The 517,889-nt window shown below is 45.1% G+C and overlaps 4 protein-coding genes across 10 annotated transcripts; 3 read left to right on the top strand and 1 right to left on the bottom strand.

Annotated features, from left to right (window-relative positions):
• The first annotated feature begins 35,087 nt into the window (after positions 1–35,087).
• On the top strand, positions 35,088–36,110 carry LOC138657020 (ribosome-binding protein 1-like). The gene has a single exon (XM_069744493.1). It carries the CDS (start codon positions 35,088–35,090, stop codon positions 36,108–36,110), a length of 1,023 nt encoding a protein of 340 aa, XP_069600594.1.
• A 72-nt stretch (positions 36,111–36,182) lies between these two features.
• WFS1 (wolframin ER transmembrane glycoprotein) lies at positions 36,183–91,043 on the top strand. 5 transcript variants are annotated; one of them, XM_069744807.1, is made up of 8 exons: positions 36,183–36,347; positions 42,720–42,878; positions 61,339–61,421; positions 63,219–63,363; positions 63,611–63,781; positions 64,627–64,707; positions 70,214–70,359; positions 85,659–91,043. In XM_069744807.1, the coding sequence occupies exons 1-8, from the start codon at positions 36,317–36,319 to the stop codon at positions 87,465–87,467; spliced, it is 2,625 nt and encodes an 874-aa protein (XP_069600908.1). In that variant the 5' UTR covers positions 36,183–36,316; the 3' UTR covers positions 87,468–91,043. The 5 variants fall into 5 exon arrangements, with proteins under 5 accessions (XP_069600908.1, XP_069600909.1, XP_069600911.1 ...); XM_069744808.1 differs by having other exon boundaries at positions 36,211–36,347; positions 42,723–42,878; XM_069744810.1 differs by lacking the exon at positions 36,183–36,347 and adding an exon at positions 36,478–36,621 and having other exon boundaries at positions 42,723–42,878.
• A 27,519-nt stretch (positions 91,044–118,562) lies between these two features.
• On the bottom strand, positions 118,563–366,941 carry PPP2R2C (protein phosphatase 2 regulatory subunit Bgamma). 3 transcript variants are annotated; one of them, XM_069744814.1, is made up of 11 exons: positions 366,366–366,805; positions 294,258–294,389; positions 274,190–274,219; positions 169,541–169,638; positions 168,320–168,485; positions 165,913–166,025; positions 165,354–165,531; positions 144,855–145,019; positions 121,351–121,520; positions 119,919–120,010; positions 118,563–119,117 (listed from the first exon to the last, which is right to left on the bottom strand). In XM_069744814.1, the coding sequence occupies exons 2-11, from the start codon at positions 294,265–294,267 to the stop codon at positions 118,826–118,828; spliced, it is 1,314 nt and encodes a 437-aa protein (XP_069600915.1). In that variant the 5' UTR covers positions 294,268–294,389; positions 366,366–366,805; the 3' UTR covers positions 118,563–118,825. The 3 variants fall into 3 exon arrangements, with proteins under 3 accessions (XP_069600915.1, XP_069600913.1, XP_069600914.1); XM_069744812.1 differs by lacking the exon at positions 294,258–294,389 and having other exon boundaries at positions 366,366–366,941; XM_069744813.1 differs by lacking the exons at positions 274,190–274,219; positions 294,258–294,389 and having other exon boundaries at positions 366,366–366,795.
• A 72,878-nt stretch (positions 366,942–439,819) lies between these two features.
• Positions 439,820–507,546, top strand: MAN2B2 (mannosidase alpha class 2B member 2). Its single transcript, XM_069744806.1, has 19 exons — positions 439,820–439,974; positions 451,064–451,210; positions 452,538–452,643; positions 452,957–453,129; positions 454,280–454,395; positions 460,835–461,012; positions 476,381–476,576; positions 476,820–477,010; positions 477,653–477,806; positions 478,085–478,206; positions 485,677–485,942; positions 486,701–486,892; positions 486,988–487,240; positions 487,385–487,495; positions 488,851–489,043; positions 489,361–489,498; positions 491,529–491,638; positions 501,109–501,226; positions 507,129–507,546. The coding sequence occupies exons 1-19, from the start codon at positions 439,855–439,857 to the stop codon at positions 507,215–507,217; spliced, it is 2,973 nt and encodes a 990-aa protein (XP_069600907.1). The 5' UTR covers positions 439,820–439,854; the 3' UTR covers positions 507,218–507,546.
• Positions 507,547–517,889: the final 10,343 nt, after the last annotated feature.

Here is a 517,889-nt window from a genome sequence, read left to right as displayed (position 1 = left end):
AGTACGTTTACAAAGTTTTCTGGAAAAGAATTGCCAACGCTCAGCCCAGAGGGAGGAATTCTTAGCTGACCCCCAGCGGTCCTAATGGCCCCCAGCAGTGACGGACATATGATTTGGCTCCATCTAGAAATGGAAAATCTAACCTCAGGCAGAAGAAATGCAAATACTCTACATTTTACGTATAGTTTCAGGATGAATCATAGTGGTAGATGTTGAGGATGCGGCTCCGATAGAACAGGGCATCGCTATTCAGCTTCATCTTCTATCTGTAAATGAAGGAGATATGGGAATCCCCAACTCAGACGATTAACACTGAACAGGTGTAGGATAATATTTATCTGTGAGGAAGGATGGGATATAATAAATTATGGTGAAATTTATCCTGATGTTGGGTCCTTTATGAATCAGAATATAGAGGATGTGCAATAATGTTATCAGATGTTAAACCATTAAAGGAGGTCTGTCACCCCCAAAATGCATAATAGACTTGCTAACATGTGATATAGGGTTCTTAGTTCTTATAAAAATCATTCCTCATACTGTACATGTTAAAGGGAACTTGTCACCCCGAAAATCGCGGGTGAGGTAAGCCCACCGTCATCAGGGGCTTATCTACAGCATTCTGTAATGCTGTAGATAAGCCCCCGATGTTACCTGAAAGAGGAGAAAAAGAGGTTAGATTATACTCACCCAGGGGCGGTCCTGCTGCTGGTCCGGTCGGATGGGCGTCTCAGGTCCGCTGCGGCGCCTCCCATCTTCATTCCAATTCATGACCAAATAGCAGCCTTAGAGTCTGACGGCTGTTGTAACCTGTTCAGAAGTCATCGGCATTTAGGTGGTAAAAATACACATTTTCATTTCTGTCATGCCACTTTGCATTAATTCCTGAAAATCACCTGAAGGGTTAATAAACTACCTGACTGCAGTTTTCAATATGTCAGGGGGTGCTGTTTTTAAAATGGTATAACTTTGGGGGATTTCCCAATATATGGGACCCTTAAAGTCACTTCAAACATGGATAGGTCCCTAAAAAAATTAATTTGTAAATTTCCTTGAAAAAAAATTAAAACTTACCGCTACATTTTTTAACCTTCTAAAATAAAATAACATTTTGCAAATGATGCTGATACAAATCCGACATGTGGGAAATTTTATTTATTAATGTTTTTGTGTGGTATGACTATCTGGACTAAAGGGATAATCATTCAAAGTTTTAAAATAGCTAATTTTGTAACATTTTTCTCAAATTTATGATATTTTTTATAAACACACACAAAACATATCGACCTAAATTTACCATTATCATAAAATATAATGTGTCAAGAAAAAAACAGTCTCAAAATCACTGGGATCTGTTGAAGCGTTGCAGAGTTATTACCACATAAAGAGACACTGGTCAGATTTTAAAAAATTGGCTCCGTCACTAAGGCTATGTGCACACATTGCAGATTTTTCAGGTGCGTTTTTGGTGCGGTTTTCAGTGTGGTTTTCTATGCAGATTGTCAGCGTTTTTGACATAAATAAAGCTTTGGAAACTTGACAAACTTTAGTAACAAAAAAAAAAAATGATGTCATTTCCTTGTCCAATCCCTTCTTCTTTCATCCTCCATTTTGTGCAAACATGAGTGGAAGTAACCAAAACATGCCGCAGATACAGGTCCGCAGGCCGCACCGGATACTTATGCTGGGGTTGCTGCTGCAAATCTTGAATAATCATAGACAGCAGGTAAGCTGAAGTGCATTTTTTTTACTGCTAAACATATTCTACAGCGCTTTACCAACATCTTTTTTTATTTCTTTTTCTTATTTTTCACAGTGTTGTGTTGTAAAAAATATGTATTTGTTTTTATTTTAGAGGCAGCAGCAGCAGGAGAGAAGACGGTTACGGAAAAGACTGTGGGTGCACCCGCTCGTCGCAGAACGTGCACAAAAGGGCCACTTTTATGTCCTTTACAATGATTTGAGGAGGTAAGTTGAAATACATGAAAAGACAAAGTAATGTTTTTCCCCAAATGTTATGATATGTTACGTAACCATTTTTATTTTCTTTTTGCATTTTCAGATACCCAGAAAAGTTCATTTCATTTTGCCGTCTGCCGATCCTGGCGTTCGACCGACTTCGGGCAATACTTTCCCCCCATCTCACACAGCAAGACACTTTTATGAGGAAGGCCATCTCTGCTGAAGAAAGGCAGCTCATCACCTTACGGTAAGTAACTCATTTTTGGGTTAAATGTCATTAGGTCTCTTCCACATGTCAGTGTGTCCGGTATGTGTGATGAAAGTTTTCACATGTCCCGGAGACACTGACAAACTTAGACACAGTCATCTATGCACATGTCAGTGCGTTTTCGTCTGCCGCATGACTGTGGGCAAAACATGCTGACATGCCCTTTTTTTCCATTTGCATGTTCCACAAAGTGTCCCGCACACGTAGAACACACATTGATGTCCTCTGTGTGACACGCATCGCACAGGTGAAGTGCTACAGGAAGCGCTGTCCTCTGGCGGCAGGTGATGAACATGTTGTCATCATTCTTCCTTGCTCTGCATGATTTCAGTGCCATCAGGGAAGAATGGGATTTGTCTTCATCACCTGTCGCCGCTAACTGCGCTTACTGTATTGCTTTTATCTCTGCTAGCCATCCGTGTGGGAAGGATTCAGCACATGGGCCGCACACACACAATGGACATGGATATCTCTGGTACTGTATGTTACGATACCGGAAATATCATGTTTATAACACACCAGGAAACTGGAACCATTTTTGCGTGCTAGCAGATGTGCCCATTGTATTTTATGCCTTGTCTACAGCATTCTATAATTAGGGCCCTGGGTCAGTGGAGATACATCATACCCGTGTGTGGGTGCTATCGTATAATGTTATCCCATCTTGCTGTGTCCAGGTCGTGCGCCTCCCTTCTTGCGATACCTCTCTTCTGCGCAGACGTACTTTCTGGTCCTGATGAGGATAGAGCAAACTGCGCAGATGTGCATGCGCTGGGCCTCTCTCCTTTCCTTGCCTTTGCTCCTTGCAGGACTTACTTCTGCCCTCAACAGGCCGGATTAGTGCGTTGAAGCAAGCAGGAGGGCGGGGTCGTTGGCTAAACATTGGAGTGGCTGGACACGGACCTGCAAGTCCCTTCTGATGTGACTGACGGTTTATTTATTGATACCCTTTGTGTTGTGCCGGGTTGCTAAGGGCAGCATTATAGAATGCTTTAGATAAAACATGAAAGGTGCTGGTCGCATATTATAGCGCCCATAACTGCTGACATGTTTTATTGTATTTTTGTGTGACATTTCTAATATTCATTTTTGTTTCTTTGCAGATTTTTGGCCACAGGAGAGAGCTATACATCCCTGCACCTCCAATTTAGGGTTGGTAAATCCACCATCTCTAACATTGTGAGGTGTACATGTACCGTCATCTGGCAGAAGTTGCAGCCTATAGTGATGCCTTCCCCAACCGAGGAGACTTGGCTTCAGGTTGCAGCAGGCTTTCAGTCTGTGGCCAATTTCCCAAAGTGCATAGGTGCAGTCGATGGTAAACATGTAAGGCTAGGGTCACATTGCGTTAGTGCAATCCGTTTAGCGCTAGCGCTAGCGGATTGCGCTAACGCAATGTTTTTTATGGGGCCGCGTTCGGGGTCGCGGTAACGTCCCCGCTCTCGCAGATCCCCGATCTGCGAGAGCGGGGAACGGACCGCGGGCGCGCCTCGGACGCTGCAAGCAGCGTCCGCAGCGCGCCAGGAATCTCCGGCGCGTCGCTAGCGCGTGCCGAACATGGCACGCGCTAGTGTAGCGCGTTCCCATTAGCGTGAATGGGCGCGTTAACGGCCGCGTTGCACGGCGTTAATTTCGCCGTGCAACGCTGTCCGTTTAACGCGGTCCCATAACGCAATGGGAACCCAGCCTAAGGGTTCAGCAGCCCCCACGATCAGGATCACGCTTCTTTAATTATAAGAAGTATTTTTCAGTGGTCCTGATGGCGGTGGCTGATGCCCATTACAAATTTGTTGCCATTGATGTTGGTGCCTATGGTAGTACTGGGGATTCTCGGGTGTTGTGAACGTCACAGATTGGGATGCAAATTCTTCAAGATGGCGGAACGCTCCCAGCCCCAAGACCTTCGCCGGGTTCCACACATCCAGTACCCTTTGTGATGGTATCGGATGAGGCGTTTCTCTTAATAACAACCCTGCTGCGCCCATACCCACGAAGGGGACTGGATGCCCGACGGAGGATCTTTAACACTGCCATCCAGTTGGACACAGACACCGTTGACACTGTGATTAAGGCTTGCTGTGTACTCCACAACTACGCTCGTGAGTAGGGTTGAGCGACTTTAACTTTTTTAGGGTCGAGTCGGGTTTCGCGAAACCCGACTATCTCAAAAGTCGAGTCGAGTGAAATCGGCCGATTATCGCGAAAAGTCGGGGATCGACCGAAACACGAAACCCAATGCAAAGTCAATGGGAAAAATCTCCCTCTCTCTCTCCCTCTCCCTCTCTCTCTCTCCCTCTCCCCCTCTCTCTCTCCCCCTCCCTCTCTCTCTTTCTCAACAGAAAAGCTGGTGTTACACATTGCAAATCGCTACAGCGCACAAGCGAGAAAATGGCGATAGGCGTGCACGCCCCTAAGACCTACGTCATCACTCTGCCCACGCTCCTTCATTTGCTGAAAAAATGGCGGAAAACGCGTCATACGAAACGCGACTTTGGCGCGAAGATCGCCGACCGCATGGCCGATCCCACACTAGGATCGGGTCGGGTTTCATGAAACCCGACTTTGCCAAAAGTCGGCGACTTTTGAATTTGTTCGATCCGTTTCGCTCAAGCCTACTCGTGAGTACAACACTGACGTAGATGTGGAGTACCAGCAGCCAGTATTTAATCCAGTGGTCAACATGGGTCTGGGAAGGCCGTCCAACTCGGGTGTGCGTGTGAGAGAATCCTTCACTGACTACTTCATGAGTCCAGAAGGTGCCGTGCACTGGCAATACTCCTGTGCTGGTGTTGGGCAACCTGAGCAGCAGAGAAGGATGGAAGAACATTGACCAATAAAAGATAGGAAGATCTATACAAAAAGATAGAAGAAGTCAAGATCCCTATTAATCAAATTCAACATCGATATTCAATTTTGTTTATTGTAATTTTTTTGGGAGCAAAAAAATTTGTAATTTTTATTTCTGGTTAATAAAAAATTGTTACTTTAATGTGGTTATTTTTCGATCAAATAAGTATTGTTTTTAGAAAATTTTTAATGATTGATTCTTCTCCATCCCATTGTCCAGTGCCCATACACCCACCACACTATGTCCATCCCATAGTCCAGCGCACATATAGCCATGACACAACATAGAGGCCTTGTCCGCTAAGTACGTAAAGTATATAAAAATCAGAGATGACATTTGATCAACATTAATTTATTTAACAAGCAACTAAATTTTGACAAACAGTTGTAATGATTTTTTCAATATGAAAAACAGAATTTGGCGGCAACTTGCCCAGTGAAACTATACATTTTTTGACAAATAATTGCATCTTAATGCAAGTAGGTGTATTCCTGCGAATACACATAGGAGCTAGTTGTGACTGTGATGAAAGTTTGACTTGCAGATGGTCCCAGGCTTGTGTTTCCTCCTCCAGAAAAATTTAGTGCCAGTTGGGTGTAGGAAGACGTTCTTGATTGAGGTTCTCTTGGTTTCGGTCGTGGGCGAAAGAGTCCAAAAACCCCCGTCAATACATCCTCATATGACTGAATTGGAGCAGGGTCCTCCAGGGCGGTGAGGGACGTTTGGCACAGAGACATAAAGAGAGACTGCCTATCCAGTGGCAGTGAGCGTGCCTTTCGGGCAATGGTCAAAGCAAAGAAATCACATTGGTCCTCAGTTGAGGATTGTTTTAGTAAATCTAGTGTGTCACTTGCGATCTTCTCAGTTTTATCCTCATTCTTTTTTTTTTTTTTTAATGGACACGCCTGCCACCGGATAGGCAGCTCTCTTCTCCGTTACCACAGCTTCTGCAGTACCAGATGATCCAACAGCTGCTGCAGTTGATGTGCCTGCAGCAGCTGCTGGACATGCGGCACCAGCAGAAGCTGTGGTAAGAGATAGAGAAATTGTCCCTCCCGCTCCCGAGGAAGTGCCTGCTCCATCAGTGCCTGCTCCATCTTCGGAGTTGTCATCCACAGGAGGCGGGGTAGAAAGGTTTCCCTCAGTCCTGTGTGAGAAAAGGAAACAAAATTATTAATTATGACCGCTGCGGAGGAGCAACATTTTTGGAACTCCAAAACGCTGTTCACTTTTTTGCCTGTGTGCTGATAATGCATGTTTTCATTTAACACATGCGTTATCACCACATGCTATCCAAACAATGTGCTAGTTATCTTGCGCAGTCAAAGTGCCAACACAAGAAAAATAGACACGGTGTGGTGCCATAGGTCTCACAACTCCATCTTTGGAATCATAGTGCAGACAGGATTTCTGAAAATCCTCTCTTCACTATGGTATAACATCTGGATGCTGTGTATTGAACGCTGCGGCAGGACACAGCGTTCAATACGCAGCCAACTGTGCTACACCACATGGCAACATTGATGAGGCTACATATATATTAGTGGTTTATAACCTACCTCCGCAAAGTCTGGCTTGTGAGCAGGAATTGCAGTTCATCATAAAATGGAAAGGTTTTGCGGCTTTGTGATGATCCACTCCGGTCACATGAATTTATAAATTTGTTGAACCGGTCCCGAACTGACCTCCATCTTTGCTTGACATGTTTTTCTAGGAAAAAAACACACACACACACACACACACACACACATATATATATATATATATATATACTAGCTGAAGAGCCCGGCGTTGCCTGGGCATAGTAAATATCTGTGGTTAGTTACAGCACCTTACGTCTCTTATTTTCCCATCACGCCTCTCATTTTCTCCCTTACACCTCTCATTTTCTCCGTTACACCTCTCATTTTCCCCCTCACTCCTCTTATTTTCCCCCTCACTCCTCTCATTCCCCCTAACACTTGTCATGTCGACCTCACATCTGTCATTTTCCGATCACTCCACTATTTTCCCTCACTCCTCTCATTTTTCACTCACACTTTTCATTTTCACCTCACACCCCTCATTTTCACCTCAGTATATACATGTTTGTCATCTCCCTTATATATAGTATGCACCTGTATGTCTTCTCTTGTATATAGTATATACCTGTATGTCATCTCCCCTGTAAATAGTATATACCAATGTGTCATCTCTTCCTGTATATATTATATACCTGTATGTCATCTCTTCCGTATATACTATATACCTGTATGTCATCTCCTCCTATATATAGTATACACCTGTATGTCATCTCCTGTATATAGTATATACCTGCTGTATGTCATCTCCTCCTCTATATACCTATGTGTCATCTCCTCTTTTATATAGTTGAAGCGATGGCCGGGGGACCACCACCGTGCAGGAAGACTACTGTACACAAGATGAGGTGCAAACAACAAAGGATAGATTTATTGGGAGACAGGGAATGGAAGGGGCAAGGAAGGTGCAAACAGGGGTTTACAATAGCATAAGATAATGCACATGAGTTATCTTGTCTGTAAAATAGCACAGTGCTTCAACAATTACAAACTCAGAATCCGTCTCACAAGCAACTTTACACAATAAAACATATATCGATGCTACTCTGCATATAACCTCCCTGGCCTTTACTACGCAGGCCACACGGCTACCGTGCTCTAACTACTGAAGCCTGCACTAGGCCCTAACAGGTGCACCAAACAGGAACAAACTCACGGTGATGTTGGGGACACAGGTCCAGTCCCAGGGGGCCCCCGAAGTCCAAAACGGTGGTGCGCACGGATTCCTGTCAGCTCTGCAAAGCATGGTCCTCTCCTTGCTCCTGGAAACCATAAGTCCGCTTCTCAGTATCTTTGTGGCTTCACAAACCAGCACAGAACAGCCACCCTTTGCTGTAACCGGGAAAGTCTATTTAACAAGCGCAGTTCGTCTCAAGCTGTGTGATCTTTCTTGCAGCCAACGACTTCCTTGCAGACAGAACAGCACAAAGTTCTCTCAGTTCCCTCTGAAACTTTCCCTCCACACGCTGCTTCAGCTCCACCCCTGCACACAGCCCCGACCAGTTCATAGCAAACATAAGAGCAGGGGAGAACAGCAGAACATACCATCACACCAGACAAGGGAATGCAGCCTCTTAAAGTGACAGTGTGTTTCTTATTGTCCATAACAGCACCACCCTCTTACATGGTATATACCTGTATGTCATCTCCTCCTGTATATAGTATATATGTGTGTCATCTCCTCCTGTATATAGTATGTACCTGTAAGTCATCTCTGTTGTGGATTCTGTTTTTGGGCTCCCTCTGGTGGTTACAGATGGTACTGGGTGACTTGTGTTTTCTGCGGTCTCTGGTGTCCACCTGTTCTATCAGGATATGGGAGTTTCCTATTTAACCTGGCTTTCTTGTCATTTCCTCGCCGGCTATCAATGTAATCAGTGTGTCTTGTTACCTCTGCTTCCCGCTTCTGTAATCTTCAGGACAAGCTAAGTTTTTGATTTTCCTGTTCCACGTTTTGCTTAATTTTTTGTCTTAGTCCAGCTTGCAGATATGTGATTCCTTTTTGCTGGTTGCTCTAGTGGGCTGATATTACTCCTCATGTTCCATGAGTTGGCACATGAGTTCAAGTAATTTCAGGATGGTTTTTTTGTAGGGTTTTTCGCTGACCGCGCAGTTCACTTTTGTATCCTCTGCTATCTAGCTTTAGCGGGCCTCATTTTGCTGAATCTGTTTTCATAACTACGTATGTGCTTTCCTCTCATTTCACCGTCATTACATGTGGGGGGCTGCTATTTCTGTGGGGTGTTTCTCTGGAGGCAAGAGAGGTCTGTGTTTCTTCTAATAGGGGAAGTTAGTCCTTCGGCTGGCGCGAGACGTCTAGGAATCATCGTAGGCACGTTCCCCGGCTACAGCTAGTTGTGTGTTAGGTTCAGGATCACGGTCAGCTCAGTTTCCATCACTCTAGAGCTTGTTTTGTTTTTTGTGCTTGTCCTGTTGTGATCCCCTGCCATTGGGATCATGACAGTATAGCCGGCCAAAAAGTGGTAATCGTATTGGCTGAAGTAGGAGGAAAAGTAGTCTGAGGAGGTTTTTTTGTTTTGTTTTTTTTTTCCCTCAGAGTTTGCTGCCTAGCCTTAATTGCAGCCTGGCTGCGTCTTACCTCCTCTTAATCCCTGAATGGCTCTGACCTCAGCTGTTTATCATGGACGTCCAGAGTTTGGCTTCCAGCCTGAATAATCTTGCTGCTAATTTTCAAAATATACAAGATTTTGTTGTACATGCTCCTATGTCTGAACCTAGAATTCCTATCCCAGAGTTTTTTTCTGGAGATAGATCTAGTTTTCTGAATTTTAGGAACAATTGCAAGTTGTTTCTTTCTTTAAAATCTCGCTCCTCTGGAGACCCTGCTCAGCAAGTCAAAATTGTTATATCTTTCCTGCGGGGTGACCCTCAGAATTGGGCATTTGCATTGGCACCAGGGGATCCTGCGTTGCTCAATGTGGATGCGTTTTTTCTGGCATTGGGTTTGCTCTATGAGGAACCTAACCTAGAGATTCAGGCTGAAAAAGCTTTATTGGCTCTCTCTCAGGGGCAAGATGAAGCAGAAATATATTGTCAGAAATTTCGGAAATGGTCGGTGCTTACTCAGTGGAATGAGTGCGCCCTGGCTGCAAGATTCAGAGATGGCCTTTCTGAGGCCATTAAAGATGTTATGGTGGGGTTCCCTGCGCCTACAGGTCTGAATGAGTCTATGACTATGGCTATTCAGATTGATCGGCGGTTACGGGAGCGCAAACCTGTGCACCATTTGGCGGTGTCTTCTGAACAGGCACCTGAGACAATGCAATGTGATAGAATTCAGTCCAGAAGTGAACGGCAAAACTATAGGCGGAAAAATGGGTTGTGTTTTTATTGTGGTGATTCAGCTCATGTTATATCAGCATGCTCTAAACGCACAAAAAAGGTTGATAAGTCTGTTGCCATTAGTACTTTACAGTCTAAGTTCATTCTGTCTGTGACTCTGATTTGTTCATTATCAGCCATTTCCGTCGATGCCTATGTGGATTCAGGCGCTGCCCTGAGTCTTATGGATTGGTCATTTGCCAACCGCTGTGGGTTTAGTCTGGAGCCTCTGGAAGTCCCTATTCCTTTGAAAGGAATTGACTCTACACCTTTGGCTATGAACAAACCTCAGTACTGGACACAAGTGACCATGCGTATGACTCCCGTTCATCAGGAGGTGATTCGCTTCCTGGTACTGTATAATTTACATGATGTCTTTAGTGCTTGGTCTGCCGTGGTTACAAACTCATAACCCAGTCTTGGACTGGAAAACGATGTCTGTGTTAAGCTGGGGATGTCAGGGGGTTCATGATGATGCACCTCCGATTTCTATCGCTTCATCTACTCCTTCTGAGGTTCCTGTATTTTTGTCTGATTATCGGGATGTTTTTGAGGAGCCTAAGCTCAATTCGCTTCCTCCTCACAGGGATTGCAATTGTGCTATAGATTTGATTCCTGGCAGTAAATTTCCTAAAGGACGTTTGTTCAATCTGTCAGTGCCAGAGCATACTGCTATGCGGGATTATGTTAAGGAGTCCTTGGAAAAGGGACATATCCGTCCATCTTCGTCCCCTTTGGGAGCAGGTTTTTTTTTCGTGGCCAAAAAAGATGGTTCCTTGAGGCCTTGTATAGATTACCGTCTTTTGAATAAGATTACAGTCAAATATCAGTATCCTTTGCCATTGTTGACTGATTTGTTCGCTCGCATTAAGGGGGCTAAATGGTTCACTAAGATTGATCTTCGGGGTGCGTATAATCTTGTGCGGATAAAGCAGGGTGATGAGTGGAAAACCGCATTTAATACGCCTGAGGGCCATTTTGAGTATTTGGTGATGCCTTTTGGACTTTCTAATGCTCCTTCTGTCTTCCAGTCCTTTATGCACGATATTTTCCGTGAATATCTGGATAAATTTATGATTGTGTATTTGGATGATGTTTTGGTTTTTGCTGATGACTGGGAGTCCCATGTTCAGCAGGTCAGGAAGGTGTTTCAGGTCCTGCGGGCCAATTCTTTGTTTGTAAAAGGTTCAAAGTGTCTCTTTGGAGTCCAGAAGATTTCTTTTTTGGAGTATATTTTTTCCCCTTCTACTATTGAGATGGATCCCGTCAAGGTTCAGGCTATTTGTGACTGGACGCAGCCTACATCTCTTAAGAGTCTACAGAAGTTCTTGGGCTTTGCTAATTTTTATCGTCGTTTCATAACTAATTTTTCTAGTGTTGTTAAGCCTTTGACGGATTTGACTAAGAAGGGTGCTGATGTTGCTGATTGGTCTCCTGCGGCTGTGGAGGCCTTTCAGGAACTTAAGCGCCGGTTTTCTTCTGCTCCTGTGTTGCGTCAGCCAGATGTTTTGCTTCCTTTTCAGGTTGAGGTTGATGCTTCCGAGATTGGAGCGGGGGCGGTTTTGTCGCAGAGAAGCTCCGATTGCTCAGTGATGAAGCCATGTGCGTTCTTTTCTAGAAAGTTTTCGCCCACTGAGCGGAATTATGATGTTGGTAATCGGGAGCTTTTGGCCATGAAGTGGGCATTTGAGGAGTGGCGTCATTGGCTTGAGGGTGCTAGACATCGTGTGGTGGTCTTGACTGATCACAAAAATCTGATTTACCTTGAGTCTGCCAAGCGTCTGAATCCTAGACAGGCTCGTTGGTCACTGTTTTTCTCCCGTTTCGATTTTGTGGTTTCATACCTGCCAGGTTCAAAGAATGTGAAGGCGGATGCTCTTTCTAGGAGTTTTGTGCCTGACTCCCCTGGAAATTCTGAGCCCACTGGTATCCTTAGGGATGGGGTGATTTTGTCGGCTGTCTCCCCAGACTTGCGACGTGCTTTGCAGGAGTTTCAGGCGGATAAACCTGATCATTGTCCGCCGGAAAGACTGTTTGTTCCGGATAATTGGACCAGTAGAGTCATCTCCGAGGTCCATTCTTCTGTGTTGGCAGGTCATCCTGGAATATTTGGTACTAGAGACTTGGTGGCCAGGTCTTTTTGGTGGCCTTCCTTGTCGAGGGATGTGCGTTCTTTTGTGCAGTCTTGTGAAGTTTGCGCTCGGGCTAAGCCTTGCTGTTCTCGGGCCAGTGGATTGTTGTCACCTTTGCCTATCCCGAAGAGGCCTTGGACGCACATTTCCATGGACTTTATTTCGGATCTCCCTGTCTCTCAAAAAATGTCCGTCATCTGGGTTGTGTGTGACCGCTTTTCTAAGATGGTTCATCTGGTACCCTTGCCTAAGTTACCTTCCTCCTCTGAGTTGGTCCCTCTGTTTTTTCAGAACGTGGTTCGTTTGCATGGGATTCCGGAGAACATCGTTTCTGACAGGGGATCCCAGTTTGTGTTTAGATTTTGGCGGACGTTCTGTGCTAAGATGGGCATTGATTTGTCCTTTTCGTCTGCATTCCATCCTCAGACGAATGGTCAGACGGAACGAACTAATCAGACCTTGGAAACTTATTTAAGGTGTTTTGTTTCTGCTGATCAAGATGACTGGGTTACCTTTTTGCCGCTTGCCGAATTTGCCCTTAATAATCGGGCTAGTTCTGCTACCTTGGTTTCTCCTTTCTTTTGTAATTCGGGGTTTCATCCTCGTTTTTCCTCTGGTCAGGTGGAGCCTTCTGATTGTCCTGGAGTGGACATGGTGGTGGATAGGTTGCATCAGATTTGGAGTCATGTGGTGGACAATTTGAAGTTGTCCCAGGAGAGGGCTCAGCAGTTTGCTAATCGCCGTCGCCGCGTGGGTCCTCGACTTCTTGTTGGGGACTTGGTGTGGTTGTCTTCTCGTTTTGTTCCTATGAAGGTCTCTTCTCCTAAGTTCAAGCCTCGGTTCATCGGTCCCTATAGGATCTTGGAAATTCTTAACCCTGTGTCGTTTCGTTTGGATCTCCTGGCATCGTTTGCTATTCATAATGTGTTCCATCGGTCGTTGTTGCGGAGGTATGAGGTACCTGTTGTTCCTTCGCTTGAACCTCCTGCTCCGGTGCTGGTGGAGGGAGAATTGGAGTAGGTTGTGGAGAAGATCTTGGATTCTCGTGTTTCCAGACGGAAACTCCAATATTTGGTCAAGTGGAAGGGTTATGGTCAGGAGGATAATTCTTGGGTGGTTGCCTCTGATGTTCATGCTGCTGATTTGGTCCGTGCATTTCATAGGGCTCATCCTGGTCGCCCTGGTGGTTCTCGTGAGGGTTCGGTGACCCCTCCTCAAGGGGGGGGTACTGTTGTGGATTCTGTTTTTGGGCTCCCTCTGGTGGTTACAGATGGTACTGGGTGACTTGTGTTTTCTGCGGTCTCTGGTGTCCACCTGTTCTATCAGGATATGGGAGTTTCCTATTTAACCTGGCTTTCTTGTCATTTCCTCGCCGGCTATCAATGTAATCAGTGTGTCTTGTTACCTCTGCTTCCCGCTTCTGTAATCTTCAGGACAAGCTAAGTTTTTGATTTTCCTGTTCCACGTTTTGCTTAATTTTTTGTCTTAGTCCAGCTTGCAGATATGTGATTCCTTTTTGCTGGTTGCTCTAGTGGGCTGATATTACTCCTCATGTTCCATGAGTTGGCACATGAGTTCAAGTAATTTCAGGATGGTTTTTTTGTAGGGTTTTTCGCTGACCGCGCAGTTCACTTTTGTATCCTCTGCTATCTAGCTTTAGCGGGCCTCATTTTGCTGAATCTGTTTTCATAACTACGTATGTGCTTTCCTCTCATTTCACCGTCATTACATGTGGGGGGCTGCTATTTCTGTGGGGTGTTTCTCTGGAGGCAAGAGAGGTCTGTGTTTCTTCTAATAGGGGAAGTTAGTCCTTCGGCTGGCGCGAGACGTCTAGGAATCATCGTAGGCACAGCTAGTTGTGTGTTAGGTTCAGGATCGCGGTCAGCTCAGTTTCCATCACCCTAGAGCTTGTTTTGTTTTTTGTGCTTGTCCTTTTGTGATCCCCTGCCATTGGGATCATGACACATCTCCTCCTGTATATAGTATATATCTGTGTATCATCTGCTCCTGTATATAGTATATACCTGTGTGTCATCTCCTCCAGTATATAGTATATACCTGTGTGTCATCTCCACTGTATATAGTATATACCTGTGTGTCATCGCCCCTGTATATAGTATGTACCTATATGTCATCTCCCCTGTATATAGTATATACCTGTGTCATGTCCTCCTGTATATAGTATATACCTGTGTGTCATCTCCCCTGTATATAGTATATACAGTGGGGCAAAAAAGTATTTAGTCAGTCAGCAATAGTGCAAGTTCCACCACTTAAAAAGATGAGAGGCGTCTGTAATTTACATCATAGGTAGACCTCAACTATGGGAGACAAACTGAGAAAAAAAAATCCAGAAAATCACATTGTCTGTTTTTTAACATTTTATTTGCATATTATGGTGGAAAATAAGTATTTGGTCAGAAACAAAATTTCATCTCAATACTTTGTAATATATCCTTTGTTGGCAATGACAGAGGTCAAACGTTTTCTGTAAGTCTTCACAAGGTTGCCACACACTGTTGTTGGTATGTTGGCCCATTCCTCCATGCAGATCTCCTCTAGAGCAGTGATGTTTTTGGCTTTTCGCTTGGCAACACGGACTTTCAACTCCCTCCAAAGGTTTTCTATAGGGTTGAGATCTGGAGACTGGCTAGACCACTCCAGGACCTTGAAATGCTTCTTACGAAGCCACTCCTTCGTTGTCCTGGTGGTGTGCTTTGGATCATTGTCATGTTGAAAGACCCAGCCACGTTTCATCTTCAATGCCCTTGCTGATGGAAGGAGGTTTGCACTCAAAATCTCACGATACATGGCCCCATTCATTCTTTCATGTACCCGGATCAGTCATCCTGGCCCCTTTGCAGAGAAACAGCCCCAAAGCATGATGTTTCCACCACCATGCTTTACAGTAGGTATGGTGTTTGATGGATGCAACACAGTATTCTTTTTCCTCCAAACACGACAAGTTGTGTTTCTACCAAACAGTTCCAGTTTGGTTTCATCAGACCATAGGACATTCTCCCAAAACTCCTCTGGATCATCCAAATGCTCTCTAGCAAACTTCAGACGGGCCCGGACATGTACTGGCTTAAGCAGTGGGACACGTCTGGCACTGCAGGATCTGAGTCCATGGTGGCGTAGTATGTTACTTATGGTAGGCCTTGTTACATTGGTCCCAGCTCTCTGCAGTTCATTCACTAGGTCCCCCCGCGTGGTTCTGGGATTTTTACTCACCGTTCTTGTGATCATTCTGACCCCACGGGGTGGGATTTTGCGTGGAGCCCCAGATCGAGGGAGATTATCAGTGGTCTTGTATGTCTTCCATTTTCTAATTATTGCACCCACTGTTGATTTCTTCACTCCAAGCTGGTTGGCTATTGCAGATTCAGTCTTCCAAACCTGGTGCAGGGCTACAATTTTGTTTCTGGTGTCCTTTGACAGCTCTTTGGTCTTCACCATAGTGGAGTTTGGAGTCAGACTGTTTGAGGGTGTGCACAGGTGTCTTTTTATACTGATAACAAGTTTAAACAGGTGCCATTACTACAGGTAATGAGTGGAGGAAAGAGGAGACTCTTAAAGAAGAAGTTACAGGTCTGTGAGAGCCAGAAATCTTGATTGTTTGTTTCTGACCAAATACTTATTTTCCACCATAAAATGCAAATAAAATGTTAAAAAAACAGACAATGTGATTTTCTGGATTTTTTTTTCTCAGTTTGTCTCCCATAGTTGAGGTCTACCTATGATGTAAATTACAGACGCCTCTCATCTTTTTAAGTGGTGGAACTTGCACTATTGCTGACTGACTAAATACTTTTTTGCCCCACTGTATGTGTGTGTCATCTCCTCCTGTGTATAGTATATACCTGTGTGTCATCTCCTCCTGTATATAGTATATACCTGTGTGTCATCTCCTCCTGTATATAGTATATACCCGTATGTCATCTCCTGTATATAGTATATACGTGTGTCATCTCCTCCTGTATATAGTATATACCTGTAAGTCATCTCTGTTATGACCTGGTAGTTAGGACAATAATGGATCTGGTGGTTAAGAGCACACGGAATGACCTGATAGTTACTAATAATATAGGACGAGCTCTGAGACGTGGGAACTCTGCTGACCGCAATCCCTAATCCTATCACACACACTAGAAATAGCCGTGGATTGCTCCTAACGCTCCCTATCCAACTCGTCACAGCCTAAGGAACTAGCTAGCCCTGAAGATAGAAAAATAAAGCCTACCTTGCCTCAGAGAAATTCCCCAAAAGAAAAGGCAGCCCCCTACATATAATGACTGTGAGTAAAGATGAAAATTACAAACACAGAGATTAAATAGATTTAGCAAAGTGAGGCCCGACTTACTGAACAGACTGAGGATAGGAAAGGTAACTTTGCGGTCAGCACAAAAAACTACAAAAAGACCACGCAGAGGGCGCAAAAAGACCCTCCGCACCGACTCACGGTGCGGAGGCGCTCCCTCCGCGTCCCAGAGCTTCCAGCAAGCAAGACTAAAATAAAAATAGCAAGCTGGACAGAAAAATAGCAAACAAGAGAAAAACAAGCAGGAACTTAGCTTCTGCTGGGAAGACAGGTCACAAGAACGATCCAGGAGAGAACTAGACCAATACTGGAACATTGACAGGTGGCATGGAGCAATGATCTAAGTGGAGTTAAATAGAGCAGCCAGCTAACGAATTAACCTCGTCACCTGTGGAAGGAAACTCAGAAGCCGCAGCCCCACTCACAACCACCAGAGGAAGCCCATGGACAGAACCAGCCGAAGCACCATTCATAACCACAGGAGGGAGCCCGACAACAGAATTCACAACAGTACCCCCCCCTTGAGGAGGGGTCACCGAACCCTCACCAGAGCCCCCAGGCCGACCAGGACGAGCCAAATGAAAGGCATGAACCAGATCGGCAGCATGAACATCAGAGGCAAAGACCCAGGAATTATCTTCCTGATCATAACCCTTCAACTTGACCAGGTACTGGAGTTTCCGTCTCGAAATACGAGAATCCAAAATCTTCTCCACCACATACTCCAACTCCCCCTCAACCAACGGATGGAACCACAGGTGCCACGTATCTCCGCAACAACGACCTATGGAATACATTATGGATGGCAAAAGAAGCTGGAAGGGTCAAACGAAATGACACAGGATTGAGAACCTCAGAAATCTTATACGGACCAATGAAACGAGGCTTAAACTTAAGAGAGGAAACCTTCATAGGAACATAACGAGACGACAACCAAACCAAATCCCCAACACGAAGTCGGGGACCCACACAGCGCCGGCGGTTAGCGAAACGTTGAGCCTTCTCCTGGGACAATGTCAAATTGTCCACCACATGAGTCCAAATCTGCTGCAACCTATCCACCACAGTATCTACACCAGGACAGTCCGAAGACTCAACCTGCCCTGAAGAGAAACGAGGATGGAAACCAGAATTGCAGAAAAACGGCGAAACCAAAGTAGCCGAGCTGGCCCGATTATTAAGGGCGAACTCAGCCAAAGGCAAAAAGGACACCCAATCATCCTGATCAGCAGAAACAAAGCATCTCAGATATGTTTCCAAAGTCTGATTAGTTCGTTCGGTTTGGCCATTTGTCTGAGGATGGAAAGCCGAGGAAAAAGACAAATCAATGCCCATCCTAGCACAAAAGGATCGCCAAAACCTTGAAACAAACTGGGAACCTCTGTCCGAAACGATGTTCTCCGGAATGCCATGTAAACGAACCACATGCTGGAAAAACAATGGCACCAAATCAGAGGAGGAAGGCAATTTAGACAAGGGTACCAAATGGACCATCTTAGAGAAGCGATCACAAACCACCCAAATGACCGACATCTTTTGAGAGACAGGGAGATCCGAAATAAAATCCATAGAAATATGCGTCCAGGGCCTCTTCGGGACCGGCAAGGGCAAAAGCAACCCACTGGCACGAGAACAGCAGGGCTTAGCCCGAGCACAAGTCCCACAGGACTGCACAAAAGAACGCACATCCCGCAACAAAGACGGCCACCAAAAGGATCTAGCCACCAAATCTCTGGTACCAAAGATTCCAGGATGACCAGCCAACACCGAACAATGAACCTCAGAGATAACTCTACTAGTCCATTTATCAGGGACAAACAGCTTCTCCGCTGGGCAACGGTCAGGTCTATCAGCCTGAAATTTTTGCAGCACCCGCCGCAAATCAGGGGAGATGGCAGACAAAATTACCCCCTCTTTGAGAATACCCGCCGGCTCAGGAACACCCGGAGAGTCGGGCACAAAACTCCTTGACAGGGCATCAGCCTTCACATTCTTAGAGCCCGGAAGGCACATGGTTTCGTCACCGAGCCATCAGAACTTGTTTGCGACAAAACAGCCCCTGCTCCAATCTCAGAAGCATCAACCTCGACCTGAAACGGGAGCGAAACATCTGGCTGGCACAACACAGGGGCAGAAGAAAAACGACGCTTCAACTCCTGAAAAGCTTCCACAGCCGCAGAAGACCAATTGACCACATCAGCACCCTTCTTGGTCAAATCAGTCAACGGTTTAGCAACACTAGAAAAATTACTGATGAAGCGACGATAAAAATTAGCAAAGCCCAGGAACTTTTGCAGACTCTTCACAGATGTCGGCTGAGTCCAATCATAAATGGCCTGGACTTTAACAGGGTCCATCTCGATAGTAGAAGGGGAAAAAATGAAACCCAAAAATGAAACCTTCTGAACTCCAAAGAGACACTTTGACCCCTTCACAAACAAAGAATTCGCACGAAGGACCTGGAACACCATTCTGACCTGCTTCACGTGAGACTCCCAATCATCCGAGAAGACCAAAATATCATCCAAATATACAATCAGGAATTTATCCAGGTACTCTCGGAAGATGTCATGCATAAAGGACTGAAATACTGATGGAGCATTGGAAAGCCCGAATGGCATAACCAGGTACTCAAAATGGCCCTCGGGCGTATTAAATGCTGTTTTCCATTCATCGCCCTGTTTAATACGCACAAGATTATACGCACCACGAAGATCTATCTTGGTGAACCAACTAGCCCCCTTAATCCGAGCAAATAAATCAGACAGCAGCGGCAAAGGGTACTGAAATTTGACTGTGATCTTATTAAGAAGGCGGTAATCAATACAAGGTCTCAAATAACCATCCTTCTTGGCCACAAAAAAGAACCCTGCTCCCAATGGTGACGACGACGGGCGAATATGACCCTTCTCCAAGGATTCCTTAATATAACTCCGCATAGCGGCGTGTTCTGGCACAGATAAATTGAACAGTCGGCCCTTAGGAAACTTACTACCAGGGATCAAATTGATAGGACAATCGCAATCCCTATGAGGAGGTACTGCACTGGATTTGGGCTCATCAAATACATCCCGGTAATCCGACAAAAACTTCGGGACTTCAGAAGGGGTGGATGACGAAATAGACAAAAATGGAACATCACCATGTACCCCCTGACAACCCCAGCTGGACACAGACATAGATTTCCAATCCAATACTGGATTATGGACCTGTAGCCATGGCAACCCCAAAACGACCACATCATGCAGATTATGCAACACCAAAAAGCGAATATCCTCCTGATGTGCAGGAGCCATGCACATGGTCAATTGGGTCCAGTACTGAGGCTTATTCTTGGCCAAAGGCGTAGCATCAATTCCTCTCAATGGAATAGGATACTGCAAGGGCTCCAAGAAAAAACCACAGCGCCTAGCAAACTCCAAGTCCATCAAATTCAGGGCAGCGCCTGAATCCACAAATGCCATAACAGAATAGGATGACAAAGAGCAAATCAGAGTAACGGAAAAAAGAAATTTCGACTGTACCGTACCAATGGTGGCAGACCTAACGAAACGCTTAGTGCGCTTAGGACAATCGGAAATGGCATGAGTGGAATCACCACAGTAAAAACACAGCCCATTCCGACGTCTGTGTCCTTGCCGTTCAGCTCTGGTCAAAGTCCTATCACATTGCATATATGACAAAACCTGGCACTCAACTTTAATGTCTGAAGAGATATTTTATTAATCAGCAACAAGAAACGTTTCGGTCCTATACAAAACGGACCTTCATCAGTCACTGAGAATATAAATAATGTACAAAAATCAAAATAACAAATCAAAATCCAAAATAAATCAAACGTGAAAATGAGGTATATACAAGCAACGACATCTAACAGATGGCAAGCTATAAATAGTATATAGTCGCAATAACAAAATGGAACCGTCCAATATCACATTGCATAGGCTCAGGTCTATGCTCAGATAATACCGCCAAATGGTGCACAGCTTTACGCTCACGCAAGCGTCGATCGATCTGAATGGCCAAAGACATAGACTCATTCAGACCAGCAGGCATGGGAAATCCCACCATGAAATCCTTAAGGGCTTCAGAGAGACCCTTTCTGAAAATTGCTACCAGGGCACATTCATTCCACTGAGTGAGTACAGACCACTTCCTAAACTTCTGATAATATATCTCTACCTCATCCTCACCCTGACACAGAGCCAGCAAGATTTTCTCTGCCTGATCCACTGAATTTGGTTCATCATAAAGCAATCAAAGCGCCAGAAAAAACGCATCAACATCACGCAATGCCAGATCTCCTGGCGCAAGGGAAAATGCCCAGTCTTGAGGGTCGCCACGTAACAAAGAAATAATGATTTTCACTTGTTGAACAGGGTCACCTGAGGAGCGAGGTTTCAAAGCAAGAAACAATTTACAATTATTTTTGAAATTCAGAAACTTAGATCTATCCCCAAAAAACAAATCAGGAATAGGAATCTTAGGCTCTAACATCGGATTCTGAACCACAAAATATTGAATGGTGAGATTATCCATACGAGAGGACAGACTTTGAATGTCCATATCTACACCTGTATCCTGAACCACCCAGAGGTAAAGGGGAAAAGAGAGACAAAACACACTGCAAAGAAAAAAAAAAGGTCTCAGAACTTCTCTTATCCCTCTATTGAGATGCATAAATACTTTGGGCCACCTGTACTGTTATGACCTGGTGGTTAGGACAATAATGGACCTGGTGGTTAAGAGCACACAGAATGACCTGATAGTTACTAATAATATAGGGCGAGCTCTGAGACGTGGGAACTCTGCTGACCGCAATCCCTAATCCTATCACACACACTAGAAATAGCCGTGGATTGCTCCTAACGCTCCCTATGCAACTCATCACAGCCTAAGGAACTAGCTAGCCCTGAAGATAGAAAAATAAAGCCTACCTTGCCTCAGAGAAATTCCCCAAAGGAAAAGGCAGCCCCCTACATATAATGACTGTGAGTAAAGATGAAAATTACAAACACAGAGATGAAATAGATTTAGCAAAGTGAGGCCCGACTTACTGAACAGACTTAGGATAGGAAAGGTAACTTTGTGGTCAGTACAAAAAACTACAAAAAGACCACGCAGAGGGCGCAAAAAGACCCTCCGCACCGACTCACGGTGCGGAGGCGCTCCCTCTGCGTCCCAGAGCTTCCAGCAAGCAAGACTAAAATCAAAATAGCAAGCTGGACAGAAAAATAGCAAACAAGAGAAAAACAAGCACGAACTTAGCTTCTGCTGGGAAGACAGGTCACAAGAACGATCCAGGAGAGAACTAGACCAATACTGGAACATTGACAGGTGGCATGGAGCAATGATCTAAGTGGAGTTAAATAGAGCAGCCAGCTAACGAATTAACCTCGTCACCTGTGGAAGGAAACTCAGAAGCCACAGCCCCACTCACAACCACCAGAGGAAGCCCATTGACAGAACCAGCCGAAGCACCATTCATGACCACAGGAGGGAGCCCGACAACAGAATTCACAACACATCTCCTCCTGTATATAGTATATACCTGTGTGTCATCTGCTCCTGTATATAGTATATACCTGTGTGTCATCTGCTCCTGTATATAGTATATACCTGTGTGTCATCTCCACTGTATATAGTATATATGTGTGTCATCTCCCCTGTATATAGCATATACCTGTGTGTCCTCTCCTCCTGTATATAGTATATACCTGTATGTCATCTCCCCTGAATATAGTATATACCTGTGTGTCATCTCCTCCTGTATATAGTATATACCTGTGTGTCATCTCTCCTGTATAGTATATATGTTGTGAATTCAGCTTTTGGGCTCCCTCCGGTGATTGTAGACGGTAATGCAGTTGTGCCTGGACTGCAGGAGTGGACAGGTGTATCTACTAATTGCAAAACTGGCTGGGGTATATAGCTTTGCTGGATTCTTTAGTCAGTGCCAGTTGGCCATTGTTCTTGAAGGATTCACTTCCCTGCTGGTCTCTCCAGTTTGCTGTGTTTTTCTACTAAGATAAGTCCTGGCTTTGTTTTTGCTGTCCACCTGCAGTGGACCTTATTGTTCTGTGCATTTTCATGTTTTTGTCTTGTCCAGCTTGGTCTGTGAAGGATTTTTTGCAGCCTAGCTATTTCTCTGGAGATGCAGATATACCCCCCATGTCTTTAGTCAGATGTGGTGATCCGTATTTTCTGCGGTGGATATTTTCTAGTGTTTTTATACTGACCGCATAGTACTTTGTTCTATCCTTTCTTTTTAGCTAGTATGGCCTCCTATCCTAAAATCTAATTTCATATCTGCGTATGTTATTTCCCTCTCCTCTCACAGTCAATATTTGTGGGGGGCTATCTATCCTTTGGGGATTTTCTCTGAGGCAAGATAGGTTTCCTGTTTCTGTCTTTAGGGGTAGTTAGATCTTAGGCTGTGCCGAGGGGTCTAGGGAGTGTTAGGTACCCCCCACGGCTACTTTTAGTTGCGCTGCTAGGTTCAGGGTTGCGGTCAGTACAGGGACCACCTTCTCCAGAGTGCGTCTCATGCTGTTCCAAGGCCACCAGATCATAACAGTACAACTGGCCAACAATGAGTTAATTGCATCTCAGAAGAAGGGTGGAAAGATTTTGAGCCATTTTTTTTTCCTTAGCCTGTTTGGTCTGTTCCTCCCTCTTTACCTCTGGGTGGCTACGGAGTCTTGTATTAACATGAATGTTCAGGAGTTTCTCGGGTGGATCAGCTTCCTGCTAGGGTACAGGGTATTTCAGATTATATTGTTCAAACTCCTGCCTTAGAACCTAAGAGTCCCACTCCTGATTTATTATTTGGTGACAGATCCAAATTTTTGAGTTTCAAAAATAACTGTAAACTGTTTTTTGCATTAAGACCCCGGTCTTCTGGTGATCCTATTCAGCAGGTTAAAATCATCATATCTCTGCTGCGTGGTGACCCACAGGATTGGGCATTTTCCCTGGAATCTGGCAATCCTGCTTTGCTTGATGTTGATTCGTTCTTTCAGGCATTGGGGTTGTTGTATGATGAGCCTAATTCTGTGGATCAGGCTGAGAAAATCTTGTTAGCCCTGTGTCAAGGTCAAGAAGCGGCAGAATTGTATTGCCAGAAATTTAGAAAATGGTCTGTGTTATGAAAGGCAATTCAGAATCACAATGGACATGGAGGTCAGAGCACATACAGTGAACTGACAATAACCCAAAATAATAGAACGAGCTCTGAGACGTGGGAACTCTGCAGACCGCAATCCCTAAGCCTATCAAACCACACTAAAGGTAGCCGTGGAGCGCTCCTGACCAGAACCTAGGCGCCTCGTCACAGCCTGAGAAACAAGCTAATCCTGAAGATAGAAAAATAAGCCTACCTTGCCTCAGAGAAATTCCCCAAAGGAAAAGGCAGCCCCCCACATATAATGACTGTGAGTAAGATGAAAACACAAACATAGAGATGAAACAGATTTAGCAAAGTGAGGCCCGACTAGCTGAACAGAACGAGGATAGGGAAGATAACTTTGCGGTCAGCACAAAAACCTATAAAAAACCACGCAGAGGGGACAAAAAGACCCTCCGCACCGACTAACGGTACGGCGGTGGTCCCTCTGCGTCTCAGAGCTTCCAGCAGGCGAGAAAAACCAATAAAGCAAGCTGGACAGAAAAATAGCAACAAAATAACATAAGCAAAACTTAGCTTTGCAGAGCAGCAGGCCACAGGAATGATCCAGGGAAAAAACAAGTCCCACACTGAAACATTGACAGGAAGCATAGATCAAAGCATCAGGTGGAGTTAAGTAGAGAAGAAGCTAACGAGCTCACCAGATCACCTGAGGGAGGAAACTCAGAAGCTGCAGTACCACTTTCCTCCACAAACGGAAGATCCCAGAGAGAATCAGCCGAAGTACCACTTGTGACCACAGGAGTGAACTCTGCCACAGAATTCACAACAGTACCCCCCCCCTTGAGGAGGGGTCACCGAACCCTCACCAGAGCCCCCAGGCCGACCAGGATGAGCCACATGAAAGGCACGAACAAGATCGGGAGCATGGACATCAGAGGCAAAAACCCAGGAATTATCCTCCTGAGCATAACCCTTCCATTTAACCAGATACTGGAGTTTCCGTCTTGAAACACGAGAATCCAAAATCTTCTCCACAATATACTCCAATTCCCCCTCCACCAAAACCGGGGCAGGAGGCTCAACAGATGGAACCATAGGTGCCACGTATCTCCGCAACAATGACCTATGGAATACGTTATGTATGGAAAAAGAATCTGGAAGGGTCAGACGAAAAGACACAGGATTAAGAACCTCAGAAATCCTATACGGACCAATAAAACGAGGTTTAAACTTAGGAGAGGAAACCTTCATAGGAATATGACGAGAAGATAACCAAACCAGATACCCAACACGAAGTCGGGGACCCACACGGTGTCTGCGATTAGCGAAAAGTTGAGCCTTCTCCTGGGACAAGGTCAAATTGTCCACTACCTGAGTCCGAATCTGCTGCAACCTGTCCACCACAGTATCCACACCAGGACAGTCCGAAGACTCAACCTGTCCAGAAGAGAAACGAGGATGGAACCCAGAATTGCAGAAAAACGGTGAAACCAAGGTAGCCGAGCTGGCCCGATTATTAAGGGCGAACTCAGCCAAAGGCAAAAAGGACACCCAGTCATCCTGATCAGCAGAAACAAAGCACCTCAGATATGTTTCCAAGGTCTGATTGGTTCGCTCGGTCTGGCCATTAGTCTGAGGATGGAAAGCCGAGGAAAAAGACAAGTCAATGCCCATCCTACCACAAAAGGCTCGCCAAAACCTCGAAACAAACTGGGAACCTCTGTCAGAAACAATATTATCTGGAATGCCATGCAAACGAACCACATGCTGGAAGAACAAAGGCACCAAATCAGAGGAGGAAGGCAATTTAGACAAGGGTACCAGATGGACCATCTTAGAAAAGCGATCACAGACCACCCAAATGACTGACATCTTTTGAGAAACGGGAAGGTCAGAAATAAAATCCATAGAGATATGTGTCCAAGGCCTCTTCGGGACCGGCAAGGGCAAAAGCAACCCACTGGCACGAGAACAGCAGGGCTTAGCCCGAGCACAAATCCCACAGGACTGCACAAAAGCACGCACATCCCGCGACAGAGAGGGCCACCAAAAGGATCTAGCCACTAACTCTCTGGTACCAAAGATTCCAGGATGACCAGCCAACACCGAACAATGAAGTTCAGAGATAACTCTATTCGTCCACCTATCAGGGACAAACAGTTTCTCCGCTGGGCAACGATCAGGTTTATTAGCCTGAAATTTTTGCAGCACCCGCCGCAAATCAGGGGAGATGGCAGACACAATTACTCCTTCCTTGAGGATACCCGCCGGCTCAGATAAACCCGGAGAGTCGGGTACAAAACTCCTAGACAGAGCATCCGCCTTCACATTTTTAGAGCCCGGAAGGTACGAAATCGCAAAGTCAAAACGTGCAAAAAACAACGACCAACGAGCTTGTCTAGGATTCAAGCGCTTGGCAGACTCGAGATAAGTCAAGTTCTTATGATCAGTCAATACCACCACGCGATGCTTAGCTCCTTCAAGCCAATGACGCCACTCTTCGAATGCCCACTTCATGGCCAGCAACTCTCGGTTGCCCACATCATAATTACGCTCAGCAGGCGAAAACTTCCTGGAAAAGAAAGCGCATGGTTTCATCACTGAGCAACCAGAACCTCTCTGCGACAAAACAGCCCCTGCTCCAATCTCAGAAGCATCAACCTCGACCTGGAACGGAAGAGAAACATCTGGTTGACACAACACAGGGGCAGAAGAAAAACGATGCTTCAACTCTTGAAAAGCTTCCACAGCAGCAGAAGACCAATTGACCACATCAGCACCCTTCTTGGTCAAATCGGTCAATGGTTTAGCAATACTAGAAAAATTGCAGATGAAGCGACGATAAAAATTAGCAAAGCCCAGGAACTTTTGCAGACTTTTCAGAGATGTCGGCTGAGTCCAATCATGGATGGCTTGGACCTTAACAGGATCCATCTCGATAGTAGAAGGGGAAAAGATGAACCCCAAAAATGAAACCTTCTGCACACCAAAGAGACACTTTAATCCCTTCACAAACAAAGAATTAGCACGCAGGACCTGAAAAACCGTTCTGACCTGCTTCACATGAGACTCCCAATCATCCGAGAAGATCAAAATGTCATCCAAGTACACAATCAGGAATTTATCCAGGTACTCTCGGAAGATGTCATGCATAAAGGACTGAAACACTGATTGAGCATTGGCGAGTCCGAACCGCATCACGAGATACTCAAAATGACCCTCGGGCGTATTAAATGCAGTTTTCCATTCATCGCCTTGCTTAATTCGCACCAGATTATACGCACCACGAAGATCTATCTTTGTGAACCAACTAGCCCCCTTAATCCGAGCAAACAGATCAGATAACAATGGCAAGGGGTACTGAAATTTAACCGTGATCTTATTAAGAAGGCGGTAATCTATACAAGGTCTCAGCGAACCATCCTTCTTGGCTACAAAAAAGAACCCTGCTCCTAATGGCGACGATGACGGGCGAATATGCCCCTTCTCCAGGGATTCCTTCACATAACTGCGCATAGCGGTGTGCTCAGGCACGGACAAATTAAACAATCGACCTTTTGGGAATTTACTACCAGGAATCAAATTGATAGCACAATCACAATCCCTATGCGGAGGTAGGGTATTGGACTTGGGCTCATCAAATACATCCCGGTAATCAGACAAGAACTCTGGGACCTCAGAAGGCGTGGTTGACAAAATTGACAGAAATGGAACATCACCATGTACCCCCTGACAACCCCAGCTGGACACCGACATGGATTACCAATACTGGATTATGGGCTTGTAGCCATGGCAACCCCAACATGACCACATCATGCAGATTATGCAACACCAGAAAGCGAATAACCTCCAGATGTGCGGGAGCCATGCACATGGTCAGCTGGGTCCAGTATTGAGGCTTATTCTTGGCCAAAGGCGTAGCATCAATTCCTCTCAATGGAATAGGACACTGCAAGGGCTCCAAGAAAAACCCACAACGCTTAGCATATTCCAAGTCCATCAAATTCAGGGCAGCGCCTGAATCCACAAATGCCATGACAGAATATGATGACAAAGAGCAGATCAAGGTAACGGACAGAAGAAATTTTGACTGTACAGTACCAATGGTGGCAGACCTAGCGAACCGCTTAGTGCGCTTAGGACAATCAGAGATAGCATGAGTGGAATCACCACAGTAGAAACACAGACCATTCAGACGTCTATGTTCTTGCCGTTCAACTCTGGTCAAGGTCCTATCACACTGCATAGGGTCAGGTTTAAGCTCAGGTAATACCGCCAAATGGTGCACAGGTTTACGCTCACGCAAGCGTCGACCGATCTGAATGGCCAAAGACAGACTCATTCAAACCAGCAGGCATAGGAAATCCCACCATGACATCCTTAAGGGCTTCAGAGAGACCCTTTCTGAATATTGCTGCCAGCGCAGATTCATTCCATTGAGTGAGCACTGACCACTTTCTAAATTTCTGACAATATACCTCTATCTCATCCTGAGCCTGACAAAGAGCCAGCAAATTTTTTTCTGCCTGATCCACTGAATTAGGCTCATCGTACAGCAACCCAAGCGCCAGGAAAAACGCATCGATATTACTCAATGCAGGATCTCCTGACGCAAGAGAAAACGCCCAGTCCTGAGGGTCGCCGCGCAAAAAAAGAAATGACGATCCTAGCCTGTTGAATTGGGTCACCAGAAGAGCGAGGTTTCAAAGCCAGAAATAGTTTACAATTATTTTTGAAACTCAGAAATTTAGTTCTATCTCCAAAAAACAAATCTGGAATAGGAATTCTCGGTTCAAGCAAAGAATTCTGGACCACAAAATCTTGAATATTTTGAACTCTTGCCGTGAGCTGATCCACACATGAAGACAGACCTTTAATGTCCATTGCTACACCTGTGTCCTGAACCACCCAAATGTCTAGGGGGAAAAAAAGACAAAACACAGTGCAAAGAAAAAAAAAAAGGTCTCAGAACTTCTTTTTTCCCTCTATTGAGAATCATTAGCACTTTTGGCTTCCTGTACTGTTATGAAAGGCAATTCAGAATCACAATGGACATGGAGGTCAGAGCACATACAGTGAACTGACAATAACCCAAAATAATAGAACGAGCTCTGAGACGTGGGAACTCTGCAGACCGCAATCCCTAAGCCTATCAAACCACACTAAAGGTAGCCGTGGAGCGCTCCTGACCAGAACCTAGGCGCCTCGTCACAGCCTGAGAAACTAGCTAATCCTGAAGATAGAAAAATAAGCCTACCTTGCCTCAGAGAAATTCCCCAAAGGAAAAGGCAGCCCCCCACATATAATGACTGTGAGTAAGATGAAAACACAAACATAGAGATGAAACAGATTTAGCAAAGTGAGGCCCGACTAGCTGAACAGAACGAGGATAGGGAAGATAACTTTGCGGTCAGCACAAAAACCTATAAAAAACCACGCAGAGGGGACAAAAAGACCCTCCGCACCGACTAACGGTACGGCGGTGGTCCCTCTGCGTCTCAGAGCTTCCAGCAGGCGAGAAAAACCAATAAAGCAAGCTGGACAGAAAAATAGCAACAAAATAACATAAGCAAAACTTAGCTTTGCAGAGCAGCAGGCCACAGGAATGATCCAGGGAAAAAACAAGTCCCACACTGAAACATTGACAGGAAGCATAGATCAAAGCATCAGGTGGAGTTAAGTAGAGAAGAAGCTAACGAGCTCACCAGATCACCTGAGGGAGGAAACTCAGAAGCTGCAGTACCACTTTCCTCCACAAACGGAAGATCCCAGAGAGAATCAGCCGAAGTACCACTTGTGACCACAGGAGTGAACTCTGCCACAGAATTCACATCAGGTACTGACTAAATGGAATGAGGATGCCTTGGCGGCAATTTTCAGAAAGGGTCTTTCTGAATCCGTCAAAGATGTTATGGTGGGGTTCCCCACGCCTGCTGGTCTGAGTGATTCTATGTCTCTGGCCATTCAGATTGATCGGCGCTTGCGCGAGCGCAGAATTGTGCACACTGTGGCGTTGTCCTTTGAGCGGAACCCTGAGCCTATGCAGTGTGATAGGATTTTGTCTAGAGCTGAACATCAAACATTCAGGCGTCAGAATAGGTTGTGTTTTTACTGCGGCCATTCTGCTAATGTTATTTCTGATTGCCCTAGGCGTACTAAGAGAATCGCTAGTTCTGTTGCCATCAGTACTATACAACCTAAATTTCTGTTATCTGTGACCTTGATCTGCTCATTATCATCATTTTCTGTCATGGCATTTGTGGATTCAGGCGCCGCTCTGAACTTAATGGACTTAGAATTTGCCAGACGTTGTGGTTTTCCCTTGCAGCCTTTGCAGAACCCTATTCCTTTGAGGAGCATTGATGCTACATTGTTGGCTAAAAATAAACCTCAGTTTTGGACACAGGTGACCATGCGCATGGCGCCAGCCCATCAGGAAGATTGTCGTTTTCTGGTGTTGCATGATGATATTGTGCTGGGTTTTCCATGGTTGCAGCTACATAATCCGGTGTTAGATTGGAAATCCATGTCTGTGACTAGTTGGGGTTGTCAGGGGGTTCATGATCAGGTTCCTTTGATGTCAATCTCCTCTTCCCCCTCTTCTGAAGTTCCTGAGTTTTTGTCTGACTTCCAGGATGTATTCGATGAGCCCAAATCCAGTTCCCTTCCACTGCATAGGGACTGTGATTGTGCTATTGATTTGATTCCAGGTTGTAAGTTCCCTAGGGGGCCGACTTTTCAACCTGTCTGTGCCTGAACATACCGCCATGCGGAACTATATTAAGGAGTCTTTGGAGAAAGGGCATATTCGGCCATCTTCTTCACCGTTGGGAGCGGGGTTCTTTTTTGTTGCCAAGAAGGATGGCTCCTTGAGACCTTGTATTGATTATCGCCTCTTGAATAAGATCACGGTTAAATTTCAATACCCCTTGCCTTTGCTTACTGATTTGTTTGCTAGGATTAAGGGGTCTAGCTGGTTTACTAAGATTGACCTTCGAGGGGCATATAATCTTATTCGTATCAAGCAGGGTGACGAATGGAAAACTGCATTTAATACGCCCGAAGGCCATTTTGAATACCTTGTGATGCCATTCGGACTCTCTAATGCCCCATCTGTGTTCCAATCCTTCATGCATGATATCTTTCGGAGTTATCTTGATAAATTCATGGTTGTATATTTGGATGATATTTTGATTTTTTCCAATGATTGGGAGTCTCATGTGATACAGGTCAGGATGGTATTTAAGATCCTCCGTAATAATGCTTTGTTTGTGAAGGGGTCAAAGTGCCTCTTTGGAGTGCAGAAGGTTTCTTTTTTGGGTTTCATTTTTTCTCCCTCATCTATAGAAATGGATCCGGTTAAGGTTCAGGCCATTCATGATTGGATTCAGCCCACGTCTGTGAAGAGCCTTCAGAAATTATTGGGCTCTGCGAATTTTTATCGTTGTTTCATTGCCAACTTCTCCAGTGTGGTTAAACCTCTAACCGATTTGACCAAGAAAGACGCTGATGTGACGAATTGGTCCTCCGCGGCTGTTTCTGCCTTTCAGGAGCTTAAACGTCGATTTACTTCTGCCCCTGTGTTTGCATCAGCCAGATGTTTCTCTTCCATTTCAGGTTGAGGTTGACGCGTCTGAGATTGGGGCAGGGGCCGTTTTGTCTCAGAGGAATTCTGATGGTTCCTTGATGAAACCGTGTGCCTTCTTTTCTCGGAAGTTTTCGCCTGCGGAACGCAATTATGATGTCGGCAATCGGGAGTTATTGGCTATGAAGTGGGCATTTGAGGAGTGGCGACATTGGCTTGAGGGGGCCAAGCACCGTATTGTGGTCCTGACCGATCATAAGAATCTGATTTACCTCGAGTCTGCCAAACGGCTCAATCCTAGACAGGCTCGATGGTCCCTGTTTTTCTCCCGTTTTGATTTTGTGGTCTCGTACATTCCTGGTACTAAGAATGTTAAGGCGGATGCCCTCTCTAGGAGTTTTTTTCCTGATTCCCCTGGGGTTCGTGAGCCGGTCGGCATTTTGAAGGAAGGGGTGATTCTTTCTGCCATCTCCCCTGATTTGCGACGGGTTCTTCAGGAATTTCAGGCTGATAAGCCTGACCGCTGTCCTGTGGGGAAACTGTTTGTTCCTGATAGATGGACTAGTAAAGTGATTTCTGAGGTTCAATGTTCTGTGTTGGCTGGCCATCCTGGGATTTTTGGTACCAGAGACTTGGTTGGTAGGTCCTTTTGGTGGCCTTCCTTGTCACGGGATAAGCGTTCTTTTGTGCAGTCCTGTGGGATTTGTGCACGGGCTAAGCCTTGCTGTTCCCGCACTAGTGGGTTGCTTTTGCCATTGCCGGTCCCTGAGAGACCTTGGACACATATTTCTATGGATTTTATTTCCGATCTTCCTGTTTCCCAAAGAATGTCGGTTATCTGGGTTGTCTGTGACCGATTTTCTAAGATGGTTCATTTGGTGCCTTTGCCTAAATTGCCTTCTTCTTCTGATTTGGTTCCGTTGTTTTTTCAGCATGTGGTTCGTTTGCATGGTATTCCGGAGAATATTGTGTCCGACAGAGGTTCCCAGTTTGTTTCTAGGTTTTGGCAGGCCTTTTGTGCGAAGCTGGGCATTGATTTGTCTTTTTCCTCTGCATTTCATCCTCAGACAAATGGCCAGACTGAGCGAACTAATCAGACCTTGGAGACCTATTTGAGATGCTTTGTGTCTGCTGATCAAGATGATTGGGTGGCTTTTTTGCCATTGGCCGAGTTTGCCCTTAATAATCGGGCTAGTTCGGCTACTTTGGTTTCGCCTTTTTTTTTGTAATTTTGGTTTTCATCCTCGTTTTTCTTCTGGGCAGGTTGAGCCTTCTGACCTTCCTGGTGTGGATTCTGTGGTCGACAGGTTGCAGCAGATTTGGGCTTATGTGGTGGACAATTTGGTGCTGTCTCAGGAGGAGGCTTAGCGTTTAGCTAACCGTCGTCGGTGTGTTGGTTCCCGGCTTCGGGTTGGTGATCTGGTTTGGTTATCTTCCCGTCACGGATTATTAATCCGGTGTCCTTTCGCCTGGCGCTTCCGGCCTCTTTTGCTATTCATAATGTCTTCCATAGATCTTTGTTGCGGAAATATGTGGAGCCCGTTGTTCCCTCTGTTGATCCTCCGGCCCCTGTATTGGTCGATGGGGAGTTGGAATATGTTGTTAAGATTTTGGATTCCCGTTTTTCGAGGCGGAAGCTTCAGTACCTTGTCAAGTGGTAGGGTTATGGCCAGGAGGATAATTCTTGGCTTTCTGCCTCTGATGTCCATGCCGTTGATTTGGTTTGTGCCTTTCATTGGGCTCATCCTGATCGGCCTGGGGGCTCTGGTGAGGGTTCGGTGACCCCTCCTCAAGGGGGGGTACTGTTGTGAATTCAGCTTTTGGGCTCCCTCCGGTGGTTGTAGAGAGTAATGCAGTTGTGCCTGGATTGCAGGAGTGGACAGGTGTATCTACTAATTGCAAAACTGACTGGGGTATATAGCTTTGCTGGATCCTTTAGTCAGTGCCAGTTGTCCATTGTTCTTGAAGGATTCACTTCCCTGCTGGTCTCTCCAGTTTGCTGTGTTTTTCTACAAAGATAAGTCCTGGCTTTGTTTTTGCTGTCCACCTGCAGTGGACCTTATAGTTCTGTGCATTTTCATGTTTTTGTCTTGTCCAGCTTGGTCTGTGAAGGATTTTTTGCAGCCTAGCTATTTCTCTGGAGATGCAGATATACCCCCCATGTCTTTAGTCAGATGTGGTGATCCGTATTTTCTGCGGTGGATATTTTCTAGTGTTTTTATACTGACCGCATAGTACTCTGTTCTTTTCTTTCTTTTTAGCTAGTATGGCCTCCTATGCTAAAATCTGATTTCATATCTGCGTATGTTATTTCCCTCTCCTCTCACAGTCAATATTTGTGGGGGGCTATCTATCCTTTGGGGATTTTCTCTGGGGCAAGATAGGTTTCCTGTTTCTGTCTTTAGGGGTAGTTAGATCTTAGGCTGTGCCGAGGGGTCTAGGGAGAGTTAGGTACCCCCACGGCTACTTTTAGTTGCGCTGCTAGGTTCAGGGTTTGCGGTCAGTACAGGGACCACCTTCTCCAGAGTACGTCTCATGCTGCTCCAAGGCCACCACATCATAGCACACTTCTATCGATACGGGGCCGTCGCTAAGCGTCAGCACGACGTACCGACGGACGTTGTTAAAATTCGGCACAACGTGGGCAGCGGATGCAGTTTTTCAACGCATCCACTGCCCATTCTAAAGTCCCGGGGAGGAGCTAGAGATCTCTGCCCGGGCATGCGCACTCCAAAGTGCAGGATGCGACGTACAAAAAAACGTTCCCTTGAACGTTTTTTCATGATGACGGTCCGCCAAAACACGATGCATCCAGTGCACGACAGACGCGACGTATGGCCATATGTCGCGATCCCTCGGCAATACAAGTCTATGGGAAAAAAAAGCATCCTGCAGGCACATTTGTAGGATGCGTTTTTTTCCCAAAACGACGCATTGTGACGGATCTATAAAGACGGAAGTGTGAAAGTAACCTAACTCTGGACCTCCACGTAGTCCACAGGCCAAAAAAAACGCTGCAGAATGTGCTCCTGCATCTTTTTGGCCCCCAAGTGCCCTCCTAGATTGAGCCATGTCTAGCACCGCCTGACGGTTGGGTTGGGGCACCACCAGCTGTTCCACCACTTCATCCCGAACTTACCAGGGGACACCTCCAGCTCAGGGATCGGTGGGGTCTCCTCGACCTCTCCTGCCAATACCTCTAGGGGAAACCTATCGGGGTTACACTCTGTCCCTATGTTGGCGACTCCTACGGCAGGTATCCCTGACTCGGTATCTTCGGGTTCCATGCCCAGGATAACATTTACCTAAGGAAGGTTAACCCTGGTCTTCCACAGGGACCAGAATAGGGGCAAGTCTCTTCCCAACACAGTCCCATATGGAAGGGTCTTCACCATTCCCACCATGTTTGTCCACATGGTGTGGAAAAAGTAACTTCCGTGGTCGGGTACTCTGAGTTTCCCATGGATACATACCACCCCCACTTTATGTCCATTGGGGTTTTCCCCGGCAACAAGGGACCCATGGACCAAAGTCACTAAGCTCCACGAGTCCAAGAGAGCATCCATCTCGTACCTGTTGACGAGTACCTGGCACAATTGGGGATCACTGCTGGCGATGTCTGTAGTTGCGGTGCAGACGAGTTGGGTGTACATAGACACTCGGGGGTATACCCACAGTACATGGGTTCAGTTGTTAGGGGGCAGTTGGCAGCCACATGTCCGGGCCCTTAGCACCGCCAACACTTAACAGCTGCAGCACGAGTGGACCTTGGGGCCGATTTAGGGGACACGGGTCTGTTGTCACTCTCCCTTCGGGATACCCCCTCGTTACGGGCTGTCTGGATGGGCCCCAGTGGAGGGCCGTGGACTTTTCCCCGGCTCCTGGGCTGGCGGGGCCTTAAATGACAGCCGAAGTGGAGCATGATGGATGATGGGAGTATGGATGATGGGAGTATGGATGATCGGAATAAGGATGATGGGAATAAGGATGATGGGAATAAGGATGATGGTAGTAAAGATGATGGGAATAAGGATGATGGGAATAAGGATGATGGTAGTAAGGATGATGGGAGTAAGGATGGTGGGAGTATGGATGATGGGAGTATGGATGATGTGAGTAAGGATGATGGGAGTATGGATGATGGAAATAAGGATGATGGGAATAAGGATGATGGTAGTAAAGATGATGGGAATAAGGATGATGGGAATAAGGATGATGGGAGTATTCATGATGGGAATAAGGATGATGGTAGTAAGGATGATGGGAGTAAGGATGATGGGAGTAAGGATGATGGGAGTAAGGATGATGGGAGTAAGGATGATGGGAGTAAGGATGATGGGAGTAAGGATGATGGGAGTATGGATGATGGAAATAAGGATGATGGGAATAAGGATGATGGTAGTAAAGATGATGGGAATAAGGATGATGGGAATAAGGATGATGGTAGTAAGGATGATGGGAGTAAGGATGGTGGGAGTATGGATGATGGGAGTATGGATGATGTGAGTAAGGATGATGGGAGTATGGATGATGGAAATAAGGATGATGGGAATAAGGATGATGGTAGTAAAGATGATGGGAATAAGGATGATGGGAATAAGGATGATGGGAGTATTCATGATGGGAATAAGGATGATGGTAGTAAGGATGATGGGAGTAAGGATGATGGTAGTAAGGATGATGGGAGTAAGGATGATGGTAGTAAGGACGATGGGAGTAAGGATGGTGGGAGTATGGATGATGGGAGTATGGATGATGTGAGTAAGGATGATGGGAGTATGGATGATGGAAATAAGGATGATGGGAGTATGGATGATGGAAATAAGGATGATGGGAGTATGGATGATGGGAGTAAGGATGAAGGGAGTATGGATATTGATGAAGGGAGTAAGGATGATGGGAATAAGGATGATGGGAGTATGGATGACAGGACAGGAGTATGAATTCGTTTTCTGAACTCTTTGGCTTCCACTACTCATAGGGGAGCACTGGCACAGCTATAAGGGCGCTCTGTCAGAGGGGCGTGAAGGAAAATCCGGGCGTGGCTTCAAGCATAAGAGTCTAGTAGTAAACAATCGATTATCTTCCAAGACCGGGGGGATAACGTCTACTGCAGCAATCACAGCCGGGGCCGGACTCCCGGGGGTTAATGCCGCGGCCGGATGGAATATCACGGGCAGGTAATGTAGTTACGTTCTATGTTTAGCGCTGTGGATTCAGCATGCTGCTGCCGGGCCAGGCCGGAGTAATGGATCGCCGCTCCGCCCGCAGCTGCTCCGTGTGAGTCATCCAGCCGGCGGCTGATTAGTCAGCCTGGACAGTGCAGGCAGCTGCAGAAGGTGGAAGTAATGTGTGTGCATGGCGGCAGCCTGACAGCCCGGACCCAGCACTGACCCTGCAGGGAGGACGTCAGGGGCACAGGAAGGGGACAGCGCATCTGCTGCAGACGAGCCGGTGAGGATGAGGGCTGCCTGCTAGGGTGCCCCCCAGACTGCTGGGCTATGGCTGGGTGCCGCAGTTGTGTGTGTGCCCCCCCAGGCCTGCTGGGCTATGGCTGGGTGCTGCTGTTGTGTGTGTGTGTGTGCCCCCCAGGCCTGCTGGGCAGTGCTAGGTTATGGCTGGGTGCTGCTGTTGTGTGTGTGTGTGTGTGTGTGTGTGTGTGTGTGTGTGTGTGTGTGTGTGTGTGTGTGCCCCCCAGGCCTGCTGGGCTATGGCTGGGTGTTGCTGTTGTGTGTGTGTGTGTGTGTGTGCCCCCCAGGCCTGCTGGGCTATGGCTGGGTGCTGCTGTTGTGTGTGTGTGTGTGTGTGTGTGCCCCCCCAGGCCTGCTGGGCTATGGCTGGGTGCTGCTGTTGTGTGTGTGTGTGTGTGTGTGTGTGTGTGTGTGTGCCCCCCAGGCCTGCTGGGCAGTGCTGGGCTATGGCTGGGTGCTGCTGTTGTGTGTGTGCCCCCCAGGCCTGCTGGGCAGTGCTGGGCTATGGCTGGGTGCTGCTGTTGTGTGTGTGTGTGTGTGTGTGTGTGTGTGTGTGCCCCCCAGGTCTGCTGGGCAGTGCTGGGCTATGGCTGGGTGCTGCTGTTGTGTGTGTGCCCCCCAGGCCTGCTGGGCAGTGCTGGGCTATGGCTGGGTGCTGCTGTTGTGTGTGTGGGTGTGTGTGTGTGTGTGTGTGTGCCCCCTCCAGGCCTGCTGGGTGCTGCTGTTGTGTGTGTGTGTGTGTGTGTGTGTGTGCCCCCCAGGCCTGCTGGGCTATGGCTGGGTGTTGCTGTTGTGTGTGTGGGTGCCCCCCAGGCCTGCTGGGCAGTGCTGGGCTATGGCTGGGTGCTGCTGTTGTGTGTGTGCCCCCCAGGCCTGCTGGGCAGTGCTGGGCTATGGCTGGGTGCTGCTGTTGTGTGTGTGTGTGTGCCCCCCAGGCCTGCTGGGCAGTGCTGGGTTATGGCTTGGTGCTGCTGTTGTGTGTGTGTGTGTGTGTGTGTGTGTGTGTGTGCCCCCCAGGCCTGCTGGGCAGTGCTAGGCTATGGCTGGGTGCTGCTGTGTGTGTGTGTGTGTGTGTGTGTGTGTGTGTGTGTGTGACCCCCAGGCCTGCTGGGCAGTGCTGGGCTATGGCTTGGTGCTGCTGTTGTGTGTGTGTGTGTGTGTGTGTGCCCCCCAGGCCTGCTGGGCAGTGCTAGGCTATGGCTGGGTGCTGCTGTTGTGTGTGTGTGTGTGTGTGTGACCCCCAGGCCTGCTGGGCAGTGCTGGACTATGGCTGGGTGCTGCTGTTGTGTGTGTGCCCCCCAGGCCTGATGGGCAGTGCTAGGTTATGGCTGGGTGCTGCTGTTGTGTGTGTGTGTGTGTGTGCCCCCTCCAGGCCTGCTGGGCTATGGCTGGGTGCTGCTGTTGTGTGTGTGTGTGTGTGTGTGTGTGCCCCCCAGGCCTGCTGGGCTATGGCTGGGTGTTGCTGTTGTGTGTGTGTGTGGGTGCCCCCCAGGCCTGCTGGGCAGTGCTGGGCTATGGCTGGGTGCTGCTGTTGTGTGTGTGTGTGTGCCCCCCAGGCCTGCTGGGCAGTGCTGGGCTATGGCTGGGTGCTGCTGTTGTGTGTGTGTGTGTGTGTGTGTGTGTGTGTGACCCCCAGGCCTGCTGGGCAGTGCTGGGCTATGGCTGGGTGCTGCTGTTGTGTGTGTGTGTGCGCCCCCCAGGCCTGCTGGGCAGTGCTGGGCTATGGCTGGGTGCTGCTGTTGTGTGTGTGTGTGTGTGTGTGTGTGTGTGCCCCCCAGGCCTGCTGGGCTATGGCTGGGTGCTGCTGTTGTGTGTGTGTGTGTGTGTGCCCCCTAGGCCTGCTGGGCTATGGCTGGGTGCTGCTGTTGTGTGTGTGTGTGCCCCCCAGGCCTGCTGGGCTATGGCTGGGTGCTGCTGTTGTGTGTGTGTGTGTGCCCCCCAGGCCTGCTGGGCTATGGCTGGGTGCTGCTGTTGTGTGTGTGTGTGTGTGTGTGTGCCCCCCAGGCCTGCTGGGCTATGGCTGGGTGCTGCTGTTGTGTGTGTGTGTGTGTGCCCCCCAGGCCTGCTGGGCTATGGCTGGGTGCTGCTGTTGTGTGTGTGTGTGTGTGCCCCCCAGGCCTGCTGGGCTATGGCTGGGTGCTGCTGTTGTGTGTGTGTGTGTGTGCCCCCCAGGTCTGCTGGGCAGTGCTGGGCTATGGCTGGGTGCTGCTGTTGTGTGTGTGTGTGTGTGTGTGTGTGTGTGCCCCCCAGGTCTGCTGGGCAGTGCTGGGCTATGGCTGGGTGCTGCTGTTGTGTGTGTGTGTGTGTGTGTGTGTGTGTGTGTGTGTGCGCGCCCCCCAGGCCTGCTGGGCTATGGCTGGGTGCTGCTGTTGTGTGTGTGTGTGTGTGTGTGTGTGTGTGTGTGTGTGTGCCCCCCAGGCCTGCTGGGCTATGGCTGGGTGCTGCTGTTGTGTGTGTGTGTGTGTGCCCCCCAGGTCTGCTGGGCTATGGCTGGGTGCTGCTGTTGTGTGTGTGTGTGTGTGTGCCCCCCAGGTCTGCTGGGCAGTGCTGGGCTATGGCTGGGTGCTGCTGTTGTGTGTGTGTGCGCCCCCCAGGCCTGCTGGGCAGTGCTGGGCTATGGCTGGGTGCTGCTGTTGTGTGTGTGTGTGTGTGTGTGTGTGTGTGCCCCCCAGGCCTGCTGGGCTATGGCTGGGTGCTGCTGTTGTGTGTGTGCCCCCCAGGTCTGCTGGGCAGTGCTGGGCTATGGCTGGGTGCTGCTGTTGTGTGTGTGTGTGTGTGTGTGTGTGTGTGCCCCCCAGGCCTGCTGGGCTATGGCTGGGTGCTGCTGTTGTGTGTGTGCCCCCCAGGCCTGGTGGGCAGTGCTGGGCTATGGCTGGGTGCTGCTGTTGTGTGTGTGTGTGTGTGCCCCCCAGGCCTGCTGGGCTATGGCTGGGTGCTGCTGTTGTGTGTGCCCCCCAGGCCTGCTGGGCAGTGCTGGGCTATGGCTGGGTGCTGCTGTTGTGTGTGCGCCCCCCAGGCCTGCTGGGCAGTGCTGGGCTATGGCTGGGTGCTGCTGTTGTGTGTGTGTGCCCCCCAGGCCTGCTGGGCTATGGCTGGGTGCTGCTGTTGTGTGTGTGCCCCCCAGGCCTGCTGGGCAGTGCTGGGCTATGGCTGGGTGTACTGCTGGAGAGTTCCTGTTGTGTGTGCCCCTGCTTGGAGTTAGACTCCTAAACCCAATGCATTTCCTGGTTTGGGGAGGGGACCTGGGATTTAAAGACCCTTCCACCCTTTGTGCTACATTCTGATGAGTTGTTTTGGTCATATTCAGTTGTTACTGCAGGCATCTTGTGGTCTCTACAGCCGTGACATGGCACCCAGGCTCCTGAATGGCATCTCTGCCTAGTCCTGCAATCATCTAGGATCAGGGGGGCGGTGACAGTGTATGAGGAGGCTGGTGTGATCTGCTGGGGTTGTGATCACACCCAGGACCAGGGGGCACAAAGGGTCATCTTGGCCCATGTGAAAATCCAGCACAAGCCCTGTGATAGTTGTGGACTCTGGAGAACTTCCATTGTGGCCATGCCCTGTGTAATGTCGCCGTCACCTCCCTAGTAAGAGACATCATTAATGATCAGTTCTGTGCTGCCTCCGGCCAGATTCTCCTCCCCCGCCTTCGTGTGATTGACAGGTCTCTTCCATGTGTGTAGATTGGGTGTGACCCGTCAATCAGCTTCAGTGTGCAGGGACTCGTCTCATCTCTGGCCACGGCTCCCTGCCTGCTCTTCCAACTAGGTCTTCATGCAGCGTTTCAGAGAAAAAAAATATCTGTCTGCAATCACCCATCCAGGCTCTGATTCTTGTTTGTGCAGCACAAATCCACTGATCGTTTTTCTTTTAAAAGGGAACCTGTGTCTTGCCCACTGTCCCCAGGTCCAGCACTGAGTCTCCATCTCTTCTATTCTATGCAGTGCTGACGACATAACGGCTTGTAACTGAGCTACATGGCTCCACTTCTGAGCCGCGGAGCTAACAGATTGGCTGCAGCGCTGTCACTGTGGCTTCAGCGCTGCTGACAATAACCAGCAGTGACGGGAGACTCTCCACTTCAATCGGCGAGGCTGAGAATTTTATATATATATATATATATCTACTCCAGCCCCGCTGTGCTGACATTCCCTGCAGTGATCACATGCATTATATCATTCACATAATTGCTTCATAAAGTTTCTGACGTGGGGCAATGTTGCCAGGATGCTATGGGTTAAGTCCACACAGAGCAGACTTTCTCTTCTGCATTTTTTTTTGCCAAGGATTGCATTGGAAAGGCAGAAATCCTCTTTAAAAAAAAAATAAAAAATAAAAATTCCACAATGTGGCCATGTCTGATCATGCTGTAAAAACAAACCCAAAAAAAAATCCAGCAAGCCATCCTGTCTGAGAGTTGCAGATGTAGCAGAGTTCAGATTGTCATTTATCTACTTGTAGTGTGGATTGTGCGCTCAGGACGCTACTATGTGATATTTATTTTTTTTAATGAGAGCCTCGCCTCTGCTACATCTCCATCATTGTTAATGCATCTCTTGATCCCGGGGTTTCCAGTGCAGCAGAGTTGGGTAAGTCGAGGCACCATATCAGTATGTGACGCTCCTCTCTTTTTGGCCCTGAGGTTCAACATTTGTGTGAAGGCAGAAAATATTTATTTTTTCCACATGATTTCATGAATGGATCTATTGTCGGCTTCGTTTTTGCACAGGGACCCGCCCTTCTCCGTGTGTTTACTCCATGCAGATGTACCGAGCCTTGTAGGATCCGGCCGCCTCTTCACCCTCTGTTCTTCTGGTATCTTAATGGGAATTATTTAGGGAGTGTAATGTAGGGGGCGGCCGGCCGGCCTTCATAGTGGTTCTTTGCTTGTGACATGTAAACAAAAGCCCCAGCCTCATGCCAGGATAATTCACCGGACCAAGGCTTGGTACACATAACGTATATACCACCGTCATATACTGCAGCGCTGTACAGAGAAAGTATATGGACGGCGTTGTCATTGTGAGAGGGCGCCCTGTAAGGCCGGTCACATACTGTGTGTCTAGCGCGGCGTTGTCATTTCCATCTAGTATTATAGGGGCGTTCCCATCTCCCAGATCCTTTCCCAATTTATAGTAGGTATAATAATAATATGAGCAAATACCTCCAATTAGCAATGTAGTATAGTTCTTCAGATTCGCTATGTTGCTTACCCCAAGTACAGGGCACATGGTTATGACCACTAAGAGCGAACTGTCACTATAAGGCTACTTTCACACTAGCGTCGGAATCTCCCCGTCGCAATGAGTCGGGGAGAGATTCCGACGCTAGCGTTTAGCGCATTGCACAATGGAGGCAGCGGATGCATTTCGCTGCCCCATTGTGAGGTGCGGGGAGGCGGGGGCGGAGTTCCGGCTGCGCATGCGCGGTCGGAAAAAGTGGTCCATCAGGAGCAAAAAACGTTACATGTAGCGTTTTTTGCTCCCGACGGTCTGCAGAAGCACGACGCATCCGTCGCTCGACGGATGCGACGTGTGGCAATCCGTCGCAAATGCGTCGTCAATACAAGTCTATGGGGAAAAAACGCATCCTGCAAGCACTTTTGCAGGATGCGTTTTTTCTGCAAAACGACGCATTGTGACGGATTGCAGAAAACGCTAGTGTGAAAGTAGCCTAAGAGGGTCCTAACCATGGATACCTAAGCTACTGCGATGCCCTGCACATGGGGTAATTGATATAGCCAATCTGAAGAACTATACCACATTTCTAATTGTAGGGATTGATAACAGGTGACCATCGTCAAACGGTGTGTCTTGCGCATCCAGGGGTGAAGGGAGCCACGAGGGTCCCTTAATTCGTAGAGTGATGTTTCTGTATTGCGGCTCTGGCTGATTTACCGCTGGCTCAGGGCGATGATCTGTATAGAAAGCAGCGCTGGCTAGTTCTAGTGTGTGTCCGCCCGGGTTATCAGCGCGCACCATTTTTGGAATAGTTTCTGACTGCCCGGACTTTGGCTTTTGTTTGTGAAATCTTCTCTGGATTTAGCAGAGGCTGTGAACGACTCTGATTTATTTCCAGCAGCAGCCATGGACTCGGACGCAACGACGACGGCGACTGCTCCGCACCTACTAGGAAGATCCCAGCTCAACGCTGCAGCACCTCCAGACAGCAATGAGGACAACCCAAGAGCAGGTCCCTCCAGCCCCGGCTCCCCCATGGTATTTGCCGCTGTGCCAGGTGCTGTATTCACATGTACTGTGTTTTTAGAACATATTTTTTTTTTATATTTTTCCATTGCATCTAGTTCTTTGCAATAGTAATAATTCATAGTTGTATTTTTTGGTTGGACAGTTATCTTCATGTTCCCACCGCTGGGATACCCACTGATCCCAAGAAAGGGGCTGTGGCGCACTTTGTCACCACTGCTCCATTCATTGTCTATGGGACTATTGGCCACATGGCACTGAGATCCTCAGCTATCCGCAAGTTATCACCTATCCTATGGGTAGGTTCTGGCACTACCTATTTGATGATGGGCCATCAATGTCCCCTATATTTTTCAGGGGCTGCGCAGTCCTTACTGTTGATATCCTTCAAAATAATTGCTGGCGTATGCAGTCCTATGGATGATACAACACAAAACTGAAGAGGCACCAAGATCGTTTTACATGGGACTGCATTAAATCTCTGAAGCCTCGTGTGTTAGTGCAGAGATGCCTTCAGTTTTAGGAGTTACTCCTGACTCTTCCGTTAGTGTAGGAATAAATGTTTGTGTACGTGTTGCATTGTCCGATGGTGAGGAGCAGATACTTGGTGGCTGACGCACTGATATATGGCATTAAGGAATATAAACAGTTCCTGCAGGACGCGCCTCGGTGCCGAGCCCTCACCTCCTTTTACCCTCGTTCTCATACGTAATCCTGAACTTGCTTGGGCATTTCTAAGACTTAGCAGTGTTTATACAGCGGCTTTCTGTTATTGATGACGGCATCCAGGGGAAGCACATGTGGATTCCTGGGCCACTTTATGGCTTTTTTTTTTTATTATTATTATTTTGTGCACATTACTTAGGACAAACAATCTACTAGAAGCCACCAAAAAAAGACCCCAAGTGCTATTTTTGCATTTAAGTTCTGTGTCTCGTCTTCCTCCAGTATAGAAGCTCTTCTTTCCCCATAAACTTTTATGTGGAAGAGTCTGAGTGACAGCACATATGTGCTCAATATAATGGCGCACAGGGTCACTGATTTAAAGGGAAATTAATGTCGTTATATAATATATTACATTTTTTATGTAATTTTGTTCACATCACGATCTGTATTTTAAATAAAAAATAAACTATTAGAAATCTTGCTACTTTCACACTGGCTACTGGGGCTGTTCTAGACTCCTTCTTCCGCTTCTTTCAGGAAACTCAAATTTTACATGTATACTAGCAGCAATAGACTGACTCGGACACTATTTTTTTCTTATTGTATTGGAGCATCTAATGAGCGTGTGCAGAGGTCACTAATGAAGGGAGGAGGAGGTGAGCTGTGACCTCACTTATTGCGAATGGTGGATTCTGTGTTATCAACTGTGTCCATGTCTGTGACGATGATAATGAGACTTATGAAAAGTCTTCTGTGAAGAACAGAGTTGTAATTCTAAAAAGCCGCAGTTTTTGGCAGGTGTGAAAATTGCAAGGTTTCTAACTTTCTTTTATTTTTCAAAAAATGTAAAAAAAAAAAAAAAAATTTTAATCTGAGGGTTTATCAGTTGGGTATGGTTTCACACCATCCGATTGGTGTTGCCGGTGTCCTGCTGTATTGGGACTTACCGTTTCTATTGTCAAAGGGGTAACCAAGTATATAGCGGGTGCTCGAGTGAGATATTCGTGTCCCTGCAGCCTCATGTTTTGTGGCTGTTAGAGATAGCCAGCCATAACACACGTGGGGTTTGTCAGGCAAACAGCCGCAAAACATGGTGAGGCAAATGTAGCGCCCCCAGACACAGGGCCACGAGTTCTCGGTACCGGGCGTCTCTGTTTCGGTTCTGAGGCTGTCACGGTGGCTAGACCCGGTCCGCGACCCTGCTAAGGGGCGTCCAATAAAGGTGGAACAGTCTGTCAGGGGTTCGTGACGCCACCTGTGGTGTTCGGTCAGGGTGAACGACGCTGCTGTGGGGTCCGCTGGGGTGATGGAATGGCAGCTGGATGGTATACCTTCCCACAGGTGAAGTGTGTCCCCAGGGCTTCCCAGTAAGGTGGATGGTGATGGTGTGAGGTGCAGTCAATAACGAGGACACAGGGTTGCAGTCTCTTTACCTCTTTACTGAAGGCTTTAGGATCCTCAATCCAGAGCACGATTAACGAGGCTTTCTGATACCGGATGGTCCGATGGGCACTTCCAGAGTTCCCTTTGTGGAAATCGTTGCCTACCAATAGCGCCTACCCTGCTGAGCATTCGGAATAGTCCTCACAACTTCTGTTCTCGTTCGTTCGTTCTTTCTAATTCTCTCTCGCTTGTTCCAGATGTTACTAGTTTCTCGTCCCCCAGGTATGTTATGGCTAGGACGCACCCGTATGACGGGAAGGCTCGGAGCTCTTCCGGGACCCTAGAGACGCCTCTCTCCACGCGTTGCCCCCTATGTCTTCGTAGGAAATTTAAGGTAGACGGCCAATCTATAATTAACTGTCCTGCGGAGTTCGAAGTAAAGCCTAGAGTCAGTTACTCCCGCGGTGTTCCGACTACGCGCCTCAGTAGGATGTTGCCTTGGTCTCACGGCACGACTCTTACTGGTACTCCTTTGTGCTTGATCTCGTTTACACTGTTCCACAATATCCTTCCCTTCGTGTCTCTCTCCTGGATAACGCCGCGGGGTGTGCAGGTGCGGTTACGTTACATTCTGTTCTGTTCGCTAGGTACCTGCCAGGTTCCCACGCCTGACAGGGGCCCCCCTGTGTCTTCTCCCCGCAACACCCCCTGCAACACCCCCTGCCACAGGTTGTTGCCTGAATCCAACCCAGTCAGCTTCTGACTAACTTCCTATCTAACCCCTAGTTTTACCAGTGTGAGGAGTGGCCCAATAAATAAAGCCTTTTGCTCCCCCTAGTGGCCGGAGTGTGAAGTGTAATGTGTGCTGGTGATACCTGGTCAGGAGAATTCCTTCAGTGCCATCAGACGTACCATCACTCCCCTTAGTGGCAGAGCGTCATACTGCAACGACCAGGTCTCTGGGGCGCTGCACTAACATGTCCCTCAGCCACCCGCGACACTCGGTGCAACCTCGAGTAACAACCACTTTCGCTCATCACTAATAATTATGAATATGAATGTTTACTAAAACAGCCATATTAGGAGTGACTCATTCTCTATAACATGCGTGTCACGTGCTGGACATTTTATATTTTCCTTCTACATTCTTAAAATTCCTCTTACCAATAAGTCTGTACTGTCCAGCCGGAAGTGTGTGAGGGTGCGACCTCAAACCTGACTTCTAGGAAGCCCTGCCGAATTGTGGTTTCCTAATGAATTGTCACTGTGGTTCCATCAAACGTCGCATAAATCCGTAGTGCAAGCAAAAGTAAGAATCTTGGGATATATTTCCAAGAAAGCGGCTTCTTCCTCCACTTATGAGCCACTTCCCCTCTCCCATCTTCTCTGATAAACCTGTCTTGCTCAGGACGAGAAGAGGGATCGCCTGATCGCTATGGTGTCAAGCTACAGCTGCCAATGTAAAATGGATTGAGGATGGAGGAGAGAGTAGGAAGGAAGACCTCTCTTGTGGGTTGTGGCTGTATGTGGTGTTGTTTCTTTTATCCTTTTTTTTTTTTTTTTTTTTTATTAATTTTTACAAACCAAATAACCACAAATTTTGACGTGCACATAAGTGTTTTAATTGTATAGGTGCCTGAGGAGGGATTAGATATGAGGAGATGCCGGGGACAGAGTTCTCACAGGAATAGAACAACTGTCCTGATAAGAATGTTCTGCATTCAGAGAGGTGACTCAAGAAGTGTTACCCGCAGGCTCCTCTTCCTCCCTGTTGTCAGTCTGGAGGAAGCCAGGTCTTGTCTTGTTTTGTCTTAATAATCAGTATGATTTTCACAAGTTCAGGTCCTTAAGGAAGCCCTCCTCCCATAAAAAGTTGCAATCATCATATTATACAGCACTACAATAGCTGATTTTTCATTTCTACCAGCTAATTCTTCTCTTTTCCATTAGGTCTATGACATCAGGTGATTAGTAAGTGGCTAGCTGAATCCTTCTAAGCTCTACGTAGAAACAGGAGGTCAATTTTTACTGTAGGAGTCATCACTGCAAAAGTCCCTGGCATGAGGGAGAAGTGGAGCAGCTGGGTCAGGAGTTGAAAAAGGGAGAAGAGAGATTTCCTGTTTCTACATAGAGGAGAATTAGTTGGGTAGAAAGGCAAAATGAGCAATTGTAAGCAAACAGTGCTATATAATATGATTACTGCAATATATTAAGAGGATAAAAACTTTGATGGAAGGAGGAGGAGGAAGAGTACTTAATTAATTGGACACACCCCATTTACATGGCTAAAAATTAGGGTGATGTCTGTCATAGGAACCATCAATATTTTTGGCCTGTCTTAAATAGACCAGCAATCACTTACTGGACTTGTTCAAGTGTAACGATTAGGCTTAATTGTCGGTAGCACATTGTAATATAAACAGGACTTGTGCCGCTGCTAACATGATGTTCTACGGGGCAGAAAAAAAGAGAATCCGTCAGCAGGCTTTTGTTGTGTAATCTGAGAGCATCATCATGTAGGGGCTGAGAACTAATTCCAACGATTACTGGGCTGCTTGCTCTCATTTTGATACAATCACTATTTTATTCAGTCGCCATGACAGCACAACGAGAGAGGGGATCCACCCTTCAGGGACAGGAAACCTACAGACATAAAAAGGGCGGTACCTCTCTCCCACGTCAGTTGGTTTCCTGTCCCTGACAGCGGAACCTCTTCAGACAGGCCTGTGAAGTAGGTCGAAGGTATGAAGACGTCCCCACTCCTGGCAGGCCGGTGCAGGTAGCGGGGGTCCCCTACTTCGGCCTGATCAGGAGGCAGGAAGCACCACAGGGGGACTGTTTTGTGTAGGTGGCAGCAGGAGGAAGCAGCCTCTGACACATAGGCTAGCTTCTGGGGTGTCCGCAGCGAGGGGTACCTGTGGGCTGCTGGGTTCCCGGGAGCCAGTCTGTGCCGTGCGGGGGTGCGGCGTTAGTCCGGTGAGGTGTTCGCTGCCGTCCTGGTCCGCCTGTCGGCTTGGCGCCGCTGCCGCGTCCGGAAGGGGCGTGTCCGGATGACGCGGCGAGCGGCACGGCCGGATGACGCGGCTGGGCATGCGCAGTAGCGTCGTTTCAGGCTAATGGCGGCGCCCAGCTGCGGGGACAGTCGGGGCTTCGGGGAGGCGCAGCGCAGTGGCGGACGAGCGATTACCACCTGGGATTCCCTGCTGGCCCCCATCCGGGGGCGGTACCTTGGGGGCATTATTTAATGCTGCAAGCTTGGATGGCTGGTGTTCCTTGCCCATTCCATAATGGAGTCGCCAGAAGGAACTAACGGCAGCCAGCAGCAGCAGGAGCAGCAGCAGCAACACCAGCAGTCAGATAAGCCTCGAAGAAGCTCCCATCGTCGGTCTAGTGGCAGTAGCCGCACTGGTGGAGCTAAGGAGGCTCGAGTTTCTATACCAAAGTCCTCAAGCCGTAAGAATTTGCCGGCTACGAAGGACCCCCCATCTACGGTACCACTCATTACTGGACGGGGTAAGTGATCTTCGTGAAAGTTCACTTAGTGATGGTTGTATTCCCCTTGTTTTTTCCCTCTATCCTTACTAGGGGAGGAAAAGTTCGTCCAAAGCCAAACATAGGCAGTGTGCCGAATGCGCAGAGCCGCTTCCGGATGGGCATTTGAAAAAGTTGTGCAAAATATGTATCCAACGCCTGCTGGAGGAGGAGGCGCCTGATCTGACCTCTACAATAAGAGAGATGGTTAGACAGGAAATTAAAAGTTCCGTGAGATCCAAGTCTCGGGGAACGGAAGTTAAAAAATCATCCCCTTTATCTGATGTAAATTCGAACTCGGGTGAGCTGAGCTCAGGGTCCCTCCCGTCTACTTCCTCCTCTGAGGATCTAGAGTCCAGTCGAGCCTGTTTGTCCCTGGATAGGGTTAACCATCTAGTTAAAGCAGTTAACAGCACAATGGGGATAGAAGATACCCAGTCGGAATGTTCCATTCAAGATGTTATGTTCAAAGGTATTGAGAGGAAGTCCCGAAGAGCCTTTCCAGTGATTGACAAAATCAAATCGCTAATCTCAAAGGAATGGAAGAAACCAGAAAGGAATCGGTCGCTTCCACCAGCTTTTAAAAGAAGGTATCCCTTTGAGGAGGAGGCTTCATCCTCATGGGATAATGTTCCGAAACTGGATGCGGCAGTCGCCAAGGCATGCAAGAAAACATCTCTCCCCTTTGACGACTTGGGGAACTTGAAGGACCCATTAGATAGGAAAGCTGATATCTTCCTTAAAGGGGCTTGGGAGACTTCGGCGGGGTCCTTGAGGCCAGCTATAGCAGCCACCTGTACCGCTCGGTCCTTGATGATATGGTTAGGTCACCTCGAAGATCAGCTCAGAGATAAAGTCCCTAGGACGGAAATATTATCCTCTATGCCTATAATCCAGGATGCGGCAGCTTTCCTTTCGGACGCATCAGCAGACTCGGTCAGGTTGGCCGCCAGGTCCTCGGCGTTATCCAACGCAGCCCGGAGAGCGCTATGGATAAAATGCTGGCCAGGGGACTTACAAGCCAGGACGAAATTATGTAGCATTCCCTGTGAAGGAGCTCACTTATTCGGACCGGTCCTAGATGAGCTATTGGAAAAAGCAGGGGATAATAAAAAACTCTTTCCTTTCCTAGGAAGACCCTTCTACAGACGGGACTATAATAGAGGATGGTCTAACCGCAGAAGGCCATATAGAGACTCTAACAGAGAATCTACCAGATACGACAGCAGCAGAAGGAGGGGTAAAGGATTTATTTTTAATCCTTCACGAGATGTTAAGAAACCGCAATGACTGGCGGACCAGGTGGGGGGTAGGCTTTTGGCCTTCTACCCGGCCTGGGTACGGATTACAAACAATCCATGGATCCTAAGCATTGTGGGGAAAGGCCTAACCTTTGACTTCCACCATACTCCTCGGGACAAGTTTATGTTGACACCTGTTCGTTCCTCCTCTACAGAACAGTTGGCGCTGGAGTCTGAGGTCCGGGAACTTCAACGGAAGAAAGTTCTAATTAGAGTCCCTACGGGAGAGGAAGGTAGGGGGTTTTATTCCCCTCTGTTCCTGGTCAAAAAACCTGACGGTTCATATCGCACCATTATCAATTTGAAAGGCCTGAACAATTTTTTGTTGATACCCTCCTTCAAGATGGAGTCGGTAAAGACCAAAGCGTTTGATACCGTGCCGCACAAGAGGTTGGTACACAAAATGAGAATGCTTGGTCTGGGGGAAAATGTGTGTAAATGGGTTAGTAACTGGCTTAGTGATAGAAAGCAGAGGGTGGTTATAAATGGTATAGTCTCTAACTGGGTCGCTGTGACCAGTGGGGTACCGCAGGGGTCAGTATTGGGACCTGTTCTCTTCAACATATTCATTAATGATCTGGTAGAAGGTTTACACAGTAAAATATCGATATTTGCAGATGATACAAAACTATGTAAAGCAGTTAATACAAGAGAAGATAGTATTCTGCTACAGATGGATCTGGATAAGTTGGAAACTTGGGCTGAAAGGTGGCAGATGAGGTTTAACAATGATAAATGTAAGGTTATACACATGGGAAGAGGGAATCAATATCACCATTACACACTGAACGGGAAACCACTGGGTAAATCTGACAGGGAGAAGGACTTGGGGATCCTAGTTAATGATAAACTTACCTGGAGCAGCCAGTGCCAGGCAGCAGCTGCCAAGGCAAACAGGATCATGGGGTGCATTAAAAGAGGTCTGGATACACATGATGAGAGCATTATACTGCCTCTGTACAAATCCCTAGTTAGACCGCACATGGAGTACTGTGTCCAGTTTTGGGCACCGGTGCTCAGGAAGGATATAATGGAACTAGAGAGAGTACAAAGGAGGGCAACAAAATTAATAAAGGGGATGGGAGAACTACAATACCCAGATAGATTAGCGAAATTAGGATTATTTAGTCTAGAAAAAAGACGACTGAGGGGCGATCTAATAACCATGTATAAGTATATAAGGGGACAATACAAATATCTCGCTGAGGATCTGTTTATACCAAGGAAGGTGACGGGCACAAGGGGGCATTCTTTGCGTCTGGAGGAGAGAAGGTTTTTCCACCAACATAGAAGAGGATTCTTTACTGTTAGGGCAGTGAGAATCTGGAATTGCTTGCCTGAGGAGGTGGTGATGGCGAACTCAGTCGAGGGGTTCAAGAGAGGCCTGGATGTCTTCCTGGAGCAGAACAATATTGTATCATACAATTATTAGGTTCTGTAGAAGGACGTAGATCTGGGTATTTATTATGATGGAATATAGGCTGAACTGGATGGACAAATGTCTTTTTTCGGCCTTACTAACTATGTTACTATGTTACTATGTTAAGACAGCAATAAAATTACTCTTTAACCATTATTTTATGGTTGTCTTAGATCTCAAAGACGCCTACTACCATGTTCCAATACATGTAGATCATCAGAGGTTTCTTAGGGTGGCAGTTTCACTAGCCGGCACGATAGAACATTTTCAGTATCAGGCACTTCCCTTCGGAGTCACTATTGCACCCCGGGTGTTCACAAAAATCATGGTGGAGGTTATGGCGCACTTGCATGAACAAGACATATTAGTAATCCCATACCTGGATGATTTGCTAATTGTGGGTCACTCAGTCACATTGCAAAGACCAACTACAGAAGGTCATGACAGCTTTACACGAGTTGGGCTGGATAATCAATTTCAAAAAGTCGCGTCTTCAGCCCCTAAAAGTACAAGAGTTCCTGGGATATATTATAGACTCTAGTCAGCAGGAATGTCGCCTGCCGGACGCAAAGGTTGCTAAGGTTGAACGATTGGTCACCAGGGCAATTGGTAATCCCTTAGTATCGGTCAGAAGTGCGATGTCTCTCTTAGGTTCTCTTACGTCCTGTATCCCGGCGGTTCTCTGGGCCCAGTTCCACACAAGGGCTCTACAGTGGGACGTTCTACACAATTCCCGTCGTCTAAAAACTCACCTCGATAGTAAATTTACACTTTCTGCGGAGACTACACATTCCATTGTTTGGTGGACTCACACTTCGAATCTACGCAGGGGGGTCCCTTGGATAAATCATGTATCTAGGGTATTGACTATGGACGCTAGCCCTAAGGGATGGGGGGCTCACTTAAGGGAGGATTGGGTTCAGGGGCTATGGCCTCAGTCTGAACAGGACTCTTCCTCCAATCTAAAAGAGCTGTTGGCTGTAAAACATGCCTTAAATAAATTCCTTGTACCCCTACAGGGTCGACACGTCAGGCTATTATCGGACAATCGGGTAACCGTGGCCTACGTTAATCGTCAAGGTGGCACACGATCCAGTTCATTGATGGAGGTTGGAAATCATATCTTTCAGGTGGCCGAAGTACATCTTCTCTCCCTGACGGCGCTTCATATAAAAGGAAGTATCCATACCAAAGCCGACTATCTAAGCCGCAACGAACTCAGACAGGGAGAGTGGTCGCTAAATCCAGCCGTCTTCAAGCAGATCATTCAGTTATGGGGTTGTCCGGAGATAGACCTTTTTGCCAGCAGGGGGAACAAAAAATTACACCAATTCTGCTCCCTAAATCCAAAAGACAACCCATACGCTGTGGACGCTCTGCTGGTATCTTGGCGCTTCAGGCTCGCATATGCTTTTCCCCCTCTAAATCTAATTCCTTTAGTTCTGAGGAAGATTCGGGAGGACAGGGCCCAGGTAATCTTGATAGCCCCATTTTGGCCCAAGATATCTTGGTTTCCTTGGCTGAGGAAGATGTCTGTCTGCCAACCATGGATTCTTCCAGAGCTACCAGACCTGCTCTCCCAAGGGCCAATCCTCCATCCTCAAGTAGCCAACTTACACCTTGCGGCATGGAACTTGAGAGGTCCTTACTAAGGGGAAGGGGATTCTCTCAGAATTTAGTAAATACACTCCTTAAAAGTAGGAAACCCTCTACAACGAACATCTATGTTAGAGTGTGGAGAAAATTTCTATCATATTCAGGGGCTCAGATTGACCAAAAACCATGTATAAATCAGATTCTCGAATTTTTACAAAAAGGCCTAGAGATGGGCTTGGCCACAAGTACTCTTAGAGTTCAGGTGTCAGCTCTGGGGGCATTATACAATCTTAACTTAGCCAGTAATCACAGGATATCTAGGTTTTTTTAAAGCAGTCACTAGGTCCAGGCCAATCATTAAACAAATGTTAGTCCCATGGGATCTAAATCTTGTTCTCTCAGCCCTAACGCAAGCCCAATTCGAGCCTATTGATACCATCCCTGTAAAAATCCTTTCAATCAAAACAGCCCTGTTGGTTGCACTCACATCTGCTAGAAGGGTTAGTGATCTGCAGGCACTCTCCAGACATCCACCATACATGCAGGTTAGGGAGGATAGGGTAATATTGAAACCCGATCCCCTATATCTTCCTAAAATTGCGTCAAAATTCCACAGGGTACAGGAGGTAGTTCTACCCTCATTTTGCTCTAATCCTGCTAATAATAAGGAACGTAAATTTCATTCCTTAGATGTAAGAAGATGCCTCCTTAGATATATTGCAGTTTCAGATGCCTGGAAAAAAGAAAACTCCCTGTTTGTAGCCTATCAAGGAGTGAGGAAGGGTCTTAGAGTATCTAAAACACTCTAGCCAGATGGATTAGGGAGGCGATCTCTCTCGCTTATACAGCAGGTGGCAACGAAGTTCCAGATGGTATAAAGGCACACTCCACGCGGGCCGTAGCATCTTCCTGGGCGGAGAGGTCAGAAGTATCGATCGAAGACATATGTAAGGCGGCCACATGGTCTTCTCCTTCTACCTTTCTTAGACACTACAGATTAGATCTGGGTAGTTCCTCGGACCTTACGTTTGGGAGAAGAGTGCTAGAAGCTATTATCCCCCCCCTAAATCTTTCGTCTCTGAAAGTCTCTCGTTGTGCTGTCATGGCGACTGAATAAATACGTACGCTACTCACCTGGTAGCAGTGTTTTTTCAGGAGCCATGACAGCACTCTTAGATTCCCTACCCTATATTTTTGGATAATTCAACACTGTTGGTTTTTCGTTAAATTCCATGTTCACTTGCATAATAAAATGTATTTATCTTATCTATATGCTGCATCTGTGTTACTAACCAAGGTGGTCCTCTCATGCTCTGGAAACAACTGATGTGGGAGAGAGGTACCGCCCTTTTTATGTCTGTAGGTTTCCTGTCCCTGAAGGGCGGATCCCCTCTCTCGTTGTGCTGTCATGGCTCCTGAAAAAACACTGCTACCAGGTGAGTAGCGTACGTATTTTCTCCGCTGCAGCAGAGCTTTAAATGCTGAGCCCTGTAGAACCCCGCCCACACTACTCATTGGCAGGATTCTGTCAATATACTATCAGTGGGGGGAAGGGGCGGGATTGGACTAGGAGTCACGGGACACCTAGTCATGTAGTGATAAAATCAGCGTTTTATCAGCAAGAGATTATTAAATCAATAACAATAGTGACACATTGTTGGAATCAGGTTCTCTGTCCCTACATCCTGCCGCTCTCAGATTATATAGCAAAAACCTGATGTCAGATTCCCCTTAATGTTCATTTTGTTCTGTGTGCACGGCACATTCTTAAGCCCAACTAAGCAGGTCAGTAAACGACCACTGGTCAGCATGTATTTGGCAATCGGAGGTCATATAACTTCTGCAGTCAGCCCCAGTAAATTGGTCACTTGCTGTGTGGTTTTACGTTTTCTTCTCTGGTGTCAATCAATTCTGTCTTGACTGTTGGTAATAAATGAGGTTATAAAGAGGCAGGCCCAAATTATTTTTTTATGCACCCACCGAAAGTGGTATTAAAATAAACTGACAATATGCTAAAATGATAAAATTCAATAAATATCCAACTAGATATTGTCTCGGCCTTATTATACATACCTGTGCCCCATTTTTTTCATACACCAACATGTAAAGGTGTGTTTTTTTTTTTTTTTTTGTTTTTTTTCAATTGGACTTCTTGCTTGTTTTGTCAGATACCAAATCAAAGAGTATTCCTGGTTGGAGCAATCTTTTAACTTTTTAGATCAGCGGCATCCATTATTTTGGGACTCCCAACTGTGCTCTTCCATATGGAGTGGCAGTGCACACGCTCGACCGCTTCTCCAATCATTTCCCGTGGGGCTGCCGAAGAAAGAGTTCAGCCCCTTATGGAGTGAATATGAATGAAGCGGCGGTCGAGCGAGCGCACTGCCACTCCTTTCTAAGGTGGTAAAGTGTCCAGTTCTGGCCACCAATAGTGGTCGCAGCTGGTGGACCCCACTTGATATATATATAAAGATTATCACCTATTATTTTGGCAGCAGTTTCTCTGAGAACGAAAGGATTGGCTTTTTTCCCCGCACCTCCCCAGCATCATCTGGCGGGGGAGAGTCTTGAGCCCCCATACACATTTAGATGGTAAATCTCATGTCTATGGGAATGGTAGCCCCCCTGAAGCGCAGATGTAAGGGGGGTCTCATGGTAACACAGACGCTAGCTTAATTTTATATGGATATTGGGTTTCTTTTGTTTTGGTTTTTGAGTTAATCCCTTCATATGAGGCAAGGTCAAGCAGTAAGCTGTGGAGTCCAAGAGCAGGTCATTTCCGGTTTTAGCTGGTGGTTTTTGGCGCTTTTTTTCATGTTTTTGATTGGCTGCTTTGAAAAAGAGCGGGAAGAGAAAAGGTATAAAAATCTGAGGCGCTGCCAGTTATCTCGTCATCCTGTCAGAAGAACGAAGATCCCTCCCTCCCCCTTTTAACCCCTTTACCCCCAAGGGTGGTTTGCACGTTAATGACCAGGCCAATTTTTACAATTCTGACCACTGTCCCTTTGTGAGGTTATAACTCTGGAACGCTTCAACGGATCCTGGTGATTCTGACAATGTTTTCTCGTGACATATTGTACTTCATGACAATGGTAAAATTTCTTTGATATTACCTGCGTTTATTTGTGAAAAAAACGGAAATATGGCGAAAATTTTGAAAATTTCGCAATTTTCCAACTTTGAATTTTTATGCAATTAAATCACAGAGATATGTCACACAAAATACTTAATAAGTAACATTTCCCACATGTCTACTTTACATCAGCACAATTTTGGAACCAACATTTTTTTTTTGTTAGGGAGTTATAAGGGTTAAAAGTTGACCAGCAATTTCTCATTTCTACAACACCATTTTATTTTAGGGACCACATCTCATTGGAAGTCATTTTGAGGGGTCTATATGATAGAAAATACCCAAGTGTGACACCATTCTAAAAACTACACCCCTCAAGGTGCTCAAAACCATATTCAAGAAGTTTATTAACCCTTCTGGTGCTTCACAGGAATTTTTTGAATGTTTAACCCCTTCATGACCAGGGGATTTTTCGTTTTTCCGTGTTCGTTTTTCGCTCCCCTCCTTCCCAGAGCCATAACTTTTTTATTTTTCCGTCAATTTGGCCATGTGAGGGCTTATTTTTTGCGGGACGAGTTGTACTTTTGAAAGACATCATTGGTTTTAGCATGTCGTGTACTAGAAAACGGGAAAAAAATTCCAAGTGCGGTGAAATTGCAAAAAAAGTGCAATCCCACACTTGTTTTTTGTTTGGCTTTTTTGCTAGGTTCACTAAATGCTAAAACTGACCTGCCATTATGATTCTCCAGGTCATTACGAGTTCATAGACACCAAACATGACTAGGTTATTTTTTATCTAAGTGGTGAAAAAAAATTCCAAACTTTGCTAAAAAAAAAAAAAATTGCGCCATTTTCCGATACTCGTAGCGTCTCCATTTTTCGTGATCTGGGGTCGGTTGAGGGCTTATTTTTTGCGTGCCGAGATGACGTTTTTAATGATAGCATTTCGGTGCAGATACGTTCTTTTGATCGCCCGTTATTGCATTTTAATGCAATGTCGCGGCGACCAAAAAAACGTAATTCTAGCGTTTCAAATTTTTTTCCCGCTACGCTGTTTAGCGATCAGGTTAATACTTTTTTTTAATTGATAGATCGGGCGATTCTGAGCGCGGCGATACCAAATATGTGTAGATTTGATATTTTTTTTATTGATTTATTTTGATTGGGGCGAAAGGGGGGTGATTTAAACTTTTATGTTTTTTTTATTTTTTTCACATTTTTTTTTAAACTTTTTTTTACTTTTGCCATGCTTCAATAGCCTCCATGAGAGGCTAGAAGCAGGCATAGTACGATCGGCTCTGCTACATAGCAGCGATCTGCTGATCGCTGCTATGTAGCAGAATTGCACGTGTGCTGTGAGCGCCGACCACAGGGTGGCGCTCACAGCGACGGGCAATCAGTAACCATAGAGGTCTCAAGGACCTCTATGGTTACCATTCACAAGCATCGCCGACCCCCGATCATGTGACGGGGGTCGGCGATGACGTCATTTCCGGCCGCCCGGCCGGAAGCGGTAGTTAAATGCCGCTGTCTGCGTTTGACAGCGGCATTTAACTAGTTAATAGGTGCGGGCAGATCGCGATTCTGCCCGCGCCTATTACGGGCACATGTCAGCTGTTCAAAACAGCTGACATGTCCCGGCTTTGGTGCGGGCTCACCGCGGAGCCCTGCATCAAAGCAGGGGAGCCGGCATCGGACGGTATAGTACGTCCGATGCCGGTAAGGGGTTAAATAAAAATGAACATTTAACTTTTTTTCACAAAAAATTTAATTCAGCTCCAATTTGTTTAATTTTACCAAGGGTAACAGGAGAAAATAGACCCCAAACATTGTTGTACAATTTGTCCTGAGCACGACAATACCCCACATGTGGGGGTAAACCACTGTTTGGGCGCATGGCAGAGCTCGGAAGCGAAGGAGCGCCATTTGACTTTTCAATGCAAACTTGACTGGAATTGAGATGGGACGCCATGTTTCGTTTGGAGAGCCCCTGATGTGCCTAAACATTGAAACCCCCCACAAGTGACACCATTTTGGAAAGTAGACCCCTTAAGGAACTTATCTAGATGTGTGGTGAGCACTTTGACCCACCAAGTGCTTCACAGAAGTTTATAATGCAGAGCCGTAAAAATAAAACAAAAAATTTTTCCCACAAAAATTATTTTTTTAGCCACCAGTTTTGTATTTTCCCGAGGGTAACAGGAGAAAGTGGACCCCAAAATTTGTGGCCCAATTTGTCCTGAGTGCGATGATACACCATATGTGGGGGGAACCACTGTTTGGGCGCATGGGAGGGTTCGGAAGGGAAGGAGTGCCATTTGAATGCAGACTTAGATGGAATGGTCTGCAGGTGTCACATTGCGTTTGCAGAGCCCCTAATGTACCTAAACAGTAGAAACCCCCCACAAGTGACACCATTTTGGAAAGTAGACCCCCTAAGGAACTCATCTAGATGTGTTGTGAGAGCTTTGAACCCCCAAGTGTTTCACTACAGTTTATAACGCAGAGCCGTGAAAATAAAAAATCTTTTTTTTTCCCACAAAAATTATTTTTTAGCCCCCAGTTTTGTATTTTCCCAAGGGTAACAGGAGAAATTGGACCCCAAAAGTTGTTGTCCTATTTGTCCTGAGTATGCTGATACCCCATATGTTGGGGTAAACCCCTGTTTGGGCACACGGGAGAGCTCGGAAGGGAAGGAGCACGGTCTTACTTTTTCAACGCAGAATTGGCTGGAATTGAGATCGGACGCCATGTCGCGTTTGGAGAGCCCCTGATGTGCCTAAACAGTGGAAACCCCCCAATTATAACTGAAACCCTAATCCAAACACACCCCTAACCCTAATCCCAACAGTAACCCTAATCCCAACAGTAACCCTAACCACACCTCTAACCCTGACACACACCTAACCCTAATCCAACCCTATTCCCAACTGTAAATGTAATCTAAACCCTAACCGTAACTTTAGCCCCAACCCTAACTGTAGCCTTAACCCTAGCCCCAACCCTAACTTTAGCCCCGACCCAAACTGTAGCCCTAACCCTATCCCTAACCATAGCCCTAACCCTAACTTTAGCCCCAACCCTAACTGTAGCCTTAACCCTAGCCCTAACCCTAGCCCAAACCCTAACCCTAGCCCTAACCCTAACCCTAATGGAAAAATGGAAATAAATAAATTTTTTTAATTTTTCCCTAACTAAGGGGGTGATGAAGGGGGGTTTGATTTACTTTTATAGCGGGTTTTTTAGCGGATTTTTATGATTGGCTGCCGTCACACATTGAAAGACGCTTTTTATTGCAAAAAATATTTTTTGCGTTACCACATTTTGAGAGCTATAATTTTTCCATATTTTGGTTCACAGAGTCATGTGGTGTCTTGTTTTTTGCGGGACGAGTTGACGTTTTTATTGGTAACATTTTCGGGCACGTTACATTTTTTGATCGCTTTTTATTCCGATTTTTGCGAGGCAGAATGACCAAAAACCAGCTATTCATGAATTTCTTTTGGGGGAGGCGTTTATACCGTTCCGCGTTTGGTAAAATTGATAAAGCAGTTTTATTCTTCAGGTCAGTACGATTACAGCGACACCTCATTTATATCATTCTTTTATGTTTTGGCGCTTTTATACGATAAAAACTATTTTATAGAAAAAATAATTATTTTTGCATCGCTTTATTCTCAGGACTATAACTTTTTTTTTTTTGCTGATGATGCTGTATGGCGGCTCGTTTTTTGCGGGACAATATGACGCTTTCAGCGGTATCATGGTTATTTATATCTGTCTTTTTGATCGCGTGTTATTCCACTTTTTGTTCGGCGGTATGATAATAAAGCGTTGTTTTTTGCCTCGTTGTTTTTTTTTTTTTTCTTACGGTGTTTACTGAAGGGGTTAACTAGTGGGCCAGTTTTATAGGTCGGGTCGTTACGGACGCGGCGATACTAAATATGTGTACTTTTATTGTTTTTTTTTTTTTTATTTAGATAAAGAAATGTATTTATGGGAATAATATATATATTTTTTTTTCATTATTTAGGAATATTTTTTTTATTTTTTTTTACACATTTTGAATTTTTTTTTTTTTAACTTTTTTACATTGTCCCAGGGGGGGACATCACAGATCAGTGATCTGACAGTTTGCACAGCACTCTGTCAGATCACTGATCTGACTTACAGTGCTGCAGGCTTCACAGTGCCTGCTCTGAGCAGGCTCTGTGAAGCCACCTCCCTCCTGCAGGACCCGGATCCGCGGCCATCTTGGATCCGGGGCTGGAGGAAGCAGGGAGGGAGGTGAGACCCTCGCAGCAACGCGATCACATTGCGTTGCTGCGGGGGGCTCAGGGAAGCCCGCAGGGAGCCCCCTCCCTGCGGGAAGCTTCCCTATACCGCCGGCACATCGCGATCATCTTTGATCGCGGTGTGCCAGGGGTTAATGTGCCGGGGGCGGTCCGTGACCGCTCCTGGCACATAGTGCCGGATGTCAGCTGCGATAAACAGCTGACACCCGGCCGCGATCGGCGGTGCTCCCCCCGTGAGCGCCGCCGATCGCGCTGGACGTACTATCCCGTCCGTGGTCATGGGGGCCCACCCCACCTCGACGGGATAGTACGTCCCATGTCAGAAAGGGGTTAATGTTTATCTCCTTTGTCGTGTTGTATTATTTGAGGGAAAAATCGCCCAGTTTTCTGGGTGGATTGGTTTAGTATTGCGATTAATTTATCGGTTATTCATTTATTAAATATTTTAATCGACTTTTCAGTTACCCTAAATAAACATGACGGCCATTATTCTTCCACGCTTTTGTGTCTTGTTTTTTTACTATTTTATCTATGGTTTTTGCGTTACCACGTGCTGCAAAACGCTAACTGGGTAACTAATATCCAAGTACAGTGGCGTGTAAAAGTTTGGGCACCCCTGGATAAAATTACTGTTATTGTGAACAGTTAAGCAAGTTGAAGATTACGTGATCGCTAAAAGGCCTAAAGATAAAGATGACACATTTCCTTTGTATTTTTGATTAAAAAAAAATGTCATTATCATCGTTGGGAAAGGCCGGGTGATGCAAATTTGCAGCTTTATAAATACCCAGCCCTCTCTAACCTTGTGCCAAAAAACATCAGCCATGGATTCTTCTAAGCCGCGGCCTAGCACTCTGACAATGGTGGAGGCCCATATCGTGTGACAGTGTCCATATACATGCTAGTGTCATACATTGACGCCATGATACCATACCGTGCCCAACCCTCCTGTACATTTCCATTATTACTATACAAAAAGTTTGTCATGAAGGTTCCTTTTCACAACCGTGTGGGGAATCTACAACCGTAACCAAAATCCATGAACGTCCTACCGGACCTGGGGGCTAATATGTGGGGACTCGGTGGATTCATCCCCTCTGCAGCATGACACACTGATTATTGAAGTTAGTTCTCCTTTTTTTTTTTTTTTTTAATTTGAAAGCAAACAAAAACTAATGAAATGCAAATATAATAGTTTTAGGGTTTTTTTTTTTTTCCTGTTGCAGAAACCATGAACGAGGATCATGAAGTGACTTTTCAGGAACTGCTGGAAAAAGCCAAAGCTGGGGAGGCAAAAGCCCAGAGCGAGGTAACAACAATAGCCTGTGGGACTGTAATAACTGGAGCCAGATAATTCCGTGCCGCAACTCTGTCTGATAGTCACACTGTGTATATGGCACCTGACCTGAAAACCCTGACACATGGGATGGAGATCGTGTTCTTATTGTCTCCTCTAATTCCTGAAGATCAGTGTAAAAAGTCAGCATTTAACGTTTTATCAGAGGGTCAGGCATTCAGGATGCTGCATTACACCACATCGTAGTAATAATTTTTTCTGGGGCCAGTATGATGATTTTCCATGGGCCAAATGTACAGAGCTTTCCTCTTGGGAGACGAGAATAGATAGATAGATAGATAGATATAGTGAAAAAATTGTATATAGATACACACACACACACACACACACACACACACACACACACACACACACACACACACACATATATATATTCTCTATCATCCGACACACTGACTCCGGATTGGCCCTATAATCGCATGTGCACAAGGCCCAAACCTGTTCACAGAGCCGCCACCATCTATGTACGTTGTGTTACTTTTTTTTTTATGGTTGTGAACAGTTTATTATGACTAGGGTGTGTTACGTTACTCCATGATACTCTGGTGATTTTTCATGAGCCGGTTACATTCCACATAACAATAATGCATTGGGCACAGCCAGCTTCATGTTTTGGGCAACCTCTGCATTTTTTTTATCCCCCCCATGTGCCTTGATAGTACTACAGTGTATATTATAAAGTGGCAGAAGTTTATACTTATTTGCTCTTATCACTGTGAGGCTGAGTAAATCACTTCAGCTGCCTTGTCCTCGATAACACTTTCTCCCGAGCAAACCAGATCATCACTGCAAAGGAGTAGGGCAATATTTTGTGTCTGGTGAAATTCAGTTGGATTTAGTTATTTTTAATGCCAAGGAATTACTTTGTAGTGAAAAACAAAATTTGTCAGTCTCAAAACTTTTGGCTAGGACTAGCTTTACATACTTCCAGTATGTCCTTCACGTAAAGGGTGGAATCTGCTTTCACAACAGAACCTACGCAAAGTTACTGCTGAAAGTCATTCCTATAAACCAATTTATGGCGATATTATTAACCTTTTATAACGTTTCTGACCCGATGTTCAGACCCATCTTACATGTACTACTTGTCCTCTGGTGACTCTTACCAGCGCTGCTTGTTAATGCCGCGGCACGTCTGTGACCATCTCGGGTTCCTCTCGCCACTTCCTTCAGTCCTTCTCGTATGTCGTAAGTCACACAAGTCACATTTCATGTCCCTCATGATGACCTTTACTATAGCCATCCCATTAATATAAGGTGCGTCGTCCTTGAAATTCTAAAACCTGTGGTCTTATAAATGTTGTCCTTAACCTGTATAGTGGCGACCAGCTCCATACCAAACATTAAACGGGGCCCCCTATTATTGGGGTTTTTACATCCAGTACAAAAGTGATTTGTGTGTGTGTTTCTCCATTTTGTGACTATATACGGTACATTATCTATTTGTTGGATATTATATATGTGCCTCATGTTTAGGTGTCCACATGTGATCAGGACAGATTTAGCGTGGTTAGCCTAAAATTACTATGTTCCTACTCTTCACACCTGACATCAGATTGGGGGGACATGTTAAGTTTTGTTATTCCTGATCCTTTGTTCCTAGAGAGTCATCTCCCCATTGAAAACAAATTTCTTTTTATTTTTGTCATGATGGTGTAAACATTTTTTTTTAAAAATGCATAGCGTTCGCAACTGAAGTTATCCTTTTATAATTGCTAGATAATTTATCTAATTTTCATTTTATTACAGCTAGGAAAATACTACTTGAAGCTTGCTGAAGAGCAGGACGAAGAAGTGAACAGTTGTGCCGCAGTGGACTGGCTTATCCAGGCCGCCAAGCAAGGGCGAAGGGATGCGGTGAAGCTTCTGCGGAGATGTTTAGCAGACAGAAGAGGTGAGCGGCCGCTACAAACTAAGCTTACATGGACCTTGTGAAAAGAAAAATGAAAAATAATTTTTTTTTTATATATTTTGTCTGCTGACAGATTTGTGGGGAGCAATTTAATTCTCCATTTCTGCCAGCTCTTCTTCCTTCTCGCAAAGTGAAATACGGTGTCAGAAGCAGGACATTTCTCACTCTCTGTAGGACACGGACCACTACAACAATATTCCACTGTCCCCCCCACAATTATATTTTCCAGGAATCACGAATGAGAATGAGAGCGAGGTGAATAAACTCTCCACGGAGACGGATCTGGAGAGGGCCGTCAGAAAGGCCGCCCTGGTGATGTACTGGAGGCTGAACCCTAAGAAGAAGAAGCAGCTTTCTGTGTCTGAGCTGCTGGAGAACGTCGGCCAGGTTAACGCCGAAGGTCTGAAAATAAGACTTGTTTAACCCTTTAATGAAGTGGTGTGGGCAGATGGCAGATACTCCCTGCCTTACTGTGCATGTGGCGTATGTGTAGAGCAGCGGAGCACGGGCGGCATTTTGGGGAGGACGGAGATGACTTGCCCTGGTGTTGGGGTAAATAAGTTTAGACCACCGCGAGGGGGCAAGAAACGAATCAGAACTATTATGGCATGATTGGTCTTTGTTGACAGGCTGCAGCGGTGACCTTGCAATTGCAGCCAATCACTGAGCACCTTGGAGACACAAGCTGCTGAGCCCAGTGATTGGCTGTAGCGGTAACCCACTCTGTAGGCATTTCACCAAAACCTCGGGCAGCGGTGAGGAGGCAGCGCTGGACCTGGGGAGAGTGAGTGTAGATGAGTTTTTGTTTTTTCTTTGTCTGGAAGCCTATGTTGACTGTTGCCAAATTCAGGATTCCTAGTGACTTTGCCCTTATCTAGGCCTAGAGCGTCCTGTGGCTTATGAGGGTGGATGGCGGTGCAGCGAGCCACCGGATACTGTGCCCACATGCAGTATTCGATGGTATCGTGATTCCCGATTTACCCGGGACACACTATAGGTCAATGAGTTGCTGTCTTGCTTCCTTGACTATTTTATTTAAGCGTTAGTATACCAGAATCGTAACTTGAACCTGTAATGAACGTACTACAATGCTCAGCATGATCACCATTTGAAGATCATATTTCAAACCCACTTAATAGTTAGACGTTTTTGATCCGGAGTTCCCAGGTCTAGTAGTAGATGAACGTTGCATTAATTGATTGGCATCCGTTACTTATGATTTCTCATTTGCTTTTGATCTTGCAGATGGAGAGCAACAGCCTGGACCCATCCCAAAATCCGCCCAGAAGGAGCGTCGGGTACTGGAACGCTTGGTTAGCAGTGAATGTGAGTATTGCCACCTTTTTCATTAACTCCTTCACGACGTGTGATAATGTCGGGTGCCTGTGTATGGAGCGGGCTCAGGAGCGGCGCATGCATCGTACCTGTGACACATAGCCAGCATTTTCCAGTAACAGCAGTGACCGGAGCTGTGCACTAATTGCTGCCATTTAACCATTGACATGCCTCTGTCAATCACTGATTGCAATGCTTTTAATGTAAAGTATAAGAAAAGTGTTTTCAGCCAAGTATGTATGACTCTGAAATCCTGAGTCCTTAGAGAGATACATACTTTAAAAGCTGAAAACACATGGGCTACTTGCACATTGAACAAGTCTGTAGGAACCTGTTCACACCACCAAAAAACTTGAAGACACAAAAGAGCACAGTGAGGTCAAAAATACTCTGTTGTAAAAAAAAAAAAAATCACAGTAAAAAGCAAATGCTAGTCAAAAGATGTAAAGAAAACAGGGTATTTAGTTGATACTTTTTTTTGCAAAAAAATGTATACTAAGCTGCTCCAGCAATTGTCAAGGTATACCCTTATAGAGCAGTCCTACCTAATGGATATAATCCCTATCTGATGTATTTAAAACCTGATCATGCAAATGACCCACAGCATTTAAGCTGTTCCATCCTGCATGTCCACATGGATATACCTTCTCTGAACCCTTCTTATACAGGTACTATACAGATGATCAGGTTTTAAATACATCAGATAGGAATTATATACATTAGATAGGACTGCTCTATATGGGTATACCTTGACGATTGGTGGAGCAGCTTAGTATACATTTTTTTGCAAAAAAAAAAAACGTATCAACTAAATACCCTGTTTTCTTTACATCTTTTGACTAGCACTTGCTTATTACTGTTTATTTATTTATTTATTTTACAACAGAGTATTTTTGACCTCACTGTGCTCTTTTGTGTCTTCATACTTTAAAAGCTGCCAGGGACTGAGCCGCACAGGAGACTAGTCGGACTGCGGCTTCCAGGAGGCTTCTCTCCATCCCCCACCCCTTAGAGGAACTCTCTGATCAATACCTAATGGGAACGCTTCTAGAAAGCTTGGTTGGAATTAGATCCTCTGCTGAATATCTAGCTCTAATTGTGGAATACCTTTCGTTTTGATTGTTTTTTTTTCCTCCAAATGTTTGGAGGAAAATGGGGGGTGCGTCTTTATAATCCAAATGTAGCTTACCCAGGGGCGCCTGTGGTGGAGCAGGGTCACTGCTGCAGGAGTGGGACGATCCTGCCGGCCCCGGGCTGGGATGAGGGGGTGTTCAGCGGTGCAAGGCTGCGGCGGGCCCCGGGCTTTCACAAAATGTCAGCAGCGTCCCTGCAATTTCCATTGTTTTTCACTGTGATAGACTTCGAGAAAATGGCCGCTGGAGGCAGCACATGCACAGAAATATCAATATATGTGTGTGTGGTATCATCGTAATTCTACTTGCCTGAGAAATCATTTTGCCAGGTAATTTTTTTTTTCTCTCTTTTTAATTTTGCCATTTCACCGCTCTTTTTTTTTTTTTTTTTTTTTTTTTTTTAAATAAAAATAAAATATTACCTCAATTTTTTTCAGTACCTGTTATGTTTTAAAATTACTGGTATCATTCAAAATTACAATGTGTCTCGCCAAAAAGAACAAAACCTCATACAACTATGTATGCAGGAAAAAAAGTGATGGCACTGGGAAGGGAAGGAAAAAAACAGAAGCGCAAATCATAGCCAGTCATGAAGGAGTTGGCAATAAAATAACTGTGGTGTTCTCTTAAAGCATATGGCGTTTACGGAGGGGGATTTTCCAATCAAGACCCCCCCCATGTTTTAGAGCTGTGAGTGTTTTTTTTTTTTTTTTTTTTTTTTTTTTTAAAGCTTTAGTTTTTAAGCTTGATAAATGCATAAATGTGACTAAAAAATATAACGTTAAACACCAGTTAGATCTTCCTATGTTCAGGTGAAAAAGTGAAATTGTAGTAGGAAAGAAAGTCCATCTGGCCAAATACTTGTAGATGTTAATATGAAACAGACAAGTTATTATGACAGTAGGCTCCTTCGCAACCACAATGATAAACGGTCACCAGTTAACAGAGGAAACAGAGGAACAATAAACCGGGAGGTGAACGGTGGCTGTAAGCGGGAGATGCTGTATATACGCCGAGTTTTTCAGAACGTGTTTTTTGTGCTGAAAATGCCCCCCTCGGCTTGTACATGAGTCATTGTCCCAGAGCAGGCAGTTAGAGACAGGAGCCGGCGGCTGTGGCTAAAGTCTGTGCCCGCTGCTAAAGATAAATGAATATTCACTGCACTGGCAGTAAATATTCATTTCTCTTATAGCGCGTACAGTGACAGCTGCAGCCGCCGGTTTCCAGCACACATCCTACTTACCTTCCTGCGCGCCCTTGCTGCATCTCGTTCCGTGCCAGCAGCTCTTCCGGCTGAGCGATCACGTGTCCTCTGCTCATTAAGGTAACGAATATTCACCTCTCTCCGCGTCCATAGGCGTGGAGTGAATATGCATTGCCTTAATGTGCGGGACACGTGATCGCTCGGCCGGAAGAGCTGCTGGCACGGAACGAGATGCAGCAAGGGCATGCAGGGAAAGAAAGTAGGATGTGTGCTGGAAACCGGCGGCTGCAGCTGTCACTGTACGCGCTATAAGAGAAATGAATATTCACTGCCAGTGCAGTGAATATTCATTTATCTTTAGCAGCGGGCACAGACTTTAGCCACAGCCGCCGGCTCCTGTCTCTAACTCCCTGCTCTGGGACAATGACTCATGTACAAGCCGAGGGGGGCATTTTCAGCACAAAAAACACGTTCTGAAAAACTCGGCGGATATACGGCGTTTTCTATTCATTTTTTTTCTTTTACACTGTTTTCCGTTCTGATTAATTTATTTTGGTAAGACATTTCTGAACACGGCAATGCCAAATGTGTTTATTTTATTTGCAATGGGGAAATGCACGGGGGCCTTCTGCAGATGTTATCCCAGTCGCCCATTGGGTGGCCTTGCCACATGATTTTGGGGGGCGCCAATGGGTGGCTGAAATGATGCGCTTCCGGCTGGCATGTGTTAAGTTGCTTTGTCAGAGATTGACAGCGGGTTTTAACTGGTTAACAGCCGTGGGTGGAACTCTGATCCACCCGCTGCTGTTAAAGGCACATGACAGCTGATTAAATTGGCTGTCCATTCCTTTCCACTTCTCAAAAGTACTAGTTGATTATTGGGACCGAACATCCCTAGGAATGCTAGTTTCCTGACAATAGTAAAGTGTAAACAGGCGGCCAATCGCCTTCTGAACGAGCAAAACTATCATTAGTTAGATGAAATTATTTTTTTATGCTTGGTTAAATATTATTCTCTGCAGCACATCGTCTGTGTAATCAGGACTTCTGCTGCCGAGAACAGTAAGTGCGTGCACAGAACGATCTATTAGTGACTGTTCTGTGCATCTCGGAAGTCTGGTCAGCCTATGTAAATGGACTTTTAAAGGGAGTCTATTAGCAGGATTTCACCCCTCAAAACTATTTGTACACATGTGGCTCTTTCAAAGAGTCCAGCAATAACTTTACATTGCCATTGTGTTCCTCCATTACTGAGAAATCAGCATTTGAATGCATATGCAAATAAGGCTGAAAAACTGTCCACATCTACAAGCGTGAAGAGGTGGCGCTAGGAGAGGAATAGAGCTGGAGTGACGAAGGCTTCAGATATACCATAGCTCTTCAGTCTAATTTGCATATCAATTCAAAAGCTGATTTATCAGTAAGGAAGGAACCATGTAAAGGTATTGCTGGACTTGTCTTTATGTGCATATGAATAGCTTGGTGGGAGAAATGCTGCTGCCAAATTCCCTTTAAATGACGGCCATCGGCTTCTATGTAGCTAGTTGGAAGTCATTTAACCGCACGGTCGGGTACCTTGCTGGTGACTGGGCATATCAGATATTTCGCAAACTGTAATAATCCATTGACGAGAAGAATATTGACTCTCAATTTTCAATATATTCATAAATTTCCAGGAGGAGTAACAAAGGAACAGTAACTTTGCTCACAACTGTAAAATGCGTTGTTGACTAAAATAATTATATAGCTTAAGTATTTGCTAAACAGACTTGTTTGGAGAACTTCTTTAAAAGAAGTCTGTTCAAAACAAGCACAGACACTCGGTGCACACTTGGTGAGACCAAACATTTTAGTGCATCTTCTGACCCTATTTTCCATCTATGTAGACCCTTATCTTGCTTGACATTTATAGTTTTACCAAAGCTAGGGGAAAACTGGGATAGATATAAACACCCTCCCCCCCCTCCCCCCCCCCCCCCAAAAAAAAAAAAAAAAACAACATTGTATTGAACGGTTTTGCTACACCAAGGCTACACTGTACTCCTGTTTGTTTTGAACAGTTATTGTGCACGTACAGACTGTGATTAAACATTGAAACATCCAACTTGTGGGAATTTGGCTAATTCTGGCCATGGGAACTGCTAAACTTGGAATATAGGCTCCATAGGTACTGCTAAACTTGGGATGTTGGCTCCATAGGTACTGCTAAACTTGGGATGTTGGCTCCATAGGTACTGCTAAACTTGGGATGTTGGCTTCATGGATTCTGCTAAACTTGGGATGTTGGCTCCATAGGTTCTGCTAAACTTGGGATGTTGGCTCCATAGGTTCTGCTAAACTTGGGATGTTGACTCCATAGGTACTGCTAAACTTGGGATGTTGGCTCCATAGGTACTGCTAAACTTGGGATGTTGGCTCCATAGGTTCTGCTAAACTTGGGGTGTTGGCTCCATAGGTACTGCTAAGCTTGGGATGTAGGCTTTGTGGGTTCTGCTAATCTTGGGATGTTGGCTCCATGGGTACTGCTATACTTAGGATGTTGGCTCCATGAGTATTGCTAAACTTAGGATGTTGGCTCCATGGGTACTGCTAAACTTGGGATGTTGGCTCCATAGGTTCTGCTAAACTTGGGATGTTGGCTCCATAGGTTCTGCTAAACTTGGGATGTTGGCTCCATGTGTACTGCTAAACGTGGGATGTTGGCTCCATAGATACTGCTAATCTTGGGATGTAGGCTCCATGGGTATTGCTAAATTTGGGATGTAGGCTCCATGGGTATTGCTAAATTTGGGATGTAGGCTCCATGGGTATTGCTAAACTTGGGATGTAGGCTCCATGGGTATTGCTAAATTTGGGATGTAGGCTCCATGGGTATTGCTAAACTTGGGATGTTGGCTCCATGGGTATTGCTAAACGTAGGATGTTGGCTCCATAGGTACTGCTAAACTTGGGATATTGGCTCCATGGGTTCTGCTAAACTTGGGATATTGGCTCCATGGGTATTGCTAAACTTACGATGTTGGCTCCATGGGTTCTGATGAATATTCCTTCCACCACTAGATTAAGAGAATGGGGCTGTTGGAGACAGCTGAATTTTTACATTTGCCATGTAATGTATTTGTTATTTTACTTTTATTTTATGGTTTTACTTTTTGTGCAGCTAAGAGCTACATTGCTTTGGATGACTTTGTGGAAATTACAAAAAAATACGCCAAGGGGATCGTACCATCAAACTTGTTCCTCGATGATAATGAAGATGATGAGTTTGCAGGAAAGAGCCCAGAGGAGCTGCCTCTCCGACAAAAGGTAGCGCAGCCGTATGTCAAGAGTGCCCATTCCAATGGCGGGTGTCTCTCCAAATTATATTTATATAATTAAGAGGTTTTTGTTGGATGCTATATTATAAAAATATATTAGACTACTCCTCCTTTGTTTAGCATGTGGACATCGGTGTCAATCAATTTGTGTAGAATCCTTTTATAGTGTGTAATCTGTGCATACTCAAATTCGGATAAAAATAATTATGAAGTGAGTGGGAGGAGATAAGCTGCGATAATTTATTTTAAATGGTTAATCCACTGTTATCTGTGTTATTTAACATTGTAATTCTGTCTGTGAAGATGAGACTACTGAAAAGTCATCTTTACGCAATAGGAAGTTGAATCTTTTGGCCAGTGTGAAAACTGCAAAATTTCAGTTGTATTGTGTTTTGTTTTTGTTTGTTTTTTTATATAAAGTTTTCTATTTTTTTTAATTGTGATCTGAAAATTTAAATGTGTGTATGTATATATATATATATATATATATATATATATATATATATATATATATATATATATATATATATATATATATATATATATAAAAAATACATTTAACATAAACCTATTGAATCAATACATTTTTGGTGACACATTCCGTGTAATTCTACAGTAATTGAAATAAATTTCAGGAGACAAGTATTCACAATGGATTGGTGCAGAACCAATCTATTTGTAGAAATTTGCAAGAAATTAGTGTTTTATAATCATCCGTACTGAGTATAGATGATGATTAGTGTTGAGCGATACCTTCCGATATCGGAAAGTATCGGTATCGGATAGGATCGGCCGATATTCAAAAAATATCGGATATCGCCGATACCGATACCCGATCCCAATGCAAGTCAATGGGACCAAAATATCGGAATTAAAATAAACCCTTTCATGCCTTGTAGGTTCATTCTACATGAAGGAAAACAACTAAGAATAATGTAGGATGTATTGTGGGAGGTGGCGGAGACATTAAAGGCAATGAGGTTTAGCCCAATCAAATAGAATAGCATGGTTTTTTTTTTTAAGACGTTCGGAGTGAAAAAGATATTGAGTATGTAAATTTTTTTTTATTTTGTCAGATATTGATGTTTCACTATTCCACGCCCTTCCCCTTCTTTTTTTTTTCTTTTTTTTTTTTTTACTTTTCCCACACTTTCATCTTCATCATCATCATCAGCATCTTTGACATCAACTTCTTCTTCACCTTATTCATCTTCTTCATCTTCTACCTATTTTTTTTTTTTATTACATTCTTCATATTCATTTTATTCAACTATTATTATTCTTCCTATTCTACATATTCTTTTTATTCCACTGTTATTATTCTTCCTATTCTACTTCTTCATCATATTCTCATTTGTGACAGGCATTCCCGTAGTTGTTATCTATAAAAGTTGGAAGATTACACCTTCCGTTCTGCCAGTCACAAAAGTTACATTTGTCCGCGTTCAGTTTGGCCTGCAGCATCAGGCTTTATCCAGGGGCACCACGAGGAGGAACGGACTCACCCCCATACACTGCTTAGTCTTCTTCTGCATATAATTTAGATAATATCTTTTGCTCTGATATTAAGTCTTATGCTTAATGTTCTTCTGCTCTTTGTTCTGCAGCCTCTTGTTCTTCTGCTTCTCGGTCTTCCATGTCGTCGTCTCCAGGGTCGTCGTCTCCAGTGTCGTCATCTCCGCCGTCGTCGTCTCAGCCGTCGTCGTCGTCGTCATCGGGGTGGTCTTCCGGGTCGTCGTCGTCGTCATCGGGGTGGTCTTCCGGGTCGTCGACTTTAGGGTCTTCAACTTGGAAATGTAGCAGAAGGTACAAGAAGGCTGAGAAAATGCCAAGAACTAGCTGATGGAACTGGAACTCGGATGGCTACCCGAAGGTTCAAGAGCCTATGGAACTACCGAGGACCAGCTGACGTTACTGGAACCCGGTTACTAAGCAGGAGGTACCCGTGCTAAAAAGCACTACCAAGGACCGCCTGACGTTGGCGGAACTCGGATACCCAGAAGGAGGCACCTAAGCCAAAGGCTCTGCCCGGAACCAGCTGACGGTACTGGAACCAGGATGGGGAGCAGAAGGTACAAGAGAAAAAGACACTGCCGAGAACCAGCTGACGGTACTGGAACCCAGATGGGTAGCCGAAGGTCCAAGAGCCAATGGAACTACCGAGGACCAGCTGACGTTACTGGAACCCGGTTACTAAGCAGGAGGTACCCGTGCCCGAAAGCACTACCAAGGACCACCTGACGTTGGTGGAACTTGGATACCCAGAAGGAGGCACCTAAGCCAAAGGCTCTGCCCGGAACCAGCTGACGGTACTGGAACCAGGATGGGGAGCAGAAGGTACAAGAGCAAAAGACACTGCCGAGAACCAGCTGACGGTGCTGGAACCAGGTGGTGGACCCCAAGGCCCACAGGAGAGGAGAGAACAGCTAGGCCGCGAGGCAGCCGCAGTTACCGAACCCCAACAGTCCTACAGGGGGAGCTGGGCCTACTGGCACTACAGAACCAGCCTTGACTACCAGTTCACGCAGCCCACATAGGAAGCTCCTAAACTGGAGGCACCCTGGAGTTGGCTAACCCAACCGCACCACGACGGGGCAAGCATAGGCGTCTCAGTGAGCTTGACACAACCCGGAAACAGCTGGCGGTGCTGAAACCAGGCTTGGCACGAGGGAGTACCTGTGACAAGAACACTGCCGAGAACCAGCTGGCGGTGCTGGAACCCAGATGCGTTGCCTATTAAAGATTGTCTTCCTAGAGCCCCAACTAGCGGTGTTGGAGCTAAGGGTAAGCAGGGGGAGCAGAGTGTAGGCCGAAGCCTGCACTGGAGGCAGCTTTGTGTCTGCGTTGCGTTTGCAGGACACTTTGCCGGCTACACAGTGGGGGAACAGCTGGCGTTGCTGAACCCCACTAACACAATGGCGGGTGTTTTTCTCTGTGCAGCTAGCACTTGCGGTCAAAAATTAGCGATGTTAGAGCCCGTGTTGAAGCAGGAGGAGGAGTAGAGGAGCAGAGTGTAGGCCGAAGCCTATTTGAACCAATTTCAAAGGAAACCTTTAACCCCCCCTCAGGTGTTACAAAGTACAAGAGACACACCTTGTGCAGTATTAATGCTGCACAAGTGAAAGGTTGCTCTATTAATTTGTCTACTTGCACACGCTGAATGAAAGACGTACACAATTTAGCCCATTCTACAGTCAAACTGTAGTGGATGCGTGACTTGGCTTTTTAAGGAGACGCAGCACAGGTGTCCCAAATAACGCCTTGGTGCTTGGCGCAGCTTCCTGAGCGTTATTTGCTGTACAGGAGTCTGCGCTCTTGTGTTATCCCTTGGCAATGCCCTGTTAGAGCTGCCCGTCTTATGACCTCATTTCATGTTGGCCGGTGCGGTTAACGATGGCCATAAATCCCAGACCCACAGTGCCTTTTCATAAAGTCACACTGCGGTGCTGTGATTCGTGGCCTTGAGCAGTAAATATTTTGGCCGCTCACACACGTCCTTACACCTGCTTCAGACTGGGCGGCCTCTGCTGATCCCTTCTCGCATGCCGCGGCCATGAGGCTGCACAGTCTGAAGAAGGCGGAAGGAGATGAGTTAAGACAGGTGAAGATATGCACTGCTCGTGCCCATCAATCACACCCTCGCAGTCAAAATAAGACAACGAGGAGCATTGTTTCAGGCAGGGCGGACGCACAGGCGCAACAAGCCAACCAATGATGTCAGAAGACGGGAAGCGCTACCAAGGGGGTGCTGCGTATCATTAGAAAGGAAAGTCACACCTCAGGGACAGTGGAATGGTCTCAATGAGACACATTTTGTACGTTTTGAGTTCCATGTGTGCAAGGAGAAAAAGTCAGCCACCTTGTACAAATGCAGCAGTACTGCTGTACAAGGTGGCTGTTATACATAGAAACACCTGGGGGGGTGGGGGGCAGGCTCCCTTCAATTTCAGTTCATGTGCCTGCGTGGCGTTTGCAGGACACGTTGCCAGCTACACAGCAGGGGAACAGCTGGCGGTGCTGAACCCCACTAACACATTGGCTGGTGTTTTTCTCTGTGCAGCTAGCATGTCCGGGCAGAAACTGGCGGTGTTTGAGCCCGGGGTCAGCAGGAGGAGGAGAGGAGCAGAGTGTAGGCCGAAGCCTAGTTGAACCAATTTCAAAGGTTACCTTTAACCCCCCCCCTCAGGTGTTGCAAGGTACAAGAGCCACACCTTGAACAGCATTAATGATGCACAAGTCAAAGGTTGCTCTATTTAATTTTGCTCCTTGCACACGCTGAATAAAACACGTACACTATTTAGCCCATTATACTGTCAAACAGTAGTGGAGGCGTGACTACTAGTCTTTTTAAGGAGATGCAGCACAGGTGTCAAAATTTACACCTAGCTGCTGTGTGCAGATTCCTGAGCGTTGTTATTTGCTGTACAGGAGTCTGCGCTATTGGGATCCCTTGGCCATGCGCTGTGAGCGCTTCCTGTCTTCTGACCTCATTTAATGTCGGCCGTTACGGTTAGCGATGGACATGAATCCCAGACCCACAGTGTGTTTTCAAAAAATCACACTGCGTGGATGGGATTCGTGGCCTTGTTCAGTAAATATGTTTGACGCTCACACATGTCCTTACACCTGCTTCAGACTGGGCGGCCTCATCTGATCCCTTATCGCCTGCCGCGGCCATGAGGACACCCAGTCTGAAGAAGGCGGAAGGAGATGAGTGAACACAGGCAAACATATGCACTGCACATGCCCATCAATCACACCCTCGCTGTTCAAAAAAATAAGACACCGAGGGGCGTTGTTTCGAGCAGGGCAGTCGCACAGGCGCAGCCAGCTAACCAATGATGTCAAAAGACGGGCAGCGCTAACAAGGGTGGTGCTGCGTATCATTAGAAAGGAAAGTCACACCTCAGGGACAGTGGAATGGTCTCAATGAGACACATTTTGTACGTGTTGAGTTCCACGTGGGCAAGGAGAAAAAGTCAGCCACCTTGTACAAATGCAGCAGTACTGCTGTACAAGGTGGCTGTTTTACATAGAAACACCTGGGGGTGGGGGGCAGGCTCCCTTTAATTTCAGTTCATGTGCCTGCGTGGCGTTTGCAGGTCACGTTGCAAGCTACACAGCAGGGGAACAGCTGGCGGTGCTGAACCCCACTAACACATTGGCTGGTGTTTTTCTCTGTGCAGCTAGCACTTCCGGGCAGAAACTGGCGGTGTTTGAGCCCAGGGTCAGCAGGAGGAGGAGAGGAGCAGAGTGTAGGCCGAAGCCTGCACTGGTGGCAGCTTTTGGTCAGTTGTGCCAGCGTGGCTTGTGCTGGACACGATGCCGACTACACAGCAGGGGAACAGCTGGCGGTGCTGAACCTCACTAACACATTGACTGGTGTTTTTCTCTGTGCAGCTAGCAGTTCCGGGCAAAAACTAGTGGTGTTTGAGCCCAGGGTCAGCAGGAGAGGAGCAGAGTGTAGGCCGAAGCCTAGTTGAACCAATTTCAAAGGTTACCTTTAACCCCCCTCAGGTGTTGCAAGGTACAAGAGCCACACCTTGTGCAGCATTAATGCTGCACAAGTAAAAGGTTGCTCGATTTGTTTTGCTCCTTGCACACGCTGACTAAAACACGTACACTATTTAGCCCATTATACTGTCAAACAGTTGTGGAGGCGTGACTTGTCTTTTTAAGGAGACGCAGCACAGGTGTCAAAATTTGCACCTAGGTACTGGGCGCAGATTCCTGAGCGTTGTTATTTGCTGTACAGGAGTCTGCGCTATTGTGATCCCTTGGCCATGCGCTGTGAGCGCTTCCTGTCTTCTGACCTCATTTCATTTCGGCCGTTGCGGTTAGCGATGGACATGAATCCCAGACCCACAGTGTGTTTTCAAAAAATCACACTGCGTGGCTGTGATTCGTGGCCTTGTGCAGTAAATAGGTTTGCCGCTTACACATGTCCTTACACCTGCTCCAGACTGGGCGGCCTCAGCTGATCCCTTATCGCCTACCACGGCCAGGAGGCCGCACAGTCTGAAGAAGGCGGAAGGAGATGAGTTAAGACAGGCGAACATATGCACTGCTCGTGCCCATAAACCACACCCTCGCTGACAAAATAAATATGACGAGGGGCGTTGTTTCTAGCAGGGCGGATGCACAGGCGCAGCCAGCTAACCATGATGACAAAAGACGGGAAACGCTACCAAGGGGGGTGCTGCGTATCATTAGAAAGGAAAGTCACACCTCAGGGACAGTGGAATGGTCTCTAATGAGACACATTTTGTACGTGTTGAGTTCCACGTGGGCAAGGAGAAAAAGTCAGCCACCTTGTACAAATGCAGCAGTACTGCTGTACTAGGTGGCTGTTATACATAGAAACACCTGGGGGGGTGGGGCCAGGTTCCCTTTAATTTCAGTTCATGTGCCTGCGTGGCGTTTGCAGGTCACGTTGCCGGCTACACAGCAGGGGAACAGCTGGCGTTGCTGAACCCCACTAACACATTGGCTGGTGTTTTTCTCTGTGCAGCTAGCACTTCCGGGCAAAAACTAGCGGTGTTTGAGCCCAGGGTCAGCAGGAGGAGGAGAGGAGCAGAGTGTAGGCCGAAGCCTGCACTGGTGGCAGCTTTTGTTCTGTTGTGCCAGCGTGGCTTGTGCTGGACACGTTGCCGACTACACAGCAGGGGAACAGCTGGCGGTGCTGAACCCCACTGACACATCACCTAGTGTTTTTTCCGTGTAGACAACACTTCCAGGTGGCAACTGACAGTGTTGAAACCCAGGGAATCAAAGAGGAGCAGAGTGTAGGCCGAAGCCTGCAGTGGAGCAAGTTGAAAGGGAACCTTTAACCCCCCCCCCCCCCCCCCCAGGCATTTGTTGCTGAAAGAGCCATCTTGTACAGCAGTAATACTGCACATGGAAAATGGTGGCTCCGAAAATTATGCTCCTTGCAAACGCTGAAGTACACACTCATATAATGTGTCCCCTCACACCGTCAAACCATCCCGGAAGTGGGACTTTCCTTTGTAATGTGACACAGCACAGCCGTCATTCCAACCCCCTTGGTGCCGGGCGCCACCTCCTCAACGTTGTTTGGTTCTGTCACGGAGCCCGCGCTGTAATGTTATCCCTTGGCCATGCACAGTTAGCGGTGCCCGTCTTCTGACATCATGTAGGTGTCAGGCTGGCAGTGCCTGTGCGTCCAAGCTGCCCGAGATCCAACCTTGCAGTGTCATCTAATGTAGTCCCACTGCGGGCCAGGGATCCATGGGCATGCGCAGTGCATATCATCGCCTCTCACTCACCTCCTTCCTGCTTCTTCAGACTGTGCGGCGTCACGGCCGTGGCATGCTATTGGGGATCAGCTGACGCCGCCTAGTCTGAAGAAGCGTGAAGAAGGGGAGTGAGAGGCTAGTATATGCACTGCGCATGGCCATGGATACCAGGCCCACTGTGGGATCACATTAGACGACACTGCGAGGTGTGATTTCGGGCAGCGTGGACGCACAGGCGCAGCCAGGACGACAACAAATGTCAGAGGACGGGCAGCGCAAACTGTGCATGGCCAAGGGATAACCTAACAGCGCAGGGTCCATGACGGAATCAAACAACGCTAAGGAGGCAGCGCACGGTGCCAAGGGGGTAGCAATGACGGCTGTGCTGCGTCACATTACAAAGGAAAGTCCCACCTCCGGGACGGTTGGACGGTGTGAGGGGACACATTACATGAGTGTGTAGTTCAGCGTTTGCAAGGAGCATAATTTCAAGAGCGACCTTTCCCTTGTGCAGTATTAGTGCTGCACATGGTGACTCTTTCAGTAACAAACGCCTAGGGGGGGGGGGGGGGGACAGGTCCCCTTACATTTTAGTTGTGCCAGCGTGGCGGTCGCATGACACGTTGCCGGATACACAGCTGGGGATCAGCTGACGTTACTGAACCCCAATAACAGAGGAGCGACTGTTGACTGTGCACACAGCACTTCCAGGCACCAACTGGCGGTGTTAGAGCCCAGGGACAGCAGGAGGAGCAGAGGAACAGAGTGTAGGCCGAAGCCTGATTGGAGCAAGTTGAAAGGAAACCTTTAACCCCCCCCCCCCCCAAGACGTTTGTAGCTGAAAGAGCCATCTTGTGCAGCACTAAGGATGCAAAAGGAAAAGGTTGCTCTTTTAATTATGCTCCTTGCAAACACCGAAGTAAACACTAAAAATGTGTCCCTTTATACCGTTAAACCGTTCCGGAGGTGCGAATTTCCTTCGTAATGGGACACAGCACAGCTGTTATTCCTATCCCCTTGATGCCGTGCGCTGCCTCCTCAGCGTTGTTTTAAGCTGTCACGGAGCCTGCGCTGTTCTGTTAGCCCTTGGCCATGCCCAATTAGCGCTGCCTGTCTTCTGACATAATTTGGTGTCAGGCTGTCAGTGCCTGTGCGTCCACGCTGCTCCAGATCCCACCTCGCAGTCTCATCTAACGTAATCCCACTGCGGGCCTTGGAACCATGGGCATGCACAGTGCATAACCTCGACTCTCACTCCCCTCCTTCCCTCTTCTTCAGACTGTGCGGTGTCACGGCCGTGGCATGCTAGGGATCAGCTGACGGCGCACAGTCTAAAGAAGGCGGAGGGAAATGAGCAAGAGCCCGAGGGGAAGATATGCACTGTGCATGCCCATGGATCCCAGGCCCGCAGTGTGACTCAATCAGAAGACACTGCAAGGCGGGATCTCGGGCACCGCGGCCGCAAAGGCGCAGCCAGCCTGACACCAAATTATGTCAGAAGACAGGCAGCGCAAATAGGGCATGCCCAAGGGATAACAGAACAGCGCAGGCTCCGTGACAGCTTAAAACAACGCTGAGGAGGCAGCGCATGGCACCAAGGGGGTAGGAATGACGGCTGTGCTGCGTCACATTACGAAGGAAAGTCCCAGCTCCGGGACGGTATAACGGTATCAGTGAACACATTTTATAAGTGTTAAGTTCTGCGTGTGCAAAGAGCTAAAAAAAAAGAGCTACCTTTTCCTTGTGCAGCATTACTGCTGCACAAGATGGCTCTTTCAGTAACAAACGACAGGGGGGGGGGGGGGACAGGTTCCCTTACAATTAGGTTGTTGTGCCAGCGTGGCGGTCGCAGGACACATTGCCGGCTACACAGCTGGGGATCAGCTGACGTTACTGAAACCCAATAACACTGGGTCGTATGTTTTTACTGTGCAGCCTGCACTTCTGAGCCGCAACTGGCGGTGTTGGAGCCCAGGAATAGCAGTTCAGGTGGTAGAAAGATGAACACAGCAGGAGACCTGGATGACACCCAATTACTTAATCAGGCAGAGGAGTGGCAAATTCCTGCGAGATCCAGGCCTGGTTCATTTTCAGGAAAGTAAGCCGGTCAACGTTATCGGAGGATAGTCGCATGCGACGGTCTGTTAGTACACCACCTGCGGCACTAAAGACACGTTCCGATAAGACACTAGCCGCAGGGCAAGCCAGCACCTCCAATGCATACTGGCTTAGCTCTGGCCATGTATCCAGCTTAGAGACCCAAAACTTGAACGGGGAAGAGCCGTCTGGGAGTACAGTAAGAGGGCAAGCCATGTAGTCTGTCACCATCTGACGGAACCGTTGCCTCCTGCTGACTGGAGTCACCGGTGATGGTGTAGACATTTGGGGCGGGCACACAAAAGTGTGCCAGAGTTGTGCCATACTGGGCTTGCCTTGGGCAGAGGCACTGCTTCTGCTCCCTCTTTGGGCAGAGCCTCCCCCACTGCCTCGACGCACTGAGCTGCTTTGTAAAGCACTAGCAGCACTCCTCTCAGTTGGACAGGAGAAGATGATGGAATTCACCAGTGTGTCGTGGTACTCCCACAATTTACGCTCCCGGGTCAACGCAGGGATGAGGTTTTGGACGTTGTCCCGGTAGCGAGGATCGAGGAGGGTGAACACCCAATAATCAGGCATGTTAAGAATGTGCTCGATGCGGCGGTCGTTTCTCAGGCACTGCAGCATGAAATCCACCATGTGCTGCAGAGTGCCAACTGGCCCAGAAACGCTGTCCCCTGCTTGAGACATGATCTCTGCCCGCTCGTCATCACCCCACCCTCGCTGTACACACTGACCACTGGACAATTGTGTCGCTCCCTCCTCTGGACGGAGCTCTTCCTCCTCCATTGACTCCTCCTCATCCTCCTCACAAATTGGCCCCTGCGTACCCCTTTGTGAGGAACCACGTGGCGCTGACTCTCCAGAAGCTGATGGAAAAGGTGACTCCTCATCCTCCACCTCTTCCACAACATCATCCCTTAACCCTTGCAAAGTTTGCTGAAGCAGGCAGATAAGGGGGACAGTCATGCTGACTAGTGCATCATCTGCACTTGCCATCCGCGTGGAATAATCAAAAGGACGCAAAACCTGGCAGACGTCCTTCATAGTGGCCCACTCTGTGGTTGTGAAGTCTGATCGGCGCTGACTGCGACTTCTTTGCGCCTGATGCAGCTGGTACTCCATAACTGCTTGCTGCTGCTCACACAACCGCTCCAACATATGTAACGTGGAATTCCACCGGGTAGGTAGGTCACATATGATGCGGTGTTCCGGAAGGCGGAATCGGCGCTGCAGAGCAGCAATGCGGGATCTGGCCAAGCTGGAACGCCGCAAGTGAGCACACTCTAGGCGGACCTTGTGCAGCAGGGCATCAAGATCCGGATAGTCCCTCAGAAAACTCTGCACAACCAAATTGAGCACATGTGCCAGACATGGGATGTGAGTGAGGTTGCCAAGGGCCAAAGCTGCCACCAGATTTCGGCCATTGTCACACACTACCATGCCTGGCTGGAGATTCGCTGGCAGTAACCACACATCGCTCTCCTGCTTGATGGCATTCCAGAGCTCCTGCGCTGTGTGGCTTCGATGCCCCAATGAAACTAGTTTCAAGACGGCCTGCTGACGTTTGGCCACGGCTGTGCTCATGTCGGTCATAGGTAAACGTTCACGGGTCCATGTGGAGGTGGACTGTGACGGATCCTGCAGAGAGGAATCAGAGGAACTGGTGTAAGAGGAGGAGTCGATGCGTACAGACTGGATTCCTGCAATCCTTGGAGTGGGCAGGACACGTCCTGCGCCACTCGCACGATCTGTACCTGGCTCAACAACATTAACCCAATGGGCAGTGAGGGAAACATATCGCCCCTGTCCATGCTGACTGGTCCACGCATCGGTGGTGAGGTGGACCTTGCTACTGACGGCGTTCAGTAGCGCATGTTTTATTTTTGCCTCAACATGCCTGTGCAGGGCAGTGACAGCCTGCCTGCTGAAGTAAAAGCGGCTGGGCACCTTGCACTGTGGGACTGCCAATGCCATCAAGTCACGGAAGCTGTCAGTCTCCACCAGCCTGAACGAGAGCATTTCCAGGGACAACAGTTTGGCAATGCCTGCATTCAGAGCCTGTGCTCGGGGGTGGTTGGCCGAGAATGCCCGCCTTTTCTCCCATGCCTGGACTACCAATGGCTGTAGAGTAGACTGGGAGTGTGAGGATGACTGGGAAGGTGGTGCTGTGGGTGGAATTACACTAGGTCTCTGGACAACAGTGGAGGAAGAGGCAACACGAGATGAAGAGGTGGTAGCTGCCGCTGTTGGTTGGCCTACGTCTTCACTGTGTTTCTGTAACTCCACCGCGTGCCTGGTCCGCACATGTTTCCACATATTTGTGGTATTGAGGTTGCTGACACTTTTACCTCTTTTTACTTTCTGATGACACAGCTTGCATTTGACAAAACAAATGTCATCTGCAACTGTGTCAAAAAAGGACCAGGCACTGCAAGTCTTGGGAGCGCCCTTTTTGGCTTTGGAAAGAGACAGGCTCCTAACGGGTGCCAAAGTGGAGGCTACAGGCTCCGCAGTCTTCCCCCTCCCTCTCCCTCTTTGGCCCGTAAGGGGAAGCTCTTCCTCAGAGCTGCTCCCACCACCTTCCTGTTCCTCACGCCACGATGGGTCAAGGACCTCATCATCTCCACTACCCTCTGCCACCAACTGCTCCTCCTGGGTAGTCTCGGCAGCACAGTACGCATCAGAAAGCGGCACCTGAGTTTCATCATCAGATGCGTACTGCGCTGTGGTCACCGGAGGCACTGGCCCACCTGCCTCTTCAGAGTCAGAGAGATAAAGCTTTTGGGCATCACTGCACACTGCCTCTTCTTCCATTTCTCCAATGCTGCTTGGCTGGCCCCCTGTTTCCAAGCCAAGAGATTCAGAGAACAGAAGTAGAGACGGCTCCTGTCCTGGGCTCTCTGACTGCCTGGCCAATTTGGCAGGTGGTGAAGAGACAGATGGCTGCTCTCCAGTGCTCTGTGCCTGAGAGGATGTGGCACTAACTGAAGTCGATGCCGAGGCGTTAGCTGCCATCCACCCGACAACGGCTTCAATTTGGTCTTCACGTAGCAGCGGTGCACGGCGCTCTCCGACAAAGCTGCGCATGAAGGACTGTTCCCTGCTGAAACTGAGTGACGACGAGTCACCGGCGCCCGCAGCAGGCACAGAATCACCACGTCCTCTCCCTGCTCCTCTCCCTTCTCCGCGCCCACGCCCACGTGCCTTACTCCCTGCCCTCTTCATCTTGTTGACAGATAAAGATAAGCAGAAAAGTACTAAGGCCTTAGTGTGCTTATTCCTGTAATGCTCCTCCTAACAGGTGTAAGAAACACTAATGTTGTAAATTGTGGACTAAACGTTATTATTTTTCAAATGTGGCCTACACAAGTGTTAAGTTGTGTTTGGTGAACTTAACTTTTTTTTTTTGTGCAGATCGGGCTACAGAGCTAGTTTAAATCACACGGAGACCGTGCAGACAGCCGTAAACGGCGCTGCAAGGCCAAAAAACCCTCCTCTCGGTTATCCTATATAGTGTTTTTCCACTATTTAGCTGGATACGAGTGGAAAGACACTAATAGGAATTTTTTTTTTTCAAATTTTAAACAGGCTGCACTATTTGAAAAAAAGGAAATTGTTTTTCAAGGTATGAGGCAGTAACGCACCCTGAGCTGAATCCAACCGGCTATGGCTGCACACAGACTACAGGGCGAGCTGCGCTCACACAGAGACCGTGCAGACAGCCGTAAATGGCGCTGCAAGGCCAAAAAACCCTCCTCTAGGTTATCCTATATAGTGTTTTTCCACTATTTAGCTGGATACGAGTGGAAAGACACTAATAGGAATTTTTTTTTTTCAAATTTTAAACAGGCTGCACTATTTGAAAAAAAGTAAAATTTTTCTCAAGGTATGAGCCAGTAACGAACCCTGAGCTGAATCCAACCGGCTATGGCTGCACACAGACTACTGGGCGAGCTGGGCTCACACGGAGACCGTGCAGACAGCCGTAAACGGCGCTGCAAGGCCCAAAAACCCCCCTCTAGGTTATCCTATGTAGTGTTTTTCCACAATAGAGCTGGAGACTGGTGGAAAAACACTAATAGGAAATTTGAGAAAAAATGTGCAGCAGGCTGCACTAAGAGCAAAAAAGGACAACTGTGTGAGGCAGTGTGAACCCCCCCTGAGCTGAATACAACCGGGTATATGGCTGCACACAGACTACAGAGTGAGCTGCACACACACACACACACACACAGAGACCTTGCAGAACGCTGTTAAAACAGCGCTGCAAGGCAAGAGCAAGGTGAACAGTGAAGAACACACAGCGTTTTGCTAAATTAGCCTTTGGAAAGGAAAATAAAGCAATTAGCTAGCTCGACTGGCCCTCAGTTAGAACACAGCGTCCTGTCCCTAACTGAAATCACAGCAGAGTGAGCGCAAAATGGCGGCAGCGTTTTTTATAGTGCAGAGTGACATCATTTCAGCAGCCAATCCAAGCCTTGCCAGTACTTGCATGCCCACCATGCTAAACAGGATGTGCCCACACTTCCAATCATTCCTCATTGGCTGCTGCGTTCAGTTTGAATTCTGGGAACTTCCGATTCCGGTATCCGATACGCGGGAAGTATCGGAATTCGGTATCGGAATTCCGATACCGCAAATATCGGCCGATACCCGATACTTGCGGTATCGGAATGCTCAACACTAATGATGATAGATTCACGACCTATGACATATAAGTACGTCATGGGTCATGTATCTCCCTCTGATGCTGGCTCAGCCCTTCCACGTGTAGCACAGGCGATCACATGATCGCAGCTATTGAAGCAAAGAAAAAAAAAAAAAAAAAGATTTAAAAAAACACAACAAGTCATGTCAACCCTTCCTTTTGCCCCATTCAAACAATAATAATAAAAAATACACGTTTGTCCAAATTAAAAAACAAAACAAAAACAATCTGATCTGTGAACGAAAACGAGTAAAAAACGTCTGCATGTTGCGCAACAAATAAGTCATCGCCCAGCCACAGATCCCGGAAAATGGCACTATTATTATTATTATTTAGTTTTAGAATTTTATTTTATTTTTTTTTTTTTTCACCACTTAAATAATAAATGGTATCTGCGTACTCATAATGACCTGGAGACTCATAATGGCAGGTTAGTTTTAGCAATTAGTGAACATAGTAAAAAAAAAAAAAAAAAAAAGTGGATTTGCAATTCTTTTTGCAATCTCACCGCACTTGGAATTTTTTTCTTGTTTTCCAGTACAATATATGGTAAAATCAATGGTGTCATTCGAAAGTACAGCTTGTTCCGCAAAAGACAAGCCCATACACAGCCATATTTACAGAACAATTAAAAAGTTATCGCTCTGGGAAGAAGGGGAGCAACTAACAAACACACAAAAAAAAAACCAGAAAATCCTAAGCTCGTGAAGGGAGTTAAAAGGGTTGTCGAAACACACTTGGACAACACTTTCTCAATTTCTATATTCTCCCAAATAAAAACAGCCTGTACTTGTCTTCCGTGCTCTTCGAGTGATGCCGGCGCTACATGACTTTCACATGAGGCTTGCAGCCAATCCACACCGGCTAATCGTCAACTTTACACTCTCGCATCTATTGGACAAAACTGGGATCTGGAGGAAGTCCGAACGGATACTGCTCTCACTTACTCCAGATATCATCTTTGTCCTAGCAGCTAGCCTTTGTGAATTCCTCCAAATGTCCATTTCGTCTGACGAAAGTGAGAGTATGTGGCCAATAGTGGCCGCTGATTGACTGTAACGGCATCGGAAGTAAATACAGGCTGTTTTTTTTTTTTTTTGTTTTTTTTTACACGGGGGAGGAATGTAGCAGTCGAGAAGTTGTCTGAGTAGTGAATTTCCTAAGTTTTGAAGGATTCATGATCTAATTTATTTAATGTCTTTCACCATTTATCTCTTTTCCTAGATTGTGAAGTATCCACTACATGTCATCATGGAGCTTAAAGAATACTTGATAGACGTGGCCTCCAAGGCTGGGATGCATTGGCTGTCCACCATTGTACCTACACATCACATCAATGCACTCATCTTTTTCTTCATCATCAGTAACCTCACCATAGACTTTTTTGCCTTCTTCATCCCTCTAGTCATCTTCTACTTATCCTTTATTTCTATGGTTATTTGCACACTCAAGGTTTTCCAGGACAGCAAAGCCTGGGAGAACTTTCGAGCCCTGACGGATCTTCTACTTCGTTTCGAGCCGAATCTGGACGTTGAGCAAGCCGAAGTGAACTTTGGTTGGAACCACCTTGAACCCTATTTATATTTCTTGATATCTGTATTTTTTGTCATCTTCTCATTTCCCATATCAGACCGACACTGGATTCCTTGCTCCGAGCTGGCTATCATATCCATCTTCTTTACAATTACCAGCTACTTGAGTTTGAGCACGAGTGCAGAACCGTACACTCGGAGGGCTTTACTAACTGAAATTGCAGCCGGAGCGCTCACCTTCGTTAGCGTATTGCCCAATTCTGTACCCTATATTGGTTTACTTAGCAAAACTTTCTTTGCTGTGCCAGTAGGGCACTTTATTGTATTCCACATAAGTATCCCTTGCATTTTCTTCATCTACTTATTTTACCTCTTCTTTAGGATGGCTCAGTTGAGGAATTTTAAGGGTGTATATTGCTATCTTGTCCCCTACATGGTTTGCTTCATGTGGTGTGAGCTTTCGGTTGTGATTCTTCGGGAATCTACCGCCATTGGCCTTATCCGTGCATCCATTGGCTACTTTTTCTTTCTCTTTGCTCTTCCCATTCTTGTAGTAGGCATTGCTGTCATATGTGTTGTCCATTTTATTAAGTGGTTTTTGACTTTAGAATTGACTAAGATTGTGGTAACCCTCGTATTGTGCACCATACCGATAGGTCTTCGTTGGTGGTCAAAAGCCAGCTACTCTGTAGTCGACATGTTTAAATCTCTTACAAAAAGCTCCATTGTCAAGCTGATATTGGTGTGGATCACCGCCATCTTCATGTTTTGTTGGGTATATGTCTACCGTTCAGAAGGGATGAAGGTGTACAACTCTACGCTGACCTGGCAGCAGTATAGCTTTTTGTGTGGTCCTAGGGCATGGAAAGAGACCAACATGGCAAGGACCCAAATTTTGTGCAGCCACTTGGAAGGTCACAGGGTGACATGGACAGGGAGATTCAAATATGTCCGCGTCACGGAGATCGACAACAGTGCCGAATCTGCCGTAAACATGCTTCCTCTTTATGTTGGAGACTGGATGAGATGTTTGTACGGAGAAGCCTACCCACTCTGTGATCCGCAGAATGTCACCATGGAAGAAGAAGAACTTTGCCGACTCAAGTTCTTGTCCAAATATGCGTGCCATATGAAGAAATTCGATCGGTACAAATTTGAAATTTCGGTTGGTATGCCATTAAACAATAAAAATGGGAACCGAACCCTTGAAGAAGACGATGTTACAAAAGATATTGTTCTAAAAGCGAGCAACGAGTTCAAAACAGTGTTGTTGAGCTTACGGCAGGGGAGTATCATAGAATTTAGCACCATCCTCGAAGGACGTCTAGGGAGCAAGTGGCCAGTATTCGAGCTGAAGGCCATCGGCTGCCTCAATTGTCTTGCTAAGCTGACTCCCTCCTCCAGACATGTCAAGATCGAGCACGACTGGAGGCTCAGTGTCCACATTGCCGTAAAATTTGCCTTTGATTTTTTCTTTGCCCCTTTCCTCTCTGCTGTGTGAGAATGTCACTAGTGTCCTGGTGACCTCCAAAAACCAAAGAGAGCTCCTCTAGTAGCTGCCACTTCTGCACTTTGCCTAATGCCTTCACAAAAAGAGTGCTGTAAAAAAATAAATAAAAAAGTGTAGGGAAAAACCTGCGGTATTACACTGGCTACCAATTTGAGGTGTTTTATCAGTTTTCACTTGCTGTTTGCACTTATTTGCACTAGTTTTATTGATGACACATGCAAAGCTTTGGTTTAACATCGGTTTGGTATTTTTGTTCTGTGACTCCTTTTTTACTTTCCTCATGTTATAGGTTGGGCGAAGTATTTACATTTATTCAACAAATTTAACACTGCATTTAATCTGCTCCCAAAAGTGAAATATTCTATCCAGTGTAAATAAATGAAAATAACTTTTGCTACTTGAAAACTGTCCATAAGCTGCTGTTGACTGATCCTGTATTATCTGTGTTTAGTATAGACGGCAGGTTATCTCCTTGGTCTATGCGATATACTGGAGGTCTATTTGCATCATTAGCACTTTTAGCATTAGTAACATTTTGTTTTTTGTTCTTTTTGTGCAAATGTCGAATTTTGGGGGATTTTTTTTTTGATAATGTGCACAACCCCATAGAATAACATGGGGAGGAGTCAAAACCACAGATGGCACTCTTTTTTGATTTTTACAGTCATGTTTACGAGCCCTTATTCATGGGCTGTGTCTGGTATTGCAGCACATACATTTTTCATGTTAAAGGGTTGCTCTCTTTAACCTTTAAGTAGCACACCACTCCCCTGCCTTCTGGTGTGCTGGGGGCTGTGTGCCCCTGAATTTCAACATTTTCAAGCAGGAGCCAGCTGTGCTCTCCCCTCTATCTTGTTACAAGCAGAAGCCGCATTGCCTCTGCAACATCGGAATAGTGCAGCAATCTGGCCGGCTTCAGCGTCTCCTAGATGATTGGCCGCCTTTGATACAGTACAAAGATGACTGGAAATCTAGATAAGGAGCAGTACAAAATACTTAAAATCCTTGTATTTGTAAAAACAAGCAACTTGGCAATTTATGTCTTATTAAAAATAATCTCATTTTTCAAGTACTTTGCAATTTTAGCAAATTTATCATGTGGTGATAACCCCCATTTAATGGGGCTGGTCTATAGTATTGGACCATGGCCCGTGAACAAAAGCGGTGCTGCTCACCAATTTGAGTCAGCAGTTAGGTCCAGTCCTCCTGGTCACAGTCTTGTGGCTAGGGCTAGTTCTGCTGATCAGTGGTGGTCCCAGCAGTGGAAAAAAACACAATTTTAACAATTATCACCCATATGGAAAGGTGCATTTATGCAGGCTGACTAGTGCACAGGTTGATGAACAGTGATGAGGACAGAATGATCGCTAATGCAGTCGCCATGCAATACCGGTTACCATGAACTAAGATTATCTGCTCTTCTATGTGCCTCCACACTGTATTTCTCGTAAGTTAGTATGTGTATATTCATGTGTTTAATACTCGCCAGTAGTGATAAGTGGACATGATCGGATAAGGTGTTATCTGAGCATTTTCGGGTGCTAATCAAGTGTCTTCAACGTGCTCAAAAAGTATGTTCGAGTCCCCCGTGGCTGCATGTCTCGCGGCTGTTTGACAGCATCAACACATGCAGGGATGGACTGTTTGACAGCTGCGGGACATGCACCCGCGAGAACACTAACACATTTTTGGAACACGCCGAAGACACTCGGTTAGCAAAAAATATTATTGAAAAATGAGATCCATAAAGAGATCTGGCAACAGTATTACAAAGATGCAGAATTATTAATTTACCAGGTATAGACTGAACATCAATCCAGGGTGGATCGTCGCAGTGATTAGCCTTCATTTTACCGCGCACGCTGCTACAGTATTATAGATCAAAATTCGTTAACCGCTATCATTACATGTACAGATATAAGTAACCTTGTCTTATAAGTGCTGTCACGATTTACATATTGTGTATTAAAGGGAATCTGTCAGTAGGTTTTTGTTATTTAACCTGAAAGCAGCATAATGTAGGGGGTAGAGACTAATTCCAGGGATATATCACTTACTGAGCTGTTTGGTGGTGCAGTTTTCAATACAATCAATGAGTTATCAGGAGGAGATTATCATTGTCTGACAAGCTCTCACGTACAGGCCGGTCCGGCTAATCTTTGTAACCCCGCCCACATTACTGATTGGCAGCTTTCTGTGCAAGCTGCCAATCTGTGGTGTGGGCGGAGTTATACACTGCTAAGCATTCTGAGCACTGCTAAGCATTCAGAGCACTGCTACGTCTACATAAGAGAAGACAAGGATTCTATATAAAAAATACACCATTCAGTCTAGTAAGCAATACATAGGTGGACTCCAGCTCTCTGCCCCTACATCATGCTGCTCTCACATTACATAGCAAAAACCTACTGCCAGATTCCCTTTTAAGCACAGTGTGAATAATAAGATATATTAATCAGTTTTTTTTCATATCTCTTAATGCAAAATCTGATTATTAATGCTCTGGGAAGCATACCCATTGCTAGAGATGATCTATAAAACAACAACCAAAGCATTTACAGAAAAAAAAAGAAAGTATCCGAACCTCTCATTTAGCTTTATACAGGTTATACAGAGCTGCGGGACAATAAGATATATAATTTAGATACAAAGCGCAGTGGGTGCTTAATGTGGCCTGTAGGACAGTGGTGTAGTATAGGTAGGTGGGCACGCTCTCACTTTATCTTTGAGTGGTGCGGCAAGTTCTGGGCTGGTGCCCCCAATAAGCTGGGGCTGCTTTGATATATTGGTTGGTGTTCTTGTGCCTAAGGTTACTACGCAGAGTGCAGCAGTCACAATGATCTTGTCATCAGCGGCTGCGCTCTTCATAAGCAGCAACAGTCGACAAAAGCTTAGACTGTGATCTGAAGTGAGCTTTGTCATCTTGGTCACTGCCTATGCAGAGCACAGTGGCCAAAAACAAATTCCTCTTGACTTCTGCGCTCTCCCGTGACCCGAGATGACAAATGTTCCAAATGTCACCTCCCGCTGCTCCTTGGCTTTTGTCATCGGGAAGCTGTGCCAATTTTTATTTTAAAACGGTGACCTCTGTAAAAAATAGAAAAAAAAAAAAGGGTTTATTTTTTTTTGTTACACTTATTTGTGTAGTTAAATAGTTGCATAAAAAAGAAATACAAATATAAAATGTTGTTTTTTTTGTTGTATTGTCCATTTTTTTTTTTTTTTCTTAAACTATTCTTCAGTACATGTGCGTTGGAAAAAAGGGGTTTAATAGAGGATTTGTGGCAGGAGCTCGGGGAACAGACCTTTGGTTACTGAACGTAAAATATTTGTCTTGACCTGAGCATTGGCAAACCATGCTATGCCACTGATGCCGGATGAAGCATGAAGATTATGACGTATAAGCTGCCTCTACCCTACTGTCCTTTGTGTGTAGTTCATCCTTACACAGCTGTATGGACACACGCCACTATCTGTGTCATTGTATATAGGCTCCATTAGAATCAGACTTCAGTGAATTCCCAGAAAATGATGCCTTATATTGTAAAATAAAGTTTGTCAATCTTCCTGCCTTAGTCTCATTGTTTTCTTTTCTTCATACTACTGTTACAGTTTTTGTTTCTGGTGAGACAGAAAAGTAAGGGTGCTTTCACGTTGCGTTCCAGCACCGTCAGGACGTACGTCTGAAGCCCCTTCAACACTGGATTCAAAAGTATGCACCAACAGGGTCATAGACTATATAATGGTAGCGGCAGAACACACGTCAGAGTGTCCGCCTCCAGTAGGTGTGCATTCCCGAAAACGATTAATGGCAGAGCGCATGTTTGCTCCTTCAGCAGATATGTCCGAATCCTGTTTTTGGGGGGATTCGGACATGAGCCCTGGTGGGGCCATCAAACTGGTGCCTAAATGCAATGTAACAGAACTCTAAGAGCATGCTGTTAATCATGTCCTTCAATACTAATTCACTGTTCTTCTGCCATGCTTGGGGTATGTGCCCATGACTAAGGTGTACTGCATTGTTTTTGAAGCAGAAGACGTTTCAGGAAACCTCTGGTGTTGGTCTTTTGTGACGTCTCTTTGGCTGTCTTTGCAAGCGACTTTTTTCCTGAATTCTGTATATAACCTATTAACCCTCAAGATATTAGATAATTAAATTTTTTTTTTTATTAAAGGCTGTTAAAAAAATAAAACAAAAAACTGCCCAAACTAGTTCAATGTGCGTTTCGCTTGAGCTTCATCAGGGTGCTCAAAAAGTTTTGAGTTTCATCAGACTTTGGTCAGTATAAATGGACCCTATGTTGGAGTTTGCACACATATGACAGGTTCCCTGATAAATATACAGACTTGGAGTGTTGAGTTTGAGCCCAGACTCGGATCAAGATCTGATATGAGTTCGTGCATCATTCTGTCTGCAAAAATACCCTGGCATGTGAATACATCAGTGTATACTTATAGAATTATAGTTCTGTCTGTGAAAAACAAATAGAATGTGTAAATGAGAACCTGACGTCTGAATGAATCCCTGAACAAATGGATGGGTAGTGGTATATAGAGTGCCTTGCGAAAGTATTTGGTTTCCTGGCACTTTTCAACCTTTTCCCACATCTTATTTTAATGTATAAATATATGAGGGGACAGTACAAAGACCTTTCTGATGATCTTTTTAATCATAGACCTGAGACAGGGATAAGGGGGCATCCTCTACGTCTGGAGGAAAGAAGGTTTAGGCATAATAACAGATGCAGATTCTTTACTGTAAGAGCAGTGAGACTATGGAACTCTCTGCCATATGATGTTGTAATGAGTGATTCATTACTTCAATTTAAGAGGGGACTGGATACATTTCTTGAAAAGTATAATGTTACAGGGTATATACACTAGATTCCTTGATAGGGCGTTGATCCAGGGAACTAGTCTGATTGCCGTATGTGGAGTCGGGAAGGAATTCTTTTTTTTCCCCAATGTTGAGCTTACTCTTTGCCACATGGGTTTATTTTTTTTTTGCCTTCCTCTGGATCAGCATGTTAGGGCATGTTAGGTTAGGCTATGGGTTGAACTAGATGGACTTATAGTCTTCCTTCAACCTTAATAACTATGTAACTATATAACACATCATGCTTCAAACATAAAGAAATACATGCAGCCGCACGCTCCGGTCCTGAGTGCTGGTGGCAGTGCTGGGTATTGATGCGAGATACTCATGCGACTTTCTCGCATCACACTCGCAAGTGTGACCCGGCCTTACTCCACTACTTGTCCCTCACTGTTATCACTTTTTAGATTCTATGGATTGTTTGCTATTCACGATCTGAAAATCTAACCTTGTGCCGTGTATGATGGGCCAACCCAGCTCCCATGTTTTTGGCTGGCAGCAGGCCAGAGTCAAAGGAGTTCTGGTGAATCCAAGCTTCTTTAGTACCCTGTACTTCACCATCATGCCAAATTCTATGCAGTGGTGATGAGTGAACGTGCTTGGGTGCTAACCGAGTGTGCTCGAAAAATATATTCAAGTCCCTGCACCTGCATGTCTTGTGGTTGTTCGACAGCCTCAACACATGTAGGAAATGCCTAACAAACAGGAAATCTCTGCATATGTTGCAGCTGTCTAACAGTTAAGAGACATGCAGGCAACGGGTACTCAAACATATTTTTCGATCATGTCGAAGACACTCAGTTAATACACGACTCGAAAACAACCATGCTCGAAATACATGCTCGAAAACAACCTTATCCAAGCACATTCGCTCATCCCTACTGTGCATCTATACTCCACTGGAAGGTCTGCTGGAGGTGATCCCTTCATCACCATAGGCTTCATGGCCATAACCGGCTGAGCATGTTCCTCTGGTAACATCTGAATAATAGAAAAATACTAACACTGATCATGGATAGATAGACAAATATCAATGCTCATGGTTTGGCGTTCAGTCATCTGTAATTTCATTGGTCAAACAAGCCATTGAGGAAAAAAAAATTATGCTTGCTAAGCATTTTTTTTCTACCGAATTCCCTATATGAAAGTTTTTGTTTTTTTCTATCAGCCACAATAAGTCTTCTGCTTACTCCCATTTAGGATTGTATCCCATTATGGCTTCCCAACAGCTGCTTGCCAGGAATTAGAGGATTTGCATCCAAAGAGGACAACCTCTTTAATGCTTAATGTGTCTTACAAACTTTATCTCCATTTTACAGCCAGTTCAGTTTTTGTGTATACAGGTTAAAGTCTTGGAACTGTCCATTATTGGGAACGCACCTGGATCTGTTCATTGTAGGTGATGAGGGTCTCTGCTATGCGCTAGTTAGTGTTCTCATTACGAGAGTTATGTAACGCAAGTCCACATAATGTGCAGGCTACATGGCGATGTGTCATGCTACACTGAAATCGCACACTTGCATTTCGACATCACTTCAAATTATTTCCTATGGTGCCACATTGCTACCTGAGTGCAAAACAGTTGCAAATGTGTTGGACGTACTGTAGTAAGTCACACACAATCCAGATTTCGATGCAAGCAATATGCGACCACATTTTACAGCAAAATCTGAGGTCTAAAAGAGTCTCGCAACCACAAATAGCAAGTTGCACAGATTGTTTTAATTGCTTGACTTGTCTGAGAATGGTGCAACATGTAGCTTATGCAGTGGTGTGAAGCTCATGGGCTCCAATGGAAAATTTCCAATAGAGCCCCCAAGTATCAAATGTCTTTAATAGCGCTGATGGTCTCATATGAGCCAAAGTGCTCTTTTATCCATTCGCTAGGCTCCTGTCCTGCCTGCTGCACAACCCCGGACTGCACCTTGTAGCGTATATCTGTGCCGAAAGTAACGGTCCGGCTCACTTGCGACTGATTCACCACTATGGATGTCCACTTCCGCATTGGGGTAACCACCGGATCTTCGGTTCTTGACCTGTGATGCTCATCTATTGGGCTTGGACAAACAAGAGTTGGGTACTGGGTCTTGACTGGCGTGGTCTGGTTCACAGACTTTGACCAGCATGGTCTGGACCCCACTCATGGGCACACCACAACCCGCTGGTTCAGGCTTCCTGGATCGCTCCGGCATCTCAGCCTCGGCATCTCCACAGACACGTCTGGCTTGTCTCACCGGTTGGTGCCAAATTCTTTCCGGCCTTCCTGCTCTGGTCTAGACTCTTCCTCCCCGAAACTCTCCCTCTTGGTTCAGCTCAGGCAGAAGGTGGCAGTCTTCGGACACAAATGCCGCATAGCACTGGGGTATCTCATCCTTTACGGCACATCCTGTTACACGTGCATTGTTCTTAATCATATTGAAAAAAGAAAAATAACTTGTAGAAAAGGAAACCCATAGCCAATAAAATTGTATAGCAAAAAAAATTGCTCAATTTTGCCTGCTCATTAAAAGATGTGCTTCATCTTTACAACTCAATTTAATATGTCCTATGCATGAATATAGGTGCCAAAATTGAGGTTTCCCACTTGGTGCTTGTGCTACCCTATTGACTCTGAACAGAGAAACTTTAACCAACAGCTGGTAGAACGGATGTGGTGGACTTCGGCTGTCCACTCTCAAATATAACTTTGGAGGCCATATCCATCAGCTGATCACATCAACTCCCATGTTGAAGTGACGCTCCACCATGAGAAAAATGACTTTATTTTTCATGTTTCTACCTGGTGCCCTCCGTTTGGGTCCCGCTGCCTCCTGCTCAGATTGGTGTTCCATTTCTTCTACTTTCAAGCCCAGGAATGGAAAGTCTAAAACGCATCTCCCCTGCCTTTACTACACAGCGACTCACTCATTGCACTCCTCATGCCACTTCGGTGGCCATCTTGGAAGCAGGAGTAAAAGAACACCAATCTGAACAGAGGAGTATAGAATCCCTTTAAAGAAATTATAGTGATAAGACAACCCCTTAAAGGCCAAAAATACTCCTGTCACTAAAGCGTTAATCTTTCTGAATCATACAGTCACATTTCTTCTGATGTGAATGATTATGGAAAGTCTTGATGGCATGAAGCTGCTGACACGATTGGTTATTGACAATCTACTAAACGTCGTAGCGTGACCACTAAATGCAGCATGATAATAAAATCTGTCCCCAATATAATAAATTATTATTATCGGTACATCCTGCAGAGGGCACTATTGGGATGCAGTATTTTTTATATTTTTAGGCCAAATTCGCCACCCTCCATTCTGTTCACGTAAATAAACCATTACTTTACATTGACGAGGATTAAAAAATGACATTTTCCACCTGTGGAAATCAAATATTTTGCTTTGTATAGATACTCCAATATGGGCTAACATTTTCTGCCTAGTGATCTTACATTACATGGGATTTCTTTATGTTTTATGCACCAAAAGAAATATATGAGGGGCGTCGAGCAGGGAAAAAGAATTGGGTAAATCATTTATGTAGAGCAGTCCAGACCTGTGGGGCTGTTATTACCGGAGGCAACTCAATAATGAGAGCTCATACATAACCAGCGTCCCAAAGGCGTGGAGGACTGGATGAGCGGCATCACAGTCGCCATGCATCGTGTCTCTGGGGGAGATGTGTCTAAGGCCAATTAGTGTTGGAAATAAATGTTTTCTACAGTATCGTCCCATACTCCATTGGATATGTAAAAGTGGTCATCTGATGGGAGTAAGGCTTCATTCTCATCATGCTTACGGTGCAACAGATTTTCATCCATTTTTGGTCCATTTTTCCTTTAGGCAAAAAAAAATTAATAATTCAGAGCTTTTCATACCCATGAAACAGTAAAAAAAAATGGACAGAACTATGATGACATCTGCATGCTGTTTTTGTTGGACCTACTGCTTTGGACATGTCTGTGTTCCTAGTTGCATGTCATCAGCCAGATAGAACATGTACCCATTATAGTCTATCTGTGAAAAGTGAAAATGCGGTGAGAGCATGAACATCACAAATGGACGTCTGAACAAGGCCTCAGACTGTTTGTTGGACAGTTGAAAATTAGGCTGGTATGGCACAGGTTACCCGAACAAAGATTGCTATGTGCCTCAGCATTATGTAGATGAATTATCGCAACAGGTAAGTCGCAAAAAAATCCAACTTTGCGCAATCCATAAATTATCTTTAATAAGAGGGAAAAAAGACATGAAGAGAGCCTTCAAGTCCTTGTCAAGAAACCAGTGGTGAAAAGACTCTCATCCATAGAATCATAGAATGTTAGAGTTGGAAGGGACCTCCAGGATCATCGTGTCCAACCCCCTGCTCAGTGCAGGATTCACTAAACCATCTCAGACAGATGTCTGTCCAGCCTCTGTTTGAAGACTTCCATTGAAGGAGAACTCACCACCTCTCGTGGCCGCCTGTTCCACTCATTGCTCACTCTGTGTCCAAAAACTTTTTCTAATATTTAATCTGTATCTTCTCCCTTGCAGTTTCATTCCATTGCTTCTCGTGTTCCCATGTGCAAATGAGAATAACGATGATCCATACCCTAATATAGAAATTACTGTTTCAGCATCTGCTACATGTACTAAAACAAAGAGCGCCATCAGATAACTGGTGATCTTAAAGATTCATGCACATGAATTATTTTCCCGTGCAAGTTTTAACTGTGACTTTCACGAATATAACTTGTACCTCCTGGGCCAGCGTTAGCGGCAGGCAGACCAGGCAACTGCCTAGAGCCCCCGCTCCCCCTGGGGACCCCAGCCAGTGGTGTGCTGCTAATCACGGCACATCACGCAGCCGCTATGCAGCCCGTGGGTCAGGGGGCCCACCCGCTGCGAGCGCAGACTCCCCTTGCCGCCGCCACATTGAACTATACCGGAGTCGGTACAGTTCAAAGCAATGATGGAGGAGAGAGCGTCAGATGACGCTCCCTCTCCCATCATTCCCCCTGACACTGTGGGTGCGCGATGACGTCACTTCATATCGCACCCGCTGTGTGCTGGGCCAGGGCAGTGCAGCATCTGCACAGGTGATGGTGGCCAGATGGGGAACTGGTGATCTTAAAGATTCATGCACATGAATTATTTTCCCGTGCAAGTTTTAACTGTGACTTTCACGAATATAACTTGTACCTCCTGGGCCGGCGTTAGCGGCAGGCAGACCAGGCAACTGCCTAGAGCTCCCGCTCCCCCTGGGGACCCCAGCCAGTGGTGTGCTGCTAATAGCGGCACATCACGCAGGCGCTATGCAGCCCGTGGGTCAGGGGGCCCACCTGCTGCCAGCGCAGACTCCCCCTGCCGCCGCCACATTGAACTATACCGGAGTCGGTACAGTTCAAAGCAATGATGGAGGAGAGAGCGTCAGATGACGCTCCCTCTCCCATCATTCCCCTCTGACACTGTGGGTGCGCGATGACGTCACTTCATATCGCACCCGCTGTGTGCTGGGCCAGGGCAGTGCAGCATCTGCACAGGTGATGGTGGCCAGATGGGGAACAGTCGGCTCTGGAGGGCGGTATTCTCACCTCTCCGCTCTCTCTTTAGGAGCTGGTTGGGGGTGCGTGGACCGAGCCGCTCGGGAGGGGGATGCTGTAGCGGCTCAGCCATCTGGAGGATCCGGGGATGAACATGGAGGTATACGGGACAGTGACAGTGAGGTGTGTCTGCTGCCCGTATGTCGCCGTCCCTGGCCCTCAGCATCCCCGGCCCCCTGTGACACCAGCCCTGTTTCCTCCACATCCTCATAGGTCCCCAGGTTCAGGTCATTGTGGTCCTCTGGGCCCCAGTACACTCCTTGTCCCTCCTCCCCTGGTCCCCCAATGCTCCCCGTCTCCCATGCCCTGAGTCCTAATGCACCCCCATGCATTCCCTGACCCATTTCCCTGTGTGACCCGTCTGCCCTGTTCTCAAGTCTCCCATGCATCCCCTTATTCCCCTTGTCTTTCTTGTCCCCTTTCTCACCGTGTGTCCCCATCTACCCTATCCTCGTAATCCCTGTGCCCCCTTCTTTCCAGCTCCCAAGTCTCCTCCCAATCTTCCCCCTGTCCCCTTGCAGCTCCATCTCCCCAAGTGTCCCTATCTACTCTGCCCTCGGAGTCCCCTTATGTCCTCTTGTGCCTGTCTCCCTTGCCTAATAGTCCCGGTGTGACTCCTTGTGCCCTTCTCCCCTTCCTCCTAGTCCCCATGAGACCCCTTGTGCCTGTCTCCCTTGTCCCCATGTGTCCCCTTGTGCCCTTCTCCCCTTCTTACTAGACCCCATGAATCCCCTTGTGCCTGTCTCCCTTGTCCCCTTGTGTATGAGTTGCCCTCCTGGGCAGTGGGGTAGTCGGTACCAGGTCCAGTCGCAATTAAAGGGGATGTCACGGTGGCTGCGACCCAGTCCGTGGCACTGGGCACTCAAGCTGAAGGGGATAGGACTTTAAAGGGGTTTGTAAAGTTTATGTAAGTTTGTGACCCCACCTATGGTTTTTGGTCTGGAGGGACCGACGCAGCTTAAAGGGGTCCTCTGGGGTGGTGATGTTGTTGCAGCAAGATGGTGATGCTTCCCACAGGTGAAGCGGGGTCCCAACGGGCTGCCTAGGTGTTTGGGCAAGGATGGTGTACGCCGGCAAATATGTTGAGGACACAGAGTTGTAAAGTCTTTACCTGGTTTACTGGCAGTTGCAGTCCACAGTCCAGGGTATCAGGAACAGGTGATGATAAGGTCTCGCCGGCTTGGAGGCAAAAGCAGATCCCTCTCCCAGGAGAGGTCCGTAAGCCTTCCTACACGCGCTTGTGTGCGAGTTCCCTGCTGCCTGTGGCTTCCGTGCAAAGTCCTCTCTCTCCTGTCCTGGGAGAGTTACCTGTATGGTGGGCAGCTTGAGCCACTTTATAGGGTCTATCATGACCCGGGCTCCTCAGGTGCTACTTCACCTTCAGGCGTGGTGTGGGCAAATAACATACAGTCCTATGCCCTGCGGTTCTGCCGTGTGACCTGGAGTACCACACGACCTTGGGCTCCCCGTGCCCGGCCTCTGCGCTCTGGCTCTGAGGGTGTCCGGTCGCCGTTCCCCTCTGAGCCCGTTTCTCCTCCACTGTGCTCCTTTCCTAAGTAGCTCCTCCACTTTCAACCTCTTGGGTTATTTCTCACTCCTGGAGCTGCCGTTTAATCCTGGCTGCTAGCTCCACTGTCTGCTCTCTGATCACTGTCTGCTGCAGACTGATATGACTTCCTTGGTCTCGTTGGACCAACTAGCTCCCCCTTCTGGTCTGAATTCAGAATGTGTTTAATGTGGGTGCGGTACCTGGTAAAGAGAATCCTCCTTGCCTCCAAGCATGATATTACCATCCCCGAAAGGAAGGCAACAACACTGTAACAACCGGTTACCTGGGGTGTTACATGTACCCTTGTCAGTCTCCCTTGCCCCGTGTGTCCCCTTGTGTCAGTCTCCCTTGCCCACTAGTCCCCGTGTGTCCCCTTTTGCCTGTCTTCCTTGCTCCCTAGTCCCCCTGTGTCACCCTCGTGCCTGTCTCCCCTAGCCCCCTTGTATCCTTCTCCCCTGCCCCCTAGTCACCGTTTGCCCATGTCTTTCTCACTGCCCCTGGGTGGCCCTCCACCTTACAAGGGTCTCATGTTCACACCATCTACTGTGGACTATAGGGAGTGTGTTATACTATATGGAGGACTGAGGAGTGTATTATACTATATGGAAGACAGGAGTGTATTATACTATACGGAGTACTGAGAAGTGTATAATACTATATGGAGGACTGAGCAGTGTATTTTAATTTTTGGAGGACTATAAGGAGTGTATTATACTATATGGAGGACTGAGGAGTGTATTACACTATATGGAGGACTGAGCAGTGTATTTTAATATATGGAGGACTATGACGAGTGTATTATACTATATGGAGGACTGAGGAGTGTATTATACTATATGGAAGACAGGAGTGTATTATACTATACGGAGTACTGAGAAGTGTATAATACTATATGGAGGACTGAGCAGTGTATTTTAATTTTTGGAGGACTATAAGGAGTGTATTATACTATATGGAGGACTGAGGAGTGTATTACACTATATGGAGGACTGAGCAGTGTATTTTAATATATGGAGGACTATGACGAGTGTATTATACTATATGGAGGACTGAGGAGTGTATTATACTATATGGAGGACTGAGGAGTGTATTATACTATATGGAGGACTGAGGAGTGTATAATACTATATGGAGGACTGAGGAGTGTATTTTAATATATGGAGGACTATAGGGAGTGTGTTATACTATATGGAGGACTATGGGAAGTGTATTATACTATATGGAGGACTAAGGGAAGTGTATTATACTATATGGAGGACTATGGGGAGTGTATTATACTATATGGAGGGCTATGGGGTGTGTATTATACTATATGGAGGACTATGGGGCACATTATATTATATGGAGGATTATGCGGTGTGCATTTTACAATATGGAGGACTGTGGTGCACACTATAATATATGGAGGATTATGGGGTGTATTATACTAAACAAGCAAAATGCTGCATATTCATTGAGTGATTGGATTGTTTATGCGGGAACCAAAATCATTGCTCTCAGCAGCACATCGCCGGTGTAAACTGTAGATGTGCTGCTGATAACATGATACTGTATGGGGACAGATTGATCTAATAGTGATTGTTCTGTTCCCATCATTCTTTCTCAGTTCGTGTAAAGAGGCCGGGAAACAAGCGTCGAACGACTTCAATATTGTCGATCACACTCGTTTAGAGGCCTAAACTCAGTGCACATAAATACAACAGAAATGCTTCTGTGTGATGTGCTATATGTTAGAATTTGGGACCCCAGTTTAAACTTTTGCCTAGGGCCCTACTTTGCCTATAACCGGCCCTGTGTACCTATGATATTCTACAGGGCTGTGCACATGTCTGATTTTTTCCTCGGATGGATTCCGAGGAATAAATCTGAGGCATGTCCAATTTTGATTCCAGTGTTGGATCAAAATCGGCAATACTATGAGTCCATGAAACATATTGGACCAGATGACATCCGAGTGCCTTTGATTTTCATGGACTGACAGAAAGGAGACAACCTTTTCTTTCTATTTCTCGTCCAAGAGACACCCACTGATGCCACTCTGATCAAACGCTGGTCAAACCCCGATCAAAACATCAGACCGTATTCTCAGATATAGAAAAAACAATCATGTGACTCTATCCTTAACCACTTCACCCCGGGACAATTTTCCTACTTTTCGGTCTCCCCCCCCCCCCCCCCCCTTCATCCAAGATCCATAACTTTTTTAATTTTTTGTCCACGTAGCTATATGAGGGCTTGTTTTTCCTGCAGTTTCACAATTTTTGGAGGTGTTTTATTTACCATGTTGCATATAAAGTAAAGCTGACCTGGCAACGTGATTCTCCAGGTCAATATGATCACACAGATGCCAAATATGTATATTCAGAAATTTGTAAAAACGCTTGTGCGTGTTACCATTTTCTGAGACCTGTAATGTTTTTATTTTTCAGGTTATGGGGCTGTGAGAGGGCTTATTTTTTGTGACCTGAGCAGATGTTTTTAATGATAGTGTTTTGGTATAGATATGATATTTTGATCATATCCTATTTCATTGCATTGTAATTTTGCAGCAGCCAAAAAAACTTAATTTAATTTACTTTATATTTTGATAGATTGGACTTTTATGAACGCAGCAAATATGTGTATTTCTTTATTCTTTTTATTCATTTTTATTTTTAATGGTGGAAAAAAAGGTGATTTAAATGTTGTTGTTTTTTCTTTTTTTCTTTTTTTTTTTACTTTTTTTCATTTTTATTGTATTTAATAGTCCCCTTTGGGGAGTTGAAGCTGTGATCATCTGATCGCTTGTACTGTACATAGCAGTGCTTTAGCAGTAATCATGATCTACTATGAACACCAGCCACAGGCCGGTGTTCACAGGTGTATCGTAAGGACAGGCACAGGGGTCATCAATAGATTCTCAGTTGTCATGGCAAACCATCAGCACCTGCCATGGGGTTGGATGGCAAGTTCCCCCACCCTGGGCATGTGTTACATGTCGCTATCAGAGATTGTCAGCTGCATTTAACAGGTTAACAGCAGTGGGGGGATCTCCTATTCATTCACAGGTGTTAAAGGCATTTGATGGCTGTGAAGGATGGGGAGATTTAATGGCAGCTTAAAATCCGCCTAAAAACATTTAGCTGTGACAGGACACCTGGCTCAGCAGGTGGCCCATTCTTCTCAGCTTCAAAGAAGAAATTCACACCCCCACCAGCTTGCTAGTTTCCAAACTCCTACAAGAAGACCATGTTGTATAACTGCTTTGTTCAGACAGTTAAGATTTCATAAGGAGAATATGGACTTATTGAACGTCCTAGCCATTACATTTTCAAGATCACTGTAATGGGTCAAACGCCTTCAATGTTCTCGATTTGTTCTAGCACACCAGGGTGGTGGAAACATAGAATGGCTAGAAGGAGCAGGGTAGCAAAGCTGTTTTTGGTCTGAACGCATAACAAGGACCCTGAGGGATCTGATTGTGCGAAAACCACCTCCCTAGGACTATCCATTAGGGAGTTATGATCCATCTTAGGTTTTAGAGTTTTTAGCTCCTAGACGCAAGGGGAGGAGATTTAGGTCCAGCCCAAGGGGCAGGAGGGGAGTGGTCCCAAGGGGTTAAATGCTCATGTAAAGCTTGATCTATTGCTTTTTCTCTGGAGAGGTCACAACTAAATATTGTGGGGAGAAGTCAAGGAACGGAGGGGACCACCAGTCTCTCACGTGGCAGCCCCTCCCCCACATGCCAGGCCTTTCATCTGACTAGTAACTGACTTTTATATTCTGCATACTATGTCCTAACACCATTGTATTTGCATATCTGAGCATTGCATATGTATTACCATTGTGTATATGGTGTTTTGTCTAGTGGACCCTTAAGGCGAATAAATATATAATTTAACTTTGAGCTCCTCTTTTATCTCGATCCACAAATTCACATGTCCGTGTCCTTGATTTTAACTTTCCATGCTAACGAGGCTGGTTTCTGGCCAGATATAATCCCATTAATGGACTGGGCTTATATCTAATGAGGAACTGCTGTCAGCGTTCTGTTTCACAGGTGCTAGTGAAAGGAGCCTCCCAGCCCGTCAGGGTTGTGAGCGAGTGTGGTGCCACATCAGCGGCCGCGTGGGGTGTGCCATCCTCCCTCACTCTCTGTGACTCGCTGGGCCCGTGTGGACAGAGGGTGTTTGTGTAAAACTGTGCAAAGCTGATTTTACGTGTCTCCAGAGGGCACAGAACGTGATGTTGGTGCAAGTGAGGAGAGCTTACTATGTGATCCCTTAAACGTAATAATGATGGCAGGCGGGGTGGCGAGGTGTGGGTGGTTCATATGTGGTGGCATTGGTGGCATTCTGCATGATCTCTCTGGTGTCATCCTTCACAATGGCTGATTTAATCAGCTCTCCTCTGCCGGGAAACATGCTGGCTTGGCAAATAAGCCCACATCAAAGTCAGAGGAAACAACATATGACGTACTGTAAATGTACGTCATACAGTGGGTACGGAAAGTATTCAGACCCCTTTAAATTTTTTACTCTGTTTCATTGCAGCCATTTGATGAATTCAAAAAAGTTAATTTTTTCTCATTACACTCTGCACCCCATCTTGACTGAAAAAAAACAGAAATGTAGAAATGTTTGCATATTAATTAAAAAAGAAAAACTGTAATATCACATGGTCATAAGTATTCAGACCCTTTGCTCAGACACTCATATTTAAGTCACATGCTGTCCATTTCCTTGTGATCCTCCTTGAGATGGTTCTACTCCTTCATTGGAGTCCAGCTGTGTTTAATTAAACTGATAGGACTTGATTTGGAAAGGCGCAAACCTGTCTATATAAGACCTCACAGCTCACAGTGCATGTCAGACCAAAGGAGAATCATGAGGTCAAAGGAACTGGCCAAGGAGCTCTGAGACAGAATTGTGGCAAGGCACAGATCTGGCCAAGGTTACAAAAGAATTTTTGCAGTACTCAAGGTTCCTAGGAGCACAGTGGCCTCTATAATCCTTAAATGGAAGAAGTTTGGGACCACCAGAAGTTTTCCTAGACCTAGCCGTCCAGCCAAACTGAGCAATCGTGGGAGAAGAGCCTTGGTGAGAGAGGTAAAGAAGAACCCCGAGATCACTGTGGTTGAGCTCCAGAGATGTAGTAGGGAGATGGGAGAAAGATCCACAAAGTCAATTATCAATGCAGCCCTCCAGCAGTTCACCTTTATGGTAGAGTGGCCCTATGCAAGCCTCTCCTCAGTGCGAGACATAAGAAAGCACACATAGAGTTTGCTAAAAAAACAAACAAATGAAGGACTCCCAGACTATGAGAAATACGATTCTCTGGTCTGATGAGAAAAAGATAGACCTTTTTGGTGATAATTCTAATGGGTATGTGTGGAGAAAACCAGGCACTGCTCATCACCTGCCCAATACAATCCCAACAGTGAAACATGGTGGTGGCAGCATAATGCTATAGGGGTGTTTTTCAGCTGCAGGGAGAGGACAACTGGTTGTCATTGAAGGAAGCATGAATGTGGCCAAGTACAGAGATATCCTGGATGAAAACCTCTTCCAGAGTGCTCTGGACCTCAGACTTGGCCGACGGTTCACCTTCCAACAAGACAATGACCCTAAGCACACAGCTAAAATAACAAAGGAGTGACTTCAGTACAACTCTGTGACCATTCCTGACTGGCCCAACCAGAGCCCTGACGTAAACCCAATTAAGCATCTCTGGAGAGACCTGAAAATGGCTGTCCACCAACGTTCACCATCCAATCTGACACAACTGGAGAACATCTGCAAGGAAGAATGGCAGAGGATCCCCAAATCCAGGTGTGAAAAACTTGTTGCATCATTCCCAAGAAGACTCATGGCTGTACTAGCTCAAAAGGTGCTTCTACTCAATACTGAGCAAAGTGGCTGAATACTTATGACCATGTGATATTTCAGTTTTTCTTTTTTAATAAATTTGCAACAATTACTACATTTGTTTTTTTTTCAGCCAAGATGGGTTGCAGAGTGCACATTAATGAGAAAAAATGAACTTTTTTGAATGTGCCAAATGGCTGCAATGAAACAAAGAGTGAAAAAAATTCTGTACCCACTGTATAGTAGCAATAACTACTCCTTTCTGCAATATAGGAACCTGCTCACAGGTACCTCCTCCCCCTGAAAATAACGAGATAAAGCATACGCCTTAATGTTCACCCGGCCTATAAGTCACAAAAAAATTGAATCTGGTAAAGAATAATGACTATCATGCCTGTCCAGGTATCAGACATTTTGCAGATTCTAAAATACAAAAGATTTTTATGATCAGTGATTACCATGACCAGATGAACTGCCACTCCAAAAAATTCTGCCACTCCTAAAAGGCCCATTTTATTGCCAAGAGTTTCATATTTCCAATGTCACAGCTTCTTTCGGTGGACAACTCTTTCTTGGAAAAGTATACACAAGTATGCTAATTACTTGGAGATGAACCCTGCATCAATATAGCCCCAACCCCCACCTCTGACTCGTCAACCTCTACAATGAATGGCTGAGTGACGTCAGGCTGTATAAAAATCGGATATGCTAGAAAACTATATGACATTCATCATAAGTAGATGAGGTCCCCAAGTAGGGTTCCAACTATTAATAATCTAACAAGCTTGGATAACGCCTTATCTGAGCATGCTTGGGTGTTATCCGAGTATCCTTGGCGTGCTCGTATATTATGTTCTAGTCCCTGCGGCTGCATGATTTGCAGCTGTTAGACAGCCTGAACACATGCAGGGATTGCCTGTTTGTTAGGGAATCACCACATGTGTTGAAGCTATCTAACAGCCTCAAATCATGCAACTGTGAAGACTTGAACATAATATACAAGCACGCCCAAGATACTCGGAAAATACCCAAGTATTTCTCAATTACATAAAAAGACTACTTCTCTGGTGGGATGGCTTTTACGCTTTTTTGATCAAAAACAGTGTTTACTAAGTACCCTATGTAATTTATATGTACTTTTGCTTTTACTTATTTACTTACAGCAGGGTATATGTTCAGTTTGTTTCTGTCTTGGGTTTTGTCTTGAAAAATGGGGTCATAAGGTACCGTCACACTGAACGATATCGCTAGCGATCCGTGACGTTGCAGCGTCCTGGCTAGCGATATCGTTCAGTTTGACAGGCAGCAGCGATCAGGATCCTGCTGTGATGTCGTTGGTCGCTGCAGAAAGTCCAGAACTTTATTCCGTCGCTGGACTCCCTGCAGACATCGCTGAATCGGCGTGTGTGACGCCGATTCAGCGATGTCTTCACTGGTAACTAGGGTAAACATCGGGTTACTAAGCGCAGAGCCGCGCTTAGTAACCCGATGTTTACCCTGGTTACCAGCGTAAAAGTAAAAAAACAAACACTACATACTTACCTTCCGCTGTCTGTCCCCGGCGCAGTGCTTCTCTGCACTGTGAGCGCCGGCCAGCTGGAAAGCAGAGCACAGCTGTGACGTCACCGCTGTGCTTTCCGGCCGCTGTGCTTACACAGTGCAGAGGAAAGCACAGCGCCAAGGGACAGACAGCGGAAGGTAAGTATGTAGTGTTTGTTTTTTTACTTTTACGCTGGTAAAGCGGCCCTGCGCTTAGTAACCCGATGTTTACCCTGGTTACCAGGGAACCGGCATCGTTGGTCGCTGGAGAGCTGTCTGTGTGACAGCTCTCCAGCGACCAAACAGCGACGCTGCAGCGATCGACATCGTTGTCGGTATCGCTGCAGCGTCGCTTAGTGTGACGGTACCTTTAGGCATGACAGATATGGTTACACAGTGCTCTATTCGCGCTTGCCCATCCCTGCTCCTGAGCAGTGTGCTACTCTTCTTCCCTCTGACATGTAAACTACTGTAGGCAGAGGGCTGGAGGCCAAACAAAATGGTATGGCGGGCCGCAAGTGGCCCCAGGGCTGTAGCTTGTGCAACCTTGCTCTACAGTAGAGGCTTAAAATCCTGCTGCTATTGGGCTTAAAGGGGCCCAGACACCATTGATATCAGGCTGCTGAATGCTACTTCTCCCCCATACACATGTACAATTAGCTGAGCATGCATTTATTATAATGGGTAGAAGTTCACAAAAAAATAATCAGGTATTGTAATTCAAATCCTTCTCTTGGAGGCTTTGTGTTAATCGTAGGGTTTGGCCAACCTTAGATAATCTGTATTGGGATCTCAGACCTGGTTGGGGGACCATTATGTTTTCTTGCTTCTATGTATCCCACTATGCTCAATCAAACTGGCAACAGAAGAAGATTGCCAGGATTTAATTGTGATATAGACAAATAATTTTTATATTTGAGCCCAAGATGGTTAGTGTCTTTTTATGTACAACTTTCAGCCTCCGACAAAACCGTTAACTAGGTCAATTCTAAAGAGGAATAAGTGTTCTTTCCGAGTATCTATTTCATGTACAATGTGGCGTCTGCTATTTTTATACACGTCTAGTCCGACAGATATTCACCGACCATGTGTCTCCACCAGCGTCCTGCCCTTTGTTCTCATCACTTTCAGTAGTCTGTGATTGCCTATAGTCTTCGCCACTTGACGACCAGGTGCTGGCAGAAATTCACAGTGAGAAGATGGATCAAGCTGACGCCTTAAGCCTTTCTGTGCTCCTCTGGAGACTGAGAAACATGTAATTCCCTGCCTCTTGCCGACAGTTGAGACACTTTGATCCTAGATGGCGTGCGGTATGTCATGGTGGGTTGTCTAATCTGACAATACTCAAATCACAGTTGTGACCCAGAATATGGGCACGCTCCTCCGAGCTGCTATTGGGTTGTTGCTGTCACAATAGGTTAAAAAAAAAAGAAAAGTCATGAGCAGTGTGGAGTTATTCTGATAATACAATAACCAGAGGCTTGGAGCAAATATTAGATTGAGATGCTTTGGAGTAAAAAGCGATGAATTATCCAGCGCTTTCGAGACAAAGGAAACCCTGCTATTAACACTGTATCTTACAAACCATGCGGAAAGCCTCTCTTAATAGTCCTGAAAAAAACGGCTTACTTCTGCCTGACTGTGCCAGCTCACTATGCTTCGTGCCCTAATATTGCGCTGCTATTTGACATCTAGGAAATCTAAGCAATATGCCCCCTATTTGAAATAATGTTCATATTTTCTGCATCACAAGAGTCGATTTTTAGAAAGACTCCAGTGATAAATAAGAAATTAATTTTCTTATTTTAAAGTGGTTATCCGGGACTTATTCTCGTATGGCTAAGCACTTTAGTTGCAAACTGCCTATCTGTTCTTCTGTGCGACAATCTCTCTCGACTCAGAGTGGACATAGACTGCTCCTTCCGGTGATATTCCTGTTTAATGTTCCTTCTTTTCTGCTCTGTTGATGTCATGTTGATTAACAGCTGTCTCAGCCTAACACAGGGGGCAGCGAGCTGTCAATCAACATGGCGGCAGTGACGCCCCGTTAACAAAGCAGAGCATAAGAGTAGGAACAGTTCTGTCAACATGGTGTCTCAGGAAGTACGAGAATCACTGCCTAAGCTTGGAGACATCGTACCACAGCTGTTGTGAATTCTGTTTTCGGGCTCCCTCCTGTGGTCATGAATGGTACTTCGGCTGGTTCTGTCCATGGACTTTCTCTGATGCCTGTGGGTGTTTCTGAGTTTCCTTCTACAGGTGACGAGGCTAATTCGTTAGTGGGCTGCTCTATTTAACTCCACTTGGATCCTTGTCCGATGCCAGCTGTCAATGTTGTAGCATTGGTCTAGTTCGCTCCTGGATCTTCCTGGTTACCTGTTTCCTCCAGCAGAAGCTAAGTTTTGCTTTGCTTTTTTCTTGTTTGCTATTTTTTCTGTCCAGCATGCTTATGTGAATTTTGCCTTGCTTGCTGGAAGCTCTGGGAAGCAGAGGGGCGCCTCCGCTCCGTTAGTCGGTGCGGAAGGTATTTTTCCCTGCACTCTCTGTGTGGCTTTTGTAGGGTTTTTTGCTGACTGCAAAGTGACCTTTCCTATCTTCTGTCTGTTTAGTAAGTCGGGCCTCTCTTTGCTAAATCTATTTCATCTCTGTGTTTGTGATTTCATCTTACTCACAGTCAGTATATGTGGGGGGCTGCCTTTTCCTTTGGGGAATTTTCTCTGAGGCAAGATAGGCTTATTTTTCCTATCTCTAGGGCTAGCTAGTTCTGAGGCTGTGACGAGGCGCCTAGGTCATGATAGGAGCGCTCCACGGCTATTTCTAGTGTGCGTGATAGGATTAGGGATTGCGGTCAGCAGAGGTTCCACTTCCCAGAGCTTGTCCTGTATTAATGTGCTATCAGGTCTTTTCTGGTGCTCTAACTACCGGGTCCACTATTTGTCCTAACCACCAGATCATAACACACAGCTAAACAGGCTGGTAAATAGGAACTATCAGCCGATAAGTCCCAAGTCTCATAGAAAAAAAATATTTTTAGACCCCAAAAATTATTCTGTCTTACCCCTAAAATAATCACTCCAGAGTGCCACTAAGTGTTTCCCTTCTGTCAAACTTGCTGTCTAAGACTTGATGTCAAGTGTAATGCAACTGACACCCCAAAGTGGATTACAAGAATTGAGGTCTGAATCTTTGTTTCTCTGCTCCTGCTCTCCTGTCTAACTGCATATGGCCATAATGGAGCCATAATGGAGCAGTAGGCTGACAGTTGGGACCCTGCAAGTTATTGGTCAATGGCAGGAGTGATGCATGTTAGAAAGTGAGGGAAAAGAAGTTCCAGCATCTATATTTCTGGCAAAATGCTGAATCGCCCACTCAGATATGGATATCTGGATATCTCAGGGACATATTAAAATGTCAAGTGCATCGAAAGCAGTTGTAATTTGTCATGCATAATGAGGACACACAGACCATGCCTTTCTACAGGGTTTGTGTGAAAGGACAGGCGCAGGATAAATTAACCTGTCTATTTAAGCAGCTGACAAGGTCAAAATTATGCAAAATGTCAGAAGTATTATATATTTTTTTCAATATCTAATATTCAATATTCTTTTCAAGACATGATTTATCTCCAACCTTGTGGCACTGACTGTCAGAGAAAGTGATCTAATGAAGATCATAACAATTGTAAGCCGGTCTCTTAAAATAAATCTCTGTGCAGATGACATATTATTAACATGTAGTCACCCAATAAAGCCTAATATTAGTCACCTCATGCCGCTGTATAAACTGAACAAAGCTAAATATCAAATCATTCCACTTATTTAGAGTTCAGTAAAAGGATTAACAGGATCCTGGTCCAGCGGTTTGTGGGTCCAGCGGTTTGTGGGGCCGCTGCAGCAGGGTGTCACAAATCTCTCTGCTCAACTCTTCCCTTAAAGGGAATCTGTCAGTAGGATAAACCCTCCTGAGCCGTCTATATGGGCATGCTGGTCGTAGAAGGTTGAATAAAATGATACCCAGATACCTGCGATCCAATGTCTTATTCCAGAGAAATCCACGTTTTTCTTAATATGCAAATGAGCTGTTAAGATCTATTGGACAGACATAGATTTCCAAGATATCTGCCGCTGGAGATTATATTAAATAATAGGAGTTACCAGTATGAGACATGTAGATCAGGAGAGAAGACTGTCAGTCATTACATGTCTCACACTGGTAACACCCCTTTTCATTCAAATCAAGCTTTGAAGGCAGATTCTTAGGATATCTGAATGAAGCCTGAAGCTCGCCCAATACACATTTGACTAACGATGGCTGAACGCGCCAATATCGACAGGTTTGGACGTCATTCTAATCTGTATGGGCATTTCCGATATCGTACAGTTGATCCTTCTGTTGTCTAAAAGCTACGCTACCGTAGAGGAGTCTGACAATGGCTCCCTCATAGAGATCAAAGGAGCGCTCGGCACAGAAAGCACCATGGGGAAGTTGGGTGAGATAGTCGCAGGCTGACCTATCAACCAACAGCTACCCAGAGTGTATCGGAGGCTACAGAATGGAAGAGAGTAGCAGAACAATTAAGAAATCAGCTTATCCAATTAACCAAGATTTAGATTGTCTTCAGACCCGTTTCATCTAAGCTTTTATGCAAGAAAACTGTTGCTAATAGCTTTGAAAAATGTTGCACAATTTGTTGTTTTCACACAATTTCTGCCCAGCTCCAACAAAGTAGGTCGAGTTGGTGGCAGGATGGCGATCCTGGCTCATCAAATTAATGAAGAGCGGTGGTGTTCCTTACGCCACAAATATTACCGCACTCCCTGAGTGAAGTAAGATTTGTGGTGAGGTGCACCCCATTTCACACCTTGCCTTTTTCATTAACATATATGCATGTTTTAAAGAATCACTCTGCCCCCTCATCAAGACCGGCATGAAAAAAAACACAGTTCTTGATGAATAAGGGCCTTTGATTGCATGTAGGAATTAGTGTACTGGACTTACTAATTAATATACTGTATTTTTTAACCAATTTCCAAGTTTTTTGCAGCTCTCTCTTCCCTCTATCCCAGCAGGAAGTCTCAGCACACTCTCATACACAAGAGTGTAAATCCATTCAGCCGGCCAATTGAAAAAAACAGTCTCCATATATATACACATACATACATACATAATAAAAAAATTGAATAACCACAATATTTCATTTTAAAATAAGCCATGTTATTGAGACCACACACAAATAGGTCGAACCTTATCTGCTTATTTCACGTCATTCATTTGTCCATGGTACTAGAACAATCTTTAAAATTATATATATATATTTTTTTACAGAAGGCAAAAGAAAAAAAAAAAAGCTTACATCGGATCAGTAAATATATACATATGTTGTCCATAATAAGTACATTATACAGTATAAACAGACATTCCTCATTTCCTTGAACAAAAGCTGACACAGTTTATATTGTGTGCAGTATGGCTGAAAATCGGTGCACATGCTGTTGTGCTTCACACATATATACATAAGATTAGAAAAGTAGAACATACGCTTTGTATGTATCACTTTACCATACAGGAAAACTGAGATAAATATAAAAAAAAGTTTTGCTTCTTGCGCTTGAAAGCAGCAGCCGTTTCCCTCAAACCAAACTATAAAACATGCCTATTTACAGGAGCCGAGCAGCTCTAGAAAGGCGTATAATACACATCGGGGCTCATTTATGAAAACCAGTATTAAGCGGGGGTGTTACCTTTATCAACCAATCAGATTCCAGTTACCATAGCTATTTTGGAATTCAAAGCAAATCTCCCTGACTTGTTGCTATGGGCAACACCATCAATTGCATTAACCAGTTTTGATAAATAAGACCTGAAATTTTAAAGGGAACCTGTTAGAGGAATAGCGGCTCGATGATCAATCATTACAGAACAACTACATTTTTAGATATATTTTTAAATAATTTTGCCCAGCAGGAAAAAATGTGAAACTTTGCAAATCAACTTATTAGGTGATTTGTCTTTATTCCTGTAAAAATGCTTGCAACTGTTGTTTTCCAGTTTATATCCATGCCTTTGTCTTTATTGATATTAGTACGTAGTCATTGGAAGTACAGATGATGGCAGTGATGGGTCAGCACCTGTGTCCTCATCTCAGTGTTGTGCTTATCAGAACCGTCTTGTCTAGCACCTTAACCCCAAAGTTAGTGTGACCCAAGGGCCGAGCTGACCCCCTTTACTGCCATCATCTGTACTCCAAATGAGCACGTTCTGATATCAATGCATCTAAAGGGAGGAGAGTAGACTAGGGAAGTTTGGAAACCACTTACATGCAATTTTTTTTATGGGATTAAAGATAAATCCCCTAATAACGTGATTTGCAAAGTTTCATAACTTTCCATGCTGGACAAAATTATAAAAAATAAAAGTTTTGTTGCCCTTTAAATAATCCCCTAAACTGACTATCAGGGATAGAAAAATACTTGTATCATATGCTCCTCCTTAAAGGGGTCAAAAAAAGGCTTGTCACATATGCCCCTCCCACTCTATGAGCCAATTATCAAAACTGATTGTAGACATGTGACCTTCCTTGTAGACATGTCTCCATAGTAACAGGAATTTTTAAAGGGGAATAGAAAAACTAAAGAAAATTCTGAATAAATTCCTAAATACGTTTATCTAGCAAATCCACAATAGTACATGAAAATGTCCACCATCTTGAATGTTAAAGCGGTTGTTCTCCGCTGAAAACAAATTAAGCGCAGTGCTCGGCATTAGTAGAGTGGAGGTCAGGCATACGCTCTGCTTCTCCATATTAACGCAGATAAAAGTGCCCCGTTCTGCCAATCAATGCAGATCCGAGTTGCAGGACCCCAACCGATCAAAAAGATATCACCTATCCTATCACAGGACAACCCCTTTAATATTATTGGGCAGGTTTCTTTTAGAGTAACAAGACCGCGGCCAATTCGTATACTATATAGATTACAGACTTTGGATAGGTGACAACTTGTTTCCACTGGACAACCCCTTTAATAATACAGGATCCTGTGAGCATGTGCAGTTGGGAAGCTCAGCAGCTGTGATGTTGAAATAACCTATACCAGGTATTTTCAAGCTATCTGCAGGTCACAGCTGCAAAGCTTCCTACTGCACATGCTCAAAGGTTCCGGTACTATCTACATTCTGGTTCCCTATCAGTGTAACAAGACGGCGGCCAATTCGTATACAATATAGATTACAGATTTTGGATAGGTGATAACTTGTTTCCACTGGACAACGTCTTTAATAATACAGAAGCCTGTGAGCATGTGCAGTAGGAAGCTCAGCAGCTGTGATGTTGAAATAACCTATACCAGGTCTTTTCAAGCTATCTGCAGGTCACAGCTGCAAAGCTTCCTACTGCACATGCTCAAAGGCTCCGGTACTATCTACATTCTGGTTCCCTATCAGTGTAACAAGATGGCGGTTATTTTAATTCCATATTCATTACCTCCTTGGACAAAATAAATTTGATTTGATTTCCTAGTCAAAATTATTTAAGAATTTATTCATAATTAACGATTTTTAATAATAATGATTTTTAATAATGATGAATAATTTTTTTCTGTTCCTTAAACCCCTTTAAGTGGAGACATGGCTCATTTGTTTCTGATCTCCTGATTAGCACTTTGAGGAGACAATTAATGGGCGCAACTGTGCTGATGACTAAATTCTGCATAGAAACCTTAATCTTAGTGACCAAGTCCTGGTAACAAATACCCTTTAAAACATATCTGTCACTATGGGAGCTCTAACATGTCTGTATTTTCGATGTAATTCTTTTTAAAAAACTAGAACTGATCCAAATTGTTTCCAAATCGTGACTTTACAACTACCAGGGAATCCTGGGAGATGTAGTTTCACGCAATAGAGGAGATGCCAGCCCCCGTTGGGGCTCTGTATTGTGGAAGTGCAAAAGTTCATCCTGACCAGATGTGAAAATTTTCAAAGAATTGGGGTAAATTTCAGCTCCAGTTAAAATAAAAATCCTTTATTGAAAAAATCAAAACTTCAACTGCATGTGAAGTGTAGGGGAATCGAAGTTAGAAAATGGCAGGCATGCTGTCCTACGCGTTTCTGACGCTTTGACAAAGGACGCCGGAGCGAAACGCGTAACAGCAGCATTACTGAGATTTTCTAATTTCGATTCCCCAACAATTCCCATGGAGTTGAAATTTACATTTTTTTCAATAAAGGATTTTTATTTTAACTGGAGCTGAAATGTACCCCAATTTTTTGAAGATGTAGGTTCACAACAGTTTGGGAGCCACAATAGGTAAGGGTGCTTTCACATTGCGTTCTATTCCACATTCAGTGGTCCTGTCGGGGTTTATGTCCAAGCCCCCAACAAAACGGGATTCGGGCGTATGGGCTGATGGAGCCATTGACTATAATGGCACCGTGTGCCCTCTCATGCATCATTTTAGATGTAGACGCATACGGGCAGTGGACGCCCAGACAGGACCGTTGAACTTGGCGAAGAACGTAGTGTGACAGCACCCTTAGAAATACACAAGTGAAAATACAGCCATGTGAAAACGACTATATACCCAATGAAGGCAGCCATTTTGTGGACTAACCCCCAAAAATGAGAAACCGCACCTTTGATGCCTCTTAAGAAACGAGTCAGGTCTCGCGGATATTGGTGCAGCAATGCCTCAGTAACGTATCAGTAATGGGTATATGGAAGCTGCAGGGTGTCACAAAATGGAGGCCTCCATTACGTATAGGTGGAAAGTCCACTATAACACTGTGACTAAATTCTCACAGAACCGATTTTAAAATGTAAACATTTTTATAGAGTTTCTCTGGATTTTCAGAAGCGCGTCGGAGATTTTATATAACTGCATAGAGACCGTGAACGTCATGAGAGTTTCATTTATACTTCTCCCATGTTTAATGAAAATTTCAACCAAGCAGACACTGCGTCCTGTGCTTCAGCACGTCACAAAATGAAGCGATATACGGTAATCCTGAAATATATGGACTGTGTGTAAAATACAATTATGAGCAAAGTAGAGCTGCAGCTTTAAGAAAAAATATTTTTTTTTTTCCTATTTGGTACATAAAAAGCATGCAGCGAGACCATATATATTCCACAATTAAACAGGAATATGATTTATTTTTTTCCTTTACAGCTTTGTTTCCCTAAATTTTGTTGCAACACACAAACTTAATTCTTAGATTTTATTAAAATATAAAAAAGGGGAAATCCGCCTGAATTTCTGTGAGGCAGAGAGCACTGTGGTTCCACATAGGTGCTGCCCAGAGATCGCTGGAATATTTTCATACAATAGGCCTCAATTATAACTAACAGAAAGATTTGCCTTTGTTGCCCGTAGCAACCAATCATTGTACAGCTTTCATTTTTCCAGAGTAGTTTCAGAAATGAAAGCTGAGCTCTGATTGGTTGCTATGGACAACGAGGCCTTGTTTTCCTGTTAGTTTAAAGTAAGGCCCAGTGTTCTGAAAATAAGGCCTACTGAAGTCATAAAGTACTAAATCATTGTGATTTCCTCCAAAATCTGAATTTTATGGGTATTAACAAAGGAGTTTAGGTACTAAGGCTCAGTTCACAATTGATTTCCTCCAAAATCTGAATTTTATGGGTATTAACAAAGGAGTTTAGGTACTAAGGCTCAGTTCACAATTGATTTCCTCCAAAATCTGAATTTTATGGGTATTAACAAAGGAGTTTAGGTACTAAGGCTCAGTTCACAATACATTTGGGATGTACGGTTGAGACATGTACGGTCCAGATGTGTGCAATAAAAAAGTAAACATTGAGCTATATGCACCGTATGCGCTTTTTGGCACCACACCCCTGTAGTGAAAAGCATATACTGTAAAAATAAATATATACCAGAGTATATTTGTCAGCGATATGCAAAAAAGGACCCACTATTGGCATAAATTTGGCTAAATGATTGATGTGTTGACGTCTATACCAAATGTACATGATGTGGACTTAGTGTAAAAAGTATCTCGGACTGTTTGGTTAAAATTTATGGGAGTCCACTGGAAGCCATGATTTAGATAGATTTTCCCTTTAATAAGACCAGATTTACACATCCGATATTCACAGTCTGAGAACGGGTCGCAAAGTCTGGGCCGGCGAGGTGTATCCTAAACCAGCCTCATATATGACTATGAGTGAGGCTGTTGGGTCAAGGAGATCCATAAACGGTCTGGACATTGCAGTTTGGACTCGGACAGTGATGTCGGATGTGTAAAACCGGTCTCAGGATGGTCATACATCCATATCCTCCCCCAAGAGGTGTGTAAATGTTTTGATAGAGGGTTGAAGCAGCTACCAAAGACCCCTGGTACGTGGGTTTGCTTTATTCTCTTGAAAACAAAAAGATTGGGCATGTTGAAGTCCATATGCCCCATTCATCTATGCTCTGACACCAGCAATAGGGGAAGAGTTGACAAGCCTTCACACACTTTGTAGGGTCCGCCAGGCCTGTCAAATTCAGTGGGATAGTTTGGCATTAGTCTAATGTATCCAAAGAGTTTCCTACCTACATTGGATCTAAGAAATGAGGTTCACTGTAATCTCCTGGACCCTCATGCCAACTCTGTAACAGGGCCGCGACTTACCATGTGCCATTTATAATACATCTTGGTCATGGCACAAGGCATATGAGCCCCCTAAAGAAGCAGGGTTCAATTGTGACTGCTACCTTTGCACCCCCTATCCTATGCCCTGATACGGTATAGGTCTCAGTGGATCTGCCTATCTGGAAACATTATTCCGTCTTCTCTTTTACTATGTGGCAACTCATTGTACAGTTCTATTATCGCTCATTGTAGTGGAAAATTATTTAATTCCAGACACTTTTTTTTATTATTATTATTATTATTTTATATGAATCACATGTAATTAAATTAAAAGACAGAGCGTTGCGAAAGCTTCCTGCGTTGGCTGTAAGCGTCAATCTGATGTAAATTATATATTTACACATATTTTAAATATTAATGGAATAAAGCACAAGCTTCCACTATCTGAATTTAAACATGCAAAGATGGATTTCATTACATTTCCCCCATTATTTGGTATGTATTATTTAGCCGCATAGGGGAAATATTAATTTCACTGCATGTCGGAGAATAAGATAAAGTTGACAAGTCTTGAGTTTTATCATAATATGGTTCATGCATTTATTTTTATTTTTAATTTTTATTATATTATGTTTACTAGAGTATGACGATGCACTATACAGACTTGTAATATGATTTCATTGTTTCTATGTCATTTTAGTAATTTTGTCTTCAAGCTATTTTCCCTTAAATTGTAGGTTACCTATGGCCGACATCAGTAATGTCTAAGCCCCATATGGGCAAATGGTAAAGGGCCTTAAACCCACTGTAATGCCTATCATGACCCGACTAGATGGTCGGTGGCAGTCGACAGATGCGTTTGGTATTTTTTTTGCCAGGGACCCTGATAGCAGTGCCAAGATCGTGGCCCTAAGTTACTTAGCAATTTTTAAAATTAAGGTAGAATTAAATTATGTCATAGAAATAATTTTATGGATGCCCAGTATAACTTGTTCAGGCTTTTTTCTTTCAGATCCTAATATTTAGAATTTTTATATAATGAAATAGTCATACTAAATAAAATAATAAAACCAAATATATCGTACGCCTTAAAACAATCTTTTAGGCCAACTTTTTAAAATTCAATCTTTTTATATCAGTTCTTTTATGCTGCAAAGCTCATGTACTAGTCTATGATACATGAAGAAAATAAATAAATAAAAGGATGGAAAGTGGGGAAAGGAGAAAATCCCACTGTTTGAGGTTTATCTGTACAAGAAATTTAGAAAGACCATTAAATAATTCCATCACCAATAAGACTATCCTGCACAGGTCATCAAAACATGACGCCTTTGGGAAGGTCGGTTGAGAAATTACAAAAAAAAATTGGTAATCCTAGTGCATATCTGAGTTCACTTTATCCTGAAATATATACAGATTGTTTGTCGCTGCTATGGCAATGATGTTCTCAGTGGGATGCCAAGCTGTGTGCAAGATCTTCTTGGTGAAGTCCAGACTATCCACACTTATGTCATCTTTCCTTCTCTTGCCACCAACGCACACCCTACGAGGTTTAAGGACTGCTCGCGGCTTGCTGCTCTCTCGTGAAGCTTCCAAGGTGACATCTCGTTTCGTGTTACGGTCAAACATTCGGAAGAAGTTGTTGTATGCTCCAGTCATGATGACACTAAAGGAAACCAAGGCAAAATAAAATGTTTCTATTGTTTGGTGTTACGGTCAAACATTCGGAAGAAGCTGTTGTATGCTCCAGTAATGACGACACTAAAGGAAACCAAGGCAAAATATAATGCTTCTATTTCTAAAAATACCCCCACTATTATCAAGAACAGGGTCTTTATGGCCCTTGCGAGAAGGAACATACATGTAGTGCACATGAGCAGTCATGACTGAATTAGTATTAACTATAAACATAAGGATGAATGACCTCGGGGAGATCAAAACCTCCCCGAGGTCATTCATCCTTATGTTTATAGTCCTTTTACTAGGCACTGCTCCTGATAGCCAGTTTCCTACTCAACACTGATGAGGGGCAAATACCCCGAAACAGCTGTCTGTTGATGGATACCATGTTTTGGCATAGGTGGTTTTCCTTTTTGGATGCTGCCTTTCCCGTGGTTGTTCCTTCCCGGTGAAAGACCTGGCTATTTATTGCTTGCCTTGAGAAACACGTGATGGTGTCTCTGCGGCTTTTCTACATGAATTAGTATTAACGACTGATTGAGATAGCTGAGTGCAGTACTTAACAATTTCTATCGTCCCATAACAGTGACCGGAGTGGCGGTCGCAGCTGCACACTAACACTTCACCAAAGCGGGGGACATTCTGGTGATTGGTGAGGGTCTCAAATGCCAAACCTCCAGCGATCAAACATTCATTACTGATTGAATTGATAGATGATAACTTGACTGTATACATTCTCAACTTGCTTTGGAGGGCGTAAAAAAAAACTATGTTTAGTAATAATTACCTGTCAGAGCCATTCCAGGCACACTCAAACTTGTCAAATATGCAGTCATTCTCATACAGGGAACATAACTTGCTTCTAAGGTAATCATGAACCTGCAGGAAGAGAAATAATATTGGCTACATTTTCACAAAAAACTAGGTCTTCTACCACCGCATTTCATCATTTATGCTTCCTTATTTTTAGGTACCGTATATTGCATAAATAAGACATTTGCAATTTTGCTAAATTTCCTTTGCTAGGGCGTTAATATATTACAAAGCATCAGCTCGCCATTGTAAAGCAATGTAAAGGCATATACTTTCGCAGGGAAAACTTGATTCTGGAATTTCTCATTGGATGATTAAACAGAACCACGGTTCTCTGGTGTCTAATTCTTAAAGGGGTTGTGCAGGACTATTTTATTTGTTAGGGCCTAAAAACTACAAACCTGTTAGCAATCACCTGCCTGTTCGACCTGACATGGGCTCAGAGTGGTCACTGACCACTCCTGCCGGCGAATCAGCTGCTCCACATGAACATCTCTTTCGCTCTGCTCTGTTGACGGAATGTGACTGCCAACGCCATGCTGATTAACAGCTGGCTCCTCACAGTTAGGCAGCAGGGAGGCGGCTGTCAATCAGCATAATGTCAGCAGTCACAACCCCGTCAACAGAGCAGAGTGATAGAAAAGCCGCTGCACTGTCGACGTGACACTGGCAGGAGGGGTCTGTGACCACTTTGTGGTAGCAGAGATTGGCATCGGGGACAACAGGCAGGTAGTTAGCAATTGCCTGCTTGTGAGGTCTTAGACTTTAAATAATCCTGGATAACCCCTTAAAAGGACCACTAAGTCCTTTGCATTTTGAAGAGGATGGATTCTACTAAAATGGTTATCCTGGGACATAAAAAGTTATTTGGATGCTTTACATACAGAAAAGTTAAGGAAACTAATTTATTTATTGTGATTGTCCAGGAACATAAAAAGTTGTCTAAATGTTTTGTAAATAGAAAACATTTGTATTACTTAATGTACTTTAATTAAGAAATCGACACTGATATCTGGGATTCAGTAGTGAGAACAGGGAGCTTTCCTGCCTTCTCTACCCATTAGCTAGAGAAAATGAGAGTATATCAAAGTAGAGTTAACTTCTCGGCTCAGTGCATGGATGAAGCACTGGCAGCTACGTCGGAAGCACTCTTTTTTCACAGGGCATGCTCACTATTTAAACCAGGCATGTATTGCGCGCAACTGCCCAAAACACTCCTCGTGTACCCTTCACCCATGGCACATACATTGGGAAATGACCAGAGCTGGGAAAAATCTTGTATATAAGGACTAAGTGTCACGTGACCCACAACCAGAATATGGGATCCGTGAAGATATGATTTGTCAAAAATACACATACGTTGACAAAAAGAGCCCTAGTCATTTCATACCATAGCACTGACTTACCTGGTACGTTTCTATAGGTTTGGTTTCCATGTTTAGATCCCAAACTTTGACGGTGAGGTAATCACGTGTGAGCATGTAACGACCGCTGTGACTGAACTTGACGTCAGAAACTGATGAGATGATTTCAGAAAAGAATGACCTGTTGCTGGGGTCCTCTGGTTCTTCGTAAACTGTAAGAAAGAATAGGTTGTTTGCCACATTATTTGTTAGGTATAATCTAAGCAGACGCAGTGATAACCTGGTTATTCAGAAAACCCCCCACAAACCTTCCCCGCACTCACACGGTATCCGAGGATAATCAAGCAAATTAAAACCCTGTGTGGGGTAAAATGACACCGTGTCTGATAATATTATCATTAAAAAAGACCATAAACATTTAATAGCTATAGCCTAAAAACTTTACAGGAATTTCACATGACAGCACTAAAACATGATCCTCCTGGTGAATGTACATTCTGTCAATTGACAAAATTGTGCATAGTGAAATCCAATATGCCTAATCTTTATTGTCCCAGGGATCAACCACATTAGATCATTGGCCGATCATGTTCTAATGTGTGTGCATTATTGAATATCTCATTTAGCAACTGTACTGTCAACATGACAAGATGCTTCTTTATATCTTCAAAATCATGTCCCATTAATACCATAAGGGTTGAAAATGGCTTTGTACCACTCTTACAAATATCTGGTAAAAAGGTTCAGATCTTTATTTCACATGTTTAAAAACGAATTGTCCAGACAATTTAAAAAATAGTGCTCATTCGGCCAGAAACACGTCAGAAGCCCTTAGTCATAGGCTTCGGCCAGAAACGCATCAGAGTGGACACTATTTTTTAAACTGTCTGGACAATTTGTTTTTAATCATGTGAAACAAATATCTGAACTTTTTTTTTACCAGAAATTAGCCAATGGATCCTGTTTTTTCTTTTTCTCTGTGAATCATCCGGTGGCTCAACAGATTTGGATCCTAGCTATAACCGTAAAGAGCAACCATCTATATACCACATGGTGAGGCTTACTTCCACTATTTTTGTATTTTTCCTCTTACAAATATCATAGACTGTTAGTACATGAATCCCTGTTTTTACCTGTTGAATGTGCAGAACTGTGTTAATGCCAAATTATTATTTGTCATTACATCTAATGTAATGTTTTATACTGTGCCATGAGTTTACATTTACAATACGATAACTGTATCAGTTCATCTTGAAGGAGATATGCCCCAGGTCTAACATGATCATACATCATGTCAATGAATAACATGCATGAAGTTTGTAGTAATTTATTCAGAGCAAAAATAGGTAAGAGCTGCTGTGCAAATGCTGATTTATTGGGAATATGGAGTTAGCATTAGCATATGGTGTAAGTTCTGCTGTGTTTGCTTAAGCTCAGCAACATTTGCAGATAATGCAAGCAGGATTCTGAAATTGCACTGGATTGAAACGTAACAAGTAAGCAAGTGAGTAACACTTGTGAGTTACTGTAGTGTGTCACTCAAAGGAACTAGTTAAAGCCAAAGAGAAGAATGTAAGAAAGTCCATCCTGCACTGAGGTGTAAAAGTCTGCTGTGGGTGGAAGAGATTAGTCTTCCTGGATCAGGGAACCATCATTACAGAAAAAAAGGAGAAGATTGCTACCACAGAGAGGAGAAAATAAGCTTATACCTGAGAGTGAGGAGTGTGTCCACTGACGAGGCATAGTGTTGAAGAGAATTACCATACAGGAGACGGCCAGAGACAATCGCCAGTGTGTGGGGAACTGTGACGCAGTAATTAAGTGAGTAGGCCACAATAGTCTACAAGTTGGCAGGCAAGGATTATTCCAGTGTACTGCGGCCAAGAGAGTTGACTGTGACGAAGATCCATGAGCAGCACTGTGGATGTGTACTGCTCTTCACCGTGTAGGATACAAAAAGATTGTATCTGAGTAATGAAAGTGCTGCTGAGGTGTTTGCCAGCAAACTGTCACAATTCCGAGCAAAGTATCCCAGTGTAGGTTCTTTGCGTTATACTTAACTCTATTCAAGACTATTAACTCCTAAAGAGAGAGTATAACTATCAAGCTCGTTGTCTCCCAGTGAGTAAAATCCACAGTTTCTGGTGTTTGTCTGCATTACTTTCACTATAACTGAATTGAAAAACCACTCTGACCACTGTAGTTGACCACTGTAGTTATACTATTTAAAAGGGCAGGGACTCGCAAGACAGTGAAGAGGCTTCACCTAGCTTGCAATTGTATTTTGGCCAAAATATCAATTGATACCTCATATTCATAGTATATTTCTTTTCTTTTTTTTTGCACATTTTATTTTTTTTGCGGGTTGCAGCTGACCAGGCCCATCAATGGTGAGCTTGTAAATTAAGGGCTTTCTCTCTGTGATACACTTAAGCAGTGTCAGCCAGCCCACTTAAAAGGAACCTGTCACCAAGTTTGGCCGATATGAGTTATGGCCACCGCCTTTCAGGGCTTATATTCAGCATTCTATAATGCTGTATATCTGCCCCCAACCTGATGTTAAAGAGAAGAAAAATAACTTTTATTATACTCACCTGGGGGCGGTCCTGTCCGAGGGGTGTCACTCTTCTTTGTCCAGTGCCTCCCATCTTCTTGCGATGCTGTCCTCCTGCTTGTTTCATGTGGATGACTCGTCCCTGCATCATCCACACAGTCTGCTCAGCATCGCGCTCCTGCTCAAGCATACTGATCTGCTTTGTTGAGGGCAGAGCAAAGTGCTGTAGTGCGCAGCCGCCGGGAGAGGTCAGAACGGCCCAGCGCTCGCGCAATGCAGGAATTTGGTCTGCCCTTAATAGGGCAGATAAGTACTCCTGCGCAGGAGGGCGATGCTGAGCGCAGACCATGTGGATGATGCAGGGACGAGTCATCCACATGAAGCAAGCAGGTAGACAGCATCGCAAGAAGATGGGAGGCGCCAGACCAAGAAGAGCGACACCCCTCGGACCGGACCGCCCCGCAGGTGAGTATAATAAAAGTTATTTTTCTTATCTTACAGGTCAGGTTGGGGGCAGATATACAGCATTATAAATTGCTGTATATTTATAGATTGCTGTATATCAGCCCTGAAAGGCGGTGGCCGTAACTCATATTGGCCAAGCCTGGTGACAGGTTCTCTTTAATCTAATAGTATGGGCATCTAACAGGCTGATAGCTGGGCATTGTGCTATACATGTGTGTAACTTGCACCCTACTGCAGGCTTCATCTGTGTGCAATTTTAATACTGGACACCCCCCTTTTGCACCTCTGTTACCTCCACCTTTATTAAGGCGGTCTGCTGCATCCTATTTCTGCATTAGTTTCCTTAACCTTGGCTGTTAAATATCATTGCCTTTTTTTGCTACGGCACACAATATCAGCCCAACCTAACATATTGGCATAGTGGTCAAGATCTGCCTCCGGTTTGGTGACATCAGCTGATTTCATAAAGCAGTCGCAAGAGAAAGTAAAAAAAAAATCCATACAACAGGTTGTCTAGTGGCTGGTGTCTTTGAGAACAAACAACAACAGAAGTTGCAATATACAGACAAAGGAGAGTGCCCCTACCACAATCAAGGATACAGCTCAGCAGGCAAAAAACCCAGAAGTGTGCACAGGGAGGCTGTCTCTGGTTGTCCAGGCTCACCTCAGAGAGGTAAAGCTGACCTTTTTGTTGGATGCCCGATTAGAGACCACATTGACTGACTGACCCTGTCTGAGTGAAGGAAGTGCTGCTGAAGAGTTTGCCAGCAGACTGTTGCAAGTACAAGCAACGTGTTGTCAGTGTTAGCCCGTTGCTATATACCAACTGTCTACTTTGTTTTAACCTGTTACCTCTTAAAGAGGCTTTCTACTCATCAAGCTTGTTACCTCCCAGAGAGTAAAGTGCACTTGAACAGTTTCTGGTGTCTGTCTGCATTACTTTTGCCAACCCTGAGCAGGAAAAAATATTGTCCAAAGTTATTTAAAGGGGCATACTACATCACCCAGCTCACCTCTTTAAAGGTTTCCAATCAGGGAGTCCCACTGTTGAGGGTGTGTGGGTATTGAGACCTCAATGACATCCCAATGGTCCACTAAGACTATTAATAAAATCATACCTGGTGCCTTTATAGCAGTCTCATTATGATTACAGACAGGATTACAATGATAGATAACACCTTTATACGAAGGGAATAACCCAGGATGCACAATTCACGATAGGTGATGGTCGCAACTCTCCTGTAGAGGTGAATAGGTCAGAGTCTGTCACTGTCTGTTGCTATAAAATGCCTAGAATCAGGGGTGCTATCAGCTAATTGATCAGCCTTCTGAAAAAGACATATGGACAAAGCTTCTGGAAAAGATTCTCTGAGGTTAGCAGCTCACCTCGTACTGTCCTTTAGTCAGCAAAACCTTACATGTAAGGCTATGTGCCCACGTTCAGGATTGTTCGCAGAATTTTCCTGATCAAAACCGGATTCCTTTCCCAGGTAATCCGCTTGCGTTTTTCTTGCATTTTTCTCCGCATATTTTTCGCATAATGTTCCGGAGCGTCCCACTACTATATTATATAGTGGCAAATCCGGAGATTTTCCTCCAAATTAATGAACATTATGCGTTTTTTTCGGCGATGCGTTTTTTTTTGCGGAAACAAAATGCAGCATGGGCATGAAAATTGTGGAATGCATTCTAATAATGCGATGCTTAATGTAAGCTTTTTTTTTAGCATTTTTGCAGCGGAAAACCAACGAAAAAACGCTAAAAAAACCACTAAAAATTCTGAACGTGTGCACACAGCCTAAAGCATTTGAAAACGGAAGCATGGAGTACGTTTTTTAGGCTCATATATATTCCTCTCTTTTTTCCAAAAGGAGAACACAGGAGCGTTTTTTTTTAAATTCATAAATATACAAAGTTTATTGAAAAATCCAATAAAAACACACATAAAAATACACCAAATGAGGACACCATTAACTGACATCCAGTACCATATCCATAACAATAAAGGTAACACTCACATGAATGTTTTGTGCATAGTAGTGTAGAAGGAAACATATACCGCATCAAAACCCCAGAACCATAAGGCCTATTAATTTGACCCACTGTCACAACGTCATGCCTAATCTGGCTATTACATAGGTGCTAGACTTCTGGTGAGCCCGAGGTTCAGACCAACCTATGGGAAATCCCATGAGAATAGGGGTGGCACCCAATTCAGGGGACTTCAGTACCGGGTAAGAGAACCACTATGTGTTATCCCTTATGTGAGTTTTGACGCAAGTTGGCATTATATGGAAGTATCTCATGGGATTTCCCATAGGTTGGTCTGAACCTCGGGCTCACCAGAAGTCTAGCACCTATGTAATAGCCAGATTAGGCATGACGTTGTGACAGTGGGTCAAATTAATAGGCCTTATGGTTCTGGGGTTTTGATGCGGTATATCTTTCCTTCTACACTACTATGCACAAAACATTCATGTGAGTATTACCTTTATTGTTATGGATATTGTAGTACTGCATGTCAGTTAATGGTGTCCTCATTTGGTGTATTTTTATATGTGTTTTTTATTGGATTTTTCAATAAATTTTGTATATTTATGTTTTTTTTTTTAAACGCTCCTGTGTTCTCCTTTTGGAATATGATTATTTTGGAGCTGTATATATAGGGGCCAGGACATAGTTCTTGGCTACCCTTCAACATGAGTCTGGGTTTGCAGGTGTTGTATATTCCTCTCGTTGCCTCTTTTCTTGTGCAGTATTAGCTCTGTTCCTGCCTGTTCCTTCATACAGTATGTCTACGTGCTGTTTATAGATTGCTGTGGGTGGAATTCTCTTGGAAAGGATACTACAAATTAGCATATTATTTATATAGATTAACTTTACTTTTAGATTATTGTACCTGTATTTTTGGTTTATGTTCTTATTGAGATTTGTTTAACAGAAATCAAACATGATGCTAATGGTCATTTCTTTTTTTCTAATACTATTCCATTAGAACCACTGCAGTGACATACAGTGGGTACGGAAAGTATTCAGACCTCTTTATATTTTTCACTCTTTGTTTCATTGCAGCCATTTGGTAAATTCAAAAAAGTTCATTTTTTTCTCATTAATGTACTATACTCTTGACTGAAAAAAACAGAAATGTAGTAATCTTTGCAAATTTATTAAAAAGGAAAAACTGAAATATCACATGGTCATAAGTATTTAGACCCTTTGCTCAGTATTGAGTAGAAGCACCTTTTGAGCTAGTACAGCCATGAGTCTTCTTGGGAATGATGCAACAGGTTTTTCCCCCCTGGATTTGGGGATCCTCGGCCATTCTTCCCTGCAGATCCTCTCCAGTTCCATCAGATTGGATGGTGAACGTTGGTGGACGGCCATTTTCAGGTCTCTCCAGAGATGCTCAGTTGGGTTTACGTCAGGGCTCTGGCTGGGCCAGTCAAGAATGGTCACAGAGTTGTTCTGAAGCCACTCCTTTGTTATTTTAGCTGTGTGCTTAAGGTCATTCTCTTGTTGGAAGGTGAACCTTCAGCCAAGTCTGAGGTCCAGAGCACTCTGGAAGAGGTTTTCATCCAGGATATCTCTGTACTTAGCCGCATTCATGTTTCCTTCAGTGACAACCAGTCGTCCTGTCCCTGCAGCTGAAAAACACCCCCATAGCATGATGCTGCCACTGTTGGGATTGTATTGGGCAGGTGATGAGCAGTGCCTGTTTTTCTCCACACATACCACTTAGAATTATCACCAAAAAGGTCTATCTTAGTCAGACGATCAGACCATCATCAGACCAGAGAATCTTATTTCTCATAGTCTGGGAGTCCTTCATGTGTTTTTTTTTAGCAAACTCTATGCAGGCTTTCATATGTCTTGCACTGAGGAGAGGCTTCTGTTGGGCCACTCTGCCATAAAGTCCTGACTGGCGGAGGGCTCCAGTGATAGATGACTTTGTGGAGCTTTCTCCCATCTCCCTACTGCATCTCTGGAGCTCAGCCACAGTGATCTGGGGGTTCTTCTTTACCTCTCTCACCAAGGCTCTTCTCCCACGATTGCTCAGTTTGGCTGGATGGCCAGGTCTAGGAAGACTTCTGGTGGTCCAAAACTTCTTCCATTTAATGATTATGGAGGCCACTGTACTCTTAAGAACCTTGAGTACTGCTTATATTCTGTTGTAACCTTGGCCAGATCTGTGCCTTGCCACAATTCTGTTTCTGAGCTCTTTGGCCAGTTCCTTTGACCTCATGATTCTCATTTGGTCTGACATGCACTGTGAGCTGTGAGGTCTCATATAGACAGGTGTGCGCCTTTCTGAATCAAGTTCTAATCAGTTTAATTAAACACAGCTGGACTCCAATGAAGGAGTAGAACCATCTCAAGGAGGATCACAAGGAAATGGACAGCATGTGACTTAAATATGAGTGTCTGAGCAAAGGGTCTGAATACTCATGTGATATTTCAGTTTTTCTTTTTTATTAAATTTGCAAAAATTTCTACATTTCTGTTTTTTTTTAAGTCAAGATGGGGTGCAGAGTGTACATTAATGAGAAAAAAAATGAACTTTTTTGAATTTATCAAATGGCTCCAATGAAAGGGAAAATTTTAAAGGGGTCTGAATACTTTCTGTACCCACTGTATGCCAAATGTATGACAATTCTGCGGGGTCATGTAAACCAAAATCTTTTAGAAGCCATTTTTTGTCCAGTGGTGCAACTGATGCACAGTAGTGGACAAATGTTTTGAGGCTGACACAAATTTTGTTTTCCACACAATTTGCTGCTTTAGGGTCTTTATATCTGATATTCCTATGGTTACTGAAATACAATTATCAGCATTTCAGAAGTTCTGAAACTTTTATTGACAAATACATCAAGTTTATGTAAAAACTCAATATCTATAATTTTGATATTTCTCCAGACTTCTGTGCTTATTTCTGGCAGCTGGATATTAGCTTCTGAGACAAATCCTGACTTATGACATCCCATTCTTGATGAATTTGTGTTTGTCATCACGCTTTTTGAGGTTTGACCACAGGTTCTTAAGAAATCTGTGGTGCCAATTAGTTATCACTATTTCCTTGTGACATGATCTCCATCATGCTGGATAAAGCATTTTTCACCACCAAATTACTCCTGGATTGTTGGGAGAAGTTGCTCTTGGAGGATAATTTTCAGTCCCATTCTTTATTCAAGGCAGTGTTCTTAGGCAAAATTGTGAGTGAGCCCCCTCCATGGATGAAAGGCTGCCACCCAAAAATGGTGCTTTACTGTAGACATGACACAGGATTCATGGTAGCATTCTTCTTTTCTTCACTGAACAATCATTTAATTTCTCCAGTCTGAAGAGGGCTTTATAAGAGAAAATAACTTTGCAGAAAGTACAGGAATTGGACTGCAAAAGATTGGGGTAAAGTTATTTTCTCTGATGAAGCCCCTTTAGACTCTTTGGGACATATGAAAGAATTATTGGAAATTAAAAGGTATGTGCGATCATAAAACCTTATGAACAATGCATTTTACAGAATAATGGAGGACCATGTCCAGACTATTATTATTATTAGACATTTTTATAGCGCCATTTTTTCATGGCGCTTTACATGTGAAAAGGGGCAAATATAGACAAATACAATAAACATAAGCAAAAACAAGGCACACACAAGTACAGAAGGAGAGAGGACCCTTCCCCCGAGGGCTCACAGTCTACAGGGGATGGGTGAGGATACACTAGGAGAGGGTAGAGCTGGTTGTGTGGCGGTTCAGCAGACTGAGGATCACTGCAGGCTGTAGGCTTGTCGGAAGGGATGGGACTAACATTATAAACAATATCAACCTGTCTGACATTAACAGTACCACCCTGCCTCTCATTAACAGCATTAGCCTGGCTCCACCAACAGTATAAATCTGCCACATTCCAGTCCATCACCATCAACAGTACAAGACTGCCTCCATCTACTGTACCCCCCCAAAAAAAGTATAAGCTCGACTCCATCAATAGTATCAGCCTACTTCCAGAAGCAGCTTCACACTATCTCCATCAACAATGCTAGCCTGCCTATTTCAACAACGCCTATGTGCCTTATCAAAAATATCAGTGTGTTCCCATCAAAAGTACTATTCTGTCCCCATCACCAAGTAGCCCTCATCAACATTTAAAGCCTCGCCCCTGAACAATACTACCAGCCTTCCCCATTAACTATGATAGCCAATCCTTGAACAGTACTAGACTTCCCCATGAAAAGTAGAAGTATACCTCACGAACATTACCCGTCTTCCCCATGAACAGTGTTAGTCTACCTCATGAACAGTACTAGACTTCTGAATGAACAGTACCAGTTTTCAAAATGAACAGTGCAGTTCTTCTTTGATGGCTTGTGACTATCCATCTTCCCCTTGATTACATTCCAGAGGTTTTCAATGGGGTTCAGGTGTGGAGATTGAGCTGGCCATGACAGGGATTTGATGTGGTGGTCCTTCATTCACACCTTGCTTGACCTGGCTGTGTGGCATGGCGCATTGTCCTGCTGGAAAAAACAGTCCTCAGAGTTGGGGAACATTGCCTAAGCCGAGGGAATCAACTGTTTGTTCAGGATAACCTTGTATGCGGCTTGATTCATACGTCCTTCGCAAAGAACAACCTGCCCAATACCAGCCTTGCTTAAGCATCCCCAGATCATCACCGATCCTCCACCAAATTTCACAGTGGGTGCAAGAGACTGTGGTTTGTACGCCTCTCCATGTCTCCGTCTAACCATTAGATGACCAGCTGTTAATTTGGGGATGCTTCAGCAAGGCTGGAATTGGGCAGGTTAATCTTTGCAAAGGACGTATAAATCAAGCCGCATACAAGGATATCCTGGAAAAACAGTTGATTCATTCTGCTCAGGCAATGTTCCCCAACTCTGAGGACTGGTTTTTCCAGCAGGACAATGTGCCTTTCAGACGCGAGTACAAATGACACTCTGACCACTGGGTCAGAGCGACGTCAGCATGATCAGGTCATGTGATCATGCTGCTTATGTCACTCGGCAGCACGGAGAGCATCGATGGTAAGTGCTCCACGCTAGTGAAGCTGAAGACACCGAAGATAGAAGGGAGGTATTTACTGTGTGTAGGGGGCATTTACTGCATGTGTGTGGGGTATTTACTGCCTTGGGGGGTTGATTACTGTGCGTGAGGGGTATTTACCATGTGGGTGGTATTACTTTGTCTGTGGGTGTATTTACTGTGTGTGTGGAGTATTTACTGTGTGGGGGGTATTTACTGTGTTTGTGGGTAATTTACTGTACCCGGCCTAGGGGGAGATTTACTCTGATGGGGATATTTAGTGTAACGAGACTGGGAGAGATTTACTGTGATTGAATATTTAGTATAACAGGTGCAGACACAATATGGGGAGCGGGAGAAATTTGAAGACACAATATGAGAAAGGGGTGAGATGGGGGTGGGTGCAGACATAGTATGGTGAGTGGGGGATATGGGTGCGGAAGGAGCGAGGGATGTGTGAAGAGGCAGTATGGAAAGTGAGAGTGTAAATGAATGAGGAGGGAGAGTGAAAAGTATGAGGAGACTATTGAGGGGAAAAGTGCGGGGAGACAGTATGGGGGAAGAAAAGTGTGAATGGGTACAGAATAGAGACTGAGTAATGTGGGGAGTAGCTTGGGGGAACAGTGTAAGGGCACAGCATTCCAAGAAAGGGGGAGTGTGATGAGGGGGCATAGTATGGAGACTGGTCCCTATAGGGGATCCCAGTGTGTAGCGGGGGCCCAGTATGGAAAGGAGGGGGCAGTGTGGAGAGAATGTACCATAAAAAGGAAAGCAGGGGTCATATTTTGTGCACTGAATATAGTAAGAGGCATTTATTTTTTCAGAGGATCAGCATATGGCAGATATTTTTATTCAGCAGCATTATAATGACACTGCTATCTTTAAGGCCATCATGGGGTGATATGCTACAGAAGACGGGAGAAGATGTCAGAAAAAATTATTTCTTTGGCCTATTAATATGGCTGATGACACTTATTTTTTTACAACATACTAGAAAACACACACTGGTCTCGAAAACGTATTTCTTTGGCCTAATGGCAATGAGATGACTGATGGCAATTATTTATTTCTCAGACTACTAGAAAACACACAGCGAATTAAAGGACAGTACTCCCACAGGCGAGGGGGGCTCAGAATACACACAGCGGCTTAAAGGACAGTACTCCCATAGGCGAGGGGGGGGCCCAGAATACACACAGCGGCTTAAAGGACAGTACTCCTACAGGCGGGGGGTGCAGAGTAGGCAAAGCGGCTTAAAGGACAGTACTCCCACAGGCGGAGAGGGTGTATAGTATAGACAACTGCTTAAAGGACAGTATTCTGACAGGCGGTGGGTGCAGAGTACACACAGCGGCCTAAACGACAGTACTCCCATAGGCGGTAGGTGCAGAGTACACACAGCGGATTAAAGGACAGTACTCCCACAGATGGGTGTGCAGAGTACACACAGTGGCTTTTAGCACAGTAGTAGCACAGTACTACCATAGATATGGGTTGCATCAATACTTGGCATGGCTGTGATTGGTACGGAAGTGCCCACAGTCTATAAGTTTGTTGATTGGCTGCGCTGCAGCATTTCAATAAGCTTTGTCAGACTGGTGAACACGAACAGGAAACCGGACATACAGTAAAAAGTCCGTGTTCAGGGTTCGTTACCGTACACCAGGTGTCTGGTACGAACCCCAAACTTTTCAGTTCGGGTTCGCTCATCCCTAATAGCAAGTGCAAGGTTATATTACAGAAAGTTATGGATTTTTTTTCTCATTTTTCCCCATGTATCTGGAACAATAAATACATACCTGGCAGCAGGCCCATACTGTTACAATCATGAATTAGCTCAGACTGTACAGTATGAAGGCTTATTCTAAATTATACACTTGCCTTTGTGAGACTGTCATCAGTAATTCTAGACTGCCAAGAGGCTGAATATAACGTTTTACCTCACATCTGTCTAATTGATAATTACTATACTACAGCAAGAACGCGAATCTCTACATGCGTCAAAAAAACAAACCTATAGAAACTAATTGGAAGGTTTCCTAAATTTTATACAGAGTATTGAAAAAAACTTCCAGTAGTTAAAAGTGACGACAGACTGGCGACACTTTGATTTTACAACTGTTAACTATTTTAGATTAATGTCACTGATAACACAAAAAAAGACAAAAAAAAGATATAAACTCAAAGTTTTGCTTTATTATACTAAAACCCTTTTTATACCCCAAAAGAGTAGTGAAATCCTACCAGGTGCCAAACAATAAAAATTGGAAAATAGTGCTTGTTATAGTGAAGAGTACCTCATTTTATCTCCAGAAAATAATAAAAGTTATGCACTTTACACGGATACCAAAAAGGATGAAGAGACTGAGGTCTGAGAAGTCATAGCGTCCTCTACAGGTGGCACAAAGCAACGACCTGCGCTGGAACACTGACGTCCTCTGCACCATCCTGCGTCCTACTCTTCCGTATATCTTAACTGTATCTCTATCCTGAAGATGCAGATACGGTGTAAAGTCGCGCTCCACTACGGATCAGGGGCAGCAGGCCAAAGGTTCAGTGCCCCGTCTACCTGGGGAACCTCTTTGGAGATAGAGGTGGATGTCAGCGCAGGTTTAGGATACATCCACATCTCATACGTGCAGTCAAGTGACGGCTCACTCCCACCGGCAATATCGCAGAATCTCGACAGCGCGCACACCTGGACAACCCTTTGAACTATCTTGAGGGGAGGTGATAATTCGCCCATTTGGTAAAATTCCTATAATTTTTAGAGAGGTAGACCACTATTTTTTTTATTCTTAGGATAGGCCATCAATAACTGATTGATGGGGTTCGACACCCCGCGCTCCCACTGGTCAGCTGTTACAAGCACTGGCAGGAAGTTCTTGGATGCTGTCAGGACAAGCCAGCTCAGTTGTTTCTATAGTGGCCGCGACCGAGTACAGCAGATCCACCCCCTTCAAATGTCGAAACAGCTGATCAGTGGGGGTACCGGGTTTTGCATCCACACTGATCAGATATTTATGGCTAATCCTAAGGGCAGATGCAGAAGTGAATCAGGGCCAATTATGCCAAACTCTGATCAGAGTGTGATCATAGCGTTATCATAGTGTGCTTTCATTCTGTTGGATGAGAGGAAGATACAGAAAAAATAACATTTTGAAGCCTCGCTATGTATAGCACAAGCGATCAGACGATCACTTCTTCAAGCCTCCTCAGGGGACTATTAAATAAAGTTAAAAAAAAAAAAGTTTTTAAAAATATGAAAAAAAAAATACGAAAGTTCAAATCACCCCCACTGAAAATAAAAGAAGTAAAATAAAAATACACATAGTTGGTATCGCTAAAATTAAGAAATGTCCGATCTATCAAAATATAAAGTAAATTAATCAGAATGGCATAGTGAGAAAAAAAAATGAAAACACCAGAATTACGGTCTTTAAGGGTATTTTCACACTAGCGTTTTTTTTAATCCGTCACAATTCGTCGTTTTGCAGAAAAAACGCATCCTGCAAAAGTGCTTGCAGGATGCGTTTTTTCCGCATAGACTTTTATTGACGACGCATTTGCGACGGATTGCCACACTTCGCATCCGTCTCGCGACGGATGCGTCGTGCTTTGGCGGACCGTTGGGAGAAAAAAACGCTACATGTAACGTTTTTTTCTCCTGACGGACCGCTTTTTCCGACCGCGCATGCGCGGCCGGAACTCCGCCCCCACCTCCCCGCACCTTACAATGGGGCAGCGGATGCGCCGGAAAAATGCATCCGCTGCACCCATTGTGCAATGCAGCAAACGCTAGCGTCGGAATCTCTCCCCGACGCATTGCGACGGGGAGATTCCGACGCTAGTGTGAAAGAAGCCTTAGCCGCCGCAACGTTGCCATAAAATGCAATAAGAGGCAATCAAAACTACTCCAAAACGGTATCGATAAAAATGTCATCTCAAGGTGCAAAACATAAGCCTCCACCCAGCCCTAGATCGGAAAAAAATAAAAACGCCACAAAAATAAAAACGCCGGAAAATGGCGACAAACGCAAAAACTTTTTATCGTACAGATTTCTGAATTTTTTTTTCACCACCTGACCTAGAGAATAAAATTGTCAGGTCAGTTTTATCATATAGTAAACATGGTAATTAAAAAAAACAAACAAAGTATTGTGGTATTGCGCGTATTTTTTGCAATTTTCACCGCAATTGGATTCCCCCCCCCCCTTTTCCAGTTCACTATATAGTAAAAGTAATGGTGTCGCTCAAAAATACAACTCGTCTTGCAAAAAACAAGCCCTCTCGCGACTAGATTGGCAGAAAAGTTTAAAAAGTTATGGCTCTTGGAAGACGAGGAGGAAAAAACGAAAATGAAAAAAGGGAAAATTGCCATGGCGTGAAGGGGTTAAAATCGCCTCAGATATTCAGACATTTGTGATCATAGAAACCCCTCGGTGCCAGAAAGTAAATGCTCGTTGTGGATACTGCAGTTAATACTAAATATAGTCATAGTAATAAGTAGCAGGGCTACAATGTCATAAACAAGCCGCCTGTTCCTTGTATTTGTCAAGTCTGAATGCTCCAGAAACTGCGGAGGTTCATGGTATGTGTTCTGGATCTGAGCCTAGAAATGGCTGTGTCACAAACTAATTGAATGTGTTTTATGGTAACGATACAGTTATTGGCACGCTACATCTACTGGTAAAGGTCAGCATTAATTAGTTTGGATGATTTTGATGATATTTTGCTATGGCATGTGGGTTTTATAGCATTCAAATCAACAGCTGCAACAAGTCCTACTGCAATTCCGAACTTCACGGGAGTGATTTATCACTGATAGGATTCTATAAAGCTGTATATCTGCCCCTTATACTCACCTGCAGGGCGGTCCGGTCCGATGGGCGTCACTGGTCTTGGTCTGGCACCTCCCATCTACTTACGATCCCCATCCTCCTGCTTGCTTTGTGTGGATGATGCATCTCCTTGGAGGTGTATTTGGACTGGGACACTGGGAGGAGAATGCGGGAGGTGGGGGTATCAGCATATATTCCTGCTAATGTTTTGCTTGGGACCAATTTGGACAGCTACTGTCCCAGTATGTGGCCACTGAAACCCCAAGTTTGGCTCCCATAGACTGTCTTGCTAATGCCACTGATGCTGATGTATTGAATGTGCCTACTGCCATGGAGGGGGAAGCGAAATCTGAAACTTTCCCATACACTGACACTACATGCACAGGGACAGCAGCTGTGACAGGCGAGAGGTGTGAAGATGCCCTCAGGTGTGATCAGCCAGTGTGCTGGGATCTATTGTCCTCTAGTGGGAGAGACAGGGGACATGAAGCTGCGGGGGTGGGGGGGTGGGAGGGGGACTCAGAGTTGGAGGGGGGCTGCCACGGGAAGTGCAGGGCCCCTAGATGAGTCCAGACTGCTGAGTTCGGAACCGCTGCAGGGAGAGGAACAGACCCTGGGGAGTGGGGGTATCACAGGAGACATGGAGCCACCAGGTAAGGCCCCAGGGCAGGAATTTCACACATGTGGGATGTCAGGAGGCTAGGTTAGTCTGCCTGACCCGGCAACTTGGTCAGGAACCGAGGGGAAGCCGGCATTACCCACAGTCGCAGCGGTCATGGCCGCTCTCACCAGGAGTGGGAGCGCCAGAGCCCAAGTAACCTCACGGAGGTCCGACGGCTTCCCCACCTCCGACCAAATGGCTTCCGAGTCAGATGGGCCCCAACTCCTAGAGATGAATTATGAGAGTCCTGTGAATCTCAGGGTTAAGTCCAATATACCACCAGAATCCTGGGAGCCCTCCACACACACACCTGGGTCTCATCGTTCTCTAGCTGTCCCAGATACCGAACTATTGGGACTGGCTCTACAGAACCACTTAACCGACCCAAGTTTGGACTCTCCATATTGGTCCAGCACCAACAAACCCGTTGAGAAGTCAGTTGTCCCATATGGACCCCCCACTAGAAAGTTATGACCCATCATTGTTATTGGGAATTATTTCAGCTAGGTGATCAAGGGAGGAGATTTCAGTCCGACCGAGAGGGGCGATGGCAAATATGGGAGGGGGCGAGCTAAGGGTTAAAAGCTAGCTACACACCTTTAGCCAGCGTCATTGTTCTGCCATGGAAGCTGCGTCAGGTCACGCGTGCAGACGGACCAGAAACTAAGAAAGTACCTGTGGACTCGAGAGCTTCCCTGGGCCCACGTGTTATAAGGAACGATAACATGACACATACAGCTAACTGCAATCCCATATCTGTACCCTACCTTTATCTGTACTTTTGGCTGTAATATCTGTATATTACTCTGTATATTTTTGTATTCTCTAGTGTGCCTTTCGGCAATTAAAATATCAATTAATTTTGGGCTGCTCTTTTATCTCGGATCGTGATTTCTCACATCCGTGAGTCTGGCTAGTACATATACGCTACCAGCAGTTGGTTTCTGACCTGATGTAAGCTTGTTAACGAACCAGGCTTATATCTAACGAGGAACTGGTGGCAGCATACCGTTCTGGTGTTACTGGGGGATTCTGGCAGTGAGTGACCAGAGGTTTTGTGTTGTATTATATATTTTTCAATATGATTTAAACACTCCAATTAATTAATACGAATGATAGAGATATTGGTTGGTTTTGTTATCAGTATATATAGATAGATAGATAGATAGATAGATAGATAGATAGATATAGATATATAGATATATACACAGTACATATATGTACTTTCCAATGGAGTTCACAGAAAGCTAATTGGAAACTTGTTAAGCCATATGTTAATTGTCCAAATGGTCAGTCTAAACAAAGGACATTTATCTTCAAAGATGAGAACCAATGGAATGGACTTGTTCCCATGAGATGGTATCATGTAAATGTTAATTAGACAGATACTTGTTAAGCCCCCAGGGATGCCAGGTGGTGTTCTTATCAAATTGGCCTGAAGTTTCAGTACACATACTATGATATAGATCAAAAGCTTTCAGATAAGATTGAATGGACAGTGACTTTACATACTGTATAAATGAGGTATGCCTGAGACACAGGGTGACAGAGTGTTGTGAATTCTGTTCTGGAGCTCCCTCCTGTGGTTGCTAATGGTATTTTTGTGAGTTCTGCCCTTGGGCTCCCTCTGGTGGTTTCGAGAGGAACTGCTGCTCCTTTAGGTAGCTGTAGCAGCTGCCTTCACTAATCGCCTTGCCTGGGTTTGTTATTTAAACCTGCTCTGTGCTTTAGTCCATGCCTGCTGTCAATGTTCTTGGTTGGATTTGGTTCTCTCCTTGGAATTTTCATATGGCCAGTCCTTGTCTGCAAAAGATAAGTTTTTGCTAGTTTTTGTCCATTTGTTTGGACTCTATTGCTTTGCAAATATGTCTCTTTTTGTCCAGCTTGTCACTATGTCTTATTCAGGCTAGCTGGAAGCTCTGGGAAAGCAGATTTGCCCCTCCACACCGTGAGTCGGTGTGGAGTTCATTTTTGTAAACTCTGCGTGGATTTTGTAGTTTTTTATACTGACCGCACAGTATCCTTTTCTCTCTGTCTATCTAGTTTAGTATTGGCCTCCTTTGCTGAATTCTGATTTCATTTCTGCGTACGTCATTTCCCTCTCCATTCACAGTCAATATTTGTGGGGGGCTATCTTTCCTTTTGGGGGTTTTCTCTGAGGCAAGATAGCTTTCTATTTCCTTCTTTAGGGGTAGTTATTTCTTAGGCTGTGAAGAGGTCTAGGGAGAGTCAGGAACATCCCACGGCTATTTCTAGTGTTGTTGTTAGGATTAGGGACTGCGGTCAGTAAAGATAGGAAAAAAAGGGGGAAGTCCAGCTCACCATAGTAGTAATCCCAGAAGGCTCGGAGCACGGAGACGCTGTGTCAGGCGTGAGGAAACCAGAAAAGAAAAGATTCCAGCTCAACGAGGCGTGAAAAGTAAAAACTTGTTACTTTATTCACTTCATGTCAGAAGCAGAGGATGATACATCAGCACAATACAAAAAAAAACACTATCTACGCGTTCCAGGTGACAAGGCACCCTTAATCATGCTTCTGACATGAAGTGAATAAAGTAACAAGTTTTTACTTTTCACGCCTCGTTGAGCTGGAATCTTTTATTTTCTGGTCAGTAAAGATACCACCTTCTCAGAGCTCGCTCCATGTTGCGTTTTAGCCACCAGGTCATATCAGTGTGGCCTCTTAACCACCAGGTCATAACAGTACAGCAGGCCAGAAATGAATTAAATGCATCTCAAAAGAAGGAAAAGAAAGTTCTGAACCATTTTTTTTTCTGTGCTCTGTTCTGTCTTTTTTTTCCTCTTGATATCTGGGTGGTGCTGGATATATGCTCTGGTATGGAGGTTCAGAGTTTGTTTTCTCGTGTGGATCAACTTGCTGCAAAGTCCAGAGTATCCAAGATTGTATTGTCCAGACTCCGGCTCTAGAGCCTAGAATTCCTACTCCTGATTTGTTTTTTGGGGACAGATCCAAGTTTTTGAACTTTAAAAATAGCTGCAAATTGTTTTTTGCTTTGAAACCCCGTTCTTCTGGTGATCCCATTCAGCAAGTAAAAATCATCATATCCTTACTGCGTGGTGATCCTCAAGACTGGGCTTTTGCTCTTGAAACAGGGGATCTGGCATTGTTGGGTGTGGATGCATTTTTTCAAGCGCTCGGATTGCTGTATGATGAACCTAACTCAGTAGAGCATGCTGAGAAAACACTGTTGGCCCTGTGTCAGGGTCAAGAAGCGGCAGAGTTATTCTGCCAGAAATTTAGAAAATGGTCTGTGCTCACTAAGTGGAATGAAGAGGCTCTGGCTGCTATTTTCAGAAAAGGTCTTTCTGAAACCCTTAAAGATGTTATGGTGGGCTTTCCTACGCCTACCGTTTGAGCGAATCTATGTCTCTAGCCATTCAGATTGATCGGCGCTTGCGTGAGCGCAAGGTGGTGCACCATATGGCAGTGTCCTCTGAGCAAAGTCCTGACTCTATGCAATGTGATAGGATTTTGACTAGAGCAGAAAAACAGAAATTCAGACGTCAGAATGGCCTGTGTTTTTACTGTGGTGATTCTGCTCATGCTATTTCTGATTGCCCTAAGCGTACTAGGAGGGTTCCTGGGTCTGTTACCATTAGTACTATACAGCCTAAATTTCTCTTGTCTGTTACCCTGGTTTGCTCATTGTCGTCCTTCTCTGTTATGACATTTGTGGATTCTGGCGCTGCCCTGAACTTAATGGACTTAGAATTTGCCAAGCGCTGTGGTTTTTCCTTGGAGCCTTTGCAGAGTCCTATTCCCTTAAGGGGGATTGATGCTACGCCATTGGCCAAGAATAAACCTCAGTATTGGATTCAGTTAACCATGTACATGGCTCCAGCACATCAGGAAAATATTCGCTTTTTGGTGTTGCATAATTTGCATGATGTTGTTGTGCTGGGTTTTCCATGGTTACGGGTACATAACCCAGTGCTGGATTGGAGATCTATGTCTGTAACTGGTTGGGGTTGTCAGGGGATACATAGTGATATTCCTTTGATGTCCCAAGTATATAGAAAGGAGAGAAAGGTAGGCCTTATACAATGGGAGTCACCACCAACACATCATATAGAATCACAGCTTTATTAAACATATATGCAAAGGATTGCTTTGCATTTTGTCTCTTTTGTCCAGCTTGTCACTATGTCTTATTCAGGCTAGCTGGAAGCTCTGGGAAAGCAGATTTGCCCCTCGACACCGTGAGTCGGTGTGGAGTTCATTTTTGTAAACTCTGCCTGGATTTTGTAGTTTTTAATACTGACCGCACAGTATCCTTTGCTCTCTGTCTATCTAGTTTAGTTTTGGCCTCCCTTTGCTGAAATCTAATTTCATTTCTGTGTTCGTCATTTCCCTCTCCTTTCACAGTCAATATTTGTGGGGGGCTGTCTTTCCTTTTGGGGGTTTCTCTGAGGCAAGATAGCTTTCTATTTCCTTCTTTAGGGGTAGTTATATCTGAGGCTGTGACGAGGTGTCTAGGGAGTGTCAGGAACATCCCACGGCTATTTCTAGTTGTGTTGATAGGATTAGGGACTGCGGTCAGTAGAGATACCACCTTCTCAGAGCTTGTTCCATGTTGCGTTTTAGCCACCAGGTCATTTCAGTGTGGCCTCTTAACCACCAGGTCATAACACCTGTGGGACCTGTGCTCGGGCTAAGCCTTGCTGTTCCCGTGCCAGCGGGTTGCTTTTGCCTTTGCCTATTCCTGAGAGGCCCTTGACGCATATTTCCATGGATTTTATTTCTGATCTTCCTGTCTCTCAGAAGATGTCTGTCATCTGGGTGGTTTGTGACCGGTTTTCTAAGATGGTCCATTTGGTGCCGTTGCCTAAGTTGCCTTCCTCCTCTGATTTGGTTCCATTATTTTTTCAGCATGTGGTTCGTTTACATGGTATTCCGGAGAATATTGTGTCTGACAGAGGTTCCCAGTTCGTTTCTAGGTTTTGGCGGTCCTTTTGTGCTAGAATGGGCATTGATTTGTCTTTTTCTTCAGCATTCCATCCTCAGACAAATGGCCAAACGGAGCGAACTAATCAGACCTTGGAGACCTATTTGAGATGCTTCGTGTCTGCTGATCAGGATGATTGGGTGACCTTTTTGCCGTTGGCCGAGTTTGCCCTTAATAATCGGGCTAGTTCTGCTACCTTGGTTTCGCCTTTCTTTTGTAACTTTGGTTTTCATCCTCGTTTTTTCTTCAGGGCAGCTTGAGCCTTCTGACTGTCCTGGTGTGGATTCCGTGGTGAACAGGTTGCAGCAAATTTGGACTCATGTGGTGGACAATTTGACGTTGTCTCAGGAAAAGGCTCAGCGTTTTGCTAACCGTCGTCGGTGTGTTGGTGATTTGGTCTGGTTGTCTTCTCGTCATGTTCCTATGAAGGTTTCTTCCCCTAATTTCAAGCCTCGCTTTATTGGGCCTTATAAGATTTCTGAAATTATCAATCCAGTGTCTTTTCGTTTGGCCCTTCCAGCTTCCTTTTCCATTCATAATGTGTTCCATAGATCCTTGTTGCGGAGATATGTGGTACCTATGGTTCCCTCCGTTGATCCTCCTGCTCCGATGTTGGTTGAGGGGGAATTGGAATATGTGGTGGAGAAGATTTTGGATTCTCGTTTTTCGAGGCGAAAGCTTCAGTATCTGGTCAAGTGGAAGGGTTATGGCCAGGAGGATAATTCTTGGGTTGTTGCCTCCGATGTTCATGCTGCCGATTTGGTTCGTGCTTTCCATTTGGCTCGTCCTGATCGGCCTGGGAGCTCTGGTGAGGGTTCGGTGACCCCTCCTCAAGAGGGGGGTACTGTTGTGAATTCCGTTCTGGAGCTCCCTCCTGTGGTTGCTAATGGTATTTTTGTGAGTTCTGCCCTTGGGCTCCCTCTGGTGGTTTCGAGTGGAACTGCTGCTCCTTTAGGTAGCTGTAGCAGCTGCTTTCACTAATCGCCTTGCCTGAGTTTGTTATTTAAACCTGCTCTGGGCTTTAGTCCATGCCTGCTGTCAATGTTCTTGGTTGGATTTGGTTCTCTCCTTGGAATTTTCATATGGCCAGTCCTTGTCTGCAAAAGATAAGTTTTTGCTAGTTTTTGTTTGTCCATTTGTTTGGACTCTATTGCTTTGCAAATATGTCTCTTTTTGTCCAGCTTGTCACTATATCTTATTCAGGCTAGCTGGAAGCTCTGGGAAAGCAGATTTGCCCCTCCACACCGTAAGTCGGTGTGGAGTTCATTTTTGTAAACTCTGCATGGATTTTGTAGTTTTGTATACTGACCGCACAGTATCCTTTTCTCTCTGTCTATCTAGTTTAGTATTGGCCTCCTTTGCTGAATTCTGATTTCATTTCTGTGTACGTCATTTCCCTCTCCATTCACAGTCAATATTTGTGGGGGGCTATCTTTCCTTTTGGGGGTTTTCTCTGAGGCAAGATAGCTTTCTATTTCCTTCTTAAGGGGTAGTTATTTCTTAGGCTGTGAAGAGGTGTCTAGGGAGAGTCAGGAACATCCCACGGCTATTTCTAGTGTTGTTGTTAGGATTAGGGACTGTGGTCAGTAAAGATACCACCTTCTCAGAGCTCACTCCATGTTGCGTTTTAGCCACCAGGTCATATCAGTGTGGCCTCTTAACCACCAGGTCATAACACAGAGAGACACAGATTTGGATGAGCGAGGACACCGAGAGAGAGGATGATTTGACTCCTACCATTTCCAATGTAATGTATGACTTATGACTTTATTGATTATTTGCTATTTTGAGTGACTGTTTATATTTATTATATTTTATTAAGCAAATTCATTTTAGTTGATTCAATTGTCGTGTGAGCATTTATTTATTCATCCCAATTCTTTGAACTTAAACAAAACAGGTTTATATATATTCCCGGCCTGGGACTGGTGAAATATATACCGCCCTCACTGCAGTGTGCCTCGATAACCAGTAAGTAACACGGCAGCCTCTCCGGCGACCACTTATCCTAGGTGCAGTTCCCTGACTGACCTAAGGGTAAGGGGGAGCACCAGAGAGCTGCAACTGTGTAAGCTCCCACACAGATTGGTGCCGGCAGGGGGATATCTGTATCCCCCAGCTCTCATTTCCTTACAAGCTCCATATACAATCTGCACCCCCCATATACTGTCTAAACCCCCATATACAGACTGCATCCCCATATACAGCATGAACCTCCATATAAAGATTGCACCCCATATACAGTCTGTAACCTCTGTATAATCTACACCCCATAGATAGTTTGCTCACCATATACAGACTGTATAGCCATACACAGTCTGCACCCCAATATACAGTACAGTCTGCACCCCTCACAAACAGTCTGTTCCCTCATTTACAGGCTGCCCCCCTGTATACACCCTGAACCCCCATACACAGACTGCACTCCATTTACATTCTGCACCCCAGTATAATCTGCTCCCCATATATAGACTTTACTCTCCTTATACAGACTACACCCCCATATAGTGTGCACCCCCATATACAGCCTGCACACTCCATATACAGTCTGTACCGCCATATAGTCTGTAGCCTGCATACACAGACTGTACCCCAATATAGTCTGCACCCCCCAAATACAGCCTGTATCCCCATGTACACCTGTACCCTGATTACCTCCATCTTCTCCAGCTGCCGCTGCTTCCTTCGTGCAGTCTCTAGGATGGCTTCTCCCACACAGGTAATTCACATTTAGGATTTATCATCATCGATCCCTGAAGGGGTTCGATTACTGCTCCTTTGCCCATGCACTCTCACCTCTTCAACCTCCACCACCTTCCCCCTCCCATCCCCCAAATTAAAACGGCAGTACTGACACTTTGTCCATCAGAGAAGAAGAGGCCTTCATGGTGGCGCCGCCCCCAACCACCTGCCGCCCTAGGCACCCGCCCTTGGGTGTCTAGTGCCAAATACAGCCCCGAATATATATATATATATATATAATCTTTCCAGAAGAATCAGATGTAAGCAATGACTTACGTTTGCAATGCTTGTCGCACAGCGCAGAGGCCCTCATGTCGCACAGCCTCAGGGATCCTTTGCTGCTACTGTACACAAAAAGGTTGCAGTGATCAGGGTGAAATTCGGCTGCTGTGATCACTTCAGTCAGGTCTTCCATGTTTGCAGGCTTGATGTCCACAATGTCTGATATTACAGATTAGTAAGGAAAATGAATGTCACGTTGGTTGCAGTATTCATGCTCCGTGCGTGTAATTAAGGATTCCCATTTCAATTCACTAATGTAAGAAGCTGGAACAATTCTGATAGCAATGTAATTGTCTCCTTTGCAGACGAGTCTCGGTTCAATCAATTCTAGAAAATTAGCAAAGTAATTTCCACTTATCAGTATTAACCCACTTACATGCTGCACAGAAACAGAGGTACCTCAGGTATTCTCTGATGGGTCTAGTTTATAAAGAACTTTCTATCATTATATTAGCAGTCGTGCCCAGTACTGGACTAAGGATGGTAAATGCCCCCGAACAAAAATTTAGCGTGGGTTACAATGCACCTTCTGGAGACCAGACCCCACAATCTGGGCCACCTATTATGGAGGCAGTGGCGTAACAATAATAGGTGCAGAAGTTGCAATTACACAAGAACCCTGGAGCCTAGAAGGCCCAAATGGTCCTTTTGGCCCATATTAGAAGATGAATACCATTACAGACCCATGATAATAAAGGACCCTGTTGGAGATTTTGCACTGAGGCCTACAAGCAAAAAGTCATGCCACTGGGAAAAGTAGTCAATTATGTACCGGTAAGTTATTGACTTGAGTCTTGGTGAATTTGCCAAACCTGCCACCCCCTTAGACAACAAGAGATTGATATGCATGGCCATTTCTTCTCAGCTAAACAAGACTGCCAAACAGCCATCCGGGGATGCTCTTTTACGAGATGAGCAGTAAAAATATCATACCTCCTAATTTTAAAGAGGTTATTCCACCAACAGAACAGACTACGAGAATGGTGGTCGTATGCCACCCCAAGTGAATGGTGCGATAGTACTGCCATGCTGTCACACACTATTTGTACAGTTTCATCAGTGTTCTTACTCCTCATCTCAAAGGCTAAGCTGTGAGAGGTGACGTCTTCTCACTATCCAGAGCCACCCCAAAACAGCTGCTGCATTCCCTGCTTATTCTTTTATACAGGCTATGATCATTCCTCCTGATTGGCTGTGCTATACCATGTGGTGAGACTGCTGCAAGGCAATATCAGGAAGCTCGCCCACTCGTGCCAAATGGTAATATGAGCCTTCTGTGACTTACTGTATGTAAAATTCTGCAATGTGGAAAATAGCAGAAGACATTTTAAGCGATTTGCACAAAAGTAATTGCAAATTGTTCCAAATTGCTGTGTTCAGTTAATTCCTAAAAGTATGACTTTCATTCGCTCGTTCACTAACGTCTACACATGTTATGTTTTTCTAAAGACGTGCGACCTCCAGAAGCTACCACACCTGGGACCAGAATCAACCTCAGTGTTATTCATATTTCATTTTTTTCTTGCTTCCATCAGAAGTATTCCCTTACGCACTTCTCCAAAGGAAGCCTTAGATAAGCATCACTTATTAAATCCCATTGCAAAAAAATTGTGTACAGTGCAGTATCCTTTTTTTTAAAATTGTGAATACAGGAGGAAACGAAGCGAACAGGTTATAAGAATCAATATATATATTTTTTTATAATTATATGTATATCACAATAAAAGGTGAATAAAGTGCATGGAAAGACAGACTAACAGACAGGGTCAGATAAAGGTGCTGCATGAATACACAAATAGAAATAGTACATAACATATGAGAGCAGTTAATACACTCAGGTAAGATGTGCCCCTGCATGAACCGTAAGTAACCATAACTTACCAGGGGACGGACTGTAACTGACCCTGGGCCGTATGACAGAACCCCGACGCGCGTTTCACGTGTTTCAGACACAGCTTTCTCAAAGTGGCCAGACCAGTCCATCAACCACCTCCAATCGAAAAAAACACCTCACATGAGATAATGGATGTACAAATTCCTTGGTCATACGATATTTTGGATATTAAATAGTTAACCCGAGCAGCTGCTAGAGTGAAAAAATGTTAGAACATCTTCTGGTGCTGTCAGCAAGGTGATACGTTTCTACGGAATTTATATCCAAGTTTCAACAATATCATTTGCATCTACCGGAAAAAAAAAGGAGACTGAAATGCAAATATCCACAATCTGCTGCTCAGCATATGTGCACCATATCTGCAGAAATAAACCTAATATACGCGGATATCAGCTGAAGAAGATAACTAGCTAAAGGGAACAGGTCAGGGCGATTTTACTACTGAAGTGCTACGACTGTATAGCTCCTAGTACAAGAGTAAAAATGATACCTGATTTTTAGTAATCCAATGTGTCAAGGCTGGGAAATTACATCTTGAAGCCACATGTAAATTACCTTAGAAGTGCAATGGGGGTGTGTCAATCTATTTGGAGTCCATCAACACGCCCCAAATGCACTTCCAGGCAGCTTTAAAGTTTGATTTGTCACCAATGCGAAGTTTCAGAATAATGGTGTGATTTTACATCAGGCACTAAGGTCTGTGAATATATCGCTATACCCCTGAAATTACATAACACGTGCAACCTCTTATTTAGGTCAAAAGTGATGCATACGTAACAATATTAAATATATTGTAAAAGTTTTTAGGAACCAAAGCAACTCAGCCATAAAGTAAAGACCACATAAAACTAGAGCGGGGTCATCGAGTATTGAGGATCATAGGGTAGAAAAGTCACCGACCTTCGGCTGACACCATAACTTCAGAGCCCAGGCCTCCTCTGGTATTAAAATCAGTACAAACACTGCGCCCCCGCAGGGAACTTCATGGCCAAGCAGCCTTACATCACCAAGCACAATGCCGAGCATTGTATGGAGTGGTGTAAAGCTGCCACCACTGGACTCTGGAGGAAAAATGTCCTGTAGAGTAACGGATCATTGATAGATGAATCTGGGTTTGATGAATGTCAGGAGAACGTTACCCGCCTGACTGCATTGTGGCGCTGTACAGTTTGGCCGAGGAGGGGTAATGCTATGGGATTCTGTTCATGGGTAAGTCTCGATCAATTTGTTCCAGTGATGGTAAACCTAAATGCTTCAGCACAAGACATTTTGGACAATTACAGCTTCCAAATTTTTGGGAACAGTTTGTGAAGGCCCCTTTTCCGTTCCCCATGACTGTGCCCAGTGCATGAGGTCCATAAAGTCAGATTGGTGCGGAAGAACATGGCGCGGATATCTGACCTCAACCCCATCCGATGCTTTTGGGATGAATTAAAGCAGAGATTGTGAGCCCGATCCTCTCCTCCAACATCAATGTCTGATCTCACAAATGCCCTTCTGGATGAATAGACAAAATGTCCCTTACACACTTCCAAAATCTTAGAAAGTCTTCACCAGAAGAGTGGAAGCTGTAATAGCTGATAAGGAGCCGATTCCTTATTAATGCCCATGGATTCAGAATGGGGTGTAACGTGGAGGTGTCCAAATAAATTTTTCAGTCCGTATAGTGTACATGTACAAATTTATAAAATGTAATTCACCATTTCAAAAATCGAAGGAGCCAATATGGCAACTGCATAGAACATGCCAACCTCCCCAAAAAACGAAACATTTTGGAACCATCTGTACAGGAAGGATTAGGCCCCAATGTGTCTAATATATCACATTGTGCATGGTTGTTTTGCATGTAAATGAGACGCAGCAGATTCAGGCACAGAATGAAAAAACGCCAATAAAAATAATTACACAGTACAAAGAGATTGTATTATCAGCCGGTCGCAAATGATAGGACTGCGGTAGTAGCTCACTATTTCTCTGCAGTGCTTAAAACCGCAGGGAAAAGTCTTTACAAGCGATCGTGTGGAGTCACACAGGTCTTAAATGCTGCAGCTCTTCTCTAGACAATTATTGTGGAGCACAAAGCGAGGACGGGGAGTCCATGACAATTACTGGCAGCTGACAAGATACCTATCTGCGCTGTGCTCGATTTACCACTAGGGAGATTTTTACAAATAGTAAAAAGTACAGAGAAATCCATTGATCAGTAAAGCATCCCGAACAGATGAACATCCAGTGAAATGATGAGAGTGGCGATTGTTTCCAATGGCAAAAAATTCTCCCATTGTGTTCTATTGCCCAATGAATTTTCTCATCCCTGCCTGATCTCCGCCACTGGATGGACAAAGCACCGTCACCGTCGAGGCAGAGGAAACTTGGTTTAGACTTTTCATTCTTATGCGGCGTTTAGGGACACATCCCATTGACATTAGGAGTGGTTATACTGTGAGGGGAGCCAGGGCCATAGTCCTGGCTGACAAAGGTTACTCATTATCACTCTGGTCTCCCACCACATGCATACAATATTCCTTTGCAGCGTACCTTCTTTAGCGCTTTCTGCACCATTAGGGTCCCCTCTGCTGTGGGTTCACTCCTGTTGGTTTCACACAAAGAGAGACAGAGTCCAGTTTCAACTTGTGATAAACAACTTTACATGAATCCATTCGCAGTACGTCCAACTCAGTTACAGCAACATCACAGGGAACATCACAGTACACATCTGTGTCTATTCCTGTGCTTTTCCCCACTTCTTCTAGAATGCTTCCGGGTTGTACCGGCTCATACGGTACTGCAGCGTTCCTTCTCTCCAGCTTAACTACCTTCAGGTGTTCCCCTGTCCCTGGCCCCGCTGGGCTGCCTAGGCTCCCTGGCCTATTTACAAAAGAGGACATGTAGAATCAGGAAGTGTTTGGGGCGTTAAACAATTTCTGTGACCCCTTACACTCCCTCCTTCCTTTAAGGATGGTCATCACCGACCAATTAATACTTTAATCTGTACAAGGTAATACTCCATGAGGGAGGCAAATATTCACATGAGGTAGTTCATTGTTAAAATGTTGGTGTAAAACAGGAAGAAAAAAAAATGTTTGTGGTCAAGGGAAGTCTCTTTTCCGCAACAAAGTCTGTTTTCGTATTAAACAACAGATGTCTTGCAACAGTCCTCCAGATATCACCTCCATTGTGCCCCCGGTCCTCTCCATCCACAGGACCCGAGCATGCAGACAACAACTTGACCCATCCATCAGGTCTTTTGGAGCTTCCCCCCTCCTTTGCGTTAGGTACGGCCCCTTTAAGATCCGTGTGTGCTGCATTTGCCTCAAATGAAATTCAAGATAAGCATCCTAAAACGCAGTAATTTATAGCAGCCATGCAAACAGTTCGTCCTTAGTCCACGGGCACATACCCCCTTGGAGTTAGAGTCCTGCCAGCCAGCAGGAAACTTGGGAAAGGAAAAAGAAAACAACGCTCCTCAACGTTCCACCATGGCCTGGTCTGGCCACACTGCACCCAACTTTGTTGCTGCAGGGCTCCTTTGCCCACAGGGATGCGGGACAGTGTAAGCGGTTTATACCTTGTGGGAATAAAAGGACTAGAAATAGGAAAAACCCAATGTGGCTAAACAAAGAAGTAAGACAGGCAATTAACAGTAAAAAGAAAGCATTTGCACTACTAAAGCAGGATGGCACCATTGAAGCTCTAAAAAACTATAGGGAGAAAATACTTTATCTAAAAAACTAATTAAAGCTGCCAAAAAGGAAACAGAGAAGCACATTGCTAAGGAGAGTAAAACTAATCCCAAACTGTTCTTCAACTATATCAATAGTAAAAGAATAAAAACTGAAAATGTAGGCCCCTTAAAAAATAGTGAGGAAAGAATGGTTGTAGATGACGAGGAAAAAGCTAACATATTAAACACCTTCTTCTCCATGGTATTCACGGTGGAAAATGAAATGCTAGGTGAAATCCCAAGAAACAATGAAAACCCTATATTAAGGGTCACCAATCTAACCCAAGAAGAGGTGCGAAACCGGCTAAATAAGATTAAAATAGATAAATCTCCGGGTCCGGATGGCATACACCCACGAGTACTAAGAGAACTAAGTAATGTAATAGATAAACCATTATTTCTTATTTTTAGGGACTCTATAGCGACGGGGTCTGTTCCACAGGACTGGTGCATAGCAAATGTGGTGCCAATATTCAAAAAGGACTCTAAAAGTGAACCTGGAAATTATAGGCCAGTAAGTCTAACCTCTATTGTTGGTAAAATATTTGAAGGGTTTCTGAGGGATGTTATTCTGGATTATCTCAATGAGAATAACTGTTTAACTCCATATCAGCATGGGTTTATGAGAAATCGCTCCTGTCAAACCAATCTAATCAGTTTTTATGAAGAGGTAAGCTATAGGCTGGACCACGGTGAGTCATTGGACGTGGTATATCTCGAATTTTCCAAAGCGTTTGATACCGTGCCGCACAAGAGGTTGGTACACAAAATGAGAATGCTTGGTCTGGGGGAAAATGTGTGTAAATGGGTTAGTAACTGGCTTAGTGATAGAAAGCAGAGGGTGGTTATAAATGGTATAGTCTCTAACTGGGTCGCTGTGACCAGTGGGGTACCGCAGGGGTCAGTATTGGGACCTGTTCTCTTCAACATATTCATTAATGATCTGGTAGAAGGTTTACACAGTAAAATATCGATATTTGCAGATGATACAAAACTATGTAAAGCAGTTAATACAAGAGAAGATAGTATTCTGCTACAGATGGATCTGGATAAGTTGGAAACTTGGGCTGAAAGGTGGCAGATGAGGTTTAACAATGATAAATGTAAGGTTATACACATGGGAAGAAGGAATCAATATCACCATTACACACTGAATGGGAAACCACTGGGTAAATCTGACAGGGAGAAGGACTTGGGGATCCTAGTTAATGATAAACTTACCTGGAGCAGCCAGTATCAGGCAGCAGCTGCCAAGGCAAACAGGATCATGGGGTGCATTAAAAGAGGTTTGGATACACATGATGAGAGCATTATACTGCCTCTGTACAAATCCCTAGTTAGACCGCACATGGAGTACTGTGTCCAGTTTTGGGCACCGGTGCTCAGGAAGGATATAATGGAACTAGAGAGAGTACAAAGGAGGGCAACAAAATTAATAAAGGGGATGGGAGAACTACAATACCCAGATAGATTAGCGAAATTAGGATTATTTAGTCTAGAAAAAAGACGACTGAGGGGCGATCTAATAACCATGTATAAGTATATAACGGGACAATACAAATATCTCGCTGAGGATCTGTTTATACCAAGGAAGGTGACGGGCACAAGGGGGCATTCTTTGCGTCTGGAGGAGAGAAGGTTTTTCCACCAACATAGAAGAGGATTCTTTACTGTTAGGGCAGTGAGAATCTGGAATTGCTTGCCTGAGGAGGTGGTGATGGCGAACTCAGTCGAGGGGTTCAAGAGAGGCCTGGATGTCTTCCTGGAGCAGAACAATATTGTATCATACAATTATTAGGTTCTGTAGAAGGACGTAGATCTGGGGATTTATTATGATGGAATATAGGCTGAACTGGATGGACAAATGTCTTTTTTCGGCCTTACTAACTATGTTACTATGTTACTATGTATTTTCAAATTGTGCAACGAGCACTATACTTTGAAGTTCAAAGATGAGGGTTTATCACAGTTCAGCGGCAAGCGTTCCGCTTTATTATCCTTTGGGTTCCATGCCCGTATTAGGACTGACAATGACTCTGCAGCCGCAGGTGTCATGCTCTCCTGCCGCAGTGACAGAAGAGGGGCAGAACTTGGCCATGCAGTAGCCAGCGTTCCTTCTCTCCAGCTTAACTACCTTCAGGTGTTCCCCTGTCCATTTCACCCCCAGACATAATGGCATCTGCCCATGTAGTCAGCTGCCACATCTTGGTGCTGCCCTGCATTCCTCTGCTGCTGTGTCCTTCAGTTCCCAAGCCCTGGATGACTGGACTCCTAGCTTGAAAACGTTACGGGGTCAACTGCATTGCCCAGGCTCTAAGGCCCTACTGGACTGCCTGGGCTCCCTGGCTCTACTGGGCTGTCTGGGCTCCCTGGCTCTACTGGGCTGTCTGGGCTCCCTGGCCCTACTGACTAGAATTCAGGAAATACTACAAATTAACCACAGTTGGCCACTCCTAAGTTAACAGTTACCTAACCTAATCTACGTGTGCTAAAATGCCCCCCCTCTAGTGGGCTAACTAAATTACTATGCTTTCCCTGAACTATAATACACATATAGCAGAATAAGGTACATGACATTATTTACAAAATGGGACATGTAGAACCGGGATGTGTTTGGGGCGTTAAGCAATTTCTGTGACCCCTCACAATACCAAGTTATTAATTTATTCATACAGTAGCAGCAGGAGTAGAGATGAGCGAAACCGAACTGTAAAGTTCGGGGTTCGTACTGACACCTCGTGTCATGTCCGGTGCTGAACTCCGAACACGGACTTCTCCTGAAAGTCCGTTTTACAGTTTGTTAGTCCAGGAGGGGGGAAGGATACAGAGACATAGAGACCATTGATTTCTATGTGGTTCAAGTTTGGGTACAGTTCTGGAACCCCAACCGAACTTTCGACTAAAGTTTGTTCAACTCCAAACTTCCATGGATCCTTTCATCCCTAAGAAGGAGCGACAACCCAACTCGAATTTAAAAGAAAATATTATTTCTTCTAATCTTATGGAGAATGCAAGAATTTGCTAAAAGAGTCATGTCAGTGGAGACAAGTCTTCTACAAGATTTGCTTATAAAAAATGTCTCCTTTTTAATGGTTCAGGGTCCATATTCTCAGGAAAACATCCAGATGTTTAATCTGATTCATGGTGTTTTCCTGAATACTATTTAGAATTGAGAGTCCTCAGTGGTTGATACCTTTTAATGGCTAACTGAAAAGATGGTAACAAATTGCAAGCTTTCGAGACTATTCAGGTCTCTTCATCAGGCAAAGACTAAGGGTACCGTCACACTATACGATTTACCTACGATCACGACCAGCGATATGACCTGGCCGTGATCGTAGGTAAATCGTAGTGTGGTCGCTGGGCAGCTGTCACACAGACAGCTCTCCAGCGACCAACGATGCCGAGGTCCCTGGGTAACCAGGGTAAACATCGGGTAACTAAGCGCAGGGCCGCGCTTAGTTACCCGATGTTTACCCTGGTTACAAGCGTTAAACTAAAAAAAAACAAACAGCACATACTTACATTCTGGTGTCCGTCAGGTCCCTTGCCGTCTCTGCTTCCCGCACTCAGTGACTGCCGGCCGTAAAGTGAAAGCAGAGCCGCTGTGTCGCTGTGTTTATTTTTACAACATCATAAAATTATTATTTTTTCTTGGAAATTGCCTGTAAATTAAGACTCCATTTTTCTCAGTTTAAGATACATCACTTTTCATTGAGTTTACTGAATTTCTAATGATCTTGGCAGAATTCTATAGAGAACGCTGAGCACCATATGACTTTAGAGGATTTACTGATGAAAGAAGCCAGACTGGAATAGAACATTATGCTGATTAAAATAAGACGCTTTTCTTGATTTCCTAATTAATCTAAACCCTTAGGAGCCCTAAAGAGATGCAAACAGCCATTATTAACATAGTATACCACGCTCCTGGAAGTACAGAACCCTAAAATAAATGACTATTGTGGATACCAGCTTTCCTTGTGCGGCTCGGCTGTATAATTGAAAGTGATGCTATCACTGATGCTCTACAAAATACCCAAGAGTGTATGGAAAATAATCAGCTCTCCAGGAACTATGACTCTGCTTCAATTGACACAAAATAATTGAATCTGGATATCTGAAGACTCATAAAACATTCGGCTCCTCCACTGTGCACATACAATCTTTATACTGTAATGAGAAGACTTACTGAACCTATGGGCCGGCTGTCCTTATGGAAAGAGACATTAATGCATTGAATCTTTTGTTCCACTTCTGTAGGTTCTTCTCAAGAACATGATATGTAATACAAAAACTGTAGAGGAAGAGAAATATTTCTAGAGCATTGGTGTGACCATAAGGCTTGCAGCAAATTCTGAAATTGAGTCTCCTCAGCAGTTATAATAATAATAATCTTTATTTTTATATAGCGCTAACATATTCCGCAGCGCTTTACATTTTTTCACACATTATCATCACTGTCCCCGATGGGGCTCACAATCTAAATTCCCTATCAGTATGTCTTTGGAATGTGGGAGGAAACCGGAGTGCCCGGAGGAAACCCACGCAAACACGCGAATCCCTTGGTGGGATTCGAACCCAGGACTCCAGCGCTGCAAGGCTGCAGTGCTAACCACTAAGCCACCGTGCCGCCCAGCAGTTGGAGAACAAGACAAATGACTTCTAGGCCAGCAGCAGATTTCAAAATGGGACCTCCTCAGTAGTATGAGAAGGATAATGTACTCTGCACCATGTTGTAGGAAGATGGACCGGGCTGACGATACCACTCTCATGTCAGTTCCGAAACTATCGGGGCTGTCACCATTGTTGCTGGAGGGAAAACTTTCCGACCCAGACAGACCTTTACATTCAACTGTAGGGGGCGTGTAAGGGATAAAAGGGACGGTGCGTGGGAAAGCGAGACACTTGGCGGGAAGACAGAGCATGCAGCAGGTGAAGGTTGACTCACTCTCCGTGGGGCTACGCGATAGTTCAGGCCTGCACTGTAGCTCCTCAGCAATGGCGCACGCTGACCGTGAGGGGCGAAAATTCGTGTGCCCGCTCACCTTGGCGACTGAGGGTCTGCCCTGCATCGTTCCGCTGAGTGTGTGGCCTAAATCTGACCAGGCGAATAATCTAGAACTGGGTAGCTTCATCCCCATCATCAGCACTGGACTGAGACACCTGACGGCAGTGTCAGAGACTGCTTCACATCGCCCCGGTAATCCAGAACCTTGCCTCGGAGAATCAGGATGTGCCGCTTCCATCAGGAGACAGTGCATCACCTTCCTTCAAGAACAGAGCAGAGACTTCATGCGTCACTTACGGCGCCACCGTGGGATTTCAAGCTTTCACAGTTTACCTGTTTCTTAACTGTTTGTTCTTACCCTGACATAATACCCAGTGTTAATCCCCTCTTAACCCTTTCTCTCCCTACGTGGAGTATCCCTTGTAACAAACCCTTTAACTATTTGTTCTGCCTCCTGCTCGTCACTGCATCCCGCGTACTTGCTATTCTATATTCGCGTAGTCGGCAGGATGCAGTCTAACAGCACGGAGGCGGCAGATCAAGCAGTTGGGGTGAGCCCTAGCTCCAGTATCTCTCTGGGGGCAATGTTGAACAATCTCCCTAAGTTTATGGGGAATAATACCATGTTATGGAGCTGGACTGAGCGCATGAGGGGGATAATGAGGATGCATCCCATGACCCCTGCATTAGAGGCCGAGGTGGCCATGATGGCTTTGGATGGAGAAGCCAGAGACTCAGTCATGTTACGACCCCCCAGGGAATGAGACACCTTTAACAAAGGGGAGTAGGGGAGTTAAAAATGTGTTTATTTAGCCGTATGCAAAGGGAGGGGAAACGGAGACTCAGTACATGAACACTCTCCAGGAGATCCATACTGCTATCATTAGAAAAGACAGCATAGGCATAGGACCGACTGACGTAAGATTGCGAGATCAGTTGGTGACAGGCTTGCGGGACGTGCTGATGAAACAGGCTTTGCGGGAGCGCTTGCGGTTAAATTCTCGCATGACCTTGTCTGAAATAGGAAGCGAAGCGCGCACACGCGAGCAGGAGCAGGGGGTGACAGTCCTGGTAGGGAAGGTCCGGAGCGAGAAGTGTCTGTGAACATGATCACCGAACCACAACGGGTAGAGGAATTGTGGAAAGAAATCCAGGATATTCGAGGAGAGTTGGCTGATGCAAAGATCACTAGGTATTTCGATTCCGCCAGGGGGCAGAGATGGCCCCGAACCTTGCCGAGAATCAAAGATGTACTGCCGAGAGAGATACCTCATCTGTTACAATTGTGGAGAAATTGGACATTTCGCTCGGGAGTGCTCGAGATGGTGTAGGTCCTTTCAACGTTGTCCGTTAAACTAGAAGACTCCGAGCCTGGGGGATACCGCCCGGAGCCTGAACAGTCACAAAGGAGTAACAGAAGTCCCACAAATCTAGTCTCTATGTGCCCCGTCGTCTGGGCTGAACTGGACGGTCGAGCAGCACATTGCCTGGTGGATACTGGCTCAAAGGTGACTACGATGCCTGAAACTTACTTTCGTCACTTTCCTGGAAATAATGCGGCCTGAGTGAGGCCCATTGAAAAAACTGATAGCTGCCAATTGCTTGCCCATCCCGGTCGCAGGGGTGGTCTGGATGCAAATAACCATCTGTGGCAAAGATCTGGGTCGGAAAGGAGTAGTGTTGACCAGGAGGGGAGCAGGACACGGACATGCCGTCACCCTGGGAATGAATGTACTGAAGGAGTTCGGGAGTCCCCTCGTCAATGAGCCTTCAGATGTAACCCTGAAACAGTTCAAACAGTTAATCAGCGTGGCTCAAGCCCAGGAATACTTCAGTGGCGGATGAACATTGGGAAACGTAATCATCCCAGCCTCTGCTAAGCTTGTTCTGCCACCAGGACAAACCGTGCTTACCCTGTCTGTATGGGCTTGTACCCCGCTAGAAGGAGCTGAAATCCAGATCGATCCAGCTGCTACGGAACAATTACTCCCAGAACTCCTTGTGGCGGGAACACTAGCCATTGTACGTGATGGACTGTCCCAATACGCTGTGTCAATTTCGGAGAAGGTAACATCACGCTAACTCCCAGAATTGAAGTGGCTCGAATTATGGGCATGCTGGAAGAAGTGATACCACCTCAGGCTGTGCAGTTGACGTTAAAGCAGGGAGACCCTTGGATCGTGACTTTGGATTTGTCTCTGACACCGGAACCCCAGCATATCCGGGAAGGACATCATATATTGGAGGAGATGCAGGCTGAGCTGACAGACCTTACTCCGCTACAGATCCAGCAAGTGGAAGCTCTACAGGGGGCGATATCAAGATGTGTTCACACACCATGATGATGATTTTGGCTGCACTGCAGCAATTACACATGAGATACCGATTGGGAAGCCCGCGCCCATAAGTGAGCGGTATCAACAATTCCGCCACAATTATATCAAGAGGTGAAAGGTATGCTAACTCAGATGCTGCAGAAGGGCGTCATAAGAGAGAGTCAAAGTCCATGGACCGCCCCCATTGTGTAGTGCGAAAGAAGGATGGCACTCTGCGTTTCTGTGTAGACTATTGTAAACTCAATGCCTGCACCATGTGAGATTCCTATCCATTACCCAGGATTGAAGAATCCTTGTCTGCACTAAGAAAGGCCAAATTCTTTTCATCGTTGGATCTAGCCAGTGGCTACTGGCAAGTACCGATGTCAGAGTAGGTCTGGCTAAAGACAGCCTTTATACTTCCTATGGGACTGTATGGATTTAATCGGATGCCGTTCAGTTTGGCCAACGCCCCTGGAACATTTCAGTGATTGATGGAGAGGTGTTTAAGGGATTTTAAACTCTGAAGCCACGCTCATCAATCTAGATGACATCATCGTCTATGCTGCTTCGTTTGAGGACCATTTACAACGTCTGGAACAGGTGTTGAGTCGCCTCCAACGCAGTCTAAAAGTAAAGCCTCAGAAATGTCATCTGTTTCGCATTCAAATAGAGTACCTGGGTCACATTGTCTCTGATGAAGGAGTGAAACCATCCTGGGAGAAAATCGCTGTAATACAGGATTGGCCCACCCCGACGACGGTGAAGGATGTCTGGGCGTCCTTGGGACTGACCGGGTATTATCAACGCTTTATGAAGAATTTTACCTGCATAGTGAACCCTCTGCTGGAGTTGTTAAAGGGAGTACCCTCAGGCACCAATAACTGGACTATTTGGTGAGGAGAACGGCAAGAAAAGGCATTTCAAGATCTGAAGAAGGCATTGACAGAAGCACCTGTGTTGGCTTATGCGGACTTCTCTCAACCATTCATTCTCCACACCGACAGAAGATTGCATGGAATTGGGGCTGTGTTATCGCAGATCCAGGATGGGAGAGAGAAGGTGATCGCTTATGCTAGTCCGTCCCTTCAAGATTCCGAGCGAAATTCTGACAAATACAGTTCCTTCAAGCTAGAGCTGCTGGCATTGGTGTGGGCTATGATGGAGAAGTTCGCGGAATACCTATCCGCACCTGAAGTACTGGTGCGTACTGATAACAACCCTTTGGCTCATTTGGGAAATGCAAAACTAGGAGCTCTGGAGCAACGATGGGTGGCAAGAATGGCAAAGTTTCAATATAAAATCGCCTACAAAAGGGGGGCTGAAAACACTCATGCAGACACCTTACCAGAGTGAACCATTGCCGACCGGGCGAAACAGAGATAAGTAATTAGAAGATGAGGAGATCCCCAGGTTCCGAGATTCTGCCAGGACGGGGATAGCCATGTAGAAACAGGTGCAAGTGGTGGCTCGGGAAGGTGTCTTGGGACGATCCCATGATGAGTGGGAGTGGTTACAGCAGGAAGACGGAGAACTAACTCAGCTGAGACAGCGGATAACGTCTATCCATCTTCCCAGTCAAGAAGAGGGAAATGCCCTGTCCCCGGAGACTCTGCGGATTCTACAACAATGGGGGGAAAAGACTCCTGTCATGATACTATGGTAGGATTTGAGCAGGAATTTTCGGGGTTAATGCTGGTGGGCTCCCTTTGGATTGGGGAGAGCTTTTTATAGCCGCTGGAGGCTTGCATCCTTGTCAGTTATACTTCTGCCATCAGCTGAGTTATGTGACCCCTGTACGCTTGTGTTTGTGCCTTGTACCTGCCTTGTGAGTTTGCATCCTGTTTTGACCCGGCCTGTCCCCCCACGTCGCACTTGCCTGTCAATTAGGTTCTGTCTGTGGATTATCTGGTTCTCTGACCCCAGCTTGGTTTCTGACTTCCCTTTCGGTTTTTCCTTCTGCCCGGTTATTCTTCTGCTAGACGCTTGTCGGTGCCCCAGCCGGTCAACCCCCCGGTAGTACCTTCAGTGCTTCTCTGATCGCTCTGGGTGCTCTGGCGGCTGGTTCCGCCCCGGCCCCTCCTCCTGCTATCACGTGCCGCAGGTCCTGCACGCCTGTGACCATGCTGTTCTGTGTCTACAGGTGCTGTCTACCCATCCCTTTCTGCGCTGTGTGGGACTCGTGTCTGGACCTGGACAGGTAGGTCACAGGGTCCCCAACATTAGAACTGACCGTAACAGTAGTCTTCTGTGGTTAGGGTGCAGTACGGTACCCATGCGTACTTTGTCTGAGCAGGTGAAGCACCTGTCTCAGATGCTGCAGAAACTAAACCTAGAGCAACAAGCCCTGGTCCAGTCCCATCAGCAGGTGACGGACATGGTTCAGGGGGCTCTGTCCTCAGGAATTCAGGGGGCGGGGGCTAGAGAAGTCGCTCTGTTCTCCCCGAATCCCAGATTAAGTTACCCGATAAGTTTTCTGGTAACAAAAAATAATTTAAGGAGAGCTGCAGGCTCTTCTTCTCTTTAAGACCCCGCGTATAGTTCACCGGATTATGCTTCAACCCTGTCCGTCAAAGGATCCAGGTCAGGTAAGGCTGGTTTCAGACTTGCATACGGGAGTGCTGCAGATGACAGCGTACTTCCTCCTTCCTTCCTCCCTGAAACCACGCCTACGCTCCGCCTACTACTCCTTGTGTGTCCTGCATACCTATCTTTAACATTGGGTATGCAGGGACGTATGCTGTATGCGGATGCCTCCGCATGCGCCGTTTTGGTGCTGCGCTGAACGCAACATGTTGCATTTTGTTGCGGTCGGTGCAGCATCAAAACGGCACATGCGTATACAGCGTATGTCCCTGCGTACCCAATGTAAAAAGATAGGTACGCAGCACGTAAGGAGTAGAAGGCGGAGCGTAGGCGTGGTTTCACGGAGGAAGAAGGGAGAAAGTACGCTGCCATCTGCAGCTCTCCCGTACGCAAGTCTAAAACCAGCCTAAAAGAGGTGTAAGATGTGCCTGAAGTACCTTCGCCAGTTGTAGTAGATTGTGAAGAGGAAGAAAATCCGGGAAGACAGAGCGCGCAGCAGGAGAAGGTTGACTCACTCTCCATGGGGCTACGAGATAGTTCAGGCCCGCGCTTCAGCTCCTCAGCCCTTGCGTACGCTGAGGGACATGAATTAATTCCGCTGCCTGCCGCGAGTGCACGGCCTAAATCTGACCAGGTGAATCATCTAGAACTGAGTACCTTCATCCCGGTCACCAGCACTGGACTGAGATACCTTCTGGCGGTGTCAGAGACTGCTTCACTTCGGAACTTCGTCCCGGTAACCCAGGACCTCGCCTCAGAGAATCAGGATATGCCGCTTCCGTCAGGAGACAGTGTATCACCTTCCTTCAGGAACAGGCTAGAGACTTCATGCGTCACTTATGGCGCCACCGTAGGATTTCAAGCTTCCTCAGCCATTAAACCATCAGACTGATAAATTTACCTGTTTCACAACCGTTTGTTCTTACCCTGACACAATACCCAGTTTTACGCCCCTCTTTACCCTTTCTCTCCCTGCATAGAGTATCCCTTGTAATAAACCCATTAACTCTTGTTCTACCTCCTGCTATTCTACAATGTAACGCGGTCTTTTACGCACTTTGAGAGGACAAATTACCACTGAGGCCTACAGTGGAGTCTTTTCAGCAATGGGAGAAAGCAAATGACCCTTGAGGTTTACAATGGGGGTCTTCTCAGCACTGGGAGAGGAAAATAGCCTCTAAAGATTTCAACGGGGTCTTCTTAGCAGTATTAATAAGCAAATGACCTCTGAGGCCTACAATAGGGTTTTCTCAGCAGTGGGAAAAGGCAAATTACCTGCCTACAGCAGTTGGAGGCAAGTGAACTCTGAGGCCTACAGCAAATTATGTAATGGAGTCTCCTCAGCAGTGCAAGGAGAAGGCAAATGAGCTATTACGTCTATAATGGAATCTTCTGAGCAGTGGGAGAATGTAAATGAGCTCTGAGGCTTATGGTAAATTTCAGAATGGGGTCTCATAAGCAGTCTAATTAGGTTCACATTGCATTAGTGCAATCCGTTTAGCGCATACGCTAATGGGATGCGCTAACGCAATGTACAAAAGGGGATTGCGTTTAGCGATCCCGCTAGCGCAGATGCCCGATTTGCGCTAGCGAGAACGGACCCAAAAACGCTGCAAGCAGCGTTCGAGGTCCGTCAGAAACTAACGGGACATCGCTAGCGCATGCCAAAAATGGCATACGTTAGCGATGCGTTAGTTACATTGCGGTCAATGGGTGCGCTAACGGACCCGTTACATTGCGTTAGTGGCGCTATGTAACGGATTCCGTTAGCGGACTGCCACTAATGCAATGTGAACCTAGCCATAATAACAAGAAGGCCAATGACAGCTGAGACCTACAATGGTGTCTTCTCAACAGTGGTAGAAGGAAAATGACCTCTGAGGCCCGCAATGGGGTCTGTAGTAAATTCTGTCTCTTCAGCAGTGCAAGGAAGGCAAATGTTCTCTAAGACTCATAGCAAATCTGTAATAGATCGTTCCCAAAAGTGTAAGAAGACAAATGACCTCTGAGGCCTGTAATAAATTTTGCAATGGAACCCCCTCAGCAGACAAGTGACCCCTAAGGTCTATATCAAAATGGGGAACAGGACCTCCTCAGAAGAAGAGGAGGACAAATGATTTCTGGCCCTAAATAATTCAGAAAAAGAGACCTCTCTGAAGGAGGAATGACAAGTACAAGCACCTTAACTTCAACACTTGAAAGGCCTAGGTAAAACCTACCACATACAGTAGATCCTCATGACTTAATTTGCTCAGTGAATATGTATGAGAAATAAAACAGTACCATAATAAAATATACTAGCCATCTCCCTTTATCTCAGACATTATGGCTATTCCACTGCTCCGTAACAGAGTTTGCCACACAATAACAACGTAACACGTCTTCATAGGATAGGTGTTGCTCGTCTTCTGCCAATCATGAGAATAAGGGTATTATGTCCCCTATTTGAATGAAGTGGCAATCAAGGTTCACTATTGAAGGTGTATGGAACTACTACAGATAACCAAGAGCTCCTATGGTCACATAAACTTTGAATGGAGCCGCAGTGTGAATGCTTGACCTCCACTCTACACAAATGGGGGACACATGACCCCTATCCATCCTGTGGGCAGGTATAAGCTGTGAAGGTGGTACAACCCCTTAAAGGAGCACTCCCATTACAGTTTTTATCCTCTTAATATATTGCAACCATCATATTATATACCACCGTGTACTTCCAATTGCTCATTTTGCCTTTTTACCCAGCTAATTCTTCTCTTTTCTCTGCTCTATGAAGAAACAGTTGGAATCTAGTCCTTGCACAAAGCATCCCCCTCTTCATCTCTTGAACCAGCTGCTCCTTCCTCCCCCTTCCAGGGACTTTTGCAGTGACTTCTGACTTCTGTAGACAAAGTTGACCTCCTTTTTCTACACAGAGCTTAGAGGGATTCAGCTAGTCAGTTTTTAATCACATGATGTCATAGATTTAATGGAAAAGAGAATAATTAACTGGGTAGAAAGGCAAAATGAGCAATTATAAGTACACAGTGCTGTATAATATGATGACTGCAATATATTAAGAAGATACAAATTTTGATGAGAGGAAGAGGAGGAGTGCTTCTGGAATGCCTGCCAGGGCCGTGGGGTACTCGGTACTGGGTCCGGTCGTTATTAACGGGGAGGTAATGGTGGCTGCAACACGGTCTGTGGCCCTGGGCGCCCAAGTAAAAGGGATAGTCTTTTTAGGGGTTTTGTGAATAATGTTTGTGTTTGTGACACCACCTGTGGTATTCGGTCAGAGATAACGATGCTGCTTAAAGGGGTCCTCTGGGGTGATGTTATGGCAGCTAAGATGGTATAACTTCCCACAGGTGAAGTTGGGTCCCCAGGGCTCCCGGTGTGTAGATGGAGATGGTGAGTGATGCAGTAAGAAATGGAGGACACAGGTTTGCAGTCTCTTTACCTGGTTTACTGAAGACCAAAGTCCAGGGCACCAGATCACAGGTACAGGCAGGGTCCTGCCGGCTTGGAAGCAAGTTCAGAGTCCCCTTTACCAGGTGAAGTTAGAAGCCTTCCTATTAGCGCGGTGGTGTAGTCCTTTGCTGCCTTAGGCCTCATACAAAGTCCTCACTGTTCTCTCTGTCCTTCTTAAAGGGTAGGACAATACCTGCATGACAGGTAACTCGAGCCTTTTTAGAGGATCTCTAGTATGACCTGGGCTCTATGCATTTCTGTGTCTCAGGTGTTAGGGCGGACAGGTGATGTGAAATCAGCTGTCCTGCTGGTTTCTGCTGTGCCACATGGAGTCTGACACAACCTCGGTCTTCCGGCTACCGGTGTCTGCGCTCTGCAAGGAGGTAGCTCAGTCGCAGCTATTCTCCCAAGTTGTTTCCTCTCCTTTGCTCCGCTCTCCTGCATGCTCACTACAATGTGTTCTTTTTTCTGTATTGTCTCTGTCTAGGAGCTGCAGCACCCTCTTGGCTGCACGGCCTCTCACTCTCCTCTCGGCCTCAGACTGTTCCAATCTGCTGTCTGGCACTCTCTGTCTAACTTCCCCTCCAGACTAGAATATATATATATAGGGGAACCACCCATAAGCTGGATCAAAGCTCCCCCTTCTGGCCTGGAGTGTGAACATGTTGTATGTAGTGTTACCTGATAAAGGAGATCTTCCCTCGCTTCCAAGCGTGACATCACTCTCCCCGTGAGGAAAGCAATGCCACTGTAACAACCAGGACCCTGGGGTGTTACACTTCTTTAGACAGATGTTTAAATACTGAATAAATGTTAGCATATACACACATATGGTTAAAAGACTAGTATGTCCACACCTGATCGTCACACCCATCCCAAAACCAGGAAGCTCAATATGGAGTTGGGCCCCTTTTTCCAGTTATAACAGAGTCCAATAAGCAGGTGCAGACTAGCATCAACTTTTGCACCATTTTCCGGTGTATTGCTTAAAGCACCACTCCAGTGGGTTTTTTCAGCGCTGGAGTGGTGCCTAAAATATAAGCCCTCTGCCCCTGGTCACTCACCCTCTGGAGTCTTCACAGTTTTTTGGCACTGCTCCATCTTGCAGTAGCTTCTGAATGTCTAGAAGTGAGAAGATACATCATAAGATCGCAATACAAGTCTATGAGAGACAGAACGAAGCTCTCATAGACTTGTATTGAAAGGTGACCTCAGCAACGCTCCATGAAACATTGCAGGCAGACTGCAGCAGCAAACACAGATGAAAACGCCGGATGGCGAGTATCAGACAGGGGGCAGGGGAATTACATTTAAAGCATCGCTCCAGAGGTGCAATAATAAAACACTGGAGTGGTACTTTAATAAATCAGTCTATAGGATGTTGGCCATGCCATGCTCCTCCTGATAATCCGTGCCCACTTTTTCAACTTTTGGTGAACAAGTTGCAAACAATTAAAACTTTTTCACAATTTGTGATTTTTTTGCAGGTTTTTCCTATGTAAAAGGATACTGAAGCTCCGGTCTGTGATTGCCAAGTGCCAGAGGTTAATCCTGAGATCATCGGCTGACATGTACGTCTCACAGTCACTGTTGACAGAGATGGAGTTGACATGATATGTGTGTCCATTAGAAAATATTCTTCTTGGGGAAACTTCTACCATTAAATCCATGGGCTTAAGAACAGGCACCTGAAAACAGAAGAACACCCAATAATATGAGGAACACAGTCCATCTAGCCCTCAGGTCATCCATTCATGCCCCAATTTATGCCCAACTTGAGAGTCAGGCAAATATTTTATACCAATTATTCAATATTGATAAAATAAATTTTGCAAGACATCCATATACCGTATGTATTTCTTATGTAGGCAAAGTCATTTGACAAGAAATATGGTGGGTGATACTAATGGGGGCACTGTGAATGATGTAACTAAAGCCGGATACGATGGCTGATGGCACTAATGGGGGTTCTGTAGCTAGTGGCACGCATAGGGTTACGGTGGCCGACATTAATGGAGGCACTATGGTGGAGCCCAAAATATGACTATCAGCAGCTATGTACTGCTTACCTGTAAAGAGGTCACGGTGGAAAGATCTTTCAACTTCCCTTCTTCATCTTTGAGGTTGTACCCCTCTGGCCTCTTATCACGCTCACTAATTTTCCATAATTTGATAGTTTTATCTGGAATGTAATAAAAGAAGTCTCACTGTACTGTTAATGTCTATCTCGTGCTACTGCTACGGCACTGTACTGCTAATGTCATTACTGGGAAAAGCAAAGAACAAGCAAAAATGATATGTCACATCACTGTAAGTGTATTACGCTACATGAATGGTGATTATGAAGTAGTGGTCAGCACTATTTATAATTCCATCCATCAGCTCATCCATCCATATATTCACCCAATCAGTTATCCATTCTCCATAGATCCATCCATCCAATCAGTTTTCCATTAACCCATGTACCCATCCAACCATCTGTCAACAATCCATTCCGTCCATCCACCGATCCAACCACCTATCCATCCTTAGATACACTCATATATCATCTTATTTTTCCATCTATTCACTCATTCAGCAATGTGGTCATCGAATCATCCACCTTCCTGTCCACACATCATCCAACCATCCATTAATCAGATCAATATAGCAATCCGGAATCCAAAAAGAGAAAAACCGCACCCTATGTCCATACAGCTTACATTCGCATATTGGCGCAAGTCAATGCCAAGGGGTCCAGCCCGGCTGCAAGTCCATATCCCAGAATAGAAGAAAGACAGCGCCACAACGGTCAGTGATGAAGACCTTACGTGTTTAATCTGCCTCCTGCGGCGACGTTTCGGTACAATAACCTTTATCAAGCACCTTGATTGCTTGATAAAGGTTATTGTACCGAAACGTCGCCGCAGGAGGCAGATTAAACACGTAAGGTCTTCATCACTGACCGTTGTGGCGCTGTCTTTCTTCTATTCTGCAATATAGCAATCCATCTATCCATCCATCTAGCCATTCACACATCCATTACCTATCCATTCATCCATCCACCTAGCTATCCATAAGTGCATTCATCTATAAACCATCTATCCATCTATTCACCCAACTAGCAATCCATTCCTTCATCTATCCAACCATTTATCCATCATTCTATCCACTAATCCATCAATTTATTTATCCATCTATTCATTCATTCAGCAATCTATCACCCGTTTACGTGTCCATGAATCTATCTAGTTACTCACGAAAACAGCAATTGATCCGTCCGTCCATCCATCTATCCATCGTATATAGTCATCCATCCACCTGTCCATGCTAGGTTAAAGGTTGAACTCAATGGACTTATATCCACAGTCAATCCTAAAAACTAGGAAACTTATTCACCCATCCATTCATCCATCCATCCATCCATCCATCCAATCACTCATTTACGTGTCCATCCATCTAACTAGTTACCCAAGAAAACAGCAATCCACCCGTCGATCTATTCATACATCCATCTATCTATCTATCTATCTATCTATCTATCTATCTATCTATCTATCTATCTATCTATCTATCTATCGTATCAAATCATCCATCAAACTTTCCATGCTAGGTTATAGGTTAAACTCAACTAATATCTACCTTCAATCCTAAAAATTATTAAACCTATTCACCCCTCTATCTATTAATCTATCCTCCCAGCAACTCCGCCAACCCACTGCTCCATCAACCCATCTAGGCATCCATTCCTGCCACATTCTAGCATCATTCAATTCAGCCATCAATCAAGCCATTTATTCATCCTCTCATCCAATCAAAGAGTAATGCCTGAATACGGGCCATCACAGAGCCAAGCATGTATATTTATAGAAGAGTCCAGTTTCCATCGCTCTTTGAAGCCCAAAATGTATCACTTTCTGCCGGACTACCTGTTGTACCCTATTATAAAGCAATGGAGGGTATTGCATATTAGGTCATAATGTAAAAACAGAAGCCATGACACCAAAGGTCTACAGGGGCCGTTACCTATTTCCTGCAAAGAAGCAATTGAACTCACCTGAATACACTTCCCTATACTATCACCTAACACCTTAACATGGAACTTATGTGAAAAGACCTAACAAGCTTGCATTGTGGCCCCTTCGTTCTGAGGGTCAGCGGGGGTCCCTGTAGTTGAACCCCTCCTCTCATTGATCAGGAGGTTATTCACATTCCATAATCTCCAATGGTGGGAAAAAATCCTTTATTCTTCCGAGATATGTACATTTCATGCGACAACTAACGGCTGCTCATATAGAGTATGGCTATAGGTTCTTGCACGCAGGCATTTCAAGTATTCCTCTAATTCTGGCCATCTTCCCTCTCCAAATACACCGGCGCGGCATACGCCCTTCATAATAAATGTGCCCCATTGTGTAACAGTTAAGTGAATTTCGCACTTGTTAACATCCTCATAAACATTCGCAGCACACGGAGGCAGATGATCTGCGGTCCTACCATTTGTAGACAGAAGGGAGTGGGCTGCGTTCTGCTGCGGGAGCCATTTAATCTTGTTAATTTTTTCTTCTATTTCCAAGCTTTTCAAATAATCAAATTCGGGCTCGTGGCTCTGGAAAGTGCTGTAGACATTGTACTCGCCCTGATTGCAGGGTTCATTCTTACACTGCAGGGGAGATAATAAGAATAATAAGAATAATGCAACGGAGATTCATTTTACAGTTTATGATACATAATGTACATGAATTTGGGGAAATAAGAGCAGTTCTTCCTAGATTGCTGACTTGTCTTTCAATTTTTTTCCTCTTCGCATAATGTACTGTAGCAAAATGCTAGTCTGTCGAGCATTGAAATGCAGCTCGTTATTCTGATGGGTAGCTTGTTCATCATGACTCTTTACCTGGTAACAAATAGTCAAGGTGGTGGCCTTGGTCTCCTTAGGAGTCGTGCAACCCTAGCTTACAGTTGTAGCAGCATTTGGTGCATGCACAGCCCTAGATTCATCTGCACACTGCATACGTACATGACTCCAGAGAGGAACAAGACCATCACCTTGACTCTTTACCAGTAGCAGGCATTACTTTATACTGTGACTGCATGTCTTCACTTATGCTCTAAGGAACATCTTTACAAAGCTATTACTATTGTTTAAAAATATAGCGGTAGTCTAGAAATGGAATTTTTGATAACAAGTTACCTTTAAAGGAAACCTCACTATAAAAAAATGGATATAATTAGAACACTTAACGTACTAGGGTATTAAATACTTCTCAGTGGTTACGCAAATATAAGTTTCCTATGTGTTCTACACTTTTACACTAATTTTACACCATAAATCCTTAAAGAAAATCCATCACCAGGCTTTGTCTTCCTCATCAGAGAGCACCATGATGAAAGGACAGACACCCTGATTACAACAATGTATTACTTATCTTACTAAGTGCTTCCGTTTTGATTAAATCTGTTTCCTCTGCTGTAAATTTAGCAGAGCTCTGAATGCTGAGCCGTGTATATCTACGCTCTCACCACTGATTGGCAGCTTCCTGTATACACTGTGCATAGGCAGAAAGCTGCCAATAAGTGGTTTTATAGGTTCTATATCAACTACAAAGCTGTGTGCTTGATAGAATAGATGGGGCATCCAAATTCTACTAACCCTGATTGCCCGTGTATATGACCGCTTACCCCTTTGGTATATAGGCTGATGTAATGGACACATACCTCTGGTTCTCGCTGGAATATTACAACACGACCCCCCTTGTCCCCAGTTGCCAGCAGCTCTCCTGTGTGATTAAACTCAACTGTAGAAATGATATCAGCTGCAAAAGAAAAAAAAAAAGCATTAATAATAAAACGCTTAATACGTAGTTTATATATTAAGATATACCGTAATTTCAGTCCGCAACCGAATATCTTAATTTCAAGGGAATTTTTCAGCACGTTTGCACATATAGAAGTAGTGGTCCGGCTATATAGGTGCTGGTCTGCCAATAAAAAAATATACTTTTTTTTTTTAGAAATGTGATGTGCCAGTCTTGAGAAATCTACTGTAGAAGCAATATGCAAATCAGGCTGTAAGTGCTCTCGAGTTTGCACAGACACGCCCCCAGTCTGATTTGCATACGGCTTCTACCCTAAATATCCCATGATTGGCATATCGGATCTCTACAAAAAAGGTGTCTTTTTTGGGGGGGAAGGAGGTGGAAGGCTGGACATGCACCTAAACAGCTATTCTAATATTTCTACATGTACAAACCTGCTGACAGTTCCCCTTTAAAAGGGATTCTCTCTTTTAGACAGCCTGTTATTATTGCCCATATTAGGATATACTTGTGATATGAATATGTCATAAATGCCATCCTAAATGTTATGGCAGGCGATTCTGATTAGTAGTGATGGTGATGAATGAACGTGCTTGGATAAGGTGTTATCTGAGCATGCTCGAGTGTTAACCGAGCATCTTCGGCGTGCTTGAAAAATATGTTCGAGTCCCCGCGGCTGCATGTCTAGTGGCTGTTCAACAGTCGTAACAAATGCAGAGATTGTCTGATTGTTAGGCAATCCCTTCCATGTGTTGCAGCTGTCAAACAGCCACGAGACATGGAGCCGCGGGGACTCGAACATATTGTTTGAGCACGCCGAAGTCACTCGGTTAGCACCCGAGCATGCTCGAATAGCATTGATGACCACTTAGACCCCAAACTAATTCTCTTAAACAGTGGTGACCTTGATCCATTTCTGTGTTGGACACTGCAATCAGCTCCATCCAAGAGAACAGGGCTCCGCGTGGGCCCATGACCAAGATTGTGAAGAAGTTAAAGGGGTTGTCCAAGATTAGAAAAACATGGCTTCCATTCCATGGCAAAAATTAAGAGACCACCACATCAAAACCCTGTCATGGGCAGCCCAATCTCCAGACCTGAACCCCATTGAAAACCTCTGGAATGTGATCAAGAGGATGATGGATAGTCACAAGCCATCAAACAAAGAAGAACTGATTACATTTTTGCGCCAGAAGTGTGAAAGACTGATGGAAAGCATGCCAAGACGCATGAAAGCTGTGATTAAAAATCATGGTTATTCCACAAAATATTGATTTCTGAACTCTTCCTGAGTTAAAACATTAGTATTGTTGTTTCTAAATGATTATGAACTTGTTTTCTTTGCATTATTTGAGGTCTGAAAGCACTGGGTTGTTTTTCAATTTTTAACCATTTTTATTTGTCAGAAAAAAAATACAAAATTTATTGATTGGAACTTCGGAGACATGTTGTCAGAATTTTATAGAATAAAACAATTTACATTTTACTCAAAAATATACCTATAAAGAGAATAATCAGACAAACTGAACATTTTGCAGTGGTCTCTTAATTTTTGCCAGAGCTGTATATTGCCCAAATAAAAATGTCTTCCTTTGACCAGATATTATCACACAATGCCCAGATAGATTCACCATAGAGTACCCAGATAGGGTCACCGAGTGCCCAGATAAATAATGCATCTATTAACCATTCGTGTTCGGTAAGGTGAGAGGTTGTGAAACAATTCTTGCACTGAAATTCTGAATCTTTGGATGTCCTCTCCATCATATTGGCCAAATATTTCAGCTGAACTTTCTTCACGGGGTTTAAGTAAAATATGGCGGCTTGCCTTTATGTTCTTTCTGTAGATTGACTGTAAAGCGCTGCGGAATATGTTGGCGCTATATAAATAAAGATTATTATTATTATATATACCAGCTGGTGACATAAAGGTGGACAGATTCCGGCACCCAAGTTAAAAAAAGGCAGCAGCTCATGTAAATTAGGCACGATGATGGCGCTTTACAGATCTCAATTATCCTGCTCTGCAGGACGGAAGCCAGAAACATCTGCACGGATCTTCTCCGCCGAGATTTCATTTGCTATTCACTGTGTTAAACAAAGACTGAAAATCGTGGATGAAAAGTGAAGGCTCATAAAATATGTTTGTTTTTTTCGGGAGCTGATTAGCTTTCTGTCAATGTTCTGATCTTATTTTAGGATCTTCTGCCACATCTTTTTAGGCACAAATCTCTCATTTTACTTTTCATTGGTGAGTAGGGGATTTCTATCCTTGCATAAAACCTACTTCCCGATAACATATACACATTTTTTTTGTTTTGGTCTCTAGCATAATAGCAATTGCTGAATTCAACCATTAAAGGGAGTCTATTAATAAAATCATCTCCCAAACCATAAGCAGATCTTAGTGATGTAAATCAATCAACACCTTTATATCTCCTATCTGTGGCTGCATTCCCAAGTAACTAACATCTTTATATCTCCTATCTGTTGCTACATTCCCAAGTATGGCTACGTTCACATTAGCGTCATGCGACGCAGCGTCGCCGACGCAACGCACGACGGATCGGAAACGCACGCAAAAACGCACCATTTTTAACGCATGCGTCGAACGGATGCGTCGTAAAACGTAGCGTTTTTTGTGCGTTTTTGTTGCGTTTTTCAAAAAAACGCAGCGCTTTACGACGCATGCGTTGTCAAACAATGATGTAATCTTTCAACACAATTTAGTGTCTAGACACTAGATAATACCACCAATGAATAGAAGAGGGTGGGTCTAGTGTCTAGACACTAGATAATGCCACCAATGGGTAGATGAGGGTGGGTATAATGTAATTGTGGTATATATACCCCGGCATAGATTATTTCCAACCATACAGCATCAAGATGGAGCGTCCCATGGAGAGTATCTACCTCAATATGGAGCTGGAATTAGCCCTTGCTATTGCTTATGCTATTGCCTGTCATGAACAGAGGAAAAGAGACAAACTACGGAGAAGGAGTCGTCGGCGTTTTTGGCTACACCCTATAGTGGAAGTCCGAGAGAGTCGTGGAGCCTACCATTGTCTGTTTGGCGAATTAAATGAGAACCAGGAGAAATACTTTGAATACACCAGGATGTCACAAAACAGCTTCCGATATCTGCTGCGTCTGGTGGAAGCAACCATTTCCAGGCAGGACACGCAGCTCCGTAAATCGATTTCCCCCGAGGAACGTCTGCTGGTGACTCTACGGTACGTAATGCAATGTGAAGGATTTATATGTTCTTGCCATTTTTTAAAGTAACGTGTTTTGGTTTTGTGTGGTGGGGGATTGTAATTAAGAATGAAAAATTCTTTCATAACAATTTAATTAATTACATTTATTTATTTTTCTTCTTGTCAGTTTCCTTGCTACCGGAGAGACCTTGAGATCACTGCATTTCCAGTTTAGGATTGGAGTCTCCACACTGTCTGGTATTATTGCCGACACATGCCGCGCATTGTGGGACAACCTCCGGGAGGAATTTTTACCCATCCCTACAACAGAATTATGGCAGGCCAACTCCCAAAAATTCGAACAAGTGTGTTCTTTCCCTAACTGTATTGGAGCCGTGGATGGGAAGCACATTAGGATTACCAAGCCTTCCAGAAGTGGATCTCTGTTTTTTAATTATAAAAAATACTTTTCCACCGTGCTCATGGCAATTGCAGGTGCGGACTGCAGGTTTCTCGCTGTGGACATTGGAGCGTTTGGCCGTGCAAATGATTCACGGACATTTAAGGAGTCTGATATGGGCCGAAGATTATACGATAACAATTTTAATTTCCCCCAGCCACGACCTCTTCCCAACACCGAAGGCCCGGCCCCGCCATTTGTTGTGGTTGGGGATGAGGCTTTTCAAATGAGTGGCAACCTACTTAAACCGTACTCCAGTCAGGGGTTGGACCACACAAAAAGTATTTTCAATTACAGACTGTCCAGGGCCAGAAGAACTGTGGAGTGCGCCTTTGGCATCCTGGTCTCCAAATGGCGTATCTTAGGATCCGCTATATATTTGAAAATTGAGACAGTGGATGAGGTGGTGAAGGCGTGTGTGGTTCTCCACAATTATATTATTGATAAAGAGAGAGTCAACGTGGAACTCGATGAACCCATACCAAATCCATTGCCTGATTATCAAGATCATCCTCTGCGGACAACTGTGGACATTGCTCATATGAGGGATCGATTTGCTGCATACTTTGTTTCAGATGTTGGGCGTGTTTCATGGCAAGATCAAATGGTTTAATTCATCTTGGTATTATGATACAATAAAAACACTGTCATGTAAACACTGTTGAGTCCATGTCATTTTACCAGCCTATGTAAGGTTATTTAAATGTTGTTATAATGTCCCCTGATTGTCTAGTGCGTTGTGTTTTGAAATAAAGTTCTTTTGCCTTTCCGTTTTCACAAAACAAATCTCCCATATGTTTTTCCATAGTAATCAAATTTTAAAATCCAATGTTATATAAACTAATGTGTGTCCCACAAAATTTATGTGAGCACCAGTACCCAAATGGACTGTGACAAAACTAAAAAATATTTCTGCCGTGTGTTCCATAGTTTTGACGTATAACATGATCGGCTCCCACCTTGTCAACCATTTTTAATCCTGCAGACTATTTTCATATGGAACCTGGCTTGACAAGGAGGGAGACGATCATGTTTGCAAAACTCTACAGAGTTAACACTATTGTACTCAGGATGATAGAATACGTCCAGAGTCAAATAGTGGCGACACTGTGAACATTGCTACCACCTCACCTGACCAATATTCTTAAGGTACATTAATAAAACGATTATCCAACGATACCGACCAGTGATACGACCGGACTGTGATCGTTGTTTAGTCGTCGCGTGGTTGCTGGAGAGCTGTCACACAGACAGCTCTCCAGCGACCAAAAAAGAGCAAGTCCCCGTGTAATCTGGGTAATGTGAAGCGCATGGCCGCACTCACGATGTTTTCCCTGTTTACCATTGTAAATGTAATTTAAAAAAATAAAAAAAACCTTACATTCCGGTGTGTGACACGTCCATCGCCGTCAGCTTTCCGTACTGTGCCAGCCCTAAAGCACAGCACAGCGTTTATTATTAAGTCAACGGTGTACTCTGCTTTACGGGTGGGAATCACAGTGTCAGTCACTGCGGAAAGATGACGGCGAGGGACGTGGTTGACACCTTTTTTTTTTTTTGGGGGTATTGTTCACTTTTTTGAGTGTTTAAAACACTGCGCTAGTAACCCAATATTCCCTTGTTTTTACAGCAAAGACATCGCTGGATCGGTGTCAAACACGCCGATCCAACAATGACAGCGTATGATCAGTTACCCCAAAAAATTCCTAATCATTCGCTGACACCAAAAATCTCCCAGCAGGGGCCTAATCGTTGTACGATTTCAGAAAAGATAACGTTGGTTACTGACAAAAACCAACTATATCGTTACTGAAATCGTTGTGTGATGGTACATTTTAAACTTGATATATTGAGCAATGCTGTTTGTTTTTGTAACATCTCATAGTACAATGAGCGACAGCCCTATAAAAAAATGAAAAAAAATATTTATAAAATATTGTCAGACATTGCACATCAGGTGTTACAAACACAAGATTTGTTTATACGGCGCACGGTGTGATTTGGTGCAAACTTTATTATAGACAATAAAAACTCAGTATTTTTGAACAAAATAACAATTTTATTTGGGACACAAAAAAAAGAAAAGGGAAATGTTATGGGGTATCTATATCTGCAATTAAGGCGGATTGATATACCCCACTTTTGGGGGGTGTTGAGGAGACCGAGGACGAGGACGAGGGGGAGGAAGCAGCATACTCTATCACACTAGACGGGATGCCGACTTCAATCCAGCCAGTTGACGGTGGCGAGACTGCCAAAGCAGGAGGTGAGGGAGGAGGAGGGACGACCAGTGTCCTTGGCTGGCTACTCCGGCTCCTTGTAGACCCAGGCTGGGTACTGGGTGTACTCCGTGTAGACCCAGGCTGGGTACTTGGTGTGCTCCGGGTCGACCCAGGCTGTGTACTTAGGGTGGTTGTTTTGGGAGCAGCCATAGCCAAGGTCGTATTGCTTGTCGTCGTCTTCTTCTTTTTTTTCCTCCTCTCTCCCTCTGGGTGTGGGTCGGCTTCCCGTCTGTGTGGCCTGGCAGGAGCAGAACTTTGGGGCTCTGTTCTGTGGTGGCGGTGGCGGTGGCCCTCGGCACGCGGAGCTCTGTGGTGGTGCTCTGCAGCAGGAGTCGGAGTCATGGCAGCCAGCGATGGTACTGCGGGCACTGTAGTCGCTGACTGCATGACCCGAGCCTGCTGCAGAGCAGTGACATATGCGTTGTTGCAGTCCTGCATGACCGAAATCTGGAGTTCCGGCGTAAGATGTTCAACCATGCCCTTGTGAATGGCACTAAAAAAATGTTTGGCCGGCCTCGAGAGCTCCGATTCTATGTTTTCAAGACGCCGGTCGATATTGGACATTTTATCGCACAGCACCTTGAAACCATTCTGGAATACGGTGCTTAAATGTAAAAATTCGGGCAGGACCGCCCTGTCCGAGGCCCGCTGACGCTGTCGGGAAGACCCGAAGGAAGGAGCGACAGAGGCCTCGGCCAGGGGAACATCTGATGGACCGGCTGCCGGTTCCCCAGATTGTGGTGGTGCAGACCTGCTCTCGCTGTGGGATGGCTGCGACGGTTCAGATGGCGCTTCACGAAGGACCGCTCCAGAGGGTCGGACAGTCTCGCGGGTGCTGCTGTGTGTTCTGTGAAAACATAAGGAAACCATTAGTATACTAAATATAACATTTCACATGCGTCATTAATTAACTTTACCGGCGGTATCCATTGCCGCCGTTAATATTAACCTATTTTTAATATTGACACTGCATATGCCGCATCAATATTAAAAAAAGAATGCATTTATTTATTTCAAAATAGTCACCCATGGTTGCGGTTTGTAATGCCCGACAGTTACGCTTACCGTTGGAACTGCCATGACGTCACGGTCATGTGACCGAGACGTCATCACAGGTCCTGCGAGCTGAGCAACCATGGGAACATAACCTGCCTTGCAGTAGAAGGTATGCCGTGTCTATTATATTTTAAGTTTTTTTGTGTAAAAAAACTGGGATACACCTGGATGGGCAATATACTACTCCACTATGAAATATTGCCCGGGCATGGCCAATCTACTATCTTTCTGTGTTCTGTATACTTTGGATTTCAGGGAAAAAAATAGGAAGTCAAGCTCACCATTGTAGTAATCCCAGAAGGCTCGGAGCACGGAGCCGCTGTGTAAAGCGTGAGAAGACCAGAAATGAATAAAAAATTCGAGGTCACCGAGGCGTGAAAAGTAAAAACTAAATACTTTATTCACTTCAATCAGAAGCAGAGGATGAAACATCAGCACAATACAATAAAAACACTATCTACGCGTTTCAGGTCTGATGTTCCCTGTCACCTGAAACGCGTAGATAGTGTCTATTGTATTGTGCTGATGTTTCATCCTCTGCTTATGATTGAAGTGAATAAAAGTATGTATTTTTTACTTTTCACGCCTCGGTGAGCTTGAATTTTTTTATTCATTTCTATACTTCGTACTTGCCCAAAAAAATGGCTGGGCAATAAGCTACGTGGCTGGAATATAGTACGTGAATATGCATGTTGTAAAAACTAGGTGTGTGCATAGGTACTATACTTACTCTCTGCTGTCAAGGACCGGTCGCAAGAACTGCAATATACGGTTGTATTTGTACACAGAGGTCCTTGACGCTGCAGCACCACTACGGATCTGTCCCTCCTTTTTCAGGCCCCTCTTGAAGCGGTCCTTCATGGAGCGCCATCTGGTCTTCAATTGTTTAACTGTGTATAAATTTTAAAAAAATATATAAGTTTTAGAGAAAATATTGAAAACGATTACGCAACCGTGTGCAATCCCAATAGAAGACATCACAGACGGTTGTGTAATCCTGGCATGATGGCTCACAGCAGCATTTTGGAAATACTTACGAAAACTAGCTTTGCCCATGGGGGAAGCGCTGTCGAAGCCATCCCACAGCGATTGTGCCACCTCTCTCCACAAACGGCGCAACACGCCCTGGTCCGCGTGCCGGGGGTCACGGCTGTCCCACAACGGGCCCCGTTCCTCTATGGATGCCACCATCATGTCAATATCCAGTGGGTCATCATGGGCCCGTTGTGAAACCTAGAATAAATGGAAAATATTAATGTTTGCAAGTTAAAAATTGTTGTCCCTACCTCCTCCACCACCACCTACCACCTCCACCACCCCCCTCCCACCACCCACCATACCCGCAAAAACAAAAAACTAAAAGAAAAAAAAGGGATAGGTTTGACATAAAAACTTACTCGCCGTCCAGCAACCACAGCTTGGTCCCTTGGTCTTTGCTCCTGCTCCCTCTGTTCCTCCTGGCTCTCCTCCTCACTTGAAGAAGCCTGTAAAATAGTTTACAAAAAGTTGAGTGACCAATCTACAAATGACAGCGAATAGTAAGCAACAGTAGATCATGTACTCACCGGACTCCTCAGCGGTGGGGTGTGGCTTGAGTCGCTGGCCATGACTAATGCAATTCTGAAATAAAGAACAAAATAACATTTATCCTATGCACAATACAACGGAACATAGTAAAACATAAAAAAAACAAAAAACATTTACATTTCAACCACAAAGAACATTGCACTCCAACTGAACTAACGCTGAGCAAACAACACTGCCACATTGATTAAAAGAAACAATGGCAGAGACAATACAATGCCAGAGTAAACAAAAGCCTAAAGATAACAAAACAAATACACAACAGACCCTATGTCGTAATCCCAAAAGAGAGTTTTGTTTAAAAAAAATGTACAGTATGCACGGAGCAACCCAAAAAACACAATAGATTTTTGAAAGGAAAAAATTAACAACCCCCAAAAATTAAGGGCAGAAACGGCAATAACACACCATACTTTACAATAAAACCGACAGGGCCGGATACAATAAAAGGCCATACAACGCCATACATCACAACCAGAAACATACAACAATGTCTTTACACAACCACAGTGCAGAACATAAAACACAACTTGCAATACAAATTATTACATTTAATAAAAGGGCGCAGAATCATTCTATACTACCATACTTTACAATAAAACCGACAGGGCCGGAGACAATAAAAGGCCACACAACGCCATACATCACAACCAGAAACATACAACAATGTCTTTACACAACCACAGTGCAGAACATAAAACACAACTTGCAATATAAATTATTACATTTAATAAAAGGGCGCAGAATCATTCTATACTACCATACTTTACAATAAAACCACCATGGCCGGAGACAATAAAATTCATATAACGCAAGAATAAAACATCACAACTGAATACAAAAAAACACCCCCAAACCAATAAATGGAAAAGAAAAATCTATCCTGGAAAGAACAATAATCAAGGCCGCAGACAATGAAACGCCATCCTATACAACGCCATACATCACAACCAGACTAAAAATACAACAATATCTTTAAACAACAACAGTGCAGAATATAATACACAACTTGCAAAAACAATTTAAAAATAAAACATGTAGAAAATGCACAGAATCATTCTATACTTACATCTCTGAACAGCAGATGAATAAAAGTAGAAGAAGTCTGGTGTGATGTCTTGCCTCTAGATGCTGCAGCAGAAGTGACAAACAATCCAACATTTTCTTTATATATGGGGGATGTTTTTATCACTGTTTTCACTGTCTAGACACTGTCTAGACACTTTTTTGTTTAATTTTATTTAACGACGCATGCGTCGCACAACGCACGCACGACGCACACACGCGACGCAAGTGCGTTGTCAATTGGTTTCAATGGGAAATTGTAACGCAATGACGACGCACTAGCGACACAAGTGCGACGCATGCGTTTTTTTGACGCTACAAAAATGCAACATGTAGCGTCTCCATGTTGCAGGTGCGGTGAAACGACGCATGCGTCGTGCGTTTTTCCAAAAACGCACGACAACGCAACGCATGCGTCCCCAATGATAAAGATAGGGGCGCATGACGCATGCGTTGTCGTGCATCGGCGACGCTGCGTCGCATGACGCTAATGTGAACGTAGCCTAATTAACACCTTTATATCTCCTATCTGTGGCTGCATTCTCAAGTAATTAACATCTTTATATCTCCTATCTGTTGCTACATTCCTAAGTAACAAACATTTAATTGTATATGCAAATGAGGAGTTAAGTGCTCTGGGTGTGACAGAGCTTTACTTAAGCTGTCAATCAATCTAAAGAGAAAGGTTCTGGGCGGGGAAACATCCTGGGGAATTCAGATGGACTCTGTCATATTGAGAGCACTTAACACCTCCTTTACATATGAATTAAAATGCTAAATGCATGCCCATAGTTTGGAGAGGTTGATCTTACATACAGATTCCCTTTAATAGCAGCTATTACTGTGTCAATAGTGGTAGACATACAGCTCTGGCAAAAATTAAGAGACCATGGCAAAATGTTCAGTTTGCCTGATTTTTTTCTTTATAGGTATATTTTTGAGTAAAATGTAAATTGTTCTTTTAGTCTATAAACTTCTGACAACATGTCTCCGAATTTCCACGCAATAAATTTTGTATTTTTTTTCTGACAAAGAAAAATGGTCAAAATTAAAAACAAACAAACAGCGCTTTCATACCTCAAATAATGCAAAGAAAACAAGTTAATAATCATTAGGAAACAACAATACTAATGTTTTAACTCAGGAACAGTTCAGAAATTAATATTTTGTGGAATAACCATGATTTTTAATCCCTGCTTTCATGCGTCTTGCCATGCTTTCCACCAGTCTTTCACACAGCTTCTAGTGCAAAATTGTAATCAGTTCTTCTTTGTTTGATGGCTTGTGACTATCCATCATCCTCTTGATTACATTCCAGAGGTTTTCAATGGGGTTCAGGTCTGGAGATTGGGCTGCCCATAACAGGGTTTTGATGTGGAGGGTCTCTTAATTTTTGCCAGAGCTGTATTGTAACATCTGGTAGTTTTTTAGCATCCAAGTGACTTATTTTTTTTAGTCTGAGATATATCTCCTACCAAATGTTTGCCCACTTCAGGTAATAGATGATCAAAGCAATGCCTAAGTTCTCTGAATCAAGGTCACAATGTTCTTCAGTGCCTGATACAAGGGCACCATGACTGCCAAAGAAGGCCCCCTTACAGTCATAAAGGTCCTCATGTAAGTGCAGAAACCACAAACACATCCATGACAGTCACAAATGGCCACAAAATAGAACACCAGCCAAAGATGCCCCCATAATGGTATGCCAACCAGATTCCTCTAAAATAATATGTAAACCATACATTAGATGCCCCATATTATATGTCAACCACAGATGGTAAAATGATAGTATGCCTGTCATAGATGCCCCTATAATATTATGTCAGCCAAAGATTCTTCTATAATGATATGCCAGCCATAGATTTAAAAAAAGTAATCACATATGCCCCATAATGGCATGGCAGGCACAAAAGCCCAATAATAGCATGCCAAGCATAAAGGCAGCTATATTATAATGATGATGATAATAATAATAATAATAATAAATTAAAAAAGTATTCCAGCCTCAGGTCCCCCTATAATATATGCCAGTCACTGATGCCCCTATAATATATGTCAGCCACAGATGCCCCTATAATAGTATGCCAGCCACAGATGATCCTCACAATGATCAGTGTGTGCAATGCAAGGATTCACAAGTCTGCAGTCACACAGTCACATAGAGAGACTGCAGACTTTTAGATTAAGACTGGACAACTCCTTTAAAGGGAACCTGTCACCCCGAAATTCGCGGGTGAGCTAAGCCCGCCGCCATCAGGGGCTTATCTGCAGCACTCTGTAATGCTGTAGATAAGCCCCCGATGTTACCTGAAAAAGGAGAAAAAGACGTTATATTATACTCACCCAGGGGCGGTCAGGTCGGATGGGCGTCTCCGGTCCGCTGCGGCGCCTCCCATCTTCATTACAAGACGTCCTCTTCTGATCTTCAGCCACGGCTCCGGCGCAGGCGTACTTTGCTGTCCTGTTGAGGGCAGACAAAGTACTGCAGTGCGCAGGCGCCGGGCCTCTGACCTTTCCGGCGCCTGCGCACTGCAGTACTATCCTCTGCCCTCAAGAGGGCAGAGCAAAGTACGCCTGCGCCGGAGCCGTGGCTGAAGATCAGAAGAGGACGTCTTGTAATGAAGATGGGAGGCGCCGCAGCGGACCAGAGACGCCCATCCGACCTGACCAGCAGCGGGACCGCCCCTGGGTGAGTATAATCTAACGTCTTTTTCTCCTTTTTCAGGTAACATCGGGGGCTTATCTACAGCATTACAGAATGCTGCAGATAAGCCCCTGATGGCGGCGGGCTTAGCTCACCCGCAAATTTCGGGGTGACAGGCTCCCTTTAACTCTTAAAACAAATACCGTGTATACTCGTGTATAAGCCAACTTGAGTATAAGCCAAGGCACCTAATTTTGCCACGAAAAACTGTGAAAACGTATTGACTTGAGTATAAGATGGGTATGCGTTGTTCCCTCATCCCTATCCTTGTATGCATGACTCCCCATCCCTGTCCATGTCTGCTTGGCTCCCCATCCCTGTCCTTGTATGCTGCATGGCTCCTCATCCCCATCCTTGTATGCATGGCTCCCCATCCTTGCATGCATGGCTCCCCATCCCCATCCTTGTAGGCATGGCTCCCCATCCTTGTCCTTGTATGTATGGCTCCCCATCCTGCTATGCATGGCTCCCCATCCCCATCCTTGTAGGCATGGCTCCCCTTCTCTAGCCTTGTATGCATGGCTCCCCATCCCCGTCCTTGTAAGCATGGCTCCCCATCCCTGTCCTTGTATGCATGGCTCCCCATCACTGTCCTTGTCTGCATGGATCCCCATCCGTGTCCTTTTATGTATGGCTCCCCATACCTGTCCTTGTCTGCATGCCTCCTCATCCCTAAAAAAACCCATCCTGCTTACCTTTGCTGCGCGCCCTCACTGCATCTCATTCCGGTGTCAGCACAGCAGCTCTTTTGGCCGAGCGATCACGTATCCCTACTCATTAAGGTAATGAATATTGTAGTGCAGACATAGCACACTTATGCAGTGATGAGGCAGTGACCCTAGCAAAGCTCCAAATAAAAGTCTCTTTAATGTGTTTACTTCACAGCATTAATGTCCAACTCATATAAACACAGCACACGATATCCTCCAGATCGCAGCTGGAAACATATCCACTGGATTCCAGTCACTAAACACCCCAGTCCACCTCTGACTGTAGCCGTGGGCGACTGCACCGCCGTGTTAATGTATTACTCACAGCTTTACACAGTACACGATATCCATAAGTTTACAGTTACTAAACATGCCAGTTCTCCTCTTGAAACCAGTTGCTGTGCGCGACTGCACCATTGTGTTAATGTTCTACTCACAGCTTTACAAAGTACACAATATCCTCCGGATCGCAGCCGGGAACCATATCCTCCAGTTTACAGTCACTGAACATGCCAGTCCTCCTTCGGCACAGGACAGTCTACCTCCAGTTCATCGCCGGGCACAAGACTGTCCACCTCTGAGACCAGTTACCGTTGGCGACGGCACAGCTGTGTACACTGTGTGTGCCAGACATCTCAGCTTCCCTGGCTGTTTGGCTCCGCTGGCCTGTGTTGACTCACATAGGTGGAGCGCTGCAGAGCCGACTGCTCTGTACTCCTCCAAACACCAGACTGACACTGACTCTGACCCTGACACACCCAAACCCTATACTGCAGGGTCCTTAACTAGCAACCTTTGGCTTTCAGCCACATGGAAAATCTGTGCAGGAATGAAACGGACTGCATGACTACCATCCTGCAGTCTGTTTCAAAACACCAAAAGCACAGAGCAGGTTTTCCCTAAAAACCAGCATGTCCAAGACCTATACTCAATTTAGTCTACATTGCAACCACAGCAACACCTGTGACTGCAATGCACTCTTATGGCTTCAATACGCCTCCGTGCGCATCCATCCTGGGGGGGACATACAGTGACCCTCACATGTAACACCAGTCACTGCCTCACAATATTCACCTCTCTCCATGCCTATGGGAGTGGAGAGATGTGAATATTCATAACTCTTAAGTAGCGGGCACCCGTGATCGCCCAGCAGCTGCTGGAAGTCAGCGGCTGTGGTTGACACTGTGCGCGCTATAAGAGAAATGAATACTTACTGCCAGTGCAGTGAATATTCATTTCTCTTAGCAGCGGCACAGACTTTAGTCGCAGCCGCCGACTCCTGCCTCCTGTAACCTGCTGCTCTACCGCTCCCCCTCCCCCACCTTCTTCTGGAACAATGACACGTGTATAAGCCAAAGGGGGGCGTTTTCGGCACAAAAAAATGTGCTGAAAAACTCTGCTTATACACGAGTATATACAGTAAATAACTTATTCCTATCAGTACAAAGTTACAATTTTCCAACTTTGATGCCAGCCTTTTTTTGATCAGTAACCACACCGGCCAGCCAGAAAGAAAACTGATTTGGAAGTGTATCTTTCTGTTGTACACTGATGTTATAACATCAGTAGCCCAAAGTCATTTAACCACTGTAAAAAAAACACCACTTATTCAAATCTGTTGATGCCTATTCTGATGCCGAGAACCCATTTGGGCCAGACTGGAATCACCTGAATTTGATGCGGGCTATCACTATCTGTGCATTGGTGGTGTGAGATCAGTGGCCCAATGTCATTTAACCCATAAAAACACCAGTTACTTATTGAAATCTGTGAAAAGTGCCTATTTGCCCTCTTTGATGCCCTTTCTGTTGCCCAAAACACATATGGGGCAGGCTGGAGTGACCTGAATTTGATGTGGTTCATCACTATCATTTAACCCTTTCAATAAGGCCCTTCAGTGCCCACTTTGATACCCATTTTTGTTTTAGAACTTTTGTAGCTGCTTTTAAGCACCTCATTGCACTGTATTTTATTATTGTATTTTTTTATTTTTGTCATTAAACCTGTAAAAAAACAGAGAAAAAGAAGTTGCCGAGTAAGATACTGGATGAATAAAAAAATAGCATCAGCATCGTCACCAAAGTCCCAGGTGTGAGGGATGCATTACAGAGCACGTGCGATCGTTGCTTCATTATCTCCACTGTAGACAGGTAATAGAGCAATGGTCTCAGTAACAGAGGACTTTGGCGCACCCATTCTCTGAATTAGTTGTTTTTTAGCACGGAGACTCCAGTAAGGGTAAATAATTCTTTAAGGGACAACTCCTTCTAAGCTGAAAAGTCTACCTTCTCTTGAGACCTAGTGAATATTGACTGGTCAATTGATAGATTGCGATCAACTACCTCTTGTAGAAGGGCAATATGTCATGTAGTGTGCGGAAGTTTGAACTCTGCCATAGCAGTGACTAAGAAAGTAAAATAAAAGAAAGTTTGTGACACCGGGGTGCATTTAATTAAGCTCTGGTTCCTGGTAGTGTGATGTAATGTGGTGAACTCTGAATAGTCCAGAAAACAAGGAGGCCAGAGGGGCTGTTGTTAACATTTACTTGTTGCACGAACACAAGTTCATCCAGATATACGATGATTGGGCAGAGATTCACTTCCAATGCAGCAATCACAGTTACTTCTCACTTTCAGTATAGCAATTCAGATATATAAATGGTGCAGTGATTCCTGAACGCCAACTTCGGCATATATTCTCCGTCCCGATCACACAGTTATCTGAAGTTGAGGTTTCTCATATACGGAGCTTTGGCCTCTCCCTTACCTGCTCCTTCAGCTACTCTAGGACGACTCTCAAGTACACAAAATGTCTCCTTCTCCTTCACTGATAGACCCAGGACCGGTCATCTGGCTTACCCATGTGGCCTTCTGGCCATGTATAGAAAGCAGGGCTGCTTTGTTAACCCTTAATATCCTTCTAATGTCAGAACATAACAAGTACATGACTCTATGCATATGTACTGAATCGCCATGTACATTATCTGTAAAGGGAAATGTTAACGTTTCTAGAAATCCCATCCACTATGCTGTAACATCTGGCCTCTGCGGGTTTGACGTTGTATAAATACTCAGCGTCACAACCACAGCAATTCATGAACGTGGGAATGTACCCTATAGGTTTTTTTAATTTAAACACAGGTAGATCTGATTTTATTGCGCCCCTGCCTTTCATCTTTGATGAGGATTTGATGGTTATGTTCTATGCCAGCGCCGTCTTTAGAGATTAATCTAAAGCATGTGATTTGTTATCCTGCATATTTATATGTAAATTGAATATGTTTTGCATCATTGCCATCTAAAGTGAACACTTTTATGTCGGTGACGGAAGCAGCTTGCATTTTAATATCTTTTGTAGTACATCATATTGCAAGTGGAGACAATTATGGAGCCCCTTGCAGTGTACTGTATAATCCTGAACATATAACCATGGCTTTAGAAACATGAGTGTTACATGACGGCAGTGTCCACCACTGGCAGACACAGACAGACAAGGGCCCCTGTGCAAGAACAATATATGGGCCCTATGTCCAATAGCTCATCATAATGCACAATTCTACTTGCTTTGGAGGTGTTAGTGACCCCCTTACCTCTTGGGCCCTTCTGCGGCTTCACAGCTTGCACCACTGATATGTTCGCTCCTGGATTGTCTGCTTTAGGGCGCAATAGCTGGGCAAGCCGGGATATTACTGGCCAACCAACCTCAAAGGTAATAAAAATAATTGGGGACCTGGAGGGGGCTGGCTGGACATGAGGGCCGCCAATATAATGAGAGCAGATGGACATACTGCCCCCTTTCCCCTTAAAGAACACACAAATGGGTGTAATGTGTATTGTGGCATTTGTTATTAGTGATAGGTTGTGTTCTGTCAGACTGTAGGGAGAGTTAGATTTAACGATTGGGACTAGCCCAAAGTGTGATGGCGCTAAAGTGAAGTGACAGAGACAGTTTCCTGTCAAGGCGTCAGTTAGGGCCCAATATGCGTAAGAAACAGACCTAAGGTCTGAATAGCAGGCAGTGCTGCATGGCGTGAGTGTCCCGAAGTGAGAGAAGACCAAACATAATGGTTAGAGTGAACCAGAGGGAAAATTAAAGAGAACTGGAAGATGTACAGACTGGCCAATTGGAGGCAAGTTCTTGGAGAGGATGACTAGCAGTATGGCCCTGAGTTTATAACTCAGAGAAGTAATGGGCCAAGATCCAGGTGGGAGTTCTAAGATATCAGTAGCAGAGAAGCTAAGGACTGGTCATACGGGCAAAATAGTTCCCTTGAGGGGAAAGTGGACGTGGAGCCACAAGTTGAGAATAGGACTCTCATTAACTGGGCTGTAGTAGTGAGCTGGGTTGTGGTGAAGAAGAGTGGAAAAGTGAAGATAGAGACCAAAAGAGTAATGCAAAAATAAATGATACCTTGTGTGAAGATTATCAGATACAAAAACCGTGTGCACTACTGGAGAAGAATGGTGCTAGGTTAGGTTCCCACACCTTCATAGACTATAAAGAAAAAGAACCCAGCACTCAACTGATGCTTTAGTGCAATTTTAATCGTAGTAGTACCCAATAAACGTTTCGGTCCTTGAATGGACCTTCGTCAGTAACGTACTGTAGAATAATAGAATAGACCGTATGGTCATAGGGTACAAAAAAGCAGCGTCTTATGTGTGAGTCAGATAGGAGCGGTACTGAGGAGACCGAGCTGGATGGTGGTGCTGTCAGACGCGGTGTCCACCGGTGGACACCGCGTCTGACAGCACCACCATCCAGCTCGGTCTCCTCAGTACCGCTCCTATCTGACTCACACATAAGACGCTGCTTTTTTGTACCCTATGACCATACGGTCTATTCTATTATTCTACAGTACGTTACTGACGAAGGTCCATTCAAGGACCGAAACGTTTATTGGGTACTACTACGATTAAAATTGCACTAAAGCATCAGTTGAGTGCTGGGTTCTTTTTCTTTATAACCTTGTGTGAAGAGTCTCCGTATTGTGAAGGGAACGATCCTAAAGTTGTGTACCCGCTATCTACTATCCATAATTCCCACAAAGATATCATTCAGTAAAACGTTCATTTTTGATTGGTGGTCTACCTAATTGAAGTCCTTAACATCTGGTCCTGGTAAACCATCGTTATAGGCAACATGTGGCCTACACGGGTGTAGTGTCCTCACAGCACAAGCCCACACATGCAGCCAGGACCCTCACTTTCATGTAACATGCCGGAGAGTAAGAGCCGAGTACCTCGCCCACAGCTACCACCTTGTGGCATGTTACAGTAACACGTTTTGGCTTGGAAGGCACTACTTCCTAGATATCGCTAAAGGTACCTTCACACTCAACGATATCGCTAGCGATCTGTGACGTTGCAGCGTCCTGGCTAGCGATATTGTTCAGTTTGACACGCAGCAGCGATCAGGATCCTGCTGTGCCATCGTTGGTCGGAATAGAAAGTCCAGAACTTTATTTCGTCGCTGGACCTCCTGCAGACATCGCTGAATCGGCGTGTGTGACGCCGATTCAGCGATGTCTTCACTGGTAACCAGGGTAAACATCGGGTTACTAAGCGCAGGGCCGCGCTTAGTAACCCGATGTTTACCCTGGTTACCAGCGTAAACGTAAAAAAACCCAAACACTACATACTTACCTTCCGCTGTCTGTCCCCCGGCGCTGTGCTTCTCTGCACTGTGAGTGTCGGCCAGCCGGAAAGCAGAGCACAGCGGTGACGTCACCGCTGTGCTTTCCGGCTGGCGCTCACAGTCAGTGCAGAGAAGCACAGCGCCGGGGAACAGACACCGGAAGGTAGTGTTTTTTTTATTTTTACGTTTACGCTGGTAACCAGGGTAAACATCGGGTTACTAAGCGCGGCCTTGCACTTAGTAACCCGATGTTTACCCTGGTTACCAGGGGACCGGCATCGTTGGTCGCTGGAGAGCTGTCTGTGTGACAGCTCTCCAGCGACCAAACAGCGACGCTGCAGCGATCGGGATCGTTGTCTGGATCGCTGCAGCGTCGCTAAATGTGACGGTACCTTAACTGTGCGTTCATTAGATCTCCTTATACCCAATATGGTGGTGCTTAGTATACAAATAAAGTATAAATGCCATTCTTGAGGGTTGAAGAAGAATGCTAGTATGCAAAATGGGCATCTCTGTGAGATCCACAACTAGTTATTAAAATGAAAGCCGGATTGGGGAGCCAGGGAGAAGAGAAAAACCTAAGACATGGTATTATTATAGCCAAGTAAAGGGGGAAAACAGTGGACAGCGAGTATTGTAATTCATATGCGGCGCCCCAGGGTCCTGGTCGTCGCAGTGGTATTGTTTTCCTCTCCGGGAGAGTGATGCTATGTTTGGAGGCAAAGAAGGATAACTGCTTCCAGGTATCACAAACATGCAACACATTTCACACTCCAGACCACCAGGGGAAGCTTCTGCTCCTATTTATTAGGTCACTCCCCATATATATATAACTGGTAGTCTGTAGGGAAGGTTAGAAAGTTCCAGACAGTAGTCTGAGGTGGACAGATGGTCCAAAGGAGCTGTGCATGCCCTCAGAGCTGCAGCTCCCAGAAAGAGACATTCAGAAGGCAGAACTGTATTGCAACGAGCGTGAAGGAAGTCATAGCAAAGGAGAGGATACCAGAAGGGGACCAGCCCTACACAGGCTGCCTCCTTCTGAGGCGCAGAATCCTAGTAGCCGGAACACTGAGGGAGTAAGGACCTTTATGCTTTTCTCCAGAGACCGGCAGACAGCTAATTGCAAGTTACCTGTCCGCCCTACACCCAGGAGGCACGGTGGCAACCTTTGGAGGCCGGGGCGTGCTAGAGTCCCTATAAACAACCTCAAGTCACTAGTAATACGGGTTTGTCCTATCCTATATGGGGGACAGAGAGAGAGACATTACATCTGTGAGGACCTTCTGTGAAGCCTTAGGCAGTAAGGGACTACACCACTTCAGCGCAAGGGAAGGCTATTGATTTCCACCTGGACAAGGGGACTCTGGACTTGCCTCCAAACCGGCCGGACTCTGCCTGCCCTGTGATCTGGTGCCCTGGACTGTGGATGCTGAAGTCTTCAGTAAAGATAAATAGACTGCAACCTTGTGTCCTCGTTCTTCTCTGCGCCTCTCACCATCCACCATCTACACTCTGGAAAGCCCTGGGGACATACTTCACCTGTGGGAAGGTATACCATCTAGCTGCCATCACATCACCCCAGCGGATCCCCTTAAAGCAGCGTCGGTCACCCTGACCGAATACCACAGGTGGCATCACGAACATAAACTCTATCCCTTTAAAGACCTTTCCCTTTTTACACGGACGTCCCAGGGCCACGGACCGGGTCAGCCACCGTGACATCCCCCTGTGAATCGCAGGACCCGGTACTGAGTACCCCACGGCCCCAGGGGGGCGATCCACATACTGTATATCTCACTTAAGAACTGAAATGTCACCATTTTGGGACATTAACCAAAACTTTATTTTCACTTTTAATGGTGTGCTGCCTCTAATTTCTTCTATCTATCTATCTATCTATCTATCTATCTATCTATCTATCTATCTATCTATCTATCTATCTATCTAATATCCATCTATAATCAATTTAATTATATCTCACTCATATCAACTTTATCTATCTGTATCACACAAGAGGTTGGTACACAAAATGAGAATGCTGGGTCTGGGGGAAAATGTGTGTAAGTAACTGGCTTAGGCTGGTTTCATATTTGCGTTTTTGATGCTGCGTTTTTGCGCAAAAAAGTATGCGTTTTTTTCCCTATACTTAACATTAAAAACGCATGCGTTTTTTTGCATGCTTTTGCCGTGTTTTGCCGCCGCATGCCTCTTTTGTATGCATGCGTTATGTTGCAGAAATGCAACATGTAGTAATTTTTAGCGGCGTTTTTTGCCGCAAAAAAAGCATGCCTTTTTTTGCGGCAAAAAAATGTATTGCTGTCTACGTAAACGCATGCGTTTTTAAGCACATGCGTTTGGTTGCGTTAAAAACGCATGCGTTATTAAAAAAAAAAAACAAGAAAACACGCTGATAAGCCACCCCACACCATAAAATTGATAAAGGGATCCTACCCCAAACCCTAACCCTAACCCTACCCCTAACCCTAACCCTACCCCTAACCCTAGGGATCCTAACCCTAACCCTAAAGGGATCCTAACCCTAACCCTAGGGATCCTAACCCTAAGGGTTAGGGTTAGGGTTAGGATCCCTAGGGTTAGGGTTAGGATCCCTTATGGTTAGGGGTAGGGTTAGGGTTAAAGGTAGGGTTAGCTGTAGGGGTAGGGGTAGGGTTAGGGATAGGGGTAGGGTTAGGATCCCTTAGGGTTAGGGGTAGGGTTAGGGTTAGGGGTAGGGGTAGGGTTAGGGTTAGGATCCCTAGGGTTACTAGGGATCCAAACCATAACCCTAACCCTAGCTATTTTTGTTAATAGTGAGTTTTCTTGTTGATTTTGATGATTGGCAGCTGTCACACACACCTCAGAATGAGGGACATTATAACAGGAAAAGGCCTAGGATGGGGGACATTACACCAGGAAGGGACTAAGGATGAGGGACATTACACCAGAAAGGGGCTGAGGATGAGGTACATTATCATACCTCCCAACTTTTGAAGATGTGAAAGAGGGACAAAGTTTGCGACGCGCAACGCAAATTTTAGGCCATGCCTCTGACCACACCCATTCATAACTAGTCACACCCATATCCACGTCACAACCACACCCATTTAGCACTGCTGATCACACTGTTTCATAAAGAATAATTATAAACAAAAAAATATGGCCAAAAATATGGCCACACAGTGCTTCATACTGTATAATGGCCACACATGATGCTCAATACTGTTTAATGGTCACACATGATGCTCCATACTGTATAATGGCCACACATGATGCTCCATACTGTATAATGGTCACACATGATGCTCCATACTGTATAATGACCGCACATGATGCTCCATACTGTATAATGGCCCCACATGATGCTCCATACTGTATAATGACCGCACATGATGCTCCATACTGTATAATGACCGCACATGATGCTCCATACTGTATAATGACCGCACATGATGCTCCATACTGTATAATGACCGCACATGATGCTCCATGCTGTATAATGACCGCACATGATGCTCCATACTGTATAATGACCGCACATGATGCTCCATACTGTATAATGACCGCACATGATGCTCCATAATGTATAATGGCTGCACATGATGCTTCATACTGTATAATGGCCACACATGATGCTCCATACTGTATAATGACCACACATGATGCTCCATACTGTATATTGGCCGCACATGATACTTCGTACTGTATAATGGCCACACATAGCTACTCCTACACACGCGGCTGCGCTCAATACACTTTGCACACACGGCTCCGATCCATACACACGCACTCCGTTCCATACACCTCGTACACATTCAGCTCCGCTCCATACACCTCATACACACACGGCTCCGCTCCGTACACCTCGTACACATTCAGCTCCGCTCCGTACACTTCGTACATATTCAGCTCCGCTCCATACACCTCATACACACATGGCTCCGCTCCGTACACCTTGTACACATTCAGCTCTGCTCCATACACCTCGTACACATTCAGCTCCGCTCCATACACCTCGTACACATTCAGCTCCGCTCCATACACCTCGTACACATTTAGCTCTGATCCATTAACCTCATACACACACGGCTCCACTCTGTACACCTCGTACACATTCAGCTCCGCTCTATACCCCTCGTACACATTCAGCTCCGCTCCATACACCTCGTATACATTCAGCTCCACTCTATACACCTCATACACACATGGCTCCGCTCCATACACCTCATACACACACGGCTCCGCTCCATACACTTGATACACACACGGCTCCGCTCCGTACACCTCGTACACACATGGCTCCGCTCCATACACCTCATACACACACGGCTCCGCTCCATACACTTGATACACACACGCTCCGCTCCGTACACCTCGTACACACATGGCTCTGCTACATCCACACTGTAAACACCTTCTGACCCCACACACAAGGCAGCTTACTTACCTCATCCAGCAGCACCATAGCAAGATGGCAACCAGCACAGCCGAGTCCTGCAATCCACGGAGGTCCCGATCATGTGACCCCTGCTCCTCTTCTCCTGTGACCTCATCACAGGTCCTGTGCACACGGAGCAGCCAATATGTGGTGTGCTGTGCTCAGGCTGCTCTACAGCGTGCAGGGATGAGGCTGACCGCCTGATATTGCAGCACATCTCCCAACCACTGCGGGACAACTAATGTCCCGCCCGGGATCGCGGGGCTGATTGTCAAAATCGGAACAGTCCCGCTGGATCCGGGATGGTTGGGAGGTATGCATTATGAGTCATGGAGAAAGCAATAGAATTGTCAATGTATTTACGGGAAAAGGTAGTTGAACTGTATAAATCAGGATAGGGATACAAAACGATCCTAGACTTGAGCTTGACTGTAGATAGATAGATATGAGATAGATGGATAGATATAGATAGTTTTGCAGTGTTCATGTGCAGAAAATCAAAGCACGGTTATCAATCATACTACAGTCCGACCAACTCAGCAGATGGACTCCGATAATTTACACCCTGCCATGCTTTACTACCATAATTTATATTAAACTCCTGCCATGAAAGTAATCACGGGTGCAGTTTCAGGGAGCAGTAATTTCTCCTGCATGTGGGGCCGTCATAACTGGCCTGGCGCCATAAATCTTACTAATTACATAGTACTGTTATTGTATGGCTTTATGTTCAGAGCCGTTATTTGGTCACTGTGTGCCGCCATTTGAGCACTACATTATTATTTCCAGTATATAATTATTATTCAGACATCTTATGCTTCTATATTATTTGCTTCTACTGAACATTATTACATGAGAATAAAAGTCATATTCCAAAAGTGCCTTAACGGAGGCGGCTTACGGGTTAACGTGCATCGATCAGCTCTAAGTGGAAGCTTAGTGCAATCCGGGCTAGCCACCAATTTACAGTATGAAAAGTGGACCATGACGTCACGGTGAGTCTGACCTACATTGAAATAACACTTACTAATGGATTAGTTGTTTGCAGGGTGTGGTAAGTCACGCTACCATATTAATATTTCACATTTAGATAAATCGGCATGAAATGCTCTAATTACGGTTTACACAACATCAAAGCCCGAGCAATTACCGGGACAATTATCATCTGCTAATTACAAGTACGTGACTGAGGAAGGGGCAGAATAAGAACTGTATTAGTGAGTTTAAAAAAAAAAGTCGAAAATCATTGGGGGCGAAATTTTCAATAATGCAAAATTCTGTATTAATGAAAAGTGAAAAAGAGGCAAATTGCCTAAAATGTGTCAAAATGTTGAATGTCATATTACAAACTTGTTAGGTACAGACAACGGCCTACATTTTAGTGGAAATTTTAACCCCCAAATCTGACAATTTTTACCTTTTTTTAAATCCCAACACAAAAAATATCTGGAATACGTATTAAATTTAGAGCACGGCACTTCACTTTTATTTAGCAATTACGGAAAGAATTCTGGGGATTTTTTCTAGATAAATCTTCCCTTATTATATTTTACAAATTGACAGGATATGCCTAAATAACAAAACGGTGTCAGTCCCACTTCTACGACCCTTATATATCAAGAAAAAAGGGAGTTAGTCACCTTGTATTTGCTACCCCATCTGAGATAGTATGATGTAGGGGAAGAGACCCTGATTCCAGCCATATATCCCTTACTGGACTGCTTGCTGCAGTTTTGATACAATCACAGTTTTATCTACTGAAAATCTAGCAGTTCTCTGAATGCTGAGCTTGGTATAACCCCGCCCACATCACTGATTGGTAGCTTTCTGTGTGTACTATGAATAGTCAGAAAGTTGCCAATCAGTGGTGGGGGAGTAGTTGGACTAAAAGGCAGAAGGTTTACTAGTCCTCAAGTGATAGTCTCCTGCTGATAAAGCAAATTATTTTATGAAAACTACAGCACGAAGCCCAGTAAGTGACACATAACCAGAATCAGAGTCTCAGTCTCTAGAATATGCTGTTCTCAGACTGGGTGGAAAATCTGATGACAGATTCCCACTAAATTAATACAAAAAATATATTCCAGTGCTTTATTACAATTCTTCAATCTGGGGTCACATATACAGCAAAGAAAATCAAATCCTTTGCCAATATTCTCTCCTTTAGCCAATATTATGGAACACAAAGAAATGAACCAAATGTGGTTGTCCATAAAAATCTGTGACAAATCTGCGACCCCACTTTGCAGCTTATGTCCATCAGTAAGGCTGGAGTCACACTCGGCGTAAGACAATACGGTCTGTATATTACGGCCGTAATACGCTGAAAAGTCCCCAAAATAGTGGTCTGTAGCTCCTCCGTAGGCAGGGTGTGTCAGCGTATTTTGCGCATGGCATCCTCCGTATGTAATCCGTATGGCATCCGTACTGCGTGGTTTTATCGCAGGCTTGCAAGACCGACATACGGCTATACAAGGGATCCATGTGTAAAACAAAAAAAAATATATATATATATACTGTCTATATATATATATATGTGTCAGTAGACACATATATGTATATATATTATTACTTCATACAGCGCTAGATAGCTTTAAAGCCGGTAATTCAATTACCGGCTTTTGCTTTCTCCTTCCTAAACCCGACATGATATGGGACATGGTTTATATACAGTAAACCATCTCATATCACCTTTTTTTTTGCATATTCCACACTACTAATGTTAGTAGTGTAAATTCAACAAACCTTATGTAAACAAACATCACAATAATAAATCTAAAGGATAAGAGTATCCTGTGATGTAAATGGACATAAATAGGAAATGTCGCACATAGAATGAGCAACAAAGGAAAAACAACGACAAAAAATTCCAATACAAATAATAATAATCAACCAATCATTTTATTAAAGTGACCAGGTACAGAGGAAAAAGGGGGGGGGAAGAGAGAGAAATACACCCTCTCACACATGTCAGAGTAGGACAACCCACAGAAGCCTATACCATATCAAAAGAGGCTACATAGGTTTAGACTATAGCAGAGTAAACTAGCCATTATTGCACATTTAACCCATATGGCCTTAAAATGAAACACGGCACCCTTATATATTAAGTAAAGCCATAGCCACAAGGGCTGTTATAGTTACCAATGGGGCCGGAGGTATGACTGTGGGCGTCCTTCCCGACGCGCGTTTCGGCGGTGCAGCCTTTCTCAAGGGATGCTAATGCAACGTTGTTCGTGGCTGCAAAACCCCGGGGAATGAAGGTAAAGTAGGTCAATGACCTATATTTACCTTCATTTGCGGTGAGGCGCCCTCTGCTGGTTGTCCCTAGATCGTGGGAACTTTCCTAGAAAGCTCCCAGGCTCGAGTTCATATGAGGACAACCAGCAGAGGGCGCCTTTTCTGGGGTGGGTGGGGGCAGGTGTTTTTAGCCAGGGGGGGGGGCCAATAACCGTGGACCCTCTCCAGGCTATTAATATCTGCCCTCAGTCACTGGATTTACTACACTGGCGGAGAAAATTGCGCGGGAGCCCACGCCAATTTTTTCCGCCATTTAACCCTTTAATTTAGTAGATAGAACGGCCAAATTTTGCATATACACACTACTAACAGTAGTAGTGTGGAATATTCAAAAAAAAATGGTGATATGACATGGTTTACTGTATGTAAACCACGTCTCATATCATGTCGGGTTTAGGAAGGAGAGAGCAAAAGCCGGTAATTGAATTACCGGCTTTAAAGCTATCTAGGTCTGTATGAAGTAATAATATATATACATATATGTGTCTTACTGACATATATATATATATACCTATTCTATGTGTACACATTTATTCTACCTATTCTATTGTAAGCTGTCAGTGTGATTTTACTGTACACCGCACTGAATTGCCGGCTTTTCTCTCTAACACCGCTGCGTATTTCTCGCAAGTTACACTGCTGGTCCGTGTGTGATCCGTATTTTTCTGGCTTCCATAGACTTTCATTGGCGTATTTTTTGCGCAGTACGGTGACAAACGCAGCATGCTGTGATTTTCTACGGCTGTAGAAAGCCGTATAATACGGATCAGTAAAATACGGCAGATAGGAGCAGGGGCAAAGAGAATAATTGTGCCGTTTGTTTGGCGAGTTTTACGGACGTATTTTCTGCGCTCTTACGTCCGTAAAACTCGCTAGTGTGACTCCAGCCTAACAATTTCACTTCTAACCGCTCCAACATTTATTTTCCAATCGGATCTTTCATTAATTTGTAATTTGTAATACCTGTGGTATACGCGACTGAATGCCGACTATAATGATTATATACAGACTTTAATATACAGCTCTGGCAAAAATTAAGAGAGCAACATTTTCAGTTTGTCTGATTTTTCTCGTTATAGGTATATTTTTTGAGTAAAATGTAAATTGTTCTTTTATTCTATAAACTTCTGACAACATGTCTCCGAAGTTCCAAGCAATACATTTTGTATTGAAAATGAGAAATAGTCAAAATAACAAAAAAATGCATTGCTTGCAGACCTCAAATAATGCAAAAAAAAACAAGTTCATAATCATTTAGAAACAACAATACTAATGATTTAACTCAGGATGAGTTCAGAAATCAATATTTTGTGGAATAACCATGATTTTTAATCACAGCTTTCATGCATCTTGGCATGCTTTCCACCAGTCTTTCACACTGCTTTTTGGTGACCTTATGCCACTCCTGGTACAAAAATGTAATCAGTTCTTCTTTGTTTGATGGTTTGTGACTATCCATCTTCCTCTTGATTACATTCCAGAGGTTTTCAATGGGGTTCAGGTCAGGAGATTGGACTGGCCATAACATGGATTTGATGTGGTGGTCCTTCATCCACACCTTGAATGACCTAGCTGTGTGGCATGGCGCATTGCCCTGCTAGAAAAACCAGTCCTCAGAGTTGGGGAACATTGCCTGAGCAGAAGGAATCAACTGATTTTCCAGGATAACCTTGAATGCGGCTTGATTCATATGTCCTTCGCAAAGAACAACCTGCTCAATTCCAGCCTTGCTGAAGCATCCCCAGATCATCACCGATCCTCCAGCAAATTTCACAGTCGGTGTAAGACACTGTGGCTTGTACGCCTCTCCAGGTCTCCATCTAACCATTAGACGACCAGGTGTTGGGCAAAGCTGAAAATTGGACTCATCAGAGAAGATTACCTTACTCCAGGCCTCTATGGTACAATCCTTATCGTCTTTGGCAAACTTCAGCCTGGCTCTCCTTTGCTTCTCATTGATGAAAGGCTTTTTTCTAGCTTCACATGACTTGAGTCCTGCATCTAGGAGCCTGGTACGAACTGTTCTTGCCGTGCACTTCACCCCAGGTGCCATTTGCCATTCCTTTTGTAGGTCACTTGATGTCATCCTGCGGTTGCTGAGCGACATTCGAATAAGATGGCGGTCATCCCTTTCATTGGAGAGTCGTTTTTGCCCTCTGCTGCTCTGTAGCTTTGTTGTCCCCAATGTCTGGTGCTTGACCTTGTTGTAATGGACTGCCATCTTAGCAATTTTAAGGGTGGAGGTAACATGACGTTCACTGTGTCCCTCTGCTAGTAAAGACAGAATTGAGCCCTTTTTTTCCTCACTCAAGACTTTTCTTTTCAACTCCTTTGGCATGGTTAAAAGTTATTTTTTCATTCCTATTACTTTTGGGATGTTACTAGCACTTGTTTTTCATCCAGCTTGTCCTATGGCAAGAGGATTGTGAACACAACAGCAGTGTTTTTTATACTTTCCTTCATTAAATAAGATTTGGTTCAGGTGATCACCTAATCAGAAGCACATTAAGTAGAATGCGGTGAACTCTGGTTGGAATACAACTGACACTGGAATGGAATGGCTGTCAGACATGTAGAGAAGCTGATTTTTTATAAAACTGTGCAGTGGTCTCTGAGCTTTTGCCAGAGCTGTACAGGTCCTTCTCAAAAAATTAGCATATAGTGTTAAATTTCATTATTTACCATAATGTAATGATTACAATTAAACTTTCATATATTATAGATTCATTATCCACCAACTGAAATTTGTCAGGTCTTTTATTGTTTTAATACTGATGATTTTGGCATACAACTCCTGATAACCCAAAAAACCTGTCTCAATAAATTAGCATATTTCACCCATCCAATCAAATAAAAGTGTTTTTTAATAACAAACAAAAAAACCATCAAATAATAATGTTCAGTTATGCACTCAATACTTGGTCGGGAATCCTTTGGCAGAAATGACTGCTTCAATGCGGCGTGGCATGGAGGCAATCAGCCTGTGACACTGCTGAGATGTTATGGAGGCCCAGGATGCTTCAATAGCGGCCTTAAGCTCATCCAGAGTGTTGGGTCTTGCATCTCTCAACTTTCTCTTCACAATATCCCACAGATTCTCTATGGGGTTCAGGTCAGGAGAGTTGGCAGGCCAATTGAGCACAGTAATACCATGGTCAGTAAACCATTTACCAGTGGTTTTGGCACTGTGAGCAGGTGCCAGGTCGTGCTGAAAAATGAAATATTCATCTCCATAAAGCATTTCAGCCGATGGAAGCATGAAGTGCTCCAAAATCTCCTGATAGCTAGCTGCATTGACCCTGCCCTTGATGAAACACAGTGGACCAACACCAGCAGCTGACATGGCACCCCACACCATCACTGACTGTGGGTACTTGACACTGGACTTCAGGCATTTTGGCATTTCCTTCTCCCCAGTCTTCCTCCAGACTCTGGCACCTTGATTTCCGAATGACATGCAAAATTTGCTTTCATCAGAACAAAGTACTTGGGACCACTTAGCAACAGTCCAGTGCTGCTTCTCTGTAGCCCAGGTCAGGCGCCTCTGTCGCTGTTTATGGTTCAAAAGTGGCTTTACCTGGGGAATGCGGCACCTGTAGCCCATTTCCTGCACACGCCTGTGCACGGTGGCTCTGGATGTTTCCACACCAGACTCAGTCCACTGCTTCCTCAGGTTCCCCAAGGTCTGGAATCGGTCCTTCTCCACAATCTTCCTCAGGGTCCGGTCTCCTCTTCTCGTTGTACAGCGTTTTATGCCACATTGTTTCCTTCCAACAGACTTACCATTGAGGTGCCTTGATACAGCACTCTGGGAACAGCCTATTTGTTGAGAAATTTCTTTCTGGGTCTTACCCTCTTGCTTGAGGGTGTCAATGATGGCCTTCTTGACATCTGTCAGGTCGCTAGTCTTACCCATGATGGGGGTTTTGAGTAATGAACCAGGCAGGGAGTTTATAAAAGCCTCAGGTATATTTTGCATGTGTTTAGAGTTAATTAGTTGATTCAGAAGATTAGGGTAATAGGTCGTTTAGAGAACCTTTTCTTGATATGCTAATTTATTGAGACAGGTTTTTTGGGTTATCAGGAGTTGTATGCCAAAATCATCAGTATTAAAACAATAAAAGACCTGACAAATTTCAGTTGGTGGATAATGAATCTATAATATATGAAAGTTTAATTGTAATCATTACATTATGGTAAATAATGAAATTTAACACTATATGCTAATTTTTTGAGAAGGACCTGTATATACCTTGTATGCTATTCCCAATAGCTTATTAAATAGAAGGTTAGTGAGGGTAATTAATGTAAAAATTTGGCATGGGGGGTCCCCATTTGAAAGTTTGCACTGGGGCTCATAAATTTGTAGTTATGCCACTGAACACTACCATTAGTAACACTCTATGCTGTCAAGGATCAAAATTCTGCAGTTAACAAAATGTACCCCTGCACATGTCAAGGCCTGATTAAAGCTTGCCAATAACCATCTGGATGATGCAGATGAGGCATGGGAGAAGGTCATGTGGTCAGATGGGACCAAAGCAGAACTTTTTGGTATCAACTACACTCGCTATGCTTGGATGAAGAAGAAGGATGAGTACAACCCCAAGAACACCATCCCAACCATAAAGCATGGTGGGGAAACATCATACTTTGGGTGTGCTTTTCTTCAACGAGGACTGGATGATTGCACTGTATTGAAGGGAGGATCGATGGGGTCAGGTATCAAGAGATTGTGGCCAACAACCGCCTTCCCTCAGTAAGAGCATTGAAGATGGGTCGTGGCTGGGTCTTCCAGCATGATAATGTCCTGAAACAAATAGCCAGGTCAACTAACATCAAAGGTCTCAATGGACATCCGTAGATAGCGTTGGAATTTGAAGGGATGATCCCGAAGCTGCACATACAGGGTGTGAAAGGCACCATATGTACTCCGCAAGAAATTCACTTCGTGGATCCAATATCTCCTTTGCGAACTACGCTTTCTCTGCCGAAGTCGCAACCGCATCAAGCGAAATCTGACGAGCTCAGACACAAACATCTTGCTAGCAGAAGTTCACTCAATGCTTTCAAAATGGAGAATGAGTCTGTGCCCACACCCGACAATGACAAAAGGGAGAAAAAAAAAAAAAAAGAACAACTTTATTGACAGTGACAAACGCAGACAAACGGATACTTCGTAAACGGACATCAAAATGAAAAAACGCGATCACATGCGGTAACGCTAGCGTTACCGTGACGACGAATTTCACGTATTTTTGCTCCGTTTCTGTACATGCGTTTAACGCATCCGTTTAACGCCATGTACTTGACGCAATGTGAACCTAGCCTAAGGAGTGGCTCCGCAAGAAGCATTTCAAAGTCCTAGAGTGGCCTAGCCAGTTTCCAGACCTTAACCCAATAGAAAATCTTTGGAAGGATCTGAAACTCGATCTTATCCAGTGACCTGAAAGATCTGGAGAAGATCTGTATGGAGGAGTGGGCCAAAAATCCCTTTGGCAGTGTGTGCAAACTTGATCAAGAGCTACAGGAAACATCTGACTTCTGTAATTACAAACAAAGGTTTGTTTACCAAATATTAACTTCTGTTTTTCTATTGTATCAAATACTTATTTCATGCAATAAAATGCTAATTTATTATGTAAAAATCATACAATCTGATTTTGTGTATTTTTCTTTTAGATTCTGTCTCTCACAGGTGAAGTATACCTACGATAAAAATTACAGACCTCTCCATTCTTTGTAGGTGGGAAAACTTGCAAATGTCGGCAGTGTAGCAAATACTGACTTTCCCCACTGTATGTGTCTCACAATCAGGTTGAGTCAGACATTTAGCCACAAACATTATCTGCTAAATTGTTGCCAAGTGCATTTGTTGCTAAATTGCATGAACGTTTTACCAGGTATCTAGTTTAATAAAATATACGGGTACTTTTTATTTATGTGTGTCAAATGTGTCAAAATTGCCCTGGTGACAAAAACCAGTTATTTTTTTCATTTCATGCGCACTAGACAGGGAATATCTATATTGCTTGCCTCCATTGTTGTGCACCAGAGTGAGGAATTATTATCGCCCCATTTCCTGCTTTTCTACTCAATTATTAGGACAGACCAAAAATAATGTGTCTGCCTTACTAAAAAAAAAAACAACTCCACTAATAACACAATATGCTAGAAAATGAGCTACAAGCCAAGCATCCCATGAATTATGCATGGAAACAAATATAAACCATCTGAGCAAATGATAGGAATGTCGCGGTATCCGGAGCTAAAATGCTTTTATTGACAAATGGGAATGTTTTACAGTAATAAATTACAAGCGAGAATTCTCGGATTGTCTTGTTTGGATGATAAAATGCTAAAACATTGTAATGGTAGAATAAAAGCTGGTTATACAACTTAGATTAATTTTTGCAAAACCTGGTGATTTTGGCAGGATTGGATGACCATCTAATGTATACAAGGGCGTGCTGACTCTACCCTCCAACAGCAGATTTTGTGGACAGTGGCATACCGCCAATGGCGACAGGCCACACTATGGGGCTCATGAGCTGAGGGGACCCGGTGCCACGGCCGTCCCCCTTCCCCCTCACCCGTCACTGCTAGTTCAGCTGTAAAGAAATAGAGAGCGTTATCTGATGCTTCCTCCTTCATCATCTTATTTCCTAATAATCCTGCTTTTAGCTGCATTTAGTGTATGGAGAGTGGCTGCAAAAGGGCTATTTTTGCATTCCAGTGATCTATGCAGAGATTATTTACTTACAGTCCTTGCTGCTGAAACCAAAACGCCTTATCTGGCCTACATCTATTATATTCTATTACATATAAATACTGCTCTTGCTGCATACCTAATTTAATAGGCACACGGTGTGCTGTAAGGGACGGGGAAGTTGACTTGCTGCTGATGGTGTACGCAGAGGCTGAGGCTGTGGCCCAGGTGACACTGTGGCTGCTGTGGGAGCACATCAAACATGCTCATCCACAAAACCTAGCTTCCTGTCCCAGTTTGCCTGGGTGTGCAGGACACAACTCTTGAAGCCAAAAAGTGAGAACAGGTGATAGGTTGGATAGCACATCATGCTTCCATTATGTTTCCAGCACCACCCTGTCTTCTACACGGTCCAGTCTCACTAGCCAAGAGTTTGGATTACATAATCCCCGCCCTGATCCTCCTTCCTTCCTCAATGGTGACTCCCAGGAGACAAGTGATCCCACACTCAGAAACTTCGAGGAGTTCTTTACATTTCCATTTATTGATTCTGGCCTCTCGCCCTGAATGTTTCAAGAAGGGTATGAGGAGCTCGTGTGTAGTGATGCCCAAATATTTGAGCAGTCACGGTGGAGAATGGCTATTAGTGTCTCAAAAGATAGATGATACTGAGACGCAGTTGCCATCAAGCAATGTTGTTAAGTCAACAAGTTATGAAGTCATTGATCCGGCCTGGGAAGGTGCCATGCAGAGCAAGTACAGGAGTGCAGAGGGTGAGGAATCCCCAGAACCAAAACAGGCTGGAAGAGGCAGTGGTGTGGCCAGGGGGAGAAGGCGGGCAATTGCTCCCCAGAGCACCCACAGATGGCAGAATCCCAAGCCAAGGTTTAGGTGTTCCCCAGTCTGGCGCTTTTTTACAGAAAGTGCAGAAGACAAGAAAATGGTTATTTTCAACCTGTGCTGTACCAAGATCAGCAAGGGCCTGACCTCTACCAGCCTGACCACCACCAGCATGCTCAGGCATATGTCATCCAAGCACCTGACTAGGAATACCTTGGTCCACAATCAGTGTCTGCGAGTGACACCACTGTCTCTTCACCTGTGCTACAATCACCAGCCGCCACTATTTCTCCAGTTGTACCATCCCTGCCTTACATAAGCCCATGTCCCATAACATCACCTGTGCCCTGACCAACGTATTTACTGGGAAGGTCCACTTAACCACCTACACATGGACAAGTGCTTGAGGCCAGGGACGCTACATTTCCTTCACGGCACACTCAGTGAATGTTATGGAGGCCAGGACCAAGTGGGACCCTGCTACAGCACACATGCTAATGCCTAGAATTGCGGGATCTAGTTCCGTCAGGGTTTCCCCCACCTCCTACACCAGTTCCTGCACCCCCTCCTCCTCATCCTCCATCTCCGAATTGTCGGCTATGTCAGTCACAAGCTGAAAGCACTACCTCAGTGAAGCGGAAACAGGCTCTGCTGAAACTAATTTCTTTAGATGACAAACAGCATACCGGCGCAGAGTTGTTAAAAGATCTAATAGACCAGACAGATCTGTGGCTCTCGCTGCTGAACCTACAACCAGGCATAGTTGTGTATGATAATGACCATAACCTGTTGATGGCTCTGACGCTTGATAAGGTTGCACACGTGCCATGCCTGGCTCACATGCCAACTTTGTGGTTCAATGCTTTCTGAAAGCATACTAAGATTTGTCTGAGCTACTTGTGGAGGTGTGTCGCGTCTTCGCCCATTTCCGCAAGTCACCTAGAGCTGCGCTCTCAGCAGCTCTTTCACCAGTGGTTTTCAGCCAGGACAGTCGCATCTTGGTACCGTCCTGGTTGAAAACTATTTATCCCCCAGACATGGATTACAGTGTGGGACAACGACGGACAGGTAAGTTATATTGTTGGTTTATTATTTTACTCTTATTACTGGAGATCGAGAGTGTTGGGGAATTAGGTGTGGCAGTAAGTATGGTTTAATTTAGAACATTAAAGGAGTCTGTGTCGTTTTTTCAAATAAAGGATTTTATCCTGGCCGTGTCTTTATTTTACACTAGCTGAAGAGCCCGGCGTTGCCCGGGTATAGTAACTAACTGTGGTTAGTTATAACAAATTATAATGATTATATTGCACATAAAAACATTTCACATCATATATTTAAAGGGACTCTGTCACCTGAATTTGGCGGGACTGGTTTTGGGTCATATGGGCGGAGTTTTCGGGTGTTTGATTCACCCTTTCCTTACCCGCTGGCTGCATGCTGGCCGCAATATTGGATTGAAGTTCATTCTCTGTCCTCCATAGTACACGCCTGCACAAAGCAATCTTGCCTTGTGCAGGCGTGTACTATGGAGGACAGAGAATGAACTTCAATCCAATATTGCAGCCAGCATGCAGCCAGCGGGTAAGGAAAGGGTGAATCAAACACCCGAAAACTCCGCCCATATGACCCAAAACCAGTCCCGCCAAATTCAGGTGACAGGTTCCCTTTAACACTACAGATTTGCAACACAAATTAACTAAATGATTACCCGAGTATTGATAGTATTTTATTTTCAACTCATTCAAGAGCCTTTTGATAAATAACATTTTTGGTTTTTCCTTCCGGTGCAAAGATGAATAGATTTTTGGCAGTTCCAACTCTTGAACAGGCCACGTAAAGATGACCATGAGAAAACAATCGAGATTACGAATCAATCCCTACTACTTTGAAGGACTGTCCCTGAGCCTTCTTAATGGACATTGCAAATGCCAGTCAAAGTGTAAACTGGAGGCGTTTAAAATCAAAAGGCAAATCAGATGGAATGAGTGGAATTCTTGGAATGAAAATGTTCTCTCCTGTGGCACATCCTGTTGCTGAGCTGTGTATCTAATCCTATTCTGTGTGATACCATCTGCTGAGCTGTGTATCTAATTCTGTCCTGTGTGATACTGTCTGCTGGGCTGTGTTCCTAAGCCTACCCTGTATGATACGGTCTCCTGAGCTGTGTATCTAATCCTGTCCTGTGTTATACAGTTTGCTGAGCCGTGTATCTAATCCTATCCTGTGTTATACAGTTTGCTGAAACGTGTATCTAATCCTATCCTGTGTGATACAGCCTGCTGAGCCGTGTATCTAATCCTATCCTGTGTGATACTGTCTGTTGAGCTGTGTATCTAAATCTCTCCTGTGTGATACAGTTTGCTGAGTTGTGTATCTAATCCTATCCTGTGTGATACTGTCTGCCGAGGCGTGTATCTAATCCTATCCTGTGTGATACTGACTGCTGAACCATGTATCTAATCTGCTCCTGTGTGATACTGTCTGCTGAGCCGTGTATCTAATCCTATCCTGTGTGATAATGACTGTTGAGCTGTGTATCTAATCCTATCCTGTGTGTTACTGTCTGCTGACCTGTGTATCTAATCCTATTCTGCGTGATACTGTCTGATGAGCCGTGTATCTAATCCTATCCTGTTTGTTACTGTCTGCTGAGCCGTGTATCTAATCCTATCCTGTGTGATACTGTCCGTTGAGCTGTGTATCTAATTCTATCCTGTGTGTTACTGTCTGCTGACCTGTGTATCTAATCCTATCCTGTGTGATACTGTCTGCTGAGCTGTGTATCTAATCCTATCTTGTGTGATACTTGGCTCCCCCTGCAGTCTGTGTCAGAGGGTGCTCTGTGTCGGCATGGTAAAAAATTATGTTATTTCCAGCTTTACAGAAAGACGATAACACCATAGAAATGATAAGAATAATAGGCCTGAGTTACCACAACTGTCTACAAGGAAAACTGTTGCTCATAGCAACCAATCACAGCTCAACTTCTTATAAACAGCTCTGGTGAAATGAAAGATGCTTAGTGATTGGTTGCTATGTGGAGTGGGCGTGGCCGATACATACACACAGACACAAACACACATACATACACTCATTTTTATATATATAGATTACAACTATAGGATTAGCAATGGATAGATGTCTTATAGACGCCTCTCCATTACTAAGCTGTGGGCTTGATGTCACCTGAAAGGTGACATCAACCCCACAAATATTACCCCACTTGCCACTGCTACAGGGCAAGTGGGAAGAGTCGGGCAAAATGCCAGAAAAGGCACATCTAATAGATGAGCCTTTTCTGGGCACCTGCGAGCTGCTCTTTTTAGGCTGGGGGGCCTATATCAATGGCCCCTTACCAGCATGAGAATAGCAGCCCCCAGCTGTGAGCTTTAGCAAGGCTGGTTGTAAAAATGGGGATCCCACGCCGTTTTTTTAAATTATTTATTTAACTTAAAAAACAGTGTGGAGACCCCTCTATTCTTTATAACCAACCTTGCAGAAGCTGACAGCTGTGGATTGCAGCCCCCAGCTGTGAGTTTTGTCTGGTTGGTTCAATAAAATAGGGGGGAACCCGCGTCGGGTTTTTCATTCATTTACTTCTGAACGATCGCAACCGGCCGCTGTGGAATACCCCGATCATCCGCACCTACTGTCACTGTTAGTAGCGGCAGCAGGTGTCGGATGATGGGGGTAAGAGTCCGAAAAGCCCCCACTTGCTGTCGTTTGGACTTTTACTATTACACTCATCATTCTCCTCTGCTCATCGGCAGAGCAGGGGAGAATGATGAGAGTCGGCTTCAGCACCAGCCGCTTACTGTAGCGCTTCTTCTCCAGCGGCTGTCCGTGTGGTACTGATGTGGCACACGGGTGGCCCACGGTTGCCACACGTAGTACACACATGGACACCGATATCTCCGGTAACCGTTTTTTTCCGGTACCGGAAATAATTGGATGTGTGAAACCGGCCTTAGCCACGATCATCGATGGCACGGTCCATATCTGTTTAACTCCAAAGATGCTGCTGTCAAAAGTGACTACATCATATAAATGGGGGGGCTTACTATTTAACCCCATGGGCATCCTGAGATCATGATTGCGTGGTCCTGATGTTTACCATAGATATTCATGGACAAAAAGACATAAAGTGACACTGGTCAGATTTAAAAAATTTGCCCTGGTCACTAAAGGGTTTAATGGAAAAAATAAAAAAAAAGTTTTAGGTCTCAGAAAATGGCGACACAGACAATTGTTTTTATAACATTTGGAATTTCTTATACCACTAAAATATTTTTTTTAAATTGTAAGTTTGGTATCGCCGTAATCGCACTGTTCTGATGAATCACATCTCCAGGTAAATTTTACTACACACAAAATTTTATAAAATAACAATTAAAAGATAATGGTGGGATTGCGTATCTTTTCACCATTTTACCCCTGTTCTTGTTTTTCATTACATTTTACGGTAAAGTGAACAATGTCATACAAAATGACAACCCGTCCTGTAATAAACAAGCCTTCAAAAGACCGTGTTCAAAAGTTATGGTCTAGGAAGAAGGCGAGGAAAAAAAAGAAGGCATAAAAACAAAAATTGAATGTCAAGAAATGTACTTTTCCACTTCCTGTCAATTTCCTTCAAATTGAATCAGTTACGCTTTACTGTAATATAAGCGGTGCACGATGCATCAGAGCCGAGTTTATCATTTAACACTCAGTCTATGTTAGAAAATGGCCCGTTCTTTGTCAAAGTAGGCCTCGTTTCCCATAGCAACCAATCACAGCGCAGCTTTCATTTTCATAGTGCAGTTTCAAAGATAAAAGCCGGTCTCTGATTGGTTGGTAAGGACAACAAGAACAATTTTTCTCTTCTATAACTTTCATAAATGAGGGTAGATTTATTATAGGATATGTATGAACAACAGATGACATGCAACGCCCCAATTAGCTCAGCCAAGGCGAATAACGTTGCAAACCTAGCTCACCACAAAATGGATTATGAAATATTTGTGGAATCACAATACACTACACGACGTTCAGCTCCGGACCTCTAAAGGTCTACTTGTCAAAAAATGGAACTGACTCCTACATTCTGTATCTTGGTACATTTTGTTCCTTCGTTTCTATGGTAAAGTGTAGGCTGAAATTACAAGATTTTGAGTCATAACATCCACATATTTAAAGGGATAGTCCTGTTTTATAAACTGAAGGAATATTACTACTTTATAAAGGTAGGGAAGGGGGTCCATGCCCCCTCTTTACTTGAAAATATAAAAAGAAGAGAAGCTCTCCATAGTTTCAGCGTGATAATAATTGGATGAATACAATTAGGCGCTAAAGTTGTATAATAGCCAGGGCCGCCATCAGGGCATTACAGCCGTGACTGGCGTATGGGGCCCGGTGAGCAGAGGGGGCCCGCAGGCTGAACCGGGCCCTTAGCGGCGGCCGGCGCTACAGCTGTACGCTATTGACGTGCGGGCCCGCACCCGCACGTCAGTAGTTAACAGCCGCCAGCCGCAGCGTGCAGGTCGCCGGCGTCTGACGTCATTGTCAGTCGCCGGCGAGTGCACGGTGCAGCTGCGTGGAGAGATCAGGAGCGCGGCAGGTAAGCAGAACTTTTTTTTTTTTTAGCGGCGTGCCGGGGGGGGGGATGTTGGCAGGGCAGTAAAGCTGGACACAGGGGGGGCAGTAAAGCTGGACACAGAGGGGGCAGTAAAGCTGGACACAGGGGGGGGGCAGTGAAGCTGGACACAGGGGGCAGAAGGCTGGACACAGAGGGGGCAGTAAAGCTGGACACAGGGGGCAGAAAGCTGGACACAGAGGGGGCAGTAAAGCTGGACACAGGGGGCAGAAAGCTGGACACAGAGGGGGCAGTAAAGCTGGACACAGAGGGGGCAGAAAGCTGGACACAGAGGGGGCAGTAAAGCTGGACACAGAGGGGGCAGAAAGCTGGACACAGGGGGCAGTAAAGCTGGACACAGAGGGGGCAGAAAGCTGGACACAGAGGGGGCAGAAAGCTGGACACAGAGGGGGCAGTAAAGCTGGACACAGAGGGGGCAGTAAAGCTGGACACAGAGGGGGCAGTAAAGCTGGACACGGGGGGCAGAGTGCTGGACAGAGATGGGGCAGAGTGCTGGACAGAGATGGGGCAGAGTGCTGGACAGAGATGGGGCAGAGTGCTGGACAGAGATGGGGCAGAGTGCTGGACAGAGATGGGGCAGAGTGCTGGACAGAGATGGGGCAGAGTGCTGGACAGAGATGGGGCAGAGTGCTGGACAGAGATGGGGCAGAGTGCTGGACAGAGATGGGGCAGAGTGCTGGACACAGATGGGGCAGAGTGCTGGACAGAGATGGGGCAGAGTGCTGGACAGAGATGGGGCAGAGTGCTGGACAGAGATGGGGCAGAGTGCTGGACAGAGATGGGGGAGAGTGCTGGACAGAGATGGGGCAGAGTGCTGGACAGATGGGGCAGAGTGCTGGACACAGATGGGGCAGAGTGCTGGACAGAGGGGGCAGAAAGCTTGACACAGAGGGGGCAGTAAAGCTGGACACAGAGGGGGCAGTAAAGCTGGAGACAGAGGGGGCAGTAAAGCTGGACACGGGGGGCAGAGTGCTGGACAGAGATGGGGCAGAGTGCTGGACAGAGATGGGGCAGAGTGCTGGACAGAGATGGGGCAGAGTGCTGGACAGAGATGGGGCAGAGTGCTGGACAGAGATGGGGCAGAGTGCTGGACAGAGATGGGGCAGAGTGCTGGACAGAGATGGGGCAGAGTGCTGGACAGAGATGGGGCAGAATGCTGGACAGAGATGGGGGAGAGTGCTGGACAGAGATGGGGCAGAGTGCTGGACAGATGGGGCAGAGTGCTGGACACAGATGGGGCAGAGTGCTGGACAGAGATGAGGCAGGATTGGAAACAGATGAGGCAGAGTGCTGGACACAGATGGGGCAGAGTGCTGGACACAGATGGGGCAGAGTGCTGGACAGAGATGGGGCAGAGTGCTGGACAGAGATGAGGCAGGATTGGACACAGATGGGGCAGGATTGGACACAGATGGGGCAGAGTGCTGGACACAGATGGGGCAGGATTGGACACAGATGGGGCAGGATTGGACACAGATGGGGCAGAGTGCTGGACACAGATGGGGCAGAGTGCTGGACACAGATGGGGCAGAGTGCTGGACACAGATGGGGCAGAGTGCTGGATACAGATGGGGCAGGATTGGAAACAGATGGGGCAGAGTGCTGGACACAGATGGGGCAGAGTGCTGGACACAGATGGGGCAGAGTGCTGGACACAGATGGGGCAGAGTGCTGGACACAGATGGGGCAGAGTGCTGGACACAGATGGGGCAGAGTGCTGGACACAGATGGGGCAGAGTGCTGGACACAGATGGGGCAGAGTGCTGGACACAGATGGGGCAGAGTGCTGGACACAGATGGGGCAGAGTGCTGGACACAGATGGGGCAGAGTGCTGGACACAGATGGGGCAGAGTGCTGAACACAGATGGGGCAGAGTGCTGAACACAGATGGGGCAGAGTGCTGAACACAGATGGGGCAGAGTGCTGGACACACTGGGGGCAGGACTGGAGGCATGGGCAGAATTGTAAGCACATAGCAGTGCAGCCCCTGACTTTAGTACACCAGCCCATATCTTGTTGTCAGCAGGACATATGTGTTCACCAGCATATCCAGGAGCATTAGGGTAATGACATTTCTTTTATAACCCGAGCGCGGTGCCGTTATTTACAATATATTTTTTTGGTTCTTTCAGAAAGTGGCACATGTTCTGTGGCCACCAGCAGCTGGGTTATTGTGTCAGGTTATCCCCATTTATATAGTGGGTTGAGGTGTAGAGCGCCGGTGATAGTGTTTTGTACTTTTATTCGTTGTTGGGCAGAATGTAGATATGGGGCATGATTGGAGACACGGGGCAGAATGAAAGACATGGGGCAGGATTGGATCATGGGGCAGGATGGATACGATGGAGACAGATGGGGCAGGATGGGGAGATCATATGGGGCAGAATGGATACTCATGAGGGCAGGATGGGAGAACATATGGCTGGAGCCTGGAATGAGACACACGGGGGCTAGGATGGCGAATATTACCATAGGGGCTAATTAAGGGATATTATTATTGCAGTGATGTATTTATTTTATTTTTTGAGTATACTGTTTTAAATGGGGGGCGGTCCTGTTACTGTGTAGAGTGATACTATGTTGCCTTCTTCATGTGGTGTAATGTAGAAGTTGGGAAAATTAAGTAATGTGTTCTACAAGCGGAACTCAAGATAACTGTTTTATTTCCTGCAGAGACGAGTCCTGGCTGGATGAAGTGATGGCGGTCTGTGCTGGATGAAAGATGAAGGACTTCACCTAGAGACGTCACTGGTGAGTCAGTGTTACCTATACACTGACACTATACACTGTATACTATATACAGAGGTCCTGTGTACAATGTCACCAGTGATCACTGTATTACCTATACATTATATACAGAGCTCCTGTGTGTAATGTCACCGGTGATCACTGTATTACCTGTACACAGACACTGCTTAATAATTACAGATCTCCTGTGCATAATGGCACTGATGGTGATAGTATTGTGGTTTTTTTTTTTTATTACTGATCAGTATTGTAGTATTCAGTCATTGGTGGTAATATGCGGTCTGGTCATGGTGTAGCGGTATTTGTTCCTTGTATTTTATATTATTCGATCACTGTGGTGGTAATATGTCATCTGGTCATAGTGCTGTGGTATTTGTTGCTTGTATGTAGTATTATAGGTCATTTTAAAAATTGAAAAATAAATAAAAATATACCTAAATTGTATTGCATATTTTAACAAATATTTAGTAGGTTACAGTAGAGTAGGGCCCGGCCAAAAGTGTCTACCGTGTTATGGTGGCGGCTTAAAAAATCTTTTGGCCAAAACAAAAGCTGCCGGCTATATGTGTGATCTGGTGATGGGAACTGTTAATGTGTGATAGGTGAGAAGTGGAGATTTTCCAAGAGAGAGCAGTGGGACTGTGGACAGTTCGTGGGGTGGAGCCTGGAGGCGGGGCTGGGGTGGAGCCTGGGCGGAGTTTCAAGGGGGCCCCGAAAATTTTGCCAGTATGGGGCCCCGAAATTTCTAGTGGCAGCCCTGATAATAGCAGGCACAACACAGGCACAGGACATAGAGGGAGTAAGCCAGGGCTGCTGCCCACCCGTGGACTGGGGGTAATCAGCTCATCAACGAATATGATGGACTCTGCACGTGAAAAAAGCAGGATCTAGCCACGGAAATAATAGAACAAAAAAAATGCTTATTGCATAAAAAAGATGCGTTTCGGAACAGGTCAGGTTCTAAAATTCCTTTTTTAATGCAAATAAATCTGCAACATCAAAAAGTCACCAAAAGTTAATCATGGGAATGTAGCCTTAGGCCGGCATCACACTAAACGTATGGAAAATCAGTCCGAGTCTCCCTGCTGAGAGTCGCACAAGTGTTCTCCGTATGGTCATCCGTGTGTAACCCGTTTGCAATGCGATGATGCGATTTTCTCGCACCTATGTATCCGTATGACGTGCGTATGGCTTTACATTTCTCACTGCTTTTCACCATTGAATTAAATTGCTCAATGGGCTGAAATGAGGAAAATGTGTGCGTATTTGTCACAACTTAGACGGATGGTCCGTGTGGTGTCTGAGTTTTTCTCGCACCCATAGGCTTGCATTGGCGAGTCTTGGCCGAATCTCGGTGACAATCGCAGCATGCTGCGATTTTACACGCACATCGAAAATGCCTGAGAAAAAATAGGGTGATGTGAGCTGCCCCATAGATTAACACTGGTCCGAGTGTTTTCTCACATAGCACTGGTCCGTATTCTACAGTAGTGTGACCAGGGCTGTGGAGTCGGTAGACTTAATCTCCGACTCCAACTCCGACTCCTCAAGTTCCATGACACCGACTCCGACTCCCTCATACATGGCTCAAGTTTAAGTTTAGGTGACAAATTTACCGTGATAAAATGGTAACATCAGACTTTTAATCATTATTATGATACAATAATCAAGCCATTTAGATAGAACATACAATATATTTATTGGCATACAGCTTTAGAACAAAAAAGTTTTTCATATTTACAATTTATTATACACTATGCAGTAAGTGTAAAAAAAAATTTTCAACAAAAACTTACTGAATAACATTTGAGCAGTCTACGAATTTGTTCTGAGAAATAGTATCGCGTCCATCAGATGCTCCTTCATAGATTACCTCAAATCTGACCTAAATTTATTTAAAGGGACACTGTCACCTGGATTTGGAGGGAACAATCTTCAAACATGGAGGCGGGGTTTTGGGGTTTTTGATTCACCCTTTCCTTACCCGCTGGCTGCATGCTGGCTGCAATAATGGATTGAAGTTCATTCTCTGTCCTCCGTAGTACACACCTGCACAAGGTGCAATCTTGCCTTGCGCAGGCATGTACTATGGAGGACAGAGAATGAACTTCAATTCAATATTGCAGCCAGCATGCAGCCAGCGGGTAAGGAAAGGGTGAATCAAAAACCCCAAAACCCCGCCTCCATGGCTTCTTCAATCACTAATTTTCTAATACTTTCATATTTAGAAAAGAAAAATGAAGATGTGGCATTCACCAAGTAGTGTTGCAATCAAAGTCCTATATTTTCCCATGGGGTGAGGACATTGTAACGGGACGGCAGGTACAATCGAGGGTGCACGGTGATGAAATTTGTCCAATTTCATCACCGTGCACCCTAAATTCCCTGCGTGTTTGTTATTTTTCCCCTTATCTGTAGAGGAGGAGCCTCACTACTTATCATGAACATAAACTGCAGCACAGATTCATCTCAGCTAAAAGTCTAGGCCTTAGATCAGGAATAGGACAGACATTTATAGGACAATTCATAACTTTTCCAAATTCTTATGATAAAAATATTCCCCACAAATTGCATTGAATTATTGTACCCAATTTATTATATATTTTAGGAGTCGGAGTCGGTCCATTTTACACCGACTCTGACTTCAACTCCGACTCCACCAAAATGGGCTCAAACTCCGACACCGACTCCACAGTCCTGAGTGTGACACCAGCCTAACACTGTGTATACCCAGAGCACATGAAGCATTCGGAGACACTAGAGGCATCTTTAGTAAAAATGGATCCATGCTAGATGGAACAAAAACAAACAAAATGGAATTCAACATTTAAAAACTGAAACTTTGGTTATAGTTTTGAATTCTTCTTTTACATATCCAAGTTTTCGCTCTAGGATCCGTTACAAACGGATGTGAGAACAGAGCCTACCTACTCTTTTCACATTGCACACTTGTTTATTAGCATTTTATGTTAATGACATAGCGTGCCGACCGATAGGTTAATGTGTACTACATCTGTAAAGATTTTTTGGCCTGCAGAACCAGGAGCATGGAATAAAATGGGGAGAACTGGTTTCCATACCGGAGATGAAGACAGCTGATTAGGCTTGGGTCCCCCAAACATTACTGACTATTAAATCCATATGCCCTATCAGGCATGGATGGAGTTTGGTTGAATGAAACAACTCCTTTTAAAGGCAATCTTTCATCTGGGTGCACCCCTCTAAACCGCTTACATGTTCTTGTAGCTCTTGCAAACACCAGTCACTACATACCTTTATAAAGTCATCTGCTCGATAATGAGAAATCCACTTTTACATCAATATACAATTGAGGCCTCAAGGGCTATGGGTGTGACTGAGCACTTCTCAACCCTCTGCCTCTCCAGCCCATGTCTCCGTCATTCGCCTTTCACTGCTGATTAATTGGCTCAGCTCTTCATCTGTGCACTGTTCTGCACTTCTGTGGGCACTAGATGCCTCTACAAAGTTGTTGGCCTTACCATGCATAGAAGTGTTGTAAAGTCAGTGCCCACCTCTTGCTTCCATGCCTATATGATAACTTTGAGCCCTCTGATGCCACACTGAATGGAAAAGTCGCTGGGCATGCGAAGCTCTCTGTATTCTGTCAGTTCTGTGAATAGCCTAACAATCTTGCATCGACAGCGATCAAAGAGACCCGTTGTTGAGCTAGCTGTCAAAACGATAGGATCGCATGTATTGGATATTTATAGTAAAGTCTGTCTAATGCACTTTAGTTATGCTCTTAAGCTTTTATTAGGGCATGTTTTTCTGTAAAGAGAGCTTATAGTCTTAAAGGGAACCTGTCAGGATGATTTCATTACTGAAATTAGTCATTTGGCTGCAAAGGTTGTGGCACAAGGATAACAATGATACTTGTTTTGTAGTAATCCGATATACCAGTGCTGAGAAATCAAGCTTTGAAACCACATGCAAATTAGGAAGTGCACTTAAGGAGCACTTTCAGGCTAATTTGCCTGTGCTTTCAAACCTTGATTTCTTGGCGCTAGTACATCGTATTATTACAAAACAGGTATCATTTTTATTGTTGTACTGTGACCTATACAGCCATGCCACTAGTTTGATTAGTAAAATCGTACCGACCAGTTCCATTTAAGCAAAATTACAATTGCTTTTTCTAGTGAGGACTGCACAGGATGAGCAGTATGTATGTTCTCAATTAATCCTGTTGATCTTTCACCATTGAGCACAGAAGAGATGGCATAATATATCAGCAGCACAAGATATCGAGATTTAAAACAGGCCTTACCACCCACACCCAGTACTGACGTAATGCAATGATATTATGTACTGGGAAACCTGCAGTAAATGTAATCTAACCCAATTGTCTTGCTCAGAATAACTCCTGCACTTCAGTGCAATCAAAGCCTTAAAATAACAATATAAGAACGGAGATATTTGAAGATGAAGCGCTGCACTGTGTGAATTACTTGGATACAAAAGTGATGAACGAATATGGTGTTAAAGCAGCAGAATTCAGGAGAAACATTTGGTCCAATCATTTATACAGGTCAGAAGTCCTCTAAATTGTCACTGAAGAGAAAGTGTCATGAAATTTATTAGTGGAGGATGATTAATAGAATGGTATTTAACAGGGTGAAAAGCAAGATTCTATATTTAGGCAAGAAAACAAAAATTAAATTTATAGAATGGGAAGAATGGAACTAAGCAACAACACGTGTGAAAAAAGACTTACCGTATATACTCGAGTATAAGCCGACCCGAGTATAAGCTGACCCCCCTAATTTTGCCACAAAAAACTGGGAAAACTTATTGACTCGAGTATAAGCCTAGGGTGGAAATGGAGCAGCTACCGGTTAATGTCAAAAATAAAAATAGATACCAATAAAAGTAAAATTAATTGAGACATCAGTAGGTTAAGTGTTTTTGAATATCCATATTGAATCAGGAGCCCCATATAATGCTCCATACAGTTCATTATTGCCCCATAGATACTCCATATAAAGCTGTGCCCCATATACAATGCTCTGCACCATTCATTATTGTCCCATAGCTGTGCCATATAGTGCTCTGCACCGTTCATTATTGCCCCATAGCTGTGCCATATAGTGCTCTGCACCGTTCATTATTGCCCCATAGCTGTGCCATATAGTGCTCTGCACCGTTCATTATTGCCCCATAGCTGTGCCATATAGTGCTCTGCACCGTTCATTATTGCCCCATAGCTGTGCCATATAGTGCTCTGCACCGTTCATTCTTGCCCCATAGCTGTGCCATATAGTACTCTGCACCGTTCATTATTGCCCCATAGCTGTGCCATATAGTGCTCTGCACCGTTCATTATTGCCCCATAGCTGTGCCATATAGTGCTCTGCACCGTTCATTATTGCCCCATAGCTGTGCCATATAGTGCTCTGCAACGTTCATTATTGCCCCATAGCTGTGCCATATAGTGCTCTGCACCGTTCATTATTGTCCCATAGCTGTGCCATATAGTGCTCTGCACCGTTCATTATTGCCCCATAGCTGTGCCATATAGTGCTCTGCACCGTTCATTATTGCCCCATAGCTGTGCCATATAGTACTCTGCACCGTTCATTATTGCCCCATAGCTGTGCCATATAGTACTCTGCACCTTTCATTATTGCCCCATAGCTGTGCCATATAGTGCTCTGCACCGTTCATTATTGTGCCATAGCTGTGCCATATAGTACTCTGCACCGTTCATTATTGCCCCATAGCTGTGCCATATAGTGCGCTGCAACGTTCATTATTGCCCCACAGCTGTGCCATATAGTGCTCTGCACCGTTCATTATTGCCCTATAGCTGTGCCATATAGTTCTCTGCACCGTTCATTATTGCCCCATAGCTGTGCCATATAGTGCTCTGCACCGTTCATTATTGTCCCATAGCTGTGCCATATAGTGCTCTGCACCGTTCATTATTGCCCCATAGCTGTGCCATATAGTGCTCTGCACCGTTCATTATTGCCCGATAGCTGTGCCATATAGTGCTCTGCACCGTTCATTATTGCCCGATAGCTGTGCCATATAGTACTCTGCACCGTTCATTATTGCCCCATAGCTGTGCCATATAGTACTCTGCACCTTTCATTATTGCCCCATAGCTGTGCCATATAGTGCTCTGCACCGTTCATTATTGTCCCATAGCTGTGCCATATAGTACTCTGCACCGTTCATTATTGCCCCATAGCTGTGCCATAAAGTGCTCTGCAACGTTCATTATTGCTCCATAGCTGTGCCATGTAGTGCTCTGCACCGTTTATTATTGCCCCATGGCTGTGCCATATAGTACTCTGCACTGTTCATTATTGCCCCATAGCTGTGCCATATAGTGCTCTGCACCGTTCATTATTGCCCCATAGCTCTGCCATATAGTGCTCTGCACAGTTCATTATTGCCCCATAGCTGTGCCATATAGTGCTCTGCACCATTCATTATTGCCCCATAGCTGTGCCATATAGTGCTCTGCAACGTTCATTATTGCCCCATAGCTGTGCCATATAGTGATCTGCACCGTTCATTATTGTCCCATAGCTGTGCCATATAGTGCTCTGCACCGTTCATTATTGCCCCATAGCTCTGCCATATAGTGCTCTGCACAGTTCATTATTGCCCCATAGCTGTGCCATATAGTGCTCTGCACCGTTCATTATTGCCCCATAGCTGTGCCATATAGTGCTCTGCACAGTTCATTATTGCCCCATAGCTGTGCCATATAGTGCTCTGCACCGTTCATTATTGCCCCATAGCTGTGCCATATAGTGCTCTGCACAGTTCATTATTGCCCCATAGCTGTGCCATATAGTGCTCTGCTCAGTTCATTATTGCCCCATAGCTGTGCCATATAGTGCTCTGCACCATTCATTATTGCCCCATAGCTGTGCCATATAGTGCTCTGCACCGTTCATTATTGTCCCATAGCTGTGCCATATAGTGCTCTGCACCGTTCATTATTGTCCCATAGCTGTGCCATATAGTGCTCAGCACCGTTCATTATTGCCCCATAGCTGTGCCATATAGTGCTCTGCGCCGTTCATTATTGCCCCATAGCTGTGCCATATAGTGCTCTGCACCGTTCATTACTGCCCAATAGCTGTGCGATATAGTGCTCTACACCGTTCATTATTGCCCCATAGCTGTGCCATATAGTGCTCTGCACCGTTCATTATTGCCCCATAGCTGTGCCATATAGTGCTCTGCACCGTTCATTATTGCCCCATAGCTGTGCCATATAGTGCTCTGCACCGTTCATTATTGCCCCATAGCTGTGCCATATAGTGCTCTGCACCGTTCATTATTGCCCCATAGCTGTGCCATATAGTGCCATGCACCGTTCATTATTGCCCCATAGCTGTGCCATATAGTGCGCTGCACCGTTCATTATTGCCCAATAGCTGTGCCATATAGTGCTCTGCACCGTTCATTATTGCCCCATAGCTGTGCCATATAGTGCTCTGCACCGTTCATTATTGCCCCATAGCTGTGCCATATAGTGCTCTGCACCGTTCATTATTGCTGCTCCTTATAAATCTGTGCCATTGCTGCTGCTGCTGTAATAAAAAAAAAAAAAAAAGCCATACTCACCTTTCTTGCTTGCAGCTCCCGGCGTCTTGTCCCGGCGTCTCTGAGCACTGACTGATCAGGCAGAGGGAGGTGCGCACACTATATGCGTCATCGCGCCCTCTGACCTGCACAGTCAGAGCGGAGAGACGCCGGGAAGATGGAGCGGCGCCCGGCGTGTGGAACGGGGATAGGTGAATATGCGATACTTACCTGCTCCCAGCGTCCCGCTCCTTCTCCCAGACAGCTGGTCTTCGGTGCTGCAGCCTCTTCCTCTATCAGCGGTCACCGTTACCGCTGATTAGAGAAATGAATATGCGGCTCCACCCCTATGGGAGTGGAGTCCATATTCATTTTTCTAATGAGCGGTCCCATGTGACCGCTGAAGAGGGGAAGAGCTGCAGCACCCGAAGACCGTGGCATGGCAGGGGGAGCGCCAGGATCGCCAGGACTAGGTAAGTATGCCTCAGCGCCCTCTCCCCCTCACCCGCCGACCTTGCCACCCACCGTGACTCGAGTATAAGCCGAGAGGGGCACTTTCAGCCCAAAAATTTCGGCTGAAAATCTCGGCTTATACTCGAGTATATACGGTATGTATACTAATAGATCACAGACTGCACGTGATTCAACAGTGTGATGCAGCAGCAAAAAAGGCAAACACAGTTCTAGGATGTATTCAGAGAAGAATAGAGTCTAGATCATGTGAAGGAATTATCCCCCTCTACTCCTCCTTGACCAGGCATTGAAAAACTGGAGGAAGTTTAGAGAAGGGCTACCAGGATGGTGAGGGGACTGCAAAGTATGTCCTATAAGGAACGAATAAATGATCTGGGAATATTTAGCCTGCAAAAAAGAAGGATAAGAGGAGACTTAATAGCGGTCTACAAATATCTGAAGGGATGTCACAGTGTAGAGTGATCATCTGCAGCACCCCAGAGACCTGGTCGTTGCAGTATGGCGCTCTGCCGCTAAGGGGAGCAGCGGTACGTCTGATGGCACTAAGGAGTTCTCCTGACCAGGTATCACCAGAACACATTACACTTCACACTCCGGCCACTAGGGGGAGAAAAAGGCTTTATTTATTGGGCCACTCCTCACACTGGTAAAACTAGGGGCTGGGGAGGAAGTTAGTCAGAAGCTGACTGGGTTGAAACCAGGCAACATCCCGTGGCAGGGGGTGTTGCAGGGAGAAGGCACAGGGGGGTCCCTGTCAGGCGTGGGAACCTGGCAGGTGCCTAGCGAACAAAACGTTACGGAACCGCGCCTGCACACCCTGCGGCGGTATCCTAAGAAAGAGACACGAAGGGAAGGATATTGTGGAACCGTGTAAACGAGATCAAGCACAAAGGAGAGCCAGTAAGAGTCGTGCCGAGAGAGAGAGGCAACATCTTACTGAGGTGCGTAGTTGGTGGCCGGAACACCGTAGGAGTAACTGACTTCAGGCCTTACTTCAAACTCCGCTGGACAGTTAGTCATAGGTTGGCTGTCTACCTTACTACACCTACGAAGACATAGGGGGCAACATTGGGAGAGGGGCGTCTCTAGGGTCCCGGAAGACCTCCAAGCCTTCCCGTCATACGGGTGGTGTCCTAGCCATAACATACCTGGGGGACGTTAGAAACTAGTAACATCTGGAACCAAAGAACGAGAGAGAGAGCTGTAGAGAACAAACGAAACGAGAACAACAGTTGTGAGGACTATTCCGAATGCTCAGCAGGGTAGCACTACAACACACAGGCGCTAGTGGTAGGCACTGATTTCCACCTGCAAAGGGAACTCTAGATGTGCCCTTCGGACCGGCCGGTCTCAGATAGCCCTGTTAACTGTGCTCTGGATTGAGGATCCTGAAGTCTACAGTAAAGAGGTAAAGAGACTGCAACCTTGTGTCCTCGTTATTGACTGCACCTCACACCATCATCATCCACCTTACTGGGAAGCCCTGGGGACATACTTCACCTGTGGGAAGGTATACCATCCAGCTGCCATTCCATCACCCCAGCGGACCCTGTCATGATCCCAATGGCAGGGGATCACAAAAGGACAAGCAGAAAAACAAAAACAAGCTCTAGGGTGATGGAACCTGAGCTGACCGCGATCCTGAACCTACACACACAACTAGCAGTAGCCGGGGAACGTGCCTACGATGATTCCTAGACGTCTCGCACCAGCCGAAGGACTAGCTTCCCCTATAAGAAGAAACACAGACCTCACTTGACTCCAGAGAAACACCCCACAGAAATAGCAGCCCCCCACATGTAATAACGGTGAAATGAGAGGAAAGCACAAACGTAGAAATGAAAACAGAATCAGCAAAATGAGGCCCGCTAAAGCTAGATAGCAGAGGATACAAAAGTGAACTGCGCGGTCAGCGAAAAACCCTTCAAAAAACCATCCTGAAATTACTTGAACTCATGTGCCAACTCATGGAACATGAGGAGTAATTTCAGCCCACTAGAGCAACCAGCAGCAAGGAGTCACATAACAGCAAGCTGGACTAAGACAAAAAGTAAGCAAAACATAGAACAGGAAAATCAAAACTTAGCTTGTCCAGAAGATAACAGACGCAGGGAGCAAAGGCAAACAGACACGCTGATTACATTGATAGCTGGCGAGGAAATGACAAAACAGCCAGGTTAAATAGGAAACACCCATAACCTGTTGGAACAGGTGGACACCAGAGACCGCAGAGAACACAAGTCACCCAGTACCATCAGTAACCACCAGAGGGAGCCCAAAAACAGAACTCACAACAGGACCCCATAGCAGCGTCGGTCACCCTGACCGAACACCACAGGTGGCGTCACGAACCACTGATAGACTGCTTTACTACTCCCACTGGACGCCCCTTAGCAGGGTCGCGGACTGGGTCTAGCCACCGTGACAGCCTCTGAACCGAAGCAGAGAGGCCCGGTACCGAAACGCGTGGCCCTGTGTCTGGGGCGCTCCAACTTGGCGTCACGAACAGGATCGTACTTAAGCCTGAAGAATTGGGTCATGTGTGCCTTGGAACTGGGATTGAAACTGGGACTCCTCACTTCGCCCCTTGTCAGTCGGTGTTCCTCAAGGCTCTGTTCTAGGACCCCTACTCTTCTCCATCTACACTTTCAGCCTGGGACAGCTCATAGAATCCCACGGTATGCAGTACCATCTCTACGCTGACGACACGCAGATCTACCTCTCCGGACCTGACCTCTCCTCCTTGCTTACCAAAATCCCGCACTGTCTGTCTGCCATTTCAGCCTTCTTTTCTGCTCGCTTTCTACAACTGAACATGGACAAAACAGAATTCATCATCTTTCCCCCATCTCACTCTACCCCTCCACCAGACCTATCCATCAATGTCAATGGCTGCTCACTATCCCCAGTCCCACACGCCCGGTGCCTCGGGGTGATCCTCGACTCTGCCCTCTCTTTCAAGCCACATATTCAAGCCCTTGCCTCCTCCTGTCGTCTCAAACTCAAAAATATTTCCCAGATCCGTGCTTTCCTTGACCGCAACACTGCAAAAACGCTAGTGCATGCCCTTATCATCTCCCGCCTCGACTACTGCAACCTCCTACTCTCTGGACTCCCCTCTAGCACTCTGGCACCACTCCAATCCATCCTACACTCTGCTGCCCGACTAATCCACCTGTCCCCCCGCTATTCCCCAGCCTCTCCCCTGTGTCAAGCCCTTCACTGGCTTCCTATCGCCCAGAGACTCCAGTTCAAAACCCTCACACTGACATACAAAGCCATCCACAACCTGTCTCCTCCATACATCTGTGACATGGTCTCCCGGTACCTACCTACACGCGACCTCCGATCCTCCCAAGACCTCCTTCTCTACTCCCCTCTCATCTCTTCTTCCCATAACCGCATCCAAGACTTCTCCCGTGCTTCCCCCATACTCTGGAACTCTCTACCCCAACACATCAGACTTGCGCCTACCATAGAAACCTTCAAAAAGAACCTGAAGACTCACCTCTTCCGACAAGCCTATAGCCTGCAGTGATCCTCAACCTACTGAACAGCCGCACAGCCAGCTCTTCCCTCTCCTAGTGTATCCTCACCCACCCCCTGCAGACTGTGAGCCCTCGCGGGCAGGGTCCTCCCTCCTTATGTACTCGTGTGCCTTGTTATCTGCTCATGTTTAATGTATTTGTCTATATTTGCCCCGTATTCACATGTAAAGCGCCATGGAATAAATGGCGCTATAAAAATGTATAATAATAATAATAATAATTGAAACGTGTTGGACTGTGATTTATTGCAAGGACTGCGTATTGCTATCTACCGCAAGATTCCCGCCAAAACCACCGCCATTGCCGCGCCACGAGGAGCGCAGGAGAAGGAGGAGGGCGTGCCGTGGGAGGAGACTATCAAAGTGGCGCCAGAAGTGCTGACCGCCCCCTCCGATTGCTGTTGCGGGAGGACGATCTGCCCCGAAGCAGAGGAGAATCGCCCCCTGATTTGCAACGGCGGGAACCAAGACAAGAAGGAGCTCCACCCCCAAGAAATGGAGGAGCAGCGTGTGAGTGCCATTGCAGATCCCGGAGAGGGGATGACGACCAACGGGTACTCGAATGACGAAGGAGTGATCCTGGCTTGTCCCTGTCAGCCAGAGGTGGACCCGGACTCGAATCTGCTGCAGCTGGAAGACTCGGGCTTCTTGGGGTTGCAGGCGGAGGAGCCGAGTCAGCCTATCCGGAGCCCGGAGCCAGCCGATGCGAAGCTATGGAGATCGGAACCGTCGCCGAGAGCCGCGTCGGGAGAACCGCGGTTCGGGCCGCAGCTGACTCCAGTGTCCTTATCAACGGAACCAATCAACATCGGTGGAACCACATCAGACGGAGGTATGGAAAACGCCCCTGCCCTCCTAACCGATCCGGCTCCCGCGACCGCTCTCCGTCCTGACGGTGACCGATTCCCTGCCCCCGAACTGGTGGTTATAGCCCCCGGCACCATGGAGAAGCTGGTGCCTCCGCTACCGACAACTATGGGGACACCGCTGGATGTCAGCTCAGTGGGAGTGATCTTTCAATGGGATAACCCGAGGATAGAGCCCGACGGGACCAGACAGGAGGGCCTCAGCATAGCTGCGCTCACCTGGGAACAATACAGACAATGTCTAATTTTGCACTGGAAAGACCGAAAAGAGACAGAACAGAGCGACCCACCGAAAGTACAAGGACAGGACGCAATAAAGGAAGTCCGGTAAAGCGGGGAACTGTGCTAGCCTTTCACCCGAAGCGAGGTTGGGGCTATATACAGGAACCGGGGCTACCGACGGAAATCTTCTTTACTAGCTACAATGTGAAGGAACCGCGCCGCGATCGAGGTGACGGACAGCTGTTACACAGAGGGGACCAGGTGACGTACACCCGCCATCGGAGTGCGCAAGGGTGGTGCGCCCGAAATGTTTGCTGATGCGAGCCGGTGATGACGCCACCTGCTGCCCTGACTACAACTAACCCTGATTTGACAAACTCCACCCCTATCACCACAGTGTGCATTATCGCCACTACTGAACTTGCAACCAAAGCTGACATTCGGAACCAGACACCGGGTGACCTGGCCGCACCTGAGAGACGAACCCACGACACTGACACCGCATCAGGCGAGAACACGGAACCAGGGCTTCCACGGCCGGGAAGTGTTCGTTACCGATTGATGCCCTGCAACCTATTATAGAAATAAACCTCGGAGAACCGAAATGTATATAGTTAACAGTTTCCTGCTGTTGCTGCTACTTTAAACCCGTCCAGGGTTAACTCCCAGGGATCCCTTTGTTTACCCGGGATCCCTAATGTTTTCTATTTCTTTTCTACGATTGCACAAGTTATCACTGTTTAAAAGACTGCCGGATCATGGACGGTGAATGATTCAAAACTGTTTTTGTATGTAGTTTGCACCTTCTTAAAGGTGCTCCCTACTGGTTTTACAAGCAAGAGAAGACTTTGCGAAGATGATGCTTCCAGGGTTAGAGAGAGAGTCCTCCTGAGAGATGTAGAAAGATGGTCGGCACAATGGCAGTAAGCCCAGCCAAGGAGCTAGGCGGTCCTGCATTGGTGAAGTTGGAACGGAAAGGGAAGTTGAGTTATTTAGTATTTTATGGTAGGCCTTTAGTGGGTTCAGAATATACGCCCTTAAAGGAAAAGTTAACTTATTGTTCAGAGTTTGCACTTAGTAGAATACCCGGCTGGGTACTGAGAGTTATTTATAGTCAAAAATGTTATTTAAAAATATTTAATCTTGTTTTTGTTGGTAATGTTCAAGTGTCCTTACCTCCCATAAAGGGAAGCATCTTTTCTATTTACTTGTTCTAAGCATTCCAAAAATGTGTATGTCTTTTGCTGTATTCTATTGTTGCTCTTCTTCCCAGTCCAGGAGTACTGGATTTAACCGGGGGGGGTGCAGCGCCCCAGAGACCTGGTCGTTGCAGTATGGCGCTCTGCTGCTAAGGGGAGCAGCGGTACGTCTGATGGCACTAAGGAGTTCTCCTGACCAGGTATCACCAGAACACATTACACTTCACACTCCGGCCACTAGGGGGAGAAAAAGGCTTTATTTATTGGGCCACTCCTCACACTGGTAAAACTAGGGGCTGCGGAGGAAGTTAGTCAGAAACTGACTGGGTTGGATTCAGGCAACATCCCGTGGCAGGGGGTGTTGCAGGGAGAAGGCACAGGGGGGTCCCTGTCAGGTGTGGGAACCTGGCAGGTGCCTAGCGAACAGAACGTTACGGAACCGCGCCTGCACACCCTGTGGCGGTATCCTAAGAAAGAGACACGAAGGGAAGGATATTGTGGAACCGTGTAAACGAGATCAAGCACAAAGGAGAGCCAGTAAGAGTCGTGCCGAGAGAGAGAGGCAACATCTTACTGAGGCATGTAGTCGGTGGCCGGAACACCGTAGGAGTAACTGACTTCAGGCCTTACTTCAAACTCCGCTGGACAGTTAGTCATAGGTTGGCTGTCTACCTTACTACACCTACGAAGACATAGGGGGCAACATTGGGAGATGGGCATCTCTAGGGTCCCGGAAGACCTCCAAGCCTTCCCGTCATACGGGTGGCGTCCTAGCCATAACATACCTGGGGGACGTTAGAAACTAGTAACATCTGGAACCAAAGAACGAGAGAGAGAGCTGTAGAGAACGAACGAACGAGAACAGCAGTTGTGAGGACTATTCCGAATGCTCAGCAGGATAGGACTACAACACACAGGCGCTATTGCTAGGCAACGATTTCCATCTGCAAAGGAAACTCTGGATGTGCCCATCGGACCGGCCGGTCTCTGAGAGCCCTGTTAAACGTACTCTGGATTGAGGATCCTGAAGCCTTCAGTAAAGAGGTAAAGAGACTGCAACCTTGTGTCCTCATTATTGACTGCACCTCACACCATTACCATCCATCTTACTGGGAAGCCCTGGGGACATACTTCACCTGTGGGAAGGTATACCATCCAGCTGCCATTCCATCACCCCAGCGGACCCCATAGCAGCGTCGGTCACCCTGACCGAACACCACAGGTGGCTTCACGAACCACTGACAGACTGCTTTACTACTCCCACTGGACGCCCCTTAGCAGGGTCGCGGACCGGGTCTAGCCACCGTGACAGCCTCTGAACCGAAGCAGAGAGGCCCGGTACCGAAACGCGTAGCCCTGTGTCTTATTATTAACTGAAAGTGAGAAGATACAGATTAGATATTAGAAAAAACAGACAGTGAGATGAACAGGCTGCTTCGAGAGGTGGTGAGTTTTCCTTCAATGGAAGTCTTCAAACAGAGGCTGGACAGACATCTGTCTGAGATGGTTTAGTGAATTCTGCATTGAGCAGGAGGTTGGACACGATGACCCTGGAGGTCCCTTCCAACTCTAACATTCTATGATTCTATGCTATACAGACTGGAACAGCTGGTGCAGGCGGGTCCAGACTCCAGCTGTAATACAGACTGACAAGGCAAGTACTGGCATGGAGGTTAGGGACAGACAATAGCGGGAACTAGCGAACTGGGACCTGAGAACTAGCAAGGAGTACATAACTCTTACCATTGTTCTTAATCATGCTCGTCTGAACTATTGTAACTCTCTATTAATCAGTCTCCCTAGTCACCGGGAATGGTCTTCCAACAATCTTGAAGGAGTTCCCAGAGATACTTAGCACTTGTTGGCCCTTTTGCCTTCACTCTGCGGTCCAGCTCACCCCAAACCATTTTGATTGGGTTCAGGTCTGGTGACTGTGGAAGCCAGGTCTTCTGGCGTAGCACCCCATCACTCTCCTTCTTGGTCAAATAGCCCTTACACAACCTGGAGGTGTGTTTGTGGTCATTTGTCCTGTTAAAAAATAAATGATGGTCCAACTAAACGCAAACCGGATGGAATAGCATGCCACTGCAAGATGCTGTGGTAGCCATGCTGGTTCAGTATGCCTTCAATTTTGAATAAATCCCCAACAGTGTCACCAGCAAAGCACCCCTACACCATCACACCTCCTCCTCCATGCTTCATGGTGGGAACCAGGCATGTAGAGTCCATCCGTTCACCTTTTCTGCGTAGCACAAAGACACGGTGGTTGGAACCAAAAATCTCAAATTTGGACTCATCAGACCAAAGCACAGATTTCCACTGGTCTAATGTCCATTCCTTGTGTTCTTTAGCCCAAACAAGTCTCTTCTGCTTGTTGTCTGTCCTTAGCAGTGGTTTCCTAGCAGCTATTTTACCATGAAGACCTGCTGCACAAAGTCTCCTCTTAACAGTTGTTGTAGAGATGTGTCTGCTGCTAGAACTCTGTGTGGCATTGACCTAGTCTCTAATCTGAGCTGCTGTTAACCTTCGATTTCTGAGGCTGGTGACTCGGATAAACTTATCCTCAGAAGCAGAGGTGACTCTTGGTCTTCTTTTCCTGGGGCGGTCCTCATGTGAGCCAGTTTCTTTGTAGCGCTTGATGGTTTTTGCCACTGTACTTGTGGACACTTTCAAAGTTTTCCCAATTTTTCGGACTGACTGACCTTCATTTCTTAAAGTAATGATGGCCACTTGTTTTTCTTTACTTAGCTGCTTTTTTCTTGCCATTATACAAATTCTAACAGTTCAGTATTACTATCAGCTGTGTATCCACCAGACTTCTGCACAACTCAACTGATGGTCCCAACCCCATTTAGAAGGCAAGAAATCCCACTTATTGAGAAAGGTCCACACCCTGGACTGAAACGTCGCATATGGGCCAATAAATCACCTATTTTTTCTATTGGAGTGCTGCCTTCATTTTTCTGGACAATAGCATGAGGCTTGGTATATACCTGGAAGGATTTTTTGCACCCTTTGTCTTCTTTTGGTGCTGCTTTTTGTTTTCTATATATACAGGTCCTTCTCAAAAAATTAGCATATAGTGTTAAATTTCATTATTTACCATAATGTAATGATTACAATTAAACTTTCATATATTATAGATTCATTATCCACCAACTGAAATTTGTCAGGTCTTTTATTGTTTTAATACTGATGATTTTGGCATACAACTCCTGATAACCCAAAAAACCTGTCTCAATAAATTAGCATATCAAGAAAAGGTTCTCTAAACGACCTATTACCCTAATCTTCTGAATCAACTAATTAACTCTAAACACATGCAAAATATACCTGAGGCTTTTATAAACTCCCTGCCTGGTTCATTACTCAAAACCCCCATCATGGGTAAGACTAGCGACCTGACAGATGTCAAGAAGGCCATCATTGACACCCTCAAGCAAGAGGGTAAGACCCAGAAAGAAATTTCTCAACAAATAGGCTGTTCCCAGAGTGCTGTATCAAGGCACCTCAATGGTAAGTCTGTTGGAAGGAAACAATGTGGCAGAAAACGCTGTACAACGAGAAGAGGAGACCGGACCCTGAGGAAGATTGTGGAGAAGGACCGATTCCAGACCTTGGGGAACCTGAGGAAGCAGTGGACTGAGTCTGGTGTGGAAACATCCAGAGCCACCGTGCACAGGCGTGTGCAGGAAATGGGCTACAGGTGCCGCATTCCCCAGGTAAAGCCACTTTTGAACCATAAACAGCGGCAGAGGCGCCTGACCTGGGCTACAGAGAAGCAGCACTGGACTGTTGCTAAGTGGTCCCAAGTAGGGTTGAGCGAAACGGGTCGAACATTTTCAAAAGTCGCCGACTTTTGGCGAAGTCGAGTTTCATGAAACCCGATTCGACCCCTGTGCGTGGTCGGCCATGCGGTACGCGACTTTCGCGCCAAAGTCGCGTTTCAATGACGCGAAAAGCGCCATTTCTCAGCCAATGAAGGTAAACGCAGAGTGTGGGCAGCGTGATGACATAGGTCCTGGTCCCCACCATCTTAGAGAAGGGCATTGCAGTGATTGGCTTGCTGTCTGCGGCGTCACAGGGGCTATAAAGGGGAGTTCCCGCCGACCGCCATGTTACTGCTGCTGATCTGAGCTTAGGGAGAGGTTGCTGCCGCTTCGTCAGAAGCAGGGATAGCGTTAGGCAGGGTCCATTAACCACAAAACCGCTTGTGCTGTAGCGATTTCCACTGCCCAACACCACCTTCGGTGTGCAGGGACAGTGGAAGCTCCTTTTTTTTTTTTTTTCCTCAGCGCTGTAGCTCATTGGGCTGCCCTAGAAGGCTCCCTGATACCTGCATTGCTGTGTGTACGCCGCTGTGCAAACCAACTGCTTTTTTCAAAGCACAAATCCTCTTGTTCCTTCCTTTCTGCACAGCTATCTTGTTTGTTTGTCCACACTTTTTATTTAATTTGTGCATCAGTCCACTCCTTATTGCTGCCTGCCATACCTGGCTGAGATTACTGCAGGGAGATAGTAATTGAAGGACAGTTCCTTTTTTTTTTTTTTTTGTGGGAGATTAAGATTGACATTTCTGCTAGAGTGCCATCTCTGTCTGTGTCATCTCTCACTCAGTGGGCCATAGAAAGCCTATTTATTTTTTTGCTTGATTTGGGTTCCAAAATCTACCAGAAAAAATCACAACATCAATCAGTGGGAGAAAAATATTGGCCTCAGGGCTTGTGTGCCACTTCTTACTCCTGTGTGTGCCATCTCTCACTCAGTGGGCCATAGAAAGCCTATTAATTTTTTTGCTTGATTTGGGTTCTAAATTCTACCTGAAAAAATCAATAAATCAATCAGTGGGAGATTAATATTGGCCTTTGGGCTTGTGTGCCAGTCCTAAGCGTGCCATCTCTCTCTCTCTCAGATAGTGGGCCATAGAAAGCCTATTTTTTTATTATTTTATTGGGTTTATAAATTTTCCCTGGAAAAAAAAAAAAAGTGGGAGATTAATATTGGCCTCTGGGCTTGTGTGCCAGTCCTGAGCGTGCCATCTCTCTCACAAATAGTGGGCCATAGAAAGCCTATTTATTTTTTTGGTTGATTTGGGTTCATAATTCTACCTGAAAAAATCAATCAATCAATCAGTGGGAGATTAATATTGGCCTTTGGGCTTGTGTGCCAGTCCTAAGCGTGCCATCTCTCTCTCTCAGATAGTGGGCCATAGAAAGCCTATATATTATTTTTTTTTTTATTGGGTTTATAAATTTTCCCTGGAAAAAAAAAAAAGTGGGAGATTAATATTGGCCTCTGGGCTTGTGTGCCAGTCCTGAGCGTGCCATCTCTCTCACAAATAGTGGGCCATAGAAAGCCTATTTATTTTTTGGGTTGATTTGGGTTCCTAATTCTACCTGAAAAAATCAATCAATCAATCAGTGGGAGAAAAATATTGGCCTCAGGGCTTGTGCGCCACTCCTTACTCCTGTGTGTGCCATCTCTCACTCAGTGGGCCATAGAAAGCCTATTAATTTATTTGCTTGATTTGGGTTCTAAATTCTACCTGAAAAAATCATTAAATCAATCAGTGGGAGATTAATATTGGGCTTTGGGCTTGTGTGCCAGTCCTAAGCGTGCCTTCTCTCTCTCTCAGATAGTGGGCCATAGAAAGCCTATTTATTATTATTTTTTTTATTGGGTTTATAAATTTTCCCTGGAAAAAAAAAAAAATGGGAGATTAATATTGGCCTCTGGGCTTGTGTGCCAGTCCTGAGCGTGCCATCTCTCTCACAAATAGTGGGCCATAGAAAGCCTATTAATTTTTTTGCTTGATTTGGGTTCCAAAATCTACCTGAAAAAAATCACTAAATCAATCAGTGGGAGATTAATATTGGCCTCTGGGCTTGTGTGCCACTCCTGACTCCTGTGTGCGTCATCTGTCACTCAGTGGGCCCTAGAAAGCCTATTTTTTGTTTTATTTGTTTTCTAAATTCTCCCTGAAACAATCATTTTATTTTCTTTGGTTTCTAAATTATTCCTGAAAAAAATCATTTTTTTTGTATTTTTTTTTCTCTCAAGTCTCCCTGAAAAAAAAAAAAAAAAAATCTGTGGGAGATTCATATTGCCCCTTCTGCTTGTGTGCCAGTCTTGACTCCTGGGTGTGCCATCTCTCTCTCTCTCCCCAATTGTGGGCCATAGAAAGCCTATTAATTTTTTTGCTTGATTTGGGTTCCAAAATCTACCAAAAAAAATCACTAAATCAATCAGTGGGAGATTAATATTGGCCTCTGGGCTTGTGTGCCACTCCTGACTCCTGTGTGCGTCATCTGTCACTCAGTGGGCCCTAGAAAGCCTATTTTTTGTTTTATTTGTTTTCTAAATTCTCCCTGAAACAATCATTTTATTTTCTTTGGTTTCTAAATTATTCCTGAAAAAAATCATTTTTTTTGTATTTTTTTTTCTCTCAAGTCTCCCTGAAAAAAAAAAAAAAAAAAAAAAAAATCTGTGGGAGATTCATATTGCCCCTTCTGCTTGTGTGCCAGTCTTGACTCCTGGGTGTGCCATCTCTCTCTCTCTCCCCAATTGTAGGCCATAGAAAGCCTATAAATTTTTTTGCTTGATTTGGGTTCCAAAATCTACCAAAAAAAATCACTAAATCAATCAGTGGGAGATTAATATTGGCCTCTGGGCTTGTGTGCCACTCCTGACTCCTGTGTGCGTCATCTGTCACTCAGTGGGCCCTAGAAAGCCTATTTTTTGTTTTATTTGTTTTCTAAATTCTCCCTGAAACAATCATTTTATTTTCTTTGGTTTCTAAATTATTCCTGAAAAAAATCATTTTTTTTGTATTTTTTTTTCTCTCAAGTCTCCCTGAAAAAAAAAAAAAAAAAAAATCTGTGGGAGATTCATATTGCCCCTTCTGCTTGTGTGCCAGTCTTGACTCCTGGGTGTGCCATCTCTCTCTCTCTCCCCAATTGTGGGCCATAGAAAGCCTATTAATTTTTTTGCTTGATTTGGGTTCCAAAATCTACCAAAAAAAATCACTAAATCAATCAGTGGGAGATTAATATTGGCCTCTGGGCTTGTGTGCCACTCCTGACTCCTGTGTGCGTCATCTGTCACTCAGTGGGCCCTAGAAAGCCTATTTTTTGTTTTATTTGTTTTCTAAATTCTCCCTGAAACAATCATTTTACTTTCTTTGGTTTCTAAATTATTCCTGAAAAAAATCATTTTTTTTGTATTTTTTTTCTCTCAAGTCTCCCTGAAAAAAAAAAAAAAAATCTGTGGGAGATTCATATTGCCCCTTCTGCTTGTGTGCCAGTCTTGACTCCTGGGTGTGCCATCTCTCTCTCTCTCCCCAATTGTGGGCCATAGAAAGCCTATTAATTTTTTTGCTTGATTTGGGTTCCAAAATCTACCAAAAAAAATCACTAAATCAATCAGTGGGAGATTAATATTGGCCTCTGGGCTTGTGTGCCACTCCTGACTCCTGTGTGCGTCATCTGTCACTCAGTGGGCCCTAGAAAGCCTATTTTTTGTTTTATTTGTTTTCTAAATTCTCCCTGAAACAATCATTTTATTTTCTTTGGTTTCTAAATTATTCCTGAAAAAAATCATTTTTTTGGTATTTTTTTTCTCTCAAGTCTCCCTGAAAAAAAAAAAAAAAAAAAAATCTGTGGGAGATTCATATTGCCCCTTCTGCTTGTGTGCCAGTCTTGACTCCTGGGTGTGCCATCTCTCTCTCTCTCCCCAATTGTGGGCCATAGAAAGCCTATTAATTTTTTTGCTTGATTTGGGTTCCAAAATCTACCAAAAAAAATCACTAAATCAATCAGTGGGAGATTAATATTGGCCTCTGGGCTTGTGTGCCACTCCTGACTCCTGTGTGCGTCATCTGTCACTCAGTGGGCCCTAGAAAGCCTATTTTTTGTTTTATTTGTTTTCTAAATTCTCCCTGAAACAATCATTTTATTTTCTTTGGTTTCTAAATTATTCCTGAAAAAAATCATTTTTTTTGTATTTTTTTTTCTCTCAAGTCTCCCTGAAAAAAAAAAAAATAAAAAATCTGTGGGAGATTCATATTGCCCCTTCTGCTTGTGTGCCAGTCTTGACTCCTGGGTGTGCCATCTCTCTCTCTCTCCCCAATTGTGGGCCATAGAAAGCCTATTAATTTTTTTGCTTGATTTGGGTTCCAAAATCTACCAAAAAAAATAACTAAATCAATCGGTGGGAGATTAATATTGGCCTCTGGGCTTGTGTGCCACTCCTGACTCCTGTGTGCGTCCTCTCTCACTCAGTGGGCCCTACAAAGCCTTTTTTTTTTTTTTTTTTTCTAAATTCTCCCTGAAACAATCATTTCATTTTATTTGTTTTATAAATTCTTCTGTAAAAAATAATTTTTTTTAAATTTTTTTTTTTTCTGAAGTCTCCCTTTTAAAAAAAACAAACACAAATCAGTGGGAGATAAATATTTACATTTGCGCTTCAGTGACAGTCCTGCGTGTGTGCCATCTCATTTGTTGCCAACAACAACAGAGTGTGTAACATTGTGGCTGATTTTCGTTGTGGTCTCACCCACCTGTAAAGGGGTAGGTAAATCATACTGAAGTTATAGCTCACCGTGTAAGTTGTGTGACAGCAACAAATACCGTTCGTTTGGTAACGTTTTTAAAACAATGAGGAAGTCTGGTGGAAGAGGTCGTGGCCGGGGGCGTTCATTGTCAGCTGGTAATGAGGGTAGTGGTAGTGGTGGAGCATCAGCTGGTCGTGGGAAAAAAAATATTGCACCTAAGTCTGGAGCTGTGGAGCCAGGTTCGTCGTCTGGCTACACAAGGCCTCGAACGCTCCCTTTTCTGGGAGTAGGAAAACCGCTTTTAAAGCCGGAGCAGCAAGAGCAAGTTTTGGCTTATCTTGCTGACTCAGCCTCTAGCTCTTTTGCCTCCTCTCGTGAAACTGGTAAATGTCAAAGCAGCGCGTCGTTAGTGGATGTTCACGGTCAGGGACAAGTCGCTTCCTTGTCCTCTTCAGCAAAAACAACAACAGAGAAGAATGCAGCAGGCGACACAACGGGTTACTCCATGGAGCTCTTTACACATACCGTCCCTGGCTTAGAAAGTGAAGCAGTTAACAGTCCATGCCCATTACAAGTTGAATCTGACATGGAGTGCACTGATGCACAGCCACAGCCAGACTACTATCCTGGTCCTTTGACTCAGACCACAACATTGCCATCGCAGGGTGCTGATCAAGAATCAGACCCTGATGAGACTATGTTGCCCCATCACGAACGCTATACCACCGACCGACACGGTGACACAGACGAAGTTGCACACGAGCTACAAGAAGAGGTAATAGATGACCCAGTTCTTGACCCCGATTGGCAGCCATTGGGGGAACAGGGTGCAGGCGGCAGCAGTTCTGAAGCGGAGGAGGAGGGGCCGCAGCAGGCATCAACATCGCAACAGGTTCCATCTGCCGGGCCCGTATCTTGCCCAAAACGCGTGGCAAAGCTAAAACCTGTTGGAGGACAGCGTGGCCATCCGGTTAAAGCTCAGTCTGCAATGCCTGAAAAGGTATCCGATGCTAGAAAGAGTGCAGTCTGGCATTTTTTTAAACAACATCCAATTGATCAGCGCAAAGTCATCTGTCAAAAATGTTCAACTACCTTAAGCAGAGGACAGAATCTGAAAAGTCTCAATACAAGTTGCATGCATAGACATTTAACCACCATGCATTTGCAAGCCTGGACTAACTACCAAACGTCCCTTAAGGTTGTAGCACCCTCGGCCAATGAAGCTAGTCAGCAACGCAACATCCCTTCCGGCAGTGTAGGGCCACCATTTTCCGCACCACCTGCAGTATCTGTGCAGGTTTCTTTGCCAGGCCAAAGCCGTCAGGGTCAGGGAATCACCAGTTTCGTAGTAGGAAACACTGCATCTAGGGCACCGGTGGCAACAATACCATCTCCCACCGTCTCTCAGTCTGCCATGTCCACCGGCACCCCCGCTAGTTCCACGATCTCCAGCTCTCCAGTCCAGCTCACCCTACATGAGACTATGGTTAGAAAAAGGAAGTACTTAGCCTCGCATCCGCGTACACAGGGTTTGAACGCACACATAGCTAGACTAATCTCGTTAGAGATGATGCCCTACCGGTTAGTTGAAAGCGAAGCTTTCAAAGCCCTGATGGACTACGCTGTACCACGCTACGAGCTACCCAGTCGACACTTTTTTTCCAGAAAAGCCATCCCAGCCCTCCACCAGCATGTTAAAGAGCGCATCGTCCATGCACTCAGGCAATCTGTGAGCACAAAGGTGCACCTGACAACAGATGCATGGACCAGTAGGCATGGCCAGGGACGTTACGTGTCCATCACGGCACACTGGGTAAATGTGGTGGATGCAGGGTCCACAGGGGACAGCAAGTTTGGGACAGTTCTGCCTAGCCCACGGTCTAGGAAACAATTGGCTGTAGCCGTTCGCACCCCCTCCTCCTCCTCTTCGTCCTCCTGCAGAAGCGAGAGCTCGTCCACAGACCGCAGTCGCACAACCACTCCATCCGCAGCTGCCACTGTTGCACACCAGGTCTCCCATTATGGGGCAGCTACTGGCAAACGTCAGCAGGCTGTATTGGCTATGAAGTGTTTGGGCGACAACAGACACACCGCGGAAGTTCTGTCCGAGTTCTTGCAGAAAGAAACGCAATCGTGGCTGGGCACTGTAGATCTTGAGGCAGGCAAGGTAGTGAGTGATAACGGAAGGAATTTCATGGCTGCCATCTCCCTTTCCCAACTGAAACACATTCCTTGCCTGGCTCACACCTTAAACCTGGTGGTGCAGTGCTTCCTGAAAAGTTATCCGGGGTTATCCGACCTGCTCCTCAAAGTGCGTGGACTTTGCTCACATATCCGCCGTTCGCCCGTACACTCCAGCCGTATGCAGACCTATCAGCGTTCTTTGAACCTTCCCCAGCATCGCCTAATCATAGACGTTGCAACAAGGTGGAACTCAACACTGCACATGCTTCAGAGACTGTGTGAACAGAGGCGGGCTGTTATGTTTTTGTGGGAGGATACACATACACGGGCAGGCAGTAGGATGGCAGACATGGAGTTGTCAGGTGTGCAGTGGTCGAAGATTCAAGACATGTGTCAAGTCCTTCAGTGTTTTGAGGAATGCACACGGCTGGTTAGTGAAGACAACGCCATAATAAGCATGAGCATCCCCCTAATGCGTCTGCTGATGCAAAGTTTGACGCACATAAAGGATCAGGCGTCTGCAGCTGAGGAAGAGGAAAGCCTTGATGACAGTCAGCCATTGTCTGGCCAGGGCAGCGTACAGGACGAGGTAGCGGGCGAAGAGGAGGAGGAGGACGAGGAGGATGATGGGGATGATTATATTTTTAATGAGGAAGCTTTTCCGGGGCCACTGGAAATTGGTGGCGCGGCAAGGCCGGGTTCTGGTTTTTTGAGGGACACAAGTGACGTGGATTTGCCTGAAACTGCCCCTCAACCAAGCACAACCGCAGATTTGAGAACTGGAACTTTGGCCCACATGGCGGATTATGCCTTACGTATCCTCAAAAGGGACACACGCATAACTAAAATGATGAATGATGACGATTACTGGTTGGCCTGCCTCCTTGATCCTCGCTATAAAGGCAAATTGCAAAATATAATGCCACATGAGAACTTGGAACTAATATTAGCAACCAAACAATCAACTCTTGTTGACCGTTTGCTTCTGGCATTCCCTGCACACAGCGCCCGTGATCGTTCTCACACGAGCTGCAGGGGCCAGCAGACCAGAGGAGTTAGAGGGGCAGAAATCAGAAGTGGCGTTGGCCAGAGGGGTTTTCTGACCAGGTTGTGGAGTGATTTTGCTATGATCGCAGACAGGACAGGTACTGCAGCATCAATTCAAAGTGACAGGAGACAACATTTGTCCAGTATGGTTACAAACTATTTTTCATCCCTTATCGATGTTCTCCCTCAACCGTCATTCCCATTTGATTACTGGGCATCAAAATTAGACACCTGGCCAGAATTGGCAGAATATGCATTGCAGGAGCTTGCTTGCCCGGCAGCTAGTGTCCTATCAGAAAGAGTATTCAGTGCTGCAGGTTCAATACTAACAGAAAAAAGGACTCGTCTGGCTACCCAAAATGTAGATGATCTAACCTTCATTAAAATGAACCACAACTGGATTTCGAAATCTTTTGCCCCACCTTGCCCGGCTGACACCTAGCTTTCCTATGAAAAGGTCTTGCCTGTGGACTATTCTGAATGCCTTTTCCAATCTCGTAATTTTCAGCACCTGATTGTCCAGCATACGACATGTTTACACCTCACTAAATGGCCAAACTCCCCACACGGGGCCGTGGTATCGACACTTGGCGACAGCACCCGTGAGAGTGCAGTTTGTCTGAAGAGGTGGGTGAGCCCGCTTTTGGTCGACGGCACTGCCACTGGGTCCCTCCTAGTACAATAAAGTGTCTCTGGCGGTGGTGGTGCGCACCCAACGTCAGACACACCGTTGTAATATGAGGGGCCCTGGGCCTGTACCGCCGGCCACAAGACAGTTTCCCCCCACCCCAGCTCAAACAGTGCTCTACCACTTGCAAAATTATCTCACAGCTCCACCAATGTTTAGTCTATGCGCTGACATCCTTCAATGCCTGCCACTGACAATACCATTGTATTGACATTTTTGTTATGTTAGGCCTTCGATGCCTGTCTGTGGTCACTCCTTCCACTAGGCCTCCACTGACCACACCACTGCTGCACGTGTACCCCTGGAACCAATTTAAAATTGCTTACAGCCATGTGTTATTATTTTAGGCCTTCGATGCCTGTCTGCGGTCACTCCTTCCACTAGGCCTCTACTGACCACACCACTGCTGCCAGTGTACCCCTGGAACCAATTTAAAATTGCCTACAGCCAGCCCAATTTTTTTATTTTAGGCCTTCGATGCCTGTCTGCGGTCCATTCTTTCAACTACTACTACACTGACCAGGGCACTGCTGCCCGTGTACCCCTGGAACCAATTTAAAATTGCCTACAGCCATGTGTTATTATTTTAGGCCTTCGATGCCTGTCTGCGGTCACTCCTTCCACTAGGCCTCCACTGACCACACCACTGCTGCCCGTGTACCCCTGGAACCAATTTAAAATTGCCTACAGCCAGCCCAATTTTTTTATTTTAGGCCTTCGATGCCTGTCTGCGGTCCATTCTTTCAACTACTACTACACTGACCAGGTCACTGCTGCCCGTGTACCCCTGGAACCAATTTAAAATTGCCTACAGCCATGTGTTATTATTTTAGGCCTTCGATGCCTGTCTGCGGTCACTCCTTCCACTAGGCCTCCACTGACCACACCACTGCTGCCCGTGTACCCCTGGAACCAATTTAAAATTGCCTACAGCCATGTGTTATTATTTTAGTCCTTCGATGCCTGTCTGCGGTCACTCCTTCCACTAGGCCTCCACTGACCACACCACTGCTGCCCGTGTACCCCTGGAACCAATTTAAAATTGCCTACAGCCAGCCCAATTTTTTTATTTTAGGCCTTCGATGCCTGTCTGCGGTCCATTCTTTCAACTACTACTACACTGACCAGGGCACTGCTGCCCGTGTACCCCTGGAACCAATTTAAAATTGCCTACAGCCATGTGTTATTATTTTAGGCCTTCGATGCCTGTCTGCGGTCACTCCTTCCACTAGGCCTCCACTGACCACACCACTGCTGCCCGTGTACCCCTGGAACCAATTTAAAATTGCCTACAGCCAGCCCAATTTTTTTATTTTAGGCCTTCGATGCCTGTCTGCGGTCCATTCTTTCAACTACTACTACACTGACCAGGTCACTGCTGCCCGTGTACCCCTGGAACCAATTTAAAATTGCCTACAGCCATGTGTTATTATTTTAGGCCTTCGATGCCTGTCTGCGGTCACTCCTTCCACTAGGCCTCCACTGACCACACCACTGCTGCCCGTGTACCCCTGGAACCAATTTAAAATTGCCTACAGCCATGTGTTATTATTTTAGGCCTTCGATGCCTGTCTGCGGTCACTCCTTCCACTAGGCCTCCACTGACCACACCACTGCTGCCCGTGTACCCCTGGAACCAATTTAAAATTGCCTACAGCCAGCCCAATTTTTTTATTTTAGGCCTTCGATGCCTGTCTGCGGTCCATTCTTTCAACTACTACTACACTGACCAGGTCACTGCTGCCCGTGTACCCCTGGAACCAATTTAAAATTGCCTACAGCCATGTGTTATTATTTTAGGCCTTCGATGCCTGTCTGCGGTCACTCCTTCCACTAGGCCTCCACTGACCACACCACTGCTGCCCGTGTACCCCTGGAACCAATTTAAAATTGCCTACAGCCAGCCCAATTTTTTTATTTTAGGCCTTCGATGCCTGTCTGCGGTCCATTCTTTCAACTACTACTACACTGACCAGGTCACTGCTGCCCGTGTACCCCTGGAACCAATTTAAAATTGCCTACAGCCATGTGTTATTATTTTAGGCCTTCGATGCCTGTCTGCGGTCACTCCTTCCACTAGGCCTCCACTGACCACACCACTGCTGCCCGTGTACCCCTGGAACCAATTTAAAATTGCCTACAGCCATGTGTTATTATTTTAGGCCTTCGATGCCTGTCTGCGGTCACTCCTTCCACTAGGCCTCCACTGACCACACCACTGCTGCCCGTGTACCCCTGGAACCAATTTAAAATTGCCTACAGCCAGCCCAATTTTTTTATTTTAGGCCTTCGATGCCTGTCTGCGGTCCATTCTTTCAACTACTACTACACTGACCAGGTCACTGCTGCCCGTGTACCCCTGGAACCAATTTAAAATTGCCTACAGCCATGTGTTATTATTTTAGGCCTTCGATGCCTGTCTGCGGTCACTCCTTCCACTAGGCCTCCACTGACCACACCACTGCTGCCCGTGTACCCCTGGAACCAATTTAAAATTGCCTACAGCCATGTGTTATTATTTTAGGCCTTCGATGCCTGTCTGCGGTCACTCCTTCCACTAGGCCTCCACTGACCACACCACTGCTGCCCGTGTACCCCTGGAACCAATTTAAAATTGCCTACAGCCAGCCCAATTTTTTTATTTTAGGCCTTCGATGCCTGTCTGCGGTCCATTCTTTCAACTACTACTACACTGACCAGGTCACTGCTGCCCGTGTACCCCTGGAACCAATTTAAAATTGCCTACAGCCATGTGTTATTATTTTAGGCCTTCGATGCCTGTCTGCGGTCACTCCTTCCACTAGGCCTCCACTGACCACACCACTGCTGCCCGTGTACCCCTGGAACCAATTTAAAATTGCCTACAGCCATGTGTTATTATTTTAGGCCTTCGATGCCTGTCTGCGGTCACTCCTTCCACTAGGCCTCCACTGACCACACCACTGCTGCCCGTGTACCCCTGGAACCAATTTAAAATTGCCTACAGCCAGCCCAATTTTTTTATTTTAGGCCTTCGATGCCTGTCTGCGGTCCATTCTTTCAACTACTACTACACTGACCAGGGCACTGCTGCCCGTGTACCCCTGGAACCAACATCAGAAAATATAAAAATAAGTATTTAGCTTACAAAAAAGAAAATACTGGAGAGATATCAAATGCAGACATTTTAACATTAAAAACAAACACACAACTAAAATCTGGTACAGTACTAAAAATGGCCACCAGCTACAATTACTTTCTCCTGCAAGTAGTTAACTGAAAGGTTTTTTAAATTGAAAACACAGATATGGCATCCACCGAGTGTTGTCCTGTCGCGTCTTCTTTATATTATTGCCGAGAAGATGCAAAACAATGAAAATAATAAAATCATTAATTACCAAAATAATAGAGAAAGTCAACACCACATTGCAAATAAACATTCATTCCAAATAAAGAAGCAGGGCGCGTCCGAGGGTGAGTATATACCTAATAAGAATATAATCACCCTCGGACGCGCAATGCTTATTTCCAACAGCCATCCTTCCTAAGAATCAGCCCTTCCGTGGTGTAGAGAGACGTTGTGTTACACTCCAAGGTGTTCTCCAGGTTGCCTTTCCTGAGCTTCGATCTTCCGGCTCTCGTTTAGTAGTTGTTGGAAACTACGCTGCATTAGGCCTTCAAATTGGGTATGGGGTGTAGAGAGATGGTGTGTTACACTCCAAGGTGTTCCCCAGGTTGCCTTTCCTGAGCTTCGATCTTCATGCTCTCGTTTAGTAGTTGTCGGAAACTACGCTGCATTAGGCCTACAAATTGGGTATGGGGTGTAGAGAGAGGGTTTGTTACTCTCCAAGGTGTTCCCCAGGTTGCCTTTCCTGAGCTTTGATCTTCCGGCTCTCGTTTAGTAGTTGTTGGAAACTACGCTGCATTAGGCCTTCAAATTGGGTATGGGGTGTAGAGAGAGGGTGTGTTACACTCCAAGGTGTTCCCCAGGTTGCCTTTCCTGAGCTTCGATCTTCCGGCTCTCGTTTAGTAGTTCTTGGAAACTACACTGCATTAGGCCTTCAAATTGGGTATGGGGTGTAGAGAGAGGGTGTGTTACACTCCAAGGTGTTCCCCAGGTTGCCTTTCCTGAGCTTCGATATTCCGGCTCTCGTTTAGTAGTTGTTGGAAACTACACTGCATTAGGCCTACAAATTTGGTATGGGGGAAACATTGGCGCATCTGCGGTCCCTCCTTCCTCTAGGCCTCGACTGACCTGTCTACTGCTGCCCGTGTTCCCCTGGAACCAATTTTAAATTGCCTACAGGCAGCCCAATTTATTATGTTAGGGCTTCGAAGCCTGTCTGCGGTCCCTCCTTCCACTAGGCCTCCACTGACCTGTCTACTGCTGCCCGTGTACCCCTTGAACCAACATCATAAAATAAAAAAAAAAGTATTTTGCTTATAAAAAAGAAAATACTGGTGAGATATCAAATGCAGACAATTTAAAAATTAAAAACAAACACACAACTAAAATCTGGTACAGTACTAAAAATGGCCACCAGCTACAATTACTTTCTCCTGCAAGTAGTTAACTGAAAGGTTTTTTAAATTGAAAACACAGATATGGCATCCACCGAGTGTTGTCCTGTCGCGTCTTCTTTATATTATTGCCGAGAAGATGCAAAACAATGAAAATAATAAAATCATTAATTACCAAAATAATAGAGAAAGTCAACACCACATTGCAAATAAACATTCATTCCAAATAAAGAAGCAGGGCGCGTCCGAGGGTGAGTATATACCTAATAAGAATATAATCACCCTCGGACGCGCAATGCTTATTTCCAACAGCCTTCCTTCCTAAGAATCAGCCCTTCCGTGGTGTAGAGAGACGTTGTGTTACACTCCAAGGTGTTCCCCAGGTTGCCTTTCCTGAGCTTCGATCTTCCGGCTCTCGTTTAGTAGTTGTTGGAAACTACGCTGCATTAGGCCTTCAAATTGGGTATGGGGTGTAAAGAGATGGTGTGTTCCACTCCAAAGTGTTCCCCAGGTTGCCTTTCCTGAGCTTCGATCTTCCGGCTCTCGTTTAGTAGTTCTTGGAAACTACACTGCATTAGGCCTTCAAATTGGGTATGGGGTGTAGAGAGAGGGTGTGTTACACTCCAAGGTGTTCCCCAGGTTGCCTTTCCTGAGCTTCGATCTTCATGCTCTCGTTTAGTAGTTGTCGGAAACTACGCTGCATTAGGCCTACAAATTGGGTATGGGGTGTAGAGAGAGGGTTTGTTACACTCCAAGGTGTTCCCCAGGTTGCCTTTCCTGAGCTTCGATCTTCCGGCTCTCGTTTAGTAGTTGTTGGAAACTACGCTGCATTAGGCCTTCAAATTGGGTATGGGGTGTAGCGAGAGGGTGTGTTACACTCCAAGGTGTTCCCCAGGTTGCCTTTCCTGAGCTTCGATCTTCCGGCTCTCGTTTAGTAGTTCTTGGAAACTACACTGCATTAGGCCTTCAAATTGGGTATGGGGTGTAGAGAGAGGGTGTGTTACACTCCAAGGTGTTCCCCAGGTTGCCTTTCCTGAGCTTCGATCTTCCGGCTCTCGTTTAGTAGTTCTTGGAAACTACACTGCATTAGGCCTACAAATTGGGTATGGGGTGGAGAGAGATGGTGTGTTACACTCCAAGGTGTTCCCCAGGTTTCCTTGCCATTGCTTCGGTCTTCCGACTCTCGTTTAGTAGTTGTAGAAAAGTACACTGCATTAGGCCTACAAAATGGGTATGGGGTGGAGAGAGATGGTGTGTTACACTCCAAGGTGTTCCCCAGGTTGCCTTTCCTGAGCTTCTATCTTCAGGCTCTCATTAAATTGTGGTTAAATGGAACAACTGCATTTGGCGTACTAGTTGGTTTGGGGCCTACTATCGGTGTCTGCCACTCCTTGCTGTTCTCCTGGTTTCCTGTCCTGAAATTCCATTTTCAGGCTCTCGTTAAGTAGTTGTTAATGTTAGACTGCATTTGGCCTACTAGTTGGGTTGGGGCCTACTATCGGTGTCTGCCACTCCTTGCTGTTCTCCTCCACTGAACAAAGCTGTGCCGCCTGTTTACTACGGTTGCCAATTTTGAACTGCATTTCGACTACTTACTGATTTGGCCCTACTCTCTGTGTCAGCCTCTCATTCCAGTTGTCCTCCACTGCAATGCCCCCTGGTTATTCCTGTGTTACCAATTTTGAACTGCATTTAGCCCACTTTATTCTTTGGGCCTATATCTGTGTTTCCACTTCATCGTGCCCATTGCCCAGCCAGTGATAGATGAGTCTGCTGGTACATTGACCCATAACGCAACATTCCCCGTGCATGCTACACAACAACATTGTGACCCTGCTGAAAGTCAGGTTGCTCTTCCCGCATACCATACCACCTTACACTGGGACAAAGAGGAAGGTGCAGATGAAAGTGCAGGTTCCTTCATCAGGTGGGGGGAGGAATACTAGTTGGCGACGTCACTGGCACAGGGCCTCTCATAGTACGCAAAAGTGTTGCTGCCGGTGGGAGGCGCCCCCGCCGTGCAAACACACCGCTGTACTTTGAGGGGCCCTGTGCCAGTGCCAATGCCAACAAGTGGGCCCCCCCTGCTTGCTCAGGATCACAGCACTTGCAAAATTGAAATACTTACCTCTCCCTGCTCCACTGCCGTGACGTGGTCCAGATTTCCTGGGCCCACTAATTACTTGAACCAGCCCTACCCCACACAACTTTAGCCAAATGACCCCCAATTTCAAATGCCTTCCAATTATTATAAGGTAAATTACGCTTGACAAGCTTCATTAAGAAGAATGGATGGTTTTGACATTAAAATGGGCACTCTAGGTGTTTTCCTGGCCCCCACTCACTGCCGACTATGCTGCCCCATTGACTTGCATTGGGTTTCGTGTTTTGGTCGATCCCGACTTTACGTCATAATCGGCCGATTTCACTCGACCCGACTTTTGAGATAGTCGGGTTTCGCGAAACCCGGCTCGACTCTAAAAAGGTCAAGGTCGCTCAACTCTAGTCCCAAGTACTTTTTTCTGATGAAAGCAAATTTTGCATGTCATTTGGAAATCAAGGTGCCAGAGTCTGGAGGAAGACTGGGGAGAAGGAAATGCCAAAATGCCTGAAGTCCAGTGTCAAGTACCCACAGTCAGTGATGGTGTGGGGTGCCATGTCAGCTGCTGGTGTTGGTCCACTGTGTTTCATCAAGGGCAGGGTCAATGCAGCTAGCTATCAGGAGATTTTGGAGCACTTCATGCTTCCATCGGCTGAAATGCTTTATGGAGATGAAGATTTCATTTTTCAGCACGACCTGGCACCTGCTCACAGTGCCAAAACCACTGGTAAATGGTTTACTGACCATGGTATTACTGTGCTCAATTGGCCTGCCAACTCTCCTGACCTGAACCCCATAGAGAATCTGTGGGATATTGTGAAGAGAAAGTTGAGAGACGCAAGACCCAACACTCTGGATGAGCTTAAGGCCGCTATTGAAGCATCCTGGGCCTCCATAACATCTCAGCAGTGTCACAGGCTGATTGCCTCCATGCCACGCCGCATTGAAGCAGTCATTTCTGCCAAAGGATTCCCGACCAAGTATTGAGTGCATAACTGAACATTATTATTTGATGGGTTTTTTGTTTGTTATTAAAAAACACTTTTATTTGATTGGATGGGTGAAATATGCTAATTTATTGAGACAGGTTTTTTGGGTTATCAGGAGTTGTATGCCAAAATCATCAGTATTAAAACAATAAAAGACCTGACAAATTTCAGTTGGTGGATAATGAATATATAATATATGAAAGTTTAATTGTAATCATTACATTATGGGAAATAATGAAATGTAACACTATATGCTAATTTTTTGAGAAGGACCTGCATATATATATATAATATAACGCTGGGAGTGTCACTCTGTCCGAAGCCTTTATAGACTGCGCAAGCGCCGGCGCAGTCTGGGCCTCACAGAGTGACGCTCCCAGGAGATCGCGGTATGCGTAAGCACTGAACGCACACCGCGATCTCCAACAGAGAGGCAGGGACCGCCAGGAGGGTAAGTATGAGCTATATTCACCTGTCCCCCGTTCCACCGCTGCGCGCCGCCATCTTCCCGGTCCTCGGCCTGTGACCTTCAGTTCAGAGAGGGCGCGATGACGCGCTTAATGCGCGCCGGCGCCACCCTCTGACTGACCAGTCACAGCCAGAGGACCGGGAAGATGGCGGCACGCAGCGGTGGAACGGGGGACAGGTGAATATAGTAAGTGCTGGGGGGCCTGAGCTGGCGGCGATACCGGCACCTGAACCCCACAGCGCGCCGGTGTCCCCGCCTGCTCAGGCCCCCAGCACTCGGCGCCCAGCGATGATAGGTGAGTATGGTATTTTTTTTTTTTACATATTGCAGCAGCATACGGGGCATATACAATGGAGCATCTTATGGGGCCATAAACCATAGTGGAGCATCTTATGGGGCCATAAACCATAATGGAGCAGTGTACGGGGGCATATAGTATGGAGCATCTTATGGGGGCCATAAACCTTTATGGAACAGCGTACGGGGCATACACTATGGAGCATCTTATGGGGGCCATAAACCATAATGGAGCAGTGTACGGGGGCCATAAACCTTTAAGGAGCAGTGTATGGGGCATATGGATGGGAGCAGCAAATTAAAGAATGGTGGCGCAGGATGGGAGCAGCACATGACAGAACGGGGGCGCAGGATGGGAGCAGCACATGACAGAATAGGGCAGCACATGACAGAACTGGGGCGCAGGATGGGAGCAGCACTGTTGTGAATTCCGTTCTTGGGCTCCCTCCGGTGGTTGTAAATGGCACTTTTGTGAATTCTGCCCTTGGGCTCCCTCTGGTGGTTTTGAGTGGAACTGCCGCTCCTTGGGTTTAGCTTTAGCAGCTGCTTTCACTAATCGTCTCTCCTGGCTCTGCTTATTTAACCTGGCTCTAGTCTTCAGCCTATGCCACTTGTCAATGTTCTCTGGCTGGATTCACATCTCTGCTTGGATTCTCCTGGTTTCCTGACCAGTTCTGCAAAGATAAGTTCTGGCTTTGCTCATTTCAGTCCACATGTTGTGGACTTATTGTTCTGTGCATTCTATTTTTGTCCAGCTTGTCATTATGGATTTTTTTCTGTTAGCTGGAAGCTCTGGGAAGCAGATTTACCCTCCACACCTTTAGTCAGGTGTGGATATTTTGTAAACTCTGTGTGGATTGTTTTGTAGTTTTTATACTGACCGCACAGTATCCTTTCCTGTCCTATCTATCAAGCTAGACTGGCCTCATATGCTAAAATCTGATTTCATCTCTGCGTATGTTATTTTCCCCTCCTCTCACCGTCAATATTTGTGGGGGGCTATCTTTCCTTTGGGGATTTTCTCTGAGGCAAGATAGGTTTCCTGTTTCCATCTTTAGGGGAAGTTAGATCTTAGGCTGTGCTGAGGGGTCTAGGGAGCGTCAGGTACCCCCCACGGCTATTTCTAGTTGCGCTGCTAGGTTCAGGGTCTGCGGTCAGTACAGATACCACCTCCTTCAGAGCTTGTCTCATGTTGTTCCTAAACCACCAGATCATAACAGTACAAGTGGCCAAAAGTGAATTAAATGTATCTCAAAAGAAGGAAAAGAAAGTTCTGAACCATTTTTTTTTTCTGTGCTCTGGTTTGCCTCTTTTTTCCTCTTAATATCTGGGTGGTGCAGGATATATGCTCTGGCATGGATGTTCAGGGTTTGTTTTCTCGTGTGGATCAACTGGCTGCAAGAGTACAGAGTATCCAGGACTATGTTGTCCAGACTCCGGCTTTAGAGCCCAGAATTCCTACTCCGGATTTGTTCTTTGGGGACAGATCCAAGTTTTTGAACTTTAAAAATAACTGCAAACTGTTTTTTGCTTTGAAACCCCGTTCTTCAGGTGATCCCATTCAGCAGGTGAAAATCATCATATCCTTGCTGCGTGGTGATCCGCAAGACTGGGCTTTTTCTCTTGAAACAGGGAATCCGGCATTATTGAATGTAGACACATTTTTTCAAGCGCTCGGATTATTGTATGACGAACCTAACTCTGTAGAGCATGCTGAGAAAACACTGTTGGCCCTGTGTCAAGGTCAGAAAGCAGCAGAGTTATACTGCCAGAAATTTAGAAAATGGTCTGTGCTCACTAAATGGAATGAAGAGGCTCTGGCTGCTATTTTCAGAAAAGGTCTTTCTGAAACCCTTAAAGATGTTATGGTGGGCTTTCCTACGCCTGCTGGTTTGAACGAATTTATGTCTCTAGCCATTCAGATCGATCGGCGTCTGCGCGAGCGCAAAGCTGTGCACCATATGGCAGTATCCTCTGAGCATAGTCCTGAACCTATGCAATGTTATAGGATTTTGACTAGAATAGAACGGCAGGAATTCAGACGTCAGAATAGGCTTTGTTTTTACTGTGGTGATTCTGCTCATGTTATCACTGATTGCCCTAAGCGTACTAAGAGAGTCGCTAGGTCATAGTAACATAGTAACATAGTTAGTAAGGCCGAAAAAAGACATTTGTCCATCCAGTTCAGCCTATATTTCATCATAATAAATCCCCAGATCTGTTACCATTAGTACGATACAGCCTAAATTTCTCTTATCTGTGACCCTGATTTGCTCATTGTCGTCCTTTTCTGTCATGGCATTTGTGGATTCAGGCGCTGCCCTGAACTTAATGGACTTAGAATTCACCAGGCGCTGTGGTTTTTCCTTGCAGCCTTTGCAGAGCCCTATTCCTTTGAGGGGCATTGATGCTACACCCTTGGCTAAGGATAAACCTCAGTACTGGACACAGATGACTATGTACATGGCTCCTGCACATCAGCAAGATTGCCGTTTTCTGGTGTTGCATAACCTGCATGATGTTGTTGTGCTGGGATTTCCATGGTTACAGGAACATAATCCGGTGCTGGATTGGAAAACTATGTCTGTGACTAGTTGGGGTTGTCAAGGGGTACATAGTGATGTTCCTTTGATGTCAATTTCCTCTTCCCCCTCTTCTGAGGTCCCTGAGTTTTTGTCGGATTTCCAGGATGTATTTGATGAGCCCAAGTCCAGTTCCCTTCCTCCACATAGGGACTGTGATTAAGCTATTAACTTGATTCCTGGTTGTAAGTTCCCTAAGGGCCGACTTTTCAATCTGTCTGTGCCAGAGCATGCCGCCATGCGGAGCTATGTTATGGAATCTTTGGAGAAAGGGCATATTCGGCCCTCTTCGTCACCATTGGGAGCGGGTTTCTTTTTTGTTGCTAAGAAGGATGGCTCCTTGAGACCCTGTATTGATTATCGTCTTCTTAATAAGATCACGGTCAAATTCCAATACCCCTTGCCTTTGCTTACTGATTTGTTTGCTCAGATTAAGGGGGCTAGTTGGTTTACTAAGATTGACCTCTGAGGGGCATATAATCTTGTTCGTATTAAACAGGGTGACGAATGGAAAACTGCATTTAATACGCCCGAAGGCCATTTTGAATACCTTGTGATGCCATTCGGGCTCTCTAATGCTCCATCTGTGTTCCAGTCTTTCATGCATGATATTTTCCGCAATTATCTTGATAAATTCATGGTCGTATATTTGGATGATATTTTGATTTTTTCCAATGATTGGGAGTCTCATGTGAAGCAGGTCAGGATGGTGTTCCAGATCCTTCGTGATAATGCTTTATTTGTGAAGGGGTCTAAGTGCCTATTCGGAGTTCATAAGGTCTCTTTTTTGGGTTTTGTTTTTTCTCCCTCGTCTATAGAAATGGATCCTGTTAAGGTCCAAGCTATTCATGACTGGATCCAACCCACATCTGTGAAGGGTCTTCAAAAATTTTTTGGCTTTGCTAATTTCTATCGCCGTTTCATTGCCAACTTTTCCAGTGTGGTTAAGCCCCTTACTGATTTGACGAAGAAGGGCGCTGATGTGACGAATTGGTCCTCTGAGGCTGTTGAGGCCTTTCAGGAGCTTAAACGCCGATTAACATCTGCCCCTGTGTTGCGTCAACCGGATGTTTCTCTTCCTTTTCAGGTTGAGGTCGACGCTTCTGAGATTGGGGCAGGGGCCGTCTTGTCTCAGAAGGAGTCTGATGGTTCTTTGATGAAACCGTGTGCTTTTTTTTCCAGAAAGTTTTCGCCTGCGGAACGCAATTATGATGTCGGCAATCGGGAGTTGTTGGCTATGAAGTGGGCGTTTGAGGAGTGGCGACACTGGCTTGAGGGAGCTAAACACCGTGTTGTGGTCCTGACCGATCATAAGAATCTGATTTACCTCGAGTCGGCCAAGCGGCTGAATCCTAGACAGGCTCGATGGTCCCTGTTTTTCTCCCGTTTTGATTTTGTGGTCTCGTATCTTCCGGGATCTAAGAATGTTAAGGCTGATGCCCTCTCTAGGAGTTTTTCGCCTGATTCTCCTGGAGTCCTTGAGCCGGTTGGCATTCTTAAGGAGGAGGTGATTCTTTCTGCTATCTCCCCTGATTTGCGGCGGGTGCTTCAGGAATTTCAGGCTGATAGGCCTAACCGCTGTCCTGTGGGGAAGCTGTTTGTTCCTGATAGATGGACAAGTAGGGTAATTTCTGAGGTTCATTGTTCAGTGTTGGCTGGTCATCCTGGGATTTTTGGTACCAGAGATTTGGTTGCTAGGTCCTTTTGGTGGCCTTCCTTGTCTCGCGATGTGCGTGCTATTGTGCAGTCCTGTGGGACTTGCGCCCGGGCCAAGCCTTGCTGTTCCCGCGCTAGTGGGTTGCTTTTGCCTTTGCCGGTCCCTGAGAGGCCCTGGACGCATATTTCCATGGATTTTATTTTGGATCTTCCTGTTTCCCAGAAGATGTCTGTTATCTGGGTTGTTTGTGACCGGTTCTCTAAAATGGTCCATTTGGTACCTTTGCCTAAGTTGCCTTCCTCCTCAGATCTGGTTCCATTGTTTTTTCAGCATGTGGTTCGTTTGCATGGCATTCCGGAGAATATTGTGTCTGACAGAGGTTCTCAGTTTGTCTCTAGATTTTGGCGGGCCTTTTGTGCTAGGATAGGCATTGATTTGTCTTTTTCTTTGGCGTTTCATCCTCAGACTAATGGCCAAACTGAGCGAACTAATCAGACCTTGGAGACCTATTTGAGATGCTTTGTGTCTGCTGATCAGGATGATTGGGTGTCTTTCTTGCCGTTGGCCGAGTTTGCCCTTAATAATCGGGCTAGTTCGGCTACTTTAGTTTCACCTTTCTTTTGTAATTTTGGTTTTCATCCTCTTTTTTCTTTTGGGCAGGTTGAGCCTTCTGATTGTCCTGGTGTTGATTCTGTGGTGGACAGGCTGCAGCAGATTTGGACTCATGTGGTGGACAATTTGACGTTGTCTCAGGAAAGGGCTCAACGTTTTGCTAACCGCCGTCGGCGTGTTGGTCCCCGGCTTCGTGTGGGGGATTTGGTTTGGTTGTCTTCTCGTCATGTTCCTATGAAGGTTTCTTCTCCTAAGTTTAGGCCTCGGTTTATTGGTCCTTATAAAATTTCTGAAATTATTAATCCGGTCTCTTTTCGTTTGGCTCTTCCAGCCACTTTTGCCATTCATAATGTTTTCCATAGATCTTTGTTGCGGAGATATGTGGTGCCCGTTGTTCCCTCGGTTGACCCTCCTGCCCCGGTGTTGGTTGAGGGAGAGTTGGAATATGAGGTTGAGAAGATTTTGGATTCTCGTTTTTCGAGGCGGAGGCTCCAGTATCTTGTCAAGTGGAAGGGTTATGGCCAGGAGGATAATTCTTGGGTTGTTGCCTCCGATGTCCATGCTGCCGATTTGGTTCGTGCTTTCACTTGGCTCGTCCTGATCGGCCTGGGGGCTCTGGTGAGGGTTCGGTGACCCCTCCTCAAGGGGGGGGTACTGTTGTGAATTCCGTTCTTGGGCTCCCTCCGGTGGTTGTAAATGGCGCTTTTGTGAATTCTGCCCTTGGGCTCCCTCTGGTGGTTTTGAGTGGAACTGCCGCTCCTTGGGTTTAACTTTAGCAGTTGCTTTCACTAATCGTCTCTCCTGGCTCTGCTATTTGGCTCTAGTCTTCAGCCTATGCCACTTGTCAATGTTCTCTGGCTGGATTCACATCTCTGCTTGGATTCTCCTGGTTTCCTGACCAGTTCTGCAAAGATAAGTTCTGGCTTTGCTCATTTCAGTCCACATGTTGTGGACTTATTGTTCTGTGCATTCTATTTTTGTCCAGCTTGTCATTATGGATTTTTTCTGTTAGCTGGAAGCTCTGGGAAGCAGATTTACCCTCCACACCTTTAGTCAGGTGTGGAGATTTTGTAAACTCTGTGTGGATTGTTTTGTAGTTTTTATACTGACCGCACAGTATCCTTTCCTGTCCTATCTATCAAGCTAGACTGGCCTCCTATGCTAAAATCTGATTTAATCTCTGCATATGTTATTTTCCCCTCCTCTCACCGTCTATATTTGTGGGGGGCTATCTTTCCTTTGGGGATTTTCTCTGAGGCAAGATAGGTTTCCTGTTTCCATCTTTAGGGGAAGTTAGATCTTAGGCTGTGCCGAGGGGTCTAGGGAGCGTCAGGTACCCCCCACGGCTATTTCTAGTTGCGCTGCTAGGTCCAGGGTCTGCGGTCAGTACAGATACCACCTCCTTCTGAGCTTGTCTCATGTTGTTCCTAAACCACCAGATCATAACACAGCACATGACAGAACGGGGGCGCAGGATGGGAGCAGCACATGACAGAATAGGGCAGCACATGACAGAACGGGGGCGCAGGATGGGAGCAGCACATGTCAGAATGGGGGCGCAGGATGGGAGCAGCACATGACAGGATGGGGACGCAGGATGGGTGCAACACATGTCAGAATGGAGGCGCAGGATGGGAGCAGCGCATGTCAGAATGGGGGCGCAGGATGGGAGCAGCACATGTCAGAATGGGGGCGCAGGATGGGAGCAGCACATGACAGGATGGGGACGCAGGATGGGAGCAGCATGTGACAGGATGGGGGCGCAGAATGGAGCAGCGCATACCAGGATGGAGACCATATACCAATATAAATGCTCGCCACCTGGGCGTAGAACGGGTTCAATAGCTAGTATATATATATATATATACAGTGGACACGGAAGCTATTCATATCCCTTTAAAGGGAACCTGTCACCAGTTTTTTTTGCCTATCAACTAAAAATATCATCTAATAGAGTGTGAGCTATACATTCCCCAACTACTTGTAAAACCCCCCATAAGAACCTTTTATATTGCTCCTGCGCTGTATGGAAATATCCTCGGTCCGGTCCGATGGGTGTTGGTTCTGGGCTGGCCCCTCTCCCCAACCCAAATCGGCTTGCTGTACGCATTCCGTTCTGTGAATAGCATTCTTCGCGTACAGTTCCCTGTATATTTTTAGTTGATAGGCAAAACAACTGGTGACAGGTTCCCTTTAAATTGCTACTATACAGTGGGTACGGAAATTTGTTCACTCTTTGCTTCATTGCAACCATTTGGTAAATTCAAAAAAGATCATTTTTTTCTCATTAATGTGCACATCTTGTCTGAAAAAAAAACAGAAATGTAGAATTTTTTGCAAATTTGTTAAAAAAAATATTTATTTTTATATAGCGCTAACATATTCCGCAGCGCTTTACAGTTTGCATATATTATCATCACTGTCCCCGTTGGGGCTCATAATCTAAATTCCCTATCAGTATGTCTTTGGAATGTGAGAGGAAACTGGAGAACCCGGAGGAAACCCACGCAAACACGGAGAGAATAAGCCGGATTACTCACCGGTAATACTCTTTTAGTGAGTCCACGACAGCACCCTACAGGAGAGAGGGATCCGCCCCACAGGAACAGGAAACCTACAGAAAGATAAAAGGGGGCGGTCCGCCTTTCCTCCTCAGTTTTGATTTCAGAGTACCCGGAGGACCGCCAGTATTAGGCAAATATAATTTATTTCATTTTCAAACTCATTTGCTCATGTATGATTAAAAGAATTTTACTCAATAGTTAGTACTATATTAACCTAGGGAGGGATGTAAGAGGGTGCTGTCGTGGACTCACTAAAAGAGTATTACCAGTGAGTAATCCGGCTTTTTACCCCTTGCCACGACAGCACCCTACAGGAGATCTTTCAGAGACCATCACCTAGGGGGGGGACCACCGTGCTGAGGACAGTCCTGCAAAAGTCTAGGTCAGAAGTTGACGATAGGTCAAGCCTATAGTGGTTATAGAAAGTAGAAGGATCTGACCAAGTTGCCGCCTTACATATAGTTTCTATTGGGACGTCTCCTCTTTCGGCCCAGGAGGATGCCATAGCTCTGGTAGAGTGCGCTGTTATGCCTTCCGGAGGGTTTTCTTTCCTCGCGGAGTAAGCCAGTGTGATAGACTCCCTGATCCACCGGGATAGGGTGCTCTTTGTGACTGCATGACCCTTCTTGTGACCCTGAAAGGATATAAACAGAGCCCTACACTGTCGCCAGCTACTGGTCCTTTCAATGTATTTTAAAACTACTCTTTTAACATCTAGAGTGTGATATTTACATTCCTCAGGAGTGGAAGGGTTACTGAAAAAGGTGGGTAGGACTATTTCTTGTGACCTATGGAATTTCTTCGCTACCTTGGGAAGATAGGAAGGGTCTAATTTAAGAATCAACTTATCCTGAAAAGTTAGCAGGAAAGGTGGATCTATAGAAAGAGCTTGGATGTCACTGATTCTCCTAGCTGAAGTCAGTGCTACCAAAAGGACAGTTTTAAGTGATAAATATTTAATGGCTACTGAATCTATTGGTTCAAATGGAGGGTCTGTTAGGGCTTGTAGAACTAGATTTAGATCCCAAGGTGGAATTCTAGGTATATTAACAGGATTTATCCTTTCACAAGCCGTGATAAATCGGGATACCCATCTATTTCCTGCAATGTTATGGCCATAGAGGGCTCCTAGTGCTGATACGTGAACTTTTAACGTATTTACAGCTAAACCTAGTTCCCTCCCTTTTTGAAGGAATTCCAGGATAGACTGTATCGGAATTTCTGATGTGTTGGGAGATTTATGGAACTGTAGGAATTTTTTCCAGATTTTTGTATAAATTTTCGTAGTAGAGCGTTTTCTACTTTGGAGGAGTGTGTCAATTAGTCCCTCGGAAAACCCCCTTAATTTTAGCATCTGCCTCTCAAATTCCAGGCCGTCAGATGGAGATTGTCCACCTGGGGGTGGAGAAACGGACCCTGGAAGAGAAGATTGGGTGTCGAGGGGAGGACCCAAGGGTCCAAAACCGACATGGCTTGTAGGCATGAGAACCATGGCCTTTTGGGCCAGAATGGTGCTATTAGTACAACTCTCGCTCCATCCTCCCTGATCTTCCGAATGACCTGTGGTAACAATATTATCGGAGGGAAGGCGTACGCTAGACTGTATTGCCAAGGGATTTGGAAAGCGTCTAGAACATCCGGATGATCTGCTAACGATAGGGATGCAAATTTCTGGACTTGCCTGTTTTGTCTCGTGGCGAAGAGATCTATTTGCGGACAACCCCATAGGGATACTATCCGTTTGAAGATATGATGGCTTAGGCACCACTCTCCCTGCCTTAGGGTATGTCGACTTAAGAAGTCTGCCTGCTGGTTGTTTTTCCCCCTTATGTGAACTGCAGTGAGGGATAATAGATGTTTTTCTGCCAAATCCAGAATTTTCCCAGCGGAAGACATCAGAGTCTCTGATTGAGTACCTCCTTGTCTGTTTATATAAGCCACTGTGGTGGTGTTGTCTGAAAGGATTCGAACGTCTTTTCCCCGGAGCTGTGGGAGAAAATGATATAAGGCGTATCTTACTGCATTTAGTTCTTTCAGATTAGATGAGTTGTGGCATTCTTCAGTGTCCCATAACCCTTGGCAAAAATCATTCCCCATATGAGCGCCCCATCCATGAGGACTGGCGTCAGTGGTTATAATATGAGATGGTGTTATTACCCATGGAACACCACTCATCAAATGGTTAGAATTCAGCCACCACGTTAAAGAAGATAAAACTTCCTGGGACAACGTTATCCTTGCATTTAAGCTAAGTAACCGTCTTTCCTCTTGGAGGATTTGGTGCTGCAGTGTCCGGGTATGGTATTGTGCCCACCGGACTGCAGGTATACAGGAAATAAGAGATCCCAGTAATGACATGGCTTTTCTTAGGGTCATTTGTGGATTATTTATTGCTGTTGTGACTTTATGTCTGATGAGTGAGATTTTTACCTGAGGGAGCAGACATTTTTGAGTTATGGAGTCTAGATGGAACCCCAGAAACGCTTGAAGTGATAGTGGAGTCAGTCTGGATTTGCCTATATTGATTATCCAACCTAGATCCTGTAGAGATGAAACTGCATGAGCTAAACGGTCAGCACATTGAGAAAATGAGTTTCCGATGACTAAAAAGTCATCCAGGTAGGGCACAATTAATGTCTCTTTTTGACGAAGATAAGCCATCACCTCTAGAATCACTTTGGTGAAAATCCTTGGCGCTGTAGAACGGCCAAAGGGCATGGCTGCATACTGGAAATGACAAATCTTGCCTTTGATTGCCACCGCTACCCTGAAGAACTTCTGGTATCTGTCATGGATAGGGAGATGGTAGTAAGCATCTTTTAGATCAATGCCCCCCATCATACAGTTTGGAAAAAGTAACTTTATGGTGGATTTTATAGACTCCATTTTAAATGTATCATTTTTAATAAATGAATTAAGCTTTTTGAGGTTTAGGATTGTTCTGAATGAACCATCGGGTTTGGAAATTAAGAATAGAGGGGAATAGAATCCTCTAGTCTCTTGTCCTTCCGGAACTTGGACTAAAACCCGTTTTGATAGTAGGGTTTGGATTTCACTCTCCAGGGCCTCTTGTTGTATAGGCGAGCTGAGAGATGTTATAATATATGATTCGTGGGGAAAGCGAGAGAATTGTAATTTTATTCCATCTCTGATTATATTTAAAATCCACGAACTAGTTGTAATATTTTCCCACTGGGGAGTGAAACATTTTAATCTGCCCCCTACTGGAATGGTTATATCCTTAGTATTTGCTGTCTTTTGGGGGGTTGGGTCTTCTGAACATGGTACCTCTTTGTTTATCTTCTTTAGGGAACCATGTTGTCGACCTGTCCGTCTGCCTTCTCTTGCCGAATGGCCTTCTCTTAAAGGCTCTCCTATAAAAGGGAATAGATGTATCAGGAAAAGCCTTTTTCCTGTCTTTTGCCTTTTTGAGTATGTCGTCTAAGGTTTTGCCAAAGAGGAACTCACCCTCACATGGGATTGCGCATATCTTAGATTTTGATTGTGCGTCCCCTTTCCAGCTCTTCATCCATAACGCCCGTCTTGTATTGTTTACCAGACCTGCGGATCTAGCCTCTAGGCGGAGAGAATCTGCAGACGCGTCCGCCATAAAGGCTGCTGCACCCCGTATTAAGGGAATAGCTGCTCGTAATTTTTCCCGTGACATTTTATTCTCAATGCTTTGGTCTAGCTGGTCAATCCAGATGAGCATTGACCTGGCGGTGCAAGTGCTCGCTATTGCTGGCTTAAATATGCCTGTAGTTGCCTCCCAGGATCTTTTAAGGGACGACTCGGCTTTGCGATCTAGAGGGTCTGAGAGTAGTCCCGCGTCTTCAACAGGCAATGTGGATGGCTTAGAGGTAGAGGCAACAGCTGCGTCAACCTTAGGGATTTTGGTCCACGTAAGTAACTCATCGTCACTAAACAGGTATTTCCGTTTTGAAGCAGAGGGCAAAAAACTTCTCTGATCTTGTTTCTCCCACTCTCTTTTTATTAATGCTTTTACTGCTGAAATAACTGGAAAGCATTTCCTTTTTCTCTCCGCCAAACCCGCAAACATTATATCCTGCGTGGTTTGTGCGCCCTTTGTCTCCTCACACCCCATAGTGTCTCTTATTGATTTCACTAGATTATCCACACTTTCTACGGGGAAACATGAACGTCCCTCAATTTCTGAAGCTGATGATGATGATGATGATGATGAAGAGGCTATAGAGATATCTGAGAGTACAGCTTGTTCACTATCAGAGTCTGATGAGGGCGTTGGCCTTTTGGATTTACTTTTTTGTGATTTATCCTGTGACATAGTTTTTAACTCTTCCCTTATAATGGCGCGTAAGTCCGTAATGGACACCGCTGCTCCTTGTGTGGTTTCTGCTATACAATCTTTGCAGAGTTTTTTGGGGTATGCGTCTGGTAGGGGCTGGCTGCATAAGGCGCATTCCTTATGTTTAGTTTTTTGCCGTTTTTTGGCCTGGTCAAAATTAAGACATAGCGAGAGAAGGAGAAAGAGAGAGAAAGGAGGGAGACGGCGTCAGCTTAACAGGCAGAGTTTATAAACTCACCCAGTGAAGCTTTTTATTACCGGATCAGACGGCCGAGATCCTTTGGATTTATCCACAGTGTCGCTCTTTCGACCGGCATCTGATGATCCTCTGCTGGAGCGGTCCTTGGTAGGAACTGGTTCTCCTGCTGCAAGATCCATGGCACCTGAAGATGACATCTTGCATCGCAGGTAACAGTGGTTAGCCAGCTTAAATAGAGCGCCATTTTTTTTTGTAGCGGTACTGCGCATGCGCGAACTCGCGCCACCCCCACCGCTGATCTCGGCCTGCTTACCCCGGAAGTTTAGCATCTACTTCCGGGGTGAACTTACTAATAGCGGACAGCGCTCGCGGTGCGGCCTCGCCATGCAGGGAACTCCTGCCACTCACCCTTCCACCGGGTGAGGATCACGCTGGAGCCGCCGCATAATGCAGATGCCGGGCGGCTTTCTCCGGACCCGGCCATCTGTATGCCTCCCAGACGAGGAGGGAGCCGTCTAGCGGAACTCCCCCGACGCTGCTTCCAGGCTGCAGCCCCTGCCGTTCCGAAGACACTGCACAGGCGGCGTACATGCCTAGGTATGTCTGTAGCTTTTTAGCGTCCTGTCGTTCCCGCAGGAACAGGAAACCTAAACTGAGGAGGAAAGGCGGACCGCCCCCTTTTATCTTTCTGTAGGTTTCCTGTTCCTGTGGGGCGGATCCCTCTCTCCTGTAGGGTGCTGTCGTGGCGAGGGGTAAAATACAAACTCTTTGCAGATGTTGTCCTTGGTGGAGTTTGACCCCAGGACTCCAGCTCTGCAAGGCTGCAGTGCTAACCACTGCGCCCCCTGTGCTGCCCAAAAAAAGATAAACTGAAATATCACATGGTCATAAGTATTCAGACCCTTTGCTCAGTATTGAGTAGAAGCACCTTTTGAGCTAGTACAGCCATGAGTCTTCTTGGGAATGATACAACAAGTTTTTCCCTGGATTTGGAGATCCTCTGCCATTCTTCCTTGCAGATCCTCTCCAGTTCCGTCAGGTTAGATGGTGAACGTTGGTGGACAGCGATTTTCAGGTCTCTCCAGAGATGCTCAGTTGGGTTTAGGTCAGGGCTCTGGCTGGGCCAGTCAAGAATGGTCACAGAGTTGTTCTGAAGCCACTCCTTTGATATTTTAGCTGTGTGCTTAGGGTCATTGTCTTGTTGGAAGGTGAACCTTCGGCCAAATCTGAGGTCCATAGCACTCTGGAAGAGGTTTTCATCCAGGATATCTCTGTACTTAAAGGGGTCTGAATACTTTCCGTACCCACTGTATACACCAAGCTTCAATGTCTTTCAGCATTAAGTTCTTTCAATAAATATATAAGACTAGATGGCAGCCCGATTCTAAAGAATCGGGAGTCTAGAATCCATATATACTTTATTTATTCAAATGTAAGAATAATACAATTAATAAATAATAGTAAGAAAGAACAAAAAATGGCTGCACTCACCAGCTCTTGACAATTCTTGTTATTTAAGGTACAGTTACACAGGATCCATGAACATGCTTATGAGGGGAGGGATGAAAGACATCAGACTTAGCACGCTGTTTGCGCTTACGTCCGGCATCGGCGGCTTTTCGCTCTGCATCATTACCATACTTTATATCAGACCTGATCTTACGTGCGCCATCATAAGCTTTGGACTCTGTGTCATTAGTATACTTAACAGTGTCCATGCGCTTGCATCTATCCTCTGTACTCTTGTTAGCACGCTGTTTGCGCTTACGTGCGGCAGCGGCGTCTTTTTGCTCTGCATTATTAGTATACTTTCTATCAGACCTAATCTTACGTGCGCCATCAGCAGCTTTGGGCTCTGTGTCATTAGTATCCTTACTATTAGAGCTCATGTTGGCTAAGCTAAACAGCTTTAAGCATGGTGGTGGCAAACAACAGGTTAATAAGAGGCAGTGTCAGGTAGTAGGAAAATAGCCAGTTAATAATAGGCAATAGTTCTTTGCAGGAATGCAGATATTAATAAATAGGCAGTTTATATTGCAGAGAAATTGCTGGGCAATAATGGACAATGTCCTTATGTGGCAAATAATAGAGCAATATACCCAATGTGGCAAAGAAGAGGTTAATAAACGGCAGTCTCTCAGTATAACAGTCAGTGAATAATAGGCAGTATATGGAGAAAACACCAAACAAAAGTTCAAAATTGGTGTGAAAATGTCACTGAACCACTTCACAACTAAATATATATAGTTTTGGTAAATGGTATTATCATTTTTTTGACGAAATTCGGCAGGAGCTTGAAGAGCAATGTCACTGGGCCCGCCTCCACGCAGTAGAAACTTGCTGTGAGGTAAAAATTCAAAAATCACACCAAAATGGCGGGCGGAGTGTGTCACAGTACGGCACGTTTCTGATTGGTCGCTCGCAGCAGGCGGCAACCAATCAGACACTGGACACTGTTGACGTCACTTATCTCCGGACATTAGCTCCGGACATTAGCTCCGGACATTAGCTCCGGACAGGAAGTTGGCACAAATTGCAGGAAGTAGTATTCTAGGCAATTATATATTAGATATATGGAGAAAACACCAAACAAAAGTTCAAAATTGGTGTGAAAATGTCACTGAACCACTTCACAACTAAATATATATAGTTTTGGTAAATGGTATTATCATTTTTTTGACGAAATTCGGCAGGAGCTTGAAGAGCAATGTCACTGGGCCCGCCTCCACGCAGTAGAAACTTGCTGTGAGGTAAAAATTCAAAAATCACACCAAAATGGCGGGCGGAGTGTGTCACAGTACGGCACGTTTCTGATTGGTTGCTCGCAGCAGGCGGCAACCAATCAGACACTGGACACTGTTGACGTCACTTATCTCCGGACATTAGCTCCGGACATTAGCTCCGGACATTAGCTCCGGACAGGAAGTTGGCACAAATTGCAGGAAGTAGTATTCTAGGCAATTATATATTAGATATATGTAGGATAAAGTCCTGAAGTGCATATATGTCCCAAACATTAATCTATCTGAGTGCATCAAATAAGTATGTGCACCTGGACCACATTTAAAGAATGGATTCAATCTAATAAATGCATAGATATCTGGACCATATATTGTATACATATAAACAATGTTGTTTTTCAAGTTAGGTAACTCAAATGCACTCAACAGTAGATTTCATAGAAATACATCCAAACAAATATTCTTATGAAATAACCATCCACATGGGCTAAAAGAGCCAGACACTGATCATTCTCAGCATATCCATAATAGGTCACTACAGGTATGCAGACCAAATAAAGTTCCTTTTTTCCCCGCAGCATTCGGCTAAGTGCAGACGCCGGGAAGGTTAGTAACGCTATTAACCTGCAGATTAACCCAATATCTACAGGTTAATAGTGTTTTTCTTTTCTGGTGACAGGTTCCCTTTAAGGAAATCCACATTTACATTAGCAGGAACAGACTGACTCAGACCATATCTTTTGCATTAAAGCATCTAATGAGCAAGTGCAAAGGTCATTGAGAAGGAACGGGGAAGAGGTGAGCTGTGACATCATCTAATGTGATTGTCAGAATCCTGTGCTATCAGCTGTGTGTTGTGGTGTTACGCGCGATTCTAATTCTGCCTCTGCTGATAAGGAGCCTGCTGAAAACTCTTCCTGAAATGACAGGAAGTTTGAGCCTAGAACAGTCTCAGTGGCCAGTCTGAAAATTGCTAGATTTCTCATTTATTTTTTTTTATTATAGTAGATCGTGTTCTGAAAAAAAATAACATGCCTACATTTTTAAAAAATAGATGTAACAGAAAACGTCATTTAAAAAAATAGGTCATTTTCTTTAATAATAACTGTATGCCTCAAAGGTCTAAGTAATTTTAGGCACTACATGGCCATATTTCCATCTACATGTACAATTTATTCTCAGCTGTAAAAAAGAGAATTGCATAATTTGCTATTCTTATTAATGACTCATAAGATAAATGTCAATTTATAATGTTTTTATAGATTTTTAGTATGTAAGAGAATAGAACCTGGATGCAATACATTTTCTTCTCTTGAAGAGCTGTCACCCGAGGTTCTCATGACCAGCGGTATATCATGAATATCCCATTCTGGAACATTATGAAGGTATACAGTGGCATGTAATAGTTTGGGCACCCCTGGTCAAAATTACTGTTAAGAAAGTTGAAGATGAAACAATCTCTAAAAGGCCTAGAATTAGAGATGACACATTTCCTTTGTTTTTTGAGGCAAAAAATATATAAATTGTCATTTTTTTCTTTTTAAAAATTACAAAAAGTGAAATGGTCTGATGAAAAAGTTTGGGCACCCTTGGAGATTTGTGTGCTCAGATAACTTTTGACCAAGGTTTCAGACCTAAATGAGCCTGTTAGGGTTATGACTTGTTTAGTATCATAGTTAGGAAAGGCCAGGTGATGCAAATTTCCAAGCTTTATAACAACCCGGCCTCCTCTAAACTAGTGCCAAAAAACAGCAGCCATGGGTTCTTCTAAGCAGCTGCCTAGCACTCTGAAAATGAAAATGGTGGTAGACCACAAAAAAGGAGAAGGCTATTAGAAAATAGCAAAGCGCTTTCAAGTTGCCCTTTCCTCAGTTCGAAATGTAATTAAGAAATGGCAGTTACCAGGAACAGTGAAGGTTAATATAAAATCTGGAAAACCAAGCAAAATTTCAGTGAGAGCTGCTCGTAGGATGGCTAGAGAGACAAATCAGAACCCCCACTAGACTGCAAAAGACCTTCAGAAAGATTTAGCAGTCTCTGGGGCTGTGGTACATTGTTGTACTGTTCACCGACACCTGCACAAATATGGCCGTCGTGAAAGAGTCATCAGAAGAAAACCTCTCCTTTGTCCTCACCATAAAATTCAGAGTCAAATGTATGCAAAATACCATTTCTACAAGCCTGATGCATTTTTTAAACATGTCCTGTGGACCGATGAGGTCAAAATAACTCTCTGGCCACAATGATCAAAGGTATGTGTGGAGAAAAAAAGGGCACAGAATTTTAGGAAAAGAACATCTCATAAACCATTAAAGGCAACCTGTCACCCCCCCCCCCCCCCCAGGGCGGTTTTAAGTAAAAGAGCCACCTTCTGCAGCACTAAGGCTGCATTCTGTGATGGTGGCTCTTATATTTGTGCTCCCTAATAACGCTGAAATATTGAGTTTTATAAATTTCGTGCCATACCTGTATTCTGTCCAGGGGCCACATCTTTTCCCCTGGACTCAACCGTCTCCAAGCCGTCAATCATCCCCTCAGTGCGCCGGTCGCCGCCTCCTCTGTTTGTATGCACGTACCCGGCGCCTGCACTGTGCTCATTTGTCTGTCATGCGCCGTACGCGCTGCTCTACAAGTCGAATCAGCTGATCTAGTGATCTCGCCCCGCAGTGTGTTCAGATGTATTCACACTGCGGGGCTGGAAATCTGGCGCATGCGCAGTTAGTATCTGCAGCTGTCCCAATCTCCTTCGCCTCTTTCCTCTAGCGTGATATGACTCGTCTGCACTGCAGCGTCAGAGTGAGCACAAGCTGCAGAAGAGTCATATCACCCTGGAGGAAAGAGGCGGAGGAGATGGGGACAGCCGCAGATACTAACTGCGCATGCGCCAGATTTCCAGCCCCGCAGTCTGAATACATCAGAACACACTGCGGGATCACTAGATCAGCTGATGCGACTTGCAGGGCAGCGCGCACGGTGCATGACAGAAAAATGGAGTATGGCTTCTACAAATGAATAATGATCCTAAACACACGGCAAAATCCACAATAGACTACCTCAAAAGGAGCAAGCTGAAGGTTTTACAATGGCTCTTACAGTCCCTGTTCTGAACATCATTGAAAATCTCTGGCTAGACCTCAAAATAGCAGTGCATGCTAGATGCCTCAGGAGTCTCTCAGAACTGGAAGAATTTTCCAAGGAAGTATGAATAAAAATTCGTCAAACAAAAACTGAAAGACTCGTCTGGATACAAAAAGCGTTTACAAGCTGTGATACTTTCAAAAGTGGGTGCTACTAGGTTCTAACCATGCAGGATGTCCAAACTTTGGCAGCAGCCCATTTTCCTTTTTGTAATTTTTAAAATGTAAAGGATGAAAATATATATACATTTTTTGCCTAAAATACAAAAGAAATATGTCATCTTTAACTTTAGGCCTTTTAGAGATCATTTCATCTTCATGTTCCGTAACTATTCACAATAACAGTAATTTTGAATAGGAGTACCCTAACTTTTACATGCCACTGTAGTGAGTATTAAAAGAGCAATGGAATATAGGGTCAAATGCTATGTGAGCATAGCTTAAAGGGCTTGTCCAAGCTTGGGGCTCAAATCTGCAGTTACTCTGTGTGACTGCAGACTTTGGAATACTCAGGGCGTGCACAGTGCGCCCTGTCAGGATTCTCTGGTGCTGCCGCTGGGCATCCATGTGACCGCAAGCATGCAAATTGCATAATTCCATCCACATTTTGACTAGACATGTCCAGACTCCTTCAGCTCACTTGTATTGAGTGAAGCTGCACACTCTGGTCGGCATGTGACTGCAAGTATGTGATTTGCTTTTGGTGCCGTCAACTGCATGACAGCACGCAGTGTACACTCTGTGAGGATTTATGTATGTGCACACGTTGCGGATTTGGCTGCATTGTACAGTACCATGTAAACCTATGGAAAACCAAATCCGCAGTGCACATGCTGTGGAAAATACAGCGCGGAAACGCTGCGGTTTATTTTCCGCAACATGTCAATTCTTTGTGTGGATTCTGCAGCGTTTTACACCTATTCCTTTATAGGAATCCGCAGGTGTAAAAACTCAGCGGTAAATTTGCAGGGATTTTTCAGAATCTGCATGGAAAAATCCGCAATGGAATCCGCAACGTGTGCAGATACCCTCACAGCTCACAGTGCATGTCAGACCAAAGAAACTGGCCAAGGAGCTCAGAGACAAAATTTTGGCAAGGCACAGATCTGGCCAAGGTTACAACAGAATTTCTGCAGTACTCAAGGTTCCAAAGAGCACAGTGGCCTCCATAATCCTTAAAGTTTGGGACCACCAGAAGTCTTCCTATTCCTGGCCATCCAGCCAAACTGAGCAATCGTGGGAGAAGATCCTTGGTGAGGGAGGTAAAGAAGAACCCCAAGATCACTGTGGCTGAGTTCCAGAGATGCAGTAGGGAGATGGGAGAAAGTTCCACAAAGTCAATTATCACACAGCCCTCCACCTGGCCCTTATGGCAGCGTGGCCCAACGGAAGCCTCTCCTCAGTGCAAGACATATGAAAGCCCACATAGAGTTTGCTAAAAAACACATGAAGGACTCCCAGACTATGAGAAATAAGATTCTCTGGTCTGATGAGACGAAGATAGACCTTTTTGGTGAAAATTCTAATGAGTATGTGTGGCGAAAACCAGGCACTGCTCATCACCTGCCCAATACCGACAACATCGTGCTATGGGGGTGTTGTTCAGCTACAGGGACAGGACGACTGGTTGCCATTGAAGGAAACTGAATGTGGCCAAGTACAGAGATATCCTGGATGAAAACCTCTTCCAGAGTGCTCTGGACCTCAGACTTGGCCGAAGGTTCATTTTCCAACAAGACAATGACCTTAAGCAAACAGCTAAAATAACAAAGGAGTGGCTTCAGAACAACTCTGTGACCATTCTTGACTGGCCCAGCCAGAGACCTGACCTAAACTCAATTGAGCATCTGTGGAGAGACCTGAAAATGGCTGTCCACCAACGTTCACCATCCAACCTGACAGACCTGGAGAGGATCTTCAGGGAAGAATGGCCGAGGATCCCCAAATCCAGGTGTGAAAAACTTGTTGCATCATTCCCAAGAAGACTCATGGCTGTACTAGCTCAAAAGGTTCTTCTACTCAATACTGAGCAAAGGGCCTGAATACTTATTTGCAGATGATACAAAACTATGTAAAGCAGTTAATACAAGAGAAGATAGTATTCTGCTACAGATGGATCTGGATAAGTTGGAAACTTGGGCTGAAAGGTGGCAGATGAGGTTTAACAATGATAAATGTAAGGTTATACACATGGGAAGAAGGAATCAATGTCACCATTACACACTGAATGGGAAACCACTGGGTAAATCTGACAGGGAGAAGGACTTGGGGATCCTAGTTAATGATAAACTTACCTGGAGCAGCCAGTGCCAGGCAGCAGCTGCCAAGGCAAACAGGATCATGGGGTGCATTAAAAGAGGTCTGGATACACATGATGAGAGCATTATACTGCCTCTGTACAAATCCCTAGTTAGACCGCACATGGAGTACTGTGTCCAGTTTTGGGCACCGGTGCTCAGGAAGGATATAATGGAACTAGAGAGAGTACAAAGGAGGGCAACAAAATTAATAAAGGGGATGGGAGAACTACAATACCCAGATAGATTAGCGAAATTAGGATTATTTAGTCTAGAAAAAAGACGACTGAGGGGCGATCTAATAACCATGTATAAGTATATAAGGGTACAATACAAATATCTCGCTGAGGATCTGTTTATACCAAGGAAGATGACGGGCACAAGGGGGCATTCTTTGCGTCTGGAGGAGAGAAGGTTTTTCCACCAACATAGAAGAGGATTCTTTACTGTTAGGGCAGTGAGAATCTGGAATTGCTTGCCTGAGGAGGTGGTGATGGCGAACTCAGTCGAGGGGTTCAAGAGAGGCCTGGATGTCTTCCTGGAGCAGAACAATATTGTATCATACAATTAGGTTCTGTAGAAGGACGTAGATCTGGGGATTTATTATGATGGAATATAGGCTGAACTGGATGGACAAATGTCTTTTTTCGGCCTTACTAACTATGTTACTATGTTACTATGTTACTTATGACCATGTGATATTTCAGTTTTTCTTTTTTAATAAATTAGCAAAAATTTCTACATTTCTTTTTTTTCAGTCAAGATGGGGTGCAGAGTGCACATTAATGAGAAAAAAATTAACTTTTTGAATTTACCAAATGGCTGCAATGAAACAAAAAGTGCAAAATGTAAAGGGGTCTGAATACTTTCCGTACCCACTCTAATTACCATACTATTTTAATTTGTTCCACTCTCCAGCGCTCTGATTGTCAACACCAGTCTGTAGAACACAATGTCCTGACCAAAAGTCACCTTTCCCATGCATTCAATAAATCAGTGACCGCCGTGGTCATAACGTTATGGCTTGCAGGTGAGTGGTGACCATTGGAGCTGCAGCATTGCAGGAGGGTGTGAATTACAATGGTATGCTTGCTTTATTTTTTGCTTTCAGGTAGATAACTTCCCACTGATCAGATCAATCCTTTTAAGACAAATGGTGTTTACTTTTAGGTGGTCATAGACATACTGTAATGAGCTTACCGTTAAATGGATGAATTATCCACTTTTGACTTTTGATATGTCAGAGACCCTTAAAAGTGTTATTTGGTGGAGTGTCTGGCCTGCGTGCTAAAACTAGGGCCAGGACAAAGTATTTTGGTGCCCTGGGAAGATGAAGCCACTGGCGCCCCTCTTGCCCCAAAGGAATGTCTAAGAGACAAAGGTATTAGGACCACCAATGCACATCCCCCCTTTCCAGCGATGAGTTAAGTAGCAAACTCTTATGACCACTTCCACTAGAATTGTTACTTTTTTCACAAAAGTAAAACAAGTGGTGTACTTTAGGGATTTGACTTAACATGGAGTGCAATTTCAAAGTTAGATACAGCATCAATCATTTTTTGTGGACGATTTTCACAATACAGAAGAAAAAATAGCGATATAGTGGGAGAAAAAAGTATTTAGTCAGCCACCAATTGTGCACGTTCTCCCACTTGAAAAGATGAGAGAGGCCTGTAATTGACATCATAGGTAGACCACAACTATGAGAGTCAAAATGAGAAAACAAATCCAGAAAATCACATTGTCTGATTTGGCAAGATTTATTTAGCAAAATATGGTGGAAAATAAGTATTTGGTCATTAACAAAAGTTCATCTCAATATTTTGTTATATATCCTTTGTTGGCAATGACAGAGGTCAAACCTTTTCTGTAAGTCTTCACAACGTTCACATACACTGTTGGTGGTATGTTAGCCCATTCCTCCATGCAGATCTCCTCTAGAGCAGTGATATTTTGGACCCTGTCACTGGGCAACACAGACTTTCAACTCCCCCCAAAGGTTTTTCTATGGGGTTGAGATTTGGAGACTGGCTAGGACACTCCAGGACCTTCATATGTTTCTTACGATGCCACTCCTTCGTTGCCCTGGCGGTGTGCTTGGGATCATTATCATGCTAAAAGACCCATCCACATTTCAATGCCCTTGCTGATGGAAGGAGGTTTGCACTCAAAATCTCACGATACATGGCCCCATTCATTCTTTCATGTACACGGATCAGTCATCCTGGTCCCTTTGCAGAGAAACAGCCCCAAAGCATGATGTTGCCACCCCCATGCTTCACAGTAGGTATGGTGTTCTTAGGATGCAACTCAGTATTCTGTCTCCTCCAAACACGACGAGTTTTGTTTCTACCAAACAGTTCTACTTTGGTTTCATCAGACGATATGATATTCTCTCAATACTCTTCTGGATAATCCAAATGCTCTCTAGCAAACTTAAGACGGGCCCGGACATCTACTGGCTTAAGCAGTGGGACACGTCTGGCACTGCAGGATCTGAGTCCCTGGCGGCGTAGTGTGTTACTGATGGTAGCCTTTGTTACATTGGTCCCAGCTCTAAGCAGGTCATTCATTAGGTCCCCCCGTGTGGTTCTGGGATTTTTGCTCACCGTTCTTGTGATCATTTTGACCTCACAGGGTGAAATCTTGCGTGGAGCTCCAGATCGAGAGAGATTATCAGTGGTCTTGTATGTCTTCCATTTTCTTATTATTGCTCCCACAGTTGATTTCATCATACCAAGCTGCTTGCCTATTGCAGATTCTGTCTTCCCAGCCTGGTGCAGGGCTACAATTTTGTTTCTGGTGTTCTTCGACAGCTCTTTGGTCTTCACCATAGTGGAGTTTGGAGTGTGACTGTTTGAGGTTGTGGACAGGTGTCTTTTATACTGATAACAAGTTCGAACGGGTGCCATTACTACAGGTAATGAGTGGAGGACAGAGGAGCCTCTTAAAGAAGAAGTTACAGGTCTGTGAGAGCCAGAAATCTTACATGTTTTTAGGTGACCAAATATTTATTTTCCACCATAATTTGCTAAATAAATCTTGCCAAATGACACAAGGTGATTTTCTGGATTTGCTTTCTCATTTTGACTCTCATAGTTGTGGTCTACCTATGATGTCAATTACAGTCTTCTCTCATCTTTTTAAATGGGAGAACTTGCATAATTGGTGGCTGACTAATTACTTTTTTTCCCCACTGTATGCATCCCTGACGCACAATATTCGCACAATATTTTAAATGTAGAACTCAAGTATAATTATGGAAACTAAGAAAGCGTAACTATAATCGGGTCCATTGGGTTTCAACTAAAGTGTCCAGCATTTGGCATATACCCTAATATAAAATAAACAGACCCCAATTATAAATAAAGGGATATGTTTGATGGTTTTTGCTTCCATCTTGTGACAAATCCAGCTTGCACAAAACTGATGGTGTTTCTGGTGATGTATTCCGGTTCTGGTGACATAGTCATACGGTGATGGTTGTTCTGGTGCTGTATTCATGTTGTGGTGATGATTCTGTTGATATAGTCATCAGAACCTGATATAGTCATCAGAACCATCATCAGTACATTAAACAAAGCCAAAATCATCATCAGTACATAATTAGAGTACGAGACCCATCAATACTACATGAATATGGCACCAGAAACATCATCAGTTAATAAATACATCACCAGGACCATCATCAGTACATGAATTTCACCAGAACCATCATCAGTACATGAATACGTTGCCAGAACCACCATCAGTACATGAATAAGTAACCAGAACCACCATTAGTACATGAATGCATCACTAGATCCACCATCAGTACATGAATACATGAATAGACCCACCATCAGTACTTGACTACATCACCAGAATCACCACCAGTAAATTAATACATCAACAGAACCTCTATCAGTACATGAATACATCACCAGAACCACCATAAGTACATGAATACATCACCAGAACCAAGAGTACATGAATACAAGAACCAAGCTTAGTACAACAATCAATTGTAATATCAAGTCAGCCCCATAAACACTTGTATTACATGAATCTACAACCATACAACTCCCAATGTGACCTTAACAAAGGTAAGATACTGGGAGTTGTTATTAACTAATATACTTTGCTTTCCCCATTCACAGACCCTCATTTCATGCACCCCCAGCACTGCCTCTCATTTCATGTCCCCCTGCACAGCCTCTGTTTATTCCCCCCTGCAATGCCCTTCAGTTTATTCCCCCATAAGCATAGCCCCTCAGTTTATTCCCCCAAACTTCAGAGCCCCTCATTTTACCCACCTCTGCAAAGCCCCACATGTTATCCCCCCTCTGCACAGCCCTTCTGTTTATTACCACCCATCTACACAGCCACTCACTGTATTCCCTCATCTGCACAGCCTTTCATTTTACGCCCCCTCTGCTCAGCCCCCAGCTTATTCCCACATGTGAACAGCCCATCAGTTTATTTCCCCATCTGCACAGACCCTCAGCTTATTCCCCTCATCTGCACAACACATCAAGTTATTCCTTCTTATTTGCATAGCCCATCTTTTTATTCACTCCATCTGCAGAGCACCTAATTTTATTCTCCCCCTTCGGCACAGTCCCTCATTTTAAACCTCCCATCTGCATAGCTCCTCAGTTCATTACCTCCTATCAGGACAGCACCTCAGATAATTCCTCCCATCTGCACAGCAACTCATTTTATTCCCCCATCAGCACAGCCCCTCATGTAATTTTATTCCCCTTATCAGCCCAGCCCCTTTCCTCATTTTAATTCCCCCATCTGCATAGCCCCTCATTTTATTTCCTCCATCAGCACAGCCCCTCTCTCATTTTATTTCCGCAACAGCACAGCCCCTCCCCTCATTTTATCCCCCATCTGTACAGCCCTTCATTTTTTGCCTCCCTGCAAAGTGATATAACAACAACAAAAAAAGAACAGTGCATACTCATAATCCAGGCTCCCATCCACTGTCTCCTCTTCTGTGAAGTGCAGCAATGGACACTGGATGGCGAGATGACATCATGGCACAGCGCCATCCAACATCCCCTGCATGCGCCTTCTCCAACAAGGCACCTGAAGTGGCCTGGGTCTTGTTGGAGATCCCCACGGAGCTGCTCTTGTCTGGGGCGGCGCACAGTAATTGTATTCGCATCTGACAGATGTGAATACAACTAAGTTAGGGGACGGAGCGACGGCCGGGGCGCAGGCAGAGAGAGAGATGAGTGGTATCATTAATTGACACCGCTCACCTCCGTTCCTGCACCCCGGCCATCACTGTGCTGAATATCTGCAGCTGCAAAAAGATATCGGACGACCGCAGATATTCAGCAATTTTTTTTCTAAGTACGCCCCCCTCTGTAAGGCAGGAGGTAGTGCCCTAGGTAGGTGCCAACCCTGCCTACACCTCGTCCGGACCTGGTTAAGGTCCTCACTAGTGATGAGCGAGTATACTCGTTTCTCTGGTTTTCGAGTATTTGTTAGTGCTCGGAGATTTAGTTTTTGTTGACTCAGCTGAATGATTTACAGCTACTAGCCAGCCTGAGTACATGTGGGGATTGCCTGTTTGCTAGGGAATCCCCACATGTAATCAAGCTGGCTAGTAGCTGTAAATCATTCAGCTGCGGCAATGAAAACTAAATCTCTGACCAGTCACAAATACTCGGAGACCACCCGAGCGTGCTCGGGGAAAACCCGAGCAACGAGTATACTCGCTCATCACTAGTCCGACTCCTCACTAATTGCTAAAAAGAAGACACAGAAACATTCCACTAAGTGTCAACACATCTTCAGTGTCAAAGGGCAGCGGCAATTAAACTGATTAATAGTGTTTTCAGCATCTGGACCCCACCAAAACTTTCCACAAGTCATGAAGTCTTGCCAAGAAGTTTTAGAAAATACCGTTACACTTTAAAAAATAACCAATGTCCCATGAACAAAATCATTATTTGTATTCTTATTGATTCTTAGCACAATGAATATGTATTGTAGAAAAACCTCATAATGTAAAATAATTAAAGGTCTTGATGGTTAGGTGCCCTACTAATCACTGGGGTCTGACTGCTGGGATCATCAGCAATCACCAGGATCTTCAGCCCCATCTTAAATGGAGCTTAATCCTCCGCTCCACTTACGGTCTATGGGACTGCCAGAAGTAGAGGAGCATTGTACTCTTCTTTTTGTATCAGTCCAATAGACAAAGAATAGAGCGGAAGTAGAGAATGTACATCCACTCTCCATTGAGGAAGGGGCTGCAGAGCCAAGTTTCCCAGTTTATATAGCTCCAGTCAGACCCCCAGCGATGGGCCAGTTATCTCCTATCCAGTGGATAAAGGCCCCTTCACATTAAGCGACGCTGCAGCGATACCGACAACGATCCGGATCGCTGCAGCGTCGCTGTTTGGTCGCTGGAGAGCTGTCACACAGACAGCTCTCCAGCGACCAACGATGCCGGTAACCAGGGTAAACATCGGGTAACTAAGCGCAGGGCCGCGCTTAGTAACCCGATGTTTACCCTGGTTACCATCCTAAAAGTAAAAAAAAACAAACACTACATACTTACCTACAGCCGTCTGTCCTCCAGCGCTGTGCTCTGCACTCCTCCTGTACTGGCTGTGAGCACAGCGGCCGGAAAGCAGAGCGGTGACGTCACCGCTCTGCTTTCCGGCTGACCGACGCTCACAGCCAGTACAGGAGGAGTGCAGAGCACAGCGCTGGAGGACAGACGGCTGTAGGTAAGTATGTAGCGTTTTTTTTTTTACTTTTAGGATGGTAACCAGGGTAAACATCGGGTTACTAAGCGCGGCCCTGCGCTTAGTTACCCGATGTTTACCCTGGTTACCAGTGAAGACATCGCTGGATCGGTGTCACACACGCCGATCCAGCGATGTCAGCAGGAGTCCAGCGACGAAATAAAGTTCTGGACTTTATTCAGCGACCAACGATCTCCCAGCAGGGGCCTGATCGTTGGTCGCTGTCACACAGAACGATTTCATTAACGATATCGTTGCTACGTCACAAAAAGCAACGATATCGTTAACAATATCGTTATGTGTGAAGGTACCTTAAGGCATAACTTGTTAATTATGAAAATAACCCGTTAACATCCTTCAAATATGCATAATAATGACAAGATATTGACCAGCAATCTACCAGTGTATATGTATGGTACATATCTATATAACAAAAAGTCTGATGAACATGTAGAGGTGTTATTTGACTTATATTGTCATACTCTTTAGATCTATGGTCTGATTTAGTCACATGTTAGTACATTCATTACATATTCAAATAAATTATATATAAAACGAAACACAAATGCAAGGAACAGTCATCTTGTTTAATAAGAGAAGATGGGGAGACCTACCATTGCTTGTTGTTATGATGTCAAGGCAGCCTAATGCACCAGGCACAAAAGAAACAAAAAGAATACAAACTTAAAGTCCATTAACTGTAGTCACTCAGATGAGACACCAAACGAAACACACCAAAGCACAAGGTCCACAGCGGTTTGTCCACTGACAGTGGGTTTGATGTTGAACAGTTCAGGAAAGGGGGTCACAAACATGACAGATGTACACCACGATACAACACAACAAAATATCACAGATACAAACAGAAAAAAATATGTACGGTATATGTTCTCCATAATACTCATCCCCAGAATATTTCTCATTGTTCCTGAGAGTACCTGTGCCAGATTTCCAAAGTTCTGTTGCTACGTTATTTTAAGTTATGTTTAGATCTGCCACATTATTCTCCCCCTCAGACAGTAGAATGGGACCCAACAGATCTCAATGGGGTCTATTGGGTGATATCTCTCATACTATGTATCTGGCATGACGTCCTGGCCCCCGTTATAGACGTTAGAAGACATATTGTGTGTCTGGGTGTTATTGTATTGGGAGTTGGGTGATTCTTCGGGGGAAAGTGTTGGCATCTCACTGACCTCTGAGAAGTCATTTTGCCATTGTCTTGGGAAGTGTCGGCAAACTATTTTCCTGGGGCATTTACTGTTGTATCGTAACCGTTTTTTGGCTCCCAAACCGCAACACTGCTAGTTTTACTCCAGAGATTATTGACCTTGCCAATAATCTAATTTAAAAAAAAAAAAATTAAAGGGAGTCTATCAATATAAAACGATGGTTTAAATCAAGTGCAGGCACTCCGTTGGCATGTTGTCAAACATAACACACACGCTTTAGGTTCACCTGCACTTTCTCGCCATGTGGATTTTCATTCTCCAACTAAAGACTGTCTCTCGCTGCTTAGAAGATTCATATTCTCAACCTCTTACATGGCAGGCAGGAGTTTGGGCCATGAGCCACAGGCTGCACTACTAAGACTAAGAGATTTTTTATACATCTATAGAGCTAAATGTTATTCTTCTTCTTTACGGGCATATTGTACTGCTACATAGAGATATACCTTTATACACTAGTGCATTTCTAAATACCTGTAACATATTAATACATTCCACAAAATTACTAAAAAAATTATGAAATGTCATTGCAATAATCACATTTTTTAAAATTTTTATACACTTTTAAAAAATAAACGTCATCAATACATAGTATAAAAATATATATAAATGATAGGTTTTGCAAAATGGCACGTAAAGGGGTTGTCCATTACGCCGACAACCCAGTGCAAATCCATGTTATCCCTTAAAAAATAGCAACTCCTTATGGTCACTCCCAATGCCGATGCGGTTCCAATGGTGTTGGTACTGTCTCTCCAGGGGCTCACATGACATTTTTATGTCAGGTGATCCCTGTGGCCAATCAGTGCTGGCTTCCCTCTCTCTTCCTTTGGACAAATCCAACATTTGGAGGAAAACAGAGCTGCGGCTGCTCTCTCTCACCTCCTCTGGAATTAAATTACATCCGTATGAATGGAGAGTAAAGACAGCACCAATTGGTTGCAGGGTTCGCGTGACATAATAATGTCACACGAGCCCCGGGATGGCCAGTACCAACACCGCTGGAACAGCGCTAGCCCCAGACGTGAGTATAGGTATTATTATTTTACTGGAAGAAACATAGGGATTGAGAAGGGGTTGTCCGAATAGTGGACCACCCTTTAAAATTAAAGTTAAACCTATAAAAAAGACCTTGTATAGTGAAGCTGATGTACGAAAGGTGTAGATGTTACAACTATGAAAGAATGAACAAAAACAAATCATCTAGTGTAGTCAATGTCAGTGTGTATACTGAATTATGCATTCATTATAATTTATAAATACTTGTGTTCATGTTTGTACTGCAACCTCAATTCCCAAAAAAGATCGGATGATGTATAAAATTTACAGAAACCAAGAATGCAATCTTTTGGAAATCTCTTATAGCTATATTTTGTTCACAACAGAACATAGACTACCGATTAGAAAAAGCACGTGGGACATCATTAAATTTCATTTGAAAAACTTATCTAATTTGGAAATTGATAGGAGCAACACATCTCAAATCAGTTGGGACAGGGTTAATAAAAGGCTGGAAAATTAAGAGGTTCTAATGAAAAACAGCCGAAGGGTCAATTTTCATCTAAGTCACGTGATTGTATGTGAAAACACAATGTTAGAGAGGCAGAGTCTCTCAGAAGCAAAGATGGTCAGAGATCACCAATCTGTGTACAACTGCGGCCAAAAATTGTGGAATAATTTTATAAAAATGACCCTATCCATAGAAATAAGCAAGTCAGACGTAATAGCAAGGATAAATCTGTGTTTCATAAACATCACATATTCTATTTATGGACTGGTAGAGAATAAATCATTTACACATCCAGTAATTTAGCTCTGATTTCTTACATTATTCCACAGTAACATTCTATTTCATTGTGACTGGTGCCATTGTCTTAAATGCACCAAAGGGCATCATAAGCTGCGGAATCTGCATTATCAGCAGCTATTTGTGTTTCCTATGTGCTCCCCCAAAAAACCCCATCCATGTAATGTAATAAACGTGCCCACTGTACTTGAGTGCTGCAGTTTGTGATCCAGAGCTGTTATTCAGACATATATGAATGTAAATACTAACACTTCCTACTCTTGTGTCCATGTCTGCAGTCTTACGTTTATATGGACCACCATTCATGTTCCATAAACGTTGTCCGAACCCATTGGATGACCATCCAATGTGCCAGATTATGTTGTGGGGTCATAAAGATCGGGCAGTTTTAATTCAAGTGCCCGATCATTTTGTTTGGTGGGGAGATAAGCCAATAACAGAAATTCTGGCAGTAGTTCTCTCACAAGAATGTTCGGCCAAGCCAAGTGGTCCTGTGTATGGAGGAATTGGGGAGAGAGTCATGAGCCAAACCATCATTCATCTGACAGCTCTCCAATATGTATGAGCACTACAGTCAGTGTACAGGGTGGGCCATTTATATGGATACACCTGGGTGGGCCATTTATAAGGTTGGATCCAAAATGGCCGACTACAAAATGGCCACCATGGTCACCACTCATCTTGAAAAGTTTTCCCCCTCCCATCCCTAATGTGCCACAAACAGGAGATGATATCACCAACCATTCCCATTTTATTTAGGTGTATCCATATACATGGCCCACCCTGTATACGCCAGGATAAAGCTCCCGGCAGATATTTTTCAGATGGAGGCCAAAACAGTGACCGTTTGTCCTACAACTGGCTGGTATGTGTCTGGATACTGCATAATTGTATTAAAAAAGGTACAGCATACTCCATTTTACTATACAGGAAGTCCCTGCTATTTTTTTCCTTATTTAAATGCATGTATTTTTGGTCAAAAATCATTTTTGTACTTGAGCTTTGCTAAAAACTTTGCCCCCTTCTGTCTTCTGTAGCATCTATGTTGCTCCATCTCTTGCAAAACTGTCAATCCATCAGACAATCGGAGACCTTGTAACTCTGCTATCTCTCTTTCTCTGAGCTCCTGATTAGTGACCACATCAAAGTTGCAGGGAAACAAACAGCCTGTAAAAGCCAAACGGTGTAAAACTGATCAAACAACACCAAAATGCAAAAAATAATTTTTGGCCCAAAATTCATCCATTTAAGTAGATTTTTTTTTCCTCCTGGAGATGGACAACCTCTGTACGGTTAGGTTACGTCCACATGACAGCCCACATAACCCCAGAAAATAGACATTCTTGTATTATTCACTTTAATGGGTGAATAACAACATCTACAATATAATAAACGCCATCCAATATAATAAAACTTGCAGCCTGATAATAAAATATACTCCTACTCAGCATTTAGGACTCAGATCCCTCTCCATGGGAAATCGTCCAAATCAGCAATAAACCTTTGTTATTTATAAAGTTGTTTACAGGAAGCTTCCACTATGAATAAATGATCAAATAATCCACTATTGATTAAGGGAAGGGGGGCGGATATCGATCATTGGGATGAAATGAAAATGTAACCTTGCAGATCGTCGTTGCATTATCTTCTCGAGGCTTTTAGCTCGCTGCGTCATGTATTCTAAAGATAAACTCCGTCATATCAGCGAGCTGAGTGGACACTGCTAAATGGCACATTAGGGAGATTTTATATTGTGTTCCGACACTGCGTGCCAAAAACCCATCTCCAGCTACTGTTTCCATGCACAGACTCTACTCTCTGCCAGTGCATAGTTCTCCTATAGATGTGTTCTTTAGTAGGCTTATGAAATGGTTTCTTACCAAAATGAAAAAGACGCTAGTCCAGCGTTGAAACGCGTTGTGTTAATAATAAGAAGTTCAACTCATCTTGGTCCTAAGAATTCTTTGTTACAGCGGCACAGCTCAATGTTCTGCTATCGCCCAACTTGGTCAGCTATCCTGTAGGACAGTGTTCCCCAACTCCAGTTCTAAAGAGCCACCAACAGGTCATGTTTTCAGGATTTCCATAGTATTGCACAGGTGATTGAATTCTTGCCTGTCCAGATGATGCAATTATCTCCTGTGCAATACTAAGGAAATCCTGAAAACATGACCGGTTGGTGGCTCTTGAGGACCAGAGTTGGGGAACACTGCTGTAGGAGATCGTCCCCCAGCCACGAGGCAGCAGCATCTAATATCTCCAAGTGTTCATAGGCCTTGTGCCTGCACACAATCTGCACATGTGAACACCTTACTTTTGCTTTCCTTTGCAGCTAAAAGGGTCTCACCCGATGGTCTTGTGCTCTTTTGTGCCCCTACAGTTTTTCTACTAACACGGAAGACATGACGCTATGATACAACATGAAGTAGTCAGAGTACAGCTTATATAACTGTAAATTTGGGGTGCCCTCTAAATAACACAACACACAGACTTTAATGTCTAAACCGCTGGCAACAAAGTGAGTACACCCCTAAGTGCCTTAACTTTCTTGGGCACGAATTTCACTAGAGCTTCACAGGTTACCACTGGGATCCCCTTCCCTCTTCCATGATGACATCACAGAGATGGTGGATGTTGGAGACCTTGTGCTCCTCCACCTTCCATTTGAGGATGTCCCACAGATGCTCAATAGGGTTTAGGTCTGAAGACATGCTTGGCCAGTCTAGCACCTTTACCCTCAGTTTTTTTTTTAGCAAGGCCAAGGTCTTCTTGGAGGTGTGTTTAGGGTCATTTTAATGTTCAAATACTGCCCTGCGCCGAGTTTCCAAGGTGAGTGAATAATTTTCAGCTTCAGTATGTCACAGTACATGTAGGCATTCATTGTTCCCTCAATGAACTGTAGTCCCACAGCTGGCAGTACTCATGCAGCACCAAGCCATGACACTCCCACCACCATGCTTGACTGTAGGCAAGACACACTTGTCTTTGTACTCCTCACCTGGTTGCCGTCACCCACGCTTGACACCATCTTAACCAAATAAGTTTATCTTGGTCTCATCAGGCCACAGGACTTGGTTCCAGTAAGCCATGTCTTTAGTCTGCTTGTCTTCAGCAAACTGTTTGCAGGCTTTCTTGTGCATCATCTTTAGAAGAGGCTTGCTTCTGGAATAACAGCCATGCAGACCATGCTGTGTGCGGAGTATGGTGTGAGCACTGACAGGATGACCCTGCACCTCTTTAACCTCTGCGGCAATGCTGGTAGCACTCGTTTGTCTACTGTGAAAAGACAACCTCTGGATATGCCGCTGAACACGTGCACTCAACATTTTTGGTCGACCATGGCAAGGCCAGTTCTGAGTGGAACCCATCTTGTTAAACCGCTGTATGGTCTTGGCCACCGTGCTGCAGCTCAGTGTCATGATGATGGCAATCTTCTTATATCCTCGGCCATCATTATGTAGAGCAATAATTCTTTTTTTCAGATCCTCAGAGAGTTTTTTGCCGTGAGGAGCCATGTTGAACTTCCAGTGACCAGTATAAGAGAGTGTGATGCGATAACACCAAATTTACCACACCTGCTCCCATTCTCACCTGAGACCATGCAACACTAATGAATCACATGACACCAAGGAGGGAAAATGGCAAATTGGGCACAATCTGACCATTTTCCCTTAGGGGTGTACTGACTTTTGTTGCCAGCGGAATAGACCATAATGGCAGTATGTTGAGTTATTTAGGGGCACACAAAATGTAGACCCTTATACAAGCTGTACTCTTACTACTTTACATTGCATCAAAGTGTTAAACTTCAGTGTTGTCCCAAGAATAGATGTTATAAAATATTTTCAAAAATTGTAGGGGTGTACTCACTTTTGTGATATACAGAATTTAAATGAGTAAAAAAAATAAAACTCCTTAGATGCTGTAAGAGCGGCATTTTTTTGTGATTGGAAAATAGGTGCCAAAGGCATTGGTATGACCAGAGGTCCCCTGAAAGTCACTGTGTCTGCTGTTTCTGGCCTTTGACCAGACTTCATAAGAGAATAGTAATTTTACAATATGAATTTTACAAGCAGCAATCACAGGTTCAAGGCCCCTATGAGACTAATAAAAAATGTAAAATTAAAATAAATAAATGTTCAGATCACCCCATTTTTTTCACAATGTAAAGAATTTTTTTTTTTATCCCTGCTTCCTTAACTTTCCAAACAAATAAAATATTAGATTTATATGGTAAATTTTAAAACAAAACAAAAAAAAAAGACAGAATCTCTGTTTTTTCTCCAAAAAAGGAATTAAAAAAATATTAAAAAGTCATATGGAACCCATATGATAAAAACATAGCAGACACAGTGACTATAGATACAACTCTATTGACTGAAAAATAAAAAAACGTACCGGTAATCCTCTTGGATGGTGAAAAGAAAAAAAATTCAAAAGAGGTGTTGGCAAGAGCATGCATAAACCTAGAACCGGCCCTGATTACCTCATCCATAATAGTTGCTAATATTTTGTCTTGCATCTTTCCTGTATTGTTTTGTTGTTTTTTTTTACATATTTTTAATCATTTTAAATAAAGATTGCATGATTTTTAAAACTATTTTTGCTGTGTGGTTCTTTATATAAGTGTATAGATGTATCCCAGGTACAGAACCCAAGCTCGTACATTAGTGCTTACAGGGACAGGTATGAGCACTAATGTCAGGATAGATGACTACATACAGTTACCCATTCTAGACACTCTCCACCAGAGTTAATTTTACTGTAATGATCAATTTGAACCACGTCTTAAGAGTCAATAATGAAGGATAAATGAACAAAATAAGGACTTGGGTATTCTGGTTACAAGTGAGCTAAGTAGTGGTACTCAATGCCAATCAGCAGCTGCAAAAGCCCCCAAAAAAAGTTTATAGTGCACATAAACAAAAAGGAAAACCCATGACCCTAGTGTTATAAATCCTCCTCTCCCCATAGATCCCTTATAAGTCAACATATTGAATATGTTATGGGGGGGAATGGAGTGAAGCAACAAAATTTGCAATTTCTGGGGTTTGTTTCTTGGATTCTGTTTTATGGTGTTCACTTTGCCGATACGATTACAGTGATGCCAAATGTATACGTTTTTTACTATGTTTGCAGAATAAAACATTTTTTAAAAATTAAATAGCGCTCATGTTGGCATATTTTGACAGCCATAACTTCTTTACTTTTCCATTGGCAGATATGTAGGAGGACTTTTTTTGGGAGGTGAATTATTGACATTTCATTATTATTGTTTTGAGGTACACACAAATATTTTCTTTCTTTTGGCATTGTTTTTTTCTTTGTTCATATGGAAGATAAAATAACATGGTAATTTATTGTACAGGGCGTTATGGACTCAAATATATAAATTTTATATATTGTTTTTTTCTGTAGGTGGTTAAAAGGGTTGTCGGCTGCTAGAACAACCCCTTCTTAAACTAAATGTTTTGCCCCAATAAAATAATAAAGCCTATACTCATCTCCCATGTCTGCGGTATCGGCACTCGCTCTTACCGGGGCTGTGATATGGTGTTGAGACACGTGATCTGCACCCAATCAGCGCTGGCATCGGACCAACTGAACATGAAGAGGAAGTCTGGGATCAGCTGCTACCCTAGCTTCCGATTCATGTTCAGTTTGTCCGAAGGCGGCAACCGTGATGCCAGCGCTGATTCGGTGCCGGTCACGTGTCACAAAACCGAATCATAGTCCTGGGATGAGCGCGTGCCGACACTGCGGGAACGGCACCAGCACAGGAGGTGAGTATAGGCTTTATTATTTTATATGGGGCATAACATTTAGTTTAAGAAGGGGTTGTCCTAGTAGTGGATAACCCCTGTAAACATCCAAGACTGGAGTTATCTCCAGTCCTGACCATTTCTGCTGTATGGCAGTCCTACCATATTGTGGACATCCAGTGCCAATAGTACAGGCCAAGCTTCTGAGTCCAACGTCATTGGCTCGTGGTGGCAACCACTTTGCAGCTATACAGTACCAAGGGAGTCTCTTTATAACAAGATATTATCCTTTTTAGCTTGGAAAGCAAGAGACCTTAAGGCTGTGTGCACACATAGCATTTGCCATAAAACCTGAAGGGTTTCCTGATACCAGTAAAGTGAATGCGATTCTTAAAGTCTCATGCTCACGTTGCTTATTTTTTCCTTGCAGATTTAATTCTGAAGCGTGTCAATTCTTTCAGCATTTTTGCTGCAGATTTCACACATACTAATTGGGGAAGAATCTGCACCAAAAATTGCAAAAAAAAAGCATGGTTTTGAGGCTGCGTTTTTCCTGCCAAGTGATGCAGAAATGGTGCAGAAATTTTTGCACCAAATACTAAACGTGTACAAATACTAAAAGGACCAGGACTCATTCATTACATGGGGAAAAAAAGACATTTAAGACCCAATATCAGTACAGGAAAGAGTTCTTTAGATAGAGTAGTCAGACTACAGAATATCCTACCCCCAAGAAGTAGTAGTGGAAGACAATATGTCAACTTTGAAAAAGGACTTCATACTAATGTGTGCCGAGGGTGCACGTGAGCTCTATGGAGCCGCAGCCAGACGATTCCGGTGGTGGCTTATCCAAAGGGGGTACAAAAAAAAAGGGGTCCCTGACATCATCTGTTGGAGGAGAGTTGGGAAGCCCCCATACAAATTAGATGAAAGTCAAACCCGCTAATTTTGCTGGATCAGCCGATCATACTATATGTTATGGGGCCTCCAGACTTTGCTACGGCAGATGATGTAGAGGAAGAGAAGGATCGAGCAGTTGGAAATTTATTGCCGAATCTTTTCACTTACAGGAGAGATAACCTGCTGCCAGAGGGATCTGACAGCAGCATTTGCTTCTCTCCCCATTCAAAGCACATAAATGCTCGACAGATCTGAGTATGGGGGAGTCGGAAGACATAGCTGACTGTGGAATGAATGATCATCTGCTACCACACTTGTATAGCCAGCTTAAAGGGAATCTGTTGTAAGGTTTTTGCTATTTAATCTCAGAGCAGGATAATAGGGACAGAAAACCTGATTTCAGCAATGTGTCACTTACTGGGCTGGTTGGTGTAGTTTTAATAGAATCAGTGTTTTATCAGCAGGAGATTATAACTGCAGGACTAGGTGTCGGGTGCCAGAGAGTCCAGGTAATCTATGTAACCCCGCCCCCACCACTGATTGGCAGTTTGCTGATAATGTACAGTGTACGCAGGGGAGTGGGCGGGGTTATACACAGCTCAGTATTCACAGCTCTGCTACAACAGCAAAAAACAGGGATTTTATCAAAACTGCACCCAGCAGCCCAGTAAGTGACACATCGCTGGAATCAGAGTCTCTGCCACTACATCATGCTGCCCTCAGCAAAAACCTGCTGATGGATTCCCTTTAAGTTATTGCCCTGTCTTTCCATTTACAACAACAGATCACCACTGTGGTATAGGTAACACCAATGGAGTAAGGTTGAAGGACATAAAGCTCTCTTTCCAACAGTCATTCCACCATTTATGGCTGTGTCCCAGGGAGCTCATATACAATGCTGTGCAAAAGTTTTAGGCAGGTGTGGAATAAATGCTGTATAGTAGGAATGCTTTAAAAAATAAAAGTGTTAATACTTTATTGTTATCAATTAACAAAATGCAAAGAGAATGAGCAAAAGAGAAATCAAAATCCGATCAACAATCGATGTGACGGTGCAAAATAGAAACAATTCTTCTAGGTGCTTGTACTTGCACAAAGTCTTTGAAGGAACTAGGCAAGGAGATTGATTACAACAAATATTGATGCGATTTAGATTTGTTTGGTTCATTCACTTTGCATTTTATTAATAATAAAAATAAACTATTAGCACTTTAAAAAAACAATTTTGCTTTACAGCTGCCTGAAACTTTTGCACAGGCCTGTATGTATTACTATATCTTCACAACCTGTGATATACTGTAACTGAGGTAGTCTGTATAATATGTAATTAATCTTCATTTTATGAAAGGTAACCACATTTTCCTATATAAATAATCAGCAAGTTAGATACTTTGCAAGACCAATTAATTTAAGAGGTTGTCCAGGACTTTAACATTGATGGTGTATCCTTAGGGTAGGTCATCAATGTCTGATTCGTGGGTGTGTGACACCAGGCACCCTTGTTGATCAGCTCTTCCCAATGTTGGCTGTGGGCAGAACTGCTCAGTTACTGAACTGCACATCACAGCCTCCGAGTTGCACATCACAGCCTCTGAGCTGCACACCACAGCCACTGAGCTGCACATCACAGCCACTGAGCTGCACATCACAGCCTCTGAGCTGTACATCACAGCCTCTGAGCTGCACACCACAGCCACTGAGCTGCACACCACAGCCTCTGAGCGGCACATCACAGCCTCTCAGCAGCACATCACAGCCTCTGAGGTGCACATCACAGCCTCTGAGCTGCACATCACAGCCTCTGAGCTGCACATCACAGCCTCTGAGCTGCACACCACAGCCTCTGAGCTGGACACCACAGCCACTGAGCTGCACACCACAGCCTTTGAGCTGCACATCACAGCCTCTGAGCTGCACATCACAGCCACTGAGCTACACATCACAGCCTCTGAGCTGCACACCACAGCCTCTGAGCTGCACATCACAGCCTCTGAGCTGCACATCACAGCCTCCGAGCTGCACATCACAGCCTCCGAGCTGCACATCACAGCCTCCGAGCTGCACATCACAGCCTCTGAGCTGCACATCACAGCCCTCTTGATAGATTAGTGGCCATGGCCGGGTACTGCACATCCGCCCTCTATTAAAATCAATAGGGGGTTGTGTGCAGTATCTGCCCGTGGCCACTATTCCGTTGGAGCCGTGCAGTTTTATAACTGAGCCAACACTGGGAACAGCTGATCAGCAGGGGCACTGGGTGTCCCATACCCACCGATCAGACATTGATGACCTATTCTAAGAGTATACCATCAATCTTAAAGTCCCAGACAATCCCTTTAACAACTTGTTGACAGTAAGATATTTTGTACCCAAAGTATCAATCCATTCAGACCAAGATTAATAAACTGCGCACACTTCAGATACCTGTTATTTTAAAGGGAACCCGTCATGTTGAAAATGGTATCTGTACTGGAGGCGGGATGCTATAGAGCAGGAGGAGATGATCAGATTGATGGACATTTTTATGGGAAAAGTTTCTGTCACAGGGCTGCGGCAGCAGAGAGGTTCCAGAGAACCGCAGCGCTCTGGGCCTCGTTTACACACACTGAACAGAAGCTTTTCTCCTGAATTCTGACCTGGCTGTCTTGTGCCAGCAGGGCAGGAGTTAAACCTTGTTACTGAAGTTACTGAGAGCTATGTCTCTCAGCTGATTTGGTTTTGGTAATCTCCGCTCCTATATAGACTCAGCTTTGTCTACAACTGTTGTCAGTGATCAGTTCAGCTGCCTGGCTTGGAGTGTGAAGGAGCGTAGTGTTGGAGCTTGGAGGTTTATTTACAGAGATTGGTGTCTGCTGTTTTGGTTGCATGTTAAACCTGTTTTCCTTCCTAATTTTTACCTTCTCTTCGCTTCTCTGTGTTTCCTCTGTGGTTGTGTGAGCATTTGGTGAGTTTGAGACTTTTAGTTACCTTGTCTGTAACCTGTAACCTGTTAATTGTTGTATTTATACACTGGTGCAGTCCACCTCCCTTATAGGGCCTGCACAGGAGACAGGGATACGCTGGCGGCTCAGGCCTTCTAACCATCATAGGTACCCCTGAGATAAGGGAAAGCCAGGGCCCCATTATAGTGGCAGGGACAGGTGCGGGTCCCAGTACGCCGTCCTGCCCCTTTATCGCCGTTAACGGTGTGACAGTATCACTGACCTTAACGATTTTCTTGGTCCAATATGGACCCCATTGCTGCTTTAGCTGGACAATTGCAGCAACTCAGTCTAGAGGTGGCTGACCTCCGCTCGGCGGTTGTACAGCGCACTCCAGTGGCCACTGCAGGGGCTGCTACACCTCCACAAGCTTCGCTGGAGCCTAAAATTGCGTTACCTGACAGGTTCTCTGGGGGGCGTGACAAATTTGTTACATTCAGGGAGGCCTGAAATTTGTATTTTAGGTTGCGTCCTCACACTTCAGGTTCAGAGGAGCAGAGGGTTGGAATTGTAGTATCGCTCCTACAAAGTGATCCTCAGGCCTGGGCATTTTCACTTCCCGCTGATGCTTTGCCGTTACGGACTGTGGAGGAGTTTTTGGAGCCTTAGGTCAAGTGTATGATGATCCTGACCGCGTCTCCCTCGATGAGTCCACAATATGCCATCTTACACAGGGAGACAGGCCAGTAGAGGAGTACTGCTCTGAGTTTCGGAGATGGACTACTGACACAATGTGGAATGACCCTGCACTGCGCAGTCAATTTTATCAGGGCCTATCTGATAAAATAAAAGATGCCTTTGCCCTACAGGAGACACCAACCACACCGGAGGCAGCTATGTCTCTTGCGATCCATGTGGACTGCCGCCTGCGCCAGAGACTTAATGAATCGCCGCCATTCAAGGGTAATTCAGATTTGGACTCACCAGAATCTGAGTCTCCAGGAGAACCTATGCAGTTGGGTGGCGCTTCTCGGTGCATTTTTTTTGTGGCAGAAGGGGTCATTATGTGAATGTGTGTCCTTCAAGAAGACAACCGCCGGAAAACTATTGAGCCCGGGTTGCGGGGAGGTTGGCAACTCGGGTGTACTAATTTCTTCCTTAAGTAAACCTCAATTTTTCCTACCAGCCGAGATTCGTCTTGGTGAAAATAGGTTCAATATCTCTGCCTTTCTGGACTCTGGGGCAGGGTTTAATTTAATTGATGCTGGGTTTGTTCAGGCACATGGGTTTAAAACTCAAGAGTTGTCTAGACCCATACCTATAATTGCCATTGATTCTGCACCCTTGAGCCGGGGGACTTTCACTCAGATCGTCCGTGGGATGAGCCTACAAATAGGGGCATTGCACTCTGAGTCAATAGATTGTTATGTGTTGGGGGGTTTGCCGTCGCCTGTAGTTCTCGGTTTACCATGGCTCATGTTACACAACCCGGTGTTAGACTGGCAGACTCGGGAGATTACTAGATGGAGTGAGTTTTGTCAGGAACATTGCCTGGGCACTCGGCTGGCCGGGTTGAGTTCTCAGGTTTTGCCAGAGTTCATCTCAGATTTTGAAGATGTATTCTCTGAGGAGGGGAGTCGAGAGCTACCTCCACACCGTCCTTATGATTGCGCCATACGTCTCATTCCTGGTGCTAAACTGCCTAAGAGTAGGCTATACAACATCTCTGCCCCAGAGAGAAAGGCCATGAGGACTATATCACGGAGAGTCTGGCCGAGGGTCATATCAGACCCTCGTCATCACCCATTGCTGCCGGGTTCTTCTTTGTTAAGAAGAAGAAGGACGGGGGTTTACGTCCATGCTTAGACTTCCATGAATTAAACAAAATTACGGTCCGGGATTCTTTCCCGCTCCCTCTTATTCCGGACCTCTTTAATCAAATTGTGGGGGCTAAATGGTTCTCCAAATTAGATCTCAAAGGGGCATATAATCTCATTCGGATGAAGGAGGGGAATGAATGGAAGACGGCGTTTAATACTCCAGAGGGACATTATCAGAACTTGGTTATGCCTTTTGGGTTAAGTAATGCTCCTGCTGTGTTTCAACACTTTGTCAATTATATACTTAGTCACTTAATAGGTAGGTTTGTGGTGGTATAACTCGATGACATCTTAATTTATTCCCCTGACCTCGAGTCTCATCAGGATCATGTACGGCGGGTCCTTCAGGTACTCAGGGACAAGAAACTGTTTGCCAAACTTGAGAAATGCATGTTCGTGGTCAAAGAGATTCCGTTTTTGGGTTATTTCTTATGCTCCACAGGATTTCGTATGGATCCGGCTAAGGTCAAGGCGGTCTTGGAGTGGGAGCGTCCTGAAGACCTTAAGGCCTTACTAAGGTTTTTAGGTTTTGCAAACTACTATCGCAAACTACTTTTCAGTAGTAGCCAAACCTTTAACAGACATGACCAAGAGAGGCACGGACTTCTCTGTCTGGTCTAGCACGGCCTGCCAGGCTTTTGAGACTTTGATGAAGTGTTTTTCCACTGCACCCATACTAATACAGCCTGACATCACGCAGCCATTTGTGGTAGAGGTGGATGCCTCTGAGGTGGGAGGGGGAGCTGTATTGTCTCAGGAGATTTCTCCGAGTAAGTGGCGTCCATGTGCATTTTTCTCGAAAAAATTATCTCCTACTGAGAGGAATTATGATATTACATAGTTACATAGTTACATAGTTATTAAGGTTGAAGGAAGACTATATGTCCATCTAGAAATATTGGTAACAGGGAGCTGTTGGCAATCAAATGGGCATTTGAGGAATGGCGCCATTTTATGGAGGGAGTACTTCACCCAGTCATGGTGATCACAGATCACAAGAATCTGTTGTATCTAGAATCTGCGAAGCGTCTCACACCTAAGCAAGCTAGGTGGTCTCTGTATTTCGCCAGGTTCAATTTCTACATTACGTATAGGCCAGGAAGTAAGAATGTCAAGGCTGATGCGTTATCCCGTTGTTTTCAAGGGGGTGGGGATAATTGTGAGCCAGGTCCTATACTTCAGAAGGGTGTAATTGTCGCCGCAATTAATTCGTATCTTGAGAGAGAGGTCCTAGAGGTGCAGGGGGACGCCCCAACAGCCTGTCCTTTAGGTAAACTTTATGTTCCTGCTAATCTTCGTCTTAGGGTCATTAATGAACATCATGATTCGGTCCTGGCCGGACATCCTGGAAGTAAAGTTACTACGGACCTTCTCACTCGGCGTTTTTGGTGGTCTGGGGTTAATCATGATGCACAGGAATATGTCGCTGCCTGCGGTGTGTGTGCGCGTTCCAAGACCCCTCGTACTCACCCGTCTGGGTCTCTCCAACCTCTGGAGATTCCCAGTAGACCTTGGACCCATTTGTCAATAGACTTCATCACTGACTTACCGGTTTCTGAAGGTAATACAGTTATTTTAGTCATAGTTGACAGATTTCGCAAGATGTCACATTTTATTGCCTTTCCCGCGTTACCTAATGCCAAGACTCTGGCACAGATCTTTATCAAGGAGGTTGTGAGATTACATGGTGTTCCTTCAGATATTGTGTCAGACTGTGGGGTGCAGTTTATTTCTAAGCTTTGGAGGGCTTTTTGCAGCCGGCTGGGGATTCATTTGTTGTTTTCTTCAGCTTTTCATCCTCAATCTAATGGTCAAACAGAACGTGTAAATCAAAATCTTAAAACTTATCTCAGGTGTTTCATTTCAGAAAATCAGGAGGACTGGGTTAAATACTTACCGTTGGCAGAGTTTGCTATAAACAACCGTACTCATGAGTCCACTGGTAAGTCACCGTTTTTCGGGGCATATGGTTTTCATCCTCAATTCAGTTCATTTAATAGGAAGGATTCCTCGGGGGTGCCTGAAGAGGAGAGGTTTTCTTCTTCCATCACGTCCGTATGGCAAGGGGTTCTGGATCATTTAAAAAGGATGAGTTCCAGATATAAGAATGCGGCTGATCGGAGACGTTTGAAAGGTCCGGACCTATGTGTGGGTGATTGGGTTTGGTTGTCCTCAAAGAATATTAAACTGAGAGTTCCCTCATGGAAATTAGGCCCTAGGTTTATTGGCCCTTATAGGATTGTGGCCGTCGTCTATCCTGTTGCATTTCGGCTGGCTTTACTTCAGTCGTTTAGGATCCATAATGTTTTTCATCGCTCCTTACTCAAGAGTTTGTGGCATCACCTAATCCATCACCTTTACCTCCCTCTCCGATCCTTGTTGATGGAAATCTCGAGTTCCAGATAGCCAGGGTCATGGATTCTCGATTTGTTCGTCTCTACAGTATCTTATACATTGGAAAGGGTACGGTCCTGAGGAGAGGATGTGGGTACCTGCAACTGATGTCCATGCGGTTAGGTTAGTCCGGGCATTTCATACAGCTCATCCTGAGAAACCTGGTCCTGAGGTTCCGGAGGTCCCTCGTAGAAGGGAGGTGTACTGTCACGGGCTGCTGCGGCAGAGATGTTCCAGAGAACCGCAGCGCTTTGAGCCTCGTTCACACAATGAACAGAAGCTCTTCTCCTGAATTCTGACCTGGCTGTCTTGTGCCAGCAGGGCAGGAGTTAAACCTTGTTACTGAAGTTACTGAGAGCTATGGATCTGGATAAGTTGGAAACTTGGGCTGAAAGGTGGCAGATGAGGTTTAACAATGATAAATGTAAGGTTATTCACATGGGAAGAAGGAATCAATATCACCATTACACACTGAACGGGAAACCACTGGGTAAATCTGACAGGGAGAAGGACTTGGGGATCCTAGTTAATGATAAACTTACCTGGAGCAGCCAGTGCCAGGCAGCAGCTGCCAAGGCAAACAGGATCATGGGGTGCATTAAAAGAGGTCTGGATACACATGATGAGAGCATTATACTGCCTCTGTACAAATCCCTAGTTAGACCGCACATGGAGTACTGTGTCCAGTTTTGGGCACCGGTGCTCAGGAAGGATATAATGGAACAAGAGAGAGTACAAAGGAGGGCAACAAAATTAATAAAGGGGATGGGAGAACTACAATACCCAGATAGATGAAGACACAAAAGAGAATAGTGAAACCAAAAACACTCAGTTTGAAAAAATGTTGCAGTAATCCGCAAGTGCTAGTAAAAGATGTAAAAAACAGGGTATTTGGTTGATACGTTTTTTGCAAAAAATGTATACTAAGCTGCTCTACCAATCTTCACGGTATACCCTTATCAGAGCAGTCCTAACTAATGTATGCAATCCCTATCTGATGTATTTAAAAACCTGATCATCTGTATATAACCTGTGTGAACAGGGTTCAGAGAGGAAAAATCCATGTGTGCATACAGGGTAGAACAGCTTTTGTGCAGATAGCCCAAGAGGAGTGGTGGAACTCCCCAGTCTTGTAGACACAAGAGAACAATTATAGAAACAGGAACACATGGGCTACTTGCACAGTGAACAAGTCTGTATGATCATGTTCACACACCACCAAGAAACCTGAAGACACAAAAGAGAATAGTGAAACCAAAAACACTCAGTTTGAAAAAATGTTGCAAAAAACCTGATCATCTCTCTTGTGTCTACAAGACTGGGGAGTTCCACCACTCCTCTTGGGCTATCTGCACAAAAGCTGTTCTACCCTGTATGCACACATGGATTTTTCCTCTCTGAACCCTGTTCACACAGGTTATATACAGATGATCAGGTTTTTAAATACATCAGATAGGGATTGCATACATTAGTTAGGACTGCTCTGATAAGGGTATACCGTGAAGATTGGTAGAGCAGCTTAGTATACATTTTTTGCAAAAAACGTATCAACCAAATACCCTGTTTTTTACATCTTTTACTAGCACTTGCGGATTACTGCAACATTTTTTCAAACTGAGTGTTTTTGGTTTCACTATTCTCTTTTGTGTCTTCAGGTTTCTTGGTGGTGTGTGAACATGATCATACAGACTTGTTCACTGTGCAAGTAGCCCATGTGTTCATGTTTCTATAATTGTTCTCTTGTGTCTACAAGACTGGGGAGTTCCACCACTCCTCTTGGGCTATCTGCACAAAAGCTGTTCTACCCTGTATGCACACATGGATTTTTCCTCTCTGAACCCTGTTCACACAGGTTATATACAGATGATCAGGTTTTTAAATACATCAGATAGGGATTGCATACATTAGTTAGGACTGCTCTGATAAGGGTATACCGTGAAGATTGGTAGAGCAGCTTAGTATACATTTTTTGCAAAAAACGTATCAACCAAATACCCTGTTTTTTACATCTTTTACTAGCACTTGCGGATTACTGCAACATTTTTTCAAACTGAGTGTTTTTGGTTTCACTATTCTCTTTTGTGTCTTCAGGTTTCTTGGTGGTGTGTGAACATGATCATACAGACTTGTTCACTGTGCAAGTAGCCCATGTGTTCCTGTTTCTATAATACCCAGATAGAGTAGCGAAATTAGGATTATTTAGTCTAGAAAAAAGACGACTGAGGGGCGATCTAATAACCATGTATAAGTATATAAGGGGACAATACAAATATCTCGCTGAGGATCTGTTTATACCAAGGAAGGTGACGGGCACAAGGGGGCATTCTTTGCGTCTGGAGGAGAGAACGTTTTTCCACCAACATAGAAGAGGATTCTTTACTGTTAGGGCAGTGAGAATCTGGAATTGCTTGCCTGAGGAGGTGGTGATGGCGAACTCAGTCGAGGGGTTCAAGAGAGGCCTGGATGTCTTCCTGGAGCAGAACAATATTGTAACATACAATTATTAGGTTCTGTAGAAGGACGTAGATCTGGGGATTTATTATGATGGAATATAGGCTGAACTGGATGGACAAATGTTTTTTTCGGCCTTACTATGTTACTATGTTACTATGTTATGTCTCTCAGCTGATTTGGTTTTGGTAATCTCCGCTCCTATTTAGACTCAGCTTTGTCTACAACTGTTGTCAGTGATCAGTTCAGCTGCCTGGCTTGAAGTGTGAAGGAGCGTAGTGTTGGAGCTTGGAGGTTTATTTACAGAGATTGGTGTCTTCTGTTTTGGTTGCATGTTAAACCTGTTTTCCTTCCTAGTTTTTTCCTTCTCTTCCCTTCTCTGTGTTTCCTCTGTGGTTGTGTGAGCATTTGGTGAGTTTGAGATTTTTAGTTACCTTGTCTGTAACCTGTAACCTGTTAATTGAATAAAATACAAGTTATATTGAGTCTTTTCCAACAAACCTTTATATCATTCTGCTCAGCTTCTCTTTCCTTATACCGTGTTGTTCACAGATAGAAAAAAACTCTCAGAAAAAGGGAGGAAAAAACTAAAATGAAAAAAATCAGAAACTTACTGCATGCATGTAACTTACTGTATGTAAAATGTGACAAGTTCCCTTTAACCCCTTCATACTTCATACCACCACGAGTTTCTTATTTTTTCATTTTTGTTTTTTCCTCCCTTTTTCCAAGAGGTATTACTTTTTTGTTTTTCTGTTCACTTAGTCATATGAGGGCTTGTTTTTTGCAGGATGAGTTGTACTTTTGAATGATACCATTTTCCGAGACCTATAACGTTTTAAGATTTTGGGATATATTGCTTTGTGAGGACTTTTTTGCTCCTTGAGCTGACGTGATGTTTACCGATCAGATTAATTTATTTTATATTTTGATAGATCGAACACAGCGATACCAAATATGTTTTTTTAATGGGGCAAAAGGGAGGCGATTTGTACATTTGTATTTTTTAATTTTTTTTTCATATTTGGAAAACATTTTTATTTTACTTTTTTTAAGATCTTAAGGTGTTGTCCAAACCAGACAAATGCTATGTAAAATCTATAGTAGAAGGACAAAATAAAGAAAAGGGAAAAGATGAAATGGACAAGACGTGAGAAAATTAGTCAACTAGACTATTCATCCCAAGAAATATTAATATAACTGGGTGTGGAAGCAAATAAAGTCGACTGAAACTAGAAGACAGTGATGTTGGCTTTACAGTTGACATTATATAAAGATGAATGAACATACACATGTAGTATGGACCATCTCCGCTATGAGGTGGACAATAGGACTCACCACAACTCATATTTCGGCCCTTGTGAAGCGCAATGGGAAGCTGGGGGTTGGTCTCTCAGGGATGTCCACAATGTAGGACGAGCATACTTTTTCCGCAGCCTGGGAGTCTCTTACGCGGCTCTCTTTTCTCTCCTAAATTATAAAGATGGAAAGTTTCTTACCATCTTCTTTTCTTAGATGGGAGATATGACATGCAACTAGGAAGCTATCAATGCTATCAATCATCTCTGTCAGAAACTGAATCCTCCAAAACTGAAGTTCTTGTATCTGCACCATTACCTGCCAAAATGTGATATTTCAGTGTGTGGTAATACCGTGCCATAACTGTTAGGGTTATGTTTGACTCATATCTTGTCTTTACTCTATGACTTGCAGTGTTCATGCAATCTGCGCCTCAAAAACATCTCACAGAGCTCCATAGCCTTCCCCACTCAAAAAAACCCAGAAGAAATAAAAGAAATATACACACACACACATATATATATATATGTATATATATATATAATATATATATATATATATATATAATATCCCGTTATTGAAGCCCCTTTGAGTTCTCACTAGGGATTCCGCTTTTATTGTCACCATAGAGTATAAGACTATGTGCGCACGTTGCGTATTTGCTTGCAGAAATTTCTGCAAGGTTTCTGCAGCTCTTGGCAGAAAAGCGCAGTGGAAAATTCATGCGTTTTTATGCAGTTTTTCACGTGGTTTTGTATGCGTTTTTGTAAGCTAAATAAAGATATATTATTTTTAAAAAATGTGATGTTATTTCCTTGTTCAACCTCTTCTTTTTCATTCTCCATTGAAGACCACAATATCATTACATACCATGTTCAAATTTATATTTAATATTAATAATAATAATTTTATTTATATAGCATAACATATTCCGCAGCGCTTTACAAATTATACACTCACAAAACAAATATAAGTGAATATATAAATATAAATATATGTAATACCAAGTCTGAGGTTTAGTAATGAACAGGTGTCAGCCAGATACCCTCATTAATAAAACAGTACATAAAGAGTTAAATAAAAAAACACACACACACCAGCCTATGTAGGAGCATTAACATAATTAACCTACATATGCTGTAACAAAACAGTAACTGTCAGAAATCTGCGTGAAATGCAATATCCGTTCATTTTTCAAAAAATGTAACAAAACATTGCCTGGCTCCCACATAATTTTCATAACCAGCAGAGGGAAAGCCGACGGCTGAGAGCTAATGTTAATATTCTGGGAAAGAGCTAATAGCTAAAGGTAATATTAATATTAGCTCACAGCTGTTTGCTTAGCCTTTACTGGCTAATTTACAGGGGAACCCCAGAAAAAAATTGACATGGGGTGCCCCTATAAAATTGAACAAGCAAAGGCTAGGAAGACAGCTGTGGGTTGATATTAATAGCCTGGGAAGGGGCCATGGATATTGGCATCCCCCCAGGCTAAAAATATCAGTTCTCAGCTGCCCCAGAAATGGTGCATCTTATAGATGCGCCAATTTTGGCACTTAGCCTCGCTCTTCCCACTTGCCCTGTAGCGGTGGCAAGTGGGGTTCATATTTATGGGGTTGATATCACCTTCGTTTTGTCAGGTAACATCAAGCCCACTGGTTAGTAATGGAGAGGCGCTATAAGACACCTATCTATTACTAATCCTATATTTACATGGTAAATAATGAAACACCCAGAATAAAGTCATTTAATTGAAATAATCACAGAGACTCCTTTATTGAATCTTAATATACCATACTTACTGAAAACCTAATCCCCGACGCCCTCGACTCCTGCAACAAAAATAAAATAATGAACCAACATATAATACTATCCTGTTCGACATAGTCCATTTAATACCGAGTGTCCTACGGTGATCTCACGTGTAGAACAGTCACATCGTGAGATGTGACCACTCTACCCAGCCTCCGCCGCTACACTGCATCACTGCGCTGCCGTGAGAATACACCGGACTTCATCAGCTCCGGTGCTCTCCCTTATGGCACCACTGTGTGAGAACTTTCCCACTCAGCGGTGCTGTAAGTGAGAGCACTAGAGCTGATCAGCTGATAAACTCTGGTGAACTCTCACAGTGGCTCAGTGATACACTGCGGGAGTGATTACTGTTATGATCTGGTGGTCTAGGAGCAGCATGAGACATACTCTGGAGAAGGTGGTACCTGTACTGACCGCAGACCTGAACTTAGCACCGCAACTAGAAGTAGCCGTGGGATGTACCTAACACTCCCTAGACACCTCGACACAGCCTAAGGACTAACTTCCCCTAAAGATAGAAACAGGAAACTTATCTTGCCTCAGAGAAAATCCCCAAAGGATAGACAGCCCCCCACAAATATTGACTGTGAGAGGAGAGGGAAAAGACATACGCAGACTGAAATCAGGATTTAGCAAAGGAGGCCATTCTAGCTAAAAAGAAAGAATAGGACAGAGTACTATGCGGTCAGTATTAAACCACTAGAAAATATCCACCACAGAAAATACAAAATCTCCACATCTGACTAAAGACATGGAGGGTATATCTGCATCTCCAGAGATACAGCTTGGCTGAAAAAATCCTTACACAGACCAAGCTGGAAAAGACAAAACATGAAAATGCATTGAACTATAAGGCCCACAGCATGTGGACAGCAAAAACAAAGCCAGAACGTATCTTTGTAGAAATGCACAGCAAAACAGGAGAGACCAGGCAGGGATGTGAATCCTCCAAAAACAATGGACAACTGGCACTGACTAAAGAATCAAGCAAGATTAAATAGCCCAGTCCAAATTGCAACAAGTGGACACACCTGATAAATGCTGCGATCCAAAGACAGCAGCACTACCACTCATAACCACCGGAGGGAGCCCAAGAGCAGAATGCACAACAGTACCCCCCCTTGAGGAGGGGTCACCGAACCCTCACCAGAGCCCCCAGGCCGATCAGGACGAGCCAAATGAAAGGCACGAACCAAATCGTCAGCATGAACATCGGAGGCAACAACCCAAGAATTATCCTCCTGGCCATAACCCTTCCATTTGACAAGATACTGAAGCTTCCGCCTCGAAAAACGAGAATCCAAAATCTTCTCAACCACATACTCCAACTCCCCATCCATCAACACCGGGGGCGGAGGATCAACAGAGGGAACAACGGGCACCACATATTTCCGCAACAAAGATCTATGGAAAACATTATGGATGGAAAAAGAGGCTGGAAGGACCAAACGAAAAGACACTGGATTGATAATCTCAGAAATCCTATAAGGACCAATAAACCGAGGCTTGAATTTAGGTGAAGAAACCTTCATAGGAACATGACGGGAAGACAACCAGACCAAATCCCCAACCCGAAGCCGGGAACCAACACACCGACGACGGTTAGCAAAACGCTGAGCCTCCTCCTGAGACAACACCAAATTGTCCATCACATGAGCCCAAATTTGCTGCAACCTGTCAACCACAGAATCCACACCAGGACAATCAGAAGGCTCAACCTGCCCTGAAGAAAAACGAGGATGAAAACCAAAATTACCAAAAAAAGGCGAAACCAAGGTAGCAGAACTAGCCCGATTATTAAGGGCAAACTCGGCCAATGGCAAAAAAGCCACCCAATCATCCTGATCAGCAGAGACAAAGCATCTCAAATAACTTTCCAAAGTCTGATTAGTTCGCTCGGTTTGGCCATTTGTCTGAGGATGAAATGCGGAGGAAAAAGACAAATCAATGCCCAGCCTAGCACAAAAGGCCCGCCAAAACCTAGAAACAAACTGGGAACCTCTATCGGACACAATATTCTCCGGAATGCCATGCAAACGAACCACATGCTGAAAAAACACCGGAACCAAATCAGAAGAGGAAGGCAATTTAGGCAAAGGTACCAAATTAACCATCTTAGAAAACCGGTCACAAACCACCCAGATAACCGACATTCTCTGGGAAACCGGAAGATCTGAAATAAAATCCATAGGCCTCTTAGGGACCGGCAAAGGCAGAAGCAACCCACTAGCGCGGGAACAGCAAGGCTTGGCCCGCGCACAAATCCCACAGGACTGCACAAAAGAACGCACATCCAAAGAATGCCACCAAAAGGACCTACCAACCAAATCTCTGGTACCAAAAATCCCAGGATGGCCAGCCAACACAGAACAATGAACCTCAGAAATCACTTTACTAGTCCATCTATCAGGAACAAATAGTTTCCCCACTGGACAGCGGTCAGGTTTATTAGCCTGAAATTCCTGAAGAACCCGTCGTAAATCAGGGGAGATGGCAGAAAGAATCACCCCTTCCTTCAGGATACCGACCGGCTCAAGGACCCCAGGGGAATCAGGCAAAAAACTCCTAGAGAGGGCATCAGCCTTAACATTCTTAGAACCCGGAAGATACGAGACCACAAAATCAAAACGGGAATAAAACAGAGACCATCGAGCCTGTCTAGGATTCAGCCGTTTGGCAGACTCGAGGTAAATCAGATTCTTATGATCGGTCAGGACCACAATACGGTGCCAAGCCAATGTCGCCACTCCTCAAATGCCCACTTCATAGCCAACAACTCCCGATTGCCGACATCATAATTGTGTTCCGCAGGCGAAAACTTCCGAGAAAAGAAGGCACACGGTTTTATCAAGGAACCATCAGAATTCAGGGGACAAAACGGCCCCTGCCCCAATCTCAGACGCATCAACCTCAACCTGAAATGGAAGAGAAATGTCCGTCTGACGCAACACAGGGGCAGAAGTAAATCGGCGTTTAAGCTCCTGAAAGTTTGCACCTGTGCCGCTCCTAGCCTTTATCAGTGGATGGAGGCCTGCTGCATCCTGCTAAGTGTGCATTTGTCATCAGACAGGGTTTTGGGAAGGCCGTATCTTATGGTATGCATTTTTTCTGAGTTTTTTTCTATGTTAGCTGTTTTTGATATTAGTGTTAGGACCCGCAATATTATGGGGACCCTTGACGTTGGGTTGCGGGCTTACTTTATTTTGGCCAAAATATTAAACCAATACCTCATATAGTGTATGTATTTATCATATGCATGCATTTTTTTTTTGCACTATATCATATCCTTTTCTGCAGGATGTGGCGAGGCCTCTTTATGTTTGGCTAGGTTTTTCTGGGGCGTCTTTCACTGTGCGCTGCATTTTATAGTGCTGGGCAGCCCGCCTGTTAATACAAGGGGCGTCATCAATAGGTTGCATACAGACACTGTGCACCGCACCTATCAGTGTGACTGGCATCCTATGTGAGTTATATCAATGTGCATTTTTTCTGCTAGGCAGCCAACGCCTGCAATGTTTGGTTGGGGTGGTTGTTTTTATCAAGTAGTTTGCACGTGTGCCGCTCCTAGCCTTTATCAGTGGATGGAGGCCTGCTGCATCCTGCTAAGTGTGCATTTGTCATCAGACAGGGTTTTGGGAAGGCCGTATCTTATGGTATGTATTTTTTCTAAGCTCCTGAAAGGCAGAAACAGCTGCGGAGGACCAATTCGTCACATCAGCGCCTTTCTTCGTCAAATCGGTCAGGGGTTTAACCACACTGGAGAAGTTGGCAATGAAACGGCGATAAAAATTAGCAAAGCCCAAAAATATCTGAAGGCTCTTCACAGATGTGGGCTGAATCCAATCATGAATGGCCTGAACCTTAACCGGATCCATTTCTATAGATGAGGGAGAAAAAATGAAGCCCAAAAAAGAAACCTTCTGCACTCCAAAGAGGCACTTAGACCCCTTCACAAATAAAGCATTTTCACGGAGGATCTGAAATACCATCCTGACCTGTTTCACATGAGACTCCCAATCATCGGAAAAAATCAAAATATCATCCAAATATACAATCATGAATTTATCAAGATAACTCCGAAAGATATCATGCATGAAGGACTGGAACACAGATGGAGCATTAGAGAGTCCGAATGGCATCACAAGGTATTCAAAATGGCCTTCGGGCGTATTAAATGCAGTTTTCCATTCGTCACCCTGCTTAATACGGACAAGATTATATGCCCCTCGAAGGTCAATCTTAGTAAACCAACTAGCCCCCTTAATCCTAGCAAACAAATCAGAAAGCAAAGGCAAAGGGTATTGAAATTTGACCGTGATCTTATTCAAGAGGCGATAATCAATACAGAGTCTCAAGGAGCCATCCTTCTTGGCAACAAAAAAAAAACCTGCTCCCAATGGTGAAGAAGATGGCCGAATATGCCCTTTCTCCAATGACTCCTTAATATAGCTCCGCATGGCGCCATGTTCTGGCACAGACAGGTTGAAAATTCGGCCCTTAGGGAACTTACAACCTGGAATCAAGTCAATAGCACAATCACAGTCCCTATGCGGTGGAAGGGAACTGGATTTGGGCTCATCGAATACATACTGGAAAACTGACAAAAACTCAGGAATTTCAGAAGAGGGGGAAGAGGAAATTGACATCAAAGGAACGTGACCATGAAACCCCTGACAACCCCAACTAGTCACAGACATAGATTTCCAATCTAACACCGGATTATGTACCTGTAACCATGGAAAACCCAGCACAATAGCATCATGCAAATTATGCAACACCAGAAAACGACAATCTTCCTGATGGGCTGGCGCCATGCACATGGTCAGCTGTGTCCAAAACTGAGGTTTATTTATAGCCAACGGTGTAGCATCAATGCCCCTTAAAGGAATAGGATTCCACAAAGGCTGCAAGGGGAAACCATAACTTCTGGCAAATTCTAAGTCCATTAAGTTTAAAGCGGCGCCTGAGTCCACAAATGCCATGACAGAAAATGACGATAATGAGCAGATCAAGGTCACAGATAACAGAAATTTAGGCTGTACAGTACTGATGGTAACAGAACTAGCGATTCTCTTTGTACGCTTAGGGCAATCAGAAATAGCATGAGCAGAATTGCCGCAGTAAAAACACTACCTATTCTGACGCCTGAATCCTTGTCGTTCAGCTCTAGACAAAATCCTATCACACTGCTTAGGCTCAGGACTCCGCTCGGAGGACAACGCCACAGTGTGCACAACTCTGTGCTCGCGCAAGCGCCGATCAATCTGAATGGCCAGAGACATAGAATCACTCAGACCAGCAGGCGTGGGGAACCCCACCATAACATCTTTAACGGATTCAGAAAGACCCTTTCTGAAAATTGCCGCCAAGGCATCCTCATTCCATTTAGTCAACACAGACCATTTTCTAAATTTCTGGCAATACGATTCTGCCGCTTCTTGACCCTGACACAGGGCCAACAAGGTCTTCTCTGCATGATCCACTGAATTAGGTTCATCATACAATAACCCTAGCGCCTGAAAAAAGGTGTCTACATTAAGCAAAGCAGGATTCCCAGATTCCAGGGAAAATGCCCAATCCTGAGGATCACCACGCAGCAGGGAAATAACAATTTTAACCTGCTGAATGGAATCACCAGAAGAACGGGGTTTCAGAGCAAAAAACAGTTTACAGTTATTTTTAAATCTCAAAAATTTGGACCTGTCCCCAAAAAACAAATCAGGAGTTGGAATTCTAGGCTCTAAAACCGGAGTCTGAACGATATAATCGGAAATACCCTGTACTCTAGCAGCAAGTTGGTCCACACGAGAAACCAATTCCTGAACCTCCATGCCAGCGCCTAACTCCTGAGCCACCCAGAGGAAAAGAGGGAAGGAAAGACACAACAGACTACAGAAACTAAAATGGCTCAGCACTTTCCTTCCCTTCTTCTGAGATGCGTTTAACTCATTGTTGGCCAGTTGTACTGTTATGATCTGGTGGCCTAGGAGCAGCATGAGATGTACTCTGGAGAAGGTGGTACCTGTACTGACCGCAGACCTAAACTTAGCACCGCAACTAGAAGTAGCCGTGGGATGTACCTAACACTCCCTAGACACCTCGACACAGCCTAAGGACTAACTTCCCCTAAAGATAGAAACGGGAAAACTATCTTGCCTCAGAGAAAATCCCCAAATGATAGACAGCCCCCCACAAATATTGACTGTGAGAGGAGAGGGAAAAGAAATACGCAGACTGAAATCAGGATTTAGCAAAGGAGGCCATTCTAGCTAAAAAGAAAGAATAGGACAGAGTACTATGCGGTCAGTATTAAAACACTAGAAAATATCCACCACAGAAAATACAAAATCTCCACATCTGACTAAAGACATGGAGGGTATATCTGCATCTCCAGAGATACAGCTTGGCTGAAAAAATCCTTACACAGACCAAGCTGGAAAAGACAAAACATGAAAATGCACTGAACTATAAGGCCCACAGCATGTGGACAGCAAAAACAAAGCCAGAACTTATCTTTGTAGAAATGCACAGCAAAACAGGAGAGACCAGGCAGGGATGTGAATCCTCCAAAAACAATGGACAACTGGCACTGACTAAAGAATCAAGCAAGACTAAATAGCCCAGTCCAAATTGCAACAAGTGGACACACCTGATAAATGCTGCGATCCAAAGACAGCAGCACTACCACTCATAACCACCGGAGGGAGCCCAAGAGCAGAATTCACAACAGATTACCTTCTGTCAGTGTATCGCCGGAGGCCGGGTAGAGAGGTCACATCTCCCGATGTGACTGTTCTACATGTGAGATCGCCGTGGGACACTCGGTACTAAATGGACTACGGCAGACAGGGAGTATATGTTGGTTTATTATTTTTGATTGTTTGCAGGAGCCCCCGGGCATCGGGGACTAGGTGTTCGGTGAGTAGGTATTGTGTTGTGAATATGTAAATGTTTTGATTTACAATTGAACACAGACAGACTATTCTCCCATCATCGGCTCATGCGGTCTCTGTTATATGTGACAAAAGACGTAGCCGGATGGGAGTAGTAGTCCCATCAGGCGCCGCCTAGGTACACATGTTGCATGGGTACACACACAGACACACACACATATTCTCTGCCCACACACAGAGACACATGCACATATTCTCCGCCCACACACTCTGTCTCCTTCTGACATAATTTCCCTTTGACAATTCTGCAGCGTTTTTGGAAGCAAATCCGCAGCAAATCCGCAAATCCGGATCTGACTGATCAGTGGACGATAATGTGTGCAGAAACGCTGCAGATCCGCAAAAAGAATTGACATGCTGCGGAAAATAAAACAATGCAAACAAGGACGGAAATATCCGGATTGTGTGACACTTAGCAAATCTACCTCATTGAAGCACTTGGCACCTTATGTAAGTACTTTTATATCGGAATTTCACTCTTTGTCCTTTCTACTTTAGAATAGATGTTCCTGCACATTACAATTTATAGGTTTTACAGAGGTTTCTGATATAGGCACATGCACTTTATATGGAAAAGCCATTGGCTCTACCTATATGCACTTATTCTCTAAGGGACTATGAGTGATAGTTTTTACAATATTTGGTATGCCAAGTAGCTAATACCCACTGGGATAAACGTGACTGTGAATAGGAGTATATAGATTTGCATTGTGTCCTCGTTCTGCACTGCGCCATTTACCATCTACACACCGGAAGCCCTGGGGATATACTTCACCTGTGCGAAGGTATACCATCTAGCTGCCATAACATCACCCCAGCGGACCCCTTAAAGCAGCGTCGGTCACCCTGACCGAATACCACAGGTGGCATCACAAGCATAAACTTTATCCCTTTAAAGACCTTTCCCTTTTATACAGACGTCCCAGGGCCACGGACTGTGTCAGCCACCGTGACATCCCCCTGTGAACTGCAGGACCCGGTACCTAGTACCCCACTGCCCTGACGGGGCACTCAACGGTCACATGCCAACTAGACATGCGTGGCCTCGCTTAATACAAGTGATTTGAGCGAGGCTGGACACGTCTAGTCTTAGTGTGGCCAGGAGTATGTGCAGCGCCCCAGGATCGTGGTCGTTGCAGTAATGTCGCTCTTCCACCAGGGGGAGTGATGTTACGTCTGAAGGCAATAAAGGAGATCACCTTACCAGGTATCACAAACCACACAACACACTTCACACTCCAGGCCGCCAGGGGGAGCCATGCTTCTATCTATTAGGGCACTCCTCACAATTAGGTAAAACTGGTAGTCTGGATAGGAAGTTAGACAGAAGCTGGCTGGAGTGAGAGGGAGCCAGATGCAGACTGAGGTCTGCGGAGGACGAGGGTCCATGGAGCTGTGCCTGCCCCACAAGCGGCAGCATCCTAAGAAAGAGACATCAGAAGGGAATTGTCTTGTAGTGAGTGAGAAACGAAGTCATAGCAAAAAGAGAGAAAACCAGAAGGAGTTCTGCCCTGTAAAAGGCTGCCTCCTTTCTGAGGCTCAGAAGCCGGTAGCCAGAACACCGGGGGAGTAAGGATCTCTACGCTTTACTTCAGAGACTGGCAGGACAGTTAATTTCACGTTGGCTGCCCGACCTTATACCCAGGAAGCACGGTGGCAACTTGTGGGGCCGGGGCGTGATAGTGTCCCTGTAAAAAGCCTCAGGCCATCAGTCATACGGGTTTGTCCTATCCTATCCATCGGGGACAGAGAGAAAGAGACATTACATCTACAATAGTTGTGAGGACCTCACCGAGAAGCTCAGCAGGGAGGGACTACAACACCTAGGCGCTAGAGGAAGGCTACTGATTTCCACCTGGATAAGGGGACTCTGGATTTGCCTTCAGACCGGCCGGACTCTGCCTGCCCTGTGATCCGGTGCTCTGGACTGTGGACACTGAAACCTCCAGTAAAGGTAAAGAGACTGCAACCTTGTGTCCTCGTTATTCACTGCACCTCACCCCATCCACCATCTACACACTGGGAAGCCCTGGGGGCATACTTCACCTGTGGGAAGGTATACCATCTAGCTGCCATAACATCACCCCAGCGGACCCCTAAGCAACGTCGGTCACCCTGACCGAATACCACAGGTGGCATTACGAACACTATCCCTTTAAAGACCTTTCCCCCATTTATTAATGGACGTCCCTAGGGCCACGGACCGGGTCAGCCACCGTGACATCCCCAACGAGAACCGAATGGTCCGGCTCCGAGTAACCCCTAGCCCTGGGGGGCGATCCATATGCAAATTACATACTTGTGGTCACACGACCACCTGCTCCTTGTACTGGCAAATCCTGACAGTGCGCATTGTGCACGCTTTGAGGATTCCCATAAAGTGACGGCAGACTTGAGCCCCAAGGCCAGACAACCCCTTTAACTTACAGGACCCCTGTCTGTCAGCCCAATAAACTGTTTTAACAGGCACATCAGCTTATGAGCAACTATGTCTGATATTGCAACAGCGGAGCAGTGCAGCACCTTCATTGTGGTGGTCGCAGAAAAGACAATGGCAGGTATTCTTACCCTTCCCGCTTTGTGCTCTTTTTCAGGCTTGATAAAAAGCTGAACATTTATAGCGCTGCGTCTAGAAGCTGATGCACATTACTACATGGGGAGCGCTGTGTGACAGTGTTCAGCGTCATGTGCAGACTTATACCAGTCATTACTATGTGGCAGCATCAGGAGGAGGAGGATTCTGCGTCCCCCGATGCCAGGATCCCGCTCTGAATTGTTTGTCAGCATTACTGAGACATGCGGAGTCGTTTCATATTTTATACCAGTAATAAAGAATGAAAGCAAGCAGAAACAAATCATGCTGCATTATGCGCCCAGCGCTGAGCATTATTACAGACGTATACAAGTCATCGCCGGCATCGCACTCATTGAAATTCTATTTCACCCTCCACTGGAAGGGCGCACATACTTTATCTCTGTGCAGATTTTAGATGAGGAAACGCTTTCTTTTAATATTACGCATTCAAAAAATAAAGAATTTCATGGACGTTTTTAATGGGACTGTCCTGTGAACAGGTCCGAGGGAATATGCATGACAGAAAGGCTTTCCATGTCGTTTTCTATAAAACAAAGAAAAGTTTAAAATATACTGCGCTTTAGGATGTTGTGATGTTCGCAGTGGTGCAGAATACAGGTCGTGTCGATGGTGGTCCTCTATCATTTTTCGACCCTATTCACTTCAGTGGGAGTTGAGCCATGGTAACAGCTGATTGTCTTGGGTGCCGGACCCCCCCATGATCTGATATCGAAGATATGTTATCAATATCTTAGTGTCAGGCAACCCTTTTAAAGGGAACTAGCTAATAGACATTAAGCATGCATCAGGCACTGGCTGTATGATTCCTGCCAGATATGTTTAACTCTGAAGCACTGCTGCGTTTCGAAGAAAACCATACTTACAAAGCTTCCTCCAGCCCGCTCCCCTTGAGTGGCAGGTCTCTCCCTGTGTCCGTGTATAGAGAGACACCTATCACTCCATGGGAGTGGACAGGGACTAGCCCACTTTGACTTGTCTCCTGTTCGACCCCCGGTGGCTTTTAAAGCGTAAAATCCAGCAAAATGAGTCCTTGAAAAATGAGATATTGAAAAGCCATTAAAAAATCGAATCCAACACCATAAGTAATCAGCTTACTCGCTGATGCAATGAGTAAGGACTGTGCCTGAAACGCGTCAACGTGTCTGCTTTTTATGGTGTTGGATTTGATTTTTTTTATGGCCAAACAATTTTTTGAGGGTTAATTTTGCAGGATTTTACACATCTTTTAACACTTTTGAACCTGGCATACTAAGAGGTCTCCATACAACTTGGATCTCTTTCCCAGGTGACCTGTCTTCCTCTTCTTTTTGGTCTGCATTTAAAATGTTTTTCTATGAAAGGCCACAACATAGCCAACGTCTGGTATCAGCTGTCAGTTTCCCTTTAAATTATGGGTCCGATCTGGGATCTGAATTAATTTAGGGGTCTGGTCTGGGGTCTGAGTTATTTTAGGAGTCTAATCTAAGACCTAAATAATCTAGGTGTCTGGCTTGGGGACTGTCAGAGTAGACAGTTGCCATACCGCAATTTCCAGCATATGTTGACAGCGTACTAAGAGAGTCCATATTTACAAGCAGTCCTGTTTTTCTAGGGCTGACCTGCAATCTAGACCGTAAAGAGGGCAGTGGTTATGTAAGGTTCTAATTAAGGGGGTGTTTTGATCAATTTTGGGGGAAATTTCCACCTAAAACAGGGCAGCTTTAAAAGGTGTGTGATTAAGGATTCACTTTCTGCAAGTTGCCCTTCTAAATAGAAGTTTATCTCTGTATTCAAATAATATAAATAATAATAATAATAATAAAATAATAAATTAACAAAAAATATCAACAATAATATAAATAAAATGAAAACAAAGCCCATAAAAGACAAGTTGCCCTTGTAAATAGAAGTTTATTTCCGTATAAAAATAAATGATAATAAAAATAAAAATTAAATTAACACAAAAATAAAAAATATCAACAACAATATAAATACAATAAAAACAAAGCCCATAAAAGACAAGTTGCCCTTGTAAATAGAAGTTTTTTTTCTCCGTATAAAAATAATCTAAATGATGATAATAAAAATAATTTTTTTTTATTTACAACCTAATAAACTAAAAAATAATATCAACAATAATATAAATAAAACAAAAAAAAAGCAAAGCCCACAAAAGACAAGTAAACCAAAGTCAAGCGATCCCACTTCATATTTAACAGGAATAATGTGCTGCGATGTATTGAGCTGAGATATGTAAAAAGCGACAGTAATTGGGTTCCTGCTGCCCCGTGTACAAGGAATATAATTGTGAACAGAAACTATGAACAATCAAAATGTGAAATAAAATATTAATAATAACAATAATAAAGCAATGTTTTTCTTGTATGGTCTCTTGCGGTACAGGCGCACGGGAGTATAATGGAATTTTAGATCAGTCCGTTTTTCAGGAGATCATTACCATCTATTAACATTTTATGGGTACTTTTTTTTTTCCACGCGACTTCTGTGTGACAACTTTTATAAATGTACCTAATTATATTTTGCAGATGTGATTGGAAACATAAAGGCAGAAAACATTGAAATCTACAGTAATAGTTGCAAGAATAATTTATTTCCCAAAGAACACACTTACTGCCGATTTTTACATATGGCGGCTCTAGATCTCACAGTGCTTTATTCCTGCGAAATGTGAAATATCTTGGGGCAGCAAAATTACAGCAAAGGGTGGTGATTCTGGTATATGGGTTGGTACTGATGACTTACTGTAATGGGGTCTCACCGGACCGAGTAGAGAATTCTAGTAGAGGTGGCGCATTTTTCAACCAAAAAATACCAAAGAGTGCGACTGATGTCGATCCCAATGCTCTTAAGAAGTCATCTAATATTCTCATGTGGCTAAATGTAGATATGGTCCAAGGAAAATGACATCAACTCAATGTGAACAAGCTCAAGAGTTCTCAAGGACCTCAGCTCAGAAATTGCTAGGCTCTTGGTCACAATTTTTAGGGACTCTATAGTGACTGGTGCAAAAGCTAATGTGGTGCCCATTTTCAAAATCGTGGGTAATAGTATGTTATAGAAAATAATATTATAAATGGCCAGCATGGTTTTTCTAGGGACACCAAACTGATAAGGGGAACATAAGGAGAAATGTGGATATAGTGTTTTTTTGGAATTTGCATAGACATCTGACACTTGCCCACGTGGATGGATAAGGTGTAAATTAAGAGTTTCATCCAATTTATGGAAGAAACTAGTGCACGCCCCGACTTTTATCATACGCAAATTCGGTCAGGGAAAAAAATCGCTCCATCGAAAAACATTGATCCAAGAGGTATCCATTTTTTTCACTTGGACAGTAGAGTCGTGTGACCAAGGCCAAAGAGGAAACGCACAGAGAAAGTTGTAGTGAATGACTGCTACTCTAAATGGTCCTCGGTTATAAGTGGTGACCCCAAGGTTCAGTGTTGGGTCCCCTTTTATTCAACTTATTTCTTAATGGGATTATTAGTGTTTCTATTTTTCCAGATGACACCAAGCGAAGTAGAGTAGTACAATCTATGGAAGATGTTCAGAACTTACAAGCTGACTTGGACAAATTGAATATTTGGGCATCTACTTGGCAGCTGAGGTTCAATGTTGATAAATGTAAAGTTCTGCGCTAATAATATGCGAGCAACAAATGTTCTAGGGGAGAAAAACTAGGAGAGTCACTTGTAAAGAAGAACCTGGATGAACTTGTAGATCACGAGCTAAACGACAGCATGCAATGTCAATCAGCAGCTTCTAAGGCCAGCATGATAACGTCATATGAAAAAAAAAGGCATGGACTTGTGGGACAGGGACCTAATACTACCACTTTACAAAGCTATAAAACATAAGGCAGAAATTGGAACAAAAAAGTCCAAAAAGTAATCAAACATATATCAATTTATTGAAAAGTAATAATATACAACATATAAACAGACTAGGATCAGGTAATAACAAGGACAACCATATCCTGACAAAAGATGGTAAGTATTTGGCATGGGTAAAAGTGCTCAAGTGCCACATAAAAGAGAGAGACCGAGAAGTCCAAAGTAAACTGATAACCAGATGGCTAAATAAATCTGCGCGCTATGCCATCCTGTAAGACTGGGTCCCAAACTAGATTCATTGCTTACCCATGCTATTGGTATGTCAGGATCAAGGTCCTTGTTGTGCAGGCGCGCAGGGCCTGTGATGACGTCGCGGTCACATGACCGTGACATCATGGCAGGTCCTTGTCGCACAAGTGCGCAGGGCCTGTGATGACGTCGCGGTCACATGACCGTGACGTCATGGCAGGTCGTTCTGCCACCGGAACCTGCAACGGAAGATGGCAGGCGGCGCGAGTGGCTACGGAAGGTGAGTATAGCAGGATTTTTTTTTTAAATTATTTTTAACATTACACTTTTTACTATTGATGCTGCATAGGCAGCGTCAATAGGAAAAAGTTGGGGACACACAGGGTTAATAGCGGCGGTAACGGAGTGCGTTACCCGCGGCATCACGCGGTCCGTTACCGCCGGCATTAACCCTGTGTTAGCGGTGACCGGAGGGGAGTATGCGGACGCCAGGCACTGACTGCGGGGAGTAAGGGGAGGCCATTTTCTTCTGGACTGTGCCCGTCGCTGATTGGTCGAGGCAGCCATGACAGGCAGCTGGCGAGAATATCAGCGAATGAATAACCGAGAAAGAAAGAAAGAAAGAAAGAAAGAAAGAAAGAAAGAAAGAAAGAAAGAAAGAAAGAAAGAAAAAGAAAGAAGGACAGACGGAAGTGACCCTTAGACAATTATATAGTAGATTTACTTGCTGTAGTGTATATACTCATTTCGGGATTTATTTTTTTTTCTTGGGCTTTCTCATCTTGAAAAAGCTGCTTAGTTCTGAGTCTCAGAAGGGAAAAGGAATATCCTGGAATAAGAAGTACAAAAAAGAGTCACAAAATTGATAAGAAGCCTGGAGCATGTTAGTTATGAGGAAAGTTTAAAATAGTTACGCTGATGTCATGTTGTCAGCACTACAGCCAATCAGAGAACTCAGCGGCTTGTGCCTTAATTTTTGACAGAGCTACTGAGCTCACTGATTGGCTGTAGCACTGTTGACATAACATTAGCACTTTAGATAATAACAGACACCGGGGGTAGTGGAGGAGACTCAGCGCTGGACCCAAGAGTGAGGGTGAGAAAAGCAAAGGAATTTAAAAAAAAAATGTAGGCAGGGATTAGGGCTTTTCTGAAACCATTTATTAAGCAGGGTAAATTATCCAACAATAAGTCAATGGGAGTAGCAATTGGATATATATAAAACTTAACCTTTATTAGGTATGTATAAAAGGTGTCAAAATAAAATTACACAAAACAATAACGCAAAAACGGAGGTGAAAGGGAAGCCCCTGTGCAACCTGAAACCAGAAAACCCCTTTAAAGTTATTAGATGAAAAATTCTGCCTAGTTATTGTTGCCAAAATCGGCGGGGTCTTGAAGCATGTAATCTAATGTCTTTGTAGTTTTACATTTACTAAGCCAGACGGTATTTTTTGTCTTGGCATCAAAAGAAAGAACTACAATATTGTTCAGTCTCTTCGTGACATAGAAAGAGGAATAATTGAATCCTCCACAGTGGGAATTTTCAAAAATAGCAGAACGAATATCAGCAGGTTCGTTGCCATGTATAAATGGATTCTGGAGGGCACATAGACGGCTTCTAAAAATACAAGGAAGAAAAGACAAAATCGCTAACAATTTGCCGTAAAGACCCTATTTGTGATGGCTGCCAGGGAAGCAGCGCAGAGTCAATGTAAGGAGGTTGCTTTCCCTGCTCCTTACCTGGAACCACTTAATCAGACAGCTGGGTTGTTGGGGGGAAGACTTTCTGCCCTGGACTGAAGGGACCATGTGACTGCTGGGGGCAGAGAGGAAGAGAGAGGGGAGAGGGGTGTGGTCAGAAAAGAACGGGAGAGCAGAGCGCGCGGGACAGAGGGGACAGCGCGCCAGAGAGAGAGCAGGCTGCAGCGCCGCGCTCCCCGAGAGAGAGTGCTCCCCGTCAGGGCACAGAGGCTGAGATACCAGCCATAGTGAAGGCTGGATGTGAGAGTGTGGACTTGGAAGCCTCCGTAATCAGAGAAGACGTATCCCCTGACAGTGACCTGAGCACGCAGCCCCGGTGACCGCAGTGACAAGTCAGGACCCCTGAGAGTGACAAGTAAACTGCTCAGGGTGTGTAGCATTGCTACTGCAGAAAGATTGCCAGCCTAATATACAGAGCAGCAGAGTGGCTGTGTTATTTCCTGCTTCCAGCTTCACTGGGAGAAAAGACTGCAAAGACTTAACCCCGGAGTCTCCAGTTCCCAGGAGACAGAGGAGAGACTTCAGGATCTCAAGCGCTGCTGGTGACTGTACCCACGTTGGAATAAGGACCTTCCAGTCAGGACCTCCCTGGACTGATAAGTTACAAGAACACTCGTTAACCATTTCGATTCTGCTTAACTGTTTACTGTTTGCTTCATCTCTATTAACCCCCTGTTTACTCCCTGCGAGGGGAATCTTACTCCTGTTAATAATTTCCCCTCAACAGTTGGTCTGTCTGTTCCGTGATGACATACTCAACCCTGCACTCTATTACATCAGCGTAAGGGATCTTTTTTTTAATTTGCAGAATATATGTGTAACACCCCAGGAAGCCGGTTGTTACAGTGGTGTTGCCTTCCTTTCTGGGAGGGTGATGGCAGGTCTGGAAGTGAGGAGGATCCCTTTATCAGGTGACACATACATGCAACATGTTCTGATTCCAGGCCAGAAGGGGGAACTCTGAACCTGGTTTAAGGGGAGCTTCCCCGGATATATGTTCTGGAGAAGTGAGGAGCTGGAGGGGAGCTGCGACTGGGCTCCCTCCACCCTGAAGCGCAGGAACTGGACACCGGAAGTCCGAGGATGTGTGGGACTGTATACCCTACAGCAGAAACCGGAGGGCAGAAGATTTCAGATCGTCTGTCCACACCCACACCCGAAAGCACAGCAACATATAGAGCCATAATGAGTGATACCTGTAAAAAGGCTTGCGTTGCCTGCCATGTGGGTACTGTCTTAGGACAGAGAGAGAGCATCTTGTGTGGAGCCATTTACTGGTATCCTGGACTGTGGCTGAAAACCACCAGTAAAAGGTAAAGAGACTGCAACTTTGTGTCCTCTGATTCTTTCTGGCATCACACTATCTTTTCCCACTTCACCGGGAGCTCTGGGGATCCAGCTTCACCTGTGGGAAGCCATACCATCCCTGCTGCAGTACCATCATCCCTAGTGGACCCCTTTAAGCAGTGTTGGTCATCCCTGACCGAATACCACAGGTGGCATCACGAACACTCTTTATTCAAATAACCCCTTTAAAGACCATCCCTTTAACTTGGACGCTCAGGGCCACGGACCGGGTCACTGCCCCTTTAATGACCACCGGACCCAGTACCGAGTACCCCTAGGCCCTGGTGGGCATTCCATTTTAAATATAGAGCATTCAGGCATTATAAAGGGGTTCCTCTTACAAAACTCTCTCCCCAATTCTTAGACAAAACAGAAGACTATTTTCTAGAAAGGTTGCAGAGCTTAGAAAACGCATGTTAAGTAATTTTTGAATAATAAGATGGTTCCCCTGTTCAGATCTCAATTGTACGAGTGAAAATAAGAAACTTCCCTTCTCCATAGAATTTCAAAAGCACCAACTGTCATCTCCTATTCAAATATGGGAAAATCTGTCTTCACTGAATACAGATTTTACCCCTGAATTGAGAATGAAAGATCAGTCCAGGAGGAGAAAGAAGGTGATTTCTCTGATAAGATATATCACAAAACTGCTTATTTTAATGTCTAATATTGATTCATGACATAGAAATAAAAACAGAGGTTACTCTTTAACCCCTTAGTGACAGAGCCAATTTGGTACTTAATGACTGAGCCAATTTTTACAATTCTGACCACTGTCACTTTACGAGGTTATAACTCAGGAACGCTTTAACGGATCCCGCTGATTCTGAGATTGTTTTTTTGTGACATATTGTACTTCATGTTAGTGGTAACATTTATTCGATATTACTTGCGATTATTTATGAAAAAAATGGAAATATGTGGAAAAATTTTTAAATTTTGCAATTTTCAAACTTTGTATTTTTATGCCCTTAAATCAGAGAAATATGTCACAAAAAATAGTTAATAAATAACATTTTCCACATGTCTACTTTACATCAGCACAATTTTGGAAACAATTTTTTTTTTGTTAGGGAGTTATAAGGGTTAAAGGTTGACCAGCAATTTCTCATTTTTACAACACCATTTTAGGGACCACATCACATTTGAAGTCATTTTGAGGTGTCTATATGATAGAAAATAACCAAGTGTGACACCATTCTAAAAACTGCACCCCTCAAGGTGCTCAAAACCACATTCAAGACGTTTATTAACCCTTTACGTGCTTCACAGGAACTGAAACAATGTGGAAGGAAAAAATGAACATTTAACTTTTTTTTGCAAACATTTTACTTCAGAACCATTTTTTTTAATTTTCACCAGTGTAAAAACAGAAATTTAACCATAAGTTTTGTTGTGCAGTTTTTCTCCTGAATACGCCGCTACCCCATAGGTGGGGGTAAACCACTGTTTGGGCGCACCGCAGAGCTTGGAAGAGAAAGAGTGCCGTTTGACTTTTTCAGTGTAGAATTGGCTGGAATTGAGATTGGACGCCATGTCACGTTTAGAGAGCCCCTGATGTGCCTAAACAGTGGAAATGCTCACAAGTGACACCATTTTGGAAACTAGACTCCTTAAGGAACCTATCTAGATGTGTGGTGAGCATTTTGAGCCCCGAAGTGCTTCACAGAAGTTTATAACGTAGAGCCGTGAAAATAAAAAATCACATTTGTTTACACAAAAATGATATTTTCGCCCCCAAATTTTTATTTTCACAAGGGTAACAGGAGAAATTAGACCACAAAAGTTGTTGTGCAATTTCTCCTGAGTACGTCAATACCCCATTTGTGGGGGTAAACCACTGTTTGGGCGCACCGCAGAGCTTGGAAGAGAAGGAGTGCCGTTTTACTTTTTCAAAGTAGAATTGGCTGGAATTGAGATCGGACACCATGTTGCGTTTGGAGAGCCCCTAATGTGCCTAAACAGTGGAAACCTCCCCTACAAGTGACATCATTTTGGAAACTAGACCCCTTAAGGAACTTATCTAGATGTGTGGTGAGCACTTTAAACCCCCAGGTGCTTCACAGAAATTTATAAAGTGGAGCCGTGAAAATAAAAAAATCCTTTTTTTCCCTCAAAAATGATTTTTAGCCTGCAATTTTTTATTTTCTCAAGGGTAACAGGAGACATTGGACCCCAAAATATGTTGACCAGTTTGTCCTGAGTGCGCTGATACCCCATATGTGGGGGGGGGGCACTGTTTGGGCACCCATCGGGGCTCGGAAGGGAAGGAGCGCCGATTGGAATGCAGACTTTGATGGGATGGTCTGCGGGCATCATGTTGCATTTGCAGAGCTCCTGATGTACCTAAACAGTAGAAACCCCCCACATGTGACCCCATTTTGGAAACTAGACCCCCAAAGAGCTTATCTAGATGTGTGGTGAGCACTATGAACCCCCAACTGCTTCACAGAAGTTTATAATGTAGAGCCATAAAAATAAAAAAATCATATTTTTTCCACAAAAATGATCTTTTCACTCCCCAAATTTTTACTTTCACAAGGGTAACAGGAGAAATTGGACCCCAAAATGTATTGTGCAATTTATGCTGAGTAGGCTGATACCCCATATGTGGGGGTAAACTACTGTTTGTGCGCATGGCAGAGCTCGGAAGGGAAGGAGCGCCGTTTTGGAATGCAGACTTTGATAGAATGGTCTGCGGGCGTTATGTTGCATTTGCAGAGCCACTGATGTACCTAAACAGTAGAAACCCCTCACAAGTGACCCCATTTTGTAAACTAGACCCACCAAGGAACTTATCTAGATGTGTGGTGAGAACTTTGAATGCCCAAGTGCTTCACAGAAGTTTATAATGCAGTCGTGAAAATAAAAAATATTTTTTTTACACAATAAAGATTTTTTAGCCCCCAAGTTTTTATTTTCTCAAAGGCAACAGGAGAAATCGGACCCCAAAAGTTGTTGTCCAATTTATCCCGAGTACGCTGATGCCCCATATGTGGGGGTAAACCACTGTTTGGGCGCACGGCAGAGCTCAGAAGGGAGGGAGCACCATTTGACTTTTTGAGCGTAAAATTGGCTGTCGTGTTTGGAGACCCCCTGATGTACCTAAACAATGGAAACCCCCCAATTCTTACTCCAAACCTAGCCCCAACACACCCCTAACCCAAATCCCAACCCGATCCATAATCCTAATCACAACCCTAATGATAATCACAACCCTAACCTCAAAAACAACCCTAATCTCAACACTAACCATAACCTTAATCAAAACCCTAAATCCATCACACCCCTAATCCTAATCTCAACCCTAACTTCAAACCTAACCCTAATCTCAACCCTAACCTTAACCCTAATCCCAAACCTAACCCTAATCCCAAACGTAACCCTAATGCCAACCCTAATCCAAACCCTAACCCTTATCCCAACCCTAGCCCTAACTTTAGCCGCAACCCTAGCCCTAACTTTAGCCCAAACCCTAACCCTAACTTTAGCCCCAACCCTAACCCTAGCCCTAACCCTACATTTAGCCCCAACCCTAACCCAAGCCCTAACTTTAGCCCCAACCCTAACCATAGCCCTAAGGCTACTTTCACATTTGCGTCATGTGGCATCCGTCGCAATCCGTCGTTTTGGACAAAAAACAGATCCTGCAAATGTGCCCGCAGGATGCGTTTTTTGCCCATAGACTTGTATTGCTGACGGATCGCGATGGATGGCCACACGTCATGTCCGTCGTGCACTGGATCCGATGTGTTTTGGCATCACAAAAAACGTACAATGTTAAGTTTTTAGTACGTCGCGTCTGCCATTTCCGGCCGCGCATGCGTGGCAGTAACTCCGCCCCCTCCTCCCCAGGACATAGACTGGGCAGCAGATGCGTTGAAAAACTGCATCCGCTGCCCACGTTGTGCACAATTTTCACAACGTGCGTTGGTACATCGGGCCGACGCATTGCGACGGCCCCGTACCGACGCAAGTGTGAAAGAAGCCTAACTCTAGCCCTAACCCTAAATTTAGCCCCAACCCTAACCCTAAATTTAGCCCCAACCCTAACCCTAAATTTAGCCCCAACCCTAACCCTAAATTTAGCCCCAACCCTAACCCCAATTTTAGCCCCAACTCCTCTAGTTGCCGGCCGGCAGATCATGGCGAGCGCACTGCGCATGCACCCGCCATTTTCTTACCGGACGAAGAAGCCTTCGGGCAGGAGGGGACGCAGGAGGATCCAGGGACATCAGTAAGTATAACAGGGTCCCTGAATCCCCCTATTTCTCTGTCCTCTGACGTGCGATCACATCAGAGGACAGAGAATAACACACCGCTTTTTTTTTTGCGGTTGCCGGTAAACAGTTAATTACCGGCGATCGCAAAACAGGGGGTCGGTAAAAACCGACCCCGATCATGTTCTTTGGGGTTTCGGCTACCCCCGGCAGCCGAGACCCCAAAGATGTTCCGGGTGCCGGCCGGCAGGCGCACTGCGCATGCGCCCACCATTTTTTGGCCAGAACAAGATGGCGGCGCCCTTCGGGAGCCACGAGGAGCACCGGGGAGACAGGTGAGTATCGGGGGGCGATCGGGGACCCCATTTCTCTGTCCTCTGATGTGTGATCACATCGGAGGACAGAGAAATTAAATGGGAAATCGCGGGTTTTTTTTGCGACCGCCAGCAAACGGTTAATTACCGGCGATCGCAATCCGGGGGTCGGTAAAAAAAACCCGAATCATGTTCTCTGGGGTCTCGGCTACCCCTGGTAACCAAGACCCCTGAGAAAATCCGACTCTGGGGGGCACTATTCACTTTTTCCACAGCGCCGTTAATTAACAGCGCTGTGGTTTAAGTACCCTTAACTGCCGCCTTTAAAAGGCGTATCGGCGGTCGTTAAGGGGTTAAAGGGGACCTGTCACCAGAAAAAAACACTATTAACTTGGAAATATGGGGTTAATCTGCAGGTTCACAGAGTTATCAACCTGCCTTTATTCCCCCCAGCAGCGTTCAAGTTTCAGTCCGGAAAAATAAAGTTAATGTTCTCCCTGCAGCGTTCTGCTAAGTGCGGTGCCGGCCACGTTAATAACGCTATGAACCTGCAGAATTACCCCATATCTGCAGGTTAATAGTGTTTTTTCAGGCGACAGGTTCCCTTTAATGACTTGACTCTCGTGGTAAAGTTTGTTCTATAGAAAGATTTTGATTCAGCAGGAACGTGTTTGCTATCAGTTTACTGTGGATGAAAGTGAAACACCTAAATTATATAGTTCAAGAAGATCAGTCGCTAGATTTCACAATACAAACAGTATATATTATTAAATGGACCTGATGTTACAGGTATAATTACTAGGAAAGTCAATGTAGGTATAAGGCTATGTGCACACGTTCAGGTTTTTTTTGCGTTTTTTTTGCGTTTTTTCACGCTAAATACGCTATAAAAACTTAGGCTGAACATGTGTTCAGGATTTCTCGCAGAAAATTCCTGAGAAAAACCGGACATTTTCTGCAAGGAAGCCACAAGAAAACTGCATGCATTTTTGCCGCGATTTTGCCGCGGTTTTGACGCTTTTGTGCCGCGGTTTTTTCCGGACATTCCCAATGCATTTTGTAGTGGGAAATCCGCAAAAAAACGGCAAAATTAATGAACATGCTGTGGTTTTTACCACGATGCGTTTTTTCGCGGAAAAAAACTCATCATGTGCACAAAACATGCGGAATTCATTCTAAATGATGGGATGCTTATTGTATGCAGTTTTTTTTGCGGTTTTATAGCATTTTTATCGGGAAAAAACGCGAAAAAAACGCAACGTGTGCACACAGCCTAAAAACGCATACATTATGCATTCTATCATTTAGAATGCATTCTACATGTTTTGTGCACATGGATGCGTTTTTTTCCGTGAAAAAAAACGCATCGCGGTAAAAAAATGAGCATGTTCATTATTTTTGCGGATTTTCTGCGTTTTTCCCACAATTCTATGCATTTGGGAAAAAACGCACAAAAAACGCACCAAAAATGCATCAAAAATGCGTGAAAAACGTGGTAAAATCGCTGTAAAAACGCATGCAGATTTCTGGCAAAAATGTCCGGTTTTTGTCAGGAAAATTTCTGCCAGAAATCCTGACGTATGCACATACCCTGACTGTATAATCTAGATAGAAAAAAGAGTATTTTTGAGTCCAGCTATAGAGTGAGAGACCTCATAAGTCCAAGGGTATTCAGTCTCCACTCACTCAGCCTTACTGACAGGTGCAGCTTGAACTGAGCAGTGTGAGATCTCAGCTGCAGCAGGGAGGAGGGACACAGGAGCTGTCAATCAGGCTAGGAGAGCAGGGATTCAGCAGCAAGAAGGCGTGACACTGAGGCATTGTCAATCAGACTTGGTGAGCAGAGATTTAGCAACAGCAGCAGGGAGGAGGGACACTGAGGAGTTGTCAATCAGGATAGGTGAGCAGAGATTCAGCAGCAGCAGGGAGGAGGGACACTGAGGTGTTGTCAATCAGGATAGGTGAGCAGAGATTCAGCAGCAGCAGGGAGTAGGACACTGAGGAACTATCAATCAGGCTAGGAGAGCAGAGATTCAGCAGCAGGAAGGCAGACACTGAGGCGTTATCAATCAGACTTGGTGAGCAGAGATTCTGCAGCAGCAGAGAGAAGGGACACTGAGGAGTTGTCAATCAGGATAGGTGAGCAGAGATTCAGCAGTGGCAGAGTGTAAATGTTCATAAACAATTATACCGCCATTCTGACAAGGATTATCAAAATAAGCACACCTGCCTCATCATATTTAGCATTTTTTAAAGTTTGTATTGTTGAAATCTTGTGAAAAATCTGCTTTAAGGGTGAAAACTTGTAAATTGCTTGTAAAAACACTCATGGAGGAGCAGTGACCAGATAAACAGCGACAAAGACATTCTGGGGTGAAATATTAACCCCTTAAGCCCTAAGGGTGGTTTGCACGTTAATGACCGGGCCAATTTTTACAATTCTGACCACTGTCTCTTTATGAGGTTATAACTCTGGAACGCTTCAACGGATCTTGGCGATTCTGACATTGTTTTCTCGTGACATATTGTACTTCATGATAGTGGTAAAATTTCTTCGATATAATGTGCGTTTATTTGTGAAAAAAGGGAAGTTTGGCGAAAATTTTGAAAATTTTGCAATTTTCCAACTTTGAATTTTTATGCAATTAAATCACAGAGATATGTCACACAAAATAATTAATAAGTAACATTTCCCACATGTCTACTTTACATCAGCACAATTTTGGAACCAAAATGTTTTTTGTTAGGGAGTTATAAGGGTTAAAGGTTGACCAGCAATTTCTAATTTTTACAACACCAATATTTTTTAGGGAGCACATCACATTTGAAGTCATTTTGAGGGGTCTATATGATAGAAAATAACCAAGTGTGACACCATTCTAAAAACTGCACCCCTCAAGGTGCTCAAAACCTCATTCAAGAAGTTTATTAACCCTTCAGGTGTTTTACAGGAATTTTTGGAATGTTTAAATAAAAATGAACATTTAACTTTTTTTCACAAAAAATTTACTTCAGCTCCAATTTGTTTTATTTTACCAAGGGTAACAGGAGAAAATGGACCCCAAATGTTGTTGTGCAATTTGTCCTGAGTATGCCGATACTCCATATGTGGGGGTAAACCACTGTTTGGGCGCATAGCAGAGCTCGGAAGGGAAGGAGCGCCATTTGACTTTTCAATGCAAAATTGACTGGAATTAAGATGGGACATCATGTTGCGTTTGGAGAGCCCCTGATGTGCCTAAACATTGAAATCCCCCACAAGTGACACCATTTTGGAAAGTAGACCCCTTAAGGAACTTATCTAGATGTGTGGTGAGCACTTTGACCCAACAAGTGCTTCACAGAAGTTTATAATGCAGAACCGTAAAAATAAAATCATATTTTCTCACAAAAATTATCTTTTTGCCCAAAATTTTTTATTTTCCCAAGGGTAAGAGAAGAAATTGGACCCCAAAAGTTGTTGTGCAATTTATCCTGAGTACACTGATACCCGATATGTGGGGGTAAACGACTGTTTGGGCGCATGGCAGAGCTCGGAAGGGAAGGAGCGCCGTTTGACTTTTCAATGCAAAATTGACTGGAATTGAGATGGGACACCATGTCGGGTTTGGTGAGCCCCTGATGTGCCTAAACATTAACACCCCCCGCAAGTGACACCATTTTGGAAAGTAGACCCCCTAAGGAACTTATCTAGATGTGTTTTGAGAGCTTTGAACCCCCAAGTGTTTCACTACAGTTTATAAGGCAGAGCCGTGAAAATAAAAATTCTTTTTTTTCACAAAAATGATTTTTTAGCCTCCAGTTTTGTATTTTAACAAGGGTAACAGGATAAATTGGACCCCAAAAGTTGTTGTACAATTTGTCCTGAGTACGCTGATACTCCATATGTGGGGGGGAACCACTGTTTGGGCGCATGGCAGAGCTCGGAAGGGAAGGAGCGCCATTTGGAATGCAGACTTACATGATTGGTCTGCAGGCATCATGTTGCATTTGCAGAGCCCCTGATGTACCCAAACAGTAGAAACACCCCACAAGTGACACCGTATTGGAAACTAGACCCCCCAAGGAACTTATCTAGATGTGTTGTGAGAACTTTGAACCCCCAAGTGTTCCACTACAGTTTACAACGCAGAGCCGTGAAAATAAAAAATCTTTTTTTCCCACAAAAATGATTTTTAGCCCCCCAAATTTTTATTTTCCCAAGGGTAACAAGAGAACTTGGAACGCAAAAGTTGTTGTCCAATTTGTCCCGAATACGCTGATACCGCATATGTTGGGGTAAACCCCTGTTTGGGCGCACGGGAGAGCTCGGAAGGGAAGGAGCACTGTTTTACTTTTTCAACGCAGATTTGGCTGGAATTGAGATCGGACGCCATGTCGCGTTTGGAGAGCCCCTGATGTGCCTAAACAGTGGAAACCCCCAATTCTAACTGAAACCCTAATCCAAACATACCCCTAACCCAAAGGGTATGTGCACACGTCAGGATTTCTTGCAGAAATTTTCCTGACAAAAACCGGACATTTCTGCCAGAAATCCGCATGCGTTTTTACCGCGATTTTACCATGTTTTTGACGCGTTTTTGACGCATTTTTTGTGCGTTTTTCCCAAATGCATAGAATTGCGGGAAAAACGCAGAAAATCCGCAAAAATAATGAACATGCTCATTTTTTTACCGCGATGCGTTTTTTTTCGCGAAAAAACGCATCCATGTGCACAAAACATGCAGAATGCAATCTAAATGATAGGATGCATAATGTATGCGTTTTTAATTAGTTTTTATAGCGTTTTTAGCGTGAAAAAACGTGAAAACGTGTGCACATAGCCTCATCCCAACAGTAACCCTAACCACACCCCTAACCCTGACACACCCCTAACTCTAATCCAAACCCTAATCCCAACCATAAATGTAATCCAAACCCTAACCCTAACTTTAGCCCCAACCCTAACCCTAACTTTAGCCCCAACCCTAACCCTAACTTTAGCCCCAACCCAAAACCTAACCCTAGCCCTAAATCTAACCCTAGCCCTATCCCTAACCCTAACCCAAGCCGGAAAATGGAAATAAATACATTTTTTTTATTTTATTATTTTCCCCTAACTAATGGGGTGATGAAGGGGGGTTTGATTTACTTTTATAGCGGGTTTTTTATAGCGGATTTTTATGATTGGCAGCTGTCACACACTAAAAGACGCTTTTTATAGCAAAAAAGTTTTTGCATCTCCACATTTTGAGACCTATAATTTTTCCATATTTTGGTCCACAGAGTCATGTGAGGTCTTGTTTTTTGCAGGACGAGTTGAAGTTTTTATTGGTAACATTTTCTGACACGTGACAGTTTTTGATCGCTTTTTATTCCGATTTTTGTGAGGCAGAGTGACCAAAAACCAGCTATTCATGAATTTCTTTTGGGGGAGACGTTTATACCGTTCCCCGTTTGGTAAAATGGATAAAGCAGTTTTATTCTTCGGGTCAGTACGATTACAGAGATATCAATTTATATCATTTTTTATGTTTTGGCGCTTTTATACGATGAAAACTATTTTATACAAAAAATAATTATTTTGGCATCGCTTTATTCTCAGGACTATAACTTTGTTATTTTTTTGCTGATGATGCTGTATGTTGGATCGTTTTTTGCGGGACAAGATGACGTTTTCAGCGGTACCATGGTTATTTATATCTGTCTTTTTGATCGAGTGTTATTCCACTTTTTGTTCGGCGGTTTTAATAATAAAGCGTTGTTTTTTGCCTCGTTTTTTTTTCTTCTTTCTTACGGTGTTTACTGAAGGGGTTAACTAGTGGGACATTTTTATAGGTTGGGTTGTTACGGACGCGGCGATACTAAATATGTGTACGTACTTTTATTGTTTGTATTTTTTTATTTAGATAAAGAAATGTATTTATGGGAATAATATATATATTTTTTCTTTATTTAGGAATTTTTTTTTTGTTTTACACATGTGGAAATTTTTTTTAAACTTTTTTACTTTGTCCCGGGGGGGACATCACAGATCGCTGATCTGACAGTTTGCACAGCACTCTGTCAGATCAGCGATCTGACTTACAGCGCTGCAAGCTTACCAAGCGCCTGCTCTGAGCAGGCTCTGTGAAGCCACCTCCCTCCCTGCAGGACCCGGATGCCGTGGCCATCTTGGATCCGGGCCTGCTGCAGGGAGGAGAGGTAAGAGACCCTCTCAGCAACGCGATCACATTGCGTTGCTGCGGGGGTCTCAGGGAAGCCCGCAGGGATCCCCCTCCCTGCGCGATGCTTCCCTATACCGCCAGCACACCTCGCTCATGTTTGATCGTGGTGTCCCGCAGGTTAATGTGCCGGGAGCGGTCCGTGACCGCTCCTGGCACATAGTGCCGGATGTCAGCTGCGATAGTCAGCTGACACCCGGCCGCGATCGGCCACGCTCCCCCCGTGAGCGTGGCCGATCGCATATGACGTACTATCTTGTCAATGGGAATTAAGTCCCAGGTCACCTTGACGGGATAGTACGTCATATGGGATTAAGGGGGTAAATACCAAAAAAGTCTCTGTTCTGTCTGTGTATCATTCTCTACTTTTAAGTTTGCTAGAAGGGTCCATTGACAATAAGTGGAGCGCCCCCGTGGGCAAGGGGTACTCGATACCGGGTCCTTCGGTTCTCAGGGGATGTCACGGTGGCCGACCCGCTCCGTGGCCCTCGGGACGTCCGTTGTAAAAGGGGGAAAGATCTTTAAAGGGGAAATGTTCGTGATGCCACCTGTGGTGTTTGGTCAGGGTGACCGACGCTGCTTTGGGGTCCGCTGAGGTGATGTTATGGCAGCTAGATGGTATACCTTCCCACAGGTGAAGCGTGTCCCCAGGGCTTCCCAGTGTGTAGATGGTGAATGGTGTAAGGCGCAGAGAAGAACGAGGACACAAGGTTGCAGTCTCTTTACCTTTTAATGAAGGCTTCAGCATCCACAGTCCAGAGCACCAGATCACAGGGCAGGCACAGTCCGGCCGGTGTGGAGGCAAATCCAGAGTCCCCTTATCCAGGTGGAAATCAGTAGCCTTCCTCTAGCACCTTGGGGTTGTAGTACCTTACTGCTAAGCCTCTCATAAGGTCCTCACAGATGTAGATGTTATCAATGTTATCTCTCTCTCTGTCCCCCAGATGGATAGGACAAACCCATATGACCGGTGGTGTGAGGCTTTTTACAAGGACTCTATCATGCCCAGGCCTCTCGTGGGTGCCACCTTGCCTCCTGGTTATGAGGCGGATCAGTAACTTGCAATTAGCTGTCCTTCCGGTCTCTGGAGCAAGGCATAAAGGACTGTTGCTCCCTCGGTGTTCTGGCTACCGGGATCCTGCGCCTCAGAAGGAGGCAGCCTGTGCAGGGCAGAACTCCTTCTGGTTTCCACTCCTTTTGCTATTACTTCTCTCTCACGCTCTACAATACAGTTCTCTGTTCGTGTCCTTTCTTAGGAACTGCCGCACGTGGGACAGGCGCAGCTCTGTGACCTTCTGTCTGGGCCTCTGACAGGCTCCCGCCCCTGTCAGGGGCCAACTACCTGAGCGGAGCTCAGCTAGCAACTGCCTAACTTCCTATCCAGGCCACCAGTTTTACCTAAGTGTGAAGAGTGCCCTGATAAATAGGAGCATAGCTCCCCCTGGTGGACTGGAGTATGAAATGTGTTGTATGTTTGTGATACCTGGTAAAGAGATCTCCTTTATTGCCTCCAAACGTAACATCACTCCCCCCTAGAGGAGAATGATATTACTGCAACGACCAGGACCTCTGGGGCACTGCATAAGCTCATGACAAAGTGTCCCCTGCTGGGAACTCCCTCAGCAATCAACTGCAAAGCCTGAAAGTGATCCATTTTCCTGCATCGCCACCACAGGATAAAGTAAGTATTACACAGAGCTCATTATAAGGGTAAGTTCACACAGGACGTTTTTGCTACATATTTTTGCTGCGTTTTTTTATGCTAATTTTCAGCTGCTTTTTACAGTACCAGCAAAGCCTATGAGATTTCAGAAATCTCATGCACACACATTGGTTTTTTGTTTGATCATTGATTTTGTGCTTTGCTGCGTTTTTTTGACATAGAGCATGTCACTTCTTTCAGCATTTGTGCTGCGTTTTTTCACCCATTGACTTGAAAGGGTGTTGAAAAAAACACAGCAAAAATGCAGCAAAAACGCAGGTATCATTATTTGCTGCGTTTTTGCTGCTGAAAATCCAAGGACATTAGCCTGGACAAAGAGAAAAAAACACACAAAAAAAAATGCACCAAATACGCAACAAAAAACGCAACAAAAACGCACCTAAACCTGCGTTTTTGACGCAGCTTCTTTCCTGCCAAGATGATCAGGTTTTGCTGCAGAAAAAAAAGCAGCAAAAACGCCCTGTGTGAACTTACCCTAATAGACCAGATGGAAAGGGCAGGACAGGTCCTCCGGAGGGAGACGCTCTTTATTATCGCTCTTCACTCATTTAACCTGGGATTCAAATCTAGAGAGAAATCTGAATTTTAGAATTAATATTATGAAATCTGAATTTTAGAATTAATATTACTCTTTATTTACAAGCAAATTGGAACAATCATTGGCCGGTGTAAATGGGTCTTTCTGTAAAAAAAATTTTTTCTGCCTGAATCAGCTCACCAGGGGAACAGCCATCTACTATATAATTGTCTAAGGGTCACTTCCGTCTTTCTGTCTTTCCTTCTGTCACGGATATTCATTGGTCGCGGCCTCTGTCTGTCATGGAAATCCATGTCGCTTATTGGTCGTGGCAAAACGCCCACGACCATTGCCACGACCAATCAGCGACGGGTGGTCTGGCGGCAACATGGCCGCTCCTTCCTCCCCGCAGTCAATGCCCGCTCCGTACTCCCCTCCAGTCAGCGCTCACACAGGGTTAATGGCAGCGCTAATGGACCGCGTTATGCCGCATGTAACGCACTCCATTAACGCTGCTATTAACCCTGTGTGACCAACTTTTTTACTATTGATGCTGCCTATGCAGCCTCAATAGTAAAAAGATCTAATGTTAAAAATAATTAAAAAAAAAATAAAAAATCATCATATACTCACCTTCCGGTGCCTTTCCCGCTCCTTGCGATGCTCCGGTAACCGCTCCATGCAAGCGGCAGGTTCCGGTGGCAAGGATGGTATGCGAGAAGGACCTGCCATGACGTCACGGTCATGTGACCGCGACATCATCACAGGTCCTGCGCCCATACCAACCCTGGGACCGGAAGCTGCCGCGTGCACTGCACACATGGCCAAGACTTCAACGGAGGGTGAGTATATGTTTATTTTTTATTTTAAGTCTGTATACTACATGACTCTGTGCTGTTTACTCCGTCGCTGTGCAATATACTACGTGGCTGGGCAATATACTACGTGGCTGGGCAATATACTACGTGACTGGGCAATATACTAAGTGGCTGGGCAATATACTACGTGACTGGGCAATATACTACGTGACTGGGCAATATACTACGTGACTGGGCAATATACTACGTGACTGGGCAATATACTACGTGGCTGGGCAATATACTACGTGACTGGGCAATATACTACGTGACTGGGCAATATATAACGTGACTGGGCAATAACCTACGTGGCTGGGCAATATACTACGTGACTGGGCAATATACTACGTGGCTGGGCAATATAGTACGTGACTGGGCAATATACTACGTGGCTGGGCAATATACTATGTGACTGGGCAATATACTACGTGGTTGGGCAATATACTACGTGACTGGGCAATATACTACGTGGCTGGGCAATATACTATGTGACTGGGCAATATACTACGTGGCTGGGCAATATACTACGTGACTGGGCAATATACTATGTGACTGGGCAATATACTACATGGCTGGGCAATATACTACGTGACTGGGCAATATACTATGTGACTGGGCAATATACTACTTGACTGGGCAATATACTATGTGACTGGGCAATATACTACGTGGCTGGGCAATATACTACGTGACTGGGCAATATACTACGTGACTGGGCAATATACTACGTGGGCTGGGCAATATACTACGTGACTGGGCAATATACTACGTGACTGGGCAATATACTACGTGGGCTGGGCAATATACTACGTGACTGGGCAATATACTACGTGACTGGGCAATATACTACGTGACTGGGCAATATACTACGTGGGCTGGGCAATATACTATGTGACTGGGCAATATACTACGTGGCTGGGCAATATACTACGTGGACATGCATATTCTAGAATACCCGATGCGTTAGAATCGGGCCACCATCTAGTATAACATAATATTCTGGATACATACTTCTTTTTCATTTATTTCGTTGAAAATGCATGAATACAAACACATAGCACTATGTAAAGGGTAAACGTAGCACTGACCATTGTGAGCAGTACCCTTCCAGCAAATAAAGCGAATACATGCGAATGATCTAAGAGCGCGTCCATCCCCCTGTATGGGCCTATATGTAAATGACTGCCGCTTACATACGCTGTTAATCTGCCTGTCTCCATTTCCAGGATTAGTTCCACATTAGACATCAGGAGATCAACCTTCATACATATTTATTATCTATAAAAAAAGGCAAATAAATCCCATCCTAACCTTAGTCCTATATACTGTATATCACATACGTGACAACTCATAAGCGATGGCACATAAAATATGGAAAGAATACTGTATGGATCCTGGCAATTATAGTAGCACACAAATAGCATAGTACAATTCTGCTATTCTGCACTCCGACATGACGCTGCAATGTGAGCTAAATAACAAAGAAAGGGGCGACATCAGTCACGCTGCTGCCTCTCCACTTCTGATAACGCTGCAGGAATTTCCTGTGAAGAAATAGGGTCTTTGTTACTAATGAATTCTGCATGCTGGGGGGACGAACACCAGGCAGGCACCGTGCACAGTATGTTAGGGGGGATTTATGGTGCAATCATGACATGGCAGTCAATAGGAATTAGTTACTAAATGCAAAAGTAGAAGCAGCGCAATTACGGGAAAAGGTTGTAAGAAATGTGGTTATTTAAAGGTGTTGTCCACTACTTATAATTCTTTAAAGAAATTTGTCCATGGTGGTCTTGAAATAATAATAAAAAACAATAACACACACTCCTGTTCTACACCTGTCCTGGGCTCCGCTTGCTTCCCTTGGGTCTGCTGCCTTCTGCTGTGCTCCACGTTGGGTTTTGCAGGTTGCCTGCAATAGATCAATTTCATCATCCCTGTAGACCTATTTAAGGCCCATTTAGACACACACATGTCTTGGGATGGAGACTTTTGTGTTCCCTGTTTGGTTTGCTCCATTACCTGTGCTTGTTGTGTTTTCAACTTGCATTCATCCCTGCTGGGTTCCACTCCATGTGTCCTGTTGCTCCTAAGATTCTGCTTGTGTCCCCTGCAAGTCTTCCGGCCTGCCATTCTAGTGGGGGTTACTGGTGACCATTGCAGCCAATCAGTGGCTGTTAATTGACTGTCGTGGTCACATTCCATCTGACCCGGAAGAAACAGAATCCTACTTTTCTTCCTACTGGGACCAAATAGAATTGCCGCAGCCATAGTGGGTGCATAGGCGTGTTAAATTTCAAAAACCTGACCTGCACATCCAAACATAGACTGAGTGTACCCATTCAGATGGAGACGTTTATTCTCGGTGAGGTAGGTCAAGCGTAGGACCTCGTATAAGAGAGATGCCGTAAAGTGGCTACGAGGTACACATAAATATGGCCATTTTTATGCGCTAAAAGCTCTCATTTTTCATATTTCTAGTGCAGTAATGCAGTTCAAATTTCGTGTTTTCAAGTTTGCATGTTTTGGCGCTGCAGTGTGCTGCCCTTTTTACTTAACTATATACGAGTTGGCGACTCTGGGTTCAGCACCTGTTCACACTCAGTCTATGTTTGGATGTGCAGGTCAGGTTTTTGAAATGTATTCTTTAGCCTTCTGATCGTGCACTCCGCCTCCTAGCCACAGGTGTTTTAATTATAGTAGGTCCAATACCCCTCCACAGAAAGAGAGAATTTGAGTCCAAGAAGAGGTTTCACATGTACCCATTCAGATGGAGACGTTTATTCTCGGTGAGGTAGGTCAAGCGTAGGACCTCGTATAAGAGAGATGCCGTAAAGTGGCTACGAGGTACACATAAATATGGCCATTTTTATGCGCTAAAAGCTCTCATTTTTCATATTTCTAGTGCAGTAATGCAGTTCAAATTTTGTGTTTTCAAGTTTGCATGTTTTGGCGCTGCAGTGTGCTGCCCTTTTTACTTAACCATAGGCGTGTTAAAGACACCAATAAATATAATACATTTGACTGATGTCTCATTTTTCGTATCTCCATTATTACACAATTTTAGCGCCCTATTTACACAATTTTTTAAGGAATATTATAGTAGTAGTTGTCAATGATATGTATACGTGGGGGTTGATGGTCTTAAAATAAGTCTATGGGGTGGACCTTGTAAACATTGAGAAATCACTAATGATCAGCTGTGAATGGTTGCGATCCAATCTAGCATGATGTCACATGTGCGTCAAGCCACAACGGTGACAGGGGTGTGTAGACTTTTTGTATCCACTGTAACTAGAAGTTCCTATCCTAACTCTGCTTTTAAATACTATCTACTATATAATTGTCTAAGGGTCACTTCCGTCTGTCTTGTCCTTCTGTCACGGTTATTCATTCGCTGTTTGGTCTCGCCAGCTGCCTGTCATGGCTGCCGCGACCAATCAGCGACGGGCACAGTCCAGAAGAAAATGGCCGCTCCTTACTCCCCTCAGTCAGTGCCTGTCGTCCGCATACTCCCCTCCGGTCACCGCTAACACAGGGTTAATGGTGACCGCGGGTAACGCACTCCGTTACCACCGCTATTAACCCTGTGTGTCCCCAACTTTTTACTATTGACACTGCCTATGCGGCATCAATAGTAAAAAATGTAATGTTAAAAATAATAATAATAAAAAAAAAAACCTGCTATACTCACCTTCCATAGCCGCTCGCGCCGGCTGCCATCTTCCATTGCAAGTTCCGGTGGCAGAAGGACCTGCCATGACATCACGGTCATGTGACCGCGACATCATCACAGACCCTGTGCGCCTGCGCGAGAAGGACCTGCCATGACGTCACGGTCACGTGACCGCGACGTCATCACAGGCCCTGCGCGCCTGAGCCCCAAAGACCTGCCATGACGTCACAGGTCCTGCGCTCATACCAACCCTGGGACTGGAAGCTGCCGTGGACTACAAAGGGCCCTCGGAAAGGTGAGTATATGTTTATTATTTATTTTTTAACCTGTGACAAACCTGGCTGGGCAATATACTACGTAGCTGGGCAATATACTACGTGACTGGCCAATATGCTACGTGGCTCTGTGCTGTATACTACGTAACAGGGAAGTATACTACGTCACTGGGAAATATACTTCGTCACTGGGCAATATACTTCGTGACTGGCCAATATATTACGTGGCTCTGTGCTGTATACTACGCAATAGGCAATATACTACATCGTTGTGCAATATACTACGTGGCTGGGCAATATACTACGTCGCTGTGCAATATACTACGTGGCTGGGCAATATACTACGTGACTGGGCAATATACTACGTAACTGGGCAATATACTACGTAGCTGGGCAATATACTACGTGTCTGGGCAATATACTACGTCACTGAGTAATATACTACGTGGTTGGGCAATATACTACGTCACTGGGCAATATACTACGTCATTGGGCAATATACTATGTAGCTGGGCAATATACTACGTGTCTGGCCAATATACTACATCACTGGGCAATATACTACATGGCTGGGCAATATACTACATGACTGGGCATTATACTATGTGGCTGGGCAATACACTACGTGGCTGGGCAATATACCATGTGGTTGGGCAATATTTAGAATGTGAGAGAACCTGGAATCAAGGGATTAATTCAAGATTCACTTTTAGAATGTGGTAGAACCTGGAATCAAGGGATCAATTCAAGGTTCACATTTATAATGTCAGAGAACTGGATTCAATGGACCAATTCAAAATTCATCTTTATGATGTGGGAGAACCTGGAATCAAAGGCTCAATTAAAGATTCACCTTTAGCACGTGGTAGAACCTGGAATCAAGTGATCAATTCAAGATTCACCTTTATAATGTGGGAGAACCTGGATTCAAGGTATCAATTCAAGATTCACCTTTATAATGTGGGAGAACCTGGAATCAAAGGCTAAATTAAAGATTCAACTTCAGCACGTGGTAGAACCTGGAATCAAGGGATCAATTCAAGATTCACCTTTATAATGTGGGAGAACCTGGATTCAAGGGATCAATTCAAGATTCACCTTTAGAATGTGGGAGAACCTGGAATCAAAGGCTCAATTAAAGATTCACCTTTAGCACGTGGTAGAGCCTGGAATCAAGGGATCAATTCAAGATTCACCTTTATAATGTGGGAGAACCTGGATTCAAGGGATCAATTCAAGATTCACCTTTAGAATGTGGAAGAACCTGGAATCAAGGGATCAGTTTAAGGTTCACCTTTATAATGTCGGAGAACTGGATTCAAGGGATCAATTCAAAATTCATCTTTATTATGTGGGAGAACCCAGATTCAAGGGACCAATTCAAGATTCACCGTTAGAATATGGGAAAACCTGGAATCAAGGGCTCAATAAAAGATTCACCTTTAGCACGTGGTAGAACCTGGAATCAAGGAATCAATTCAAGATTCACCTTTATAATGTGGGAGAACCTGGATTCAAAGGATCAATTCAAAATTCATCTTTATAATGTGGGAGAACCCAGATTCAAGGGATCAATTCAAGATTTACCTTTAGAATGTGGTAGAACCTGGAATCAAGGGATCAGTTCAAGGTTCACCTTTTATAATGTCAGAGAACTGGATTCAAGGGACCAATTCAAAATTCATCTTTATGATGTGGGAGAACCTGGAATCAAAGGCTCAATTAAAGATTCACCTTTAGCACGTGGTAGAACCTGGAATCAAGGGATCAATTCAAGATTCACCTTTATAATGTGGGAGAACCTGGATTCAAGGTATCAATTCAAGATTCACCTTTAGAATGTGGGAGAACCTGGAATCAAAGGCTCAATTAAAGATTCACCTTTAGCACGTGGTAGAACCTGGAATCAAGGGATCAATTCAAAATTCACCTTTATAATGTGGGAGAACCCGGATTCAATGGATCAAATCAAGATTCACCTTTAGAATGTTGGAGAACCTGGAATCAAGGGATCAGTTCAAGGTTCACCTTTATAATGTTCACCTTTATAATTTCCACTCTACTCTCAAGATCGCATCTCACCACCTGTGCACTTGACCCACTCCCATCCCACTTCATCCCAAACCTCACCACAGTCTTCATCCCAACCCTAACCCATCTCTTTAACCTATCACTAACAACTGGCATTTTCCCCTCAAGCTTTAAACATGCCACAATCACACCTATCCTCAAAAAGCCCTCTCTTGACCCATCCTCTGTATCTAGCTATCGCCCTATATCACTTCTCCCCTTTGCCTCAAAACTACTGGAACAACATGTCCATATTGAACTGTCCTCCCATCTATCTTCCTGCTCCTTCTTCGACCGCTTTCAATCAGGCTTCCGGTCACACCACTCCACTGAAACTGCCCTAACTAAGGTCACCAATGACCTATTAACCGCCAAGAGCAAGCGACACTACTCTGTCCTCCTCCTCCTGGACCTGTCCTCTGCCTTTGACACAGTGGACCATTCCCTGCTGCTGCAGACCCTCTCATCCCTTGGCATCACAGAATTGGCCCTATCCTGGATCTCATCATACCTAACTGACCGTACATTCAGCGTCTCCCACTCACACACCACCTCCTCACCTCGCCCCCTATCTGTCGGAGTCCCGCAAGGTTCAGTTCTAGGACCCCTGCTCTTCTCCATCTACACCTTTGGCCTGGGACAGCTCATAGAATCTCACGGCTTTCAGTATCATCTCTATGCTGACGACACACAGATCTACATCTCTGGACCAGATATCACCTCCCTACTAACCAGAATCCCTCAATGTCTGTCTGCTATTTCATCCTTCTTCTCCACTAGATTTCTAAAACTTAACATGGACAAAACAGAATTCATCATCTTTCCCCCATCTCACGCGATCTCCCCAACGAACCTATCCATTACAGTAAACGGCTGCCCACTCTCCCCAGTCCCACAAGCCCGCTGTCTTGGGGTAATCCTTGACACTGATCTCTCCTTTAAACCACATATCCAAACCCTTTCCACTTCCTGCCACCTCCAACTCAAAAATATTTCACGGATCCGCACATTCCTAAACCAAGAATCTGCAAAAACCCTAGTCCATGCCCTCATCATCTCCCGCCTTGACTACTGTAACCTCCTGCTCTGTGGCCTCCCCTCTAACACTCTTGCACCCCTCCAATCTATTCTAAACTCTGCTGCCCGACTAATCCACCTGTCCCCCCGCTATTCCCCGGCCTCTCCCCTCTGTCAATCCCTGCACTGGCTCCCCATCACCCAGAGACTCCAGTACAAAAGCCTAACCATGACATATAAAGCCATCCACAACCTGTCTCCTCCATACATCTGTGACCTCGTCTCCCGGTACTTTCCTGCACGCAACCTCCGATCCTCACAAGATCTCCTTCTCTACTCCCCTATTATCTCCTCTTCCCACAATCGCATACAAGATTTCTCTCGTGCATCCCCCCTACTCTGGAATGCTCTACCACAACATATCAGACTCTCGCCTACCATCGAAACCTTCAAAAAGAACCTGAAGACCCACCTCTTCCGACAAGCCTACAACCTGCAGTAACCACCGATTGACCAAACCGCTGCACAGCCAGCTCTACCCTCACCTACTGTATCCTCACCCATCCCTTGTAGATTGTGAGCCCTCGCGGGCAGGGTCCTCTCTCCTCCTGTACCAGTTGTGACTTGTATTTTTCAAGATTATTGTACTTGTTTTATTATGTATACCCCTCCTCACATGTAAAGCGCCATGGAATAAATGGCGCTATAATAATAAATAATAATAATAATAATAATAATGTCAGAGAACTGGATTCAAGAGATCAATTCAAGATTCACCTTTATAATGTGGGAGAACCTGGAATCAAAGACTAAATTAAAGATTCACCTTCAGCACGGGGTAGAACCTGGAATCAAGGGATCAATTCAAGATTCACCTTTAGAATGTGGGAGAACCTGGATTCAAGGGATCAATTCAAGATTCACCTTTAGAATGTGGGAGAACCTGGAATCAAAGGCTCAATTAAAGATTCACCTTTAGCACGTGGTAGAACCTGGAATCAAGGGATCAATTCAAGATTCACCTTTAGAATGTGGAAGAACCTGGAATCAAGGGATCAGTTCAAGGTTCACCTTTATAATGTCAGAGAACTGGATTCAAGGGATCAATTCAAAATTCATCTTTATAATGTGGGAGAACCCGGATTCAAGGGATCAATTCAAGATTCACCTTAACAATGTGGGAGAACCTGGAATCAAAGGCTCAATTAAAGATTCACCTTTAGCACGTGGTAGAACCTGGAATCAAGAAATCAATTCAAGATTCATCTTTATAATGTGGGAGAACCTGGATTCAAGGGATCAATTCAAGATTCACCTTTAGAATGTGAGAGAACCTGGAATCAAAGGATTAATTCAAGATTCACCTTTAGAATGAGGTAGAACCTGGAATCCAGTGATCAGTTCAAGGTTTACCTTTATAATGTGGAGAACTGGATTCAAGGGATCAATTCAAACTGTATCTTTATAATGTGGGAGAACCTGGAATTAAGGGCTCAATTCAAGAAGGGCTGGTGTTAGGGGCAGGCAGACGAGGCAGCTGCAGAGGGCCCCTGCTCCTCCAGGGGTCCCCAGTCAGTGGCATGCCGCTAATAGTGGCACACCATGCTGCCGCTATGGGGCCTGTGAGTAAGAGGGGACCAGTAGGCGCCCCACCACCACATTGCACATTCCACTTATCGGCATCATAGATGCCGATATAGTTGAAAGCAGTGCTAGAGGAGAGAGTGTCAGATGACGCTCCCTCTCCCATCATTCCTCCTCTGCTTGTGACTCAGCGGGCGTGCAATTACATCACTTCATCGTGCACCATGCTGTGCCAACAGTGGAGCTGATGAGACCGGAGCAGAGCCTGGAGCAGCTTGGAGAATGAGGAGGAGAGGTGAGTATTGTATATGTGTATACATGTGTATGCATTATACTGTGTGTGTGTGGGCTGCATTTAACTGTGTGTGTATATACTGTATGTGTATGTATTATAAAGTGTGTGTGGGGGGCTTCACTATACTGTGTGTGGTGGGAGCATTATACTGTATGCATGCATGTGTATATATGTGCATGCATTATACTGTGTATGTATGTGTGTGTGGGGGGGGCTGCATTATAATGTGTGGGCGGATGTACTATACTGTGTGTGGGGGCTGAGTTATACCGTGTACTGTATTATTCTCTGAGGGGATGCATTATTTTCTGAGAGAGCTGCGTTATTCTCTGAGGGGGCTGCATTATTCTCTGAAGGGGCTGCATTATACTCTGAGGGGGCTGCATTATACCCTGAGGGAGGCTGCATTATATTCTATGAGGGGAGTTGCATTATACTCTATGAGGGGGGCTACAGAATACCCTGAGGAGGGCTGCAGTATACTCTGAGGGGGCTGCAGGATTCTCTGAGGGAGGGCTGCAGTAGACTCTGAGGGAGGCTGCATTATACTCTATGAGGGGGGCTGCATTATACTCTATGAGGGGGCTACAGTTACCCTGAGGAAGGCTGCAGTATACTCTGAGAGGGCTGCAGGATACTCTACCAAGGTCCATGGGGAGTGCATTATACTATACAATATGTACTGTGTGGGACCTACATTATACTGCATCGAGGACTGTCTGTTCCCATCATTCTTCCTCAGCCAGTGTAAAGAAACTCAGGAACAAGCGTCGAACAACTTTAATATTATCGATCACGCTTGCTTAATGGCCTCAACTCAGCGTATGTATATACAACAGAAATGTTTCTGTGTGATGGTGCAATATGTGACTTTTTAAAAAGATTACAAAAACTATGCATGCAATGGTGAACAGAGAAAGAGTAGAAAATAGAAGCTAAGTGCAACTTAAAGTAGTACTCCCATGTATTTTTTTAATTAACCAATTCATGACAGAGACCTTTTTCATTTTTGTGTTTCTGTTTTTCGCTCCCCTTCTCCCCAAAGCTATAACTTTTTTATTTTTGTACTTTTGAAAGACATCATTGGTTTTACCATATCGTGTACTCACAAAAGGAAAAAGAATTCCAAGGCCGGTGAAATTGCAAAAAAGTGCAATTCCACAACTGTTTTTTAGATTTTTTTTTTACATGTTCACCAAATGCTATTATGATTCTCCAGGCCATTACGAGTTCATAGACACCAAACATGTATAGGTTCTATTTTATTTACCATATATACTCCAGTATAAGCCGAGAATTTCAGCCCATTTTTTTAGGCTGAAATTGCCCCTCTCGGCTTATACTCGAGTCATTCCCAGGGGTCGGCAGGGGAAGGGGAGCGGCAGCTGTCTAATAATACTCACCTGCTCCTGGCATGGTTCCTGGTTCTCCGGGCGCCGACAGCTTCCTGTAGTGAGAGGTCACAAGGTACCGCTCATTACAGTAATGAATATGGACCCCACTCCCATAGGGAGTGGTACCATATGACCGCTCACTGCTGGAAGAAGCTGCCGGCGCCGGGGAACAGACGTGCAGGGACCGCGCCAGTAGCAGGTGAGTATAACTCAGTGCGCGATATTCACCTGCTCCCCGTTCCACCATCAGCATTGCTGTGTCTTCTGCGTCTTCTGCACTGACGCTGAGGTCATAGGGCGCGATGACGCAATTAGTGCGCGCCGCCCTCTGCCTGAACAGTCAGTGCAGAGGACGCGGAAGACACAGCGGCGGTCGGCGGTGGAAAGGGAAAGGTGAGTATAGCAAGTGCCGGGGGCCGAAGAGGTGAGTATGTGATGTTTTTATTTTTTTAATCGCAGCAACAGCATGTGGGGCAAATGTCTGTATGGAGCATCTAATGGGGCCAAGTGCAGCATTATATGGGGCAAATATCTGTATGGAGCATCTTATGGGGCCATGTGCAGCATTATATGGGGCAAATATCTGTATGGAGCATCTAATGGGGCCAAGTGCAGCATTATATGGGGCAAATATCTGTATGGAGCATCTTATGGGGCCATGTGCAGCATTATATGGGGCAAATATCTGTATAGAGCATCTTATGGGGCCATGTGCAGCATTATATGGGGCAAATATCTGTATAGAGCATCTTATGGGGCCATGTGCAGCATTATATGGGGCAAATATCTGTATGGAGCATCTTATGGGGCCATAATCCACATTTGTGCAGCATTATATGGGGCAAATATCTGTATGGAGCATCTTATGGGGCCATAATCCGCATTTGTGGAGCATTATACGGGGCAAATGTGTCTATGGAGCATCTTATGGATCCATAATCAGCATTTGTGCAGCATTATATGGGGCAAATGTCTGTATGGAGCATCTTATGGGGTCATAATCAGCATTTGTGCAGCATTATATGGGGCATATGTTAATATGGAGCATCTTATGGAGCCCATCATACACTGTGTGGAGCATTATATGGGGCATATTTTGTATGGAGCATCTTATGGAGCCCATCATGAACTGTATGGAGCATTATATGGGGCTCCTGATTCAATATGGATATTCAAAAACACTTAAACTACATATATCTCAATTAATTTTACTTTTATTCGTATCTATTTTTATTTTTGACATTTACCAGTAGCTGCTGCATTTCCCACCCTAGGCTTATACTCGAGTCATTAAGTTTTCACAGTTTTTTGTGGCATAAATAGGGGGGTCGGCTCATACTCGGGCCGGCTTATACTTGAGTATATACGGTAAGTGGTGAAAAAAAAGCTAAAGTTTGCAAAACAAAATGGTGTCATTTTCTGAGACCCATAGATCTCCATTTTTCATGATCTTGGGTAGGGTGAGGGCTTACCTTTTGCGCACCGAGCTGATGCTTTTATTGATACCATTTTGGTGTAGATACGATCTTTTGATCGCCCACTGGTGCATTTTAATGTAATGTTGCAGTGACCAAAAAAAGTAATTCTGACGTTTTGACTTTTCTTTCTCGTTACGCTGTTTAGCGATCCAGTTAATTCATTTTTTATATTGATAGATCGGGCGATTATGAACGCGGTGGTACCAAATATGTGTATGTTTGTTTTTTTGGGAGACTAGAAGCTGCCATAACCCGATCGGCTGTATCTGATCTGATCTCCTGTATGTAGCAGAATTGCTGACTTTGACAGCGGCATTTAACGGGTTACGAGCCGCGGGTGGTTCGCGATTCCACCCATGGCTGTTGAGGGCACATGTCAGCTGTTCAAAACAATTGACATGTGCCGGAAAAGATATGGGCTCAGCGCCCGAGCCCACATAATAGGGGGAGACATGACATGCGCTGTACTAGTACGGCGCATGTCATGAAGGGTTTAAATGTGTGTATCTGTGCATGTAATGTAGTATGACTATATTAAAATCATAGAATCATAGAAAGTTGGAAAGGGACCTTCAGGGTCATCGTGTCCAACCCCTTGTTTAGTGCAGAATTCACCAAACCATCTCAGACAGATGTCTGTGCAGCCTCTGTTTGAAGACTTCCATTGAAGGAGAACTCAGCACCTCTCATGGCCACCTGTTCCGCTCATTGATCACCCTCACTGTCAAAAAGTTTTTTCTACCATCTAATCTGTATCTTCTCCCTTTCAGTTTCATCACGTTGCTTTTCGTGTTTTCTTGTGCAAATGAGTATAATGATGATCCCTTTACACTGTGACAGCCCTTCAGATATTTGTAGACAGCTATTAAGTCTCCTCTTAGCCTTTTTTGCAAGCTAAACATTCCCAGATTTATTTTTATTTATTTCACTCATTTATATAGCGACATTAATTTTTCAGCACTTTACAAACATTATTGATCTTTTAACCATTCCTCTGTTTACCCGTACTCACCTAGTTCTCTCCTTTGTCCAGCACCGTTCTTCTCCTCTTCTCAGTGACATCACTGCTCTTCAAACTTGCCGGATCACCCAGTGCTCCGCATGACCTGGAAGTGTTTTTTTACAATGTGAGTCTATGGAGCGTCAGAATAAGGCTCAGAATGAGTCTCCATAGGCTTTTATTCTTAAACAGACTTCTGGCTCATGCATAGAGCATAAAGTGAGTCGGATAGTGGCAATTGCGGTGACATCACTGAGAAAAGAAGCAGAACGATGCTGAATACCAGAGAAGCAGTGGTAGGCGAGTATAGTGATACGCTCACACTGAATTACATGCTTTTGCAGCACCCCAGGTTACCGGTTTCTGCAGTGATGTTGCTTTTCCTTCGGGGAAGGTGATGTCATGCTCAGAGGCAAAGGAGTTCTCTTCACCAGGTAAGGCACACATGCAACACATTCTGAATCCCGGCCAGGAGGGGGAGCTCAATACCCGGGATTCAGGGGAGCTTCCCTATGCTTTAAGTTTCATGACCTGGATGAGGAGCTAGGCAGTTGTTCAGAGACACAGAAGAAGAAGGAGGTCTGCAACTGAGTGCAGACAGAGAGGCCTGGCAGCCACAAGGGAGATGCAGCCTCTGGGAAGGAGTAACCTGTTGGGTTGCATGTGGAGCAGCCGGAAGGGAAGGAGCACAGGATAGAGGCAGAGGTCAGAGGGGAACTGTGGCAGGGCACCCTCGGAGCTGAAGCGCAGTAATCCGGGAACCGGGAGCCCGAGGCTTTCGTGGACTCAAGGACACGGAGCAGAACTGGAGGGCACTACACTATACGTCACCTGCCTGCACCACGCCTGAGATGCAGCAGCACCTGATGAGCCCGGGGCATCTGAAAGTCCCTGTAAAAAGGCTCAAGCTGCCGTCATGCAGGTACCTGTCCCAGGACAGGGGGAAGCTGGAGGACCTTGTAGGAAGCTTAAATAAGCAGGGACCTCACTTAGAAAGGTGCAAGTAGGAAAGGCTCATGGACCTCTACTGGGAAAAGCAAACTCTAATTTGCCTCTGAGTTGGCCGGACCACCATCATCCGTGCCTGGTACCCTGGACTGTGGCCTGTCACCCACAAGTAAACCAGGTAAAGACTTATCACTTGTCTTCTCCATTTATTCACCAACCTTACCATCTACGCCACACACCATAGGACCCCTGGGGACCCCGCTTCACCTGTGGGAAGTGTAACATCTGGGCTGCCGCATCATCCCCCAGGGGACCCCTTTATGTTGTGAATTCTGTGGCTGAATTCACTCCTGTGGTCACAAGTGGTATTGCAGCCTCTGGGCTTCCTCCCTCAGGTGTTTTGGTGAGCTCGTTGGCTGCCTTGCTATTTAACTCCACCTGAGTCTGTCTTCCTTGCTCCTTGTCAATGTTCCAGTGTTGGATCTGAGCTACTGCATCTTTCCTGTGGCCTGCTGCTCTGCTAGATAAGTGTTACTTTGTTTTTGTTTCCGTTTTTTCTGTCCAGCTGTGCTATTCTCTTTTGCTGGAAGCTCTGAGACGCAAAGGGTGCACCGCCGTGCCGTTAGTTCGGCACGGTGGGTCTTTTTGCCCCCCTTTGCGTGGTTCTGCTTTAGGGTTTTTTGTAGACTGCATAGTTCTCTTTGCTATCCTCGCTCTATCTAGAATATCGGGCCTCACTTTGATGAATCTATTTCATCCCTACGTTTGTCTTTTCATCTTGCTAACAGTCATTATATGTGGGGGGCTGCCTATTCCTTTGGGGTATTTCTCTGAGGCAAGTCAGGCTTGTATTTCTATCTTCAGGCTAGTCAGCTCCTCAGGCAGTGCCGAGTTGCATAGGTAGTGTTAGGCGCAATCCACTGCTGCTTTTAGTTGTGTGAGGATAGGTTCAGGTATTGCAGTCTGCAGAGATTCCACGTCTCAGAGCTTGTTCTATTGTTTTTGGGTTATTGCCATATCACTGTATGTGCGCTGATTACTGCACACTGTGTTGCCTGATAGCACAGCAGAACAGTACAAGGAGCCCAAACCAATGATTCTCAATAGAGGGAAAAAAGAAGTCCTGACATCATTTTTTTTTTCCTCAGCTCTGTCTTCAGTTTTTTTTTTTTTTCCCCTAGACATTAGAGTGCTTCAGGACACAGCTGTGGACATGGATATTCAGGCTCTGTGCTCCTCAATGGATAATCTCGTTATAAATGTACAAAAGATTCAAGATACAATTGATCAGAAATCTATGCTAGAACCAAGAATTCCTATTCCTGATTTGTTTTTTGGTGACAGAACTAAGTTCCTGAGCTTCAAAAATAATTGTAAGCTATTTCTGGCCTTGAAACCTCATTCTTCTGGTAATCCTATTCAACAGGTTTTGATTATTATTTCTTTTTTGCGCGGCGACCCACAGGACTGGGCGTTTTCTCTTGCGCCAGGAGACCCTGCATTGAGTAATGTTGATGCGTTTTTCCAGGCGCTTGGATTGCTTTACGGTGAGCCTAATTCAGTGGATCAGGCAGAAAAAAATTTGCTGGCTTTATGCCAGGGTCAGGATGATGTAGAAGTATATTGTCAGAAATTTAGGAAGTGGTCAGTACTCACTCTGTGGAATGAATCTGCACTGGCGGCTTGGTTCAGAAAGGGTCTCTCTGAAGCTCTTAAGGATGTCATGGTGGGATTTCCTATGCCTGCTGGTTTGAATGAGTCTATGTCCTTGGCCATTCAGATCGGTCGTCGCTTGCGCGAGCGTAAATCTGTGCACCATCTGGCGGTATTGTCTGAGAGTAAACCTGAGCCTATGCAGTGCGACAGGACTATGACTAAAGTTGAACGGCAAGAACACAGACGTCTGAACAGGCTGTGTTTCTACTGTGGTGATTCCACTCATGCTATTTCTAATTGTCCTAAGCGCACTAGGCGGTTCGATAGCTCTGCCGTCATTGGTACTGTACAGTCCAAATTCCTTCTGTCCATTACCTTGATATGCTCTTTGTCATCGTATTCTGTGATGGCGTTTGTGGATTCAGGCGCTGCCCTGAATCTGATGGATTTGGATTATGCTAAACGTTGTGGATTTTTCTTGGAGCCTTTGCGGTGTCCTATTCCGTTGAGAGGAATTGATGCTACACCTTTGGCCAAGAATAAGCCTCAGTACTGGGCCCAGCTGACCATGTGCATGGCTCCTGCACATCAGGAAGTTATTCGCTTTCTGGTGTTGCATAATCTGCATGATGTGGTCGTGTTGGGGTTGCCATGGCTACAAACCCATAATCCAGTATTAGATTGGAACTCTATGTCGGTAACCAGCTGGGGTTGTCAGGGAGTACATGGTGATGTTCCATTTTTGTCTATTTCGTCATCCACCCCTTCTGAGGTCCCAGAGTTCTTGTCTGATTATCAGGATGTATTTGAAGAGCCCAAGTCTGATGCCCTACCTCCGCATAGGAATTGTGATTGTGCTATCAATTTGATTCCTGGTAGTAAATTCCCTAAGGGTCGTTTATTTAATTTGTCCGTGCCTGAACACACCGCTATGCGCAGTTATGTGAAAGAATCCCTGGAGAAGGGACATATTCGCCCATCGTCATCACCATTGGGAGAAGGGTTCTTTTTTGTAGCCAAAAAGGATGGTTCGCTAAGACCGTGTATTGATTACCGCCTTCTTAATAAGATCACTGTTAAGTTTCAGTATCCCTTGCCATTGATATCTGACTTGTTTGCTCGGATTAAGGGGGCTAGTTGGTTTACTAAGATTGATCTTCGTGGTGCGTATAATCTGGTGAGAATCAGGCAGGGAGATGAATGGAAAACGGCATTTAATACGCCCGAGGGTCATTTTGAGTATCTGGTGATGCCGTTCGGACTTGCCAATGCTCCATCTGTTTTTCAGTCTTTTATGCATGACATTTTCCATGAGTATCTGGATAAATTCCTGATTGTTTACTTGGATGACATTTTGATCTTCTCTGATCAAGCTTCAGGAGGCTAATTTGCATATTCCAGGTGCCTTCTGGGAGAAGCGAAGTCTCCCTAAGCTAGAAGATCGTTGGGTACAGCCGGGACCAGCTGCTTCGAAAGCATCACCAAACCAGGGATTCAAGCTTCAGGAAGCTAATTTGCATATTCCAGGTGCCTTCTGGGAGAAGCGAAGTCTCCCTAAGCTAGAAGATCGTTGGGTACAGCTGGGACCAGCTGCTTCGAAAGCATCACCAAACCAGGGATTCAAGCTTCAGGAGGCTAATTTGCATATTCTAGGTGCCTTCTGGGAGAAGCGAAGTCTCCCTAAGCTAGAAGATTGTTGGGTACAGCCGGGACCAGCTGCTTCGAAAGCATCACCAAACCAGGGATTCAAGCTTCAGGAGGCTAATTTGCATATTCCAGGTGCCTTCTGGGAGAAGCGAAGTCTCCCTAAGCTAGAAGATCGTTGGGTACAGCCGGGACCAGCTGCTTCGAAAGCATCACCAAACCAGGGATTCAAGCTTCAGGAGGCTAATTTGCATATTCCAGGTGCCTTCTGGGAGAAGCGAAGTCTCCCTAAGCTAGAAGATCGTTGGGTACAGCCGGGACCAGCTGCTTCGAAAGCATCACCAAACCAGGGATTCAAGCTTCAGGAGGCTAATTTGCATATTCCAGGTGCCTTCTGGGAGAAGCGAAGTCTCCCTAAGCTAGAAGATCGTTGGGTACAGCCGGGACCAGCTGCTTCGAAAGCATCACCAAACCAGGGATTCAAGCTTCAGGAGGCTAATTTGCATATTCCAGGTGCCTTCTGGGAGAAACGAAGTCTCCCTAAGCTAGAAGATCGTTGGGTACAGCCGGGACCAGCTGCTTCGAAAGCATCACCAAACCAGGGATTCAAGCTTCAGGAGGCTAATTTGCATATTCCAGGTGCCTTCTGGGAGAAGCGAAGTCTCCCTAAGCTAGAAGATCGTTGGGTACAGCCGGGACCAGCTGCTTCGAAAGCATCACCAAACCAGGGATTCAAGCTTCAGGAGGCTAATTTGCATATTCCAGGTGCCTTCTGGGAGAAGCGAAGTCTCCCTAAGCTAGAAGATCGTTGGGTACAGCCGGGACCAGCTGCTTCGAAAGCATCACCAAACCAGGGATTCAAGCTTCAGGAGGCTAATTTGCATATTCCAGGTGCCTTCTGGGAGAAGCGAAGTCTCCCTAAGCTAGAAGATCGTTGGGTACAGCCGGGACCAGCTGCTTCGAAAGCATCACCAAACCAGGGATTCAAGCTTCAGGAGGCTAATTTGCATATTCCAGGTGCCTTCTGGGAGAAGCGAAGTCTCCCTAAGCTAGAAGATCGTTGGGTACAGCCGGGACCAGCTGCTTCGAAAGCATCACCAAACCAGGGAATCAAGCTTCAGGAGGCTAATTTGCATATTCCAGGTGCCTTCTGGGAGAAGCGAAGTCTCCCTAAGCTAGAAGATCGTTGGGTACAGCCGGGACCAGCTGCTTCGAAAGCATCACCAAACCGCGCGCCTTACGGCGCGCAAATTTTTGCCTGTAGGACATTATTGCAAGAGAGCTTGGCTGAGTAGATTACACAAGAAGGAAAACACACAGCAAGTCAGCAGGATCTAGGAGCAACATGGCAGATGTGACAACCTACATGGTGAGCTGCAGCATGTGCTACATGTTCACAGATCGACCAGAAGAAGAATCCAATTTCACCTGTCAGAAGTGTAGACTAGTGGCCCTTTTAGAAGAAAAGGTGCGGGGTCTGGAAGAAAGAATAGCAACTTTGAAACTCATCAAAGAAAATGAAGACTTTCTAGACAGAACAGAAGCATCTCTACTGGTCACAGAAGGTGCAAAAAGTGTCAGAGAACCTCCAAAAGCAGATGAGTGGAAGCATGTGACCAAAAGAAGCAAGAAGACCATGGAGAAATCACCAACCACACAACTGAAGAACCGATATCAAATCTTTGTAGAGGATGAAGATGGCACACCTAAGAATGAAGCAATACCAGCAAGCAAAAAAGAAAAGGGCACACAGCAACAAGTGACAGCAAAAAGTACAGCCAAGAAGCAACGAAGAGTGGTGGTGGTGGGAGACTCACTACTGAGAGGCACCGAAGCAGCCATCTGCAGACCGGACATAACTGCAAGAGAAGTATGCTGCCTTCCAGGTGCGATGATCAAGGATGTGACCGATAGGATACCAAAGCTCTTCAGCTCCAAGGACGTCCACCCATTTCTTCTGATACATGTTGGCACCAATGACACGGCAAGGAAGGACCTACCGACAATCTGCAAGGACTTTGAAGAGTTGGGGAAGAAAGTAAAGGAACTGGATGCACAGGTAGTTTTTTCTTCTATCCTTCCAGTAGACGGGCATGGCACCAGGAGATGGAACAGGATCCTTGATGCAAACAACTGGCTAAGACGATCGTGCAGACAACAAGGATTCGGATTCCTGGACCACGGTGTGAATTACTTGTACGATGGACTCCTCGCCAGAGACGGACTACACCTCAACAAACCTGGGAAACACACATTCGCCAGAAGACTCGCTACACTCATCAGGAGGGCGTTAAACTAGAAGAAGAGGGGACGGGAAGAAAAACATTAGACTTGAACAAAGAAGACCCAGGAAAACATACTCAGATGGGAGGTAAGAACATTTCTAAAACAATCCACAGCGAGGAGATTGGAACAAAACAAAATCCTCTAAACTGCATGCTCGCAAACGCCAGAAGCCTGACAAACAAGATGGAAGAACTAGAAGCAGAAATATCTACAGGTAACTTTGACATAGTGGGAATAACCGAGACATGGTTAGATGAAAGCTATGACTGGGCAGTTAACTTACAGGGTTACAGTCTGTTTAGAAAGGATCGTAAAAATCGGAGAGGAGGAGGGGTTTGTCTCTATGTAAAGTCTTGTCTAAAGTCCACTTTAAGGGAGGATATTAGCGAAGGGAATGAGGATGTCGAGTCCATATGGGTTGAAATTCATGGAGGGAAAAATGGTAACAAAATTCTCATTGGGGTCTGTTACAAACCCCCAAATATAACAGAAAGCATGGAAAGTCTACTTCTAAAGCAGATAGATGAAGCTGCAACCCATAATGAGGTCCTGGTTATGGGGGACTTTAACTACCCGGATATTAACTGGGAAACAGAAACCTGTGAAACCCATAAAGGCAACAGGTTTCTGCTAATAACCAAGAAAAATTATCTTTCACAATTGGTGCAGAATCCAACCAGAGGAGCAGCACTTTTAGACCTAATACTATCTAATAGACCTGACAGAATAACAAATCTGCAGGTGGTTGGGCATCTAGGAAATAGGGACCACAATATTGTGCAGTTTCACCTGTCTTTCACTAGGGGGACTTGTCAGGGAGTCACAAAAACATTGAACTTTAGGAAGGCAAAGTTTGAACAGCTTAGAGATGCCCTTAATCTGGTAGACTGGGACAATATCCTCAGAAATGAGAATACAGATAATAAATGGGAAATGTTTAAGAACATCCTAAATAGGCAGTGTAAGCGGTTTATACCTTGTGGGAATAAAAGGACTAGAAATAGGAAAAACCCAATGTGGCTAAACAAAGAAGTAAGACAGGCAATTAACAGTAAAAAGAAAGCATTTGCACTACTAAAGCAGGATGGCACCATTGAAGCTCTAAAAAACTATAGGGAGAAAAATACTTTATCTAAAAAACTAATTAAAGCTGCCAAAAAGGAAACAGAGAAGCACATTGCTAAGGAGAGTAAAACTAATCCCAAACTGTTCTTCAACTATATCAATAGTAAAAGAATAAAAACTGAAAATGTAGGCCCCTTAAAAAATAGTGAGGAAAGAATGGTTGTAGATGACGAGGAAAAAGCTAACATATTAAACACCTTCTTCTCCACGGTATTCACGGTGGAAAATGAAATGCTAGGTGAAATCCCAAGAAACAATGAAAACCCTATATTAAGGGTCACCAATCTAACCCAAGAAGAGGTGCGAAACCAGTTAAATAAGATTAAAATAGATAAATCTCCGGGTCCGGATGGCATACACCCACGAGTACTAAGAGAACTAAGTAATGTAATAGATAAACCATTATTTCTTATTTTTAGTGACTCTATAGCGACAGGGTCTGTTCCGCAGGACTGGCGCATAGCAAATGTGGTGCCAATATTCAAAAAGGGCTCTAAACGTGAACCTGGAAATTATAGGCCAGTAAGTCTAACCTCTATTGTTGGTAAAATATTTGAAGGGTTTCTGAGGGATGTTATTCTGGATTATCTCAATGAGAATAACTGTTTAACTCCATATCAGCATGGGTTTATGAGAAATCGCTCCTGTCAAACCAATCTAATCAGTTTTTATGAAGAGGTAAGCTATAGACTGGACCACGGTGAGTCATTGGACGTGGTATATCTCGATTTTTCCAAAGCGTTTGATACCGTGCCGCACAAGAGGTTGGTACACAAAATGAGAATGCTTGGTCTGGGGGAAAATGTGTGTAAATGGGTTAGTAACTGGCTTAGTGATAGAAAGCAGAGGGTGGTTATAAATGGTATAGTCTCTAACTGGGTCGCTGTGACCAGTGGGGTACCGCAGGGGTCAGTATTGGGACCTGTTCTCTTCAACATATTCATTAATGATCTGGTAGAAGGTTTACACAGTAAAATATCGATATTTGCAGATGATACAAAACTATGTAAAGCAGTTAATACAAGAGAAGATAGTATTCTGCTACAGATGGATCTGGATAAGTTGGAAACTTGGGCTGAAAGGTGGCAGATGAGGTTTAACAATGATAAATGTAAGGTTATACACATGGGAAGAGGGAATCAATATCACCATTACACACTGAACGGGAAACCACTGGGTAAATCTGACAGGGAGAAGGACTTGGGGATCCTAGTTAATGATAAACTTACCTGGAGCAGCCAGTGCCAGGCAGCAGCTGCCAAGGCAAACAGGATCATGGGGTGCATTAAAAGAGGTCTGGATACACATGATGAGAGCATTATACTGCCTCTGTACAAATCCCTAGTTAGACCGCACATGGAGTACTGTGTCCAGTTTTGGGCACCGGTGCTCAGGAAGGATATAATGGAACTAGAGAGAGTACAAAGGAGGGCAACAAAATTAATAAAGGGGATGGGAGAACTACAATACCCAGATAGATTAGCGAAATTAGGATTATTTAGTCTAGAAAAAAGACGACTGAGGGGCGATCTAATAACCATGTATAAGTATATAAGGGGACAATACAAATATCTCGCTGAGGATCTGTTTATACCAAGGAAGGTGACGGGCACAAGGGGGCATTCTTTGCGTCTGGAGGAGAGAAGGTTTTTCCACCAACATAGAAGAGGATTCTTTACTGTTAGGGCAGTGAGAATCTGGAATTGCTTGCCTGAGGAGGTGGTGATGGCGAACTCAGTCGAGGGGTTCAAGAGAGGCCTGGATGTCTTCCTGGAGCAGAACAATATTGTATCATACAATTATTAGGTTCTGTAGAAGGACGTAGATCTGGGTATTTATTATGATGGAATATAGGCTGAACTGGATGGACAAATGTCTTTTTTCGGCCTTACTAACTATGTTACTATGTTACTATGTTACTATGATGATTGGGAGTCTCATGTGAAGCAAGTCAGAATGGTTTTCCAGGTCCTGCGTGCTAACTCTTTGTTTGTGAAGGGATCAAAGTGTCTCTTCGGTGTGCAGAAAGTTTCATTTTTGGGGTTCATCTTTTCCCCTTCTACTATCGAGATGGATCCGGTTAAGGTCCAGGCCATCCAGGATTGGACTCAGCCTACATCTCTGAAAAGTCTGCAGAAATTCCTGGGCTTTGCTAATTTTTATCGTCGCTTCATCTGTAATTTTTCTAGCATTGCCAGACCATTGACCGATTTGACCAAGAAGGGTGCTGATTTGGTTAATTGGTCTTCTGCTGCCGTGGAAGCTTTTCAGGAGTTGAAGCGTCGTTTTTGCTGTGCCCCTGTGTTGTGTCAACCAGATGTTTCTCTTCCGTTCCAGGTCGAGGTTGATGCTTCTGAGATTGGAGCAGGGGCGGTTTTGTCACAGAGAGGTTCTGGTTGCTCAGTGTTGAAACCATGTGCTTTCTTTTCCAGGAAATTTTCTGCTGCTGAGCGTAATTATGATGTGGGCAACCGAGAGTTGCTGGCCATGAAGTGGGCATTCGAGGAGTGGCGTCATTGACTTGAGGGAGCTAAGCATCGCGTGGTGGTATTGACTGATCATAAGAATCTTACTTATCTCGAGTCTGCCAAGCGCTTGAATCCTAGACAGGCCCGTTGGTCGTTATTTTTTGCTCGTTTTGATTTTGTGATTTCGTACCTTCCGGGCTCTAAAAATGTGAAGGCGGATGCTCTGTCTAGGAGTTTTGTGCCCGACTCTCCGGGGTTATCTGAGCCGGCGAGTATCCTCAAGGAAGGAGTCATTGTGTCTGCCATCTCTCCTGATTTGCGGAGAGTGTTGCAGAAATTTCAGGCTAATAAACCTGATCGTTGTCCGGCCGAGAAACTGTTCGTCCCTGATAGGTGGACTAGTAAAGTTATCTCTGAACTTCATTGTTCGGTGCTGGCTGGTCATCCAGGAATCTTTGGTACCAGAGAGTTAGTGGCTAGATCCTTCTGGTGGCCATCTCTGTCACGGGATGTGCGTGCTTTTGTGCAGTCCTGTGGGATTTGTGCTAGGGCTAAGCCCTGCTGTTCACGTGCCAGTGGGTTGCTTTTGCCCTTGCCGGTCCCGAAGAGGCCTTGGACACATATTTCGATGGATTTCATTTCTGACCTTCCCGTTTCTCAAAAGATGTCGGTCATTTGGGTGGTCTGTGATCGCTTTTCTAAAATGGTCCATCTGGTGCCCTTGGTTAAATTGCCTTCCTCCTCTGATTTGGTGCCTTTGTTCTTCCAGCATGTGGTTCGTTTGCATGGCATTCCTGAGAATATTGTTTCTGACAGAGGTTCCCAGTTTGTCTCGAGGTTCTGGCGAGCCTTTTGTGGTAGGATGGGCATTGACCTATCTTTTTCCTCGGCCTTCCATCCTCAGACTAATGGCCAGACCGAACGAACCAATCAGACCTTGGAAACATATCTGAGATGTTTTGTTTCTGCTGACCAGGATGATTGGGTGTCATTTTTGCCGTTGGCTGAGTTCGCCCTTAATAATCGGGCCAGCTCGGCTACCTTGGTCTCTCCATTTTTCTGCAATTCTGGGTTCCATCCTCGTTTCTCTTCAGGACAGGTTGAGTCTTCGGACTGCCCTGGTGTGGATTCTGTGGTGGACAGGTTGCAGCAGATCTGGACTCAGGTAGTGGACAATTTGACCTTGTCCCAGGAGAAGGCTCAGCTTTTCGCTAATCGTAGACGCCGTGTGGGTCCCCGACATCGTGTTGGGGATCTGGTTTGGTTATCTTCTCGTCATATTCCTATGAAGGTTTCCTCTCCTAAATTTAAACCTCGTTTTATTGGTCCGTATAGGATTTCTGAGATTCTCAATCCGGTGTCTTTTCGTCTGACCCTCCCAGACTCCTTTTCCATACATAATGTATTCCATAGGTCGTTGTTGAGAAGATACGTGGCACCTATGGTTCCATCTGTGGAGCCTCCTGCCCCTGTTTTGGTGGAGGGGGAATTGGAGTATATTGTGGAGAAAATTTTGGATTCTCGTGTCTCTAGACGGAAACTCCAGTATCTGGTCAAATGGAAGGGTTATGCTCAGGAGGATAATTCCTGGGTTTTTGCCTCTGATGTCCATGCCCCAGATCTTGTTCGTGCCTTTCATGTGGCTCATCCTGGTCGGCCTGGGGGTTCTGGTGAGGGTTCAGTGACCCCTCCTCAAGGGGGGGGTACTGTTGTGAATTCTGTGGCTGAATTCACTCCTGTGGTCACAAGTGGTATTGCAGCCTCTGGGCTTCCTCCCTCAGGTGTTTTGGTGAGCTCGTTGGCTGCCTTGCTATTTAACTCCACCTGAGTCTGTCTTCCTTGCTCCTTGTCAATGTTCCAGTGTTGGATCTGAGCTACTGCATCTTTCCTGTGGCCTGCTGCTCTGCTAGATAAGTGTTACTTTGTTTTTGTTTCCGTTTTTTCTGTCCAGCTGTGCTATTCTCTTTTGCTGGAAGCTCTGAGACGCAAAGGGTGCACCGCCGTGCCGTTAGTTCGGCACGGTGGGTCTTTTTGCCCCCCTTTGCGTGGTTCTGCTTTAGGGTTTTTTGTAGACTGCATAGTTCTATTTGCTATCCTCGCTCTATCTAGAATATCGGGCCTCACTTTGCTGAATCTATTTCATCCCTACGTTTGTCTTTTCATCTTGCTAACAGTCATTATATGTGGGGGGCTGCCTATTCCTTTGGGGTATTTCTCTGAGGCAAGTCAGGCTTGTATTTCTATCTTCAGGCTAGTCAGCTCCTCAGGCAGTGCCGAGTTGCATAGGTAGTGTTAGGCGCAATCCACTGCTGCTTTTAGTTGTGTGAGGATAGGTTCAGGTATTGCAGTCTGCAGAGATTCCACGTCTCAGAGCTTGTTCTATTGTTTTTGGGTTATTGCCATATCACTGTATGTGCGCTGATTACTGCACACTGTGTTGCCTGATAGCACAGCATAACACCTTTAATGCAGCGTAGGTCTCCCTATTGACCTAACTCCACAGGTGGCGTCACAACAAACTTTGAACATTTAACCCCCATTTAAAGTTGATGCCCAGGGCCACGGACTGGGTCGCAGCCACCGTCGTGACATCCCCCTTTGCGACCGGACCCGGTACCGAGTATCCCACTGCCCTGTGGGCGCTCACTTATATATGAACACTTGTCTTTAAAAGAAGAATTTCTCGGAAAATAAAAAACAGCCTTAGCACAGGAAAACTGGAAACAACATTGGCACAAATGCAATAAACAATTGGGCTCAGTTGGCCTTTAATGTCAATATAAGAGAAATTAAACATTACATTGTACTTCTTAAAATCAGTCGACAGGAATGAAAGGGTTTTTCTCAGAGGGAATAATTTACAGATCGTTGGGGAACTCCTACTGAAACTCCACGTAATCCTGAGATTGGGCCTCTGGAAACCAGAAACTTATATTTTCAGCCCTGTTTTAAGTGGATCGGAGATGCGTATACTAAGCCTCTGCGCCATTCATTATCTGTAGGGCTGCTGGAGAAAGCCGAGCACTGTGAGCATTCCCTTTCACTTTTCTGCCAGCCCCCAGCCCTTTTCCACAAGGGTCCCACCCCTTATGAAATAAATGCTTCCAGCGTTCCCTCCAGCAAGACTCGGAGTGCCGCTGCTTGTGTAGACAGTCAATGTGCTGTGATCCATAAATAGGCTATCTATGAAATGCATGGGCATTCGGGGTTCTCCAAAGTGATCCGTGCTTTTCGTAGTTGTTCCCCACTTTGGTTAATAGATGAGAGTCCTGAAAGAGACACTCCCCATTATTAATGCAAGGTTGGGGTATTTATAAATGGGTTCTTCAAACCTCACAACGCCTGTAATTTTGAGCAGGACTTGTGGAGAAAGGTTGAACTTGATGAACCTAGGTCTTTTTTCAACCTATGCATGTATATGTGAATTTCTATGGAATGCATCCGTCTTGGGTTGATGAATAAAACATTTGTGGGGGAAATGGTTCCTTTCATTTTCTTGCCATGTTATTTGCAAATGAAGAAGAATCTAACGGTACACATTACTGCACAACTGTCCTGTGGAAGGGGCTTAGTTTCTGTCTTACAAAGCAGTTTATTGAATTGCTGTAACACGAGATGAGGGATCAGGGTGACACGAGTTACTTCTAGTGAGAAGCACTGGACAACGAATTCACGTTGGACAAACCACGACTGTAAATGCTGCAAAGAACGTCAGGTGAAAATAGATATTGATGATATAGATTGGTGCAGTGGTATCATCATGGTCTGCAGATGTCCTTCATGTGCACCGTGGAGACTATTGGATTACGGACATCAATATGCAGATGTACAAGTGCTGTGTTTGGAAGGAGTGGCAGACCATAATGTGTCATTTTTCACACCAGAAATTCACCTGATAAATGTGTCGCTACTTCCACATCTGTATCTGTGTGTTTATGGTCCACGGCTCCGAATACTCAGTCACCCTAAAAACCTGGCTGTGCCACCAATCTGTCTGAATCCTCCACAGTAATTATCCCCCTCTCTTCCTCCTTGGTCAGACCTCATCTGGAATACTGTGTCCAAAAAAATATTGAAAAACGAGCAAGTTCAGAGAAGAGCTACCAGGATGGTGAGCGGACTGCAAAGTATGTCCTACGAGGAACAGTTAAAGGATCTGGGAATGTTTAGCTTGCAAAAAAGAAGACTGAGAGGAGACTTAATAGCTGTCTACAAATATCTGAAGGGCTGTCACAGTGTAGAGGGATCATCTTTATTCTTATTTGCACACGGAAACACGAGAAGCAATGGAATGAAACTGAAAGGGAGAAGACAGATTAGAAATTAGAAAAAACTTTTTGATAGGGAGGGTGATCATTGAGTGGAACAGGCTGTCACGAGAGGCGGTGAGTTCTCCTTCAATGGAAGTCTTCAAACAAAGGCTGGACAGACATCTGTCTGAGATGGTTTAGTGACTCCTTCATTGAGCAGGGGGTTGGACACGATGACCCAGTAGGTCCCTTCTAACTCTAACATTCTACGAGTTCTGTGAAACAAGGGCATAACAGTTACAGACAGTGCCACTATGACTGGGTACGGAGCTTGATCTTTATGTGCGTCATCAGATGTTCATTCTGTTAATAACAATTGGGGAGCAGAGAGCCACTGGATCCCTGCACCGCAATTCCAACCAACCGATCTATCAGAGGTTAGCAGCAGGGAAAGTCAGTGGTCTCATCCTGATGTAGTTGTATTATTTTGTCACCACTCTGCATATTGGTAAGATATGATTAGGTGTGGCGGTATTATTTGTCTCTTGCATGTGATATTATTGGTAACACTGGTCTCGGTATTGTGGACTTGGTTCAGTGACAGTATCGTGATAACATTTGTTATTTGGTAACTGTATATCGGTATTATTTAGAAGAATTACTTAGATAATTATTTTATTTTGGCACTTTCTGTGAGATTTACGGTACATAGTTTATCTGTATTATTATTTTTTTTTATGGTGGTGAAACAAATATGTCTTGTTTGGCTCTGTGGCAGCCTTCTGGTCCAATTTTTGCCCTGGGACCCACAGATAGCTATTTAAACTCTAGAAAAATACATTTGAGATAGATCGAGTCATAGACATGAGATAGGAAAAAAGGCTTGGACTGGCCCACAGGAGAACAGGAGGATCCTCCGGTGGGCCCCTGTGCAAGAGTGGGACACAACCCTCTAATATGGGCTGTATTTGGCACAATACACTTGAATTCACTATGTACAGACAAAAGGAGAATCTTATTCATTTAATAACCTACCCAGTTCATTGTTAGTCGGGGCCTTGGTCCTTCTCTGCCAATTTTCACACATATGTCATTAGACACATGGTAAGAATTTAATTATAGAGGTTAGGACCGTCCCAAATAGGGTCACCTTGACGTGGTGTGATGGCCTTTACTTTTTTAATCAAAAATATATTAGCCAAGTACCCTATATTATTTTCATGCACTGTTACTATTTATTTATTTATTTACTGCAGGGGATCTGCTCATTTTGGTTTTCTCTTGAGGGTACCGTCACACACTGCCATTTCGATCGCTACGACGGTACGATTCGTGACGTTCCAGCGATATCGTTACGATATCGCTGTGTCTGACACGCAGCAGCGATCAGGGATCCTGCTGAGAATCGTACGTCGTAGCAGATCGTTTAGAACTTTCTTTCGTCGCTGGATCTCCCGCTGGCATCGCTAGATCGGTGTGTGTGACACCGATCGAGCGATGCGATCTAGCGATGCGTTCGCTTGTAACCAGGGTAAACATCGGGTTACTAAGCGCAGGGCCGCGCTTAGTAACCCGATGTTTACCCTGGTTACAAGCGTAAAACTAAAAAAAAAAAACAGCACATACTTACATTCTGGTGTCCGTCAGGTCCCTTGCCGTCTGCTTCCCGCACTGTGACTGCCGGCCGTAAAGTGAAAGCAGAGCACAGTGGTGACGTGTGCTTTCACTTTCACTTTACGGCCGGCAGTCACTGAGTGCAAGAAGCAGAGACGGCAAGGGACCTGACGGACACCAGAATGTAAGTATGTGCTGTTTGTTTTTTTTTAAGCTGGTAACCAGGGTAAACATCGGGTTACTAAGCGCGGTCCTGCGCTTAGTAACCCGATGTTTACCCTGGTTACCCGGGGACCTCGGCATCGTTGGTCGCTGGAGAGCTGTCTGTGTGACAGCTCCCCAGCGACCACACTACGATTTACCTACGATCACGGCCAGGTCATATCGCTGGTCGTGATCGTAGGTAAATCGTATAGTGTGACGGTACCCTGAGTTTTACCAGTTCATTGTTATATAAATTTGTGATTGAGGATAATGTCAAATTTGCATGTAGTTGGAAAGTGGGAAAGTTGGAAAGTGGGGCCCTAACTTTGGTTACTGGTGGGCCCTTGGCTCCTCAGTCCACTGTTAAGGTAAATAACAAACAAATAGATTCATATGGTGGCATGTAAAAGTTTGAAATGATGTCTAAAAGGCCTAAAGTTAAAGATTTGAATTTTAGGCAAAAAAAATTGTCAATTTTTTTTTCATTTTAACAATTAACAAAAAGGAAAATGGTGCAATGCAAAAGTTTGGGCACCCTTGGAGATTTGTGTGCTCGGATAACTTTGATAAAGGTTTCAGACACTAATTAGCCTGTTAGGATTATGTCTTGTTAACTATCATCGTTAGGAAAGGCCAGGTGATGCCAATTTTCCCAGCTTTATAAAAACCCAGCCTCCTCTAACTCTGTGCCAAAAAACAGCAGCCATGGGTTCTTCTAAGCAGCTGCCTAGCACTCTGAAAATGAAAAAGTTGGAGGCCCACAAAGCAGGAGAAGGCTATCAGAAGATAGCGTAATGTTTTCAAGTTGCCCTTTCCTCAGTTCGAAATGTAACTAAGAAATGGCAGTTAACAGGAATAGTGGAGGTCAAGATAAGATCTGGAAGACCAAGCAAAATTTCAGTGAGAGCTGCTCGTATGATTGCTAGAGAGCAGACTCTATAATTGTGGTACATTGTTCTGCTGTACAATGACACCTGCACAAATATGGCCTTCATGGAAGGGTCAACAGAAGAAAACCTCTCCTGCGTCCTCACCATAAAATTCAGCATCAGAAGTATGCAAAAGAGCATCTAAACAAGCCTCATGAATTTTGGAAACAAGTCCTGTGGACCGATGACGTTAAAATAGAACTCTCTGGCCACAATGATCAAAGGTATGTGTGGAGAAAAAAGGGCTCAGAATTTTAGGAAAAAAAACATCCCGCCAACCATTAAGCATGAGGGTGGATAAATCATGCTTTGGGGTTGTGCTGCAGTCAATGGCACGGTGAACATTTCACGGGCAGAGGGAAGAATGGATTCAATTAAATTTCAACAAATTCTTGATGCAAACATAACACCATCTGTAAAAAGGCTGAAGTTGAAAGAAGATGGCTCCTACAAATGGATAATGATCCTAAATAGTGATGAGTGGACGTGCTTAGATAGATAGATACATAGATTGATAGATAGATAGACAATAGACCAATGAAAAGCACATATATATGACTGTGCTTAGCAACAGTCTGTGGGTTTCTCCCATGTTCAGCGGTCTTGTCTTGATCTTCCACTTCACTTCTTGCATTTTCTCTTCCATCTGATCATGTCACTAACATCAGACTGTTACTCACTCATCAGGACAGTCATCCCGCTGCGCTCAGACTGGTGATGCATGCTGGGTGCGAATGTGCGGCTTAATAACATCTTGAAGGTGATGAATTACCTGTTTGTGGCTGGATATACCACCAGTCCAATAAAGTCCAATTATATGAGTGTTTCACTTACAGCTTTCCTAAAATATTCAAATAGATAACTTCTGATAAAAGATAAAGACTTATATTGTTATCAGCAGAGTACAGGCCACTGTTTTACTGTGGTCGATATTCTGACCATATGGAGTGAAGCACATTGCGAGGCATGGAGTCTTTACCTACAAGGGATTTGATTTCCCCTGTTATATTTCCGAATCTCATAATTTTCTCTACTCTTCTTTTTCCCTTCCCTCATTTTTTTAGAGATTGCAGTTAAGAAGCAGCTGCACATAGGTCTCCAGAATGGAGAGAGAGGAAAGTATTCGAAGTCTCAGGGAGGGCAGAGAAAAAAACTATAGAAAAGAAATAAAGAACAAGAAAAGGAAATAAATACAGTATTGGAGTTGTGCTCATTTTTTTAGCTAATGAAGGCAGCAGCTCTTTGGATATGCACAGCCTATATTACTGGGAGAGAAAGTCCCACAAGAGACATATCTGAAACTAAGATCAGGTTGCAAACTGCATATTGGAGGGTCTGATAATGAATGAATATTGCAAATTGAAACTGCATTCTCAATTTTATTAACTAAGTTAATCACTAATAAATGTAAAAATCATTTTCCCACGTCAAAGGTGTTCATAGCCAAAGGAAACCTGTCAATTGATCAATGTTGCCCAAATCACAGGTAATGTAATTTGGGACAGACCTGTCAATCACCAGGAGTGAAGCGGGGAGAAGGCGGCTGAGGGCGATGCTGTATAAGTCTCATCTATTTCTATGGTCCCTAGTTGCATCTGTAAACTATATATTTCCTCCAGTCTGCAGTTGTGCAGCACACTTCTGCTTCATGTTATACCTGTTTCTGGCAGAATTGATCAACTGATTAATGGTTCCCATTAACTATGGAAATCAGGTGCAATGCCATTTCATCAAACTCCATCCAGAGGAAAAACTTGGATAAATTTTTATTAAATTAATTACATTATTAAATTACTATTACATGGTAACCATATGGACATAAAGGGGTATTATATGGATATCTTTGGGCACTACAGTATATACAAGCAGTATGCAGGGTCTAAAAAAAGCAAGGAATCTACCTTCAGGTTTTTGTAACCCCATCTGAGAGCAGCATGATGTTGGGACACAGACCCTGATTCCAGCGATGTGTCACTTACTGGGCTGCTTGCTGTCGTTTTGATAAAATAACTTTTATCAGCAGGAAATTATCACTAGAGGACTAGTAAACCTACAACTAAAGCAAGCAGCGCAGTCAGTTACACATCACTGGAATCAGGGTCTCTGTCCCTACATTATGTTGCTCTCAGGTGAAGTGGTAAAAACTTGGTGACAGATACCCTTTAATAGGAATCACAGGCCAAGTACCATGAATCAGAGACAAGCTCCCTCATTACATCTTTTGCTTGAAAGGTCTGCAATGTTTGAGATAAAACAGAGTGTGAGCAAAGGCTCGGTATGAGGAGACTGAGAAAACTAGTCACTTGGGAGGAGCCCCATTGCCTTGCCCCGCCCAGTTCTGCCTGATTGACAGATCTTTCCCTATGTGAGTACAGAGAACTGTTAATGTCACTGAACGGGGCGAACAGAAGCCGCCACCAGGACTAGTCTTCTTAGTCTCCTCATTTTCTCCTTGGTAGAATAGATTTATGAATTAAACTTCTATAAGTTCTTGTTAATATTAACAGCCTTCCACATTGCTCAAAATTCTGCTCCATTTTACAGTATGATCAATGTATCCATGACCAAGTCGGTTGTGCACTCGCTGGTTATACATGTACATGTAACTGTGATTGTGAACATAAAACCCTTTCTCCTAAGAAAACACAACATGGGGAAAGGACAGATTGCGACCACTCCACATCCATGCATTTCTACGTGTGGACATCACTCTCTATCTCACGCACAATGTCAGGATTCTCCTCAATTGACAGGTCAATCACGTGGTCATGTGAGTATGTGATTTGCCAGCCATGTGCCAACTAGACTCTTATTCGTTACTATCAACAGAACATTGCCTTGTTGGCCAGTAGACAGACCGTCGGCTCGATCTGGGAATTGAGGGGAATCCTGACAGTGTGCCTAGTTAGTGCACAGTGTCAGGATTCACCAATTTGCAGAAATGTAGTTTTTGCCTGGAAAACCCTTTCAATGAGTGAAGAAGAGCACTCTGCCTCTAGCACAGCAGGAAATCACAGCATATGCCGAAGTGTTCTACTCGGGGAGAAAAGAGCAAGTTGCACCAGGGTTTATCAAGCAAGGGCTTATCTCCTGGGAGAATTATAGAATGTCAGAGTTGGAAGGGACCTCCAGTGTCATCGTGTCCAACCCCCTGCTCAACGCAGGACTCACTAAACCATCTCAGACAGATGTCTGTCCAGCCTCTGTTTGAAGACTTCCATTGAAGGAGAACTCACCACTTCTCGTCGCAGCCTGTTCCACTCATTGATCACCCTCACTGTCAAAAAGTTATTTCTAATATCTAATCTGTATCTTCTCCCTTTCAGTTTCATTCCATTACTTCTCATGTTTCCATGTGCAAATGAGAATAATAATGATCCCTCTACACTGTGACAGCCCTTCAGATATTTGTAGACAGCTATTAAGTCTCCTCTTAGCCTTCTAAGGTGGCTTCAGAAGAAAGGGGTCAGTGCTTAAACTCAAAATGTCTGATCCTTCTCCATCCCGACAGATGACGTTAGAAACCCCTCTAAGGCGCAGAGCTGGGCAAACTCCCTCTCTGTTGCTTATTAACTCCCAATTTGAAGCCCCAGAAAAAGCCGCATGGCGCCATCACTTCACAATGTAAGCCAATAAATGAGAATTATAGAATAAAAAAGACTTTATAGACGTTCTACTAGGCACTGCTCCTGATAGCCAGTTTCCTACTCCACACTGATGAGGGGCAAAAACCCCGAAACAGCTGTCTGTGGATGGATACCATGCTTGGCATAGGTGGTTTTCCTTTATTGGATGTTTTCCTTTATTGGATGCTGCCCTTCCCGTGGTTGTTCCTTCCCGGGGAAAGGCCTGGCTATTCACTGCCTGCGTTGAGAAACACGTGATGGTGTCTCCGCAGCTCCTCTACATGCATTTACCTGGGCCTGGTGTCCTCGCCTGTGCCTCGCTCTCCTTCACTCTCACTGAAAGATGTCCTTTCCCTTTGTATGTCTCTTTCTCCAGGGGCTGTAGTACTTTAGACTACACGGTCCCTTCAGACCTTCTGACACTCTATGTCCGTCCGCTCTCTTCTGTCTCTCGGACAATCTGATCTCTCTTTGCCTCCAAACCACAATATATATATGGGGGAGTCACCTAGGAATAGGATCAGAGCTCCCCCTTGTGGCCTGGAGTTTGAACATGTTGTGTGTATGGTGGTTACCTGATAAAAAGATATCCTTCATCGCTTCCAAGCGTAACATCACTCTCCCTGTGAGGAAAGCAATGCTACAGTGACGACCAGGACCCTGGAGCGCCACAGATGCAAAAGGAGCCCCGACCAAGTACTGAGGGCATTTACTGATCACACATTTCAGTAGGACAACATTTCAGATTTTAAAATCATTTTTTCAAGCTGGTGTAATAAAGTATTCTAATTTACTGAGATAATGACTTTTGGGTTATCATTGGCTGTAAGCCATAATCATCAACATTAACAGAAATAAACACGTGAAATAGAGCACTCTGTAATGACTCTATAGAATATACGAGTTTCACTTTTTGAATTGAAGAACTGAAATAAATCAACTTTTTGATGATATTCTAATTTTGTGAGAAGCACCTGTGTTTTCTCAGGGAACCTAACTCAATTAATGTAGTAAGGATTATTTAATTTATACCACTAGGTGGCGCTGTATTTTTTGTACAGAATGTATGCAAGTACTAGATTGAAATTGCTTGCGCTCTGTTCACTATATGGACACGAAGGGTAACGTTTCACCTTGCGGAGCATGACATATCATGCCTGCCCATGCTAAGGTGAGGAGACTTTTAAGCCTTGCAATGCTCCTCTGGGAAAATTAAATATGCAAATTGGCTCTTCAGAGAGGAAGAAGATTAGAGCTCTAGTGTCACCTATAGGAAGTAGGCTCGTTAAAGGGTCGATATTACCTTTTAGGATCGCTACTTCCAATAGGTGGCGCTAGAGTTCTAGTCCTCTTCCTCTCTGAAGAGACAATTTGCATATTTGGATACAGCACACCGTGTGGTTATCTGTGGTATTGCAAGTAAAACTGATCAGTAATATATGAGCTAAGCAAATTGAGAAACTAATAAAAGTCATCAATGACAATAAAAGTGACAAATGATGCTGCATCTGAATATGGTATACATATGTTAACTAAGAAAAGCTTTCTGCATTGCAATCTACCATAAATAAGGTTTACAGTGACATCTTCGGATATTGACTCTGGTTATCCCTTTAGTAATTCGTATAGTGCTAAGGTTTATGGTAAATGTGCATAGGAGGTTAAAAAAAGAAAGCAGCAATGTTTTCCTATTCCTGGGATTCTAAGCAAATCCCCAGGAAATAATTACAGGGAGATTATAATGGCGTGTAATCCAAAGATCTTCCCTCCAGCAAGTGGGCCGTATTATTGCATACCATTAAAGGGGTTGTTGTCTCTTTACAGAAAACGTTCCCCTATATGCAAAGGTTGTAAAAAAAAAAAAAAAATAACAATTATGGTAGAGCTGCATCGCAACGGCAGAGATCTGGGAATGAAATGCACATATAGGAAAAGTTTTCCCTTTAAATAGGCGTACTAATAATGCCATACAAGAAAGTGCCAAATATGCAAGACGGTCAATCTTTCATAACTCAACCAAGGAAAAAAGATCTCAAGTGATCCGGAGATCTCTCTTCCAGACAGGAGCTTGTATTATTGCCCAGGTCTAAAAAGCAGTTGGATCCTTTTAAAGGGGTATTCTAGTCTCCAAAATCCTATCCCTTTATGTAATAGGTGTAATAATAATATTAGCAAATACCTCCAATTTTAAATGTAGTATAGTTTTTCTGATTCGTTATGTCTTTTCTCATGTGCAGGCATTGCAGGACCTTAGGTATCCATGGTTATGACCACTAGCAATCAGTTAACTGTCACTTTATCAGTGGACGTAACCATGGATACCTAAGGTCCTGTAATGCCTGCACTTGAGGAAAGACATAGCGAATCAGAAAAACTATACTACATTTCTAATTGGCGTTATTGGCTAATATTATTATTACTATTATTATTACACCTACTACATATTGGGATAGGATCTTGGAGATGGGAATACCCCTTTAAGTCTTGTAGTACTTAAAGGGGTTGTCCATTCACACCATCCTGAAGACCTATCCATTATACTGGAGCCGTTCTGCAGTATTCACCTCTGCATATTGAAAGGTTCTATGTTTACAACTGATCGGTGGGGGTGCCGGGTGTCAGACCCCCATAGATCTCATATTGATGACCAATCCTATGGCTAGGTCATAAACGGGCCATCAATATGGTGTTGGTGTTTTATACAGACTATTGTAGCCATATTTCTTATGCACTTTATGGCAGGAGTTATCGCAGTATATCCCCCCAGCAGTACGTTACTATTTGCTCTTTTTTGCACATGTAATCTTGAGGCATTTGTTTCATTACTTATTTAACAGCTTGCCGACTAATGGAGTGGACCTAGTACTATAGCGCTGCGCTCCTGTATATTTGTGTTATAGGCATTTGTGCTTTTTAATTATTTTTAAATGTTTGACTTGTTTGTTAATCAATTATTTACATATATTTTTGTCTTTACATACTTCTTTTTTTTTTACATACATACTGAAGAAGATTGTGCCACATCTACTGCTGACATTTAGAAACATTTAGCACAAAAACGGCGGCATCAGATACGGTGCTCTGGTGGCTGAATTATCTTACTATGGCCAAAGCCTCCCTGCAGGGCTCAGGTACCTCTGTGTTCTGCAGATTGTCACTGGCGATAAGCGACTCTGCTTGGATCAGGTGTTATCTGAGCATGCTCGGGTGCTAACTGAGTGTCTTCGGCATGCTCGAAAAATATGTTCGAGTCCCCGCGGCTGCGTGTCTCATGGCTGTTTGACAGCCGAAACACATGAAAGGATTGCCTAACAAACAGGAAATCCCTGTCAAACAGCCGCGAGACATGCAGCCGCAAAATATTTTTCAAGCACGCCGAAGACACTCGATTAGCACCCGAGCATGCTCAGATAACACCATATCCGAGCACGTTCACTCATCACTAATTGTTACGTTAAAAACTGAATCTCACTGGAAAAGTCTTGACTGATCTTCCTGCATAGCAGCTTGTAATCTCAAGTATAAGTTTAAAGGGGTTGTCCTGGCTTGGGGCTCAAGTCTACAGTCACTCTATGTAACTGCAGACTTATAAATCCTCACAGTGAGCACTATGCGCTCTGTTAGTGCCGGCACCGAGAGCGGGTGGTCATGTGACCACAACTATCCAATTCGCATACATGCGGTCACATGCCAACTAGACGTGCACAGCCTTGCTCAATACAAGTGAATTGAGTGAGGACAGACACGTCTAGTCGGAATGTGGCCGGAAGTATGAAAATAGCATACTTATGGTCACTAGAGAATCCTGACAGCACGCACATTGCACGCTGTGAGGATTCATAGGTCTGCAGTCCCGTAAACCTGAACCACAAGCTTGGACTTTAAGGCTGTAATGGTGTAGACCTCTCGGACTGCTAGATACCTCACAGCTCTACGAAGGTACGAAGAGCTAGTCCAATATTAACATGATATAATCCATAATATTCTCTTTACATAAAATCAGCCAAAAAAAGTAAAAACGTGAAAGTAAATTGTCCTGGTGCCATATTATTTTATTACCTGTATAGGTGATTAGAGGATCGGGAGATTGACAAGTACAAAGAATGACCTACTGACGAAGAGGATCGACGTAAATGAATACTCTGTGTGTTCATTGTCGTGGAACGTGTTGGTGCTATATAAAAGATACAGTGAAATTTATGGAATATGAGGAAACCACCCAAAATTGCACTGAAAAGTGTCCTTCTAGATGACCAGTATGCAAGAAAGAAGTGATAAGGAGCCACTGGAAATCTGCTCTGGATAAAGAGGAGGTCTTCTCGAATGGAGCGGTTTTAAATTGCATGATCTTACCATATGTTTTAGCGCTTCCTGAGTTATAGGAGTAAATTACAAGTCAACTGATATCAACCATATTCATTTCTGGAAAGACAGCACCGACATCAGTGCAATCTCAATACATTGCTATGGGTGTGACCTAGTGTGGGACCACCAAAGGAAATGATGTTGAGGGAGCAGCATCCAGACGTAACAAGCATATCAACTTCATAGAGGAGGGTTTCACCCAGAGGACTCCCGTCCATGAGCCGGAACCTCGAGGATCTCCCTCTCTGGCAGACACTGTGTGCCTAAGTTTTACATGGGCCATTCATTTTAAAGCCTGACATGTAATGCATTTATATAGTCAGAGGTGTCTCCCCTTTACTGGGAACTCACATCCAGAAATGGGGTCCTGAGTTCAAATCCGACCAGGAACAACATCTGCATGGAATTTGTTTGTCCTGCAAGTTTTGAGATTTCCACCAATAACTCACCGATAAATTCTTTGACTTTCTATGAAATTGTCCCTGGTCTGTGTCTGAATTAGGAAATTAGAGCTTTTATTGGGGACTAATGTGAATAGTGCCATTCTTGTACATTACTATGGAATATAGAGGCATGCTACAACAAAAATGTATTGCGACTGTCCCATAAATAATATTAATTACTTATGCACAGGATAGGTAATCAATATATGATTGAAGGGGTCCTACTGATGGGGTCCCCACACCTATCACAAGAGTGAACGTAGCGGTAGTGCTCATGTGCGACCATCACAGCCCCATTGTCGGTGGTCGCACCTTCCATCTCTGCTACATTCACTCGTGACCGGTCGAAACCCTAGTGATCATAGATGTATTGCCTATCCTGCGAAAAGGGGATACATGTTGTTTAACCCCTCATCCCCCTCCATTATAATTATAAAACCAGGGCCAACCGAAAGACCCTCCGGTACTCTGATGGGTGAGTCTGACGGTGGGTTGCTACACAACTTTCTAAGGTTCATGACAGCTTCAATCTGTCGCATGTTTTGGAATTCCGTACCGCTTGGCTAGTAAAAGAACGAAGCCGACCACTAACGTCGACAGTAATCGTTCCCATTTGGAATGGTATTTTAAACACGTGGAGAAATAGAATTATTACATCTGTATCATCGTATAGGGGATAAGGAATGGGGGGGATTGTTAGATTTTGTTTTACCATTCTCCTGGTATTATCATTGCTTCAAAGCCTCAACGCACAAATCTCTTCTCCTGCTGCAAACTGCAAGTCAGGACCGATGCTGCCCTTGAGTAGTTAAATTACACCCCTGGGGATGTTCTACCTTCTCTGAGATTGGAGTCAGGAACCTACAGATTTATTATATTTTCATCATAGCTTCATGTCTTTTTCCATGACCTGAAACGTGTCCCTCAATTACAGTTTATGGATTCAACGTCAAGAGATGGAAACATACAAAAATATTGTCCAACGTTCTACGTCCAAAATAGGTGGCGTGCCTTACACATCGGCATCTCCGATGGCCGCAGATATACCTACCCACCCATCGCGGAGTCTTATAGAAGGCCACAATGGAGCGATTCACTCTACTAATATTTCTAATTCACGTAAAGGATCATTAAGACGACATGTATCCAAGCCTTCGATGAAATCGCGCCGTAACCTGCCCAGATCTCCTCTCCTACTTAATACGATGTCTGCAGTAATTAACCCATGTAGGACTGGACGGGAAGAGATACCCTATTTCATCTGAAGCCTTCTCACCATAACGTATATTCCCCCTGGACAAGACATAGACACAATAAGACACGTATACGGCACATAAGTGGGTAAGGGATGGAGACCACACACAAGGTGGGGACGGCACAGGTAGGGAGAAGAATAAGGGATCTACCTTCAGTCACATAGTTGTGGTCCCGAAGAAAGCTGTGGTTAATTTTCCGTGTGTCTACGTCCTCGCCCATGGATTACTCAGCATGCCTATCCGCAGTGGACTACCGATGGAATCACCAGAGGTCGTCACAAGAGCAACATCCATACTGCCACAAGCTAGCAGAGGAAGGGAGCACAGTCTGCCACCGAGCCCAGCATCAGCATCATCTTGAGAGCCATGCAAGACAGAACAGGGCACAATACACCGCTGGCTCGTTGGCTCGCAGGGTGTTAGTAGGATTATTAGTGGGTTTTGTCCTCCTAGGCCCTGCCCGGCTGCGGTTGCTGGTGCCAACCCCAATGCTAAATGAGGCCACTGCAGCAAAATAGCATTGAGGAGATAAGAAAACAGTGTGTGACTTGCTGTTTGGAGCTGATCTGCTACTGCTGTCATCTGCTTCTGCTGCATCACAGCTTGCCCCTCCCCAGCAGCTTGTTCTAGCCCAACCACACCATCAGATCTGTGGCTGCATGTGCTGCCAGAGAGCCAGGAGGAAAATGTCACTGCAGGCAAGGCATGCTGGCTGCATGGGGATACACAACACCGCAGGGGTGCATTGTACGCGGAGGGTGCAGGGGGGTCCGTCAGACCCTGTCCTCTCCGCAGAGCTAGGTTTTTATCATTTCATTTGTATCGCCAAGTTCTATACGCGCCCAGTATCAGTTCCGTTACATTATTATTTTTTTTTAATTAAAAATCAGTTTTGTATTTCGGTTCCGTTCAAATTTTTGGCTTTTGCAGGCTTTTTGTTTAACAGCACGTTCAACTTTGACGCGGAAACAAGAGTTACAAAGTCCTTCTGAGACACTCACTGAGGGACTCGCTGATAACTCGTTCTGCAGTCAGAAAAAGTCAAAGCAACACAAACTACGGAAGGCGAACGGTGTGACATTTTTAACCCCTTCACGCTGCAGACAATTTCAGTTTTTGTGTTTACGTTTTTTCCTCCCCTAACTTTTATTTTTCTGTCCATATAGTCATATGATGGGTTGTTGTTTTTTTTGCGGGACGAGTTGTACTTTTGAATTACACCATTCATTTTACCACGTAGTGTACTGGAAAATGGGAAACCATATTCCAAATGCTGTGAAATTGTGAAAAAAAACAACATTTGGGTTGTGTCACCATTTTCCGAAACCTGTAACATTTTTATTTTTCAGCTGATGGAGCTGTATGACGGCTTATTTCTTTATGAGGCAAGGCAACACTTTTATTGATACCATTTTGGAATAGATGCAACTTTTTGATTGCTTGTTGCCTTTTTTGTGAAATTGTGGAGACCAAAAAAACGTAATTTTGAGGAAATTGAATTTTATTTAGTTTAATGTGTTTACCGATTGGGTTAATTGCTTTTATATTTCGATAGATCAGACTTTTCTGAACGCATCGATAACACATATGTGTATTTTTTTATATACGGTATTTTTATTTCCAATAGCGGAAAAGTTAGGTGATTTGAAGTTTTAAGTTTTTGCATATTTTTTAAACCTTTTGTACTTTTCATTGTTTTAGTTATTCCACTTAGGGGACTTGAAGCTGCAATCGCCCGATCACTTGTGCTGTATACATCGATGCCACAGCATTGCTGCATATAGCAGAGATCACGGTCTCCTTTGTAGTCTGGCCACAGGCACCCTGCACCCTAAGAACATGCCCGTCAGCCAGTGAGATCCGCCCCTGATCCTGGATGGTGGGAAAAAGAAGAAGAAGATGCTCCAACCATGAAGGAGAGAGCTGGAACCGGACCTGTGAACAGAAAAGAACCTGGACGACAAGATGGCAAGTGGCAAGGACCCGGAGCATGGGGTGAAAGCTGAGGGCTTCTCCAGCCAACAGGATGGAAGCCACAGCGAGCCGTCAGCAGAGGTTCCGGAGTTCCTGGGAGTTGAAGTGGAGGAGCTCAGCAAACAACTCCTGCAGATGCAGTTAACCACTGTATCCAAATGGAAAGTGGCCTTGAAGGTGAAGCTGGTGGAGCAGCATTCTATCCGTCAGCCCCGGATTCCAGCGGAGGAGACAATCGACACCGGGACACCGCCACAAGCAGGTACAGTCACTGACCCTGCCCCGGTAGTTGAGGAACTCCTAGTGGGTCCGTTACCTGTATGCCACGCTGTGAACCCGGCTGGGTTCAGACCCTTCGGGACTGGGACAAGTCCTCGGGCATAAAGGGCCACCTGGGGGCTCCGCTTCAACCCACCAATCCACTGGGGGAAGTGTATGCAGAGAGAACAGTATACCGCTGGCTAAACCCTGGAACAGACTTAACCGAGTTCCAGGGGGCAGGACAAAAAGAGGATGAGAGAGTGGAAGTCCTGAGTTGGGGGGAATACCAGCAGCAGATAGCTCTTAAATAGGAGGCAGAAGATAAAGAACACCAGGCCAGGCATAAGGCATTCGATAGAAGTAATCTGCAAGCCACGGCCCAGACCCACAGGGAGAGACATGCAAACCGGGGTCCGCTGAAGCAGGGCACTGTAGTTGCTTTCAGATTTAAAGGAGGCTGGCAGTTCATAAAGGAGCCGGACCTTTTATCAGAGGTGTTCGTCAATAGAAGGGATGTAGAATCTCATCTCATGGAAGGACACCTGGATAGGGACTTGTACCCAGAGGACAGTGTAACCTACACCCAGCATTTTGGGATGGTACGCCTTGAATGTCAGGAAGTGCAAAGACCCTGCTCCTGATTCAGAGGCTACTAGGCCTAAGCCACCAGCAGTACCAATTCTATCTTGTGCCAAAGTGGTCGCTGTTATGATAAGGTAATTCAGTACCACAATGGACATAGAAGCCAGAGCACATACAGTGACCTGACAATAACCCAAAAACATAGAACGAGCTCTGAGACATGGGAACTCTGCTGACCGCAATCCCTAATCCTCTCCAACCACACTAGAAGCAGCCGTGGATTGCGCCTAACGCTCCCTATGCAACTCGGCACAGCCTGAGAAACTAGCTAGCCTGAAGATAGAAAATAAGCCTACCTTGCCTCAGAGAAATACCCCAAAGGAAAAGGCAGCCCCCACATATAATGACTGTGAGTAAGATGAAAAGACAAACGTAGAGATGAAATAGATTTAGCAAAGTGAGGCCCGACTTTCTGAACAGAGCGAGGATAGGAAAGGTAACTTTGCGGTCAACACAAAACCCTACAAAAAACCACGCAAAGGGGGCAAAAAGACCCTCCGTATCGAACTAACGGCACGGAGGTACACCCTCTGCATCCCAGAGCTTCCAGCAAGCAAGAAAAAACAAACAAGCAAGCTGGACAGAAAAAACAGCAAACAAAATAGCAAAAGCGGAACTTAGCTATGCAGAGCAGCAGGCCACAGGAACGATCCAGGAGGAAACAGGTCCAATACTAGAACATTGACTCGAGGCCAGGATCAAAGCGCTAGGTGGAGTTAAATAGAGCAGCACCTAACGACTTCACCACATCACCTGAGGAAGGAAACTCAGAAGCCGCAGTACCACTCTCCTCCACCAACAGAAGCTCACAGAGAGAATCAGCCGAAGTACCACTTGTGACCACAGGAGGGAGCTCTGCCACAGAATTCACAACAGTACCCCACCCTTGAGGAGGGGTCACCGAACCCTCACCAGAGCCCCCAGGACGACCAGGATGAGCCATATGAAAGGCACGAACAAGATCGGGAGCATGGACATCAGAGGCAAAGACCCAGGAATTATCTTCCTGAGCATAACCCTTCCACTTAACCAGATACTGGAGTTTCCGTCTTGAAACACGAGAATCCAAAATCTTCTCCACAACATACTCCAACTCCCCCTCCACCAAAACCGGGGCAGTAGGATCAACTGATGGAACCATAGGTGCCACGTATCTCCGCAACAATGACCTATGGAATACGTTATGTATGGAAAAAGAATCTGGAAGGGTCAGACAAAAAGACACAGGATTAAGAACCTCAGAAATCCTATACGGACCAATGAAACGAGGTTTAAACTTAGGAGAGGAAACCTTCATAGGAATAAGACGAGAAGATAACCAAACCAAATCCCCAACACAAAGTCGAGGACCCACACAGCGTCTGCGATTAGCGAAACGTTGAGCCTTCTCCTGGGACAAGGTCAAATTGTCCACTACATGAGTCCAAATCTGCTGCAACCTGTCCACCACTGTATCCACACCAGGACAGTCCGAAGACTCAACCTGCCCTGAAGAGAAACGAGGATGGAACCCAGAGTTGCAGAAAAACGGCGAAACCAAGGTAGCCGAGCTGGCCCGATTATTAAGGGCGAACTCAGCCAAAGGCAAAAAGGACACCCAGTCATCCTGATCAGCAGAAACAAAGCATCTCAGATATGTTTCCAAGGTCTGATTGGTTCGTTCGGTCTGGCCATTAGTCTGAGGATGGAAAGCCGAGGAAAAAGACAAGTCAATGCCCATCCTACCACAAAAGGCTCGCCAAAATCTCGAAACAAACTGGGAACCTCTGTCAGAAACGATATTCTCTGGAATGCCATGTAAACGAACCACATGCTGGAAGAACAATGGCACCAAATCAGAGGAGGAAGGTAATTTGAACAAGGGTACCAAATGGACCATCTTAGAGAAGCGATCACAGACCACCCAAATGACTGACATCTTTTGAGAGACGGGAAGATCTGAAATAAAATCCATAGAGATATGTGTCCAAGGCCTCTTCGGGACCGGCAAGGGCAAAAGCAACCCACTGGCACGAGAACAGCAGGGCTTAGCCCGAGCACAAATCCCACAGGACTGCACAAAAGAACACACATCCCGCGACAGAGATGGCCACCAAAAGGATCTAGCCACTAACTCTCTGGTACCAAAGATTCCAGGATGACCAGCCAACACCGAACAATGAACCTCAGAGATAACTTTATTCGTCCACCTATCAGGGACAAACAGTTTCTCCGCTGGGCAACGATCAGGTTTATTAGCCTGAAATTTTTGCAGCACCCGCCGCAAATCAGGGGAGATGGCAGACACAATTACTCCCTCTTTGAGAATACCCGCCGGCTCAGATAAACCCGGAGAGTTGGGCACAAAACTCCTAGACAGGGCATCCGCCTTCACATTTTTAGAGCCTGGAAGGTACGAAATCACAAAGTCAAAACGGGCAAAAAACAGCGACCAACGAGCCTGTCTAGGATTCAACCGCTTGGCAGACTCGAGATAAGTCAAGTTCTTATGATCAGTCAAGACCACCACGCGATGCTTAGCTCCTTCAAGCCAATGACGCCACTCCTCGAATGCCCACTTCATGGCCAGCAACTCTCGATTGCCAACATCATAATTTCGCTCAGCAGGCGAAAACTTCCTGGAAAAGAAGGCGCATGGTTTCATCACCGAGCAATCAGAACTTCTCTGCGACAAAACAGCCCCTGCTCCAATCTCAGAAGCATCTACCTCGACCTGGAATGGAAGCGAAACATCTGGTTGACACAACACAGGGGCAGAAGAAAAACGACGCTTCAACTCTTGAAAAGCTTCCACAGCAGCAGAAGACCAATTGACCACATCAGCACCCTTCTTGGTCAAATCGGTCAATGGTTTAGCAATACTAGAAAAATTGCAGATGAAGCGACGATAAAAATTAGCAAAGCCCAGGAACTTTTGCAGACTTTTCAGAGATGTCGGCTGAGTCCAATCATGGATGGCTTGGACCTTAACAGGGTCCATCTCGATAGTCGAAGGGGAAAAGATGAACCCCAAAAATGAAACCTTCTGAACACCAAAGAGACACTTTGATCACTTCACAAACAAAGAATTAGCACGCAGGACCTGAAACACCGTTCTGACCTGCTTCACATGAGACTCCCAATCATCCGAGAAGATCAAAATGTCATCCAAGTACACAATCAGGAATTTATCCAGGTACTCTCGGAAGATGTCATGCATAAAGGACTGAAACACTGATGGAGCATTGGCAAGTCCGAATGGCATTACTAGATACTCAAAATGGCCCTCGGGCGTATTAAATGCAGTTTTCCATTCATCGCCTCGCTTAATACGCACAAGATTATACGCACCACGAAGATCTATCTTGGTGAACCAACTAGCCCCCTTAATCCGAGCAAACAAATCAGATAACAACGGCAAGGGGTACTGAAATTTAACCGTGATCTTATTTAGAAGGCGGTAATCTATACAAGGTCTCAGCGAACCATCCTTCTTGGCCACAAAAAAGAACCCTGCTCCTAATGGCGACGATGACGGGCGAATATGCCCCTTCTCCAAGGACTCCTTCACATAACTCCGCATAGCGGCGTGCTCAGGCACAGATAAATTAAACAGTCGACCTTTTGGGAATTTACTACCAGGAATCAAATCGATAGCACAATCACAATCCCTATGCGGAGGTAGGTTATCGGACTTGGGCTCATCAAATACATCCCGGTAATCAGACAAGAACTCTGGAACCTGAGAAGGGGTGGATGACGAAATAGACAGAAATGGGACATCACCATGTACCCCCTGACAACCCCAGCTGGACACAGACATGGATTTCCAATCTAATATTGGATTATGGACTTGTAGCCATGGCAACCCCAACACGACCACATCATGCAGATTATGCAACACCAGAAAGCGAATAACCTCCTGATGTGCAGGAGCCATGCACATGGTCAGCTGGGCCAGTACTGAGGCTTATTCTTGGCCAAAGGCGTAGCATCAATTCCTCTCAATGGAATAGGACACTGCAAGGGCTCCAAGAAAAACCCACAACGCCTAGCATACTCCAAGTCCATCAAATTCAGGGCAGCGCCTGAATCCACAAATGCCATGACAGAATAAGATGACAAAGAGCAGATCAAGGTAACGGACAAAAGAAATTTTGACTGTACCGTACCAATGGTGGCAGACCTAGCGAACCGCTTAGTGCGCTTAGGACAATCAGAGATAGCATGAGTGGAATCACCACAGTAGAAACACAGCCCATTCAGACGTCTGTGTTCTTGCCGTTCAACTCTGGTCAAAGTCCTATCGCACTGCATAGGCTCAGGTTTATGCTCAGATAATACCGCCAAATGGTGCACAGATTTACGCTCACGCAAGCGTCGACCGATCTGAATGGCCAAAGACATAGACTCATTCAGACCAGCAGGCATAGGAAATCCCACCATGACATCCTTAAGGGCTTCAGAGAGACCCTTTCTGAAAATAGCTGCGAGCGCACCTTCATTCCATTGAGTGAGTACGGACCATTTTCTAAATTTCTGACAATATACCTCAATCTCATCCTGACCCTGACACAGAGCCAGCAAATTTTTCTCTGCCTGATCCACTGAATTAGGTTCATCGTACAGCAATCCGAGCGCCAGGAAAAACGCATCGATATTACTTAATGCAGGATCTCCTGACGCAAGAGAAAATGCCCAGTCCTGAGGGTCACCACGTAAAAAAGAAATAATGATCCTAACTTGTTGAACTGGGTCACCAGAGGAGCGAGGTTTCAAAGCCAGAAATAGTTTACAATTATTTTTGAAACTCAGAAATTTAGTTCTATCTCCAAAAAACAAATCAGGAATAGGAATTCTTGGTTCTAACATAGAATTCTGAACCACAAAGTCTTGAATATTTTGTACTCTTGCCGTGAGCTGATCCACACATGAAGACAGACCTTTAATGTCCATCGCTACACCTGTGTCCTGAACCACCCAAATGTCTAGGGGAAAAAAAAGGCAAAACACAGTGCAGAGAAAAAAAAAATGGAACTTCTTTTTTCCCTCTATTGAGAATCATTAGTACTTTGGGCCTCCAGTACTGTTATGATAAGGTAATTCAGTACCACAATGGACATAGAAGCCAGAGCACATACAGTGACCTGACAATAACCCAAAAACATAGAACGAGCTCTGAGACGTGGGAACTCTGCTGACCGCAATCCCTAATCCTCTCCAACCACACTAGAAGCAGCCGTGGATTGCGCCTAACGCTCCCTATGCAATTCGGCACAGCCTGAGAAACTAGCTAGCCTGAAGATAGAAAATAAGCCTACCTTGCCTCAGAGAAATACCCCAAAGGAAAAGGCAGCCCCCACATATAATGACTGTGAGTAAGATGAAAAGACAAACGTAGAGATGAAATAGATTTAGCAAAGTGAGGCCCGACTTTCTGAACAGAGCGAGGATAGGAAAGGTAACTTTGCGGTCAACACAAAACCCTACAAAAAACCACGCAAGGGGGGCAAAAAGACCCTCCGTACCGAACTAACGGCACGGAGGTACACCCTCTGCATCCCAGAGCTTCCAGCAAGCAAGAAAAAACAAACAAGCAAGCTGGACAGAAAAAACAGCAAACAAAATAGCAAAAGCGGAACTTAGCTATGCAGAGCAGCAGGCCACAGGAACGATCCAGGAGGAAACAGGTCCAATACTAGAACATTGACTGGAGGCCAGGATCAAAGCACTAGGTGGAGTTAAATAGAGCAGCACCTAACGACTTCACCACATCACCTGAGGAAGGAAACTCAGAAGCCGCAGTACCACTCTCCTCCACCAACAGAAGCTCACAGAGAGAATCAGCCGAAGTACCACTTGTGACCACAGGAGGGAGCTCTGCCACAGAATTCACAACAGGTCGCAGCTGTCCCTTTAACTACACCACCAACCCCCCCACAGCCTACACTAAAGGTACCGTTACACTAAACGATTTACCAACGATCAGGACCAGCGATTCGACCTAGCCGTGATCGTTGGTAAGTCGTTGTGTGGTCGCTGGAGAGCTGTCACACAGACAGCTCTCCAGCGACCAACGATGCCAAGTCCCCGGGTAACCAGGGTAAACATCGGGTTACTAAGTGCAGGGCCGCGCTTAGTAACCCGATGTTTACCCTGGTTACCATTGTAAATGTAAAAAAAAACCCACTACATACTCACATTCCGGTGTCTGTCATGTCCCCCGGCGTCAGCTTCCCGCACTGACTGTGTCAGCGCCGGCCGTGACGTCACCGCTGTGCTTTACGGCCGGCGCTCACAGTCAGTGCGGGAAGCTGACGGCGGGGGACGTGACAGACACCGGAATGTGAGTATGTTGTGTTTTTTTTTTTTTACATTTACAATGGTAACCAGGGTAAACATCGGGTTACTAAGTGCAGGGCCGCTGCAGCGATCGGGATCGTTGTCTGGATCGCTGGATTCGCTACAAGTGAACACATCGCTGGATCGGCGTCACACACGCCGATCCAGCGATGACAGCGGGCGATCCAGCGACAAAATAAAGTTCTGGCCTTCTAGCTTCGACCAGCGATGTCACAGCAGGATCCTGATCGCTGCTGCGTGTCAAACACAACGAGATCGCTATCCAGGACGCTGCAACGTCACGGATCGCTATCATTCTCGTTCAAAAGTTGCTCAGTGTGAATGTACCTTAAGACAACAATTTGCACACTGGCTACCACCGAGACTGCAATGGCTACATGTTGTGAATTCTGTTGTCGAGCTCCCTCCTGTGGTCGTGAATGGTACTTCGGCGAGTTCTGTCCGTGGGCTCCCTCTGGTGGCTGTGAATGGAGCTGCTGCTTCTGAGGTTCCTTACACAGGTGACGGGCTTTATCCTTTGGTTTGCTGCTCTTTTTAACTCCACTTAGATCGTTACTCCATGCCAGCTGTCAATGTTTCTGCATTGCTTCAGTTCGCTCTTGGATCTTTCTGAGACCTGTCTCTTCCTGCAAGAAGCTAAGTCCCCGTTTGTTATTTTCTGTTCATGGTTTTCTAGTCCAGCTTGCTTTCATTATTTTGTCTTGCTAGCTGGAAGCTCTGGGATGCAGGGTGGCACCTCCGCACCGTGAGTCGGTGAGGGGGTCTTTTTGCACACTCTGCGTGGTCTTTGTAGTTTTTGTGCTGACCGCAAAGATACCTTTCCTATCCTCTGTCTATTTAGTTAGTCTGGCCTCCCTGTGCTAAAACCTGTTTTCATTTCTGTGTTTGTGACTTTCATCTTACTCACAGTTAATATATGTGGAGGGCTGCCTTTTCCTTTGGGGAATTTCTCTGAGGCAAGGTAGGCTTACTTTCTATCTCTAGGGCTAGCTAGTTCTTAGGCTGTGACGAGGCACCTAGGGAGCGTCAGGAGCGCTCCACGGCTATTTCTAGTGTGTGTGATAGGATTAGGGATTGCGGTCAGCAGAGCTCCCACATCCCAGAGCTTGTCCTGTTTGAGGTTTAACTATCAGGTCTTTCCTGGTGCTCCTAACCACCAGGTCATAACAGTACAGCTGGCCCAAAGTATTAATGCATCTCAATAGAGGAATAAGAGAAGCTCTGAGACCATTTTTTTTTCTTTGCACTGTGTTTTGTCTTTCTTTTCCCCTAGACCTTTGGGTGGTTCAGGACACACGTGTAGAGATGGACATTCAAGGTCTGTCCTCTTGTGTGGATCATCTCACTGCAAGGGTACAAAACATTCAAGATTTTGTGGTTCAGAATCCTATGTTAGAGCCTAGAATTCCTATTCCTGATTTATTTTCTGGGGATAGAGCTAAGTTTCTGAATTTCAAAAATAATTGTAAACTGTTTCTAGCTTTGAAACCCCGCTCCTCTGGTGACCCCGCTCAACAAGTAAAAATCATTATTTCTTTGTTGCGTGGTGACCCTCAAGACTGGGCCTTTTCCCTTTCGCCAGGAGATCCTGCATTGCGTGATGTTGATGCGTTTTTTCTGGTGCTTGGATTGCTTTATGATGAACCAAATTCCGTTGATCAGGCAGAGAAAATCTTGCTGGCATTGTGTCAGGGTCAGGATGAAGCGGAGGTGTACTGTCAGAAGTTTAGAAAGTGGTCTGTGCTTACTCAGTGGAATGAATGTGCCCTGGCGGCAATTTTCAGAAAGGGTCTTTCTGAAGCCCTTAAGGATGTCATGGTGGGATTTCCCACGCCTGCTGGTCTGAACAAGTCTATGTCCTTGGCCATTCAGATCGATCAGCGCTTGCGTGAGCGCAAAGCTGTGCACCCTTTGGCGGTGTTCTCTGAGAATAGGCCTGAGCCTATGCAGTGTGATAGGACTTTGACCAGAGCTGAATAGCAAGAACACCGACGTCGGAATAGACTGTGTTTTTACTGTGGTGAATCCACTCATGCTATCTCCGATTGTCCTAAGCGCACTAAGCGGTTCGCTAGGTCTGCCACCATTGGTACGGTACAGTCTAAATTTCTTTTGTCCGTTACTCTGATTTGCTCTCTGTCGTCCTATTCTGTTATGGCATTTGTGGATTCAGGCGCTGCCCTGAATTTGATGGACTTGGAGTTTGCCAGGCGCTGTGGTTTTTCCTTGGAGTCCTTGCAGTATCCTATTCCATTGAGAGGAATTGATGCTACACCTTTGGCCAAGAATAAGCCTCAATACTGGACGCAATTGACCATGTGCATGGCTCCTGCACATCAGGAGGATATTCGCTTTTTGGTGTTGCATAATCTGCATGATGTGGTCGTTTTGGGGTTGCCATGGCTACAGGTCCATAATCCAGTATTGGATTGGAAATCTATGTCTGTGTCCAGCTGGGGTTGTCAAGGGGTACATGGTGATGTTCCATTGTTGTCAATTTCGCCTTCCACTCCTTCTGAAGTCCCTGAGTTTTTATCAGATTACCGGGATGTATTTGAGGAGCCCAAATCCGGTGCCCTACCTCCTCATAGGGATTGCGATTGTGCTATTAATTTGATTCCCGGTAGTAAGTTTCCTAAGGGCCGACTGTTTAATTTATCTGTGCCAGAGCATGCTGCTATGCGGAGTTATATAAAGGAATCCTTGGAGAAGGGTCATATTCGCCCGTCGTCGTCACCATTGGGAGCAGGGTTCTTTTTTGTGGCCAAGAAGGATGGCTCTTTAAGACCTTGTATTGATTACCGCCTTCTTAATAAGATCACAGTCAAATTTCAGTATCCTTTGCCGCTGATGTCCGATCTGTTTGCTCGGATTAAGCGGGCTAGTTAGTTCACCAAGATAGATCTTCGAGGGGCGTATAATCTTGTGCGAATTAAACAGGGCGATGAATGGAAAACAGCATTTAATACGCCCGAGGGCCATTTTGAGTACCTGGTTATGCCATTCGGGCTTTCTAATGCTCCATCTGTGTTTCAGTCCTTTATGCATGACATCTTCCAAGAGTACCTGGATAGATTCATGATTGTATATTTGGATGACATTTTGGTCTTTTCGGATGATTGGGAGTCTCATGTGAAGCAGGTCAGAATGGTGTTCCAGGTCCTTCGTGCGAATTCCTTGTTTGTGAAGGGGTCTAAGTGTCTCTTTGGAGTTCAGAAGGTTTCATTTTTGGGTTTCATTTTTTCCCCTTCTACTATCGAGATGGACCCTGTTAAGGTCCAGGCCATTTATGATTGGACTCAGCCGACATCGGTGAAGAGCCTACAGAAGTTCCTGGGCTTTGCTAATTTTTACCGTCGCTTCATCGCTAATTTTTCTAGTGTTGCTGAACCGTTGACTGATTTGACCAAGAAAGGTGCTGATGTGGTCAATTGGTCCTCTGCGGCTGTAGAGGCTTTTCAGGAGTTGAAGCGTCGTTTTTCTTCTGCCCCTGTGCTGTGCCAGCCAGATGTTTCGCTCCCGTTTCAGGTCGAGGTTGATGCTTCTGAGATTGGAGCAGGGGCTGTTTTGTCGCAAAGAAGTTCTGATGGCTCGGTGATGAAACCTTGTGCCTTCTTTTCTAGAAAATTCTCGCCTAATGAGCGCAATTATGATGTTGGCAATCGAGAGTTGTTGGCCATGAAGTGGGCATTCGAGGAGTGGCGACATTGGCTTGAAGGAGCTAAACATCGCGTGGTGGTCTTGACGGATCACAAGAATTTGACTTATCTCGAGTCTGCCAAACGGTTGAATCCTAGACAGGCTCAATGGTCGCTCTTTTTCTCCCGTTTTGATTTTGTGGTTTCATACCTTCCGGGATCTAAGAATGTGAAGGCTGATGCCCTGTCAAGGAGTTTTGTGCCTGACTCTCCGGGTGTTCTGGAGCCGGTGGGTATTCTTAAAGAGGGGGTAATTTTGTCTGCCATCTCCCCTGATTTGCGGCGCGTGCTGCAGAAGTTTCAGGCTGATAGACCTGACCGTTGTCCAACGGAGAAACTGTTTGTCCCTGATAGATGGACTAGTAGAGTTATCTCCGAGGTTCATTGTTCGGTGTTGGCTGGTCATCCTGGAATCTTTGGTACCAGAGATTTGGTGGCTAGATCCTTTTGGTGGCCTTCTTTGTCACGGGATGTGCGTTCTTTTGTGCAGTCCTGTGGGACTTGTGCTCGGGCTAAGCCCTGCTGTTCTCGTGCCAGTGGGTTGCTTTGGCCCTTGCCTGTCCCGAAGAGGCCCTGGACGCATATTTCCATGGATTTTATTTCTGATTTCCCTGTTTCTCAAAGGATGTCGGTCATTTGGGTGGTTAGTGATCGCTTCTCTAAGATGGTCCATTTGGTACCCTTGTCTAAATTACCTTCCTCCTCTGATTTGGTGCCATTGTTTTTCCAGAATGTGGTTCGTTTGCATGGCATTCCGGAGAACATCGTCTCGGACAGAGGTTCCCAGTTTGTTTAAAGGTTTTGGCGGTCCTTTTGTGCGAAGATGGGCATTGATTTGTCTTTTTCTTCGGCTTTCCATCCTCAGACTAATGGCCAAACCGAACGAACTAATCAGACTTTGGAAACATATCTGAGATGCTTTGTTTCTGCTGATCAGGATGATTGGTTGTCCTTCTTGCCTTTGGCTGAGTTCGCCCTTAATAATCAGGCCAGCTCGGCTACTTTGGTTTCTCCTTTTTTCTGCAATTCTGGTTTCCATCCTCGTTTCTCTTCAGGGCAGGTTGAGCCTTCGGACTGTCCTGGTGTGGATACTGTGGTGGACAGGTTGCAACAGATTTGGACTCATGTGGTGGACAATTTGACATTGTCCCAGGAGAAGGCTCAACGTTTCGCTAACCGCCGGCGCTGTGTTGGTCCCCGACTTCGGGTTGGGGATTTGGTTTGGTTGTCATCTCGTCATGTTCCTATGAAGGTTTCTGTAACAACTCTGCTGGCATCACGTCATGGCCTCACATCTCTCACACAATCTTACCCACTGCTCCAGGCCATGCTGTGCTTTCTCTTTAATGCCAGCTCCATGTTCTGTGTCTCTGCTCTCTGCATGCCTCATGGCTATGTGTATAGGGGGCCGGCGCCTGAACTCTCTGGTTCTTATAGGAATCAGGTGCACCTGTCCAATCAGTTCCTGACCAATTACCAAGAGGCCTCCTGTATATAGTGCAGCTCCACCCTGTGGTCTGGGCCTGTGCAATGTGTTAGCTCAGTTAGTGTTTAGCTGCTGAGTTTGCCTGGCCTTGCTCTGAGTTACTCCCTCTGAGCTTTTCTCTGTGCTTTTGCCTTGTTCTTGTAGTCCGCCCTCCAGGAGGCAGAATATCCTGGTCCCTGTGTCTTTGTCCCTGTGTCTTGTTCTATTGCCTTGTCTGTACTTTGTCTTTTCTCGGTCTCCTTGTCTGTGGCTTCCTTCCCTGCTTTCTTTCCTTGTGTTTTCTGTTTGCTTATACTCCGCACTCTTGCGGCTCTGCACTCAGACTTTGCTTCGCACTCTCTGGCTTTGCTCTGTGGCTCCGCTCTTTGCGGTTCTATCTGGCTCCGCTCTTTGCGGTACTATCTGGCTCCGCCTCCTGTGTTTCTGCACTTGGCTCCATCTCTGCTCTTGGCCCCGCCTCCAGCGTCTCCGCTCTTGGCCCCGCCTCCAGCATCTCCGCTCTTGGCTCCGCCTCCAGCGTCTCCGCCTCCAGCGTCTCCGCTCTTGGCTCCGCCTCCAGCGTCTCCGCTCTTGGCTCCGCCTCCAGCGTCTCCGCTCTTGGCTCTGCCTTCTCTTTTCTTAGTTCCACCTTCTAATTGTTACTTGGTCCTCCTGTGTGAACAGGTCCCTACCTGTTTCTTCATACCTCATTTCTTTCTGCTTGTTTCCTTTCCTGCACCTCCTGTGTGAACAGGTCCCTACCTGTTCCTTCATTCTCCTTTCCTTCTGGCTTGTTTCCGTACCTGCATCTTCTGTGTGTAGAGGTCCCTACCTGTTCCTTCATCACTCTCACAATAGGACTGCACTCGGGTGTCATCTGAGTGCAGCCTGATTCATACACCACATCAACCAGTCCTGTGTATCCTGTGTTCCTGCCAGTCCTGCCGTTCCTGCCCTGTCTTCCAGTCCTGTGTTCTCTGCAGTGCCTCCCAATCCTGTGTTCCTGCCAGTCCTGCCGTTCCTGCCCTGCCTTCCAGTCCTGTGTTCCTGCTGTCCTAGCCAGTCCTGTTTCCTGCCATGTCTCTGCCAGCCCTGAGTTCTCTGCCGTGTCTCTGCCAGCCCTGTCTCAGCCATGCCAGCCTACTCGTCTGTGTTCCAGCCGTGCTCTTCTGCCAGTCCTGCCTAATGCCCGCACCAATCCTGGTGTTTCTGTCTCCCAAGTGGGATCAGCAGCCACAGCCAGACACCACCCTGGAGTAGCACCTGGCAGCTGCCTGCTGCACAAGCCTGTCCTCACCATCAGAGGCTCCAGTGAAAACCCAGGCAGCTGTCATAGTCACGCCCCTTCCAGGGTAGTCTGGTTTGTGGCACAGTGGGGCCACAAACCCCCCGAGCTCACGCCCACCAGTCAGCACGCCCAAGCGCTACGTTGGGGGTTTGGGACGGGTTCCCCATGCTGCTGCTGCTGTTGTTGGTGAGGAGAACATCCCAGTACGGGACCTCCCACTTGTTGACTAAGAATGTTATTAATGTGATGGTGAGATACTTAAATGCTGTTTGCACCTTTAAATGTCTGCAGCTACCTCAGTTACAGAGATTGTTGACTTTGTTGCACTTTGCTAGAGAAAGTTTACCCGTAAAGGAAATCGTGTTTAATATATACTATTTTTGGTAAAGCTATTTTCTACTGTGTAGTATAGTTTTATGTAATGTTCAAGCCAAGTAACCTCCTATAAAGGGAAGAAAAGAAGAAAAAGTTATTTAACCTGTTGGAATGCATTCCATAAAATGTTTATATGTCTGTAATCTATTTATTGCTTATGTTTTTTTCCCCAGTCCGGGAGTACTAGATTTAATGGGGGGGGGGGAGGGGGGGAGTGTAACACCCCAGGAAACTGGTTGTTACAGTGGTATTGCTTTCCTCACGGGGAGGGTGATGCTATGCCTGGAAGCAAGGAAGGATCCCTTTAACAGGTAACATGTACACACAATACTGTTCTGACTCCAGGCCAGAAGGGGGAGCTCTGATCCAGTTTGTGGGTGGCTTCCCTATATATATATTCTGGGTGGAGGAGTTAGTCAGTGAAGAGAAGAGAGAATCTAGAGAAGAGCTGGAGCCATGCAGACACAAGGTAATGCAGCTCCTGACAGAGCAGTCTGTGTGAGAGACTGTGAGGGGAGAAGAGGCAAAGGAGAGGAAAGATACTGGGAGCAGAGCTGAGAGAGGGCTCACTCCAGAATCAGCGCAAGAGACGGGGGCCGGAGTCCCGAGGTTGTGGGGGTAACTGTATGCCCCACAGCAGAAACCGGCAGGCAGGAGATTTCAAGTCGCCTGTCCACCATTACTCCCGAACGCACAGCAGCATATAGAGCCCGGAGTCGCCACAAATAGAGACACCTGAAAAAACGCTCAAATTGCCTGCCATGCGGGTATTGTCCTACATATAGGACAGAGAGAGAGGGAAAGAGGACCTTGTGTAAAGCCTCAGGCAGCAAGGGATGCACACTACAGCGCAGTAAGGAAGGCTTCCAACCCCACCTGGCTAAGGGGATTCCGAATCGCTTCCAGGCTGGCCGGACCTCACCATCACTTGTGATCCATACCCTGGACTATGGCTGCATACTACCAGTAAAAGGTAAAGAGACTGCAACCTTGTGTCCTCTAATTCTTTCTGGCACCACACCATCTATCATCTTTGCCACTACACCGGGAGCCCTGGGGACTAAGCTTTACCTGTGGGGAGCCATAAGATCCCTGCTGCAATAACATCATCCCCAGTGGACCCCTTTAAGCAGTGTCGGTCATCCCTGACCAAATACCCCAGCAAGTGGCGTCACAAACAATCTTTATTCAAATAACCCCTTTAAAAACCTTCTCTTTAACTTGGACGCCCAGGGCCATGGATCAGGTCACTGCCACCGTGACTACCCCTTTAATGACCACTGGACCCAGTACCGAGTACCCCTAGGCCCTAGCAGGCGCTCCACTATACCAAAGTAATACCTAATATACTGGATTTCACATTTCAGCTCTCCAGCGACCAAAGGAACTAATCTAGATGTTTGGTTAGCACTTTGAACCTCCAAGTGCTTCACAGAAGTTTATAATGTAGAGCCGTGAAAATAAACATATTTTTTCCACAAAAATGATCTTTTCGCCCCCAAATTTTACTTTTCCCAAGGGTAACAGGAGAAACTAGACCCCAAAAGTTGTTGTTAAATTTGTCCTGAGTATGCTGACATCCCACATGTGGGGGTAAACCACTTTTTGGGTGCATGGCAGAGCTCAGAAGGGAAGGAGCGCCATTTGACTTTTTGAACCCAAAATTGGCTGGAATCAATGGTGGCGCCATGTCGCGTTTGGAGACCCCCTGATGTACCTAAACAGCGGAAACCCCTCAATTCTAACTCCAACCTTAACTCCAACACACCCCTAACCCTAATCCCAACTCTAACCATAACCCTAACCACAAACCTAACCCTAACACACCCCTAACCCTAATCCCAATTCTAACCATAACCCTAACCACAAACCTAACCCTAATCCCAACACTAACCCTATCCCTAACCCTAACCCTTACCTTAGCCCAACTCACTTTAGCCCAACTCTAACCCTAATGGAAAAATGGAAATAAATATATATTTTTCATTTTATTATTTTTCCCTATCTAATGGGGGTGATAAAGGGGGGTTTTATTTACATTTTTTTATTTTGATCACTGTGACAGGGTCTATCACAGTGATCAAAATGAACCAATAGGAAAAATTTCCTATTGTTGCCGGGTGCTGGCTGGCAAATATTGACGAGCGCACTGCGCATGCGCCTGCCATTTTCTCCCAGAAGAAGACTCCGGTGGCCCAGGGGACATGCCTGGGCACCAGAGGTACTGGGGGAGTGATCGGGGGACCGGGTGACCCTATTTCTTTCTCCTCCAATGTGCAATCACATCAGAGGAGAGAGAAATTACATGGAAAATCTGACTTTTTTTTGTGGTCACTGTTATACCATTAATAACGGTGATTGCAACACCGGGGTTGGTAAAAAATGACCCAAATCATGTTCTCTGGGATCTCAGCTATCCACGGTAGCCGAGACCACGGAGAAATTCTGATGCTGGGGTGGTATAGCCTTAAACCTCAGCGCCGTTAAAAAGCGTATCGGCAGTCGTTAAGGTGTTAAAGGGGTTACCCACTTTGGACAAGCTTTGATATATATTTCCCTACTATGACCTCAATGATGTTGATGCCATTAGCTTGGCTGGACCACTATTCCCTGGTGTTTTGTTTAGTTATCTGTGTACGCCATGTTTGCTCCTCTCATTACCTGTCATTAATTAATTTTATTCACATTTAACCCCTTTGCACCCCCAAGCCTTTTTTCACCTTAAAGTGAAACTGTCACCAGATTTGGTCGATATGGGTTATGGTCACCGCCTTTCAGGGCTGATATACAGCAATCTATAATGCTGAAGATAAGCCCCGATCCAACCTGTAAGAGAAGAAAAATAACTTATTATACTCACCTGGGGCGGTCCCGCTGCGGTCCGGTCCAATGGGTGTCGCTCTTCTTGGTCCGGCGCCTCCCATCTTCATGCGATGCTGTCCTCCTGCTTGCTTCATGTGGATGACTCGTACCTGCGTCATCCACACAGGCTCCCCGACACTGCTCTCCTGCGCAGGAGTACTTATCTGCAGACAAAGTGCTGCAGTGCGCGAGTGCTGGGCCTCTCTGACCTGGCACCCGCACAATGCAGCACTTTGCTCTGTGTGGATGACGCAGGGACGCATCATCCACAAGAACCAAGAAGGAGGACGGCATCGCATGAAGATGGGAGGTGCCGGACTAAGAAGAGCGACACCCCTCAGACCGGACCGCCAACTCGTATCGGCCAAACCTGGTGACAGGTTCCCTTTAATGACCAGGACAATTTTTACAATTCTGACCAGTGTCAATTTATGAGGTCATAACCCTGGAACAATTCAATTGATCCCACTGATTCTGATATTGTTTTCTCGTGACGTATTGTCCTTCATGATAGTGGTAAAATTTGTTCGATTTCATTTGCAATTATTATAGAAAGTATTGGAAATTTGGCAAAAATTTGACAAATTTGGCAATTTTCAAACTTTTAATTTTTATGCCCCTAAATCACAGAGTTATGTCACACAAAATAGTTAATAAATAACATTTCCCACATGTCTACTTTACATCTCCATCATCATAATTTTTTTTTGGTTAGGAAATTAGGAAGGTTAAAAATTGATCATCAGTTTCTCATTTTTCCACCAAAATTTACAAAACAATTTTTTAGGGACCACATCAAATTTGAAGTGACTTTGAGAGGCCTATATGACAGAAAATACCCAACATTGACACCATTTTAAAAGCTGCACTTCTCAAAGTCATCAAAACCACATTCAAGAAGTTTATTAACCCTTCGGGTGCTTCACAGGAACTAATGGAATCTGGAAGGAAAAAATTAACATTATATATTTTCTCACAAAAATTTTACTTTAGCCCCAATCTTTTTATTTTCACAAGGGTAATAGGAGAAAATTAACCTAAACATTTTGTTGTGCAATTTCTCCTGAGTACACCACTGATGGAGCTGCATGGTGGCTTGTTTTTTTGTGGGACAATATTATGTTTTCAGAGACAACATTTATGTTTACATTTGTCTTTTTTTTTCGGCTGTGTGTTGATAAAGCATCGTTTTTTGCCCTCTTGTTTATTAATTTGTTTTTACTCTGTGTTCACTAAGGCCAGTCTCACACGTCCAGATAATTCCGGTACCGGAAAAATCGGTACCGGAATTATCCGTGTCCGTGTGCTTAGGTTGAACATCAGTGTGGCAGACGTGCGGCAGCCGTGTGCCGCCCGTGTGCCGACTGAGGACCACACGGACCGTGCAGGAGACAGCGCTAGAGTTAAGCGCTGTCCCCTGTGTGCGGTGCTGAAGCCGGTATTCATCCCTTCTTCCCAGCAGCGTTCGCTGGAAAGAAGGAATGAATAAGAAGTTGCCGGTAATCTGCCCCCTCCCACCCCCTGTGCACCCCCCCCCCCCCCCACCCCGCTGGCATTAAAATACTTACCCAGCTCCCTCGGCGCTTACATCCTCTCAGCGTCGCTGCTTGTCCTGTATGAGCAGTCACGTGGTGCCGCTTATTACAGTAATGAATATGCGGCTCCACCCCTATGGGTGGATGATCTACTCACCTTCCACAATAACTTCAACAAGTTCCACCCAACCATCAAGCTCTCCCTCAACGTTTCAAAGACCCAAATACATTTTCTGGACATGACCATATACATCAAGGACAATGCCATACAGACATCCATTTTCCACAAGCCCACCGGACGTCCGGCTTATCTTAGATGGAACAGCTTTCATCCAAGACACACAAAAAAATCCATCATCTACAGTCAAGCTCTGAGGTATATTCGGATCTGTTCAGACAGCAAAGACAGAAAACTACAGCTGCTATCACTGAGGAATACATTCCTACAACAAGGAGACCATCCACTGGTAATAGATGAGCAGATCCACAGGGCTACAAGGATCCCAAGAAACAGCCTCCTGGATTACAAACTGAGAGAGGATAACAACAGGGAACCTCTTGTGGTCACATACAACCCCCACATGAGCATCCTAAGGAAAATTGGTGCTGATCTCCAACCCATATTCCATAGAGATCACAAATTGAAAGACATATTCCCAGAACTACCACTTCTCTCCTACAAACAGCCCCCTAACTTAACGAATCTCCTTGTCAGAAGTGCCCTATCATCACCATCAGTGTAACAATAAAAAATGCAAAACGTGTACCCGCATATTACCAACAGATATAGACCGTGTACCAAACACAATTCAGGACCATAAGGTCTTGGGTTCCTTTTCTTGTACATCCTCCAACGTGGTGGATACAATGTACGAGGAGCCCTGGAAGTATTTATATTGGGGAAACCATGCAAAGACTACAAACTAGGATGCACCTACACAGACACACAATCAGGAATGAAGTGGACACACCGGTGGGAGAACATTTATCTGGACCTGGACACAATATGACAGATTTAAAAGTCTTAATACTAAAAGGTAATTTTAAGGACCACAGGGAAAGAAAAATTTGGGAATACAAACTAATGAAGATGTTTAATTCGATGACACTAGGACTCAATTTAACACCTGGATTTATAAGGGTACCGTCACACAGTGCCATTTCGATCGCTACGACGGTACGATTCGTGACGTTCCAGCGATATCGTTACGATATCGCTGTGTCTGACATGCAGCAGCGATCAGGTATCCTGCTGAGAATCGTACGTCGTAGCAGATCGTTTAGAACTTTCTTTCATCGCTGGATCTCCCGCTGGCATCGCTAGATCGGTGTGTGTGACACCGATCTAGCGATGCGATCTAGCGATGCGATCTAGCGATGCGTTCGCTTGTAACCAGGGTAAACATCGGGTTACTAAGCGCAGGGCCGCGCTTAGTAACCCGATGTTTACCCTGGTTACAAGCGTAAAACTAAAAAAAAACAAACAGCACATACTTACATTCCGGTGTCCGTCAGGTCCCTTGCCGTCTGCTTCCCGCACTCAGTGACTGCCGGCTGTAAAGTGAAAGCAGAGCACAGCGGTGACGTCACCGCTGTGCTGTGCTTTCACTTTCACTTTACGGCCGGCAGTCACTGAGTGCCGGAAGCAGACGGCAAGGGACCTGACGGACACCGGAATGTAAGTATGTGCTGTTTGTTTTTTTTTACGCTGGCAACCAGGGTAAACATCGGGTTACTAAGCGCGGCCCTGCGCTTAGTAACCCGATGTTTACCCTGGTTACCCGGGTACCTCGGCATCGTTGGTCGCTGGAGAGCTGTCTGTGTGACAGCTCCCCAGCGACCACACTACGATTTACCTACGATCACGGCCAGGTCATATCGCTGGTCGTGATCGTAGGTAAATCGTATAGTGTGACGGTACCCTAAGTCACTACATGGATACAATTCACACCTCCACCAGATGGACTCAGGATAACTAAGAACATTATTTCCACTGCCTCTCCATTTGTAAGAAAATGCCTAATTTGATTGTCTTGGCTTATGTATGGACTCCTCACACTTCCCACCCCCTAACAAATGTCCTACTGAACTATTCTTTAAATATTATGCTTGTTTCTTATTAATCTATTTGTAATCTTGCCTGAAGAAGGAGCCTCTGTGCTCTGAAAGCTTGCAAACATATTATTTTCTGGTTAGCCAATAAAGGTATCACTCCCAGAATACTTCTGTCATCATTGGGCAGAAAAGTATTCACATCGAATAAATAGAAAGCAAATAAATAGTAAACAAATAAAAATGTTTAAGCGGGGATTAAATATTTTAAAACACAAAACAAACATAAAATAACACGGTTATATTAATTGACAACATATTGGTAGATTAATAAAACAGTTTTTTTTTAAATGTTGCACTTAAAAATAATACAGCAAAAAGACATTAAAAAAACATTCAAAACCCATGTAAAAAGACAACAACAAAAAAACACAAAATATTGTATACAAGTGCCCTGATTGCGTGACATAAAAAAATGAAAGAAAAACATACATAAAAGAAAAATCAACAGGCAGGATGAAATTTCATAGAAATTCATTGGAACATCAACAAAAATGATTTCTGTCTCACCGGGCGATCTGCTAGGAGCAGCTGTATAGACGCTCGATCATCCTGAAGTCAAGTGGTTTTCACAAATGCGCCCGCCGAGCTGAAGGAGAAGACATTTCTTCTCTGGCTGACTTCCATCCTGCAACCCGGCGTGACAGCTCTACACAAAAGGAAGAAATACACATTAAAGTTGTCCAGCGCTTCTGAAAAAAAATACAAATAAACAATATAAATACTTGTTTTTTCCTGAATGATATATATGAACACAATAAAAATATCAAGTGCAGTTCAGAAATAAATGCAAATTCCGGTGCACACAGATTCGACTACAGTTTGCGATATAAATTCAACACAGATTTCACCCCCTCTTACATTTTGGGTATGTGCACACATAGGTGGGATGCCTGCGGATTTTTCCGCACCTGTTTTTGTAAATCCGCAGGTAAACCGCACTGCGAATTACCTGCGGATTTACTGCGGAATTACCGCAGATTTACAGCGGTTTTTGTGCGGATTCCATCTGCAGTTTTACACCTGCGGATTCCTATACAGGAGCAGGTGTAAACCGTAGCGGAATCCACACAAAGATTTGACATGCTGCGGAATGTAACTCGCTGCGTTTCCGCACGTTTTTTTCCGCAGCATGTGCACTGCGGATTTTGTTATCCATAGGTTTACATGGTACTGTACAACGCATGGAAAAGTGCTGCAGATCCGCAGCGTCAAAACATACCCACGGCGGAAACTCAGCTCCATAATAGGAATCCGCAGGTGTAAAACCGCAGGTGGAATCCGCACAAAAAAAACGCGGTAAATCCTGCGGATTTACAAACAGGTGCTGAAAAATCCGCAGACATCCCACCTACGTGTGCACAGCATACCCTAAAGGGTGAAATCTGCAGTGAGAATCCACACTGGTAATTGACAATGACATATTTTCAAATTTCAAAATCACAATTTATTTACAAATATCCTGCGTCTGAGATCGTGAAGGGGTTAATTTTCAGCACAAATTCCAACCTTTGCAGTATGAGATTTCAGCAGCAGGAGAGAGGAGGGACACTGAGGAGTTGTTAATCAGGCAAGATTCAGCAGCAGCCTGGAGGAGGGACACTGAGGAGTTGTCAATCAGGCTAAGTGTCAGAGATTCAGCAGCAGCAGCAGCGAGGAGGACACTGAGGAGTTATCAATCAGGATAAGTGGTCAGAGATTCAGCAGCAGTGAGGAGGGACACTGAGGAGATGTAAATCAGACTAAGTGGTCAGAGATTCAGCAGCAGCAGGGAGGAGGGACACTGATGAGATGTCAATCAGACTAAGTGGTCAGAGATTCAGCAGCAGCAGGGAGGAGGGACACTGAGGAGATGTAAATCAGACTAAGTGGTCAGAGATTCAGCAGCAGCAGGGAGGAGGGACACTGATGAGATGTCAATCAGACTAAGTGGTCAGAGATTCAGCAGCATCAGGGAGGAGGGACACTGAGGAGATGTAAATCAGGCTAAGTGGTCAGAGATTCAGCAGCAGCAGGGAGGAGAAACTTTGAGGAATTGACTGTCAGGTAGGTGGATGGAGATTAAAGGGAACCTGACAGCTAAAACATGCAGCCTCATCCAAGGCCAGCATGTATCATGTATCAGACACTGACTGTAAGATTTCAGCCATAAGATTTCAACCACTATTATAATCACTTTGACATTTCGGAGTGTAACCCCCGTACAGAACCTTTTGTTGGAAATGGCTTCCCTGCACTTGGAGTTGGCGTGTTGCCTGCTTACATGACTTTTGAATACGTCCCCGGGGGTAGTAGCATTGCCAGGGAAAATTAGTTGCAGACATGCATTCTAGTCATTAAAGTCCGTGTATTACCCCTGGCTGTTTACACTCTATAACCCCTCTTCAGCGTGTTTACCATGAATATACGGGATTCACAATTCCACACATGCAGAAATAGCGAGGATTCCCTGCTGTGATCAATGAGTAATCGTAAAGCGCAAAGAAAGAGAATTAGATTATTGAGATGGTTTAACCCTTCAACAATAAGACCTTAGAGATTTTTTTTTAATGTTTTTAATCTCTCTACATTTTACAATTTGTCTCAGTTATTAACTAAATATAGACAAAACCCAAGAAAAAAAAAACAAACAAAAATGAGCATACAGTATACCCTACAGCAAGTAAATAAGTAAATAGTAATAGCACATGTACGGTAAATAACATAGGATATTCGGCTAATGCGGTTTGGTCACAAAAGCATAAAAGCCATCCAACTGCGACAAGGCGTACCCAAGGTCTTGCTAGTATTAAAACCTCACCATGTGTCAAACAACGTCAATGTCATTAAGGGCAGAGCAGTACAGGGCCCAAACTTAGACACCCGTCCAGGGGAAGCTATACAGATGGAATAGTTAGCTCTGAAAGGGGAGCCACAACATCTGCTTGAACAAAATACAAGAAATTACTTCAAAACCAAATAAATGAGCCGCACTATAAGCTGGTGTAGGTGCAAAGTGTAAGAGCATGTTTACACTGTGGCCACTGAACAGATGTGGCGCCCCAGGGTCCTGGTCATCACAATTGCATTGCTTTCCTCACGGGGAGAGTGATGTTACGTTTGGAAGCGATGAAGGATATCTTTTATCAGGTAACCACAATGCATACAACGTGTTCACACTCCAGGCCAGAAGGGGGAGCTCTAAGCCTGGTTTAAGGTGAACTCCCCTTTAAATACATTCTGATCTGGAGGGAAAGGGTCAGAGAGTTCAGAAAGTTACAGACAAAAAGAGCAGACCGACAGAGTGACAGAAGGTCTGAAGAGGCCGTGTAGTCTGAAGTACTACAGCTCCTGGAAAGAGACATACAGAGACATACAGAAAGCTGAACATTGTTCAGTGAGCATGAAGGAGTACGAAGCACAGGAGAGTAACATCAGGGGAGACCAGCTAAGAGCAGGCTGACTCACTCTGAGGCACAGATAACTGGTAGCCGGAACTCCGAGGTTGTAAGGGACTCTATGACTTACATCAGAGACCGGCAGGACAGCTGAATTGCAAGTTACCTGTCCGCCACACACACCTGAGACACAGTAACACATAGAGCCTGGGGCGTGATAGAGTCCCTGTAAAAAGGCTCGAGTTACCTGTCATGCAGGTATTCTCCTATCATATAAGGGGGACAGAGAGAAGAACTGTGAGGACCTTATCCGAAGCCATAGGCACTAAGGGACTACAACACCACCGTCCTAGAGGAAGACTTTTAACTCCACCTGGTAAAGAGGACTCTGGATTCGCTTCCAAGCCGGCCGGACCCTGCCTGCCCTGTGATCTGGTGCCCTGGACTGTGGACCAGGTAAAGAGACTGCAAACCTGTGTCCTCGTTCTTTACTGCACTGTTCACCATCTTCCATCTACACACCAGGAGCCCTGGGGATATACTTCACCTGTGGGAAGTTGTACCATCTAGCTGCCATAACATCACCCCAAAGGACCCCTTAAAGCAGCGTCGGTCCCCACTGACCGAATACCACAGGTGGCGTCACGAACATAAACTTTATTCAAAATCCCCCTTTTACATGAGCACCCAGGGCCACGGACTGGGTCGCCACCGTGACATCCCCCTGTGAACACCGGACCCGGTACCGGGTACCCCATGGCCCTGGCAGGCGACTCATCTTGGCATCATGAACAGGATGGACCAACCCTGAGAATCGGGTCATGTGCGCCTAAGGACTGTGCCTAAACTGTGATATATTGAGAGACTGTGCATTGTGAATTGCCAAAACTGCCGCCATTTCCGCGCCGTGTGGAGCGCAAGGAGGAGGAGACATACCTTTCTGGGCGGAGCCAGCCGGAAAGAGCGCGGAGAAGGAAACGGGTGCCGCACTGCGAGAGGAACGCCGGAAGTAAAGGCGCCATACAGCGGTGCCAGAAGTGAGGAGGCTGCAAAGTGCCGAGCGACCTATCGGAGAAATCGCTACAAACTCCGGAGAAGAGAAGTCGACACCTATAAGGTTAGCAAGGGGGAGAAGTTATGTCAAACCAGAGGGGAGAAATGGCGGTGGACGCAGCCGCAGCCCCTGTGATGCCCCAAGACCCTGTGGGGGATGCAGCCACCGGAATCCTGGCACCCCCAGGCCCGCTGCAGATGCACATGCAGGCCCCCTCGTGCCACCAGGCCCCGCAGGCCCCGCAGCTTCTACCAGCAGGCCGGACCCCGCTGCAGCTACAGTGCCTATCATGCCGCTGTCCATACCCTATATTCCTGGAGCGGCCTGGCTTCCACAATATTCTGGGGAGTCCCATGCATTAAGTGACTTTAAAGAAAGGCTCTGCAGCCTGTTTGAAGTTTATCCTTTAACCGAACATCAAAAGGTCAGCATCTTAATTGTGCAATGGATAGGCGCAGCCCTAAGAGAAGTGAAATCCTGGCCAAATATGGAAAAAGGAACTGTGCAGCAGGTCCCCGTTGAGGCCAACGCACAGATCCTGGATGATGACTCTTCCGCAGGACTACGCCTCAAGGTTCAGGAACTGACTAAAAGCGTAGCTGCACTAGCTAAAACCGTGCAGTCCCTGTAGGAGTCACCGAAAGAAAAGATCAAGCTGGCTTCCTGATTGGAGGACGTCTCCTGGCGACGACAGAAGAGGATCCCGCCGACCAGAGGGAGAGACGACAATCGCTATCATCATCATTTTACATGGGCGCCCAGGGTCACGGACTGGTTCACCACCGTGACATCCCCCTGTGAACACCGGACCCAGTACCGGGTACCCCACGGCCTTGGTGAGCGACTCATAGACAAAACCCATGAAGAAAATAAGAAATAAGCCTAAATATATCTAGTAGTACAGTGCAAGATTTAAAAGGGTCAAACAAAACTTTAAAAGTTTACTAATAAAGTCCATATAAGAGTATATGCAGACGATCTGTAAACGCTGCAAGTTGGAAGCTACGTACTTGCATAGCATCCAACCCGCAGCGTCTAGATGTTACAGCATACTGGATGGGTGTAACAACTCTGCCGCCATTACTGCATGGCTTCCCATCCCCCACCTGCCTTACACACCAACTTACTCACTACTCCAGGCCATGCTGTGAGTTCTGTCTTCTGCCAGCTCCATGCTGGGTGCCTCATGTCTCCTGCCTGCTCTCTGCATACTTCCTGGCTGTGTGCATAGGGGGGCAGCGCCGGCACTTATTGGCTCTTATTGAATCAGTGTGCATCTTCCTAAGGTGTCCCCAGCCAATTGTCAAGAGGCCTCAGGTACTTAAGGCATTCCCAGCCCTAGGGGAATGCCTGAGCAACTTACTTCTTCAGTTCGTGTCTTGCTGCTGAGGTGCCAGGTCCTGTCTTGCTATTTCTCTTGTGTCAGCCAGCCAGTGGGGCTCCACACCCTGGCCTGTACCTGTGTCTTTTGTGTCAGCAACCCAGAAGGGCTTTGTACCCTGGTCTGTACCTGTGCCTCTTGTTTCTGCCACTCAGTGGGGCTTCGTACCCTGGTCTGAGTCCTTGTTTCTGTGCATTGTCCCATTCCTGACCCTGTCTGAACTTAGTCCTATACCTTTGTCCGTTTGTATCCCTGTCTGTAGCCTTTCCTTTTCCGCTGTGTGTTTCCTTGTGTTCACTTCTTCTGCTCTTGGTTCTGCCTTCAGCGGTTTTGGTCTTGGCTCCGCCTCCAGCGGTTCTAGTCTTGGCTCCGCCTCCAGCGGTTCTAGTCTTGGCTCTGCCTCTACCGTTTCTGGTCTTGGCTCTGCCTCCATCGGTTCTGGTCTTGGCTCTGCCTCCAGCGGTTCTGGTTTTGGCTCCGCCTCCAGCAGTTTTGGTCTTGGCTCAGCCTCCAGTGGTTCTGGTCTTTGCTCCGCCTCCAGCAGCCCTGGTCTTTGCTCTGCCTTCTTTGGCTCTGGTCTTTGCTCCGCCTCCTTTGGCTCTGGTTTTTGCGCCGCCTCCTTTGGCTCTGGTCTTTGCTCCGCCTCCTGCGGTTCTGGTCTTTGCTCCGCCTCCTGCGGTTCTGGTCATTGCTCCACCTCCTGCGGTTCAGGTCTGTGCTCCGCCTCCTGCGGTTCAGGTCTTTGCTCCACCTCTTGCAGTTCTGCCTTGCATCCGCTCCTTGCAGTTCAGCTTGCAGCACTGCAACCATTGTCTTTGTTCCCCGCTCCGCAACCTTGCTCTACTTCCGTTCTACAACTTGCGGGTCAGGTCCCTACCTGTTCCCATATACCCTCCAGTCTGAACAGGCCCCTACCTGTCCCCATACACCCTCCAATCTGAACAGGTCCCTACCTGCCCTGCTAGAGTACCAGCCATGTCCGCCTGTCCTGCCAGTGTCTCAGCAGTGCCCGCCTGCCAGTGTCTCAGCCGTGCCTGCCTGCCAGTGTCTCAGCCGTGCCCGCATGCCAGTGTCTCAGCCGTGCCTGCCTGCCAGTCGAGCCCGTTGCCTGCTCCTGTCCTAGCATTCCATTCCCTAGTGGGATCAGCAGCCACAGCCAGACATCACCCTGGAGTGGTACCTGGCAGCTACCTGCCGCATATGCCTGACCTCACCATCAGAGGCTCCAGTGAACACCAAGGTTGCTGCTTAGTCACGCCCCTTCCAGGGTAGTCTGGTTTGTGGCACAGTGTGGCCACACTCTCCACACTTGAGCCAACCTGTCAGGGTGCAAGCGTAACAATGGGATCCATTATTCGTCCAGAGACGCCCGTGGCTTACCCGTGGAGACAGACATGGGGTGCGTTTTTACAGCTTGCAGCATGTCTTTTTATCTTGCTCATTCTCTGCAAGATAAATTTCACCAGTACAATATATTGGACGCGGTGTATCCACACGGATCGATGAACACAAGCGGATTCACCTTCATTCAATAACCGGCAGCGCGGTGGACGCAGGAGACATGTGCTGCGTCCAAAGCGCTGCCAATTACTGAACGTTTGCACATACCCTTACACACATGGTAAAATAAAAGTTTACTAATAAAGTCCATATTACACATATGGTAAAACAAGCAGGAGCAAACAACATGAAGAGGTAAGTGTAGCAGAGCCAAGTCTACACGGGAATAGCAGAGGTGAGTATGTAGTCAAGGAGAAGCAGAATATATTAAATACTCGTACACATGTGCACAAGAGTTTCTGGAAATGTTATCTGCCAGCGGCTATGGAAAGCTGTGACCATTTTAGCATGGTCAGGACTACCATTCACAACACAAATGTTTTCTGAACATGAATTTTAAATTTGTGTTTTCATTTCGGGCGCTGTCTGTCAGTACCGATGCAGACGGATGACTAAGTCAACATCAGCTGCTGCGCTCTGAATATAATTGAACTGGGTGCTTTGACATCTCTGTCACTGGCTGTACAGAGTGTAAAGGTACCTTCACACATAACGATATTGTTAACGATATCGTTGCTATTTGTGACGTAGCAACGATATCGTTAATGAAATCGTTATGTGTGACAGCGACCAACGATCAGGCCCCTGCTGGGAGATCGTTGGTCGCTGAATAAAGTCCAGAACTTTATTTCGTCGCTGGATCTCCCGTGGACATCGCTGGATCGGCGTGTGTGACACCGATCCAGCGATGTCTTCACTGGTAACCAGGGTAAACATCGGGTAACTAAGCGCAGGGCCGCGCTTAGTAACCCGATGTTTACCCTGGTTACCATGCTAAAAGTAAAAAAAACAAACGCTACATACTTACCTACAGCCGTCTGTCCTCCAGCGCTGCGCTCTGCTCTCCTCCTGTACTGGCTGTGAGCCGGAAAGCAGAGCGGTGACGTCACCGCTCTGCTTTCCGGCTCCCAGACAGTACAGGAGGAGAGCAGAGAAGCAGAGCGCAGCGCTGGAGGACAGACGGCTGTAGGTAAGTATGTAGTGTTTGTTTTTTTTTACTTTTAGCATGGTAACCAGGGTAAACATCGGGTTACTAAGCGCGGCCCTGCGCTTAGTTACCCGATGTTTACCCTGGTTACCGGGGACCTCGGGATCGTTGGTCGCTGGAGAGCTGTCTGTGTGACAGCTCTCCAGCGACCAAAGAGCGACGCTGCAGCGATCCGGATCGTTGTCAGTATCGCTGCAGCGTCGCTTAATGTGAAGGGGCCTTAACTGTCATAAGTGTGTCACATTCTCCTGGGAGAGAGATCTGGGGTAAGAAGATCACTGTGCATTGTGAATGGCAGATCTTCCATTTAGCCTGTGTGTTTGTGTCCCATATTAAATGGATTTGATTTCCTTTTGTGCTGAAGAGGTTAATGATCCTTTCTATGCTAGTCAGAAATTTGCAGCTCCTTTTCAGCTGCTTCTGATCTGGTCATTACCTCTACCTATAAAACCTAGCCAGACTTTCTTTGTCTTGCCAGTGAAAGCTTCGCTTTCTGTTACTCCTGCTTTGTCTTTGTGTCTTGTTTACCTTATATTTCTGTCCCAGGTGTCATGGGGTGGTGGAAGGGACAGATTAGGGTCTAACAGGAGCATAGTAAAATCGGAGACTCAGGCCTCTCCACCTTCAAGAGTATCTCCGGGACAGTGATAGTTAGAGTCCCAGTGACAGTTTGAGGCCCCCTTCCTTACTGAAGACCATCACAGCGTAAGAGTAGCAGCATGAAAAGTAATTTTAATTGCTTAAGGAGCAACAGAGATGCTGTATGACAGGCTGTGCAGCTCTTAATAAATAGTAGGAAAAACAAAAGCGTAGCAGCACACCACAGATGAAAATAGAAAAACTTTATTCAGGCATAACAAGCCATATTAAAAACGTAGAAAACCTGATGCGTTTCAGGTGCATGAACAGCACCCTTAGCCATTAGATATACAATTAAAATCACAGCCGGAATAAATGCTAATGAAGGTCCAATCACAAATGACGAATCATTACAGCTCAGCAGCGATACGCGTGGGGCCTTCCCACACTTTCTGGATCCCGGGATCATCTTCCTTTACTCCTGACTTCTGACAGCTGACAGCCCAGACCGCAGACCGGATGACCTGATTGGGTGATTTATACTCATACCTTGTATTCTTCCTACCATTGTGCCACATATCCTGACCTTTGTGGGCACTTTTCTATAGCCTGGGTTATATCTTTGTCCCACCTGACCACCCTGCTTTATATTTATATTTTTCCTTTGGTTTAATTTATCTTTTGCTGGTATTATCCCCCTTTTTTTTTTTTTTTTCTTCCTATTATGGTCCCTTGATAGTCACAGGCTCGTCTTCCATAGGAGGGCTACTCATTCATAGTGGGGGTATCTGGGGACGCCCAGACCCTTTGTACTCTTTTATAGGTTTGTACTATTATATCTGTATCATTGAATTATTGAGCCACATTTTTATAGGGCTTAGGGGGTTTTATTCCCCACTTTACAGGTCTCCCTTATATGCTGTCTAATTATTGATTTTCATATATAGGTATTTTTTGGTTGCCATTATTGTTGGGTTGTATAGCATATATATTACTATTTGTATTTTGGGCTGTCTTTCATGAGCATTCACCATGGGACCAGGAGTGTGGTTGTTATATTTTAACATGCTTTTATTCTAGTGTATGTGTCTCTGTTTTCAATAAACTTTTTGTAATTTGTTGCTACTCAGCTTTCATTTTTCTGGGTGTGCGCTCCGTTTGCGTGTCTGCTTTTCTTGGTTGCTTTATTACCGTATATACCCGAGTATAAGCCGACCCGAGTATAAGCCGACCCCCCTAATTTTGCCACAAAAAACTGGGAAAACCTATTGACTCGAGTATAAGCCTAGAGTGGAAATGCAGCATTTACCGGTGAATTTCAAAAATAAAAATAGATCATTTTTTCCCCATAGCTGTGCCATATAGTGCTCTGCACCGTTCATATTTCCCCATAGCTCTGCCATATAGTGCTCTGCACCGTTCATATTTCCCCATAGCTCTGCCATATAGTGCTCTGCACCGTTCATATTTCCCCATAGCTCTGCCATATAGTGCTCTGCACCGTTCATATTGCCCCATATCTGTGCCCTGTATGCTCTGCACCGTTCATACTGCCCCATATAGTGCTCTGCACCGTTCATACTGCCCCCATATCTGTGCCCCATATAGTGCTCTGCACCGTTCATACTGCCCCCATATCTGTGCCCCATACAGTGCTCTGCGCCGTTCATACTGCCCCATATATGCTCTGCACCGTTCATACTGCCCCATATATGCTCTGCACCGTTCATACTGCCCCATATATGCTCTGCACCGTTCATACTGCCCCATATATGCTCTGCACCGTTCATACTGCCCCCATAGATGCTCTGCACCGTTCATACTGCCCCATATATGCTCTGCACCGTTCATACTGCCCCCATAGATGCTCTGCACCGTTCATACTGCCCCCATAGATGCTCTGCACCGTTCATACTGCCCCCATAGATGCTCTGCACCGTTCATACTGCCCCCATAGATGCTCTGCACCGTTCATACTGTCCCCATAGATGCTCTGCACCGTTCATACTGCCCCCATAGATGCTCTGCACCGTTCATACTGCCCCCATAGATGCTCTGCACCGTTCATACTGTCCCCATAGATGCTCTGCACCGTTCATACTGCCCCCATAGATGCTCTGCACCGTTCATACTGTCCCCATAGATGCTCTGCACCGTTCATACTGCCCCCATAGATGCTCTGCACCGTTCATACTGCCCCCATAGATGCTCTGCACCGTTCATACTGCCCCCATAGATGCTCTGCACCGTTCATACTGCCCCCATAGATGCTCTGCACCGTTCATACTGCCCCCATAGATGCTCTGCACCGTTCATACTGCCCCCATAGATGCTCTGCACCATTCATACTGTCCCCATAGATGCTCTGCACCATTCATACTGCCCCCATAGATGCTCTGCACCGTTCATACTGCCCCCATAGATGCTCTGCACCGTTCATACTGCCCCCATAGATGCTCTGCACCGTTCATACTGCCTCCATAGATGCTCTGCACCGTTCATACTGCCCCCATAGATGCTGTGCACCGTTCATACTGCCCCCATAGATGCTCTGCACCGTTCATACTGCCCCCATAGATGCTCTGCACCGTTCATACTGCCCCCATAGATGCTCCACATAAATCTGTGCCGCTGCTGCAATAATAAAAAAAAAAAAGCCATACTCACCTCTCTTGATTGCAGCTCCCGGCGTCTTGTTCCGGCGTCCGGTCCCGGCGTCTCCGCACTGACTGATCAGGCAGAGGGCGCCGCGCACACTATATGCGTCATCGCGCCCTCTGACCTGAACAGTCAGAGCGGAGCGGAGCAACGCCGGGAAGACGGAGCGGCGCCCGGCGGCTGGAACGGGGACAGGTAAATATGACATACTTACCTGGTCCCGACGTCCGGTTCCCTCTGCCCGTCCCACGGTCTTCTGTGCTGCAGCTTCTTTCTCCATCAGCGGTCACCGTTACCGCTGATTAGAGAAATGAATAGGCGGCTCCACCCCTATGGGAGGTGGAGCCACTTATTCATTTTTCTAATGAGCGGTCCCACGTGAGCGCTGAAGAGGGGAAGAAGCTGCAGCACCGAAGACCGTGGGACGGCAGGGACAGCGCGAGGATCGCTGGGACTAGGTAAGTATGCCTCAGCGCCCTCTCCCCCTCACCCGCCGACCCCACCGCTACCGTGACTCGAGTATAAGCCGAGAGGGGCACTTTCAGCCCAAAAATTTGGGCTGAAAATCTCGGCTTATACTCGAGTATATACGGTATGTCCTTTTGGCTATGCATGGTGCTGCACCCCTTTATAGATCTACTATTAGCATTATAATACGTTTGCCCAGCTGTGGTGCTCCCTATTTTTCTATAAACGCTCCCGCTCCATACTCCCCGCAGTCACCGCTCACACAGGGTTAATGCCAGCGGTAACGGACCGTGTTATGCCGCGGGTAACTCACTCCGTTACCGCCGCTATTAACGCTGTGTGACCAAGTTTTTACTATTGATGCTGCCTATACAGCGTCAATAGTAAAAGGATCTAATGTTAAAAATAATTAAAAAAATTAAAAATCATTATATACTCACCTTCCGCCACTTTTCCCGCTCCTCGTGACGCTCCGGTAACCGCTCCATGCAAGCGGCAGGTTCCGGTGGCAAGAATGGTATGCGACAAGGACCTGCCATGATGTCATGGTCTTGTGACAGCGACCTCATCACAGGTCCTGCGCGCCTGCGCGAGAAGGATCTGCCATGACGTCACGGTCATGTGACCGCGATGTCATCACGGGTCCTGCGCTACCAACCCTGGGACCAGAAGCTGCTGAGTGCACCGCACACAGGCGACATAACTACAAGGGCTCCCTCGGAAGGTGAGTATATGTTTATTTTTTATTTTTTAACCTGTGACTTACGTGGCTGGGCAATATACTACGTAGCTGGGCAATATACTACGTGACTGGGCAATATACTACGTGGCTCTGTGCTGTATACTACGTCACTGGGCAATATACTACGTAGCTGGGCAATATCCTACGTGGCTGGGCAATACACTACGTCACTGGGCAATATACTACGTGACTGGGCAATATACTACGTGGCTGGGCAATATACTACGTGGCTCTGTGCTGTATACTACGTCACTGGGCAATATACTACGTAACTGGGCAATATACTACGTGACTGGGCAATATACTACGTGGTTGGGCAATATACTACGTGACTGGGCAATATACTACGTGACTGGGCAATATAGTACGTGGCTGGGCAATATACTACGTGACTGGGCAATATACTACGTGACTGGGCAATATAGTACGTGGCTGGGCAATATACTACGTGACTGGGCAATATACTACGTGACTGGGCAATATACTACGTGGTTGGGCAATATACTACGTGGCTGGGCAATATACTATGTGGCTGGGCAATATACTATGTGGCTCTGTGCTGTATACTACGTCACTGGGCAATATACAACGTAACTGGGCAATATACTACGTGACTGGGCAATATTCTACGTGGTTGGGCAATATACTACGTGACTGGGCAATATTCTACGTGGTTGGGCAATATACTACGTGACTGGGCAATATACTACGTGACTGGGCAATATAGTACGTGGCTGGGCAATATACTACGTGACTGGGCAATATACTACGTGACTGGGCAATATATTACGTGGTTGGGCAATATACTACGTGACTGGGCAATATACTACGTGACTGGGCAATATAGTACGTGGCTGGGCAATATACTACGTGACTGGGCAATATACTACGTGTTTGGGCAATATACTACGTGGTTGGGCAATATACTATGTGGCTGGGCAATATACTACTTGGCTGGGCAATATACTACTTGGCTGGGCAATATACTACGTGGGCTGTGCAATATACTACGTGGACATGCATATTCTAGAATACCCGATGTGTTAGAATCGGGCCACCATCTAGTATCTAATATCGTTCTAATATCATTTGTCTATCTAAATCATCATATAAGATTTTTTAATTTTATTTTCTTGTTTTTTTATTTTATTTTCTTAGTTTCCAGGAGGGTTTTGGTTGTGAACTTCCTGTGCTTGGCTGATGCAATTTCCTGTTTCCTTTGAGACGTGTGCATAAAAATCGGACGCCATATGCAGTGTCCGCATGTCGTCCGTGTTTTATTTTTCACACCCATAGACTTGCATTGCGGAGTCTCGTCCGATTTACACGTCCATACACAGCATGCTGCATTTTTTTCCTTACGTCGAATACAGGTGACAAAAAAAATAGCAGATCTGCACCGCCTCATTGAATAACATTAATCTGAGTGCAATCCGATTTTTTATTGGATTGCACTCGTCCGACTCGTTCTCTTTTATTTATGTGTGGATAACTGGATATATGTCATCATTCCAACACTGTTGGTCTATGAAAGGTCTATTGTTCTTTTTACAATTGCACGTTCTGGATTTATTTAAGAGACATGTGGTCTCATCTCTAGAGAGCAGCGCTCGCCTGCCTGCACTCTCCATCTGCCTCATTACTGATTCTTTCTATGTACCCAACACTTCCATTAATTGTATTGACACATAAGCACAAGTGCTGCTGGCCAGGCAAGTTAAAGCCATTTGTTCATTAAGGTGAATGTGTTATCTTCAAACATGCTGACCATATTGTTCTTAATGTGCTGACTGCACCCAGCCTTACCTTATCTTATCCTGAGTGAAGAGAACTGCAACCAAAAGGCTTTGGGCCTTCTTTTTTTTTTTTGGAGCAAAAATATTTTCTATGTTATGTTTCCTCATTGCAGAAGCCCAACGTTTTATCAGTTACGTTTTTTTATGTGGAATCCCAGAGTTTCAGCACGAAAAAGCGCAAACACAAAGAAAAAAAAGTCTGAACCAAAAACCCATAAAAAAAAAAGAGAAAACGGAACAAAAAAAGAGCAAAAAAAACCCACAATAATCAGAGCAGAAAGCAATTGCGTATTTTGGTGAAGACACCTGCATAATAATGTATAGGAAAAAATGCAGTTTTTGTACATTTTAGTAATACGTAATAATGATTTTTTTTTTATTTGCGCCTTATTCATTATTTCATTCACACCTTTTTTTTAAGTTTACTTTACCTAGCCTTATCTGTTCAAATGCTTTTGTGCCTGTCCAATTTTTTATTTTTTTTTCAAGCAAGCTTATTGAAAAGAGTGTGTGAATTTTTTTTATAAAAAAGATGGAAAAATGCAAAAAAGCAACAGCTGTGCCTCAATTTTGAATGGATTTCTCAGAAAATTCACAAGAAGAAAAACAAAGATAAAGATAGACTAAATGACTTAGAAAGTGTTGTGGTGTTATAATAATGCACATACTGTAATTATTCATAGTAACATAGTAACATAGTTAGTAAGGCCGAAAAAAGACATTTGTCCATCCAGTTCAGCCTATATTCCATCATAATAAATCCCCAGATCTACGTCCTTCTACAGAACCTAATAATTGTATGATACAATATTGTTCTGCTCCAGGAAGACATCCAGGCCTCTCTTGAACCCCTCGACTGAGTTCGCCATCACCACCTCCTCAGGCAAGCAATTCCAGATTCTCACTGCCCTAACAGTAAAGAATCCTCTTCTATGTTGGTGGAAAAACCTTCTCTCCTCCAGACGCAAAGAATGCCCCCTTGTGCCCGTCACCTTCCTTGGTATAAACAGATCCTCAGCGAGATATTTGTATTGTCCCCTTATATACTTATACATGGTTATTAGATCGCCCCTCAGTCGTCTTTTTTCTAGACTAAATAATCCTAATTTCGCTAATCTATCTGGGTATTGTAGTTCTCCCATCCCCTTTATTAATTTTGTTGCCCTCCTTTGTACTCTCTCTAGTTCCATTATATCCTTCCTGAGCACCGGTGCCCAAAACTGGACACAGTACTCCATGTGCGGTCTAACTAGGGATTTGTACAGAGGCAGTATAATGCTCTCATCATGTGTATCCAGACCTCTTTTAATGCACCCCATGATCCTGTTTGCCTTGGCAGCTGCTGCCTGGCACTGGCTGCTCCAGGTAAGTTTATCATTAACTAGGATCCCCAAGTCCTTCTCCCTGTCAGATTTACCCAGTGGTTTCCCGTTCAGTGTGTAATGGTGATATTGATTCCCTCTTCCCATGTGTATAACCTTACATTTATCATTGTTAAACCTCATCTGCCACCTTTCAGCCCAAGTTTCCAACTTATCCAGATCCATCTGTAGCAGAATACTATCTTCTCTTGTATTAACTGCTTTACATAGTTTTGTATCATCTGCAAATATCGATATTTTACTGTGTAAACCTTCTACCAGATCATTAATGAATATGTTGAAGAGAACAGGTCCCAATACTGACCCCTGCGGTACCCCACTGGTCACAGCGACCCAGTTAGAGACTATACCATTTATAACCACCCTCTGCTTTCTATCACTAAGCCAGTTACTAACCCATTTACACACATTTTCCCCCAGACCAAGCATTCTCATTTTGTGTACCAACCTCTTGTGCGGCACGGTATCAAACGCTTTGGAAAAATCGAGATATACCACGTCCAATGACTCACCGTGGTCCAGTCTATAGCTTTTTGCTCATTTTTGCCAATACAGCTCATTTTTAAATATGCCTCATTTTGCACATATAACTCCCGAAACTCCAAGACCTATTTAACCTCCAGCTGCCATTGGCATCATCCTGCTGTAGTTCCTTTGTCCTGGTCTGTCATGGACAGAGCAGTCTCACTCAGCTGGCTTCCTGTCAGCATAAGGCCGGTTTCACACGTCAGTGGCTCCGGTACATGTGGTGACAGTTTCCTCACGTACCGGAGACACTGACACACGTAGACACATTAAAATCAATGTGTCTCTGCAGATGTCAGTGATTTTTCGCGGACCGTGTGTCCGTGTGCAAAACACGGAGACATGTCAGTGTTCGTGGGAGCGCACGGATCACACGGACCCATTAAAGTCAATGGGTCCGTGTAAACACGTACCGCACACGGACGATGGCCATGTGCCATCTGTGTGCCGCCTGAGGACCACACGGAACAGCGCTACAGTAAGTGCTGTCCCCTGTGTGTGGTGCTGAAGCCGCCATTTATCCCTTCTGTCCTGCTCGGCTGAAAGCAGTGCTCGCAGGAGAGAAGGGATGAAAGATCAAGTTTTTTTTTGTTTAAATTAAAGTTTGGGGTCACCTCCCACCTCCCATCCCTCCCCACCCCCTGGCTGTGAGCTTGTACATCATTGTTAGACAGATCAGAGATATGAAACCTAAATGCTGCTCTGTTGATGCATATAGCAGAAGATAATCATCTTCTGTATGCATCAACAAAGCAGCATTTGAATAACTCCATAAAAAATGCAAATTATGAAATGGGGCCATAGTCCTCAAATTCAGTGGGTGCAGTAAACTTATTAACAACAAGGTGGTGACAAAACAAAAGCAGATCTGTTGATGTATCCATTCCTTTCCACTCTTCGCAGGGTCCTCCATCCTCCTGTATCAGTCAAGAACTCGTATTGTTCATGATTATTGTACTTGTTGTTGATTATATATATTCCCTTTCACATGAAAAGCGCTATGGCATAAATGGAGCTATAAATATAAATAATAATAATTGGGGAAGAAGTTACTCATAAGTGAAGAAATGAACAGAATTCTCTTATAAGGTACATTAACACAATGTTCCTTAACCCCTTCACCACCTTGGTTTTTTCAGTTTTTGAGTTTCCGTTTTTTGCTCCCCTTCTTCCCAGAGCCATAACTTTTTTATTTTTCCATCAATATGGCCGTATGAGCTTTTTCATGTTTTGCAGGACGAGTTGTACTTTTGAACGACACCATTGGTTTTGCCATATAGTGTGCTGGAAAATGGGAAAAATAATCAAAGTGCGGTGAAATTGCAAAAAAAAAGTCGAATTCCACAATTGTTTTTGTTTTGCTATTTTACCATGTTCACTAAAAGCTGAAACTGACCTGCCGTTATGATTCTCCATTACAAGTTTGTAGGTACCAAACATGTCTAGGTTCTTTTTCATTTAAGTGGTGAAAAAAAATTCAACGTTTCTTTAAAAAAAACAAAAAAAACCTTTTCCGAGACCTGTAGCATCTCAATTTTTCATGATTTCATGATGTGGGGCTGGGTGAGGACCTATTTTTTTGCGCGCCGAGTTGATGTTTTTATTGATACCATTTTGACGTAGATACGATCTTTTGATCACTCATTATTGCATTTTAATGCAATGTTGTGACGACCAAAAAAATTTAATTCTGGTGTTTTTCCTTTTTTTTTTTACTGATTGGATTAATTCTTTTTAAAGATTGATAGATCGGTGGATTCTGAACGCGGTCAATCTCTGACAGCAGCATTCAACATGTTAACAGCCGCAGATGGATCGCGATTCCACCCACGGCTGTTGGGGGAACATGTCAGCTGATCAGATCAGCTGTCATGTGCTGGAAAAGTTGCAAACAGGTGGAGCCCACCTTAGCTGTAACTATACGTCTAAGGTGGGAAAGGGGTTAAATTCACTTGTGCTGTTGATTTTTGCAAAGTTTAGTTTAAATATGTCAGACTTCTCATTAATACTGGTGGTGCGAATTATAGTCCGCTTTTCTGGTAGCTTACCAGGGGAAGCGGCTGCGGTGGAGCTTGGTCACAGGAGGCAGGGTCGCTGCTGCAGGAACCTGGCAGTGGCAGGAATGGGTCGATGCCGCAGCCCTTGGCCAAAATCTCAATCTGAGCATGCGCTGCCTCCAGTGGCCATTTTCCTGAAGTACAGTGCAGTGAAAACAAAGGGAAGTGCTGGGACTCTGCCGACATTTTATGAAAGCCCATGGACTGCTGCAGCCTTGCACCACTGAACACCTTCTCCAGGTTCTGTCCAAGTAAAAAAATCAGACATGTGCTTGGGCCCATAGAATAACATTAGTCAACCAGAGAAATGAGAAAACATTTTTTTCCATCAATCATTGAAGCACGTTGGTTCGAATAGATAATTAATTTTGGGGGGATTTTCTTCTTGCAAAATTTTTGTACATAATATATTCTGTATGAAAGCTAGCAGTCAGCAGCAGGCATCAGTAATCACAAGCAGGCAAGGCATCCGACAAGCACTGTGATTAATTTATCAGGAAAGTGCATTATTATTGTATCCCCAGAGTAATCAGTGGTCATTGCTGATTGGTGGCTACGTCTAACTAAAATTCATCTTTTACCTTTCTCTTGTTAATTATTATACATACTGTTTATATATTTAGAGTATATGCTGCACCAAATGTAGCAACGATCAGTCATAACATTTACACCGCATGCCTGATACTGTGTATGTCCCAATCATGCTGCCAAAAAAAGGTCTTATTGGTAATGGCAGGCTTGGACTGGCCTACAGGAGAACAGGAAAATTCTCCGGTGGGCCCCTGTGCAAGAGTCGCCACTACCATCTGTGATGCAGTGACCCATGCTGCAGCTAGGGGGTGCTGTATGTGCTCCTCAGGATACACAGGGAGGCATAGCTGTAATGGTGATAATGAGCTAGTGACTGACATTATTGTAAATGGCCGATATGTGTAGCAGAGGGAGTCTGCTTTGTAAGCCAGTAATGTTGTTGTTCTGGGACCTGTAGTCCCAGAAGTATTTGTATAGTTGTAAAGGGAGGCTTACAGGGTTAGTTGCAGAGCTGGGCGGGTCTGACTAACCACACACACCTCCCATCAATGGGAGTGGTTACAACAACATAATGTGTCCATGGTGTGGTCACGTAGGAGAGAGTGTTTGGATCTGTTTGGTCCATGTGCAGGGTCCTGGAAAAAGCCTATGTGTTGGGAGTGCTATCTCCTTGAAGAGCACGTGGTGAGGCTTTGGGACCTGGTGGCCTGTGTGTTGGATGGTCCCAAGTGGGGACATACGTCCTGAATAGCACACGGAGAGGCCTGTGTGTTGGAAGGTCCCAAAGGGGATGGACTTCCTGAAAAGCACACGGAGAGGACTGTGTGTTGGAAGGTCCCAAAGGGGATGGACTTCCTGAAAAGCACACGAAAAAGCTCAATGTGCAGAGTCGGTGACAGCACTGCGTTGGGCAGCTACCGACCTTCGGAGGGTCTGGATTGTCGTGAGTGCCCTGGTCGCATGACAAGGAGTCAGGGTGTGGAGCAGGAGCTCTAGAAAAGTAACAACCGGAAAGGGGTTTCTATGAACTGTGCGGTCATCCACGGTAACTGGTCAGAGGAGGACTGGCGGGTGTAGTGTCTGATCTGCGAAATAAAGCCGTGTATGAAGTATCGGAGTTAAAATATATATAATGAACTGTGCATGACCCGGTTTATGTTGCATAAAAATAAACCGCATGAACTGTTTGTGTGAGAAACCCGTTCCTGTGTGCCTGAATATCGCGGCCAAGTGAGTGTCCCCCAACACACTTAGTAAGCGCTATCTTACACCTCTTATATGATCAGTACTTGGCACGATATACTTGAATCACTATGCACAGACAATGGCGGCATCTTCTTAATTTAACAATCTACCCGGTTCATTGTTATATAAATTTGTGATGGAGGATAATGTCATATCAGAGTGTAGCTGAAAAGTTGCACCCTGGAGTTGGTTACTCATGGGCCCTTTGCACCTCAGTCTGACATAAAACTTATACAATCAAGCCTCAGGTGCTGGCCATCTGCGGCACCACTTTCATGGCATAGGATCTTCATTTTCTTACATCATTCCTAAGGCCTCGCTCACGCTAGCGTATAACACGGTCGAGTGCAATCTGATGTTTTATCCGATAGCACTCAGCCCAATGTTATACTATGGGGGAGTGCAGATCTGCAATTTTTTTTCATGCTGATTTGACATGAATAAACAAACTCTGCAAACTGCAAGTGCATCCGGGAATTGGATCACATGCACCCATACAAGTCCAAGGATGCATGTAAAAGATCAGACTGCACTTAGTTGTCATCTGTGTGCAGTCTGATGTCCACGGCAGAGACAATGGAGAAAGTGGAGAAATTGACGCCATCACGTCAGCTGAGTCATTTAGCATGCCAGCTAGAAGAAGAAGAGGTTTGGAGAGGTGAGGGGTTTTTAAATACTGAGTAAGGGTCTGCTGGGAGGCATTATACTGACCAATGGTCTGTAGGAGAGCTTTATACTGTCTGAAGATCTGGGGGACATTATACTGAGTGAAGGGCTGTGGGGGCCATCATACTGAATGAGGGGCTGTGGGGCTATCATACTGAATGAGGGGCTGTGAGGGCCATCATACTGAGTGGACGACTCTGTGGGGCCTTCATACTGACAGAGGACTGTGGGGCCCATCATGCTAAGTGATGGGCTTTGGTGGCTGTGAAGATCTGAGGTTGAAATAATCACATAGGCAGGCTTTTTAAGTACTAAGTAAGGGTCTGCAGGGAGGCATTATACTGACTGATGGTCTGTGGGGAACATAATACTGACTGATGGTCTGTAGGGTGCTTTATACTGACTTAAAATCTGGGGGACATTATACTGAGTGAAGAGCTGTGGGAGCCATCATACTGAGTGAGCAACTGTGTGGGGCCATCATACTAACACAGCCTGTGGGCGCCATCATGGTAAGTGAGACGTTTTGGGGGCTGTAAAGATCTGAGGTTGTGGGTTATAATAATCACCTAGACAGGTTAACAATACAACTAATTTTTATTCCTTACATCCATGGTCTACAGCAATCCCGAGTAGATAGTCACAATGCTATGTCCCCAGTCCACAAGATCCCATCCTGGGGCCGATAGTTCCACTGCTCCATTACCAGGCAATGCTAACTGTCTCCCAACTTTTTGTTGGCCCACAGCTTTGAATCTCTTGCCAATAAAGTCTATAGTCACAGTCTATGCTTCATACCACGACTGTAGCATATGTCTCCTGTTCCAGCTGCCAAAACAGTATTAAAATAGCTCCTCACATCCAGACCATAGATATAATGACTGGAGCACATGTATCAAGTCTCAGCCGGCAACAGCAGTCCTTAAGATAGTTCCTCACATCCAGACAAAAGATATCACAGCTGTAGCATGTGTATAAAGCACCAGCCATCAATAACAACTCTTAAGATAGTTCTTTGCATCCAGGCAATAGATATTACAACTGTAAAACATGTATCAAGCTTCAGCCGGCAAGCACATGTATCTTGAAAAAGGCAGTATAGTGCTGAAATGTTGATGAAATATACATGTCTGTATTCACTTGGGTCTGTTATCTGAGATTGGGGATTGTTCACTTTTTGCATTAATAAAACTTCAATTTTTGAGTGCTGAAGTTTGCCATATGATTGACTAACTAGAGGTATAGCCAGCAAGGAAGTACAGTGAAGGGTGAACATATATAGCCCAATCCTGACTGTGATAGGGTAGACCAAAATGGAAAAATGTAATGCCCGCCAGGGCCGTGGGGTACTCGGTACTGAGTCCGGTACTTAAGGGGATGTTTCACCGTGACGGCGACCCGGTCCGTGGCCCTGGGTGCCCATGAAAAGGGAAAGTCTTTAAGGGGTTTTATGAATAAAGCTTGTGTTCGTGACGCCACCTGTGGTATTTGTTAAGTGGGGACCAACACTCTTAAAGGGATCCTCTGGAGTGATGTTATGGCAGCTAGGTAGTATAACTTCCCACAGGTGAAGTATGCCCCCAGGGCTCCCGATGTGTAGATAAGGATGGTGAGTGGTGCAGTAAAGAAAAGAGGACACAGGTTTGAAGTCTATTTACCTGGTTTACTGTAGGCTTCAGGCAAATGCAGTCTAGGGCTCCAGATCACAGGTACAGGCAGGGCAAATTCAGAGTCCCCTTTACCAGGTGGAGTTAGAAGCCTTCCTATTAGCGCGATGATGTTGTAGTCCCTTACTGCCTATGGCTTCTGGCAAGGTCCTCAGTTCTTCTCTGTCCCCCATATAGGTTAGGACAGAAACCCGTATGACAGGTGGCTTGAGCCTTTTTATAGGGTCTCTATTACGACCCGGGCTCTATGTGCCACTGTGCCTCCTGGGTATTAGGGCAGACAGGTTACTTGTAATAATCCAGCTGTCCTGCCGGTTTCTGCTGTGCCTCTTAGAGTCCGACACAACCTTGGTCTTCCAGCTACCGGAATCTGCGCTCAGCCAGGGAGGTAGCCCAAACGCTGCCATGCTCCCCTGGTGTCACTCTCCTGTGCTCCACTCTCCTGCACGCTCACTAACGCTGTTCTTTCTTTCTTGCTTTCTCAATCCTGGAGCTGCAGCACCTCCGGCTGCGCAACCCCAAACATGTCTCTCTGCCTCAGACTGATCCAGTCTGCTGTCTGGCACTAACTGTCTCACTTTCCCTTCAAGCCAGAATCTATATTAGGGAAGTTCCCACTAAACCAGGTTTAGAGCTCCCCCTTCTGGCCTGGAGTGTGAACATGTTGTGTGCTTGTCTACCTAGTAAAAGAGAGCTTCCTTCGCTTCCAAGCATGACATTACTCTCCCCGGGAGGAAAGCAATGCCACTGTGACAACCAGGACCCTGGGGCGTCACAAAAACACTTGGAGAGGAGCAAACCAAGCATCGGGAGCAAAGACAGGTCAGCGGATCGAATACACAAACCGAGCCATGATACACTATTTATAAAAGTTGGGAGATATGACCAAGTCTACTCTACAAAATATTTTTGGGGGGAGAAGAGGTGTCCCAATTAGAACTTGCTTTGGATGCTTGAGTTTTTTTATGTATGTCCCTTGGACACAGCTCTGAGACTAACAATGAGCTCTGGAGTCAGGATAGAGATCAAAATGCATGGCCTTATAATGAATTGGGGGATGGAAGAGAGGACAAAGGATAGGATTTTGCAATGATTTTTGGGGAAGAGTCACAATGGCTAATGAATGTATTGGGCTAGTGGATAATTATAGTTAATAGAGGCACAGTTCTGGATTATCAATTTATATTTTGAATCATGTATGGCTGATTGTATATTGGACCATATTTGTTTTCAACAGTGCACTATAGGGGATTTTCCTTATTCAGGAGGCATATGTATGAATACAATATATGTCACCTTGTAATTTACAGGGCCATGGTGATCAATGTGACAACTAACACAAAAGACTTCAAGCTGTCGTTGATATTAGAGGGGCAATACATGATATTAAGAAATGGGGTATGTGAACTTTTGATCAGGGTAATTTGGATGTTTTTAGTTGTCATTATTATTTAAAAAGAGAAAACACAGTAGTTTGCCAATAAATGGCTTCACCCAACCACTAACCATGAATGGAGAAAAAGTTTTGGTGTTATCATTCATATGTTCTGAAAAATGGCCAAGAAAGCAAAATGTCTGCTGCGGTATGTACACTGTTGAGTACAACTGTATATATACTGTATTTTAGAGATCCAATGTGCCAATCATGAGAAAACTAGTGTTGAAGCCATATTATTCTGTCTCGATAACTGTGATGCAAGTGTGGGGCTCTTTAGATAGTGTTTCTATGAATGTCTATATTGAACCAGTGCTCACCTGAAGAACTTTGTCAGACAGTGTACATATATGCTGCATAGACATGTATGAAGATTACAGGAGAGGTGTAATCTCAGGCTAAATTATTGTATTATGCACAAGAATAAAAGCAGTTGAAAAGATGATTCTGAACCAGGGATGTACAGCGCCAGCATTGGACTGGAGCACCTTGGGCCCACCAGAGAAATTCATTCTTGGGGCCCACTATGTAGCTACATAGAAATAGATATAAGACCACCAATTGTGTGGTAAAAAGCGCTAATATCAGAGTATAATATAAGGTAGTTCACATCTTAATTATGTAGCAAGGGTTGGAGTAGCTCCCTCACAGAATATAATGTAGCCCCCTCATAAAATATAACGCAGTCCCCTCTCGTAGAATATAATGCAGCACCCCACAAAATATAATGCAACCCCCTCAGATATAACGCAGTCCCCACCATAGAATGTAACGTAGCACCCTCATAGGGTATAATGCAGCCCCCATCATATAGTATAATGCAGCCCACCACAGAATATAATGCAGCCCCCCATAGAGTATACTGTAGCCCCCTCATATAGTATGATGTAGCCCCCCATAATATAATGTAGTGTAGTCCCCCGAGAATAATGCAGTCCCCCACAGAATGTAATGTAGCCCCCTCATAAAGTATAATGCAGCCCCTCTCCACCCCCATCATTATCCTCATCACCACCTCCATCATTGCCTTCTCCCCCTCCACCCCTATCATTCTCCCCCACCACCTCCATCACTGCCCATTCCACTACCTGCATCATTGCCTTCTCCCCCACCATCATTGTCCATTTCATCACATCCACCATCACCTCCATCATTGCCTTCCCCCACCACCATCATTGCCCATCACCTCCATCATTGCCTCCCACCACCACCATTGCCCATCACCTCCATCATTGCCTTCCCCCTCCACCATCATTGCCCATCACCTCTATCATTGCCTCCCCACCATCATTGCCTATCACCTCCATTGCCTATCACCTCCATCATTGCCCATCACCTCCATCATTGCCTCCCCCACCACCATCATTGCCCATCACCTCCATCATTGCCTCGCCACCATCATTGCCTATCACCTCAATCATTGCCCATCACCTCCATCAGTCTCCCCCCACCACTATCATTGCCCATCACCTCCATCATTGTCTCCCCTCACCACCATCATTGCCCATCACCTCCATCATCTCCCCCCACCAATATCATTGTCCTTCACCACCACACCCCTCACCACAGCTCATCACACAAACGCACGCAGGCACACACACACGCAGGCACAGACACACACACGCAGGCACAGACACACTCTCACATACACACACATGCAGGCACACACACACACACGCAGGCACACAGCACAGCTCACCTCACCGCAGCAGCAGCTCATCCCAGCAGCCTCTTCCTCGCTGGAAGCTTTCTGTCTGAGGCAGCACGCTGGATGATGATGTAATTTAGCTGGGCTGTCTCAGACAGGAAGCAGGATGCCGGGAGGTGAGCTGCTCTGTGAGTCTGTGCCTGCGTGTGTGTATGTGTGCGGTACTTTGTGTGTGTGGTGATGCTGTGTGTGTGTGTGTGTGGTGGTGCTTTACATGCGGGCAGTGTTAGCTGCAGCCTGCGGCTAACGCTGCCCGCTATTAAAGAGAAATGGTATTCACGCCTCTCCACGCCCATAGGGCGTGGGGAAGCGTGAATATTCATTCTGCTTTAGCAGCGGGGACAGGATCCTGTCTCCAGCTGCTGCTACGCTGGCACAGGGCAGGCCCCCTTGACTCAGGGGCCCCATAGCCACTGGCTGGGGGCCCCTGGAGCAGTGGGGCCCTAGGCAGCTGCTGGCCAGTATGCCAGCAGGTGTCAATGCCTGGGCCCACCGGAGATTCCTCCGGTTCTCCGGTGGGCCAGTCCAAGCCTGTACAGAGCAGACTTGGACTGGCCCACAGGAGAACAGGAGAATCCACCTGTGGGCCCCTGTGCAAGATTGGGCCACCACCCTCTTATATGAGCAGCACTTGGCACAATATACTCGAATCACTATGCACGGACAATGGCAGCATCGTATTCATTTAACGATCTACACAGTTAATTGTTATATACATTTGTGGTTGAGGATAACGTCACATTTACATGTAGGTGAAAAGTGGGGCCCTGGAGATAGTTACCGGTGGGCTCTTGGCACCCTAGTCCAACACTGGTACAGAGAATGAACATTAGAGAAAAAAAAAAGAAGGGTTTCGTGCATCAGAGCTAGACTACAGGGAGATGGACAGGACAAACTTAAAAATGAAAATCAAATTGCATAAGCTGTGTACAGTGTTGTACTGGGATAGCAAAGGCCCACCAGTAACATTGATTTTTGGGGCCCACTGTTCAGCTACATGCACAAATAACATGACCCTAAAGTTACTTTTCCTTATATATATAATCTTGATTTGGCTAGCTTTCTTAATGAATGATTAAAAGTTGCTTTTTTCAGAAAAGTGCGAATCGGGCGTAATAGCATTACTCATTAGTACTCCTTCACAGGGGCCTACCAGAGGATTCTCCTGTTCCCCTGTGGGCCAGTCCGAGCCTGGCTGTGCAACAACAACATAATACAATACTGTATAATTCCCAAGACTTTGGGCATGTCTGTCTTAGACTGTCTGTCTAAGTTACATTTTTTTTCATTTTCATGTGTTGACGGGGGAACATTGCTAAAAATGTTATGTGAAAATGTGCTGACAGATTCCTATTACATTCCCTATTGATTTCAGATTGAAAAAAATATATATAATGTATAAATAATGCAAAAGCTCTAAAAGCTTCAAAAATTTGATAGGTGCCAAAATTATACATTAGACCTGAACACTATACATCATACCGGTACTCAACAGGTAAACTTATAATAAGGCCAGAATTAGGAAGCCACCTGCACCACCATCATGCACCTGCCAATCCTGATTATCCCCTTTCATCCTCACAAGACTACATTACTATTGCATATCGTAGACGGTCCGTGCTGAGTATCTTCACAGAGCTCTTCACTACTTTCATCTCACACAGCTGGACTCTTCTTCAGGATCCAGAGCGAGTTAATGAGCCCTGCGGCAGATTCAGCTGAAATACATCTCTGAGCCGCCGGATGGAATAAATGTGAGCCGGAAATAGCAAATGGAAAAATGGGTCGAAAACTAGGAATTCTATCTTAGGCATTTCACAATTGTATCATTATACGGTGAGGGTAAAGAAAAGGTCAACCAACTAGGATGCAATTTTATGGTTGTGTGGGTTATTTTTGTAAAAAAAATAAATAAAAAAATACAGTATTAAAATAATATTATTTCCCATTTACACACAAGTGGGAGGCAGTTTGGAAGCCTAATTGAATTCAGTGGCTTTTGAAATGTGGAACCAGAAATAAAATTAGAATCACAAAACTTCTCTTGAGCTGCCCCTAATCACTAGAATGCACTCTCTCAACTAATTACACAAATCCCACATAACTCACTTATTCAAAACTACATTTCCCCTATATCTTTTTTTAGTGTGAGTAGAATTGGTCAATCTTCAGTGACTGGGCCTTTTCTTCCTTGAAACCTATCCATTTTTAATAAAAAATCAGTAATTATGCAATCAAAGCATCAAGGCAGAGCTATGCCTCCAGGAGTCTGCAAGATATAATAACCCCTATTGTCACACTCAGACCCAGCAGTGAAAATCCACAGAAATAATACACGACAATGTATGTAAATTGGATTAAAGTGGATCTGTCCCCTATACAAACTGCATAAATTATTAGACCTGATTGTCTTATGAAATCTTGTGAAAAATCCACTTTAAAAGTAAACAAGTCACCATATTGTACAATACAAACTGCATACATTTTTTAAACACATTTCTTAGACCTGATGAGACTGGTGTGCTTACTCTGAAAATCGAAGATAGAATAGCTGGATAAAGCTTCATGAAAGTTTTTTTTCAGAGTAGTCCCAAACTCATATTGATTTTCTTCCTAAATGTTTCTATTTGTTTTAGTAACATAATAGTTTCTCCAGTATGGTTTAAATGAAAAATCCATACCATTCCCTCTCTAATCGATCCCCCTTTTTTAACCCATTTATGTCTTGATGACGCTTTGTTTGAGAATCCCTAGTGCATGCTGGGATAATCAAACGGGATGTCATCAGGGGGCAGAGGCTGTTCCCAGCCTCTGCCCCCAAGCTGCATCGAAGCACCATCAGTGACATCCGTTTCAGTGGCTAAGCTAAGTCCCTGCTGTACTAAGCATGCATTGGTTGTCAATTCCGACATATGATCAGTAGAAGCTCCCTTGTCACTGTGCAATATTCTTCTCATTGGAGAGAAAGAGTCAGCAGAGATCAGTCCTGTCCCAGAAACATATCACTCGCCGCGTTCTCTTCTTACAATGTGCACTGACAGTGTGCTCTGTTGCCAGCTAACGGCTTCTAATTAGAGCCAGCGAGGGAGCGCACTGTCACTGTGCATTGAGAATAATATTGCACTAGGGATTCTCAAATGAAGTGTAATCAATACGGAAATTGGTAAAAAAAAATAAAATAAGGGAGTTAGAGGGAAGGGTATGGACTTTTTAATTAAACCATATAAAAACAAATAATGTATTATTAAAAAAAAAATAGAAGGACATTTAGAATGAAAATCAACATTAGTTTTGGACCACCTCTTTAATTCCCACTCACGTAGCCTGGTTAACAGCTCCTCAGTGGCCTTCCTCCCTGTTACTTAGATCTCACACTGCTCAGTATAAGCTGCAGCTGTCTTTCAGGTTGAATGAGTGGAGACTGAATATACTTGGACTCATGAGCTCTATGGATTTTTATCTGAACTCCTATTGCTTATATTAAAAATGGGATGACTGTTGTGAATTCTGTTGTCGGGCTCCCTCCTGTGGTCATGAATGGTACTTTGGCTGGTTCTGTCCATGGACTTCCTCTGGTGGGTGTTTCTGAGTTTCCTTCCACAGGTGACGAGGTTAATTCGTTAGCTGGCTGCTCTATTTAACTCCACTTAGATCTTTGCTCCATGCCACCTGTCAATGTTCCAGTATTGGTCTAGTTCACTCCTGGATCGTTCTTGTGACCTGTCTTCCCAGCAGAAGCTAAGTTCCAGCTTGTATTTCTTTGGTTTACTATTTTTCTGTCCAGCTTGCTATTTTTATTGTTGTCTTGCTTGCTGGAAGCTCTGGGACGCAGAGGGAGCGCCTCCGCACCGTGAGTCGGTGCGGAGGGTCTTTTTGCGCCCTCTGCGTGGTCTTTTTGTAGGTTTTTGTGCTGACCGCAAAGTAACCTTTCCTATCCCCGGTCTGTTCAGTTAGTCGGGCCTCACTTTGCTAAATCTATTTCATCTCTGTGTTTGTATTTTCATCTTTACTCACAGTCATTATATGTGGGGGGCTGCCTTTTCCTTTGGGGAATTTCTCTGAGGCAAGGTAGGCTTTATTTTTCTATCTTCAGGGCTAGCTAGTTCCTTAGGCTGTGCCGAGTTGCATAGGGAGCGTTAGGCGCAATCCACGGCTATTTCTAGTGTGTTTGATAGGATTAGGGATTGCGGTCAGCAGAGTTCCCACGTCCCAGAGCTCGTCCTTTATTATCAGTAACTATCAGGTCATTCCGTGTGCTCTTAACCACCAGGTCCATTATTGTCCTGACCACCAGGTCATAACAGATGACACAACATTGATTTTGAGAGTATACTATATCATAAGCAATAGTAAACAATGGGTAAAAATCAGACGAGAAGACTAACCTTTAGAATTATCTCTGTCGATTTATTACAAACTGTAAAATCTGCATGTTAAAATATGAAAATTTACTGCAGTTATCAACAGTGTTTATCAATGTGTGACGATACTTTATAGAATCTTGTAAAAGGGTTGGTTTGGTTTTTGCTTGGTGGAGAACCCCTTAATTAAAAAAGACACAGGATTCTATGCTCTTTTAAATATAAAGGGGAGGATGTCAGTGAAGAGCTTAACTCACAAGATAGCAACCAGCCTGATGGTTTCGATAGTCTTACAACAATTCATTCACACTTGAAATAATTAATTTGGAACACTTTGCTGACGATTGCCCCAGTTTAATGATATTTGCAACACTTTGCTGGCAGTTTCCTCAGCAGCACCTCCATCACCCTGCAACAGTCTTTGTATTACTTTTCTCAATTGTATGTGTCATACTCTTAGTTGTTGGCACAGCCCTTCTCAAGCTCTATCGGCAGCAATGTCTACAAGGCAATCATCACTGCGGATGACAATTTAATATGACAAAGGGATTTGGGGAAGCTGAAGGCTTGGGCCGAGAAATGGTAATTGAAGTTTAACACAGATGAAAGTAAGGTTGGGTAGAGGAATCAAAATTTACATTTAAGTCCAAATTATAGAACACTTGGGTAGATCTGTTAGAACTGTCACTGAAAAAGACTTAGATATATGGGTGGTGGACAACTCAAATTTAGAGACTACCAGGCCGCTGCAGCAAAGGCAAATATGGGATGCAGTAAGAGAGTCATAGATGCTTATGACAAGAATATAGATTTTTTTTTTCTATACAAGTCACACTTAAATACTGTTTAATAATTTGGACATCCAGAACAGTTCAGATAAATATGGTGGATGAGAGGGCTTGGCTCATAATTTATGTTTCAGTTCTTTCCAAAGGTGTTAGATGGGAGTGATGTCAAGTTCTTACACACCATACCATCTCAACCATGCCGTTATGTACCTTGCTTTGTGCACTAGGTTCTCACAAAGTTCAAAGCTACAATGTTCAAAATGTCTTCTATACGGAAACATTACTATTTCCCTTCACTGACACTAAAGACCTAGGCCAACCCCTATAAAACAAGCCTATAGCATATAGCCTATAGCATGATTTCCTGGCATTCACCAAACCCAGACTTGTCAATCAGATGCCAGAGAGAGAATTGGTCACTGCACAGAACACACTTCCACTGCTCCAGAGTCCAGTGGTGGCGGCTTTACACTACTCAATCTGTCACTTGGCCTTTGCTTTGTAAATCTTTCTTGCAGTTGCTCAACCATGAAAACTCATTCCATAAAGCCTTTGGCAGAGTTCTACTGTTCTTCGTTTATTGTGTCAGTGGAGCGTTGGTGACTTTTAGGCCTTCTGCTCCTTGGCACCCGGTGACCACACTCTATAATGTGGCCTCCACTTCATGGCTGAGTTGCTGCTGTTCCTTCCACTTCTCTTTAACACCACACACAGGGGATGGTGGAATATTTGGGAGGGAGGAAATGCCATGAATGGACTTGTTACACTGGTGGTTCCTTTTATAGGACCATGCTGGTACCAGCCATTGTGCCATACATTAGTAAAGGCAGACGGCATGGCGAGGAGTCGAATGTTATATACAGGGGCTGGAGGTTATTCACCGGGGACAAATAGACTGAATGATGAACCCAAATTCAATTATTAAGACCTGTGTCCCGACACTATTTTCCATACGGTGCAGCAGTCCATGATATAACAGTGAGGTCCATGTCATATTTGAACTTGTCTTTATAAAATACTGGGGGATCTATTTGTCTTTCCAACCCCAGTAAAATCTCTAAAGAGCGCCATTTCCTAATATTTAACATTACATTTACCGTAAATATGTTTAACTCAGTTTTTGTTGCTGTGGTTTTGACAGTGTGGTAATTGTGTGACTTCCTGCCGTACAACTAACACGTGAACATAATCCTAAAATAGATCACAGCTATCACAGAATCATCGCCTGTTTTATAATACAAGGAACTGAAATTGACATGTTATTTTGATATCGATCAAATATGGTTATGAATCAGAACCCAAAAACAATGAACTGGAGTATAAGAGTGTTCACACTGGCCATTAAACAGACAAAACCTAAGACAGATGCAAAACGAACATCTACCCTGCTGTAAATAAATAAGTAAAAGCAATAGTGCATATTAATAAATTGGATACTCCATACCCCAGCGTCAAGGTGTACCCAAATTCAGGATGGTCCTAACGTCTAGTATTAACTCCTTTCCTACGTATAGTTACGCCTAAGGTGGCCTCCCTCTGTTTAATGCAGGCTCTGGCAATAAGCCCGCTACTTTTCCGGCACATGACAACTGATTTCATCAGCTGTCATGTGCCCCTAACAGCTGCGGGTGGAATTGCGATCCACCCACGGCTGTTAACATGGTAAATGCCGCTGTCAATCTCTGACAGCGGCATTTAACACGAGCATATAAAGAACATGGTAAAAAAAAATTGCGATTTCACCCCACATTGAATTTTTTCCTGTTTTCCAGTACACTATATGGCAAAACCAATGGTGTATTTCAAAAGTACAACTCGTCTCGCAAAAAACAAGCCCTCACGTGGTCATATTGACTGGAAAAAAAAAAAAAATTATTGCTCTGGGATGAAGGGGAGCAAAAAACGGAAACTCAAAAACGGAAAAACCCAAGGTGGTGAAGAGGTTAAAACCTAACCATGTGTCATAGTGGCGTCAGTGTAAAAGAGGGTTGAGCAGGTGTCCCGAACACAGGTTTTAATACTAGAGGTTAGTACCATCCCAAATTTGGGTACACCTTGATATTGGTGGGATGGCCTTTATGCTTTTTTTTTTAATCAAAAATGGTATTCACTAAGTAGCCAATTTATTTATATGAACAATTGCTTGTGCTTATTTACTTACAGCAGGGTAGATGTTCATTTTGTTTCTGTCTTATTATTCAGTTCTGGGGTATTTGGGACCTCCATGGCCAACACTGTTTTAAGACTCATCCAGATGATCTGTGATGTAGGGACCGGCCACGAGGTTAACAGCCTCAGACAAATATATGAGGTTGTCAAGTTCAAGTTAGGAGACCCGAGGACCCATATTCTTTGAGTGTAGGGCCGAATGCCCTTTCTGTAAGGTCATTTCACTCATAAATCAATAACTGATTCTGATTCTCTCCGTTCAGTCATGTTTGACGTTTGGATACTCTCTCAACCTGTTCTCTCCATGTTTCCGTGTCTTAATGGTGTCCAGCCAATGGGCTCTTGATCTCCACTGTTTCCTTTTACCACTGACTAATGAATTCGCCCTCATCACACGTCCAAAACAGGTCATGTTCTGTCTGTTTATTTTTACTTCCAGGAACATCTTTGGGTTTATATGATCAAGGTCATCTTTGTGTTACAGCGGTGGTGGGCCCCCTGCACCAAGGGCCTAGCTTACCCTGGAAGGGGGTAAATTAGCGACTACCTGGTCTCCACTAGAGCCAATGAAAGTGAGGATAGACTTGAGCCGTCTCCGGACCTGTAGCAGCTGCCCAAAGAGTCAAATGCAAAATACAAGGCACCAAGGGCGAAGACAGAGACGTGGTCAGGACGTCCACAAGTTTCCCCAGTATTTGCTCAGCAGCTTGCTGTAGTTTCAGTACAATCAGTATTTTATTATCATGAGAATATCACTGCAGGACTAGGTGTCCTGTGCCAGGAAGTCCAGCTAATTAGTGTAAACCCGCCCCCACCACTGATTGCACAGTATCCACCAGAAGCTGCCAATGAGTAGAGTGGGCGGAGCTATACACAGCTCAGCATTCTGAGCACTGATAGATCTACAGCAAAGAAAACAGGGATTTTATCAAAACTACACCAAGCAGCCTAGTAAGTGACACATTGCTGGAATCAGGGTCTCAGACCCTACATCATGATGCTCTAAGATTACATAGTAAAAACTTGCTGACAGAAACCTTTTAAATAATGAATAAGGTACAAATAAAAAAAAAATCACTATTAGGCTCTCTGTTCACACACAGCGTTTTTGTCGTATTTTTTTCTGCTTCCAAAACCTGTTCTCTTGGCAGTATATTGCCAGCATATTTTACAGTACTTTACTATTTACGACCGTATGCTCTCCTATGGAAAATTAGTCACAAGACTCCTCAATACCGTGATCCACCATACGAAAAGCCTGCCCTATCCACTACAATAAAAATTAACTTCCACGGCCTTCCTCTATATACATTGCCTGTCACTGCCTCCCGTTTACAGTGCCCCCAATAAGCACCCACCACATGCCCCTTTACACTGCACAAAATTCGCTGATAATAACCGTGCAGTGTAAACAGGTTGCTGATCACCAGGAAAATGAGTAAACACTTGTTCGTCAGCTAAAATGATCTTTTGCGTTGCTTAAAAAGAAATAATCATGGATTTCAGCAGCACATGTCCTGTATACGCATGACACCTGCTGTGGAGAACATTGGCAGCCTGTTCACACAGAAGGATCTATAATTATTGCATCTAATCTTGATTTTGGCCAAAAGAAATCAGTGGTTGCAGCTGATTATGCGACAATTACTGGACCAAAGCGGCACAGCATTGAATGAGTTACATTTCTGCCTATTTAATCAAGAATCTTCATGAAATCCTCAATCACCACAACTTGTTCCTGAATCACCTTGTTTTATATAAATAGCTCATTAGCTGAAGTATTGTAATCATCTGTGTAGATGTGCACAGCGGCGTTATATGCTCCTCCGGGGACGGCACAGCATCACAGACAACAGATTTAATTCAATTACATAGATGGAAACATAAAAATAACTCAGAGCTATGGAAAAAAAACAGTTTGTGAAAAACTGCGTCAACTGAGGATCCTCGGCCCCACTAGTAGATGTCACTCTCAGGTCCACTTTCCACCCATTCAGAACATGTGCATGTCCATTTATGCACCAATACTTTGTAATCTTTGTGGTGTGTTCACCCAAGATGTATCATCATCAATAAAATCTAATGGGCTATTTGTAAATTATCTCATACGAAATAAACTCTAGTGATAAGTGATTAACTCCAAAGTTTCCTCCAAATGCAGCTGTTTTCTGCTGGAATCAAAGCCAGAAACTAATAATACCGTAATTTTATTTCTATAGCGCCAACATATTCTGCAGGACTTTACAAATCAAGTATATCTTTTAATAAAAGTATGGAATATTTACAAGTGTTCAAGGCTGGTATAATGTCACGCTATGATGGTCTTCAGTAAGGAAGAAGGGCCTCAAACTGTTCCTGGAGCTGAGATCCTAACTATACCTGTCCCGGGGGACCTCTTAAAGGTAGAGAGGCCAGAGTCTACAACTTTAGTATACTCCTGTAAAAACCCTAATCTGTCTCCTCCCACACCCTATGAGGCATGAGACAGCATTGAAAGGTAAACCAGACATAAAGACAAAACAGGGATAACAGAAAACCATTATCATACAAAATAAAATAATAAATAAATGAAAGCAAAAAATGGCGTGATATCCCTCTTATTTCTAACTAGCTATTGAACCCGTTCTACGCCCGGGTGGCGAGCATTTATATTGGTATATGGTCTCCATCCTGGTATGTGCTGCTCCCATCCTGCGCCCCCATTCTTTAATTTGCTTCTCCCATCCATATGCCCCGTACACTGCTCCATAAAGGTTTATGGCCCCATAAGATGCTCCATAGTATATGCCCCCGTACACTGCTCCATTATGGTTGATGGCCCCCATAAGATGCTCCATAGTGTATGCCCCGTACAGTGCTCCATAAAGGTTTATGGCCCCCATAAGATGCTCCATAGTGTATGCCCCGTACACTGATCCATTATGGTTGATGGCCCCATAAGATGCTCCATAGTGTATGCCCCCATACACTGCTCCATTATGGTTTATGGTCCCCATAAGATGCTCCATAGTGTATGCCCCCGTACACTGCTCCATTATGGTTTATGGCCCCATAAGGTGCTCCATAGTGTATGCCCCCGTACACTGCTCCATTATGGTTTATGGACCCCATAAGATGCTCTATAGTGTATGCCCCATACAGTGCTCCATAAAGGTTTATGGCCCCCATAAGATGCTCCATAGTGTATGCCCCGTACACTGCTCCATTATGGTTTATGGCCCCCATAAGATGCTCCATAGTGTATGCCCCCGTACACTGCTCCATTATGGTTTATGGCCCCCATAAGATGCTCCATAGTGTATGCCCCCATGCACTGCTCCATTATGGTTTATGGCCCCCATAAGATGCTCCAAAGTGTATGCCCCCGTACACTGCTCCATTATGGTTTATGGTCCCCATGAGATGCTCCATAGTGTATGCCCCCGTACACTGCTCCATTATGGTTTATGGCCCCATAAGGTGCTCCATAGTGTATGCCCCCGTACACTGCTCCATTATGGTTTATGGACCCCATAAGATGCTCCATAGTGTATGCCCCATTCAGTGCTCCATAAAGGTTTATGGCCCCCATAAGATGCTCCATAGTGTATGCCCCCGTGCACTGCTCCATTATGGTTTATGGCCCCATAAGGTGCTCCATAGTGTATGCCCCCGTACACTGCTCCATTATGGTTTATGGACCCCATAAGATGCTCTATAGTGTATGCCCCATACAGTGCTCCATAAAGGTTTATGGCCCCCATAAGATGCTCCATAGTGTATGCCCCCGTACACTGCTCCATTATGGTTTATGGCCCCCGTAAGATGCTCCATAGTGTATGCCCCCGTGCACTGCTCCATTATGGTTTATGGCCCCCATAAGATGCTCCATAGTGTATGCCCCCGTACACTGCTCCATTATGGTTTATGGCCCCCATAAGATGCTCCATAGTATATGCCCCCGTACACTGCTCCATTATGGTTTATGGCCCCCATAAGATGCTCCATTGTATATGCCCCGTCGCTGGGCGCCGAGTGCTGGGGGGCCTGAGCAGGCGGGGACACCGGCGCGCTGTGGGGGTCAGGTGCCGGTATCGCCGCTAGCTCAGGCCCCCGACACTTGCTATATTCTCCTGTCCCCCGTTCCAGCGCTGCGTCCGCTCCGTGTTCCGGCTCCTCTGGCTGTCACTGTTCAGTCAGAGGGCGGCGCCGGCGCGCATTAAGCGCATTATCGCGCCCTCTGAACTGTGACCCGTCGAAGCACCTGTGGTGCGAAACGGCCGTCGTCCAAGCTCCAACACCGCACCCTCCTGCTTACCTGATGTTGTAACGGATTTTCATCTGTCTATGTTTTCCATTAAAATTCACGCTTTTCACTGCTGAATTGGGGTGAGTGCCGCATATTTTCTCTCTTATGTGTATATACGAACCTCTGAACTGTGAACTTCACAGCAGAGGACCGGGACACGGAGCCGCACGCAGCGCTGGAACGGGGGACAGGTGAATATAATACTCACCCTCCTGGCGCGTCCACGGTCCCTGCCTCTCCGGTGGAGATTGCGGTGTGCGTTCAGTGTTTACGCATACCGCGATCTCCTGGGAGCGTCACTCTGTGGGGTCCAGACTGCGCTGGCGCTTGCGCTTGCGCAATCTATAAAGGCTTTGGACAGAGTGACGCTCCCAGCGTTATATTATAGATATCCAGCTGAGGGAAAGAAGACAGCTGGTGGCTGGTGTTATTATTGTAGGAAAGAGCCAATGCCCATGAAGCTTCTCAGGCTATTAATATCAACTCACAGCTGTCTGCGTAGCCTTTACTGGTTATTAGAAAGGGGGACCCCAAAATAATGATATGGGCTACCCCCTATTTTTAATAACCAGCAAGGGTTAAACAGACAGCTTCGGGCTGAGCTTAATGGAAAGGGCCATGGATATTGGCACTCTCCCAGACTAATAATATCAGCCCTCAGAAACCCCATATATGGCGCGTTCTCTTTTTCAAGATCGGAGCATATAGATGCAATAACACCCCCTTTTTGTACTATAGGAACCGGTTCACAATTATCTACACCCCCCTGAAAACAATGAGATAAGGCATCCACCTTAATGTTCTTTTTCCCTGGCCTATATGTAACAAAAAAGTTAAACCTGGTGAATAATAATGACCATCTTGCCTGTCGAGGCGCTAGATGTTTTGCAGACTCTAGATATATGAGATTCTTATGATCCCTGATTATCATAACCAGATGAACTGCCCCCTTCCAGAAAATGATGCCACTCTTCAAAGTCCCACTGGATTGCCCTGTTACCGATGTTACCGATGTCATCATTTCTCTCCGCAGATGACCGTTATTTTAGAAAAGTATGCACATGGACGCCATTTACCAGGAGACAAACCCTGCGACATTACAGCCCCCACCCCAACTTCAGACACATCAACATTGACAATAAAAGGCTGAGTGACTTCAGGTTGTATGAGAATCGGTGCAGATGCAAAACATTTAATCAAGGTATTGAATAACTCCCTGGCTGAACTAGACCACTTGCAAAAGTCTATCACTTTTCTGATCATATCCGTCAGAGGTTTGGCCTCTACCAAAAAGTTTTTGATGAACTTACGGTAGTAATTGTCAAAAACCAAAAACCTTTCTAATGCCTTCAAATCCTCAGGATGATCCCAATCAAGTATCGCTCAGACTTTTGCCGGATCCATGCGAAAACATGTGGACGATGACACATATCCTAGAAAAGGGATCTCCTCAACCGAGAACATACATTTCTCTGGTTTGACAAACCATTTACTGTCTCTGAGTATCTGTAAAACCTGCCTGACATGTACCTCAAGGTAAGGTGAATAAATTAATATTTCATCAAAATAGATTACCACAAATTTACTACCGGGTGAATATAAATGTAATTTACAAACTACTTAAAGACTGAGGAGCATTCGACAACCCAAATGGCATCACAAGGTTCTCATGGTGTCCCTCAGGCTTATTGAAAGCTGTTTTCCACTCTTTAAAACGAACGAGATTATACGCCCCCCATGAGATCCACTTTAGAAAACCATTTTGTTCTTACAATCTGATTAAAGAGGTCCGGGATTAGAAGGAACGGATACGGATCCCAGACGATGATCTGATTGAGTTCACAGAAATCTAAGCAGGGGCGTAAACCCCCCTCTTTCTTATTTACAAAGAAAAACCTGCTGCACTTTGCCACCTCCTGAGTCTGCCAATCTACCACAGGGTTGTGCAGAGTGATCCAAGGAAGTCCAAAAACCATAGGAGAGGGCAGACCCTCTAACCCATAACAGTCAATACCTTTTGAGTGAATGGCCCTACCTGTAGATGTAACCCCTGGACTGTTTGAGTAAAATACCCCTGTCTCAATGGTACAGAGTTAATGGTGATTATGGTTATAGGCCTGAACAGTGGATGTGGTTTGAGGCCCTGGGCCTGTACGAACCTAGCATTGATCAAGTTAAACCCTACCCCACTGTCCTGAAAGGCAGAAAGAACCACCTTATTTTTGCACAGATGGATTTCAGCAGGCAGAAAAAATTGTGTCACTCACAGAGGAGATATGTACACCCGGGTTGTTAACTTCCTCTTAACCCCGGCTCCTTAGTTTTCCGGTGGCTGTTTACAGTCAGATAGGGAAGGACACGTCTTCACAAAATGGCCCTTTCTACCACAGTAAAAACATACTCCCCCCTTGCGCTGAACAACAGATGGCATTCCAGAATGAGTTGCCCCACCCAACTGCATGGGTTCCTCAGATGCGTCAGACCAGGTTTCCCTTGGCCCAGGATCTCCCCCACATTGGGGTGTCTCTTTATGTCTCTGATGAAGACAGCGATCTACCAGGATAGCCAGAGACATGGCCGCCTCAAGGGAAACTGGAGTCTCATACAGGGCTAAAGCATTCTTCACCCTTACTGATAGCCCTTCACAAAACTGGCTACGGAGCGCAGGGTCATTACTCCAATAATAATAGAGAGACGCGGTCGGGGTCGTCGTATATATGACCTAGCGGCAGAAAAAAATCATCCATCGTCTGGAGCAACTAAAGGTTGCCTGGAAGTCATGGTCCCCAAACCTGATGTGTTTTGGTGCTGCAAAATGACAGTGCGTAGATCGGCCACTTTCAGGCTGAGCTGCTGCTGTTGATCTGTCAGAGCAGTGATAGGATCCAAAAATGGTTTCAGTCAGAGCTAATATCATGACCTTGTTGCCGGATGTCTCGGGACCAGGGGCTCCTTCCCTATCTCTAATGCTAGGGGTGCCCCAGCTTGTCCCATTCCATAGATTACTTTGATGGTGAAGATGCTGGGGCCATGTACCTTGCCTTAGCTCCTGAATCCACTCTCAGTCTGTACCCTTGCCCCATCCAGGGTAGGGTAGAGTAGAGTAGTAGTGTACCATAATGCACAAACCAGACTAACAAAGTAATACAAACAGCGGTAAAGAAAAATACCAAACAAATATTTAACAGAGAAATGCACTGGGGACGTGAGTATGGAGTTAAACCAAAGTAGGATAAGAAAAGGAATTATTACACAAAACCCACCAAACACCCTCTCCTACAATAACCAATAAAAACCTCCAGCCATGCAGCATAAGCTAACTCTGACAATGAGTGCTAGCCAGGGCCCAATTATATAGGAGATGGGAGTGGCTAATAGTGCACAGCTGAGGGCCTTAATGCTCCAGGAGCTCTCAACTGAGCAGATTAAACCTTGCACTGCCAAAGGAAATTTACAACATTTAATAAGAAGATGAAGTGCTTCTAATCAGGGCAGGAGTAGGAGAAATCAGACACTGCGGTCTTCTGACTCCTCTCTGTCGTGGAAAACTTGTGACAGTGGGCTTTTATTATGATGGTAAGGATAACAGGATACTGCCTGCAGCCAAGGCTGCTGCTATTATGCAGACTTAGGTTACCTTAGGCCATGTTCCCATTTGCAAAAAAACAGTCTTTTTTAGCTACTTATTTTCTATAGATGTCCCCACCAAAATGCATAATATCGATGTACTCCAATTGTTGTGCTTTTTGCTGCGTTTTCTCCTTTTTGATACGGTTTTGGTGCAGATTTGGTGAAGCATTCTGCAACTAGAACCGCAACTATATTTTTTTGCATTGTTTTTTTTCAGGCTCCCCATAGAAACCTATAGGAAAAGAAATGCACCAAAAAATGCACAATTCATGAAATCGCATCTGCTTGGATTAAACTGTTAAATGCAGCGGAATTTCTGCACGCAAAAAAAACCACAGCATTAATGCTTCTTGGGAATATGGCCTTATACTGATAAGCAGGAAGACTTTTTGCAAACATGCATGATTTCTCAGTGTAATCTACTTTCAAAAATTGTTCATTTCTGCATTTGCTGTAGTGCTCATGGTGGCGTTCTCTCTCCCGCTACAGCTGTTTTTCCAGACAATCACTTCTTATCTGCCGCCAGCGGATAAAAGAGATAATTTGAGTCTATTATCCCCGCACACTGGAGGCAGGATGCCACCTGACTGTCACTAATAACAAGGTCGACCGCGGTCCCCTTTTATGAATGTTAATTGTTTTTTGTTTTTAATAATTCTCCAAATTCACAATGTGTCATCTCAGAGAGGAAACGCTGCACACAGCAACCTGGATGTGTTCACCAAAAGAAGGTTTAGTCACCATTCAGACAGAGAAGGTCAGACAGAAATGTTATCATTCAGGAGTACACCATGGGTTAGTTTTTACATATTCTCTATTAATAAAAATATAAACGATAATTTCTGTTTCAAATATTTTATTGTGTTTTATCAATCGAAAAAAATTAAAATCTATAAGTTTAAGATTTGGTATACAACTTAAGCACTTTATGTAAATTATATTACTGAACATTAATGAAAATAATGACAGACGAGCCCTCAGTACAGTAATAAAAAAAAATGGGAACAAACAAAATCAAGATAAAAAGGAGATGGGCTGGGGTAGATAATGGGGATGAGGGAAGGAAAAGGCACATGAAAAATTAAGAGCAAGGGACCAGGAGTTGATATAGATATGATGTATTATGGTATATACACCACGATCCAAATTATTATGCAAATGCTAATTTTCTCTGATTTTCCTAAATGGCCAATGCAAATGAGTCAGTATAATGTTCAAATCATCAAACTTGCCCACATATAGTCCTGCACTTCATATGATGGCCCCATATACTATATATAGTATGATGGTCACGCAAAGTACTGATGCACCCCCAGGCACCCCGAAAATAAAAGGGGTCAGCTGCCGTAAAAACTGGCTGTCGATCCCCCAAGCAGTGCCTTACGGCAGCCCACTGGGCAAATGCCTGAAAGGGCAGATTATCAGTCCGGGCCTGATGTGAAGTCATCATATTATGCGCAGGACAATATGTAGGGCAATCATACTAAATGGGGGACTATATGTGGGGCCATCATGCTATGTGCAGGACTACGCAGTCATGGCCGAATGTGTTGCAACTCTTGAAATTGGGCCAGAAAATGAAGCGTTTCTCCCCCAAAATTATTGCAATTATACATGTTTTGTTATAGACATGTTTATATCCTTTGTGTGTATTGTAACACCCCCCCAAAAAACAGAGAAAAAAGACAAATTGGACATAATTTCATATAAAACCCCCAAAATGGTCTGGACAAAATTGTTGGCACATTTCCAAATTTGTGGGTAAGCAACTTTGTTTCAAGCATGTGAGGTTCACACAAACTCACCTGTGGCAAGTAACAGGTGTGGGCAATATGAAAATCACACTTGAAACCAGGTAAGAAGGGGATAAGTTGACTCAATCCTTGCATTGTGTATCTGTGTGCGTCACATTAAGCATGGAGAACAGAAAGAGGAGAAGAGAACTGTTTGAGGACTTGAGAACCAAAATTATTGAACAATATCAACAATTTCCAGAGTTCTTGATGTTCCTTTTACCACGGTTCGCATAGTCAAGAAGTTTTCAACCGATGGCACTACAGCTAATCTACCTGGATGTGGACAGCAGAGAAAAATGTATTAAAGGTTGCAATCTTTGGAATAAATGGCGCTATAATAAAAAATAATAATAATAACGTAGGATAGTCCAGATGGGGATAAGCATCCCCAATCAAGATTCAAAGAAATCTGAGCTGTCCTACAGGCTCACGGTGCATCAGTGTCAGAGCAAACTATTATTGACATTTGAATGAAATGAAACACTATCACAGGAGACCCAGGAAGACTCCGCAGCTGAAACAGAGGCATAAAATAGCTAAATGGCAGTTTGCCAAAATGTTGCCAAAATGTTACGTCAGTAAGCCAAAATCTTTCATGGAAGATGTCTTGTGGATAGATGAGACCAAGATAAAGCTTTTTGGAAAGCACATCATTCTACTTTTTACTAAAAACGGAATGAGGTCCACAAAGAAAAGAACATATTACCTACAGTCAGATATGGTGGAGGTTCAAAGATGTTTTGGAGTTGGCATCATGAAATCTGAAGATTACCAATGGATGTTGTGTAGCAGTGCAGTGCCCAGTGTCAGAAAGCTGGGTTTGCGTCCTAGGTCATGGGTCTTCCAGCAGGACAATGACCCCAAACCAACTTCAGGAAGCACCCAGAAATGGATGGAAAACCGCTGGAGAGTTCTGACGTGGCCAGCAATGAGTTCGGATCTAAATCCCATTGAACACCTGTGGAGAGATCTGAACATTTCTTTTGGGACCTTCACATATGAGAGACCTGGAGCAGTTTGCAAAGAAGAGTGCTCCAAAATTTCAGGTGAGAGGTGTAAGAAGCTTATTGATGGCTATAGGAAGTGATTGATTACAGTTATTTTGTCCAGCCCATTCTTGGGGTTTTGTATAAAATTATGTCCAGTTTGATTTTTTTTCTGGTTTTTTTTGTGTTAATCCAATACACACAAAGAAAATAAACATATGTATAACAAAACATGTATAATTGTAATTATTTTCTGTGAGAAATACTTCATTTACTGGCAGATTTTCAAGGGTTCAAAACTTTCATCCATGACTGTACGTGGGGCCATCATACTATGTGCAGGACTATACGTGGAGCCATCATATTATGTACAACCATCTCACCGTCTCCTCAGAACTGCTCCTCCACATACAATCCTTTTTCGCCAGACACTCACGGCCGCATCATGTTCTATCCTGCTCCCACCTTCTAACTCTCTGTCTGCTACTCCTCATCGCTAGTGATGTATCCCCTAATCCTGGCCCTCCTCAACACATCCCCACACTCATTTCTAAACCCCGGCCATGATCATCTGCACGTTATCCCAACCATGATAACCTCATACCCATTCATCCAGCCCCTACTCCTCCGGTCCCCCTACCAGGAGCACTATGGAACGCACGCTCTGTCTGCAACAAACTGCCATTTATCCATGACCTCTTCATCACCAACAAACTCTCCTTTCCTTGGCATCACGGAAACCTGGCTCACCGCCTCTGACTCTCCCGCTGCGCTTTCCTATGGCGGTTTCCATCTCTCTCACACCCCTCGCCCCAGCAACAAACGTGGTGGAGGAGTTGGCTTGTTCCTGTCTGACACCTGCTCCTTTACTCCAATCCTGCTACCACCCTCTGCTACCCTTCCCTCGTTTGAAGTGCACTCCGTCCGCATCTATTCCCCCTCCAACCTCCAGCTGGCTGTCATCTACCGCACCCCAGCACTAGCCATCTCCACCTTTCTCGACCACCTCACCACATGGCTACTTCATTTCCTCTCTGCTGACATCCCCACTATCATCATGGGTGACTTCAAAATCCCCATTGACACTTCCATCTCAGCTGCCTCTAAACTTTTATCACTGACTGCCTCCTTTGGCCTCACTCAATGGTCCTCTGAGCCCACTCACAAAGATGGCCGCATGCTGGACCTCATCTTCAGCTGCCTCTGCTCCCTTACTAATCTCACAAACTTACCCCTCCCCCTGTCTGACCACAACCTACTGAAATTCTCTTCCCTCTCCTCTCCTAGTGTGCAACCCCCTCTCCACAAACTCCCTCGCAGAAATCTCAAACATCTTACAATCACTCTCGGAGTCCCTTCTCCCTCTTACAGACATAGCCTCCCTTCATGACCCAGATGCTGCCGCCACTTTTTATAACACCACAATAGCAGCAACACTCGATTCGGCCGCCTCACTCATGCATAGCAAAACTCGTACACTCAACAGGCAGCCCTGGCTGACCAGCCTGACCAAAGAACTGAGACGGGCTTCCAGGATCGCTGAGCGGAGATGGAAGTGATCCAGCTCTACTGACCACTTCACTGCATACAAGCAATCCCTCGCCAGCTTCAAGTCCACGCTCACTGCCGCAAAACAAACTTACTTCTCATCTCTCATATCCTCCCTGTCCAACAACTCTAAACAGCTTTTCAACACTTTCAATTCTCTATTCCATCCCCCAGCGCCTCCTCCCTCCCCTCTCATTTCTGCTGAAGACTTTGCCTCTTTCTTTAAACAGAAGATCGATACGATCAGAGAAAGCTTTGGCCCGCAGCATCCAATGTTCCTTTTAGCTGCTCAACCCCGTTCCTCCAAAACCAGCTTCTCCACCATGGCAGAAGATCTGCTCTCCACCGTCCTGTGAAGATCACACCTCACCACTTGCACGCTTCACCCGCTCCCGTCCCACCTCATCCCCAACCTTGCCACGGTCTTCATCCCAACCCTAACACACCTCTTCAACATCTCACTCACAACAGATGTCTTCCCCTCATCCTTCAAACATGCCAAGATCTCACCCATCTTTAAAAAGCCCTCCCTCGACCCATCCTCCATGTCTAGCTATCACCCGATATATCTTCTCCATTATGCCTCAAAATTACTGGAACAACATGCCCATCTCCAACTGTCCTCCCACCTCGCCTCCTGCTCCCTCTTTAACCAGTTACAATCTGGCCTCCGACCCCATCACTCAACTGAAACTGCCCTAACTAAAGTCACCAATGAACTACTAACTGCCAAGAGCAAGCAACACTACTCTGCCCTCCTTCTCCTGGACCTGTCTTCTGCCTTTGACACTGTGGACCACTCCCTTCTGCTTCAGATTCTCTCATCTCTTGGCATCACAGACTTGGCCCTTTCCTGGATCTCGTCATATCTGACAGACCGAACATTCAGTGTCTCCCTCCCCCACGCAACCTCCTCACTCTGCCCCTTGTCAGTCGGTGTTCCTCAAGGCTCTGTTCTAGGACTCCTACTCTTCTCCATCTACACCTTCGGCCTGGGACAGCTCAGAGAATCCCACCCCACAGGATGCAGTATCATCTCTACGCCGATGACACGCAGATCTACCTATCTGGACCTGACCTCATCTCCTTACTTACCAAAATCCCACACTGTCTGTCTGCTATCTCGGCCTTCTCTTCTGCTCGCCTTCTAAAACTAAACATGGGCAAAACAGAATTCATCATCTTTCGCCCATCTCACTCTACCGCTCAACCAGACCTATCTATCAATGTCTATGGCTGGTCACTTTCCCCAGTCCCATACGCCTGGTGCCTCGGGGTGATCCTCGACTCTGCCCTCTCTTTCAAGCCACATATCCAAGCCCTTGCCTCCTCCTGCCGTCTCAAACTAAAAAAAATATCTCCCGGATCCGCGCATTCTTTGACCGCGACACCACAAAAACACTAGTGCATGCCCTTATCATCTCCCGCATTGACTACTGCAACCTCCTACTCTCTGGCCTCCCCTCTAGCACTCTGGCACCACTCCAATCCATCCTACACTCTGCTGCCCGACTAATCTACCTGTCTCCCTGCTATTTCCCAGCCTCTCCCCTATTCCAAGCCCTTCACTGGCTTCCTATTACCCATAGACTCCAGTTCAAAACCTTTAGGCCGGAGTCACACTACAGCGAGATACGGCCGAGTCTCGCAGGTTAAAAACAAGCTCTGGCACCGGCACTCCGGAGCGGAGCGTGCGGCTCCATGTATTGCTATGTGGCCGCACGCTCCGCTTTGGAGTGCAGGTGCCAGAGCTTGGTTTTAACCTGCGAGACTCGGCCGTATCTCGCTGTGTGTGATCCCGGCCTTACAGTGACATACAAAGCCATCCACAACCAGTCTCCACCATACATCTGTGACCTCGTCTCCCGGTACTAACCTACACGCAACCTCTGATCCTCTCAAGATCTCCTCCTCTACTCCCCTCTCATCTCTTCTTCCGACAACCGCATCCAAGACTTCTCCCGTGCTTCCCCCATACTCTGGAACGCTCTACCACAACACATCAGACTCTCGCTTACCATAGAAACCTTCAAAAAGAACCTGAAGACCTACCTCATCCGACAAGCTTACAGCCTGCAGTGATCCTCAACCTACTGAACCGCTGCACAACCAGCTTTACCCTCTCCTACTGTATCCTCACCCATCCCCTGTAGACAGTGAGCCCTCGTGGGCAGGGTCCTCCCTCCTTATGTACCTGTGTGCCTTGTTTTACTCATGTTTATTGTGCTTGTCTATATTTGCCCACTTTTCACATGTAAAGCGCTATGCTATAAATGGCGCTATAAAAATGTACAATAATAATAATAATACATGACTATACGTGGGGCCATCATACTATGTGCAGAACTATTTGTGGGACCATCATGTCATGTGCAGGACTATTTGTGGGGTCATCGTGATATGTATATGACTATAGCTTTAAGGTACCGTCACATTTAGCGATGCTGCAGTGATCTAGACAACGATGCCGATCGCTGCAGCGTCGCTGTGTGGTCGCTGGAGAGCTGTCACACAGACAGCTCTCCAGCGACCAACTATGCGAAGTCCCCTGGTAACCAGGGTAAACATCGGGTTACTAAGCGCAGGGCCGCGCTTAGTAACCCGATGTTTACCCTGGTTACCAGTGCTAATGTAAAAAAAAACAAACACTACATACTTACATTCCGGTGTCTGTCCCCCGGCGTTCTGCTTTCCTGCACTGACTGTGAGCGCCGGCCGGCCGTAAAGCACAGCAGTGACGTCACCGCTGTGCTCTGCTTTACGGCTGGCCGGCGCTGACAGTGCAGGGAAGCAGAACGCCGAGGGACGCGACAGACACCGGAATGTAAGTATGAAGTGTTTTTTTTTTTTTACATTTACACTGGTAACCAGGGTAAACATCGGATTACTAAGCGCGGCCCTGCGCTTAGTAACCCGATGTTTACCCTGGTTACCAGTGAAGACATCGCTGAATCGGCGTCACACACGCCGATTCAGCGATGTCAGCGGGTGATCCAGCGACGAAATAAAGTTCTGGACTTTCTGCTCCGACCAACGATGTCACAGCAGGATCCAGATCGCTGCTGCGTGTCAAACACAACGATATCGCTAGCCAGGACGCTGCAACGTCACGGATCGCTAGCGATATCGTTGTGAAGTTGGCCAGTGTGAAGGTACCTTTAGGATAGGTCATCAATATCTGATCGATGGGTGTGTGACACCCGACACCCATGCCAGTCAGCTGTTCTCCGTGTCAGCGACGGCCGGAGCTGCACCGCCAGCCAGTTTTGCTCCAGGAGCTTATTTGGTTAAGAAGATTTGATTTCTATTGGGACTGGTTTTCCAGAAATCATATCAGCCCCTACAAAGATCACTTTAGCCCCCCGATATATTGTTGACGCTGTAAACAGAATCTGTATGCGATAGGGGTGACTTCTGTAGCACTCAGGGTATGTGCACACATCCGGATTTTTAGCGTTTTTTTTGTGGAATTTCGCAATAAAAACGCTATAAATCCGGTAAAAAAACGCTAACATTATGCATCCTATCTTTTAGAATGCATTCCGCATTTTTTGTGCATATGTTAGCGTTTTTTTCCGCAAAAAAAACGCATTCCGCAAAAAGAACGGACATGCTCATTCTTTTTGCGGATTTTTTGCGGATTTCATGTTAAAAAGGACATTCATGAAAAAAAAAAAAATCCGCAAAAAATCCGCGCAAAAAACGCGCAAATTCCGCGAGAAATCCGTGCGGAAAAAGACGCGGATTTCTGGCAGAATTCTCAGTATTTTGTCAGGAAAAAAACCTGACGTGTGCACATACCCTCAAGCAGCTCCATTCAGCGTGATCACCTCTGTCCTGGGTGCTGAGTGTCGGACCCCCACTGATCTCACATTGATGGCTTATCCTGGAGAATGGTCATTATTATCTCCTGACTGGACATGTGGTGATAACATTAAGGGCTCGCTCACAGGATCGATGATTGGCAGATAATCGGATCGATTATGGTGATGACCCTCTGTACAAACTTTGATCCGAGCTTCAGTGTGCTGAGATCTGATCGCCTCGTCTGAAGGAATTGTATCACAAGTGCGGAGAAGGAGAACTTCATTTCTCCATCTTCTCCATTGTCTTCGTGCGCATAGGGCAATGTTCACACAGGGCGTTTTTGCAGCGTTTTTAATGGAAATTTTCAGCTACGTTTTACAGTACCAGCAAAGTCTAAGAGATTTCAGAACTCTCATGCACACAGCTTGGTTTTTTTTTTGTCCTCAGTATCTTGTGCTTTGCATGATTTTTTGCACAATGGAGCATGTCACTTCTTTCAGCGTTTTATCATATGCAAATTGCCTCTTCTGAAAAAAAGAGGACTTAAACTCTATAACGTCACCTGTTGGAAGTAGCGATCCTACAAGTCACACGTTTTATCAGCGTTTTTCACCCATTGAAAGTAATGGGTAGTGAAAAAAACGCTGAAAATCCTCACCAAACAATGCACGTATCAGGTTTTACAGCATTTTTTGTGCCAAAACCTGATTAAATACAATTAGATTTTTTTCCACTAAATTCTATCAGCATGCACAAGAGACAAATACAGCATGACAAAAACACAGGAAAAAAGACCGCTGCAAAAAAAAAGCACCAAAAACACAGTGCGCTTTTTCCACAGCTTCTTTCCTGCCAAGAGATCAGTTTTGCTGCAGAAAAAAAAGCACTGCAAAAACGCCTAGTGTGAACAAAGCCTAAATCGGACTGCACTCAGTCTGTGCATCCGAGTGCAGTCCAATGCTATACACCACCCATAGACTTGAATGGGTGCGCGTGATCCGAATTCTGGAGTCACTCTCGGCACGCACTTGGTATGTCACGTTTTAAATAAAACTGCTTTATATTGGAGACTTTCTGTTACTTTGCTTTTATTGATACAGCCACTGTGCGTTTTTAGTGCGTTTGTGCTGCAGATTTTGTATCGTATTCTCCTTATCTCATTCAAGCCTATGGGAAAAATCAGCAAATTAAATACTTGTTTAGAAATTGACGCCCTGTGGATTTCCTTTCCCGCCACAGGTCTGTTTACGCTTTTTAAAATAAAAAAAAATAAATAGTAGATATGCGAATTCTGTAAATCCCATGCGCTTTGCTGGAACTGTAAGACGCTGCATTTTTTTTGCACAGAGAAAAAAACACAACGCCAAAACCTCATCATGAGAACTTGGCATAAACCATTTTTTTTTATGGCTGCGTAACAAGTATATGAATTGTTCCTTTTCTAGGACTATTTTGCTTATTCTCTGTCCTCCATTCCACACTTGTTCTGCACCTGATATATGGCCATCCTGCCCATTCTCAGGGATAGGCTGCCGTCACACTAGCAGTATTTGGTCAGTATTTTACATCAGTATTTGTAGCCAAAACCAGGAGTGGAACAATTAGAGGAAAAGTATAATAGAAACATATGCACCACTTCTGCATTTATCACCCACTCCTGGTTTTGGCTACAAATACTGATGTAAAATACTGACCAAATACTGCTAGTGTGACGGCAGCCTTAGGCAGCACTCTTCTTGGTCAACTCTGTGATATGTCCAGCCTCACACAGAAAAGCTCCTGACTTCGAGGGAAACGCGTTTGAGCTACTTTGCCTCCTCCGGCTTGCCGTAGAACCTATTTAGACCTGTGTGATACATTGTTGCAGCGCAGTATCCGGGTCCTGTCGGTAGGATGCTGCAGCTGCTGCTCCTGGTCCTCTCCCTGAGTGGAGATGTCACCTCAGCAAAACAAATTCAGGTGTTTGTCATCCCCCACAGTCATATGGACGTCGGCTGGGTGTACACCGTGCAGGTACCGCCACAGTCTATGGCTAGAATCTCTGTTACACAGTGGTATTAATGGGGGAGTCAGCTGACACAGCTTAGATCACGTGACACATGGAGCTGCTGCTTTCACTTTCTCCACACTTTCCATGCTGTTGTTCCAGTCCGCCATTCCCTGCAGTATGTGTAGCAGCAATGCCTGCTGGGAGTTGTACAAGATTAAAGGGGTTGTCCAGGACAATAATCTGTGAGATAGGTCATCTTATTGGTGGGGGTAGCGCTGTCGATAAACTGTCGCTGCAGCCTTAGGCTGTTTTCACACTAGCGTCGTACTGCGTCGTTTTGCAGAAAAAACGCATCCTGCAAAGTTGTTCGCAGGATGCGTTTTTTTCTCCATAGGCTTGTATTAGCGACGCATTGCCACACGTCGTACCATCGGCACCAAAAAACGTTGCTTGTAACGTTTTTTGGTGCGTTGTGTCCGCCATTTCCGACCGCGCGTGCGTGGCCGGAACTCCGCCCCCTCCTCCCCGCAACTCACAATGGGGCAGCGGATGCGTTGTAGTAATGCATACGCTGGCCCGTTGTGCTGCGTTGTCACAGGATGCGTCGGTCCGTTGACCCGACGCGCTGCGATGGGCCGACGCTAGTGTGAAAGTAGCCTTAAGCGCTCTGTTGCGGAGCTGCAGAGCACAGTGTTCTGATCGCGGGCGGTGCAGCCACTGTAGAGATGACGGCGCTGTGCTGCGCGGCTCTGCAACTGAGCTATGGGCGTGCACCCCAACTGATCAGGAATTGATGACCTATCATAAGGGCTCATGCACATATCCGTATTTCCCACAGAACATTGGATCGCATTGGGCCCAATGTTAGTTAATATAATATAAGGGCGATATGGTCAAATACATATTGTATGGGCCTTACTTCTAAAGATGTAAACCAAGATCTACAGCAAACTAATACCTCATATTTAAATCTTGTTCAGTTTATATAATTCTTCGCAATAGGGGATTATAGATTGACAAATACCTTCTGTTTAATTGGTTTTGGTAAGCCTCGTATTATTCATAAAGGGCTGTTGTTTGGGGCAAGTTATCCGATTTTTTTTTATCACTAGCGGCCGCACAGTGGTGTTTAGACCATCTGGGGCTCGCTCTCATGCTGGTTAGTTTTGTTGGCTTGTAGCTGCCATTGCAGCTCCATGACCACAAGATGATCCTCTGAATATCTCAGCTGCGCATGCGCATGAATTAGCCGATACGAAACGTCTTATGTTTGTGCATTTACTGCACGGCGAGCAGATATAGCTTGTCAGGCAGTGCGAGCACACTGTGCCATTAAGGTCTATTGGATTTGATTAAACTATTGCGCAATAGTCTGGAGCCGTGCATCTGCCCATGCGCGTAGCAGGCTCCAGGTTGGCTGCTATGGCAACTAACCTAAACAAACTGGGCGCCGTCTGCGCCGGTCACTTCCGTCCTACCAAGACTTCCTGTATGTGCGCCGTTGCCTCCTATACACGCCGACATGCGGCTGGATCGCCGCCATTCCTATTCGCACCTGGTATGTTTTATTTATTTAGGATTTGTATATAAGTGTTGGGGACACACCATTATGACATGCTCTGACCCTGAGGAAGACGCTTAGTGCGTCGGTCCAGGACTCTGACAGGGCCTATTTCACACATTATGTCCAGCAGACTAGGGTTCTAGGACGCTGGGGGCCGCGCTGGTTGTAGGTTAGGTAAGAATGGTGGCACTATTGGGATAAGCCCCACTTTATTTGCAGCAGGAGGCGTGTTGATATCTAGCCTGTTGTTACTGGTGGGATCAGCTTTGGTGCCTGTAACAACATCTATTTGACATTTATTTGCCATTCATACACCTTCCAGGTATCCTCTGCATATTGCTTAGTGCTTTGTGTGCTTTCCATTATAGTACCCATTAGGGTTATATAACCTGACCTCTCACTAGGGGGATTTACCTACATCTTTGTGGCGTTCAATTTTGTTATATTTTTACTGTGCACTATGTATGTGCTTTCTTATGTGAAAATTATTGTTATTAAGGTTTATGTGCAATATCTACCTTGTGTGACCTGTCAGTAGGGTTCTTGTGGTATGGAAATGGTTGTATAGAGCCATATTGTGGACCCGCCACCTCTACCTATTTGGTGGAGGCTTTTAAAGTGTTTTTATTGTTGTTTTGTGTGTTGTTCTCAATAAATAAAAATTGTACATTTTTTACTTACTAACAGTGTACTGGTGATCCCATTTCTTTGCATACTTGTCTTTTTTTGTTTTATAGTTTAATATGGGGTCGTGTACATCCGACTTTAATTTTTCTTTCCTCGGACACAGCAGGTCCAAGCAGAAAGTCGCTTCACGCCAGAGTTTGATTCAATATTCGGAAGGCACTCAACCATGCAATCAATGAGTCTGTTGGAAACATCAGACTGCACTCGGATGACATCCGAGTGTGGTTCAATTTTCACAGAATGGACTGATCTAAGTATGATTCACATAGGATAGGTCATTATTGTAACAGTCCAGAACAACCCCTTTTATGAGGCAGGCAGATGGCCGTATTCCTCATGCAAGGTCCGCATCGCAATGCTCAGACAGACCATCGGCCCTACCGACCTAAGCGTCACAGCTGCATAGAAATATGTCGCGCTTAGATCAGGAGAGATGCCGGGCCAGTCCGTGCAGTGCAGTCCGATCCTCACACGAGAAATACGGCCGTCTGTCTGCGCCCTTAGGCTAACTTCCCATAATGAGTATTTGATGCTCTTTTTCCGCTGTGTTTTTCTGTGACCAAAAGCCACAGTAAATTACAGATCCAGCAAAGTAGATAGGATTTGTATTCATCTCATGCCCACTGTGCTGTTTTCTTTTTTTTTTTTTTTTTTTTTTTTTTATGCCGCAATACTTTTTTGAAATTTGCAACATGTCAATTAACCCCTTTACCCCAAGGGTGGTTTGCACGTCAATGACCAGGCCAATTTTTACAATTCTGACCACTGTCCCTTTATGAGGTTATAACTCCGAAACGCTTCAACGGATCCTGGTGATTCTGACATTGTTTTCTCGTGACATATTGTACTTCATGATAGTGGTAAAATTTCTTTGATAGTACCTGCGTTTATTTGTGAAAAAAACGGAAATTTGGCGAAAATTTTGAAAATTTCGCAATTTTCAAACTTTGAATTTTTATGCAATTAAATCACAGAGATATGTCACACAAAATACTTAATAAGTAACATTTCCCACATGTCTCCTTTACATCAGCATAATTTTGGAACCAATTTTTTTTTTTGTTAGGGAGTTATAAGGGTTAAAAGTTGACCAGCAATTTCTCATTTTTACAACACCATTTTTTTTTTGGGACCACGTCTCATTTGAAGTCATTTTGAGGGGTCTATATGATAGAAAATGCCCAAGTGTGACACCATTCTAAAAACTGCACCCCTCAAGGTGCTCAAAACCACATTCAAGAAGTTTATTAACCCTTCAGGTGTTTAATAGGAATTTTTGGAATGTTTAAATAAAAATGAACATTTAACTTTTTTACACAAAAAATTTACTTCAGCTCCAATTTGTTTTATTTTACCAAGGGTAACAGGAGAAATTGGACCCAAAAAGTTGTTGTCCAATTTGTCCTGAGTACGCTGATACCCCATATGTGGCAGTAAACCACTGTTTGGGCGCATGGGAGAGCTCGGAAGGGAAGGAGCGCCGTTTGACTTTTCAATGCAAAATTGACAGGAATTGAGATGGGACGCCATGTTGCGTTTGGAGAGCCACTGATGTGCCTAAACATTGAAACCCCCCACAAGTGACACCATTTTGGAAAGTAGACCCCCTAAGGAACTTATCTGGATGTGTGGTGAGCACTTTGACCCACCAAGGGCTTCACAGAAGTTTATAATGCAGAGCCATAAAAATAAAACAAAATTTTTTTCCCACAAAAATTATTTTTTAGCCCCCAGTTTTGTATTTTCCCTAGGGTAACAGGAGAAATTGGACCCCAAAAGTTGTTGTCCAATTTGTCCTGAGTACGCTGATACCCCATATGTGGGGGGGAACCACCGTTTGGGCGCATGGGAGGGCTCGGAAGGGAAGGAGCGCCATTTGGAATGCAGACTTAGATGGAATGGTCTGCAGGCGTCACATTGCGTTTGCAGAGCCCCTGATGTACCTAAACAGTAGAAACCCCCCACAAGTGACACCATTTTGGAAAGTAGACCCCCTAAGGAACTCATCTTGATGTGTTGTGAGAGCTTTGAACCCCCAAGTATTTCACTACAGTTTATAACGCAGAGCCATGCAAATAAAAAATCTTTTTGTTTTCCCACAAAAATTATTTTTTAGCCCCCAGTTTTGTATTTTCCCAAGGGTAACAGGAGAAATTGGTCCACAAAAGTTGTTGTCCAATTTGTCCTGAGTACGCTGATACCCCATATGTTGGGGTAAACCCCTGTTTGGGCACACAGGAGAGCTCGGAAGGGAAGGAGCACTGTTTTACTTTTTCAACGCAGAATTGGCTGGAATTGAGATCGGACGCCATGTCGTGTTTGGAGAGCCCCTGATGTGCCGAAACAGTGGAAACCCCCCAATTATAACTGAAACCCTAATCTAAACACACCCCTAACCCTAATTCCAACGGTAACCCTAACTACACCTCTAACCCTGACACACCCCTAACCCTAATCCCAACCCTATTCCCAACTGTAAATGTAATCTAAACCCTAACCCTAACTGTAGCCCCAACCCTAACCCTAGCCCTAGCCCTAGACCTAGACCTAACCCTAGCCCTAGCCCTAACCCTAGCCCTAACCCTAGCCCTAATGGGAAAATGGAAATAAATACATTTTTTTTTATTTTTCCCTAACTAAGGGGGTGATGAAGGGGGGTTTGATTTACTTTTATAGCGAGTTTTTTAGCGGATTTTTATGATTGGCAGCCGTCACACACTGAAAGACCCTTTTTATTGCAAAAAATATTTTTTGCAATACCACATTTTGAGAGCTATAATTTTTCCATATTTAGGTCCACAGAGTCATGTGAGGTCTTGTTTTTTGCGGGACGAGTTGACGTTTTTATTGAAAACATTTTTGGGCACGTGACATTTTTTGATCGCTTTTTATTCCGATTTTTGTGAGGAAGAATGACCAAAAGCCAGCTATTCATGAATTTCTATTGGGGGAGGCGTTTATACCGTTCCGCGTTTGGTAAAATTGATAAATTAGTTTTATTCTTCGGGTCAGTACGATTACAGCGATACCTCATTTATATCATTTTTTTATGGTTTGGCGCATTTATACGATAAAAACTATTTTACAGAAAAAATAATTATTTTTGCATCGCTTTATTCTCAGGACTATAACTTTTTTATTTTTTTGCTGATGATGCTGTATGGCGGCTCTTTTTTTGCGGGACAATATGACGCTTTCAGCGGTACCATGGTTATTTATATCTGTCCTTTTGATCGCGTGTTATTCCACTTTTTGTTCGGCGGTATGATAATAAAGCGTTGTTTTTTGCCTCGTTTTTTTTTTTTTTTCTTACGGTGTTTACTGAAGGGGTTAACTAGTGGGACAGTTTTATAGGTCGGGTCGTTACGGACGCGGCGATACTAAATATGTGTACTTTTATTGGTTTTTTTTTTTTATTTAGATGAAGAAATGTATTTATGGGAATAATATTTTTTTTTTTTTTCATTATTTTGGAATATTTTTTTTTATTTTTTTTTACACATTTGGAAAATTTTTTTTTAACTTTTTTACTTTGTCCCAGGGGGGGACATCACAGATCAGTGATCTGACAGTTTGCACAGCACTCTGTCAGATCACTGATCTGACATGCAGCGCTGCAGGCTTCACAGTGCCTGCTCTGAGCAGGCTCTGTGAAGCCACCTCCCTCCCTGCAGGACCCGGATCCGCGGCCATCTTGGATCCGGGGCTGGAGGGAGCAGGGAGGGAGGTGAGACCCTCGCAGCAACGCGATCACATCGCGTTGCTCCGGGGGTCTCAGGGAAGCCCGCAGGGAGCCCCCTCCCTGCGCGGTGCTTCCCTGCACCGCCGGCACATCGCGATCATCTTTGATCGCGGTGTGCCAGGGGTTAATGTGCCAGGGGCGGTCCGTGACCGCTCCTGGCACATAGTGCCGGATGTCAGCTGCGATAAGCAGCTGACACCCGGCCGCGATCGGCCGCGCTCCCCCAGTGAGCGCGGCCGATCGGCTATGACGTACTATCCCGTCCAGGGTCAGATAAGCCCAGGGCACCTCGACGGGATAGTACGTCTAAGGTCACAGAGGGGTTAATTTTTGTAATAAGATGAGTTTTGTAAGCGAATTTTCCCCATAGACTTGAATGAGATGCATAAAATCTGCAAATAAGAAAAACGCACAGATGTTTTGATTCTGTTTGCGCAGTGGAAACTCACTAAAAACGCATGTAATCCATGTATGACGCTGGCAGTATTATTATTATTTATTTATATAGCAACATTAATTCCATGGTGCTGTACATGAGAAAAGGGGTTACGTACAGAGTTATAGATATCGTTTACAGTAAACAAATTTACGATGACAGACTGGTACAGAGGGGAGAGGACCCTGTCCTTGTGCACTTACATTCTACTGTAAAGTTTCATCAAAGTCGGGTAAGTCTACTTTCACACTAGCGTTGTTTTCAATATGTCGCAATGCGTCGTTTAGGGGAAAAAACGCATCCTGCAAAGTTGTCTGCAGGATGCGTTTTTTCCCCATAGACTAACATTAGCGACGCATTGCGACGCATTGACACACGTCGCAACCGAACGAGGAGAGGTAAATATCGCGCAGCGCTGTGCTCCCCCTCCCCGTGTACTTACCTGCTCCTGGCGCGGTGCAGTCCCTGCTTCTCCCGGCGCTGCATATTCTTCCTGTACTGAGCGGTCACAGTTACCGCTCATTACAGTAATGAATATGCGGCTCCACCCCTATGGGAGGTGGAGCTGCATATTCATTACTGTAATGAGCGGTACCATGTGACCGCTCAGTACAGGAAGAATATGCAGCACTGGAAGAAGCAGGGACCGCACCAGGAGTAGGTAAGTATAATTAGATAGCCCCCGCTCCCCCTCCCCTGCCAACCCCTGCGTATGACGCAAGTATAAGCCAAGAGGGGGACTTTCAGCCCAAAAAATGGGCTGAAAATCTCGGCTTATACTTGAGTATATGCAGTACATCATTCCACAAGTGTTAATTCATAGTTTTGATGCCTTCATAAAAATGCAGAAAAATCTTTAAATGAGAAGGTGTCCAAACGTTTGGGGTGTGTGTGTGTGTGTGTGTGTGTGTGTGTGTGTATATATATATATTTTATATATATATTTTATTTTTTTTTCCTGGATAAAACCTGTAATAAATTTGACACATTTTTGGCTAAGTTCACATTGGGCGTTTTTGATGCGTTTTTATTGCAAATTTTCAGCTGCGTTTTACAGTATCAGCAAAGTCTGAGATTTCAGAAATCTCTTGCACCTACATTGTTGTTTTTGTCATCAGGATTTTGTGCTTTGCATGGTTTTTTTTTTTTTTTTTTGCACAATGGAGCATGTGATTTCTTTCAGTGTTTTTTCACCATTTTTCAAGCATGAACGCACCAAAAACGCAGGTATCAGGTTTTCCTGCATTTTTTTGTGCCAAAACCGGATTATATAGAATAGGACTTTTTTCAACACTAAACTCTATCAGCATGCACAAGAGGCAAATCTAACATGCCAAAAACACGTAAAAAGGCATGAAAACGCAAGAAAAAACAAGGAAAACATGCTTTTTTTCTGCAGCTTCTTTCCTGCCAAGAGATGAGATTTTGCTCCAGAAAAAAAGCTGAAAAACCACCTAGTGTGAACAAAGCCTTTCAGTTGCCATACCCCAGCCACAGAAAATGCCACTCAGTTATGGTGCGCAGTACATTTCTTCTGCGCCTTTGGTGTAAATGATAGTGAGCTTCTTGGGCCACACTACACCGCCCTTTTTTGCTAAGCTGTTCTCACTTTTAAAAGCGTTGTTGAAACACCAAAAATGGCAACTTTTTTATAGCAAAAAATACTGGAGGAAAATTCTTGATGAACTGGGCCCCAAAACATTGTCGCTATCAGCCCCGATTTTCAATCCCGCGAACACAGAACGCGTTAATTTGATTTAATAGTGGCCATTGCTGTCACCTTTTAGGCGTCTCTTGGCAAAACAGGGTGCAGATTAAGGTTTTCTGCATTCATTTTTATTTCTTTTAAGTGTTTGCAAAGGCTACTTTCACACTAGCGTCGGAATCTCCCCGTCGCAATGCGTCGGGCAGAAATTCCGACGCTAGCGTTTGATGCACTGCACAATGGGTGCAGCGGATGCATTTCTCCGGCGCATCCGCTGCCCCATTGTGAGGTGCGGGGAGGTGGGGGCGGAGTTACGGCCGCGCATGCGCGGTCGGAAAAAGTGGTCCGTCAGGAGCAAAAAACGTTACATTTAACGTTTTTTGCTCCCGGCGGTCCGCCACAACACGGCGCAACCGTCGCACGACAGTTGCGACGTGTGGCAAAGCGTCGCAATGCGTCGCTAATGTTAATCTATGGGGCAAAAACGCATCCTGCAAACAACTTTGCAGGATGCATTTTTTGCCATAAACGACGCATTGCGACGTCTGGCAAAAAACGCCAGTGTGAAAGTAGCCTAAGGCTACTTTTAATTTAAGTCCAATAGGGTAAACTTGACTTATGTTGTTGGGCTGGGCACATACAAGGAATATACCAAGAGGATGCTATTTTGTTGAAATATATATATTTTCAGCCAACCTCTTAATTATTTACTTAAGGGAATGTCCATTAATGAATGAACCCTTCTTGTAAGGTTATTCCCCTAAAAAAAAACCAAAACAAATAATCCCCAATTTACTGGATAGGGGAGATAACAATCTCAAAATCTGGACTCTGGAACCCCCAAAACAGGGATCTGCAGCTCTATTCTGATTGGAGCGGAGGTGCGCATTCTCAACCTCCACTCCAATCATTGGCAATGGGACTGCTGGAGAAATCTGAGCTCTATACTTGGCTATTTCCATCAATCCCATTGACAATGAATGGAGTGGAGGTTGAGTGTGCACATCTTCTTGCTATTAAGCAGGGTTGTGGAGTCCATTTTGGACTCTGACTGCTAATATATAGTAAATTGGGTACAGTAGTCCAATGCAAGATGTGCTGTAAATGTTTTCATAATTTGGGAAAGTTTTGAAATGTCCTATAAATGTCAGTTCTGTTCCTCATCTCAGGATCTCGGCTTTTAGCGGAGATGAATCTGTACTGCACTGTATGTACAGGCTCAGTAGTGACCAGTGCTGTGGAGATGAATCTGTACTGCACTGTATGTACAGGCTCAGTAGTGACCAGTGCTGTGGAGATGAATCTGTGCTGCACTTTATGTACATGCTCAGTAGTGACCAGTGCTGTGGAGATGAATCTGTGCTGCACTGTATGTACAGGCTCAGTAGTGACCAGTGCTGTGGAGATGAATCTGTGCTGCACTTTATGTACAGGCTCAGTAGTGGCCAGTGCTGTGGAGATGAATCTGTGCTGCACTGTATGTACAGGCTCAGTAGTGACCAGTGCTGTGGAGATGAATCTGTGCTGCACTGTATGTACAGGCTCAGTAGTGACCAGTGCTGTGGAGATGAATCTGTGCTGCACTGTATGTACAGGCTCAGTAGTGACCAGTGCTGTGGAGATGAATCTGTGCTGCACTGTATGTACAGGCTCAGTAGAGACCAGTGCTGTGGAGATGAATCTGGGCTGCACTGTATGTACAGGCTCAGTAGTGACCAGTGCTGTGGAGATGAATCTGTGCTGCACTGTATGTACAGGCTCAGTAGTGACCAGTGCTGTGGAGATGAATCTGTGCTGCACTGTATGTACATGCTCAGTACTGTGGAGATGAATCTGTGCTGCACTGTATGTACAGGCTCAGTAGTGACCAGTGCTGTGGAGATGAATCTGTGCTGCACTATGTACAGGCTCAGTAGTGACCAGTGCTGTGGAGATGAATCTGTGCTGCACTTTATGTACAGGCTCAGTAGTGACCAGTGCTGTGGAGATAAATCTGTGCTGCACTGTATGTACAGGCTCAGTAGTGACCAGTGCTGTGGAGATGAATCTGTGCTGCACTGTATGTACAGGCTCAGTAGTGACCAGTGCTGTGGAGATGAATCTGTGCTGCACTTTATGTACATTCTCAGTAGTGATCAGTGCTGTGGAGTCAGGGAAATAGAGAAGCCAGAAGTTTGGCTTACTGAATCCACAGAAATTCTATTTAGGATAGTGATGATCTTGGGGTCTCAGCGGTTTGACCCCCAGTGATCAGCACATTATTATGCCTTATCCTATAAAAATGGATATTTTTTTATTATTTCAGAGAATGAGCGTTTAATCCAATAATAATAAAAAATTATATTTACCCTGAGGGATTGGCGCCGGTCCTCATATAACGGCACTGTCCCCCTGGTGGCCACGTGACATTGAACATTGATATCTGGGTGCAGGCTTCACTAGTGTATCATAGCGGAATTCCAGGACACCAGTGCGGGATATAAATATACTGTACTATAAATCTTACTGTTCAAAGAGGGTGTACTCATTTATGCTGGGCACTGTATGTTTTTGTCTTCTTAAGAGGGGTTGCCTGGTGATAATAAGTTATCTTCTAGATTGGGTCGTAACTTACTGATTGTTAGGGATCTGAATGTTGGAAATGTTATTCTCATCTAGGAACTCATTTCCCTGTTGAGGCGTGATGGATTCCTCACCATTAGTGATGAGCAAATAGCTATGGATAACTCCTTATCCCAATAGTTATAGTCCCAGGGGATGGACCCCCCTCACCTTGTTTTCACTGGGCAACCCCTTTAACAGGAAAGCGATTAAGAAGGGGTTGTTCAGTAGCAGACAAACTTTTTTTTTTTTAACCCATTACATACTCCCCTATAGCAGATGTTTACAACTGAGTTAACTTATGAACCCTTGTCTGTTCACGTTTTCTTGTATTCATATATTCTTGTTTAATAAAATACTGAATGTTGTATTCTCAGGAGAGCATGCATGCCTACGCCGCCAATGTCTACACAACAGTAGTGGAAGAACTGATGAAGGCCAAGTATCGCAAGTTCATTGTGGTCGAGCAGGAATTTTTCCGCTTATGGTGGGATATGGTGGCAGGAGAAGTGCAAAAGCAGCAGGTAATCCAAGGGATAAAACTAGCACCAAAGACTGGGTCTACTGCACTCACCTATGGTTGTTTTTTTTTTTTTTTTTTTCTCTCTCCTTTTTCCAAACTCGTACCTGTGGAAAATAGATGGAAATGGATTTACATACCTTCCATGGCAAATCGTTCATGAAGCTCCCATGTTTCCATCTGTAATCTTCCTTTTGTTCATTTTCACACCCCCTGATATGTAGTTGTTGAGAGAGGATCTAAATTGATCCTTCACGGTTGACTCAGTGATTTCCAAATTAATCTACAGGGCATTGCCGGCAACTGAAAATGACCAGACGAAGACGTGTGTCTCTGTTTGGGGGATCGAGCAGATCTCTGGCCCCCGTTTATTGTGTATCACTTTTCATATTCATAGAAATTATACTTTAACCAGTCAGCATAAGAACACGCTCACAGTTCTTAACCTATAAGAATGCAGGAACAGTCTGTACGTCAAAGTCTCATAGAATAATACACCCTCATTCTCATGTCCTGTCCAGATTGCAACAATCAAGGTCTCATAACAGCTGTGAACTTAAGCCTAGTAACAAAATTTATCTTAAAACAGCAAAATGGAGTCGAAAAGCACAAAATAGAGAATCTTTCTTAATTTGTTCCTTCACACAGTTTGCAGACTGATCCAAGTTTCTGATTTTACCATCTCAATAATGTAGACTGGATATGTGGGATCTGTGTGTAAACCAGGTGCTGCTTTCTTCACTTGCTTTCTTATAACAGCAGAATTTCCATCCTGCACTTATTTTCTTTGTGTGGTTTCCTCCTTGTCTGCAGTCTGTTTTCTGTGCCTTCCGTGAAACTGTAGATACTTTCCTCCTCTCTACACATTGTGGAGATCTGAGTACAAAACAAATCCATCCTCACTGCTCTGACTAAGGTCTTATTTAGACGAACATGTTGCACATTCATGTTCGTTTTGTGCTTTTCACAGATGGGACACTTATGCCATGATAACCTATGTTGCTATTTACATGTACAGTAGGTTTTTTCATGGACCGTGTGTTTGTGCTAAAATCACGGAGCCGTGTCTTTTTTTTTTTTTTTCTGTGGCACAGATGAAAAGTGACAATACAAGTTTATGATATGACAATGTCTGACACCCTCCAGGTCCTCATCCTTTAAATGAGGGTCTTGTACTTTAATTGCTTAGTGTAGCTTGACTGGAATTGACACCATCATCTAGCGGGTATGGCTGGATAATGCCCCAAAACACCAAAAAAGAATGTGTGTTCAGATCAGTACAACTATTGCCATTCTGCAGCCCATCCTCATATTTGTTCTGGTGGTCACAGGTGCATCAGTTGGTACAGGAGGGACGATTAGAGTTCGTTATCGGTGGACAAGTCATGCACGATGAAGCCGTTACTGCAGTAGATGATCAGATCTTACAACTAACAGGTATCCGCTCCTAATTCAGTGGCCTAATTCACATTTCCTTTGTTACAATGCAAAACCTTATAATTCTGCGCATAGAGATATTCTCCTAAGAAAGACGAAAAGTAACTTTTATTTACTTACGGTAAATATTCAGGCTTCAGGGTTTTTTAGACTTTTGGATTCACCTACAGCACTGGAGTTGTTTAATAATAAAATTAATCATCAAAAATACAAGTTGCCTAATAAGTGTCCACAATTCCAACATCCAGGTTTTTGTAGAGTTGATTAGATACTAATAAACACTGTATAATACTATACATCTTTCTCTATGCAGAGGGCCACGGCTTTTTGTATGAAACATTTGGCGTAAGACCTCAGTTTTCTTGGCATGTGGATCCATTTGGAGCATCTGCCGTCTCACCTACCGTATTTGCCATGTCTGGATTTAATGCCCATCTCATTTCCCGCATTGATTATGACAGTAAAGCTGCCATGCAGGATTCCAAGGTATGAATGTATTGGTACAATATTGGTATATTATATGGTATTACGTCAATATTTTTATGAAAACCTTCTCAAATAGAACTGAACTGCGAAAATAGAAATCCCAGAATATGTTTTTGTAAACTCATTGAGAGGGTGCAGCGATGGGGTAGCAGTGCATCCCTCTTCACTTGAATGGGGAAGAGAAAATGAATAATGCTGTCTGTAGCTCCTTAGCAGGTGCACAGGTGTGTAAGGAAAACTTATAAAGACTTACAGCTCTACATCAGATTTCAACCTTTTCATTTTAGGAGTGGGCGTGGGCTTCCCAGAATTCAGACTCCCACCATCATAAAGCAATGGAATACTGTAGCAATATGATTTACCTTTTGTAAGTGTAAATATACCCCTTGATTACATGAATCAAAAAATATATACATCCTGGGTATAGTCATGAAGCACATTGAATATAAAACATGACTTAATTCCAGAATGATTTACCTAACTGACTCCAATACAGTTTCTGCTCTACTTTACTGTAGCCCGATACGAAGTTCATTAGCAAATACTAGTGCACTCACTATCTTAGTGTTAGTGTAGCATATTCTTCTGTGAATACACCCTGACTCTGTAACTTCTCAGCTGAAACGGCACAATATTTTTTAAATGTAGGATACATACCTAGTCCCTGGTATTCTTATGTATTTTAATATCATCCATCATTTATTGATCTTTTCAGGTGCAGCTGTTATAAATGATATAGGGTAATACTGTTACTTTGTACATTATGTGTCAGGTATAAATTATATACTGTAATATTACAATGCACATAATATGTGTAGTCTGGTATAAATGACATACTATAATATGGCTATGTTGCACATTATATATTTTACATGTGTGTAAATGTATGCGGTGGCTGGAGATGATTCTACCCTTTTATCCTCCATCTTTCGGATGTAGCATTACGTCCCCCTGTGCGAGTCTCTGCTGGGGTTCCCGGGCGATGGGCCAGATTGTCCTTTTGAACTAGTATTGTTTCTCCTAAAGAAAACAAGAGATTCATTAGTTGTTTGTTGTATTTGCCAGGAATGAGTCCTCACCCAAGCCGTGAGTTTCCTGAGGTACGCAGTATGGTTTACTCTAAGGATATCCCTTTCTTTTCTCTTTGTAGAGTCTGCAGTTTGTTTGGCGAGGGTCTCGCTCCTTATCTGAGAAGCAGGAGATCTTTACACATGTCATGGACCAGTTTAGATACTGTACCCCTTCTTACCTGCCATTTACCAACAGGTACAGTAGTAGAAAGAAATGTGGGTGGGGGTGGGGGGGGGGGAGAGTCTGTACCCCCTGATATCCAGCACACTGGAGATCTGTAAGACCAATGGCCACCTCGGTCCCTCCGCAGAACCTGCCATGCTGCAAGCATCCAGTGTACCCTCTGCCGCTCTATTCAGACTCTGTGGCATGGGTAAACATAGCCGAGTGGCAGTGCCAATGCTCAACCTCCGATCCATTGCCCTTCGCCTAGACGGTGTCTTGTAGCTGAGGTGACTGTGACCAAGTGCCTGGGGGGAATGGCCCAGTGCCTGGGGGGAATGGTAGTGGTCTGATATTCACCCATTTAACTTTTATCGTCTAACCAGTGGAATCGAGACATGCTTTAGGCTGAGGTAAGCATTGTGCCTGGTGTAGTGTCATTCTAGATATCAATGGAGCTCCCAGTACAAGAGCCCTATCTGACATGTCTCAGTAGCATGCCCACCATAAAATCAGTTTTTATTAGGCATGAGTTGATTAAAAATAGTAAATGGAGGTATACTCTCTTTCCATCACTCCCCGTGGATCTAGCGCAGGCCATTCAGGAGGTCTGTGCCGACTCTTGAAGTCGCAACCAATTACAGAGTACAACGCTCAGATGACTGATTCTGATTCACTCTTAGTCATCTGACTGTTGCAGACGATCAGAGACTGCAGCGGTACTATGACTTCCAAACGGGGCAGATGTCTGATCCACAGGGTCACTGGAAAGCGAGTATGGTTTCTTTTATTACTTTAATCTTGCCATGCCTAAAAAAACAGCAACAATATTTTCCCTTCCCCTATGACGGCACACCTGAGAGAGAGAGGGGATCCGCCCAGTCAGGACAGGAAACCCTACTAAAAATAAAAGGACGGTACCTCTCTGTTGCTTCAGTTGGGATTCCTGTCCTGACAGGGACCCTCGTGCTGAACACAGCGGAAGATTATTCTACTTACCCATTACCCGTCCCAGCGTGGAAGAACAAGCAGCGCCTGTGCGTCTGTCCTCGGGTACTGGAAGCGCCGTCCGCGGGTCCTCCAGGGCTTTGCGTCCAAGCGGGCAGCTTTGCAGCACGGTCAGATGTCCGGGCTCCTTCCGTGGTTGCCGTGCCACCCTCCTCTCACTGTCGGCGTCCAGGTGGCCGCTTCCGGGTCGCCCGTCTGACGTCACGCGCAAGGCACGCTGGGAATGGGCGTGCCTGCGTGACGTCGGGGCGGGCGCCGGATCCAAGATGGCGGCACCCATGAAGAAAACACTGGCCGATGGAAAAAGACTCCGGTGACGCAGCAGAGGAGGGGAGAGACCACCAGTGGGCACCGGAGGAGGCTGGAAGTGCAGTGGATCCCCCATTAAAGGGGGATGACAACAGAAGACACTCGTGCCCAAAAACTTCATCATGGAAGTGGGGCAACAGGAGCAGCAGCCGCCGTCGCAGCAGCATCATCAGGAGCTCTCGCCAGATGCCTTGCCAAGCCACCAGCATACCAGGATAAGCAGCCACTCAAGTGGTAGGAGCAGCAGTCGTCCTGTTCGGCAAGACTCTTCGGTGTCCAGAAGGGACGCTACACGTGCATCTGTCCAGCCTCCGAAACCGGTACCCTTGACTGTCTGCGGTGGTGAGTGATCTACATGAATGTCACCCTTATGGTAACCGGGTCCATTTTTTCTGTTTGATCACTAGGGGTCGCTGAAATCTATCGGCAAAACAAAGAACCAAGAATGTGCCCTTTGTAAAGTTCCGCTTGCAGTTCAGTGGCAGAAGGATCTCTGCGCTAACTGCATTCATAAAACCATACAGGAAGAGACTCCTAATTTCACCACTAGCTTTAAAGCCATAATACAGGCAGAGATAAAAGACTCTTTAAGACTGGCCCTTAAAAAAAAAAAAAAGGGAGGAAAAGCCGCAAGGTGTCTACGGATTCGGATGCCTCTCAGAGACAGGAGGGTCATAAATCATCCCGGTCTCCCTCTAACTCCTCCACCTCTATCCAGTCCTCAGATTCCTCCTCAGACAGTGATACACGGGGTCGACCATGTTTTCCAACTGAGGATGTAGAAAAACTAGTTAAAGCAGTCAGGTCTGCAATGAGTCTTAAAGAGGGGAAGACACCTAGGTCACTTGAGGATGTCATGTTTGGCGGGTTAGAAGAAAAAAGGAAACGTACGTTTTCGGTCAATGCAAAAATCAAAGCATTGATCGAAAAAGAATGGAGAAAACCCGAGAAAATGGATACCTTGCCTTCTTCATCAAAAAGGAGATATCCTTTTGAGGAAAAAGACTCAGAATCCTGGGAAAAAATCCCTAAAATTGACGGTGCGGTGGCCAAATCTTTGAAAAATCGTCTCTTCCATTAGAAGATTCAGGTGTCCTAAAAGATCCACTTGACAAAAAAGCAGATAGTTTTTTTTGAGAAACATCTGGGAAGCTTCTGCTGGGGGCCTGAGACCAGCAATAATTGGGACCTGTACGGCCCGTTCTCTCATGGTCTGTCTACAGCAGATAGAAGATGAGCTAAGGGATAAAGTTCCTAGAAATTATATCCTTGCAAACATATCCTTAGTGCAAGGAGCAGTAGCTTTTTTGGCAGATTCCTCTGCGGATTCTGCAAGATTAACAGCTAGAGCCGTGGGCTTGTCCAATGGGGCAAGGAGAGCCCTATGGCTTAAAGGTTGTCCGGGGGATTTGCCGTCTAAACATAAACTGTGCTCCATCCCATGCGACGGTCAATTCCTTTGGCAAAAAGGTAGAAGAGATCTTGGAACATGCAGGAGATAAAAAGAAAGCCTTTCCAAGTTTCTCTAGAGATCCCAAAAACCTTTCTTTCGGAGAAAAAAATTTAACAGAGGTTGTTCCCCAGAAGATAGGAGACATTGGGACTTTTTTTTATTTAAATAGATTTTTATTAACAATATAAAGAAGAACATCAGAATGCCATTTACATTGCATTATATCACATACACATTTTCTTATTTAATAAACCCCAACATTACCCCAACTACCCCCCTCCCCCCTACGACAGCTCAATCCCAATCTTCACCCCACTGAGGCCTTCTCTGCCTCGTGTAATTTATCCTCATCCAGGTCTTAGGAAACTCGACGACTATACTCCTCAATCCAACTCAAGCCAAGGAGACCATATTTTATTAAACATTTCTATTTTCCCCCTTTTTTTGTACACCCCCTTTTCCAATTTTAGACCATGTTGAACATATTGGAGAAATTCCCTTCTCACAGGTGGTTCCGCATTTATCCAGTTTCGTGCTATTACTTTCCTGGCCATGTAGAGTAGCCTAGCGATTGCAATCTTCCAAGTATTGTCAACTCCAATTTCTTCCACATATCCCAGCACGCATACTATCGGGTCTCTAAGAACTCTGCACTTATACGCTGCTTCAACTCGGCTCAAAACCACCACCCAATAGGCAGCCAGTCTCGGACACGTCCACATCATATGATATATTCCTGCATTCTCACTCGCACACCTCGGACACCCAGAATTGGCACGCAATCCCGCTTTGTGTAGCACTTCCGGAGATTTATATACCCTATGCAGAATATATAGCTGCGAGAGCCTATATGGTTCACTCAAGGATAGTCGCGGAACCCACTCCATCACCGATTCCCAGGTTTCATTTTCCATCGGTCCCACTTCTCTCTCCCACTTAGCTCTCGCCTTTATAGGGAAATCTAGCAGGAACGTGTGCATAAGGTCCTTATACAGAGTGGAAATAACTCCCCTTGTAGTTCCGTCACCACACACATACTCCAACACTATATCATCTTGAACCCTGATATCAGCCTTCTTATTCTGAGCTCTAAAGGCATGTCTCATCTGCGCATACTGATATTCCCCTGTGGATCGCAGCCCAAATTCTTCCTGCAATTGGGAGAAGGACTTCAGCTCCTGTCGCTGGATTATCTGGTGAACAAAGCAAATTCCCTTATTCTGCCATTCCAATATTCCTCCCAAGGCCTCAAATTCCTTTAAACCGTGGTTAGACCATATTGGTGTGAATTTAGTCAGCCCTTTAACCCCACGAATCTGCCTTAGTCTATAGAAATTGGGCTTTAAAGGGAACCTGTCACCCCGTTTTTTGAGATTGAGATATAAATACTGTTAAATAGGGCCTGCGCTGTGCGTTACTATAGTGTATGTAGTGTACCCTGATTCCCCACCTACGCTGCGCAATACATTACCAAAGTCGCCGTTTTCGCCTGTCAATCAGGCTGGTCAGGTCGGGTGGGCGTGTTCACAGCGCTGTTTCTTCCTCAGCTTTACGTTGGTGGCGTAGTGGTGTCCGCACGTTGAGTTGACTAATCCACTGTGGGCACGTGAACAAGGAGCGCGCGATCTGCGCTATCACCCCCTGTCATCGGTGGGGGCGGCCATCTTCCTGGGGCCGCGCGTGCGCAGATGGAGTGCTCTGCTGCACGGGGCTTCAGGAAAATGGCCGCGGGATGCCGCGCGTGCGCACAAGAGATCGCGGCGGCCATTTTCCCAAAGCCGAGTTTGCATCCTAGAGTTTCTGCAGGCAGGGTTGCAACTCAGGTTAGCGGCTAGCACCCTTAGGCTGTGTTCACACGTTCCGGTTTTTTCGCGGTTTTTCCCGATAAAAACGCTATAAAACCGCAAAAAAAACCGCATACAATAAGCATCCCATCATTTAGAATGAATTCCGCATGTTTTGTGCACATGATGCGTTTTTTTCCGCATAAAAAACGCATCAGGCACAAAATCCGGACATGCTCTATCTTTTTGCGGTTTTTCTGCGGATTTCCCACTCCAAAATGCATTGGGAAGTGTCCGGAAAAAACGCGTCAAAACCGCGGCAAAAAACGCATGCGGTTTTCTTGCGGATTTCATGCAGAAAATGTTCGGTTTTTCACAGGAATTTTCTGCATGAATTCCTGAACGTGTGCACATAGCCTTAAGGTTCAAGTTTCAGCCTTGGGGGCCCTATACCACTGCAACCTAGCATCAAATAGGTGGGTTTCACTTTCACGATTCATAAAATACTGTGGCAGGTCTAGGCCGGTTATTATCCCCAAAATCCCTCCTTGGGATCTAAATTTAGTCTTAGAAGCCTTAACCAAAGACCCTTTTGAGCCTTTGCAGCAGTTGTCACCTAAATTACTCATCCTGAAAACAGTTATACTGGTAGCCTTAACATCGGCCCATAGGGTAGGTGATTTACAGGCCCTGTCAATATGCCCTCCTTATAGTCATGTTTTTGACGACAGGATAATTCTAAGACCAGACCCGGCGTATCTCCCCAAGGTGGTCCTAAAATTCCATAGGAGTCAGGAGATTACGTTACCATCGTTTTGTAATAATCCCAAAAATCCTGGGGAACAATAGTTCCATATGTTAGATGTAAGAAGATCTATGTTACGATACATGACCATGACTAGTCAGTGGAGGAAAGACCAAACCCTATTTGTAGCCTTTCAGGGTAGTAAAAAAGGGTGCGGGGTAGCTAAAAGTACCATTGCTAGATGATCAGGGAGGCCATTAGTCTATCCTACTCTGCAAGTGGCACTACGGTTCCTGATGGCATCAAGGCTCACTCCACCATAGCCGTGGCTACCTCCTGGGCAGAAATGGCTGAGGTATTGATTGACCAAATTTGCAAGGCCGCTACCTGGTCCTCACCCTCAACTTTTTTCAAACACTACCGGCTGGACCTTTCCTCCTCTGCTGACCTAACCTTTGATAGAATTGTACTTCAAGCGGTGGTCCCTCCCTAAGTTTTCATTCTACAAAAGTCTCTCAGGTGTGCCGTCGTGGGGATAGAGAAAACACCAAGGTTAGTTACCAGTAGCTGTTTTTTCCGGAACCCATGACGGCACCTGTATATTCCCCCCTTTATCACCCCTTCGGTGTGCACTATAGTTTTGGGTGTTTTCAGTTCATATGATGTGGTGATGGATTTGCCATGTGTACTAACCAGGGGGGCCTCTCATGCTCTGAAAACCAACTGAAGCGACAGAGAGGTATCACCCTTTTATTTTCAGTAGGGTTTCCTGTCCTGACTGGGCGGATCACCTCTCACAGGTGTACTGTCATGGGTTCTGGAAAAACTGGCTCCCGATAAGTAACCTTGGTGTTTTGCATTCAGACATATTATTTGAGTTAAAAATCATGTGACCTCATTTTTATAAAGTAAATAACTTCTCTGTTCAGGTTGGGACAGTACATTAATCAATAGGAGCCTGTAATCTGTGCATGGATTGGCAGAAGCAATATCTCAACATACAAAGGATGTTATGGAGAGGGGTTTCCCATCAGTAATAGTGGAGATGCCCCGACTCCTCAGCCCACCCCCAGGTCGTCCCAGTGGAAGAGGTGACATATGGAGGACTACCTATGGTCAAGTCTATGGGAGGTGAATCCTCACGTTATTACCTATGGTTCCTCTCTCCACTAGATCAGGATTTTACTGGAATGGCGTTGCTTTGTTTCCTGATCCACCAAAGGACGGGATTTATCCCAACATGAGTCTGCCAGTTACAAGGGAGAACATTCAGCAGTACGCAGAAGCCATGATGACGAACATAAAGACCCGAGCTGCCTGGTTCAGAAGCAATGATGTCTTGTGGCCATGGGTAAATACAACTTCTGTCCTCTTCATTTCCTTCATAGTGTTTTATGCTTCATATTAGATGTTATGGCAAATGTACTGTATTGATTTGTAACTGTATTGTAACTGTATTGATAGTTCTAAGACTCCTGTGCAATAAAGGAAGCTGCAAGGGTAAAATATGTGTAGATCAGCAAACATTAAGGGGCATTCTGACCATAGAACTGTATAGACAATCCATAGGGTACAACATCAATGCCTGATCAGTATCCCCTCGCCTATTGAGAGAATGCAGCAATCCAGAATGGATAAAGGATAAGTAAATATAAAGTTGAATGTGTTTTGATATAAAATACATATCGAGAAGCGTGGTCTTGCGGCCTTCACCCCCTACAATATCTTTTCATGTACATACATGCCGAATACGTCCAGGAATTATCGCAATCATCATGCTCATTGACTTGTCATCTACTCTATGTAAGTGAGCAGTTACTCTTCATTAGCATCCTGCCAGCACTACAGGTGCCAGAACTTCCTTTTCCTTTCTTCCAGCATGTTTTGCTCCTGCGATTATCCAGTGACTTGCGTGCCCTAAACTGAAATGTCCCCTCTCTGTTATGTCAATATGCAGTTTGCAGACAGGAAAGCAGGAGCACAAAGAAAAAGTCCCACCTCCTCTCATTGTAATACGTCTGTGTCTCTGCTTTTGGAGATGGATAACATGTGACAATAGGCAATGGACAGCAGGAAAACTCCTAGAGGACGACAGATCATTTTATAGTGATTTTTGGGGGGCTGACAACGTCATTTGGGTAAATAAAGTCCTCTTGTTTGTCACTGCATTGCTCATCAAGCGAGTATTAAAGGGAACCCGACAGCTGATCCACAGGCAGCATGTATCAGACACTGACCGTATGATTTCAGCTTGCTGTGTTTGACATTGAAAAACCGTAGCGTTTCCAAGAAAACATTATTTAAAAGCCGCCAGGGACCCAGCCATACGGGAGACTTTTGGAAAGGTTTCTCCCCACCCACGGCCAGTGACTGACAGATCTCACCCTATACAAACACACATGGAGAGACCTCTCAATCAAGATGGTCGGAAGAAGCGGCAACTTTTAATGTGTGTTTTTTTCTCGGAATTGCCGCAGTGTTTACATGGCTAAGATAATACAGTCAGTGTTTGATACATGTTGCCTGTGGATCGGGCAGCATGTATCAGCTGTCAGGTTCCCTTACTCTGTCGCCTCATTGGGGGACACAGGACCATGGGTGTTATGCTGCTGTCCACTAGGAGGTGACACTATGCATAATCTGAAAAAGATTAACTGTGGCACCTCCTCTCCAGTATACACCCCTGGACGGCGTCGGCCTTCTCCAGTTTTTGCTTAGTGTCACATAGGAGGCACACCTAAGATTTTTTTACTCCGTTTTTTTCCGACGGATTACAGATGAAGAAAAGTGGGTCTCCTGTGAGACTCCCGGCATGGCTCCTTCCTCAGCCCCCTATTATGGGGTGCCCGATTGTAGTCGAGATGGCTATTCCCCATGTCGCTCCTTCCCCAGTCCCCCTGGGGTGCTGGTTCGAAGTCGAGAACCCCCCTCCTTCCCCAATTCCTTTTGGTTTATGGGTTGAGGTCGAGGCGAGGCTGAAGCCCCCTGAAGGTCATAACAGCACCCTCCCTAATCCCCCTCTGGGGGTATTAGGTTGAGACGCCTCAGGTAGGGCCTCTACAGGCAGCATTCTGCAGCTCCCAGCAAAGGGCCAGCACACTACGCCTGCATCCAGGGACCCCAGCACAGCTGCGGGCTCCTGTCGTGGCCGGGGGTAGTGCAGGCAGACATGGCGTCGAGAAACACGTGATGGTGTCTCCGCAGCTTCTTTACCTGCATCTGCATATTTCCCATAAGGGATGGGGGCAGTGTTCTGGAATCACTGCGTTGAGAAACACGTGATGGTGTCTCCGCAGTGTTGGATGTTTTGGTCTCCTCGAGGCCAATCATCTGTGCCTTTATAGCCTTTTTACTAGGCACTGCTCCTAATAGCCAGATTCCTACTCCACACTGATGAGGGGCAAACACCCCGAAACAGCTGTCTGTGGATGGATACCATGCTTGGCATAGGTGGCTTTCCTTCATAGGATGCTGCCCTTCCCGTGGTTGTTCCTTCCCGGGGAAAGGCCTGGCTATTCACTGCTTGCGTCGAGAAACACGTGATGGTGTCTCCGCAGCTTCTTTACCTGCATCTGCATATTTCCCATAAGGGATTGGGGCAGTGTTCTGGAATCACTGCGTTGAGAAACACGTGATGGTGTCTCCGCAGTGTTGGATGTTTTGGTCTCCCCGAGGCCAATCATCTGTGCCTTTATGGCACATACAGACACAGGGCTCCCTGCGCCCCTGTCTCTGCGGCAGCACCAGCTCTATACTGCCTCAGGGGGTCCCCTCACAGGCTTATAGCCCCACCGCTATCCTGCCTTTAAATCCAAGGGGGTCCGGTTCAGATCTGACCCCCCCCCCCCCCCTTCCCGGACTTCCGCGCCAGCCTGGATCCTTGCTGGGCATCAGGCATCTAATTTAGGCCCCGGCTTTGGCGTAGCTGAAGCCGCCGCCTCCTCTCCGCCCCCCGGCCCACCCCCCGGATGAAAAATATGACACTCTACAGTGTCATAGAGGGGGTGGATCGAGACAGGGCGCGTTTTTACACAGCTTTGCCGCCTTTTTTTCTGCTCTCCGCCCACTTCTCCCCCTGCCTCTTTTTCTACTGCAGCAAGGATTAACCCTGTATCTCCCGGTCAGCAGGACCAGGCCAGCTAGTCTCCGGGGAGCACAGGACTGTGGATCTTCGGCGCTGGACCTATGGGCAAACTGGTGGGGTAAGATCACAGCTGGGTTGTTTTACTCAGCTGTGAATCCATATTCCCTATAAGGCTGGACATTTCTAGTCTGCCATCAGACGCCCCAAGATCTCCTTTGAAGGACCTCTGAAGCCGCCTAAGGTTTTCTCTAACCACCCAGAGTTTAAAGTGATCCTTAAAAAGCAGCTCTCACAGCCTGAGAAAAAATTCGCTAATCGCAAATATCTGGAGGCAAAGTACCTTTTCCCACACCAAGGAATGCACAGATCCACCCGAAGTGGACACCCCCCATCCCCCCAGTCTCTAGACTAGCAGCACAGACCCTCTTTTCACTGCCAGATAGCTCAACCCTCAGGGACGCAGCAGACCGGCAGGTAGAACACATGGCTCGTTCAATTTTTCGAGGCGGCAGGGGCCTCCCTGGCTCCCGCGTTCGCTTCAGTTTGGGCTGCCAAGGCCATCCTGGCTTGGGCCAAAAATTTACAAGCTGGCCTCCAAGCATCTGCCCCTGACCTGTCGGACCAAGCGGTTAAAATAGCAGTTGTAGCAGATTACATGCTTCATGCAGCTCTGGATTCAGCAAGGGGCGTAGCGAGGATAGCATCAAACGCCATCACGACTCGGCGTATCCTCTGGCTGCGGAATGGAAAGCGGACGCAGCCTCAAAGAAGTCCCTCACGCACCTCCCGTATCTCAGTGGGTGACCTTTTTCAGTGAAAGGTTGGACACAATGATATCCAACACCACCGGGGGTAGGAGTATTTCTCTCCCTCAACTGAAACCTTTACGCACTTACAAAAAGTGTAACAAACCCGATTCCGATCCTTTCGGAATTCCTCGGGCTGGTCCGTCTCGCCTCCAGCATGCAACTGTTCCCCACACAGATTTTTTCCTCCTCATGACTCATGGACCGGAAGACATCCCACCCGTAGGCGACTTTGCTCCTTTCAGCAAGTCTGGATGCCTACTTCTGAAGACAGGTGGATCGGGGAGCTAGTGTCTTCCAGATACAAGATAGAGTTCAACTTCCAACCCACGAACCGATTCTTTCTCTCGGGAACCCCCCCCCCCCCCCAAAAAAAAAAACAAAACTGTCAGCCAAGGCTCGTGCCTTCCACCAAGCGGTTTCCTCTCTTCTTCAAGCAGGAGTCATGGTACCGGTCCCCACAGCCAAGCGCTTCTGAGGGTTCTACTCCAATCTATTCATAGTCCCCAAGAAAGAAGGCAGTGTGCACCTAAAACAACTCAACAAATATGTACGGGTCCGTCACTTCCGCATGGAGTCTCTTCGGTCCATCATTGCGTCCATGAAGAAGGGAGAATATCTCGCCTCCATAGACATTCAAGACGCATACCTGCATATGCCGATTGCACCTGCCCATCAGAGGTTTCTCAGGTTCGCAATCGACCAGGACCACTACCAGTTTGTGGCTCTCCCGTTCGGACTCGCCATGGCTCCCAGAGTGTTTACCAAGGTCATGGCAGCCACCATGGACGTCCTGCACTCCGGAGGCATAGTAGTCGTTCCATACCCGGATGATCTACTCATCAAGGCTCCTACCTTCAATGACTGCGAGCTCAGCATCTCAAGCACAAACGACGCTGAGTCGCATGGGCTGGTTAGTCAACCTACAAAGGTCATCACCAACCCTGAGAGAGTCTCTGACCTTCCTGGGAATGCTAGACAACACCTCCAGGGATCTAGTGCCCTTTTCCAGGAACAAGGCACTGGCTCTCCGCCTAGGAGTTCACATTCTCCTCCGCAAACCCCTCCGATCTCTCCGTTTGCCATGAGAGTCCCTGGCTGGATGGGGGCAGCAATAGACGTGGTCCCATTTGGCCCAACTTCACCTCAGGCCTCTCCAACCAGCCATTCTCAAATCCTGGGACAGGAATCCTGTTTCCTTTCGACAGGGAATTCCAGCTAATGTCGTCAACCAGGAGGTCCTTGCACTGGTTGCTCAAGCCAACCTTTCTAGCAAACGGGAAATCCTTTCTCACAGGTCAATGGAAGCTTCTGACCACAGATGCAAGCCTGACGGGTTGGGGTGCAGTGCACCTACAACACAAAGCACAGAGCAAGTGGTCCCCAGTGCAAGCGACCATGCCCATCAACATCCTGGAAATTCGTGCCATCCTCCTGGCATTGAGGGCCTTCCATCACTTACTGGCAGCCTCTCACATCAGAATACAATCGCACAATGCCACGACTGTGGCATATGTGAATCACCAAGTGGGGACCCGCAGTATCCAGGCGATGCGAGAAGTGTCGCACATCCTCCACTAGGTGGAGGACACAGGCTCTGTTCTCTCGGCGGTCCACATTCCGGATGTGGACAACTGGGAAGCAGTCTTCCTCGGACGACAAGGAATAGATTCGGGACAGTGGTCTCTCCATCCCGAAATTTTTCGCCAAATCTGACATCGCTAGGGGACCCCAGATGTGGACCTAATGGCATCCCACTTCAATGCCAAGGTCTCCAACTTCATGGCTAGAACACACGATCCGCGGTCGCTCGGAGCAGACGCTCTGGTTCAGGACTGGACCCAGTTCCAGCTTCTGTACATTTTTCCACCTCTCCCCCTGTTACCCAGAGTGGTGAGGAAAATCAACCAAGATGGAGTTCCAATCATCTTAATCGCACCGGTCTGGCCCAGACGTACAGGGTACGCTGACGTCGTGCAACTTTCAGCAGACGCCCCCTGGCACCTCCCCGACCGCCCCGATCTCCTATCACAAGGCCCGTTCTACCACCAGAACTCAGGGGCTCTCAATTTGACGGCGTGGCCCTTGAAACCTAGGTTCTAACCCAGGCAGGGCTCTCGACGGACGTCATGGGAACCATGATCAGGGCACGGAAGCCAGCCTCTGCCAAGATCTATTACCGTACCTGGAAAGCTTTCTTTTCCTGGTGTGAATCTCGGGGCCAGACTCCACTCCCTTATTCCTTACCCAAAGTACTTGGTTTTCTCCAATCGGGTCTGGAGGCCAGGCTGTCCCTGGGCTCGCTTAAGAGCCAGGTGTCAGCCCTCTCAGTGCTTTGTCAAAGGCGCATTGCTACCAAACCGCAAGTAAGGACTTTTCTTCAGGGGGTTTCCCGATTGGTTCCCCCCTACAGACGACCACTAGAAACGTGGGACCTCAACCTGGTCCTGACAGCATTGCAGGAACCACCCTTCAAACCCCTTAAGGAGGTTCCGCTCTGCCTTCTATCCCAGAAGGTGGTTTTTCCTGGTGGCAATCACATCGCTACGCAGGGTGTCTGAACTGACAGCACTCTCCTGCAGACGGCCCTTCCTGGTTTTTCACCAGGACAAGGTAGTTTTCCATATGGTCCTATCCTTCCTTCCGAAGGTTGTGTCCCACTTCCACCTCAATGAGGAAATTTTCTCTGCCATCCTTTTGTCCGGTCTCGGTTCATAGAGCGGAGAAGGCTCTGCATGCGCTTGACCTTGTCAGGGCATTGCGTATATATGTGTCTAGGACGACGTTCTTCCGGAGGTCTGATTCTCTTTTCCTTCTTCCGGAAGGCGGCCGCAAGGGTCTGCCAGCTTCCAAAGCTACCCTTGCCAGGTGGATCAGATCCACCATACAAGACGCCTACTGCCTTAAGAATTCTCTTCTTCCAGCCGGTATTACGGCACACACTCTACACGGGCAGTAGGGGGCCTCCTGGGCCATTCGGCACCAGGCTTCGGCACAACAAGTGTGTAAGGCGGCCACTTGGACTAGCCTACACACGTTTACTAAACACTACAGGGTTCATACCCAGTCCTCAGTGGACGCGAGCCTGGGTAGATGTGTTCTGCAGGCGGCGGTGCCCCAAGTGTAGCGGCCTGTCTGCACAATATTCGTCCATTGCTTCCCTTCCAGGGACTGCTTTGGGACGTCCCATGGTCCTGTGTCCCCCAATGAGGCGACAGAGTAAAGGAGATTTTTGTGTACTCACCGTAAAATCTTTCTCTTAGCCTCTAATTGGGGGACACAGCTCCCACCCTGTGGCCCTTCCGGGCCGTTGTTACTGTCGAGTTCTCATATTGTTCTTTGAGCTCGTACATAGTGGCCTTCTTATAGGCATGCCTATGTTATTCATGTTACATTCCTCCTACTGCTTTTGCACAAAACTGGAGAAGGCTGACGCCGTCCAGGGGTGTATACTGCAGAGGAGGAGCCACAGTTACTTTTTCAGAATATGCATAGTGTCGCCTCCTAGTGGACAGCAGCAGAACACCCATGGTCCTGTGTCCTCCAATTAGAGGCTAAGAGAAAGAGATTTTACGGTGAGTACACAAAAATCTCCTTTTAAAGGGGTTATCCGGGACTTTGTACCTAAACACTTATCCCGTACCTAAACACTTATCCCATCCCTAACCCACCTCTTCAACTTATCACTAACTTCTGGCACCTTCCCTTCTGCTTTCAAACATGCCACAATCACGCCTATCCTTAAAAAGCCAACCCTCGATCCAACTGCTATGTCCAGCTATCGCTCAATATCGCTGCTCCCATTCGCTTCCAAACTCCTGGAGCAGCACGTCCACGCTGAACTTTCCTCCCACCTCTCATCCAGCTTGCTCTGTGACAATCTACAATCTGGTTTCTGCCCCCATCACTCAACTGAGACAGCTCTGACCAAAATCACTAACGACCTACTTACCGCCAAAACTAATGGACAATACTCTGTGCTCCTCCTTCTAGACCTGTCCTCTGCTTTCGACACAGTTGACCACTGCCTCCTACTACAGATCCTCTCCTCCTTTGGCATCACAGACCTCGACCTATCATGGATCTCCTCGTACCTTTCCAACCGCACAATCAGCGTCTCCCACTCCCACACTACCTCCTCATCCCACCCTCTCTCTGTTGGAGTCCCCCAAGGCTCTGTTCTAGGACCCCTACTCTTCTCAATCTATACACTTGGCCTGGCTCATGGTTTCAAGTACCACCTTTATGCTGATAACACTCGGGTCTAACTTTCTGGCCCAGATGTCACCACTCTGCTGTCCAGAATCCCGGAGTGTCTATCAGCCATATCCTCCTTCTTCTCCTCTCGCTTCCTCAAACTCAATGTGGACAAATCTGAACTCATCATCTTTCCTCCAATTAACGACATCACGCTTTCCCCCGTACCGGAAGTCTGCTGCCTCGGAGTAACCTTTGACTCTGCCCTGTCCTTCAAACCGCACATTCAAGCTCTGTCCACCTCCTGTCACCTCCAGCTCAAAAATATCTCCAGAATTCGTCCTTTCCTCAACCGTCACTCTACTAAAATGCTTGTGCATGCCGTCATCTCCAGCCTTGACTACTGCAACATCCTTTTCTGTGGCCTCCCTGGTAACACCCTTGCACCTCTCCTCCAGTCCATCCTTAACTCTGCTGCCTGACTAATTCATCTCTCCTCGCTACTCCTCCGCTTCCCCCCTTCTCAAATCTCTTCACTGGCTCTCGTTCCCTCAGCGTATCCAGTTCAAATTACTAATACTGACCTACAAAGCCATCCACAACCTGTCTCCTCCATATATCTCTGAACTAATCTCCCGATTTATTCAGTCGCCATGACAGCACAACGAGAGAGGGGATCCGCCCTTCAGGGACAGGAAACCTACAGACATAAAAAGGGCGGTACCTCTCTCCCACGTCAGTTTGGTTTCCTGTCCCTGACAGCGGAACCTCTTTCAGACAGGCCCTGAGAAGAGGGTCGAAGTTAAGAAGACTCCCCACTCCTGGCGGCCCGGTACAGGTAGCGGGGGTCCCCTACCTCGGCCCGTCCAGGAGGCAGGAAGCACCACACGGCAGGGGCACTGCGCGGTGTAGGTGGCAGCAGGAGGAAGCAGCCTCTGACATAGGCTAGCTTCTCGGGCGTCCGCAGCGCAGAGGTACCTATGAAGAGGTGCTTGGCTACTTGGGGTCCCGGGAGTCACGCTGTTCCGGGCAGGGACGTGGCATTGGTCCGGAGGGGGTCTGCTGGCGTCCTGGTCCGCGTGTCGGCTTGGCGCCGCCGCCGCGTCCTGAAGGGGGCGTGTCCGGATGACGCGGCGAGCGGCGCGGCCGGATGACGCGGCTGGGCATGCGCAGTAGCGTCATCTCCGGCTAATGGCGGCGCCCAGCTGCGGGAACGGTCGGGGCTTCGGGGAGGGGTAGCGCAGCGCAGCGGCGGACGATTAATGACCACCTGGGATTCCCTGCTGGCCCCCATCTGGGGGCGGTACCTTGGGGGTATTTAAGGCGGCAAGCTGGGATGATCAGAGTTCCTCACCCATTCCATAATGGAGTCGCCAGAAGGAACTATCAGCCAGCAGCAGCAGCAGGAGCCGCAGCAGCAGTCAGATAAGCCTCGTAGAAGCTCCCAGCGTCGGTCTAGTGGCAGTAGCCGCGCTGGTGGAGCTAAGGAGGCACGGATCTCTATACCAAAGTCCTCAAACCGTAAGGATTTGCCGGCTACGAAGGACCCCCCATCTACGGTACCACTCATTACTGGACGGGGTAAGTGAGCTTCGTGAAAGTCCACTTAGTGATGATTGTGTTCCCCTTGTCTTTTTTCCTCTATCAGGGGAGGAAAAGTTTGTCCAAAGCCAAACATAGGCAGTGTGCCGAATGTGCAGAGCCGCTTCCAGATGGGCATTCGAAAAAATTATGTAAAATATGTATTCAACGTCTACTGGAGGAGGAGGCGCCTGATCTGACCTCTACAATAAGAGAGATGGTGAGACAGGAAATTAAAGGTGCCGAGAGATCCAAGTCTCGGGGAGCAGAAGCTAAAAGATCATCCCCTTTATCTGAGGTAGATTCGGACTCGGGTGAGCTGAGCTCAGGGTCTCTTCCGTCTACTTCCTCCTCTGAGGATCAGGAGTCTACTCGAGCCTGTTTGTCCCTAGATAGGGTTAACCATCTGGTCAAAGCAGTTAACAGCACAATGGGGATAGAAGATACCCAGTCGGAATGTTCCATTCAGGATGTTATGTTCAGGGGTATTGAGCGAAAATCCCGAAGAGCCTTTCCAGTGATTGACAAAATCAAGTCGTTAATCTCAAAAGAATGGAAGAAACCAGAAAGGAAGGGGTCGCTTCCGCCAGCCTTTAAAAGAAGGTATCCCTTTGAGGAAGCGGCTTCGTCCTCATGGGATAAAGTCCCGAAGCTGGATGCAGCAGTCGCTAAGGCATGCAAAAAAACGTCTCTCCCCTTCGACGACTTGGGGAATTTGAAAGACCCGTTAGATAGGAAAGCCGACATCTTCCTTAAAGGAGCTTGGGAGACTTCAGCGGGGTCCTTGAGGCCAGCTATAGCAGCCACTTGTACCGCTCGATCCTTGATGGTATGGTTGGGTCACCTCGAAGATCAGCTCAGAGATAAAGTCCCTAGGTCGGAAATATTGTCCTCCATGCCCATAATCCAGGATGCCGCAGCCTTCCTTTCAGATGCTTCAGCAGATTCGGTCAGGTTGGCCGCCAGGTCCTCGGCATTATCCAATGCAGCCAGGAGAGCGCTATGGATAAAATGCTGGCCAGGGGACTTACAAGCTAGAACAAAATTATGTAGCATTCCTTGTGAAGGAGCTCACTTGTTCGGACCGGTCCTAGACGAGCTATTGGAAAAAGCAGGGGATAATAAAAAACGCTTTCCCTTCCTAGGAAGACCCTTCTACAGACGGGACTATAATAGAGGATGGTCCAACCGCAGAAGACCATATAGAGACTCCAACAGAGAATCTACTAGATATGACAACAGCAGAAGGAGGGGTAGAGGATTTATGTTTAATCCTTCACGAGAGGTTAAGAAACCACAATGACTAGCGGACCAGGTGGGGGGTAGGCTTTCGGCCTTCTACCCAGCCTGGGTGCGGATTACAAACAATCCATGGATTCTAGGCATTGTAGAGAAAGGCCTAACCTTTGACTTCCACCATACTCCTTGGGACAAATTTGTTAACACCTGTTCGTTCCTCCTCTACAGAGCAGTTGGCGCTGGAGTCTGAGGTCCGGGAGCTCCAACAGAAGAATGTTCTAGTCAAAGTCCCTGCAGGCGAGGAAGGTAGGGGGTTTTATTCCCCTCTGTTCCTGGTCAAAAAACCTGATGGTTCATATCGCACCATTATTAATTTAAAAGGCCTGAATAATTTTCTGTTGATACCCTCCTTCAAAATGGAGTCGGTCAAGACAGCAATAAAATTACTCTTTCACCACTGTTTTATGGTTGTCTTAGATCTCAAAGACGCCTATTACCATGTACCAATTCATATTGATCATCAGAAATTTCTTAGGGTGGCGGTTTCACTAGCTGGCACAGTAGAACACTTTCAATATCAGGCACTTCCATTCGGAGTCGCAGTTGCACCCAGGGTGTTCACAAAAATCATGGTGGAGGTTATGGCGCACTTGCATGAACAGGATATATTAATAGTCCCTTACCTGGATGATTTGCTAATTGTGGGTCATTCTGAGTCGCATTGCACAGACCAACTACAGAAAGTCATGGATGCGTTACACAAATTGGGCTGGATGGTCAATATAAAAAAATCGCGCCTTCAGCCCCGAAAAGTACAAGAATTCCTGGGATATGTTATAGACTCTAGTCAGCAGGAATGTCGCCTGCCGGACACAAAAGTTGCTAAGATTAAGCAGTTGGTCACCAGGGCAATAAATAATCCCTTAGTATCGGTCAGGAGTGCGATGTCAATCTTGGGTTCTCTTACGTCCTGCATCCCGGCAGTTCTCTGGGCACAGTTCCACACGAGGGCTTTACAGTGGGACGTGTTACACAATTCCTGTCGTCTAAGAGCTCACCTCGACAGTAAATTCACACTTTCTGCGGAGACTGTACATTCGCTTGGTTGGTGGACTCACACTTCGAATCTACACAGGGGGGGCCCTTGGATAAATCACATATCTAGAGTGTTGACTACGGACGCTAGCCCCAAGGGGTGGGGGGCTCACTTAGGGGAGGATTGGGTTCAGGGACTATGGTCTCAGTCTGAACAGGACTCTTCCTCCAACTTGAAAGAACTGTTGGCAGTAAAACATGCCTTAAATAGATTCCTTGTACCCCTACAGGGTCGACACGTCAGGCTTTTGTCAGACAATCGGGTAACTGTGGCCTACATTAATCGTCAAGGTGGCACGCGATCCAGTACATTGATGGAGGTCGCAAATCCTATCTTTCAGGTGGCCGAAGTACATCTTCTCTCCCTGACGGCGCTTCATATAAAAGGAAGTATCAACACCAAAGCCGACTATCTAAGCCGCAACATGCTCAGACAGGGAGAGTGGTCGTTAAATCCAGCCATTTTCAGTCAGATCATTCAGTTATGGGGTTGTCCGGAGATAGACCTTTTTGCCAACAGAGAGAACAAAAAATTACACCAATTCTGCTCCCTAAATCCAAAAGACAACCCATACGCTGTGGACGCTCTGCTGATATCTTGGCACTTCAGGCTCGCGTATGCTTTTCCCCCTCTAAATCTGATTTCCCTAGTTCTGAGGAAGATTCGGGAGGACAAGGCCCGGGTAATCTTGATAGCTCCATTTTGGCCCAAGAGGGCTTGGTTTCCTTGGCTGAGGAAGATGTCTGTCTGCCAACCATGGATTCTTCCAGAGCTACCAGATCTGCTCTCCCAGGGACCAATCCTCCATCCTCAAGTAGCCAACTTACACCTAGCGGCATGGAACTTGAGAGGTCCTTACTGAGGGGGAAAGGGTTCTCTCAGAATCTGGTAAATACTCTCCTTAAAAGTAGGAAACCCTCTACAACGGGCATTTATGTGAGGGTATGGAGAAAATTTTTATCATTTTCGGGGGCTCAAATTGACCAAGAACCATGTATTAACCAGATTCTTGAATTTTTACAAAAAGGCCTGGAAATGGGCTTGGCCACAAGTACTCTTAGAGTTCAGGTGTCAGCACTAGGAGCGTTATATAATCTTAATTTAGCCAGTAATCACTGGATTTCTAGATTCTTTAAAGCAGTCACCAGGTCTAGACCAATTATTAAACAAAGGTTAGTCCCATGGGACCTAAATTTAGTACTCTCAGCCCTAACGCTAGCCCCATTCGAGCCCATTGATACTATTCCTGTGAACATCCTGTCAATCAAAACAACCCTGTTGGTTGCTCTCACTTCTGCTAGAAGGGTTAGTGATCTGCATGCACTCTCCAGACATCCACCATACATGCAGGTTAGGGAGGATAGGGTCATATTGAAACCCGATCCCCTATATCTGCCTAAAGTTGCGTCTAAATTTCACAGGGTTCAGGAGGTAGTCCTACCCTCCTTTTGCTCCAACCCTGCTAACGATAAAGAGCGTAAATTCCATTGCTTAGATGTGAGGAGATGCCTCCTTAGATATATTGCAGTTTCAGATTCCTGGAAAAAAGATAACTCTTTATTTGTAGCCTATCAAGGGGTAAGGAAGGGTCTTAGAGTATCTAAAAACACTCTAGCCAGATGGATTAGGGAGGTGATCTCTCTCGCTTATACCACAGGTGGCAACGAAGTTCCAGATGGTATAAAGGCACACTCCACGCGGGCCATGGCATCTTCCTGGGCGGAGAGGTCAGAAGTGTCAATCGAAGACATATGTAAGGCGGCCACATGGTCTTCCCCTTCTACCTTTCTTAGACACTACAGATTAGATCTGGGTAGTTCCTCAGACCTTACGTTTGGGAGAAGAGTGCTAGAAGCTATTATCCCCCCCTAAATCTTTCGTCTCTGAAAGTCTCTCGTTGTGCTGTCATGGCGACTGAATAAATACGTACGCTACTCACCTGGTAGCAGTGTTTTTTCAGGAGCCATGACAGCACCCTTAAATTCCCTACCCTATAATTTTGGATGTTTCAACACCCTGTTGGTTTTTGCGTTATATTCCATGTTCACTGGCATAATAAAATGTGTTTATATACATGCTGCATCTGTGTTACTAACCAAGGTGGTCCTCTCATGCTCTGGAAACAACTGATGTGGGAGAGAGGTACCGCCCTTTTTATGTCTGTAGGTTTCCTGTCCCTGAAGGGCGGATCCCCTCTCTCGTTGTGCTGTCATGGCTCCTGAAAAACACTGCTACCAGGTGAGTAGCGTACGTATATCTTCCCTCACGTAATCTCCGGTCCTCCCAAGACCTGCTTCTCTCCTCCACACTTATTCGCTCCTCATCCAACAGCCTCCAAGACTTCTCCCGAAGATACCCCATCCTCTTGAATTCTTTGCCCCAACACATCCGACTATCAACCACATTCGGATCCTTCAGACGGAACCTGAAAACCCATCTCTTTAGGAAAGCCTACAGCCTGCACTGAGCCTGCTGCCTCCTCATCACTACCGAAGATACCGCCTCATCAACACCGGAGCTCCTGCAACCCTCAACCTATTGTCTCCTTCCCCATAATCCTGTAGAATGTAAGCCCACAAGGGCAGGGTCCTCGCCTCTCTGTATCAGTCTGTCATTGTTAGTTTGTTTACTGTAACTGATACCTGTAATTTGTATGTAACCCTTTCTCATGTACAGCACCATGGATTCAATGGTGCTATATAAATAAATAATAATAAACACTTAGCAACTCCCTTCCTGTTTTGTCTGCCACTGTTCTTCGCCAGCACATAGGGTGTCAAAGACCGCTCATGCCGGCAATTCAGCTGCTTCTGCTGGTGTCACATCAACAGATCAGCAAATTCCTTTCCGTTGACAGGACAGGACTTCCGACGACATTCTGATTGACAGCCCGATTCCCGCTGCCTAAGGCTACGTTCACATTTGCGTTGGGCACAGCGTCGTCGACGCATACCGACGCATGCGTCATGCGCCCCTATCTTTAACATGGGGGGCGCATGGACATGCGCCGGTATGCATTGTACTGCGTTTTACGACACATGCGTCATATAGACTCACAAGACAGGGCACAGAGGACGCTACTTGTAGCGTTTTCCCTGCGCCGAAATTCCTGATCTGTAGGATCTTATGACAACGCATGCGTCGCAAAATGCTGCGTTGTGTACATGCGTTGTTGGTTGCGTTGCCGACACTGCGCCCAACAACGCAAATGTGAACGTAGCCTTACTGGGAAGCTGACTGCCAATCATAATGACATCACAAGTCATGACCTGTTGACAGCAGTGTGGAAAAGAAGCCACCGCTCTGTCGACATGACGTCTATAGAGGCAGCTGACTCGCCGGCAAGAGCGGTCTGTGACTCCCTCTGTGCTGTGGAAGAACGGTGCTGACATAAAAGGCAGGTAAGTAGCAACTACCTGCCTGTAAGTGCTAATTCACATTTTATTTCTTTTTCACAAAGTCCCGGATATCCCCTTTAAGATTATTGAAATCAGAGTGACCATATAATAATAGCAATAAGATTTTCTTCCATCGCACCAGTGCTTTAAATTCGGATATATATCGCCAGCTGGGCATGTGATAAGACTTCTAGAAACAAGTTTATTGTCTGCAGCGTAGAACACTAGTAATTTGCTGATCTGCGGTAACCTTTATACCCCCAAACTATGGTCTTTTTATTTTTTTTTATTTTCTTATTTTCTTGATTGCTGTTGCAGGGGTGCGACAAGCAATTCTTCAACTCTTCTGTCCAGTTTAACAACATGGATTTACTGCTGGATTATATAAATAGTGACCGAGAGTTTGAAATGAACGTGCAATATTGTACGCTTAGCGAATACTTCACAAGTCTATACAATCGGAATATGACCTGGAAGGTACGAGGCAGCCAGGATTTCCTTCCTTATTCTTCAGGTATGTTGGAAAAGTTTCAGCTTTACTCATTAGGTCGTGATTAGATAACTGTCGTCAGGTGACCCTTTTTTTTTTTTTTTTCCCGGCGAGATTGGCTAACCATCCGCGGTGTATGGTGCGACCTTGTTCTCCCCTCGCTGTAGATATTGGTAGAAGTCTCGCTGATATCACTTACAGTTTTTAGCTCCGTGCATATTGAATGTAGATATCGTAATATGACAACCTGATTGTTTCAACTTCTAGATATATTTCAAGCTTGGACAGGATTTTTTGCATCCCGAAATGTCCTTAAAGGCATCGCACGCAGGGCCAGCTCGCTGCTCTATGCGGGGGAGTCTGCATTTACTCAGTATCTGATGAAATATCCATCTGGACCAGTGTGCAAAATGTGGGCGCTGGCGCAACTGCAAGCTCTCCGATGGGCCGTGTCCGAGGTAAAACTGATATTTGGGTTTATAAGTGTGTGCACATACTCTTTAAAGGGAGTTTCCAGTTTCAGAAAGCGTCTGTCTTCAGGCAAAGTTGTTTGTAAAATAACAAACTGTGCTTGACTCACTGGGGTCCGAAGCTGAATCTCCGACACTGCCCTCAATGCCTTTTATTGTCTGCAGTGCTGATGTAAAAAAAACACGGATGTTCATGCCTCCCATTCATATGAATTGTCGAGATTTGGGTTTGATTTTGGGTTCCGTTCTGGAACCCGAACCAAATTTTTTTTTTTTCTTTGTTTTTTTAGAAGTCCTGCGTAAGCCGAACATCCATGGGTTCGCCCATCACAACTTGCATCACTACCTCCCTTTGTATTAGATAAGGAGGTAGTGTCGTAAGCTGTAATATTTTATTTTATAAGTTGGCAGTGAGGTAAGCTGTCGTGGCTCCGAGGAAGCTTGATCCCCCACACAAAACTGCTGTTAGCCAAGTTTGTCTCAACATTCCCCGTTATCTATGTGGAACTGCAATATAGACCTTTTTAATGCCTAGTGTGGAGTGCCCTTTTATTTTTATTTGACCTTGTTTAGTCCGTGACATGTATATTTATAAGTTGATGATTATAATATTTCCGCTCTGCTTTAAAGGTCCAACATCACGATGGTATCACCGGCACAGAGTCTCCAAAGGTCGGAGACATGTATATGGCACATTTACATCAAGGAGTGACTGGTGTCCGAAAATTGATGAAAGCCATCGTTACAGACCAATTCGGTTATGAGAAAACTGAAACTTCAAAAGGTATTTTAATTCTCTTTTGTATACAAATTAATATTACCAATGCTGCTACATGACAGATGAGTTGTAGACAAGGTGTTGTACTACAGTGATGGAAGTCTTCATCATCGTGTCATGTAGGCAGAATCAGTATATAGTGTGTGTATACAGCTTGTCTGGTACTATCTGATACAAAGTATCTGGAGAATAATGAAGACATGCAATATTCACCCTGTTGCCGTTTAGGAAAAAATGCAGAAAAAAAATAGAATTTATAAAATATATTCTTTTGTGTCCTACAGGTCTCATACATATTACTGTGTATAACCCAGTGGCATGGAATGTCACCACGTATATTAGCATGGCACTCAATACCTCGGTCTCTGAAGTGTATGATGAGCTTGGCCAAATTGTGCCAGCACAGGTACGGATCCTTCATATACAGAGTAATTAGATCTGTAACAGCCGGACTGCTCTTATACTGGGAACTACACCTGCAGGCTGCTCCTATAGGGGGCGCTCTAGGCTGCTCCTATACTGGGAACTACGCCTCCAGGCTGCTCCTATAGGGGGCGCTCCAGGCTGCTCCTGTACTGGGAACTACGCCTCCAGGCTGCTCCTATACTGGAAACTACACCTCCAGGCTGCTCCTATAGGGGGCGCTCCAGGCTGCTCCTATACTGGGAACTACGCCTCCAGGCTGCTCCTATACTGGGAACTACACCTGCAGGCTGCTCCTATAGGGGGCGCTCCAGGCTGCTCCTATACTGAGAACTACGCCTCCAGGCTGCTCCTATACTGGAAACTACACCTCCAGGCTGCTCCAATAGGGGGCGCTCCAGGCTGCTCCTATACTGGGAACTACGCCTCCAGGCTGCTGCTATACTGGGAACTACACCTGCAGGCTGCTCCTATAGGGGGCGCTCCAGGCTGCTCCTATACTGAGAACTACACCTCCAGGCTGCTCCTATAGGGGGCGCTCCAGGCTGCTACTGCAGAGATGGTTGGAGGAAGTTGTTGATGGCAATCACAAAAGGAGAACCCGTGTGCATGTGGAGTATTCTATCATAAAATATAGTAGTAGATGGCTAAGTAGCCAAACTGGTTACATCCCAGCACATGCACAATTTTAAAATTGTAAATCAAATGGCAGTCATGGAGAAAAAAACCCAATGTACATGTGGAATGTGATGTAAAATAATGTAGTGGTAAAGGACTGAGTAGCCATATTGATTAGGTATGTACGAGAAGTACCACCAATAAGTGAAGTAACAGATTTATATACTGTTAATACGGCCAGTACTGAGAAGGTGAATACCGCATCAAAAATAACAATGAAATGTCAGTAAATGAGAAACACGCCCATGCTTTTCATTGAGGCTTCATGTAAGGATCCAGACTACATCTCCAGACTGTACTTATAGTGGGAGCTCCAGACTGCACACCCAGACTGCTGTTATAGGGGGCCCCTCATTTAAAGGGAACCTTTCACCCCGAAAATCGCAGGTGAACAAAGTACTGCAGTGCGCAGGCACCGGAAAGGTCAGAGAGGCCCGGCGCCTGCGCACTGCAGTACTTTGCTGTGCCCTCAACAGGGCAGACAAAGTACGCCTTTGCCGGAGCCGTGGCTGAAGATCAGAAGAGGACGTCTTGGAATGAAGATGGGAGGCGCCGCAGCGGACCAGAGACACCCATCCGACCGGACCAGCAGCGGGACCGCCCCTGGGTGAGTATAATCTAACGTCTTTTTCTCCTCTTTCAGGTAACATCGGGGGCTTATCTACAGCATTACAGAATGCTGTAGATAAGCCCCTGATGCCGGTGGGCTTACCTCACCCGCGATTTTCGGGGTGACAGGTTCCCTTTAATAACAGAAAAACCCACAACAGTCACAGAAATAACTTGAATCTCACAAAAGGAATAATAAATAAAAGACCTTTCAAAATGAACAAATGAAAATCAGACATTGCTTTTCAACCATGCTTCCACAGAATTTAAAAAACAAACAAAAAAAAAACCTCATGAAATAGGCTTGAACAGAAATGATGGTACCCTTAACTTAATATTTTGTTGTACAACCTTTTGAGGCAATCACTGCAAACGGTTCCTGTAACTGTCAATGAGACTTCTGCACGTCTCGACAGGTATTTTGGCCCACTCATCAAGAGCAAACTACTCCAGTTGTCTGGTGTTTGAAGGTTGCCTTTTCCATACGGCATGTTTCAGCTCTTGCCAAAGATGCTCAATAGGCTTTAGGTCAGGGCTCGTTGAAGGCCACTTCAGAATAGTAGAGTGTTTTGTTCTTGGCCATTCTTGGGTGTTTTTAGCTGTGTGTTTTTGGGTCATTATCTTGTTCCAATACCCATGACCTGTGACTGAGACAAAGCTTTCTGACACTGGGCTGCACATTTCTCTCTATAATCCCTTCATAGTCTTGAGATTTCATTGTACCCTGCATAGATTCTAGACATCCTGTGCCAGATGCAGCAAAGCAGTCCCAGAACATAACATGTTTCGCAGTAGGGACCATGTTCTTTTCTTGATATACTTCATTTTTCCATCTGTGAACATAGAGCTGATGTGTTTTGCTAAAAAGTTCCATTTTTGTCTCATCTGTCCATAGGGCATTCTCCTAGAAGCTTTGTGGCTTGTCAATATGTAGTTTGGCAAATTCCAGTCTGGCTTTTTTGATTTTTTTTTTTTTTAACAATGGTGTCCTCCTTGGTCGTCTCCCATGAAGTCCACTTTGGCTCATACAACGACGGATGGTGCGATCTGACACTGATGTTCCTTGAGCTTGAAGTTCACCTTTAATCTGTTTAGAAGTTTTTCTGGGCTCTTTTGTTACTATTCGTACTGTGTTATCCGTCTTTTGATTCGTCATCAATTGTCAAGTATTCGGCTCCCTGGAACTTTTCAACCTTTTCCCACATATCATGCTTCAAACATAAAGATACGAAATGTAAATTTTTGGTAAAGAATCAACAACAAGTGGAACACAATTGTGAAGTTGAACGAAATTTATTGGTTATTTTAAATTTTTGTGGAAATTCAAAAACTGAAAAGTGGGGCGTGCAATATTATTCGGCCCCTTTAACTTAATACTTTGTTGCGCCACCTTGTGCTGTGATTATTGCTGCAAGTCTCTTGCGGTATGTCTCGATCAGTATTGTACGTCGAGAGACTGAAATTCTTGCCTCATTCTTCCTTGGCAAACAGCTCGAGCTCAGTGAGGTCTGATGGAGATCGTTTGTGAACAGCAGTTTTCAGCTCTTTCCACAGATTCTCGATTGGATTGAGGTCTGGACTCTGACTTGGCCATTCTAGCACCTGGATACGTTTATTTGTGAACTATTCCATTGTAGATTTTCCTTTATGTTTGGGATCATTGTCTTGTTGGAAGACAAATCTCCGTCCTAGTCTCAGGTCTTTTGCAGACTCCAACAGGTTTTCTTCAAGAATGGTCCTGTATTTGGCTCCATCCATCTTCCCATCAATTTTAACCATCTTCCCTGTCCCTACTGAAGAAAAGCAGGCTCAAATCATGATGCTGCCACCTCCTTGTTTGACAGTGGGGATGGTGTGTTCAGGGTGATGAGCTGTGTTGCCTTTACACCAAGCATATCGTTTGGTTTCATCTGACCAGAGCACCTTCTTCCACATGTTTGGTGTGTCTCCCAGGTGGCTTGTTGCAAACTTTAAATGACACTTTTTATGGATATCTTTGAGAAATGGCTTTCTTCTTGCCACTCTTCCATAAAGGCCAGATTTGTGCAGTGTACGACTGATTGTTGTCCTATGGACAGACTGTCCCACCTCAGCTGTAGATCGCTGCAGTTCATCCAGAGTAGTCAGGGGCCTCTTGGCTGCATCTCTGATCAGCTTTCTCCTTGTTTGAGATGAAAGTTTAGTGGGACGGCCGGGTCTTGGTAGATTTGCAGTGGTATGATACTCCTTCCATTTCAATATGATCGCTTGCACAGTGCTCCTTGGGATGTTTACAGTTTTGGAAATCATTTTGTATCCAAACCCAGCTTTAAACTTCTCCACAACAGTATCACGGACCTGCCTGTTGTGTTCCTTGGTCTTCCTGATGCTCTCTGTACTTCAAACAGACCCCTGAGACTATCACAGAGCAGGTGCATTTATACAGAGACTTGATTACACACAGGTGGATTATATTTATCATCATTTGGCATTTAGGACAACATTGGATCATTCAGAGATCCACAATGAACTTCTGGAGTGAGTTTGCTGCACTGAAAGTAAAGGGGCCGAATAATATTGCACGCCTCACTTTTCAGTTTTTGAATTTCCACAAAAATTTAAAATAACCAATACATTTCGTTCAACTTCACCATTGTTTTCCACTTGTTGATTCTTCACCAAAAATTAACATTTAGTATCTTTATGTTTGAAGCATGATATGTGGGAAAAGGTTGAAAAGTTCCAGGGAGCCAAATACTTTCGCCAAATACTTTCCCCCTGACGAAGGACACGGTCCGAAATGCGCGTCGGGGGGCTCTGTACCTAGAGGACCGGACGGCACTTAGGAGGAGGTAATATTACTGCTTTTTGTATGTAACTCTGCATTGGTCTCCATACTTTCCAGTTCACGCTGCATCATTCATACTCGGTTGTGTGTACTTGCACATTGCACTTTTTGCTTGTGAGTTATTCTCACATTCATGCTTTCCGGTACTTAGGCGCTGCATGTTTTGTTGCGCATTGCACTTATCTTCTTGCACAAATATATGCAATTGGCGTACAGCTCATTTTTTGCACAAACATACGCAATTGTCGTACAACCCATTCCATATCTATGAGCCGGTTTTTACACATGCTCTCCTGTATTTAGGTGCTGCATGTTTTGCTGCGCATTGCACTTTTTTTGCACTAATATAAGCAATTGTCGTACAGCTCATTCTATACCTATGAGCCGTTCTTAACACAGTTTTTACACTTTGTCATACACTGTCTTTAATATCATCACGGTTTATTCAGTTGCCTATTTTTTGTGTTTTCTCTCTATACGCAACACGGTTTTTTATTTTTGTTTATTTGTATATATTTTTTTTTATATATTTTCTTATATTATATTTTTTTGTTTCTTACACCTCTATGTATCTTTTACACATTTTGCAGCATAACTGAATATCATTACAATCAGTTTTTACGTATTATATGTGGATTCCTTTCTTCTAGTCATCATGTGACAATTGTCTCTCTTATATATATTTTTTATTAGTTTTGTCTCATACGTACCTTGCCTCCTTTTTTTGCGTCCGGTTTTATCATTGCTATTTTGCTGTATATTTTGTTTTGTATACCTTTTCCTCCAGCTACAGGCACATTACTGCTGTTGCCATTTTTTGCCCAGTATATATACATATATTTATAATAAAGGCATTTTTACATACTATACCTGTTTGGTATTATATTACTTTGGGTTTTTAATTGGGTCACTATTATTATTTTTTCTATATACGAGTTTACTTCCATACGTAGGGCTTTTCTTTTGTTCCTTTCGCAATGCACTGTATTATTACTTTTGTCAGATTCAAGCTATTTCTGTGACCATTGTGGGTTTTTCTGTCATTAAACGAGGGGTACCAGCAATTTTGACCATGTGTGTATACAGGGGGTTCCAGACTATACATCCAAACTGCATTTATGATCAAAGTTTCCTTTTTAAGGCTTGTCCAGTACTTAAATATTAATGATCTACCCTTAAGATGCAAAGTGTCAGACCTTCACCGATCAGCTGTTTGCAAATCCTGTGACTGCCTGAATTACCCAGTGTATGGAGCTGGGACACCACAGCTCACGTCTCCACGTTCATTGTAATGGGAGGTGACCTGCATTACCCGAGAACATCCAGTATACGGAGCTATGGTGTCCTGACTCTGCAAATAACTGAGCGGTGGGACTGCTGGTTGTTGGGCCTCTACTGCTTTGATGGTGACATCAGTATCTAAATCCTGAATAACCATGTTTATGCTGGAATCCCCATGTCTTTATGAATCTCTGTTAACACCATTATTAGTATGGGTTATTCTGGATTCGTGAGATGGTACACTGGCCCTATCATGTCAGGGATGACCTCCAACTTCCTACCACATGAATCAACTTCCTTTTGTGAATGCCACACTTCTGCATTTAGGGCTGACAGTCCGCAGCTCCTTGCCTACAGATCTGCTGGTGTTTCAGTAGAAATGTTCATTCTGAAATAATTGTAGTTTTTCCTTTGTGGGAGCAGGGGTGTAATAAATCTATTGATGGCCATAGTAGTCAGTATGGCTCTTTTAGGTATGTTCATATATGCAGTGTCTATAAAAAGTCATATCTGTATTTGGTAGGTGTTCAAAACTTGTTTTCAATGTCTTTTAAATGGGGTCTATTAGCAGATTTCTCAATAAAACCTGCATACGTTATTAAATGGATCAAATTATAATAGATTAAATGTTTAAAAAGTTGGATTTAAAGGTTGTTCTAAAGTTCTAATGTGGTTTAAAATTACTAAGTGCTTGCAGAAACCAGCAACTTTGCAATTTTACTATTTATTAAAAATCCTGCAGTCCCATAGTCTCCGGTTACCTAGGTAAGTAGCTTGTGCCACTAAGAGGCCCCAGTCTATATTATTTACAGTGGCATGTAAAAGTTTTGACACCCCTAGTCAAGTTGAATGTGAAATGATCTCAAAAAGGCCTAAAGTGAAAGATTGGACAATCTGCTCCCTGTACTCTTCCCGGACTGCTATCCTTCAGCCTCTGTTCCAACACTGCTGTAGCCTGCTGCTGTGGACCTTTCCTGCAGCTCCAATTCTCACTAAGGGTACGTTCACATTAGCGTTTTGCGGGGCTGCGTCGGGCGCAGCCACGGCGACGCATGCGTCATGCGCCCCTGTATTTAACATGGGGGCGCATGGACATGCGTTGTCTTGCGTTTTGTGATGCATGCGTCTTTTTTGGCGCAAGCGTCAGGGCGCAGAGGACGCAGCAAGTTGCATTTTTTTTTTGCGTCCAAAATCATGCCAAAAAAGTACGCATGCGTCACAAAACAATGCGTTTTGCATGCGTTTTTGTTTGCGTTGTGCGTTGCGTCGCCGACGCAGCTCCGCACAACGCAAATGTGAACGTAGCCTAAACGCTGTCACTGCTGCTGGTCCTGGATGGCTGGGCTTCTCCCTTGGCAGCGTTAGGGGGCCACTGTGTTGTCCTGGGCATTAAGCCCGTCTGGACGGTCTGGGCACTCTGGCCCACCTTAGCTGTTAAACAGGAGCTAAAAACAGGAAGTTCTCTAACTTATCCCACAGTGGCTCCTCCTATGTTAACTATTCACATGCTAGTTCCCTTATTCTTATCTCAGCCATCTGCGTCATCCAGGTCAAGGACTGCGTGCAGCAGCCGAGTAGAGGGGTGGAGTGAGTGAACCGAAGCCACGCCCATCGGGCTGGACAGACCCTAATAGCATATATAGCGAGAGATATATAAAAAATTTTATCGGTGTTAGATGGGGAGTCAGGGGTTACATAAGTATTTAGGGAATGCATAGCTGACACTGAATAAAATGATATTTTTATCTGGTAGGACAGAAAAGTGGTGACAGGTTTCCTTTAATTAGCCTGTTAGGGTTACGGCTTTTCACTATCATCATTAGGCGATGCAAATTTCCGCAGTTTTATAAATCCTTTACCCGTTTCTCATAGGACATAGTTTGCATCCTGATCTGTAAGAACTGCTTACGTTCTGTGTTATATCACAAATGACGGCCATTTCCAATGTTTGTGTCTGTAGCTAATGCATGGTGGAAATGATCCTGAAATAATTTTCTCCTTTATTGCTCCTCATTTTTTTTTACATTCCTTCCATTTGGCCTCTTCTTTTTATTCTAGATACAGAACGCCAGTGATCCCGGACATGCCTTTGACTTGTATATACTTGTTGTCCTGCCGGGTCTTGGCTACAGGCAGTATTCTATAAAGATGGAGAATACTGAGCCCGGGAAGGGAACCATGAATGTGGTACGACAGGGGAAATTTTCTAGAAAGTTATCGGATAAACCTAAAAACTCCATAAAGAGGATAATGCCTGTGTCCAACGACTGCTACACTCTATGGATAGACCTGGACACTAACTTACTTGTGAGCATAACAGATAGGTGAGATGTTTTATATATTCCTAATTTTAAGGAGGTTGTGAAAAATGTAAAAAGAAAGACTCCTGATTGTTTAAAATGGCCTTCAAGCAAGTCTACCAGCTCCAACCTAAAAATTTGTTTATTGTTCCCTGCAGCGCCACTACAGGCGAAGGGAAGAATTACATAGTACTTGCAGAAATTGGTGGTTGGTTTGTGTGATGCTGGGCAGTAAATGAGGATCCTGAACAGATTACTCCCTGAACAGATGACTCTCTGTATTTATTGACAATTTCCTAGTAGGCTTTATGAAAATTGTTCTTCTATACTGGACAATCGTGTGACTTCCGCTAAGGTATACCTCCGGCCACATTTTAACTAGACTTTTCTGGTTTTGTTTGTTCAGTTGCATTGAGAGAGGCCACGCATACGCATGTATTCAAATCGCATCGGGGAATCCTGATTGCTTGCAGCGCGTGCTGTGTGGATTCACAAGTCTGCAGTCACATAGGATGACTGCAGACTTGTAGCCTCAGGCCAGACATCCCTTATAAAGCTTTGTGAATGGAGTCTTAGACACCTAATGTTGGATCGATCTCCTATTTATGGTGGGTGGGGTGCACATGTGATGTCCCACTGCCATCTTGAAAAAAAAAAAAATTATATATATATATATATTTATATTTATAAATATCCTAGGGTTTGTGTCTTGCAGATGATCAGATTGCTCCTAACTTTTGAATCTCTCTGTATTAATTAATATGTATTATTATTAATTGCAGGGAGAGAAATGACACCGTTCAGATCACTCAGGAGTTTTTGGAATACCATGCGAATGGGGATACTGGTGCTGGGCCAATATCTGATAACTACATGTTTTACTCTAATGGAAATGCGGTTCCTGCATCTAAGTCCGTGGGACTGGAGATTGTGACAGGGAAACTAGTGTCAGAAGTGCGCCAGTATTTTTACAGGTAAACGCTCTCAGACAGATGGGTAGATGGAGGCTCCATTATCTTTCATCTTTGTATCAAACAAGATAACTAGTGTTTTAATATTCCCCCTACAGAGATGTGAACCAGCAGAATTACACCTACGCCATAGTCTCTAGACTCTACCATGTCCCTGATGGCTATGACAATACACTGGCATGCCGGCCCATAGAGCAGCAATACAGAGTTGGCCCCTTGGAACGCAATCGTGAAGCCATAATCCGAACACAGACCAATCTCCAGACCAATAAGAGGATTTATACTGATGACAATGCCTTCCAGATGCAAGCAAGAGAATTCAAGATATACGATAGTAATACAGTGGCAAGGGTACGATGGAGGACACAACCAGCACTCGATGTAGCAACGTTCCTTATCAATGTCTCTTCACTGACTATGCTGAAATGCAGGATGGATCAACAAAGTTATTTCAGGTACCTCACAACCTATTTAAAGTTTTTTTTTATTTTCTAGAACTATTACCCAATGGTCCGTACAGCATATATTGAAGATGAGAAGACCAGACTCGTCCTCCTGGCTGAACGGTCACATGGAGTCTCCAGTCAAGATAATGGTCAAATGGAGGTATGATGGAAAAAAAAAAAAAAAAAAAAAAAGCTTAGAGGACCTGTCACCAGGTCAAAAGTATTATTATTATTATTATTATTATTATTATTATTATTATTATTTATATAGCACCATTGATTCCATGGTGCTGGACATGAGAAGGGGTTACATACAAGTTCCAGATATCACATACAGTAAACAAACTAACAATGACAGACTGATACAGAGGGGCGAGGACCCTGCCCTTGCGGGCTTACATTCTACAGGATTATGGGGAAGGAGACAATAGGTCGGGGGTTGCAGGAGCTCCGGTGTTGGTGAGGTGGTATCTCCAGTAGTGGTGAGGAGGCAGCGGTGTCAGTGCAGGCTGTAGGCTTTCCTAAAGAGATGGGTTTTCAGGTTCCGTCTGAAGGATCCGAATGTGGTTGATAGTTGGATGTGTTGGGGCAGAGAGGTCCAGAGGATGGGGGATATTCGGGAGAAGTCTTGGAGGCGGTTGGGTGAGGAGCGGATAAGTGTGGAGGAGAGAAGGAGGTCTTGGGAGGACCGGAGATTACATGAGGGAAGATATTGGGAGATTAGGTCAGAGATATATGGAGGAGACAGGTTGTGGATGGCTTTGTAGCTCGGTATTCGTAATTTGAACTGGATATGCTGAGGGAATGGGAACCAGTGAAGAGATTTGTAGAGGGGGGAAGCGGAGGAGTTGCGAGGAGAGAGATGAATTAGTCGGGCAGCAGAGTTAAGGATGGACTGGAGAGGTGCAAGGGTGTTACCAGGGAGGACTCAGAAAAGGATGTTGCAGTAGTCGAGGCGGGAGATGATGAGGGCGTGCACAAGCATTTTAGTAGATTGACAGTTAAGGAAAGGAGGGATTCTGGAGATACTTTTGAGCTGGAGGCGACAGGAGATGGAAAGAGCTTGGATGTGCGGTATGAAGGACAGGGCAGAGTCAAGGGTTACTCCGAGGCAGTGGACTTCCGGTACGGGGGAAAGCATGATGTTGTTAATTGCGATAGATAGGTCCGGTATGGAAGATCTATGAGATGGAGGAAAGTAGTCAGAGAGTAGTCAGGTTTTGCTCTTATTTTATTCCTCCTGCTTCCCTGAATACCGCGTTTTTTTTTGTTTTATTTTTGTAAATTCGACATAAGGTTCCAGAGACATGGGTTCTAATTTTGCAGGGGTCTTCCAAGTGGGAGTAGCTGTATTTACTGGGTACGTATCATTGGGCCACTCTGCACAGTTAACCTTTAAGCACCTCTTACTTGTAAAAACCACAAAAATTTGCATTGTGTAAAGAGTACCGTATCCTTGGCTATATAAAAAAAAAAGAGAGAAGATGAGCAGTTTTATCTTTTCTTTGTGTTTAGATTATGTTGCATAGAAGACTGTGGAACAACGTGGAATGGGATCTGAACTACAACCTTACACTGGATGATACGTCTATAGTCAGGCCCACCATCTGGCTCATGGTGGGATCCAAAGAGGTCACCAATTCTTTGTACCAGAGACTGGGGTTGTATTTGGAGCATAAACCATTGGTGATGTTAAGTCCATCAAAAGGTAATTTTTTTTTTTTTTATTTTTTTTCTCCATCTTTTGTGTTACCCAATCATTTTTCTGAAAAGCTGTCTAATCACGATGGGAAGTAGATATACAAAATCTACAAGGTCTGGTTCAAGCAGTATCAATATTACATCCGAGAAGCAAAGACTATCAGGATTCTTAAATTTAGACTAGGAGGTCCTGACGACACTGGTGAAAAAAAATGTGTTTATGTTGTGCCAATATGTAAATCTAACTCCATTGATCTAGATTTTTTTAAAATATATTATTATAAAGTCTTCACTTTCTTTCCTCTAATCGTTATTGATGGTCAGGGCACAGAGAAACTGAAAATCTCATGGAGGCTGATGTTCCAGTTACTTTGCCCCCTAATATTCACCTTCAGATCCTAAGTATTCCTGGATGGAAGTATTCTTCAAACCACACGGAGCACATGTGCACCGTACATCAAGGTAGGGGACCATTCTTATTAAAGTTTACACCATCCATTTCCTCCTATGCAGTCGTCCAAACCGCAAGAGCCGTGACTCTCACATTTACCTAAAAGGGGGATTCGGAGTGGAAGACCTCCTTTATTATTAGCACCTTTTTATTAACCTATTTATGACCATATATTTTCTTCACCACCAATGACTTGAAAGGGATTTTTTCGAGTTTTGACCATAATAAATCAATAAGATTAGAAGGGATATGTCTACATACCATAAATCCTATATGAAGACCTCCTCTGCATTTCCTGTGAACTGAAAGTGGGTAATAAATGCAGTCATATTAATCTGTACAAGTCTCTCAAGCTTCAAAAAAAATCACACATCAATTTTTTTTTATGGACAGAGCTAAAAAGTGATCTATTTTTATGGACTGTCCATTGCAAGACCTAATAGTCTCCTAACATTGGCATGCCAGGCTTGACATGTCACTCTCTGCAAATAGAAACGTTACCCCGGTAAGATGCCTCATTGTCCGCAAATTCAGATTCTGGTTTGGTTTTTATCCTAAGTCATGTGACCAGGCTCGTTAAAGGGTCCATATTGACTTTTAGGGTTGTTACTTCCAATAGGTGGCGCTAGAGTTCTAGTCCTCTTACTCTCTGAAGAGATAATTTGCATACTTCATTTCCCAGAAGAGCATTGCAAGGCTTAAAAGTCTCCTGACCCTGGCATGCCAGTATTGACATGTCACTCTCTGCAAGGAGAAATGTTACCCCTTGGATATAGACTGTCCCAAAATTTCTGGACGATTGGCAAACCTTGGCTGCAGTTTGTCTTTAAATTTAAAAAAAAAAAAACCTGAGCTTTTTTCACAGTCCCAGAGTCTCGGCCTTTGTCTGTTATTGTTTGCAGCGCTGATGTCATGTGACAGTGCTGCAGCCAATCAGTTGGCTTAGTGGCTTGTGCTGTCAACTTGGGCAAAAACGTTGAGCTCACTGATTGGCTGCAGCGCTGTCGTCAGAGCTGCAGGCAGTGACGTACACCATGAGCAGCAGCTAAGATTCGACGCTAAGCCCAGGGTGAGTGAATAAAGCAAAGTTGTTTGGTTTTGTTTTAAAACTGCAGACAAGGGGACAGGGTTTTTCCGAAAGTGTAAAACCCCTTTAACCTCACACTGCTGAAATTCTACAGCAGAGGTTTAACCCCCTTTGTGACCATATAACTTAAAACATGCATTTTAAACGCTCAGGGAGTATATGAGCCCACTCTTTACAGTGCAAATCCCGAAACTGCAGCGATTGGAGCTAGCTCCGCTTGTTGCAGTTTAACACGTTAGCTGCTGTGGACAATAGCACCTGTGGCATCTAAGGGCTAAGAAAGTGTGAGTGAGGTGCTCTGCCAGTTATAAAAAAAAAAAAAAAAAAAATAAAATTTAGTTTAATTTTTTTTATTTTTATTTAATTCTTAATACATGTAAAGAATATATACTTATAAAAGTTTAAGTTACTCCCCTTTTCCCACTTAAAGTAAATCTAAAATAATGCAGCAAATATATGTAATGTGGATTTTATGTGAAAAAAAAAAATATAATTACTGGGGAGTAGTGATGAGCGAACGTGCTGGGATAAGGTGTTATCGGAGCATGCTCATGTGCTAAACGAGTGACTTCAGCGTGCTCGAAAAATATATGTTCAAGACCCTGCGGCTGCATTTTTTGTCGGTGTTAGACAGCCACCGCAATACATGCAGGGAATGCCCATATGTTGTCGCTGTCTAACACACGTGAAACATGCAGCCGCCGGGACTCGAAATATAATAATCGAGTATGCCGAAGACATCCGATAAGCACCCGAGCATGCTAAGATAACACCTTAGCCGAGCACGTTTGCTCATCGCTACTGGGGAGAGTTTTCATAACAAAATGTCATATAGGGTGATCAAAAAGGCGTAGGTACCCAAAAATTATACCAATAAAATCTACAGCTTAATCTCATAATTTTTTATTTATTTATTTTTTTAACTATTTCCACCTTTTCATTTTTTCCCACAAGCTAATAAACGGGGTGATGCAGATTTTAGCCGTGTTCTTTTAAGGATGCAGCACCTGTATGAAGATGACGAAGACCCCGTCCTCTCCAAATCCGCTACAATAAATATCAAGGTAATTCAAGGCATCTCCTTTCTAAGGCCTCTTTTCCACTTGCGAGAAACACGTCCGTGTCTCGCATGTGGAAACTAAGCTCTGGCGCCGGCACTCCAGAGCGGAGCAGCAACACATGGAGCCGCACGCTCCGCTCCGGAGTGCCGGCGCCAGAGCTTCGTTTCCACATGCGAGACACGGACGTGTTTCTCATAAGTGGAAAAGAGGCCTAAGAGGATATTTGGCACAGGATAAACGCACCACCCTCTGATCTTTACCATTCCTTATACCTGTAGTACCCAAGTATCATTGCTTGCTCTGTGTATAGTGCACGCTCCATTTGGTAAAGTAGAACACTGTGCTATGGTGGCCGCATGCATCAAAAAAGACTGTCTTGTCTAACTTTACACCCCTTTTTCGTTGACTGACTCTGATACAGAGTTCTTAGGTCTCCAATTTTCGCTTATGAGTGCCATTAGTGTTTATCTGTAATAGGCTATGGGGCCATTAACATGTCTGATATATATATATATATATATCGGCAGGGTCGGCGGGTGAGGGGGAGAGGGCGCTGAGGTATACTTGCCTAGTCCTGGCGGTCCTGGCGCTCCCCCTGCCGTCCCACGGTCTTCGGTGCTGCAGCTTTTCCCCTCTTCAGCGGTCACGTGGGACCGCTCATTAAAGAAATGAATACGCGGCTCCACCTCCCATATGGTTGGAGCCTCCTATTCATTTCTTTAATCGGCGGTGCCGGTGACCGCTGATAGAGGAAGAGGCTGCGGCACCGAAGACCGTGTGACAGGCAGAGGGAGCGTCAGGACTGCCAGGACCAGGTAAGTATGTTATATTCACCTGTCCCCGTTCCAGCCGCCGGGCGCCGCTCCATCTTCCCGGCGTCGCTCCGCTCTGACTGTTCAGGTCAGAGGGTGCGATGACGCATATAGTGTGCGCGCCGCCCTCTGCCTGATCAGTCAGTGTGGAGAGACGCCGGGACGAGACGCTGGGAGCTGCAAGCAAGAAAGGTGAGTATGGCTTTTTTTTTTTTTATTGCTGCAGCAATGGCACAGCTTTCTATGGCACAGCTATGGGGCAATACTGAATGGCGCACAGCACTATATGGCAGCTATGGGGCAATAATCAACGGTGTAGAGCACTATATGGCAGCTATGGGGCAATACTGAACGGTGCAGAGCACTATATGGCAGCTATGGGGCAATACTGAACGGCGCAGAGCACTATATGGCAGCTATGGGGCAATACTGAACGGCGCAGAGCACTATATGGCACAGCTGTGGGGCAATACTGAACGGCGCAGAGCACTATATGGCAGCTATGGGGCAATACTGAACGGCGCAGAGCACTATATGGCAGCTATGGGGCAATACTGAACAGGACAGAGCACTATATGGCACAGCTATGGGGCAATAATGAACGGTGCAGAGCACTATATGGCACAGCTATGGGGCAGTAATGAATGGTGCAGAGCACTATATGGCACATCTATGGGGCAATAATGAACGGTGCAGAGCACTATATGGCACAGCTTTATATGGCACGTCTATGGGGCAATGATGAACGGTGCAGAGCACTATATGGCACAGCTTTATATGGCACATCTATGGGGCAATAATGAATGGTGCAGAGCACTATATGGCACAGCTTTCTATGGCACATCTATGGGGCAATGATGAACGGTGCAGAGCACTATATGGCACAGCTTTATATGGCACATCTATGGGGCAATAATGAATGGTGCAGAGCACTATATGGCACAGCTTTCTATGGCACATCTATGGGGCAATGATGAACGGTGCAGAGCACTATATGGCACAGCTTTATATGGCACATCTATGGGGCAATAATGAATGGTGCAGAGCACTATATGGCACAGCTTTCTATGGCACATCTATGGGGCAATGATGAACGGTGCAGAGCACTATATGGCACAGCTTTCTATGGCACATCTATGGGGCAATAATGAACAGTATGGAGCATTATATATGGCACAGCTTTATATGGAGCATCTTATGGGGCAATAATGAACGGTATGGAGCATCTATTTTTATTTTTGAAATTCACCGGTAGCTGCTGCATTTCCTACCCTAGGGTTATACTCGAGTCAATAAGTTTTCCCAGTATAATATATACATATATACATATACATGCCATAATTTGCAACTAATTAGATTTTGTGCACCTCTGTGGGCCCCCCCAAAAAAATTAAGGCTTGGCAGAAGGGGGCGAGGCTACATTTGGCTATATACAAATGTATTATAATTTACTCCAGGAAGTAATGCAAATGTATGTAGATTTGATATTTTTGGTGCACACACGCTGCTTAATCAGGTGCATTTTACACCAGTGTTTGTTTGTTTTGTTTGCTTTTAAGACCTCTACCCTGCTGTATTTTTGGGTAAATGGTGGTGTTAGAACACAGCAAGTCAGAAAACCCAGGATGCTTCATATGAAAGGGACCACCCACTGGACACTGCTTTATATAAAAAGACAAAAAATGCTCTACATCAATTTACCAACCATGACATCCCAAATCACAGGGCATTGTACAGGGACTAAAACCCGTTCCACACATCTCTTGAGCCGAATGTACCACCCTCATAGGCATATTCGGTATGATGCTGCTGAGATCAGGTCAGGGGACCAATGTCCGGGCCTGACATCACTGTCCATACTCGGACCGTCATTGTTGAATGTTTGAAACCGGCCTTGTTGTTTTGGGGTTTTTTTTCTCCTCTTTTGCACAAGTTACATAAATAAATTTCAGCCTTATCCGCTGTCATAACTGTTTGATTTGTTAATATGATGATTAAAATGATTTTTAGCCCAAAATTAAATAAATTCAAGAAAAAAATATCCCCAAAGTTGACCAACCCCTTTAACCATAAACCTCTTACTATCTTGGCTATACAGAATTTTCCTGGAACGAAACCTCCTAACGCCAAGCTAATACAATTATGCCTGGTGCAGGTCCTCGGGGGCTGTACATGACACACATTTCAAAGAAGATATAAAAAAAGGAATTTTCTGTGTCATGCTTTGGCACCGGAGGTTCCTGCATCCGGCATAACACAATGGGGCTGATTTAAAAAAAACAAAAACAAAAAAAAACTGTCTTTGATGCCCGTAACAAGCAATCTGAGCTCAGCTTTCATTTCTTAAACCGTTCTGGTAAAATATAACCTGCGCTATGATTGGTTACTAAGAGCTACACAATGGTTTTTTAGATGAAATCAAACCCAATGTTTTATTTTGTGTAGAGTGATGCTTTAAAGAGTTTTGACCCCTCAAAACGGCTGTTGGCACTAGCTAGGTGACAGCATACCTAGTTTTATGGTCATACTTCTTGCAAGAATGAGAAATTCAAGTTTAATTTCCTCCTTACTGCAATTGTAAGTGTCCTGTGGGTGGTCATTTTCATATGAAGTGTCCTGTGGGTCAGGGGTGTCAAACTGCATTCCTCGAGGGCTGCAAACAGGTCATGTTTTCAGGATTTCCTTGCATTGCACAGGTGATAATTTAAATCACCTGCAGAGAATGATTCCAGCACCTTGTGCAATGCTAAGGAAATCTTGAAAACACGCATGGTTTGAGGCCCTCGAGGAATGCAGTTTGACACCCCTGCTGTGGGTGGTCATTTTCATATGAAGTGTCCTGTGGGTGGTCCTTTTCATATGGAGAGTCCTGTGGGTGTTTCCTTTCATGTGAAGGGTCTTGTGGGTGGTCCCTTTCATGTGAAGGGTCCTGTGGGTGGTCCCTTTCATGTGAAGGGTCCTGTGGGTGGTCCCTTTCATGTGAAGGGTCCTGTGGGTGGTCCCTTTCATGTGCCGGGTCCTGAGGGTGGTCCCTTTCATGTGACGGGTCCTGTGGGTGGTCCCTTTCATGTGACGGGTCCTGTGGGTGGTCCCTTTCATGTGACGGGTCCTGTGGGTGGTCCCTTTCATGTGACGGGTCCTGAGGGTGGTCCCTTTCATGTGACGGGTCCTGAGGGTGGTCCCTTTCCTGTGACGGGTCCTGTGGGTGGTCCCTTTCATGTGACGGGTCCTGTGGGTGGTCCCTTTCATGTGACGGGTCCTGTGGGTGGTCTCTTCTGCACTAAATGTTTCCTAACTCCTCCCCTTTGCTACCAGCGGTAATGGACTCCTTGTTAGATACTTCAACCATCAAAGCAGAGCGATGGGAATAATGCGCATTCAATTAGAAAGGCCAGGATACTTCACTTGAAAGGGACCGCCCATGGGACACTATCAATTGTAGCATGAGGAGAAGTAAAACTTGTTTTTCTAGGTCTTACAAGTGGCATGAACATCAAGCTACATAAGTTTAACTACCTTTTAATCTTGTTTCCAAGTTTTTTATGGTCAAGCTGTTTCAAAACTACAGCTCCCAGCATGCCCTGAGAGATGCAAGCTGTTAAAACATGCTATGGGTTTTTGGGTTGCATCATCTGCAGGCTCACAGGTTGGGGAATCCTGCTTTGATTGCATGGTAATTGAAGCCATAATATGGTGTATTACTTCTTACTGATCTATAATATTTACACAGCTGGTCACCACCAGTAAAGATCCACACCATAAAACATATTTTCATATACTCTGATAGGGAATTCTCCGATAAGGAGCTATTCCTATATCAATTTTACTGCCTATTAATTTTTTCAGGTATTCTTGAGATATTAACGCTTTTCATTTTACAATTTGCTGCCTTGGAGACCGACCAACGCGGCAAGGTAACATAACGTGCAGTGCTTACAGGCTTTTTTCCCATTGAGCTTGTAAACGCTGCTTTGAAACTGGCTAGCATCGCTTGCCAGATATACAGCAGCGGTGGCCTTTCTCCTAGTTAATGAGCTGAAAAGTGTTAATATCTCAGGAATGGCTGCAAATTGTAATAAGAAGTAAATTACAAAAGTGCTTGTCTTTCCAAGCACTATCCAACAACGCCCATGTATGAAGTTGGACATAGCCCTTTCATCTACTATATAATTGTCTAAGGGTCACTTCTGTCTTTCTGTCTTTCTATCTGTCACGGAAATCCCAAGTCGCTGATTGGTCGCGGCAAAACGGCCATGACCAATCAGTGACGGGCACAGTCCGGCGCTCCGTACTCCCCACAGTCAGTGCCCACAAAGGGTTAATGGCAGCGTTAACGGACCGCGTTATGCCGCGGTGTAACGCACTCCGTTAACGCTGCTATTAACCCTGTGTGACCAACTTTTTACTATTGATGCTGTCTATGCAGCATCAATAGTAAAAAGATCTAATGTTAAAAATAATTAAAAAAAATAAAAAATCATTATATACTCAGCCTCCGTTGGCCCCCACATCCAGCCGAGGCCTTTCCCGCTCCTCATGACGCTCCGGTGACCGATCCATGCATTGCGGTCTCGCGAGATGATGATGTAGCAGTCTCGCGAGACCACAACGTCATCATCTCGCGAGACCGCAATGCACTCTTGGGACCGGAGTGTCGCGAGGAGCATCGGTAAACGCCTGGGCTGGATCCGGGGGGCCGACGGAGGGCGAGAATATAACTATTTTTTATTTTAATTATTTTTTAAACAGGGATCTGGTGCCCACATTGCTATATACTACGTAGGCTGTGGTATACACTACATCTCTGTGCTATATACTATGTGGGCTGTGCTATATACTACGTGGCTGTGGTATATATTATGTAGCTGGGCAATATACTACATTGCTGTGCTCTATACTACGTGGCCTGGGTTATATACTGCATGGGCTGTGTTATATACTACATCTCTGCTATATACTACGTGGCTGTGCTATATATTACGTGGCTGTGCTATATATTACGTGGCTGTGCTATATATTACGTGGCTGTGCTATATATAACGTGGCTGTGCAATATACTACGTGTCTGCTATATACTACGTGTCTGTGCTATATACTACGTGTCTGTGCTATATACTACGTGTCTGTGCTATATACTACGTGTCTGTGCTATATACTACGTGTCTGCGCTATATGCTACGTGTCTGTGCTATATGCTACGTGTCTGCGCTATATGCTACGTGTCTGCGCTATATGCTACGTGTCTGCGCTATATGCTAGGTGTCTGTGCTATATGCTAGGTGTCTGTGCTATATGCTAGGTGTCTGTGCTATATGCTAGGTGTCTGTGCTATATGCTAGGTGTCTGTGCTATATGCTAGGTGTCTGTGCTATATGCTACGTGTCTGTGCTATATGCTACGTGTCTGTGCTATATGCTACGTGTCTGTGCTATATGCTACGTGTCTGTGCTATATGCTACGTGTCTGTGCTATATGCTACGTGGCTGTGCTATATGCTACGTGGCTGTGCTATATGCTACGTGGCTGTGCTATATGCTACGTGGCTGTGCTATATGCTACGTGGCTGTGCTATATGCTACGTGGCTGTGCTATATGCTACGTGGCTGTGCTATATGCTACGTGGCTTGTGCTATATGCTACGTGGCCTGTGCTATATGCTACGTGGCCTGTGCTATATGCTACGTGGCCTGTGTTATAGAAACAGGAACACATGGGCTACTTGCACAGTGAACAAGTCTGTAGGAACATGTTCACACACCACCAAGAAACCTGAAGACACAAAAGAGAATAGTAAAACCAAAAACACTCAGTTTGAAAAAAATTGCAGTAATCCGCAAGTGCTAGTAAAATATGTAAAAAACAGGGTATTTGGTTCATACGTTTTTTGCAAAAAATGTATACTAAGCTGCTCTACCAATCTTCACGGTATACCCATATCAGAGCAGTCCTAACTAATGTATGCAATCCCTATCTGATGTATTTATAATACCTGATCATCTGTATATTACCTGTGTGAACTTTTACTAGCACTTGCGGATTACTGCAATTTTTTTCAAACTGAGTGTTTTTGGTTTTACTATTCTCTTTTGTGTCTTCAGGTTTCTTGGTGGTGTGTGAACATGTTCCTACAGACTTGTTCACTGTGCAGGTAGCCCATGTGTTCCTGTTTCCATAATTGTTCCCTTGTGTCTACAAGACTGGGGAGTTCCACCACTCCTCTTGGGCTATCTGCACAAAAGCTGTTCTACTCTGTATGCACACATGGCTTTTTCCTCTCTGAACCCTGTTCACACAGGTAATATACAGATGATCAGGTTTTTAAATACATCAGATAGGGATTGCATACATTAGTTAGGACTGCTCTGATATGGGTATACCGTGAAGTTTGGTAGAGCAGCTTAGTATACATTTTTTGCAAAAAAACGTATCAACCAAATACCCTGTTTTTTACATCTTTTACTAGCACTTGCGGATTACTGCAATTTTTTTCAAACTGAGTGTTTTTGGTTTTACTATTCTCTTTTGTGTCTTCGTGGCCTGTGTTATATACGATGTGGCTGGGCAATATACTACGTGGCTGGGCAATATACTACGTGGCAATTTGAACCACGCTTCGCTAATTGATCGCGACCGGCCGAATCCTGTGTGTAAATTGCATTATTCTGAAATCTTCATAAAAATATACTACATACAGATTGTAGAATACCCGATTAGGATAATCATCTACAGAAATCATTGACCTGCATTACATAGACAGCCTATTAGTATTTATTGGCACTGTGTAATGAATGCTTGATTTCCTAAGCAGTGATGTTGAAAACTTAAGGGAGTCTGTCATCCCCAAAATCGTATATGAGCTGCGGCCACCGGCATCAGGGGCCTATCTGCAACATTCTGTAATGCTGTAGATAAGCCCCTGATGTATCCTGAAAGATGAGAAAAAGAGGTTGGATTATACTCACCCAGGGGCGGTCCCGCTGTGGTCCGGTCCGGTGGGCGTCACAGTCCAGTCCAGCGCCTCCTATCTTCATAGGATGACGTCCTCTTCTTGTCTTCACGCTCCGGCGCAGGCGTACTGTCTGCCCTGTTGAGGGCAGAGCAAAGTCCTGCAGTGCGCAGGCGCCGGGAATCAAGCTGGGAAGGTCTCTGTTATTGGGCCTTTCCCATCCTAGAAACACCATCCTGCAGCCACCCCAGAAGTGGAGCATCACATTAGATTCGCCAGTTTCGGCACATTCCCTTCTCTCTTCCTGATTGCCCTCATGTGATGGCAATAGGGGTAATTTTAATGGTGTTTGGGGTTCATGTCAGCTGTGAAGTGTCCAAAAACACTGTTGACATCAAAATCTGGTGTTAGTATTCGAGAGGAGTCTATCAGACACCCCCATTACTAACTCGGTAATAAAAAGTAAAAAAAAAAAAAAAACACTTTTTTTTTATAAATCAGCCCCCCACACTTTCCCTGGTTCATCGAACCCCATGCAGGTCTGACGTAGTCCACGAATGGAAACCTGAAAAACATAAAAATTGGGACATAAAAACAAGACACTGTCCTTTGTTCACGAAGTTTTTTTTATTAAAAAAAAAAAAAAAAGTTTCACCCAGGTCTGGCATAATCCAGCACTTCCCACGACGTTCCCCGAATCTGTCGCATAAAGCCTGTGGAGTCTGGTTCTGAGTCTCCATAGGCTTTAGCAGCAGCCACTCCCGGCTCACGCTGCTCTCCGAGACCCGGCGACTGTGAAGAGCGGTGACCTCAGTAACATTATCGCTTATCAGAGCCGCCGGGTCTCACTGAGGGTAACGTGGGTCAGTCCGAATACAGCTGAGGAAAAACTTGCAGGTCAGCACTGACTCATTGATTAACATTAGCATCGCACTTGGCGTATTTATACCCATGTGAACGAAGCCTTATAGAGTGATACTTGTTAATCAAGTGCATCCGCGCAGATATGCCTATTGGGATCCGACAACGCTCCATAACTACGCCCGGAAGCGGCACAAGTGGCTGGCCAGATGCTGGTCCCGTTGCTTTCCCAGATACAGCCATAATAATGAAAAGTCTACAGTTTGCTAGAGGCAGATAACGCCAGGGCTTCTTCTATTTACTAGTGCTTGTATGAATCGCAGGGAGGACGTTCTCTTCAGACACAATATTTTCCTCTGAGGTTGACCTCGTGTTCTCACGTGCTTTCATATAGTCATCGCTCTATCAGACCACAATGACTTCAGAAAAAGTGTCTGAAGCATGGGTCATTTCCAGCTAATAGGCTCTTAATATATATTCTAAAAGAAAGATTAGGGGGGAAAGCCAGGCACCATCGTGATGCTAGAAGGGCGGGAATCTCCCTCAAACCATAATCTGGACTATTGGTTTGAACTGATAGCCATAGGTCTAATGGAAGCGGTTTTAACATATTACTTGTTAGATGCATAGGCTTGAATGCATTAAAATACTTAGGGATTCCATGGTAAAAAAAAAAAAAAGACATTGAAGAAATAAATGAAAGCTTATTAATCGAATAAAAAGCAAACCATTTGTTTTTCTTAACTTTTTTTTTTTTTTTTTATTAAAAAAATATAATTTAGAAAAAACAAGATAATTTATGACCATGTTAGCGTGGGCTTCTCGTACTAAATTTTCTTTTTATTTAAATTTAGCTTCTTCTTCAGTCTCTGGGAACCGTGAAGTTAGTGGAGGAACGCTCTCTTACTGGAACCTGGGACCTGGCCACCATGAAGCGGTGGAAGTGGAAGTCCACCCAGCAAAAAGACAGTGGTGGGTTCATAAATAGTTATGACTGATTGGGAAGTAAATGCTTTCCACTGATTTATTTATTTATTTTGTTGAAAATTTCCTCTTATTCTCTGAAAATCCTTTCCCTCCAACTGCAGCTTGTTCTAAAAAAAAAAAAGTGTGCTTTACTCACTCTCCCCAGGTCGGGCGCAGAGGCTCTGTCACTGCTACAGGCAGGTACGGACTGGGACTGGTATTCAGCCCTGGCATTTAAAATCACACAGGCCCATGCCGCCCCACCTCCGAGCACCAGATGGGGATATATTACTAACTAGCTATTGAACCCGTTCTACGCCCGGGTGGCGAGCATTTATATTGGTATATGGTCTCCATCCTGTCATGTGCTGCTCCATCCTGCGTCCCCATCCTGTCATGTGCTGCTCTATCCTGCGTCCCCATCTTGTCATGTGCTGCTCCATCCTGCGTCCCCATCCTGTCATGTGCTGCTCCATCCTGCGTCCCCATCCTGTCATGTGCTGCTCCATCCTGCGCCCCCGTTCTGTCATGTGCTGCTCCCATCCTGCGCCCCCGTTCTGTCATTTGCTGTTCCCATCCTGTCATGTGCTGCTCCCATCGTGCACCCCCGTTCTGTCATGTGCTGCTCCCATCCTGCGCCCCCGTTCTGTCATGTGCTGCTCCCATCCTGCGCCCCCGTTCTGTCATGTGCTGCTTCCATCCTGCGCCCCCGTTCTGTCATTTGCTGCTCCCATCCTGTCATGTGCTGCTCCCATGCTGCGCCCCCGTTCTGTCATTTGCTGCTCCCATCCTGTCATGTGCTGCTCCCATCCTGCGCCCCCGTTCTGTCATTTGCTGCTCCCATCCTGTCATGTGCTGCTCCCATCCTGCGCCCCCGTTCTGTCATTTGCTGCTCCCATCCTGTCATGTGCTGCTCCCATCCTGCGCCCCCGTTCTGTTATGTGCTGCTGCCATCCTGCACCCCCGTTCTGTCATGTGCTGCTCCCATCCTGCGCCCCCGTTCTGTCATGTGCTGCTCCCATCCTGCGGCACCGTTCTTTAATTTGCTGCTCCCATCCATATGCCCCATACGCTGCTCTATAAGATGCTCCATGGTATATGCCCCGTATCAGGTGGCGTAAGTAACAAATAGCTGTGGCATGAAGTGCCACAGCCTCATGCCACAGCAATTTGTTACTTGCGCCACCTGATTCCTTTCCGCCGCCAATTTCTTGGTCCTCCTGCTGGCGGAATCGGCGCCTGCGCAGTCTGCACTTTCCGGCGCCATTTTCTTGAAGACACACTGCAGTGTGTCTTCAAGAAAATGGCGCCGGAAAGCGCGGACTGCGCAGGCGCCGATTCCGGCAGCAGGACCAAGAAAATGGCGGTGGAAAGGAATCAGGTGGCGTAAATAACAAATTGCTGTGGCATGAAGTGCCACAGCTTCATGCCACAGCAATTTGTTACTTACGCCATTCCTTTCCGCCTATTTTCTTCGTCCTCCTGCTGCCGGAATCGGCGCCTGCGCAGTCCGCGCTTTCAGGCACCATTTTCTTGAAGACACACCTGCAGTGTGTCTTCAAGAAAATGGCGCCGGCAGTGTGTCTTCAAGAAAATGCCGCCGGAAAGTGCGGACTGCGCAGGCGCCGATTCCGGCAGCAGGACCAAGAAAATGGCGGCGGAAAGGAATCAGGTGGCGTAAATAACAAATTGCTGTGGCATGAAGTGTCACAGCTTCATGCCACAGCAATTTGTTACTTACGCCTTTCCTTTCTGCCCATTTTCTTCGTCCTCCTGCTGCCGGAATCGGCGCCTGCACCATCCGCGCTTTCCGACGCCATTTTCATGAAGACACACTCCGGCTCCTCTGCCTGTGACTGGTAAGTGAGAGGTCGGCGCCGGCGCGCATTAAGCGCGTCATCGCGCCCTCTAAACTGCCACAGCAGAGGACCCGGGAGATGGAGCCGCACGCAGCGCTGGAACGGGGAAAGGTAAATATACTTACCCTCCTGGCGGTCCCTGACTCTCCGGTGGAGATCGCGGTATGCGTTCAGTGCTTACGCATACCGCGATCTCCTGGGAGCGTCACTCTGTGGGGGCCAGACTGCGCCGGCGCTTGCGCAGTCTATAAAGGCTTCGGACAGAGTGACGCTCCCAGCGTTATATTATAGATATTACCCTGGATTGAAGATAGCAAGATTTACTACAAGATCAATATTTCGGAGTCAGCGACTTTGTGCTCCGTCACAAGTCTAAACAGTATGGGTGTCTTAAGAACACTGATTCTATTAACAACGTAGCAGACAAGGCAGCCCACAACCAGACCGGCCCTTCTGTCATTTGCCAGATGGCCAGTCCGGCCCTGGCTACAGGTGTCTGTTATTGTCTGCAGCGCTGCCAGTAGCGGAGCTCAGCGGCACTGCCAGAGTTGACAGCACGAGCTACTGAGCTCATCCATTAGCTGCAGTACTGTCAATGCAACATCAGCTTCAGACAAAAACCGGCATCGGGAGCAGAGGTGGTGACTACTGGACCTGGGGAGGTTGAGTAAAGCATAATTTACTTTTTAAAAACAAACTGCAGCAGGGGAACACAGAGTTCAATAACTTCTTTAAACTGTGCTTTTTTGGTTCTTTTTTTCTTCCCCTACAAGCCTCTATGAGGAGCCTAAAAAACGCATGGTAACATCATTTTATAGTATTGGTAGATTGTTATTCTCCTACATGTATGTAAATACCAATACTGCAGACTTGGATCATGTCATCTGCACAACAGTGCGCTCCTCCACCCTTTAGTATCTTCCTTTGAAGCCCCCTCTTTCCTTAGATCAAAGACCAGTACCTTATAACCCGTCAGCCACACCGTAAGGAAGAAATATGAGTCATTTTTTAATTTAATTATCACTATAGAAGTATTTTGTTTCCTGAAATTACAGATATACCCAAACATAACGGGTACATCTCATAGTAGATTCTGTGCCTCCTATACACTAAATGTAGAATTTCTCCACTTCGGAGTTGTGAACAGGGGGAGCAGATGACCCCCATTCTCCTATGATTTGGGTTGCGGAATTTTCATGTATCAGGCCTATATTGCATATGCTGCTGCCGGTGTAGCGTTTTCTCTCCATTCCGGTTATCCGATCGGGTCCTTGTAGCTGCACTTTAACATTTTGATTCCCTATGATTGAATTATATCACTACAGGGATTCTTTTGGTTTATATAAATCAAGGTTAATGGGGTTGTCTGGGATTAAATCCTCTGGTCCGTAGGGTTGCAGCTGTAGAAAATAACAAATGTCACTCTCCTGACATCCAGAAAAAATTTTTTTCGACCACTGTTCTGGTCTTGACAGGCTGCAGCGGTGATCTCAAAACTATAACACACATGACTGCTGCAGCCAATCACTGGACTCGGCAGTTCCTCCCATCTACATCAGCAGAGCCGCTAAGTCTATCGATTGGCTGTAACCGCCATGAGCGGTGTAGTAGTGATGTCACCGTTACAGCTGGTCAATGAAGACTGGAGTAGCAGTGATGAGGCAGCACTGGACTTGGGTAGCATGGATATTGCTGTTTGTTACATTCTATAGCTAAAACCTTGGGATAAAAAGAATTATTTCATAGACAGCCTTTTAAGGTGTACCTACAGATTCAAAGTAATTCAATGTGTCAAACTGATATGTCAGAAGTTTCCGACTTTGGGTTTCTACACCACTAAACTTGATTCTCTGAAAAAGCCCAACGCTCAGCTAGACCCTTTGCCCGAAGTCATAAATTTTGATTGTTGAAATTCCCTTGTCAACCCACCAATTAAAATGTATGACTTTGAGAAGAAAGATTTAGCTTGCCACTGTGCTTTTCGAGAAGTATGACCATCACTTTGTCACATCAACATTTTTCTGAAACTACAGGTACACTTTAATGAACCGTAAATATAAATGTATTCAATTTCCTAACACAATTTGTATTTCCTCGCCTCTCCTTGCTGTCATGGAATGGAACAATTCTTATTTACATCCAGAGGTTACAATTAGAGATGAGGGAATAAATTGAAGTGAAATCGATTTCTACCAAAATCCACATTCGCCAAGTGCAGATCATTTTGCACGGTAATTTGTTTTTGCAAAGGTTCAGCAAAGTGGCACCATATTTCTGAACCATAAAGGGCTATGAAATGGTTAAAACCATTTTGTTTTTTAAAAAAAATCCTTAGTCGCCTCTTTGGCCCTTCCAATACTCGCTGTCATCCATCCGGTCTTTGTCACATCTTTTGATTCCCCGCCGCTCTCGCTGAAATCCCAAAGACTCTGAGAAGATGCGGCAAGGACCAGATAGGCGGCGAGGACAGAGGGGCTGGAGAAGTGAGCGTTGAGGACAGTCTAAAGCTTTTTTATTTTTTTATAACATTCTGTTCACTATGCTCTAGGGTCTGGAGAGATCTCGGAGCATAAAAAGGGGCGATACATTTGCAGAGAATAACTAACTTCTTCGCAAAGAAAATTTCACAGGAAAAGTTTGCGTGAACAAGCAAATTCAAATATTTCTGCTAGAGACTGCTACCAGTTTGCTACATTTTATATCCATTTTGCGGAATAAAAAATAAATAAATAAATAAAAAAAAATAATCAAAACCACAACACGTCACTGAGAAAAGCCTACACTTACCAATAAATGGTAAAAATGGCAGACATTGTGCAGGATAAGGACAGGACCTTCATCATATAGTGCACCATGACTATTAGTTACTATTCTAGAATACACCCGACATGTGCAACAACCTATTTCCCCCTCTTGGCTGTGATACGATGTAGCAAATCCTTGGGGTGAGAGATTTGGGCAGTTCATTTACTGCACTGAGTAAAATTGCAGGAAATACTCCCATGTCACAGGGCGTTTACGCTCGGCATGGGTTTCAGCCTCTGGATTTGTCTTCATCAACTGACTGCAAGCTGGAATCTTGGCAATCATGAGAGATGAAAATCTAGAATCTATTGGGCAAATGGGGAACTTTTTATTATTCCCCTGGTCGTGTACCCAAAAGATAAACCCAGCTCGAAGGTAATGTGAGCATTAGTTAATTTGTGGTTTCCTGAATCGGGGTCTTGACATGACTGTGTCTATTCTGCGTTTTGCAATCTGAAACACTGAAAAGTAAATAATGCACAAATCTCAGTATCTATGACGGGTCTGCTTGGCATGGAATTATGAATCCCGTCTGTTAGTCCCTACCATCGATCACATTTTTTTTTTCCTCCACCGACATTGGAAACCATACCCAAGTAGTTTCCGTTAACAATTAGTGTTAACTTTATTCAATTCCTCAGCATTATTAAAATCTGCTTACGGTCAGTGAAAAGAATACTTCACAATTAGAGGGTGCTGTCAGCTCTGAGAAGTAGATACAATTGTGTACAGTATAGACCATGCTCTGTGAGCTAAATATGAGTTTGCTACAATGTATCAGTCTGTGGTCCAACTGTTAACCTCACAGAGCATTGTCTAGACTGTCTACAATTGCGTGCAGTATAGACCATGCTCTGTGAGCCAAATACGAGTTTGGTACAGTGCATTAGCCTGCGATCCAGCTGTTAAGCTCACAGAGCATGATCCAGACAGGCTACAATTGTATCCAGCTGACTAGCAATGTATTGATTTGCAGCTTGTGAATGTAAGCAAGTGTTTTCTCGATCACTGACAGCAAACCGAACATTTGATTACAAAGTTATAGAACTTTCTTACAAAAAACTAGCCTTTTTTCAGAATTGTTGGATATAGCTATGAAGCAGCAGTGAAACTGAAAGATGAAGTTCCCTTTGCTGATTTATTATATTAAAGCAGTGAATATGTTTTTAATGTACTTATTGCTTATTTAATATGCTAATTATTCCTAATAATCAATGTATTTTTTTTCCTTTTTTTCTATGTAGATGAGAGAATGTCTGCGAAAAGCACGGAGGACTTTACTGTAACTGTTTCACCAAAGGAAATAAGAACTTTTTTTGTATATTTTCAGTAATCACTAGTTCTTGTGCTATGGAAAAAGTAGTTTGTTTTTGTTTTATTTTATTTTTTTGTGCCAAATGGACTTCAGAACAGGGGATGTGAATAGATATCTGGTGGTCTTCAGTGTTGGGTAAAACCCGACATTGGTACCTGGTGAGTGGGAATCTTTTCAGTGAACTTCATAAATTTATTATATGGAAGTTTTTGCACTTTGACCATTTCTGCCTAAACTTTAGCGACCAAAGAGATGTATTATATTGTAAAAAAAGTCAGTTGGCTATATTATGTACATGATGCTTCAAATACATTTTTACAATTAAATTTTCACTTTTAAATGAGAAATATATATTTTTATGGCTACATTATTAGAGTTTGCATATTCTGCCCGTGTTTGCGTGGGTTTCCTCCCAAGTTCTCAGGTTTTCTCCCACACTCCAAAGACATACTGATAGGAAATCTAAATTATGAGCCCCAATGGGGACAATTATGATAATATTTGTAAAGCAGCGGCGTCCAAAGCTGAGCTCCGATTGTTAATGTTAACCATTTAAATGGCAGTGGCATTTAAAACTCACAGTTGTCAGTGCTCACAAACACTAGATCCCATTAGCCCCCCCATAATGCGATTATCCCCCCTTCTGAAGGTCCCTGCCTTCTTGGTGATCCTGTGAAACCGAGTCACAGCCTGAGTTTCATAGGAGACAGTGATTTTCACTATATACTGCAATCTATAGTAAGGGTGCTTCTCACAATTAGAATATCATCAAAAAGTTAATTTATTTTAGTTCTTCAGTACAAAAAGTGAAACTCAATATGTAGAGTCATTACAGAGTGATCTATTTCAAGTGTTTATTTCTGTTAATCTTGATTATGGCTTACAGCCAAGGAAAACCCAAAAGTCATTATCTCAGTATATTAGAATAATTTACAAAAAAACACCTGCAAAGGCTTCCTAAGCATTTAAAAAGGTTCCTTAGTCTGTTTCGGTAGGCTCCACAATCATGGGGAAGACTGCTGACTTGACAGATGTCCAGAAGGCAGTCATTGACACACTCCACAAGGAGGGTAAGACACAAAAGGTCATTGCTAAAGAAGCTGTCTGTTCACAGAGTGCTGTATCCAAGCATATTCATGGAAAGTTGAGTGGAAGGAAAAAGTGTGGTAGAAAAAAGGTGCACAAGCAACCGGGATAACCACAGCTTTGAAAGGATTAAGAAAAGGCCATTCTAAAATTTGGGGGAGATTCACAAGAAGTGGACTGCTGCTGGGGTCATTGCTTCCAGAGGCACCACACACAGACGTAACCAGGACATGGGCTACAAGTGTCACATTCCTTCTGCCAATCCACACATGACCAATAAACAACACCAGAAGCGTCTTACCTGGGCAAAGGAAAAAAAGAACTGGACTGTTGCTCAGTGGTCCAAGGTGTTGTTTTCAGATGAAAGTAAATTTTGCATTTGGATATGAACCTAGTTTTAACAGGGTTAAGAGTCTATCTTTGAGCCCATTGAGGTAGTCCCAATAAAAAATTTTCCCTTTAAAACGGCCCTTCTTGTTGCATTAATGTCTGCCTGTAGGGTTAATGACATTCACCCCCTGTCCAGAATTCCACCATATACTGAGTTGCAGGAGCATAGGGTCATTTTGAAGCCAGATCCCTCATATCTACCAAAGGTAGCCTCTACGTTTCACAGGCTGCAGGAGATAGTTCTTCCTTCATTCTGTGCCAATCCCGGGAATCAAAAGGAAGAGAGGCTCCATTCACTAGATTTTAGGAGATGCCTACTTGGATATACTGTATTTCAATAACTGACCCATGGAAGAAGGATAATTCTTTGTCTCCTTTCAGGGAGCTAGGAAGGGGCTTAAAGTCTCAAAAAGCACTTTAGCTAGGTAGATCAGGGAAGCAATTTCTTTGGCCTATACAGCAAGTGGTAAGGCAGTTCTAGAGGGTTTGAAAGCTCACTCCACATGGGCCGTGGCAACTTCCTGGGCAGAGAGATCAGAGGTGTTGGTTGAGGAGATATGTAAAGAAGCTACATGGTCTTCTCCCTCCATGTTTTTCAGTAATTCTCTCATGGTGCTGTCATGGGGGACCGAATAAATGCTTAGTTACTTACCGGTAACTGTGTTTTTTGGAGCCCGTGACAGCACCCTTATTTCTTTATCGCCTCTCATTGGGGGACACAGGAACCATGGGTGTATGCTGCTGCCACTAGGAGGCTGACACTATGCAAATAAAAAAGTTAGCTCCTCCTCTGCAGTGTACACCTCACCGACTGGCATTATACTCTTCAGTTTAGCTTAGTGTCAGTAGGAGGTGGACACGGGTCTTTCATTACAACCTTATCTACCTCAATGTGCGTCATTCCTTTTCAGGTTTTCCGGAGGGATACAGGGTGAGCAGTCACACCTGTAGTCCCACAATACGGACTATGAGTACGGCGTGTACTGCCACCCCATATCCTCATAGATCCCTCACCAGGACCAAGATCCTAGCATACAAGCGTGCTTAGAAGTTCGGTCCTGGCTCCGTCACCCACCCACTCGCCCACCAGAGCCTGTCGGTTGAGGAGACGAGGACGTCCATCAGCTCCCTGGACGTCTCATACCCTTCTTTTCAGGTTAGTATCGGCGTGGGATGTTTTAGGTGAGTATTTCCCCCATCCCATCCCAGATCTTTTATACGGGGGGGGGGGGGGGGGGTTCTTGTTAGGGGCTCCCAGACGGCGACCCTCTCATACCTGGTCATCGCCTGCATCCATGCAGCGGTGCGGCCGGGATTGTTGTTTCACGCGATGACATCCGTAGGCGCACATTTCTTCCCCCCCATTCAGCAACGGCGGCCCTCTGCTTTCTTTCCGGCGCGGGGCCCTTGCAGGCTGCCGCGCCGCGCTCCTATCCCCTGTGGCCATGTCAGCACCTTCTGCCAGACAGCTCTAAGGCTGCCGTGCGCTCCTCCCCGCGGCGCACTGCCCGGCACTGCGGTTTTTCAATGGGCCCCATCCACAGCGCGGCAGCCCTGCAGGCTGTCGCGCCGCTTCTCCCTGCGGCGCACTGCTCTGGCGCCGCAGGAGGTTGTTCTCTGCGGCGCCCTTCAGCGGCGCAGCCTGGTAGGCGACCGCGCCGCCAGTTTACCCTTACGGCGCTCTATTCCGGCGCCGCGGCTCCTTTCCTCGGCTGCCGGCTCCTAATTTAGGCCCCGGCTTCGGCTGGGGCCTACTTCCGGTTTTCGGCTCCCCCACTTCTGCTTCTGCGGGCGGGCTTTTTCCCGCCCGACTTACTGTGCCCTGACCACCGGTGCCTCTTTGTCTGGCTCTGCCCCTTCCTCCAGGGACACTCGTCTGGTGTGCGCACCGCTTCGCAGCAGCAGCTCACGCAGCGCGCCCCGCTCCTTCGCCACCACATCTTCTGTGGGCTCAGCACCTCAGGGCAGGAGTTCTCCACCGACAAGTGGGACATCTTCCAGGACCTGGTCCGTGAGTAGCTGCACTGCAGACTGACACCCCCCTCTGCCCCACTGTCCCCTAACCCACTGGCATCTTCTTCAGGGACCTCTCAAAATGTCTACCTCTAAAGGGAGCCGCTCTCGTCCCCCTACTTCTTCATCTTCTGCCTTAGTCAAGTACTTTCCATGTTCGTCCTGTAACAGCAAACTTCCCTCAGGTCAGTCCTCTCCGCTGTGTCAGTCCTGCAGCAACCCGATTATTCCCACTGCCCAGGATCCCCCAGCTGCTCTGCCCGAGAGTGATACCCCCATCCCAGGCTGGGCCTCCTCTGTATCAATCGGTGGCTGATTTAACACGGGTGTCCCAAACCCTGGTGTCCGTGCTGGATCGGTTACCCCTGCAGACCCCTGCAGTTGCCAGCGGGTTGCAGGAACCGCTGCCCGAGCCCTCCTTGATAAGCCACAAAAGGTCCAGACAGGAACGTCGGTCTGAGTCCTCTTCTCGCTCCATCTCGCCACACGGCCCTCCTCCGCGGTCGGCGTCCCCCCAATCCTCCTCCCCGGAGTCAGGCGAGGCATTCTCTGATGCGCCCTTGGAGGATATTTCGGAGCTGGATCCTAACCAAATCGCCACCATGAGGGATATGGTCCAGAATCTCATTGGGGCAATAAACCAAACCTGTGGCATCAAGGATCCCTCTACGGAACCCACAGATCAGGCGGTTTCGTTTAGACGGGCCAAACCACCTTCTAAGTTTTTTGCTCCTCATCCTGAATTCGAGGAAATCATGTCCAGAGAGAGAGAATCCGATCAGACGTTTTCAGAGGGGAAAACGACTGGGGGTGTTATATCCTTTTTCTCCAGAACTTACTGCCAATTGGACGGTCTCTCCCTCGGTGGATCCCCCTGTTTCCAGGCTGTCCACCAACACTGTGCTTCCACTGTCTGGCGGAGCATCTCTGAAGGACTCTAACGATAGAGTTGTAGAATCCTTCGCGAAGTCAGCCTTTGAAGCGGCTGCAGCGGCCCTATGCCCAGCTTTTGCTTCGACTTGGGTTTCTAAATCCATTTCCAAATGGGCCAAAGATCTCCGTCGAGGTATCCTGGACGGGGCGCCTCCCGTGCAACTAGCGGAGATTGCCAACCAGATTTCCCACGCTGGCGAATACCTGGTCTCCGCCTCCCTGGATGCGGCTTATTGTGCGACTCAGGCTTCCAGCAATGCTGTTGCCATTCGCCGGACCGTTTGGCTCAAGGCCTGGCAGGCGGACTTATCTTCCAAAAAGTCCTTTACCAGTCTGCCCTTCCAGGGCTCTCGTCTCTTTGGCTCCTAGCTGGACCAAATCATTAAGGACGCAATCGGGGGTACAAGTTCTCTTCTCCCCCAGGCTAAGCCTCGTCGCCCTCCTCCTAGACGGCAGTTTCGCTCCTTTCGGCCTTTTCGTCGCTTCGCTGCGTCAAACTCCTTTTCCCAGCAGCAACAGAGGCCACAGGCACGTCAAGAGAAGAAGGCGGTGTCCTTTAAGCCCACTCCGTCCTGGCGTCCTCGCTATTCCCAGGGTAGATCCTCCAGGCCCAGGACTGGAAGATCCACCTCGGCATGACTCTCAGCAAGACTCCAGCCCAACTCCCAGGTTGGGTGGCCATCTTCTCCTTTTTAGGGACGTTTGGATTTCCGCAGTAGAGGACGCATGGGTCAGGGAAGTTGTATCCTCGGGATACAAGATAGAGTTCGCTTCCTGACCCCGGGATCGTTTCTTCCAATCCCGTCCTCCAGGAGATCCCGCTCTAGTTCCGGGTTTTTTCGCAGCCATCGCTTCTCTGCTCAAATCCGGGGTAATCGTTCCCGTCCCAGAAAGAGAACGGTTCACGGGTTTCTACTCGAACCTTTTTGTGGTACCGAAAAAAGACGGCAAGGTTCGCCCAATTCTGGACCTCAAATTGCTGAACAGGAGGGTTCGTCTGAGACACTTCAGGATGGAATCCCTTCGTTCAGTAATTGCTTCCATGGAGGCCCTGGAATTTCTATGCTCAATAGATATCCAGGATGCCTACCTCCATGTCCCGATATTTCCCGGACATCACCGTTTCCTGTGCATTGCAGTGCATCGGGAACATTTTCAGTTCGTCGCCCTGCCGTTTGGTCTCGCAACCGCTCCAAGGGTGTACACGAAGATCATGGCGGCGCTGATGGCCATCTTGAGAGTTAGAGGCCTGGTCCTATTTCCATACCTCAACGACATCCTCATCAAGGCTCCGTCCTTTTCTCAGGCTCACGAAAGCCTGTCCATTGTTCTCGACACCTTAGCCCGTTTCGGGTGGCTGGTCAACCGGAAGAAGTCCTGCCTTATTCCTTCTCAGCGCATCATCTTTCTGGGCATGCTCTTCGACACTCGTCAGACCAGAGTCTTCCTTCCCAAAGACAAGAGATCCACTCTTTGTCGGGACATACGCTTGCTCCAGGGTCCTCTGCCTCCCTCCCTCCGATCGGCCATGAAGGTTCTGGGGAGGATGGTAGCTACATTGGAAGCTATTCCCTTCGCCCAATTCCATTCGTGACCCCTTCAGCAAGCCATTCTGTCTCAGTGGGACAGGTCTGTCTTCTCCCTGGATCGGCCGATCAGACTCTCTTCTCGGGTCAAGCGGTCTCTCAACTGGTGGCTGACGTCACCTCTCATCTCCCAGGGCAGGTCCTTCCTTCCAGTTCACTGGCAGGTGGTGACAACGGATGCCAGCCTGCTCGGCTGGGGTGCGATTTTTCGCCACCTGACGGTTCAGGGCCATTGGTCGTCGCAGGAGTCATATCTGCCAATCAATGTCCTCGAAATTCGGGCCATCTTTCTGTCCCTCCGCCACTGGGAAAGGATTCTCAGGGGCCTGCCAGTCCGGATCCAGACGGACAATGCCACGGCTGTGGCATATGTCAACCATCAGGGGGGACCCGGAGCTATTTGGCCCTTGCCGAGGTATCCAAGATCCTCCTTTGGGCAGAGGCAATGGTTCCAGTGATATCCGCGGTGCATATCCCCGGCGTGGACAACTGGGCCGCCGACTTCCTCAGCCACGAGGGCCTCGCGGCAGGGGAATGGTCCTTGCATCCGGAGGTCTTCCATCAGATTTGTCTTCGATGGGGGACTCCGGACGTGGACCTCACGGCGTCTTGAATGAACAGGAAGGTTCCGCAGTTCGTCTCCAGGTCTCGCGATCCTCTCGCAGTGGGCGTCGATGCTCTAGCCATCCCTTGGTCACAGTTCGGGCTGCCCTACCTGTTCCCACCCCTTACATTACTTCCCAAACTGTTGAAGAAGATCAAAGCGGAAGGGGTGTCGGTCATCCTGATCGCCCTGGATTGGCCCAGGAGAGCTTGGTTCGCGGAGCTCGTCAACCTTCTCGCGGACGCTCCCTGGCGCCTTCCAGACAGGCCCGATCTGCCACCCGAATTCTTGGTCGCTCAGTTTAACGGCGTGGCTGTTGAGACCGCGGTTCTAAGAGCGTCCAGCCTTTCGGACCGGGTGATTTACACCATGATTCAGGCTCGGAAGCCTTCGTCTTCCAGGATCTACTACCATACCTGGAAGGCTTACTTCCGTTGGTGCGAGTCCAACCGCGTTCCATCTATGGTTTTTTCCCTGCCTTCTCTTTTGGCCTTCCTTCAGGCAGGACTGGATTCGGGCCTGGCTCTTAGCTCCCTGAAGGGTCAGGTCTCTGTGCTTTCCATCCTCTTTCAGAAGACTTTAGCTTCTCAGCCACAGGTTAAGACCTTCCTTCAAGGAGTAGCCCACGCTGTCCCACAGTACAGGGCCCCTGTGGATGAATGGGATTTAAACCTGGTACTGGACGTTCTGAGGGTTTCACCCTTTGAGCCTCTTAGGGAGATTCCTCTATCAGTTCTATCTTGGAAGGTGACCTTTCTTGTGGCCATCACGTCTATTCACCGCATTTCCGAGTTGGCGGCCCTGTCTTGCCGTCCTCCGTTTTTGGTCATTCACCAGGACAAGGTGGTCTTCTGGCCCCCACCTTCTTTTCTTCCTAAGGTGGTTTCCACCTTCCACCTCAACGAGGACATCGTTCTACCTTCCTTTTGTCCAGCTCCGACTCATCCTCTGGAGCGATCGTTGAACAAGCTGGACCTCGTCAGGGCAGTGAGGATCTATCTGGATAGAACGTCCACTTTCCGGAAAACGGATTCTTTTTTCGTCATTCTTGATGGCACGCGCAGAGGCCAACCGGCTTCTAAAGCGACTATTGCTCGCTGGATCAGAATGGCAATTTTGGAGGCTTACCGGGTCAAGAACAGAGTGCCCCCTCCTGGGATTAAGGCTCACTCTACCCGGGCAGTCGGCGCCTCCTGGGCGGTGCACCACAGAGCTTCCGCCCTACAGCTTTACAAAGCGGCAACTTGGTCTTCCATCCACACGTTCGCCAAGTTTTACAAGGTCCATACCTATGCGTCGGCGGATGCCAGCCTAGGCAGAAGGATCTTGCAGGCGGCAGTGGTGAGTCCTCTGGCCTGATGGAAGCCTGTTTTTCCCGCCCGTGGGACTGCTTTGGGACGTCCCATGGTTCCTGTGTCCCCCAATGAGAGGCGATAAAGCAGGATTTTTGGTTGCTTACCGTAAAATCTGTTTCTTGGAGCCTCCATTGGGGGACACAGCTCCCTCCCATTGTTTCCTGTTTTATAACTGTTCTCACGTTTACAGTTCTCAAGTTTGTGTTTATGGTTTTCAACCTTGTTCATTATCTCCTACTGCTTTCTCACTAACTGAGGAGTATAATGCCAGTCGGTGGGGTGTACACTGCAGAGGAGGAGCTAACTTTTTTATTTGCATAGTGTCAGCCTCCTAGTGGCAGCAGCATACACCCATGGTTCCTGTGTCCCCCAATGGAGGCTCCAAGAAACAGATTTTACGGTAAGCAACCAAAAATCCTGTTATTCCCTCCCTTCACGTGTGGGTGAGCATTTCTTTTTGCCTTAGCATAATCACGTGTGGAAAGTTATTTTGTATATGAAATAAGGTGTATGTATTGCTACTAACCTGGGAGGTCCTCTCATGCTCTGTAATCCAACTGATGCGGGAGAGAAGTGCTGTCTTATGTCTGTAGGTTCCTGTCCCTGAAGGGTGGATCCCCTCTCTCGTGGTGTTGTCATGGGCTCCGAAAAACACCATTACAGGTAAGTAACTAAGCATTTTGATGGTATTCTAATTTTGTAAGCAGCACCTGTATAAGCCATCAAACTTTCGCAGGTTCAAGTGCCCCAAAGGGATTAAAAATAATGAAAAAAATGAAAAAGTTGGTACAAATATAACAATTTCAATCACCCCTCCATTTTCCTTCATAAAAAAACAAATATATAAATAGGCACATTTTATACCACCACATCCATAAGTCAGGTTTATCAAAATATAAATTTAATTAACCAGTATGGTAAACACCATAAAGAGAAAAATGCCAGAATTCCAGTTTTTCAGTCACCAAAAAATGCAATAAAAAGCAAATCAAAATGGTATACCGTATATACTCGAGTATAAGCCAAGATTTTCAGCCCAAATTTTTGGGCTGAAAGTGCCTCTCTCGGCTTATACTCAAGTCACGGTCGGCGGGTGAGGGGGAGAGAGGATTGTCGCATACCTAGTCCCGGCGCTCCTGACGCTGCCCCTGCCTGTCACACTGTCTTTGGGTGCCGCAGCTCTTCCCCCTGTACAGCGGTCACGTGGGACCGCTCATTAAACTTATGAATATGGACTCCACTCCCATAGGGGTGGAGCCGCATATTCATTCCTCTAATGAGCGGTGCCAGTGACCGCTGACAGAGGAAGAGCTGCGGCACCCGAAGACAGTGTGACAGGCAGGTGCAGTGTCAGGAGCACCGGGACTAGGTGAGTATTTTATATTCACCTGTCCACGTTCCACCCGCCGGGCACCGCTCCGTCTTCCGCGTCCTCTTGCTCTCACTGTTCAGGTCAGAGGGCGCGATGACGTACTAGTGTGCGCGTCGCCCTCTGCCTGAACAGTCAGTGCAGAGAGACGCCGAGACGGGACACTGAGGAGCTGCAGGCAGCAAGAGAGGTGAGTATGTGTTTTTTTTTTTTTTTTTATTATTGCAGCAGCAGCGTTGTATATGGCACAGCCTTATAAGGAGCATCTATGGGGCCATAATGAACGGTGCAGAGCATTATATATGGCACAGCATTATATAAGGAACATCTATGGGGCCATAACGAACGGTGCAGAGCATTGTATATGTTGCACAGCTTTATATGGAGCATCTATGGGGCCATAATGAACGGTGCAGAGCATTCTATATGGCACAGCTTTATATGGAGCATCTATGGGGCCATAATGAATGGTGCAGAGCATTATATATGGCACAGCATTATATAAGGAGCATCTATGGGGCCATAATGAACGGTGCAGAGCATTATATATGGCACAGCATTATATAAAGAGCATCTATGGGGCCATAACGAACGGTGCAGAGCATTATATATGGCACAGCTTTATATGGAGCATCTATGGGGCCATAATGAACGGTGCAGAGCATTCTATATGGCACAGCTTTATATGGAGCATCTATGGGGCCATAATGAATGGTGCAGAGCATTATATATGGCACAGCATTATATAAGGAGCATCTATGGGGCCATAATGAACGGTGCAGAGCATTGTATATGTGGCACAGCTTTATATGGAGCATCTATGGGGCCATAATGAACGATGCAGAGCATTGTATATGGGGCACCGCTTTATATGGAGCATCTATGGGGCCATAATGAATGGTGCAGAGCATTATATATGGCACAGCTTTATAAGGAGCATCTATGGGGCCATAATGAACGATGCAGAGCATTGTATATGGGGCACCGCTTTATATTAAGCATCTATGGGGCCATAATGAACGGTGCAGAGCATTCTATATGGGGCACAGCTTTATATGGAGCATCTATGGGGCCATAATGAACGGTGCAGAGCATTCTATATGGGGCACAGCTTTATATGGAGCATCTATGGGGCCATAATGAACGGTGCAGAGCATTCTATATGGCACAGCTTTATAAGGAGCATCTATGGGGCCATAATGAACGGTGCAGAGCGTTGTATATGGGGCACAGCTTCATATGGAGCATCTATGGGGCCATAATGAAAGGTGCAGAGCATTCTATATGGCACAGCTTTATATGGAACCTCCTTTGGGGCAATAATGAACGGTATGGAGCATCTATTTTTATTTTT

The sequence above is a fragment of the Ranitomeya imitator genome, chromosome 1 (genome assembly GCF_032444005.1).
Source record: "Ranitomeya imitator isolate aRanImi1 chromosome 1, aRanImi1.pri, whole genome shotgun sequence".
Lineage (NCBI taxonomy): Eukaryota > Metazoa > Chordata > Amphibia > Anura > Dendrobatidae > Ranitomeya > Ranitomeya imitator.
This window is presented reverse-complemented; position numbering and strand designations above follow the sequence as displayed.

Excerpts from the sequence above, each read along its gene's own strand:
- LOC138657020 (XM_069744493.1), top strand. The coding sequence starts at position 35,088 with ATGATGGATGATGGGAGTATGGATGATGGGAGTATGGATGATCGGAAT.
- WFS1 (XM_069744807.1), top strand. The coding sequence starts at position 36,317 with ATGCCGCGGCCGGATGGAATATCACGGGCAG. Across the intron at positions 42,879-61,338 it reads GGTATTTGCCGCTGTGCCAG|AAACCATGAACGAGGATCAT; the intron begins GTGCTGTATTCA and ends TTCCTGTTGCAG. Across the intron at positions 63,364-63,610 it reads ATGTTTAGCAGACAGAAGAG|GAATCACGAATGAGAATGAG; the intron begins GTGAGCGGCCGC and ends TATATTTTCCAG.
- PPP2R2C (XM_069744812.1), bottom strand. The coding sequence starts at position 366,435 with ATGGGCGAGGACGTAGACACACGGAAAATTAACCACAGCTTTCTTCGG. Across the intron at positions 166,026-168,319 it reads CTCCCTTCTGTCTACAAATG|ATAAAACTATCAAATTATGG; the intron begins GTAGGACCGCAG and ends ATTACATTCCAG. Across the intron at positions 145,020-165,353 it reads AATCACAGACCGGAGCTTCA|ACATTGTGGACATCAAGCCT; the intron begins GTATCCTTTTAC and ends CTGTAATATCAG.
- MAN2B2 (XM_069744806.1), top strand. The coding sequence starts at position 439,855 with ATGCTGCAGCTGCTGCTCCTGGTCCTCTCCCTGAGTGGAGATGTCACC. Across the intron at positions 486,893-486,987 it reads GTGCGCCAGTATTTTTACAG|AGATGTGAACCAGCAGAATT; the intron begins GTAAACGCTCTC and ends TTCCCCCTACAG. Across the intron at positions 501,227-507,128 it reads CACCCAGCAAAAAGACAGTG|ATGAGAGAATGTCTGCGAAA; the intron begins GTGGGTTCATAA and ends TTTTCTATGTAG.